Genomic DNA, 576,716 nt, shown 5'->3' with positions numbered 1-576,716 from the left:
AATAAAGGAACAGCACTTATCTTGCAGAGGACTGGGAAATAGGAACAGCATGCACACACACTCCAGGAAGTTGTATAAGCCGCACACTACTGCATTATGGGGAGGAACTTAAAGGGAAGCAATTAGTCCAACTGCATGACAGCTGAGAAAGACTAACGAGATGAGGAACTGAAACCAAAACAAAGAAACTCAAGGAGGAGGATCTGGAAGGCTCCTGTCAGAGCTTCTCAGCTGTTTGGTTGTGACAGTACCCCTCCCTCTACGAGTGGACTCCGGACACTCAGAGCCCACCTTCTCAGGATGGGACCTATGGAAAGCCCTGATGAGACGAGTGGCCTTAGGCCTCCTGCACACGACCGTTGTGTGCACCCGTGGCCGTTGTGCCATTTTCCGTTTTTTTTCACGGACCCATTGACTTTCAATGGGTCCGTGGAAAAAACGGAAAATGCACCGTTTTGCAGCCGCATCCGAGATCCGTGTTTCCTGGCTGTGAAAAAAATATGACCTGTCCTATTTTTTTCACGGCCAACGGTTCACGGACCCATTCAAGTCAATGGGTCCGTGAAAGAACACGGATGCACACAAGATTGGCATCCGTGACCGTGATCCGTGGCCGTAGGTTACTTTTTATACAGACGAATCCGAAGATCCGTCTGCATAAAAGCTTTTTCATAGCTGAGTTTTCACTTCGTGAAAACTCAGAACCGACAGTATATTCTAACACAGAGGCGTCCCCATGGTGATGGGGACGCTTCTAGTTAGAATACACTACAAACTGTGTACAAGACTGCCCCCTGCTGCCTGGCAGCACCCGATCTCTTACAGGGGGCCGTGATCAGCACAATTGCGGCACCTGAAGGGGTTAATTGTACTATCATATCCCCCTGTAAGAGATCAGGGCTCCCCCTCCCTCTATTGTAATTATTCATTGGTGGCACAGTGTGCGCCCCCCATCGGCCCCCCCTCCCTCTATAGCATTAACAACATTGGTGGCCAGTGTGCGGCCTCCCATCTCCCCCCCCCATCATTGGTGGCAGCGGAGTTCCGATCGGAGTCCCAGTTTAATCGCTGGGGCTCCGATCGGTAACCATGGCAACCAGGACGCTACTACAGTCCTGGTTGCCATGGTTACTTAGCAATAGTACAATAGTAGAAGATTCATACTTACCTGCTGCTGGCTGCTGCTGCGATGTTCGTGTCCGGCCGGGAGCTCCACCTACTAGTAAGTGACAGGTCTGTGCGGCGCATTGCTAAATGAACTGTCACTTACCAGTAGGAGGAGCTCCCGGCCGGACACAGACATCGCAGCTCCCAGGTAAGTATGAATCTTTTACTATTGTACTACTGCTAGTAACCCGCTGCCACCAATGATCGGGGGGGGGAGATGGGAGGCCGCACACTGGCCACCAATGTTGTTAATGCTATAGAGGGAGGGGGGGCCGATGGGGGGCGCACACTGTGCCACCAACGATTTATTACAATAGAGGGAGGAAGGGGGGGGCGCACACTGTACCACCAACGAATTATTACAATAGAGGGAGGAAGGGGGGGGGCGCACACTGTGCCACCAACGAATTAATACAATAGAGGGAGGAAGGGGGGGGGCGCACACTGTGCCACCAACGAATTATTACAATAGAGGGAGGAAGGGGGGGGGCGCACTGGCCACCAATGATATTCAAACTGGGGAGGGGGGGGGGGGTCTGCCCCCTGCTGCCTGGCAGCCCTGATCTCTTACAGGGGGATATGATAGTACAATTAACCCCTTCAGGTGCGGCACCTGAGGGGTTAATTGTGCTGATCACGGCCCCCTGTAAGAGATCGGATGCTGCTAGGCAGCAGGGGGCAGTCATGTACACAGTTTGTAGTATATTCTAACTAGAAGCGTCCCCATCACCATGGGAACGCCTCTGTGTTAGAATATACTGTCGGAAATGAGGTTTCATGATCTAACTCATATCCGACAGTATATTCTAACATAGAGGCGTTCCCATGGTGATGGGGACGCTTCAAGTTAAAATATACCATCGGATTGGAGAAAACTCCGATCCGATGGTATAAAAGGGACTCCAGACTTTACATTGAAAGTCAATAGGGACGGATCCGTTTGAAATGGCACCATATTGTGTCAACGTCAAACGGATCCGTCCCCATTGACTTGCATTGTAATTCAGGACGGATCCGTTTGGCTCCGCACGGCCAGGCGGACACCAAAACGACTTTTTTTTCATGTCCGTGGATCCTCAAAAAATCAAGGAAGACCCACGGACGAAAAAACGGTCACGGATGACGGAAAAACGGGACCCGTTTTTGCGGACCGCAAAAAAATACGTTTGTGTGCAGGAGGCCTAAATGTCCGTCACTGGGACCCACATCCTCTCCTCAGGACCATAACCCTCCCAATGAACGAGGTACTGGAGGGAACCGCGGACAAGACGAGAATCCACAATCCTAGAGACCTGAAATTCAAGATTTCCATCAACCATAATCGGAGGAGGAGGCAAAGGCGAGGGTACAATAGGTTGAACATAAGGTTTCAATAAGGACTTATGGAAAACATTATGGATCTTCCAAGTCTGAGGAAGATCAAGACGGTAGGCAACAGGATTGATGACAGACATGATCTTGTAAGGCCCAATAAACCTAGGACCCAACTTCCAGGAGGGAACCTTCAATTTGATATTTTTGGTAGACAACCACACCAGATCACCAACATTCAGGTCCGGACCAGGCACACGTCTCTTATCTGCCACACGCTTATATCTCTCACTCATGCTCTTTAGATTATCCTGAATCTTTTGCCAAATAGATGACAAAGACGAGGAGAATCTGTCCTCATCAGGTAAACCAGAAGACCCCTCTCCCGAGAAAGTCCCAAACTGCGGATGAAACCCATATGCACCAAAAAATAGTGACTTATCAGAGGACTCCTGGCGACGGTTATTTAAAGCAAACTCAGCAAGGGACAAAAAAGAACACCAATCCTCCTGATTCTCCGCCACAAAACAGCGCAGATATGTCTCCAGATTCTGATTGACGCGCTCTGTCTGGCCATTCGACTGCGGGTGGAAAGCAGAAGAGAATGACAACCGAACCCCCAAGCGAGAACAGAAAGCCTTCCAGAATCTGGAAACAAACTGCGTGCCCCTATCAGAGACTATGTCTGAAGGAATACCATGCAATTTGACAATGTGGTCAATAAATGCCTGCGCCAGCGTCTTAGCATTGGGCAAACCAGGAAAAGGGATGAAATGCACCATTTTGCTAAAACGGTCCACCACCACCAGAATCACAGTCTTCCCCGAGGAACGAGGCAAGTCCGTTATGAAGTCCATGGACAGATGTGTCCAAGGACGGGAAGGAATGGGTAAGGGAAGGAGAGGACCTGATGGCCGTGAATGAGGGACTTTGGCACGAGCGCAAGTCTCGCAAGCTGCCACAAAACCCTCAACCGACTTACGAAGCGCAGGCCACCAGAATCTCCGAGCGATGAGATCCAGTGTGGCTCTTGCCCCCGGGTGCCCAGCAAGGACCGTATCGTGGTGTTCCTTAAAAATCTTGTGTCTCAAAGCGAGAGGCACAAACAACCTCCCAGGAGGACAAAGATCAGGAGCCTCTGACTGGGCTGCCTGCACCTCTGCCTCCAATTCAGGAAAAAGAGCAGAGACCACCACACCTTCAGCCAAAATGGGACCCGGGTCTTCAAAATTCCCACCTCCCGGAAAACAACGTGACATGGCATCTGCCTTCACATTCTTAACCCCAGGGCGGAACGTGACAGCAAAATTAAACCTTGAAAAGAACAAAGACCATCTGGCCTGTCTCGGGTTCAGACGCTTGGCTGACTCCAAATAGGCCAGATTTTTATGGTCAGTAAACACGGTAATAGGGTGTCTGGCTCCCTCTAGCCAATGGCGCCATTCCTCAAAAGCCAACTTGATGGCCAACAATTCCCTATCTCCCACATCATAATTTCTCTCTGCGGAGGAGAGTTTCTTCGAGAAAAAGGCACATGGTTGCCATTTGGCAGGAGAGGAACCCTGAGACAAGACCGTACCCACCCCTACCTCAGAAGCATCAACCTCAACTATGAAGGGTAACGAAATATCAGGTTGTACCAGGATGGGAGCGGAAGCAAAACTCTCCTTGATATTAGAAAAGGCCTTACGCGCCTCTACCGACCAGGAAGAAAAATCTACCCCCTTTCTGGTCATATCAGTGAGTGGTTTAACAACAGAGGAATAATTCAAAATAAATTTCCTGTAATAATTGGCAAAGCCCAAAAAACGCATCAGCGCCTTGTGATTCTCAGGAAGCTCCCACTCAAGCACAGCGCGGACCTTCTCGGGATCCATGCGAAAACCAGAAGCGGAGAGAAGAAACCCCAGAAATTGAATTTCTGGAACCGCAAACACACATTTTTCCAGTTTCGCGTATAATTTATTCTCCCGCAGGATGAGCAAGACCTGACGTAAGTGTTCCTTATGAGTCTTGAAATTAGGAGAAAAAATCTAAATGTCATCCAAATACACTAATACAAATTTTCCCATTAAATGATAAAAAATGCTGTTCACGAAATGCTGAAAAACGGCTGGGGCATTCATCAAACCAAAAGGCATAACCAAATTCTGAAAGCCGTCTTCCATTCGTCTCCTTCTCTTACCCTGACCAAGTTGTATGCCCCTCTTAGGTCTAATTTGGAAAAGACTTTAGCCCCAACAACCTGGTTAAACAGGTCCGGGATCAGAGTAAGCGGATAAGGGTCACGAATAGTGATACTGTTCAGCTCCCTGAAATCCAGACAAGGTCTTAAAGAACCATCTTTTTTCTTAACAAAGAAAAAACAAGCGGCAACAGGTGACTTCGAGGGTCGTATGTGTCCTTTTCTCAGACTCTCAAAGATATTAGCACGCATAGCGACCATCTCAGGTTGGGAAAGATTGTATAAACGAGATTTAGGCAGCTTGGCGCCTGGGATGAGATTAATAGGGCAATCGTACTCCCTGTGCGGAGGCAAATCCTGAACTCCACTCTCAGAGAAGACATCCGAAAATTCAGAGAGGAAAGGTGGTACAGTCTTAGTAGAAACCTCAGAAACAGATGTCATGAGGCAATTCTCTCTGCAAAAGTCACTCCAACCATTTATTTGCCTCGCTTGCCAATCAATGGTGGGGTTATGTTTAGTGAGCCAGGGTAGCCCCAACACTAGAGGAGTAGGCAAACCGCTAAGGACGAAACATGACACATCCTCAACATGAGCATCACTCACAATTAAACAGATATTGTGAACTATGCCCTTTAATGATTTCTGAGAAAGTGGAGCGGAATCAATAGCAAAAACAGGAATATCCTTTCCCAAAGTGCATACCTGGAAACCATGAGTTATTGCAAATTGATTATCAATGAGATTGACAGCTGCTCCACTATCCACAAAAATCTCACAAAAAATGCTCTTGCTCTCTAGCGCCACCCTAGCAGGCAGGACAAAACGGGAACTACAAGCAAACGGAAAACCTTCAATTTCTGCCTCAACCCTGCCAATAGTAACAGACGGAACATTTTTAAAAGATTTTTTCCTTTTTGTTTCTTTATTACTCCCAGAAGACTGCCTAAATCTCCTAGAGGGACAAACATTTGCCAAATGATTTATACCTCCACAACAAAAACAAACCCTCCCATGCGGGCTGAATCCTCTATTGTCAGAGGCAATCAACCCCAGCTGCATGGGCTCCTGCTCAGAAGGGGCTGACAGCGACTGAGACCCCTGCGCACAGAATGAGACCGCTGCACTGTCCCGGGACTGAGTATGACAGGAAGGAGAGATCTCTCCTCTCTCTCTAAGACGCCTGTCAATACAAACGGCCTGAGACATAGCAGAATCCAAGGAGGTAGGTCTCTCATGAAAGGCAAATGCATCCTTCAATCCCTCTGAAAGACCATGGCAAAATTGACTTCGGAGTGCAGCATCATTCCAACCAGTATCAGCTGCCCATCTCCGAAATTCTGAGCAGTATATCTCTGCGGATTGTTTACCCTTGCATAACAGACGTAGTCTAGACTCAGCCAGAGCAATACGATCCGGATCATCATATATCTGACCCAGGGCTAAAAAGAATTCATCCACTGAACGGAGGGGCCGTGCCCCCTCCGGCAGCAAAAAGGCCCAGGACTGAGCGTTACCCCTGAGCAGCGATATAATGATCCCCACCCTCCGTTCCTCATCACCAGAGGAATGGGGAAGAAGGCGAAAATGGAGTTTGCAAGCCTCTCTAAAATGCACAAAATACTCACTACCCCCGGAGAACGTATCCAGGAGCGAGATCTTAGGCTCAGAACAAACTCCATGAACGCAAGCTGAACCGGTCACTTGAAACTGAGAAAAAGTCTTACGGAGATCAGCTACCTCCAATGAAAGACCCTGGAAGCGTTCAGCCAAAAGTGAAACCGGATCCATGCTTGAGACGGTTTTGGCGGCTTATAATGTCACGGATGGTGTACAGGAAACAAGACAATGCAATATAATCAATGACTCACTGGATCCACAACTAAGGAACAAAAGGGAGACCCCTGCATGAGACCTGCCACTCTCCCTGACTGCTCAGCCTATGCGAACACCCCAAAGGTGGATGGGCGCATATCCACGTACCTCGGCTATCTAATACCTGTAGATCCTACAATAGTGAGGGGACACGACCACCGGCTCCCTACACTAGACACGGAGGGAGTCAGGGTCTCCTGAAATCCAGCAGACAGAAAATCACAAATAAAGGAACAGCACTTATCTTGCAGAGGACTGGGAAATAGGAACAGCATGCACACACACTCCAGGAAGTTGTATAAGCCGCACACTACTGCATTATGGGGAGGAACTTAAAGGGAAGCAATTAGTCCAACTGCATGACAGCTGAGAAAGACTAACGAGATGAGGAACTGAAACCAAAACAAAGAAACTCAAGGAGGATGATCTGGAAGGCTCCTGTCAGAGCTTCTCAGCTGTCTGGTTGTGACAGTTTCTGTTGGAGCAGACTATCAAGCATATACAAGGTGGAGTTCCAGCACGTTGGGCAGTCACAAATCAGACGTCTTACAGGCAAGTGGTGTCGCGGCTGAATGTCAGCAAGGCGAGTCATGGCCGTGTAAGATCTTCTAGATTTTCCTGGCCTGCCGCAAGACGTCCTGGACACTGGGGTATTTGGCAACGAATTGCTGCACGACTAGGTTCAGGACGTGTGCCTGTGACAGCAGAGCTGAAAGGAGTGCAGGACCGGTGTGGCTCTTGGATTCCAGGCACAACAGCAACGTCTCACCTGGCACATTGAATAGGTTCCAGGAGCTGGGGGGGTGCAGCGGAAGAGGCGGCAGCAGTGGAAAAGGAGGAGTCAGCCGAGGAGGAGACGGAGGATGGAGCAGGAGGAGGAGAAGAAGAGGCAGGCCTGCATGCAATCCATGGTGGTAACACCAAATCCACACGGGTGCCACAAGTTGCATGCTTGATAGCCATCAGAAGGTTCACCCAGTGGGGAGTTAAAGTTATGTACCTTTCCTGCCCGTGTTTGCTAGACCTGTGTCTGTGGTCAGATGTATCTTGGCACCGACACTGTGTGCCAGAGATACATTCACTTGCCGCTGAACATGGCCAAATAGCTCTGGGATACCCTTCTGGGAGAAATATTTCATTCCGGGGACCTTCCATTGCGGTGTGCTAATGGCCACAAATTTTCTAAACGCCTCCGAGTCCACCAGTTTATATGGCAGTAGTTGGCAGGCTAGCAGTTCCGACAAGCCGACGGTGAGCCATTGGGCAAGAGGGTTATCCGGCGTCATCAACTTTTTACGTTCCAACACTTGGGCCACGGAACACTGCCTTTTGCCAGATGAACTCGACGACGGCACGGTGGAAGGTGGAGTAGAGGACAAATGGGAGAAAAGAGGAAAAGGAGAAGAGGCAGGAAGTGGAGCGCTGGGAGTGTGGCTTTGTGGGTTCTGACGGTGTTACTCCCACTGGGCTCGGTGATGGGAGGCCAGGTGCCTTCTTAAGGTGTTTGTCCCCAGGTGAGTGTTGAACTTAAAGCGACTTATGCGTTGACAGCACAGGCTGCAGATGGCAACACTATTGTCAGCACCTGACACGTTAAAAAAAGCCCACACTGCAGAGCCATGTGCTGGCGTCCTGGAAGCGCCAGATGTGACCGTGCATGGTGGATGGCTCGCTCCAGATATATTTGCAGTCTGCTTTTTGCCTCCTGTGCACTGCAAGTTCTGCCTGCTTCTCCTCCTTCTCCTCCCTATCTGCTGCTCCGTCTCTCCCTCTGAACTCCCCTCCTCTTCCTCTCTTGTGGGCACCCGCGTGACGTCCATCGACACATCATCATCGTCACCTTCACCACCACTGACATTAAAGATCTTGGAGTAGGCAGCAATAGCGGGGACCACCCTCCTTGGACTGATCTGGGTACTGTCGTCAGACCGCTGGGTGGTGGCCTTTGCTATCTCCTCTTCCTGATCTGATGCCAAGAATGGCTGTGCATCGATAAGGTCTGGGAATGGATAGGAAAATAATTCCTCTGACTCGAGTGGAGGGGCTATGGTGGTGGTGTTGGTGGTGGTGTCTTTGGGGGTGCACACAGCAGATAGTGAGGAGGGTGCTGATACAGAGGATGAAGATGGTGCAGAAGCGGAAGGCTGAGTGAGCCACTCAACCAACTCTAGTGCGTCCTTTGACGTAATCGCATGCACCTTCTCCAACTTCCCACTTAGGGTACGGCCTTTTACACCTGCCCTACCCCTACCACCCCTGCGGAATGGCGTGCCTCTTCCTCTCCTTGTCATTTTCAAAATGACCCTGTGACAAAGTCCCTATAGAAGAGCAGTATTTGTCGAAGCCGGTATATCAATCCACTCTATCAGTATTTTGTGGAAACAGGTATATAGAATCCAATAATGAGTATTTGTTGGAAGCTGGTAAATCAAACCCCTTAATCAATATTTGGTGGAAGCTGGTTTATCGCAGGCCTCAATCAATATTTGGTGGAAGCATATATATAAATACCCTGTATCAGTATTTTGTGGAAACAGGTATATAGAACCCAATAATGAGTATTTGCTGGAAGACAGCAAATAAAACCCCTTAATCTATATTTGGTGGAAGCTGGTGTATCGCAGGCCTCAGTCAATATTTGGTGGAAGCCGGTATATCAATACCTTGTATCAGTATTTTGTGGAAACAGGTATATAGAACCTAATAATGAATATTTGCTGGAAGCAGGTATATCAAACCCCTTAATCAATATTTGGTGGAAGCTGGTGTATCGCAGGCCTCAATCTATATTTTGTAGAATGCTGTGTATCACACTCCTCAATCAATATTTTGTGGAAGCCGGTGTATCACAACCCTCAATCAGTATTTTGTGGAAGCAGGTATATCGCACCCCTTAATCTGTTTTTTTGGGGGCAACAGGTATATCACACCAGTTGCAATTAGTTATTCGAATAGCGTTTCTCCCTCTATATAGCTGCGGTATCTCAGCAGAACCACACACAATTGCTGCACAATATAAATGCATTATAATATACTTTCTAATGTAGAAGGTATATTATAGGTATATTACACCCCTTTATCTGTTTTTTTGGAGGGGCAACAGGTATATCACACATTGTGCAATTAGTTATTCCAATAGCGTTTGTTCCTCTATCTAGCTGCGGTATCTCAGCAGAATCGCACACAACTGCTGCACAATACAAATGCACTATAATATACTTTCTATGTTAGAAGGTATATTATAGGTATCTCACACCCCTCAATCTGTTTTTTTTTGGGGGGGGGCAACAGGTATATCACACCAGTTGCAATTAGTTATTCGAATAGCGTTTGTCCCTCTATCTAGCTGCGGTATCTCAGCAGAACCACACACAACTGCTGTACAATACAATTGCACTATAATGTACTTTCTATGTTAGAAAGTATACTATAAGTATATCACACCCCTCTGTATGTCCCACCTATCGATAGCACACCTGTACCAATTCTTTAAAAGGACTTTGGTGGCTCTATTAGCTAGCGTTTGGTGTCCCTAACAGCCTATCCCTGCTCCACACAGCAACCTCTCCCTACACTGGCAAAAAACTGAATGTAAAATGGCTGCCAGATTGGGTTTATTTATAGGGTAGGGGGTATGTCCATGTGCTGAAATGTCTGAATTGGCTGTCCAGTCCCACCTGATGGATGTGTCATGGGTCAAAGTTCTTCACAATGCTAAGAATATGGCAGCATACATCGCCATATGTTCGCCTGTTCGGCGAACGAGCAAAATTCGCTGCAAAACGACCGCCAGGCAAATCGCAAGGCCATCTCTAGTCTGAGGTCTGAACTCACTCAGAAGTACAGTATGGGTCTGGGATGTGATTTAAGTCCTGTTTTGGAGTCTGAATTTACTTCTGGCATACACTATGATTTTGCGTTGCTGCAAAGAGGAAGATGAATGCAGTAATTCACACAATATCCTGATGCTGTTGGCGTTATGATCCAGTGTTCAGAGGTGCCCAGAGCTAAGCAGAGTCTGGGAGTAATGGGGGTACATATGATTATGAGGATGATTGTGATCTGGTTTTGAATTACAGTATTATTCTATAGCCTGAGGTCTGAATTTTGGGCTACGATTTAATTAATATAGGGGTGTTCTGGCATTTGGATGTAAGTCTGGTCATGGCCTGAGTTAATGAAGGGGTCAATATGGGGTCTGGATATATTTTATGGTCTTCTATATGATCTATATTGAGCCTTGGGTCTGAATTTATTCAGGGAATATAGATGGGTATTTGGGTTTGGGTCTGAATTAAATTAGCAATCTGGTCTGGGTTCTGAATTTATTTAGGGCACTGGTATGAGATCTGAAGTAATGTTAGGGTCTAGTCTGAGGTCTGAATTAATTTAGCAATCTGGTCTGTGGTTGGAACTTATTTAGGGCACTAGTATGAGATCTGAAGTGATTTAGGGTCCAGTCTTGGAGTCTGGTCTGAGGTCTGTATTTATTTAGGGCACTGGTTTGAGATCTGAAGTAATTTAAGGGTCTACGGTAGTCTGAGGTCTGAATTAATTTAGCAATGTGGTCTGTTATTTGAATGTATTTAGGGCACTGGTATGAGATCTGTAGTAATTTTAGGGTCTAGTCTAGGAGTTTTGGATGGAGGTCTAGTCTGGGGTCTGAATTTATATGTGTTGCTATAAAGGGTGAGGGTGGGCAAACTATGTCTGTGTAGCAAACTTTACAGTCGCCAGGAGAAGTCATCATAGTGGTGTGGGCTGGATGATGATGATGAGAAAGAAAGAGAAGAGGTCACCTATGAGTGACTGGATGTGTTGAGTACGTTCTTCTATAATCTGTAGCATGATTATACTATATGTTGCAAGCCTACTATATGTAATCACATTAGAGGAGTAGCTATAGTGGAAGCAGGTGTAGCAGTTGCTCTCAGGCCTTGGTGTCTGAAGGACCCCAAGTGTCCATCTGCCTCATAAAAACACCAGTTTTTAAATACCACATGGTACGATAGGTTAGAGTCCCTGTTGTAGATATTGCATTGTGGCCTATGAGCTTTAAGTTTTGCTTCTGCCTCATGGAAAATGTTTCACTGAACATGCATATGGCTCACATCACAATTCAGCATCAAACTCCTTCACTTTCTGTAACTAACCTAACATTTGCAAGGTTATATACCACCATTCACCTTATCCTTTACAGATCTTCACTTTGATAAATCAGAGATAAATGCCATTTTATTTTTACCAGGCACTCTCTACGGGGGCCTTGCCATCAGCAGCAAAAAGCAAAAGACACAAACAGAGAAAAATTATCATGAGCTGCAGTAAGCGTTGTCTTCACAAAATAGCACAAAGTTGCCCGGCTTGACTCCTAATAAAACGAGATGAGGAAAGTGGCAAGGGTTCAGGTCAGATGTGTTACAGAGAAATCTCTCCTCTCACCCATGTAATGCAGCATGAAAAATATTTTACCTGGAATACATTTTCCATTTCTCTGTTGAATTTCCCATTGTAAGCGGTAGTGGGAAGTAATGCAGATATGAGTTTTTTCTTTTGTCAGTTTTTTTTTGCCAACCTGATATCAAGGGTCAAATAAGGCTTAAAGGGAACCTGTCACCGGGATTTTGTGTATAGAGCTGAGGACATGGGTTGCTAGATGGCCGCTAGCACATCCGCAATACCCAGTCCCCATAGCTCTGTGTGCTTTTATTGTGTAAAAAAAACTGATTTAATACATATGCTAATTAACCTGAGATGAGTCCTGTACGTGAGATGAGTCAGGGACAGGACTCATCTCAGGCTAATTTGCATATGTATCAAATCGTTTTTTTTACACAATAAAAGCACACAGAGCTATGGGGACTGGATACTGTGGAGGTGCTAGTGGCCACCTAGCAACCCATGTCCTCAGCTCTATGCACAAAATCCCGGTCACAGGTCCCCTTTAATACTATAATTAAATAGTAATTATCCCAAAAAAAATACACATTTCTAACAAGGTTGAGGGAACAAGTAGCAGTTATTTAGCAGTGCTATCGTTTTTGGAGCAAATTGTGGCAAAACTTTGCTGGAAGACCACATGTGACCTCATCCTTGGGTTTCATGAACATGGTCATATTAGAGCTGTGTAAGCTCTGAGTAGAATGGAGTATATAGGCCTTTTTAGATGAGAATATCTACACATATATAATGTCCAACAGAGCCTATGTGACCACAAACTGAGGCTGCACTGGCCAACTAACATTATAATGATAGGCCTCATGCACAAAGCCGTAGTTAGACTGTGCTCGTACTGTGGACCGCAAATTAAATAGGGTCCACTATCCACAACAGAGAGTCCAGATCACAGAAAAAGTAGTGCATCCGCAGTACTACTGTGGGGTTCCGTACCTCTGTTCCGCACCACACCTTCCAGATTGCGGACCCATTCTAGTGAATGGGTCCGCATTCGTGATGCGGTGCACAAACGGCCAACAACGTCTGTGTGCATGAGACCTTAAACTGTTATTGGTTTATGGGGCAACATATTTGTGTGTATTTTTCACTTTAAAGCTGTTTCTAGGATTAGAAAAACATGGCTACTTTCTTCCAAAAACAGTGCCACGCTTGTGTACAGGTTGGGTCGGGTATTGCGGTTGGGTCTGGTATTGCGGTTGGGTCTGCAATAACAAACACAACCTGTGGACAGGTGTGGCATGGTAGCCAACCAAATTTGGAGCATTTAACCCATTGCTGATGTGTAATGACCCAGAGTGCCATTACTACTTCTTTTGGCACCTTGCTACCATTTCCATGTGCTAATCTATCTCAACTAATGTATTTCCTATAATGTGCATATTTATTCCGAAACTGTTGTGTTCAAGTGTAATGACCTGGTCCAACAGCAGATGGCGGCAACAACATTGTCAGTATTAGCTTCCCTGGAGAGGAACCTTCTGGCTTCCTTCCAGACCTCTGTAGCTAGAGAGAGGAGTTTTAGTTAGTGTGAGGGAGTCTAGCTTAGCCCCTGCAAGGGGAAGGCAGCAGGCCTGGTCCTGTATGGACAGGTTCTGTTAGGCCTACGCCAACCTTATCACTGGAGGTTGTGCACTTCCAAGCTGAGCCGAAGCTTGAGGTACTGTAGAGCCAGGACAAAAAGTTCCTAGGACTATAAGTAAGAATACAGACTACAGCTAACTAAAGTTCCAGCAGAAGAGGAAGAGTTTCCTATTTGTCCGGCCAAGCATAGCAGAACTGAGATAGCTGTAGAGAAGTATTTGCCTGCCAAAGTTAAGCCAATACCTGCTGATGAAGATATTGTTTGGAAGCTGTTTGGATTACCAATTTATGCCACGTAAAAGCAACTGTTCAACCATGCTACAAAGTCTGGACTCCATTTATTCCACTCGTCCATCATCCAAGTTCACCTACCCCTTTTGCACTGCTTCTGACCACATCACGTCTGGGATCCACAGATATCCAGGTAGGAACACTGTGACACAAGTACATAACATCTACAGAGGCTGTAGGCCACCCTGCACCACTCTGGCAATCCTACCTCTGGGAACCAACATTACCATCTACAAAGGGAGCCTTGTGCTTCCGCTGCTTAACCACAGCTGGCGTCACATTTACTTGCTCTATAAGAGGGACATATTTCATAGAAACCTCCCAGGGGGCAAGGGATACCCCAGGCATGGCCCTTTAGTGGGACGTTGCAGATGGAGAAATTTTCAATTTTTCCATAGCTTTTTATTTTTCTGTTTACATACCCGTATGGGGACTTGTTTTTTGCAGGACAAGTTGTACTTTCTAATGGCACCATTTTATATTCAAACAAACTAAAAAAAATGGTGTGATGTTAAACAGGATGCCCGCAGCGGACCACAAGTACCACAATAGACATCCTACACAAGATAACAATTATGTGGATGTGATAATCAATATAACAATATAATAATAGCAAAGACAGGTGCACTCTGCAGACTTACTAAACCCTTAAACTAATGATAAAATTTAGAGATTAGCCAACATATCCTACTAGGAGGACATGTCTGAGCCCGAGCACCGCGCCAAGGTTTCTCAAGTAGCTCGGGTCCTAATACTCGCCTACCGGAGTCATATGGGCAATACCTTGGCGCGGTGCTCGGGCTCAGACATGTCCTGCTAATAGGATATGTTGGCTAATCTCTCAATTTTATCATTAGTTTGAGGGTTTAGTAAGTCTGCAGAGTGCTCCTGTCTTTGCTATTATCATATAGCACCATTTTATATTCCATACAATGTATTGGGGAGCTGGAAATGGGGTGGAATTGGAAAACAATTCCACAACAGTTTAGTTTTTTATTTTTATTTTATGGCGTTCACTATGTAAAACTGACCTCTTTCTTTCATTCTCAAGGTCAGAACAATTATTGAGATACTACATATGTCTAGTTTTTCTTGTGTTTTAATATTGAAAAAAAAATTAAAACCTTGAAAATAATTATTTTTTTCTTTTTGTTGCCATATTCTGACCCCTAGAACTTTTTTGCAGTTATATGTGTCGATCTGTGTGAGGAGGATATTTTGAAGGACAATCTGTGTGTACGATAGTGATGAGCTGGAAGTGCCATATTCGATTTCGCAATATTTTGCGAATATTCGATTGAATATTCATCTTATATTAGTCGAAATCGAATATTCGTCATTATTCTACTTATCTCAAATAATATGCGATAAAATTTTTCGCGTATTGCGATTTTCTTTAAACTGTATGAGGCAACTTTCATATTGGTTGGCTAATATGTGTATTTTACGAATATTCGCTGTATTGCTATAACTTCGTTTTTTAGAATATTCCGAATATTCTAAAATACGAAGTGATAGCAATATATATCGAATATTCATAAAATACACATAATTTAGCTAATATAGTGCTATAATCATTTTTTTTATAGTCAAATTTTTTTGTCTCTTCTGAACTTCATTTTTGGAAAAAATTGACAATATTAAAAAAAATTATACAGCTATAACTTTGATTTTTAGAATATTACGAATATTCAAAAAAACTAAGTTGTAGCAATATAGCGAATATTCGTAATATACATATATAGACTGCAATTTAGCTAATATAGTGCTGTAGTATTTTTTTTTTATAGTGTAAATTTTTTCCAAAATTGAAGTTCAGAAGAGACAAAAAAATTTGACTATAAAAAAGAGATTATAGCACTATATTAGCTAAATTGCAGTCTATATGTGTATTTTATGAATATTCGCTATATTACAATAACTTCGTTTTTTCGAATATTCGTAATATACACATATAGATTTAGCTAATATAGTGCTGTACATAAAGAGGAAAATTATAAATTAGTAATGAGAATCGTTACTGATTTATAATTTCCCTCTTTATGTAGGATAGTTTATGTTATGTGACAAATAGGCAATTACATATGCGAGTGAATTGGTTCGCATAAGGGCTGTATGCTATTGGGTTGGCTTGGTTGAATAAACGAAGATAGAGAATATAGCGCTATATTCGACAATTCTACCAAGCCAGCCCATTAGTGATAGTAGTAATTTTTACTATCACAAAATTTGTGATACTAAATTACTAGCACTAATTTTGTGATATTAAAGTAAATTACTAATATGACTAATGGGTTCAGATGGGAAAAAAAACGAATATTCGTTATAACGAATATATTTTAATATATTCGAAATATTCGCGAATTTACGAAGTTGTAATATTCGTACGAATATTTCGCTATTCGAATATTCGCACTCATCCCTAGTGTACGACTCTTTGATAACATTTTCTGGTGCATATGACTTTTTGATCACTTTTTACTTAATTCTTTTGTAGGAGGTGAAGCAGCCAAAAAACTGCAATTTGGCCATTTTGATTCTTATTTTCCGTTTCACCGTTTACCGTATTGGATACATATTTTTAGATCTTAATAGTGCGGGTGTTTGCTCGTGGTACTTTTAAACTTTTTTATTGTTTTTTTATTATTGTTTATGTATTTTCATTTTCATTCGGGGTAAAGACGCTTCACAGGAACTGATGTGCAGCAGCCTCAGGAGGTGACACGAGGGTATCTAGAGCCACGTCTGACTCCGTTATACCCGGGGTCAGGAGGTCGCAGCGGGTGGCTGCGTGCTCTATATCTAAAGATCACGTTGTTTCTTAGTGATTGTTTTCTGTGTTTGCCTTGCTATCCTTTTTGTCTCAATCAGGGATTCGTAGCTTCTCCTCCTCAGCTGTTTCTTGTCTGCCACTCCCAACCTCCTTATATTCTCCCCTCACACTTCTCTAGTTGCCAGTTATAGAGCTTCCTGCCTGGACATCTATACTGACCCACTGGAGTTGTGAATTCTGGTTGTCGTTCCAGAGTGCTACCCTCCGGATCCCTGTTGGGCTTCTTGTTGTCTCCTGTTGTCGCCCACCTGGGATTATATGTTGAGTTTGTATTGTCTGTCCTTCCCTTGGTGTTTTCCTTTAGAGCTAGTGGTGCGGACTAGTGTTCCCACCGCCCTGTTCACTATCTAGGGCTCAGCTTAGGGAAAGCCAGGGCTTTAGGCACGTGATCGGCGTACGGGTGAGGAACCCGTCTAGGGACGTCAGGGCAGCCAGGTGCCAGCCGCTAGGTGAGTCAGGGGTCACCACCTTCCCTCTCACTTGGTCAGGGCCTTCCTTGTTCCCTCCCTCTGTGTCACGTATGTGATAGTCACGCCGACCGTGATATTATAACTGGCCTTTACTTTTTGAGAAAAAAAAATAAAAAAATTTATTTTTGTTGTTTTTTTTTCTCTACTTAGAATCCAATATGGATCCTATTGCTGCCTTGGCAAAACAGCTTCAAGGCCTGTCTTTGGAGGTGGCAGGATTGAAGGCGTCTGTCCTCCAACAACAGCAGCAAATGCAGCAGACCGCACCCCCAGCAGTAGCTATGGGTAACCAGGTTGTTACAGAACCCAAGGTTGTTCTTCCTGACAGATTTTCTGGGGGAAGGGACAAATTTGCAACGTACCGTGAGGCCTGCAAATTATACTTTAAGTTGCGCCCTTACTCCTCAGGTAATGAAGAACAGCGGGTTGGGATTGTCATTTCCCTGCTTCAGGGGGACCCACAATCCTGGGCGTTCTCGTTACCCCCTTGTTCCCAGGCTCTCCGGTCAGTGGAGGGATTTTTTGGGGCTTTGGGTCTCATATATGATGACCCTGACCGAGTCGCCCTGGCTGAGTCGAAGTTACGGAGACTCCTACAGGTAGATCGGTCAGCAGAGGAATATTGCTGGGCTACGGATACTCAGTGGAACGACCCGGCTCTCAGGAGTCAGTTCTGCTCTGGGTTATCTGAAAGGGTTAAGGATGCACTGGCGCTGTATGAGACCCCCCTTTACCTTGATGCTGTTATGTCCCTCTCTATCAGAATAGATAGGCGTCTTAGGGAGAGATCGAAAATTCCTGAGCAATTGGTTACCTCTCCCAAGCAACAATTAGTCTGTACTGACTTAGATGAGCCTATGCAGCTAGGCGGAACTTCTCGTCAGGTCCGTCCTCCTGAGGTTCGCCGTAGGGGGGGGGCTTGTTTTTTCTGTGGGGGGAAGGGTCATTTCATTAATGTCTGTCCCTCCTTTCTCAAAAACAAAAGACCGTCGGAAAACTACTAACCCCAGGCTGTGCGGAGGATGTCAGCCGGGGGGTATACGTTTCCTCCATACAAACATCTCAATTTGTGTTACCAGCGGTTATTGTTTTTGGTGTTAAGACGGAGTCTATTTCTTTTTTTCTAGACAGTGGAGCAGGGGTAAATTTGATTGATGCCCATTTTGCCCGCACTATGGGTTTGTCTCTCTGTACGCTGCAGAGACCTATTCCCGTATTCGCTATAGATTCTGCTCCTCTGTCTCAGAGAAACCTCACCCACATTGTTCATAATTTACACCTTCGGGTAGGGGACCACCATAATGAGTGTCTTTCATGTTACGTTCTGGAGGGCCTTCCCTCTCCTGTGGTATTGGGTCTTCCCTGGTTGGTAGCGCACAATCCAGTGGTGGATTGGCAGGCCAGGGAGATATTGGAGTGGAGTGAGCATTGCAGAGAGAATTGCTTAAATAACAATTGCTTAATCGCCTCCATTGCTTCCCTACCTACATTTATTTCAGACTTTGAGGACGTTTTTTCTGAAAAGGGTTGTCAGAAGCTACCACCTCATCGTCCTTATGATTGCCCGGTTAACCTGATTCCCGGTGCAAAATTACCCAAGTCCAGGTTGTATAATCTTTCGGGTCCCGAGAGACAAGCCATGAAAGATTATATCTCCGAGAGTCTGGCTAAGGGACACATCAGACCCTCTTCTTCACCCGTGGCTGCAGGGTTTTTCTTTGTTAAAAAGAAAGATGGGGGCCTGCGTCCTTGCCTAGATTTTCGTGAGCTAAACCAGATAACCATCCGAGACCCATACCCTCTTCCTCTCATTCCTGACCTTTTTAATCAGATTGCGGGTGCTAGGTGGTTCTCCAAACTTGATCTTAGGGGGGCCTACAATCTGATTCGTATCAGGGAAGGGGATGAGTGGAAGACAGCTTTTAACACCCCTGAGGGGCATTATGAAAATCTAGTTATGCCTTTCGGTCTGACCAATGCCCCCGCTGTCTTCCAACATTTCGTTAATGATATTTTTAGTCATCTCATCGGCAGGTTTGTTGTCATATACCTAGATGATATCTTAATTTATTCGGCTGATCTGAAAACACATGAGGTGCATGTCAGGCAAGTACTGCAGGTCCTACGGACGAATAAATTATATGCGAAAATTGAAAAATGTGTCTTCGCCGTTCAGGAAATACAGTTCCTGGGATATCTATTATCTGCTTCAGGTTTCCGTATGGATCCTGGGAAGGTCCAGGCAATTTTAGATTGGGATCTTCCTGAGAACCTTAAAGCCCTACAACGGTTTTTGGGTTTCGCAAATTTCTATAGAAAGTTCATTAAAAATTATTCAGTGATCGTTAAACCCCTTACCGACATGACTAGGAAGGGGACTGATTATTCTAAATGGTCTGACGCCGCTAAAAATGCATTTTCCTCTCTAAAAGAGAGGTTTACCTCGGCACCTGTTCTAATTCAACCTGATGTCTCCCAGCCTTTTATTGTTGAGGTAGATGCGTCAGAGGTGGGAGTGGGGGCTGTATTGTCTCAGGGTCCGTCTCCTGGCAAATGGCGCCCTTGCGCTTTCTTTTCCAAAAAATTATCTTCTGCAGAGAAGAACTATGATGTTGGAAATAGGGAACTGTTGGCGATTAAGCTGGCGCTTGAAGAGTGGCGTCACTTCTTAGAGGGAGCAATCCACCCCGTCACGGTGATTACGGATCACAAAAACCTTCTGTACCTAGAATCGGCTAAGCGTCTCACCCCTAGACAAGCTAGGTAGTCGCTATTCTTTACCAGATTTAACTTTATAATCACCTATCGTCCTGGGGCAAAAAATACCAAGGCAGACGCGTTATCTCGTAGTTTCCCTGGAGGGGGTAATGCTATTGATCCGGTACCTATTTTACAAAGAGGAGTGGTTGTCTCTGCTGTACACTCTGTTCTAGAGGGAAAGGTGTTAGAGGCCCAGGGGGACGCCCCGGCCTCTTGCCCCTCAGAGAAATTGTTTGTACCGTTAAACCTGCGTCTTGAATTATTAAAAGAACATCATAATTCGGCACTTGCTGGGCACCCGGGTAGTAAAGCAACTTTGGAGCTATTATCTCGTCGTTTTTGGTGGCCAAGGTTGCGTCAGGATGTAATGGATTTCGTGTCTACTTGCTCTACTTGTGCACGCGCGAAAGTCTCTCATACACGTCCAGCAGGGTCTTTATTGCCTCTTTTTATCCCCAATAGGCCATGGACACATCTGTCAATGGATTTCATCACTGACTTACCGTTGTCTGCGGGTAAAACAGTTATTTTGGTAGTAGTAGACAGGTTTAGCAAAATGGTACACTTTATTGCGCTACCCGCACTTCCTAATGCTAAAACTCTTGCTCAGGTGTTTATCAGTGAAATCGTGAAGCTTCACGGGGTCCCTTCCGATGTGGTTTCGGATCGGGGAACCCAGTTTATTTCTAAGTTTTGGAAAGCTTTTTGTTCCCGTTTGGGGGTACACTTGTCCTTTTCCTCAGCTTTCCATCCTCAGTCGAATGGACAGACTGAGCGTACCAACCAAAACCTAGAAACATATTTAAGGTGTTTTGTGTCTGAAAACCAAGAGTTGTGGTCATCATATTTACCGTTAGCTGAGTTTGCCATAAATAATCATTATCAGGAGTCCACTGGCAAGTCACCATTCCTTGGTGCATACGGTTTTCATCCCCAATTTTGTACTTTCAAAGAGGGGGGGTCTTCTGGGGTTCCCGAAGAGGAAAGGTTTTCTTCATCTCTTTCTTCGGTATGGCAGAAGGTGCAAGTTAACTTGAAAAAGATGAGTGGTAAATATAAATGCATGGCCGATAAGAAACGGTCGCCAGGTCCGGACCTAGGGGTGAATGACTATGTGTGGTTGTCTACTAGGAATATTAAGTTGAAGGTTCCCTCTTGGAAACTGGGCCCTAGGTTCATTGGTCCTTATAAAATAGTAGCCGTCATTAACCCTGTGGCTTTTCGCCTGGAGCTACCTCAGACTTTTAAGATCCATAACGTCTTCCATAAATCGTTACTCAAGAAGTATGTTCCACCTCTAGAACCATCACCGCTGCCACCTCCTCCTGTTATTGTGGATGGTAATCTGGAGTTTCAAATAGCCAGAATTGTTGATTCTCGTCGGGTCCGCCGCTCTCTTCAGTATCTGGTGCATTGGAGGGGTTACGGTCCCGAGGAAAGAATGTGGGTTCCAGCGTCAGAGGTAAACGCCAACAGGTTAATTCAGGCTTTCCATACCTCTCATCCGGAGAGACCTGGTCCTGAGTGTCCGGACGCCCCTCGTGAAAGGGGGGGTACTGTCACGAGGGTATCTAGAGCCACGTCTGACTCCGTTATACCCGGGGTCAGGAGGTCGCAGCGGATGGCTGCGCACTCTATATCTAAAGATCACGTTGTTTCTTAGTGATTGTTTTCTGTGTTTGCCTTGCTATCCTTTTTGTCTCAATCAGGGATCCGTAGCTTCTCCTCCTCAGCTGTTTCTTGTCTGCCACTCCCAACCTCCTTATATTCTCCCCTCACACTTCTCTAGTTGCCAGTTATAGAGCTTCCTGCCTGGACATCTATACTGACCCACTGGAGTTGTGAATCCTGGTTGTCGTTCCAGAGTGCTACCCTCCGGATCCCTGTTGGGCTTCTTGTTGTCTCCTGTTGTCGCCCACCTGGGATTATATGTTGAGTTTGTATTGTCTGTCCTTCCCTTGGTGTTTTCCTTTAGAGCTAGTGGTGCGGACTAGTGTTCCCACCGCCCTGTTCACTATCTAGGGCTCAGCTTAGGGAAAGCCAGGGCTTTAGGCACGTGATCGGCGTACGGGTGAGGAACCCGTCTAGGGACGTCAGGGCAGCCAGGTGCCAGCCGCTAGGTGAGTCAGGGGTCACCACCTTCCCTCTCACTTGATCAGGGCCTTCCTTGTTCCCTCCCTCTGTGTCACGTATGTGATAGTCACGCCGACCGTGATAGGAGGACAGAGGATGCTGCACACTGCATCTGGCTCCCCTGATCCTCATGCTTCCAGGTTTTTGTGCCTACAGGTTCCGTGGTCACGTTTGACCACGGCATCTGAGGAGTAAACAGTCTGTGATCAGCATTACCATCAGTCGTGGACATTAAGCCCAGGTGTCTGCTGTGTGAAACAGCCGGACTCCGGAGTGGGCACCATCTTTATGAAAACCCGTCATGTGATATACTAGTACATCACATGTCGGGAAGGCTCTGCCTAGAGCTGAGCAAAGTTTGAAAAATTTGATTCGCCAACTTTGCTAAAGATAGTCAAGAAATTTAATTTGTCCTGAATGAATTCATCATGAATCGCTGTAAATCAGGTATACCCAGCCCACTCTGCCTAATCGTATTCTTCTCAATTGGTGCCCTAATCTCAGTGTGAAAGCTTTGATGCTAACCCTTTCCCGACCCCCGACAATAAATTTACATCAGCAGTAGAGAATTGAAAAATGGCGCCTGCTGGCGCGTGCAGCAGGCACCATGCCTGCCGGGTGTCTGCTATTTTAAAGAGCAGATATTCAGCACTAATATCCGCGACTGGAGGTAAGGCCGGTTGCAGACTTTTAACCCTTTAGATGTTGGGATCATTCAGGCGTGCACCGGCTTCCCCCAGCGGGGATTGGGGGTGTCGGAGTATGTATGCAGCAGTCCCTGTCCTCCTGTGTGATGTAGTGGTGGGCAGTTTGTGAACCATCAGTTCAAAATGATTTAGTTCATCTTCCCGACAAAGATTAGTTCACCAGGAACTTGGGAGGAGAGAGACACTAGACAGGGGCGATTCAGCAGCTCCAGCAGGATCACTGTCACTGCCACTACCACTTGCTTTATAGAAACGTATATTCACGCTTACCAGCTCTGCTGTGCTTAGTAGTCAGTGTCACACGGAGAAGCGAAATGTCCACTTGTAAACTAAGAAAAATATCCAGCACTTCCAACATAACAACCGGGTCTTTATTCAAGTGTGCAAAGGTACAAAATAGATAAAAGGTTTTACGCGTTTCGGGGGACTCTCCCTGTTTGTCAAAAACACCGACATATGCTCCAACTGGTATTACAAAGGGGAAATAATAAGACACAAGCAATAAGCTAAATTCATTCAATAATAAAGTCAATAATAAAGTATTGTAACTTGTGCAGCCACCATTTTAGAAAAAATTGTTTTGTGAGGAAAATCTGATTTGCGGGGAAATTCGGATTTTTTGCAAATCAAAGTTTTCCTAAAGCCCGGACAAAATTCAGTTTTGGTTGCTTCAATTCGCTCAACACTATTCTTGACCCCATGACCAGTCCCAAATGCCCAGCTCTGCCCCAGCACCTTCCTGGGACTGTTGGCAACTATAGTGTGGTATTAGTGTGGTATTAGTGTGGTATTATAGTGTGGTACAGTTATTAGACACTTTAACACAGCATGAAACACAGGATAAAATTGAGGTATTTAGACTAGTACAGAAACATAAAGAGTTGCCCTAATGTGACAGAAAAAACTAAGACTGCAAGACAGTATTCTCTCCAATGACAGGAATGATCATAGTATTAGTAGCTAATGGCGCCCCACACCATGACACCAGGTGTTGGTCCTGTGTGCCTTCACACTATACATGATGGCAGTAGGTGCTCTCCTACCCTTCTGCAAACTCTGATGAGGGCATCATTAGTATCAAGGCAGAACCTGTTTTTATCACTGAACTTTATTTTTATCACAGAACTTTACTGTTTGTCATTAATGGCGGCATCAGAGTTCGCTGGAGAGCGCCTACTGCCATCATATCAGTACCTTTCGGTGGGTAGCTATTTGGTCCTTTAAAAATTTTTTTTTTTTTAATAAACCTCTTCCCTTCTGAACTTGCAATTGAAACCAGGATTTCATCCACATGACAGGTTCTATAGGCAGCATGGCTTTATACTGAAGCATATCACATAGCGATGTGATAGGCAGGACGCTCCTCTTTGCACTGCAACAGGATGCGAGAATTCACTTATTCTATGGTGGTATTATCCAGTTACATAATAATAGTGTTATCCAATTAAGATATGGTGGTGTTATCCAATTATGATATGGTGGTGTTATCCAGTCACTGTATGGCGGTGTTAACCTGTTATGATATGGTACTTCCAGTCATGGCATTGCAGTGTTTCCCAGTCATGGTTTGGTAGTGTTCCAGTTTTGCATGGTGGTACTATCCACTGACAGTATGGTAGTGTTGTCCAGACATGGTAAGGGCTCATGTACACGAATGTGTGCAGCCTGTGCCCATATTGTGGCCCGCAAACAGTGGGTCTGCAATATACAGGCACTGGCTGTGTGCACTCCGTATCACTGATGCGAACCCGTTCACTTGAAGATACCAAGTGGTGCGAAGCCGAGGCATGGAGCGGAAGCCCATGGAAGCACTAAGGAGTGCATCCATGGGATTTCAGTCTGTGCCACCGCATCACAAAAAAATATAACTTTTTTTTGCGGTGCGGACTGAATCTTGCGGATCGCGGACCCATTCAAGTGCCCTTGCATTGCAGACTGCTATTTCCAGTCTCCAGCATGGGCACACGGCGCACACGCGGTTTGTGTCCCACCGATTCTCTGCATTTTGCCAGATTGTGGCTAAATATCTGCCAGACCCCATTATAGTTAATGGGGCTGGCAGTAATTCCGTTTGCATCCAGCAGTGCCGGATCCAGTGAATCACTAACGCAGATGTGAAGGTAGCTTAATACAGCGCCACATACCTCTTACATCCAATGACGTCTTCTTTGATGTAGATGTTCTCTTTCCTCATCTTCTCCATTCAGACCAGACCACTATGATGATTTCTTTCAGCCATCTCTCGTCTCTGCAGAGTTTGACAAACAGACATCTTAGTTTCTTACTTTTCCATCATCCTCCAACCTTCTTAACAACCCATCAAGCACCCACAATACTGTGCCGCTGTGCTCCCCAATAATATACTGCAGAAACAGATAAACCAACTGAAAATACTAGTACCACACAGATAGTGCCCCCTTCAATAATTACTGGCACACAGTGCCCTTAAAATAACTGCACTCAGCGAAAAGTGTCCCTGACACTAATAGTGTAAACATAATAACTGTGCTAAGCTGATACTGTGCCAGGGTGTCCCCCACAGTAATAATGCCATCAATAATGCCAGTAATAATGCTCCACTTATAGTGCCCTCCATAATGTGTGCCAGTATATTGGGCCCACAGTAGATGTCCCCATAGTGCTCCTTTCCCCCATTTCTCCATAGTGCCCCCCATAATGTGTGCCAGTATATAATGCCCCCCAGTAGATGTCCCCATAGTGCTCCTTTCCCCCATTTCTCCATAGTGCCCCCCATAATGTGTGCCAGTATATAGGACCCCCAGTAGATGTCCCCATAGTGCTCCTTTCCCCCATTTCTCCATAGTGCCCCTATAATGTGTGCCATTATATAGGACCCCCAGTAGATGTCCCCATAGTGCTCCTTTCCCCCATTTCTCCATAGTGCCCTTATAATGTGTGCCAGTATATAATGCCCCCCAGTAGATGTCCCCATAGTGCTCCTTTCCCCCATTTCTCCATAGTGCCCTTATAATGTGTGCCAGTATATAGGACCCCCAGTAGATGCCCCCATAGTGCTCCTCTCCCCTTTTCTCCATACTGGGCAACAGCATAGTATAAAAATAATGAAAAAAATAAACTCACATACTTACCTCCATGCTTCTTTCAACGATGCTATGCAGGCCTCTTCCGGCCTGTTTCCCACACTGTACACTGGCTGGCTCAGGTGGCGTGACACTAGGCCTGCAGTCTATCAGATGAACGGGGAAGGGAGACGCCTCTCCCATGTCCGGCCGCAGTATTCATATGTATCCCTGTCCTAAGAACAGCAATACAGATGAATATAGAGATGAGCGCTACCACAATAGAAGTGCTCATCTCCCACCACCTTGCCGCTTAGACAGAGCTCCCAGGGAACCGGCTGCACAGGTGGTATGTCCGCCCCTAAATCACAGTATGGTGGTGTTATTCAGTCACTGTCTTTATTATAATTTGGATCCAAATAGAAGGAAGAGACTCCCACGGCACAAAAAGACCAATCTTTGATGACGACACAAACTTGATTTAATAGCTTAGCAGATGGTACAACGCGTTTCGGGGCAGGAAGCACCCCTTCATCAGGTACAGACTGCTCATACAATACAAACATCTTCTAAAAACACTTAAATACATAAAAAAAAAAATAATGCCACAGATGGGGGAGTGTCAGAAGACATTTGAGAAAATCCGAAGGTTATATATGAGGGCAAGGGGAAAAAATCTGAGGGTTGATCACCCACGAGCGGGCTCAGCGCAGTTAATACCGCTCGTCCTCACTAATGCGATCCTCCTCCCACCCGCCCATACATTCTAACTGGGCAGGAGGAGAGGAGTCTGGTTGCTGGGCTACGGATCGGTCACGTGACCGCCGCTGTTGTCATGTGACCGCACCCAGCAGAGCGATGTGTTCCGGCTTTATCTCTCAGCCGGACACCGCTCCATCGATTAAAATTAAGTTTGTTTTTTGGATTTCTTTGCACAAACCACTTGAACCACCAATGTTTCACCTACTAGTGATCCCTATTTAAATATTATTTTAAATTTGCACAGTACTGGACATATGGAGGGGTCAGGACCTCCCCTTCCACTCCCCCATCTGTGGCATTTTGGCGTTTTTTATGTATTTAAGTGTGTTTAGAAGATGTTTGTATTGTATGAGCAGTCTGTACCTGATGAAGGGGTGCTTCCTGCCCCGAAACATGTTGTACCATCTGCTAAGCTATTAAATCAAGTTTGTGTCGTCATCAAAGATTGGTCTTTTTGCGCCGTGGGAGTCTCTTCTTTCTATTTGGATCTATCCGCCTTCTTGGGGAATCCAGGCATCCCTACGTGGAAGTGGTACATCCCTGGCTGCATGACCATCTGCTTTGGGGGTTCATTACACCTCTTTTAAGCCTTCAGTAGTGTTGTGCCTATTGATCGCACAACCCATTAAGGTGAGCCTCCAATTTGGAGTACTTTATGTTTGTTTATTCATCTGGACTGTACTACCCTATGGTGCGCCTTTTGTGCTTTTCATAGAGAAACACCGCCTGTTACGCTTTATTATAATTTGGGGTATGGATAATCTCAGTATAAAGATTCCAGTGTAAATGTCACTATGAGAGAATTTTATTTTAATCAGTCATAAAATAAACAATAGTTTTATCCTTGATCTTCTCCTTTGTTTACACCAATTACCATCACAATTTCTCAGAAATGAGTAAATCATGACAATAATTGGTGAAAGTAAATGTTTTTTAATGGGGACGTATTCCAGCTAAGTGGTTAGGGCAGTAATACGACCCCGATGGGAGTAGAGAAAACCCAAGAGGTCCACACATAAGCAGGTGGCAAGAGAACAAGTCAATTATCACAACAGTATACAAAACAACAATATTATTAGTATTATTAATAATAATAATATTATCAAAGACAGTTTGTGCATAATATTATACTGTAAAGCTGCTATTTGCACACCAACTGACATTGCTTCTTAGGAGCTGTGGTGACATTAGATGAAAAATTATATACTATATATATCTTACATTTCTTTGCATTCTTAATATACCATAATATTTGATGGCTAGATATCAGGGGGTGTTTAACTGAATCCTGAATATTAACTATTAATACTCGCACTATATTCTCTGTCACTGTCGATATAGAGTGTGAACAATTCAGTGTGACACCTTTGTAATGTTATGTCCATGTTACCTGACCACATAATCTTTAGCACACAACAAATACATACCGGTAGATGTTCTAGATCGTGGGACCACATAGACAAGATGTCTTGTGATAGCTAGTATTTTTACTATGAGCGGCTCAGAGACAGCGGCAAGCACATTTCTATGTTAAAATAATCAATTACTTTTGTTTCTAGAAAAAACTCCCCATTTTGTAAAAAAAATAATGTATATAGGCACTAATGCAACACATATTTTTCTTGACCGCATAGAGGTTGTCATGCAGACACCACAGATCCAGCTACCATATGGAATATATTGTATAGATAAAAGATACCAGATGGTTCTGATGCATCCAGACAGTGGAAGGCTTTGAAATGGATTACCCCAACATAATGAACTGCATGACAACGACACTGAATCTATCAAAATGCTACTGACATATTGATTCACACTAGCTGATAAAAACATACGGGAGCATTATAAATGTGTATATACCTTTAGACCAATGACTTTTTTCTAGCTGACAAATGTAGCTGCCACCTACAAAGTCCTCAAAATAAAATAAACAATCTAGAAATATAGAGTATTTTACAGCTAATTTACAGAACCAATTGTAAAACAGCAAAATGCAATACAATATTTACTTATGAATTGGTAGTTAATGGGTTAAATCCCTACAGGTATACAGATCCCAATGGGAAGAAATCCCCTGATTAGCTACTGACCCTAAATGTCACAGCGTGGTGTGGGAGGGGAACTCCACACCAAACAAAAAAGGGAGGGAGAAGGTATCAGGCCTGCAAACTAGGGAAAGGGGGAAGGTCACCACCTAATAAATCCCAACCCGAGCCCTGACTGCTAACAGAATGAACAGACTCCGATGGTAGCCTGGCTCACCCTAGAAGGCCCTGAAGATAGTGATTGGGCGACAGATGACCTGTTCCTTCCCAGCTGAAGGAACAAGAGTCTGCCTCAGGTCTGGTACCAAGACATAGGGAAATAAACACAATACAAAAAGGAAAGACACTTAACTCTGGGTAAATGGAAAGCAGGAACTCAGCCGAGATCCAGACACCAAACGATCCACAACAAGAATGAGCTTTCAACCACAAGGAGTGATGAGTAAAGCCAGACTAAGAAGGGAATAGTAATGGTCACATGATCTACACCTGAAAAGGAGGTGTGGACATCCCAGCAACACATAAACAAAGTGAAACCAAAAGAAGCTGTCAGATCACTGACGTGCAGCCAGTCTTTCAGATCTTCTACCACATGTCACGTGTGTGACAGTACCCCCCGTTCTACGGGTGGCCTCCGGACACCCAGGACCCACTTTATCTGGATGAGCTCTCTGAAAAGCTTTCACCAGACTCTTAGCATTAACGTCGGTCGCTGGGACCCACATCCTCTCCTCTGGTCCATAACCCTTCCAGTGCACGAGATACTGGAGGGATCTACTGAAAACTCGGGAGTCAATTATCCTGGCGATTTGAAATTCCAAATTACCGTCCACCATCAAAGGAGCGGGAGGCAAGGTGGACGGTTCAACAGGTTCAACATAACTTTTCAACAGCGATTTTTGGAACACATTATAAATTTCCAAAGCTTGGGGGAGCTCAAGACGAAAGGCTACCGGGTAAACAATGGCAGTGGTCTTATATGGACCAATAAACCTTGGACCCAACTTCGAAGAAGGCATTTTCATTTAATGTTTCCTGTGGACAACCACACAGAATCACCCACTCTCAGGTCCGGACCATTCATACGTCTCTTATCAGCCATACGTTTATACTTCTTGCCCATCTTTTCTAGATTATTTAGAATTTTCCGCCAAATAGCTGACAAAGAAGAAAAAAGTATTTCCTCTTCAGGTATACCAGAAGTCTCAGTGCCAGAAAATGTGCCAAATTGCGTCTGGAACCCATATGCCCCAAAAAACGACGACTTAGTAGATTCCTGTCTACGGTTGTTTATGGCAAATTTGGCCAAAGACAAGAATGAAAACCACTCCTCTCAAGTAAGTCTCCAAATTCTGGTTCATGTGTTCAGTCTGTCCGTTCGACTGAGGGTGAAAGGCCAAAGAGAAGGACAATTGTACCCCAAGACGAGTACAGAATGCCTTCTAGAACTTGGAAACAAACTGAGTCCTTCTATTAGACACCACATCAGAGGGAATACCATGTAGTTTCACAATATTATCGACGAACACCTGTGCAAGAGTTTTAGCATTGGGAAATCCTGTGCACATCTTACTAAAGCGATCAACAACCACCAGAATCACAGTTTTCCCAAAGTATTAGGTAAATCTGTGATAAAATACATGGATAAATGAGTCCATGGTCCAGAAGGAATGGGCAGAGGAAGTAAAGATTCGGAAGGTCGGGTATGTGTCACCTTAGCATGTGCACAAGTACTACAAGCTGACACATAGTCCTCAACACACTAGCATAAACCTGGCCACCAGAATCTTTGAGATATGAGATCGACAGTGGATCTGCTCCCTGGGTGTCCTGTGAGAACAGTACAGTGATGTTCCTCAAACACCTTGTGACGTAGCCCAGAAGGAACAAACAACTTCCCCGGAGGGCAAGAATCCGGTGCTTCTCTCTGGGCCTTCAACACCTCTGCCTCCAGGTCGGGGTATAGGGTGGATATTACTACCCCTTCAGACAATATCGGACCAGGATCTTCCGACTCACCTCCCCCAGGAAAGCTACGTGACAAGGCATCAGCCTTAGTGGATAGGTATAAAAAATGAACCTTATAAAAAGCGGCGCTGCTGCAGAAGACAGGACTCAAATAGATAAAATAAAGTGGGTCTTTATTTATATTGGTCTACGCGTTTCAGGGGCGGACTGCCCCCTTCATCAGGACAATATGTCATTACATTGTGGGTGTGAACATTATGACTTTTTATTCTGTTTGTTTGGGCGCGATAATAATGATAGAACTCACATAGATTTCCTAGACATCTCTATCTCTATTACAAACAACATCCTCACAACAAAAACATTCTTCAAACAAGTTGACACAAACAGCTACATACACTACAAAAGCCATAAAAAATGGCTACAGAACGTGCCATATAGCCAATATAAACGGGTAAGACGCAACTGCACAGAGGATTCAGACTTCAAAAAACAAGCAAAAATTTTACAAAAACGCTTTATAGAAAAAGGTTACCCTAAAAGACTCATCACAAACGCATATAAAAGAAGCATCAAAAATACTCAAAAAGAATGTCTGACCAGCAGCAAAAAAACTGAAAATGAAGGGACCCAAATAGAAAGACATCTCAACCTTATCACACAATACAATACATCTAACAATGCCATACGCACAATACTCACAAAACACTGGCACATCCTAAAACAAGATCCCTATCTCGAAAAATACCTACCCAACAAACCAATAATCACATACAGAAGAGCCCCCACAATCAAGAGCACTGTGGCCCCAAACAAACCAAAACATAGCATGGGAGAAGAAAAGGGCACTATACAGAATAGAATAGGCAGTTATAAATGTGGCAAACGACGATGCCTTTGTTGCAATATTATTACACATAGAAACACAACTTTCTCATCCACAAAAAACGGTGCCACTTTCAAAATCAAACACCATCTGACATGCCAGAGCAGCTATGTCATCTATCTTATTGAATGCCAATGTGGCCTCCAATATGTGGGCCGTACCACACAGCCACTACACTGCAGAGTCAACCAACACAGATACAATATACGGAAACAGAATATAAAACATAGCATCTCTAGACACTGTATGACCACAACAGAAAAAGACAAACATGCAATAAAAATCACACCTATTGATTATATACCCACAAATCCCTATAATAGGTTCAACAGCCTCCATAGAAGGGAGGTCTTTTGGATATTCCAACTGGATACCCTAACCCCCTTCGGACTAAATGAGATCAGCGAAACCATTCTGTAAAACCAAATACCCCACTCACACCTCACAGTAATAACGGACACACTCGTGAGCGTATATGTACGACGTGCGCAAAAATATTGGCTACTAGATCAATATATTTTTACCACCACAACTCGTTCTTCTCAGATCCCAAAAAATTCTCTTGCAAACCCGAATCTCTCTTTTTTTTTTTTTATATATAAAAAATACTTGTGCGTCTGGACCACCATAAATAGGCCATCGAGACCCACCCCTTTAGTCGCAAGGCCCTATGAGTAGACCTACCAGTGACTATATATATATAAATAAATGAATAAATAAAATCGATAAATATATTATCCTATAAATAAATAAATAAATAAATATATTATCTTATATACACAGACTCATACGAGGTGATACAGCCCCCGTCTCCCACTCTTATTGGTAAAGGGTTATATCCCCGCCAGATGGCTGTCCACTACCACTATTATTATTTATTATCTATTATTGTTCATTATTATTATTTTTTAACATTATCATTTTTTTATTTTATTTATTTTTATTTTTATATATTTTTTTTTATTTTTTTTTTTATCTATTTTATTATTTTTCATCAATTATTTTTCATCAATTTTTTTTTTTTTTTTTTTATTTTAATTTTATTATTATTATTTTTTTTAATCTAATTACCCAATTAATTGATTTGGTATTTTCCATCTTTTAAACCATTTTTTACCTTATGCTCACTCTCATTTATATGAACCTGTACGTGTGGGTTCTTTACCACACACATACACTTATATATACATACACATCCTTTTATTCATTCCCACATGTCCCGCATTCTGCATGCCCCGCACTTTTTTGTATCTACATACATAAATTCCTATTGTAGGCCATTGCACTCTCTTATATACTCCTGTGATCACACTGCCATGCCCGCATAAAAACACACTGTAGTGGCTGAACTAGCGCAACACTAACAATACACACCCTCCACAAGACATCGCAATTGAAACGTAATACTTATGGCTAGAAGTTCATAGCTCCGCCCCTGTATTACTTAATGAAGACCGCACCCACAAACGTGATGTCAGGAAGGTCCTCAAACGCTACACTAAAGCGGCACCTAACAGACCAGCTAGGGTCGGCATAGCAACCATACAAACTAAACCAAAAATACCATACCTGAAAAAGAATATATCTGAGAGACCAAACCAGCGCTATACAAACAAAATACACCGCCCACAAAACATCAGAGGTGATCGGTGGATGTCACCACTGGAAGAGTCGTAACTCCGCCCACATATTACGTCACGAAGACCGCACCCACAAGAAAGACGTCAGCAAGGTCCTTCCACACATCACTAAAGAAGGCACGCAGCAGACTTCTTGTGGGCGGCATATCAACAAGAGAAACACGTGCATTCATGTCTCCGCCCCCCCTCCACCCCCACGCCCCCCCACGCCCCCAGAGGCCGAATTATCGCGCCCAAACAAACAGAATAAAAAGTCATAATGTTCACACCCACAATGTAATGACATATTGTCCTGATGAAGGGGGCAGTCCGCCCCTGAAACGCGTAGACCAATATAAATAAAGACCCACTTTATTTTATCTATTTGAGTCCTGTCTTCTGCAGCAGCGCCGCTTTTTATAAGGTTCATTTTTTATACCTATCCACTATTCTCCATACCCCGGATATCGTGCTCCACGAAAACGGGTAAGAACCTGGGCAGCAGCAGCAGTCATCCCCGCAAGCTGGACGGGCTTTTACCAGCATAAGCGATTCATAGGAGTTGTGACTCATCACAACCCAATACGGTAAGCACAATCAGTGCATTGTTGTTTTTAATATTATCATACGGTTCTACACACGAGGCGCTGCCTCCTGTCTTTCTCCTTCTCTTACAAGGCATCAGCCTTGATATTCGTAACTCCAGGGCGATAGGTGACAATGAAATTAAATCTGGTAAAAAACAACGACCATGTGGCCTGTCTTGGGTTCAGACGTTTAGCTGACTCCAAGTAAGCCAGATTTTTGTGATCAGCGAGCACCATAATAGGATGAATTGCTCCTTCCAACCAATTACGCCATTCTTCAAAAGCCACTTAATGGCCAGCAATTCCCTATTACCCACATCATAATTTTTTTCAGCGGCTGAGAGTTTCTTAGAGAAGAATGCGCATGGATGCCATTTACTAGGTGAAGGACCCTGCGACAGGACCACTCCTACCCCAATTTCGGATGCGTCAACTTCTACAATGAACGGCTGTGACACATCCGGTTGCATCAGTATAGCGGCAGAAGCAAAACACTCCTTCACCGCTGAAAAGGCTTGTAATGCTGCATCCAACCATACTGAGATATCCAAACCTTTCCTAGTCATGTCCATTAAAGGTTTAACCACAGTCGAGTAGTTAAAAATGAATTTACGGTAGTAGTTGGTGAACCCCAATAACCGGATAAGGGCTTTCAAATTTTTGGGAGGATCCCAGTCCAGCACAACACGGACCTTGTCAGAATCCAGCCAAAAACCTGAGGATGAGAGTAGATAACCCAGGAATTGCACTTCCTGAACTGCAAATATACACTTCTCCACCTTAGCAAACAATTTATTCTCTCTTAGGATCTGTAACACCTGTCTCACGTGATCCTGATGAGTCTTCATATCAGGAGAATAAATGAGTATATCATCCAGATATACCACAACAAACCTCCACACCAGATTATGAAAGATGTCATTAACGAAGTGTTGAAAAACTGCAGGCGCATTGGTTAACCCAAAAGGCATGACCAGATTCTCGAAATGACCTTCAGGGGTATTAAATGCCGTCTTCCATTCGTCCCCTTCCTTGATCCTTAACAGATTATATGCCCCCTCAAATCCAACTTGGAGAACACCTTGGCACTGACAATCTGATTAAACAAATCTGGGATCAAAGGAAGGGGATAAGGATCACGGACAGTGATCCGTTTAAGTTTACGGAAGTCAAAACATGGCCTGAGAGTACCGTCCTTTTTCTTAACAAAGAAAAATCCCGCGGCTACTGGGGATTTAGACGGTCTGATATGTCCCTTAGCCAAACTCTCTGTGATATATTCTCGCATGGCTGTTCTTTTGGGTTCAGAAAGATTATATGAAAAATAACAACGAAGAAAGTAGTCAGTGGCACTCACCAGTGTACTGTATCAAATTGATGCTGTATTTCACCAAAGACATGGCATGGGGCAGACAGACAACTGCATGCACCAAACAGCGGTGGCCGTTTCGCGCTACATGCGCTTAATCTGGCTGTGTGTCAGCGCGTCCAATTGCGCCGCCCCTTTAAAGGTATTAGCGCTATGCGTTGGCATAACAACGGGCAACAACAATACGTCTACCTAAAGGGTCAGTAAAAACATTTCATAACATATAGAGACAAATGCAGAACATAACTGTGATCCAATCAGGACGGCGTTCTCACATCAAATCAGAGGAATACACTTAAATCATTCCTATCATTTAAGCCAAGTTCACCTAATGCCTGGGTACGCAGATTCCACTTCGCCTCTCTCTGCAGGAGGAGGTGGTGTCTGTCTCCTCCCTGTGGAGGGGCGGGCACAGTCGCCAAGCCTGCAAAGGAGATGCAATCTATGTTACCTGCATGAGCAGTCCTTACATGATCTATGAATCTGGGGCAACCTTTTCCTGTCTTTACAGAATTAAAATGTTCTCTCACTCGTTCAAACATACACCTAATTGTCTTCCCAACATAGAATCTGCCGCAATTGCAGAGCAACAAATATACCACATACGTGCTCCTGCAGTTAATAAAGCTAAAGATTCTATGTTGGATCCCTGCAAACTGAATACACTTTTTTTGGGAGTTATATTTACATAGTGAACAGCTTCCACATTTAAAGTTTCCCTTTGGTAACTTCTCTGATAGCCAATTATTGCTTTTAACAGGAGCAAACCTGCTCCTTAAAAGCTTATCCTTAATTGTATGTGCAGCGTCCCACTACGTGTGTGTGTGCACTGCTTAAAAGCACTTTTTACTCTATTACAAGCACTAGGTTGTCATGTATAACTTTGCATTTGTGTATCTGCAAAATCCCTGTTAACAGGCCTATTAGGTGTAATTTATACATCCCGCCACTAGATGGGGATAAAGTTCAGGTCCTATATATATATATACCTAGGTCAGGCCTAGTGAGACAGAGGAGTTGAGGAGTTGAGACCAGAGAGGAGTGGAGATGAGAGGAGATTAGGCAGTTGAAAATGTAGTCAGAAGAGAGCAGATCTGAGGTAGTCAGATCAAGTTAGTGGGAGGAAAGATAGAGTGAAGACTTCGCAACACAGATTAGTGAATGGAGCCAACTTCGCTAGTAGGTGATACTCAGATGTGAGGCGCAGAAGAGCGTTTTCCTTCTGTAGCTGGACTATAGACTTGTATCCTTGACCAGTAGGAGAAGAGTTTGCCTCCCTAGAAAAGAAACAAGCATTCCTAGGAATTCATCGGTGATAAGAGCCATTATTGAGGGCCACAGACACCTTTGCATGGTGGAGGTTTTATAGCTTCAGGCAGCCACACCAACCTTCTAAGGGACAGTTGAGTTTTCCTGTCTACAAATATTCAGCTTGTAGCGAAAGACAAGGAATAGGATCCAAAGCATCTAAAGGAACCAGGTACACCTAACCCACTGCTCCAAACCCACAAAACCTGACAAGCCTACAACAGTGGATTTGCAGAATTACCTTTGTATCATCTAAAGACTGCATAATTGTACTGCTGCAACTGAAAGACACCTAAAAGTTGTGAGTTGCATCTTACCACTGTCTACCTCATTATTACTACCTATGGTTGTACCACCATTAACCAGGGCCGGATTAACGTAGGGGCTGATGGAGCTGCAGCTCCAGGCCCCTACCATAAAATAGGCCCATCCGCCAGCCAAAAGGCCGTCGGGAGCGGCCCGCGCTAAAAGTCCTCTGTTGTACACAGCGCAGCGTCACACAGCGCACAGACAATGCAGAGATGCTCACCTCACGCTGGCAGCAGGGAGCCTGAGGGAGGGACTCGGGAGGAGCGTAATATGATCCTAGAGTGGAAGCTGCTTCTGCCAGCCCCTCCCCTCCCCGCCCACCAACCAATCAGAGCTGAGGCAAGGCAAGCACTAGCAGCTCTGAGCCGTCTGAGTAGTGCAGGGAGTCTAAGAATAGGAATGAATCGAATGAGTCTCAGGTTGAAAGAATCTAAAGATCCGATTAGTTAGAGACTCATTCTATTCTTTGAGTTAAAAGAGCCGTGAGTCAGAGTCTAGAACAGGTTACACTGAGGCTGTCGGAGTCTAGAACAGGTTACACTGAGGCTGTTGGCTGATGCTTTTGTTGCAGCAGTGATAAGATTAAGGGACAGGAGCAGAGAGATAAGAGAAGTGACAGATGACACAGAGTTTAGATTACAGGTTGAATTAACCCTTTAGGATCAAATTGGCTTCTCAGGAGATATATATGTTAAAGGCATCTCGTTCAGTAGCTATATAACTAAGGGTGGGTTCACATCTCCTTTATGGATTCCGTTAAGTGGGGACTATTTTATTATCAGCCAGTGACTGTGTTACTGTAATACTGTTATCAATTCAGCACATAGTTCTCCCTGTGCGTGCATTCACATTTCACTTCACTTGGTTCGTTGTACTACTGTCAGTGTCAGACTGTTGTCACTGTGGGTAACAATGCACAACAGACAACAATGCACACCGCAGTGACAGCTCCTGACTCCTGTCCTGAGTCCTCCTGTCCGGCGTCAGCCTCAGCTTCCCTTCACTATCACTATAATCAATCCCTGACTCACTCATTAGAGAGCTGAAGAGCCGACTGAGTCAGCAGCAGCAAGTGAATCGAATGGATAGCATCTGCGCATGCGCACCGGCACCTAGAGTCTTCGGTTCACTTGCGAGTCAGCTCAGCAGTCAGTGACTCAGCAAGTGAACCGAAGATCCGATTCATGAACCGATTCATCTGAAAGATCCGAACTTCCCATCACTACTGATGTCATATCCGGCGGGCCGCGTCATTACAGGAACAGCACCAGCTGCTCTGACGTCCTGCCGCCGGATATACGTCACAGGATATCTGGCGGCAGGACGTCAGAGCAGCTGGTGCGGTTCCTGTAATGCCGGCCCGCCGGATATGACCTCAGTGCACCCACGGTTATCCCTCCTGCACGCTGCGCTGTGTACAACCTGCTCAGCAGTTTCGACCAGCACACGGCCCACAGCGCTCAGCCACACCAGCCCGCGAGACAGCAGGAGCTTCTGGAGCAGGGCAGGTATCAGATAAACTCATCCAGTTGGAAGGGAGGGCAATCATAGTGCTGTTATGATTTATGGACATAGCTCTCAGCATGCTTAGCCAGCCTTCTATCTGGCAGTTTCTGAGTCTGTGGACTGTGACTCTCAAGAAGCACAGCCAGATAGAAGGCTGGCTAAGCATGCTGAGAGCTGTGTCCATAAATCATAACAGCTCTATGAAAATTACTGTTTCTAGCTGCTGTTGTCCACAGTCCACAGCAGCTAAAAAACAGTAATCTTCATAGTAATGTTAAATGATCACTATAGTATCAGGAAAACAAAGCGGTTTTCCTGACACTATAGTGCCCTGAGGGTGCCCGACTATACTCTAATGGTCTGTGGGACCATAAATCCCTATAGGGGTCCCTAACTAATATTTAAAATCTTATCTTTATTGTTTCACTTCAAAAAAACACACAAGAAATATAGGGGGAAAAAAGAACACAATTAAAATTTTCAGTTAACAGTGGAATGTGAGATAATTATTATTGCTACTGGTTGCTAACTACAACCAATGATCGCATATTAATGTCTGTGGAATGCAGAGTGCATGGGGATGTTTTTTCACATTTATTCTGTGAGGGTCACAGGTTAGTGTTTTTCATCCAACTCGTCCTTTAATTAATATAAACGCAAGTGTTTTAGTTTCACTTGTGCACTATGGCGTATCCTAGTCACAGAGTCACAATTCCATGGTAATTGTGTAAAAAAAATGCAGAGAGCTACCACTGTCTAGCCCCTGCACTGAGGGCAACAATTTTGTTGACAGTGTTGCCACCCCTTAGGGCTGACACTATTGTAGCAATCCGCAGTTAGACACACTTTGCTTATGTGGTTATACTGTTACCTCCATTTGTGTTTATGGAGGTCAGTATAACATCACTCTGTATCCAATCCCTTATTGTATGCGGCTCTGTCTCACTATACTGTTGTTGGAGCACTGGAGATCAGTGTGACGCCACTCTGTATTGAATCCCTCACTGTGTTCAACTCTAAATCCCCACGCTACTCATAAGACATCCACTAGACTTTTCTCACTTGCTCCCCCTCCCGTGGTCCCCCTCCATGTTGCCAAGATAGACGCCAAATGAAGGGGTAGTTGCAGAAACAAAATACTTTAATGGTATTGATAAAATATATATGTAATTAAGACACTGTGTGCAGTTCCATAAAAAGGCCCAGCAAAATCCTCAGCACCAGGCCCATGATGCTCTTAATCCGGCCCTGGGAACTCCCCTCTTCCAGATCAGGTCCCGGAATACAGCATTAACCGTGACAAAAAATCGGGCAGGAACCCAGATAGGTGCATTATGTAGCAAGTATAGGAGCTGTGGCATCAAAATCATTTTTATAAGATTAACTCTTCCAATTACTGAAAGTGGTAACTTGGTCCAAGTCTGCACCTTCTGTCGAAATCTCTGTAACAACGGAGTCAAATTCAACTTTTCATAGTCCGCTACATCAATGGTGACCTGAACGCCAAGGTATTTAAAGGACCTGACTAGTTGCAAGCCCTCTGTAGAACATTGACCTTGCCTCTCATCAGCCGAAAGCGTCATAAGTGCAGACTTGGACCAGTTAACACATAGACCCGATAGCCTACTAAACCCATTTATGATGTTCATGGCTGCCGGAAGGGAGGAGCTACAGTCATCAAGGAATAGAAGCATATCATCAGCATAGAGGGCTACCTTTTCAGTTACCTCCCCATATCTAAAACCTTGAACCTCATGCGCTTCCCTCAGTGCCGCTGCCAACAGCTCAATTGCTATTGCAAAAAGTAAGGGTGATAGAGGGCACCCCTGTCTCGTCCCCCTGTGTAATGGAAAAGAGTGAGAAAGAGCCCCATTAACCCTAATCCTAGCAGTAGGGACTTTATATAAAAGCTTAATCCATTGGATAAAGACAGGCCCAAAGCCCATCCTCCTGAGTACGGCCCACAGATAACCCCATTCCACACTGTCAAATGCCTTGGCCGCGTCCAGAGACGCGACCGCCGCATTCAACCCATGGAACCGGCCCGCTTGTATATTTAAGAAAAGGCGTCTGATATTAACAGCCGTCGACATATTGGGCATGAATCCAGCCTGATCCGTATGTATTAGTGTCGTGATCACGGTATTGAGCCTAATCGCTAACACTTTGGCTAATAGCTTCACATCCACCTGCAGTAGTGAAATAGGCCGATATGATTCAGCTAGCAGAGGATCTTTGCCCTGCTTAGGGATGACGACTATAATCGCCTCATTCCTGCTAAGAGGCATCCCACACTGGCGCTGCGCTTCCTTAAACACTTCTAACAACTGGGGAAGCAGAATAGGGGCAAATGTTTTAAATACTTTCGCAGGTAGTCCATCACTCTCTGGGGCCTTGGTATTTGACATCTCACTCAGGGCCATTTCCAGCTCTGTAATTGTAATGGGTCCATCCAAGGCTGACACTTGATCAGCCCCTAACATGGGAAGCTGTATCCCATCTAAGAAACCTGCAATTTCTGATTCCCCTGCATCGGTTTTGGACTCATAAAGGGACGCATAAAATTCATGCATAATTTCCACCACCCTATCTTGAGCAGTACAAACAGCCCCCTCATTATCGCAAAGAGCAGCGACATATGCAGAGGGCTGTTGCGCTTTGGAGAGTAGTGATAGCAGTCTACCTGTTCGTTCCCCTTCTTCATAAAATGATTGTTTTTGGAAGAAATGTTTGTTCTTTGCCCTGAGAAGAATCCTATCATTTAGTTTATGTTGCGCTTCCTGCCACTGTTCCCTGTGCAATTCCGTGGGCTGCCGGACATACTGGGTTTCCGCATCCACCAATAGGCGCTCTAAATTCCTAATTGTTATTCGAGACTCATTATGTTTTTTATTGACCTCCGCAATCAGTACTCCCCGCAAAAACGCCTTCATGGCATCCCACACTATCAATGAAGAGGTTCCCGTAAGATTAATGGTAAAAAATTCTGTCAACGCCGTCCCAATGTTTGAAACCGTAGGTATCACTGACAACCAGAACGGGTTAAACTTCCACAATAGCCTCCCACTGTTCAAAGGGGTGAGGAAATTAGCAGATACCAAAATGGGGGAGTGATCAGAAATTTTCCTAGGTAGATACTCAATGTCACAGACACGGCACCCCATCGCTTCATTCCCCAGTGCTAGATCTATTCTCGACAGTGTCTGATAAGTACTAGAACAGCAAGAATACTGCTGCGCAGAGGGATTGCGCAGCCTCCAGAAATCCAACAACGATGCTTCCTCCAGAAGTCTCCCAAATGGTATAAGTTGCCCCCTCGATTGGACCTCAGAGGTAAGCAGCCTATCCCATTCAGTACAGATCACATTATTAAAGTCCCCCAAAATCAGTGCAGGTACATCAGGATAGTCTGACAAAAAGGCTATCAGTTTTTTAAGGGCAGTCGGGGAATATGGCGGTGGTATATATATCCCACAGATAATACATTGCACATTAAAGAGTTTTCCATATAAAAAGACATAGCCCCCATTCGGATCAATCCTCTTGTTTATACAGCTAAAACTCAGCTGCCTATGAATCAGAATACTTACCCCCCTTGCATATGAGGAGTAAGTAGAATGATAACATTGAGACGCCCATCTAGGAGATAACAAGTGGGATTGCTCGGAAGGAGATGTGTCTCCTGCAGACAACAGATTACAGGATGATATGACTTTACTATTTCCATTACTGCCTTCCATTTGATGGCATCCTTAACCCCTCTAACGTTCCAACTCAGGAAATTCACTGGATTAGCCATATTCAAGTATGAGAACCCACACATGTATCGGATACTGTAAATCACATTTCTTCAGTAACTGTCTCCCATGGATCGCACCTATGGACCTAGGACCCCTCTTCCCCAACTCCCCCCTTCCCGCCCCATCCCTGAACAACCCCTCCCTCATTACCTAATTAACCCTGGAAGTCTCGCCTCCTGACAGACCCCACTAATACACCTTAATATTAAGGCCCGTGAATAAACCTAAAATCTATCAGCAGAGCTGGGCTCCCAAACCCGTGATACCTGGCGAAATCAAGAGCTTCTATATTACGCCAGGTACAATCACAACCTGTCAAGTAACTAGAAAGTATAAAACTGGGTATCTTCCTGCACTAACCCCAATTATAACTGAAAAAATAGGCATTGGTAGTATAGCTTATCAGCCTAGTATTGCACATAATCAGCTGGACCTCCTACTAAGCCATATATAACATGTAAAACGGATAACAACACTCAGCAAGATTTAACTCTGCATTACTACACAGATCATATTCACCCTCCAGAGGGTGCAATGTCCCTTCTTCCAAGTGGACCTCTCAATCGCCTTGGTTCCCTTCCGCCCGAAGCTGTCGCTCATGTCGATCTAGCCACCTGGATGCCTCTTTCGGGTCTTCAAAGAAGCTTGTGGTTCCAAGAGCCACTATTCTGAGCATTACCGGATACAGCATTGAGCACGATGCTCCAAGTGCCCGCAGTCGTCGTTTTACATCCAGGAAGCGGGCACGCCTTTTCTGGACCTCCATAGAGAAATCAGGAAAGAGCGAGACTCTGTGACCATCTATGGAGAGATCAGGCATATCCCTGGCCTTGCGTAAAATAGAGTCCCTATCCCTGTAGTGTAGTACTTTCATAAGGACGGGTCTTGGTGGCGCTCCTGGTGGCAATGGCCGCGACGGAACTCTGTGCGCCCGTTCTATGGCAAATAGAGGAGATAGTACGCCCTCTCCAAACTGATCTTTGAACCATTTTTCAAAATACTCGGTGGGATTTGGGCCCTCCACCTTTTCAGGCACACCCACTAAACGCACGTTATTTCGCCTCAGGCGATTTTCCATGTTGTCTTGTTTGGCAGAGATAATATCAAGCCTACGAGAATGTTCCGCTGTTTCTCTTTTAAGCGGGTGCACCTCATCCTCCATATCACCCATGCGATCTTCCAGGGACGTAGTGCGATCTGCCAGCTTCCTGATATCGTGTCTAACAATAGAAATGTCCTCCTTGATAGCCCCCACCTGCATAGTCAGGATGGTAAGTGATTTGCCCCACTTAGAAATGGATTGGAGAACGTCTTTTATAGTGTGCTCTTCCACATCTGAATACGCTGCATCCGAATCCCCAGCTCCATCTTGATCCTGGATGGCTGCGAATCTGTTAGGGTGCTGTTTCAGGCCCATCACCTCCTCAGATCCTTCCCCCTCAGACTCCCGTCCCGCTCTAATCAAGGAGGACTCATTGTGCACGGTGCCGGAGGCGCAGCTCTCTCTGAGAAGCTCCGGTGTATGCGCAAATTGACTCAGCCTCTCTGCTACCTCCTGCTGCATATCCGCCACTCGGCCTCTACGCCGCGGCGTGGCACTCCCGGCGCCATCTTGTAAGGCCTTGCCGGCTCCTTTTCCGGTCCCCCGTTTGGACATGGCAGCCGCTGAAAAGTTGCTGCAAGTAGCGGAATCTATTCCGACAGTACTGCTGATGCTCTGAGCGCTGGTTCCCCGGTATAGCAGCGATAATCTACTGGGTTAGGCGGATAAAAGTTCGGGGTAGTGCAGGAGCTCCGGAGATCACGTCCGCTCACATGCCTGTCAGACCACGCCCCCCCAAAATTCGTTCATCTCTAGTTGCCAGGGGAGAAAGGTCAGCCTTTCAAATGGGAGACTATTTTGTTGCTTTCCAGTCTTCTGGACTCACAAAGGAGTGTCTTCGACTCCTATACACTGGGCATTCCATGGCTGGTTTCATGATCCTCCCATCAATTGGTCCAGCAATTTCATTAATTCCTCTTATTAAACATGTGATATAGCAATATATATGTTAAATTAAAAATTTCAATGTTTAATACCCTGAAGCACAAAAACACTTTTATATTGATTCATCCAAACAAAACTAAATTAAAAAAATTAAAAAAAGGAGGACAAAATTTTCTTGGGGGAAAAACACTTGTCTCACTTCAGCAAATGGCATTTATCATGTAGAGAAATTTAATACAAGGCAATTACTAATGTATTGTTATTGTCCATATTGCCTCCTTTGCTGTCTTGATTCATTTTTCAGTCACATTGTACACTGCTCATTTCCATGGTTACGACCACCCTGTAATCCAGCAGCGGTGGTCGTGCTTACACAATATAGGAAAAGGCACTGGCCTATGTGCACTCCCACAGTCCTGGCCACTAGGTGGTGAGGTGACAGGTTCTCTTTAAGTTCTGTTGAAATTAAGGGGAACATTTATTAGGACCGGCGTTTTAGACGCCGGTCATAATAAAAGCCTGTAGCTAGCGGGGTATCCGCCGAAGTTATGAAGAGGCGCATGCCTCTGCATAACTTCAGCGCATCCACTTTCAACGCCTAAAACAGCAACTAAGCATTGACCCGCCATCTGCGCCTGAAATAAGCCTAATTTAGGAGCATTTCAGTATAGTAAATGAGCCCCTAAATCTGTGCAGCAGCTCTAGCCATTCTGACAGCTCCCTGACCGAATGTAGCTGCTTGCAGAATCTTTATATGTAATGTACATTCCAGGGGCATAGCAAGTAACTGTGGGGCTTCAAAGCAAAATTGACTTGGGCCCCACTCTATCATGACCACCTTCTGCAGCAATTCCAGTACATGAATTTTATGATTATTATGGTCTCCCTGATGCACAAGGATAATGTAAAAGTTGAAGTGACTTTATTGTACATATTGTAGATAATTTACACAGTTATGTCACAAAATAGCAATAATGCACACAGTGATGTCACTAGTAGGAGAATATACACAAATAGGTCATTGCATAGGAATGACACACATAGAAAAGTCATCATGTATCCCTTCTCTATGTTGAGAAGGGGCAATACAGGGTGGCCCACGAAAAAGTAGACAGTCTCCAGCAATAGTAGGACAAAATGAATGAGCAAGTGGATTGTTTTTTTAATAACCCACATGCCACACGATGCAGAAAGTGGTCCCCATTCATATCTATGCATTTTTGGGCACGTCGGATTATGTCGGCTGATACTACTTGTAATGTTGCGGATAGTGTTTGTGATATTTTTCTTCGGTTCATCCAGGGATGTGGATTGTTAGCGGACATTTTCTGTTTTGAATTTCACAACAGATAAAAATTGCATGAGGACAAGTCTGAGGAACGTGGTGGCCATAACCCCTTGCTCACAGTTTGCTCCTACATCAACAGTTCATTAATCCGTGCCAGTGAGGTGTGGCATGTTGTCCCATCTTGTTGAAAAGAGCAGGACATTTTTGCTTCAGCAGCATCACTGCTGTAGAGCTGCAAGCAGTATCGGCCAACATAATCCCATGTGCCCAAAGATGCATAGACCGGAATAGGGACCACTTTCAGTATCTTTTGTGACTTGTGGGTAATTTAAAAAATAGCAATCCACTTGCTCATTCATCTTGTCATACTATCGCTGGAGGTGGGCTACTTTTTCGTGGGCCACCCTGTATATAAGATAGGGGTAAACGTGGAGCCCAACAGTCATTATTTGCTGCACCTTATGTCTGAATGAAAATGCATTTCTGGTATTTTACAGTAGAAACCCATACTCTTCAAAAAGTCTCCCAAGGTGTCATGACCAAATTTTTTTTTTTATGCATTTATATAGCGCTGCTATATACCGCAGCTCTTTACAGACATTAGCATCCAACTGTCCTTAATGGGGCTCACAATCTAAGTTCCCTATCAGTATGTCTTTGGAGAGTAGGAGGAAACTGGAGGAAACCCACACAAGCACAGGGAGAACATACAAACTCCATGCAGATGTTGTTATTGGTCAGATTCGAACCTAGGACCCCAGCACTGCAAGGCACCAGTGCCAACCAGTGAGCCACCGTGCTGCCCACTCATGGTGTAGCCTTAATAAAAATAAATGATGCCATCTATCTCTATGCTTCAAGAGGGACAACTGATTAATTCCTTAAGATATGGAAGCTCAAAAACTCTCAGAAGAATCTTGTCACCCACACTTTTAAAAATATGAGGTTCTTAGCACACAATCTGATGACATTGTGTGAGCCCATCTGCCACGTCAAGGCGACCTCATTCAGATAGGTCCCTACACTAAGACTCTTTTTTTTTTAATAACATGATTTACACTATTAATTTGAAAAGCCAAACTGATAAGCAGTATATTGGTCTTTCTCTATAACAACTGACTACTGTATATAAAATAATGTAAAAGCACACTGCAAGTGATAACACCAGTTACACTCAATATATCCTGTTATATGTATAACGTGTTAGTGTAGGGACCCACCTAAACAAGGAGGGATTAAGCACTGCAAAAGGGCTAACAAAACAGATGTGAATTTAATATATGAAATAGAATTCAACCCATGTAATGTTATAACAATATTGATTGCAACTGGTACACCATGCAATGTTTGTATAGTCAGTCACTGCAGAAGAAAAGCTTTTTTGTTTTTGGTGCATTATGTGGCAGAGGCCAAGCTTTGATTTTTCTAAAATGTAAAATTTAGAACAGAACTTTTCTCCTATTACTGTGTAACATTTTATGTATATCACGCAGGAAGTGATATCATACACTATATACACTACACTTAACCTATATACAGACACTATATAAATTATACTGATCCTATATACACACTGCATACATTTACCCTATACATATACTACACTTACCTTTCACATACACTATATACACCACACTTACCCTGTGTATGCACAGTATATATATACTACATTACACTTACCTGATATACATACTATATAGACTACACTTACCGTAAATATACACTAGACTATTATTACAATATATACATTACATAGAGTGCATGTACCCTAAATATACACTATATACAATATACTTGCCTTATACATACACTATATACTGTACACATACCCTATACATACAATATTGACGACACTCACCCTATACAAGCACTATATACACGATATATACACTATATACTCTACACATACTCAATATACAGACTAAGTATAAAGATTACACCTATATACACACTACAGAGACTACACTATACATATACTATATACACTACATTAATCCTATATGCTGACACTATATAGATTACTTATCCTATATACACACTATATACACTATACTTACCTTTTTTACAGACATTAAATAGATTAGACTACACTTACCTTACACATAAACTGTATACACTACACTTACCCTATACACACACTATATACACTATATATACTTAATATACTACACTTACCCTATATACAGGCACTTTATAGATTAATTATCCTATATACACACACACACACACACACACTATATGAACTACACATGGTGTATGTAACACTATAATGACTACACATATTAAATACATACACTATATACACAAATTTTACCCCATATACAGAAACTATATAAATTACACTTATCCTATACATACAATATATACATTACACTTACCCCACATAATAAATATATATATATATATATATATATATATATATATGTATGTACACACACTACACATACCCTATATACAGATAATATATAAATTAAACAACTTACCCTGTGCAAACACTATATACACTATACATTTACTATATATACTCTACACATACACTATGTAGATTAATTATCATATATACACATTATATGCACTAAACTTACCGTATGCTCACATTATATTAACTACACATATCATATACATACACTATACACACTACACTTACCGCATATACAGACACTATAAAAATTACACTTATCCTATACATACACATACACTATATAGACTACACTTATCCTGTGTATGCACAGTATATATATATTTATATATATATATATTACATTACACTTACCTGATATATATACTATATAGATTACACTTACCGTAAATATACACTAGACTATTATTACTCTATACATACATTACATAGAGTACATGTACCCTAAATGTACACTATATACATTATACTTTCCTTATACATACACTATATACTGTACACAAACCCCATACACACAATATTGACAGCACTTACCTTATACAAGCACTACATACACTATATATACACTATATACTCTACACATACTCAGTATACAGACTAACTATAAAGATTACACTTGTATACACACTACAAAGACTACACTATACATATGCTATATACAGTACATGAATCCTATATGCTGACACTATATAGATTGCTTATCCTATATACACGCTATATACACTACACTTACCTTTTTTACAGACATTAAATATATTACGCTAATCCTATAAGCACACTATATAGATTACACCTATCCTATGTACACACTATTTAGACTACACTTACCTTACACATTCACTATATACACTACACTTACCCTATACACACACTATACAGACTATACAAACACTATATATACTACATTTACCCTATATACAGGCACTTTATAGATGAATTATCCTATATACACACTATATATACACTACACTTACCATATGTAATGCTATAATGACTACACATCATATACATACACTATATACACTAAACTTACCCCATATACAGAAACTATATAAATTACACATATCCTATACATACAATATATACATTGCACTTACCCCACATATAATATATATATATATATATATATATATATATACTACACATACCCTATATACAGATAATATATAAATTAAACAACACTTACCCTGTACAAACACTATATACACTATACATTTACTATATACTCTACACATACCTAATATACAGACTAGTTATAAAGATTACACTTATCATATATACAAAACATAAATACTACATTTATGCTATATACATACTATATAGACTACACTATGCAGATATACTATATACAATACACTTACCCTATACATAAACTATATACACTATGTTTATCCTATATGCAGACACTATATAAATTGTTTGTCCTATATAAACACTATATATACTACACTTACCTTATATACAGACATTAAATAGATTACGCTTATATATATACACAGAACCTATATAAATTACACTTATTCTATACATACAATATATACATTACATTTACCCTACATATATAACATATATACACTTACCCTATATACAGACACTATATAGAATAACTATCATATATGCACACTATATGCACTACACTTACCGTATGTACACACCATATAGACTACATATACCATATACATACAATATATATATATATATATATATATATATATTACACTCAGCCAATATACAGGCACTGTATAAATTACACAACACTTAGCCTATAAAAACACTATATATACTATACATACACTATATACTCTACACATACCCAATATACAGACTAGCTATAAAGATTACACTTATCTTATATATAAAACTTAAAGACTACAGTTATCCTATATATAGACTACACTATATATATGCTATATACAGTACACTTACCCTATATATAAACTATATACACTACATTTATCCTATATGCAGATACTATATAGATTGCTTATTCTATATAAATGCTAAATATACTACACTTACCTTATATGCAGACATTAAATATATTACGCTTATCCTATAAGCACACTATATAGATTACACCTATCCTATGTACACAGTATGTAGACTACACTTACATTACAAATACACTCTATTCACTACACTTACCGTGTGTACACACTATATTAACTACACATACACTATATACACTACACTTACACTATATACAGACACTATATAGATTACACTTATCCTACACACATGCGCTATATACACTACGGTTATCCTATATACACACTATTACACTACACCTTATTCATACGCTATATACACTTACCCTATATACAGACTAACTATAAAGATTATACCTGTCCTATATACACAACATAAAGGCAACACTTATCCTATCCTGTGGTCCGTGAGAAGGTTCTCTGTGAAGACTGCGGAGACTGAAGATTGTGTCTGAATTAAAAAGAAAACATGACATAAATATTGGAGCAGTTGGACTCTTTAACACATACTGTCTATCAGGATGGACCCCGTGTCTCAACCTTGTATCAAACAACGAGTGACCCCGATGTCCATTGTAACTTGTCACACCTCACCTTTCATTTGCTAAGTGAACTGGACAACTGCAACTTCTGAAACTCACTCATTTCCAACATTCTGTCATTTTCTGTGAGTTTGTTGATGTCGTCACATAAAAAATGTACATGTAGTCTCAGCCCAATGGAGATTCTTAAAGGGTTGCAAAAAGAAGTATAAAAAGTATTCCCAAATCGTGCACCGAGACCCTAATTAGCATATTCATTAAGATATCTCTGCAACAGCAATTTGGGCAATTTGGGTAATAAAAGTATCAAGCATATTTATATTTTGTATTCACATAGGCGTATCAGGGCTTGTCTTTTGCAGTACAAGATGTACTTTCTAATGGCGCCATTTATAGTTGCATACAATGTGAATGGGAAGCGGAAACAAATTTCAAATGGGGTGGAATTATAAAAAAATAAACAATTCTGCAACATTTATATTATTTTTTTTTAACACCGTTTCCTATGCATTAAAACTGACCTATTATTTTTATTCTTGGTCATTACGATTACATTAGTGCCAGGTGCCTGCCGTTTAAAACAGAAGGCACCTGGCGGATATCGCGCCCGCTCTGCTCATGCGGTTTTTGTTGCAGAAGCGCACAGAAATCCGTACAGAAATTTGTGCTGATTTTCTTCACCTTACCCTACACCTGTGTACAGGCACCCTAAGGCTTGGAGGGGAGAATGCAAATTAACTCATACCAGCCCAACCAACTATCTGAATAAAAAATTACCCTTTTTGGGAGGGTTTTTCCGATATTTATATGACTGTGCCTGTAGTAATAGAGCAAGATTTGCATTTAAGGGTTCAATCCAAAAAAGCTGGTTTCACAAGCTAAGGCCTCATGCACACGACCGTGCCATTTTTTGCGGTCCTCAAACCGCGGATCCACAAAAAACTGAAGCAATTTGCGGAACGGAACGGGCGCTGGCAATATAAATGCCTATAACAAAGGTCGTGTGCATGAGGCCTAAAGCCGCAATTACTGGAAATTTACCTAAAAGAAGATCTCGTACCCAGAGGCCTAAGACTGAGATTTAGAAGCAGTTTTGAAAATGATCCAATTTTTTCCAAAGAATGGGACATATACATGCTATCATGTGCTAGGGGTATGCTTGACATGCTTCACACCAAACGCAAAAAATTATGTGACACCCTGAAAACAAAAATAGACGAAAAAGTGGCCCTCCTAGCCCAGTACGCAACACATAATGATTTCATCAAATATGACCGACTAATCACCTCAAGGGTCCTCCAACATGAAAAAGAAGTAATCGAAACCAAATCCTCCAAACTAAATAGAGATAGGGTTGACTTCCGCACAGACAACATCAAATTCTGGCTTAATAAGTCAGACCCCCCGGAGGAATACAAATTGCAAAGCGAGCAGCAACCTGTCTTGCACGCCCCTACAACACCAGTACACAGCGAGGCGCGGTCCCCCACACGTCCCCACCAATCTACAACCAACCCCCCCAGGACCTCCCACTCTGGCAGACACCTACCCAATCGCATACATAGACACACACAGCCAAATCACCACACCACCGCCGCTCCCAAAAAATACCACCAAAGGAACACATTCATCAACAGCAACAGATGGAAACCCCACAAGGGGTCCAATATACCCAACCAACCCCACAATTCCAACTCCGGCACCCACATGCCCAATCGAACCCCGATGGTCGCCACCTTTTCCACCCAACATCCTTCGACCCAGAACCCCAAAAGCTGGGACCATCCATCAACCAATGGTTCACTCCAAAGGACCACCACCCTAGGTCCCCCCCAATAGAAACAAACCACTCACCCACCAATCATCTATTGTTTCCCCCAACCACATTCAGTACAGCACCCCCTACACAGGCACCACCAGACACCAACACCCATAAACCTGCTCATGTCACTCAAGCACCTGACACACAACACGAGCCAAGTGACAAAAATCTGTCTGTCCAATTTGAAGACTCCCTCATCACCATCCATAACACCAGTGACCAGGACTTTCCTGAACACATTAGTCACCAATCTTTTTTACCCTTACCCGGGGCCCTGACCCCGGAAGCAACCTATGCCTTACGGCAACCATCAGGGACCATGGTGATCACAGACTACTTTCACCCTGCCCCCAACAGAGGAACCAAAAGACATATAAACTCAGACGTGGACGACGAGGAGGAAGAACAAGAACAAACAAGACCACCAACATCCCCAAAAACAGAGACACACAAGGTAAGCCCAAAGAGGAACAAGAGGACACATTAGTCAGAATCTTTAATCTCTCGTCACACGCACTTACCAAAGCGGAAACTGGCCTACTACAGAAAGGCCTATCGTTCTGCCCCACCAGTAAATTTGATGAATTCGAATTGTTTGTTGACCTCAACACCTACATCCGCAAACTGACACTAACCAGACACTTCGAAATCCAAGCGTCAAGACCAAAGGTTCCACCACAGGTGACAACAGACAATGGAATCTCTCAGTCCGATGGGAGCCCTGAAGCCATCAATACTGGGTTGAAACCCAAATCCACGTTCAACCCCACACACCACAGGGGGAGCCAAATAGAAGCATTCTCGGCCCTGGTCGCAAAAGACCTCAGGACCATAAATAGAGGCCTGAAAATCCCCAACAACCTCAACAAAGATGAAAAAACCGCCTTAAAAAACCTTATGGCCAATAAGTCGCTTGTCATCAGGAATGCCGACAAGGGAGGTGGCATTGTGATCCAGGATAAGAAATGCTACCTGGAAGAAGCCTATAAGATATTAAGCGATAAGGAGTATTATATAACTCTAGCAGAAAACCCACTAAGGGAAGACGCCAAGAAACTAACAGCACTCTTGAAAACAGCTGAAATAGAAAGAACACTATCCAAAAAAGAAAAAGATTATATCACAATAGACCATCCGAATCTAGCACTATTCTATCATCTACCAAAAATTCACAAATCCATCACCAATCCACCAGGAAGACCTATCATTTCCGGAATTTCCTCTCTAACATGCAACCTATCCCACTATATCGACATTCTGCTTCAAAAATACGTCACACAATTACCATCATACTTAAAGGACTCAGCCAGCCTCATCACCCTTCTCAAGGACATCGAATGGAAGGAATCCTACACCTGGGCCACACTAGACATTTCATCCCTGTACTCTAATATTCCACACACCACAGGAATCAATGCCATACGGCAGGTGTTACAGACGTAAGCCTTCCAGACAAACAAAGCCAGTTTGTACTGGAAGCCATTGAGTTTATACTCAATCACAACATCTTCACCTTTGAGGACAGAATATACAAGCAGACAAAAGGGACCGCAATGGGGACGCGTTTTGCGCCGAGCTACGCAAATTTATATATGGGGGTCTTTGAGAAGCAATATATCCACAATGGGCAGCCTTGGCGAAATAAATTAATCTTCTACAGACGTTATATTGACGACCTACTATTCATTTGGGACGGAAGCATAGAAGACATCAACAAATTCACCACTCACTTGAACAATAACGACTTCAACCTCACCTTCACAGCAAATTACTCAAAAACATCCGTTGAATACTTAGACCTAGTCCTCTCGTCCAGGAACAACCACATCGAAACCAAAACCTTTTTTAAAAAAGTAGATGGAAATAGCTACTTAGACTACCAGAGCGCACAACCACAAAAAATGGAAGAACAATGTCCCATTCAGTCAGTTCAAACGCATCCATAGAAACTGTACTAATGACGAAGACTTCAAACAACAAAGCCAAATCATCGAAAAGATATTCTTAAACAAAGGGTACCCCAGTGGAGTCATCAAGGCAGCCCTCAAGCGGACACAAGGGTACACACAAGAAAACTGCTTATCCTCAAAAACCGAAGAGGTCGGTTCAAAAACCACCAAGAAATATCAAACCTCCTTCACCACCACATTTAACACCAACCATAACATCTTGCGCAATATTTTTTCAAAACACTGGCCTATCCTACAAGCAGATCCGTTTTTAAAACAACACATCCAATTAAAACCCCAAATAACTTTCAGAAGAGCACAAACCCTCAAGAATCTCATCGCCCCCAGTCGTTTACAGTCCCAAAAGACACATACACCATCCACGGTGACCCCCCATGTCCTTGGAAGCTTCAAGTGCGGACACCGCCGATGCAAATGCTGCAATAACATCTCCTCCCGGGTCACCAATTTTGTTAACAATATCACCAGAGAACAATTCAAAATTGAAAATTTCCTAAACTGCTCGTCCTCCTATGTCATCTATTTGCTCGAATGCACCTGCGGATTACAATATATAGGCAGCACTACCATGACTCTGAGAGAGAGAATAAACAAACACCGGTGGAACATCACTAACGGCTTCATAAAACATGGAGTCTCGTGACATTTTCTCAACTGCCATAACAAAAATCCTGTGGACCTTTCAATAACACCAATAGAACAAATCCCGACCACCTGCACCAACCGGTACCAAAAATTAAGAAGAAAAGAAATGTTTTGGATATTCAAATTACAGACAATAGAGCCGTATGGTCTTAACGAATCCCTTGAAAGCAACTGCTTCTAATAGCCAACCCCCCCCCCCTGTCAACACACACACTCCTAAACCACCACCAATCATACTCACATTGACATTCATACGCAGATGATTGTGTATGTGTACGTGTGTATATGCGGGTATACATGTATACAGTTATATATGGATACCAAACCAATTCACACCAGTGTCCGCCTGCAGGTGTGTGTGTGTGTACACACATATACACATATACAGGCCTGTTTGTGTGTGTATGTGTATATGTGTGTGAAAACACCCCCTCTCATCATCATCACTTTATAACATTGTTCACCCCCATCATTTAATTTGGTCCATCACCATTTATTGTCTCCATCATCATCAATATCACCATACACCATCACCTACACCATCACACAATAATTATCCACCATGTAGTCGCATCAACTGATCCCCTCTACCACCATTATAATAATAATCATCATCATCATCAGGGGTGCCATTATCATTAACCACCATCGTCATCTACTGTCACCCGCATTCACCACCACACCTCATTACCCTCAGGTCACCCCCTCAATCCACCTCACCTCATCCCATATTTGTCCACCCATGTATCACCAACTACCCACACCACTGACCATATCCATATATCCTACACCCACACACCCTCTCCCCGATAACACTACATAACTGCCGACATTAGCGCAACAACATCAGGTCACTAAGCGCACTGACACCAACAGAGTTCACCGCAGCAGCCCGCAAGTAGCTCCGCCCCCCGCCTTCTCACATCCCCCAATGAACTGCCAGCAAGCTGCCACACCTCCCCCAGAGCGCACAAACACTAGGAACTTCCACCGCAGCAGTCCGTGAACAGCCCCGCCCGCCGCCTCCTTACATCCTCCAATCGAATGCGGGCAAACTGCCACACCTCCTCCCTCTGTTCGGCTCTTAAAGCGCGCGCTTGCACACACATGGCAAGCCGCGCTACACAAGGACAGGACCCGGCACCAGGTAACACTCTGACCTATATACTCACACCATGTATCCCAGTAAATCTGATTAGTTAAATAATTAGTCCAATAATTAGTTATGATTAGTTAAATAAACCACCCATACCAATTTGAACTTTTAACTTACATGGCTAATAATGTCTTTCCCCTTATTCTAACTTCAGCAATTGGACCAGCCCTGCCAATCGTGTATGCCCGGCCCTTAAGGTAACTGCCTCCACCTTCTCTCCCCCCATGTGCCTCCCCCCACCACCTACATATACCATCACATCTTTTTGACCATTGTACATGTGTATTTATGTATTTATGTATCTATATGTATAAGTTTGCTTCCTATTCCGCATGCGGGTGTGTGTGTGCATATACATATGACTCATCACCACCCAAGGGACCACTGACGGCATACCATGCCCATTGTCATCTTTCAAATAAAAGCACATCTGTAGTTAGCCCAATCGCAACTGGAGCAATAATACAATCAATTATGAACCCCCTGACAGTCGCACCCATAGTCACATTCATATTTACAGCTTCATTCTATTATTAATATTTTTTATTCTTTATTTTAATCATAATATTATAATATCATATTAGTCCACCCGTTCTCTCTGTACCTAGGCCACCTCGTCTACCACGGCTTCCTCTTGCATTTTTAATCTTTTACCGTATATTTTATACCGCAAATTTTAATCCCACACCTATCTGATCTATTATTATTATGATCTGCTATTATTGTCATTTACATACCTATATATATATGTGTATGTATCTATCTATATATATATATATATATATATATATATATATATATTGTTTTTCGTTATGTTTTATCCTTATGTATTATTTTCTGACACCATCGCTTCACATACTACTGTTTCTTTTAGACTTGACAAAGGAGTATTTTTACTCCGAAATGCGTTGTCACCTGAACAAATAAATATTTCTAAAAAGACGACTTTCGCTATTGTGGTTTTGCGCCAAAAGGTATCACAGTGTGTACAAGCTAGTACACAGCCCTCTTACAGCACTCTATATCACTCCTCTGGAGTACTGGTGACTCCAAGGATTGAGAAAGATACCGGCAGCTTACCTCATCTGGATCGAATTTTTACTCCCCCCCCGCCGCCTTTGTAAGTGTTGTGCTGGAACAAGCACAAACACCAGAAGGTGAGTGTAATTACTGATACAGTACTCTATATAACACTATCTACCAGAAACTACTACCCTATGAGCGCCTTGTTTCCCGTTTATCTCGCCAAATTAGCTGCAATGCATATGAAGAACCTAACTTACAGGCAACTACATGAGATGAGTTTAAAGACGCCAAGAATTTTCACATTTTAAATCTTCATTCACACAGTCAGTGTTTGGTCAGTGATTTCCATCAGTGATTGTGAGCCAAAACAGGAGTGGATCCTACACAGACATAAGGTAGAAGAGAAAGATCTGCGCCTGTTCTGTGTTTTGGACCCGCACTTGGTTTTGGCTCAAAATCACTGATGGAAATCACTGACCAAACACTGACTGTGCCAATAAGGCCCTAATGCAATCATCTGCAGTGTCTGCCATTCTTTATACTTCATCGTTCTTTAGGTAACTTCACCACAAGTGTTGTAGACCTGACCAAAAGTCCTATTTTCCCTAGACATATAATAAACCGTTCAAATTTAGGGAAAACGCTAAGCATCTTTCCCTATTTAATTGTATTTATTGTAGCTTACTAAAAACACACCAGTTTTATACGGAGATATCCCGCACCTGAATATAACAGTTAGATATATCTCAGTATCTTACCCCAGAAATCCCACCGTGAGCAGTGGACGTAAAAGCAGCTCCTCCGGGTGTCTCCGAAATTCATCACTAACCATAAAATCAGTTTCATCTCCCAAGGAGCCAACTGATGATTTTTAGATTCAAGCCGACCAACAGCTGTTTACTGCAGTTGCCATGGTGATGTCAACATCAGAGTTAAAGGGGACATTACCTTCCTGATCACTTTTTCTTTTCAAATACTAATCTTGATGAATTCCTGCACTTATGTCAAGTGTGAATGAAATCCAATAATCCTGATTTTTTGTTTAAGTAGTGGCAATCTCCAACGGGATCTTAGTGCTGGAGTGCCTGTTAGGCCAGGTTCACATCACCGTTTAGCTTTCCGTTCTTCTGTATTTTAAGCATCCGTTATGCTCAGTTATGCACGTGTTGCATCCTTTTTTAGCCATTTCCGTCTGGGATCCGTTATTTTAGAGGGAAAAAATTCCTACATTTTTTGAAGTCTAAAATAACGAAAATGGCTAAAACGAAGGCAACATGTGCATAACAGATGCTTAAAATACATGTGAACTCAGCCTTAGGCCTCATGCACACGGCCGTTGTGCGGTCGTTCCGTGCATTGGGGACTGCAATTTGCGGTCCCTAATGCACGGGCAATGTCCGTGCGGTGGCCATGACGAATCGAGACCTATTCAACTTCAGTTCCTTTGCTGTCTGGATTCATTTTTCCATCACATTATACACTGCTTTTTCCCATGGTTACAACCACCCTGTAAACCATCAGTGGTGGCCCTGCTTGCACACTATAGGAGAAAGCACCAGCCTATGTGAGTTTCCACAGTCCTGGTCACCAGAGAGGATTACAGGGTGGTCATAACCATGGTAACGAGCAGTGTATATGTAACGCCCCAGAGTGGCATTACCACTTCTTCACGCCGCTACTATCTCTAATGTGCTAATATCATGTCATCTTGTGTATTTATTTCAGGTCCACTACACTGTGCATTTCTAATATTTGCAACTGTTGTGTTTAAATGCAATTTGCCTGGTTTACCAGCAGGTGGCATCAAATACGGCAGAGCTATAGTTAGGTAGAATGGAGCTTTCCATTCCATTCTATACCCCCTCGGTGGAGGAGTGGGCCAGTCCCACTTCCTGCAGGAAGGGTGGGGATTAGTGAGAGTCAGTTCCAGCTTACCCCCTGCCAAGGGAGAGTGTGCTGGGCAGGTCTCTCCTGAACATGCCCAAGCCAAGCCATCCAGAGCACCCTTAGCTCTGCTGGACATGGAGGCCAAAGCTTGAAGCCTCAGGAGCCAGGAGGAGTATTTCCTTGCCAAACATAGAGTCAGACTACTAAGTGTTGTGGAGCATAAAGAAGAAGCAAAGTTATACAGCCAGCCTGATAGTACAGCAGAGCCAGAGAGCAACAAATGTAGAAGTGATGAGTTTGCCTGCCAGAGTCTTAATGCTAAAGCCTGCTGGGACCAAGGCAAAGTTGGAACTGCATCTCAAGATCTGGACTCAAGTTATTCTTTTATCCCTCAACTATTCCCCCTATTTGTTTGCTTCGTAGCCAACGCCTTTGGTCCAGCCGTATCCAGGTAGGAGCACCGTGACACTCACACCTCATATAAAGGGACATTTTAGGCCACCCTATACCACTCGGCCGTTCCTACACCTGGGACGCGACATAGAGGGCCCTGTGGCGCGGCCGCCCATTGCATATTTTGTGATACTCACCTCATCCACTTGCACACAAAGAGACAGTAACTCCTCTTTTGATTAAAGAGGATCTGTCGCGCTGGGAGCGTACGATGACGTCATCACGCTGAGCGCCGGTCCTTCGGCAGGTCCTTTTCATTCAATAGAGGAGCAAGAGGATGAGGTGAGTATATATATTTTTTCTTCTTTTTTTTGCTGAAATGAAACATTACAGCAGGGAGCCACTATGGGGCATTATTACTGCAGGGGTCACTATGGCAAACATTATGGACCACCATGGGGAACATTAGTACTGCTAATGGCCACTATGGGAGACATTATTTCTGCCGGGGGGATATTATTACTGCTGGGGGCCACTATGGGGAACATTATTACTGCTGGGGGGTATTATGTACACTGAGGGCACTGCAGGGGTTGGGATCTTTGTTTAAAAGAAAAAAGGCATTTTTAACAGCCGTGAATAACAGATGCAAAACGGGCATTAAAAACGGACAGACAGACAAAAAATGGATGCACAAATGGTTGGAAAATGGCCACGAAAAACTGACAGTGTGCCTTAAGCCTCATTTACACATCCGTGCTTAAATCTGTGAAAAGGAGGTCAGTGATGCCTCCATGAAGATATCTGTGAAGGATCCATGTGTGGTCCGTGTGTGCATATTTTGCTGTCCGTGTGTCATCCGTGTTTCACTGACACTGCACAGCTGAAAAATAATTTTCAAAGCATCTCTTCCTAATGATCCCTGAAACCCTGTTGGATCCGTGTCGCATTCGTGGTTTTCACGGATACATAGACTATAATGGGCATGATGGATCCGTAAACACGGACAAAGTAGAGCATTTATCCGTGCTGAAAACACAGACCCACGGGCCGTGCTAAAACTCTGATGTGTGAATACACACATTAAAATGAATGAGGACGTGAGCTGTCCGTGGAGAACATGTACAGCGCACATACGTGGAACACTGAGGTGTGAATGAGGTTTTATAGAGCTTAGAGCGTTTAGGATTGTACGGTAACAGAATTCAGACATGTCGGTTCAGCATGTTAGGGATCAGCTCCCTGAAAAGATTGCACTGAAAGGCTCAATGGCCTTGTGTAATTTCCACTAATTAGTAGCTACAGTAGATGCATTTCTCCAGTGTGGAAATGGGGCAGTTTTTTCCTTTGTAACTAAAATGTATTTCACACCTCCACTAGGTGGCAGCAATGTACTGGTTACCTTTTCATATGACAGAAAACACAACACAGGTGTGAATACAGCCTTAGGCCTAGTTCACACGAACGTATGGCTTTTATAGTTTTTTGCGGTCCGTTTTTCACGGATCCGTTGTTCCGTTTTTGAGTTCCGTTGTGTTTCCGTTTCCTTTCCGTTTTTACGTTCCGTTTCTCCGTATGCCATGTACAGTATACAGTAATTACATAGAAAAAATTGGGCTGGGCATAACATTTTCAATAGATGGTTCAGCAAAAACGGAACGGATACGGAAGACATACGGATGCATTTCCGTATGTGTTCCGTTTTTTTGGCGAATCCATTGACTTGAATGGAGCCACGGAACGTGATTTGTGGCCAAATATAGGACATGTTCTATCTTTGAAAGGAACGGAAATACGGAAATGGAATGCTTACGGAACACATTCCGTTTTTAATGCGGAACCATTGAAATGAATGGTTCCGTATACGGACCGTATACGGAACACAAAAAAACGGCCCGTACACTCGCAAAAAAAACGTTCGTGTGAACTAGACCTTACCATAACTTGTTAACCCCTTCTCACCCTGTGACATTTTAATACATCATGGGAACTATGTAGTTCCAGCCAATTGACATAATAGCAGAAGTTGTTCCTGTGTGGTCGCTGTGGGAGGCCAGTTTTGACTGAAAACCAGGCTCCAGGCCTGGCTGTTTAATGCCTTGGATGCTGCAAACAATAGCAACCGTAGCATCTAAGGAGTTTAAGAGACGAAAGGGGCTTCCTATGTCAGCACGTTGCAACAAAATTGTGTAGTGCCATTAACAAAGGCCTCCAGGTCAGACATGTGCAGAAGTGTAATAGCACCTATGGCAGAGTCTAATAGTATACTTTTTTCTTTGTATTTCCCGGCCTGACCACGGTCATCTTAAAGGGGTTGTCTCACTTCAGCAAATAGCATTTATTATGTAGAGGAAGTTAGTACAAACCACTTACTAATTTATTGTCATTATCCATATTGCTTCGTTTTTCCACATTTCACATTATACACTGCTCTTTTCCATGGTTATGACCACCCTGAAATCCATCAGTGGTGGCCGCTCTTGCACACTATAGGAAAAAGTGCTGACCTACATATTTGGTGGTTGGTACCGTAAGACCTAACATAGGCTAGTGCTTTTTCCTATAGTGTGCGAGCACGACCACCACCACTGATGGATTGTAGGGTGGTCGTGACCATGGAAACTAGCAGTGTATAATGTAATGGAAAAATGAATCTAGCCAGCAAAGGAGGTAATATGGTGAATCACAATACATTAGTAAGTGCCTTGTATTTACTTTCTCTACATAAGAAATGCCACTTGCTGAAGTGAGACAACCCCTTTAAGCCTAATTCACATGTCAGCATACCTCTCAACTTTTTGGACTTGATCTGGCTGGTTAGGCGGGCGTCCCCTTCCTCCCTCTACAGATAGTGAAGCTCCAGGTCTCCAGACACATCAAGCATTGCTCTGCAAATGGCCGTTTGTCCTCCTGTTATGGAACCTTCATCTGTGGGTTCTTTATGTCATAGACCTATGCATCTATGACATCAGCAGCACAGTTGCCATAGTTACTACAGGGGCTTATTATTGATACCTACCTCATGCACTTTAACTGTGAAGACAGCCACAGTGGTCCCAAGTATTAACCCTTTCTTGACTGACTGGAGACTCTACAATATACTTGTCACTAGAAAGGCCCCTAATCACTATGGCATTTAAAAGCTGCCCTAACAATAGTAAGTTAGGGAGTGTAATGACAGATTTGAGGTGTAATATGCACACCCATGCCCTCAAGTCCATTTGCTACATCTGAATTTACACAGATTCCAGTGGACTTTTCTTTTGGTGCCAATAAGTAGCGATCGACCATACTATCACATTAACAAGATTTTAGTATAACCAGTTTCTTATACATTGTCTTTGAAATGACCAATACCTCATCTAAAAAAGAATCAGCATGGAAGCTTCCACAAAGAGTACACATTCAAAACGAATAGGAATCAGGATTGGTACAGAGAAGAATTAAGGGGGTCATTTATCAAACTGGTGTAAAGTAGAACTGGCTTAGTTGCCCATAGCAACCAATCAGATTCCTCATTTCATTTTCCAAAGGGGCTGTCCAAAATAAAAGATAGAATCTGATTGGTTCAATTTATGCTACAGATTTCCACTGTACAGTCGTGGCCAAAAGTTTTGAGAATGACACAAATATTAGTTTTCACAAAGTTTGCTGCTAAACTGCTTTTAGATCTTTGTTTCAGTTGTTTCTGTGATGTAGTGAAATATAATTACACGCACTTCATACGTTTCAAAGGCTTTTATCGACAATTACATGACATTTATGCAAAGAGTCAGTATTTGCAGTGTTGGCCCTTCTTTTTCAGGACCTCTGCAATTCGACTGGGCATGCTCTCAATCAACTTCTGGGCCAATTCCTGACTGACAGCAACCCATTCTTTCATAATCACTTCTTGGAGTTTGTCAGAATTAGTGGGTTTTTGTTTGTCCACCCGCCTCTTGAGGATTGACCACAAGTTCTCAATGGGATTAAGATCTGGGGAGTTTCCAGGCCATGGACCCAAAATGTCAACGTTTTGGTCCCCGAGCCACTTAGTTATCACTTTTGCCTTATGGCACGGTGCTTCATCATGCTGGAAAATGCATTGTTCTTCACCAAACTGTTGTTGGATTGTTGGAAGAAGTTGCTGTTGGAGGGTGTTTTGGTACCATTCTTTATTCATGGCTGTGTTTTTGGGCGAAATTGTGAGTGAGCCCACTCCCTTGGAAGAGAAGCAACCCCACACATGAATGGTCTCAGGATGCTTTACTGTTTGCATGACACAGGACTGATGGTAGCGCTCACCTTTTCTTCTCCGGACAAGCCTTTTTCCAGATGCCCCAAACAATCGGAAAGAGGCTTCATCGGAGAATATGACTTTGCCCCAGTCCTCAGCAGTCCATTCATCAAACTTTCTGCAGAAGATCAATCTGTCCCTGATGTTTTTTTTGGAGAGAAGTGGCTTCTTTGCTGCCCTTCTTGACACCAGGCCATCTTCCAAAAGTCTTCGCCTCACTGTGCGTGCAGATGCGCTCACACCTGCCTGCTGCCATTCCTGAGCAAGCTCTGCACTGGTGGCACTCCGATCCCGCAGCTGAATCCTCTTTAGGAGATGATCCTGGCGCTTGCTGGACTTTCTTGGACGCCCTGAAGCCTTCTTAACAAGAATTGAACCTCTTTGCTTGAAGTTCTTGATGATCCTATAAATTGTTTATTGAGGTGCAATCTTAGTAGCCACAATATCCTTGCCTGTGAAGCCATTTTTATGCAACGCAATGATGGCTGCACGCGTTTCTTTGCAGGTCACCATGGTTAACAATGGAAGAACAATGATTTCAAGCATCACCCTCCTTTTAACATGTCAAGTCTGCCATTTTAACCCAATCAGCCTGACAAAATGATCTCCAGCCTTGTGCTCGTCAACATTCTCACCTGAGTTAACAAGACGATTACTGAAATGATCTCAGCAGGTCCTTTAATGACAGCAATGAAATGCAGTGGAAAGTTTTTCTTGGGATTAAGTTAATTTTCATGGCAAAGAAGGACTATGCAATTCATCTGATCACTCTACATAACATTCTGGAGTATAAGCAAATTGCTATTATAAAAACTTAAGCAGCAACTTTTCCAATTTCCAATATTTATGTAATTCTCAAAACTTCTGGCCACGACTGTATATTTCACCGTTTGCAATGCATAGGGTTAGATCTTTGGTAAATCTGCACGAAATCCACTGTGGAATGTCAGCAAAATCTGCAGTAAAATGTCCAAAATTTCCAAGAAAGGGACCCTGTCACACACAGCCAGGAAAGGGGGAAGTGGCCGACGTTGGGCTGCTCTCTCCTTTCACTTTATTAGGCGAGCTTTTCGGATGTGACATTTTTGATATGGATATGCCGTTAATGGGCAGATATTTTACCCCGCAGGTTTTGTCTATCAATCTGAAACAGTTGGTTTCCAACCACATATTTACTATGCTTTTCTGTGCTTCTATAGGAACTCGACTTTATAGATTAAACACACAGCAGCCATAGCATCACCAAAATTTATGATGCAGCGACCAAGCAGGTTCAATCACCAACCACACAGAGACGGTTACAACAGTCTTACTATCTGCGTGGCATGCCGGTGGACGCCAGGCTGATAGTTAAGGCAAGAAGCTTTCAGGATACAAGCCCCAGACCAGCGTCCCAGATGGAGAAACCAAGAGTCAACAGAATCAGCTGAATCTGGGAGGCTGTGTGGTGATAGGAACATCTATTTTTTGATCCAATTCAATTATGCTAATACCAGATGTTGGGTCAACTGGGCCATTGTGGTATTGTTTAATAAGATAAGCACAAGATCTTCACACAAGCAAATCACTTAATCCCATGGAAATGTATGGAGGTCTAGAGATAAAGGGCCAGATTTATCATTAGCTCAAGTCAGAATAATGGAGTGAAAAAGTCGCAAATTTTTGCGCAATCGCTTAAACTGCGCAAAAATTTGCGACTTTTATTGGCTCTTCGTTCATCACTACACCCGGGACCCCCGCCGATCATCTGTTTGAGAAGGCAGTAGTGCCACAGCTTTCTCTCAGCTTTCCCTAGGCCATGTGACATCACATTCATTGGTCACATGAACTAGGCGCAGCTCTATACAATGTACAGCGCTCTGATTGGTAAACTGTGAGAAGGTCTGTTGCATTCTCAAACAGCTGATCAGCAAGGGTCCCGGATGTCAGACCACCACTGATCAGATATTGCTGACCTATCCAGAGGATAGGACATCAGTATAAAACTCCCAGAAAACCACTTTAGTGTGTGGAGGCTGACTCAAGGAGGAAGATGTTGAGCCAGACTGGAATTATCAGATATACAACTACATTAGGCATATTAATCCTAACATCTCCTTTTAGAGATGGATTGCACAAGGTATTAAATCATTAGTTGATATACAGTATGTACTAATTTAGTTATATACCTTTAAAAGGGTATTGCGGTAGGAAAAAGTTATCAGATCAGGTTGGTGGGGGTACTACCAGTGGGACCCCCACCAATCACAAGAACAGGGCCCTGTACCCCCGGCAAGCCCCCTGCTGCTCCCCTGAAATGACCTGCGCGGCCGGTCGCACAAGCGCACGGCCGCTCCATTCATTTCTGTGGGTGTTCCGGAGATAGCCAAGCACTGTACTCGCCTATCTCCGGAACTTCCATAGAAATGGATAGAGCAGGATAACTTTCACCTACCGGAATACCCCTTTGAGAAGTTTTAGCCAAAGGCCTCTGATTTGTTAGCATATCTTCAGATAAAGGGCTTGTTCACACAAACATGCCGTGTATTGCGGTCCTCAAATTGCGGATCCGCAAAACACGGTTGGTCCTTTATAGAAATGCCTATTCTTGTCAGCAAAACGGACAAGAATAGGACATGATATATAATTTTTGCAGGTCTACCGAAAGGAGCAACGGATGCGGACAGCACACGGAGTATCTTGGCGCTAACATCGACCTGTAAGGCTGTGTTCATACTTGAGTTATTTGGTCAGTTTTGGCCCCGTAACTGCCCAAATAAGTGAAGTGCGCAGTGATTCTAAGAGTGACGCCTGTCATCTGCATGTCATACGAACTCACAGTATTATTTCGCTACCAAAGCAGACTCCATATGTGTGTAACTGCAAGGCACAGTGTTCTACACCACTATAAAGGCTCTCTGCAGCCAAGAAATAGCAGGTTTTTTTACGTAATTCGCAAATTTTTTCAAACAAATTTAGCGAAACGGCAAATCGAATTTTTGAAAAATTCACTCATCTCTTTTTTTTAAATCAGATTGTTTTTATTGAGATTTTCAAAGCATTTTATGAGACAAACAAAGCAATCCCCCCCTCCCCCTCCCCATACCCAAGCGTCCTAGATCCAAGGAGAACATCTCCAAAAGTCCTCTCCATAAAGAGTTCGTTATTGAAATGCAATAGCTTTACATTACAGCTGGACATCCGGTACATAATCCTCAAGTACATAACATATGTCAACAGTTCGGATACATCAGTACATTACATGACAGCGTAACAGAACATATATACCACCTCTCATCCCAAAAGACTATACCCTAGTCCCTATTGCAGCTCCCACCCCTCATCCCCTCCCAGTGAACAATAACATCCATGCCTCTCATGTGTGGCCTCTAAAAACATAAATAAAGCCGGGGCGGTTCGGATTCCAGTATCTACTTAAACCGCATTAATCTACAATATTGTAGTATTGCCTCCATCTTCCCCAAATCTTCTCATATTTTTTACTATTATTCCTCTTCTGGTATACAAATTTTTCCATTTGCAACAGTGTGTGAACCTTACGAACAAGTTCCCCCACCTCTGGAGGGTCATGATCCACCCAATGGTACGCAATCACCTTTCTTGCTTGATACACTATGCGGATTACCGCTAATTTCTGCTCAGCGGCTAGTTGTACAGACTCAGTACAGCCTAGTACACATAATCTGGCATCTGCCTCCACTCTTGTCTCAAACACTTTTCGTATTAGATCTATTATGCCCCCCCAATATCTCCTCAGCCTAGGGCAGTTCCACATAAGGTGTATCAGCGTAGCATTGGGTGCACCACATCTAGGACACATGTCATCTGACCTGTACCCCATTTTCCTCAAGAGGACAGGTGTCCGATAAACTCTGTGTAACAACAGTAATTGTGACATTCTGTGCGTTTCACCAACCGTAACATCTGTGAACCCCTCCAGGACTGTATGCCATTGCTCCTCTGACAAGTCTTCGATATCCTCCCGCCACTTATCGTACAACCGAAGAGGTTGCTTTTTAATCTGCCTTTCCATAAGACTGCTATAATGCAATGATATGACCCCACTGGTAGATCCCCCAGAGCTTGCTAAATCAATAATCGGATTTCTGGAGGCCGGCGCAACCGTTTTTGGTCTGCACAGTGTGGCCAGTTTAATACGTGGAACTCCCATGGCCGGATTAATGTAGGGGCTGATGGAGCTGCAGCTCCAGGCCCCTACCATAAAATAGGCCCATCCGCCAGCCAAAAGGCCGTCGGGAGCGGCCAGCGCTAAAAGTCCTCTGTTGTACACAGCGCAGCGTCACACAGCACACAGACAATGCAGAGATGCTCACCTCACGCTGGCAGCAGGGAACCTGAGGGAGGGACTCGGGAGGAGCGTAATATGATCCTAGAGTGGAAGCCCCTCCCCTCCCACCAACCAATCAGAGCTGAGGCAAGGCAAGCACTAGCAGCTCTGAGTTGTCTGAGTAGTGCAGGGAGTCTAAGAATAGAAATGAATGGAATGAGTCTCAGGTTAAAAGAATCTAAAGATCCGATTAGTTAGAGACTCATTCGATTCTTTGAGTTAAAAGAGCCGTGAGTCACTAGAACAGGTTACACTGAGGCTGTCGGCTGCTTTTGTTGCAGCAGTGATAAGATTAAGGGACAGGAGCAGAGAGATAAGAGAAGTGACAGATGAAGATTACAGGTTGAATTAACCCTTTAGGATCAAATTGGCTTCTCAGGAGATATATATGTTAAAGGCATCTCATTCAGTAGCTATATAACTAAGGGTGGGTTCACATCTCCTTTATGGATTCCGTTAAGTGGGGACTGTGGGGACTATTTTATTATCAGCCAGTGACTGTGTTACTGTAATACTGTTATCAATTCAGCACATAGTTTTCCCTGCATTCACATTTCACTTCACTTGGTTGGTTGTACTACTGTCAGTGTCAGACTGTTGTCACTGTGGGTAACAATGCACAACAGACAGCAATGCACACCACAGTGACAGCTCCTGACTCCTGTCCTGAGTCCTCCTGTCCGGCGTCAGCCTCAGCTTCCCTTCACTATCACTATAATCAATCACTCTTCCTGATCCTGACTCACTCATTAGAGAGCTGAAGAGCCGACTGAGTCAGCAGCAGCAAGTGAATCGAATGGATAGCATCTGCGCATGCGCAACGGCACCTAGAGTCTTCGGTTCACTTGCGAGTCAGCTCAGCAGTCAGTGACTCAGCAAGTGAACCGAAGATCCGATTTATCTGAAAGATCCGAACTTCCCATCACTACTGATGTCATATCCGGCGGGCCGCGTCATTACAGGAACAGCACCAGCTGCTCTGACGTCCTGCCGCCGGATATATACGTCACAGGATATCCGGCGGCAGGACGTCAGAGCAGCTGGTGCGGTTCCTGTAATGCCGGCCCGCCGGATATGACCTCAGTGCGCCTGCGGTTATCCCTCCTGCACGCTGCGCTGTGTACAACCTGCTCAGCAGTTTCGACCAGCACACGGCCCACAGCGCTCAGCCACACCAGCCCGCGAGACAGCAGGAGCTTCTGGAGCAGGTATCAGATAAACTCATCCAGTTGGAAGGGAGGGCAATCATAGTGCTGTTCTGATTTATGGACACAGCTCTCAGCATGCTTAGCCAGCCTTCTATCTGGCTGTTTCTGAGCCTGTGGACTGTGACTCTCAAGAAGCACAGCCAGATAGAAGGCTGGCTAAGCATGCTGAGAGCTGTGTCCATAAATCATAACAGCACTATGAAAATTACTGACTGGCTAAGCATGCTGAGAGCTCAGTCTAAATAACATAACACATTAAAGAAATTACTGTTTTCTAGCTGCTAGTCCACAGTCCACAGCAGCTAGAAACAGTAATTTCTTTAAAGGGATTCTGTCACCAGGTTTCACCCCTGTCAGCTAAAAATATGCTGATGTTCAGGGCGTCTTCACGATTCCTAATGTGGGCTTATAAATGTCATCTGTGGGCTTATTTAGCTAAAAAACAGCTATTACTAACCTGTCAGTCAAACAAATAAGGTGCCCAAGGGGATGTTAATGGATGCAAGGTGCCGGCCGAACCCGCCGCCCAGCGCCGCCTTTCCGGACTTCTGCGCCGCCTCCTAATCCTCTGTGCCGCCTCTCACTCTCCCTCCCTCCCCCCTCCTTCTGCTGTAAGATCTCGCGCTTGCGCACAGGGCTCTGCCTGATGCGCTCGTGCGGACTTCTCCATTTGTCTTCTTACAGCAAAGTGCGCGTGCGCCGGCACTTCGCTCAACCCCTGTATGCGCGAGATCTTACAGCAGGAGGAGGGGGGAGGGAGGGAGAGCGAGAGGCGGCACAGAGGATTAGGAGGCGGCGCAGAAGTCCAGAAAGGCGGCGCTGGGCACGAACGGCGGTGGGTGCGGCCGGCACCTTGCATCCATTAACATCCCCTTGGGCACCTTATTTGTTTGACTGACAGGTTAGTGAAAGCTGTTTTTTAGCTAAATAAGCCCACAGATGACATTTATAAGCCCACATTAGGAATCGTGAAGACGCCCTGAACATCAGCATATTTTTAGCTGACAGGGGTGAAACCTGGTGACAGAATCCCTTTAATGTGTTATGTTATTTAGACACAGCTCTCAGCATGCTTAGCCAGCCTTCTATCTGACTGGCTAAGCATGCTGAGTGCTGTGTCCATAAATCATAACACAGCTCTATGAAAATTACTGTTTCTAGCTGCTGTTGTCCACAGTCCACAGCAGCTAGAAAACAGTAATCTTCATAGTAATGTTAAATGATCACTATAGTGTCAGGAAAACAAAGCGGTTTTCCTGACACTATAGTGCCCTGAGGGTGCCCGACTATACTCTAATGGTCTGTGGGACCATAAATCCCTATAGGGGTCCCTAACTAATATTTAAAATCTTATCTTTAATTGTTTCACTTCAAAAAAACACACAAGAAATATAGGGGGAAAAAAGAACACAATTAAAATTTTCAGTTAACAGTGGAATGTGAGATAATTATTATTGCTACTGGTTGCTAACTACAACCAATGATCGCATATTAATGTCTGTGGAATGCAGAGTGCATGGGGATGTTTATTCCATATATAGTCGTGATGTATTCACATTTATTCTGTGAGGGTCACAGGTTAGTGTTTTTCATCCAACTCGTCCTTTAATTAATATAAACGCAAGTGTTTTAGTTTCACTTGTGCACTATGGCGTATCCTAGTCACAGAGTCACAATTCCATGGTAATTGTGTCAAAAAATGCAGAGAGCTACCACTGTCTAGCCCCTGCACTGAGGGCAACAATTTTGTTGACAGTGTTGCCACCCCTTAGGGCTGACACTATTGTAGCAATCCGCAGTTAGACACACTTTGCTTATGTGGTTATACTGTTACCTCCATTTGTGTTTATGGAGGTCAGTATAACATCACTCTGTATCCAATCCCTTATTGTATGCGGCTCTGTCTCACTATACTGTTGTTGGAGCACTGGAGATCAGTGTGACGCCACTCTGTATTGAATCCCTCACTGTGTTCAACTCTAAATCCCCACGCTACTCATAAGACATCCACTAGACTTTTCTCACTTGCTCCCCCTCCCGTGGTCCCCCTCCATGTTGCCAAGATAGACGCCAAATGAAGGGGTAGTTGCAGGAACAAAATACTTTAATGGTATCGAGAAAATATATATGTAATTAAGACACCGAGTGCAGTTCCATAAAAAGGCCCAGCAAAATCCTCAGCACCAGGCCCATGATGCTCTTAATCCGGCCCTGCCATTAACGGTACTGGCGTCACGACAAAAACCATCAAGGGACTCAGCCGCAACAAGCACCCTAAGCACAAATTAACAGGTTGTGGGTAGCTTATTTCATTTGGTTTAAAACTTAACATTTAATTATGTCAATAATAAAAAGATAGGCCCTTAAATATAGACACTAAAGAAGAGAATATATCTGTAACCACTGGTTACACTAGTCTCCTGAAAAAATAGACGGAGACGGGAAGGAACCATAAACAGGGATAGCGTAAGGAATAGATAGGGTGAAGGGTACGTGAGTACCAAGACAGAGGGACACACTGCTGGGACTATACCCTAGATGTCCCTAATCTGTCTAAGTCACACCACTATCTAATGCAAAATACCTGCATTCGCCCTCCCTAAAGATGGACTGCCCAGCTTGGCCCGATAGACAGAATAGATGGTCCTGTGATGAAATGAATTGCTCTATCGGGTATGGGCACAAAAGTTGGCAAAATGGACGTAGTGATTGGATTCCAGGTAGGATGGCAATGCCGTTGTAAGGGATCGCAGAACCTGGTCAATATCAACCACAAATAGATGGTAATAATCAGAATAGATACAGTGTCCCGACGCGTTTCCTCAGTGATGTCTGATTCATCAGGGGACAAAATTATATATAAGAGGCTCCCTGATATAAGGGTACCTCTTCCAACCAAAGCACGTGACACAGGATGGTATCTAGTTCCAAGTCTTGAGTCCTGTGTAGACCCCGACTATATACCAACCACCATCCGGTTATATGTCACAAACCGGATAGTGAGTCAAGAGCAATCCTGTGTCACTTAATCACAGCGGTTATAAAGATACATAGACTGCTGTGACTTAAATCCAAGTATAGTGAATACACCACATGTAAGATTACATATAAATCACAATGAGTCAAGGTGTCAATTTCGTTTGCAGTGTAACAGATCCATGCTAGTTGTAATCCCCAGCATAGGTTAATGATCTGTACAGTGCTAAATACGAGCCATACTGAATCACTATGATGAATAAGTATGTCAGCGTGGTACACTTATCTGTCCAGTTCTAAATGACAACCGTTCCCAGATATCGCTAGGTGGAAGGTGCTCCTTGGCGTCCCGCGTGTAGCAGTGGCAATGGAGCCGCGTTCGCGGGTTGTTTAAAAAGGCCAGGTAGCCCCGCCCCTACTCTACGCCCCCTCAGCGTCATGCGGTGCCGTCATCATGTGATGTCTCAGCTGTTCGGCTTAAGTTCACATGACCGCACCTCTTCCTATGATGCGGTGTATAGAGGCGTGTACTGTCGCCAGGCAACCATCCGGCTAACCAGCTTCCTTGATGAAGCCGAGATCCAAACAAAACAGGTAACCCAGCAACCGGCCGTCTGACTAGTAACTGATCCTACGGCGAACACTCTATCTTGCGCATGTGTGAGGCGGGTGTGTTATGGTGCAAAGATCGGGTCAAAGGGCAAGTTTGGCCCAACTTTTGCTACCACCTAAGTACAATATAGTGTCCACCTGTGTGCCTAGTTTGCAGTTCACATAGTGGAGTCTTGAAGTTTCTAAGGTAGTTCCTCAAAATTAATAGCGTTGCCAGAAGTGGCTGTCGCACCCCTTCAAAGGAAAAGGGGCTCATCCTCCGTAAATAACCAAACCAAGTTAAAAATAAAGGAAGCTTATTTTATCCTACAGTTCATATTTGTTGTTAATGTTATGTGGGCCCAAGAGGTGGAAGATATGGTCGGATAGTATGTCCAGTTGTCAGGGAGAGACACTATGGATCTATATAACAACTGAACGACAGTTGTTCGTTCAGACCCGTAGGCACAACTGTTTTAAGCTGGAAGATCCACCATGTCTCTCTCTGTAAAATCCTCCGATCCCAATCTCCCCCCCTGGGTTGTCTTGCAATGGTCTCAATTCCCATGAATTTCAAAAATGACACATCACCTCCGTGCATCATGTTGACATGTTTTGCCAGGGACGTATCTCTGTCATTCCTCACGTCACCAAGATGTTCACCCACCCTTCGTCGCAATTCGCGGGTGGTCTTCCCTATATATTCAAGGCCGCATCTACAGTTCGCTCTGTAGATTACTCCTTGAGTGCGACAATTAATAAAATGTTTAATTTGGTAGGTTTTACCAGTGACGTTAGCACGGAATGACCGTCCCTGTGTAACGGATTGAGGAATCACTGGGAGGTCCTCCTAATCGACCCGGACATCAAAAAGGTGCTTCCTGAGCGGGTACAGGTCACATATCGTAGAGGCCTGAGCCTCAAGGACCGCCTAGTGCACAGCCACTACAGTGAGGCACGTGATCTTAAAGGAACATGGCTTCAGCGCCCGATCGGTTGCTTTCACTGTAGTGGCTGTGTGGCATGTCGATACGTTACACAGGGACGGTCATTCCGTGCTAACGTCACTGGTAAAACCTACCAAATTAAACATTTTATTAATTGTCGCACTCAAGGAGTAATCTACAGAGCGAACTGTAGATGCGGCCTTGAATATATAGGGAAGACCACCCGCGAATTGCGACGAAGGGTGGGTGAACATCTTGGTGACGTGAGGAATGACAGAGATACGTCCCTGGCAAAACATGTCAACATGATGCACGGAGGTGATGTGTCATTTTTGAAATTCATGGGAATTGAGACCATTGCAAGACAACCCAGGGGGGGAGATTGGGATCGGAGGATTTTACAGAGAGAGACATGGTGGATCTTCCAGCTTAAAACAGTTGTGCCTACGGGTCTGAACGAACAACTGTCGTTCAGTTGTTATATAGATCCATAGTGTCTCTCCCTGACAACTGGACATACTATCCGACCATATCTTCCACCTCTTGGGCCCACATAACATTAACAACAAATATGAACTGTAGGATAAAATAAGCTTCCTTTATTTTTAACTTGGTTTGGTTATTTACGGAGGATGAGCCCCTTTTCCTTTGAAGGGGTGCGACAGCCACTTCTGGCAACGCTATTAATTTTGAGGAACTACCTTAGAAACTTCAAGACTCCACTATGTGAACTGCAAACTAGGCACACAGGTGGACACTATATTGTACTTAGGTGGTAGCAAAAGTTGGGCCAAACTTGCCCTTTGACCCGATCTTTGCACCATAACACACCCGCCTCACACATGCGCAAGATAGAGTGTTCGCCGTAGGATCAGTTACTAGTCAGACGGCCGGTTGCTGGGTTACCTGTTTTGTTTGGATCTCGGCTTCATCAAGGAAGCTGGTTAGCCGGATGGTTGCCTGGCGACAGTACACGCCTCTATACACCGCATCATAGGAAGAGGTGCGGTCATGTGAACTTAAGCCGAACAGCTGAGACATCACATGATGACGGCACCGCATGACGCTGAGGGGGCGTAGAGTAGGGGCGGGGCTACCTGGCCTTTTTAAACAACCCGCGAACGCGGCTCCATTGCCACTGCTACACGCGGGACGCCAAGGAGCACCTTCCACCTAGCGATATCTGGGAACGGTTGTCATTTAGAACTGGACAGATAAGTGTACCACGCTGACATACTTATTCATCATAGTGATTCAGTATGGCTCGTATTTAGCACTGTACAGATCATTAACCTATGCTGGGGATTACAACTAGCATGGATCTGTTACACTGCAAACGAAATTGACACCTTGACTCATTGTGATTTATATGTAATCTTACATGTGGTGTATTCACTATACTTGGATTTAAGTCACAGCAGTCTATGTATCTTTATAACCGCTGTGATTAAGTGACACAGGATTGCTCTTGACTCACTATCCGGTTTGTGACATATAACCGGATGGTGGTTGGTATATAGTCGGGGTCTACACAGGACTCAAGACTTGGAACTAGATACCATCCTGTGTCACGTGCTTTGGTTGGAAGAGGTACCCTTATATCAGGGAGCCTCTTATATATAATTTTGTCCCCTGATGAATCAGACATCACTGAGGAAACGCGTCGGGACACTGTATCTATTCTGATTATTACCATCTATTTGTGGTTGATATTGACCAGGTTCTGCGATCCCTTACAACGGCATTGCCATCCTACCTGGAATCCAATCACTACGTCCATTTTGCCAACTTTTGTGCCCATACCCGATAGAGCAATTCATTTCATCACAGGACCATCTATTCTGTCTATCGGGCCAAGCTGGGCAGTCCATCTTTAGGGAGGGCGAATGCAGGTATTTTGCATTAGATAGTGGTGTGACTTAGACAGATTAGGGACATCTAGGGTATAGTCCCAGCAGTGTGTCCCTCTGTCTTGGTACTCACGTACCCTTCACCCTATCTATTCCTTACGCTATCCCTGTTTATGGTTCCTTCCCGTCTCCGTCTATTTTTTCAGGAGACTAGTGTAACCAGTGGTTACAGATATATTCTCTTCTTTAGTGTCTATATTTAAGGGCCTATCTTTTTATTATTGACATAATTAAATGTTAAGTTTTAAACCAAATGAAATAAGCTACCCACAACCTGTTAATTTGTTCTTGATCTAAAGGGTTTAGCTCGCTATTTAGTGATTGTAGCCTGACCCGCTGAAATACGGTTCTGTAAACTACAAGCACCCTAAGCACCCCTGACATCAAGGGCACCTCAACCACCATCTTGGCTGATGCTTCCTACCACAGAGCGTGCCCCGGAGGATTTCGTGCTGTCCACCTAAACACTGTGCTGCCAGCCCAGGGAGGCTCTCTGCTAACCGTGAGTACACTGATGAACTGTGTGTTATGCCATTTGACCCCTCATCGGTCCACCGTGAACCTCACATGTTCCCCCTGCAACTGGCTGGCTGCATATGGCTTTTCCTGAAGGATATAAGAGGTTTGTGTTCAGTGAGTTCATTCAGGGTCGCATCTCTCCTCAGAATATCCAAATTTTTGAATATCACAGAACGAATACGTTCAGCCTTAGGACTATATTTAAAGGAGAATGCGAACCTGGAACTCGCATCCCTGTCCTGCACCTGTTTATTCCTATCGTCACTTTTGTGGAGTAGAGTACTTTGAGAAAAAGTCTCTTCAACTTTCTTCATACTGTATCTTTGTCTAGTGATTCTTCTGCATAACCTCTTTCCATCAGACGTTGTTTCAGTTCTAATGCTTGTTTATAATAGCCCTCATCCTTACTATTTATTCTTCTGAGTCTGATGAATTGGCCGTACGGTACAGCTTTTTTAACACTTTGTCGATGGAAGCTGTCGTGGTGGAGCAAGGAATTGGTTGCCATGGGCTTGCGAAAGCCCTCCGTGACCAATCCGTCGCTCCCAGCCACGACAGCCACATCCAAAAACCCCCAAAATTAAGGGTGAATGTCATTCCCATGTCATTAGTATTCAGGTATTCCACAAATCTTTTACACTCAATCTCTGTACCTTCCCACACTATAAACACGTCATCCACAAACCGTAAAAAACGTTTTCAGATGGGGTAAAAAAGGATTAGAGGTTGAAAAAACAAATCTGTCCTCCAATCTAGCTAAATACATGTTTACGAAGGTACAGGAGACGGGGGTCCCCATAGCCGTACCCAACTTTTGCCTAAACCACTGAAAGATTATATAATCGAGATTTGGGCAATTTAGCTCTGGGAATAAGATTGATGGGACAATCATAATCCTGAAGCGGAGGTAATTCCTGGCCTCCACTTTCAGAAAACACATCAGAGAATTCAGATATAAATGAGGGTACAGCTTTAGTGGTTACAACAGAAATCGATGTATTAAGACAATTTTCTGTGCAATAATCACTACAATCGAGAATCTGTCTCGCTTGCCAATCGATGATAGGATTATGTTTACTTAACCATGGCAAGCCCAAAACCAACGGAGCAGGCAGACCCTCCAACACAATTGGAGGAAATAATTCCTAATGAAAATCACCCACCCTCAATTTGATGTTCTGCACCATCTATGATAAGTATTTTTGAGAAAGTGGAGCGGAATCAAACACAGAAATATTTTTTTCTAATGCACTTGTTGACAATCCATGCATGCGAACGAACTGACCATCAACTAGGTTATCCCCTGCCACACTGTCAATAAAGGCCTCAATTTTCACAATTTTGGACTCTAGCACCACCTCAGCAGACAGGAGAAATCGGGTACTACCAGTAAATGATAAATTTATGTTCTCTGGCTCTCCACCCACACCACCAAGAGTAAAATGGGAATTAAATGGTTTATTTTTGTTTTTACCTTGACACTGAACGTAGGGACATACATCAACAAAAGTCCCTTTTTACCACAGAAAAAACAGGCTCATTTCTTATGACCAACATTCTTTCCCACGGGTCTAGTGGTAGCTCCCCCCAACTGCATGGGCTCGTCACCAGGCATACACTCAAGTGTTTCTTCACCCAAAGTATCAGAGAAAGCCTCCACCTCATAGGATAGTACATCCTGAGAGTGAGAGACTTTAGATCTCTCTCTCTCAGACGTCTATCGATACGTACAGCAAGTGACATAGCCGCCTCCAATGACTCTGGATTTTTATGAAAGACCAACGCATCTTTCAACCTCTCGGATAACCCCTGACAAAATTGACTACAGAGAGCTGGATCATTCCACTCCGTATCCGTAGCCCATCTCCTAAATTCAGAGCAATAGATCTCCGTAGACCCATTTCCCTGGCGTAAAACACGCAACTTGGTCTCGGCCAGGGAAATCCGATCCGGGTCGTCGTAGATCACCAAAAAAACTCATCTACCGACCGGAGGGACTGCGATCCGGTCGGCAAAGAAAAAGCCCATGCCTGAGAGACTCCATTAAGCAATGACATGATTATACCCACTCTTTGACTCTCATCACCAGAAGAATGAGGACATAGCTTAAAATATAATTTGCATGATTCCTTAAACAGCATGAAATTGTCACTGCCCCTGGAAAATCTGTCCAGGAGAGCAACCTTAGGTTCAGGGACGGACTGATTCCCACTGTCGAACCAGCCACCTGAGGTCTCTGGATCTGCGAGACAGTTTTGCGGAGGTAAGCTACCTCCAAAGAAAACCCCTGTAGTTGTCCGACTAGTGCAGAGATTGGAACCATTGCCGCAGTGACACAAACAAAATGGCGGTTTTGGCAGTTGATAATGTCACTGCGTGGTGTGGGAGGGAAACTTCGCACCAAACACAAAAGGGAGGGAGAAAGTACCAGGCCTGCAAACTAGGAAAATGGGAAAGGTTACCACCTAATAATCCCAACCCGAGCCCTGACTGCTAACAGAATGAACAAACCCGGTGGTAGGACTATTCATCCGCAGGAACCTAAGCCTGGCTCACCCTAGAAGGCCCTGAAGATAGTGATTGGGCAAAATACGGCCTATTCCTTTAGGAACAAGAGTCTGCCTCAGGTCTGGTACCAAGAGATAGGGAAATAAATACAATACAAAAAGGAAAGACACTTAACTCCGGGTAAATGGAAAGCAGGAACTCAGCCAAGATCCAGACACCAAACGATCCACAACAAGAATGAGCTATCAACCGAGAGGAGTGATGGGTAAAGCCAGACTAAGAAGGGAGTAGTAATGGTCACATGATCTACACCTGAAAAGGAGGTGTGGACGTCTCAGCAACACATATATAAAGTAAAACCAAAAGAAGCTGGTGCAGCCAGTCTTTCAGATCTTCTACCACCTGTTACTGGGGTGACACTAAAACCTTCCCAAGCTGTGCATGTATTAAATCCTAAAACTCACTAGGAACAGCTCCAAACCGACTCTGCATCCCATGTTATTGCTAGTACAAGGAGGCTGGCAAAGAATTCCTCAATTTTATCAGGCAATGAATTCCCAGAGGGGATAGTATCTCTTTTATTCCATAAATTCTACTATATATAGTACAGGAAACATTTAACAGCTACAAATGTTTTTACAGGCTATAATAAAGTATTAAAAGAAACATATTTACAAGGACATCACTGGTAGTGTTCATCAGCGTCCTGTACAGCCTGTGTTACAGTATATTGTTGTACAGAAAGCAGTTATGGTATATAAGAATGTGTTATAATTAAGGCAGTCAATCTGCCAGTTACATACCCACCACATACTTCTCTGATCATCTATAAACTGACATCTAATTGTCATGCTAAAATAAAATGTATCCAGCCTTATGTAAGTACGTCTTAATATTATTATAAAAGGTATGTGATTTTCTAATATGTGTATTATTACTAGTGTTGAGCGAATCAAAGTCCAAGAAGTGGACAAAGTCAGAATTTCAGGGAAAATTCGATTTGCCGCAAAGCTGAATTTACTCGTGCTTCGTGGTAGGGTATAGATTTTCACTAAAATGGTGTAAAAATAAATAAATATATCATACTTACCTCATCCATTGGCTCACGATGGGCCGGTCGCTGCCATCTTGATTGAAGATCTCGCACAAAATCCTGTGCGAGGTGATCCCAGCACGCCGGTCGTCGTGATGATGTCATCATGGGCCGTGCGAGATTTTGCAACAGATCTTCAATCAAGATGGTGGCGGCTATCCCATTGTGAGAAAATGGATGATGTAATATTTTATATTTTTTATTTTACACTGTGTTACTACTGTTAGATGCCGTGATCAGCTAGGAATGCGGCATTTGAGGGGTACGACAGGGAGAGGCACAATTGCCGCTCCGTCATTGCACCCACTACTTACAGAGAAATGGGCTTTGTGACTAAGTAATTTGCCACAAGGCAAATTTTTTTTAAATTCGGCAAAGCAGTCGAATCGAATTTTTGAATACTTCACTCATCTATAATTATTATGTACAGGCATAATGTGCGTTTCAGCATGCAGCTACTCTAGTAAGCTACGCCAGTGTGATACAACAAAAAAAAAAGACCAAAAGTAAAAGATCCTTGCCTCTATTTCCCGCTACATTCTAATCTGCCATTTGCAAGTCCCCCCCCCCCCTCCCTGCTACTGGATATAGCCAGGTGTAGTGTGCTGTTGCATTTATGTCAGAAGCAACCAGCCATATGCATAGCCTCTACAACAAAAAGGTAAGAGATTTTTAGAAAGTTGCTTAATTTTGCATTGATAAAAATAAACAATAAAAAATATTATTTTTATTTTATAAAACTTATTAAACTCTGTCAGCAAGATTCTGCATAAAGACCAGATTGCATTGGAGGTCTCCTATATCATATAAAAAATATACCAGTATGTAACTTATGACTGCTGTAGTTTTGCAGAAAAAAATTATATATATATATATATATATATATATATATAGATCCAGAAAAAAGAGCGGCACTCCGATATGTAAAAGCAAGTGAACCCTTTATTCACCCAGGTGGTGCAACGTTTCGGCTCTAAGCATGAGCTTTCTTGAAGAAGGCTCATGCTTGGAGCCGAAACGTTGCACCACCTGGGTGAATAAAGGGTTCACTTGCTTTTACATATCGGAGTGCCGCTCTTTTTTCTGGATCCATTTATTGGGGTTACAAGTCCATTCCCCTTGAGACGTGCACCTGTACCTCTCTCCTTGAGCCAGTGCCGCCATTTTTCTTTTATATATATATATATATATATATATATATATGAAATATAGTGGGGTTTATACAGGGAGTGCAGAATTATTAGGCAAGTTGTATTTTTGAGGATTAATTTTATTATTGAACAACAACCATGTTCTCAATGAACCCAAAAAACTCATTAATATCAAAGCTGAATATTTTTGGAAGTAGTTTTTAGTTTGTTTTTAGTTTTAGCTATTTTAGGGGGATATCTGTGTGTGCAGGTGACTATTACTGTGCATAATTATTAGGCAACTTAACAAAAAACAAATATATACCCATTTCAATTATTTATTTTTACCAGTGAAACCAATAAAACATCTCAACATTCACAAATATACATTTCTGACATTCAAAAACAAAACAAAAACAAATCAGTGACCAATATAGCCACCTTTCTTTGCAAGGACACTCAAAAGCCTGCCATCCATGGATTCTGTCAGTGTTTTGATCTGTTCACCATCAACATTGCGTGCAGCAGCAACCACAGCCTCCCAGACACTGTTCAGAGAGGTGTACTGTTTTCCCTCCCTGTATATCTCACATTTGATGATGGACCACAGGTTCTCAATGGGGTTCAGATCAGGTGAACAAGGAGGCCATGTCATTAGATTTTCTTCTTTTATACCCTTTCTTGCCAGCCACGCTGTGGAGTACTTGGACGCGTGTGATGGAGCATTGTCCTGCATGAAAATCATGTTTTTCTTGAAGGATGCAGACTTCTTCCTGTACCACTGCTTGAAGAAGGTGTCTTCCAGAAACTGGCAGAAGGACTGGGAGTTGAGCTTGACTCCATCCTCAACCCGAAAAGGCCCCACAAGCTCATCTTTGATGATACCAGCCCAAACCAGTACTCCACCTCCACCTTGCTGGCGTCTGAGTCGGACTGGAGCTCTCTGCCCTTTACCAATCCAGCCACGGGCCCATCCATCTGGCCCATCAAGACTCACTCTCATTTCATCAGTCCATAAAACCTTAGAAAAATCAGTCTTGAGATATTTCTTGGCCCAGTCTTGACGTTTCAGCTTGTGTGTCTTGTTCAGTGGTGGTCGTCTTTCAGCCTTTCTTACCTTGGCCATGTCTCTGAGTATTGCACACCTTGTGCTTTTGGGCACTCCAGTGATGTTGCAGCTCTGAAATATGGCCAAACTGGTGGCAAGTGGCATCTTGGCAGCTGCACGCTTGACTTTTCTCAGTTCATGGGCAGTTATTTTGCGCCTTGGTTTTTCCACACGCTTCTTGCGACCCTGTTGACTATTTTGAATGAAACGCTTGATTGTTCGATGATCACGCTTCAGAAGCTTTGCAATTTTAAGAGTGCTGCATCCCTCTGCAAGATATCTCACTATTTTTGACTTTTCTGAGCCTGTCAAGTCCTTCTTTTGACCCATTTTGCCAAAGGAAAGGAAGTTGCCTAATAATTATGCACACCTAATATAGGGTGTTGATGTCATTAGACCACACCCCTTCTCATTACAGAGATGCACATCACCTAATATGCTTAATTGGTAGTAGGCTTTCGAGCCTATACAGCTTGGAGTAAGACAACATGCATAAAGAGGATGATGTGGTCAAAATACTCATTTGCCTAATAATTCTGCACGCAGTGTATATATATATATATATATATATATATATATATATATATATACACACATGTATATACAGTGGGGTATTTGATACACTGACGATTTAGCAAGTTTTCCCACCTACAAAGAATGGAAAGGTCTGTAATTTGTGTTATAGATAAAAAATCCAGAAAGTCACATAGTCACATTGTATGATTTGAAAAAAAAAAATTGGCATTTTATTGCCTGAAATAAGTATTTGATACAATAGAAAACCAGAAATTAATATTTGGTACAGAAACCTTTGTTTGCAACTAGAGGTCAGACGTTTCCTGTAGTTCTTGACCAAGTTTGCACACACTGCAGCAGGGATTTTGGCCCACTCCTCCATACAGATCTTCTCCAGATCTTTCAGGTTTCAGGGCCGTCGCTGGGCTACATTGAGTTTCAGCTCCCTCCTTCGATTAGGTTCAGGTCTGGAGACTGGCCAGGCCACTACAGGACCTTGAAATGCTTCTTACGGAGCCACTCCTCAGTTGCCCTGGCTGTGTGTTTCTGGTCATTGTCATGCTGGAAGACCCAGCCATGAGGCATCCTCAATACTCTTACTAAGGGAAGGAGGTTGTTTGCCAAATACTCGCAATAGATGGCCCCATCCATACTCCCTTCGATACGCTGCATTCGTCCTGTCCCCTTTGCAGAACAGCACCCCCAAAGTATGATAATTCCACCCCCATGCTTCACAGTTGGGACGGTGTTCTTGGGGTTGTACTCATCCTTCTTCTTCATCCAAACAAGGCGAGTGGAGTTGATACCAAAAAGTTATATTTTGGTCTCATCTGACCACATGACCTTTTCCCATGCCTCCTCTGGATCATCCAGATGGTCATTGGCAAACTTCAAGTGGGCCTGGCATGTGCTGGCGTGAGCAGGGGGACCTTGCGTGCCTTGCAGGGTTTTAATTCATGACGGTATAGTGTGTTCAGATACATAAATGAAAAAAGGAAACTAAAACAAGGAATTACCAAATTAAAAACAAAAGAAGGAAGGTATATGGAAGAAGATAAAGAACTAGCTTACTGCCTCAATGAATACTTCTGTTCAGTTTTTACAAAGGAAAATGAAGGAAAAGGACCTCAGTTAGGAAGGAAGACTAATGAATCTTTTGATGCATGTGTCTTTACAGAGGAAGAGGTTCTAAGTCAGCTGTCTAAAATTAATACAAATAAGTCACAGGGGCCTGATGGGATACACCCAAAGCTATTAAAAGAACTCAGCGGTGAACTAGCAAAATCATTAACAGATTTATTTAACCAATCACTGGTAACAGGAGTCGTCCCAGAAGATTGGAAATTAGCAAATGTTGTGCCCATTCACAAGAAAGGCAGTAGGGAGGAATCGGGCAACTATAGGCCAGTAAGCCTGACATCAATAGTGGGGAAATTAATGGAAACCATACTTAAGGAGAGGATTGTGGAACATCTAAAATCCCATGGATTGAAAGATGAAAAACAGCATTGGTTTACTTCAGGGAGATCAAGTCAAACTAATCTTATTGAGTTTTTTGATTGGGTTACTAAAATAATAGATGGCGGTGGTGCAGTAGTCATCGCTTATCTAGACTTTAGTTAGGCTTTTGATACTGTCCCACACAGAAGGCTTATCAATAAATTGCAGTCTTTGGGCTTGGACTCCCATATTGTTGAATGGATTAGGCAGTGGCTAAGGGACAGACAACAGAGGGTTGTAGTCAATGGAGTATATTCAGACCAAGGTCTTGTTACCAGTGGGGTACCTCAGGGATCTGTTCTGGAACCCATATTGTTTAATATCTTTATCAGCGAAATTGCAGAAGGCCTCGATGGTAAGGTGTCTTTTTGCTGATGACACAAAGATTTGTAACAGGGTTGATGTTCCTGGAGGGATACACCAAATGGAAAAGGATTTAGGAAAACTAGAGGAATGGTCAAAAATCTGGCAACTAAAATGTAATGTTGATAAGTGCAAGATAATCCACCTGGGGCGTAAAATCCCAAGAGCAGAATATAAAATCAGTGATACAGTCCTAACCTCAGTATCTGAGGAAAAGGATTTAGGGGTCATTATTTCAGAAGACTTAAAGGTTGGCAGACAATGTCATAGAGCAGCAGGAAATGCTAGCAGAATGCTTGGGTGTATAGGGAGAGGCATTACCAGTAGAAAGAGGGAGGTGCTCATGCCGCTCTACAGAGCACTAGTGAGACCTCATTTAGGTTATTGTGCGCAGTACTGGAGACCATATCTCCAGAAGGATATTGATACTTTGGAGAGAGTTCAGAGAAGAGTTACTAAACTAGTACGTGGATTGCAGGATAAAACTTACCAGGAAAGATTAAAGGACCTTAACATATATAGCTTGGAAGAAAGATGAGACAGAGGGGATATAATAGAAACTTTTAAATACATAAAGGGAATCAACAAGGTAAAACAGGAGAGAATATTTAAAAGAAGAAAAACTGCTACAAGAGGACATAGTTTTAAATTAGAGGGGCAAAGGTATAAAAGTAATATCAGGAAGTATTACTTTACTGAGAGAGTAGTGGATGCATGGAATAGCCTTCCCGCAGAAGTGGTAGCTGCAAATACAGTGAAGGAGTTTAAGCATGCATGGGATAGGCATAAGGCCATCCTTCATATAAGATAGGGCCAAGGGCTATTCATAGTATTCAGTATATTGGGCAGACTAGATGGGCCAAATGGTTCTTATCTGCCAACACATTCTATGTTTCTATGTGTTACTAACGGTAATCTTTCAGACTATGGTCCCAGCTCTCTTCACATCATTGACCAGGCCCTTCTAGGTAGTTGTGGGCTGAGTCCTGATCTTTTCCAGAATCATCCTTACCCTACGAGGCCAGATCTTGCATGGAGCCCCAGACTGAGGAAGATTGACAGTCATCTTGTGTTTCTTCCATTTTCTAATAATTATGCCAACAGTTTTTTCCTTCTCACCAAGCTGCTTGTCAATTGTCCTATTGCCCATCCCAGCCTTGTGCAGGTCTAAAATTTTGCCCCTGGTGGCCTTAGAAAGCTCTTTGGTCTTGGCCATGGTGAAGAGGTTGGAGTGTGATTGATTGAGTGTGTGGACAGGTGTCTTTTATACAGGTAACAAATTCAAACAGATGCAATTAATACAGGTAAAGAGTGCAGAGTAGGAGGGCTTCTTAAAGAAAAACTAACAGGTTTCATGGATCAGCGGATGTGAACCCACTGTGCTACTGACTGGCTGTACCCTGGAGGGATGTGACTACGCAACTACCTGGTCTTCGCTAGAGCCTCTGATGGTGAGGATAGACTTGGGCTGCTAGGAAGTTGCCAGGTGCCACTCCAGAGCAGTCCCAAAATCAGTAGCAGCTGGTCCAGGTGGACCAGAAGATACCCAAGATAGGTATCAGCAGTACAGGCATGGTAGACAGGCAGGGTCATTACCAGGAGCAACAAAGCAGGAACCAGAGGATGAGGCAGAGGCGTAGTCAGACACGCAGAAGGTCAGGGCAGGCGGCAAAGGTACAGGTCAGGCAATCCGGGTCAGCAACGGGAGAGACAAAGCAAGCAGGCAGGGATCAGACAAGCTGAATCTAGGGATGAAGTATAGTTCAGGAACACAAGTGGTTATCAAGCTCATTAGCAACAGACTAGGACCTTGACACTCAGGCATCTGGGAAAAGGGCTGAGCCCCTTAAGTATGTGTAGGAGAGCCAGGGTTGGTCAACGAGTTCACCTGACCCAGCCCAACCCAGCTAGTGATGCTTACCGCCCTTAGTGCAGAGGCACATGAAACCAGCCAAACTCATGCTGTGTCCAGGGCTGAATGGAAGCTGTGGAGCAGAATCCTCAGAAGCAACATCACCAGGGCTTTTTTTCTGGCGGAACGCGCCGGAACGGCGTTCCGCTACCTATTTTTGCCGGCTCGCCCCGCCCCCCTTTAGTTACTGGGCCCAGCCAGCCCGCTGCTAGTGGCGTCGGTAAAGGGGGGCGAGGGGGGGCAATCGCACCCCCTATGTTGTTCTTTGCCCCCCCGGGTGCCCCCCGCTGATTCTCCCAGGTGAATACTAATGAGCTCTTCCATTATGGAAGCGCTCATTAGTGTACCGAAGGGCCAGGAAGTGGTGAACGCTCTGTACTTACCACTTCCTGGTCCTCGGCTGTCGGCTGTGCAGGGCTGCGCACAGCGTGAGGACGCTCTGTGACCTCACGCTGTGCGCGCCAGTTCAGAGCACAGTCGACTGAGGAGAAAGAAAATTGCAGGCGGCGTCCGTCCAGGAGCAGGAGAGGTAAGTGGTTTTTTATTTTATAAAAAATGTGGCTGCTAGGGGGAAAATGGGGCTAATTGGAGGCATATGGGGGCTAATTGGAGGCATATTGGGGCTAATTGGAGGCATATGGGGGCTATGGGGGCTAATTGGAGGCATATGGGGGCTAATTGGAGGCATATGGGGCTAATTGGAGGCATATGGGGGCTAATTGGAGGCATATGGGGGCTAATTGGAGGCATATGGGGGCTAATTGGAGGCATATGGGAGCTATGGGGGCTAATTGGAGGCATATGGGGGCTAATTGGAGGCATATGGGGCTATGGGGGCTAATTGGAGGCATATGGGGGCTAATTGAAGGCATATGGGGGCTAATGAGGCATATGGGGCTAATGATGCATAATGGGAGCTAATTAGAGGCATCATGGGGGCTAATTAGACTATTAGAGGCATATGGGGGCTAATGAGGCATATGGGGGCTAATGAGGCAAAATGGGGGCTAATTAGAGACATAATGGTGGCTAATTAGGCATATGGGGGCTAATAAGAGGCATAATGTGGGCTAATGAGGCATAATGGCTTATAATGGGGGCTAATAAGAGGCATAATGTGGGTTAATGAGGCATAATTGCTTATAATGGGGGCTAATGAGGCATAAGGGCTGAAATGGGGGCTAATGAGAGGCATGGGGGCTGATATGGGAGTGATGAGAGGCATAATGAGGGCTAATGAGAGGCATAATGTGTCATCCACAGATGCCCCCATAACAGTGTGTCTTCCACAGATCCACCATAACAGTACGCCTGCGCACTGACGAGAGACAGAAAGAAGGGGAAAGAATCCGCGGAAGCAAGCAGAGGACGGCACAGCAGACGACTGAATAGCTTCTTTTGTAAGTAAATTGTTTTATTATAAATGTATCCCTGCATACCGCAATTCTCTCGTATTTTGTAATCTTATTTATATATACTTATTTTTGACTGTGGTATCTTTGTGCCCCCCCTATATATTGTTTCTAGAGTCGCCACTGCCACAGGCACTGGCAGCCTGGCTGTCACGACCGTCACTGGCAATTTTACTTGCATCCCTGTTCTCTAAAGGGGCGGTTTTAGGGGGTGGTCCTAGCGGTGGGTAGGGGCGTGGCCAGGGGAGGGGGGGTGAGTTCCACCACCTTTTCTCTGAGAAAAAAATCCCTGAACATCACTCACACAAACAGAGTGTCCCGTACTGCAGCGGTAACTGGGAAGCACTGGCCACCGATCACCGAAGAGCACGGCACCCAGGACCGCGGCGGTAAGCAGGGTTACAGCGTCACACAGCAGTCGCTGTTACAACAGGTCTGTGAGAGCCAGAATTCTTGCTAGAAGGTAGGTAATCAAAAACGTATTAATGCAATAAAATGGAAATAATTTTTATTTATTTTTTTCGAGTCAGTGTATCAAATACTTATTTTCCCCACTGTATATAAATATATATATATATATATATATATATGCAAATTACCTGTAAAGAGAGCCCAAGGGGCTTTCCGAACGTCAGTGGAGCCCAGCCCCCCAAGTTCCGAGTGAGCCCACCACTTCCCCTTATCCTCAAGTCCCCTCCTAGCTCCTCCGACGTCATTCTGAGGCTGCACTGTAATCTCGCACGTGCACCTTTATTTGTCACCTAAGCGCGGTCTCCCATTCCTGTGCGGACATCAGTTTACCTGAATCTCCTGTTTGTATGATAACCTATATTCTAAACATATGGTGATCTTTACTCCCCTCCCCCATCCTCCATCCAGAAACAGAGAATGTCACACATCTTGACCTTTATTCCGGTAGCAGATGCAATGTTTTGATAGCAGAATAGTAGAGCAATGTCTTAGTGTGTTGTCTGTAAAAATATGGAGTAATTACCACCTTACACCATATGATAGAGGGACATGTAGGTAAATGTAAATAGAAGCAATGTCTGTCATTATGATTACACCAGTATTCCTTTACATTGGTATGCTGCCCACAGCAAACCCTGGCAGCATGCAAACAACTGTGCAAGATATTAAAAAAGAAAAACAGTTACTTCAAAGCTACAATGGCATCATTTGACAAATATTCAGACACATCCAAATGTTTTTCTATATGTTTTATTATCTCAGAAAACACCTTTGTTCTGTTCCTTTTTTAATGGAACCATAGCAGCTATGGCAGATTAGTGTTTAAGCTCTCAGCAATTTCGGACAAATTCAATTTACTCATGATGGGTTCCATCAGGTTTCTGGGGATTTTTTTATGACAAGACTAACACAGCAAACAGTTCTATTCTTGCCATTAAATTAACAAAAAATGGAAACCCTTGTTTTGTGAAGAAATATGGTTATAAAAAGGTCCTCTAAAAAGTAATAATCATTTAAAAAAATCCAGTAACAACAGTTTTCTGGGTATTTTTGTCTTTTTTGTCCTATGCTCAGGCTCTTGCCCTATGGCAGGGATGATCAGATTCGTTTTGTAAACTGAGATTACTTTAAAACATAACATTTACTAAATTATTTAAAATATAGGTTTCTGTAAGGTGATGGACAACAACAATATCTCCAATATACCACTTCAAATGCATGAAAAAAGGGTGGATCTTACCCCATTCTGTGGGATCCACATTCAATGGAGAAATTTCCTGGTCTTGAATAGTACCAGGAACCGGTGTGACCAGGGTGCTTGCGTCCGTATTGGCACTGCAGATAACTCCTAATAGGCCCTATTCTGCCTTTCCTGCCTCGTTAGGGGTCAGGGGCTACAAGCAGCGCCTGCCTATCACACATGGAGCACCCGCCCCGACAGGGGCGACCCCACACCGAACCTTTCCCTCAGTATGGGTCTAGTGTTCTATATGGCCCTAATTACAAAGCCCTACATGCCATGTTTCTGTCTTTCTTTTGAGACATCATCAGGGGACTTCACACATGTATTCAAGGGCAGCTGGAAATAAAATCACAAACATACACTAAATACAGGTCACATATATTACTGAGTACCGCATATGAGATAATCATCAGCAGGCTCAGGTTACTTACTAAAGATCAAGGTGGTTTTGGCCTCGTGTCTTCACTCAGGATATTCAGTTGTTCCTATCCATGCTGTACAATGGGAATTGTCCAATGACAGCCAGTGTCTCACCACAAACAGCAATGATTTGGGTGAGCATTCAACAGTTGTTATCCTCATCCTTATATACCTCACCTTCCGGTTAATGTACGCCCCCCCTAATTACCTACCTCACCTGTCCGTATCCATTGTGGTGCATGTTGCTGCAAATGGAACGCACGCCGCTCGCATGCGTTCCACCGGACCGGAAGTTGTAATCACATGGGTCGGGCTGACCGGAAGTGACGTAAAGACCTGCATCTAGGCGTCGCTGGTAACATAGCAACCTCCAGACGCACGGCCAGTTCCCAGGCATATGATAATTTGCCTGCTTTTTTCTATATGCACAATCGCAAACCAGATTTATTAGGCAGGATTGCCAAACTCGATCTCCCACTCTTCACAGCCTTTACCAAATGGGCCTGGGGGACATACGATATCAGAATTCCATCTGGAAGGGGAGCAAGTGGATCCATATTCATACCGAATAGGCCATCACATCTCACATTTTTATTATGAGCGATGATGTTTCCACTCTATCCCAGTAGATCTTCAGTCTTCTGGTCAGATCATCCATTACATCTCACATGCCCATCACTATGGATGAGCTACTGTGAGTGGGAGGGAGATCTGGCCATTTTACAACACTAAACCGCTCCTAGGAGTCAGGATTATTCATATAAAGCAGCAGTAATTTTGTTGTTCGTTTAGGCCAAAAGGGTGAACTGTCTTCAAATAGAAGATCCATTTTGCTTCACATTGAAGGATCCTTCTATCAAAGTCGCCCCTTCTTATTCCTGGCTTGATTTTTTCGATCCTCATAAAGGAGAGACAATCAGGCCTGCCATCATGTTCAGTATTCACGTGTCGTGCCACCGACGTATCTCTGCCATTTCTGATGTCGCTCACGTGTTCTCCTATCCTTCTCCTCAGTTCTCTCCCTGTCTTCCCCACATATTCCTTTCCACATTTGCATGTAATTTTGTACACCAATCCCATGCTTTTACAGTTAATCATATCATTAACTGTATACATTTTGCCAGTGTTATTGCTCCTAAATGACTTTGCCTTGGCCATAAATGGGCACGCCACACATCCTCCGCACCTCAAATTACCACTGATGCCTCTCTCAAGCCATGTTTTTTTATGAGGCACTGGTGTATAGTGGCTATGCACCATCATATCACGGATGCTTTTACCACGTCTGTACGTGATGCTGGGGTGCCCCTTTATGACCTTGCGAATGTCCGGGTCCATCTGGAGCACATGCCAATGTCTTGATATAATATCTCTTATTGCCGAGGAACAGCCATTGTATGTGCTAATGAGTCGGATTTCCCTGTTTTCACTGGCCCCACTAATCCTGGGGATATCAATTTTTGGGGCCAATAAAGACCCCCTGTCCTTGTTTAGGGCCATTTGGTACGCTGGGGTGAGTACACCTCCTGGATATCCACGATCTAAGAAGCGGGTTTTGAGGTCATCAGCCTGTTTAATGAACTCAGAGCGCCTGGAGCAATTCCTCCTTAGACGTAGGTATTGCCCTCTCGGTATTCCCTTCCTGAGGGGATATGGATGGCTACTTTCCCATCTCAGGAGTGAATTTGTGGAGGTCGGTTTCCGATAGATGGTTGTCTCCAGGCAGCCCATCCCGTTTATACTGACGCAAATATCCAGAAAGGGGAGTTTAGATGGATCGCATTCTGATGTAAAATGGAGGCCTATCTCGTTCTGGTTCAATTCTTGAACCCAGGCAGAGAACGTCTCCTTGCTCCCCTTCCAGATGACGAAAACGTCATCTATAAATCGCGCCCACTTTTGGACACACTGTAATTCCATTGTGGACTCATCCCCAAATACTATGGTGTTCTCCCACCAGCCCAGGAACAGATTAGCATACGATGGGGCACAAGGGCTCCCCATCGCAGTGCCCCTGAGCTGGTGGAAGAAACGCCCACCAAACAGGAAATAATTCCTTTTCAATGTGAATTCCAATAGTTCCAACACAAAAGCATTGTGTGTCCCAAAATGTTTGCCTCTAGACGATAGAAAGTAGGCCACTGCATGCAAGCCCCACTTGTGTGGTATGGATGAGTATAGTGCTTCCACATCTACACTCCCCAATATACAGCCTGCATCCAGATGAATACCCTCCATCTGTCTAAGTAAATCCCCCGTATCTTTTTCATGGGATGATAAGGAAAGGACGAAGGGTGCCAAGATCTTGTCAATGTACACTCCTAGGTTTTGATTCAGGCTATCAATGCCCGATACAATCGGACGCCCTTTTAAAGGGTCATAGCCCTTATGTACTTTTGGCAGACTGTAAAATGTGGCGATTTGTGGGCATTCTGGGTATAGAAAATCCATTTCTTCCTGGCTGATTAGTTTATTGAGTTTTGCTTTGATCAAAATATTTTTTAACTCTTTTTGATAAGCTATGGTTGGATCACTTTTTAGGATTTCATAGCAATCCCGTGGAGCTAGCAGTTTCTCGCACATCACCTCATAATTCTTTGTACCCAGGATGACTGTGTTGCCACCCTTGTCTGATGGCTTGATGACAATACTTTTATTCTTGGACAATTCCTCCAAGGCACACAGTTCATCCTGGGTACAATTATGAGGTGATGAATGCAGGTGGGTGGTCTCCAGGTCAGTGCTGACCAATTTGAGAAATACATCCACGCAGTTTGTCTCACCTACCAGGGGTGTCCTCCTGCTCTTTATTTTAAGAGCTGTAAAGGGCCCTTCACCCAATGACGGTTCATTAGTCCCTGTTAGACTTTCTAAAAGTTTTACATCAGGTACCATCTCTCTGGGGACACCCATCTCTGCACTTTGTTTTTTCTCAATGTTGCAAAAGTACTTATACCAACGCAATTTACGCGCAAACAATTGCAGATCCACAATCGTTTTAAACGGATTATATTTAGACGTAGGGACAAAGGAGAGACCCTTCTCAAGGACCTGCGTTTCTATCTTTGTAAGGTTATGATCTGACAGATTAATTATTTTGGGGCCAGCACTGTTGCTGTTCCCTGAGGTTGTTGTGGTGCTCGATTCCGTAGGGGGTATGGCGAGTTCTGATCTAAAAAACCTTGTCCACCCTTGTTGTAATATCCCCCCCGGTAGTTTTTCTTCCCATGTCCTCTACCTTTAGTTGGATTTTTTCGATTACCTGTGTATTGTTCTTTCTCTGATCCTGAAAGATCTGTCTCTGTTGATGAGATATCAGTGTCTCTCTCTATCACCCTTCTCCTTTCTAATATTTGTACATATACCTTATTTTCTTTAAAATCGGCTAGGTCCCGTGTAAACTGTTTATGTTTACGCTCCTTAAGATGGTATTGAAACTTATCTAAGGAGGTCTGAAGCTGTTTCTCTTTGTCCCAAAATCCGTCTCCTGTGAAAAAGATTGCGTGATTGCTATTTGATCTCGTAATTTGGTATCAAGTCCTGCCAGGGTCAGTCGTTCCTGTTCTATTAATAATCTCATAAATCTTAATGAGCTACTGGTGGCCTCAGACTCCCATTTATTCATTAAGGTGGTATTTCTACAACGAATTGCAGGAGTGAGGTTAATGCGTAGACCCCGCGGAACAATATTATGTTCTAAATAATGTTCCAAACTTTGAACCTCCCACCAGGAAACTATTTGTTCTTTATACACTTTTTCTAGCTCCTTAAAGGAAGCACCATACGATGGAATATATTTCTTCTGGCAGAATGCTCTGTCAGAGAAAACCTCCTTGGCCTCAGTCAGCCAGCTATCCGAGTCAAAGCCCGTGCTCAGGAATCCCGCCATATCCAGTATATGTTCAATTCAAGAATAAAATTAATTATATCGCCACACTGGATAAATCTGTGGCGATATCTGATTACACCCAAATAATTATCAGATTCGTTTTGTAAACTGGGATTACTTTAAAACATAACATTTACTAAATTATTTAAAATAATGGTTTCTGCAAGGTGATGGGCAACAACAATATCTCCAATATACCACTTCAAATGCATGAAAAAAGGGTGGATCTTACCCCATTCTGTGGGATCCACATTCAATGGAGAAATTTCCTGGTCTTGAATAGTACCAGGAACCGGTGTGACCAGGGTGCTTGCGTCCGTATTGGCACTGCAGATAACTCCTAATAGGCCCTATTCTGCCTTTCCTGCCTCGTTAGGGGTCAGGAGCTACAAGCAGCGCCTGCCTATCACACATGGAGCACCCGCCCCGACAGGGGCGACCCCACACCGAACCTTTCCCTCAGTATGGGTCTAGTGTTCTATATGGCCCTAATTACAAAGCCCTACATGCCATGTTTCTGTCTTTCTTTTGAGACATCATCAGGGGACTTCACACATGTATTCAAGGGCAGCTGGAAATAAAATCACAAACATACACTAAATACAGGTCACATATATTACTGAGTACCGCATATGAGATAATCATCAGCAGGCTCAGGTTACTTACTAAAGATCAAGGTGGTTTTGGCCTCGTGTCTTCACTCAGGATATTCAGTTGTTCCTATCCATGCTGTACAATGGGAAGTGTCCCATGACAGCCAGTGTCTCACCACAAACAGCAATGATTTGGGTGAGCATTCAACAGTTGTTATCCTCATCCTTATATACCTCACCTTCCGGTTAATGTACGCCCCCCCTAATTACCTACCTCACCTGTCCGTATCCATTGTGGTGCATGTTGCTGCAAATGGAACGCACGCCGCTCGCATGCGTTCCACCGGACCGGAAGTTGTAATCACATGGGTCGGGCTGACCGGAAGTGACGTAAAGACCTGCATCTAGGCGTCGCTGGTAACATAGCAACCTCCAGACGCACGGCCAGTTCCCAGGCATATGATAATTTGCCTGCTTTTTTCTATATGCACAATCGCAAACCAGATTTATTAGGCAGGATTGCCAAACTCGATCTCCCACTCTTCATAGCCTTTACCAAATAGGCCTGAGGGACATACGATATCAGAATTCCATCTGGAAGGGGAGCAAGTGGATCCATATTCATACCGAATAGGCCATCACATCTCACATTTTTATTATGAGCGATGATGTTTCCACTCTATCCCAGTAGATCTTCAGTCTTCTGGTCAGATCATCCATTACATCTCACATGCCCATCACTATGGATGAGCTACTGTGAGTGGGAGGGAGATCTGGCCATTTTACAACACTAAACCGCTCCTAGGAGTCAGGATTATTCATATAAAGCAGCAGTAATTTTGTTGTTCGTTTAGGCCAAAAGGGTGAACTGTCTTCAAATAGAAGATCCATTTTGCTTCACATTGAAGGATCCTTCTTTCAAAGTCGCCCCTTCTTATTCCTGGCTTGATTTTTTCGATCCCCATAAAGGAGAGACAATCAGGCCTGCCATCATGTTCAGTATTCACGTGTCGTGCCACCGACGTATCTCTGCCATTTCTGATGTCGCTCACGTGTTCTCCTATCCTTCTCCTCAGTTCTCTCCCTGTCTTCCCCACATATTCCTTTCCACATTTGCATGTAATTTTGTACACCAATCCCATGCTTTTACAGTTAATCATATCATTAACTGTATACATTTTGCCAGTGTTATTGCTCCTAAATGACTTTGCCTTGGCCATAAATGGGCACGCCACACATCCTCCGCACCTGAAATTACCACTGATGCCTCTCTCAAGCCATGTTTTTTTATGAGGCACTGGTGTATAGTGGCTATGCACCATCATATCACGGATGCTTTTACCACGTCTGTACGTGATGCTGGGGTGCCCCTTTATGACCTTGCGAATGTCCGGGTCCATCTGGAGCACATGCCAATGTCTTGATATAATATCTCTTGTTGCCGAGGAACAGCCATTGTATGTGCTAATGAGTCGGATTTCCCTGTTTTCACTGGCCCCACTAATCCTGGGGATATCAATTTTTGGGGCCAATAAAGACCCCCTGTCCTTGTTTAGGGCCATTTGGTACGCTGGGGTGAGTACACCTCCTGGATATCCACGATCTAAGAAGCGGGTTTTGAGGTCATCAGCCTGTTTAATGAACTCAGAGCGCCTGGAGCAATTCCTCCTTAGACGTAGGTATTGCCCTCTCGGTATTCCCTTCCTGAGGGGATATGGATGGCTACTTTCCCATCTCAGGAGTGAATTTGTGGAGGTCGGTTTCCGATAGATGGTTGTCTCCAGGCAGCCCATCCCGTTTATACTGACGCAAATATCCAGAAAGGGGAGTTTAGATGGATCGCATTCTGATGTAAAATGGAGGCCTATCTCGTTCTGGTTCAATTCTTGAACCCAGGCAGAGAACGTCTCCTTGCTCCCCTTCCAGATGACGAAAACGTCATCTATAAATCGCGCCCACTTTTGGACACACTGTAATTCCATTGTGGACTCATCCCCAAATACTATGGTGTTCTCCCACCAGCCCAGGAACAGATTAGCATACGATGGGGCACAAGGGCTCCCCATCGCAGTGCCCCTGAGCTGGTGGAAGAAACGCCCACCAAACAGGAAATAATTCCTTTTCAATGTGAATTCCAATAGTTCCAACACAAAAGCATTGTGTGCCCCAAAATGTTTGCCTCTAGACGATAGAAAGTAGGCCACTGCATGCAAGCCCCACTTGTGTGGTATGGATGAGTATAGTGCTTCCACATCTACACTCCCCAATATACAGCCTGCATCCAGATGAATACCCTCCATCTGTCTAAGTAAATCCCCCGTATCTTTTACATGGGATGATAAGGAAAGGACGAAGGGTGCCAAGATCTTGTCAATGTACACTCCTAGGTTTTGATTCAGGCTATCAATGCCCGATACAATCGGACGCCCTTTTAAAGGGTCATAGCCCTTATGTACTTTTGGTTCCTGGGCTGGTGGGAGAACACCATAGTATTTGGGGATGAGTCCACAATGGAATTACAGTGTGTCCAAAAGTGGGCGCGATTTATAGATGACGTTTTCGTCATCTGGAAGGGGAGCAAGGAGACGTTCTCTGCCTGGGTTCAAGAATTGAACCAGAACGAGATAGGCCTCCATTTTACATCAGAATGCGATCCATCTAAACTTCCCTTTCTGGATATTTGCGTCAGTATAAACGGGATGGGCTGCCTGGAGACAACCATCTATCGGAAACCGACCTCCACAAATTCACTCCTGAGATGGGAAAGTAGCCATCCATATCCCCTCAGGAAGGGAATACCGAGAGGGCAATACCTACGTCTAAGGAGGAATTGCTCCAGGCGCTCTGAGTTCATTAAACAGGCTGATGACCTCAAAACCCGCTTCTTAGATCGTGGATATCCAGGAGGTGTACTCACCCCAGCGTACCAAATGGCCCTAAACAAGGACAGGGGGTCTTTATTGGCCCCAAAAATTGATATCCCCAGGATTAGTGGGGCCAGTGAAAACAGGGAAATCTGACTCATTAGCACATACAATGGCTGTTCCTCGGCAATAAGAGATATTATATCAAGACATTGGCATGTGCTCCAGATGGACCCGGACATTCGCAAGGTCATAAAGGGGCACCCCAGCATCACGTACAGACGTGGTAAAAGCATCCGTGATATGATGGTGCATAGCCACTATACACCAGTGCCTCATAAAAAAACATGGCTTGAGAGAGGCATCAGTGGTAATTTCAGGTGCGGAGGATGTGTGGCGTGCCCATTTATGGCCAAGGCAAAGTCATTTAGGAGCAATAACACTGGCAAAATGTATACAGTTAATGATATGATTAACTGTAAAAGCATGGGATTGGTGTACAAAATTACATGCAAATGTGGAAAGGAATATGTGGGGAAGACAGGGAGAGAACTGAGGAGAAGGATAGGAGAACACGTGAGCGACATCAGAAATGGCAGAGATACGTCGGTGGCACGACACGTGAATACTGAACATGATGGCAGGCCTGATTGTCTCTCCTTTATGGGGATCGAAAAAATCAAGCCAGGAATAAGAAGGGGCGACTTTGATAGAAGGATCCTTCAATGTGAAGCAAAATGGATCTTCTATTTGAAGACAGTTCACCCTTTTGGCCTAAACGAACAACAAAATTACTGCTGCTTTATATGAATAATCCTGACTCCTAGGAGCGGTTTAGTGTTGTAAAATGGCCAGATCTCCCTCCCACTCACAGTAGCTCATCCATAGTGATGGGCATGTGAGATGTAATGGATGATCTGACCAGAATACTGAAGATCTACTGGGATAGAGTGGAAACATCATCGCTCATAATAAAAATGTGAGATGTGATGGCCTATTCGGTATGAATATGGATCCACTTGCTCCCCTTCCAGATGGAATTCTGATATCGTATGTCCCCCAGGCCCATTTGGTAAAGGCTGTGAAGAGTGGGAGATCGAGTTTGGCAATCCTGCCTAATAAATCTGGTTTGCGATTGTGCATATAGAAAAAAGCAGGCAAATTATCATATGCCTGGGAACTGGCCGTGCGTCTGGAGGTTGCTATGTTACCAGCGACGCCTAGATGCAGGTCTTTACGTCACTTCCGGTCAGCCCGACCCATGTGATTACAACTTCCGGTCCGGTGGAACGCATGCGAGCGGCGTGCGTTCCATTTGCAGCAACATGCACCACAATGGATACGGACAGGTGAGGTAGGTAATTAGGGGGGGCGTACATTAACCGGAAGGTGAGGTATATAAGGATGAGGATAACAACTGTTGAATGCTCACCCAAATCATTGCTGTTTGTGGTGAGACACTGGCTGTCATGGGACACTTCCCATTGTACAGCATGGATAGGAACAACTGAATATCCTGAGTGAAGACACGAGGCCAAAACCACCTTGATCTTTAGTAAGTAACCTGAGCCTGCTGATGATTATCTCATATGCGGTACTCAGTAATATATGTGACCTGTATTTAGTGTATGTTTGTGATTTTATTTCCAGCTGCCCTTGAATACATGTGTGAAGTCCCCTGATGATGTCTCAAAAGAAAGACAGAAACATGGCATGTAGGGCTTTGTAATTAGGGCCATATAGAACACTAGACCCATACTGAGGGAAAGGTTCGGTGTGGGGTCGCCCCTGTCGGGGCGGGTGCTCCATGTGTGATAGGCAGGCGCTGCTTGTAGCCCCTGATCCCTAACGAGGCAGGAAAGGCAGAATAGGGCCTATTAGGAGTTATCTGCAGTGCCAATACGGACGCAAGCACCCTGGTCACACCGGTTCCTGGTACTATTCAAGACCAGGAAATTTCTCCATTGAATGTGGATCCCACAGAATGGGGTAAGATCCACCCTTTTTTCATGCATTTGAAGTGGTATATTGGAGATATTGTTGTTGTCCATCACCTTACAGAAACCTATATTTTAAATAATTTAGTAAATGTTATGTTTTAAAGTAATCCCAGTTTACAAAACGAATCTGATAATTATTTGGGTGTAATCAGATATCGCCACAGATTTATCCAGTGTGGCGATATAATTAATTTTATCCTATGGCAGGGATGGCCAACCTGCGGCTCTCCAGCTGTTGTAATACTACAACTCCCACTATGAGCTGCTGTAGGCTGATAGCTGAAGGCAGTGTAGGCATGCTGGGAGTTGTAGTTTTGCAACAGCTGGAGAGCCTCAGGTTGGCCATCCCTAACCTATGGGATGTATATGTATAAGAAAACATTTTGAAAATATAAATTTTAAGTTATTAAATGAAGATCTTCTCCTCATCTCTTGGCTAGAGTGGAATATGGCTGCAATAAGCTTTTCTGGCTTTGAAGGACCAGTTCTGTCCTGCGTTACACAAATAACCCTTTGATTTGGATATTGTGTAATGTTTTGTTTCCCTGTGGTGGCAGGGATACACTTTGAGATCTGCTTTGGGTCCTTGACAAAAGCAGATCTCAAAGTATATCCCTGCCACCACAGGGAAAACAAGGCATTACAATGTGTAAAACCTAATTCCAGCAGATTATTTCTAATCTTTTCTTTTTTGATTGTCTATTTTTTATTTTTTTTTGTACATGATATCGGGGTCTGCCATCTTGCTGGTGCCGCTGTTCATACTGTAGGAACCTGTGGTCTGGAATGGGAGAATGTTCTAGGCATGCCCTGTCATGTAGCTCAGTGGTCAGTTGCTAAAACTGCAAGATTTCAAGAATGTTTTAGAAATAAAGATAATGACGTACATTTTTTTTTAACAAAAATCACTTAAATTTCTTAAAATATGTTTAACGATGTTTAACGTTGAATATCTTGATATAAACAATCGGTTACTTTTTGGCGACACATTCCCTTTAAAGGAAATCTCATGTGTGACTATATTGTGACTATATTAGTGACCAAGCCGGTTTGGGCCTTAAAAATATTTTTAATTTTTTACACAAAAGTGTTAATTTAAAGACTGTTTTTTTTGTACAGAACACATGAAAATGAAGAAGTACACCCCAAAATGTATCACCCCATTTCTCCTGTCTTCAGAAATATCCCATTGTGGCCCTAATCTTATGTCTTGACACACGGCAGGGCCCAAACATAAAGGAGCACCTGTGGCCTTTCAGGCGTTGAGCTGCAAAATTATAGAAAACCCTTAAATGACCCCATTTTAAAACCTTTAAAGCATGCATCTAGTGGTGTAGTGAGCATGCTGAGTGCAAAATTATTATAGCATGAAATAATGAGTACAGGTGAAACTCAAAAAATTAGAATATCGAGCAAAAGTCCATTTATTTCAGTAATGCGAATCAAAAGGAATTGCATTAATGCAGCTTAAAATTAGAATTTTGTGAAAAGGTTCAATATTCTTGGCTCAAAGTGTCACACTCTAGTCAGCCAATTAATCCATAGCCCCTGAGCAAAGGGTACCTCAAAATTGAGACTTTGGGGTTTCATAAGCTGTAAGCCATAATCATCCAAATTATAACAAATAAAGGCTTGAAATATCTTGCTTTGCATGTAATGAGTCTATCTCATATGTTAGTTTATATAATTACTTAATGCAGAAAAAAAAAAAAAAAGAACTGTAGTGAAAGGCAACATGTCCAAGTAAACAGAGCAAAATGTCTCCAACTATGTTGTAAATTCCAGTCACAAGATACAAGAACACCAATAGGGTTGTAATGACAAGCTGGCATTCAAGGACAGTAACTGGTCGTAGAACGTCTCTTTAGCCCCATCAATCCCTATATGTGTCACAGCCTTTGCTGTGTGCGCCGTGACACTATTGCCATGCTTGCAGCTGCCCTAGGCAACGTGTTGCGGTTATAGCATGCAGGGGCAGTGTCATGGCCTTTGTTGTGTGCGCCGTGACATGGTTACCACGCATGCTGTTGTATGTTTGGTGTGGGTTTATGTTCAGGGTTTGTTGTACATCTTGTTTGTTGTTACATGTGTGGGATGTTGTTGGTGTTTGTCCCTACATGTGTGCAAGACGTTTCCCTGTGTGTGTTGTTCCTCCAGAAGGGGGTTGGTTTCCCGGAGGGGTGAACCATAAGTCTGTATGCAGTGCTGCCTGGGGCTGCCGTGCACCTTGCTGTATGGGGCCCAGGCAGTATCAGGAGTGCTGGATACCTGTGTGTGGTGTTGTTTGTATGGTGTCCTATTTGGTGTGTGGGAACCTGTACTTATGCACAGGTTCCAGTCTTGGTGGCTGCGGCAGGTAAGTGTGTTTCTGGTGTTTTTTCCTGCCGACTGTTGCTGCATATGGTCTTTTCCTTTCCCTGCTGCTAAGCCATTTGAGACTCCTGTTCATCCGTCTCTGGGAAGAACAGGTCGTCTCTCCCCTGCTCCTATGTGAGGGATTATCAGGGCGACTCAGGGCAAAAGATATCCTGGTATGAGCCATCCTACCATCCAGGTCCGCTCATACGGTGAGGAGTTAGGGTGAGGATTAGGGCCACTTTAGGAGGTGACCTGCTCCCTGATCCCGGCATCCTGGCCTAGCTGCTTCTCCTTTATACCTGACATTGTACGGTGGGGGGTTTTCCCCACTCCCGACCGTGACAATATGAGAGACGAACGTGCTAAGTGACGCGGTGCACCATAACAGGCCCCTACCCGACAAGGTAAAACCGCTATGCACACAATCAACTAGTCACCTACAGAATATATAAAAGGACAGTGTCTAGAACTGTCTGTAGGAACAGTAATGGATCACTAACTCCCAAAATAATGTCAGGATTTCTAGACGTGTTGTGGGGTGTAAGAGGTCCACACAATTGTTTTTTTTTTTTTATAAAGCCCATAGTGAACTGGTGAGGAGCAACTCAATCATTAGAGATCCTCCAAATAAAAAAATATTATGCCAATATCATGATAATGCAAATGGAATTAATAGCTTTGTGTCCCTCCTCCTTCCATGTTTGCTACACACCCGGCATCATTTCTGAGGATATGTCTTGCTGGCAGTGGCAGGGACGGGGTGAGGAAAGTGGCGTTCTGAAAGCCTTCGAACATCCTCAGATTCAAAGGTTTGCACAGGTGCGGGGGACTCAAACAGGAGACTCTCAATCACCTTCTTCTGGAACTCAAGGAAGCTGAGGGTTCCTTGGGCCTTTTTAAATAAGGCAAAACTATTATAGGTAGCAATCTGAATGAGGTAGATTGCTACCTTTTTATACCAGGCCCTGTTTTATTCGCCTCACCAGGTAGGGTTGAATCGCCTGGTCCGAAAGGTCTACACCTCCCATAAATTTATTATAATCTGTCACACAGACCGGTTTATGTTTGTCAACAGTAGCCCCCCTCTCCCTAACTGCTACTGTGGTGTCTGCATGCACGGTCGTGAGCATGTAGACATCCTTTCTGTTCTTCCACTTCACTGCAAGCAGTTGGTCATTTGCAAGGGTGAAGGATGTTCCTCTCTCCAAACCCTTGGACACCAGTGGTTGTGGGTATCCCACTCTATTTTTGCAGACTGTCCCACCAGCCCCTGTGTTTGCAGCATGGGGGGATTTAAAAAGGGGTATGCTGGTATAAAAATTATCAGTGTACACGTGGTACCCTTTGTGCAGGAATGGCGCCAATAGATCCCACACAATTTTTCCAGATGTCCCAATATTTTTGAGGCAGCTTGGGGGGGTTAAGTTGGGAGTCTCTGCCCTTATATACAGACAGACTGCAGGTGTAGCCGGTTGTGCTCTTGCACACCTTATATAATTTTACCCCATATCTGGCACGCTTGGCGGGAACAAACTGACGGAAGGAAAGGTGGCCTTTAAAACTAAAAAGGGATTCATCAATGGACAGATTTTTATCAGGGGTATATACCATATTTTTCGCTTTATAAGATGCACCTGATGATAAGACACACCTACCTGTAGGTTTTAGAGGGGAACAAGAAAAATATTTTTCATTAGACCTCAGATCAGGCCAGCAATCAGACACCCAATGTTAATTAGACCTCATCTGACAGCCCCAATCAGACCTCCAATGTTAATAAAACCCCAGTAAGACCTCAGATCAGCCCCCGATGCCTCAGATCAGCCCCCATTATGAGCCCCCATGCCATCTATGAGCCCCAGTGCCATTTATGAGCCTCCATTATGAGCTCTTATGCCATTTATGATGTCCCATTATGAGCCCCATGCCATCTATGAGTCCCAGTGCCATTTATGATCCTCTGTTATGAGCCCCCATGCTATTTATGAGCCCCCTTGCCACAGATTAAATAAAATAAAATAACTATTACCTCTCCTGCTCTGGACTCCGCCGCTCCTCACCTCCAGCGTGCTCTCTCTTCCTCCTGCTGCGGCTGTGCTGTGACCCGACGCTCAAAGCGTGAGGTCACAGAGCGCCATCACGTTGCGCGCAGCCACAGAACAGCCAACACCCTAGGACCAGGAAGCGGTGAGTACAGAGCCTCCACTGCTTCCCAATCCTCTGGTACTAATGAGCGCTTCCACAGGCTTGTCACGGTCTTTGATAACTGCCCCCGGCCCTCAGCTACCTCCGGTAGCTGCGGGCAGGGAGCTCCTCCGCTTTTTTGAAGCACTAGCTTGGGCTGAAGTGCCGCCGTAAAAAGGCGGCGCTCCAGCCCAAGGCCCTTTAGTGACCGCCATAAAAACACGTAACTAAGGGGTTAAATAGTCCTGGTCAATGCTGCCCACTACTCACTGTATTATTTACACACAGAACACCATATATAGAAAGCACAAAGCATACAGGAACCTGCCAGGAGTTTCTTACTGCACCAAAGACAGGCATCATGAAATCCCAACAGGCTCCATGACAACTATGCTTTCCACTGAAACAGAGTTTCTAAGAAAGCATAGCCTAAACACAAGCCAGGAATGGGATGTGGCTTTCCGCCAGCTTCTTTTCACCAGACTTAACTTGATTGACAAGTCTCTCCCTATTTGTATATCAAAGGGACCTTTAAATCAAGCTGGGCTGGGTGGGGGGGAATCCAGCAAGGAGCTACATCCATGACTTTCCACTATGTTCCTAGCTCATTTTCTGTTTTCGCTGAAATGACTAAAGCGTAGTTGTTTGTGTTAGAGTAATTTCCCTTTTAAGGCCTCATGCACACGACCGTTGTTTTGGTCCGCAGCCGAGCCGCAGTATTTGCGGCTTGGATGCAGACTCATTCACTTCAATGGGGCCTCAAAAGATGCGGACAGCACTCCGTGTGCTTTCCGCATCCGTTGCTCCATTCCGTGGTCCGCAAAAAAATATAACCTGTCCTATTCTTGTCCGTTTTGCGGACAAGAATAGGCAGTTATATTAATGGCTGTCTGCGCTGTTCCACAAAACACACAACGGTCGTGTGCATGAGGCCTAAGTCTGTAGATTAGGTCAGCCTCTTTCGTCTGGTGTTCCAATTCCTCTGAGGTAATCAGTTTATCATTGCAGACACAACACCGAAGTCCAGGCACAATAAACCTCTCTGCTGGGCAGCTTGTGACCCGTTTATTTTATAAAAGCATTATCTAAAAGATAGCCAATCATCCATGTGTACATCATAATGTCCCTACAAATAGTAAATATTACGTGTGCATATATTAGTGAAATGAACAAAACTGAAATACTGTAGATCCCTACATGGTTTATATCCTGCTCATAGCCCCCATCACTAAATGACAGCACATACTGCTATTAACTGACCCAATCCACCCTTTTGCTGGATAGAATGCACTCAAGTAAGGCCTCTTGCACACGAAAGTGTGCGCCCCGTGGCTGTGCTGCGGCCCGCAAATTGTGGGCCGCAATGCATGAACACCCACCGTGGGGCAGCCGCAGCGGATCGCGGACCCATTCACTTTAATAGATCCGCGATCCGGCCGTTCTGCAAAAAGATAGGACATGTTCTATCTTTTTGCGGAACGGAAGTACGGGAGGAAACCCCACAGAAGCACTCCGTAGTGCTTCCGTAGGGTTCCGTTCTGTGCCGTGCTACCGTTCTGCACCATTCCACATCTCCGGATTTGCAGACCCATTGAAGTGAATGGATCCGCATCCATAATGTGGAATGCACACGGAACGGTGTCAATCCGGTCATGGAGCACACACGTTCGTGTGCAATAAGCCTAAGGGAGAGTTCACATCTCCATTTCATTTTCTGTTTTTCTGATCTGTCAGAAGAACAGAAAAAAAATGTAAAAAAAATGGATCCTGTAAGAAAAATTGATCCTGTTGCACAAGGAAACTTATTTTTTGTTACAGGATCCTGTTTTTTTTTTCTATTCTTCTGGCAGATCAGAAGAACGGAAACCCAAATGGAGATTTGAACTCTCCCTTAACCTGTCTGGTGCACAAGAAAGACGTCCTACTTGAAAATATTAGCACGTTTGTCACCAGTGGGCCTGTCCGTATTTCTTGCTGCCCATAATTGGTTCCCTTTGATAGTAATCTTAAAGTACAGTACAGGCCCATAGCAGGTTATTGGAGTTATATCACGCATCTGTGAGAGGGCAGAGTGTATACTGTGTAAGAGATCTTATGGATTCTGTTAAATTTCAATGAGAAATCTTAAATAATTCAGCAATTTTCAAACAAAAAATATGGCATCTTGCTAATGCTGTTCTATAATAAACTTTTAATAACTAGAAATGAACTGTAACTTTTTAATGTTATTCATTTATTTTATTTTCAGTTGATCATCTTTATATTACTAAAAGTTTAATATTTTCTTGTTTAGCATACAGTTCTATAAGAAACGTATTTTATTCTTGGATGAATAGGCCGCTTTTCTCCAACCCCGATAGAAGACTAAATACATATGTGATGATGTATTCGCATGGACCATGGTCGATTATCTTGCTGAACACCAGCTCATTCCATAAAGCAGCTCTGTAATCATACACTCCAAGAAGGTGAGAAGAGAAACAGTCTGAAGATCATTTCCATTGTGCATAGAAGAAATAAATAAAATACCAGGCAGTCACCTGGCAAGAGTGAATGAACAAGAGAGAGGGAGAGACAATAAAAAGCAATAAATTAAGAAGAGGTGAGAGGGAGCAAGGCAAGAGAAAATCAACGAATAGTAGCTGGCGCTGCATCACAGCTTTGGTTTTTCAATTTCTAAGCATTGAGGCAGTAGAAAACACAATCAGATGTGCTTCAAGCGTAGATGTGAAATTTTAACCAAAGAGCCCCAGGGTTCTGCGGTCCACAGCTCAAACAATTATAATGAGCTGTGTTTACTAAGTACTCATGTCTCAGGGTACTGTACTCCAAGCCCTTCAATATAATGCAAGTTCTACGCACATCCACCTCTAGTGGTCGCTTACATTCTTTGGCATGAAATGGCACAAAATGCTAACCATTCCTGATGTTTCAAAAACACCTGGGATGCTAACACTACCAAAGGCTTACAACAAGCCTAAATGAGCTCGTTATCCAGCGATTTAAAGGGGAATTCCAGTTTGTATTTTTTTATTCACTTGTTTATACAATAGAAAATCATACACTTTTCTAATATACATGTATTCAAAATTCTGCATACATACCTTACTTATATCAGGCAGTTGACCTATATATGCAGAAAAATTGTATAGCCCATGTATCCATGGCCTAACTGAATCATGGCATAAAGTCACGTGATACTCTTTACACTCTGACATTCGGTAAGGAATGTTACATGACATACATGGTCTGGGTCGGCACACAGGACACATTCATGTGATAAGTAAATAGGACTGGTGGTGCAGTCATGATTTTTATTAAGGATATTACAGTAACTACAACATTGTGTGTCTCTCTGTAGTGATTTGTAAAATGGCTGCCTTTCCCTAGGTGATGTTATCATGTTCTTAATTAAGTTGTGTTACAAAAAACAGCCCACACAGAAATCTGTATCTACACTGACAGACAGGATAGATACTGCTGCAGGTAGTACTACTGTATATACTGTACACACTCTGCTTCCCAATACAATTCACCTGTTAGATACCTGGGAAGTTAACCCAAAGCCAGGTCACGTGATACTTGTGAGGGTCACATGACTAACGCCATGTTTAGTCCTATCCAGCTCCCCTATGGATGCATTTTAACCACTTCACATCCGCCCATAGAATATAAACATCCTATGGGTGGATGTTTATCTCTGAATGGACGTTCTGGAACGTCCATTCAGAGATAGCAGCTGCACGCTAATCATGCAGCTGCCGAGCGGGGGGCCAGCTGTCAGTGACAGCAGGCCACCTCAGAGAGAAGGCAGGGACAGTTCCCAGGTGTCCCTGCCTTCTAGATCGCTGTATACACAGCGCTCAGCAAGCACTGTGTATACAGATCAGGAAGCCCTATGTACTTCCTGTCCCGGCCTGGTGGTGATGTGACCGCCGGGGCCGGGAGAGTGCGGGAGCTGTCGGGTCTTTCACAGACCTCGATCAGCACTGCACTGAGGCTGTACATCATTGTGTTCTGCTGTACAGCCTCTCTGGGGGCCGTATTTCCACTGTAAAGTTAAATGTTCCCCAGAGGTCTGGCTCTCATACTATGGAGACACTAAAACAGAATTTTTTTGGTTTCGAAAATGCTATTATTGTGTAAAACTTAAATAAATAAAAAAAAGTATACATATTAGTTATTTCCATGTCCGTAACGATCTACTCTATAAAAGTGTCACATGACCTAACCCCTCAGGTGAATGCTGCAAAAATAAATAAAAACTGTGCTAAAACAACAAATTTTTTGGTCATTTTGCCCCATAAAATGTAATAATGAAGGATCAAAAAAATCATATGTACCCAAAAATTGTACCAATAAAAACGTCAACTCTTCCTGCAAAAAACGAGCCCCTGCACAAGACGATCGGCAGAAGAATAAAAATAATATGGCGTTCAGAAAATGGAGACACAAAAGCATATTTTTTTTCCCAAAAATGCTTTATTATGTAAAACTGACAAAGAAAGTAGACATATTTGATATCATTGTGTCCGTAACAACCTGCTCTACAAAAATAGCACATGATCTACCCTGTCAGATGAATGTTGTAAAAATAAAAACTGTGCCAAAACAGCCATTTTTTTGTTACCTTGCCTCACAAAAAACGTAATATAGATCAATTAAAAATCATATGTACCTCAAAATAGTAAAACTGACCCCTTATCCCCTAGTATCCAAAATGGGGTCAATTTTTGGGAGTTTCTACTGTAAGGGTGCATCAGAGGGGCTTCAAATGGGACATGGCATCTAAAAACCAGTTCAGCAAAATCTGCCTTTCAGAAACCATACGGCGCTCCTTTTCTTCTGCACCCTGCAGTGTGCCCTTACATCAGTTTATGACCACATGTGGGGTGTTTCTGTAAACTGCAGAATCAGGGTAATAAATATTGAGTTTTGTTTGGCTGTTAACCCTTGATGTGTTAAAGAAAAAAATTGATTAATATGGAAAATCTGCCAAAAAAGTGAAATTTAGAAATGTCATCTCCATTTTCCTTTAATTTTTGTGGAACACCTAAAGGGTTAACAAAGTTTGTAAAATCAGTTTTCAGTAACTTGAGGGGTGTAGTTTCTACAATGGGGTCATTTATGGGGGTTTCAACTATGTAAGCTCCACAAAGTGACTTCAGACCTGTACTGGTCCTTAAAAAGTGGGTTTTGGAATTGCTTCTAAAATTCTAAGCCTCTAACGTCCTAACAAAGTAAAATTACATTTACAAAATGATGCCAACATAAAGTAGACATATGGGGAATGTTAATTAATAAATATTTTATGAGGTATCACTTTCTGTTTTAAAAGCAGAGAAATTGAAATTTTGAAAATTGATAATTTTTCTAAATTGTTGGTAAATTTTGGATTATTTTATAAATAAAGATGAAATATATTGACTCAAATTTACCACTGTCATGAAGTACAATTTGTCACGAGAAAACAATCTCAGAATGGCTTGGATAAGTAAAAGCGTTCCAAAGTTATTTTCTGCTGACACATTCCCTTTAATAGTCAGAAATGTGTAAATAGACTAATACAGTCTCTAGCAAGAGGATGAGTATGGATCCAGAAGCGAGGGAGTGGTAATTATCTAGAACTTTAGAATTTAATAAAGCGGTGATCCCTCATTAAACGGATTATCTGTGACTAACATATCGATGATTCATAAGATAGGTCATCGATATGAGATTGATTAGGGTCTGACACACAGAATCCCCACCCAAAGTAAACAGTGTAGGTAGCCGGACCACTACAGCTCCGTACACTGTGTTGTGGCCATTCTCAGGTACTGCAGCTCAGCTTCCAGTCACTAGAATAGGAACATCAGCTGCACAGTATACAGAGCTGTGGTGTTTTGGCTCTCTACACTTTTTTCCTCCAGAACTTGCGGCTGTCGTTAACAGATGGTCAATGGGGGTTCCGATTGTTGATCACCCCCACCACCACCACCACCACCACTAATCTCCTATTTATAAGTTATTAATATGTTGGTCGCAGAAAACCCCTTTAACACGCCTTCATGTACTGATAATTTAGATGTCTTTGCTAAACCTGCCCCAGTGTGCACAGGAAAGCTAAAAATATGAGCTACAGAAAACAGGAAAGGTCAAAATGGGAAAGTTTAAAAGGAACCTGTCACCATGAAAATGCAAAGTAATCTTCAGGCAGCAGGTTATAGAGCTGAGCAGGCAGATATATAGTTTTATGGGGAAAGAGTCAGTATGACCTGAAATTTATACATTAACATTTCTGCTCATTCTGACCTTTGAAGCCAAGGAGGTGGTCCTATCAGGGATTGACAGCCTTCCCTCCATATCTGTACATACAGAGATAGCTGTCAATCACTGATAGGACCGCCTCCTTGGCTTCAAAGCCCAGAATGAGCAGAAATGTAAATGTATAAGGCTACTTTCACACTAGCATTTTAGTTTTCCAGTATTGAGATCCGTCATAGGGGCTCAATACCGGAAAAAAAACGCTTCAGTTTTGTCCCCATTCATTGTCAATGGGGACAAAACTTGAACAGAACGGAATGCTCCAAAATGCATTCCGTTCCGTTTAGTTGCGTTCCCGTACCGGAGAGCAAACTGCAACATCTTGTAGTTTGCTTTCCATCCTGGGATGCGGAGCAAGACGGATCCGGCATGACCCCCAATGCAAGTCAATGGGGACAGATCTATTTTCTCTGCCACAATCTGCCACAATAGAAAATGGATTCGCTCCCCATTGACTTTCAATGGAGTTCATGGCGGATCCATCTTGGCTATGTTAAAGATAATACAACCGGATCTGTTCATAACGGATGCAGACGGTTGTATTATCAATAACGGAAGTGTTTTTGCTGAACCCTGCAGGATCCAGTAAAAACGCTAGTGTGAAAGTAGCCTAATTTACAAGTAAGGCTAGTTTCACACTAGCGGCAAGGAACACAGGCAGGCTGTTCTGGCGGGTGAACAGCCTGTCGGATCCATGCTGCCGCTAGTGCACGCGTGCCCCCGGACTACCGCTTTGGCCCCATTGACTATAATGGGGGCGGGCCGGAGTTCCGGCGGCAGCACGGCAAACATGCCGAGAGGAGGCCAGAATAAAACTACGACATGTCGCAGTTTTTTTCCAGCCGCCTCTCTGCATGTTTGCCGTGCTGCCACCGGAACTCCGGCCCGCCCCCATCATAGTCAATGGGGCCGGAGCGGTATTCCGGGGGCACGCGTGCTCTAGCAGGAGCATGGATCCGACAGGCTGTTCACCCGCCAGAACAGCCTGCCTGAGTTCCTTGCCGCTAGTGTGAAAGTACCTTTATACTGAATCTTTCCCCATAAAACTATATATCAGACTGCTTATCCCCTCCTGCTATATAACCTGCTGTCTTTAGCTGGGACACCATATTGAATGTGACAGATTCCCTTAAATTGTTTGTTCATTTTTTGGATAGTCACATTTGAAAAATAATATATAAAAAAATCACCAAAAAAAACTAATTAATGTATTTGATGATTTAACATTCCCTTTAAAAAGAAAATGCTAGATATTATTCTCTCCAGTTCCAAATGCTGTCATCCTATCTCATGCAGTACATTTTTGCATTTTTGTACGAGTGTTAAAATATTATTAGCTGCCTGTATTCTCTTTGTTTGTACATTGTGATTTCCACTCTTTTGCTTCAACTACCCTAATTCCACATAAACTTTAATTAAGGATTTGTTCATGCTTCACAAAAGAAATTTGCGGGAGTGGAGCAAAAATAATTTCCTTTCCAATGAATGTTGTTTGTGTTGGAATATTAAATCTTAAATACTTTCATTGTAAAGCAAAATCTAGTTACCACGATTTAACAAGCAACTTGCAAAGTTTTTGTTCTATGGAATTAAATTACTTTAATAATTCATTGATTACTTTTTGCTTTGTGCTCAGCACCTTCCATGAACAAGTTCTTTACAAGCTACAGACAAAAGTCAGAGAAGTACAGAACAAATATGGGAAATTCATATTGCAGAGATACAATAGCTTTCTACTTTATCAGTTTGATACAATGTGTATTTTCTGTATCTGTAAATCACTGTGAAAAAAGTATTTGCCCTTTCTAAATATATATTTGTTATACAGTGTGCTCCAAATACATGTGTAAAAATAATTGCCTTCTTAAAAAGGTTCTCCGGCCTCTTCTAAAAATTTGGCACCCTTCTGACCTGAGGAGGCAAGATGGTTTCCTCTGTATTTACCCCTCTGTCGCACTGCCAATTCCTCCATCTCTGCCGCACTTATGTGATGACCTGGACTGGCTATGACTTCTTCTGCTCAGGTCCCAATCGGGTGTGTTCCTGAGTCTTCCTGTTCAGCTATATACTGTATGTAATGAGGCTCAACAGGAAGACTCAGGAACATATCCAGTCTGGACCTGAGTGGGAGATCCGGCAGCCAGTCCAGGCCGTCATGTGAGTGCTGTGGAGAAGGCGGAATAAGTGGTGCGATGAGTAGGTGCTGAGGAAACCATCTTGCCTCCACAGGTCAGAAGGCTACTGGATTTTTAGAAAAGCTCTGAAAACCCTTTTAAAAAACTGCCCCACCATTAGCATCAATCATTGCAACCAAAACCATAACTTCCATGTGCTGCCTCATAGACTATTTGGGGTCTGTGTATACAGATATACTGTACATAGAGTATAGGAAAAAAATCTGATATTGCCTCCATCAGTTTGGAGACATGTGGAGGTAGAGTAAGGGCAATTCTGTGGGCATCGTATTATGGCTGTGTACAACTAGGTGTTGTGAGCACCACTCTTCTCACCGATCCCTTTATCAGTGCTGTCCTACTACTGCATCAGCTTTAGTGCATAAACCACATTTCTATGCAAAAGGTGCAGCTATGGGACATTTGATCATGGTGGGCTGTTTGGGGCTGGTTTTGTTCCTGGTTTACTGCAACAGTGGTTAATTCTTCATGATTCTGAGCTCTGATGCTATACAGCTGTATCTGATGAGTTCTTCATCTGCTATATAAACCCAGCCAGTTTGTACACCCAATGTCTTATTGGTCACACACGGTGTCTGGTCTTGATTCTGACCTGTCATCACTGCTATGTCTGGCTACCAACTGGTGAGTGTCATGTCAACTGTAACCTGGGGGTCTTCCTGCAGCGAAGTTTATACCTTAACTTGCAAGGGTTAAGGCTAGAAACCAGAAGATCTCACCAACTGTGTACCTTATTCTAGCCTGCACAAAATTAGTTTTAAAACATAAAACTAGGAGGTTAACACAGGACTGTGATACAAATGCCCGCATAAGCTCTTATATTACATTTTGATAAAAGATCAGACATATTTGATTATGATAATTACAATGCAATAATACGGCAAATCTAAACAGGGTCAAATACTTTTTCACTGCAATGAAATCATCAGGGGAAATAAAATGGACACTAACCTACTAGCACAAACAAAATCTGTCCTAAATCACAACTGGACAAGTAAGTTCAAAGAAGGGAGCTAAACGATGCTCTGCTCTCCTCCGTGCTCTGGGTGTCATAAGTTGGGATCCTACACACAACTAGCTGAAAAGATCTTCAGCTCTGTGTGTAGGAACGAACCAACAAAGTAATAGTACAAAGAGGACTAGTAGGGTATGTGGCTAATGATCAGCAGCGTGTGCACTCTACTACATTACCACAGCCCTACAGCAGTCTTGTCAGTCCTGTCTGCATTTTCATATTGTTTATTCATACACACAGAACATTTTACTGTGAATATTGGCAGGGAAAACCATGAGGGAGACTGAGTCCTCACATTTTAGCCATTCTTATTTGAAAAGGAATGCCCACCTGTACTTGCAGAGACAGAGTAATCTGCCATTGCACCACTTGATCTCTGATATTCAAACTCACTGGAATTACACCTTGTATATACAGTACAGACCAAAAGTTTGGACACACCTTCTCATTCAAAGAGTTTTCTTTATTTTCATGACTATGAAGGCATCAAAACTATGAATTAACACATGTGGAATTATATACATAACAAACAAGTGTGAAACAACTGAAAATATGTTATATTCTAGGTTCTTCAAAGTAGCCACCTTTTGCTTTGACTACTGCTTTGCACACTCTTGGCATTCTCTTGATGAGCTTCAAGAGGTAGTCCCCTGAAATGGTCTTCCAACTGTCTTGAAGGAGTTCCCAGAGATGCTTAGCACTTGTTGGCCCTTTTGCCTTCACTCTGCGGTCCAGCTCACCCCAAACCATCTTGATTGGGTTCAGGTCCGGTGACTGTGGAGGCCAGGTCATCTGGCGCAGCACCCCATCACTCTCCTTCATGGTCAAATAGCCCTTACTTTCAAAGTTTTCCCAATTTTTCGGCTGACTGACTGACCTTCATTTCTTAAAGTAATGATGGCCACTCGTTTTTCTTTACTTAGCTGCTTTTTTCTTGCCATAATACAAATTCTAACAGTCTATTCAGTAGGACTATCAGCTGTGTATCCACCTGACTTCTCCTCAATGCAACTGATGGTCCCAACCCCATTTATAAGGTAAGAAATCCCACTTATTAAACCTGACAGGGCACACCTGTGAAGTGAAAACCATTTCAGGGGACTACCTCTTGAAGCTCATCAAGAGAATGCCAAGAGTGTGCAAAGCAGTAATCAAAGCAAAAGGTGGCTACTTTGAAGAACCTAGAATATTACATATTTTCAGTTGTTTCACACTTGTTTGTTATATACACTGCTCACATAATATATATAACACATGTACTATAATGCTCCATAAGTTCTATTAACCTATAGTTAATCTACACTGCTCAAAAAAATAAAGGGAACACTTAAACAACACAATGTAACTCCAAGTCAATCACACTTCTGTGAAATCAAACTGTCCACTTAGGAAGCAACACTGAGTGACAATCAATTTCACATGCTGTTGTGCAAATGGGATAGACAACAGGTGGAAATTATAGGCAATTAGCAAGACACCCCTAATAAAGGAGTGGTTCTGCAGGTGGTGACCACAGACCACTTCTCAGTTCCTATGCTTCCTGGCTGATGTTTTGGTCACTTTTGAATGCTGGCGGTGCTTTCACTCTAGTGGTAGCATGAGACGGAGTCTACAACCCACACAAGTGGCTCAGGTAGTGCAGCTTATCCAGGATGGCACATCAATGCGAGCTGTGGCAAGAAGGTTTGCTGTGTCTGTCAGCGTAGTGTCCAGAGCATGGAGGCGCTACCAGGAGACAGGCCAGTACATCAGGAGATGTGGAGGAGGCCGTAGGAGGGCAACAAACCAGCAGCAGGACCGCTACCTCCGCCTTTGTGCAAGGAGGAACAGGAGGAGCACTGCCAGAGCCCTGCAAAATGACCTCCAGCAGGCCACAAATGTGCATGTGTCTGCTCAAACGGTCAGAAACAGACTCCATGAGGGTGATATGAGGGCCCGACGTCCACAGGTGGGGGTTGAGCTTACAGCCCAACACCGTGCAGGACGTTTGGCATTTGCCAGAGAGCACCAAGATTGGCAAATTCGCCACTGGCGCCCTGTGCTCTTCACAGATGAAAGCAGGTTCACACTGAGCACATGTGACAGACGTGACAGAGTCTGGAGACGCCGTGGAGAACGTTCTGCTGCCTGCAACATCCTCCAGCATGACCGGTTTGGCATTGGGTCAGTAATGTTGTGGGGTGGCATTTCTTTGGAGGGCCGCACAGCCCTCCATGTGCTCGCCAGAGGTAGCCTGACTGCCATTAGGTACCGAGATGAGATACTCAGACCCCTTGTGAGACCATATGCTGGTGCGGTTGGCCCTGGGTTCCTCCTAATGCAAGACAATGCTAGACCTCATGTGGCTGGAGTGTGTCAGCAGTTCCTGCATGACGAAGGCATTGATGCTATGGACTGGCCCGCCTGTTCCCCAGACCTTAATCCAATTGAGCACATCTGGGACATCATGTCTCGCTCTATCCACCAACGTCACGTTGCACCACAGACTGTCCAGGAGTTGGCAGATGCTTTAGTCCAGGTCTGGGAGGAGATCCTTCAGGAGACCGTCCACCACCTCATCAGGAGCATGCACAGGCAGTGTAGGGAGGTCATACAGGCACGTGGAGGCCACACACACTACTGAGCCTCATTTTGACTTGTTTTAAGGACATTACATCAAAGTTGGATCAGCCTGTAGTGTGTTTTTCCACTTTAATTTTGAGTGTGACTCCAAATCCAGACCTCCATGGGTTGAAAAATTTGATTTCCATTTTTTTATTTTTGTGTGATTTTGTTGTCAGCACATTCAACTATGTAAAGAACAAAGTATTTCAGAAGAATATTAAATTAATTCAGATCTAGGATGTGTTATTTTTGTGTTCCCTTTATTTTTTTGAGCAGTGTATATAATTCCACATGTGTTAATTCATAGTTTTGATGCCTTCAGTGTGAATCTACAATTTTCATAGTCATGAAAATAAAGAAAACTCTTTGAATGAGAAGGTGTGTCCAAACTTTTGGTCTGTACTGTACATCTCTATTAGCAGAGTAAATCAGTGAATGATTTTGTCATGCACCAGACCACCTCAGCAGGGAGCATATGTTGTTTCGAGGTCAGGCAGTTTAAGCTCATCAGAGATGCCTGTCGTGTACTAAGGCCCTTCGAATAGGCCAACAGATTTGCCAGTAGACACAACTGCAGCATAAACAATGTCATCCCCCTGATATTTATCTTAGAGCAGACGCTCAGATTGATGCAACAAGGGTTGGCAGAAGAAAAACAGCTTATGCATTTTGCTGGCTTCCTTTTAGCTGTTGGGTATACTAGAAAAGAAAATTAAATACAGTGCAGAGCACTACAAAGAGTAGTGCAGTCTGACCCTAAGGAAAGTATAAAGTTTTTAGAGCTGAACAATTGCTCTCACCTTTCTTGCTTGTAAACAGTCACAACCATTTTGATAGCACTTGAAAGGTACTTGGGCAGCTGCCCATGCAGATTCCACGTCATAAATATCTTCAAGACGTCAAACCTGCATGCAGAACAAATGGAGTATAACCACCAAAAAAGTGAATACACAGGCGCCAAACACCTAGGATCTTTATGGATTTGCTTTTTTTATTCCAATAACATGTAACGCATTTTGGGATTAACCCTTTCTTCAGACAAAAATGGACATGAAGTTTTAGCTGTTGGGGACCTACATGGAGAAAGGCCAATGGAGGGGTAGGTGGAGCATGAGGAGGAGAAGTTGCCACTGGGGGAGCAAGAGGAGGAGGAGTCACTTGTGCAGGAGGACAAGGCTGATAATGATGATAATAATGACGATGACACTGGCCATATTGACAAGTCATCTCAGTGGGGGGCAGAGCCTTAAAGAACTGGGTCCTCTGGCACACTGGCAAGAATGGCAAAATGCCTGCTTGCTTATGTACTAACAGGCGTATCATTCACATAAAGCAATATGATTACAGGACAGCCATGATTTTAGACCCTTGCTATCAAAGCAAAATGGAGGAAGGTTTTCCTGTTGCCAAAAAGTAGATGCAGATGCTTGCTGCCTGTGTGTCTCACCAGGAGGCCCCTGCTACCACAAGCAGCAGAAAACACAGCAGCCAGTTCAGTATCATCAATATGATGGCAACATTTTTCCATGTGCCACAGGTTCAGTACTACCTGCACTCTGGCCTTTCTCTGGTGCATACCGTGTTCCCTGACCCCGTGGACTTTAGGGATGAGCTTGAGGTGCCATATTCGATTTCGCAATATTTCGTGAATATTCGTTAGAATATTCGTATTATATTCGCCGAAATCGAATATTCGTAAGTTTGCCAATATAATGTGAATAATATGCGATTTATTATTCGCGAATTTGCGAATTTCTAAATGTCTTTAGTGTTCAGTGTTCACTGTTCAATTTATACAATAAAGGTTTCGAATATTCTCTATATTGTAATATAAAATCAGACTAATATTATAAAACACAATGTTATTGAAATATAGCCTAGCCAATATTAGTAAAAATTAAATTAAAGATTTAGAAAATACTAAAGCACTATATCCGATGTGTTTTTTTAATGACTTGAAATTTTTCGAAAATAGTGCTATATACGAAAATCAAGAATATAGCACTATATTCTAAAAATACGGCATTCCGTATTTTTCGAATATAGTGCTATATTCTTGATTTTCGTATATAGCACTATTTTCGAAAAATTTCGAGTCATTTCATCAGTCAAGTATTACTATGCTCATTGCTAATGCTTAAAGCTTGTGTGCGGATCGCATGTTGTAAAGACGTTTTTTTTTTCGCAAAGGCTAGGTTATGTTCCATGACAAGCAACCGTGCCGAGAATTCACTTGACATGTAAAAAGCGTTCAGTTACTCATATAATTTTGACTCTTTCTTATATTGTATGCGAAAATTCGCTACCATTAAATTTGTAAAAAAATTCTGTTCGTGTAATGGTTAGCTGGCTCATCCAAACTACTGTTAGCTGCTTTTGCTAACAGCTTGTGTGCGATTTATAATATGTGAGTTGTTCTAAATGCATTGGGCCTAATAAATTATATTTCTATTATTTTATTAGCTTAAAAGGAAACGAAATTTCGTTTTAACGAATATAGAGGCAAATATTCTTATTCTTCGCGAATTCTCGAAGTTGCGATATTCGCGATAAAAATTTGCAGTTCGAATATTCGCGCTCAACACTAGTGGACTTCTGGGCAGGCAGAGTGGAACAATGGCCAGAACTGATCTGGTATGCTCTCGCTGTACTGTCTTATCCAGCCTCCAGTGTCATTTTAGAGAAGGTTTTCAGCACAGCAGATGACATCATTAAACCCAAATAGACAAAGTTGTCCTCCGTTAGTGTACAAAACATCAATTTTGTCAAAATGAATGAGGAGTAGATTTGTGTCACACACCACCAGCTAAGGCCAATGAATAGATCTGCTCTTGCTGATTGTGCCCCATCATGCTACTGCTGCGGTCTGGCTTCTTACCATCATGTTCCATACCGTACGGCTGCTGCTGCTGTCAATGTGTCACTGCCGCTGTCTGTCTGCCTACCATCATGCTCCATACCATATGGCTGCTGCTGCCAATTCCGTTACCCCTACTACCACTACCATTACTGCTACACAACTGCCAGTACTACTACTACTTCTACTCCAACACAGCCACACACACATGTACTTGCTGCAATGTCTGTTCAATGCTGTGCTGCTACTGCTGGCACAACTATTGCTGGCACTATTACCCCTACACGTATTACTCTTTCCACATCCACACTGTACTGCTGCTGCTCCCCCCAAATAAAAGAGAATTTTTCTAGGCTTGTTCTGTAGAGAGAACTTTGTTTTCCGTCCAGCATAATGGAAACCAGACGGATCCGTTATGCTTGCCCATATACTTCTATTATAAAGGATCAAAACGGAATGCCTCTGAAGGTTTCCATTTTGATTTCCGTCTTATGGATTACGTTATTTTCCGTTATAACCATGTTATAACGGAAAGCCATAACGGAATACATAACGTTGATGTGAACAAGCCCTTAGTGCATTGTACTCATTATGAGCTAAAAAACATTTTTTCAATTGGTCTTTATTAAAAATATGGAGTCCTTTTCTCTGTACAGAGCTGAGATGCACTTCTAGCAGGATCTGAATTATCTCGCTGCTCCGTCAGACAGCTAGCTGATGGGTTCCTTATCTCTGCTCTCAGACCTTATAAAACTCAATCCTTATCTTACTGATAAGAATGTGGCTTAAATAAGTGTTTATGATCTTTTAGTAATTTAGAGAAAAGGGTTATTAGATGACCGGCACAAAGTGAAAGAAAAAGTAGGATGCACATAGCTAGAAAAACAATAATCCCTTTGTGACAGAATAGGTCAATATTTTTAATAAAGACCAATTGAAAAAAATATTTTTAACCCCAAATGAGTAAAATGCAATCATCAGAAAAAATTTCCCCAGGGGTGATCATAGCCTTTAACCCTAATAATTGTAAAAACGAAATACCACTAGGTTCATAGTAGGGAGGGATCCTAGACCTTATGATGGGATCCATTTGGGATTATGGTCATCACTGTTGTGGATCCGTCAATTATATTGCTTTTAGGATGGTTTTCCTGCCTCAATGCTGTGTATCGCCTCTAGTACCATTACACAGGAGGACAGGGGCTGCTGCATACATGCCCTGGCTCCCCACAATCCGCGTCGGGGGGAGCTGGAGCACACCCGGATGATCACGGCATATGAAGGGTCCGCCGGTCACGGACATTAGTGCTGGGTGTCTGCTTTTTAAAACAGCCAGTGGGCGCCATTTTTAAATGCCTGGCTGCTGGCGTAAATTTACTGTTCACGGTCGGGAAAGGGTTACTTCCAAGCCTTTACACTAATATTGAGCCACCAAGCGGGAAGAATATAATTAAACCTAGGTATACCTGGTTTATAGTGATTCGTGACAAAGTCATTCGCAACTAATCAAATTTCTTGCCGAACTTCAGCTAAGCTGCCGAATCAAATTTTACTAAACTTCGCTCATCTCTAATCATCTTCCCCCAATAAAGGTCAATTTTTAGAAGGTTTATAATATAAAAAAGCATAACACATGCAACGACGCAGTATGCATTTAAAACATACTCTTTGTTAACACCGTAAAGTAAACCATGCGTTTACCCATAGCTACTGTATACATGTCAGTGTCACTCTGACATTTGCTATTTCTGTCATTGCGTTCATGACCTTAAAAAGGAGTGGGGGAGGGGGGAGAATGAGCAAAATTCATTAAAAAAAAATGTAAAAACTAGATAATGAAAACATTAAAAATCTGAGTCCATGGAGACTTCAGAGTGTCATACCAATTTTCTGGCCAATAATTGGAGCATATTTGATTCATGTAGAATCGATGTGGACACAAATTCAACTTTTTGAAAAATTCAAAGAATCAGACCCAAAACGAATGCACTAACTATATTCATACTTTCTATTTTTTTATTACACTGGGGAAGAGATGAAAACCATGGCCACAGCCTCTTTATCATGAATCATCTCTAACAATAATAGACTTTATATTCTGTGATATTCACTCAGATTGCAAAAATTTCAGTGTCAAGTGACAACTCATATGAAATGAGAAAGCAGCTCTGCATTTGGCCTGATTTATCTTTAAATGAAATGTGAAAAATAATATAGCTCCACTCATGCATGTGGCTTTTACATAACATGTGTCTGCTATAATTCATCCATGTGACACCACTGGCTGAACTCCAGCTTGTGCACACAGATACACACTCCATTGCATAAAGGAAGATTATTTCTTTATCAAGTGGAAAAAATAGGGTCCATATAAAGATCTGAAATCTTTAAAAGTAACCATTTGCACAGGCATATATGAGTATTTAATTTGGGGGGAAAATGTTTGCCATTATGGGCATGTTTTATACAATTTCTTGGGCCCAGGGTTAGGACAACAATAGAATTGTGGCAAGTGATGGAAAAGGCGATGTAACGGGGGAAACATAAAATGTTGTGTTATGTCATCCCATGGGGTTGATTATGCAGAGATGAGCAATGCTACCTAGAAGTTATTCATCTTTACCTGGCAAAAGCAATAAGTCACAGACGATAGCTCATATGAGCTTTAAAGTGAATGTCTAATCATATTAATTACAGGGAGGTTCAATGTGCTATGCAGTTTAATGTTTTAATATACCATTATAACTGTTGGAGCTTTTTTTCTAATGCATTGATCCAAATCCCCTACAGTACATAGACATACAATAAAATTCTTCCTGACCTCATTAATGTTATGATTTTGCAAAGCAGCATTTTGAGAGTCGTACGTTTTGTTAACATAGCCGTATGAGGGCTTGACTTTGCAAGATCAGTTGTATTTTCTTTTGCCACTATTTTGGGGTACATAATTGTCAGAATTTGCAGAAAGGATCTTTTTGATCCTCAGTGGTATCTATGGTTTCCTACTCTAGAATGGTGGAGGGAAGCAGTTAGATACGGGCATGAAATGTACAACTGGTACATCAACTGGTAATAAGTTTAGTGAGACTCAGTTATTGCAGACTAAAGAGGCATTAAAGGGGTTGTCCGGGTTCAGAGCTGAACCCGGACATACCTCCATTTGCACCCTGGCAGCCCCCCTGACTTGAGCATCGGAGCAGTTCATGTTCCGATGCTCTTCTTTGCCCTGCGCATTTTTTGGAGATCCGGTGATAAGGCTGCCAGGAAGCCCGGTGACGTCACCGGCACTGATGGGCGGGATTTAGCGCTGCCCTAGCCAGAAAAACTGCTAGGGCAGCGCTGAAGCCCGCCCATCAGAGCCGGTCACGTCACTGAACACACTGCCGGGCAGAAGTTTCCACCCGGCAGTGTGTTATTGAAAACAAAAGAGCCCTTGCCCTGCTCGATTTAGCACAGGGCAAGGGAGCACATCGGAGCATGAGATGCTCCGATGCTAGCCTCAGGAGGGGCTGCCTGGGTGAAAATAAGGGTATGTCCGGGTTCAGCTCTGAATCCAGACAACCACTTTAAGCTTGGCAGTTTCAGAGCACAGTCTTAATGGCAATAGATTAAATACCGGTAGTTACAATGTCATTTTAAGAGGCAACAACTCTCTGTCCGACTTGCACCAAATTCCTGGGTGATGACTAGTCATGAGGAGCGAATCGAAGCATCTGAAGTAGAATTTCCTCGTGCCTTGTGGTAACAATTAATTTTTTTTGTAAAATGGCTGCTCAACACATTACAAAGTGAAACAAAAGTGAACACGCTTAGTTGGCATGGCCCAGGAACTACCTCTGTGCATACCTCCTAACTTTTAAAAATCGCAAAGAGGGACAATATATGCTGGCACACATTGCAGCAATTTTTTTCATACAAACCATAATTACTCACTCCGTCAGAACTGCAGCAGAGGGGTAACACTTAGGTGAGTGTAAGTTCCTTTATTTTTTTTAAAGCATGTGGTGTCCCTGGGACTGTTTTGTTTCTTGTGTTTTAATATCTATTTAAATACTAGCACATAAATCATTGGATTATAAATAGTTTAAGGTCCAAATTGAACCAAATAAGGAAGTTCTGGTCTAATATAAGGTAGAAACCATATGGATAGTTTGGTAAGGTGCAAATTAGTAAATGTATTAATGCACATTTATGCATTAATTCCCAAGATCAAAAGGAGGGACATTTTAGGATCAAAGAGAGACAGAGGAACTTGCGTCAAAAAGAGGAACTGTCCCTCCAAAAGAGGGACACTTGGGAGGCATGCCCCTGTGTCCTCACCTGTCCTCAACCTGCCTCTTGCTTTTGCTGCTCCTTCTGCTAGCCAAGAAACGATAGCCGCCGCCTCTGCTCCGCCTTTCAGAGAGGAGGAGCTTTGTGAGGACAGTCAGCAGTTACAGGCCATCACAATCTCGGAGGAGAGATCCGCTGCGGACTACTCCAGGCATTCAACTACCGATGATGACAGTCAGGAGGGAGCACATGTTGCGAGAGGTCAGGGACATGTGCAAGAGACAGGTGAGGGTGACACAAGTGTCGACCAAACAGATGTAGATGATGATGTAGCCAATTGCACGTGGGAGCCGGGTGAAGAAGGGGCATTGTCATCATCAGGGTCGACGGTGGCAGCATGCCTGTGAGACAGCAGGGTAGAAGCAATGGGAGATCTGCAGCCAAACGAGGGGTACATCGTCTGCTACTTGGGAGACTACCTATGAGGAGCACACTAGCAGTGCACAAGTTCATAAAAGCAGTGGCAGGCTGGCATCATGCAGTGTTGGAGGAAAAATGCCATACTCGCCAGTATGGGAATTTTTCACCAAGTCGCTGGGGGATGTTAGCAAGGCGGTGTTCAGGATGTGTGGGCAGAAGGTGAGGCACAGCCAGGGTGCTAATGTTGGCATGATGGCCCTGCATCAACACATGGAGCATCACCATAAAGTGGCATGGCAAAATCGTGGCTCTCATTTAGTGTTACAGGTCCCACCGGTCAGCACCCCCTCTCCGGGAGTCAGGGCTCGACAACAGAAACTGTCATTCCTTACCACCGACTTCAATGTCGTCTATTGCTCCTGATGTCCCTCCTCCTGCTACTCCTCATTATTTGTTTCAACAGCAATCGATCACCAAGGTGATTGCAAAAAGAAAACAGTATGCATGCTCTCATCCAACGGCGCAGAAGTAGTCCTTTCCTTTCCATGTAGTTGACTCTGCACATTTCAGAGAACCGATGGCTTGTGCCCACCCAAGGTGGAGAGTCCGAAGTCGACATCACTTTTCCAAAAAAGGTATACCAGCCCTGCACACGTACATTGAGCAGAAAAGGGACCAGTCCTTTGGGCCTCTCGGTATCTGGTAGAGTTCACGACAGCGCTGACCTATGAAGTTGTAACTATGGTCAAGGATAATATATGTAATTCACAGCCCACTGGGTAAATGTCGTTCCAGACTAGGCACACCAGCAACTTGGCCAAGTGATAGCAATTTCGCCTCCGCGTGGTAATGTCTGCATGGTGCATGTCTTCGATCTCATTGTCACCCAGTTCCTTAAGTATTCTACTGAACTGCAAGAGCTGTTAAAAATGTCCAGGAAACTGTGCATGCACTTCAGCCACTCTTACTGTGCAAAACATGCCCTCTTTGAGCTGCAAAGGCAAAATGCTCTTCTCCAACATTGCCTGATATGGGACGTTTCTACCCGTTGGAACTCCACGTTCCATCTGTTAGACCGCCTGTATGAGCAGAGGAAGGCGGTCAACGATTTTTTAATTCTGCAGATGAACAGGTCTATTCCCCAGTTTAACTTCCATGTTAGCCAGAAGCAGCTCATGCGTCACATGTGACGTTTGCTCAGGCCCTTTGAGGAGGCCACTTTATTTGTCAGGGAGTAGAACTAAGGGATGAATGCTATCATTCCACTCCTTCACATCCTGGAGGGGATACTGACAAATCTGATTGGCAAGAGAACAGAAGACGTGGCACCTCCATTTCATGTCCACCTGAGCCCTGAGGAGGATGAACTGGCAGAAGAGGAGGACATAAATGCGCAGGAATTTTATACACAACTAGGTTGTTTATCTGCCCAAGCAACAGGAGAGGAGCAGAAAGAGCATGAGGAGTTGGAGGACGATGACGAAAACAATGCAGATGACCCTAATAGACCATGGCAGTATGCAGTGGAGATAGAGGCAGGGAGGCCCCCAATATCTTTGCGCAAATGGCCAGGCAATTTATTTAATTGCTTAACTCCCTAAGGACCGGGCTCATTTTCACCTTAACCCCTTAAGGACTCAGCCCTATTTCTCCTTAAGGACTTGGCCATTTTTTGCAAATCTGACCAGTGTCACTTTAAGTGCTGATAACTTTAAAATGCTTTGACTTATCCAGGCCATTATGAGATTGTTTTTTCGTCACATATTGTACCTCATGACAATGGTAAAATGAAGTTAAAAAAAATCATTTTTATTAATAAAAAAATACCAAATTTACCAAAAATGTGTAAAAAATTTAAAATTTCGAAGATTCAATTTCTCTACTTCTATAATACATAGTAATACCTCCAAAAATAGTTATTACTTTACATTCCCCATATGCCTACTTCATGTGTGGATCATTTTGAGAATGATATTTTATTTTTTGGGGATGTTAAGGCTTAGAAGTTTAGAAGCAAATCTTGAAATTTTTCAGAAATTTTCAGAAACCCAATTTTTAGGGACCAGTTCAGGTCTGAAGTCACTTTGCGAGGCTTACATAATATAAACCACCCAAAAATGACCCCATTCTATAAACTACACCCCTCAAGGTATCCAAAACTGATTTCACAAACATCGTTAACCCTTTAGGTGTTCCACAAGAATTAATGGAAAATAGATATATAATTTCAAAATTTCCCTTTTTTGGCAGATTTTACATTTTAATCTTTTTTTTCCAGTTACAAAGCAAGGTTTAACAGCCAAACCAAACTCAATATTTATGGCTCCGATTCTGTAGTTTACAGAAACACCCCATATGTGGTCGTAAACCGCTGTACGGGCACACGGCAGGGCGCAGAAGGAAAGGAATGCCATACGGTTTTTGGAAGGCAGGTTTTGCTGGACTGTTTTTTTTGACACCATGTCCCATTTGAAGCCCCCCTGATGCACCCCTAGAGTAGAAACTCCATAAAAGTGACCGCATTTAAGAAACTACGGGATAGGGTGGCAGTATTGTTGGTACTAATTTAGGGTACATATGATTTTTGGTTGCTCTATATTACACTTTTTGTGAGGCAAGGTAACAAGAAATAGCTGTTTTGGCACCGTTTTTATTTTTTGTTATTTACAACATTCATCTGACAGGTTAGATCATGTGATATTTATATAGACCAGGTTGTCACAGATGCGGCGATACTTAATATGTATACTTTTTTTTTATTTATGTAAGTTTTACACAATGATTTCTTTTTTGAAACAAAAAAAAACATGTTTTAGTGCTTCCATAGTCTGAGAGCCATAATTTTGCAGTTTTTGGGCGATTACCTTGGGTAGGGTATGATTTTTGCGGGATGAGATGACGGTTTTATTGGCACTATTTTGGGGTGCGTGTGACTTTTTGATCGCTTGCTATTACACTTTTTGTGATGTAAGGTGACAAAAAATGGCTTTTTTTACACCGTTTTTATTTTTATTTTTTTACGGTATTCACCTGAGAGGTTAGGTCATGTTATATTTTTATAGAGCAAGTCATTACGGACGCGGCGATACCTAATATGTATACTTTTTTTTATTTATGTAAGTTTTACACAATGATATGATTTAAAAAAATAAATAAATCATGTTTTAGTGTCTCCATATTCTGAGAGCCATAGTTTTTTCAGTTTTTGGGAGATTATCTTAGGTAGGGTCTCATTTTTTGCAGGATGAGATGACGGTTTGATTAGCACTATCTTGGGGTGCATATGCCTTTTTGATCGCTTGCTATTACACTTTTTGTGATGTAAGGTGACAAAAAATTGTTTATTTAGCACAGTTTTAATTTTAATTTTTTACAGTGTTCATTTGAGGGGTTAGGTCATGTGATATTTTTATAGAGCCGGTCGATACGGACGTGGCGATACCTAATATGTATACTTTTTTTTTATTTATGTAAGCTTTACACAATAACAGCTTTTTTAAAACAAAAAAAAAATGATGTTTTAGTGTCTCCATATTCTGAGCCATAGTTTTTTTATTTTTTGGGCGATTTTCTCAGGTAGGGGTTCATTTTTTGCGGGATGAGGTGATGGTTAGATTGGTACTATTTTGATGGGCAAACGCCGTTTTGATCGCTTGTTGTTGTACTTTTTGTGATGTAAGGTGACAAAAAAATGGTTAATTTAGCACAGTTTTTATTTTTTACGATGTTCATCTGACGGGTTAGGTCATGTACTATGTTTATAGAGCCGGTCGATACGGACGCGGCGATACCTAATATGTATATTTCCCCCCATATTTTTTACCAATTCTTTTTAACTTTATTTGGGGAAAATGAAGTTTTTGTTTATTTTTACTTGACATTTAAAATTTTTTGGGGGGGAAACTTTTTTTTTTCACTTTATTTTTTGTCCCACTTTGGGACTGCAACTTTTGGGGGTCTAATCCTTTACAATGCATTCCAATACTTCTGTATTGGAATGCATTGGCTGCATGAGTAATATAGTGAGTATTACTCATACAGCTTCCTGCCTGTGAGATCCCACAGGATCGTCACCGGAAGGCAGCGCAGATGCCTCAGGAAGGCATCGCGCTGCCTTCCATGCCATCGGATCCCCCCTACAGCCCCACGGGGACCCGATGGCACCGCCGCCCGCAACCGCCACCGAATTTAAAAGCCGCAATCCGCAGGTCTGAATTGACCCCCCGTGCATTTAGCCAATGTGCCTGGGCAGCAGTGATCGGAAATACACATGACGTACCGGTACGTCATGTGTCCTTAAGTACTGGGACAACATGCCGTACCAGTACGTCATGAGTCCGGAACAGGTTAAGGGGGACGCCCAGTCATGGGCTTTTTCTCTGCCGACTGGATCGCAGTCTCTCCAGTCGGTGGATGAATTTTTCAAAGCTCTGGGTCTCATCTTTGATCACCCAGATCGGACCTCCCTGGCCGAGACCAAGCTACGTGGCCTTCATCAGGGAGAGCATTCTGCTGAAATCTATTGCTATGGTGGGCTACGGATACTGAGTGGAACGAACCGGCTCCCCATAGTCAGTTTTGTCAGGGATTATCAGAGAGGCTGATTGGCCTTTCATGAGAATCCTGAATCTCTGAAAGCCACTATGTCTCTTGTTATGCATTGATAGACGCCTGAGAAAGAGATCTGGGGGCCCCCACTCTCAGGATGTACTATCACATGATATATTGTCTTCCTTTGACACTTTGGGTAAAGATACTCCTGGGTTTATGTCTGGGGACAAACGCATGCAGTTAGGGGGAGCTACTCCCAGATCCACTTTTAAGCATTCTGGTCGTAGTAAGGGAGTGTGTTTTTTCTGCGGACAGAAAGGACATTTTATCAATATATGTCTATGCATTCAGCCTCAAAAAAAAAGAAAAAAGGGACGTTTAATTCCCATCTGACTCTTGGGGGTGGGAAGAGAGTCAGAAAATGTGTATTTGTCTTTGCCTGGTAGAACCTAATTTCTCCTGACTGATGAGATGGCGCTAGAGTCCAGGACTGTGAGGATTGAGGTGTTTATCGACAGTGGGGCAGGGGTGAACCTGATTGATGTTCAGTTTGTCTGTATGCATGGGTTGTCTCCAAGTGCATTAGAGAAAAACATTTACATTTTTGCTATTGATTCTGCACCTCTAACTCAGAAGTGTTTATCTCAGATGGCGCATGACATCCAATTTAAAGTGGGTGACTTTCATCAGCAATGTATCTTGTGTTTTGTGTTGGAGGGTCTCCCTGCTCCGTTGGTTCTGGGCTTACCGTGGCTAAGCAGGCACAATCCAACCATCGATTGGCAAGCTAGACAGATTCTAGATTGGGGTGATTATTGCGGGGACAATTGTCTGAATACATCTTTTTCTGCTTTAACCACTAAAACATTACCCTCTTTTATATCTGATTTTGCCAATGTATTTTCTGAAAGTGGATTCCAGGATTTACCTCCGCATCGGGAATATGATTGTTTTATCAACCTTATTCCCGGAAGCTAAGTTGCCCAAATCTAGGTTGTATAACCTTTCTGGACCGGAAAGAACGGCCATGAGAGAGTATATTACCGAGAGTTTGGCTAAAGGACACATAAGACCTTCCAAATCTCCAGTGGCAGCAGGATTTTTCTATGTTAAAAAAAAGGACGGAACTCTTAGGCCATGTCTGGATTTCAGTGAGCTCAATCAGATTACTGTCCATGATACTTACCCACTTCCTTTGATTCCTGATTTGTTTAACCAGATTGTTGAAGCCAAGGTGTTCTCCAAGCTGGACATAAGGGGGGCATATAATCTGGTCAGGATCAAGGAAGGGGAGGAATGGAAGACGGCTTTTAATACCCCAGAGGGTCACTTTGAGAACCTGGTCATGCCTTTTGGGTTGACCGATGCTCCTGCGGTTTTCCAGCATTTTGTGAATTACATTTTTCATCACCTGGTGGGGAGATTTGTTGTATATTTGGATGACATACTAATTTATTCTCCAGACATGACATACTAATTTATTCTCCAGACGTGGAGACTCATCAGGATCATATTAGACAGGTGTTACAGATCTTAAGAGATAATAAATAAGGAGTGCTTCTCTTCTGCCCCTATATTGATGCAGCTGGATGTATCACAACCTTTTATTGTGGAAGTTGACGTGTCTGAGGTGGAGGTAGGAGCAGTTTTATCGCAGGGCCCGTCACCTGGTAAATGGCGCCCATGTGCATTTTTGTATAAAAAACACTCTGCCGCAGAGAGAAATTACAATGTGGGTAACAGAGAGTTGCTGGCCATTAAGTTGGCTTTTGAGGAGTGGCATCATTGGTTGGAAGGGGCGATTCATCCAATCACGATGTTCACAGATCACAAAAATCTGGCTTACCTGGAGTGTGGTTCTTACGGGACACCCTGGGAGTAGATCCACAGCCAATCTCATCACTCATAGATTCTGGTGGCCGGGGTTGCGTAAGTGAGTTGAGGACTGTCTGTCGGCCTGTAGTATCTGTGCACGCGCTAGGGTGACACATACTCAACCTTCTGAATCTCTACTTCCATTGCCCATCTCGTCCAGACCATGGACTCACTTGTCTATGGATTTTATTACTGATCTGCCAAATTCATATGGAAAGACAGTTATTCTGGTGGTAGTTGATCATTTTAGTAAAATGGTGCACTTTATATCATTGCCTGGCCTACCTAATGCTAAAACACTCGCACAAGTGTTTGTTGATAACATTGCGAAACTTCATGGCATTTCCTCTGACGTGGTCTCGGATCGTGGGACTCAGTTTGTGTCCAGATTCTGGAAGGTGTTCTGTACTCGGCTGGGGGTACAAATGTATTTTCTTCTGCTTTTCATCCTCAGACGAATGGAGAGATGGAGCGCACTAATCAGAGTCTGGAGACTTACTTAAAGTGTAACTGCCGTTTAATTTTTTATTCCCTAATGGTATAGTACACCCTGCTATATAAGTGCTTTTGTGATTTAAAAATTTTATTATTTTCAGTTTTACCTGCTAACAACTCCCACAAATGCATGCTACTTTCCTATTCAGCAGTTCTCATCTCACAGCGTTGCCATGTGCAGTCCGTCTTCTCAGTATTATAACAAGAGACGGATGGGCTCTGGGAGGAGGAGCTCAGCCCTGATAGCCTGCAGCTGGGCTGAGGCAGAAAGTGGATGGGGGAGGGCTGCTTTAGATGGTGATATCTTCTCAATGGTAGAAGCTAGAAATCTGTAACTGGTCTTGTTTGAAAGCTGATAGTCCAGGCTTTCATACAAAACCAGAATGTTCAAGCAACAGAGGAAAACTGTTAGAAATAGAGTCGGGAATAATCGCTGGTAAAATCTGCTTTTACTTTCAGCTTCATTCACAGCAACCCGATTTCCATCATTGATATCTTCCCCTGTACTGAATCGATTTATGTCATTCTTGGAATGTCAGCTTTCAGACAATGCAAAGCCCATATTTCTAGCTGGTACCAAACCAGAGATATAAGCAGCTAAAGCAGCCCCCCCCCCCCCTTCCCTGTCAGTCTGGAAGAGAATGAGGGACAGCTGGCTATTAAGAGGTTAAAATAAATGCTTACTGATTTAATGTAATTGCAGGGCTTGTCTCTGGTTAGCTGTATGTGAGGATACACACTGCTCTGGGTACTGTGGGAAGTTATCTGTGTTCTGATTGGTCCTGCTAGTTCATGTGAGGAGAGCAAGGGCTTATGGCAAGTGAGGGAAATACAGGATGGCCTCAAGGAAGGGAAAATATCATCACAGGAAGAGCAGCAGAGGCCATCTTATGAAGTTGCTGAAATAGAGGCACAGAGAAAGATGGTTGCTGTGCTGTCTTCACTAACTATTGCATAGTTTGTTCATTTGTGTGCCTTCAGCACCATCTAGTGACCTTTATCTGTAAGTGCATCTTTTGCCTTGTTAAGTTATGCATATTCATTAGGTCACCTGACTTCCTGCTCACAATGCTTTCTGGGAAAGAGACAGGCTCCTGCCTCCTTTTCTCCTCACCTCATGGAAGGAGCAGCTACACATTGTGTGTCTCTTACTAAAGCATCGTCGGTAAGGGATTAATTAATGTTTTTGTGTAAGTTTTGTGTACACTGTACTGTATATTCAGTTCTTGTATGTTCATTTTCTCATAGTTTACCTTATCTACTGCCGGTTAATAAAAACCAGAGAATACAGAAACAAGTCTCATCTTTTTAACTAGTAGAATGGTGATATCTGCCTGTTGAACTGCATATAGACCCCGGGGGTACATGTTGTGAGAACAGGACAGTAAACGACGACTTCTAGCGAGAGAGACGCACCTGACTACACAGAAGTCTGTTACGGTCCACGCAATATCTGCAAACGGACACCATAGCGACTTCTATACAGTCCAGTGCTGCAAGTGGATAGCCGCTTCAAGCAATGTAGACACATTTGATTGCATACTGTGACCGCTCTCTAAGCACAGGACCGGCATTCCACAGCACAGTAGTCTCCACGCAGTTAAGTGTCTTCACCAACACCATGTCGCGTAGCACAGTATCAAGCTACAAGACAAGATCAAGGAAGGATGGTTCCACTAAGTCGTCTTCCGTTAGCAATGCGGCTGCCATTGCCCGCGCAAAGGCAGAAGCCGCGAAGGTCAAAGCAGCCTTTGCCGAACAAGAAATGAAGATGAATGAAGAAAAGGCACAGCTGGAAATGAAAATGAAAGAAGAAAAGGCACAGCTAGAGGCTTCAATAGACATGCAAAAGGTCCTCTTAGATGCGAAGCTCGAGAAATTCACCGTAGAGAAAGAAACGGCAGCCGCCATAGCTGAAGCAGAGTTCTTGGAAGCAATGGAATACAAGAAAACCGGAAGTCACCGCAGTGTGCTTAGTCAAGAACTCGGCCAGCAAGATCCTGTACAACGCACTTCAGAGTACGTCCGTCAACACTCTAGACCAAACAGCAATGCTGATCCATTCCCAGGAACCGAAGACGTCACCTATGCCACAGAAGAATGATACCGTCCAAAAGAAAGAGTCACGCTCGGAACCCAGTCCTACAAACAAGAGAGCCCAGAGCCACTTCACTTCAGCTAACTTCCCTGCACACCGAGGAAGCCAGCTTCCAGTCCAGCCTGCAGAGCCACCTTATCCCACAAGACGGTATGATATGGGCTGGCCTAAGTCAGAGACTCCATACAGGTATGATCGCCCACCACACTCTCACTGTGACTTTCCACCCCCAACCAACCTTAGTAGTAACCAGAGCACAATAGACTTTGCCAGGTTCTTTACTAAACGTGAGCTAGTTACAAAGGGACTGGCGAAGTTCAGTGATCGCCCTGAAAACTATAGAGCATGGCGGGCCTCCATTTATAACATTACAAAAGACTTGGTCTGTCACACAGTGAGGAGATAGACTTCCTTGTAGATCGGCTTGGAAAAGACTCTGTAGAACATGCCAAGAGAATCAGGGATATTAATATAAACTACCCAGAGATTGGCCTAAAAATGATCTGGGATAGACTTGATGAATGTTATGGTTCTGCAGAGGTCATAGAGGATGCGTTGTTTAAAAGAATTAACAAATTCCCTAAAATATCTAGCAAAGGGTTCCAGAAACTTAGGGATTTAAGTGACCTACTGATGGAATTACAGGTTGCCAAAGCTGAAGGGGATTTACCGGGGCTTGCTTTCCTCGACACTGCCAGAGGTGTCAAGCCTATTGTATTAAAGCTTCCCCACAACCTGCAAGAGAAATGGGTCTCCCACGGGTCAAGGTACAAACATATCCACAATGTGCCATTCCCTCCCTTCAGTGTGTTTGTTGACTTTGTAAGGCTAGAAGCTAATATTCGTAATGACCCTAGCTTTGATCTATCACAGTCTTGTGCCACTCCCTATGATCACAGACCACACAAAGGATCAGTGGCAGTGCACAAAACTAACATTTCACCTGCAGATTCTTACAGGCATTACAGCTCCGCCAGCCGCGAAACAGTCAAAGATCCTGGTAAGCAGAGCCCTCTACACAAGAAGCCACACCCTCTTCTGAAGTGCAGAGCCTTTAGAGAAATGTCCATAGGAGATCGCAAAGCCTTCCTCAAGGAGAACCGCATTTGCTACAAGTGCTGCTCATCAACATCACATATTGCCAAAGACTGTCAGGTTAGTGTAAAATGCACAGAATGCAACAACTCAGATCACAACACGGCCCTACATCCTGGGCCTTTCCCATGGACCTCATCACAGAGTAACAGTGCCAGAGAGCATGGCGGGGAGGAAAGTAACTCTGAAGCTAACCCACCAGCAGTTACTTCACAATGCACTGAAGTCTGTAAAGGACTCATAGGCGGCAGGTCCTGCTCAAAAATCTGCCTTACAAAAGTATACCCAAAGGGCTGCAGAGACAAAGCCATCAATGTTTACGCTATCCTAGATGACCAAAGTAATGCATCCCTAGCCAAATCTACTTTCTTTGACATTTTCAACATCAAAGGGCCTAACACTCCTTATTCTCTAAAGACTTGTGCGGGTACTGTAGAAACAGCGGGGAGGAGAGCTAGTGGCTACCTAATTGAATCCATAGATGGTAAAACGTGTCATTCCTTACCAACTATTACTGAATGTAACCAAATCCTTGATAATAGACACGAGATCCCTACACCAGAGGTAGCCATACATCACCCCCATTTACAGCGTATAGCCCATCTCTTACCAAAACTCGATCCTAACGCTGAGATAATCCTACTCCTAGGGAGAGATACACAAGTTCATAAAACTAGAGAACAGATTAATGGCCCACATCATGCTCCTTTTGTCCAAAGGCATGTCCTAGGATGGGTCATAGTAGGAGATGTCTGCTTAGGAAGCATACACAAACCAACTTCCATTAATAGCATGCTTAATAGCACATTAGATAATGGACGTCCCTCTATCTTCTAACCATGTAAAAACTATTTCCTCATAAAGGAATTGCCACATAGTACTCAACTACCTTGTTCCTTCATAGACTCTTTAGACCACGACATAGCTTGTGACAGTGACAAAGACCACTTAGGTTGCTCAGTGTTCCAAAGGACCAAGGAGGACAATCAGGTAGCAATGTCCCACGAAGACAGATTGCTTTTAGAAACCATGCAAAAGGAAATCACTAAGGATGAAACAAATAGTTGGGTCGCACCCCTTCCCTTCAGGCCTCAAAGACAACGTTTGCCTAACAACAGAGAGCAAGTCTACAGACTACAAGAAACCAAAAATGAAAGATCACTTCTTTACTTTCATGAGGAAAATATTTGAGAATGGTCATGCTGAGGTAGCTCCCACCCTTAAAAACTCAGAAGAATGTTGGTATTTACCCATATTCGGGGTTTACCACCCAAAGAAACCAGGTCAAATTAGAGTAGTGTTTGACTCTAGTGCTAAATATGAAGGCGTCTCCTTAAACGACGTCCTGCTCTCAGGTCCAGATCTTAACAACAAGCTCCTAGGAGTACTGCTTCGTTTTCGTAAAGACTCTGTTGCCTTCATGGCGGACATTCAGCAGATGTTTCATTGCTTGATCGTTAAAGAGGAACGCAGAAACTTCTTAAGATTTCTTTGGTTTATTGACAATGACCCCACAAAAGATATCGCGGAGTACCGCATGCGGGTACATATCTTTGGTAACAGCCCCTCTCCTGCAGTTGCAACTTATGGTCTCAGACACTCTGCTCAGGAAGGCGAACTAGAATATGGGTCAGACGTCAGACAATTCGTAGAAAGATACTTTTATGTAGATGACTGTCTAAAATCACTACCCACTGTTGAGGGCGCAGTAAGTCTCCTTAAGAGAGCTCAAGAAATGCTCGCATGCTCAAACCTGAGACTCCACAAAATAGCCTCCAATAGTAAGCAGCTGATAGAAGCATTTCCCTCTCAAGACCACTCAAATGACCTACAGAGCCTAGACTTAGGGACTGACTCCCTTCCTATACAACGTACCCTTGGTCTCCTCTGGGATCTAAAATCAGACACATTTACCTTCCAAGTCAGCCAGGAAGAGAAGCCCTTTACCCGTAGAGGTGTCCTGTCTGCCATAAACAGTCTTTATGATCCCTTGGGATTCACGGCCCCCGTTACAATCCAGGGCAAATCACTACTTAGAGACTTAACTCAGGAGACATTGGATTGGGATCACCCACTTTCCCCTGAAAAAAGAAACATATGGATAGAGTGGAGAAACTCCCTAAAGACTTTATCTAACCTGCATGTTCCACGTTCTTACGCTCCTGTGCCATCCACAGAAGTAAAAACACAAAGATAATCAAATAATAAATAAAAACAGGCACTCACCAGCTGGTATGTCTATAGTTGGTATCTTTATATAGTAAAATCACACATAAAATATACATAAAATACAATGTAGCATAAAATCAATATGCACTGAGATCTCTAATATTGGTACATATAGGTCGATTCCCATTCACTATATATATGGCTATTAGGATGGATATAGTGCTCTTTACAATATATGATTATATAAATGAGTATCCTATCCGGAAAAAATACGTGTTATAATGTGCATACAAATAACTTGTGGTACAATAAAGTCCGATATCCTGTAAATGAAATCAAATAAAACAATTCAGATAACACAATAAGTGTCCTGTGAAAAAAATAAGATAAAATATCCTGTGTAGAAGTGTCCTGTGAAAGGAATCTTGTAGAAACCTAATAACAACTTCTTGTGTAAGAATATAGAAACTGTGTCCATCCAATGTAGCACTATTATAGCAATATAGATCAAAGCAATTCCTCTGTTGATATTCTATGTTTCAATACCACACAGAGTCCGCAATCAGGGTTGGGTAAGATATATACGATAAGATATGAAAGGTGGTCGGGTTTTGTAATTGGGGCGTCCCCCTATTTACAAACCCTCTTACCTTGCCCTTTAAAGTGACTGTCCTTCATAAGGTTGCTGCTCCAGTGATAGCTGGGTTCTTCGTATCTCCCGAATTAGCACACGGGATCCGATACTTTAAGTTTTCCTGCTTGCTGCTCCCTGGTCTCGGCGTTCCACGTGGTTTCCTCTTTGCGTGTCACCGTCCAGGAAGCACTCTGCAGAATTCGCATAATCTCGCGATAGGTTAAACCCGCCATTTTTTTCACAGGACACTTATTGTGTTATCTGAATTGTTTTATTTGATTTCATTTACAGGATATCGGACTTTATTGTACCACAAGTTATTTGTATGCACATTATAACACGTATTTTTTCCGGATAGGATACTCATTTATATAATCATATATTGTAAAGAGCACTATATCCATCCTGATAGCTATATATATATATAGTGAATGGGAATCGACCTATATGTACCAATATTAGAGATCTCAGTGCATATTGATTTTATGCTACATTGTATTTTATGTATATTTTATGTGTGATTTTACTATATAAAGATACCAACTATAGACATACCAGCTGGTGAGTGCCTGTTTTTATTTATTATTTGATTATATTTGTTACATAGGATGAATAGGTGAATCATCCAAAAAACAGAGCACCTTAACCATATTAACAGATACGGGTGAGCCTAGATATATATATATATATATATATATATATATATATATATATATATATCTTATTGTTTATATTAAAAACACAAAGACTTTATGTATTCTCTGACGCGTCCGTCAAAGCAATTGCCGCTGTAGCTTATCTTAAAACTATAGACAACAAAGGTCAGTGCCACACAGGGTTTGTCATGGGCAAAGCAAAACTCGCACCACTTCTCGAACATACAATACCCAGGTTAGAACTCTGTGCCGCTGTACTAGCCGTTGAACTAGCTGAATTAATTACATCAGAGATAAACCTAGAGATTCGAGACACCGAGTTTTATACAGACAGTAAAGTGGTCCTGGGCTACATTTACAACCAAACTAGGCGTTTCTACGTTTACGTTAACAACCAAGTGTTAAGAATCAGGAGGTCCACTTTCCCAAAGCAATGGCACTTTGTACCTACTGACCATAACCCAGCAGACTTAGCAACCAGGTCAGTTGCTGCCAGTCACCTTAAGGACACAGTTTGGTTCACAGGTCCTGCTTTTCTATACAACTCAGAACATTCTTCTGCCTGTGACTCATATGAGCTGTTAGATGCAGATTCTGACAAAGAAATCCGCCCCCAGGTATCTGTGCTACTTACAGTAAATTCTTACAATCAGCTCGGTAGCCACCGTTTAATCAGGTTTTCCACCTGGAAGTCACTTGTGCGAACTATCACCTGCTTAGCGCACACAGACCGCAGAATCTTGAACTCTATCTTCCTACAAGTGGGCAAAGATAGACTCTCTCATGAATGCCTTACAACCTTTATGGCCGAAGTCTCTGCCATTATCAATGCCAGACCCTTGGCTCCAATATCAAATGATCCAGGAGATCCAATACTGCTTACACCTGCCTCTTTACTTACCCAAAAGACTGGAATAGTGAGTGCTCCTTATGGAGAGTTTGGCACCAAAGATCTCTACAAACGCCAATGGAGACAAGTGCAAGGCCTTGCCGATACTTTCTGGAATAGGTGCAAGAAGCAATATCTTCTCACCTTACAGACAAGAACCAAATGGCACACAGTTAAGCCTAACCTAAAACCTGATGACATTGTTCTTGTTAAAGACTCTCAGGCTCAAAGAAATCATTGGCCTTTGGGCCTCATTACTAAAGTGTTTCCAAGTGAAGGCGGACCTCTCCGTAAAGTTGAGGTCAAGATTTTCAAACAAAATGAGACCAAACTGTTTATCAGACCTACTTCCGAACTAATCCTACTGTTATCTGTTGAGGACTCTAATAGTGACATCGGCTGATGTCAAGCGGGGAGTGTGCTGTCTTCACTAACTATTGCATAGTTTGTTCATTTGTGTGCCTTCAGCACCATCTAGTGACCTTTATCTGTAAGTGCATCTTTTGCCTTGTTAAGTTATGCATATTCATTAGGTCACCTGACATCCTGCTCACAATGCTTTCTGGGAAAGAGACAGGCTCCTGCCTCCTTTTCTCCTCACCTCATGGAAGGAGCAGCTACACATTGTGTGTCTCTTACTAAAGCATCGTCGGTAAGGGATTAATTAATGTTTTTGTGTAAGTTTTGTGTACACTGTACTGTATATTCAGTTCTTCTATGTTCATTTTCTCATAGTTTACCTTATCTACTGCCGGTTAATAAAAACCACAGACTACAGAAACAAGTCTCATCTTATTAACTAGTAGAATGGTGATATCTGCCTGTTGAACTGCATATAGATCCCGGGGGTACATGTTGTGAGAACAGGACAGTTGCTAAGGACTGAATACAGACATCAGAAAGGGAAAATTAGCTGAAAATGCAGCTTCATGAATATCTTCCCTTCAGCATCACATATGTCAGGAATTTCATTTTTGATAGTGAAATGGCAGTTAAACTTTAAGATGTTTTGTCTCTGAGAACCAGGACGAATGGTCCTCATTTTTGTCTTTGGCAGAGTTTGCCATAAACAATCGTAGACAGGAGTCCACTGGTAAGTCGCCGTTTTTTGGGGCATATGGGATTCACCCGCAATTTGGCACATTCTCTGGTTTGGATACTTCTGGTATCCCTGAGGAGGAACGTTTTTCGTCATCATTGTCTTCTACAGGTGAAACTCGAAAAATTAGAATATCGAGCAAAAGTCCATTTATTTCAGTAATGCAAATCAAAAGGAATTGCATTAATGCAGCTTAAAATTAGAATTTTGTGGAAAGGTTCAATATTCTAGGCTCAAAGTGTCACACTCTAGTCAGATAATTAATCCATACTCCCTGAGCAAAGGGTACCTCAAATTGACACTTTGGGGTTTCATAAGCTGTAAGCCATAATCATCCAAATTATAACAATTAAAGGCTTGAAATATCTCGCTTTGCATGTAATGAGTCTATCTCATATGTTAGTTTCACCTTTTAAGTTGCATTACTGAAATAAATGAACTTTGCACAATATTCAAATTTTTCGAGTTTCACCTGTATATGGTGGAAAATTCAAAATAACTTGATGAATATGGGCAACAAGTATAAACGTGTGGCTGACAGGAAACATATGAATGTCCCGGACCTAAGTGTGGGTGAGTTTGTGTGGCTGTCCACAAGAAATATTAAGTTGAAGGTTCCTTCTTGGAAGTTGGGTCCAAGGTTTATTGGTCCATATAAAATCACTGCCATTATTAATCCTGTAGATTTTCGTCTTGAACTTCCTCAGGCTTTGAAAATTCATAATGTGTTTCGCAAATCTTTGTTGAAGAGATATGTTGAACCTTTGGAGTCGTCCCCCTTGCCACCCGCTCCTGTCATGGTGGACAGGAGTTTGGAATTCCAGATCGCCAAGATTATTGACTCTCCAGTTCTCCATAGATCTCTTCAGTATCTTGTTCACTGGAAGGGTTATGGACCAGAGGAAAGGGTGTGGGTACTGGCATCTGACGTGAATTCCAGTCGTTTGGTGAAAGCCTTTCACAGGTCTCATGCGGATAAGGTTGGTTCTAGGAGTCCGGATGTTATCCGTAGAAAGGGGGTACTGTCACGGACATACTGTGTATGTTGCCTTTCCCTGCTGTTTGCCATTAGGCCTGAGTGAGACTTCTGTTCGTCCTTCCCTTTGGAGGACAGGTAGACTCAGTCCTGACATTAGTTCCAGGGTCCTAAAGGACGAGATAGGATTCTAGGTATCCAGTGTATGAACTTGCCTACTTTTGGGGCTTGTTCATATTGCTTGTCTGTCAGGACTGGAGTTAGGGTTTTCTCTAGGAGGTGTCCATCTACCTTCCCTAGTTTCCAGGCCTTATTCCGGTATGCCTTTTCCCTCCTATGCTCGGTGTGGTGTTTTCCTCCCACACACGAGCGTGACATCATATATTGATGTCAATAATAATAACACTATGCATCAAGCTCCTAAGCTCCCCCTAGTGGTGTCTGGAGGCATAAAGAACTATAATAACATATAGGGTTCATTCACACATCCGCAAAATGGGTCCGCATTTGTTCCGCAATTTTGCGGAACAGGTGTGGACCCATTCATTTTCAATGGGGCCGGAATGTGCTGTCCGCATCCATATTTGCGGATCCGCACTTCCATTTTGCAAAAAAATATAACATGTCATATTCTTGTTTGCATTTGCGGACAAGAAAAGGCATTTTCTATGAGAGTGCTGGCGATGTGCGGTCCGCAAAATGCGGAACACACATTGCCAGTGTCCGTGTTTTGCGGATCCGCAAAACACATACGGACGTGTGAATGGACCCTAAGTCTATTTAGGGGATTTGAAACCCTGTATGAGACAAATGCTGCTCCGACCATTATTAAGATTAATTAATAAGCTAATCAGAACTGAATATTAGACCTTAAAAACAACATGGTGTCTAAAGGTGGACATAGACTTTGCAGTAAAATGATGTCAAAATAATAATTTTTTTCATGTTTGGGGTATTATAAAGCTGATGTGCTCCTGGGAATCATGGCAACCACTGGACACAACAGATTATGTTATATGACTAACTATGGCATTTATATTGAATATTTTAAAAACAGTATTTCATACGCTTTTATAACCAGTGTATAGAGTACAATTTTCCCCAATGTGATTCCCCTCCGTTTCATAACCTGATCTAATTGTTTTACTGTTTTCCTCTTCAGAAGTCTCATAATTCATAGGCGCAAACTATTCCCTGCTCCCTTCAGCTGTTGTATGCGCCTGACCTTTGGAAACCTCAGCGCTGGCTTCAATTTATGTAAGCATAAACAAAAAGATTCTTCCTTTATAGCTAAGCTCTGATTGCCTACCTCTTTCACATAGACAAACCATCATTAAATGCTCTATCACCGCCTGCCTAAAATAAAATGCCTTGTATGTGACTTTTCACTCCTGTGACCCTAGTGACTTTAGAAGACCTGTCACCGGATCAAATTTAAAGAGGATAATGGGATCTGGCTTTGAATTAGAGCCATAGAATAGTATGGAAATGGGATGAGCAGTGTTTTTTTTGTTTTTGTTTTTGTTTGTTTTACTTTTCACGGAGGTAATCCCTATGTTACCTGCATTATTTCACTTGCACATCATTATCACCATCTGTGGTATATTTAATAACCTAGGAGCTGAAGAGATATAGAATAAATCATAGTTTTTTTCCCTATTGCAAATGTTCCATTTAAAGGATTGTACAGATTTTGAAACCATGGAGCCAAGCTACAATACCAAATAAAATCCATGGACAGTTGTGGTGCACAGCATTTTTTTTCTAATATATTCAGAGCTTGAGGACAGGTGTATCTACACCCGTAATAGGAAACTAAAACAAGGAATTACCAAATTAAAAACAAAAGAAGGAAGGTATATGGAAGAAGATAAAGAACTAGCTGACTGCCTCAATGAATACTCCTGTTCAGCTTTTACAAAGGAAAATGAAGGAGAAGGACCTCAGTTAGGAAAGAAGACTAATGAATCTTTTGATGCATGTGTCTTTACAGAGGAAGAGGTCCTAAGTCAGCTGTCTAAAATTAATACAAATAAGTCACAGGGGCCTGATGGGATACACCCAAAGCTATTAAAAGAGCTCAGCGGTGAACTAGCAAAACCATTAACAGATTTATTTAACCAATCACTGGCAACAGGAGTCGTCCCAGAAGATTGGAAAATAGCAAATGTTGTGCCCATTCACAAGAAAGGTAGTAGGGAGGAATCGGGCAACTATAGGCCAGTAAGCCTGACATCAATAGTGGGGAAATTAATGAAAACCATACTTAAGGAGAGGATTGTGGAACATCTAAAATCCCATGGATTGAAAGATGAAAAACAGCATAGGTTTACTTCAGGGAGATCATGTCAAACTAATCTTATAGATTTTTTTGATTGGGTGACTAAAATAATAGATGGAGGAGGTGCAGTAGACATCGCTTATCTAGACTTTAGTAAGGCTTTTGATACTGTCCCACATAGAAGGCTTATCAATAAAGTGCAGTCTTTGGGCTTGGACTATATTGTTGAATGGATTAGGCAGTGGCTGAGGGACAGGCAACAGAGGGTTGTAGTCAATGGAGTATATTCAGACCAAGGTCTTGTTACCAGTGGGGTACCTCAGGGATCTGTTCTGGGACCCATATTGTTTAATATCTTTATCAGCGAAATTGCAGAAGGCCTCGATGGTAAGGTGTGTCTTTTTGCTGATGACACAAAGATTTGTAACAGGGTTGATGTTCCTGGAGGGATACACCAAATGGAAAAGGACTTAGGAAAACTAGAGGAATGGTCAAAAATCTGGCAACTAAAATTTTATGTTGATAAGTGCAAGATAATGCACCTGGGACGTAAAAACCCAAGAGCAGAATATAAAATCAGTGATACAGTCCTAACCTCAGTATCTGAGGAAAGGGATTTAGGGGTCATTATTTCAGAAGACTTAAAGGTAGGCAGACAATGTCATAGAGCAGCAGGAAATGCAAGCAGAATGCTTGGGTGTATAGGGAGAGGCATTACTAGTAGAAAGACGGAGGTGCTCATGCCGCTCTACAGAGCACTAGTGAGACCTTATTTGGAGTATTGTGCTCAGTACTGGAGACCATATCTCCAGAAGGATATTGATACTTTGGAGAGAGTTCAGAGAAGAGCTACTAAACTGGTACATGGATTGCAGGATAAAACTTACCAGGAAAGATTAAAGGACCTTAACATGTATAGCTTGGAAGAAAGACGAGACAGAGGGGATATGATAGAAACTTTTAAATACATAAAGGGAATCAACAAGTTAAAAGAGGAGAGAATATTTAAAAGAAGAAAAACTGCTACAAGAGGACATAGTTTTAAATTAGAGGGGCAAAGGTTTAAAAGTAATATCAGGAAGTATTACTTTACTGAGAGAGTAGTGGATGCATGGAATAGCCTTCCTGCAGAAGTGGTAGCTGCAAATACAGTGGAGGAGTTTAAGCATGCATGGGATAGGCATAAGGCCATCCTTCATATAAGATAGGGCCAGGGGCTATCCATAGTATTTAGTATATTGGGCAGACTAGATGGGCCAAATGGTTCTTATCTGCCGACACATTCTATGTTTCTAGTGTAATTCATTTTGAGTTTTGTTTATTTTGCATTTCTTTCTTTCATGTTTTCACATCAAGGCTTCTTAACATTTAATGCTTGTTAACATTTTATACTTTGCCTAGAGAGTACTCGTCATTCTATATATTGCCTTGTTAAAGTATATAAAAGACTGAAGTAACACAGACATTTCATACTTTGCCTAAATACTTTAGACATGATATAGAATGCCTAGGCATTTTATGCAATGCTTGCTTTTCATATATTGCCTTTAACATATATAACACATGTACTATAATGCTCCATAAGTTCTATTAACCTATAGTTAATCTACACTGCTCAAAAAAATAAAGGGAACACTTAAACAACACAATGTAACTCCAAGTCAATCACACTTCTGTGAAATCAAACTGTCCACTTAGGAAGCAACACTAAGTGACAATCAATTTCACATGCTGTTGTGCAAATGGGATAGACAACAGGTGGAAATTATAGGCAATTAGCAAGAGACCCCCAATAAAGGAATGGTTCTGCAGGTGGTGACCCCAGACCACTTCTCAGTTCCTATGCTTCCTGGCTGATGTTTTGGTCACTTTTGAATGCTGGCGGTGCTTTCACTCTAGTGGTAGCATGAGACGGAGTCTACAACCCACACAAGTGGCTCAGGTAGTGCAGCTTATCCAGGATGGCACATCAATGCGAGCTGTGGCAAGAAGGTTTGCTGTGTCTGTCAGCGTAGTGTCCAGAGCATGGAGGCGCTACCAGGAGACAGGCCAGTACATCAGGAGACGTGGAGGAGGCCGTAGGAGGGCAACAACCCAGCAGCAGGACCGCTACCTCCGCCTTTGTGCAAGGAGGAACAGGAGGAGCACTGCCAGAGCCCTGCAAAATGACCTCCAGCAGGACACAAATGTGCATGTGTCTGCTCAAACGGTCAGAAACAGACTCCATGAGGGTGATATAAGGGCCCGACGTCCACAGGTGGGGGTTGTGCTTACAGCCCAACACCGTGCAGGACGTTTGGCATTTGCCAGAGAACACCAAGATTGGCAAATTCGCCACTGGCACCCTGTGCTCTTCACAGATGAAAGCAGGTTCACACTGAGCACATGTGACAGATGTGACAGAGTCTGGAGACGCCGTGGAGAACGTTCTGCTGCCTGCAACATCCTCCAGCATGACCGGTTTGGCATTGGGTCAGTAATGGTGTGGGGTGGCATTTCTTTGGAGGGCCGCACAGCCCTCCATGTGCTCGCCAGAGGTAGCCTGACTGCCATTAGGTACCGAGATGAGATCCTCAGACCCCTTGTGAGACCATATGCTGGTGCGGTTGGTCCTGGGTTCCTCCTAATGCAAGACAATGCTAGACCTCATCTGGCTGGAGTGTGTCAGCAGTTCCTGCAAGACGAAGGCATTGATGCTATGGACTGGCCCACCCGTTCCCCAGACCTGAATCCAATTGAGCACATCTGGGACATCATGTCTCGCTCTATCCACCAACGTCACGTTGCACCACAAACTGTCCAGGAGTTGGCAGATGCTTTAGTCCAGGTCTGGGAGGAGATCCCTCAGGAGACCGTCCGCCACCTCATCAGGAGCATGCACAGGCGTTGTAGGGAGGTCATACAGGCACGTGGAGGCCACACACACTACTGAGCCTCATTTTGACTTGTTTTAAAGACATTACATCAAAGTTGGATCAGCCTGTAGTGTGTTTTTCCACTTTAATTTTGAGTGTGACTCCAAATCCAGACCTCCATGGGTTGAAAAATTTGATTTCCATTTTTTTTATTTTTGTGTGATTTTGTTGTCAGCACATTCAACTATGTAAAGAACAAAGTATTTCAGAAGAATATTTAATTAACTCAGATCTAGGATGTGTTATTTTTGTGTTCCCTTTATTTTTTTGAGCAGTGTATTTACTCACCAATAGTCATATGGATCCAAGTTAACATAGCATTAAATAATGTGCTTCAAATGTGCTGTCTCCATAGTGCGATCAAGTGCCAGGCACTTCAGGACAAAAGGCGCACATGAATACTTTACAACAGAACAATCTAACCAAACGCTCATAAGGGCAATAAGACTGATATCATTAGTTTTTACCAATTAGGGTAGGATGTCAATCCACCATTTGTGTACTTTTCCAGTGCCCAAATGTATTATGGTGACATGGTTGTGCACAAAAGACCGCTGGTGTCTCACATGGTCATCACATCATTGCCCTGTTGCCTTGACAGGCCAACGCTATCTCAACAGTAAGATACTGTAATCTCATATGAACATTTGTGCTTCACAAATTGTCACAAATACATAAAAAATCCATATCAAACTACAAAGGTCCCTGGCTTGAAAAAGGTCAAGTGTGGCAGAAACGTTGCAGAAAAATTTAAACGAAGAATCAAAGAAAAGTTCACGGATAGAAAGGAAAGGGTGTACAAGTCGTTTACTAAGCCAAATCAGAGAAAATAATGGCGCTAAAAATAAAAATAATAAATCTTTAATACTCTTTATACATTAAAACTCAAAGGAAGGGAATTACAGACAACATGAATAACGACACACAAACGGTCCAAACCCCAATCAATTGATTCTAATATATCCAGACATGGCTGGAACCCCGGGGAAATAACTCCTCAGGGGCACCCTTGAGTCTCTCTCAACCACAGTGGCTAGTTTTCTGGCCCTGGGGACTATTAAGATCAGGTTTATTAGGATCGGTTTTAGGGCAAAAAACTGACACCCAATGCCTCTCATACATAATCACTATGGTGTCCGTCTGTGCCCAGTGTCTTGATGAGCAGTGGGGGAACAAGGTAGCTGTAGTCAGGTGCTTTGCAATCTTACAACCCTTAATATTCAATAGGGATGGTTGCTACCAACTACCACTCGATATCCCCCAAACTGTCCTCCAAACTAACAGACTGACTAATGCTGCAAATGCCAATAGGGACTAGCTATCTATATTGCTACATGGCACAACGCATTTCCCTGCCTCATCAGGAGCCTTAAAGCTGAAGATAGCAAAAGTAACAATGTAACCAGCAGCAGCAACAGCGCGCACGCCACCTATTTCGTGGTGGCACCTCGGACACAATCTAGTGCCGGAGGCGCCGCCACAAGATAGGTGGCGTGCGCGCTGTTGTTGCTGCAAGTTGCATTGCTATCTTTGGCTTTAAGGCTCCTGATGAGGCAGGAAAATGCATCGAGCCATGTAGCAATATAGACAGGGGCGGACTGAGAACCCTCAGGGCCCCCGGGCAAAATAAATCAAGAGCCCCCTTCCAGGCCCCACCCATGTTCCACCTTCAGCCACGCCCATGTCCCACCTCCAGCCACGCCCCTATCCCGCCTCCAGCCACCCACTACACAAAGAACAAAAGTGCGCCCCCCAACCCCCCCTCCCCCCTAGGTTACACAAAGAGGAAAACAATCTTTGTAACCAACATCCAGCATCCAACTAAGTGGCCTAATGTACAGACATTTACATTGTCCCCCTGGCCCTCCCTCCAGGCTCCATCATGTCAGTGTCACGGTCACACAAACTAGCGCCAGAGCAGAGGCGCTCAGGATTAGCACGGCATCACCTTCCCCCCATAAAAAAATGGCGCTAGTCAGTGTGTGTGCTAGGCTAGCTAGCCTAGCGCTTTGCGCTCAGATGGCCCTGGCCCCTGGCCGCTCATCTCATCATTTTGAATTAATTTTAAATCATTCAAATGATCATATTAATTATTATAAAATAACATTCAAAAATTCAATTGGGACCTACCCTAACAAGTCCTGACCAAGTCTGCCGAGTGCCGTCTCCTGCGCTGCTGCTGCTGCTGCTGGCTGTCGCCTTCCAGAGTGCCAGTGTGCGTCTGTGACCTGTCAGACGGTCTGACTCTGCTGAATTTATATATGACTGACTGAATGAATCATCTGATTCTGATCTAATCTGATAATTCTGATTCAATTTCTTGGCGGGCGCGGGCCGCGCTGCCGTCTGACTCTGCTGAATATATTATGACTGAGTGACTAAGTCACTCAGTCATAATATATTCAGCAGAGTCAGACGGCAGCCGCGGCCCGTGCCCGCCAAGAAATTGAATCAGAATTATCAGATTAGATCAGATGATTCATTAAAGGGCTTCTGTCACCCACTAAACTTTTTTTTTTTTGGGGTACTTATAATCCCTGAACTGCGATTTATCCATACATAATGTAATTAATCATTTTGGTTCAGTAGATACTGCAAAAAGCGTACTTTTAAAATATGCAAATTACCTGTCTACCAGCAAGTAGGGCAGCTACTTGCTGGTAGCAGCCGCATCCTCCTCTCATAAAGACGCCCCCTCCTCATGTTGATTGACAGGGCCAGTGGACGCGCTCGTTCTCTGCTGGCCCTGTCTGCATTCAAAATCTGGCGCCGGCGCCGTACCTGTCTTCAGTCGGCGCAGGCGCACTGATAGGAGGACGCTCGCTCGGCCGCTCCTTCCTCAGTGCGCCTGCGCCGGGTGTAGATGTGACGTCACCGGCGCAGGCGCATTGAGGATGGAGCGGCCGAGTGAGCGTCCTCCCCTCAGTGCACCTGCACCGACTGAAGACAGGTACGGCGCCGGCGCCAGATTTTGAATGCAGACAGGGCCAGCAGAGAACGAGCGCGTCCGCTGGCCCTGTTGCCTGTTGCCCTGACTACGTCTACACGTCTACGATGAGCGCCGCGGCCGCCGGACAGTACACGCAGGGCGGGCGGCGGGTTCAAGTAGGTCACAGGTGCAGGAAAAAAAAGGTCATTCATTTTTTTCCGGCCGGCGGGCCCCCTTCCCGGCCGGGCCCTCGGACCACGTCCGAAGTGCCCGACTGCTCAGTCCGCCCCTGAATATAGATAGCTAGTCTCTATTGGCATTTGCAGCATTATTCAGTCTGTTAGTTTGGAGGACAGTTTGGGGGATATCGAGTGGTAGTTGGTAGCAACCAACCCTACTGAATATTAAGGGTGGTAAGATTGCAAAGCACCTGACTACTGCTACTTTGTTCCCCTACTGCTCATCAAGACACTGGGCACAGACGAACACCATAGTGCCTATGTTTGAGAGGCATTGGATGTCAGTTTTTTGCCCTAAAACCGATCCTAAGAAACCTGATCTTAATAGTGCCAGGGCCTGAAAACTAGCCACTGTGGATGAGAGGGACTCAAGGGTGCCCCTGAGGAGTTATTCCTCCGGGGTTCCAGCCACGTCTGGATATAATAGAATCAATTGATTGGGGTTTGGACCGTTTGTGTGTCGTTATTCATGTTGTTTGCTATCCCCTTCCTTTAAGTTTTAACCCCTTCAACCCCGGGCCTGTTTTCCTCTTCCTGCCCAGGCCACTTTTTGCAAATCTGACATGTGTCACTTTATGTGGTGATAACTTTAAAAGGCTTTGACTTATCCAGGCCATTCTGAGATTGTTTTTTAATCACATATTGTACTTCATGACACTGGTAAAATGGAATCCAAAAAATAAATTTTTATTTATAAAAAAAATAAAAAAATGCCAAAAATTTGCAAATTTCTAAGTTTCAATTTCTCTACTTCTATAATACATAGTAATACCTACAAAAATTGTTATTACTTTACATTTCCCATATGTCTACTTCATGTTTGGATCATTTTGGGAATTAAATTTTATTTTTTGGGGATGTTACAAGGGTTAGAAGTTTAGAAGCAAATCTTGAAATCTTTCTGAAATTTATAAAAAAAACACTTTTCAAGGACCAGTTCAGGTCTGAAGTCACTTTGTGAGGCTTACATAATAGAAACCACCCAAAAATGACCCCATTCTAGAAACTACACCCCTCAAGGTATTCAAAACTGATTTTACAAACTTTGTTAACCCTTTAGGTCAGGCATCCTCAAACTGCGGCCCTCCAGCTGTTGTAAAACTACAACTCCCATAATGCCCTGCTGTCGGCTGATACCTGTAGGCTGTTCAGGCATGCTGGGAGTTGTAGTTTTGCAACAGCTGGAGGGCTGCAGTTTTAGGATGCCTGCTTTAGGTGCTCCACAAGAATTAATGGAAAATAGAGATACAATTTCACTTTTTTGGGCAGATTTTCCATTTTTTATTTTTTTTCCAGTTACAAAGCAAGGGTTAACAGCCAAACAAAACTCAATATTTATGGCTCTGATTCTGTAGTTTACAGAAACACCCCATATGTGGTCATAAAGCGCTGTATGGGCACACGACAGGGCGCAGAAGGAAAGGAATGCCATACGCTTTTTGGAAGGCAGATTTTGCTGGACTGGTTTTTTGACACCATGTCCCATTTGAAGTCCCCCTGATGCACCCCTAGAGTAGAAACTCCAAAAAAGTGACCCCATTCTAGAAACTACACCCCTCAAGGTATTCAAAACTGATTTTACAAACTTTGTTAACCCTTTAGGTGTTCCACAAGAATTAATGGAAATAGAGATATAATTTAAAAGATTTCACTTTTTTGGGCAGATTTTCCATTTTAATAATTTTTTTCCAGTGACAAAGCAAGGGTTAACAGCCAAACAAAACTCAATATTTATAGCTCTGATTCGGTAGTTTACAGAAACACCCCATATGTGGTCGTAAACCGCTGTACGGGCACACGGCAGGGCGCAGAAGGAAAGGAATGCCATACAGTTTTTGGAAGGCAGATTTTGCTGGACTGGTTTTTTGACACCATGTCCCATTTGAAGCCCCCCTGATGCACCCCTACAGTAGAAACTCAAAAAAGTGACCACATTTTGGAAACTACGGGATAAGGTGCCAGTTTTATTGGTACTATTTTGGGGTACATATGATTTTTTATTGCTCTATATTAAGTTTTTTGTGAGGCAAGGTAACAAAAAAATGAATGTTTTGTCACCGTTTTTATTTTTTATTTTTACAGCATTTACCTGAGGAATTAGGTCATGTGACTTTTTTTATAGAGCAGATCGTTACGCACGTGGCAATCCCTAATATGTCTACTTTTTCTTATTTATTTAAGTTTTACACAATAATAGCATTTTTGAAACCGAAATAATGATATTTTAGTGTCTCATAGTATGAGAGCCATAGCTTTTTTATTTTTTGACCGATTCTCTCAGGTAGGGTCTAATTTTTTGCGGGATGAGGTGACGGTCTGATTGGTACTATTTTGGGGGGCATACACCTTTTTGATCACTTGCTGTTGCAATTTTTGTGATGTAATGTGCCAAAAATTGCTTTTTTTTTTACACATTTTTTAATTTTTTTTACGGTGTTCATCTGAGTGGTTAGGTCATGTGATATTTTTATAGAGCTGTTTATTTTGGACGTGGCGATACCTAATATGTATACTTTTTAATTTTTTTCACTTTAGCACAATAATAGCAGTTTTGAAGCAAAAAATAATCATATTTTAGTGTCTCCATAGTCTGAGAGCCATAGCTTTTTTATTTTTTGACCGATTCTCTTAGGTAGGGTCTCATTTTTTGCGGGATGAGGTGACGGTCTGATTGGTACTATTTTGGGGGGCATACGCCTTTTTGATCACTTGATGTTTAAATTTTTGTAATGTAATGTGACAAAAATGGCTTTTATTTTACACAGTTTTTTTTTTTTTTTTTACGGTGTTCACCTGAGTGGTTAGGTCATGTAATATTTTTATAGAGCTGTTTGTTAAGGACGTGGCGATACCTAATATGTATAATTTTTTTATGTATTTCACTTTAGCACAATAATAGCAGTTTTGAAACAAAAAAAATGATGTTTTAGTGTCTCCATGTTCTGAGAGCTATAGTTTTTTTTTATTTTTGGGCGATTGTCTATGGTAGGGGCTCATTTTTTGCCGGATGAGGTGACGGTTTTATTGATACCATTTTGGGGGGCATACGCCTTTTTGATCGCTTGGTGTTGCACTTTCTGTGATGTAAGGTGACAAAAATGTTTGTTTTTTTACACAGTTTTTTTTTTAGGTGTTTATCGGACAGGGTGGATCATGTGATATATTTATAGAGCCGGTCATTACGGACGCGTCGATACCTAATGTGTGTGGGTTTTGTTTGTTTTTTTCAGTTTTTTATTATAAAATAAAGGGAAAGGGGCGTTTTTTTTTCTTTTTTACTTTATTAATTTTATTACTTTATTAATTTTATTAAAAAAACTTTTTTTTTTTAACTTTACTTTATTTATGACATTTACTTTTGGGGGTCTGATCCCCTCTGCAATGCATTTGTCACGGATGGTGTTGCAAAAAACAAGAAGTAACAAATAAAGATCCGACTGACTTGATCCCAAACTAAGGAACAAAAGGGTGAGCCCTATTAAAGCCCTAGAGCTCTCCCTGGCTGCTCAGCCCATGCAAAGATCTCAATGATAGAAAGTTGCATGTCCACGTACCTCGACTGTGTGACCCCTGAACACCCTATAATAGTGAGGGGACACGACCACCGGCTCCCTACACTTAATACGGAGGGAGTCAGGGTCACCTAGGATCAAGCCAACAGTAAAACACAAATAAAGAAATAGAATTATCTGAGGAACCAGCAATAGCAACTTCAAGCAGTGAACAGAATCCAGGAAGTAGTATAAACCGCAAAGTGAAGCAGTATGGGAGGAGATATATAGGGAGGCAATCACTGCTAATAGATGACAGCTGGGAGAGGGAGAAGAGATGTCAAAGCGAAGCCAAAACAAAAGTCCATCATGCAGGAGCTCAGAGCTCACCTTCTCAGGATGGGACCTATGGAATGCCCTGAGAAGATGAGTGGCCTTGATGTCCGCCACTGGAACCCACATCCTCTCCTCAGGACCATAACCCTCCCAATGAACGAGGTACTGAAGAGAACCGCGGACAATACGAGAGTCCACAATCCTAGAGACCTGAAATTCAAGATTACCATCAACCACAATCGGAGGAGGAGGCAAAGAGGAGGGTAAAGTGGGTTGGACATAAGGTTTTAATAGGGACTTGTGAAAAACATTATGGATCTTCCAAGTCTGAGGAAGATCAAGTCGGTAGGCAACGGGATTGATGACGGACAAGATTTTGTAAGGCCCGATAAACTTAGGACCCAACTTCCAGGAGGGAACCTTCAATTTGATATTCTTAGTAGACAACCACACCAGATCACCAACATTCAGGTCCGGACCAGGCACACGTCTCTTATCCACCACACGCTTATATCTCTCACTCATGCTCTTTAGATTATCCTGAATCTTTTGCTAAATAGATGACAAAGACGAGGAGAATCTCTCCTCATCAGGTAAACCAGAAGCCCCCTCTCCAGAGAATGTCCCAAACTGCGGATGAAACCCATATGCACCAAAAAATGGTGACTTATCAGAGGACTCCTGACGACAGTTATTTAAAGCAAACTCAGCAAGGGAGAGAAAAGAACACCAATCCTCCTGATTCTCCGCCATAAAACAGCGCAGATATGTCTCCAGATTCTGATTGAAGACTCTGTCTGGCCATTCGACTGCGGGTGGAAAGCAGAAGAGAATGACAACCGAACCCCCAAGCGAGAACAGAAAGCCTTCCAGAATCTGGAAACAAACTGCGTGCCCCTATCAGAGACTATGTCTGAAGGAATACCATGCAATTTGACAATGCGATCAATAAATGCCTGCGCCAACGTTTTAGCATTGGGCAACCCAGGAAAAGGAATAAAATGCGCCATTTTGCTAAAACGGTCCACCACCACCAGAATCACAGTCTTCCCTGAGGAACGAGGCAGGTCCGTAATGAAATCCATGAACAGATGTGTCCAAGGACGGGAAGGAATGGGTAACGGAAGGAGAGAACCTGATGGCCGTGAATGAGGGACTTTGTCACGAGCGCAGGTCTCGTAGGCTGCCACAAAACCCTCAACTGACTTACGAAGAGACGGCCACCAGAATCTCTGAGCAATGAGATCCACTGTGGCTCTACCCCCCGGGTGCCCAGCAAGGACAGTATAGTGGTGCTCCTTAAAAACATTGTGTCGTAAAGCGAGAGGCACAAACAACCTCCCAGGGGGACAAAGATCAGGAGCCTCTGCCTGGGCTGCCTGAACCTCTGCCTCCAATTCAGGATAAAGAGCAAAGACAACCACCCCTTCAGCCAAAATGGGACCCGGGTCTTCAAAGTTCCCCCCTCCCGGAAAACAACATGACAGGGCATCCGCCTTCACATTCTTAACCCCAGGGCGGAACGTGACAACAAAATTAAACCTTGAAAAGAACAAAGACCATCTGGCCTGTCTCGGGTTCAGACGCTTGGCTGACTCCAAGTAGGCCAGATTCTTATGGTCGGTAAACACGGTAATAGGATGTCTGGCTCCCTCTAGCCAATGGCGCCATTCCTCAAAAGTTAACTTGATGGCCAACAACTCCCTATCTCCCACATCGTAATTTCTCTCTGCGGAGGAGAGTTTCTTCGAGAAAAAGGCACACGGTCGCCATTTGGCAGGAGAGGGACCCTAAGAGAAGACCGCACCCACACCCACCTCAGAAGCGTCCACCTCCACAATGAAGGGCAGAGAGATATCAGGTTGTACCAAGATGGGAGCGGACGCAAAACTCTCTTTGATACTAGAAAAGGCCTTACGCGCCTCTACCGACCAGGAGGAAAAATCTACCCCCTTTCTAGTCATATCAGTCAGTGGCTTAACAACAGAGGAACAATTCAAAATGAACTTCCTGTAATAATTGGCAAAACCTTAAAAGAGCATCAGCACCTTCTGATTCCCAGGAAGCTCCCAATCAAGCACAGCGCGGACCTTCTCGGGGTCCATGCGAAAACCAGAAGCGGAGAGAAGAAAACCCAGAAATTGAACTTCTGGAACCGCAAACACACATTTCTCCAGTTTAGTGTACAATTTATTCTCCCGCAGAATGATCAAGACCTGAAGTAGGTGGTCCCTATGGGTTTTGAAATCAGGAGAAAAAATCAAAATGTCATCTAGATACACTAGTACAAATCTCCCCATTAAATGATAAAAAATGCTGTTCACAAAATGTTGGAAGACGGCTGGAGCATTCATCAAACCAAAAGGCATAACCAAATTCTCAAAATGGCCCTCAGGGTTATTGAAGGCCGTCTTCCATTCGTCCCCTTCTCTGACCCTGACCAGGTTGTATGCCCCTCTTAAATCCAACTTGGAAAAAACTTTAGCCCCAACAATCTGGTTAAACAGGTCCGGGATCAGAGGAAGCAGATAAGGGTCACGAATTGTGACACTGTTCAGCTCCCTGAAATCCAGACATGGTCTTAAAGAACCATCTTTTTTCTTAACAAAAAAGAAACCAGCGGCAACAGGTGACTTTGAGGGTCGTATGTGTCCCTTTCTCAGACTCTCAGAGATATAAGAACGCATAGCGACCCTTTCAGGTTGGGAGAGATTGTATAAACGAGATTTAGGCAGCTTGGCGCCTGGGATGAGATTAATAGGGCAATCGTACTCCCGGTGAGGGGGAAGCTCCTGAACACCACTCTCTGAAAACACATCCGAAAATTCAGAAAAGATGGTACAGTCTTAGTAGAAACCTCTGAAAGAGACGTCGAGATGCAATTCTCTCTGCAAAAGTCACAACAACCATTTATTTGCCTCGCTTGCCAATCAATAATGGGGTTATGTTTAGTGAGCCAGGGTAGCCCCAACACTAGAGGAGTAGGTAACCCGCCTAGGACGAAACATGACACATCCTCAACATGTGCATCACCCACAGTCAAACGGATATTGTGAACTATGCCCTTTAATGATTTTTGAGAAAGTGGAGCTGAATCGATAGCAAAAACTGGTATGTCCTTTCCCAAAGTGCATACCTGGAAGCCATGTGTTATAGCAAATTGATTATCAATGAGATTGACAGCTGCTCCACTATTTACAAAAATCTCACAAACAATGTTCTTGCTCTCTAGCGCCACCCTGGCAGGTATCACAAAACGGGAACTACAAGCAAACGGAAAACCTTCAATTTCCACATCAACCTTGCCAATAGTAACAGGTGAAACGTGTTTAGAGGACTTTTTTCTTTTTGTTTCTTTATTATTCTCTAAAAACTCCCTGAATCTCCTAGAGGGACAATCATTTGCCAAATGATTTATACCTCCACAACAGAAACAAACCCTCCTCTGAGAGCTGAATCCTCTATTGTTAGAGGCAAGCAAACCCAGCTGCATGGGCTCTGGCTCAGAGAGGATTGAGAGAGACTGAGGCTCCTGCGCACTGAATGAGACAACCCCACTGTCCTTAGACTGAGTATGACAGGAAGGAGTGATCTCTCCTCTCTCTCTAAGACGCCTGTCAATACGAACAGCCCGAGACATGGCAGACTCCAAAGAGGCAAGTCTCTCATGAAAGGCAAATGCATCTTTCAATCCCTCTGAAAGACCATGGCAAAATTGACTTCGGAGTGCAGCATCATTCCAACCAGTATCAGCTGCCCATCTCCGAAATTCTGAACAGTATATCTCTGCGGACTGTTTACCCTGGCACAAAAGACGCAGTTTAGACTCAGCCAGAGAAAAAACCCTGAGCTGAGAGATGATGATCCCCACCCTCCGCTCCTCATCACCAGAGGAATAGGGAAGTAGGCAAAAATGGAGTTTGCAAGCCTCTCTAAAACGAACAAAATTCTCACTACCCCCGGAGAACGTATCCGGAAGCGAGATTTTAGGCTCAGAACAAATTCCATGAACGCAGGCAGAAACGGTCACCTGAAACTGAGAGACAGTTTTACGGAGATCTGCTACCTCCAGTGAAAGACCCTGCATGTGGTCAATCAAGGTTGAAACCGGATTCATGCTTAAGGCGGTTATGGCGGTTTATAATGTCACGGATGGTGTTGCAGAAAACAAGAAGTAACAAATAAAGATCTGACTGACTTGATCCCAAACTAAGGAACAAAAGGGTGAGCACTATAAAACCCCTAGAGCTCTCCTTGGCTGCTCAGCCCATGCAAAGATCTCAATGATAGAAAGTTGCATGTCCACGTACCTCGACTGTGTGACCCCTGAACAACCTATAATAGTGAGGGGACACGACCACCGGCTCCCTACACTTAATATGGAGGAAGTCAGGGTCACCTAGGATCAAGTCAACAGGAAAACACAAATAAAGAAATAGACTTATCTGAGGAACCGGCAATAGCAACTTCAAGCAGTGAACAGAATCCAGGAAGTAGTATAAACCGCAAAGTGAAGCAGTATGGGAGGAGATATATAGGGAGGCAATCACTGCTAATAGATGACAGCTGGGAGAGGGAGAAGAGATGTCAAAGCGAAACCAAAACAAAAGAACATCATGCAGGAGGTACTGAAGAACGTCTATCAGAACTTCTCAGAGATCTGGCGGTGACAGCATTACAATACATCTGTATTGTAATGCATTGCCTGTTAGTGTATGACACTGAGTCATACACTAACAGGTTGCCTAGGAGACCCAGCCTGAGGCTGAATCTCCTCGGCACCCGTAGAAGGCAGTTCCCGATGCCGTGCAAGGCATTAAGCAGCCTCTGCACGGCATCGGGCTGCCTTGTGTCGCATCGGGTCCCCTCCACAGCAGTGCGGGGACTCGATGCGATCGTTCACCTGACACAAACATTTTCTATGTCGCGGTCAGCGCGGACCGCGGCCTAGAAGGGGTTAATCCACCAGCATCGGCGATGCCGGCGGAAACAGCAGGGGCCCGGCTACCACAGACTGCCGGGCCCCTGCCCATAACAGTAAGTCAAAGGTTGGGAAGGGGTTTATGTATAAAGAGTATTAAAGATTTATTATTTTTATCGCCCTTACCTTCTGTGATTTGAAGAATTAAAGAAACATAATTTTATTTGAAGTTCCGTTGTCTTGGACTCTTTATATATTGATATTATTATGGTTGATGAAAGGCCTAACAAGCTAAGCATGGACGGCAGGGGGAACATTTACATTATTTAAACATCTGCCAAAAAGTTCATCAGGTTTCCAGGAAAGCCAAATCTTGATCATACCTTGGCAAACTTGAAGTTGAAGGTATAATCATGGATGTACAGTATATAGACCAAAGTACACTGGTGTACATTAGTTTTCTTTTTTAATCTCATATTCGTCTAGTACTATTTTTAGACTAGGGACTTTGGTTCAAATAATCTTCAAAGGCTTGTGGTTGAGCTTAGTCCAAAGTATATGGTCTTACATAAGGTCACTCCTGACAGGTTAGATCTTTAGTTTGTACACTCATTCGGATGAGAATAAACCTTATGAGGTACCTGTAGAAGAATCCTTTAAAGGTACTTCAGCTAGTAAATAATGCCTTTTTTATCATTACCTAATGGATTTGGTTCCCTCTTCCTCCCAACCCTTCAAACTACAAATATAGCATATTATTTCCCAATATAACACAGCAGTTCCCAACCAGGGCAATTTTTTTTTTATGATAGCATTTTACTCATTTTTGGCTAAAAATCTTTTTTTCAGTTGGCCTTTAAAAATATTGAGCCATTCTCTCACAAAAGGTTAACTGTTTTTCTACCTGTGTGACTGGTACTTTCACTTTGTGCCAGTCATCTAAGGCTACTTTCACGCTAGTGTTAGTAGAATCCAGCAGGCAGTTCCGTTGCCGGAACTGCTTGCCAATCTGGAAATCTGTATGCAAACGGATATCATTTGTTTCCAGGTTCGGATGTGGATCTGTCAGACAAATGCATTGCAATATTGGATCCATCTCTCCGTTGTCATCCGGAAAAACGGATACGGTATTTATCTTTCTCACAGATTTAAATGTCTGCGCATGTGCAGACCGGAAAACCGGATCCGTTTTTCTGGAACACTTGGTACTGGATACAGCATTAATACATTTCAATGGAAATGAATGCCGGATCATGAAATCCGGCAAGTGTTCCAGAATTTTGGCAGGAGAAAATACTGCAGCATGCTCCAGTATTTTCTCCTGCCAAATACCGTAAAGGGACTGAACTGAAAACATCCTGATGCATACTGAACGGATTGCTCTCCATTCAGAATGCATTGGGACAAAATTGAGCCCCCCAGTATTGAGCCCCTATGATGGAACTCAATACCAGAAAACCTTATCTCTACACTACAAAGAGGTCATAAACACTTATTTAAGCCACATTCTTATCAGCAATATAAGAGCTGAGCTATATTGAGTGTTTAGGAGGTCAGAGATAAGGAGTCCATCAGCTTCTGGTCTGATGGAAAGGACAGAAAATCCAGAGGCTGCTACTAGTGCATCTCAGCTTTGTACAGAAAAAAAGGACTCCATATTTTTAATAAAGACAAATTAAAAAAAATATTTTTAGCTCAAAATGAGTACAATGCAATAATAAAAAATAGCCCCCAAAGGTGTACATAACCTTTAAGAATAAACACATGTATGTAATGATTTTAAATGGGTCTACCCTTGTGTGCTAAAGCCTTGGAGAATCCTTAAAAATGCAAAACAAATAAATAAAATAAATCAGCTTTAATAGATCCATGCTATGAAATGAAAATGTCTTCAGTGCCACTACTTAATTATGTGCCATGTAGTCCCAATCCCCAAGCAGGACTTTTCTTAATCACAATCTTCCTGAGTAATAAAGTAGGAGATTACCTTTTTTCTTGTATTTATTTTGGGGGTTGGTTATGGAAAGGATTGCTTGTCCAGCATTGTGATATGAGAAATTAAACCGAGGGCATATTTTATTATAATAATAGGAGATTGCAATCACATGCTATGTAACAATATTTTACAGGGTCACATTAGTGACCTCTACTCTATTCACTATAGCGGTAAGGCTGGGGCTATACAGGAAAACATTTGGGACACTTGTGACTTTTTTCTTTTGCAATAAAAAAAAATAATGGCACAAAGCAATTATACAGGAAACCATCCTTAGATTTATTCAACTAAAAATACTTAATTTAACCAGTTCAAAGCTGGGCCATTTACCCCTCTTCCTGGCCAGGGGCATTTTCCATTTCTTTTGGAACATGCGTCTGTGGAGTGGGAGGAGGACATCCATCCAGAGGCAAGGATGTTGTGAGAAGCACTCTGAGTGGGTACGCTGTGAAACTTTGGGCAAAGTATGACTATTAGCGATGAGCGACTCGAAGTTTCTGTATTTCCGCGTGCTTTGCGGTAGCAAATCGATTTAAACTGAAATAGTGTAAAAAAATAAATAAATAAATAATACTTACCTGATCCATTTGCTCACGATGGGCCGGCCCCCGCCATCTTGCTTGAAGATTTGGCTGAAATCCCGTGCGCGGTGACGTATGACGGTGTTGAGCCAATGCGAGATTTCGTGTCAGACCTTCAAGCAAGATGGTGGAGGCCGACCCAAGCAAATGGATCAGGTATGATTTTTTTTACCTTTTTTTTAAGTTTACACTCTCTTCTTTATATAAGATGGCGCAATAATTTTTTAATGTGGCGTCTGAGGGGTTCAAAGACAGGGAGCAGAGCAATCACCAATCCCTATCATTGCACCCACTACTTGCAAAGAAATGCGCTTGAAGCAGATAGTGGTATCTCAGCCAAGAAAATTGCCAAACTGCATCATGTGAGTGCCATGACAGTTGGAAGCCTACGAAATGAAGTCCGTCCATCCATTCCAAAGCCAAGAGGTGGACGCCTAGAAAAAATATCCGAGTCAACAAGTCGGCTCATCACAAGGTCTATCAGTTCTGGCGCGACAAACATGTCAGTGGAGGTGGCTCGTATGCTTTGTAATAGTGAGATCACAGACGTCAATGCAAGCCCCATGCAATGTGCATTAACAAGTCTGGAATGGTGGCCCGAAATAAGGTGAAGAAGCCTCGACTTCAATAACGTCATAAGAAGCATTGGCTCTAGTTTGCAAAAAGGTACAAACAGTGGACAGTAGAAGATCAAGTCAATAGACTGGGCTATGATGGGTGCAAGTGGGTCTGGAAGAAACAAGGAAACAGCATTGAGAAATTGAAGGAACTGTCAAGTTCGGTGGAGGAAGCCTGATAATATGAGGTTGTTTCACAGCCAAAGGGGTTGGATACTTGACCAGGATCAATGGTTGTCTCAATGCTGAGCTATATGTGAGTATCCTACAAGACGAGTTACTTCGTACACTTGAGTACTATGGGTATGAAATGGACAACATAGTGTTCCAGCAGGACAACAACCTGAAGCATACGTCGAGATTGGCAAATAAATGGTTCACTGACAATAAAGTAGAAGTGCTGGATTGGCCCCACAGTCCCCAAACCTCATCCCAATTGAACACTTGTGTGTAGAGTTGAAGAAAAAGCTGTATTTGTACCCAAGTGAGTCAACCAGTTCCAACATTGGGAACGTGTAGAATAGACTTGGGAACAGATTTCGGTCTAGACATGCTTGAATCTGATTGAGAGCATGCCCAGAAGGATTCAGGCAGTGTTGAAAGCCAAAAGTGAATTTACAAAATAATTAAAATTTAAAACTTTAGGAGCAAAACAGTAACAATGCAGTTACATTACAAGAATCTGCATAACTAATCATATGCTAAATACACTGCTCAAAAAAATAAAGGGAACACAAAAATAACACATCCTAGATCTGAGTTAATTAAATATTCTTCTAAAATACTTTGTTCTTTACATAGTTGAATGTGCTGACAACAAAATAACACAAAAATTAAAAAATGGAAATCTAATTTTTCAACCCATGGAGGTCTGGATTTGGAGTCACACTCAAAATTAAAGTGGAAAAACACAGTACAGGCTGATCCAACTTTGATGTAATGTCCTTAAAACAAGTCAAAATGAGGCTCAGTAGTGTGTGTGGCCTCCACGTGCCTGTATGACCTCCCTACAACGCCTGTGCATGCTCCTGATGAGGTGGCGGACAGTCTCCTGAGGGATCTCCTCCCAGACCTGGACTAAAGCATCTGCCAACTCCTGGACAGTCTGTGGTGCAACGTGACGTTGGTGGATAGAGCGAGACATGATGTCCCAGATGTGCTCAATTGGATTCAGGTCTGGGGAACGGGCGGGCCAGTCCATAGCATCAATGCCTTCGTCTTGCAGGAACTGCTGACACACTCCAGCCACATGAGGTCTAGCATTGTCTTGCATTAGGAGGAACCCAGGGCCAACCGCACCAGCATATGGTCTCACAAGGGGTCTGAGGATCTCATCTCGGTACCTAATGGCAGTCAGGCTACCTCTGGTGAGCACATGGAGGGCTGTGCGGCCCTCCAAAGAAATGCTACCCCACACCATTACTGACCCAATGCCAAACTAGTCATGCTGGAGGATGTTGCAGGCAGCAGAACGTTCTCCACGGCGTCTCCAGACTCTGTCACGTCTGTCATATGTGCTCAGTGTGAACCTGCTTTCATCTGTGAAGAGCACAGGGCGCCAGTGGCGAATTTGCCAATCTTGGTGTTCTCTGGCAAATGCCAAACGTCCTGCACGGTGTTGGGCTGTAAGCACAACCCCCACCTGTGGACATGGGCCCTCATATCACTCTCATGGAGTCTGTTTCTGATCGTTTGAGCAGACACATGCACATTTGTGGCCTGCTGGAGGTCATTTTGCAGGGCTCTGGCAGTGCTCCTCCTGTTCCTCCTTGCACAAAGGCGGAGGTAGCGGTCCTGCTGCTGGGTTGTTGCCCTCCTACGGCCTCCTCCACGTCTCCTGATGTACTGGCCTGTCTCCTGGTAGCGCCTCCATGCTCTGGACACTACGCTGACAGACACAGCAAACCTTCTTGCCACAGCTCGCATTGATGTGCCATCCTGGATAAGCTGCACTACCTGAGCCACTTGTGTGGGTTGTAGACTCCATCTCATGCTACCACTGGAGTGAAAGCACCGCCAGCATTCAAAAGTGACCAAAACATCAGCCAGGAAGCATAGGAAATGAGAAGTGGTCTGTGGTTACCACCTGCAGAACCACTCCTTTATTGGGGGTGTCTTGCTAATTGCCTATAATTTCCACCTGTTGTCTATCCCATTTGCACAACAGCATGTGAAATTGATTGTCACTCAGTGTTGCTTCCTAAGTGGACAATTTGATTTCACAGAAGTGTGATTTACTTGGAGTTACATTGTGTTGTTTAAGTGTTCCCTTTATTTTTTTGAGCAGTGTATTTGTGAGTCCAATGTATGTATGAGATAGGCAAGATGATTGTCTATAAAAGTGATGGTAGTCTCACATTCAAAGCTGTAGTGGATGGCGAGATATGGAGTCTGGAAGTCAAAAGTTCTACACATTGTTACCCTTTTGCTCGTCATCTCAGCAGCATCATTGAAGGATGGAACTGAGCTTGCTCTGCTAGATTTTTTTCAAGCAGGCATCTGAGGGGTGTGTGACCTTGCTGTTGCAGCTCAGGGAGTGTGTCCTTTCTACTGCAACTATCTAATGGCAATTGGTGGATGGAAATGAGCTTCTGCGACCACCTCTGTAATATGGACAGAAAAACAACAGGTGGAGTTACACAGAAAGATTTTATTGAGTAACTCAGTGGCTTTACTACATATTTAATTAAATCCAATTGCAAAAGTACTCAGATCCAGGTGCTGGTTTGAAAAATGCTGAACATTTTTCTGGGGTAATCACATTGACATTACATTACATATATACTTACCATGGTCACATTCATCCTTGAATCTTACACTGGTTGTCTTCTTTCTCCATGATAAACAAGCTTCTTATTTGTAAAACTCGTTGCCCGACTCGGCGAGATCATTTGCGCTGTGATTGTAGACTTTTTTATTTGACCTTTTACTTATGTTCTACACAGGGATACAGATTAGACAAACTCTGTAACTGCCACGTCAGGTAACACATTGCTGTCTCAGGGATAGTAAGAAAAAAATCTACAGGCGCTGTTTTTTTTAATGTCTTCACGTTAAAGGTTAACGGTCTATAATCAGAGAACATTCTCAAAGAACCTTAATCAAAAGGCTAAAAGTAACATAAAAGAAATACAACTGGATTTGTATCATCGTAGGGTTAGCGGGAAAAAAAGACAGATGTTTGACATTTGCAGATAAAGTGAATCAGTGAATCCTGACATTGACTGTTATCGCCAATTGTAGTTGAGGGGAAGTTCTCTGCAGGCTTTTCATCCAGAGCTACACGTAAGTCTTTGGTGCCCCCAAGTGGTCACCAGTGGAAATGCTCTTGTGTTTTAGTAATCGCGTTGAGTCCTTAAGTTTACATACAGCATAGCCAAAGTCATTTATAAAACAAGACACGTCGTGTACAGATCAATGATGCTATACTATGTCTAACATCAGTGCTCTTCTTCTGGGGTAACGTGCATGGTGTTTCGTAGACGAGATTAGGTTTATGGTTGCTCGGTGCAGGTTGCTATGCCAACTCGTAACATGAAAATGGAAGCCTACGGCGTTCTGTATCATTGCACATTTGCACCATGTCTGCATTTTTTCTTTTTTTTGTTCTACCCAGATATGATGCTGTTACCAGTAAAAAGCACCCTTGGGGCCAAACTGGATTCTTGTGCTGCTCACACTTGTGAAGACGCCGATCTGCAAGATAAGGTCATGTCGTCTGATGGAGAGGATTTACCAGAAATGAGCAGGATAGGAGTTAGAGGCGATGTAAGTCTTTTGGGTCAGTTCTTGCCATAAAACTCATTCACAGGAAATCTCAACAAGTGCATGAGATCTGAACTATCTGAAAAGAAGATAACTTACAGTAGAAATGTGCTAGCTTACATCAATCCAAGGGTCCATTCACGCAACTGTATTTTTCTTTCCGCATCCGTTCCGCATTGTTTGCGGATCAGATGCAGACCCATTCATTTCTATTGGACCACAAAATCCATGGATAGCACACCGTGTGCTATCCGCTTCAGTATGTCAGCATAAAAGATAGAAAATGTCCTATACTTGCCCGCAAAATGCGGTCCGTGGCCCCATTCAAGTCTGTGGTTCAGCAAAAATGCATCTTGCACACGGAATGTGTTCTGTAGGCAATCTGCATTTTGCGGATCCGTGTCCACAAACTTTAATGCCCTGTCATGTCACCTTTGAATCTTTAGGGCTCATTAAGACGGCCATAGTGTTCCACAAATTGCGGATGCAAAACACGCATACCAGCCGTGTGCAGACTGCACATGGCCGGCACTATGATAGAAATGCCTATTCTTGTCCACGGACAAGTATAGGACTTGCTCTACCTTTTTAGCAGCCCGCAGAACGGAACTACGGATGCGGACAGCACACTGTGTGCTGTTTGCATCTTTTGGGGGCCCCATTGAAATGAACAGATGCGGACTCATTATATGGTCGCCTGAATGAGCCTTCATTAAAATGATACCTTCCGTTTTTATGCGGATCCACAGTATACAGAAGACATACAGAAACATACATTCCGTTATTTTTTGCAGCCATGCGGAAGATTTTGCTGTACAACTGATCCAATTATTCAGGCTCGGACTGACCCACAGTGGAAAAGGTGAATCCCCGGTGGGCCCTGAGCAAAGCAAAGCACTGAGTTTATTATTATAGACACATTGGGTGGCTTAGATGACGTTTAGATATGGAGCACTGGCGGATCCAGGGGGGGGCAACGGGGCAATTCCCCCCCCCCCAGAGCTGATCAGAGGTGGGGGCAGCTGCCGCAGGGCTCATGGAGATGAGCGCTTCCATTGTGTAAGCGTTCATCTCCATAGTCATCTGTATCGCCGTCCTCAGGACAGCGATACAGATGGCTGTGCTGCAAATGCGAACGGGCAGGGGAGGGAGAGGCGTATCCCTTCCCCTTCCTCTGATAGGTTGCAGGCACTAGTCCGGCAGCCTATCAGAGGCCGGCGCAGGCGGCGCGATGACGTCATCGCGCCGCCTGAGCCGTACAGCGCGGGACACAGGACGGAAGAGGCTGCATCGCATCGCTGACATTGAGGTAAGTATAAGTGTTTTTTTTTTTTTTATATGTACAATAGTATTACTGGCACATTAGGGGGGGCAGGGGTCGAGTCGAGGGGGAACGCGTGGGAACGGCGTTCCTGCACTTTTTTCATGGCAGGAACGCCGTTCCCTTTCAGGGCAAAAGGACCAGGAGGAAGCAGTGAAGGCTTTGTACTCACCGCTGCCTTCCTGGTCCTCGGCTGTCGGCTGTGAGGGCTGCGCACAGGAGCCGAGTGAGTCGCTCTGTGATGTCACTCCGTGCGCAGCCTACAGCAGTAGAAGAGGAGCGTCTGCGTCCAGGAGCAGGAGAGGTAAGTGTAAGTGTTTTTTTTTTTCCATATTTTATTTATACTATAGGCACTGATGAGAGGCACTGACGGGGGGGGGGGCTGATCTGATGAGAGGCACTGACGGGGGGGGCTGATCTGATGAGAGGCACTGACGGGGGGGGGGGGCTGATCTGATGAGAGGCAATGACGTGGGGGGGGGGCTGATGAGAGGCACTGACGGGGGGGGGGCTGATGAGAGGCACTGACGTGGGGGGGGCTGATGAGAGGCACTGACGTGGGGGGGGCTGATGAGAGGCACTGACGGGGGGGCTGATGAGAGGCACTGACGGGGGGGGGGCTGATGAGAGGCACTGACGTGGGGGGGGCTGATGGAGAGGCACTGACGGGGGGGCTGATGAAGAGGCACTGACGGGGGGGCTGATGAGAGGCGCTGATGAGAGGCACTGACGGGGGGGCTGATGAGAGGCACTGACAAAATATATTTTTCAGCGAAATATATATTTTTTTTTTCGGGGGGGGGGGGGGGGGGGCGGGGGGTTTGCAGTGGATCTTGGGTGAGTTCCCACACTTTTTTTCTCAGGACTTGACCCCTGAGGGGGGTGCTCTTGTTACTGGCACATTAGGGGGGGGCCTCTTGTTACTGGCACATTAGGGGGGGGCCTCTTGTTACTGGCACATTAGGGGGGGCCTCTTGTTACTGGCACATTAGGGGGGGCCTCTTGTTACTGGCACATTAGGGGGGGGTCTTGTTACTGGCACATTAGGGGGCTCTTGTTACTGGCACATTAGGGGGGCTCTTGTTAATGGCACATTAGGGGGCTCTTGTTACTGGCACATTAGGGGGGCTCTTGTTACTGGCACATTAGGGGGGCTCTTGTTAATGGCACATTAGGGGGCTCTTGTTACTGGCACATTAGGGAGGCTCTTGTTACTGGCACATTAGGGGGCTCTTGTTACTGGCACTTTAGGGGGCTCTTGTTACTGGCACATGATTGGGGGGGCTCTTGTTACTGGCACATGATTGGGGGGCTCTTGTTACTGGCACATTAGGGGGAGCTTTTGTTACTGGCACATGATGGGGGGGCTCTTGTTACTGGCACGTGATAGGGGCAGGGCCGTCTTTGCCGCAGGGCAAAAGGGGCAGCTGCCCCGGGCCCAGTTGCTCCTGGGGGCCCAAGGGAGCTCCGTTTCCCGACTCCCATTTACTAGTGCCAGGGGCGTCGCTAGGTTAAGACATTCGGGGCCTGGGCCCCGGATGTTTTGTCTCATGCCCCGAATGTCCTGCCTGCCTGCTAGATACAACTGTATTGCCGTACACAGAACGGCAATACAATTGAATCTAATAAACTGGGAAGAGGTGAAGGACCTGTGGTGACATCACAGGTCATGTGATCAGCAAAACAGGCTGTGATAGGATGACCTGAATGATGTCACCATCATGTGACCAGTGCAGGATTGGACCGGAGTGAAGAGGAGAAGGAGCCTAATGCTGATGTCTGTACATGAGGAGAGGTAAGTTAAGGGAGAGGCAGAGCAATGCTGGGAGTTGTAGTTATTTAACTAGGATGTATGTTAGGGCTGAAGGGAGGGATGTTATTGACATGGAACTGTGTGCTTGAGGTGGCTGGGGGAGGGAGTGATGTTATTTACATGGGACTGTATGTTGAAAGTGGATGGTGGGGGGAATGATGTTTATGTACATGGGACTTAATGTTTAGGCTACGTTCACACTTGCGTTTGGGGATCCGCTTGTGAGATCCGTTTCAGGGCTCTCACAAGCAGCCCCAAATGCATCAGTTTAACCCCAATGCATTTTGAATGGATGCGGATCCATTCAGAATACATTCGTTCGGCTCCGTACGGCCCCCCATTCCGTTTTGGAGGCGGACCCCAAAATGCTGCAAGCAGCGTTTTTGTGTCCGCATGGCCTTGCGGAGCCAAACGGATCCGTCCTGACTTACAATGTAAGTAAATGGGGACGGATCCCTTTGCATTGACACAAAATGGTGCAATTGTAAACGGATCCGTCCCCCATTGACTTTCAATGTAAGTCAGGACGGATCCGTATTGGGACTTAGAAATTCAAATCTAATACAAACGAATCGGTCCTGAACGGATGCATTCGTTTATATTATCGGTGCGGATCCGTCCTGTACAACTACAGGACAGATCCGCACGAACGCAAGTGTGAAAGTAGCCTTAGGGGGTGATGTTTATATGGGATTGTGCGTTGGAGGCGGCTAGGGAGGAGGTGATGTTATTTACATGGGACTGTATGGTGGAGGGAGGATTATAACTGCAGGGGGCACTGCAGATCAAGGGGACATTATAGGCGGTCTTATTACTACTGGGGGCTCTATAGGAGGGTCTTATAGATCCGCCTTATTTCTACTAAGCGCACTATGGGGGCCTTATTACTACTGAGGGGTCTGTAGGGAGCTTTATTACCACTGGGGGAACAATAGGGGGCCTTATTTCTACTGGGGGGCTCTGTGAGGGTATTATTAATATGGGAGGGCTCTTCTAATAATGGGGGCATTGTTGAGGAGCATTATCACGGTTGGGGCAGTGTTACTAATGAGGGCATTCTAGAAGGGAATTACTATTGGTGGGACTATGAGGAGCACTATTACTATGGGGGGCAGTAATGTTTCTTCAGGATAGTATTTGGGGGTATTGGGGGGGCAGGGGCGTAACTAAAGGCTCATGGGCCCCGATGCAAGAGTTCAGCTTGGGCCCCCCTTCCCTCAGTGCTTTGTGTGTCTTATGTGGCACAAGGGTCTTTGGGCCCCTTCATGCTCCTGGGCTCAGTAGCGACTGCTACCTCTGCACCCCCTATAGCTACACCCCTGGGGGGGCACAGCAAGCAGCAGGATAACACTGTGGGGACTCCAGTTTGGGGATAATGATAGAATGTGAGGAAGCTAAGATGTCTGTGTGTCACACTCTGCAGAGAGGAGGCGGCTGAGAGAAGTTGTCCAGACCGAGTGGAGAAGATGATGAGAGAGAAGATCTACAGAGAAGATGATGACAGAGAGGAGACGTCACCTGGAGGCCCTGGACGTGACAGGTAAGTGCTGCTGTATAGCAAGTACAGCAAAGTTCGGGGGGGGGGGGGGGGGGGATCCAGGGGGCCCAAGTAAATTCTTGCCCAGGGTCCAATCAATATTAAAGACGGCCCTGGATAGGGGGGCTCTTGTTACTGGCACGTGATGGGTGGTGCTCTTGTTACTGGCACATGATTGGGGGGCATCTATGGGGACACATTTTACTGGCACATTATTGGTGGGCACTAAAGGGGCATTTACTGAGGCCACAAAGAAGGGGTATTTTATATGGGGGCTCTGTACAGTAGCATTTTATACTGGGACACATTATGGTGGGTACTATGGGGAAGGGGGGAGAGGAGTACTATGGGGTCATCTACGGGGGCACTAAGAAGGGGTATTTTATACTTGCAAATTATGGGGGACACTGAGGGCATCTACTGGGGCACGATATATGGGGCATTTTATACTGGTACATTATGGGGGGCACTAGGAGGAAGGGGGGAGAGGAGCACTATGGGGGCATTTACTGGGGGCACTATATAGGGGTATTTTATACTGGCACATTATGGGAGCACTATGGGGACATTAGCTCAACTGGGGGCATTACAAGGGGGTAGTTTTTGCACTGTCTATTATAAGGAGAATTATTACTACTGGGGGGGGGGGGGGGGTTATGGTGGGCTTTATTACTCCCCCATGGTATGACCCCCTAGTAGCAGCACCAGCCTCTCCCTGCTCTGCTATTCCTCTGCCCCTTCTCCAAATCCTTATTATGAAATCTTTCTCATTAGGATAAAACACAACATCAGCTCCGCCGAGCCCCCGGCCAAAGTGTTGAAGTGGTGTCCGAGATCCCCAAGGGCAAAGCCAAGTAATTGTAAGTTTTCATATGAAATATGTTTATGTTATACACATATAGCATACACTGTGCCACACAATATACAGTATACCTCTACACTGTGTATTCTTGTGGCGGCGGACAGAAAATATTCTGGAAGTGCCCCTCCCGAGACCAGGCTCTGGATCCGCCACTTATATGGAGTCGGGCTAGCCATCTCCTTTTTACCCAGCGATCTGCCCTTTCAAAGTCACTGCATAGGCCCCTATAATCATATTGTAGTGTCTTGCTGCTGCCACTATATGGGTGATTATTATTCGCATGTAGCTTTATAGTGGGCCCCCAAAATGAGGCCATAATATAACAGAACAGTCCCTTTTCAGGTTGGTGCTTGTACACACACAGAAAAAACAAAATAACATTCACCTGGTATCCTGGGTGTCAGTTCACACCCGGCTGAATGATCAGTCTCAGAAAGTCCACTGAAAGGCGGCCTGCTCGCCTGACACACGGCCTTCAGACCTCAGCGCAGAGAGCTCCTAAAACCACAGCGTCTCCACAAATTCACTGTTAAGTGGAGGATAATCCACTCATCTGAGACTGCTGGCTGGGTTTTTATATCCCAGCCATAACCCGGCCTGGAGCGTAGGGAGAAGCCACCCACCCTGCACTTTGGCTGCTCCCAATAAGAGCCGGCACGGATCGGCTCTACAGCCATACTAACTAACAAATAGTGTCAGTCAGAACTAACTGCCGCTGACACTTAAAATTACTCGGTGACACATACCTTCCGTCAATGACGGAACATGGGAACACATTTTGACACTCCTGTGGTAAATCACAAATGAGAATCACCTGTGATAAATTGTCGGTGCCCATGTGACATGAATTAGCCAATAAATGATGACTTAAGTGTCACATGTTAGGCCCTGTTCCTTTGTCACAATGGTGTCTGAGGACATCAGAACTGCTATTATTAGCAAACACATGACTTCTAAAGGGTATAAGGTCATCTCCAAAGACCTTGGTATCCCAGTTTAAACAGTGCACAATGTTATTAAGAAGTTTGCCAAGCATGGAACTGTCAAGAACCTCCCTGGACGTAGGGAAAAGAGGAAAATTGACAAGAGATGTCTTCGAAGGTTGGTGCAAATGGTAGTAAAAACACCATGTCAAACATCCAAAGACCTGAAGGCCAACCTGGAACAGTCTGGGGTCATGGTTTCAACAAGTACCATACACCGCACACTAAAACAAGCAGAGCTTTATGGGCGAAGGCCAAGGAAGAAACCATTGCTGAAGAAAAGACATAAAAAGGAACAACTGATCTTTTCCAAAGAGTACCTTGACAAACCACAATCCTTCTGTGGACAGATGAAACAAAAATCAAGCTTTTTGGCAATGCAAAGCAATAGTGTTGGGCGAGCATGCATAGCTCCACCCCGCCCGTTTGTTGACTGCTATGCAGCCAATAAAAGTGTGGGGAATTACTGGCATTCACTGTAATGCCGTAGCCATGTTGGTTATTGGCATTACAGTGATTCACTGGCCGGAACGCATCATCGGGTACTATATAGCACCCGATGACACGTGGTTCGTCTTAGTCTTAGTCAGGGCGAGCTGCAGCAGAAGGGACAGATAGTGTAGGGACAGGATTTTTATTTTTTTTAGGCAGGGCTTAGTGTTCAAAGGTGTTAGAGACCCAAAAGTCCTTTTAAGGACTATTGTTTTATCTGGCTGCTCTTGAGCATCCACAGTCAGAAGAAGATGATGGTGGGGAATGGCAATTAGTGTTTCACGAGGTGGATGATAATGATGATGAGACACAGTTGTCAATAAGTTAATGGCAATTAGTGTCTCAAGAGGTTGATGATGAGGATGAGACACAATTGTCAATAAGTGAGGTTCTTGTTAGGTCAACAAGTCAGGAGGATTACCAGAGTGAGGAAGTGGAAGAGGAGGTGGTGGACGATGAAATCACTGACCCAACCTGGGAAGGTGGCAAGCCGAGCGAGGACAGCAGTACAGAGGGGGGATCCGCAGCACCGCAACAGGCTGGAAGAGGCAGTGGGGTGGCAAGAGGGAGAAGGCAAGCCACACCAAACAGCCCGCAACTGTTCCCCGGAGCACCCCCTTGCGGCAATCTCCCTTGCCAAGGGGTAGGTGTTCCGCAGTCTGGCACTTTTTTGAGGAAAGTGTGGATGATAAAAGAATTGTCATTTGCAACCTGTGCCATACCAAAATGAGCCGGTATGTTCGCGGCGGGTCCCATTCATATTAATGGCTGGCGAACCTAAAAAACCTTCAGCTCATATTTTCAGCCAAGAAATAATTACTAGAAGTGCACAAATAGTCCCACAACATGGACAGTGACATACCAGATGTATTATTCGAATTTGTGATCTCCATTCATTTTTTTTTTTTTATGCAAATATCGGCAATATAATTTTCGCAAATGCACTATACAGTACCCAAATGTACTATAAAGAAAGTATATTGGTATATAACACTCGCTTCAATCAGTTTTTTTGGGGGGCGACTGGTATATCACACCAGTAGAAATTATTTGTTCCAATAACTAGGGATGAGCGAACCCGAACTGTATAGTTCGGGTTCGTACCGAATTTTGGGGTGTCCGTGACACGGACCCGAACCCGAACATTTTCGTAAAAGTCCGGGTTCGGTGCTTTCTTGGCACTTTTTGAAAGGCTGCAAAGCAGCCAATCAACAAGCGTCATACTACTTGCCCTTAGAGGCCATCACAGCCATGCCTACTATTGGAATGGTTGTGATTGGCCAGTGCAGCATGTGACCCAGCCTCTATATAAGCTTGGGTCACGTAGCGCTGCACGTCACTCTGCTGTTACAAGTGTAGGGAGAGGTTGCAGCTGCGACGTTAGGGCGAGATTAGGCAGTGATTAACTCCTCCAAAACACTTAAGACAGTGATCGATCGACAGCTGTGGATCATTGAACTGCTGCTATTCAATTGCTCACTGTTTTTAGGCTGCCCAGAGCGTTTTTCAGTCACTTTTTTCTGGGGTGATCGGCGGCCATTCTGTGGCTTGTGGTGCACCAGCACAAGCTGCCACCAAGTCCATTTAACCATCAATAGTGTGGTTATTTTTTGCTATATCCTACATCAGGGGCAAGCTGTCACCAAGTCCATTTAACCATCAATAGTGTGGTTATTTTTTGGCTATATCCTACATCAAGGGCAAGCTGCCACCAAGTCCATTTAACCATCAATAGTGTGGTTATTTTTTGGCTATATCCTACATCAGGGGCAAGCTGCCACCAAGTCCATTTAACCATCAATAGTGTGGTTATTTTTTGGCTATATCCTACATCAGGGGCAAGCTGCCACCAAGTCCATTTAACCATCAATAGTGTGGTTATTTAAATCTATCCCTAAAAGGGTATATTAGATTCAAGGTGCTGATAGGGTCATTCTCAATAACTTCACACACACGCTACTGTGCATATCCAAGTCAAATTCTGTCCGTAAACGTATACCTGTCACCCAGCGCCTAAATAATAGGCCTCAAATTTATATTCAGCTAAATCTGTGGCTATTGCTGTAGCTGCTCAAGTTATTTTGTGTCCGTCAAAGCACAGTTTTTGTTCTGGGTTGAAATACAATTCCCAACCTAGCAATTTTCTAAATTAGTGGTTTCTGCTGTATCAGGCCTACTTTAAATCTATCCCTAAAAGGGTATATTAGATTCAAGGTGCTGATAGGGTCATTCTCAATAACTTCACACACACGCTACTGTGCATATCCAAGTCTAATTCTGTCCGTAAACGTATACCTGTCACCCAGCGCCTAAATAATAGGCCTCAAATTTATATTCAGCTAAATCTGTCATTACTGCTGTGCCTGTATTAGTGTAATATGGTACCTAAATAGATAGCCAGATAGTGTTAGGTGTCTGTAAAAAAAGGCCTGAATTTGAATTCAATACATTGGGCCAAATAATATTTTTCTTATTGTGGTGAATGGTAATAATGAGGAAAACATCTAGTAAGGGACGCGGACGCCGACATGGTCGTGGTGGTGTTAGTGGACCCTCTGGTGCTGGGAGAGGACTTGACCGTTCTGCCACAGCCACACGTCCTAGTGTACCAACTACCTCAGGTCCCAGTAGCCGCCAGAATTTACAGGGATATTTGGTGGGGCCCAATGCCGTTCTAAGGATGGTAAGGCCTGAGCAGGTACAGGCATTAGTCAATTGGGTGGCCGAGAGTGGATCCAGCACGTTCACATTATCTCCCACCCAGTCTTCTGCAGAAAGCGCACAGATGGCGCATGAAAACCAAGCCCATCAGTCTGTCACATCACCCCCATGCATATCAGGGAAACTGTCTGAGCCTCAAGTTATGCCGCAGTCTCTTATGCTGTTTGAAGACTCTGCTGCCAGGGTTTCCCAAGGGCATCCACCTAGCCCTTCCCCAGCCGTGGAAGACATAGAATGCACTAACGCACAACCACTTATGTTTCCTGATGATGAGTGACATGGGAATACCACCTCAGCACGTCTCTGATGATGACGAAACACAGGTTCCAACTGCTGCGTCTTTCTGCAGTGTGCAGACTGAACAGGAGGTCAGGGATGAAGACGATGCAGGGGACAATGAGGTCCTAGACCCCACATGGAATGAAGGTCGTGCCACTGACTTTCACAGTTCGGAGGAAGAGGCAGTGGTGAGACCGAGCCAACAGCGTAGCAAAAGACAAAGAGGGAGCAGTGGGCAAAAGCAGAACACCCGCTGCCAAGAGACTCCGCCTGCTACTGACTGCCGCCATCTGGGACCGAGCACCCCAAAGGCAGCTTCAAGGAGTTCCCTGGCATGGCACTTCTTCAAACAATGTGTTGACGACAAGACCCGAGTGGTTTGCACGCTTTCAGGGCCGGATTAAGAGCATCATGGGCCTGGTGCTGAGGATTTTGCTGGGCCTTTTTATGGAACTGCACTCAGTGTCTTAATTACATATATATTTTATCGATACCATTAAAGTATTTTGTTCCTGCAACTACCCCTTCATTTGGCGTCTATCTTGGCAACATAGAGGGGGACCACGGGAGAGGGACCCTGAGGGTGGGGCACCCTCAGGGCACTATAGTGTCAGGAAAACCGCTTTGTTTTCCTGACACTATAGTGATCATTTAACATGACTATGAAGATTACTGTTTTCTAGCTGCTGTGGACTGTGGACTAGCAGCTAGAAACAGTAATTTTCATAGAGCTGTGTTATGATTTATGGACACAGCACTCAGCATGCTTAGCCAGTCAGATAGAAGGCTGGCTTAGCATGCTGAGAGCTGTGTCTAAATAACATAACACATTAAAGGGATTCTGTCACCAGGTTTCACCCCTGTCAGCTAAAAATATGCTGATATTCAGGGCGTCTGCACGATTCCTAATGTGGGCTTATAAATGTCATCTGTGGGCTTATTTAGCTAAAAAACAGCTTTTACTAACCTGTCAGTCAAACAAATAAGGTGCCCAAGGGGATGTTAATGAATGCAAGGTGCCGGCCGCACCCGCCGCCGTTCGTGCCCAGCGCCGCCTTTCCGGACTTCTGCGCCGCCTCCTAATCCTCTGTGCCGCCTCTCGCTCAACCCTCCCTCCCCCCTCCTCCTGCTGTAAGATCTCGCGCATACAGGGGTTGAGCGAAGTTCCGGCGCATGTGCACTTCGCTGTAAGAAGCCAAATGGAGAAGTCTGCACGGGCGCATCAGGCAGAGCCCTGTGCGCAAGCGCGAGATCTTACAGCAGAAGGAGGGGGGAGGGAGGGAGAGCGAGAGGCAGCACAGAGGATTAGGAGGCGGTGCAGAAGTCCAGAAAGGCGGCGCTGGGCACGAACGGCGGTGGGTGCGGCGGGCATCTTGCACCCATTAACATCCCCTTGGGCACCTTATTTGTTTGACTGACAGGCTAGTAAAAGCTGTTTTTTAGCTAAATAAGCCCACAGATGACATTTATAAGCCCACATTAGGAATTGTGAAGACGCCCTGAACATCAGCATATTTTTAGCTGACAGGGGTAAAACCCGGTGACAGAATCCCTTTAAAGAAATTACTGTTTCTAGCTGCTGTGGACTGTGGACTAGCAGCTAGAAACAGTAATTTCTTTATGTGTTATGTTATTTAGACTGAGCTCTCAGCATGCTTAGCCAGTCAGTAATTTTCATAGTGCTGTTATGATTTATGGACACAGCTCTCAGCATGCTTAGCCAGCCTTCTATCTGGCTGTGCTTCTTGAGAGTCACAGTCTACAGGCTCAGAAACAGCCTATGGACTGTGACTCTCAAGATGCAAAGCCAGATAGAAGGCTGGCTAAGCATGCTGAGAGCTGTGTCCATAAATCATAACAGCACTATGATTGCCCTCCCTTCCAACTGGATGAGTTTATCTGATACCTGCTCCAGAAGCTCCTGCTGTCTCACGGGCTGGTGTGGCTGAGCGCTGTGGGCCATGTGCTGGTCGAAACTGCTGAGTAGGTTGTACACAGCGCAGCGTGCAGGAGGGATAACCGCGGGCGCACTGAGGTCATATCCGGCGGGCCGGCATTACAGGAACCGCACCAGCTGCTCTGACGTCCTGCCGCCGGATATCCTGTGACGTATATCCGGCGGCAGGACGTCAGAGCAGCTGGTGCTGTTCCTGTAATGCCGCGGCCCGCCGGATATGACCTCAGTAGTGATAGGAAGTTCGGATCTTTCAGATGAATCGGTTCATTTGAATCAGCTCATTCAAATGAACCGATTCATGAATCGGATCTTCGGTTCACTTGCTGAGTCACTGACTGCTGAGCTGACTCGCAAGTGAACCGAAGACTCTAGGTGCTGGTGCGCATGCGCAGATGCTATCCATTCGATTCACTTGCTGCTGCTGACTCAGTCGGCTCTTCAGCTCTCTAATGAGTGAGTCCGGATCAGGAAGAGTGATTGATTATAGTGATAGTGAAGGGAAGCTGAGGCTGACGCCGGACAGGAGGACTCAGGAGCGGTCACTGTGGTGTGCATTGTTGTCTGTTGTGCATTGTTACCCACAGTGACAACAGTCTGACACTGACAGTAGTACAACGAACCAAGTGAAGTGAAATGTGAATGCACGCACAGGGAAAACTATGTGCTGAACTGATAACAGTATTACAGTAACACAGTCACTGGCTGATAATAAAATAATCCCCACAGTCCCCACTTAATGGAATCCATAAAGGAGATGTGAACCCACCCTTAGTTATATAGCTACTGAATGAGATGCCTTTAACATATATATCTCCTGAGAAGCCAATTTGATCCTAAAGGGTTAATTCAACCTGTAATCTAAACTCTGTGTCATCTGTCACTTCTCTTATCTCTCTGCTCCTGTCAAAGGCGTACATAGAAATCACTGGGCCCCATAGCAAGAATCTAAATTGGGCCCCCATTCCCCTTTTATAGCCCCTCCCACTACCCATTCCAGGCCTCTCTCTTTGTTCCATGAACTATGTTCGCTGCTGTTTTATAATTTATGCCATCAGGGCCGGATTGGGATTACAAAACAGGCCTGGCACACAAAAGAGGCATAATAGATACAGTGTGTACAGATGTATAGTGTATACAGCAGTGTACTGATATGGCAGGAACGTGGTATAATATATGCAGTGTGTTCAGGTATATAGTATATACAGCAGTGTACTGATATATGAGGTATAAATTACAGCTCGTACCTCACATATCAATCCAATACTGTATATGCAATTTACCTGTACACACCATCTATTATACCTCGTACCTAACATATCAGTACACTGCTGTATATACAATATATCTATACACACTGCATATATTATACCTTGTACCTCACATATCAGTACACTGCAATATATATTATATATCTGTACATATTGCATCTATAATACTGTTTAATATATGCAGTGTGTGTGTGTGTGTGTGTATATATATATATATATATATATATATAGATGTGAGGCATACAAGGTATAATACTGTAGATGCAGTGTTTATAGAAATATGTGGTCAGTTATGCATTATAGTCACTGTGTGTGTGAAGTACATGAGGTTGTGGTCACTGTACCTGTCTGAAGTATTATACATGAGTGAGCATTGAGTAAAAACAGGGCATGGAGGGGGGCTAAATGATGAAAAGTGGAGGACCTCCTCTTACCACTCCATTCCAGTCTGTATGGATCAATGCAGAGCTGATTGTGAACTTCTAATACTTGCTGTTAGGGGTTGAAGGACCTGTGATGATGTCATCACAGGTCCTGGCAGATGTACCTTTCAAAGCTAGGAACTACAGCATTTTTGGTGCTGTTCCTTTGCTAGATTCTGCAGGACCTGTGATGCTGAAGATGATGTCATCACAGGTCCTGGCAGATGCACTGTTCTAACCTGGGAACTACACTTTACACTGTGCAATTCCCTTACAGGACCTGTGAAGACTCCCTGTACTACTCAGACCTGCCAGTGCTTGCCTTGCCTCAGCTCTGATTGGTTGGTGGGCGGGGAGGGGAGGGGCTGGCAGAAGCAGCTTCCACTCTAGGATCATATTACGCTCCTCCCGAGTCCCTCCCTCAGGCTCCTCCCTGCTGCCAGCGTGAGGTGAGCGTCTATGCATTGTCTCTGTGCTATGTGACGCTGTGTACAACAGAGGACTTTTAACCCTCCCGACGGCCTTTTGGCTGGCAGATGGGCCTATTTTATGGTAGGGGCCTGGAGCTGCAGCTCCATCAGCCCCTACGTTAATCCGGCCCTGCACGCTTTGCCATCAGAGCCTGAAGCGAGGCATTAACGTTCTGAACCTTAGCACAACCTGCATGACCAGGCACCTGCATGCAAAGCATGAACTGCAGTGGAGTAAACACCTTAAAAACAAGGAAGTCACTCAGGCCCCTCCTGCTCCCTCTTCTGCTCCTGCCGCCTCGGCCTCTTCCTCCGCCTCTGGAGGAACGTTGGCACCTGCTGCCCAGCAAACATGGGATGTACCACCAACACCACCACCTGCGTCACCAAGCATCTCAACCATGTCACACGGCAGCGTTCAGCTCTCCATCTCACAAACATTTGAGAGAAAGCGTAAATTCTCACCTAGCCACCCTCGATCCCTGGCCCTGAATGCCAGCATTTCTAAACTACTGGCCTATGAAATGCTGTCATTCAGGCTGGTGGACACAGACAGCTTCAAACAGCTCATGTCGCTTGCTGTCCCACAGTATGTTGTTCCCAGCCGGCACTACTTCTCCAAGAGAGCCGTGCCTTCCCTGCACAACCAAGTATCCGATAAAATCAAGTGTGCACTGCGCAACGCCATCTGTGGCAAGGTCCACCTAACCACAGATACGTGGACCAGTAAGCACGGCCAGGGACGCTATATCTCCCTAACTGCACACTGGGTAAATGTAGTGGCGGCTGGGCCCCAGGCGGAGAGCTGTTTGGCGCACGTCCTTCCGCCGCCAAGGATCGCAGGGCAACATTCTTTGCCTCCTGTCTCCTCCTCCTCCTACTCAGCTTCCTCCTCCTCTTCTACCACCTGCTCATCTAGTCAGCCACACACCTTCACCACCAACTTCAGCACAGCCCGGGGTAAACGTCAGCAGGCCATTCTGAAACGTGCGACGTGCCCACCAGGTGGAACTCCACCTTGCACATGCTGGACAGAATGTGCGAGCAGCAGCAGGCCATAGTGGAGTTTCAGCTGCAGCACGTACGGGTCAGTCGCACTGCGGAACAGCACTACTTCACCACCAATGACTGGGCACTACCCTCAATATATACTACAAGAGAATTTAGACTAGAACCTTAAGAATCACAGGTGCATATCCATGAAGCAAACAGGATTATAAAAACAAAATTATGTTTGCTTCATGGATATGCACCTCTAATTCTGAAGGTTCTAGTCTAAATTCTCTTGTAGTATATATTGAGGGTAGCGCCTCTTTTAGATTGAACGCGTCCATCTACCTGGGACTTCTGAGCAGAGTACGTATGTAGCTGGTTCCTACACTGCCCTTAATATTATAGACTTAAGTAAGTCCAAAGAGAGGCAGGATATTTAGTGTTAGGGACCCATCTGCGGAAGCCACCTTGACGCCTGGTAGATGGGTCCGACACATGTTTGAGCAAATATATGCGTTAAGAGCTTGCATTAACTCATTTATATTCGGTATTGTACCACTTTTATTTAGAATGACCCCCATTTCTTAGCTCTATTGTTTGTATGTATAATGGGGTGCAGACATTTTGTTTTTATAATTACCTTTCTATCATAGCCAGCCTGAATTTTTTCAGCAGTTTGCTCTATAGTAGCTCTGAACCTCTTCTGTAAGATTGGTCCAAACTGACCCCTTCACTCCCCACACTATGATTTCTCTTCTTTGCATTTATCTATTTTACTTATATTTTGTTCTTCGTTTGGCTATCTTAGTTCAGACAAGCACTGCAGGTTTTCCTAGTCTTTCTTGTGACTTGAACCTATAAATAGTACATACAGACATAGAATACTCCTATTATTGGATGTGGTGAAAGAACAAGGACAAGTGATCAATACCAGATCACCTGGGGTCCGGCTCCCGCCACCCCCATTGATTAGCTGTTTGAAGAGAAGGCTGTGCTCATACAGCACATACAGCAATCTCTGCTCGGTTCACTTTCTCGCCGTCGCAAGTGCAGTAGTGAGCAGGTAAATACACCTGCAATTGTGACGGTGAGCAGGTAGAGAATGAAGAGAAGGCATGTGTGTCTACATTTTCTGAAAGACATTTTTTTTTTTTTTCTGCCAATTGTCTTGTGTAGAGGCTCATTTTTTACGGGATGAGGTACGGTTTGATAGATACCTTTTTGGGGTAGATATGACTTTTTGGATACTTGGTATTACACTTTTTGTGAGGCAAGGTGACCAAAAAATGCCAGTTTTAGCAGTTTTTATTTAATTTTTACTGAATTCATCTGCGGGTAGATCATGTGATATTTTCCTACAGCAGGTCATTACAGACATAGTAATACCCAATATGTCTCTTTTTGCGGTGATGGTTTGGTACCATTTTGCGGTACATATGACTTTTTGGACACTTGGTATTACACTTTTTGTGAGGCAAGGTGACCAAAAAATTCCAGTTTTAGCAGTTTTTATAGAATTTTTACTGAATTCATCTGCAGGTAGATCGTGTGATATTTTCATACAGCAGGTCATTACGGACACAGCGATACCCAATATGTCTCTTTTTTTGCGGTGATGGTTTGGTACCATTTTACGGTACATTATTCAAGGCAGCAGCAGCAGCAAGGCCCAAGTTAACTAAAAAAATACCTCTTTGCTGTCTGTCTAGTCTGCTGCCTCAGTGCCTCCTGCACACTGTTCTGCCTGTGACTGTTTGTCTGTTCTTCTGCACACTCCTATCTGCCCCACGGTACACACACCAGTGCTTTTTTTTATTTTTTTTAACTGAAGTGCAATGATGCAGTGAGTGACTGCCTGAGATAGGCGTGTGTGCTCCCTGGCTTATCGGAGCGCACACGGCACGCTACTTCATAAGCTAAAGTGGCAGCGCTCACGTGATCTCCCCTCCCCACCCTCTGTCTCTCTGTCACTCGAGTCCCGGCTGCGCTGCGCCTGCGCTGGTGCTCGTCTCTCGTCCTGAGACCAGTCACCTGGACTCGCCAAATCACCATTCATATGGCAATGGCTGTGGCAGGAATCAGGATGCGCATGCGCTAGTAGTGCCACCGCCCGATAGAGGCTAGAGTCCGCACTCCACACAGACTCAGTTAACTACTTGGCTGCCTGCAGTGCAGCAGCAGCAGCACAGCACCCCCCTTACTAGCTGACAGCCCTGACACCCGGGGCAGACCACCTCCCCTAGGCACTAGGCACGCCACTGCCAATACGTGGACCAGTAAGCACGGGCAGGGACGTTATATCTCCCTAACTGCCCACTGGGTAAATGCAGTGGCGGCTGGGCCTGGGGAGGATAGAGGTTTGGCACATGTCCTTCTGCCACCGAGCATTGCAGGACGTTTCTCTTTGCCTCCTGTTGCTTCCTTCTCCTACTCCACTTCCTCCTCTACTGCCTCCTCATCTGGTCAGCATAACACCTTCACCACCAACTTCAGCACAGCCAGGGGAAAATGACAGCAGGCTGTTTTGAAACTCATCTGTTTGGGTCAAAAAACCCACACCGCACAGGAGCTGTGGATGGGCATGGAACAACAGACCAATGAGTGGTTGGTGCCACTGAGCCTCAAGCCCGGCCTGGTGGTGTGCGATAATGGGCGAAATCTCATAGCAGCTCTGGGCCTAGCCGGTTTGACGCACATCCCTTGCCTGACACATGTGCTGAATTTGGTGGTGCAGAGGTTCCGGAAAAATTACCCTGATATGTCAGAGCTGCTGCAGAAAGTGCGGTCCGTCTGTGCGCGCTTTCAGCGTTCTCACCCTGCTGCTGCTCGCCTGTCTGCGCTACAGCGTAACTTTGGCCTTCCCGCTCACCGCCTCATATGCGACGTGCCCACAAGGTGGAACTCCACCTTGCACATGCTGGAGAGACTGTGCGAGCAGCAGCAGGCGATAGCGGAGTTTCAGCTGCAGCACGCATGCAGGAGTCGCTCTGCGGAACAGCACCACTTCACCACCAACGAGTGGGCCTCCATGCGGGACGTGTGCTGTGTTGCGCTGTTTCAAGTACTCGACCAACATGGCCAGTGCTGATGACGCAGCTCTCAGCGTTACTATCCCACTTCTATGTCTGCTTGAAAAAACGCTTTGGGTGATGATGGAAGAGGATGTGGCACAGGAGAAAGAGGAGGAGGAAGAGGGATAATTTCCATGGTTATCAGGCCAGTCATTCACAAGTGGCTTGGAGGGTGGGTTCCTGCACCAACAGAGGCCAGGTACACAATTGTCCAGCCACGGCACAGTTCTGGAGGATGAGGAGGATGATGAGGAGGAGGAACCATGTTCACAGCAGGGTAGCACCCAAAGCAGCTTATGGGCATCACTGGAGCGTGGCTGGTGGGATACGGAGGACACAGACGATACACCTCCCACAGAGGACAGCTTGTTGTTGCCTCTGGGAAGCCTGGCACACGAGCGACTACATGCTGCAGTGCCTGCACAATGAAACACAGAGAGGAAATGCACCAAACAGAAATACTACTGACTAAACTGGGAAGTCATAAATGCAGGTATTAAAAGCTGAGACTTTCGCCAATATGTTCCAGTCAGGAAAATATCAGGGCCCATCAATGCACCACGTCACGGTCACTCAGCATGGCAGAGGGTCCTAGCCGCTGCTCTAACTATGGTGTGAACACGGTCTGGGGGTGATATAATTGAGCTCACAGCCAAGCTTCCACACAAAAGCCCAGCATGAATACTGTGGTAGTACAATGTGAATGAGGCCAGGCCGTGAGCCACACCTATGCCAGACCATGTGATGGAGGTTACCAGGTGCAACAGAGTGTTTGAACACACTCAAATCTAACAAGACAAAAACACAGAAATGAAGTGGCAATTCTGGAGGAGCTGCTCCCCCAATAAATAGACACGCCACAGTGTCAGGGGCTGAGCAGCTCCTCCAGAATTGCCACTTCATTTCTGTGCTTCTGTCTTGTTAGATTTGAGTGTGTTCAAACACTCTGTTGCACCTGGTAACCTCCATCACATGGTCTGGCATAGGTGTGGCTCACGGCCTGGCCTCATTCACATTGTACTACCACAGTATTCATGCTGGGCTTTTGTGTGGAAGCTTGGCTGTGAGCTCAATTATATCACCCCCAGACCGTGTTCACACCATAGTTAGAGCAGCGGCTAGGACCCTCTGCCATGCTGAGTGACCGTGACGTGGTGCATTGATGGGCTCCGATATTTTCCTGACTGGAACATATTGGCGAAAGTCTCAGCTTTTAATACCTGCATTTATGACTTCCCATATTAGTCAGTAGTATTTCTGTTTGGTGCATTTCCTCTCTGTGTTTCATATGTTTATTTGCTACATTCTGTGTAGTTTGCTTCTTGTGGTGCATGTGGACCGCGTCGACATCCTCCATTGTATGCATATTTTGCTGGGGTTAGTCGATTACTGCGGTCCACATGCGGTCGGGCTGCTCCCCCAATAAAAGACATGCCACAGTGTCAGGGGCTGAGCAGCTCCTCCAGAATTGCCACTTCATTTCTGTGCTTCTGTCTTGTTAGATTTGAGTGTGTTCAAACACTCTGTTGCACCTGGTAACCTCCATCACATGGTCTGGCATAGGTGTGGCTCACGGCCTGGCCTCATTCACATTGTACTACCACAGTATTCATGCTGGGCTTTTGTGTGGAAGCTTGGCTGTGAGCTGAATTATATCACCCCCAGACCGTGTTCACACCATAGTTAGAGCAGCGGCTAGAACCCTCTGCCATGCTGAGTGACCGTGACGTGGTGCATTGATGGGCTCCGATATTTTCCTGACTGGAACATATTGGCGAAAGTCTCAGCTTTTAATACCTGCATTTATGACTTCCCAGTTTAGTCAGTAGTATTTCTGTTTGGTGCATTTCCTCTCTGTGTTTCATATGTTTATTTGCTACATTCTGTGTAGTTTGCTTCTTGTGGTGCATGTGGACCGCGTCGACATCCTCCATTGTATGCATATTTTGCTGGGGTTAGTCGATTACTGCGGTCCACATGCGGTCGGGCTGCTCCCCCAATAAAAGACACGCCACAGTGTCAGGGGCTGAGCAGCTCCTCCAGAATTGCCACTTCATTTCTGAGTGCCTGCACAATGACCGCCGAGTTGCCCACATTCTAACCAGTGCTGATTACTGGGCGGCCAACCTGCTGAATCCCCGCTACAAGGACAACGTGCCGTCCTTAATTACGTCACTGGAGCATGATCGGAAGATGAGCGAGTACAAGCGCACGCGGTTAGACACGCTGCTGATGGCATTCCCACTTGACACCGGGGACTCAGTGGAAGCACAAGGCGAAGGCAGAGGAGGAGGAAGAAGTCGCCAACACAGCTGGGGCACCGCCAGCACCTCAGAAGGGAGGGTTAGCATGGCCAAAATGTGAAAAAGCTTTGTCAGCATGCCACAACAACCAGCACCACCAGCAGGAGGCAGCATTTCAGCAACATGGTGGACATATCAGATCAAGAGACACACCAGCTTTCTCTGCCCATGAAGAAACCATAGCTCTGGTGGAGTGGGCTTTTATTCTAGTAGGACAAGTGTGACCCATTAGGGAGTAACAGCATGATATAGTGGATTTTATCCAACGACCTATGGATGCTTTGGAAAGTTTCTTTCCCTTATTGCGACCTGCAAACTGAATCAATAGATTATCATCTTTCCTAAAAGCTTCTGTGGCCCTCAGGTACTGGATAATAGTCTCTCTAACGTCTAAAAGATGAAATTCTTCTTCTGTGGGGTTTCTTGGGTTACTACAGAATGATGGTAAGACAATTTCCTGGTCCCTACGGAAATTTAAAACCACCTTAGGAAGGAACCCCAGGTACAATTTTAATACTATCCTGTCGGGGAAAAAAATAAAGATAAGGTTCTCTACAAGATAGAGCCTGAATCTGTCCCAGGCACCTAGCAGATGTTATGGCTATTAAGAGAGCAGTCTTTAAAGAAGGGTGCTTAATGGAAAAATCTGAAATGGGAGCAAAAGGTGATCTTGTCAACCCATTTAAGACAAAATTTAAGTCCCATTGGAGAACCTTACGCTTTAATAATGATCTAAGTCTGGATGCTGCTCTTATGAACCTTCTAACCCATCTATGATCGGCTAGATTTGTATCATAGAACGCCCATAGAGCAGAGATCTGTACTTTTAAAGGTATTTGGTCTAAGGCCTAGGTCTAGCCCTTTCTGAAGAAAATCTAAAATCTTTTGAATACATGGGGAAGACATATTTAGAGAGTTTTCCCCAACCAAGTACAGTACTTCTTCCAGATTTTTAGGTAGATGGCTGAGGTAACCTTTCTACTGGCTTTTATTGTACAAATAACTTTGTCCGAAAGTCCCTTACTCCTTAAGACCTTGCTCTCAGGATCCAGGCTGACAGTTTGAAAAGACCTGGTTTCTGATGGAGAATTGGGCCCTGCGAAAGAATGTCCTCCAGAAAAGGTATCACCCAAGGATTCTCCAGAGCTATCGTCTTTAGAATGGAGAACCAGTTTCTTTTGGGCCAGTAGGCGGTTATTAGTATCACTGTTACTGGGTCTGTTAGAATTTTCTGTAGAACGCAGGGGGATTAGGAGGGAAAGCGTATGCTAGATCCCATGTTCATTTTACTGAGAAAGAGTCTACTGCCCATGGCTTTTCTCTGGGAACTAAACCATTGACCTTTGCATTTCTTTTTGAGGCGAACAGGTCTATTTGCGGCAAGCCCCATTTGGAGGATATTTCTTGAAAGATTCCTGGATTTAAAAGACCATTCCACGGGTCTAGGGTCTTTCTGTCTGTAAATTCTCTGATCCTCTGAGATGAACCGCTGTAATGGATAGGACATTTTTTTCTGCCCAGGGAAAAAATAAATTCCACTAGAAATTTCAAACTTGGGGACCTCGTACCACCCCGATGCTTTAAATAAGCAACTGCTGTTTTATTGTCAAAAAAAAATAATTGATGTTTTTTTGCTTAGCAGACTATATAAGGCCCTCATAGTGCTCTTTCCCCCACTGCTCCATAGTGCCCACCTATAATGCGTGCCAGTATATAGGGCCCCCAGTAGATGCCCCCATAGTGCTCCTTCCCCTCTTCTCCATAGTGCCCCCCCATAATGTGCCAGTATATAGGGCCCCCATAGTGCTTCCCCTCTTCTCCATAGTGCCCCCATATTGTGCCAGTATATAGGCACTACCCATATTGTGCCAGTATATATGGCCCCATAGTGCTTCCCCTCTTCTCCATAGTGCTGACCCCCCCCATATTGTGCCAGTATATAGGGCCCCATAGTGCTTCCCCTCTTCTGCATAGTGTCCCCCCCATATTGTGCCAGTATATAGGGCCCCATAGTGCCCCCCCATATTGTGCCAGTATATAGGGCCCCATAGTGCTTCCCCTCTTCTCCATAGTGCCCCCCATGTTGTGCCAGTATATAGGGCCCCATAGTGCTTCCCCTCTTCTCCATAGTGCCCCCCATGTTGTGCCAGTATATAGGGCCCCATAGTGCTTCCCCTCTTCTCCATAGTGCCCCCCCATGTTGTGCCAGTATATAGGCCCCCTCATATTGTGCCAGTATATATGGCCCCATAGTGCTTCCCCTCTTCTCCATAGTGCCGACCCCCCCATATTGTGCCAGTATATAGGGCCCCATAGTGCTTCCCCTCTTCTGCAGTGTCCCCCCATATTGTGCCAGTATATAGGGCCCCATAGTGCCCCCCCCATATTGTGCCAGTATATATGGCCCCATAGTGCTTCCCCTCTTCTCCATAGTGCCGACCCCCCCATATTGTGCCAGTATATAGGGCCCCCACCCCCCTTCTTGCCACAATATAGTATAAAATTAAATAATAAAAACAATAAACTCATATACTTTCCTTACCTCCATGCTGCTGTCAGCGATGCGATGCAGGCCTCTTCCGGCCTGTGTCCCGCGCTGTACAGCTCGGGCGGCGCGCGCGATGATGTCATCGCTCCGCCTGCACAGGCCTCTGATAGGCTACAGGCCTAGTGCCTGTAGCGTATCAGAGGAATGGGCAAGGGAGACGCCTCTCCCCCTGCTCCATTCATCTGTATCGCTGTCCTGAGGACGGCGATACAGATGAATATGGAGATGAGCGCTTCCACAATGGAAGTGCTCATCTCCACTCCTGCCCGGCTGCTGCCACATTAAAAAAAAAAAAAAAAAAACTCCGCCGGCTGATTGTGTTCGGCCCGTCCCACCGGGCAAATGCTCGGTCTGCCCTATGGCCAGTCCGGCCCTGATTGTGGTAGTCATTAAAAAAGTGAAAAAAAACTCCTTGAGACTGTTGCAGAGATTATTGACCCTTTCTGTATGTTTCAAAAGGTATGCATTTAATTTCTATTGGGGAGGGGAGGGGCCAGGCACATCCGTCCGAGCCTCCAAAGTTATAGGCGCATGATCAGACCATGTGGTAAAACCTATATCCGTATTAGCAACTTTATGCAATAGATCTAGGGAGATAAGGAAATAGTCTATTCTATACTGCGATAAATGGGATTGCGAAAGAAATGTGTAGTCCCTCTCCCCCCAAGGGCTTTCAATTCCGTCCTATGTTTAGTAAATTTCCTGTCACAATGCAATTCAACATTAACAGGGGTATTGAAATCTCCTACTAATATGATAGGACCAACAGAAGAGGTCTGAAACTTCAAAGAAGAAGCGACGGAAGAAAGAATATTTGTCTAGTGTTGTCTTGGATATACAGTAGCCAAAGTGATTGGAGCGTTATCTAGGAAGCCAGTAAGAATAATATAGCGCCCCTTAGTGTTTGTGACCACCGAGGACAATGTAAACGCTACATCTCTCTTAATAGCAAGAAGGACCCCCCCCCCTTTTTTTTTAATGCAGGAGAAGATATGGGAAAAATTGGGGTGATGACATCTATGTAAATCTGCCAACAATAAATGGGATTCTTGAACCATAAAGACATTACATTGTGAGCTTAAAGCATATGACCACAATTGCCTCCTTTTATAAACAGAATTTAGTCCTTTTACATTCAATGAGTATATCTTAAACCCCATCGAAATAATAAACAGTCCATTCTGCTTGCAAACCAGATGGTCTTCATATGGGACTTTCTCAGAGATGATATTGGTGTTATCATATGCCTGAAAAGTAAGTAGAACAAAGAAAAAGAACATAGAGAAATAAAAGAAAAATAACTGAATCAAACCATAAACAGTTCCAGTAAGCTTCACGTGGGTGAAGCTGTAGATAGGGTGTTTTCGCTCCGATGTAGATAGGGAGTAAAGGAGCGAGTTATGTCGTTACCTTACAGCACCGTATAAGACATACTATAGTCCAGCTCAAGCCGGGGTCCATTCCAAAGGGATCGTGTCTCGTCTGCGATGTGTCTCGTCAGCTAGCGATGTGTCTTCCGGCAGTATGCCCAAAAGTTTCATCTCCTGTGCTGCTGCTTTCGGAGAACTACACACGTGTAAGGCGCCATTTTGTGAGATTATCAGCTTGACCGGGAATCCCCATCTATATCGGATTTGTTTCTATCACAGAATTCTGGTGAGGGGAACAAATTCTTTCCTTTTTGGCAGGGTTGCCGTTGACAGGTCAGGGAACACTGCTATTCCGGTGAATAAATCGGAAGGTTGGGAGTTTTTCCTTAAAGCTCTTAGAAAAGCTTCCTTAACATAAAGAAATGAATTCTTGCCAGAATGTCCCGTGGGGTAGCAGGGTCCAAACCTGCCGATTTGGGTATCCTGTCTATAGTCATGTCCAGCTCTGAAAGGCCCAGTATGGCATCTTTGAGGAGGTTCTGCAGTAAGGCTCAGAGTTCTCCAGATCCCACCGATTCAGGCACCCGTCTGAGGCGCACATTATTTTGCAGATAGCGATCTTCCATATCATGCAACTTAGCTGCTAACTTTCCAACTTCTTCCTCAAGGGCCTCGTTGGCATCTATTAGTAAGTTGTGGGATGCGGTGAGGTGAGTTCCGCCATCTTGCCTTCTAGGTGGGAGGTGCACTCCCCAAGCTGCGAAACTTCTGTTTGTACTAAGTATATTATGAATGTCCTCTTAATGAAATGCATACATTTTCTAGCATGCTTCTAAGTAGTTCTTCTGTGAGCATATGAGGGCCCACGAGCGTCTGCGTGGGTAATGTAGTCGACCCTCCAGGGGATGAGGCAGGCGAGCCCGAGCAAGATGGCGAAGGTGTTAGCTTTGGGCTTCTGCTCTGTGATGCTGGCTTGTGGAAGAACAAGTTTTGCAGGAGCTTGACGTTTCTTGACTCGACCCATGGGTAGACCTTCGGTAGAGGTTAAGTTCCTCATGAATTAAGGTGCCAGGATAGAAGAGGTTAGCCGATTTCCAGTGCTGTGCACGGAGCTCTCAGATTAGCCTACTTTCACACCTGCGTTAAGTGCGGATCCGTCTTGTATCTGCACAGACGGATCCGCACCGATAATGCAGACGCTTGTATCCGTTCAGAACGGATCCGTTAGCATTACCATGAACAAAAAAAATAAGTTTTTTTTTGTTTATGATAATGCAAACGGATCCGTTTGGACTTACACTGAAAGTCAATGGGAGGCGGATCCGTTTTCAATTGCACCATATTGTGTCAGTGAAAACTGATCCGTCCCCATTAACTTACATTGTAAGTCAGGACGGATCCGTTTGGCTCCGCATCGTCAGGCGGACATCAAAACGCTGAGCGGAGGCAAACTGATGCATTCTGAACGGATCCTTATCCATTCAGAATGCATTGGGACTAAACTGATCCTTTTGGGCCGCTTGTGAGAGCCCTGAAACGGATCTCACAAGCGGACCCAGAAACGCCAGTGTGAAAGTAGCCTTAGGCAGCCAGCGCCATCATCGTGCAGGCCACACCCCTGAGGATTTCTTTTTAATCTCTTCCGGCCACCTTCCTAGCCAGGTTGAGGAGGCTACCTTTGCTCGCAAACCCCCACTGCTTGCATCCGTCACAATCTGTGTCTCTGGATCTTTTAGCCAGATGACGCCCTTTGATAAATTTATCTTTTTCTTCCACTAATTCAGATCAGATTTTACTGGGTATGGAATGACTATTTTTCTGTCTAGGTACGATTGCTTTTTGTTCCAACTCCCTAAGATCCAGGTTTGCATAGTTCTGGTATGGGTCCGGCACCAGGCTAACACTGTTATGCAAGATGTCATAAGACCTAGAATGCTCATAGCCTTCCTGATCGAGCACTGGTTTAGAGATTGGAAATTTTTTATTTTTTCTATGATGGGTTCTATCTTCTCTTGTGGAAGAGATGATGTTTATGATACTGAATCCAACCTTACTCCTAGAAACTTCCTGTTGGGTGACGGGATTAAGTAGGACTTTTTTTTACATTTATTAACCAACCCAAGTTCGATATTTTTTGCAAAAAATAGTCTGACTGCTTCTCCTTCTGAATTTCCTACTAATCGTCCAAGTATGGGAAGATTAACAGACCACCTTGTCTGAGGGGAGATATAATTTCTACTTCCAACTTTGTGAACATTCTTGGTGCTGAGGAAATATCGAATGGAAGGGCGGAGAATTGTTAATGGTGCAATATGCCCTCGGGGCCTTTTAGTGCAAATCGGAGATACTTTCGCGAGTTTAGATGGATAGGAATATGATAGTAGGCGTCTTTGAGATTGATAGATGGACAATGGAAGAAATTGATTCCATCTTGAACTTTCGGTATCTTATTGATTAGTTTAAATCCTTTAAGTTTATGATGGTACAGAAGGATCAGTACAGTTTTTGAACTAGGAATAGCTTCGAATAGAACCATTTCCCTTTTTCTGTCTCGGGTACATTTTTTATTACACCTGATTTTTTAAATTCTAGAATTCCCTGCCATATTTTTGATAGAATGGTGCACTGTGGGAAGTGTTCTGAAATCTTCTGGGGGGGGGGGGGGGTTTGAAGCATATTCTATTTTGTAACAGTTCTTCACAATGTCTAATGCCAAGAGTTTGATGTTACAGATTCCCACTGGGTCAGTAAATTCCTCAACCTCCCCCCTACTCTGGCATCATTGTTTTTCATTCTGCCTATTTTGGGGGTTAAGGAGGAATCCTCTACCTTTGACCCCCTTCTGATAGCTCCAGCGTCCTGTTTTTCCTTTTCCCCTATGGGGTCTGGATTGCGAAATTAAAGGGACGAAAGTTTTCTTTTTCCCTCTTCTGGAAAGCCCTTCTTTTTATCGGTCACTTTTTCTAGGACTCTATCTAATACGGGGCCAAACAAATATTCTCTTGAAAAAGCAATGGAGCATAATTTTGCTTTGGAGGTTCTGTCACCCCCCCCCCCCCCCCCACAGGATTTCATCCATAGCGCTCGCGAATTTGAAAGGGCTGCATCTTTGGCCACAAATCTGACTGGTTCCGCGGAAGCGTCTGCCAGGAATGCAGTGGCGGACCTTAGAAGGGGGATGGAGTACAACATTTCTTCCCTAGGGGTTTTATTCTTTATGTGGTTTTCTAACTCATTACGCCAGAAATACATGGCCCTAGCCACATAAGTTGCCACAATATTTGTTTTTTCCCCAAACATGGAAGCTTCCCAACATTTTCTCAAAAGAGCGTCTGCCTTTTGTTCCATTAGAGACCCCCAACCTCTTTACTGGATCTGTCCATTCATCGGGGATCATTGCCTTAATATTCTTGGTAATGGGAAAAAGTTCAGATCTTTTCGTACGCAATCTCCCAAACATTTCATCCTGTACGGATCTCGGTTTTTGGATGTCTTCAATACCCATGGTCTCCCTTACTTCCGCCTTTAGTAGTTCCTCCATTTCCTCGGAGGAAAAAAAAGTACTTTTTATCATCTTCAACTACTTCATCCTCTGACAATTGATCTTCCTCAATATCATGTCTAGAGACGGACGCCTCTTTGTCCATGTCCTCTGCGTCAGAGGAGGATTGAGCTGATAACCTTGTTTTTTTGGCGGGAGGCATAGGCTGAACCGGCGTAAGGGAGGATTTAATTTACTTCCATAAGGATAGATGGTTGCTCTTCCTTTAACAGATCACTAATGCAGGATTTGCATAGTTTCTTTTTGTACTCTTCAGGGAGCTTTTTAGTACAAGTGGCACACTTAATAAACAGTTGCAAGAAAAAGTATGTGAACCCTTTGGAATGATATGGATTTCTGCACAAATTGGTCATAAAATGTGATCTGATCTTCATCTAAGTCACAACAATAGACAATCACAGTCTGCTTAAACTAATAACACAAATAATTAAATGTTACCATGTTTTTATTGAACACACCATGTAAACATTCACAGTGCAGGTGGAAAAAGTATGTGAACCCTTGGATTTAATAACTGGTTGAACTTCCTTTAGCAGCAATAACTTCAACCAAACGTTTCCTACAGTTGCAGATCAGACGTGCACAACGGTCAGGAGTAATTCTTGACCATTTCTCTTTACAGTTTCTTGCAATATTCTTGGAATGTCTGGGGTGAATAGTTTTCTTGAGGTCATGCCACAGCATCTCAATCGGGTTGAGGACAGGACTCTGACTGGGCCACTCCAGAAGGCGTATTTTCTTCTGTTTAAGCCATTCGGTTGTTGATTTACTTCTATGCTTTGGGTCGTTGTCCTGTTGCAACACCCATCTTCTGTTGAGCTTCAGCTGGTGGACAGATGGCCTTAAGTTCTCCTGCAATATGTCTTGATAAACTTTGGAATTAATTATTCCTTCGATGATAGCAATCTGTCCAGAACCTGACGCAGCAAAGCAGCCCCAAACCATGATGCCCCCACCACCATACTTCACGGTCGGGATGAGGTTTTGATGTTGGTGTGCTGTGCCTCTTTTTCTCCACACATAGTGTTGTGTGTTTCTTCCAAACTCAACTTTGGTTTCAGCTGTCCACAGAATATTTTGCAAGTACTGCTATGGAACATCCAGGTGCTCTTGAGCAAACTGTAAACGTGCAGCAATGTTTTTTTTTGGACAGCAGTGGCTTCCTCTGTGGTATCCTCCCATGAAATCCATTCTTGTTTAGTTTTTTACGTATCGTAGATTTGCTAACAGGGATGTTAGCATATGCCAGAGACTTTTGTAAGTCTTTAGCTGACACTCTAGGATTCTCCTTCACCTCATTCAGCAGTCTGCGCTGTGCTCTTGCAGTCATCTTTACAGGACGGCCACTCCTAGGCAGAGTAGCAGCAGTGCTGAACTTTCTCCATTTATAGACAATTTGTCTTACCATTGACTGATGAACAGCAAGGCTTTTGGAGATACTTTTATAACCCTTTCCAGCTTTATGCAAGTTAACAATTCTTAATCGTAGGTCTTCTAAGAGCTCTTTTGTGCGAGGCATCATTCACATCAGGCAATGCTTCTTGTGAAAAGCAAATGCAGAACTGGTTTGTTTTTTATAGGGCAGGGCAGCTGTAACCAACACCTCCAATCTCATCTCATTGATTGGACTCCAGTTGGCTGGCACCTCACTCCAATTAGCTCTTGGAGATGTCATTAGTCTAGGGGTTCACATACTTTTTCCACCTGCACTGTGAATGTTTACATGGTGTGTTCAATAAAAACATGGTAACATTTAATTATTTGTGTGTTATTAGTTTAAGCAGACTGTGAATGTCTATTGTTGTGACTTGGATGAAGATCAGATCACATTTTATGACCAATTTGTGCAGAAATCCATATCATTCCAAAGGGTTCACATACTTTTTCTTGCAACTGTATTTAGTTTTAATTTTAGTTTCTTTCACTCCCTGAGAAAGAGAAGAGCAACTAGGTATCAGAAAACTTCATAAAAGTAAAACAGAAAACAATTGCAGCCGCTCACTGAAGGAGCGGCCGAAGGTGGGTCTGCGTTGTCCATGCGGGTCCCAGGAGTTGACATGCTGCTGGAGTCAGAGCAGACTGCATTATCAGAATCACCCCGCTTTTTTTCATCTGCAGCGGCGTCGTCTCACGTCATTAGCACGCGTCTCGGCACGACTCAGAGCTCTGCCCCCTCCGGACCTCGCCGGGAATCCGAGAGCTAGACTTGGCTCTGCTCCCATTTGGCGTGCAGATTCCCGCTCTCGCAGGTCTGCTTCCTCACCAAAAGGGAAGGAAGACCGTGCTACAAGAGCATCACTCCACTTTCCTCTGCCCAGCTTTAGCAGAAGCCGCGTGAGGGCAGAGGAGAACAGAATGTGGTAAGTCAACCTCCCGTTATTAAGAGGAAGAAATATTCCAAATAAAAATAAAATAAAAAACTCTTCACCTCCCTTTTTGGGAGGCTTCTCTGTGTAATGCCTCCATTAGGGACAGGAAACACTGAAGGGAGAAAGTGGGTGGGGGCTTTTAAACTATCTCTGTGTATTCCTGCCCCTACAGATATCAAGGGGTCAATCTCATTCGTAGCCGTCATGGTCGATGAAATGGAAAACACACTTTTGTTGAGCATTTTTATTCACAAATTAGATTCTTACAAAACCAAACAAAAAATCCTTTACAAAAAATATCTTTGCCTGTCTTTTTTCCAGGTTAAATCCATGTTTGCTGTCCATTTAAATAAAGTCTTTGTAGTAATGGTGTGTGGATGATTTCTTCCATAGGAAGCAGTTTTATGGCTCCTCTCATTAAGTACACCAATTACAGGTCATTGTACTGGGATTTTAAAGGGTTTTCCCATAAACGACATTCATCCCCTTTCCACAGGATAAGTGATAAATGTATGATTGCTGAAGGTCTGGTCCTTGAGTCCCCTGTGTATATGGATCTGTACTGTGCAGGTGTAACCTCCACTCCATTCACTATGTGTCTATGGGATTGGTGGACTACTGTTCAATTCGTACATGACTCAGTGGAGGGGAGGGGTGTGCAGGTGGCCCAATGGTTGGACTCCCAATAATAATCCAAATATCCCCCATGGATAGGAAATTTTATGTTTATTGTTAAACCCTTTTAAGCAGTTCTTCACAGTAATGTGTCCGGTGTACATGTGAAATAACTGGACTGTTGTGCTAAGGTGAGGTTAATACTTGGATTTCAGCTTCCTCTTTGCATCTCTGTGCCTTTTCTTGCATTCCTACAGCAAACAAGAAAACATACAGTTACAGCTGACCATTAACTGGCAACAAATTGTGTTACAGCAAGATAGTTCCTAGGTTCAAATCCGACCAAGGACAACATCTGCATGAAGTTTGAATGTTCTCCCTGTGTTTGCGTGGGTTCCCTCCGGTTTTGCCCCCACATGCCAAAGACATGCTGGTAGCGAACTTAGATTGTGAGCCCCATTGGGGACAGTTGGATGCTAATGTGCTATATAAGTGCATAAAATAAATAAATATACCATACATTTGTCTACAGAAGACATATCCACTTTCAGCATGTAGGCAAAATGGGGTGATGGGCTCAAACGTTGAATACATTGGTCCTCTAGAGCTTATATTAACCGAAGATTCAGGAAAGAGAGGGGGTTGTATCAATATCTGCTACCACATGCTGTAAGGATTTACCACGCGCATTGACCTTTATTTTATTTATTATATATCACTACTATATTCCGCAGCGCTTTACAGACATTAGCATCCAACTGTCCCCAATGGGGGTCAAAATCTAAGGACCCTATCAGTATTGGAGTGTGGGAGGAAACCGGAGAACCTGGAGGAAACCCACGCTAACACGGGGAGAACATACAAACTCCATGCAGATGTTGCCCTTGGTCGGATTCAAACCTAGGACCCCAGCGCTGCTGTCCTTTATGAATGTAGTGCAGTTACTGCCGTGTAGAAGAACCTAACCAACTTCCTGATGCCGCAATTACGAAGATCAGCTCTAGCCACCTTAGCCCTGCATGCAGTAACTAATAATGGATATTATCATTTGTCCTTTACTAAAGATCTATGGCCTAAGGTTGACTATAAACATTCAACGTTCGCCCGACAGCAATCTCTCCCAACTCCCCCATACATGCTCAGTTTAGCGGAACGTGTATGTGTTGTTAATCCTGGGAAAACATAAGGGACTAGATGAAAATGTTCAGTTCTCCGATCCTTCTATACTCCTCCCCCCCCCCCCCCCCCCCCCCCCAATCATCTGTCAAGGGATAGTCAGGAGCTTCCCTCACACATACTAGACTGTGGGCCAAGGGTTCGACCAACAATATACTATTGTGTCTGGTGGAAGGGATCTTTATTTCACTACACCTAATAAATATTATAAATCGGCCACAGTTTTGATTTTAAACTACAGTATATATTTAAAGGGATAGTCTCATCTTAGACATTGGTGACATACAATGTATAATCCCCACCTCTGGGATGCCCGAAGTGAGCAGGGAGCAGCCATGCATGCGAGTGCGCCCTCAAATCATTTCTATAGAAGAGCCAAAAACAGCCAATCTCTGGCTCGACAGTCCCATAGAAGGAAATAAAGCAGCAGCAGCCGCATGGTGTGCTCTCCATTCATTTGTATGCGACTTCCAAAAATAGCTGAGTGCGCTTGCTCGGTTATTTTTGGAAATCCTATAGAAATGAATGGAAAGCACACTGCTCATGCGCAGTCTGTTCTCCTTCACTTGGATTGCATGCCCTAGCGAGTCTGAGGTGACACAGCCCCTTTATGTAGAGATGTTAATAATCCAAGATCATGAAGAGTCCATCGCTGGTATCATTCCTTATTTTATTCCATGACATGAGCAGCAGGTGGTTCTTCCGCATTGTGCGCCCAGATACTCATTTGCCCTAATGTCCTCAGTAATACTCTGCACTGTACTCTGATATCATCACGCCGTATATTAGGATTATTATTGTTGCAAATGCTAAGCACTAAAGGCGTCCGAAAAAGAGCATTTTTCACAGCCCGCTCCGCAGACCAACCTGCTACATGATGTAATGGCCACATGAAGGTATGAGCACCCCTTCTGCCAACTGTACGGCTTACAATGTTCCAAATGGTGTGGAATCGGGGAAAAAAAATAAAAAAAAACGCAATTCATACACTATTTTATGGGTTTCGTTTTTACTGCGCTCCCTATGCAGTAAAACTGACCAGTTTCCTTCATTCTCCAGGTCCATATGATTATTGCGATACCACATTTATATAGTTTCTTTTTTATAGTGTTTTAATACTGAAAAATAAAATGTAAAAAAACTTTTGGAAAAAATGTATTTTTTTCTTTTCATCGTCATAACTTTTTGCGACAATCTGTCGTTTTTATAGATATTTTTTTGGAGTGTGTGAGACTTTCTTTTATCATTTTTTATTACATTTTTTGGGAGGTGAAGTGACAAATAAACCGTCTCTAACATCATGTCCCCCTTTATATCTGAATCTTTTAAAAACTGAACCTTGTTCTCTCCATCTACTAACCTACCTAAACCCGATATCTCCATCTCAGGGTGTGGCAACTACCATCACGCCTAATGTCTCTTGCCCGCTCATGCCACCTGCACGTCAAAAACATCTCTGGAATCTGCCCCTTTTTTTTAGTGTGGAAACAAAAACTCACTGTTGCCCTGATCCATTCCAGTTTCGATTACTGTAACTCATTACTAATTGGCCTCCCCCTCACCAGACTTTCCCCTTTCCAATCTATCCTTAATGCAGCACCCAGGCTCATCTACCTGTGTAACCGGTACGCCGATGCCTCAACTCTGTGCCAGTCATTGCACTGGTTGCCCGTACAGTACAGGATTCAAGTTAAAGCCCCCTACATCTCTTCTCTCATCTCTGTCTACCATCCTACCCGTGCTCTCCGTTCAGCTAATGACTTACGACTGACTTCCACCGTAATCTGAACCTCTCACTCCAGTCTTCAAAACTTCTCGAGTAGCACCAGTTCCCTGGAATGCTCTACCCTCCCCCCCCCCCCCCCCAACATCATTCTTCTGAACCTGCTCATTGTCAAATATCCACACGCCGTGCACTCAGAAGCACTAAAGATATCGGCTGGTGACGGCTAATACAGCTTTATATCTACTCCTCTATTGTGTTAAGATGGCCAGACCAATGCAAAAATCAAGTACTTGTCAACTTTAGTGTCACCTCTATCTCCTCATAGATTGTAAGCTCTTACGAGCAGGGCCCTCAATCATCTTGTTGGTTGCCATGTTATTTATGATTCTGTACATGAACCCTCTGATTGTAAAGCGCTGCAGAATATGTTGGAGCGATATATAAAGATTATTATTATAAGAATTATTGGCACCGGTATTGCAGCTTCCGACACATCCCTCAACAAGTCATACCTCCATGACGGTGTCTCTCATGTCATCCCAGTATTTTGCCTTTTCCTCCGATTTTGAAGATCTGAAGAACATCTTTGGACCCTCTGTACAGGAATATGATAGAGAACATTTCACTATTAACTGGAGTAAAATGCTTAGTAATGCAATATATCAGCCGCCAATGGAGCAGTAGGAAAAAAAAAAAGTGTAAATTTATCACCTTTTAACCGCGTGTCGTCTTTCACAAAAAAGAAAAATCTGATGCTGCTGCTTTTCTCGGACAAGGAGCTAAAAGAGATAGAGAAGATATGTTCAGATTACTAATCTCTATGTCCATAGAGAAAATATCCAGCTCACCTCATGATCCACAGCCCCGTGCACGGAACGAGACGAGCAAATCTCTCAGATACAAATCAGGAAAAAATAGTTCCAGCAAATAACACACAGACACAATCCTCCACCCCAGGGCAGTTCTGTGTCTATGTGTGTTATATGATACAAGAAGAAATAAAGTGACACTGTGATCACTGGTGCTGGAACTATTTTTTCCTGTTTTCCTTCTGCAAAGTTAATTTTTTGAAACTGATCTGGTGCACACCAGCTGGATAGTATAGCAGAAAACAAGCTAACCAGTAAAGTATTATGGGGGAGATTCATCTAAAGTGGTGAAAAAAAACTAACAAAAAAAACTGATTCTAACTTAAATTTTCCAAAGAAGCCCTGAAAAATGAAAGGCGGAATCGGATTGGTTGCTATGGGCAACTAAGCCAGTTTTCCTTTACTCCAATTTTGATAAATCTCCCCCATTGTTGTTAAAGCCAAACTGACAATTTAATAAACCTCCAAGAGGAATCATGTAGAAATGGCTACTTCACATGTCCTGTATGGCCTGTATTTAGCCCATGTTTTACTCCTCAATGACCAGGTGGTTTTAGGCCTTAACTTTTTTTTTTTTTTTTTTATCTTTTGAGCTATTAGATAAATTTTTGTGTCCATTTAATGCTAAAAAATAGAAGCTTGTAATAAACACCCAGATCCTCCCTACTGCAGAAGCAGAGGTTTTATGTACCTTCGCAGTGGTAAAAGTATGACGTAAAAGCCCCCAAGGCACAGTGTAGGGTCATTTAGGGGGTTGCCTGGCTTAGGGGTCCTAAACTATGTCCTATTAAAAAACACTCATCTGTACGTGGTCCCATCATGCCTGCGCCATGTCCCATTCCCAGCAGGTTCAAGATCGGACAGGCCTCGGCAGTCACATCTGCTTGAACCGCTAGTGACGTGCCGTTCAAGCCCATGTAACCGCTGAGGCGGTCACAGGAGCAACCCATGTTTTAGGGTACGTTCATACTTGCGGCACAGGATTCCAGCAGGCAGTTCAGTCGCTGGAACTGCCTGCCGGATCCGTCAAAACGTATGCAAACTGGTGGTATTTGTCAGACGGATCAGGATTGAAATGCATGTCATCCGGAAAACCGGATCCGGCATTAATGCATGTCAATGGGAAAAAATCCGGCAGGTGTTGCAGAATTTTGGATGGAGATAAAACCGCAGCATGCTGCGGTATTATCTCCGTCCTGAAAAGGCAAAAAGACTGAACTGAAGACATTCTGATGCATCCTGAACAGATTGCTCTCCATTCAGAATGCATGGGGATAAAACTGATCAGTTCTTTTCCGGTATAAGCCCCTAGGATGGAATGCTAGTCATGCGGAGACCAGAAACAGATAGGAACGAGGCAGCGGCGTGGGCACATCGGGACTGCAGACAAGGGTTTGCGTTTTTTTTTTTTTTAAGGCAGTTTTGGACCACCGGTGTTGTCGGCCCCTATGTCGGTCGGACAACCCCTTTAACAGGTTAAATATGGATGGACAGGCAATTTAGAATTTGCTTAGTTTATCAAAGCAGAGAACTGATTATCTGCTCACCAGCTGCACTGGATTTTTATGATGGGGACATCACCTTGTATTGACTGTTACAGCTGCATCCTCCTCTTCCTCTTCAGAGCTGCTGTCTTGGAATCTAGGGTCTTCCTGCCAGGCCACTTTAGCTGTCTTAATAGTTTCAATCTTATATGGTTCTGTAAATAAATCAATGGATTAAAATAATGGGGCTTATTCATAGTTAATACCGCTGAAAAGACATAAGTCCATCAAGTTTAACCCAGGGATAGGTGGGGACGTGAATCCCAGAAAGGAAGTGAGAGAACAAATGATTCAAACAAAATTATGTTCATGTTCGGATACTGTCCAAGTGTAGAAAGGAACAGCACCGGGACTGAATACTGACCCATTCTAGCAAATGGGCCAACTCACATGTGCATTATTTATTTTTTTTGCAGCCGGTGCATGGACAAGTTTTCTATCACTTTTCTTCAAGAGCCTTATCCACAGGACCGGTCATCAATATCAGATCAGTTTGGTCTAACACCTAGCACCCCCTCTGTTCAGCTGTCGGCGCCGGATACATAGTGGATGAAGCCACAAGCAGAATTCTCCAGCCGCTGTTCAGTGGCCGAGCAAGCTTACTGCAGCTCCTCTCCCATGAATGTGAATCTAAATGGAATCTGTATCAGTTGAAAAATGGATGGAGACAGCAGGTCCTGTTGGCAGGAGATCATCTGATCAGTTTGGGGAAGCTTACCACTCCTCCTGGAGACATGCACCCAACGCTGGTGTGCTGTCCTCCTTTCTTTTTCTAAATGGAATCTGTCACCAGGAAATATACTGTTAAACCAGGCATGACGCCTTGTAGGGCCAGCTCGGCTGAATGTAATGATACTATTCATTAGGCAATTCATTGCGTCATTCTGGATAAAAAGTCCTTTTAATCCATGTGCACATGAGCAGTTAAGTGCACCAAGCACTCAGTGCAACTTTGCTCCCCCTGCTTCCTGGGGGATGGGACAGCCCCTCCCTCTCTTCCTGACTGACAGGCCGAGGTTCCTGCATAGTCATTTCACCTGGCTTTGTCAATTGAGCAGAGGAAACGGGAGAACCAAGGGTGCACAGTAGGTAGCTTGGGCCCGCCCTCGGTGCACTTGTTACTCCCTTTAAATTTATTTTAGACAAAAGGTTACTTGTGTGCCGATACCTTAAGTGGGTTGGCATACAATAAAGAACATTTACTTGATAATGATCTTACCATCCTGAGAGACGCTCTCCTCCGTACTTGTACCAAAGAAAGAAAATGTGAATCCCGCAGGCTCCTCCGACTTCTGAAAACCAAAGTCCATATCCGAGATCGAGTCCTCAACTTCCATCTTTTGAGGTTCTTCTGCTTGGTCCCATGTTGTCTCTGGTTCCTCCATGGCTTGAGGTCTTGGGGCTCCAAATACCTCTTTAAAGTCCACTAATACCTCATGGAAGGTTTCTTGGGAGACCTCAGGTAGTTTTTCAGCTTCCAGTTGCTGCTTCTTCCTCTCGGATTTGCTGGAGAAAAATAAAAAAATAAAAATACCACTTGAAATACAAAATATTCAAAGAATACAAAAAATGGACTTTCTAGTTCACATTATTTGAATTCAAAGTGGTGGAAACAGATTTATTAGCACAATAAATTAGAAAGATTTTACTGCTACAAATTCTTACAGGTCCTATAAGGCCTCCTTCACACAAATTTAGTTTTGTGTTTATTTTTTCACAAAAAAAAAAAAAAGCCTCAAAAACCGTATTTGTCTTATTTTCATGTGACATGCATTTTTAATACGGCCAAAAAAAAAAAAATGCAGCCAAAATACCAGAAAAAAAAAAATGCAGCCATGCTATGACTTCATCCTCTATATGCATATCCTGGAAATTCAGAAAATCATGTGCACGTCTAAATGGGAATAACAGAAACGTGTAAAAACTGCAGATGTTATATTCAGTGCTGCCATGAAAGGGATGTCTGGGAAGAAGTAACTTTTCACGTTGTCCGCAGCCTGCTATGGGAAGAGTCATACTGGCCTGCTATCCGCAGATCTGGTCCTGCACACTGGCCCCCGTGGGCCTATTATCCAGTCCGTGTCCTGTTTACTTCCTCTCCACCATGGGCTTGATCATCTGCCCCACTGCAGCCGATGACTGGTGTCCACAAGAAACACATGAACGCTGAAGCCAGTTATTGGCTGTAGCGGAGCAGATCATGCGTGTGCCGGGAACAAATTACATGAGCAGCGGACGGGAAGATGGACACATGGGAGCCAGAATGCCAGACTGGAGTGCAGGAGATGGATATGATTCTTTCCATAGCAGACCATAGCTGATCTGCAGTCTGAACACAGGAATTAGTGCTATTCAAATGAAGGAAAATCCAGACTCAAAGAGGAATTATCCTCAAAATTAGACATGTCAATTCAATATTTTTTTTCTGCAGCGCGGATTTCAAATCTGTGGCAGCATGGATTGCTCTACGGATTTATAAAAAATAAAAATATTGTAGGTGTAATCCATGTGGATTCTGCAGCAGAATTGACTCAGAAATCCTTATAAAAAAATAAAAATAAATCAGCTGTATGAATACTTCATTACAGTACATTGAAGTACAGATTTTTTCATGGCTACGGTGTTATGGATTCTGTATGCGCTGCAGTGAATAATGCCTGCACTTTGGTGGCCTGTTTGGCTGCTAAAAATATAAAATATAGTACTAAAATAGTTAGTATGGTATTTATAACAGTTTAAAAACATACCTGAAGGTTTACGTACACTTTAACGATCAGACCATGTTGTATATATTGGGATAAGATGCAGTATTTTTCACCCCAAGACACTTTTTTGGGGTCTTATGGGGCAAATACTATTGAGTGTTTCCATTACAGAAGCTCTCATCAGTACAGGAGGACCGGGAAGCAGTGAATAGTGTTCCCCGGGCTCTGTACTTAACCTTTCCTGAACTTCCTCGGCCGCTCGCTGCCTGTGTCCTGTGCACAGCGTGAGGATGTTGGCGGTCTGTGACCTCACACGGTGCGGAGTCGTGTCACAGCACAACGCATAGGAAAACCAGGAAGAGCGCTGGATGTTAGGAGCGGCAGCATCCGGAGCAGGACGGGTACTTTTTTCCCCCTCTGATCTGATTAATATGGGGGTCTTAACATGGAGGTCTGATTAATATGGGGGCTTATTAACATGGAGGTCTGATTAATATGGGGGTCTTAACATGGAGGTCTGATTAATATGGGGGCTTATTAATATGGAGGTCTAATCTGAGACCTGATTGGGGAATTTTATAAAAATTGGGCAAACTGAACTAAGTTTTGATTGGGGGTCTAAACAGAGGTCTGAATAAAGGCCTTATTAACATTGGGGGTCTAATCTGAGGTCTAATTGGGGGGTTTTATTAACATTGGGGGTCTGTTCTGATTTACATTAGGGGGAGGTGTAGGTGTGTCTTCTTATAGGTCAAAAAATACTGTAATAGCCAACGGCCTGTGAGCCCCATCTTGTTTTAATTAAGTCTCAGCATGTTAAAGCATGAAAAAAAACATCCAGTTGCTTAGATGAGCATCAAACTGAAAAATACATGGCGCCCCACAGTGTAACATCTTATAGAGGTTTTCCATGTCCCAGTGGGCCCTGCATATGTCACCTGTAAAAGAAAGTTTCTCATATACTTACCATCTCAAAAGTTGTTTGACACTCCTCAAAACCCTGCATCTGTGGACGTCATGTCCTTTACCAGGTTTTCCGGGCTGAACTATGGATGGGACATGGGAGGAGGTGTGGAAAGGGACAAAACTATTTGATTCCCGAAGTACCCTCCTGAATCCAACTCATCTGGAGATGTCCTCCCATATCATGGGCTGTGAAATTATGTTCCATCCATAGCCCAGGCCGGAAACCCAACAAAGGATGCAACATTAGCAATTGCAGAATTTTCAAAAGAAGAGAGCCTTGTGACCAAGTTCCCGAGTTGTTGATCCAAGCAACTTTGAGATGGTAAGTATATTGGAAACTTTCTTTCTTTTGACTAATTATGGCAGATTTGCAGATTCCGCTGGCTCCAGGAAAACTCCTTTAATACATAAGCCATGCCCACCTAGTGCGACTTTGATTCAGTGACTGTACAAAAGCTTACATACTTTGATTTCACCATGAAGCAGCACCAAATCAAAGATTGCTTTATTACAATGCATCATGTGCAATTGTGTGGTCCAAGCATGAAAACGGCTTAGCCCAAACTGGAGGTTTCCTGTTATTGTAAGAGCTGTCTGTAGCCACAAGGATAGGGTGACTACACTTTATCATATGTTCTGTAAGATGTGGTCTTCATAGCGATCAGAAACAGCAGCAACACTAAGGGTATGTTCACATGTGGCAAATCTGTTGCACAAAAATGATTGGGAAATTTCCATACATCATGTATAGGGTCTGCAGAAATCTATGCACATGCTGCAGAAACAACCCCATTCAGATGTACGGAAAGAATTTTCAGTCACAGAAATTTCTGTAACAAATCTGCCACAGATCAACTTACCCCAAATGTCAAAAATAAGGTTTCTGGAGTGGGAAGTGACGGTGAGTGGCTCCGGCTCTGATGGGCCTTCCGGCATTGGACCAGCAGCATTATGCTGCATCAATATTGGGTGGTCCAGATGGGATGGACCGTTCAGCAGCTTTCTGTGTGTCTTTATTTAAAGAGAATCTGGTATAGTGACAGAGCTCTTTATACCATCTATCATCTACTAGACCACCAGGTATATTTCCAAACCCTTGTCCCCCTCAATCTCCCCCCAAATCCTGGTCAAAAAGACATTCGCATATATTTCTAATAAGGTCACATGGATTTATATCTATGGCAGTTACCTTTCTTTTTTCTCTTCTGTCACTTTTGTTTCAAAAACGGTGTGGTCCTCCTTGGTGGGATCGTACTGAAGGGCATTGAGATCCCTGAAAGGAAAGAAAAAAAAATAAGGAAGGCAAACTTTGCGTTTGCGGATTATCCCATGAAATGTTTTTATACTTCATCTACAGGTTAGATGATAATTGCTGGATTGTGAGAGGGGTTGACCACAAGGACCACCAATGATCCTGAGAGTGAGGGGCCCCCCTCTCTGAATGGAGAAGTAGTACATATGTTGGTCCACCATTCCAATTCACTACAGTGCTGTCTACGTCAGTTCAACAGAAATGAATGGAGAGGTGGACCAAACTCTGTCCTCGAGATCGGGATGTGTCTCTCAGCCTCATTTCCTCTCCTGTCAGTCAGTGGAGGAGATTGATACATACAGACAGCATGAGAGAATAAAAGCCACTGTTATAGAAATATATATATATATATATATATATACATACATACATACATACACATATACATACACACACATTATATCCATAAAGCCTGTATACCGTATATATAGTATTATATCTGTAAATAGCAATGACAAACATTTTCAATCAGCTTTTCTCACAGGGATACTGTATTTGTGTGGCCGGGGCGACTCCCCGGAAAGTCAGTGGCTGCCATGTAGGTGCTCAACCTCAACACACAACAATGTATAAATCCGAATATAAGAGGTTTAGTAAAATCACAGCACAGTAATTTATATGGACACAAAGTGACAACACAAACCACTTTCTCACTTAAATGTCTTTGCTTTAGCTGCCTTTTTGCTTGTTGCCTGGGGCTCCACATTAATGTTGAGGACACTTTGCAAGATGTCAAGGTTCTTCTTCTTTTCAGCCGATAGACCATCATCGTCATCATTTGCCTGTAATTTCTGTGATTGCTCTGTAAGAAGCAAGGTGTCACATTAATTAGGCAGTAGTTCCTAGCCCCTCGCTGTGCTCTGAGTGGTCTCCTGATTGGATGCTACAGGGACAGCTCAGTGCCGACAGCAGTGAGAACAGTGCAGCATCGCCTCCGGGACACTCAGGTAGAATATTGCTTCTTATTGACACTATCCCATGAGAACAGCCCCACTGATGCAGTTCTGACGACAGAGCTACCGGTGTTAGGGCCCTGCAAATCAGCTAGGGATGGTCTACTCTAAGGATAGGCCATCACTTGTAATATCATTGAAAACTCCCTTTAAGTTTTTTTTTCTCCATACATCTCACCTCTCCCCCCCCAAATAAAATCCAAAGACAAATCTGCACAATTTGGTGGGATTTGTCGCTGTAGATTGCTGCAGTAAATTTTCACAACAATTTCTGCAACATGTACAGGTACCCTCCTCGGGACACTTGCGGTGGCATTAAGGGAGAGGTCAGTCACGTGACAGCTGCACCTACAGCTTCCTAATATTGTGCCCAAATTAAGTAGGCAACTATTTTCAAGTACAGCAATTTTCCAAGTTCACTTGGACAGGGCTGCAATTCCCAGCACAGCAGAAGGCCAGGAGCAGTGCGGTGTAAAAAGACAGACGGGCCCTTACCTCCCTTCTTTTCTGGTTCAGAGAGCGATATACTGTTGCATTCAGTGATGTATATACCACTTTATTAGGGCTGTAGTATGGCTACATCTCCTAACACGAGCGGTTAGCTCTTCTTACCTGTGTCTTCCTCACCCTCGCTACTGTCCTCTAAAAATCGTGCGTCCATTTTGAACCGTTCATCAGTTACAAAGCGGGACTGCAACTGCATGAGCTGCATAATCATGTAGAGAATAAAGCGTTATAATCAATATGTGTTTAAGTAATATCACATTACAGAATGTCTCGTATATATTCAAGTCCAAAACCAGTTATTTAGAAAAGGAGGTGAAACAGACCTTCTCCCCAGATCGGCCTTCATATTGAGCCTTTATTTCAAATCTCTTGTCATCTTTCTCTTCTTCATCATCCGAATCTTCTCCGCTGCTCTCAAACAACTTAGCCTTTCCAGGATTTGTCTTATGTAAAAATAAAATAAAAGTAATATATCACATAATACATTAGATCGATATGCATTTTACAAAACATTTATATAGTGTCCACATATTCTCACAATTGTGCGTTCCTGTGCCACTGCTAGTGACATGCCGGTCTAGCTCATATGACCAAGCAGTCATGGGACCAAACGACTTCTGATCTGGCAGGGGCTGGAAGCAGCTAGGAAGGGGGCTGATGTGCGAGACTGGCGGCACCATAGAAATGTGTTATTTTTTATTTTAACTCACAGGCTATGACCGCTGAGGTTGTTGGCTTCTAGGTTGAACAATCCCTATAATGAATGAACATCCGTCATGCAGATGATCCTCCCACTTAAATTTACCTTATGGCCCCAAAGATGCCCGCCAGCCATACTGATGGGTTCATTTAGAATTTAGATTGTGGGCCTCCCCGGGGACACAGATGTCAATCTCTCTACAGTTCTGCTGAATATGCTGGTGGTATATACATGAATAAAATGTATACATCATGCCAGCATGTTCTGCGACACCTTTTCCAGGATATACTGCATATGTGCAGCTGAGATATCCGAGAACATACTTTGCCACTGTGTACGTTGCTCGTACTTGCTTCCTCTTCCTTCTCACTTTCCTCCTCAGATTCAGAATTAAACACAATGTGATGACTCTTCTTTGCAGATTGGGAATCCTGAAACAGAAGGTAAAGTATTAACATGTTTTGTTAGATTACATATTCTGTAGTGTTAGAACTAGGGCTGCTCTTTGGGTGAAGCACTGGTACCAGCATGGCCGGCACTGGAAAGCTCAGGAGTTGAGGTGCACCATGGGCTCAGGTCCTGCCCCTTGGTGCACTAAAACCATCATTTGTTTAAAAAAAAAAAAAAAAAAAGTCATCTTCCTTGGGAACACTGCAACCAGTTTTCACAAGACAGGTATCATTTTAATGAGCAGGATCAACCCCTCCAGGCAGTAAGCCTGGTTTAACAGGGTTGATCCTGCCAACAGGTGCCCTTTAAAGTGGCAGTGTACTTTCAGTAAACTTTTGATATGTCATAGGGACTTATCAAAAGTTTTGATTGGCGGGGGTCTCTGCACTCAGACCCCCACCAATCTCTAGAACGAGGGGAGAGAAGTGCACGCATGGCGTGCTCTCTCCTCATTGCAGGACAGGAAGCAAGACAGACTTAATAGGAAGTCTATGAGCCTGCCTCACTCCCGTTTCGTGCAGCGAGGAGAGAGAGAGCGCATGCTTAGCGAGTGCTTCTCTCCCCTCGTTTTAGAGATCGTGGGGGGGGGTCTCAGTGCTCTGACTATCACTGATCTAAACTTTTAATATGTTCCTACCATATAGCAAATGTTTTCTGAGAGTACAGTGCCACATTAAGCTGGCTATATACTAAACATTTTGGAAAGCCAAAAAGGCGGCTTTAAATCCATTTCTGCCAATCATTGGTGCAGTTTTGTAGCAGGAACAAGTGTGACTGAGAGCTGTAATTGAAAACTCATATCTGCATCTCATAAATGGAAGCACAGTCTAAGGGTCCATTCACACGTCCGCAATTCTGTTCTGCATTTTGCGGAACGGAATTGTGCTGCCTGGACCCGGAATTGCGGATCCGCACTTCCGTTTCCGAAAAAAATGTGGACAAGATTAGATATTTTCTATTAAGTGCCGGCGATGTGCAGTCTGCAAAATGCGGAACGCACATCGCCGATGTCCGTGATTTGCGGATCCGCAAAACACACACGGACGTGTGAATGGACCCTAAGCCACAGATAACGGCAGAGACAGACTGGCTATTTGTCGTTTTAATAGTCACAGGCCAACCATGAACGAGAAGCCATTCAGAAAAGAGCCCCCCGAAATCCCGGTATTGCTGTTCTATCACTGTCTGCCAGGGGCCCTTCAGTCACACGTTGCATGTGCAGCACAAATCATTTTTTTCCAGCACAGGAAAGTTGCTTATACAATATCTGCTGAAATATGAAAAGCAGAACACCACAAACTATGGCTGAATTCTCACCAGTTTAAGCAGAGCTCCTTGAATAGCCCGTTTCTGCTGCTCCCGTTCTTTTCTCCGTTCCTCCATCGCGGCCAGGCGCTTCTGATTATCCTGAAACTGTTTAGCTTTTGAATTGGTTTGTTCCTTAGATCCGCTCTTCTGGGAGACATTTGCTTTAGCAACTGGGAATGTGGAAGAACTTGAGTCGGTATCACTGCTAGACTCGCCACTGCTGCTACTACTACTACCACTATCTGTTTCATCTCTCCGGTGCACATCGGTGGAGGTCTTCTTGATAGGTCTTTCGCCATTGGCTTTGGGTTCCTGCTTTCTCTTACTTTCACCAGATGTAGGACTTGCTTTTGTCTCACTGCCGACAGTCACGCCAGTTTTAGGTGGAGCAGATGAAGATCCAGGTGCTTTTGTCTCCTTAGAGACTGACAGTGATGACATCAGTGAGCCCAACCCTTTAAATGCTGGGGGTTTGGTTGGAGGGCTTTTCTTCTTTTTCCTTTTTGATCGCTCATTTGAGCTATCATCATCTTCTAAAATAGAAGCCACAATGTCCTCTGGCTCTATACATTTCTTTCTCTTTAAATTCCGGATAGCTGCTGTGTTATCATCGCTGCTTTTTGGCTTTTTCTGTGTTTGATCATCGTCATCTGAAGACGATTTAGAATCAGGTATTTCTAAGGACTTTAAATTTCTGAACTTGAGATCAACCTGACCGAGACCTTGCTTCACAGATCCACCCTCACCTTCTATATGGGAAATACTCCTATCTGAGCTTAGCGCACTACTACAGTGACCTGGATCCAGATCTTTAGATATTTGCTTCTTTCTTGGGGTTTGATTGCCCTCTGATCTCTTTAGATCACTCGCAGTATCATGCTGCACACACTTTGCATCAGCAATACCAATGTCTGCATCCTCAGAGTCATATTCCTGGTCAGAATCATTTTCATCGGAGTTATCAGATTCAGCAGCTTCATCAACAAGTGCCTTAAGGTCTCCCATGGACAGATCCAGTCGGTAGCAGTTCTGCATCATGGACTCATATTCTTCATCTGAATAGGAATCACTGCTGCCTTGTGTGTCCGAGTCATTACCATGACTATCTTCTTCTGTCCTACTATCTTCCTCATCTTCACATTTCACACTGCTTTTTGAGATACTCAGATCTGTGGAGATCACATTACTGTGTTTTGCTAGAGCAGTGAACTTTTCCTTCTTGCCATTATTGCAATTCTGGCTGGTCTTTGCAACTGTGATGATCTCATCTGTATCGGCAGAGTCATATCCATTGTCATCTTTGCTGCTAGCATTGGATCTCCTGTGTTGTCCCATGACCTCTGCCCAATGAGTTTGGTAACTGGGTGTAAAGGAATCATCAACAACCTCCAGGTTGGAGTCTTCAATATGGCTTTCACTTTGCTTCATCATTTTCTCCCTTTCAATAATCGCTTTAAGCTCTTCTTCGGAATCATACTCCTCATCCAACATACTGTTAATGGATTTACGACCACGGCTCTTGTCCTGGAAATACTCTTTTTTTTGCTGAGACTGAAAAGCATTTGTGGCCTTTTGCAGACTGGTCTGGGGAGTTCTGATGCTGCTCCCTTTTACATCAGTCTTACTTGTGTTAAGATAAGGATTTACTTTGCTCTTCTTTACTGAACTCTTAAATTCTGGAAATTCTCCCCTGCGTTTTTTGCTTATATCATCCTCACCCCCATCGAGGTACCAAGTCAGCTGGGAGACGGGTGTAGGCTCAAGTGAAGGGTTGTCTAGCTTTTTAATGTTGTGGCAATACTTCGAGGGATCGTATTTCATAATGTTCACTTGAGTAAAGGAAAGTGAACTACACTATCTGAAAACACAATTCAATAAAGCAGTAGTGGCCATGAAGGCAAATTGTATTATACTGTATAAACCAAAGCCAACTCTACATACATGTTATTAGACCTGAGTCTAGTCATTCTCTATCTGCGGTATTTGTGGTATGGAACTGCACAGTTCTACTACTCTTAAAGGGGGTTTACAGGATTATCTCCATTTTTAGGTGCACCTAAACATACACCTGGTCCCTGCCGCTTCATTCAGCCATCTTCTGGTCCCTGTCTTGTTCTGGCCAGGGTATGGACGGGGTACCCTGTGTTGTTGCAGCCAATGACTGGCCTTAGTGGTGTCAATTCCCCGAGCAGCTAGTCACTGCTGGGTCACATCACCGTTGAGGACAGTCAATGGAAGTGGGACACGTGACCCCGTTTGTACCCAGGCCAGAATTAGGTAAGTTGGGGGACCGGAAGAACACCAAATGGAGTGCGGGCGCTGAAACAAAGCAGTGCGGGCGCTGAAACAAAGCAGTGAGGAGGGGGTGAGTACAATTTATTCATCATCAGGTACCACATGCTAAAGGAGTGAATAAAAAACGGCTATGATCCTGGAATACCCTTTTAATGTGTTTTCACACAGCGCTTTTTGGAAAGATCTCCTGCTTTGTTATGAAGTTTTTACGCTAAAATTGCCAGAATTGGATTCGGCTGGAAGGAAAAGTATAAGACCCTCCAGCTGTTCGAAAACTACAACTTTCATCAAGCCCAGGCAGCCTATAGCTATTAGGACATGCTGGGAGCTGTAGTTTCGCAACAGCTAGAGGGCTGTGATTTTTATGTCCCTGGTATAAGACATTCCTTTATATTTCCCGTTCCTTTTGAATCCACTCCTGCACTGTCCCCACTCAAGCACATGATGAGACTACCGTATTTTTCACCCCATAAGACGCACTTTTTCTCCCCCCAAAATGGGGGAGAAATGCCCCTGCGTCTTATGGGGCGAATGCTTGCAGTTTTACATCGCAAGCTGCGATGTACGAGCGAGCGGGGACTCGGGGAGGGACTGGGAGGAGGAGCTGGGGGCCGGCAATAGCGGCGGGGCGGTGCAGTCAGTGTAGTATAGCCCCGCCCCTCCGGTATACTAATATAAGAGGTCTTATTCAATTAATTGAATTATTAAACATGTCTCCCAACTCCTAATAGTACCTTACATCCTAACAGCTTCAGTAGAATGCAGGCAGGCGGCAGCGTAACTCCCTGATGTCACGTGCCTGCGCTGCCTACTTTATGAATGAAGCAGGCGGCGCAGGCAAGTGACGTCAGTAAGGGACGCGCCGGCTGCCCGGCCTGGGTTCTACTGAAGCGGTTAGGATGTAAGGTACTATTAGGAGTGAGGGGGCATGTTTAATAACTATTAATTGAATAAGACATCTTATATAAGTATACTGGAGCGGCCCCGGGGGGGAAGGGGAATCTGTGGATGGCACTGTTACGGGCTGGGGGGGGGGTCTGTGGATGGCACATATATAACAGTGCCAGCCACAGATCCCCCCCCCTGTAACAGTGCCAGCCACAGATCCCCCCCCCCCCTGTAACAGTGCCAGCCACAGATCCCCCCCTGTAACAGTGCCAGCCACAGATCTCCCCCCGTAACAGTGTCCGTCATCCACAGATCTCCCCCCGTAACAGTGTCCGTCATCCACAGATCCCCCCCATAACAGTGTCCATCATCCACAGATCCCCCCATAACAGTGTCCATCATCCACAGACCACCATTAGTTCCAAACCCACCAAACACACAGCACACCTTTTGGTTAAAAATATTTTTTTTCTTATTTTCCTCCCCAAAAACCTAGGTGCGTCTTATGGGCCGGTGCGTCTTATAGGGCGAAAAATACGGTACGTTGTTGCACATTCATTCTCTCATACTAATGCAACAGACAATACCCTGAACTATCAATATTCCCACTGAAGAATGCCACAGGCAGCCCCTTGATGTCCTACAATGGCCACTTCCAGTAAATGGCAGATTTCATTGTAATGCACAGTAAATATGGCTAGGACAAATTATAAATTTGCCATACCTTTATCTACTGGATCCGGTTTTGATCTTCTCCTATTGGTGTCTAGAGATGTCCGACTAGTTTAAGTTCTGTGGTTAAACAGGCTCTTGAAGTCTACAGCAATTCACTTACCTGAGATAAGTTTCAGAATGCAAATTGTTAAGCTATTAAAAGGATATCTTGTTTGGTGTGTTGCCCTTTAAGTGAAGCACAGGCAGGACTCTTCCATATTTGCTCACCACCCAGTTCTAAAAGAACAAGAAATACATTTTAATGCAGAACCGCTTTTTGCACCTAATCTATCTGTTTCATCTTTATTAGGCCTCTTTCACACGAGTGATATGGATTGTGTCAGGAGCCATTCAGGGAAAAACTGATGGTTTTGCAGGCAAGTGGAATCAGTTTTTCTGCGAAGAGGCAATCTGTTCTTCATGCGTGTGAAGAAAAGATGAAGAATAACAATCTACATTGCCCCCAGCATCCCCCTGAAAAGAATGGGGTGGCCAGTGTGTCTTATAAAGCGAATACTAGTCAGGGCATCCATTGTGGAAGAGCTCACTTGTATGCAGTAGGCGCAGGGAGTGAAGAGCTGCTAGCGGCTGGCTGTACTCACTGCTCCCTGGTCTTCTCCTAGCGCCTGCTGCACTGACTGGACAGCGTTAGGATGTAGTGCGGAGAAGACCAGGGAGAGGTGAGCGCAGGAAGCGCCGCTGGATCTGCAGAGTGTCGGTGCGGTCCGGAGCTGGAGAGGCAAGTTCATTTATTTATTTTACTGTTTGATGGGGGTCTGATTGGCGATCTAATGGGAAATGAGGGTCTGCTCTAAGGTCTGATGGGGGTCTGCTCTAAGGTCTAATGAGGAATGGGGGTCTGACGAAAAATACTTTTTTTTTCTTATTTGCCTTCTTTAAATCCTAGGTGCATCTTATGGAGCGAGAAATATCGTATGTATTCCGGACAACCCCTTTCATTAAAATTGCACTATTCATATCATTTTACAAATTTCATATACATTTTGTGAAATTTCTAACAAAAGTCCAAAGTCAGGTAAATATCTGGAAAATTAAGGGACACGAGACTGGTTGTATTTTTTTTATGATTGGCTGTTTTTTTGGGCTTGCCGTCCAACGCCTACCAGTCAAACAAATGAAAAGTAAAACCCTTTACTAGTAGATCTATCAAACCACTTTGCTGTCCAAGTGACCAGCTGTCTGGGAGGTATCCAACTAAAGTGTAACTTCTAGGACCACATCTGCACAAATTTTAAGAGAGGTGAAAAAAAAAAATATATATAATAATTGTTACTGGAAATGCTCCCGAGAAGCAATTTTTATTTTCTTTTACTCTAAGGGGTAATAAATAGAATTAAGTCTGCAAAATGTCATTACACATGGTATTAACATATCAGAAAGAACGGGGAGGAAGAGATAAGAGTATTAGCACTTCACAGATAACCCGCCTTATGATTTGGAACCTCGGTGCCCGGCACGGCTGCTTTCATCTGAAAGTCAGTGATGCCAGATTTTTCGAGAGACTGCAGAAGGTCGCCGTCTGTCTGCTTTTGCTCTTTAGGTTTTTTCTGATCTTTGACTGCTTGGCGCTCTTGTTCCAGCCTGCAGAGAACAGAAAATACTGATGCCAAAATGTACTGGGTAAAACCATTGAAAAAAAATGAAACCTTCATATACATACAGTACACCTGGACACCCTCACTGACTGGTAATCGGAGCGCTTCCAAGGCCAGATGTGTGTATCTACCAGAATGCATTGTACATTAAGAAATCGGTAAAGGGGTTGTCCAGGATTTAAAAAACATGGCTGCTTTCTTTCAGAAACAGTGCAGCACCTGTCTGTCCTCAGGACAGGTCATCAATAACAGATGGTGGAAGTCGACTCCCAGCACCCTTGCCGATCAGCATATCAAGAGCAGCGCCATACAATTCATAGTGGCTATGCTTGGTATTGCAGCCCATTCATATGAATAGGACTGAGCTACACCTAGGCCATGTGACCAATGACCGTGACGTCACTGGCTGCAGTGATGTGGCCACATCAAACAGCTAACTGTCGTTCACATAACCGTATCATGGCACGCTGTGTGCGGGACAAGTTGTACTTTCTGATGGCACCAGTTATTATTGTATACGATGTAGTGGGAAGCTGGAAGAAAAATTCTAAATGGGGTGGAATTGGGGGGGATGAAACACAGTTCCACCACAGTTGTTTTTTTTTTTTTTTTTTTTTTATCAAATCTTTGTTTATTAAGATTTTCTGCATATGACAAGTACATATGAAAATAATTAAGAAACAATAACTGCTCCATAATAAAACATATCTGGTTACATGTATACAGAAGTTAAGGTACATGCAGGAATTCGCTTAACAAGTTCAGACGAAGAAGCAAAATTAGCACATATAAATAAGGCACAAGAGAGTTAGCAAAACATGTGAATTGCCGTTTAACCATACACCAAAGTACAATGCACATTATAATATAATATATCCCGTGTATATAGCATAAACAAGCCATTATCTTGTGGAATTCCTTCAGACCTTTCTGTGCTAGTATATCCGAAACCGTCAGCTATCCTACTCATACTCTTATATAATCCAGAGGATGAGTATGGAATTCTCTCTACACAGCATCTGAGACAGAAGCGTACCATTCTTTCCATTTACTCCAGGACAGTAGGAACTTGTCATGGGATAGGGTTTCCCAGCTTGTCAACTCTTCTAGCTGGCATATCTCCTGTACCTTGCTCATCCACTCTCGCAAACTCGGCACATCCTTAGATAGCCAATATTTTGGAATCAGCAGCTTAGCAGCCGCTATCAATTGCGCTAGCAGAGAATGTGCTGCTAATCTATAATTGCAATCCGGCAAATTGAGGATAGCTACCGAAGGTGTGATAGGAGATCTGATCTTGCATATATTTTGCACCTTCTCCGACACCATGTCCCAGAATCTCTTAATTGATGGACAAGCCCACCAGACATGAAACATGGTCCCTCTGGCCTCACCACATTTCCAGCAAACTGCAGAATTGGAAGGCGAGATGGCATGTAATTTGTCGGGTGTCTTATACCATCTTGTGATTATTTTAAAAGAATTCTCTTGTATTTTTAGGCAGCGTGAGTAACCATGTGAGTGGGCAAGTATTCTCTCTGAGGTGTCATTGCCAATTGTAAAGCCCATTTCCGAAGCCCATTGTTCAATGAACTTTGGTCTGGTGTCAGAACCTTATTATAAATTCGGGAAATAGCTCCTTTCCTGCTGATTGATTGGTTCCATATCCCATCGTACCAAGTAGGGGTATAATTGCTGGAGGTAATGCTTAAATATTGCTGGCAATTTTTTTTGAATTGCGAGTGATGTGTCAAGGTCCAGGGTAACCGCCGAAAAGTATCCCTCAAAGATGACAAATCTGGAATCTTACGATTTACCAACAAATATCCTATTGCCATGTCACCCAAAGCAGCCCATAGTCCCATGTCGTCTCTAAACTCTGCTTCCAACAAATAGGGTAGAAATCTAATGGGTGTTAGGGGGGAGATGCAACTAATAGGGTGCAGAAATTCAGCTAGTTTGTACCAGAAGTCAACTACCCCCTTAAGCGAATTGAAAATACCGTCCCCACTTTCCACCACAGTTTTATGGGTTTTATTTTATATTTAGTTTTATAAGGTGTTCCTTGTGCGGTAAAACTGACCTGTTCTCTTTATTCTCCGGGTCACTACGATTACATATATATGCCTTAAAGGGAACCTGTCACCTCCAAAACACAGTGTGTTCCTAATTATGTTTTTCTTTCCTCCACTGGTTGTTGTATACGTTATACAAACGCTGTTTTAATCTGTGTTTTCGCTATCCTTAGAGTCAGCTTGAAGTCAAGGGGGTAGCGGCGGCCTCCTTGCTTCAAGTCAAGCTAAGCCTGCCCCTTACCCGTCCTCCCTGCACTGTGATTGACATGCTGGGATCGCATGCGCCGCATGGGATAGTGCAAGTCTCGTGCATGTTCGGTGCGCTCCTTGTCACTGCGCGATCCCGTCTCCGGCTCCCGCACTCGGCCGGCCGCTTTCGTCTCTCTGCGCATGCGCCGGGCTTTTCCATCGTGCGCGCGCGATTTTTTTATACCATTTTGGAGTGTCTGATTTTTTTTTTTATCACTTTTTATTAAATTTTGTGGGTCATCATAAGTTGGCATATAATGCCTCAGACTCTAAACATGGCCATCTTACTGGTAAAACACCTTTATTTGTTGTCTAGGAGCTCCTTTGTGGTACTACATGGTCTGTACTGCCCCCTGTCTGTGCCAGGATGAGCTGCTTCTTTGGACACTAGTTGAGCGGCGACTCATTTTTATTTTTCTGGTACATGTATTTACTATGCAAGACCCTGAAGAAGCTCCTGCCCTCACCATAGAAAGTTATTTACGGCTTCCAGCATCTATTCCGGTCCGTTTTACATAAGGACTTGCTTTATGACTTGGTTATCGGTTTACTTGGCTTAAAATGTCACTTTTTTTTTTTATTATTCTGGGATTACATTTTTGGGCTTTGGAACTAATAACTGGTTTTCCATAGAGCCATGGACTCAAGTTGCATTGGTTTCAACGTACAATGGTCGGCCCAGAACCAATTAATATTGTAACCCGAGGGACCACTGAACAATTATATTTTAATAGTTTGGGGACACAGCAATGCTTTTTTTTATTATGTGGAAGGGGGGGTGATTTGAATATATATATTTTTTTTTTACTAGATAGCTATAATAAGCAATTTATTAGATTGCTTCTCCAATACATTGCAGAATGGTTATGCTCTTATAGAGCCATGCCACCTGCAGGGCTCCATAGGAACTAAAGCTGTAAAAGCCTTGGTTGTTTTAGAGAGACCAACAGCTCCCCCCAACTGCTGTGCGGGGGAGCTGTTCATGAGCGCCCCTGCCTCAGATGTGTGGTTACAATCGACCATGGTATCTGAGGGGTTAAATGTCTGATGGGTGCTATCGCTGATTGCAGACATTAGTCCCGGGGCGTCTGCTGTTTAAACAAGCAGAAACCTGGCGGAAGACTGGACTTTCACAATATATGTAAGGCGGAGGTCCAGAAACGGTTAAACATAAAGGGGGTCATTTATTATCCAGAAAAACACCTATATTAGGCGTATTTCTGGCGCAGATTGCTATGCAATGGTTAGTTGCGCCAGGTCATGCCAGGCTTTAGGCGTAGAAAACGGTCTAAGTGTAAGCCAGCTAGGAGGCTAGCTTACATTTAGACTGGCGCTGGATGCACCGAAGTTATGTAGAGGCCGGCGCCAGATACAGGGGTTATTAAGACCGGCGTCTAAAACGCTGGTCTTTATAAAAGGACCCCCAAAGTCTGTGTAGGCATTCAAAAGTCAACAGTAGTTTGTTTGCTGCACTACAATAGATGGATTTTCACATCTCTTTGTAGATTCTTTGTTTTACCAGAACTGGAAGCGAATAAATGGTGGAGACTTACTTATGCAGGAAGCTTTCCTTGGCCACCTCTATCTGCAATACTCCTCCTTTCCATTTTGTCTTATTTAGTACAGAGAGACCTGTAAAACAAATGCGGTATAACAGGCTTACGGAATAAATGACACTTTGGCTATTAGAGGCCACAGCCTCACGCTACCCACACACAGGGTTGTCGACACATACAGAAGTTCATAACTGTTGTCAGAGAAACTCACATTTTTTAAAGTCTGCATCTGAGATATGAATGTTCATGTAAGCAAATGTCTTTAAAGGGTTACCTGTAACCAAGAAAATTACAATAAAATTACGGTTATAAAATAAAGGAACGCAGGGTGTACAGTGTACAGATTTTTCTACAATAAAAAAGAAAAAAAAAAAAAAAAAAGAGGGAAGCGATAAGCCAATAACCCAGGAGGGTGAAGGGCTACCATCCGACCAACAGATTTATTAAATGGTCACGAACCTTTCAACAAACTTTGGATAACTCAATAGCAAAGATGAATATAAGAAGCCGCAGGGCGCTCCTTCACGTGCCAGTCTTAGTAGAAATCCACCAGCTAGTTTATTACAAGGCGCAACCTCTTAATAAATTTCAACTCCTATATATACACACAATAGACACCACACAGAATCATAAGCAAAAAACTTTATTAATAATCCAACATCAGCATGTGCCCTTGACAAAGCGCGACTGCGAAACGGACGTTGGGCCGTTCCCTCCAACCTGGGTATGTACTATCTATATATACACTATAGTTCTCAGCCATATCTGTTTGACTCTGCAGTTCCCATTGTGGATCCACTGCAGATGTCCTCAGTGACGTGTAGTTTGAGGATGCCGGTTGGCACCTATTACTTTCCATATTTTGGGCTTGTGGTAATATACACCACCGGGTCTGTTGAGCTGGATTATTGATTTACACATCCATTCCTGTGGTTGGAGGGATCCTTTTCCTCACATTCTTGCACTTCTCTAGTACATGTTTTTATCATTTATGTCAGATGGTTATTATCCTGATGTTGGATTATTAATAACGTTTTTTGCTTATGATTCTGTGCGGCGTCTATTGTATATATAGGAGTTGATGTTATGGTTCCATACATGATATATTGGGTTAGATATATATCGGAGTAAACCCTTAATAAATTTGTGTCACCAGTGCAGCCCGTGAGTCCAAAAACTAAGTCAATTTTCTAGCGAAAATAAAAGTAAATGTGTTGGGCCGTGGTGGCCAAGCCTCCTCCGCTGAGGTGCACCCACTGTGTCGAGAGAAGTAGAGAAAGGCAAAAACTTTTATACATTCATATCTGCAGCCCTGTGAAGTGCTATCGGTACAGGAGGGAGGTGTCATCAGTGACTGACAGCTCTCTCTATGCACACAATGCCATCAATCACCGATACCTCCTCCCTCCTGTACCAATGCTGTTCACAGAAGGTAGAAAAAGCAGACACGTATTTTCTTTTGCAGCAAAAATTGACCTGCGGTGCAGAAAAAAAAAAAACATGTCAATTTATGTTGTGTATTGCCACCAAAGACTTCACCCTTAGGATTTTACAAATAACAAATGCCTCATTGGTGGGGGTCTGCTACCCCACCATTCAGCTGTCCCCAAGTAGCTCTGCCATTGCAGTTACCCAGTTCCATCCACTCTATAGTGGACAGAGTTGGTCAGTCCAGTGATGCTCCTAATGAAGTGCTCGTCCACTACACAATGAATGAAGCCGTGTAGTTCCCGCACCGGAGCTACGGCAGAAGAGCTGATCGGTGGGTGTGGGGGGTGTAGGACGCCCACTGATCAAACGGGGGAAGCAAATTATGTTCTCTATGAATGACATGGTCTTCATGCTCCATGTACTTTTAGTTTGGAAAAATCCTAGTTCTAGAGCCAGAAATTCTGACTGATTTTCACAAATGCTGACAAATCTAAGATTACTTAGGATTAGGACTGGCCCTAATCAGAACTGGTGTGTGCCATGTTGGAGTATACAGTGCTTGCAATGGGGATCATTTATCAAACTGGTGTAAAGTAGAACTGGCTTAGTTGCCCATAGCAACCAATCAGATTCCATCTTTCAAGGAGCTGTCAAAAATGAAAGGTGGAATGTGATTGGTGTAAAGTAGAACTGGCATAGCAGCCAATCACATTCCACCTTTCATTTTTGACAGCTCCTTGAAAGATGGAATCTGATTGGTTGCTATGGGCAACTAAGCCAGTTCTACTTTACACCAGTTTGATAAACTTACCATGGAGGATTACTAGTATTAGAACGCTTCTCTCTCACATTAAAGGTCCTTTCCCACCATAAAGATCAACCTCCAGTCCACTGTTTAGATGATAAAGGAGCGGTGTCCTCCTGGGACTCCCGCAGAACATAAAAACAAGATGTCAACATCTAGCTCCAGCCTAAGACTGTCTTTTTGCGTACCCTGCTCATCTTTCCGGGAAATGATGTCCACTGCATCCACCTTTCCGAACCTCCCAAACCTTTCAGAAAGTTCTGCATCCGTGACAGAAGGGCTGATGCCACCAACATACAGGCGTCTCCGTGTAGCCTCCATGCCCCAGATGAATGTGAACGTTAAGGAAATTTCTAAGATTAGAAAAACAGTAAGAAGAAATACCGTAAGTATATTAGTCTAATAAGTGAACTCCAAGCACAGGGATACTGAGCTTGTTTTTATTACAAAGCTATAATGTCACCCAGCTAGTCCAAACTCAGGCACATGGAAATACGGATCTGTGTTGAATGGATCCAAAGTATAGCTTTTGTAACAATGGTCAGATCCACACTGTACCTCCGATTTCATATAGAGGTATACAAAGGGTTTTTCTACCAAATGGCCTATTACAGAGCAGGAGGAGATTATAGGGGACACTGAAGGCCAATAGGCACCCACAGAGTGCCGGCAGCTTAGTAATACGGAACCATATTGCTCTGGCATGCGAGACCATAAAAAAACACTAGGTACATTCACACGACCATGTGTAATCCTTTCCGTTTTGCGGCCCGCAAATAGCAAAACCGTGTGTCCGTATTTTGTGGACAAATGACTTCCGTTTGTGTTCCGTATGTCTTCTGTTTTTTACGGTCCGCAAAAAAAAAAAAAAAAAAAGAAGAAGAGAAAAAAAATTATTATTAAGGCCTTCAAAAATACGGAAACGGATCTGCAAAAAACGGATGACATATGGAAACCATTCCGTATGTCATCCGCAATTTGCGGATCTATTGACTTGAATGGGGCTGCGGACTGATCTGTGCAGACAATAGTAATATAAGGCCTCATGCACATGGCCGTGTTCCGCGGCCGAGAGCGGTCCGGGGTAACTCGGCCGGGATTCCTTCTGACAGCAGGAGCGCATGGCGTCATTGTTGCTATGATGCCGTGCGCTTCATGCCGCCGCTGCTGTACAGTGATACAGTCGTATAGATCATACCAGTGTATCACTGTACAGCAGTGGCGGCATGAAGCGCACAGCATCATAGCAACCAATGACGCCGTGCGCTCCTGCTGTCAGAAGGAATCCCGGCCGGGTTACCACGGACCGCGGAACACGGCCGTGTGCATGAGGCCTAAGCTTCATATTTTTGCGGACTACAAATGCGGAAACACGGATGCAGACAACATACAGAACGTTGTCCGCACATTTTATTCACCCATAGAAATCAATGGATCCACATCTATTCCGCAAAATGCGGAACGGATACGGATCAAATTATACGGTCGTGTGAATGTACCCAAAACTTTGTGACTGGAAACCCCATCTATTACACAGACAGCTGCTCAGATAAGTGTCCGCCAGTCAACGCTATACTTCCCCTGCAGCAAAGCAAACAGCAGCTTCCTGCAGCAATAACAGAGGACCGATGGGGGCTTCAGTTGCAAAAGGAGTTGGGTTCATTAGGCCTCATGCAAACAAAAGGGTCCGCAAACTGCAGATCAGGAAAATATGGATGTGCTCTGTGTGCCGTCAGCATTCTTTTGCCGACCCATTGACTTCAATCGGTCCGTCGTCCGCGTTTTACAGACATATTCTATATTCTTGCAGAAAGGTCAAACGGATGCGGAAAGCGAATAGATGATCCATGCGCTTTCTGCCTCCTTATGTCCGTTCCACAAAAACATGTCCTAAACTTGGCCGGAAAATGTGGATCACAGACCCATTGAAGTCAATGGGTCTGCAAAAAAAATTAAATAAAAAATGCGCACGGACAGGATCCTGAATTTGCGGACCTCAAAATATATACGGTCGTGTGCATGAGGCCTTACCGACTGTGGCGCTGGCGCTGAGTGGGTGCGGTTCTTCAGGGAAATATGGACCGCCAAACTGAAAGTGTTTAAAGGGCATTCGTTTTTACTGTAAAATACATGCAAAAGCGCGGTTTCCTTCTGACAGGTGCCCTTTAATAATATATGCGCCTCATGTAAAGTACGTGCAGAATCCTTTCAGGCATTTTCCCCAATGAACCGCTGAGACGGTTTCTCATTCTTGCCCTCTTCGCTGCTTCTATGAAAGGCAAAGGATTTTCTGCCCTCGCGGCTGCACCCTCAGAGGGATGCGATATCACGGGCACTGGTGACACCCCATCAGGCTATGCGCCCACTGCAAGTGACCCCCGTCTACCCCTAGAACACCGCTGTGCCCACTGCTGACCATGAAGGCGAGCAGAACCCCCAGCAGGTCCCTTCCTTCTAGAGATTGGTCAGACATTCACTACAGGGAGATCAATGACTGATGACACAGCAGCTTTTACTACATGGGAAAGTATGCGACCATGAGGGCTCCAGTCTGCAGGCTTCACCCGTGACCAGACACCTAGTGCCCGCGGAGCCTGCCACGGACACACGATGTGTGCAGCTCATCACTATCCCTCCGACCTGACCACATGCACTCACCGCTCTCCCACTATCGTAACACATGTCTGCCAGAAAAAACTCACATTGCACTCCGGTGTCCCGAAAAAAGCATCCCGCCCGGAAACCAGTGCAGTACAACAACGTTCCGCTGTAGAAAACTCCCCTCCTCCGGGAGAAGGCTTTGTGGAAACTACTTCTACAGGCTGGAGAGGACTCTACAGAGCCCAGGTATGTTCTCCGACTTCATCACAATCCGCTTAAAAGCGACGGCGCAAGAGTCGCGGAACACAACAGTTTATACCGGAAAGGAAGCTCCGGGCTGAGGCACCCTGGATCAAACCATTCTTTTGTAGGGAGAGGCAATTTTGCTTTACTCATGTTTTTCAGCAACTTTCTAGCTTCCGTACATATTATTTTTTTCGTATCTATTTTCTTTTTTAACGCTTTCTAGAAAGCATACTCTTCCAGTGTCTGTTTTCGCTGAAAAAGGGGACTTGTGTTTTTCCACCTTCCCCGTCACTGCGCAGCTGTGTGCGTCTGGTAATGGCGCGCTTAGTTTGAATCATAGAAGGGGAGGAAGGTAAGTGCTGGTGACAGTGACAAGTGCTGCCGGCTAATAGACCTGCATGTGATGGGTGGCGATGGTAAATAATGGTGGCTGCCGTCAGGGAGATAATGGCGGAAACGCAGAGGAGGGTCCTGAGGAGCACAAGTGGGCGTGGCTTGTGCCTGTTTGTCGGTGGAAGGTTGATTTGCATAATATGTACATTTTAAAGGGCATCTGTCAGCAGATCTGTACCTAGGACACCAGCTGACCTGTTACATGTGCACTTGGCAGCTGAAGGCATCTGAGTTGGTCCCATGTTCCTATGTGCCCGCATTGCTGAGAAAAGTGATGTTTTAACATATGCAAATGAGCCTCCAGGATGCTCCTAAGGGTTTGACTACACAGCAATCTTGGTCACGTGACGGCTGCCTCGCCCAAGGGTCACCGTGGGATCGTAGTGTGGAAAGAATGGGGTCGCAGTGCAATTCACATATTTGCCTTGATCCAAGAATTGAAAAAATATCCAGCACTGTTGGATTTTTCACGATTCTGCGGTTGCGGCATACGTACGAGTCGTTCTCTGACCCCATTCATTTCTATGCTGGCACCGCTACATTGTGATCCAGACGTCACACAACCAAGATCGCCCTGTGGTGATCTCCGGTTCCCAAGGCCCCTGGCCTACAGCTGATTCTTTCAGGGGAAAAAATGTTCCGGCTGTTCATTCACGTGGAAATATAGTAGTTCATGGCCGCCATTCAGTTGCTTGGTTGTCCACGTAAATATTTGGATGACTGTAGTCCACCAGAATTGGAGATCAAGCCCTCAGACAAGGGTGGCAATGGTGTCCTGCTTGATAAATGTGATTGGTGAGGATACCAGTACCTACAAACCATTGACAGAAAACCCAACGGAGAGATTTACTGAAGAACTGGAGAGTATCTTAATGTCAGCAAAGGAAAGGAATTCTATAACAAAAGAAGAATATAATCCCAGCCCAATAATAGAAACTTTTTATGCTATCCCGAAAGGTCCTAAAAACGTAATCCAATCTCAGGAAGACTTATTGTTTCAGGAAATCAAAGTCTGTGTGAGGGGATCAGCAGCTACGTGGACCAGGTGGTCTCCCCATTTGTCCCCGGCCTCTCATCATATTTAAAAGATACGAAAGACACTCTGGCCAGCCTCCAGGGTATACAGGTGAATGGCGCAGCAATGGCGTAAGACGAGTACACAGCACAATGTGGCACTAGAAGCAATGAAATACTTTTTAAACACTAAGGGGACACATTGTTTTGAACACAATGATTTTGTTTTGTCACTATTACAGTTTTTGTTAGCACATAATTATTTCATATTCAAAGGTAAATATCAGGCTACTTTCACACTCGCGTTTGGTGCGGATCCGTTCAGATAATACAACCGTCTGCATCCGTTCAGAACGGATCCGTTTGTATTATCATTAACATAGCCAAGACGGATCCGTCATGAACACCATTGAAAGTCAGAACGGGTCCGTTTGGCTCAGTTTCATCAGACGGACACCATAACGCTGTGTTTTGTTGTCCGTCTCCAAAGCGGAATAGAGACGGAACGGAGGCATTCTGAGCGGATCCTTTTCCATTCAGAATGCATTAGAATGCAGACTGATACCTACAAGAGGATTTGAAGGACCAGTTGGGGGACCTAAAAGTTTGAATATGGGGTCTTACAAGGGAAGAAGATAGTTCTGATATAGTGAGTGGCCGAGACGTTCAGGGAGGACAAAAGAGGGGAGGGAGCGGGGGGGGGACTGGGTAAGAAGGGGAGTAAAATGAAAAATTGTATGTTTGGCTATGACTGGAATGAATCCAATGCAAATTGTGAATTGAACAAGTATTTGCTTTGTTCAGCACATTGTCTACAATACTGATGTATTATGATTTTGTCTTTTGTCATGCCAATAAAAATTTGGTAAAAAAAAAAGAATGCAAACTGATACGTACTGAACCGCTTGTTAGAGCCCTGAACGGATCTCCCAAACGGAAAGCCAAAACGCCAGTGTGAAAGTAAACTAATCTACAGATCACCGGGACAGCAATGGGGACAATTTGTGCACCGAGTTTTGCAAATATATTTTTAGGTTGGTGGGAGGAAAGACCAGTTTTCACGGAACAACACGTTGATTTTTAGTAAGCACATTTTGTTTTGGGGACGTTGTATTGATGATATTTTAATTTTATGGGAGAGCACTGAAAAACACTTTTCACAATTTGTAGATATATTAAATAATAATAATAAAGTAGGTCTTAAGTTTACTGCAGAAATACACAAAAAGAGCCTTAATTTTCTCGACCTAAAAATTTTCCTTGAGCCTGACGGAGTGTCAAAACAGAAGTGCATAGAAAAGCCACCTCAACTACCAGCCTTCTTCCCTGGGAGAGCTACCACCCATTGGCCTTAAAGAACAGCATTCCGCTAGGTCAATACCTACGGGCAGAATGAAATTGCTCAACGAAAGAGAGCTTTGAGCAAGAAAGCGTGCTCCTATATAAAAGGTTCAGGGCGAGAGGCTATCAAAAAAAAGTTCTTCATTAGGCCTCTTTCACACGACCGTATGGCTTTTTCAGTGTTTTGCGGGCCGTTTTTTCCAGATCCATTGTTCCGTTTTTTGTTTCCGTTATGTTTCCGTTTCGGTTCCGTTTTTCCGTTTCATTTTTCCGTATGGCATATACAGTATACAGTAATTACATAGAAAAAATTGGGCTGGGCATAACATTTTCAATAGATGGTTCCGCAAAAAACGGAACGGATACGGATGCATTTCCATATGTGTTCCGTTTTTTTTTTTGCGGACCCATTGACTTGAATGAGCCACAGAACGTGATTTGTGGGCAATAATAGGACATGTCCTATCTTTCAACGGATCGGAAATACGGAAACAGAATGCATACGGAGTACATTCAGTTTTTTTTGCGGAACCATTGAAATGAATGGTTCCGTATACGGAACGCAAAAAAAAACACCCGTAAACGGGAAAAAAAACGGTTGTGTGAAAGAGGCCTAAAGCATATAACAGAGCTAAAAATACTGAAAGAATTACATTATTACAGGATAAAAAACAAATGGCATAGAATGAAAATAAAAAGATAATACGCTGGGACGTATCATGAGAAAGTCCGAAATATCTTGAGACGACACTGGCATATTTTGATGACGGATGATGAACTCAGACAAGTAATCTCTCCCAATCCAACAATTACGTATAGAAGGGGTAAAATTTAAATGAGAACTTGGTACATAGTAGGGATCGACCGATTATCGGTTTTACCGATATTATCGGCCGATATTGAGGATTTTGACAGTTATCGGTATCGGCATCTATTTTGCCGATATACCGATAACGTATGGGGAACACAGAACGCGCTGCTCTCAGCGCTCTCCGTGTTCCCTCAGCAGCACAGGGGAGAAGGAAGCAGGGTCTCCCTCCCCCTGTGATGCTGCTGCCGCTGCCGCTAATTAGAGGAGAGAGGACAAAAGAAGGGGAGGGGCTGTGGCCACTGCGCCACCAATGAAGATAAGTCTCTCATTAATTCATATACAGGAGGCGGGAGCTGGCTGCAGAATCACATAGCCGGCTCCCGACCTCTATGAGCGGTAGCTGCGATCCGCGGTAGTTAACCCCTTAGGTGCCGCGGATCGCAGCTACCGCTCATAGAGGTCGGGAGCCGGCTATGTCATTCTGCAGCCAGCTCCCACCTCCTGTATATGAATTAATGAAAGACCTTATCTTCATTGGTGGCGCAGTGTGCCCCCACAGTATTAATCATTGGTGGCGCAGTGCGCCCCCCACCCCCATCCCAGTATTAAAAACGTTGGTGGCGCAGTGCGCCCCCCCACCCAAGCCCCCCCCCCCCCCCCAGTATTAATCATTGGTGGCAGTTGCCACAGGATCCCCTCTCCCCTGCTCCTCCGATCGGAACCCCAGCAGTGTAAGCCTGGGGCTCCGATCGGTTACCATGGCAGCCAGGACGCTACTGAAGCCCTGGCTGCCATGGTAAGCTCCATGCTGCTGTGTGCACAAAGCACAGAGCAGCAGGGACAGTGTGAGCTCCTATTCACCCTGATAGATCTAGGGTTCTAGTCCCTAAGGGGGCTAAAAGTTAGTAAAAAAATAAATAAAAAAATATTAAGTATAAATGAAAAAGAAAGATTTACAAAAAAATATAAAAATACACGTTAACAATAAACATAAATTTTCAGCAGATTTGTGTAGGATTTTTTTTTTTCAAAAATGAAAATTCCCAGAATATCGGTATAAATTATCGGCTATCGGCCTGAAAGTTCACAAATTATCGGTATCGGTATCGGCCCTAAAAAATCAATATCGGTCGATCCCTAGTACATAGTCACTTCCAACAAAATCAAAAACAAGATAAAACCACATGGATGTCCACGAACGGGTCTTGTCCCTGTGGAGACTGTATTTTTTGTAATAAAATGGTACCAAGGAAGGATTTTATTAATCCAGTAGACAATAAAAGGTCCAAAATCGAGGAATATATAAACTGCAAATCCACAGGTGTAATCTATGCAATTGAATGTCGTTGCCCAAAATTGTATATAGGAAAGACTATACAACAATTAAGAAGACGCATCAATACAGAATCAGATACAGCTCTTTCAAGACCTATTCAAGGCAAACGCAAAGGAGATACAAAGAATCACAAATTTTGGGGCATTAAGAAAATGAATGTGGGCCCAAGACTAGGGGACATAGACAAAAAATTACAGCAAGAGGAAACAAAATGGATATAACGCCTCAAGAGCCGGACCCCTCTAGGATTGAACGAGGGATTTACAGATGTATCCTTTCTCTTGGAGCATCAGTCTAGAGAACTAATTGATGACAATAGCTCTACATGACCTATGGATAGTATAGATAATAAGGACAATTGGCAGCGTCTACGGGATATGTTATGGGATATCATTAAAGGGTCTTATCTTTTTCCTCCCACCTAGTGCTTATATAGCAATGAGCATTATAATGTTACCATTTTTCCGTGCCCCTGTTATATGTAAATTACTGGGTCAGGGGGAATTTTTGATGGTTATAAAAATATAGTATACGATAAAAACTAGCCTGTGTATAAAAGGAATATATGGTGACTAATGATTGATTGAGAATAATGAGGAAATTAATAGTTAAATATGCATTCATTAATCAACAACATGATTTGCAAACTGTATTTAATAAGGAAAATTGAGAATTTATAGATATGATCGAGTTTATAGAATAATTAAATAAAGGTAAATAAATTCATGGCCAATTTGTCAGTCACTAATAGTGTATTAATATCCCCCAATATAAATACATCGTGATCAAAACTGTAAGTGGACAGATGATAGTAACAGTGGACAACTTTCCATACTATCCACAATGATCTCCAGAGATAAAAAGTAGCAATAAAGAAATTCCTAGACAGGCGCAGAATAGTTGGCAAATCTAGAGGAAAACTCTAAGGCCCCTTTCACACGAGCGAGTTTTCCACACGGGTGCGATGCATGAGGTGAACGTATTGCACCTGCACTGAATCCGGACCCATTCATTTCTATGGGGCTGTTAACATGAGCGGTGATTTTCACGCATCACTTGTGCGTTTCGTGAAAATCGCAGCATGCTCTATTTTGTGCATTTTTCACGCAACGCAGGCCCCATAGAAGTAATTGGGGCTACGTGAAAATCGCAAGCATCCGCAAGCAAGTGCGGATGCGGTGCAATTTTCACGCACGGTTGCTAGGAGATGATCGGGATGGAGACCCGATCATTATTATTTTGCCTTATAACATTGTTGTAAGGGAAAATAATAACATTCTTAATACAGAATGCATAGTAAACTAGGGATGGAGGGGTTAAAAAAATAATAATAATTTAACTCACCTTAATCCACTTGTTCGCGCAGCCCGGCTTCTCTTCTGTCTTCATATTTGCTGTGCAGTATGAAAAGGACCTGTGGTGACGTCATTGCGCTCATCACATGGTCCGTCACATGATCCATGATGGATCATGTGATGGACCATGTGATGAGCGCAGTGACGTCATCAAAGGTCCTATTCCTCAAAGAAGAAGACAGAAGAGATGCCGGCTGAGCGAGCAAGTGGATTAAGGTGAGTTAAATTATTATTTTTTATTTTTTTTTAACCCCTCCAGCCCTATTGTACTATGCATTCTGTATTAAGAATTCTATTATTTTCCCTTATAACCATGTTGTAAGGGAAAATAATACAATCTACACAACACCGATCCTAAACCCGAACTTCTGTGAAGAAGTCCGGGTTCGGGTTTGGGTACCAAACATGCCGATTTTTCTCACACGCGTGCAAATGCATTACAATGTTTTGCACTTGCGCGGAAAAATCACGCATTTTCCCGCAACGCACCCACATCTTATCCCGGCCAAAAACATGACGCCTGTGTGAAAGAGGCCTAAGTCTAGTGACATGCGCAGTGAGTTCTAATGAAAGGATCTCTGGTAAAGTCTGTGATATGTGCAGACTGAGCCTAGAGTGAAGAAAAGCCCTGTGAAATGCGCAGTGAGCACTAAGAAAACGATCTATGGAGAAGTCCGGGCTCATGCGCGGGAGCCTGTGGGAGCAGGGCAGTACATACAGGGGTCGCAGTTGCGACTGGGCCCGGCACTCCAGGTGGCCCGGCCTCCTGTGGACCCCTGGCCCCGCCCTGCAGTAGTTTTGTGGATGCTGCGCCTGCCTGTATAACCCGGGCGGCCGACCCGGGGCCCGCCGCCCAGTGTTGCGTTTCTGCGCTGCGCTTCAGTCTCCTCCCCGGGCGGCCGCACCGAACATGAGGTTTCCCTAGGCTGCGCAGGCGCACAACAACGCCGAGACGCAGCAGGGAGAAGGCGCTGGAAAAGCTTTGGAAGAGCGCTGCGCGAAGAAGCCGGTTCCGGAAGTGGAAGATAAGATTTGTAAAAAAAAAAAAGGTCTTCATTATTGCTCACCACGTTTGTGGGGAGTTCAGAACTTCAGAGTAGACTCAGAGTGGGGTCTGATGGGGGCTGGCTTTATAACTATCTCTCTATATTTCTGTAGCCTGGTGCCTGCAACCTCTGACTGCCCAGTTGGGCTGAAACTACTACACCCAACATGTTCAGAATTGCACCAATATCCATTTACTATTACTGCCAGAACATGCTGGGTGTAGTAGTTTCAGCCCAACTGGGCAGTCAGAGGTTCAGGCTACAGAAATATAGCAGAGTTAGGCTACTTTCACACCTGCGTTCAGTGCGGATCCGTCTGGTATCTGCACAGACGGATCCGCACCTATAATGCAAACGCTTGTATCCGTTCTTGTATCCGTCCTGACTTACATTGAAAGTCAATGGGGGACGGATCAGTTTTCAATTGCACCATATTGTGTCAGTGAAAACTGACCCGTCCCCATTGACTTACATTGTAAGTCAGGATGGATCCGTTTGGTGTCCGCATCCAGAGCGGAATGGAGGTGGAACGGAGCCAAACTGATGCATTCTGAGCGGATCCTTATCCATTCAGAATGCATTTGGGCTGAACTGATCCGTTTTGAACCGTTTGTGAGCTTCCTGAAACGGATCTCATAAACGGAATTCAAAACGCCAGTGTGAAAGTAGCCTTAGTTATAAAGCCATTGATAGGCCAATGAAGTATTTTACCATATGAAGGCAAAAGAAATGCATGACAAAACCAGCTCTGCTACATAATGTAGCAGAGCTGGTTTTACATGGGAAATGCATTGCTGGTACCTGATGCTGAGACCTGCAGTTCTGGGTAAAAGTACATAGTTATGGTTGAGGCCATTTGTTAACTCTGCTCTGCTACATCTGCTTATAAAGGGATGAACAGACTGCGCACATTGGGGTATACCTTCTTGTTCTTGCATTAGGGGAGGGGGCCCCATGGATCAGTTTCGCACCGGGGCCCCATGGATTGTGTGTACGCCACTGTGTGGGAGGAAAGGGGGTGAGCTCAAGGTAATACGTAAGCTGTAAGGAGGGGAGAGAAGGACGGGACCGCTGCCATCAGCGCTCCCGTAACTAGCCCCAATAGTATACATAATAACATTGAGGCCAGCGATCTGCTGACAATGCGAGTGGCGTCGGGATCGGAGGATTTAGAAGACCGTTCCCGTCCCATTCAAACACACTCTGCCCAAATCCCCTGAGGACGCCAGATTAGCTGGCGAAACATGTGTTTGAACTATTTCAGACAGCAGGTGCACATAGCTACAAGAACTTACCATATCATCCATGAGATTCTCTATTTAGCGCAGGGATAGAAGAAGAGTGAGCGGTTCACTGTATCCCGTAGCTTGCTAAATCACACTGTAAATACTGTGAGTAACAATAGTAACTATGTGACAGCTGTCAGTAGATGTTTACAGTATGGAATTAATAAGCATTCAGTTTTAACATGTAGCAAATAGCACATGGAATAAAAAGGCTTTATTGGCCTTAAAGGGTTTCTACCACCACATTTTGACCTATTTAGCTGTCAGACTCTAGCGATCTGCTAGTGTCTGCTCTACGTAACCATGCTATTATAATCCCTTTCTGTGCAGTGGTTACCCTAAAAAACGTAGTTTTATTGGTATGCAAATGAGCCTCTAGGTGCTATGGGGGCGTCTTTTCAGCACCTAGAGGCTCCGTCCACTCACTATTTCCGGCGCCCAGCGCGCTCCAGCCCGCCCCTCTCCTCTAGATTGACAGGCGCGAGTAGGCTGTCAATCTAGAGGAGAGGGGCTGGAGCGCGCTGGGCGCCGGAAATAGTGAGTGGACGGAGCCTCTAGGTGCTGAAAAGACGCCCCCATAGCACCTAGAGGCTCATTTGCATACCAATAAAACTACGTTTTTTAGGGTAACCGCTGCAGAGAAAGGGATTACAATAGCATGGTTAGGTACAGCAGACACTAGCAGATCGCTAGTGTCTGACAGCTAATTAGGTCAAAATGTGGTGGTAGAAACCCTTTAAGGACCATTTATTGTGCCTTGACATGTGCTTGTGGTCAGTATCAGCTGAGACTCAGTCCACCACAGGGGGCACCACTGCTTGTCTTTGGAGCTCACTATGAAGTTCATGTGCCCTAATAGTTATTTCTTTTCTCTTTCAGTAGCGTACCGAAGATGCAGAAAAACATAATTGAGAGATGTGAAGATGCTGTTTCTTCTCTTAAGCAAGAAATTCAGGAGCTGAAGGAACAATATGAAGAAAATCAAAGAGAGATTGCCTTCCTGTCCGGTGCCAATATCAAGAAAGCATTGTTCGTAGTCATTGTGGTTCTTGTTGCTTTTACTATTATGTCTGACTAATATTTTAGAGGAGTTGTCTGCTTTGGACAGGGCCAGTTTGCTAAAGGAGTTTGTTATAATTTCTTATAGGGGTTCTACGGGAATTAAGAAAATGAATATACTTAAAGGGGTTGGCCACTTTCTGGATACTTTTGACCTATGTGTTTGTGAGATGATTATATGGCACTTACTAATATAGTCTTTGTTGAAATTCTGCACCATGTTCTATAGTTCATAAGGTGCTCCCCCTCGTTTACATACCTTCCCACACGCTCATTTAGTTTGGTTTTTGGATAATGCTCTCTGTTGCACCACTGTGTGTTTTTGCTTTAGATAACTACATCAAAACAAAAGGAGCAGACAATTCTTCTAAGGTGCTGCGTAAGTGAAACTGTACTTCTTAAAAGTAAGGCTACTTTCACATCTGCGTTTTTGCTGGATCCGTCGTTGATCAGCAAAAACGCTTCTGTCATAATTATACAACTGTCTGCATCCGTTATAGTTGTATTACCTCTAAATTAGCCATGACAGATCCGTCTCTAAAACCATTGTAAGTCAATGGGGGGCGGATCCGTTTTTGTGTCAGAGAAAACTGATCCATCACCATTGACTTACATTGTGAGTCATGATGGATCCGTCTTGCTCCGCGTTCCAGGACGCATAAAAAAAGGATGCTTGCAGCGCGTTTGTGTGCTTCATGGGAACGCAATGAAACGGAAGGGAATGCATTCTGGTGCACTCCATTCCCCTCAGTTCAGTTTTGTCCCCATTGACAATGAATGGGGACAAAACTGAAGCGTTTTCCCCCGCTATCGAGATCCTATGACGGATCTCAATAGCGGAAAGGGAAAGCACAGGTGTGAAAGTAGCCTTAACATTTCTTAAGATTGCTTTGAAATCTTTTGTCTTTGTTGTTTTCTAGAGAGTCATTTTATGGAAAAAGGATCAGTGATGATAGCACTAACATGAGGACCGTACAGGCAAAGCTTGCTCAATGTGAGCACGAAATCCAAATTTTCAAAATGATCACTGGGCTTGAGCTGACAAAATACCTGAAGAAAACAGGGGATAAAAGTAAGTAGTGAATCCGTGAGAGATGTCTGCTTCATGGTGAGGCTACTTTCACATTAGCGTCTTTTGCGGATCCATCATGGATCTGCAAAAACGCTTCTGTTACAATAATACAACCGCCTGCATCCGTTCAGGCGGTTGTATTATGTCTTCTATAGCCAAGATGGATCCGTCTTGAACATCATTGAAAGTCAATGGGGGACGGATCCATTTTCTGTTGTGCCAGATTGTGTCAGAGAAAACCGTCCCCATTGACTTACATTGTGTGCTAGGACGGATCGTCAGGCGGACAGCAAAACGCTGTCCGCATCGTTTTGGTGTCCGCCTCCAGAGTGGAATGGAGACTAAACGGAGGCAAACTGATGAATTCTGAGCGGATCCTTATCCATTCAGAATGATCATTTTTGGACCGCTTTTGAGAGCCCTGAACGGATCTCACAAATGGAAAGCCAAAACGCCAGTGTGAAAGTAGCCTTAGCCAGCTGATTATGGAAGAAGAACCTGGGTGGCCTATTACTTTTCTTTACAACCCTGAAACAAAAACCCTGGGATATTAATATTGATGACCTATCCTCAGGATAGGTCATCAATATCAGATCAGCAGCGGTTTGAGGCCCAGCACCTCCCGCCGATCAGCTGATTGAAGAGAAGGCCATGCTCTGTGGGAGCGCACCCTTCCCTTCATTGTTTACCTGCTTGCCATCGACATTGCAGCGGTGAGCAGGTGTAATAACAACCCGTCCCATTCACATCTATTGGACTGCTCGTCCCTATACACTTGAATAGGAAGGAGCCATCCCATAGAAGTGAATGGGACGGCTTGTAATTACACCTGATCACCGCTGCAATGTCGATGGCAAGCAGGTAAACAATGAAGGGAAGGCTGCACTGGCCCTCTCTTCAAACAGCTGATCGGCGGATGTGTCGGACCCCCGACGATCTGATATTGATGACCTATACTGAGGATCCTGGAAAACCCCTTTAAATGCTGTGTGTTCTGAGTGGAAGAGGTGATGGTGTAGGAACCACTGCTGTTACATAAGAGGCGAGAATGAACGTCTGTCATATGTTTACAGCTGACTGGTCAAGTGCCTCAAGCCTGCGGCATAGTATATTTAAGATTCAGGCTTTAGCTGGCTGAACGATTGGACAGCCAAATATTGGGCCTTGCACTGTCGAGTGCCTGAGACCCTGAAGACACCATTTTCACCACTTCTCTGTTCTCACTTATACAGCTGTTTTTGCTGGTCCTGGGGGGATCCAGGTTGCAGAAGACTGGACCTAGCACTGCCTTAGCGAGCGCTGTCAAAATGTATGGTGGACAATGACAAACAGAAATAAAGTGTCTGTTTTAGGGTAATACTATATTGTTACCAGAGAAAAAATTGCTAGAACTATTCACCTAAAAATTCATAAAAAACAAAAAGAAAACATAAATTATGTGTATAAAAGAGAAACCTGCGCCATGCATGAAAAAAACCAGCAAAAATAATGCTCCCATCAAATGAAAAAGTTATGGCCATTAAACTAATACATGTGTAACCAGTCCTAAAACCCCAAACACTGAATCGGTTAAACGGATAATAACGTGGATTGTTTTTGTTTTACTTCCCTTTTATCAAGGAAATTCATTGAAAGTACAGGAAGTTTCCTGCAGCAGCTGTCCTTTATTTTCCAGAATCTTTGCAAAATGAAAGCTAGTTGCTCTGGGTAACTTGTTCCTTTGCTTTTCTTTTGCTAAATCTCCTCCCGAAGTTTTTTTTATTAGTATTTATTTTATTTTATTAAATGTTCAGATCTGACAGGAACACTCACCACCTGCACTACAGGCGCCAGAGCCCACTGTCATGAAGTGAGCCCCCGCAAGGCTCAGCAGCTGGGTACAATCCATCTTATTCACATTGTAGGATGGGTTGCTAGCGGACATTTGAAATCATTCCTAGAGAGGGGTATTCCAGGATTTTGTTATTGATGGCCCATCCTCAGGATAGAGGATATATCTGACTGGCGGGGGTCTGCATCGGTCTTACTGTAGCCCTGGCGCCAGAAATACACAGAAGTGTCCACTGTTTAGTGGATGGAGCCGGTTCCCATTCTCTTCTGTGGGTGCAGTGTTGGGGTAACCAGCTTCCGCCACCACACAATGGACAGAGCCGAGTATTTTCGTCGCTGACTTCCAGAATATTTGGCATCTCTGTTCTGTTTGCCCATCAGTGTGCTATAATAATTGCCTCGGGCAATGGTTCTAGATTTAAGGATTTTTGCCAGAATGTAGTACAGAAGACATTTTACTATGCACTTGCTAAGAAGGGCACCGCTCACCTTTTTTTTATTTTTTTATAAATATAAATCCAACTAAGAACGTCACTTCATCAGAGCCCTACTTTTTAATTACATATGAGCTTGCATTGCTATGCTGTATGTTTAGAGCAGTGGTGGTGAACCTATGGCACGGGTGTCAGAGGCGGCACTCAGAGCCCTCTGTGTGGGCACCCGCACCCTGGGGTCTATGGTATACAAGGGTTGTTTCGATACTAATATTTTGATTCAGTTTCGATACCATAAAAAAATATTGAGGTACTCGATACCTTTCGATACCCCTCAAAAATAAAATAAAACACAAAAAGCCTTTTGATTATTTAAACGTAAAACATTTATTGAATTAAACAGAAAAACCTGCCCCAGATATCAGATTGTCAGAGTCCGATATTGAATTTGACAATGTAACACGGCTAATGAGGATCCTGCACCTCTCCTGCCCGATTCCTTTTTAGGCAAATAATTCTGGAGCATTTATTCTATGTTTTACAAACTCCACCCCAACATTAACCCCATGTTGCCCATTATGTGAGATGGTACACTACTTTGGGGGTTACTTTCTATTAATGTGAGGCGCATGGGGTCCAGTCCAAATGTGCCCAGCCTGACATTAAAAATAAGCGACCCCCATCATGTTTAAAACATGGCAGTCGCAAGATTGGGGTTAATGAGTCACATTAACCCCAATCTTGCTGGCTGCCTGATACAAATGTTTATTTTGAGGCAGGCTAATCACTCTAGTCTTGCACTGTGCGGGTGTGGGGTACCTTCTATGTGGCTGTTCAGGGCACTGACTCTGGGGCTGGTGCTCGGGCTGACAGTGAGCTGTGCACTCAGGAGGAGGAGGAGGATTCTGCCGCTGCTGCCGTCCGCTGAGCTCAGCTCACTAACTCAGCCGGCGCAGCGGTAACTTCATTACCTCCCCCGTCCCTCCTCCTGCTTTCATTAATAGCCAAACATTCATTGGCGCACCGTGGAAGTGGTGCGGGCAGCTTTAGAGTCTGCCCACAGCGGCCGCGTCATAGGAGGGAGGGATTCCCTCCCTCCGTCCCTCCCTCCTTCTCCACTGTCTGCCGAGCGCGGCACACGCCATATTGTCATATAAGAGGAGCGCAGTATAGTACCGAAAAAACGAACATCCCGATACCAAATCGATACTTGCATAAGTATCGAAAGTTCGATACCCGAAACAACCCTATGGTGTACCAATATGCCTTTGACTTTTCCTGCCATTCATCAGCGCAGGGCGCGCTATGACAGCACAGGCAGCGCATTAAATGTAGGCAGGCTATTATAGCCAAATGATAAAGTACATGGAAGATATACTGTATTGGACTGTAGTATTCTAGTTAAATTGCCAGCACTTTGCGATAAATAAGGGTCTTGGGTTGCAGTTTGGGCACTCGGTGTCTAAAAGGTTCTCCATCACTGGTTTACAGCATTCAGATATACACACAATAGGATGTTATATTCATCGCTTTTTTTTTTTTTTTGCAGCTGAGAAGGGTATCCTCTATAGCCATAAACTGGCGGGTCAGTGCGGTTTTCTGCCGTTTGAGATGGAATTTAGAACATTGGAAGTTCAGGTAATTTTATAAACTTTGTTAACCTTAATACTATAATACCGCATTAATGTTATGTCGTTTTAACTCCTGTAGTGTTGGTGTGTGTGGTGCACTTTATCCAGATATATATCAGCCTCTGAAGTGACTCAGTTTTAAAATGATGCCGCTCACTTCTTCCAGTCCTGCTTCTCTTAGAGCGCATCTTCTGTCATGAGAAGTTTGTGTGCCGTCATATACCTGCTTTTTCTTATACTGCCCACAGAGGCTATAGTCAGACCATCATGAGGCACACATAATCAGCAGAGTCTGTCTGACAGCTTGGTAAGGTCTAGCGGACTTGCCAGCCAGTCAGAGAATGGATTGTCAAGGTGGCGAGAAAGGGTTGGTGCAAAGCTGGGTGGAATGCTGCAGTGCGAATTGTGCCATGCCTGGTGCTAGAAGCACTTCAGCATCGCCGGCAGGGTGGAGAAGCCGTGACAGCAGGAACATTAGGTGTATAGTATTGGTGGTATTACTGTTAGAACAATGATACACACATCCTGAGTCTGCACTAGTTGTCTTCAAGAGCAATTGAAAATACAACGAAGGGCTCATTCAGACAAAGGTATGACCTCCGCGCATGTGTTGCAGACCGCAGTCACGGGCACCAGCCGTGTAAACTCCATGCTTTGACATTGAAATGAATGGATCCAAGAACCACAAAATAAAGCAAGAGATAGGACATGTCCTATCTTTTGCCGTTTGTTGCGGATGGCAGACCCATTCATGTCAATGCGTCCACACCGCAGCACATGTATTGCGGACCCGCTGTTTGCAGTCTGCAACACAGGCACGGATGCCATACGTTGGTCTGAATGAGCCTTAAATTTGTTACGGTAATCCAAAAGAAAAATTTAACTGAGAAGAAAAAAAAAAAGGCACGCATTGTTATTTCATACTCCTCTATGGCTTCTCTAATACTTTTCAAAAATGCTAAGAGGAGTATTTTTATTCTTCTGGAAAAAATGTAGTGCGACATGTGATTTCCCCCCTCCCCGATGGATTTATATGGTGGTGGCCTGACAACAAGCCTACCATAAGGGTCGTACCACACTACCTTATTTAAGCAAAAATGGCATGCTATCCCATGGCATCTGGTGTGGCATTGCAGTGAAAAACTATTTGTCCAGATGTCTATGCTGGGCAAGAGTAAAATCTAAAAAAACTGGACAATAATAATGCATTTTGTTATTTTTTTGCTGGCATTTATGATAGTTTCTTGCCCCCCCCCCCCCCCCCCCCCGACCTTTGGTGGATTTTTCGATTTGATTTTGTAATATCCTTCATGTGTGTCTTTTTTTTTCCATACACGAGTCCTCTATAGGAAAAAAAACTGAAAAAAGGCTAGAAAAACTTTTCTCACAAAAAGAGTAATCCATAAAAAGTATATTTTTCATGGTGTTTTTAACAAACCAAAAAAAAAAAAACTCCAGGAAAAAAACTGTGTGGCATCACCCAGCGATAGGTCATCCGGTACAGTGCTGAATACTTGATACGGGAGCCTAGGAGAAAGCAGGACACCCCTAGTCTCCTAATGTCTACTTCTCTGCTCCCTGCTTCTTACAGGCAGAATCACATGTATAGCAGAGCTCTCTGGCAGCTGTACCAGCAGAGGATAGCCTGCCAGCATTGACTGAGCAAGCCTCTACCCGGCAAATATGCCACAAATCGGACAAACAGAAACCGGGTTTTCATCCGTGTGGTTCCCGGCATTCGCAGCCAGAACAGCCGACCGCAGATATGAAAGTAGGCTTGGAAATATAATGCAGCCCACTCCTGCTTTATTTTCCTACATGATTAAGGCGCACTTTATGGTTCAAAAACTTTTTTATTAAAGTAGGTATATGTAACAAACTACACCAAAAAGGTGTGAAATAGATTGAACAACGCACATCGGATATAACATATAGTTTCAATACTAATCCACCTGTTTCATGTATCAGAACAAAAGAAAGTAAAAGACAGATGATATGCAGGTGGTCTCGCAATGTATACAGTCAGTATATATCTCTAATAAAGGAAAAGAACCAAGAATCCGGGGGGAATCCCGGTGAACACGTAAACAGACTCAAATACACACGACGAGGGGAGGACAACACAGAAGGATCAGCAGGGAGGGAGGGGAGTATCTGTATGTCAGAAGTCCAGTCAAACATCTCAAGAGACATCTGAGGGTAAAATACCAGAAGCTACCCAGTCGAGAACGCAGCTAAAGAGCAAAACTGATTCCAGGGATCCCAGACCCGAAAAAAGGCCAAAGAAGCGTTGCGGTCCGCAGCGCCCAATTCCTCCATATGCACCAGGGAGTCAAGAGCAGTGACCCATTGAGACCTTTCCAAGCTCTCAGTCGATCTCCACTTACGTGGAATGATTTGTTTTACAGCTAATACAAACAAACGTAGGGACCCCTTTTTAACTTGAGCCACTCGACCAGGGAAAATTGACAATAGGGCAATGGTAGGCGATGCAACCACATTAGTTCTATATATATATGGTTATGAAGGGAGAAGACTTCATCCCATAGATACGTAACCCCCGGACATTCCCACCAGATATGCATATTGGTGCCAACACCCAATGAGCACCTCCAGCATGTAGTAGGTACTGCCGGATAAAATTGATGGAGTTAATCGGGGTCCTGTACCACCGAGTGAGTATTTTGTAATTAAGTTCTTGCAAATTGCAAGATGTCGACAGAGCGTGGGTGAAAAGTAATGACCTTTTCCACTGGTCGATAGTGTACAAGGAACCCAGTTCAGCCTCCCTATCGGTCATATATTTAAGCTTGGTGCAGATGGGATCTGTGACAGAGCCCCCAGACTCCTCGCTGTTCATCATAGCGTATAGCAGTGAGATGGCATGTCTGGGCGTACTGCCTGCTACACAGAGTTTCTCGAAGTCGGATAACCCAAGGCGCATCTGCATACCAGGTAACAGGGAGGAGACAAAGCTATGAAGCTGAAAATAGAGAAACCATTGCCCAGGAGCCGGAGGGATGATATGTCAGATGCTATTTAAGGGTAGGATCCCCTGTTGGTTACATACACTCACCTAAAGAATTATTAGGAACACCATACTAATACTGTGTTCGACCCCCTTTTGCCTTCAGAACTGCCTTAATTCTACGTGGCATTGATTCAACAAGGTGCTGATAGCATTCTTTAGAAATGTTGGCCCATATTGATAGGATAGCATCTTGCAGTTGGAGATTTGAGGGATGCACGAAGCTCCCGTTCCACCACATCCCAAAGATGCTCTATTGGGTTGAGATCTGGAGACTGTGGGGGCCATTTTAGTACAGTGAACTCATTGTCATGTTCAAGAAACCAATTTGAAATGATTCGAGCTTTGTGACATGGTGCATTGTCCTGCTGGAAGTAGCCATCAGAGGATGGGTACATGGTGGTCATGAAGGGATGGACATGGTCAGAAACAATGCTCAGGTAGCCCGTGGCATTTTAACGATGCCCAATTGGCACTAAGGGGCCTAAAGTGTGCCCAGAAAACATCCCCCACACCATTACACCACCACCAGCCTGCACAGTGGTAAAAAGGCATGATGGATACATGTTCTCATTCTATTTACGCCAAATTCAGACTCTACCACTTGACTGTCTCAACAGAAATCGAGACTCATCAGACCAGGCAACACTTTTCCAGTCTTCAACAGTCCAATTTTGGTGAGCTCGTGCAAATTGTAGCCTCTTTTTCCTATTTGTAGTGGAGATGAGTGGTACCCGGTGGGGTCTTCTGCTGTTGTAGCCCATCCGCCTCAAGGTTGTGCGTGTTGTGGCTTCACAAATGCTTTGCTGCATACCTCGGTTGTAACGAGTGGTTATTTCAGTCAACGTTGCTCTTCTATCAGCTTGAATCAGTCGGCCCATTCTCCTCTGACCTCTAGCATCCACAAGGCATTTTTGCCCACAGGACTGCCGCATACTGGATGTTTTTCCCTTTTCACACCATTCTTTGTAAACCCTAGAAATGGTTGTGCGTGAAAATCCCAGTAACTGAGCAGATTGTGAAATACTCAGACCGGCCCGTCTGGCACCAACAACCATGCCACGCTCAAAATTGCTTAAATCCCCTTTCTTTCCCATTCTGACATTCAGTTTGGAGTTCAGGAGATTGTCTTGACCAGGACCACCCCCCTAAATGCATTGAAGCAACTGCCATGTGATTGGTTGACTAGATAATTGCATTAGTGAGAAATAGAACAGGTGTTCCTAATAATTCTTTAGGTGAGTGTATATCTCGTATCCTTACGGGAAAAGTGTTGTGGGGGCCTAAGACCGGGGTGTTTATAAGACCCTGTGGTAAATCCGGATGGTCAGACAGAGTAGTAAGAGGGCCTGGTATGTTTGCAAGACGGAGCTTAACCGCAAATCTAAACCATGTTCTGGCAAGAGAATAGATAAGCTGATTAGATTTGGGCTGAGGCAACTTATAAAATGCCGTCTTTGGTAACCAGAATATACCAGTCGCCAGGTTGGCGGTCTCTTCGAGTTCTAGTTCTACCCACAACTTTGAAGAGTGATTATTGTATAAATCTAGGATACAGTTCATAATCGTAACTCTATAGTAAGTGAGAAGATTGGGAAGAGCTGCGCCCCCCGCCGATTTAGCCCTCGTGAGTGTCGAATAACTTAATTTAGCCTTAGAGTTATGCCAAAGGAAGCGGGAAATCAGGCTTTTAAGTCTGTTAAAATAGGTGAGGGGGGCTTCACATGGTATTGCTTGAAATATATACAGGAGTCGGGGTAAAATATCCATCTTGATGGTGTTGATTTTACCAAACCAGGATATGAAGAACAGCCTCTACAGTTTCAAGCATGGCTTGGTAATTCAGTTTGAAGAGAAGAGAGAGATTTGCAGGAATATGAACTCCCAAGCGTTTAATAGACTGGGAGGCCCACTGGAAAGAAAAGGAGTCTTTAAGAGAGGTTTCCTCCCGTATAGGTAGCAAAATATTTAATATCTCAGATTTTTGGACATTAACTTTAAAATTACGACGAAGGCGACCAAACAGCTCAAATTCCTTAAGTACAGACGGCAGATCGATTCTAGGAGCTGTTAGATAAATGAGCAAATCATCAGCAAATAATGATAATTTGTGCTCAGTGGTACCAACTTTGAAACCACTGACGGAGGGAATTTGCAAGGGGTTCCATAACTAAAATGTATAGAAATGGAGACAGGGGGCATCCCTGTCGTGTCCCGTTCTGTATTAAGGTGCACTTTAACCGCCTCCGGACCGCCTAACGCAGGATCGCGTTCCGGAGGCGGCAGCCCTGCGCAGAGTCACGCATATATGCGTCATCTCGCGAGACGCGAAATTTCCTGTGAACGCGCGCACACAGGCGTGCGCGTTCACAGGATCGGAAGGTAAGCGAGTTAATCTCCAGCCTGCCAGCGGCGATCGTTCGCTGGCAGGCTAGAGATGCGATTTTTTTTTTTAACCCCTAACAGGTATATTAGACGCTGTTTTGATAACAGCGTCTAATATACCTGCTACCTGGTCCTCTGGTGGTCCCCTTTGCTTGGATCGACCACCAGAGGACACAGGTAGCTCTGTAATAAGTAGCACCAAACACCACTACACTACACCCCCCCCCCGTCACTTATTAACCCCTGATCACCCCATATAGACTCCCTGATCACCCCCCTGTCATTGATCACCCCCTTGTAAGGCTCCATTCAGACGTCCGTATGTTTTTTACGGATCCACGGATACATGGATCGGATCCGCAAAACACATACGGACGTCTGAATGGATCCTTACAGGGGGGTGATCACCCCATATAGACTCACTGATCACCCCCCTGTAAGGCTCCATTCAGACGTCCGTATATTTTTTACGGATACATGGATCGGATCCGCAAAACACATACGGACATCTGAATGGAGCCTTACAGGGGGGTGATCAATGACAAGGGGGTGATCACCCCCCTGTCATTGATCACCCCCCTGTCATTGATCACCCCCCTGTAAGGCTCCATTGAGACATTTTTTTGGTCCAAGTTAGCGGAAATTGTTTTTTTTTTTTTTTTTTTTCTTACAAAGTCTCATATTCCACTAACTTGTGTCAAAAAATTAAATCTCACATGAAGTCACCATACCTCTCACGGAATCCAAATGCGTAAAAATTTTTAGACATTTAGATTCTAGACTTCTTCTCACGCTTTAGGGCCCCTAAAATGCCAGGGCAGTATAAATACCCCACATGTGACCCCATTTCGGAAAGAAGACACCCCAAGGTATTCCGTGAGGGGCATATTGAGTCCATGAAAGATTGAAATATTTGTGCCAAGTTAGCGGAAAGGGAGACTTTGTGAGAAGAGAAAAAAAAATAATAATCAATTTCCGCTAAGTTGTGCCAAAAAAAAAAAAATTCTATGAACTCACCATGCCCCTCATTGAATACCTTGGGGTGTCTTCTTTCCAAAATGGGGTCACATGTGGGGTATTTATACTGCCCTGGCATTTTAGGGGCCCTAAAGTGTGTGAGAAGAAGTCTGGGATCCAAATGTCTAAAAATGCCCTCATAAAAGGAATTTGGGCCCCTTTGCGCATCTAGGCTGCAAAAAAGTGTCACACATGTGGTATCGCCGTACTCAGGAGAAGTTGGGCAATGTGTTTTGGGGTGTCATTTTACATATACCCATGCTGGGTGAGATAAATATCTTGGTCAAATGCCAACTTTGTATAAAAAAATGGGAAAAGTTGTCTTTTGCCAAGATATTTCTCTCACCCAGCATGGGTATATGTAAAATGACACCCCAAAACACATTGCCCAACTTCTCCTGAGTACGGTGATACCACATGTGTGACACTTTTTTGCAGCCTAGGTGGGCAAAGGGGCCCATATTCCAAAGATCACCTTTAGGATTTCACAGGTCATTTTTTACACATTTTGATTTCAAAATACTTCCCACACATTTGGGCCCCTAAATTGCCAGGGCAGTATAACTACCCCACAAGTGACCCCATTTTGGAAAGAAGACACCCCAAGGTATTCCGTGAGGGGCATGGCGAGTTCCTAGAATTTTTTATTTTTTGTCACAAGTTAGTGGAATATGAGACTTTGTAAGGGAAAAAATAAATAAAAATAAATAATCATTTTCCGCTAACTTGTGACAAAAAATAAAAAGTTCTATGAACTCACTATGCCCATCAGCGAATACCTTAGGGTGTCTACTTTCCGAAATGGGGTCATTTGTGGGGTGTTTGTAGTGTCTGGCCATTGTACAGGGTGGGCCATTTATATGGATACACCTTAATAAAATGGGAATGGTTGGTGATATTAACTTCCTGTTTGTGGCACATTAGTATATGTGAGGGGGGAAACTTTTCAAGATGGGTGGTGACCATGGTGGCCATTTTGAAGTCAGCCATTTTGAATCCAACTTTTGTTTTTTCAACAGGAAGAGGGTCATGTGACACATCAAAATTATTGGGAATTTCACAAGAAAAACAATGGTGTGCTTGGTTTTAACGTAACTTTATTCTTTCATGAGTTATTTACAAGTTTTTGACCACTTATAAAATGTGTTCAGTGTGCTGCCCATTGTGTTGGATTGTCAATGCAACCCTCTTCTCCCACTCTTCACACACTGATAGCAACACTGCAGGAGAAATGCTAGCACAGGCTTCCAGTATCCGTAGTTTCAGGTGCTGCACATCTCGTATCTTCACAGCATAGACAATTGCCTTCAGATGATACGAGATGTGCAGCACCTGAAACTACGGATACTGGAAGCCTGTGCTAGCATTTCTCCTGCGGTGTTGCTATCAGTGTGTGAAGAGTGGGAGAAGAGGGTTGCATTGACAATCTAACACAATGGGCAGCACATTGAACACATTTTATAAGTGGTCAGAAACTTGTAAATAACTCATGAAAGAATAAAGTTACGTTTTAAAACCAAGCACGCCATTGTTTTTCTTGTGAAATTCCCAATAAGTTTGATGTGTCACATGACCCTCTTCCTATTGAAAAAACTAAAGTTGGATTCAAAATGGCCGACTTCAAAATGGCCGCCATGGTCACCACTCATCTTGAAAAGTTTCCCCCCTCACATATACTAATGTGCCACAAACAGGACGTTAATATCACCAACCATTCCCATTTTATTAAGGTGTATCCATATAAATGGCCCACCCTGTAGAACAGGGCTGGCCAACCTGTGGCTCTCCAGCTGTTGTAAAACTACAATTCCCACCATGCCCTGCTGTAGGCTGATAGTTGTAGGCTGTCTGGGCATGCTGGGAGTTGTAGTTTTGCAACAGCTGGAGAGCCGCAGGTTGGCCATTCCTGCTGTAGAACCTCAGGAAACATGACAGGTGCTCAGAAAGTCAGAGCTGCTTCAAAAACCGGAAATTCACATTTTTGTACCATAGTTTGTAAACGCTATAACTTTTACCCAAACCATTTTTTTTTTTTACCCAAACATTTTTTTTTTATCAAAGATATGTAGAACAATAAATTTAGAGAAAAATTTATATATGGATTTCTTTTTTTTTGCAAAATTTTACAACTGAAAGTGAAAAATGACATTTTTTTGCAAAAAAATCGTTAATCGAAATTTAATAACAAAAAAAGTAAAAATGTCAGCAGCAATGAAATACCACCAAATGAAAGCTCTATTAGTGAGAAGAAAAGGAGGTAAAATTCATTTGGGTGGTAAGTTGCATGACCGAGCAATAAACGGTGAAAGTAGTGTAGTGCAGAAGTGTAAAAAGTGGCCTGGTCATTAAGGGTGTTTAAGCTAGGGGGGCTGAGGTGGTTAAGGGGTTTTCCCATTAACAACATTTTCAGCTCCACAAGATAAATGTATGATTCCCACTAATTACGAGAGCGGGATTTCCTATCTCCTCTGTGTGAATGAAGTAGTACTGCACATGTGTGACCACTGTTCCATTCACGTCTTTGGGACTGAGTGAGATGGCTGATTGATTTAGCTCGTCCCATAGATTGGAGTAAATGGAATGGTGGTCATACAGATCAGGGACTTGGGAACTCTCCTTTATTTGATCATTGAGGGTCCCTACAGTTGAACCCCCAGTGATCATACATCAATGGGAAACCCCCTTTTAATACATCCTTTTGGCTCTTGAGAAAAAATGTAAAAATGATGGAGGCAGGGGTGCACTCAGCTGAGTCCTTCTGCTCCTGTTTTAATGATAGATGGAGGTCAAAGCACCCCCGAACTCCACTCATCAGTGTGTCTAAAGTTTTATAAAAGGACAGGTACAAGATAAGGCTACTTTCACACTGGCATTTTGGCTTTCCGTTTCTGAGATCCATCATGGGATCTCACAAGCGGTCCAAAACGGATCAGTTTTGCCCTAATGCATTCTGAATGGAAACGGATCGGCTCAGAATGCATCAGTTTGCCTCCGTTCAGTCACCATTCCACTCTGGAGGCGGACATGTGGTGCGGAGCAAGACTGACACACAATGTAAGTCAATGGGGACGGATCCTTTTTCTCTGACACAATAGAAAACGGATCCATCCCCCATTGACTTTCAATGGTGTTCATGACGGATCCATCATGGCTATAGAAGACATAATACAACCGGATCCGTTCATGACTGATGCATGCGGTTGTATTATTGTAACAGAAGCGTTTTTGCAGATCCATGACCGAGCCGCAAAAAACGCTAGTGTGAAAGTAGCCTAAGGAGTGATGGCTCCAGTGTGTTGCTCATTAGCTGTATTATTACAATATCACCACTAGATGGCAGCAGTTTACATGTTTTCTCTTAGAACAGATGTTTTTCATTAATGCACATTTTTAACCTTTATACATAGACAGATTAAACTTCTAACACATCTAATATTGCTGTGTATTTCCACTGCAGATTTCACCCTTTGCAATGCACAAGGCAAACTCCATGGCAAATCCGCAGCCCAAATTTGTGACAAATCTCCCTGGCTGTAGCGCTGTCCAATCGCAGCGGAGAGCGTCACAGCCAGGAAGAAAAAAAAACTCACCTTCTCCCTGGCTGCGACGCTCTCCGCTGCGATTGGACAGCGCTACAGCCAGGGAGAAGGAGACGCCCACTGAGAAACCCTGGAGTCTCCTCCTCCCTGTACCGATGCTCAGTATTAGCATACAGGGTGGGAGAATACAACGGGGGCCACAGCGGGCGAACGGAGCGGCCCCCGGAAAAAATAGTAAGTACAGTTAGATCCCTGCACTATGCCCTACGTATCCTGATACTTAGTTTATAATGTCTGGACCCATTAAAGGTCCTCTTAAGAGGACTTTGGTAACTTGCAAAATGTATAATTCAGGAAATGTTTGCACTATGTGTGCACTTTAGAGCAGGGCAGAACCCAGTTAATCATTTTAAAGAGGTTATCCGGTAATTAGTATTGTTGACCTGTCTTCTGGATAGGTCATCGGTATCAGATTGGCGGGGTCCGACAACCGGGACCCCCGACAATCAGCTGTTAGGCATCAGCGTTGCGGCCTCTTCCTAGGCCAATGACGTCACCGTACATCGATCACATGGCCTAGTTGCAGCTCAGCCCCATTGAAGTGAATGGGGCTGAACTGCAGTACCAAGCACAGCCACTATACTATGTACGGCGCTGTACTTGGAGAGCTCCTGGGAGCCAGCTGCGCTCACCAGCTTTCATGTCTCAAAGGCTCCTTGAAAATGGGAGCAGAGCTCCTATTTGCATTATTTCGGATATATTCCCCCATATGTTTACCGTAGTTGTTGAGCACAGCTAATGCAAATTGAGTAATATTATAAGGGAAATAGTAAAAGTAGGATAGCAGTATGGCAGCTCTATTATTGTGGCCTAGATAAAGATGTCCACAAAAGAGCGTTGTGCGTATCAGTGTAATGTGTGATGCTGCAATTGTCCCTCATCCCCTGGCTGCAGTGGTCTGTCTGAGAAAATCCAGCAAGGCTGTCTGCAGTGTTAAATGTCCAAAATGGAAGTTAACGAGCCAGCATAGAATACATGGAGTGACATCAAAGAATCATAGCCAGAAATCCTTCCCCATAAATACATGTAATATTCACATACAGGCTGGTTATATCTGAGAAACACAATTGATGGGCGTGTCCCTTTAATTTAAAGGCTCTCAATTAAAGCCAGTGACTGTTTTGGTCTAAACATTGTAAGATTAACCACCTCAGCCCCCCTAGCTTAAACACCCTGAAAGACCAGGCCACTTTTTACACTTCTGACCTACACTACTTTCACCGTTTATTGCTCGGTCATGCAACTTACCACCCAAATGAATTTTACCTCCTTTTCTTCTCACTAATAGAGCTTTCATTTGGTGGTATTTCATTGCTGCTGACATTTTTACTTTTTTTGTTATTAATCGAAATTTAACGATTTTTTTGCAAAAAAATGACATTTTTCACTTTCAGTTGTAAAATTTTGCAAAAAAAACGACATCCATATAGAAATTTTGCTCTAAATTTATAGTTCTACATGTCTTTGATAAAAAAAAAATGTTTGGGTAAAAAAAAAATGGTTTGGGTAAAAGTTATAGCGTTTACAAACTATGGTACAAAAATGTGAATTTCCGCTTTTTGAAGCAGCTCTGACTTTCTGAGCACCTGTCATGTTTCCTGAGGTTCTACAATGCCCAGACAGTACAAACACCCCACAAATGACCCCATTTCTGAAAGTACACACCCTAAGGTATTCGCTGATGGGCATAGTGAGTTCATAGAACTTTTTATTTTTTGTCACAAGTTAGCGGAAAATGATGATGATTTTTTTTTTTTTTTTTTTTTTCTTACAAAGTCTCATATTCCACTAACTTGTGACAAAAAATAAAAAGTTCTATGAACTCACTATGCCCATCAGCGAATACCTTGGGGTCTCTTCTTTCCAAAATGGGGTCACTTGTGGGGTAGTTATACTGCCCTGGCATTCTAGGGGCCCAAATGTGTGGTAAAGAGTTTGAAATCAAATTCAGTAAAAAATGACCTGTGAAATCCGAAAGGTGCTCTTTGGAATATGGGCCCCTTTGCCCACCTAGGCTGCAAAAAAGTGTCACACATCTGGTATCCCCGTACTCAGGAGAAGTTGAGGAATGTGTTTTGGGGTGTCTTTTTACATATACCCATGCTGGGTGAGATAAATATCTTGGTCAAATGACAACTTTGTATAAAAAAATGGGAAAAGTTGTCTTTTGCCAAGATATTTCTCTCACCCAGCATGGGTATATATAAAATGACACCCCAAAACACATTCCCCACCTTCTCCTGAGTACGGAGATACCACATGTGTGACACTTTTTTGCAGCCTAGGTGGGCAAAGGGGCCCATATTCCAAAGAGCACCTTTCGGATTTCACTCATCATTTTTTACAGAATTTGATTTCAAACTCCTTACCACACATTTGGGCCCCTAGAATGCCAGGGCAGTATAACTACCCCACAAGTGACCCCATTTTGGAAAGAAGAGACCCCAAGGTATTCGCTGATGGGCATAGTGAGTTCATGGAAATTTTTTTTTTTTGTCACAAGTTAGTGGAATAGGAGACTTTGTATGAAAAAAAAAAAAAAAAAAAAAAATCATCATTGTCCACTAACTTGTGACAAAAAATAAAAAATTCTAGGAACTTGCCATGCCCCTCACGGAATACCTTGGGGTGTCTTCTTTCCAAAATGGGGTCACTTGTGGGGCAGTTATACTGCCCTGGCATTTTCCAGGGGCCCTAATGTCTGGTAAGTAGGTAAATGACCTGTGAAATCTGAAAGGTGCTCTTTGGAATGTGGGCCCCTTTGCCCAGCTAGGCTGCAAAAAAGTGTCACACATCTGGTATCTCCGTACTCAGGAGAAGGTAAGGAATGTGTTTTGGGGTGTCATTTTACATATACCCATGCTGGGTGAGAGAAATATCTTGGCAAAAGACAACTTTTCCCATTTTTTTTATACAAAGTTGGCATTTGACCAAGATATTTATCTCACCCAGCATGGGTATATGTAAAATGACACCCCAAAACATATTCCCCAACTTCTGCTGAATACGGAGATACCACATGTGTGACACTTTTTTGCAGCCTAGGTGGGCAAAGGGGCCCAAATTCCTTTTAGGAGGGCATTTTTAGACATTTGGATACCAGACTTCTTCTCACGCTTTGGGGCCCCTAAAATGCCAGGGCAGTATAAATACCCCACATGTGACCCCATTTTGGAAAGAAGACACCCCAAGGTATTCAATGAGGGGCATGGCGAGTTCATTGAAAAAAAAAATTTTTGGCACAAGTTAGCGGAAATTGGATTTTGTTCTCACAAAGTCTCCCTTTCCGCTAACTTGGGACAAAAATTTCAATCTTTCATGGACTCAATATGCCCCTCAGCGAATACCTTGGGGTGTCTTCTTTCCAAAATGGTGTTATTTGTGGGGTGTTTGTACTGCCCTGGCATTTGAGGGTCTCCGCAATCATTACATGTATGCCCAGCATTAGGAGTTTCTGCTATTCTCCTTATATTGAGCATACGGGTAATGAGATTTTTTTTTTCCGTCTGGGCTGAAAGAAAAAAATGGACGGCACAGATTTCTTCATTCGCATCGATCAATGTGGATGAAAAAATCTCTGCCAAAAAAAGAAAAAGGAGGGGAAAGGCGTCTGCCAGGACATAGGAGCTCCGCCCAACATCCATACCCACTTCAGCTCGTATGCCCTGGCAAACCAGATTTCTCCATTCACATCAATCGATGTGGATGAATAAATCATTGCCGGGATTTTTTTTTTTATATATACAAAGTGTTTGCCAAAGTATATGAACACCGCCACCTCCTCAGCTCATATGCCTCGGCAAACATATCTTTTACTGCAGAGGAGAAATCTCGTCTTGCAGCGCCGCATACACCGACTTGCGTGTAATCTGACAGCAGCGCAATGCTTCTGTCCGAATGCACATCAGTGCTGCAGCTGGTCGATCGGTTGGTCCACCTGGAAGGTAAAAAAAACAAAACAAAAAAGAAAAAACCAGGCCGCAACGCAATAACTTTATTAACTGTTGAACAGAACATAGAAACTTTTTTTAAACTTTTTTAACTGAACGTTTAACTTTTTTACTTACCGGTATTTTTTTTTTTGTTTAGTTTTTTTTACCTTTATAGAGCAAACCTCTCCTTCCCCATGGGACAATGTGCAAAGCGCAAATCGCCCAAAGATGTGGCGAAGTACGTTATGCACTTTATCCCAGGTGAAAGGAGAGGTTTGCAGCAGCTGTGAGAGAAAGGGCCCTAATAGCCCTGTGTGCCTGTCCTGGTGAGATGTGATCCCTATGCTAGGTGTACCTGTGTGTGGTACTTCCGGAAACACTCTCCATAGCATAGGGCAGGGTGGTCCGGACAGTCAGGACAGAAATAGCGGGTGTCACGCCTTATTCCACTCCTGCTACAGACACGACATTTTTTTCGGGGTGGCGGTTGGGTTGAGGTACCAGCAACGACACTGGGGAAATGTCGCTCGTGTAGACGGCTAACTACACTGGTGGATGGGGCCACGGAACCTCCCGGATAAATGAGGTTCTCGATGATCTCTTCCTGGAATTTGAGGAAGGATCCTGTTCTCCCAGCCTTACTGTAGAGAACAAAACTATTATAGGCAGCCAATTGAATTAAATATACAGACACCTTCTTATACCAGCGTCTGGTTCTGCGGGAAACTAAATAGGGAGCCAACATCTGGTCATTGAAGTCCACCCCTCCCATGAGCGCATTATAGTCGTGGACTGAGAGGGGCTTTTCAATGACACGGGTTGCCCTTTCAATTTGGATTGTCGTGTCTGCGTGAATGGAGGAGAGCATGTAAACGTCACGCTTGTCTCTCCATTTCACCGCGAGCAGTTCTTCGTTACACAAGGCAGCCCTCTCCCCCCTTGCAAGACGGGTGGTTACAAGCCGTTGGGGGAATCCCACGCGACTAGTTCGCGCGGTGCCACAGGCGCAAATCCGTTCTAGAAACAAATGCCTAAAGAGGGCCACACTTGTGTAAAAATTGTCCACATAAAGATGGTACCCCTTGACGAATAAGGGTGACACCAAGTCCCAGACTGTCTTCCCACTGCTCCCCAGGTAGTCAGGGCAACCGACCGGCTCCAGGGTCTGATCTTTTCCCTCATAGATCCGAAATTTGTGGGTATAGCCTGTGGCCCTTTCACAGAGCTTATATAATTTGACCCCATACCGGGCACGCTTGCTTGGGATGTATTGTTTGAAGCCAAGGCGCCCGGTAAAATGTATTAGGGACTCGTCTACGCAGATGTTTTGCTCGGGGGTATACAAATCTGCAAATTTCTGGTTGAAATGGTCTATGAGGGGCCGAATTTTGTGGAGCCGGTCAAAAGCTGGGTGGCCTCTGGGACGGGAGGTGGTGTTGTCGCTAAAGTGCAGGAAACGCAGGATGGTCTCAAATCGTGTCCTGGACATAGCAGCAGAGAACATGGGCATGTGATGAATCGGGTTCGTGGACCAATATGACCGCAATTCATGCTTTTTAGTTAGACCCATGTTGAGGAGAAGGCCCAGAAAAATTTTAAGTTCGGAAACTTGGACTGGTTTCCACCGGAAAGACTGGGCATAAGAGCTTCCCGGGTTGGCGGATATAAATTGTGTGGCATACCGGTTTGTCTCTGCCACGACTAAGTCCAAGAGCTCCGCAGTCAAGAACAGCTCAAAAAATCCCAGGGCCGAACCGATTTGAGCCGTCTCAACCCGAACTCCAGACTGGGCGGTGAAAGGGGGAACTACAGGTGCGGCTGAAGTTGGTGACTGCCAATCAGGGTTTGCCAGCACCTCAGGGATTCTAGGGGCTCTACGGGCCTGTCTGCGCGGTGGCTGCGACGGGGTAACTAGTGCACGTGCCACCGTACCAGCTTCAACTGCCCTTCTGGTGCTCGCCACGTCACCATGTTGTACGGCAGTGCTGGTACTAGGTCCAGGAAGGGCTGCGCTGCTGGTGTATGCCTCACCACGTGATCCGGCAGCGACAGCCCCACTCTGCTGCTGTTGAAGCGGATCCTGCATAACCTGTGGTCTAGCGACACGGGGCCGGGTACGCCTGGTGCTGCCAGGGACCTCCACCTCCTCGTCCGAACTTTGGGTCAGAGAGCCACTGCTTTCCACAGGTTCATATTCTGACCCGCTAGATTCGTCAGATGAGGGTTCCCACTCCTCATCCGACTGGGTCAGAATCCTGTAGGCCTCTTCAGAAGAATACCCCCTGTTTGACATTTTGGACTACTAAATTTAGGGGTATTCCCTGAGACTACCCAAGAAAAAAAGCAAGCCTGTCTTACAAAGGGGAGGCTAGCGAAGTACCGGAGGCCGCTGCGGTTGATAAAAAATATCAAAACTGATTTTTTTATCGCCGCAGAGCGTGTAAAGTGAATGTGCAGTGATCAAAAAACAAATTTTTTTTTGTCACTGCGGTGGGGCGGGCGTGGGTGAACGCACGTGTGGGCGACCGATCACGCCTGATCGGGCAAACACTGCGTTTTGAGTGGAGGGCGAACTAAAGTGACACTAATACAATTATAGATCTGACCGTGATCAGTTTTGATCACTTACAGATACTATAAAAGTACAAATGCTGATTAGCGATACGCTAAACAGCGAATAAAAGTGACTGCGGTGCGGTGGGCGCTAACTGACGCTAACTACCTAACCAAGGGGCCTAAACTATCCCTAAAACCTAACAGCCAATACTAGTGGGAAAAAAAAGTGACAGTTTACACTGATCACTTTTTGTCTTTCACTAAGTGATTGACAGGGGGCGATCAAGGGGTTAATTAGGATGATGGGGGTGATGGAAGGTGATCAGGGGCTAAGGTGTAGTGTTGGTGGGTACTCACAGTGATCTCTGCTTCTCTGCTGGATCCAACCGACGAAAAGGACCAGCAGAGAAGCAGAGAAGCCATATAACAGATCATATTTACTAATATGATCTGTTATCTGGCTTCTGATTTGATTTTTTGAAAATCGCCAGCCTGCCAGCCAATGATCGTTGCTGGCAGGCTGGTGACGAAATACTTCTTTAACTTTTGCCGGCCCGCGATGCGCATGCGCGGGCCGGCAATGCACGAAATCTCGCGTCTCGCGAGAGGACGCACCGGCGCGTCCACCCAGAACAACAGGACCGCCGCAAAGACGCAATCCTGCGTACGGCGGTCCTGAGGAGGTTAAAGGGTTTCTGTCACCTGAAAAATGGGTATTAAGCTGGCTGACATTAGCGATGCGCTAATGTCAGCTGAACATAACTATTAGTGCCCTCTCACTGCCTGCCGCCGTTATTAAGAAAAACTAACTTGTATAATATGCTAATTAGCCTCTAAGTACGGGGGGCGTTGCCCCTGCTCCTAGAGGCTCCGTTCTCCCACCTCTGGCCACGCCCTGCTACACTAGATTGATAGGGGCAGGCATCGTTGGTCTACTACGGCGCAGGCGCAGTGAGGAAGCTGGCAGCCGGCTAGCACTCTTCACTCACTGCGCCTGCGCCGAATACTGAACGGCGCAAGATTTACACTGCAGACAGGGCCGGAGGTAGGAGACCAACGATACCTGCCCGTATCAATCTAGTGTAGTAGGGCATGGCCAGAGGTGGGAGAACGGCAATTCTCGGTCTGAAAATGCATATTTAGCAACAGTAACTGGGTGCAATGAATGATTATGTGAAAGTTGAATAAGAGAATAGCACAGGCACCCCATTCCTGCAAAAAGGCCAAGGGTGCATTCACACCAAAGTTTTGCAGCCATCACATGGCTGTATTCAGAACTATTGCAGTCTAGGGGGGATTTTTTTCACAGCCAGACAGACCCCATTGAAATCTATGGGCCCGTTTTTAACGGCCATTTAGACAGAAGTGAACCTGCTTAAACCAGAGATTATTTTTTTTTAATATTCCAATAGGTTATGACTTTATAGTAGTTATCTGCATGGGTAATCATTTTTAATGCTTTTAAAAAGGTCATGATGTGGGGCGTGGCCTAGGAGCGCATGGAGTAAGTCGCACCGCTCGTAGCTCCTGCCAGCATCCTGCTTAATCGAGTGGTAGCACTCCTTGAAATACTGATCCAACCTTACCTGGTGGTAGTGAAGTGACCGGAGGGTGCGGTGGTGACTTGGTGAGCTCCGACATGCCGAGGAAGTCCAGCAAAGGGCCGCGGTCTGATAGGCCTGAGGTGAGCCAGCATGGCGCCGATGAAGAAGAGGGGACGGCCTTACAGCAAAAGATGAGCCAGAGTGCGGCTGCAAAACTGAGCAGGTTTGCTCGTGCTGATAGCGGTGTGGGCGATTGGGCTGAGGGAAAAGAGACGGACGCACATACCTCCTCTGAACAGGAGGACGGATCCCTTGATGGTGAGGCCCTGGATGCGGTGAATTGGCCGCCATTGACCCCTGCACATCCAGCTAAAAATACAGTAGGCCCAAGGCTGCGGCCAATGAAGAGCCCACACTGAAAGATATTATGGCCGCTGTGGCCAGCTGCAACAGCACCCTGAAAGTGCTCACAGTACAAGTTGGCAGCCTAAGGTCAGACGTGTCTATAATTAGGCACGACCTGCACAAGATCTCTGAGCGCACCTCTGAATTGGAGAAGAGGGTGTCCACCATAGAAGATTATATTCAGCCTTTGCAAATGGCGGCAAAAACAACTGCTAAGGACATTGCTGCTTTATATGCCAAAACAGATGATCTGGAGAACAGGTCCAGAAGGAATAACCTGCGGATTGTGGGAATGCCAGAAAAGACGGAGGGGGATAATGCCACAGAGTTTGTGGAAAAATGGTTGCATCAATTGTTTCATGAGAAAGGTCTATCTTTCTTGTATGCGGTGGTGCGGGCGCACAGAGTGCCCATGCGGCCGCTTCCGCCAGGCAGACCTCCCCGTCCTATATTGGCGAAGATCCTGCATTTTAAAGACCGGGACACTATCCTGCGGCAATCAAGGGACAATGAGGAGATGGTCCTGAATGGGGTTAAAGTGTCCATATTCCCGGATTATTCCAATGAGGTGCAGCGGAGGAGAAGCAGATTTATGGACATAAAGAAAAGGCTGAGAGGTCTACAAGTCCAGTACGCTATGCTGTTTCCTGCTAAACTGCGTGTGGTGGCATTGGGATCCACCAGATTTTTTGAAGATCCGGAGGAGGCGGCGCAGTGGTTGGACGTCCACGAGCGACAATTGAGAAGTGGAGCCCTGGACACTTGAAGAAGACAAGATATGGTTTCTTATGTTCACTTTATATATGCATTTGCACTCTAAGGTTGCTTTAAATGTTGCACCAGTTAAGGAGTGTATTATGTAATGCTACCACATGGTAGATCCTGAGGAGGGAGTAGGTGGTTGAGAGAGAGAAATGTATTTCTCAGATGTGGGGAGGATTCTCTACCTGAGGAAATGTGTTATAATCTGTTATGATTATTGTAGGTTGGGGGGCAGGTTGCTCTCGGATTGCCCTGTTTTAATGTGTGAAGTAGATACTGAGGGGACAGTGATCCCCTGTTATAGTAACTTGATTATGAGAGGGAGGGAGGGGGGTGGGGGGGCAGGGAGAAAGTTGGGGGGAAGGGATAAGGTCTTGAACTATGAGCAAGTGGTGTCTGAGTGGGTGGTGAGATTTAAATATGGTTTGATGTTTTATTATGTCACAGGTGATTAGAGTTTTAAGCTGGAATGTGAGAGGGATGGCGGATGTATGGAAAAGACAGTGCATTTTTCAATACTTGGGGCGGTTTCAGCCGGCTATATGTTGCCTTCAAGAAACGCATCTAATCGGAGATAATTTACACTGGATGAGTAAAAATTGGGTGATCCATGCGTTACATTCAACTCATTCCTCTCACTCTAGAGGTGTAAGCATGATTGTGCATAGTAGTATTAGGTATGAACATATGCAGGAATGTGTGGACGCTGATGGTAGGTATGTGTGTGTGGTGTGTAAGGTGGATGGGATACAGGTGGTGCTGGTGTCTGTGTACGTGCCCCCACCTTTTGCATCCCCATTGATAAGAGAGATTATGGACTTTATGGCGGATTTCACTGGGTTGCCGTGGCTATTGGTTGGAGACTTCAATTGCGCACTGAATGACTCACTAGACAGATGCCGGGTGGAGGGAGCAGGTGGTCTACCTGGGAGTGCGGCTCTCAGGAATATTATGTGTGAAATCGGTGTATATGATGTATGGAGACTGCGTAACCCTGATAAGCGTGAATTCTCGTGCAGATCAGCCACGCACCATTCGCTATCGCGTATTGATTTGGCCCTTGTTAATGATATAATGCTGCCACTGGTTAGGGATGTTGTCTATCATCCTCGGTCGTTGTCTGACCATTCTCTGGTGCAGATTGACTTGCGCCTGGGGGTGCTCGGACAGGGACCGAGGCTGTGGAAGTGTAATCCTCATTGGCTGAATGTGTTGGGTGACCTGTCTGGGATCTCTCTGGAGATTAAGGAATTTTTTGCTATCAATACAGGGACGGCTTCGATACCGGGTGTCTGGGACGCCATGAAAGCATTCCTGAGGGGAGTCCTGATGAAAGAAATTAGCAAGCATAAATCTAGGTCTAGAGAGGCGGACGTTAAAGCTCATGTTCTAGTGGCTGAGGCGGAGAGAGAGTTTGGTAGATCCCCCACCCTGATTAATAGTGAGGCGCTGGCGGTAGCTCAGGAGCAGCTGAGGTGTCATTTAGTGCAGGCCGCAGAAAGAAAGAGAAGTTTTTATCGTCAGAGATCCTTTGAAGAAGGCGAGAAGGTGGGTCATCTGCTGTCGGTGGTATCACAGGCTCAGAGAGGCTCCTCTTGTATTCAGGAACTAAGAGATGACATGGGGAATAGTAGCCAGGACACGAAAGGAATATTAGATGTTCTAAAAAGTTTTTATGTATCTCTATATGCGTCCACCGGCTCTAGTTCTGGGGAGGCTTTGAATGATTTCCTAGTGGAAGCACAGTTATCGGTGTTGTCAGAGGAGGATAGAGAAAGGCTGGAGGAGCCGATTTCACTTGAAGAACTGGAGGCTGCGCTTGGGGGTATGGCGAATGGTAAGGCGCCTGGAGCAGATGGCCTCCCAGTAGAGGTGTATAAAAAGCTGCAGGGGATATTACTTCCTGAATTACTTAAGTTGCTTGAGCACTCATTGGAGGCAGGTTCGTTACCACATTCGATGCAGGAAGCTATAATTGTGGTTATACCTAAACCTGGGAAGGATCCTAAAATACCGGATTCCTACAGACCAATTTCGCTTCTCACGGCTGATGTTAAGCTCCTGGCGAAGGTGTTGGCGAACAGGCTGTCCAAGGTGATTCTGACCATAGTACACCCGGACCAAACGGGTTTTATGCCTGGGAAATCGATGGCTATTAATCTCCGTAGGCTATATGCTAGTTTAAATATTCTGGCGGATAATTGTGGAGACAGGGCCTTGCTGACTCTCGACGCCGCCAAGGCGTTTGATAGTGTGGAGTGGAACTACTTGTGGGGGGTCTTGAGAATCATGGGCTTTGGAGCGCGGTTCATTCAGTGGGTAAAGGTCCTGTATTCTAGTCCTAAGGCGAGAATTAGAGCTAATGGAGGGTTGTCAGATTGTTTTGCCCTTGCCAGGGGCACCAGACAGGGATGCCCATTGTCGCCCTTATTGTTTGCTCTTGCAATAGAGCCACTTGCGGCGTATATCCGCTTATCAACAAATATAGAAGGGTTTAGATACGGTGGGCTGCACAACAAAGTGGCTATGTACGCTGATGACACTCTGCTTTTTATGGGCGATACTGGTGCGTCCCTGGATGCGGCCATGGCATTGATTGACAGATTTGGTGGCTTCTCTGGGCTTCAGATAAATTGGCAAAAATCCTCTTTGATGCCAATTGACGGGCAGGCCCTGTCAGGCAGACAAGTAGATAGTCGGGTTCCTTGGGTGGACAAATTTAAATACTTGGGATTGTATATAACACCTAGATTGTCGGAATTTGAGGACCTTAATTTGTTTCCGTTGCTGGCTACTTTCAGGCTAAAGGTGAGGTCATGGTGTAGGCTCTTTCTTTCGGTGGTAGGTAGAGTGAACCTCTTAAAAATGGTTATGATGCCCCAGCTGCTCTATGTATTGAACAATGCTCCCGTATGGATCCCCCTGGATAGATTTAAGAAAATTCACTCTATATTTAGGGATCTTATTTGGAAATATGGTCAGGCTAGAATTAAACTGGAGACATTGCAGTACCCTTAGTCGGAAGGGGGTTTGGCTGTTCCTAATGCATGGATTTATTTTTGGGCTTCCCAATGTCAGCATTTCAAGGGGTGGATTGGTCTCCAAGTGCCGGATATGACTGGACAGATATTGCAGCATTGGTTGGGCAGTCGTGATCTCATGGGAATTCTGGAAGGGTCAGGAATGCATGCTGGGAGGGAAAAACTCCCTCTTATTGAACTTATGAAAAAAGTTTGGGCAAAGGTGAAGCAGCTAAGAGGTGTAGGTGGAATCAGTGAACTTTCCCCTATTAGAAATAATCACCTGTTGCCTGAATTTTTTGCCATGTCAGGACTTCGGAACTGGGAAAATTATGGAGTGACGAGAATTGGCCAATTAATTGAGGATAAGATATGTAAGTCATTTCAGAACCTGCAGCAGGAATTCAATATCCCTAGGGGATGGTTCTATAAATATCTTCAAATAAGGCATGCCCTTGAGGTCACGCTGCGGAAAGGATGTGTGATAGCCCAAATGGAGGTGGTTCATAAACTTGTTCTCCTGACAGGGGGGGGGGGGGGGGAAAGAGGGCTGATATCACAGGTGTACGCTCCTCTACTTGATAAATTCTTAGAGGGGTTTCCGCTCTCAAGAATGAAGAAATGGGAGGCTGATTTGGGGGAAATGTCTAAGGATAAGTGGGATTAAATATTGGAAGGAGTCCCCAAGGTGTCCTTGAGTGAACAGGGCAAATTGTCCCAACTATTTATCATACATAGAGTGTACAAAACACCGGTGTTCCTAAAAAAGGTTGGAGTAAGAATTAATGACAAGTGTCCAAAGTGTATGGAAGATGGTGCGGATTTGTTACATATGCTTTGGTCTTGTCCAGTAATTGGTAATTACTGGGAGGATGTAAGGAATATGATTAATAGTAAAATGACGTTGAAAATTCAAAAAGATCCCAAGGTGTGTGTATTGGGGTATGTGTCTGATATTGAAGGGACTGAATCGGTTAAGGTCGCAGTGGCGAGGTTGATGTATGTGGCCAGGAAGCTGGTGGCTATGAGGTGGATCCAGGGAAGTCCGCCTACACTGGGGGAGTTTGAACGGAAGGTGCATGACATGCTGATATTGGAAAAAGGGGTGTATGTGAAGAGAGGGTGTCCTCAGAAGTTTGACAAAATGTGGAGTGATTGGTTATCTCATACTCATGTGGTTATATAGGTTCGGGTGGGTTCAAGACTAGTTTACAGGGTGGGGAGGTGGTAGGGAAGGGTGGGGGGGAGGGGGAGGGGATTTGAGATTGTTAGGTCTTATGCAATTCTTTGCCTCAATATTTGTTTTTACAAGTGTACTTGTTATGTTTGGACACATGATATAACTGTATGTTGATATTTTTATGGATATTGCTGTACACTGATTCCACATGGTGGATAAAGTAAGAAAAGACAATGTATTGTTTTTGTAATATCCTGCATTTATTGATTTAATAAAAACGATTGGATTCAAAAAAAGGTCATGATGTGTGTTCAGTAGGGAAATTAGATTGGTAGCTCTACTGGGGCAGGTGCTTGTGTTTTGGATTGCAGTCAGCTCAGCTCCATGGGTCATGTTAGCGCTAATAAAGCGGCGGGAAATCAATAATACATTTTTAATGTGGACACATCAATTTTTTTTTTCAAGGCTTATTAAAAAGGCACAAAAGCAAAAAGTACCTTATGTATCTGAAAGATCAAAACGTGATGCCACCCAGATGGGAAGTAAATGTTTTTCAGGTGCACCTTTGTTTTGATGCTACCAGGGATTGCTGTCTATAGGTTTACCAGTGTGAAGCACTACAGTTTCCATAACCCCTCTTACAGATATTGCCTCTTTTTACAGCTGCCTGCATGCCCCTCTATTACAAGATGCAAGGCAGTGCTGTTATTAGTCACTGTCATGAATCAGTAGAGGAGAGGCAAGTGATGTCCTGTACATCAGGGAGAGTATAGAGGTAATCACTTGCTTAGCGTTAGAACATGTTCACATGGCAAATTTCACCATAATATATATCTGCTGGAGAATCCAATGCAGAAATCCAGGGTTGATCCCTACATTTCTTCAGCAGATTTGCAGTTGTAGAGGATGCTAATACTCATTTGGATTTGGTCCCATTCAATGGGGTAATCTGTATTTGCTCACACACTGCGGTTTCCATGCAGAATCAGCAACAAGAATAAACATAACAATGGGCTTTTTTCCCCACATGCTGAAGAATCTGCGCTGTATAAACTACAGCACAGATTGACATTGACAACAATGGGAAGCGAATGGCGAAACTCTGCATGGAAAACACACTGTGTGAACATGCCTACTATATTAGTAAGTGACTGATCTTACTGCATGGAAACTATTTGCACATAATTTACGAGTACAGTGTATTAAACCGTTAAAATTGTTGCATTTTTAGCAGACTGGAAGATGCGAGGTCATTCATATCAATATCCATATGGACTGCAAAGAGAATTCAGATTTAATAAATCTGGTATCCCGGTAAGGACAATTATATGCTTTTTTTGTTTAATCTTTTGATTTGCACTTTGATTGCACTGCATTAAAGGGTTTTTCCTGGAATTAAAGGGTAACTGTCATATTGTTTTTTTCATTTGCTAGTTTATTAGAGCTAGGCATGTATACCTGAGTAAGTCTGTCAATGATTGTTAAAAAAAATGTAATTACCTTATAATAACAGCTTTCATTAATGTCCTCTGTCCCTTTCCACTGCTCCCTTAAAAGACCGTTACTAGGGCTTGTCTGTTTTCCCTTTAGTGTAAACAGAAGACAGAGGGGCGGTCCTTCACACTGCATGCCTGAATTAGGCTTCAGAGTGAGGAGGCGTGTCTCTCAGTAGTCCAATCTTGCTGGCCACAGCAAGTGTGTATGTGAAGTGAGGGAAGGCAGTTTTGGCCTCAGAGAACTGGCAGAGGACCCATCTTGAGAAGATCCTCCTATTGTAGAGGTTAAAACAGCTGTAACTAAGGGGAAAACTCAAGGAATACAGTGGTATGTGAAGAAACTAAAGCTTGCTTTCTGCATAATGCAGCAGTAACATGCTAAAATAGTTTTTTATTTTATTTGGTGAAAACATGACGGTTACATGAGCTACGCTATCCCCAGAATAGGTCATTGTTATTTTATCAGTGGGGGTCTGACTCACAGCACCGCCACCAATCAGCTGTTTGAAGAGGCCACAACATTCAAAAGAGTACTGTGGACTCTTAACCACCTCCGGACCGCCTAACGCAGGATCGCGTTCCGGAGGTGGCAGCGCTGCGCACAGTCACGCATATACGCGTCATCTCGCGAGACGTGAGACTTCCTGTGAACGCGCGCACACAGGCGCGCGCGCTCACAGGAACGGAAGGTAAGAGAGTTGATCTCCAGCCTGCCAGCGGCGATCGTTCGCTGGCAGGCTGGAGATGTGTTTTTTTTAACCCCTAACAGGTATATTAGACGCTGTTTTGATAACAGCGTCTAATATACCTGCTACCTGGTCCTCTGGTGGTCCCCTTTGTTTGGATCGACCACCAGAGGACACAGGTAGCTCAGTAAAGTAGCACCAAGCACCACTACACTACACTACACCCCCCCCCCCTTCACTTATTAACCCCTTATTAGCCCCTGATCACCCCTAATCACCCCTGATCACCCCTGATCACCCCCCTGTCATTGATTACCCCCCTGTCATTGATCAACCCCCTGTAAAGCTCCATTCAGACGTCCGCATGATTTTTACGGATGCACTGATAGATGGATCGGATCCGCAAAACGCATCCGGACGTCTGAATGAAGCCTTACAGGGGCGTGATCAATGACTGTGGTGATCACCCCATATAGACTCCCTGATCACCCCCCTGTCATTGATTACCCCCCTGTCATTGATTACCCCCCTGTAAAGCTCCATTCAGATGTCCGCATGATTTTTACGGATGCACTGATACATGGATCGGATCCGCCGCAAAACGCATCCGGTCGTCTGAATGAAGCCTTACAGGGGCATGATCAATGACTGTGGTGATCACCCCCCTGTCATTGATTACCCCCCTGTAAAGCTCCATTCAGATGTCCGCATGATTTTTACGGATGCACTGATAGATGGATCGGATCCTCAAAACGCATCCGGAAGTCTGAATGAAGCCTTACAGGGGCATAATCAATGACTGTGGTGATCACCCCATATAGACTCCCTGATCACCCCCCTGTCATTGATTACCCCCCTGTCATTGATTACCCCCCTGTAAAGCTCCATTCAGATGTCCGCATGATTTTTACGGATGCACTGATAGATGGATCGGATCCGCAAAACGCATCCGGACGTCTGAATGAAGCCTTACAGGGGCGTGATCAATGACTGTGGTGATCACCCCATATAGACTCCCTGATTACCCCCCTGTCATTGATTACCCCCCTGTAAAGCTCCATTCAGATGTCCGCATGATTTTTACGGATGCACTGATAGATGGATCGGATCCGCAAAACGCATCCGGACGTCTGAATGAAGCCTTACACGGGCGTGATCAATGACTGTGGTTATCACCCCATATAGACTCCCTGATCACCCCCCTGTCATTGATCACCCCCCTGTCATTGATCACCCCCCTGTCATTGATCACCCCCCTGTCATTGATCACCCCTCTGTAAGGCTCCATTCAGATATTTTTTTGGCCCAAGTTAGCGGAATTTTTTTTTTTTTTTCTTACAAAGTCTCATATTCCACTAACTTGTGTCAAAAAATAAAATCTCACATGAACTCACCATACCCCTCACGGAATCCAAATGCGTAAAATTTTTTAGACATTTATATTCCAGACTTCTTCTCACGCTTTAGGGCCCCTAGAATGCCAGGGCAGTATAAATACCCCACATGTGACCCCATTTCGGAAAGAAGACACCCCCAGGTATTCCGTGAGGGGCATATTGAGTCCATGAAAGATTGAAATTTTTGTCCCAAGTTAGCGGAACGGGAGACTTTGTGAGAAAAAAATTAAAAATATCAATTTCCGCTAACTTGTGCCAAAAAAAAAAATTTCTATGAACTCGCCATGCCCCTCATTGAATACCTTGGGGTGTCTTCTTTCCAAAATGGGGTCACATGTGGGGTATTTATACTGCCCTGGCATTCTAGGGGCCCCAAAGCGTGAGAAGAAGTCTGGTATCCAAATGTCTAAAAATGCCCTCCTAAAAGGAATTTGGGCACCTTTGCGCATCTAGGCTGCAAAAAAGTGTCACACATCTGGTATCGCCGTACTCAGGAGAAGTTGGGGAATGTGTTTTGGGGTGTCATTTTACATATACCCATGCTGGGTGAGAGAAATATCTTGATCAAATGCCAACTTTGTATAAAAAAATGGGAAAAGTTGTCTTTTGCCAAGATATTTCTCTCACCCAGCATGGGTATATGTAAAATGACACCCCAAAACACATTCCCCATCTTCTCCTGAATACGGCGATACCACATGTGTGACACTTTTTTGCAGCCTAGGTGGGCAAAGGGGCCCATATTCCAAAGAGCACCTTTAGGATTTCACAGGTCATTTACCTACTTACCACACATTAGGGCCCCTGGAAAATGCCAGGGCAGTATAACTACCCCACAAGTGACCCCATTTTGGAAAGAAGACACCCCAAGGTATTCCGTGAGGGGCATGGCGAGTTCCTAGAATTTTTTATTTTTTGTCACAAGTTAGTGGAAAATGCTTATTTTTTTTTTTTTTTTTTTTTTCATACAAAGTCTCATATTCCACTAACTTGTGACAAAAAATAAAAACTTCCATGAACTCACTATACCCATCAGCGAATACCTTGGGGTGTCTTCTTTCCAAAATGGGGTCACTTGTGGGGTAGTTATACTGCCCTGGCATTCTAGGGGCCCAAATGTGTGGTAAGGAGTTTGAAATCAAATTCTGTAAAAAATGACCTGTGAAATCCGAAAGGTGCTCTTTTGAATATGGGCCCCTTTGCCCACCTCGGCTGCAAAAAAGTGTCACACATCTGGTATCTCCGTAATCGGGAGAAGTTGGGGAATGTGTTTTGGGGTGTCATTTTACATATACCCATGCTGGGTGAGAGAAATATCTTGGCAAAAGACAACTTTTCCCATTTTTTTATACAAAGTTGGCATTTGACCAAGATATTTATCTCACCCAGCATGGGTATATGTAAAAAGACACCCCAAAACACATTCCTCAACTTCTCCTGAATACAGAGATACCAGATGTGTGACACTTTTTTGCAGCCTAGGTGGGCAAAGGGGCCCACATTCCAAAGAGCACCTTTCGGATTTCACAGGTCATTTACCTACTTACCACACATTTGGGCCCCTAGAATGCCAGGGCAGTATAACTACCCCACAAGTGACCCCATTTTGGAAAGAAGAGACCCCAAGGTATTCGCTGATGGGCATAGTGAGTTCATGGAAGTTTTTATTTTTTGTCACAAGTTTGTGGAATATGAGACTTTGTATGAAAAAAAAAAAAAAAAAAAAAAAAAAAATCATCATTTTCCACTAACTTGTGACAAAAAATAAAAAATTCTAGGAACTCGCCATGCCCCTCACGGAATACCTTGGGGTGTCTTCTTTCCAAAATGGGGTCACTTGTGGGGTAGTTATACTGCCCTGGTATTCTAGGGGCCCAAATGTGTGGTAAGGAGTTTGAAATCAAATTCAGGAAAAAATGAGGAGTGAAATCCGAAAGGTGCTCTTTGGAATATGGGCCCCTTTGCCCACCTAGGCTGCAAAAAAGTGTCACACATGTGGTATCGCCGTACTCAGGAGAAGTTGAGGAATGTGTTTTGGGGTGTCTTTTTACATATACCCATGCTGGGTGAGATAAATATCTTGGTCAAATGACAACTTTGTATAAAAAAATGGGAAAAGTTGTCTTTTGCCAAGATATTTCTCTCACCCAGCATGGGTATATATAAAATGACACCCCAAAACACATTCCCCACCTTCTCCTGAGTACGGAGATACCAGATGTGTGACACTTTTTTGCAGCCTAGGTGGGCAAAGGGGCCCATATTCCAAAGAGCACCTTTCGGATTTCACAGGTCATTTTTTACAGAATTTGATTTCAAACTCCTTACCACACATTTGGGCCCCTAGAATGCCAGGGCAGTATAACTACCCCACAAGTGACCCCATTTTGGAAAGAAGAGACCCCAAGGTATTCGCTGATGGGCATAGTGAGTTCATAGAACTTTTTATTTTTTGTCACAAGTTAGTGGAATATGAGACTTTGTAAGAAAAAAAAAAAAAAAAATCATCTTTTTCCGCTAACTTGTGACAAAAAAGAAAAAGTTCTATGAACTCACTATGCCCATCAGCGAATACCTTAGGGTGTGTACTTTCAGAAATGGGGTCATTTGTGGGGTGTTTGTACTGTCTGGGCATTGTAGAACCTCAGGAAACATGACAGGTGCTCAGAAAGTCAGAGCTGCTTCAAAAAGCGGAAATTCACATTTTTGTACCATAGTTTGTAAACGCTATAACTTTTACCCAAACCATTTTTTTTTTACCCAAACATTTTTTTTTTATCAAAGACATGTAGAACTATAAATTTAGAGCAAAATTTCTATATGGATGTCGTTTTTTTTGCAAAATTTTACAACTGAAAGTGAAAAATGTCATTTTTTTGCAAAAAAAACGTTAAATTTCGATTAATAACAAAAAAAGTAAAAATGTCAGCAGCAATGAAATACCACCAAATGAAAGCTCTATTAGTGAGAAGAAAAGGAGGTAAAATTCATTTGGGTGGTAAGTTGCATGACCGAGCAATAAACGGTGAAAGTAGTGTAGGTCAGAAGTGTAAAAAGTGGCCTGGTCTTTCAGGCTGTTTAAGCACTGGGGGCTGAGGTGGTTAATAGTGTACCAAGCACAGCGCTGTACATTCTGTAGTGGCTGTTCTTGATATTGCAGCTCAGTCCCATTCACATGAATAGGACTGAGCTGCAGAAAGGCCATGTGACTGATGAACATGAGGCGGTGCATATGACTGGACTTATAGAACCCCTTAATGACCGAGCCTATTTTTTCCCGTTTCTTCCAAGAGCCAGTTACTGTTTACATTTTTCATTCACATAGTCATTTGAGGTCTTCTTTTTTTGTGGGTCAAGTTGTATTTTTTAATGACATCATTTAATTGTCCATAGCTTGCATTGGAAACTGAGACAAATCTTTGTGGGGTAAAAAAAACACAATTCTGTTTTTTTCTCACTGTGCTAAATTTGACATGACAACCTCATTCCGAGGGTCAGTGTGATTACAGCGATACCAGATTTTTTTAGTTTTTGTTATGTTTTACTATTCTAGAAAATAACTAATATATATATATATATATATATATATATATATATATATATACATACACTGCTCAAAAAAATAAAGGGAACACAAAAATAACACATCCTAGATCTGAGTTAATTAAATATTCTTCTGAAATACTTTGTTCTTTACATAGTTGAATGTGCTGACAACAAAATCACACAAAATCAAAAAATGGAAATCAAATTTTTTAACCCATAAAGGTCTGGATTTGGAGTCACACTCAAAATTAAAGTGGAAAAACACACTACAGGCTGATCCAACTTTGATGTAATGTCCTTAAAACAAGTCAAAATGAGGCTCAGTAGTGTGTGTAGCCTCCACGTGCCTGTATGACCTCCCTACAACGCCTGTGCATGCTCCTGATGAGGTGGCGGACGGTCTCCTGAGGGATCTCCTCCCAGACCTGGACTAAAGCATCTGCCAACTCCTGGACAGTCTGTGGTGCAACGTGACGTTGGTGGATAGAGCGAGACATGATGTCCCAGATGTGCTCAATTGGATTCAGGTCTAGGGGACGGGCGGGCCAGTCCATAGCATCAATGCCTTCGTCTTGCAGGAACTGCTGACACACTCCAGCCACATGAGGTCTAGCATTGTCTTGCATTAGGAGGAACCCAGGGCCAACCGCACCAGCATATGGTCTCACAAGGGGTCTGAGGATCTCATCTTGGTACCTAATGGCAGTCAGGCTACCTCTGGCAAGCACATGGAGGGCTGTGCGGCCCTCCAAAGAAATGCCACCCCACACCATTACTGACCCAATGCCAAACCGGTCATGCTGGGGGATGTTGCAGGCAGCAGAACGTTCTCCACGGCGTTTCCAGACTCTGTCACGTCTGTCACATGTGCTCAGTGTGAACCTGCTTTCATCTGTGAAGAGCACAGCGCGCCAGTGGCGAATTTGACAATCTTGGTGTTCTCTGACAAATGCCAAACGTCCTGCATGGTGTTGGGCTGTAAGCACAACCCCCACCTGTGGACGTCGGGCCCTCATATCACCCTCATGGAGTCTGTTTCTGACCGTTTGAGCAGACACATGCACATTTGTGGCCTGCTGGAGGTCATTTTGCAGGGCTCTGGCAGTGCTCCTCCTGTTCCTCCTTGCACAAAGGCGGAGGTAGCGGTCCTGCTGCTGGGTTGTTTCCCTCCTACGGCCCCCTCCACGTCTCCTGATGTACTGGCCTGTCTCCTGGTAGCGCCTCCATGCTCTGGACACTACGCTGACAGACACAGCAAACCTTCTTGCCACAGCTCGCATTGATATGCCATCCTGGATAAGCTGCACTACCTGAGCCACTTGTGTGGGTTGTAGACTCCGTCTCATGCTACCACTAGAGTGAAATCGCCGTCACCATTTAAAAGTGACCAAAACATCAGCCAGGAAGCATAGGAACTGAGAAATGGTCTGTGGTCACCACCTGCAGAACCACTCATATTGGGGGTGTCTTGCTAATTGCCTATAATTTCCACCTGTTGTCTATCCCATTTGCACAACAGCATGTGAAATTGATTATCACTCAGCGTTGCTTCCTAAGTGGACAGTTTGATTTCACAGAAGTGTGATTGACTTGGAGTTACATTGTGTTGTTTAAGTGTTCCCTTTATTTTTTTGAGCAGTGTATATATATATATATATATATATATATATATATACACTGCGTGCAGAATTATTAGGCAAATGAGTATTTTGACCACATCATCCTCTTTATGCATGTTGTCTTACTCCAAGCTGTATAGGCTCGAAAGCCTACTACCAATTAAGCATATTAGGTGATGTGCATCTCTGTAATGAGAAGGGGTGTGGTCTAATGACATCAACACCCTATATTAGGTGTGCATAATTATTATGCAACTTCCTTTCCTTTGGCAAAATGGGTCAAAAGAAGGACTTGACAGGCTCAGAAAAGTCAAAAATAGTGAGATATCTTGCAGAGGGATGCAGCACTCTTAAAATTGCAAAGCTTCTGAAGTGTGATCATCGAACAATCAAGCGTTTCATTCAAAATAGTCAACAGGGTCGCAAGAAGCGTGTGGAAAAACCAAGGCGCAAAATAACTGCCCATGAACTGAGAAAAGTCAAGCGTGCAGCTGCCAAGATGCCACTTGCCACCAGTTTGGCCATATTTCAGAGCTGCAACATCACTGGAGTGCCCAAAAGCACAAGGTGTGCAATACTCAGAGACATGGCCAAAGTAAGAAAGGCTGAAAGACGACCACCACTGAACAAGACACACAAGCTGAAACGTCAAGACTGGGCCAAGAAATATCTCAAGACTGATTTTTCTAAGGTTTTATGGACTGATGAAATGAGAGTGAGTCTTGATAGGCCAGATAGATGGGCCCGTGGCTGGATTGGTAAAGGGCAGAGAGCTCCAGTCCGACTCAGACGCCAGCAAGGTGGAGGTGGAGTACTGGTTTGGGCTGGTATCATCAAAGATGAGCTTGTGGGGCCTTTTCGGGTTGAGGATGGAGTCAAGCTCAACTCCCAGTCCTACTGCCAGTTTCTGGAAGACACCTTCTTCAAGCAGTGGTACAGGAAGAAGTCTGCATCCTTCAAGAAAAACATGATTTTCATGCAGGACAATGCTCCATCACACGCGTCCAAGTACTCCACAGCGTGGCTGGCAAGAAAGGGTATAAAAGAAGAAAATCTAATGACATGGCCTCCTTGTTCACCTGATCTGAACCCCATTGAGAACCTGTGGTCCATCATCAAATGTGAGATTTACAAGGAGGGAAAACAGTACACCTCTCTGAACAGTGTCTGGGAGGCTGTGGTTGCTGCTGCACGCAATGTTGATGGTGAACAGATCAAAACACTGACAAATCCATGGATGGCAGGTTTTTTGAGTGTCCTTGCAAAGAAAGGTGGCTATATTGGTCACTGATTTGTTTTTGTTTTGTTTTTGAATGTCAGAAATGTATATTTGTGAATGTTGAGATGTTATATTGGTTTCACTGGTAAAAATAAATAATTGAAATGGGTATATATTAGTTTTTTGTTAAGTTGCCTAATAATTATGCACAGTAATAGTCACCTGCACACACAGATATCCCCCTAAAATAGCTAAAACTAAAAACAAACTAAAAACTACTTCCAAAAATATTCAGCTTTGATATTAATGAGTTTTTTGGGTTCATTGAGAACATGATTGTTGTTCAATAATAAAATTAATCCTCAAAAATACAACTTGCCTAATAATTCTGCACTCCCTGTATATAATATATAAATTTCTCTGCATTGACATAGTCCTACAACCATAGCTTTTTATCTTCTGATCTACAGGGCTAAAGGAGAGCTGGGCAAACTGTGGTATTTGTTGGTACCATTTTGGAGTGGATACTTTTTGATCACTTTTTATTCATTTAATTATTTTTTTTTCGGGTCAATGGGACGAAACAATGGTGAATTGCATTTTTTTTTCAGTTACGGTTTTCACTGTGCAGGAAATATATATTTTAATAGTTTGGACATTTTCAGACGTAGCAGTGCCAAATTGCCAATTATGTTTATTTCTTATTTATTTTAAATGTAAAATTGGGAAAGGGGGGGGGTGTCAGAATTTGATATTTTTGTTTACTATTTTTTACTGTAATTTTTAGTCCCCTTAAGGACACGGCCATATTTCACTTTAAGGACCAGGCCATTTTTTGCAAATCTGACCAGTGTCACTTTAAGTGGTGATAACTTTAAAACGTTTTTACTTATTCAGGCCATTCTGAGATTGTTTTTTCGTCACATATTGTACTTCATGACACTGGTAAAATGGAGTAAAAAAAATTCACTTTTATTTATAAAAAAAATACAAAATTTGCCCAAAATGTGGAAAAATTAGCAAGTTTCGAAGTTTCAATTTCTCTACTTCTATAATACATAGTAATACCTACAAAAATAGTTATTACTTTACATTCCCCATATGTCTACTTTATGTTAGGATCATTTTGGGAATGACATTTTATTTTTGGGGGATGTTACAAGTCTTAGGGCTCTTTCACACTTGCGTTCTTTTCTTCCGGCATAGAGTTCCGTCGTCGGGGCTCTATGCCGGAAGAATCCTGATCAGTTTTATCCTAATGCATTCTGAATGGAGAGAAATCCGTTCAGGATGCATCAGGATGTCTTCAGTTCCGGAACGGAAAGTTTTTTGGCCGGAGAAAATACCGCAGCATGCTGCGCTTTTTGCTCCGGCCAAAAATCCTGAACACTTGCCGCAAGGCCGGATCCGGAATTAATGCCCATTGAAAGGCATTAATCCGGATCCGACGTTTAGCTTTTTCTGAATGGTTACCATGGCTGCCAAGACGCTAAAGTCCTGGCAGCCATGGTAAAGTGTAGTGGGGAGCGGGGGTGCAGTATACTTACCGTCCGTGCGGCTCCCCGGGCGCTCCAGAGTGACGTCAGGGCGCCCCACGCTCATGGATGACGTGTCGCATAGATCACGTCATCCATGCGCATGGGGCGCTCTGACGTCATTCTGGAGCGCCCCGGGAGCCGCACGGACTGTAAGTATACTGCTCCCCCGCTCCCCACTGCTACTTTAATAGCGTCCTGGCTGCCATAGTAACACTGAACGCATTTTGAAGACGGATCCATCTTCAAATGCTTTCAGTTCACTTGCGTTTTTCCGGATCTGGCGTATAATTCCGGCAAATGGAGTGCACGACGGATCCGGACAACGCAAGCTTGAAAGAGGCCTTAGAAGTTTAGAAGTAAATATTGAAATTTCTCAGAAATTTTCAAAAACCAACTTTTTAAGGACCAGTTCAGGTCTGAAGTCACTTTGTGAGGCTTACATAATAGAAACCACCCAAAAATGACCCCATTCTAGAAACTACACCCCTCAAGGTATTCAAAACTGATTTTACAAATGTCGTTAGCCCTTTAGGTGTTCCACAAGAATGAATGGAAAATAGAGATACAATTTAAAAATGTCACTTATTTGGCAGATTTTCCATCTTAATATTTTTTTTCCAGTTACAAAGCAAGGGTTAACAGCCAAACAAAACTCAATATTTATGGCCCTGATTCTGTAGTTTACAGAAACACCCCATATGTGGTCGTAAACTGCTGTACGGGCACACGGCAGAGCGCAGAAGGAAAGGAATGCCATACGGTTTTTGGAAGGCAGATTTTGCTGGACTGTTTTTTTTTTTTACACCATGTCCCTTTTGAAGCCCCCCTGATGCACCCCTAGAGTAGAAACTCCATAAAACTGACCCCATTTTAGAAACTACGGGATAGGGTGGAAGTTTTGTTGGTACTAGTTTAGGGTACATATGATTTTTGTTTGCTCTATATTACACTTTTTGTGAGGCAAGGTAACAAAAAATAGCTGTTTTGGCACAGTTTTTTTTAAATTGTTATTTACAACATTCATCTGACAGGTTAGATCATGTGGTATTTTTATAGAGCAGGTTGTCACGGACGCAGCGATACCTAATATGTATACAATTTTTTTATTTATGTAAGTTTAATTTTTTTATACAAAAAAAATCATGTTTTAGTGTCTCCATAGTTTGAGAGCCATAGTTTTTTCCATTTTTGGGCGATTATCTTGGGTAGGGTCTCATTTGTTGCGGGATGAGATGACTGTTTGATTGGCACTATTTTGGGGTGCATATGACTTTGTGATCGCTTGCTATTACACTTTTTGTGATATAAGACAAAAAATTGCTTTTTTTGCACCGTTTTTTTTTTTTTTTTCAACGGTGTTCACCTGAGGGGTTAGGTCATGTGATATTTTTATTTTTATAGAGACGGTTGATATGGACGCGGCGATACCTAATATGTATACTTTTTAAAATTTACTTAAGTTTAAAGGGGTTCTGCACTTTCATTTAACTGATGATCTATCCTCTGAATAGATCATCAGCTTCTGATCGGCGGGGGTCCGACACCCGGGACCCCCGCCGATCAGCTGTTTCAGAAGGCAGCGGCGCTCCAGCAGCGCCGCGGCCTTCTCACTGTTTACCGCCGGCCCACTGACGTCACGACTAGTATCAACTAGCGTGGGCGTGGCTAAGCTCCATTCAAGTGAACAGAGCTTAGCCGCGCCCATGTTAGTTGATACTAGTCGTGACGTCAGTGGGCCGGCTGGCCCGGTGGTAAACAGTGAGAAGGCCGTGGCGCTGCTGGAGCGCCGCTGCCTTCTCAAACAGCTGATCGGCGGGGGTCCCGGGTGTCGGACCCCCGCCGATCAGAAGCTGATGATCTATCCAGAGGATAGATCATCAGTTAAATGAAAGTGCAGAACCCCTTTAACATAACAGCTTTTTTAAAACAAAAAAAATTATGTTTTAGTGTCTTCTTTTTCTAAACCATAGTTTTTTTATTTTTTGGGCGATTGTCTTAGGTAGGGTCTCATATTTTGCGTGATGAGGTGACTGTTAGATTGGTACTATTTTTGTGGGCATACGCCTTTTTGATTGCTTACTGTTGTACTTTTTGTGATGTAAGGTGACAAAAAAATGATTTATTTAGCACAGTTTTTATTTTTTACGGTGTTCATCTGAGGGGTTAGGTCATGTCATATGTTTAGAGAGCCGGTCGATACGGACGCGGCGATACCTAATATGTCTATTTTTTACCAAATTTTTTTTTACTTTAATTGGGGAAAAAGACGTTTTTGTTTATTTTTAATTGAAACTTTTAATTTTTTTTTGGGGGGGGGGGAACTTAATTTTTTCAACTTTTTTTTTTAACTTAATTTTTTGTCCCACTTTGGGACTTTAACTTTTGGGGGTCTGATCCCTTTTACAATGCATTCCAATACTTCTGTATTGGAATGCATTGGCTGTATAAGTAATACTGTGTCTATTACTCACTCATACAGCTTTCGGCCTGTGAGATCCAGGGGGCTAGTCACTGGAAGGCATCGCGCTGCCTTCAATGCCATCGAGTCCCCCCTACAGCCGCATGAGGACCCGATGGCACGCCTGATCACCGCCGCAACCACAGGTAAAAGCCGCAAACCGCAGGTCTGAATTGACCTGCGGTTTGCGACGATCGCCGACACGGGGGGTCACTAAAAAATCTTTTTATTTGGTATTTTCGCGTCCGTAACAACCTGCTCTATAAAAATACCACATAATCTAACCTGTCAGATGAGTGCTGTAAATAACAAAAAATTAAAACGCTGCCAAAACAGCTATTTCTTGTTACCTTGCCTCACAAAAAGTGTAATATAGAGCAAACAAAAATCATATGTACCCTAATATAGTACCAACAAAACTGCCACCTTGGCCCAAAGTTTCCAAAATGGCGTCACTTTTTTGGAGTTTCTACTCTAGGGTTTCATCAGGGGGTCTTCAAATGTGACATGGCAGCTTAAAATTATCCCAGTGAAATCTGCTTTCCAAAAATCGTATGGTGTTCCTTTCCTTCTGCACAATACTGTGTGCCCGTACAGCAGTTTAGGATCACATATGGGGTGTTTCTGTAAACGCCAGAATCAGAGCCATAAATATTGAGTTTTGTTTGGCTGTTAACCCTTGCTTTGTAACTGGAAAAAATGGATTAAAATGGAAAATCTGCCAAAAAAGTGAAATTCTGAAATTTCATCTCTATTTTCCATCAAATTTTGTGGAACACCTAAAGGGTTAACAAAGTTTGTAAACTCAGTTTTGTATACCTAGAGGGGTGTAGTTTCTAAAATGGGGTCACTTTTTTGGAGTTTCTACTCTAGGGGTGCATCAGGGGGTCTTCAAATGTGACATGGCAGCTTAAAATTATCCCAGTGAAATCTGATTTCCAAAAACCATATGGCGTTCTTTTCCTTCTGCTCAATACCGTGTGCCCGTACAGCAGTTTACGACCACATATGGGGTGTTTCTGTAAACTACAGAATCAGGGCCATAAATATTGAGTTTTGTTTGTCTGTTAACCCTTGCTTTGTAACTGGAAAAAATGGATTAACCACCTCAGCTCCCCTAGCTTAAACACCCTTAAAGGGTTTCTATCACTTGGTATGACATAATTAGCTGTCAGACACTAGCGATCTGCTAGTGTCTGCTCTGGCCAACCATCCTACTATAATCACTTGTGGGGCAGCGGTTTTGCTAAAAAACTAACTTTTATAAATATGCTAATGAGCCTCTAGGTGCTATGTGGGCGTCATTAGCACCTAGAGGCTCCGTCTACCTTCATACACAGCCGCCGCCCAGCGCGTCCCTCCAGCCCGCCCATGTCCTCCTCCGTGTGACGCAGCGGACGAGTTCTCGCGCATGCGCCGTGCGCGGCTGTATTCGGCGCATTTGAGATCTCAGCTCGGAGCGGTCAGGCATTCAATGCGCATGCGCGGCTGTATTCGACGCCTGCGCATTGAATGCCTGACCGCTCCGAGCTGAGATCTCAAATGCGCCGAATACAGCCGCTCACGGCGCATGCGCGAGAACTCGTCCGCTGCGTCACACGGAGGAGGACATGGGCGGGCTGGAGGGACGCGCTGGGCGGCGGCTGTTTATGAAGGTAGACGGAGCCTCTAGGTGCTAATGACGCCCACATAGCACCTAGAGGCTCATTAGCATATTTATAAAAGTTAGTTTTTTAGCAAAACCGCTGCCCCACAAGTGATTATAGTAGGATGGTTGGCCAGAGCAGACACTAGCAGATCGCTAGTGTCTGACAGCTAATTATGTCATACCAAGTGATAGAAACCCTTTAATGACCAGGCCACTTTTTACACTTCTGCACTACACTACTTTCACCGTTTATTGCTCGTTCATGCAATTTACCACCCAAATGAATTTTACCTCCTTTTCTTCTCACTAATAGAGCTTTCATTTGGTGGTATTTCATTGCTGCTGACAATTTAACTTTTTTTGTTATTAATCAAAATTTAACGAAATTTTTGCAAAAAAATTAAATTTTTTACTTTTCAAAAAAACGACATCCATATATAAATTTTTCTCTAAATTTATTGTTCTACATGTCTTTGATAAAAAAAAAATGTTTGGGTAAAAAAAAAAATGGTTTGGGTAAAAGTTATAGCGTTTACAAACTATGGTTCAAAAATGTGAATTTCCGCTTTTTGAAGCAGCTCTGACTTTCTGAGCACCTGTCATGTTTCCTGAGGTTCTACAATGGCCAGACAGTACAAACACCCCACAAATGACCCCATTTCGGAAAGTAGACACCCTAAGGTATTCGCTGTTGGGCATAGTGAGTTCATAGAACTTTTTTATTTTTTGTCACAAGTTAGAGGAAAATGATTTATTTTTTTTCCTTACAAAGTCTCATATTCCACTAACTTGTGACAAAAAATAAAAACTTCCATGAACTCAATATGCCCATCACGAAATACCTTGGGGTGTCTTCTTTCCAAAATGGGGTCACTTGTGGGGTAGTTATACTGCCCTGGCATTCTAGGGGTCCTAATGTGTGGTAAAGAGTTTGAAATCAAAATGTGTAAAAAATGACCTGTGAAATCCTAAAGGTGCTCTTTGGAATTTGGGCCCCTTTGCCCACCTAGGCTGCAAAAAAGTGTCACACATCTGGTATCGCCGTACTCAGGAGAAGTTGGGCAATGTGTTGTGGGGTGTCATTTTACATATACCCATGCTGGGTGAGATAAATATCTCGGCAAAAGACAACTTTTCCAATTTTTTTATACAAAGTTGGCATTTGACCGAGATATTTCTCTCACCCAGCATGGGTATATGTAAAATGACACCCCAAAACACATTGCCCAACTTCTCCTGAGTACGGCGATACAGGATGTGTGACACTTTTTTGCAGCCTAGGTGGGCAAAGGGGCCCACATTCCATAGAGCACCTTTAGGATTTCACAGGTCATTTTTTACACATTTTGATTTCAAAATACTTCCCACACATTAGGGCCCCTAAATTGCCAGGGCAGTATAACTACCCCACAAGTGACCCCATTTTGGAAAGAAGACACCCCAAGGTATTCCGTGAGGGGCATGGTGAGTTCCTAGAATTTTTTTATTTTTTGTCACAAGTAAGCGGAAAATGATGATTTTTTTTTTTTTTCTTACAAAGTCTCATATTCTACTAACTTGTGACAAAAAATAAAAACTTCCATGAACTCACTATGCCCATCACGAAATACCTTGGCGTGTCTTCTTTCCAAAATGGGGTCACTTGTGGGGTAGTTATACTGCCCTGGCATTCTAGGGGCCCTAATGTGTGGTAAGTAGTTTGAAATCAAAATGTGTAAAAAATGACCTGTGAAATCCTAAAGGTGCTCTTTGGAATGTGGGCCCCTTTGCCCACCTAGGCTGCAAAAAAGTGTCACACATCTGGTATCGCCGTACTCAGGAGAAGTTGGGCAATGTGTTTTGGGGTGTCATTTTACATATACCCATGCTGGGTGAGAGAAATATCTCTGTCAAATGCCAACTTTGTATAAAAAAACAATTTCCGCTAACTTGGGCCAAAAAAATGTCTGAATGGAGCCTTACAGGGGGGTGATCAATGACAGGGGGGTGATCAGGAAGTGTATATGGGGTTATCACCCCCCTGTCATTGATCACCCCCCTGTAAGGCTCCATTTAGATGTCCGTATGTGTTTTGCGGATCCGATCCATGTATCCGTGGATCCGTAAAAAAAAATACGGACGTCTGAATGGAGCCTTACAGGGGGGTGATCAATGACAGGGGGGTGATCAATGACAGGGGGGTGATCAGGGAGTCTATATGGGGTGATCACCCCCCTGTCATTGATCACCCCCCTGTAAGGCTCCATTCAGATGTCCATATGTGTTTTGCGGATCAGATCCATGTATCCGTAAAAAACATACGGACGTCTGAATGGAGCCTTACAAGGGGGTGATCAATGACAGGGGGGTGATCAGGGAGTCTATATGGGGTGATCAGGGGTTAATAAGGGGTTAATAAGTGACGGGGGGGGGTGTAGTGTAGTGGTGTTTGGTGCTACTTATTACTGAGCTGCCTGTGTCCTCTGGTGGTCGATCCAAGCAAAAGGGACCACCAGAGGACCAGGTAGCAGGTATATTAGAGGCTGTTATCAAAACAGCGTCCAATATACCTGTTAGGGGTTAAAAAAATCGCATCTCCAGCCTGCCAGAGAACGATCGCCGATGGCAGGCTGGAGATCCACTCGCTTACCTTCCGATCCTGTGAACGCACGCGCCTGTGTGCGCGCGTTCACAGAAAATCTTGCGTCTCGCGAGAGGACGCGTATATGCGTCCAGGAGGAATGAATCGACCGCCTCCAGGACGCGTCCCTGCGTTCGGCGGTCCGGAGGTGGTTAAAATGGAAAATCTGCCAAAAAAGTGAAATTCTGAAATGTCATCTCAATTTCTATTAAATCTTGTGGAACACCAAAAGGGTTAACAAAGTTTGTAAAATCAGTTTTGAAAACCTTGAGGGGTGTAGTTTCTAGAATGGGGTAATTTTTGGGTGGTTTCTATTATCTAAGCCTGACAAAGTGACTTCAGACCTGAACTGGTCCTTTAAAAAGTGGGTTTTGGAAATTTTTCAGAAAAATTTCAAGATTTGCTTCTAAACTTCGAAGCCTTTTAACGTCCCCAAAAAATAAAATGGCATTCCCAAAATGATCCTAACATGAAGTAGACATATGGGGAATGTAAAGTAATAACTATTTTTTGAGGTATTACTATCTATTATAAAAGTAGAGAAATAGAAATTTGCAGATTTGCAAATTTTTCCAAATTTTGGGTAAATTTGCCATTTTTTTATAAATAAAAAATATTTTTTTTACTCAATTTTACAACTGTCATGAAGTACAATATGTGAGGAGATAACAATTTCAGAATGGCCTGGATACGTAAAAGCGTTTTAAAGTTATCAGCACATAAAGTAACACATCTCAAATTTGCAAAAATTGGCCTGGTCCTTAACCACCCCAGGACCGCCGTACGCAGGATTGCGTCTTTGCCGCGGCCCTGCTATTCTGGGTGGACACGCGGCACGTCCTCTCGCGAGATTTCCTGTGAACTCGCGCACACAGGAACCGGAGGTAAACTAGATGATCTACAGCCTGCCAGCGGCGATCGTTCGCTGGCAGGCTGTAGATGCGATTTTTTTTTTTTAACCCCTAAAAGGTATATTAGACGCTGTTTTGATAACAGCGTCTAATATACCTGCTACCTGGTCCTCTGGTGGTCCCTTTTGCTTGGATCGACCACCAGAGGACACAGGCAGCTTTGTAATAAGTAGCACCAAACACCACTACACTACCCCCCCCCCCCTGTCACTTATTAATCCCTGATCACCCCATATTAGACTCCCTGATCACCCCCCTGTCATTGATCACCCCCATGTGTTTTGCGGATCCGATCCATGGATCCGCAGATCCGCAAAACACATACGGATGTCTGAATGGAGCCTTACAGGGGGGTGATCAATGACATATAGCCCATATAGACTCCCTGATCAATCCCCTGTCATTGATCACCCCCCTGTAAGGCTGGCTCCATTCAGAGGTCCGTATGTGTTTTGCGGATCCACGGATCCATTGATCGGATTCGCAAAACACATACGGACGTCTGAATGGAGCCTTACAGGGGGGTGATCACCCCATATAGACTCCCTGATCACCCCCCTGTCATTGATAACCCCCCTGTAAGGCTGGCTCCATTCAGAGGTCCGTATGTGTTTTGCAGATCCACGGATCCATGGATTGGATCTGCAAAACATATGGACGTCTGAATGGAGCCTTACAGGGGGGTGATCAATGACAGGGGGGTGATCAGGGAGTCTATATGGGGTGATCACCCCCCTGTCATTGATCACCCCCCCCTGTAAGGCTCCATTCAGACGTCCGTATGTGTTTTGCGGATCCGATCCGTGGATCCGCAAAACACATACGGTCCTCTGTAAGAAAAAAATAAATAAAAATATCAATTTCCACTGACTTGTGCCAAGAAAATGTCTGAATGGAGCCTTACAGGGGGGTGATCAATGACAGGGTGGTGATCACCCCATATAGACTCCCTGATCACCCCCCTGTCATTGATCACCCCCCTGTAAAGCTCCATTCAGACATTTTCTTGGCACAAGTCAGTGGAAATTTATATTTTATTTTTTTCTTACAAAGTCTCATATTCCACTAACTTGTGACAAAAAATAAAATCTCACATGAGCTCACCATACCCCTCACGGAATCCAAATGCGTAAAATTTTTTAGACATTTATATTCCAGACTTCTAATCGCGCTTTAGGGCCCCTAAAATGCCAGGGCAGTATAAATACCCCACATGTGACCCCATTTTGGAAAGAAGACACCTCAAGGTATTTTGTGAGGGGCATGGCGAGTTCATGTAAAATTTAATTTTTTGTCACCAGTTAGCGAAATGGGAGACTTTGTGAGAAAAAACAAAACAAAAATCAATTTCCGCTAACTTGTGCCAAAAAAAATAAAAAATTGCCATGCCCCTCACGGAATACCTTGGGGTGTCTTCTTTCCAAAATGTGGTCACATGTGGGGTATTTATACTGCCCTGGCATTTTAGGGGCCCTAAAGCGTGAGAAGAAGTCTGGAATCCAAATACCCTCCTAAAAGATACTCATTGGAATTTGGGCCCCTTTGCGCACCTAGGCTGCAAAAAAGTGTCACACATGTGGTATCGCTGTACTCAGGAGAAGTTGGGCAATGTGTTTTGGGGTGTCTTTTTACATATACCCATGCTGGGTGAGAGAAATATCTCTCTATAATGACAACTTTGTAAGAAAAATGGGAAAAGTTGACTTTTAGAGATATTTCTCTCACCCAGCATGGGTATATGTAAAAATACACCCCAAAACACATTGCCCTACTTCTCCTGAGTACGGCGATACCACATGTGTGACACTTTTTTGCAGCCTAGGTGGGCAAAGGGGCCCAAATTCCAATGAGTACTTTTAGGATTTTACAGGGCATTTTTTACACATTTGGATTCCAGATTTTCACGCATTAGGGCCCCTAAAATGCCAGGGCAGTATAACTACCCCACAAGTGACTCCATTTTGGAAAGAAGACACCCCAAGGTATTTCGTGATGGGCATAGTGAGTTCATGGAAGTTTTTATTTTTTGTCACAAGTTAGTGGAATATGAGACTTTGTAAGGAAAAAAAATAAAAAAATAAAAACATAATTTTCCGCTAACTTGTGACAAAAAATAAAAAGTTCTATGAACTCACTATGCCCATCAGTGAATACCTTAGAGTGTCTACTTTCCTAAATGGGGTCATTTGTGGGGTGTTTCTACCGTCTGGCCATTGTAGAACCTCAGGAAACATGACAGGTGCTCAGAAAGTCAGAGTTGCTTCAAAATGCGGAAATTCACATTTTTGTACCATAGTTTGTAAACGCTATAACTTTTACCCAAACCATTTTTTTTTTTTTACACAAACATTTTTTGTTTATCAAAGACATGTAGAACAATACATTTAGAGAAAAATTTATATAGAAATGTATTTTTTTTTTTGAAAAATTTTACAACTGAAAGTGAAAAATGTCATTTTTTTTGCAAAAATTTCGGTAAATTTCGATTAATAACAAAAAAAGTAAAAATGTCAGCAGCAATGAAATACCACCAAATGAAAGCTCTATTAGTGAGAAGAAAAGGAGGTAAAATTAATTTGGGTGGTAAGTTGTATGACCGAGCAATAAACCGTGAAAGTAGTGTAGTGCAGAATTGTAAAAAGTGGTCTGGTCATTAAGGGTGTTTAAGCTAGGGGAGCCCAGGTGGTTAAGGTGAAAAATGGCAGGGTCCTGAAGGGGTTAATAATGAACTTCTGGGTGTTTATCACATGTAGGATGCCTTCCTGGGCAAATAGACCTTGTTCTGTTGTCAAAATGTGTAATCCTTTATTCTGGACTGTAACATCATGTATCGGGAAACTTCACAGAACTTTGATTTGTATTCGAACCAAAACAACTTTTTTTATGATTAATATTTTTCAGAACACAGAAGTCATTGAATCTGCTGGGCTTTTTCCGTTCTCTTTCTACATTTACAGAGTGGTGTGAATATCGCCAGAGTACATTTTCTCATTTTAAGGTAGGACAGGTTTTTATAATTTTTTTTTTCAAGTATGTTTGTGTCTCCTACATGTTGGCCTGTTCTATTAGTGATGTACCTACAATGTGAAATTTTTGTTTAAAAAAAAAACAAACAAAACAAGGTGTTTGTTAATGTGCATTTATTTGAGCTAATTTTTAAAAACTTTGTTTCCTTTAATGCACGTGATTATTCTGACCGTTACTCATTATCTTTTTGTTATATTATATTTTATTGCTTTGTGATTGCGGTTATTTAGGCTACTTTCACACCTGCGTTAGGTGCGGATCCGTCTTGTATCTGCACAGACGGATCCGCACCGATAATGCAAACGCTTGTATCCATTCAGAACGGATCTGTTTGCATTATTCTTTTAATAAAAAGTCTAAGTCAAAACGGATCCGTCCTGCCTTACATTGAAAGTCAATGGGGGACGGATCCGTTTTCAACTGCACCATATTGTGTCACTGAAAACGGATCCGTCCCCATTGACTTACATTGTAAGTCTGGAGGGATCCGTTTGGCTCCGCATCGCCAGGCGGACACCAAAACACTGCAAGCAGCGTTTTGGTGTCCGCCTCCAGAGCCGAATGGAGGCGGAACGGAGACAAACTGATGCATTCTGAGCGGATCCTTATCCATTCAGAATGCATTGGGGCTGAACGGATCTCACAAACGGAATTCAAAACGCCAGTATGAAAGTAGCCTAATACGTAACGTTTGTTTCAGAAAAAAATACTAGTAATTCTTTAGGCCAAGTTCACATCAATCATATACACTATATTCGCCATAAATGGATTGAGGTCCTTTGCAACATCCTCATGTGTTGCTGATTTTTCCAGAGGTTTTCACCCTTGAAGCTGGGACTTACATGCTGACTACGTGGCCGAAGATCACAATGTAGCACTGCCTATATCATAGGTAGAAGAAACAAGTATATATCAATGGAGTCGCTTTGTGATCGGCAAGTTACCGTGACATGACAGGGCTGGATTTCTTGTGGTGTTGCAGTAACTTGTGTCACAACTCAACCCCCTTCACTTACATTAGTTGTAGGTAACTACTGTGCCATCTAGCCCGAGCCTTGATAGGAGTAAAATACCCATAGAATCCAGAAGAAATGTATTATGTAATTGTGCTACATGAAACATTATTTCTATAGTTTGACTAGATACTTTACAGCATAGTGACGCATATGGAGTCACGTTCCGTCATTGAAGGTTAATTGGTGGAACTTTGTATACGTTTTGCACTCTGACACAAGAGCATTAAATTTATCCAAATTGAATAACTCGGGAATTCACTGTACATGTAGTAAAAAGAATCAATACTCGCCCCCTTTGTCATCTACCTTTCCAGTTCTTCGGTCCTCCCGGTTGCTGTTTGTTTTCCTGGTTACAGCGATGCACATGTGTCCAGGTCACCACTGCAGCCCGTCACTGGTCTTAGAAGTGGTGTCCATTGCACGCGGAGGCCAGTGATCTGTGTGCGCGAAACTCACTGCAGCAGCCCTCTACTCCTCAAATTTATTACGTAGTGTAGGAACTTATTGTGCCCTCCAGATTTTTTATTTGCTTTTTGGTCTTTTTTTGACCATGTACACCATTGTTCTCCAGCCGGTGGCTCAGGACTGGCTTTGGGTCTAAAGCAGTTTGCAGGTTTATAAATTTTTGGTCAGTACAGGACCTGAAGAAGTCACTGCTTTATTAGAACTGGGCACTAGGGTCACTAGAATAGAGCAGTATCACTAGATCATATATTTACTGTGTTTTTCACCTTTACTGTACAATGTGGCTCAGCATCCTCTGTCATTGTTGAAAGTTGCTCACAATCTGCAAAAAGTTGGAGACCACAGATGTTGGGAGAATATATGGACAATAAATTTTGACCAGAGCGACAACAGCTGAGTTTTTTATCTTATTTTTATTTTTAAAGTTTTTGCTATTCCTATACTAGAAGGGTCACATGTGAAGAGGAGTGAAGTAAAAGTGGTTTCACAAAAACAACTTTATAAATGATATTCAAATAAAACAACACAGTAAAGCTTGCAAGTTCTCCCTATGTAAATACATTTATTAGGTAGAAACAGAGGCATATTTTATCTTAGCCTTGGCTCAGCCAAGATTCTTACTATCTTATATATAACTCTCATAAACATGCAAAAGATGTGAAACTGATATATCACAAAAATCAAGCCTCCTTAGTAGAGGCTCTGGAGATCACTGCGCATGAGCAGAAGTAGTGGTTGGACATTTCTTTTTCTTAGTGGTAATTTGCTAGTGGAACGGTTTAGCATCACATAAGCATAAAGCAAGCTGTCGGAAATCATATAGTCATATGTGATACTAGATGTCACATTCTACTCCTGTTCTAGAGGAGAAATCTAGTGGCCCTCCTGATGGCCTCGTTTTTAATAACCAGTGTGATATTTGCTGAATGTCTATAAACTGTGAATTTGTGGGGCTTGCTAATTGTGCCTGTTAATTATGTCTCTTGCTTTATAACTGAAGACCCCCCGCTGTCCATGTAAGCACTGTATAAACATTGGACACCGGCGATCTCCATGTCCATTGAATGGAGTATGACTGACAGCAGTCGGTGGTATACCCACTGGCGGTAAACTATAGCTGGACTCATCCAGTGTGTACACAGATACATGTTGAAGACTCTTCTGTATCTCTGCAGGGGCAGCCGAAGGAGTCACAAGAGTGACTGGCATATTCCACCCCTAGGGCTACAGTCTGCAGGTTTAGGCTACTGTCACACTTACGTTGTTGGATTCCGGCAGGCAGTTCCATCGCCGGAACTGCCTGCCAGATCCAGCAACGGGCAATCTGTATGCAAACGGACAGCATTTGTAGATGGATCCGGATGCGGATCCGTCTGTCCGTTTGTCATATGGACAAACGGATCCATTTCAATTTTTTTTCACATTTTTAAAGGTATGCGCAGACCGGAAGGACAGATTCGGCATTGCAGTATTTTTAATGCCGGATCTGGCACTAATACTTTCCTATGGAAAAAAATGCCGGTTCCGGCATTCCGGCAAGTGTTCCGTTTTTTTGGCCAGAGATAAAACCGTAGCATGCTTCGGTATTATCTCCGTCCTGAACAGTCAAAAAGACGGAACTGAAGACATCCTGATGCATCCTGAACGGATTGCTCTCCATTCAGAATGCATGGGGATAAAACTGATCAGTTATTTTCCGGTATTGAGCCCCTAGGACGAAACTCTATGCCGGAAAAGAAAAACCCAAGTGTGAAAGTACCCTCGTGCTGTGCTTTTAAGGGCAACAGGGAACTTAACTAACAAATATGGCAAATCTTCTCATAAAATTGTCAACCCTTTTAAAAAAGGAATTTCCAGCCCTTTTTATAGATGGTTATTGAAGAACTATAAAGTTGTCTGAAGTACTTGAGATTATGGATATCTCCAACCAGTACTAAAGGAGACTAGATGCTTTTCTGAGCACCGCAGTCCCTTCTTCTTGACCACCACTAATATTTTCTGACTTGTCTTCATGCCGTCAGATTAATTAAAGGGGATTTTCTGTTGCTTGGGAACAAAGCTGTTTCGTCACCCATTAATTGTTCATATGTTTTAGCCAATTTAAAGGGGTTATTCCATGAAAAGTATTACTTTGCAATAAATAGGGCATTTCAAATAACGTATTATTGCAATTTACACGCAGTAAAAACACTGTTAGATTTTTGTTATGTACATGACCATTTCCTCCCTGCTCCCTTCCTCCTCTCAGTGCTGGTGTACTGATCTCATAGTGAATTGGCCCAGACATCGTTCGTTCATTCATCCCTACTTCAAAATTCATATAAAAAAGTATATAACGTCGCTCTCTCTCTCATAAAAAGAGGGTGAAATGTACACAGGAGAGCGGTGCTTCTGCATTGATATAGGTCATATAATAGTATGCCTTTCTCCAGATACTTACATTTATTTCATGGCATAACCCCTTTAATAAATCTGCCTGTCTGTTATTCCAGACAACAAACCTCTGGTTCCAGTATATTAGCCTTTAGCTTATACATCACAATTCAATGATTTGATACAATTTAGACTTTAAATGGGTTGTGCACTAAGGTCACTTTCACACTAGCGGCAGCCTTCTCCGTCAGGCTGTTCCGGCGTTTGAACAGCCTGCCGGATCTGTGCTGCCACTAGTGCACGTGTGCCGCCGCAGGTGCGCTCCGGCCCCATTGACTATATACATTGACATTTCGTAGTTTTATTCCGGTCGCCTTTCGGCATATTTGCCGTGCTGCTGCCGGAACTCCCCATTATAGTCAATGGGGCCGGAGCGGACCTCCGGCGGCACGCATGCTCTAGCGGCAGCACGGATCCAGCAGGCTGTTTTGGCGGGTGAAGGCTGCCGCTATTGTGAAACTAGCCTAATTGTCAGACTGGTGAGACCCACATTGGAGATCTTGGTTAATCCCCGGCTCGTTTACTCTGCTGACGTGCAGAGAAGAGTGAGTGTAAACTAGGGAGGTTGATGAGGAGGAGCCGCAAAGGGGGGGGTTTGTATCAGCACTGAAGCAGACGTCAACGCTGGGGATTATGGGACCCGACTACTCACTGCAAAGGACGTGTTGAAGTGAAGCCAGCTGGTGGTTGAGAGCGGACAAACAAGGCACAATTTGAAAGGCAAGTAAATTGGAAAGTTGTATGGGGACTAGATTGAGGCTTACTAAACTAGGTCTCTGATAACCCCTTTTAAACGTGAATTTGGTCCGGTGGTGATAGTAAAGTTTTATGAAATGGAGACATTTTGAGGTTAGTGGTTTCTTTTTGCAGGTATTACTTCGAAAAGAGAGGTTTTATTTTTAAGGCTGATGCCCAAAGCTTGAGGGATTTTAATTTTTATTTTTTACTTGTATTCCCCATTCGCTAACAGATCCGGGGCATCTTTTCTTACAAATCTGTGTTATTCCTCCTATGAAGGAATTGACAGCTGGGTGTTACCATTCCCCTTGTGTCTGACGTTGACAGTGTCAAAGTGTGTAGAAATCATGTACCCCCAACTGGTAACAGACAATTAATTTATGAATTTCTAGAAGAAATAACAGAGGAACACAAAATAAAAAAGCACTTCAACATTGTTCTGTTATGGGGAATACAGAGAGGTCGGGAGAGGTGGCAAATCCTTTTTAATGGACAGAATTTTCGTACTCCCTTTCCAATAGATGAGCGCTATGTTGCTGTGTGTCCCTATCTCTTCTATAAGAGGCTGTGGCATAGAGGTCGCTGCACACTACTGTGTTATCGCCGCTATACTGTTTAATAGGCTCTATCTAAATTATTGTAACTGAAACTATTTCCTGCTTAAAATCATTAAACTTGTGACCTAATTATTTCTGGTGACTGGTAACGGGTAAGTAACTCTGATGTTAACCATACAGACCCATTATTTAAAATATGAGCCATAAGGTAAAATTCTCAGGCAAGTGAAGCTGTTTGGATATTTTCCCAGGATCACTGGATTTCCCTCCATTCTGATCTCATCCAGTCTGGGTCGTAGGTAACGTGTGTCATTTGCTTTGCAAAATGTGTCGTCTGTGATGGCATCTATGTTGTTGAACTGAAGTAAAGATAAAAGAAGCGTGTTATTAATACAATAGAAACCATGATTACCCAGAATACATCGATTTTTAAATATGTGAATACGTGGAATATAAATTAGACACATTAATACATACAAGAATGTCAAAACTTTGAATTTAATCAACTTTGAGAAAAGGAAAAAAAAGTCATTTTTTACATAATCTCCCTGATTTTCCATACACTTTTTCCATTTGTCAACAAGCTTTCGTATTCCCCCATTGAAAAATGTTTTAGGATGAGCTATGAGCCACCAATGCACCACTGTCTTCCCCACAGAGCCATGGCAGATTTGGAAATGGTTTGCCACTTAAGCCACTGGCATTTGTCTGTCCAACCGAATCGGTTCATGTGCACGCCCAATGTTGTCATCAGACGTGGATGGGCGTCCCACTCCTTCTTCATGGCTGACACTTGGACTTCTCTATCTATTCACACACATATTTGCGACACAACACTTTTTCTGATAAATATCCGCACCAGACACCCCCTCAGACCCCAGAAAAGGGATCCCTGAACACTGCTCTTCTTTTGTGCAAATCACAAGAGGGGAAGCCATTGTTTCTCGCACCGCAGTCACAAATGAATTGACAAAACATGTTCAAACCTGCACAGGCAGGGACTAGGGAGATTATGTGGAAAAATTATGTATTTGCCTTTTCTGAAAGCCGATTAAAATTCTACAGCCACAGTGCGGATGATATTTTACTCATCCTTGCAGAAATCATTAGAAATCATTATTACATAGAATGAATACAATATATGCATGGAATAATAGTCGATGCATTAAAACATAGAGAACAGCAGTCAACACATTTGCATGGACGCTTCATTTAACTCTCTGGGACTACTGAAGAGAAGTTGAGTACAGCGCTTAAAGGGGTTGTCCGGGTTATTTATATTAGATCAGCGGGGGTCCATCTTCCAGCACCCATGCTGATCAGCTGTTTGAAGAGTAGGCCTCTCTCCATGCGAGTGCTGCCTTCTCTTCATTCATAGGAAGGAGCCGTCCTATAGTAGTGAATGGGACGACTTATTTGTAATTACCTACTCAGTGCTACAGGGGCGACAGTGAGCAGGAAAACAATGAAGGGAAGGCAGCGCTTGCATGGAGCGTGGCCTTCTTTTCAAACAGCTGATTGGTGGGGTGCCGATAATCAAACCCCTGCCAATCTGATGTTGACGACCTATTTTAAGGGTAGGTCATCAATATAAATAAAGAGGACAACCCCTTAAACAATGTGTGGCAGTTCCACACAGAGGGATGGAGAGCACTGTGCATGTTTGACTGCTGCTCCGTTCATACAGGACATACACAAGACCCCCATTCATCTGATCAGCGGGGTCCCAATAGTTGCACCTCCACCAATCAGACTCTGATCCTCTATCTTGTGGATTGGAGTGGTTGCAGACCTTTGAGGTCTTTTTTTTTTGGCAAACCGCTCTCTTGGGCAGACTTACAAAGGGAATCCTACTTACCTGCTTTCCAGCGCTGGCTCCCCACTGCTTCTCTCCCCAGCCTCTGCTGCTCCACTGCGCTCCCAGGATGTCAAATTCCATTTTGATGCCACTGCAACCAATTGCTGACCGCAGCAGTAACCCACTTCACTTGCATCATGAGGCAAAAGGAGCAGGTCACCGCTGCGGCCAGCGGTTGGCTGCAGCGGCGTCAAAACGAAAGTTGACTTCCTGGGAGCAGAGCAGAGCGGATGGGGAGAGAAGCAGCGGGGAGCCAGTGCCAGGATGCAGGTAGATAGGCTTCCCTTTTCAGATCTACCTAAAACCCCCATCCAAAGTGGACAATCCCTTTAAGCTGACGCATTACTTAAATGTTGGCACATCCAATAATCTATGTCAGGAACAGGTGTCTGACTGCAGTATGCCCATCCTGTAGAATAGAGATAATATGACCTGTACCTGTAGATGGAGGACACGTAGGCTCTCAGGTAGGTTTGCTGGGACGCTTTCCAGCTGATTATGAGCCAGGTAGAGGTATGCTAACTTGGTCAGTTTCTATAAGAAGAAAATAATAATTTGTGATAGCAGCATTTACAATTAGCAGTTGATTAATTACTACAATTACCCAGAATACAGCCTTTATAAGCAGGACTGATGCGGACAATAGGGGAGAGAAGTCATGGGGGAAAATAATGTCACATACCTGATGTAAAGATGATGAACATGTTTTGTGGCATATTTCCCATGTATCTGCATCATCACATATCTAGCCTCCATTAATACTGTTTCATTTTGTATTAGACTTCACTATGTAGCTTCAGACAATTAGAATTAGACAATTGGTTTCCATCCGGTCCAGCACAACTGGACTCAATCATCCATTTATAAATCTAGATCACCATATGATATTGTATATGTGCTGTTACCTTGAAGGCATTGGCTTTGATGGCTTTGCTCTTAATCATGTTATTGTTGGCATTAAATGAGGTCAGTTTTGTTGGTAAAGCTGGAATCCTGGTCAGTTTGTTTTCTGCAAGTGAAAGCTGCTCAAGGTTGTCGAGCTTTTCAAACGCTTTATCTTCAATCTCTACTATTTCATTCCCGGTAAGGTCAATCCTCTTCAAGGTGGCTAGGAGACAGGGAAGACAACTCAAGACTCAATTTAGCATCAGAGGGATCTGTTTATGTGCAAGAATGACTGCATAAAGATTCTCAAATACTGTCTTAAAGGGAACCTGTCACGTTGGACATGCAGGCCGATCTACGTTATCGTGTTATAAAGAAGCTGAGCAGATGTATACTTTTGTGGAGTTTTTTTTAAAGCGCAGGGCAAAAGAGAGCATCAGAGTATGAAAAGCTCCTATGCTCACATCAGGGGGCCAGGGGGTGAAAATGGGGAGTTTCCGAGCTGACCCCTTTAATTGGCCCAAAACCTTGTGATAAGTTCCCTTAATTTGCATGAATTTGTTGTCAGGCAAGATTCATCCCTGGTAACAGAGAGTAAAGGAGGGGGGGGGGGGGCGAGCTAGCTGAGGTTGTGAGTCTGATAAACCATCTGCTTTTAAACATCACATGAGCTTCCTGACTTTCTGTAAGTGATTTACCCCCCTTTATCAGCTTTCTGAGCTCTCTAGAAGAAAAACAAACATACTGGGAAGTGAGGTCACTGTACACAATGCTAGCAGAAGGGATACACTCACAGCTACTGAGAGAAATGCATCTACCTGTGCAGTTGAAACAGGGAACATGGCTGAGAGAGACCTTAGGGAAGCCCAAACATAACTGTTCCTTCAAAGTTATGCTTGTACAAACAGGCACAGCCATTATGCAAGCTTTTTTTTTTATTTTTTTTTAATTTTTTTTACTCAATTTGCTATGAGAAAAGCTTCTTAGCTAGCTGAAATATTGCATTGTTAAATAAAATGATGCTACTTTTTCACAAAGAGTGGCATGCAGCCTTCCAAATTGAACATATTGGGCTATGATCAGTAGCGGATTTGTTGCAGAAACAGTATTCGGTATAGATTCTACAGTGAAAATCTGCAACAAATTACACTGCATCAAGTGCGATTGAGATTGAAAAAGAAAACATTGTGGATTTTAGGGCATGCTGCAGATTCAGATCTGCTGTGAGTCCTGTATGTTGCAGATTGCTGTAAAGCAGGGATGGCCAACCTGTGGCTCTCTAGCTGTTTTAAAACTACAATTCCCACCATGCCCTGATGTAGGCTGATAGCTGTAGGCAGTCTGGGCATGCTGGGAGTTGTAATTTTGAAACATCTGGAGAGCCTCAGGTTGGCCATTCCTGCTGTAAAGCAAAGAGTGAAATCTGCTGCAAAACCCATGGATGGAGAAAACCATATTATCCAAGGCAATCCCACTAAAGCACAGGGAGAACTGAGCCGCTGTATACTTACGAAAGTCAGAAAAGTCTTTCACAGTAATTTTCTTAATTTTGTTGAATCGAGCATACAGATAAGCAGTTTCTTTAGGCAAGGGGGGCACTTCCTCGATTTCTGTTTCTTCACAGTAAACTGATCCGCTGAGACATACACAAGCCAGGCATGTAGGCAAATCTGAAATGGAAGGTATTAAAATAATAATAAAGGTGGAAATGTCACCATTTCACAATTAAAATCTACAACAAAGGTTGTTTAAGTTGAATCTTTTTCCTTACTTATCTAGTAATAATTTTAGGCTAATTGCTTTTTCTTTAATTTCACTCGCAAAGTTGAAACGTACCTCCAGTGCAGGTAGACCCTCATTTACATTACCTTTCCCTCTAACGTTCAGCCATTTTGTGCTGCCAAAGTCTCCTAATTTTTTCTCTTTCTCAGTTAATTAAACAGAATACATTAAAGTACTATTTGGGTCATTTGAGGATGCTCTGCATTGCAGTGCTTTGCAATACAATGTATTCTGTATATGCCATTTTAAAGGGGTTCTGCAGTTTTTTTAAACTGATGATCTATCCTCTGTAGGGTTGTTTCGATACCATAAAAAAGTATTGCGATACTCGATACCAATCGATACCACACGAAAAAAAATAAAACACGAAAAAAAGCTGCGTGCATTCTGCATTTTATGGAACGTCTGGCCCATAATAGAACAGTCCGATCATATTTTTTTGGTGGGACAAGGTGACTAAAAAAAGGCGAATCGCGCAGTTTTAATTTTTTTTCCTGTTACGGCGCTCACCGCATAGGACATTTTTTTAAATATTTTAATAGTTTGGACTTTTCAGACGTGGCGATTTGTAATATGTTTATTTATATATTTTATATGTAAAATTGCGAAAGGGGGTGATTTATACTTAATATTTTGGTGTGTTTTTTTTTAAAACTTTTAATTTTATTTTTTTTACTTTTTATTTAATAACCATTTCCCTGCTTAGGGGCTAGAACCTGGGATCTTTTCATCCCTTGTCCTATTCACCCTAATAGATCTCTACTAGGATGAATAGGACTTCATTCTCTCCCTGCTGCACTGTGCATAGTGCACACAGCAGCAGGGCGATTACCATGGCAGCCAGGGCTTCATGAGCGTCCTGGCTGCCATGGTAGCCGATCAGAGCCCAAAGATTACACTGCTAGGGCTCCGATCGGAACTGCCACTGCCACCAATGAGGAGGAGGGGACCCTGTGGCCACTGCCACCAATGATTTTAATACTGGGGGGGCGCACTGCGCCATCGATGATTTTAATACTGGGGTGGGGTTGAGGGGGGCCGCACTGCACCACCAATGATTTTAATATTGGGGAGGTTGAGGGGAGCGGGTGCACTGCACCACCAATGATTTTAATACTGGGGAGGAGGGGGGGAGGGCGCACTGCGCCACTAATGATAATATAATTAACATTTAAAACAGGAGGCAGGTGTGGAACCTGAGGGGTTAACTGCCGCTAATCGCAGCTCCCCGGCAGCACTCACCTCCGGGATTTGTATTAAACATTTACTTTCATTGGTGGCGCAGTGCGCTTGCCCCTCTTTCCTCATTGGTGGCAGCGGCACAGGGGGGAGGGAGAGAGAGACTGCTTCCTTCTTCCCTGTGCTGCTGAGGAGAACACGGAGCTCGCTGAGAGCAGCGCGCTCCTTGTTCTCTGATACTAGACTGTGCAATAGCGAAGCCTAGTATCGAAATAAGGCAAATCCTGGTATCGGGGTCGATACCAGGCAAAAGTATCGATTGGGTATAGAAAACTTGATACCCTAAAAACCCCTAATCCTCTGGATAGATCATCAGCATCTGATCGGCGGGGTCCAACGCCCAGGACCCCTGCCGATCAGCCGTTTGAGAAGGCAGCTGGTCTGGCAGCAGCGCCGCGGCCTTCTTGCTGTTTACTGCAGGCCCAGTGACGTCACGACAAGTATCAATGGCCTGGGCGGGGCTAAGCTCTGTTCACTCGATGTCACAGGATGGATCATCAATTTAAAAAGACTGCAGAACCCCTTTAAGTAGTTTATGGATTTTGAACCTTCCATAAGTCACCCTGTAGTCCATTATCTAAACCTGGCCAAGCACGTGCAGTTGATATGCAATACATATAGATGGGACTAGTATATACAAAAATAGAAAAAGAACTGGATGGATCGCACATCCACATGCTATGCTTTGATCTCATCCCTGCTACTTAGCAGAAGACAGCGCTACTTGGCGCATGTGTACCGCTTCCTGTGCTACATGCTGACTGAGGCATTCGTGTACATTTTGATCAAAAGGCATAAGCCCACTCACTACAGCGGTACACATGCACCAAGTAGCAGGGATGAGATCAAAGCATAGCATGTGGATCTGCGATCCAGTTCTTTTTCTATTTTTGTATACATATAGATGGGACTAGTCTTCTGCATGTGCATGGTACAAAGGGGTGCCACAAAGTAGATGTACATCCGCTGTGTCACATGAACAGATTTACCCTGGAGCTACCCTGAATAGCATTATTTACGTAGCCCCCCCTGGTCTTCAGTCTATCCCTGTACAGCTGCGTGGGAACTACCAGTCTGCTTACTCTTGGAGTAGTCTCTGTTCAAGTGACTCCTGCCCCATGGGGGTCAAGAGACATTGGTGCAGAGCACCAAGGGATTAGGCAAACTAGTCAGGGAAAGGCCAAGGTAGGAGCAGGTATAGTTTGTGCAATTTAATAACATTTTGAGGTCAGGGTAGGCAGCTGAGGGTCAGTACAGAGGTCAGATGAGTCGGTGAAGGATCAAATCCAGAAGTCAGTACACAGATCGGCAAACAAGCTAAGGCTATTTTCACACTGGCGTTTTGGCTTTCTGTTTGTAGGATCCGTTCAGGGCTCTCACGCGGTCCAAAATGGATCAGTTTTGCCCTAATGCATTCTGAATGGAAAAGGATCCGCTCAGAATGCATCAGTTTGCCTCCGTTCCGTCTGCTTGCAGCGTTTTGGTGTCCGTCTGACGAAACTGAGCCAAACTGATCCGTTCTGACACACAGTGTAAGTCAATGGGGACTATGACACAATCTGGCACAATAAAAAATAGACCCGTCCTCCATTTGACTTTCAATGCTGTTCAAGATGGATCCGTCTTGGCTATGTTAAAGATAATACAAACTGATCCGTTTTGAACAGATGCAGATAGTTGTATTTTCTGAACGGATCAGTCTGTGCAGATCCATGACGGATCTGCACCAAACGTGAGTGTGAAAGTAGCCTGACCACACACCTTTGCAAGACACTAGAGTACTAGAACCTATTACTCAGACACGCTCCAACACTAGAAGGTGCTTTAAAATACCCCAAGGTGGTTAGTCATAGGCTGGGGAAGATCAAGGTGCACTGGCCCTTTGAGCCGGAGAAAGAGCGCACACTCCCTACTGACAGTGAGGGGCATTTCCGGCAGGAAGCAGGCCTCAGCCTGCGTGGAAGGAGAATAGCATTATGGTGGCTGGGAGGGAGAGCTGGACACTGCTGGGACCAGACCACTGTAACCTTGGAGCCTTGAAGAGAGTGAGCAAAGCAGTGGTGCTGCCCATCGAGTGGAGTGGTGGTGGTGGGCACGCACTGTCTCCATAACAAAGGTAGAGTGTGTCTAAGGCTACTTTCACACTGGAGTTTCCACTTTGCCACCATGACGGCCCAGAGAGATTGACCCCTGACCACTGTAGGGGCAGGAACAGAGATAGGTTAAAAGGACCCCTCCCACCACCATTCACCAGTGTGTTCCTGCCCCTATAGTGGCCAGGACAGAGAAAAGTCCTCTCTGGCTTTCAGGGAGGTGAAGTGGACCTCTTTTCTTTATTTGTTTTTTTTTCTTTACCTGGGTGACCGCATTGGCGGTAAATATTGCCTCCCTTGTGAATTTTTTCATCCAGGACCGCGTCCCCTGCTCTCCGGCGGACGTTGTTCCTAAGCTGACAGGGAGACTCCAGGGTCACGCTCCCTGTTGTGGGAAGCCTGCCCTGAGCTGCCGCTGGGTCGCCTACCTCCCCGTGTAGGTAGCTGACCGGAAGGACATTCTGCGCAGGCACGCGCGTCTGACGTCACTTCCGGGCCGCCGGACGAAACCCGGAAGTGGACGTCTTTTTCAAAAAGAGCTCACAAGCACTTTCCCGCTGCGCTCTCTGCATCGCTCTCCGCATCACCGGACATGTCGGACCAGGAGAAGGAACCGCAGCAGAAGGAGCTGACCGCTCCAGAGCGCCCCTGTGTGAGTAGCCCACCTGGGCATGCCGGCAGCTTGACAGATATGAGCCCCCCTCCCCCTGGAGGCTTCTGGTATACTGCATCTAAAGGTTTATGCACCTATACTAGATCAACACAAAATTGATGGGCTGCTCTCTCACTTTAGGCCAAACTTGCTTTAAAAAAGACGAGAAAGACCGCCAGATGCATCCAGTGCTCCGTCAGGCTTCCCGATGATTATGCTAAGAAACTTTGCAAGGATTGTATTGCCAAGTTAGTGAGAGAAGAACAACCCTCAATTATGCAGGAGTTTAGATCTATGATTAAGGAGGAAGTTAAATCTTCTCTGGCCTCCCTCCGTGAAGATACCCTGGGGGCTCGCCCACCCAAACGGCCCAGAATGGTGGACATTTCCTCCTCAGACTCCGAGGATCTGGAGGGCGATGCCTCATTTTCCAAAAAAAAAGGGATAACGAGTACCCCCTATCTGAGGGCGAGATCGTCGAGGACTCTAAAAAAAAATTATTAACTCCTAGCGAGATGAGTGACCTTTTAAAGGGTTTCTGTCACCCCACTAAAGTGATTTTTTTTTTTTGGGCTAGTTAAATTAGTTATATAGCGATATATTAAAATATAATAGTGTTCCTTACTTTGATCCAGCAGTTTAGTCAAAAAACGAAGTTTTATCATATGCAAATTCGGTCTCTACCAGCAAGTAGGGCGTCTACTTGCTGGTAGCTGCTGCAGAAATCCGCCCCCTCCTCTTGTTGATTGACAGGGCCAGCCGGGATCTCCTCCTCCGGCCAGCCCTGTCGGCATTTCAAAAATCACGCGCCCCTGTTGAATCTGCGCAGGCGCTCTGAGATGAGGAGGCTTGTCTCCTCAGAACTCCCTCAGTGCGCCTGCGCCGATGACGTCTTCTATTTCGATGATGTCATCGGCGCAGGCGCACTGAGGGAGCTCTGAGGAGACGAGCCTCCTCATCTCAGAGCGCCTGCGCAGATTCAACACGGGCGCGTGATTTTTGAAATGCCGACAGGGCTGGCCGGAGGAGGAGATCCTGGCTGGCCCTGTCAATCAACAAGAGGAGGGGGCGGATTTCTGCAGCAGCTACCAGCAAGTAGACGCCCTACTTGCTGGTAGAGACCGAATTTGCATATGATAAAACTTCGTTTTTTGACTAAACTGCTGGATCAAAGTAAGGAACACTATTATATTTTAATATATCGCTATATAACTAATTTAACTAGCCCAAAAAATATCACTTTAGTGGGGTGACAGAAACCCTTTAAAGGCGGTCAGGGATACAATGGGGTGGAGGACATCCAGCGACCCCATACAGTTCAGGAAGAGATGTTTGGGGGATTGAAGGTCAGACGCTCCCGTGTATTCCCCATAAATGAAAACATTAAGGAGATGGTGATGGATGAATGGGCCCATCCAGAAAAGAAACTAGGGATTTACAAGGAATTCAGGAACCGCCTTGTATTTGACCCGTCAGACTCTTAAGATTTTTGACGAAGTCCCCAGAATTTACGTCCAGGTGGCCAAAGTTAATAAGAAAACCTCGCTACCATTCGAGGACTCCTGTCAGTTAAGGGACACCATGGAAAGGAAGGCAGACAGGAGGCAGCTATGTTTAGTGTTAAGACCAACATAGCCGCTACTTCAGTCGCCAGGTCTATGTACCTGTGGCTGAATGAATTAGAAAATCATCTAATTAACAAGACGTCCAGGGAACAGATCCTAGACTCTATTCCCTTGTTAAAATCTGCCACAGGGTTCCTAGCGGACGCCTCCGCAGAGACAATTAGATTCTCAGCCAAGGACGCGCCATGTCCAATGCTGCCCAGGGGGCACTTTGGATGAAATCCTGGTCAGGCGACATCTCTTCCAAAATGAAGTTGTGTTCTATAGGACAAGATTCTCGAGATGGCTACTGATAAAAAGAAAGGGTTCCCTGAGGAGAAAACCCCTAAAAAGAAACCCTCCTTTCGTAGTCAATATTCCCAAATTAGCTCCTTTCGTAGTAAAGGTAAATCCGGACATTGGAGTTACCCAAAAGGGGGAGGGGTAGAGGGTACCTCCTTAATCCCCAGGACAAGGGCGGTGAGAAACAGTGACTCCAGGATAGGGGGAAGACTATCCCAATTTTTTGCTCAGTGGCAGCAGATTTCTCCCAACCCCTGGGCGCAAAATCTTATCAAAAACGGCTACAGGATAGAGTTATCTTCCCCTCCTCCGAATGTATTTCTGATTTCTCACCACTCTTCTCCTTTTCAGCACAGCCAGATTTGGAAGGAGGTCCAGTTCCCGAGCTTCAACGGGGGCAGGGATTCTACTCCAACCTTTTCTTAGTAAAGAAGCCGGGGGGTTCCTTCCGCATGATTATAAACCTCAAGAGGCTAAACAAATTCGTAATTTACAGAAGGTTCAAGATGGAATCCCTAAATTCTACCATTCCTTTAATTCAAAAAGACGCGTTCCTCTGTACAATCGACCTGAAGGACGCATATTATCATGTTCCTATTCACACCCAGAGGCTCCTGCGTTTTGCATTAAGGGATCACAAATTGTCCGTTCATCATTTCCAGTTCGTGGCTCTCCCCTTCGGGCTGGCCTCAGCCCCAAGGATTTTCACGAAGCTGGTGGTAGAGATGGTCGCCTCCCTGAGGTCTCAGGGGGTGACTGTTGTTCCTTACCTAGACGACTTTTTGCTGATTTCAAACACGGTGGACCAGTCTATAGCAGATCGAGAGATCTTCTGTTCCCTTCTGACAGCTCTAGGTTGGGTGATAAACCTAAAAAAGTCATCCCTAGTTCCAAATACCAAGGTAAAATTCTTAGGGGTTTTGCTGGATTCGGTAAAACAAACAACCTTCCTTCCAGCAGAAAGAATCCAGAACCTTCAATCATCAATCAGGGCCTTCCTAGGACGTCGCTCCTTCTCTTTCAGAGAAACAATGAGCCTTTTAGGTCAAATGACATCCTGCATGGTAGCAGTCCCTTGGTGCCAGGCCCATTACAGAGCCCTTCAGTCCTGGCTTCTAAGAAAATGGGACAAGCATCTGTCCTCTTTGGACAGGAAAATCCTGATCCCGGGCCACATAAGATCTTCAGTCCAGTGGTGGCTTCAAACAAAAAATCTAAAAAAGGCCATGGTCTGGCTCAAAACCCCAGCAGTGCATGTTCAGACCGATGCCAGCGTAAAAGGATGGGGTGCAAAAATATACTCTGACCTCTACCAGGGAGACTGGTCTCCGAAAATTGCAGCTCAGTCCTCAAACTACAGGGAGCTCAGGGCAGTTTAGGAGACAATACGAGCAGCCACTCCAAAACTAAGGAACCAACATATAAAGATCTATTCAGACAATGTAATGACCGTGTCCTACCTCAAGCATCAGGGGGGCACACGGTCTCAAAAACTAGAAGGTCTCTACAGAAGAATCTTCCTTTGGGGGGGAAAAAATGTAAAGTCAATATCTGCAATTCATTTAAAAGGAAGCCTAAACAGCGCGGCGGACTTCCTCAGCAGGACCACCATAGACCAGGGTGCATGGTCTCTAAGCATCGACATCTTCAATCTAATTGTCCAGAGATGGGGCCTCCCACTGGTAGATCTATTCACTACCAGGAAAAACGCAAAGGTATCAACCTTTTGCTCCCTAAACCCGAGGGACAGGCCCCTAGCGATCGACGCCTTCTCCCTGCACTGGAACTGGGATCTTGCATATGCCTTCCCTCCGTTCCCGTTAATCCCAAAGGTTCTCCAAAAAATCATCAGGGACGGCCAGAATAATCCTGGTCACCCCATACTGGCCCAAGAGGAGCTGGTTCTCGATTCTAACCAACCTCTCCCCACAGGAAGCATTTATTCTCCCAAGGAGGAAGGATATCCTGATCCAGGGGCCGTTTCTCCATCCTCATCCGGATATCTTCAACCTCTCTGCTTGGATCCTGAGTCCAACCTTCTAAGACGCAGAGGTCTCTCAGAGGGTGTGATATCTACCTTGAAGGCCAGCAGAAAGAAGGTGACTAGCTCCATTTATTTTAAAATCTGGAGAAGATTCTGCACCTGGTCAGGTGACGAAGCCCCAGACCAGACTAAACCAAATATACAGAGGATCCTGGACTTCCTGCAAAAAGGACTAGAGTCAGGGTTAAGTCCTTCTACCCTTAGAGTCCAGGTCTCAGCGCTTAGTGCCTATTTCGATTCTGAATTAGCCAGCCATAGATGGAGCCAGCCATAGATGGACCATCTCTCAAATCAAGGGTGCCTACCTGGGACTTAAACACTGTCCTTAGGGGACTCACAGGTCCGCCTTACGAACCCTTGGACTCGAGTTCCCTGAAACATCTTTCTCAGAAGGTGGCTTTTCTTATAGCTATAACATCAGCAAAAAGACTGAGCGAGATCCAAGCATTGTCAATAAGACAACCATACCTCACAATCCAGGCGGATCGAATTACCTTGAGGCTAGACCCGACGTTTTTGCCAAAGGTAGTAACAGACTTCCATAGAAACCAGGAGATCATTCTTCCCTCCTTTTGTGAGAATCCTAAAAATTCTGGAGAGGAACGTTTCCATACCTTGGATGTCAAACGAACAGTACTAAAATACCTATAGGTCACTAGAGACCTAAGAAAGGTGGACAATTTACTAGTACTCTTCTGTGGTAAAAATAAGGGGAAGGCAGCTTCCAGATCTACCATTGCCCGATGGGTAAAACAGGCTATTACAGACTGCTACAAGATTGAAGGCATCAGTTGTCCAGACGTCATTTGGGCTCACTCCACGAGAGCCATATCTGCCTCATTCGCTGAAAAGGCAGGAGCTTCCCTAGATCAGATATGCCGGGCCGCAACCTGGTCCAGTATAAACACTTTCATCAAACATTATAGACTCGACTTATCCAGGTCTTCTGACCTGGCCTTTGGTCGCAAGGTCCTACAGGCCGTTGCCCCACCCTAAGACGTATATAATCTGTTATGTCTCTCTGGGCCGTCATGGTGGTGAAGTGGAAAGCCGGAATTAGACTTACCGGTAATTCATTTTCCACGAATCCACCATGACGGCATGATATCCCACCCAAAAATTATTATAATGACTTGGTAAGAGTTAATACCAAAAAAAAATCTTGAGTTGTTTCACTTCGTAACCGGTGGTTGTGGCACTATAATCTGGAACTCGCTGATGAATGGTGGTGGGAGGGGTCCTTTTAACCTATCTCTGTTCCTGCCCCTACAGAGGTCAGTGGTCAATCTCTCTGGGCCGTCATGGTGGATTTGTGGAAAATGAATTACCGGTAAGTCTAATTCCGGCTTTTGGTTTCCGTTTGTGAGATCCGTTCAGGGCTCTCACAAGCGGTCCAAAACGGATCAGTTTTGCCCTAATGCATTATGAATGGATAAGGATCCGCTCAGAATGCATCAGTTTGCCTCCGTTCTGTCTCCATTCCACTTTGGAGGCGGACACCAAAACGCTGCCTGCAGCGTTTTTCTGTCTGCAATGTGGTACGGAGCAAGACACAATAGAAAATGGATCGGTCCCCCATTGACTTTCAATGGTGTTCATGACGGATCCGTCATGGCTATAGAAGACATAATACAACCGGATCCGTTTATGACGGATGCATGCGGTTATATTATGGCAACGGAAGCGTTTTTACAGATCCACGACGGATCAGCAAAAAACACTAGTGTAAAAGTAGCCTAAGTTTCAGTCAATTTAAGACACCAGAACAGTGATAAAAGGGCAAGGGAAGTTGGAAAATGGATCAAATCGATGGTGCCCGTCAAGCAGGCTGTGATCTTCGCCCACTGAAATTGTGCTGCTAAGGATCATGGGGCACAATGGGGAGCAGCAGTGGTGCAGACATGCTTTTGTTTTCCAGATTAACATGATTATTGTTGTCAGTAATCACATTCATTTGGGCCTTTGTGTTGGAATACCCCTTTATTAAACTTACTAAAAATTGAAAAATTTATTTGCTCATTTTCAGACTTTACACAGCTTTTCAGAATTACAGTATTATTTGAACTACTCTCTTCTAAGCAGGAAATACTGTATCTTGCTAAAAAGTCTGTGCCTTTTGCAGTCAGGGTGGTCCAGCAGTACCAGAGCTTCCTGACTGCTTCCTTATTGACCCGACATAGCACTCATACAGCGCTGTGCTGGATCAATGAGTGAGCTCCTGCACACTTCTCTCTCTCCCTGCCCGACACTGATCCATATGGTCAGTCCCTCCCTATGCTGAAGGTCCACAGGCAGCAGGGAAATGCATGAAAGCCCTGACTTCGTGTAGCTAAAGGACCTTTAGTGAAGTCACCAGTGGGAGGAGTCAGACCAGTAAGAAGAAGAGGGCTACACAGTGGGTGCTGTATTGTACTGCACACTGTAACTTTTGTGACTTGATGTTTATTGTGATGTTGATGCTCCTATTACATTATCACATGCTCCGTTGGTGTTTGTTTCAATGGTCAAAAGAAGACACATTAGGATTAAAACCTGACTGTAAACTATTAACCCTCTTCTATGCTAGACTATTAAAGGGGTTTTGCCATCTCGCTAGGATATGCCCCCATTGTCTGATAGGTGCGGGTTCCACCTCTGGGACCCGCACCAACAACGAGAACGGAGCGGGAAAATGAACAGAAGGCACACTGCGGATGCGCAGTCGCCCTCCATTCATTTCTATGGGGCCGCTGAAAATAGCCGAGCGCTGGCTTGGCTATTTCCGTCTGCCCCATAGAAATGAATGGGAGCAGGGGCTGCACGTGCGCGGTGTGCTCCCATTCACTTGTATGGGAGCAGCGCTTGGTGGTGGACGGACCCCGGGAAACCCAGGGTCCTCCAGCCACAACTCTCCCCGCTCCATTCTCCTTGTAGGTGCGGGTCCCAGAGGTGGGACCCACACCTATCATCAGACAATGGGGGCATATCCTAGCGATATGCCCCCATTGTATGTGATGGGAATGCCCCTTTAAAGTTAGGGACATTGTCCCCTCCACTTCATTAAACAACCAGGGAATTTTGAATTGGTAGAAAATATTTTTTTTCTAATTTCATGTTGTCTAAACCGGGGGAACGTCTTATGGTCTAAAAAATACGGTATTTAGGTGAAAAAGACTTATCTGACCACTGTTTCTCTTTTAGAATGCTATGTCAGTTATGATGACATCAAATCACATGACCAAAGCAGCCTTCTGTGGCACAGTGAAATTGCATCACCAGGGCAGTGCCACTTTAGTTTACCATTGTATGAGACTAGATGAGACCTACAGGCCCGCCTCTGCCCACACCCACTTTTTTAGACCTGAGTGGGGAACAGTCGCAGATTGTGGTGCAAATAACCTTTGCACCACAATCTGCGCCAGAAATATGCCTAATATAGGCGTATTTCTGATAGTAAATGACCCCCTATGTTTTTACATTTGCTTTTATGAAGTAAATATTTAATTCGATAATAAATGTTTTTACCTTTGGCTTCAATAGTTTCTTTGTCATCTTCATCGGGGTCTCTCCTAAACCTTCCTTTTGCAACTATAAGTCCATTTGGCTGTTGAAATAATTAGAATGTGATAGACATATCACAGTTCAGCAAGTACATGATAACTGGTGATAAAACCTCTTTTAAAAAGAATGCCCGAGTTGGGCAAAATTGCCCTTAACAATAAAAGATGCAGTACTGAGCCATTTATTTCTTTGCCATTGCGATACTTCACCACTAGGATGTCTTGCTGGCCTCTATTTACTTGTCTACAGCTGTGACATGCCTGTTTACCTCTGGTAATGACTGCAACCAGTCACTGGTCTCAGCAGTCTCTTACTCCACCACTGGGGCAAGTGATTTTTTATTTTTTGGGTATGCAGGCACTTCACAGTTGCAGCCAAGTAAACAGAAACCAGCAGGGAAACAAATGGTTAATTAACTTGCCTTTTATTCTTTTATCACATTTACAGTATCTGTCTTGGGCAATTTTTTTGCTCAACTGGAGCTACCCCTTTAAGTCTGAGTTAAAGGGATTGTGCTGCCTGTTTATATTGATGACCTATCTTCAGGATAGGTCATCAATACATGATCGATGGGGGTCTAACACCTGGCACCACTGCTGATTAGCTGTCTGAAGAGGAGGCGGTGCTCCATGCAAGCGTTGCTTTCTCTTCATTACACTGCCCGTCATCTCCCCTGAAGCAGTGGTGTAGAGTAATTACAAGCACTCGCTCCATTCATGTGAGTTGAGCAAGTACCCGTAATTGCACTGCACTTCCGAGACTACGGGCAGTGTAATGAAGTGGAAGCACCTCCTCGTCAAACAGGTCTTCTGTGTAATTCTTCTGCGTTTGCTTGATTTTTCTTTTATTAGTTATGATTTACACAGTGACAGCTTTCCACATATTCATCCTAGACTGAAACTGAATCTGGACTGAAAAAGTCCTTTGTTTTGATTGTTTTTAGCATACTCAATAGCATGTTTCATATCTTTAGAAATCTCAGAACCTGATGCAGACCTGATAGACTTCAGACTTGGAATCCATCATAGTTGTCTTGGCTCAACCATAAGTGGAAGCCATATTTCTGGTGAGAACAGACCCTTAAAGTGTTTTTCCGGGACTAACACATTGATAGAAATCATCAATAACCAATCGGTGTGGGTCCAACACCTGACACCCCCTACTGGTCAGCTGTGGTTCCAGAAGTAAGCAGTGTGCGGAGCCGGAGCACCACAGCTTCTGACACTGTGCATTGGCCGTTCTCAGGTACAGCATCTCATCTCCTAATCTAGTGAAGCAGCTTGGAGGCAGGATACTTTTCACATTAAAGTGGTACATGGAGACTTATTTATCAGGCAATATTCCATGAGAAAATGTATGAAGATCATACCAGCCAAACCAGAGGTAGGCATCTCACTTAGCCAATCGATAACCTGCTCTGTACTAATGGTTTCTATAGTTTTGCATTTGCTACCACCCCATTTATTTTTATTTTTTGCTCCGGAACCAGGATTGTATCAGAAATGTTAACGGTACAGTAATACAATCCAAGTGGTTGTTTCAGATTAGGAAAAAAGGTCCGCATTTCTCCCAGTAACTCCAGACTTGTCCGTGGGCTGCGTCCCATTCACTTGAGTGGAGCTGAGCTGCAATTTCAGACACAACCCATGGACGAGTGGCGCTGTTTCTCTGGTGAAAAAAAGACAACTAGAAAACCCTTTGGAAACATTTACATTATTAATACCTTGGCCCTGGATCTGCATTGGTTGAAATTCCCCTCTTTTCATTAATAATTATTATTTAAAGGGGTTTTCCTGGATTTACCTATTGATGACCTATACTTCTGATTAGGTCATCAATGTCAGATATGTAGGGGCACCCCCAGTGATCAGATATTATCACTAGCTGTGGTGTTGGAAGTCCTGAAAAAACCCAGAAGTCCATCAGTAGATAGGTCCTGGAGAACCCAGAAGTCCATCAGTAGATAGGTCCTGGAGAACCCAGAAGTCCATCAGTAGATAAGTCCTGGAAAACCCTTTGCAAGTGCTGCTTCCTCTTCGGTGTTCACCTGCGCGCCGTCTGCTTTGTAGCGGTGGTACAGGTAATTACAGATTTCTTTGTCATTCAGGTGAATGGGACAAAAAGCTGCAACCTTCAGCACTCCAGCTGTTGTTAAACTACAACTCCTAGCATGCTCCTTTCACTTCTCTGGGAGTTCAGAGGACAGCCAAGCAACTGTGCATGATGGAAGATGTAGTTTCACAACACCTGGCGCGCCGGAGGATGCTGACCCCTGCCCTACACCATCACTACAGTGAACACTGCGGAGGAAGTAGATCTCATACATGTACCGTGGCCTCTCCACAAAGCTGATGGGTGGGCGTGGCAGGAATCCTATCCTGAGGGTAGGTCATCAGTATTATGAAACCAGAATACCCCAAACACAATGCAAGCAAACATTACGGCAAAAATTGCCCCTCCCGGGATTTTCTTTAGAAATACTGGACCTGGAGTTTTATCCAGTGTATACAAGTATTTCCAGATTAAAATTTTTGCTTATATTGATTTAGTTATATATTTTTTATGTTCACATCTGTGTCAGAGGCTCAGTTACACCAGACAAACTAAAGCAGCATGGTGGACACCCTGACGGACCCCATTATTCTCAATGGCGGTCCGTTGGGCACCCTTGGTATCTGTCCTCTCATCCTGTCGACCAACGCAGATGTGAACAGAGCCAGAACTATATGTAGTTAGTGATTTGATTTTCGATGACATTTATCACAGACTAGAACTAGATAAAAGTTACATGTCCGATTATTATTGCATGTCTACTCTTGCAGCATTGTTGTAGCCAAGGAAGGCAACTTGTGATTTTTTCCGCTGGGTGGGAACTACAAATGCCAGCAAGATCACCTCAGCTGGCTGTTTGTGAAAGAATATAACCAGTATTCTTAGGTACCTCGTTTGCCGCTGCTTCTTCCTTGCGTCGTTCAAAGTGTTGCTTGAACAGCATTCCCTCAAAAATGTCGTCAGCATCATAGTCGAGTTCTTGTTGCTGCACAGGAGATGCCGACTGTATGAACGGGAGCAGCAAGATGACCGAGCACCACATATGCATCGTCCGCTTCATGGCTGTCCTGGAAGTCTCACTCGGAGGACGCAGCTCTACTTCTAAAACCGTTTTCTTGAGGAAAATCCTTTCTCAGTGCCTGGGAGAGAACAGCATGTCATAACAATGGTGCGAGGCTGCATGACTTGTTGGCAGGGACTGAGGGGATTATGCTTAACCCCTTAGGATGATTGCGAGAGGATGAGGCTATAAAGTACGGTAATTCAAGGAATCCAGTAATCACCTTCATACTACAGTAAGCCCCCTGTACCGACTTGACATGTGTTACTCATTGGCAGGATTGCGAGTTAAAATTTCACTGCTGTAACATTATTCCAGCAATGGTTTGGGTTAACCCCATCCGTTCTGTCATATAGGTAGGCTGCAGGCTGGGAGAGAATTGGTTAATGTCTAAAGCACGGAGATTAATCTTGGTGTGGTGGCCGGTTTACTCTATGCACATTGCTGAATCAGAGATATCACATTTTATGGCAGGGTTATTGGTTTTATATGTATTGGATATGACCGTCTTTTAGAGCTCATTCAGACAGCCTTATGCTGTCCGCAAAAATGCGTATCCGTTTTTTCTCCAAAAAGTTCAGCATGTCCGCAAAAAAACAGATTGCATTCCGCATTTTTGCAGACCCATAGATTTCGATAGGGCCACGTCCTGATTTTCACTGACAAGTATAGGACGTGTATTATTAGTTTTTGCGGAGCTGTGGAACGGAAGAAAAGGGCCCCATAGGAGTGAATGGGTCCGCACCTAATCTGCAAAATTGCGGATCAGAAGCGGAAAACAACACACGGCCATCTAAATGAGCCCTTACGCAGAGCCTGCAGGTTTAATGGGTCGCCTACCTTGTGTTCCCTGATTCTCAGTGCTTCTGGCTGTCATTCAGAAGTGCATTAGATGAGCTGTACAGCCCAGATGTGAATAATCTCCATCTGCTGCAGGGGAACACCTCATTCTGTGTATGGATGACATGGGCCATGGAATGAGGGAGGCCGTTCCAGAAGGTATAGGTTTACTTCCCAAAGCAGGGGGGGCAATGCAGCTGACAATTCACACAGGCCCTAAGGCATACTGCAAGACAGAGCAAGAAATACTACTTTGGTTTAGGCTACATGCACACGACCGTATGCGTTTTGTGGTCTGCAAATTGCGGATCCGCAAAAAAAAAAAAAAAACGGATCCGGATGCCATCCGTTTTTTTTGCGGATCCATTGTAACAATGCCTAAAACAGACAAGAATAGGACATGTTCTATTTTTTTTTTTTGCGGGGCTACGGAGCGGACATATAGATGCGGATAGCACACGGTGTGCTGTCCGCATTTTTTGAGGACCCATTGAAATTAATGGGTCCGCATCCTATCCGCAAAAAAACGGAACGGACACGGAAACAAAATATGTTTGTGTGCATGAGGCCTAATTTGTATAAGGCCTCATGCACACGACCGTTGTGTGCATCCGCGTCCGTGCTTCCGTTTTCCGTTTTTTTTCGCGGACCCATTGACTTTCAATGGGTTCGTGGAAAAATCGGAAAATGCACCGTTTGGCAGCCGCATCCGTGAGCCGTGTTTCCTGGCCGTGAAAAAAATATGACCTGTCCTATTTTTTTCACGGTCAACGGTTCGCGGACCCATTCAAGTCAATGGGTCCGTGAAAAATCACGGATGCACGCAAGATTGTGATCCGTGTCCGTTTTTTCCTATCATTTCAATGGCAAACTTGACTTAGATTTTTTTTTTCATTTTTCATGTCCGTGGATCCTCCAAAAATCAAGGAAGACCCACGGATGAAAAAACGGTCACGGACCACGGACCAACGGAGCCCCGTTTTGCGGCCCGTGAAAAAATACTGTCGTGTGCAGGAGGCCTAACAAAAAGACTGAAAGTATGTTTTCCCGCTTCAGGCTACTTTCACACTGATCCGGCAGGGTTCTTCAAAAACGCTTCCGTTACTGATAATCTGCATCCGTTATGAACGCATCCGGTTGTATTATCTTTAAAATAGCCATGACGGATCCGTCATGAACACCATTGAAAGTCAGTGGGTGACGGGTCCATTATCTATTGTGTCGTCCGCACAGAAACCCGCAGCATGCTTCTGTTTGCTCTCCGGTATGGTAACGCGACCAAACGGAACGCAATGCATTTTGGAGTTCAGTTTAGTTCCCACTAACAATGAATGGGGACATAATTGAAGCGTTTTTTTCGGGTATTGAGACCCTATGACGGATCTCAAAACCGGAAAAATTAATCGCAAGTGTGAAAGTAGCTTTAAAGTTCTGTCACCAGGAAATTCACTATATACATGACTTTCTCTGCCCTACTGGATAAAATCATCCACTTTTATTTCATTCTTTAAATAGGGCCTGTCACCTCTCCTGACCTGTCTGTTTATTACATGCATTCCCCATGTAATACCAATTCTGGAGCATCTAATCTGAGGAAGGAGCCAGCAGGGGATGCAGGAAGGGCAAGGGCAGGCCAAAGCCACATAGTGCACCCTTACTCCTCCATATGCCTTAAAGGGCATCTGTCAGCAGGTTTGTACCTAGGACACTGGCTGACCTGTTACATGTGCACTTGGCAGCTGAAGGCATCTGTGTGGGTCCCATGTTCATATGTGCCTGCATTGCTGAGAAAACTGCGGGCACATATGCAAATGAGTCTCTAGAAGCAACAGGGCATTGCTGTTACCTCTAGAGGCTCGACTCTCTCTGTGACTGCCGCACCCTCTGCACTTTGATTGTAGTGTGAACGAGATCACACCTGGACCTGATTTCTCCTAAAGTCTCGCGCTGCGCCATGCGCTTCTGTATAAGACACAGTACAGAGAACTGCCGGCAAGGTCAGCCAGTTTCCTAGGTACAGATCTGCTGACAGATGCCCTTTAACTGCTCACTTGCATATAGATTTGAAGTCATTTATCTGTAGAAGGGCTCATGCACACAACCATTTTGTGGCCCGCCCAAAAAATGGATACGCAAAAAATACGATAACCTCCGTGTGCATTCCGTATTTTGTGGAACGGAACGTCTGGCCCCTAATAGAACAGTCCTATCCTTGGCTGTGATGCGGACATGTTCTATTATTAAAAAATGTTTACGTTTGTGTGCATAAGCCCTAAAAAATTTTTTTTATGCATTTTTAATTAAAAATATGTAAGAAAAAAATAAATGATATTCAAACGCCAAATGTGATTCATAGAGGTGCTTTTTACCAAAAGAAAATGTCTAATTTACTCTCTTCTCTTTTTCAAAAACATTTCTTGCACAGCAAATTACCGGTACTTCGGCTCTGCTATATGGAAGAGATGCGAACTGGTTGTTCCATTGTGATACTTCCCGAAACTATCGTACATGTTCGGCTTCATTTGTGACTTCTTTGTGCATTTTTCCATTACTGTCCTTTTAGAAATAAAGGACACATACCAAAAATGAATACTAGGGTCCACAGATATTCCAACCAATGCATACCTGGCCAGTTTCAGCATTATTCCTGACGCTTTAAAGTTCTTGTAATATGGTGGTGCATTTATCACGATCATGGACAAAAAATACAGGCTCAACAATAATGTCATCTTCCTGGCTGCAGCAGTGATGTCCTGTGCACACCACATCATGGTACAGCCAATCACTGGTCTCAGCAGTGTGTGGTGTGACTACTGAGGCCAGTGATTGACTGTTGTGTATGGGATGTCACCACTGCATTCAGGAAAACAACCAGTGACAGGTAGAACGAGATCATGGTGCAGGAAGCATTAGGGAGAAAAACTGATTTATTTTGTTAAGGGTCCATTCACACGTCCGTTGTTTCTTTCCTGATCTGTTCCGTTTTTTGCTGAACAGATCTGGACCAGATCTGGAGCCATTCATTTTCAATGGGTCCTGAAAAAAAATCAGACATTGAGCTGTCCGTTTTTTTTCAGGACCCATTGAAAATGAATGGGTCCAGATCTGTTCAGCAAAAAACGGAACAGATCAGGAAAGAAACAACGGACGTGTGAATAAGGCCTAACTCGGAACCGAAGTGCAGTTCGGTTCCAAGTTTTAAAGTGGCTTTCCACTTTAAAAATCAACTACCGAAGTTATTTAAAAAAGGCTCACATGACTTCGAGAATAACTGACTTCTGCTTATCGGAGCCCTTACATTTTAATACTGTATGGAGGTCTCTGTACAGTATTAAATCGAACTTCTAAATGAAGCGACTTTGAATGTAGCATCTGAAGCTCGCTTCGCTCATCACTATCAACCATCACTGCCACCAATCTGGGGTTTATGGCAGAGTAGCCAGGAAGAAGCCTCCCCTCAGTAAAGGGGTTTTCCAAGATGTTAATACTGATGACCTATCTCAGATGTTTGAGAAGGTGCCGGTGTTCCTGTGAGCGCCACGGCCTTCTTGCTGCTTTCTCTAGGCCAGTGACGACACATTCATCGGTCATGTGGCCTAGGCACAGCTCAGCTCTATAGAAGTGAATGGGGCTGAGCTGCGATACCAAGCACAACCGCTATACAATGTGTGGTGCTGTGCTTGGAGAGCAGAGAGAAGGCTGTGGCGCTCACAGGCGCACCAGTGCCTTCTTAAACAGCTGATCGGCAGGGGGCCTGGGCGTCCGACCCACACCGAGAAGATGGATCATCATTATAAAAATCTCAGAAAACCCTTTTAAAGCTGCTCCATCATCTGGACCATCCCCACCCTTCCAGGCATATAGCCTGTTAGGTATCGTTTTAATCGGCGTCATCAATCCTGTCTGACGTCTGTTGGTGGTGTCGGTGCAGGGAAAAATGATTTACATTATATTTACCACTGAGCACCACCTACGACGACTAGGAGTGCCGACCAATTAGCCTTTACTACGTAATCCATCCTGAAAGAGCTTGAGAGGATCCGCAGAGAAGAAACCTTGTGGCATCCTACTCAAGAAGACTAGAGGCTGTGATCGCTGCCGAAGGTGCTTCAGTCCTGAGTAAAGGGTCTGAATACTTTAGTTGTTCTTTTTCAATAAATTGGCAAATATTTCTAACATTCTGTTTTTACTTTCTCATTATGAGGTATTGAGTTCAGCCTAAAGGGGTTGTCCAGAGCTGAACCAGGACATAACCTCATCTTCACTCATTTAGCATGTATGAGTGGAGCATCGGAACATTTCCTTGCTCCGATGCTCCCCCTTGCCTTACACTGCGTTGTGCAGGGCAAGGGCTTTTTCTTAACTACCGGTGACGTACCGGGCTTCACATGAGTATGCTAAGTGGAGACTTCCGCCTAACAGTTATCCCGGTGACGTCAAAGACACAAATGGGCGGTCTTATAGCGCAGCCCTAGGCAGCGCTATAGATCGCCCATTTGTGCCGGTGATATCACTGGGATCACTGCTAGCCGGAAACCTCCGCCTACAATAGTGAGGATGTAAACAAAACATACCTTGCCCTGCGCTACTTTGCGTTGCAAGGGGAGCTTTGGCGCAAGAAGTGCTCCGATGCTCCACTCATACATGCTAAATGAGGGAAGATGAGGTCATATCTGGGTTCAGCTCTGAACCTAGACATGCCCTTAAACAAAATGTGAAAAAAGTGAAAGGGTCTAAAGACTTTCCGAATGTTCTGTATATGCGGAACCACACCAATGCAGGGTTTTTTTATGCGTTTTATTCATATAGATAAAGAATTTGGAGATTCTGCATTGCATGCCATATTATACATGTGTTCAATGGTAAGCAATTGTTTTTCTAAAGAGAGAATTGCTGCTTCTGGAAGCTCCTTACTTTGACCCTCAGACTGCACCACATTTTTGTGTGCAATTAACAGTATTCTGTAGTAAAAAAAAAAATAAAATCCGAAGTGTAGTGTACCTTGACTTCTATGGGGGCAAACATGCCAGAAGTGTACCTTTTTGGTATACGTCTGGTAGTTTTCCTTCTTGATATCTGTTTTTGCTAAACTAATAATAGCGTGTCAAATTAAAAAGAAAAGAAAAAATCATGCCTCATCTATTTGCTTGCGACGGGCTGGCCGGCACCATCTTGTTTGAAGATCTGGTACAAAATCTCGCGTGGACCGTTATGGTGTCATCACATAGGCCAGCATCATGACGTCATACATCACCGCTCATGGGATTTCATGCGAGATCTCCAAGCAAGATGGCGGCAGCCGGCTGTCGTGAGCAAATGGATGAGGTAAATATACTGTATATATATTTTTTGCACTATTTCAGGTAAAATTGAATTTATCCTGAAATTCGCTCTACACTAATATACAGTTTTGTGGGAAAGGAATCAATACTTATTTTTTCAGTTAAATCCCTGCTCATTGCAGGAATTTAAAGTCATGGTGTTGGTCCTATCAGTGACTTCACAGCCCAGAATGAGCAGGAATGTAAGATGAAATACAAGTCTTACTGAATCTTTTCCCATAAGAATATATACCAATCTGCTCAGCTCCTCCTGCTCTATAACATTCTGCCTGCAGCCCCGACACCATGTTCAACATGACCGGTTCATTTTAAAGGGGTTGCCCAGTTATTTTATGCTGGTGGCCTACAGTGTCGGACTGGGGTTCCTAGGGCCCACCGTACGGATACATTCAAATATTACCTGCTCACACAGCAACAAGATGCTACCAGATGATTGAAAATAGGGGCCCCTGCATTACCTTTGAGAAGGAAGGTCCTGGGGAGAAGAGCATACTGGCAGCTTTCCTCTATACCTAGAAGTCATCTCAGCTCTGATCAGATCTATAATAATAAACTGGGGAGCTCTAGTAATAATCTATCAAGTTTTGTTTTATATAAACATAGGCTGGTTGAGGTGCTGTACATTGAATATTCAGTATGTGTGTAATGCAGTACGTCTACTGTATTATGTGCCACTAGTGCAGGGGTGGGAGACTAGGGGCCCGCCTTGATCAGGGGCCCCCCGGGGGATTCACCTGTAGCCCTATGGGCCAGTCAGAACCTGGTGGCCAACACTCAGGATATGGCATCAATATTAGATCGGTGCAGCCCTAAAGATCAGCTGTTCAGGTGTAGCTCCATTGACTGCTCCTTCCGTTCCTCATGCACATGACTATGTTCGGTGCGGATCAGATGTGGACCCATTTATTAATTTCAATGGGGCTGCAAAAGACGTGAACCGCACACTGTGTACTGTCTGCAACTGTATGTCCGTCCTGTGGCCCCGCAAAAAAGGTAGAACATGTCCTATTCTTGTCAATTTTGTAGAAAAGGATAGGACATTTCTTCAGGAGCTGTGATCTTTGTTTTACAGATCCGCAATTTGCGAACCTCAAAACGGATACGGTCGTGTGCATGAGGCTGAAGTGTTAATAAGTGTTTCAGGTTTCCTTATAAATCTGAAAACTCTTTGATCAGCCCCATTGTGCTAAAACCTGAAGAGTAAAAAAACACAAAAGAAAAAAATTGAAAGCTGAAAGTCCAAACAGTACAACTCCTGCCTACAAGCCCTCTTAGGGTATATGCACATCTTACAGTGGAGCCTGTCACTCATGCCTCCCCTCTACTAACCAGTGGAGACCAGATGGAAAGAAGCTCCTGTCCTAACTTAGCAGCATGCTCCTCTTTGTGCGTTTTTCACGTAACGCAGGCCCCATAGAAATGAATGGGGTTGCGTGAAAATCGCAAGCATCCGCAAGCAAGTGCGGATGCAGTGCGATTTTCATGCACGGTTGCTAAATATATATATATTTTTTTATTTTTTATTTTTTTATTTTTTAACCCCTCCAGCCCTATTGTACTATGCATTCTGTATTCAGAATGCTATTATTTTCCCTTATAACCATGTTATAAGGGGAAATAATACAATCTACACTACAACTAACCCAAACCTGAACTTCTGTGAAGAAGTTCGGGTCTGGGTACCACAGTCAGTTTTTTATCACGCGCGTGCAAAACACATTGCAGCCGTGCGATAAAAACTGAACATCGGAAGCCAATCGCAGTCAAAACTGACTGCAATTGCGTTCCTACCCGCGGGGGTTTGCCACAATGCACCGGGACGCATCCGGACCTAATCCGGACACGCTCGTCTGCAAGGGGCCTTAGGGTGCCTGCACACAATGTGGATTATGTGTGTTTTTCCTGTGCGGATTTAGTGCGGAAAAACTGCAGCGTAATACAGGACCAGTACAGTGTATGAGATTAGACAAATCCGTGTGGATTTTGAAATCGGCAGCGATAAATATTGAAAATTAATGTGAAGTTTTGGTGCAGATTTTCTGCACATAAATCTGCACCGTGTGCAGCATTTTGCCAACACCTTCTCTATAGGTAGAAAGGGATATAAAATTGTAGCACACCACTCTTTTCCATCCTGAAATAAAAAAAGCGTACACTGCATGGCATCTGTCTGTGGCATCTGTTAGCGTATACGTTTTTTGTATGCGTCAAACGGATGGCAAAAACACCCAGCCAGACTCCAAGATACAGCAAAACTGATCCGTTTTAGACCGCTTGTGAGAGCCCTGAACGGATCTCACAAATGGAAAGCCAAAACGCCAGTGTGAAATTAGGGACTTTAATGGGTAAAAAAAACGCCAGAGCCAAATACATGTTTATTAGAACCTTTAAGACTACTTTCACACTTGCGTTTGGTGCGGATCCGTCATGGATCTGCACAGACGGATCAGTTCAGATAATACAACCGTCTGCATCTGTTCAGGACGGATCAATTTGTATCAGGGTGGATAAAAATCAATGATTAAAAAAAAAAATAATTTTTTTTATTTAAATCAGATTTTTTTTTAATATAAAATGCTTTTTGAGAAAAATATATTACCATCCAAAGGTTATTCCATCATGAAATAAAGATTTGTTTTTTAATTATGTAGAATAAGGCTGTATATGTTTAATTCTTTTGGTAAATAAATTCCATGAATCCATTCACAATGTCATGCTCTTCCAGAGGTTTTTGTAAGATTATTGGGCAGTTTCTCTGCCTACAAGATATTATCACAGATGCTTGGTTTACTTTTGCAGTTCTCAAAACTGAATTTGACTCAGCAGAGATCACATGCCTCTTCTTCACAGCAAAAATGTTATAACATGAACAGAGTTGAGAAAAAGACCTTAATCCTAACTTCTACAAACCTATGAATGCAGAATCAACCTAATCAAACTAATATGAAAATCTTCATCTACTTGCATATTATAAGTTATACCAGCAAGAATTAGTCTTTATGTACAAAACTATGATTTAAATCAAGCCTTACTGACTAGTGATTTAAATTGTGATTTAAATCATTTTGATTTAAATCAAATCCACCCTGATTGTATTATCTTTAACATAGCCAAGACTAATCCATTTTGAACACCATTGAAAGTCAATCGAGGACGGATCCGTTTTCTATTGTGCCAGAGTGTGCTATTGAAAACGGATCCGTCCCCATTGACTTACATTGTGTGTCAGAACAGATCCGTTTGGCTCAGTTTCGTCAGACAGCAGCGTTTTGGTGTCTGCCTCCAAAGCGGAATGGAGACGGAACGGAGGCAAACTGATGCATTCTGAGCGGATCCTTTTCCATTCAGAATGCATTAGGGCAAAACTGTTCCGTTTTGGACCGCTTGGGAGAGCCCTGAACAGATCTCACAATCGGAAAGCCAAAACCCCAGTGTGAAAGTAGCCTAAGTTGTCCTCTTACAAGTTTTCAAAAGTTCTTCACCTCAACTTAGGCTACTTTCACACTGGCGTTTTGGCTTTCCGTTTTCGAGATCCGTTCAGGGCTCTCACAAGCGGTCCAAAACGGATCAGTTTTGCCCTAATGCATTCTGAATGGAAAAGGATCCGCTCAGAATGCCTCAGTTCAGTCTCCATTCCACCCTGGAGGTGGACATCAAAGCGCTGCCTGCAACGTTTTGCTATCCACCTGACGAAACTGAGCCAAACTGATCCGTCCTGGCACACAATGTAAGTCAATAGGGACAGATCCGTTCTATCTGGCACAATAGAAAACGGATCCGTCTCCCATTGACTTTCAATGGAGTTCATGACGGATTCGTCTTGGCTATGTTACAGATTTGTTACAGATAATACAAACGGATCCGTTCGTGACAGGTGCATGCGGTTGTATTATTGTAATGGAACCGTTTTTGCAGATCCGTGACGGATCCGCCCAAAACGCGAATGTGAAAGTAGCCTTAGGAGCAGCTTATTGTCAAAGACCCTTCTAACAAGTAGGGATTTCCAAAACAGACAACCGCTTTTATCCCAAATCCCCAAATTTGTTGCACTGAAGAGAAGAGGTCGTTTCTGTTGGTGAGCTATAAATTTTCCTTTTTTTCCCCTAATTATCTGAGAATCTTTCCTCCTTGGTTCCAATTCATTCATTTGGCACCAAGGAAAAAAAACTTTCAACAGATGGTCTTTTGTTTTAGCAGTGTGGAATACGTAGCAGGGAGAACGTTGTAGTTAAGTTATGTAGTTTTGGCACCTACAACTGGAAAATTTCATGCAATAGTGAATCTCGCCAATACTTACAGTATAGTACATTTGTGTGTCCACTTAACTATTTTGCTCTCTTTTCTGTGCTGTTTAAAGGGGTTTTGCCATTCTATAAAATGATGGCATGTTGCTAGGATATGCCATCCCTTTGATCTTGAGAATGAAGGGTATGCAGAGTATACTTAGATCTGTGCACCCTTCTGAATTGGGAACTGCAGCCAGTTTGCACCAAAACTTAGGCCCCTTGCAGACGAGTGTGTGCGGATTCGGTCCAGATGCGTTGCGAATGCATTCAGTGAAAAATGCGCGATTTTGCAAACAAAGTCATTCAGATTTATCTGCGATCGCGTTCAGTTTTTATCGCACGGGTGCAATGCAATTTAATGCGTTTTGCACACGTGTGATAAAAAACTGAAGTTATACAAACAACATCTCTTAGCAACCATCCGTGAAAAACGCATCACATCTATATTTAAAGTATAACTGTCACATTTAGACCCTAATTTCAATTTTCATATATGTAGTTACTAATAACATGATATTCCAGAATCAGTTACTATTAGACTGACTTACCCCATATTTAATAAGATTCAGCCCTTAGCAACCAGTCTGCATAAAACTGCAATTCACTATTCAGTTAAGATGGCCGCCACTGCCCTCACCCTGAGGCTAATCCCGCCTGCCCTCACTAGCCAGTAACAATAGCCCCCCCAAAAGTGTCAGTAAACAGAGCCCTCCCCCCTAAAGGGTTAATCTCCTGCAGCACAAAGGGGTCCTCTTACCACATGTTGCTTTCGTTTATACACTGAGCAGATGGCAGATCTCCCTTCCCTGGTCTGCGCTGCTTCAACTCTACTTCTCCAGCTCTGCTGAGTGAGGGAGCGTCTGCCAAGCGCAGGGACAGGGAGAAGTGCACACAGCCCAGGCACTGTATCAGCTGCTGGGGAGGACCTGGCTTTAATCATTTACTTACAGTCCCTGGCTGTCAGTAATGTGACCCTGCACACTGCGTGCTCGTCCTTCAACAGATAGACGGACCATGCCTAGCAACCCTATTTTAAGCACAGGTAAAAGTAGGCAGTACAGGGAACAAAAATGTGGAATTAAGGGGTAATTGAATACACAGTGAAAAGTTGAAATAGAGCCACCAAGGTGATATTAATCACCACAATCCAATACTCCAAAAAAAATATATATACGACCGTTATCCTTTAAACAAAAAATATCAAATCCTGCAGTTTTCACACTGGCCACTAAGCCTAATAATTGGCGCCACTTCTTGGTCTGTACAGATCACTTTATTACAGTTGTATATTATTCTAATCCTGCCTGTAATGATAAGGAGATATCACCTCTGTGTACAGAAAAGACTACTTTTACACTTGCGCTTTCCCTTTCCGCTATTGAGATCCGTCATAGGGTCTCAATAGCGGGGAGAAAACACTTCTGTTTTGTCCCTATTCACTGTCAATGGGGACAAAACTGAAGGGAACTGAGTGCACCAGAATGCGTTCCGTTTCATTGCGCTCCCATGTCACAGACAAAAGTGCGGCAAGCAGCGTTTTTGACTGCGTCCTGAGATGCGGAGATTCTTTCTGCATGCAGTGTCAGCACTTGTAAAAAATGTGTTCTTTGCCATTTCTCAGTAGAACGCAAAGGGCTTGGATTTAAATATGATTCCACTGCTTCCAGAGTTTGTAGGTGATTTGGGTTATCCAGTCCACCATATCACAGGACGAGATAATTGACGTCTATTTTTTTTTCATTGTGATCTTGTTAACCCATGGTAGAGATTCCATGATATGTGGCTTAATATGTACAGTAGATGCATACCGAAAAACAACTAAACTGAATATATCCGTATAAAAAGCTCTAAGGGGGAGATTTATCAAGGCCAGCACTTTCTGTGCCGGGCTTGATATTCCCTGCGCTGCTGGAGGATGCACCTTATTTATGATGAGGCGTGGGCCGGGTCATAAATTAGGGTCATCCTCCTGCAGTCCGTGCACCTATACAGAAATCCACGACAACTCTGAGCTACCGTAAATTTGTCTCTGTTGGCCACGCCCCTTTCCACCTTTGTCACACCCCTGTTGGAGAAGTGGTAGCATAAAAATCTCCTCCTTAGGCTCCATTCACACGTCCGCAAAATGGGTCCGCATCCTTTCCGCAATTTTGCGGAATGGGTGCGGACCCATTCATTCTCTATGGGGACGGAATGGATGCGGACAGCACACAGTGTGCTGTCTGCAGCCGCAATTGTGGAGCGCGGCCCCGATTTTGGGTCCGCAGCTCCGCAAAAAGATAGAGCATGTCTTATTCTTGTCCGCAGCTTACGGACAAGAATAGGCATTTCTATGGGGGTGACGGGCGGGTGTGTTGCGGGTCCGCAACACACCACGGACGTGTGAATGTAGCCTAAGAGTTTGTAATATTGTGCATGTGCAAAATGCAATTCAGCAGTAATTTCTATGATTCTAACCAAGAGCTTTGTGTTTGTCGCCTGGTTCTTTGCATGGTGTTAAGTTAACTTATGCTTCCTCTGACCTTGGCACCATGTTTAAGCAGAGCTATCACAAGCCTTTTGCTCCATGGTTGACAATGTCACAAGCTCGGTTGGCATTTGTTAAGGTATCCTGAGCCATTGGTTGGAAATACTGCTCTAAGCTCTTGATCACAGCTGAAGTAGATTTTTATTTCACTTTGTCGCAGGGAAAACTGCACCTAAATGTGTCCTGCCCACGTTCCACTGTCTGAGATGTTGGGGCATGATGTACATGAGAATGCAAATCACTTAATTGAAACCATCCAAGAACCGTTGCAACCTATTCTATCCATAAAGTGTTACAGTAAAATCAATGAGCAGTGAAAGTTTATTGCTGTGTAGATCTCTGGCAATATCGTTCATTTAAAGGGAACCTGTCATCAACTTTATGCTGATCTCACTAAGGGCAGCATAAAATAGTGACAGAAATGCTGATTTCAGCGGTGTGTCACTCATGAGCTAAAGGTAAGTGGTTGCTGAGAACCAGCATCAAAATCATTGCAGCTCAGGTCTTGAAGAGAGTCAAATCTACCTGAGAAGAGTCCTGGTTATACATAATCTCCTGCTCTCCCCCATCTGCTGATGATTGGCAGTTCTCTCCTAGGGAGAAAGGGAGACAACTAGGTATTAGACTGTCAGTCATCAGCAGGTGGGCAGGGAGAGCAGGAATTCATGAATAACCAGGACTCTTCTCAGGTGGCCGGGACTCTTTTTCCAGGCCCAGTCTGCAATGATTGTGATGTTGGTTCTCGGCAACCACTTACTTTTAACTTTTAAATGACAGATCGCTGAAATCAACTCACCTGTCTCTACTTTATACTGCTGTTAGTATGGGCAGCATAAAGTTAATGACAGGTTCCCTTTAAGGATAGGTTCACTTTCTCACTTCAGTACTAAAACATTTTATCTTCTGTCGCTCATACTCAGCAGGCCTAAAAGGTTCCCAAGCATTCTCTTGTGCTAGAAGAACATCAAGTGCCAATGTTAAGGGGAGTCTGGAAGCCTTCAGGGCACTGTAACATAGTAACATAGTATATAAGGCCGAAAAAAGACATTTGTCCATCCAGTTCGGCCTGTTATCCTGCAAGTTGATCCAGAGGAAGGCAAAAAAAAAAACTGTGAGGTAGAAGACAATTTTCCCCACTTTAGGGGAATAAAAAATTCCTTCCCGACTCCAATCAGGCAATCAGAATAACTCCCTGTATCAACGACCCCTCTCTAGTAGCTATAGCCTGTAATATTATTACACTCCAGAAACACATCCAGGCCCCTCTTGAATTCCTTTATTGTACTCACCATTAGGGATCGACCGATATTGATTTTTTAGGGCCGATACCGATACCGATAATTTGTGAACTTTCAGGCCGATAGCCGATAATTTATACCGATATTCTGGGAATTTTCATTTTTGAGAAAAAAAAAATTCCTACACAAATCTGCTGAAAATTAATATGTTTATTGTTAATGTGTATTTTTTTTGTTTATTGTTAATGTGTATTTTTTTTTTATAAATCTTTTTCATTTATAATTTTTTATTTTTTCATTTTTTTTTTTTACTAACTTTTAACCCCCTTAGGGACTAGAACCTTTGTCCTATTCACCCTGATAGATCTCTATCAGGGTGAATAGGATCTCACACTGTCCCTGCTGCTCTGTGCATAGTGCACACAGCAGCATGGAGCTGAACATGGCAGCCAGGGCTTCAATAGCGTCCTGGCTGCCATGGTAACCGATCGGAGCCCCAGGCTTACACAGCTGGGGCTCCGATCGGAGGAGCAGGGGAGAGAGGATCCTGTGGCCACTGCCACCAATGAGTAATACTGGGTGGGGGGGGGGGGGGCGCACTGCGCCACCAATGTTTTTACTATTTGCCGGGATGGGGGTGGGGGGCGCACTGCGCCACCAATGATTAATACTGGGGGGCTTGGGGGGGCGCACTGCGCCACCAATGAAGATAAGTCTCTCGATCATTCATATACAGGAGGCGGGAGCTGGCTGCAGAATCACATAGCCGGCTCCCGACCTCTATCAGCGGTAGCTGCGATCCGCGGCACCTGAGGAGTTAACTACCGCGGACCGCAGCTATTGCTCATAGAGGTCGGGAGCCGGCTATGTGATTCTGCAGCCAGCTCCCGCCTCCTGTATATGAATGAATGAGAGGCTTATCTTCATTGGTGGCGCAGCGGCCACAGCCCCTCCCCTCCTCTTATGTTCTATCCCCTCATTGGCGGCAGCGGCAGCAGCAGCACAGGGGGAGGAGACACTGCTTCCTTCTCCCCTGTGCTGCGGAGGGAACACAGAGAGCGCTGAGAGCAGCGCGATCTGTGTTCCCCATACGTTATCGGTATATCGGCAAAATAGATGCCGATACCGATAACGTTCAAAATCCTCAATATCGGCCAAACCGATAATCGGTCGATCCCTACTCACCATCACCACCTCCTCAGGCAGAGAGTTCCATAGTCTCACTGCTCTTACCGTAAAGAATCCTCTTCTATGTTTGTGTACAAACCTTCTTTCCTCCAGACGCAGAGGATGTCCCCTCGTCACAGTCACAGTTCTGGGGATAAATAGATGATGGGAGAGATCTCTGTACTGACCCCTGATATATTTATACATAGTAATTAGATCTCCCCTCAGTCGTCTTTTTTCTAACGTGAATAACCCTAATTTTGATAATCTTTCAGGGTACTGTAGTTGCCCCATTCCAGTTATTACTTTAGTTGCCCTCCTCTAGACCCTCTCCAGCTCTGCTATGTCTGCCTTGTTTACAGGAGCCCAGAACTGTACACAGTACTCCATGTGTGGTCCGATTTGTAAAGTGTTAGGACTATGTTCTTATCACGGGCATCCATGCCCCTTTTGATGCAACCCATTATCTTATTGGCCTTGGCAGCAGCTGCCTGACACTGGTTTTTGCAGCTTAGTTTGCTGTTTATTAAAATTCCTAGATTCTTTTCCATGTCAGTGTTACCGAGTGTTTTACCATTTAGTATGTACGGGTGACTTGCATTATTCCTTCCCATGTGCATAACCTTACATTTGTCAGTGTTAAACCTCATCTGCCACTTATCTGCCCAAGCCTCCAATCTATCCAGATCTATCTGTAGCAGTATACTGTCCTCTTCAGTGTTAATTACTTTACACAGTTTAGTGTCATCTGCGAAAATTTATATTTTACTATGCAAGCCTTCTACAAGATCATTAATAAATATATTGAGAAGAATAGGGCCCAATACTGACCCCTGAGGTACTCCACTAGTGACAGTTACCCAATCTGAGTATGTACCGTTAATAACCACCCTCTGTTTTCTATCACTCAGCCAGTTACTTACCCACATACAGACGTTTTCTCCCAGTCCGAGCATTCTCATTTTATATACTAACCTTTTATGTGGTACAGTGTCAAATGCTTTGGAGAAGTCCAGATATACGACATCCATTGATTCGCCGCTGTCAAGTCTAGAACTTACCTCCTCATAGAAACTGATTAAATTAGTTTTGCATGACCGATCCCTCATGAAGCCATGCTGATATGGCGTTATTTGCTTATTTCCGTTGAGATGCTCTAAGATAGCATCTCTCAGAAAACCTTCAAACAGTTTACCCACAACAGATGTTAAACTTACCGGCCTATAGTCTCCAGGCTCTGTTTTAGGACCCTTTTTGAATATTGGCACCACATTTGCTATGCGCCAATCCTGTGCGACATTCCCTGTCAGTATAGAGTCCGCAAATATCAGAAATAAGGGTCTGGCTATGACATTACTTAATTCCCTTAGGATACGGGGGTGTATGCCATCCTGTCCTGGCGATTTGGCTATTTTAATCTTTTTAAGTCGCTGTTGCACTTCTTCCTGGGTCAGACAGGACACTTTTAATGGGGAATTTATTTTTACATTCAGCATTTCATCTGACAGTTTATTTTCCTTAGTGAATACATTGGAGAAAAAAATATTTAACAGCTTTGCTTTCTCCTCGTCGCTCTCTGCGACTCCCCCCTCATTACTCTTTAAAGGACTGACACCTTCAGATTTATACTTTTTAACATTTATATTATTGAAGAACATTTTAGGTTTAGTTTTACTCTCTTTGGCAATTAATATCTCGGTCTCTAGTTTGGCCGCTTTTATTTGTTTTTTACATGTTCTATTTTTTTCCTTATAGTTTTTCAGTGCTTCCGTGCTACCCTCCTGTGTTAGTGATTTATATGCTTTCTTTTTGTCATTTATTGCTTTCTTTACAGTTCTATTTATCCACATTGGTTTCTTTTTGTTCCTTAACCTTATATTCCCATACAGTATGTACCTCTCACAATGAGATTTTAGGATGCTTTTAAAGATATCCCATTTTGTGGCTGTATTTTTATTTTTGAGGACTTTGTCCCAGTTAGTTAGGCCTATGGCCTCTCTTAGTTGGCAAAATTGAGCTTTTTTTAAGTTTGGTATTTTTGTTCCTCCCTGTAGAAATGCTCTTTTGAATGATAATTGGAAGGTTATTACTTTATGGTCACTATTTCCCAGGTGTCCCCCGACCTGCACATCTGTTGTTCTGTCCGGCCTATTGGTTAATACTAAGTCCAGTATGGCCGTTATAGTCGGGTCCTGAACCAGTTGGGAGAGGTAATTGTCTTTGGTTATTGCCAAGAACCTGTTTCCTTTATGAGGTGTACTGCTTTCAGTTTCCCAGTCTATATCTGGGTAGTTGAAGTCCCCCATAATAACCACCTCATTATGATCTGCCGCCTTGTCTATCTCATTTAGTAGTAGATTTTCTGTGGACTCTAGTATATTAGGTGGTTTATAGTAAACTCCTATTAGTAATTTATTATTGTTTTTAGCTCTATGTATCTCTACCCAGAGTGACTCCACATGTTCATGGCCCTCACTTATATCTTCACGGAGTGTGGGCTTTAGACAGGACTTTACATAAAGGAGAACGCCTCCCCCTCTTTGGTATTGATGATCCTTTCTAAACAGACTGTAACCCTGTACATTAACCGCCCAGTCATTACTATCATCCAGCCATGTCTCCGTTATTTCCACTATGTCATAGTTCTCCTCACACATCACTAATTCCAGCTCCCTAGTTTTATTAGTCAGGCTTCTGACATTAGTATACATACATTTGAGAGGTTTATGTATATTTTTTACCCTACACCTTTCCTTCTGAACTGTTCTAGTCCCTCCTTCCATTCCTCCCCCAATCCCACTACCTTGCCCCCGGTCTCTATCTGCACCATCTTCCCCTCCTATAATGTAATTAACCTCCCCCCCAGTCCCTAGTTTAAACACTCCTCCAACCTTCTAGCCATCTTTCTCCCCAACACAGCTGCCCCTTCCCTATTTAGGTGCAGCCCGTCCCTACGATAGAGCCTGTAGCCGATAGAGAAGTCGGCCCAGTTCTCCAGGAACCCAAACCCCTCCTTCCTACACCAGTTCTTGAGCCACTTGTTAATCTCCCGCTGCCTTTCTTGTGTGGCCCGTGGTACAGGCAGTATTTTGGAAAATATTACCTTTTGAGGTCCTTGCCATAAGCTTTTGACCTAAATCCCTAAAATCATTTTTAAGGACTCTCCCCCTACCTCTAACTTTGTCATTGGTTCCGATATGGACCATGACCGCTGGATCTTCTCCAGCCCCTCCCAGTAATCTGTCAACCCGATCCGCGATGTGTCGAACTCTAGCGCCAGGAAGACAGCACACTGTTCGGCTATCACGGTCTTTGTGACACTGTACATGAAGGGACTGAGTCTTGGGCACTTACGGTCTCCACACCAGGGGGATGAAAGCAATGATTTCTCATGTTTGCCTTGATGTCTCCATGATCAGTATACTGCTGACAGTCTTTCTAAATATTGATGGAAATAAAGTTGATATGTATTACCAGTTCTAAATAATAGGGAGATTCTAGTGCAGGACTTCGCCGTAAAATAATTTTAGTAAATAACTGTACTCAGGTACTGTATTTTGCTCTTCAAATGCAGCATGGACCAGTCGCAGTCCATGCTACACACAGTGATTAATAGCCCTCTTTCAATATAGACGTGTGCGGCAAAAGCTGTCAGTCACTATGGGTGAGGAAAGCAGAAGCTAAAGGCTTTCTCTAGGAGTCTTGACAGGGCTGAAACAGATTTTTAACATAAAAATACTGAATCTCGTCATAGAAAATGATATATCCTAAGCTCAGCTCTTCATCCTCTGTTCTATGCTGCCAGGTAGGGAAGCATAGGGAACCTGACGGGGGCCACTTTAGGTGGATCTGTCAAAATTTACCTTCACTAAATTTTATTACCATCCTTTGAGTTGTTATTGTCAGACATTTTTTTTAAATCTGAGATATAAATCTAGTGAGAGTAAATTCCAAAGTTTTTTTTAATATAATGTACATTACATTGTCTTCTCTGGTAGCGCCACCTACTGTGTTTCCTGTGGCCGCAATTCCAGGTCCACCTTTCTCGGCATTCAGTGGTGGAGCGACCTGCTCACAGCTTCTCTGCTCCCTTTGTCCTCTCAGTGCTGGCGCAGTCAATGGCCCAGTCACCTTTCATTCATTCCTACCTCCAGATTCACAGAAGTATCTCTCTAAACAGTGGAGAAGGAAATTGAGGGGTGGGCATTGCACACTACAGTGCTGTTTGTTAGTGGAATTGCTGAGGCTGTATATGAGGGGCTATTTTCTATACAGGGGGGGACGGAGTTAATAACCACTTACTGAAGTGCAGTCCTGGGCGATATAGGTGATTAATTGTCCAATGGGATGAGCTGCTGCCCACCCACCGAAAAGGGAAGAGACAAGTCCGCCAGATATGTGAAGAATAGAAATAGGATAAAAATTATACTGAAGAGCAACATTTGATGACTACCCCTTTAATACGGGTATTTCCATATCCAAAGGATATGCCATATGTGAGTACCACCTCTGGGAGATGATGCTAACTGCAGAACAGGACTAGCTCACGTCTGGCCAGAAATTGAGAGGTGGCTGCGCGTGTGCGGTTTTCCCTTTTCACTTCCATGAGCACTTCCGAAAATAGCCAGGACAGCACCCCTTGGCTATTTTAGGAAGTGCTGTACATGGGTGGCTACCTATCTGTTTTCAGCCAGGAGTATGGGTCATGTGCCTGTATGACATATTTGGCATATTCTGTTTATATGATATAAATGTCCCAGATGGGAGTACCCTTTGGTTGTTCACCCCTGGGGACCATTTCTGCAGACTTGCCCTGTGTAGCCGGACCCACGGCAGGAGTCATACTTGCAGATGTAGCCATTTCTAGATTGACACTTGCAGCTAATTGCAGCAAAACAATAGCCATTGGAAAGCATGGTGTAATTTGCTGCAACATTTATTTAATGCGTGAATTTCAAAGACGCTAAATGCGCACCTGATCCACGCCATTGGCAGGGATGTGTCACCTATGCGTCATTTCACTGGGTCACGTGACACATGGGTGACATGTCACCACTGAGGCCCGTCAGTGGCTGCAGCAGCAACGTGACCCGCATCAAACTGGACGTTGACGTAGGGAGACCCAAGACCTGCGGTGCCCGAGGGGGGCAATGGAGCCAGAAACCAACGGTGGGGATCAGGTAAGTATGATTCCACTGGGGGTCCAGGCACACCAGAGGGGTTGCAGAAAAGATCCCCAGGGGTGAACACTGTGTGCCAAGCCTAATGACGACAATATTGATGGACAAAAAAAAATAAAAATAAATTGTGGAGGAAGTGCTGTATAAATAATGAAATCACATGTACAGTTAATTTTTTATCCCCTTCCTTATCTCCATATTTATAAGTAAGTGTCTTATTCCCCCTGTGTGTTTTAGAAGTATAAAACATCTGCTGTTCAGATGTCTGGAGGAATGTCATTTTGGGAAATAACACACATGTCTGTATAAAGTCCTGTCTTGAGAAGATATTGTGTGAGAGATAACCAGTGATTGTGACACAAGTGTTTTTTGTGTTTTCTTAAAGAGGACCTGTCATGGTTTTGTATTAATTGTGATAAATACCTTTACTTGCGGGGTACCCCCGCTGATGCTGCCACCCTGCCTGATCTTTTAAAATATTGCTCCTGCGCCCCGCTGTGCCCGCCGCAATTTTCGCGCTATGCTAATACTGAGCATCGGTACAGGGAGGAGGAGACGCCAGAGTTTCTCAATGGGCGTCTCCTTCTCCCTGGCTGTGCCGCGATTCAATCACAGCGGAGAGCGTCACCGCCAGGGAGAAGGTGAGTTGTTGTTTTTTTCTCCCTGGCTGTGACACTCTCCGCTGTGATTGGATCGCGGCACAGCCAGGGAGGAGACGCCCGTTGAGAAACCCTGGCGTCTCCTCCTCTCTGTAGCGATGCTCAGTATTAGCATACTGAGCGCGAAAATTGCAGGCAGGCACAGGAGCGATATTTAAAAAAATCAGGCAGGGTAGCAGCATCAGTACCCCGCAAGTCAAGGTATTTGTCTCAATTAATACAAAACCATGAAAGGTCCTCTTTAATAGACTGATCATGGTTCCTTCTTATGCTGAGAAGAAGGAACACCAGTGCTAGTAAGAATGTGTTACTAATATTCAGATCCTAAGGCCAGATTCTCAAGAGTATGTTCGGTATGGAAAAATGCAGTCCAAGTGATGGCTGCTTTTCCCCAACTTACCGCACTTCAGGTGACCCGAACTCACTGCATCATAGTGATATATGAGGCTGTGATTTCATGTCTGACCTCAGGTAGACCCTCAGTCAGGCTGGAATTGGCTCAGTCTTGGCAATTCAGACATCATACGGTCCAAATTTTGAGGGAAGAGAGCGCTTAAATTGGCGTGAGGGGACTTATAGGCCATACATGCTTCGCTGGAATTCTGGAAGGAAAGGAATGCAAATGAGCTCTTAAAGGGGTTATCCGATTTCTGAAACATCCCCCCCTAGCGGGTGATGCTAGGGAGGCTCGTCCCCGCCTGCCATTGGCTGCTCCCCCTCCCCCCGACACCAGATGTTTTCATCCATGTGCAGGGAGAAGCAGCAGCGGCGGTGTGGGGACCAGGAGCGGCGCTAGGAACAGGGTAAGTATATTACCTGTGAGGGGCCCGGCACATGGGGGGATGTTTCAGAAATCGGATAACCCCATTAACAATCTCTAACCTCTAATGTCACCAGATGTAAGGGAGCTATCCTATAAGTCAATGTTTGACACTTTAAATAGGTCTTGAGACGACTCAGATATTAAGTAAGCCAGCACCTCATCTGCAGACAGCTGTTTCGGGATGATAGCCCCTCATCAGTGCAGAGCAGAGAGTACTGGCTTAACTGGGTGAGAGGCCTAAGTCAGGATTTGGGGGGGGGGGGTACTATTTCTCCTTAGGGGAGAGCACCATAATCGGCTTGAGGATCCAAGTCATGTCTCAAGGCCTATTTAAAGGGTTGTACCTTGATTTATAGGATAGCTGCCTTACATTTGGCAGCATTAGAGGCAGAGCTTGTTAAGATCTCATTTGCATCCCTTTCTTCCCAGAATTCCAAAGGAGCATGTATGGCCGCTAAGTCTCCTCACGCCAATTAAGGCGTTCTGCCCAAGGAGAGAGGATACTTGGGCCTCTCACCCAGTTAAGCCAGTACTCTCTGCTCTGCACTGATGGACAATCACCCGAAACAACTGTCTGCAGATGAGGTGCTGGCTTACTTAAAATCCAAGTCCATGTCTCAGGGTGGAACATTGACTTATTGTATATCCGCCTTACATCTGGTGGCATTAGATGCAGAGCTTTTTAAGCGCTCATTTGCATCGTTTTCTTTGCAGACCAAATACGCCCCTGTCAACTGGCATGTATGTAGGTGACTGAAGAAACGCTTCATTCAGCAGCACAAGCACCGTGTGGATTGTTTCAAATTGCTTTACTCTTTTACTTACTGTAAATGGAAATTTTAGGTTCTTAGCTCATGTTGTAATCAGACTTTGTAAGCCCGTTGGTTGGCAGGCTCACAGAATTTTATCAAGAAGTGCATTACACACTTAATATTTCTATGCACACAGTGGCATACTTACTATGGATGTAGACTATGCCACTGCTATGGGGCCCAGGGTAAGAGGGGGCCCATCGCTGAACTCCTTCTCCTGCATTCTTACATTGGTTGATGACATTTTCTTGCAGCTACCACTTGATCAGGGAACTAGGAAGTTCAGTGCAAAGAAATTTTACATGTTCCATTGAGTTCATTGGTAACTGTATAAATTCATATGCACTGAGCTCCCCCTAGAGGTGGGTGTAGGCAGCCAGTTTTATAATGTACTCAATGGCAGCAGCAACTAAGGGGCCGTATAGGGGAGAATTATCAATGTATTAACCCTATCACTACCGGAGGTTTTTTCGTTTTTATTTTTCTTCCCAATCTTCCTTGAATCATAACTTTTTTATATTTACATTCACATAGCTGTATGAGGGCTTCTTTTTTGCGGGACAAGGTGTACTTTCTAATGCCACCATTTATTATGGCATACAATGTAGTAGGAAGCAGTAAAAAAAATTCCAAATGGGGTAGAATTGGAAAAAGAACGCAATTCCTCCACCATTTTGTTCCCATGGCATTTCGTTTGTGGAAAAACTGACCGATGCCCTTCATTCTCTGGGTCAGTACGATTACAGCGATACCCCATATGTATAGGTTTTGTATGTCTAAATAGTGTAAAAATAAATGTAAACTTTGAAAAAATTTTTTTTTTTTTTTACATCACCATATTCTGACCTAACTTTTTTTTTAATACTTATGTCTACTGAGCTGCATAGGGGCTCATTTTATGCAGGACAATCTGTAGTTTTTATTTATACCATTTTGGAGTGTGTGTGACTTTTCGATCAAAATTTTGGATATGCAATGACAAAAATGGCAAATCGTCCATTTTAAACCTTTTTCCGTTATGCCATTCGCCGTATTTGATTTTTTTTTATATTTTAATAGTACGTCGCAGTGATGCCCATGATGATTATATTTATTGTTATTTAGTTTTTTTTTTTATTATACGGAAAGCTGGGTGAGTTAAACTTTTTTTTAATTTTTTTATATATTTAAAAACTATATATTTATTGTAATGATTTTGAAGCTCATATATAAGCCTAAAAATTCAGTTTTTTTATTTTTAATTTTGTACAATCAGGGATTTTTAAAATGAGTTTATGACTATCAATTGCTCATTTCTAATGGTGGCCTAGAATTGCAGCATGAATACTATTAGCCTCGTCAGCGAGGCTGATATTATTCAGAGCAATTACCGACAGCCCCATTGGCGGTAGGTAGTTTCAATAGGAAGCCCGGAAGCACGAGCTTCTGGGTTTTTGCGCACTTAGATGCCGTGATCTCACTTGATCTTTAATCTAAATCTTTAATTACCGAGATCGGCATTATTGTCAGTCACGGTAATTAGCCGCAGGTCTCAGAGACCTGCCGGCCATGACGCAAGCTGCACGTGCGAGCGGGTGCCATGTTCGCACATCACTCCAGCGCCGTATATGTACGGCGCTGGTAGCGAAAGGTTTGATGACCATTGTCTGGTGTTTATGAACCACGTGCTCAAATTTTTCTGACATAGTCCTTACTCAACTTCTATTTCAGGCAAGAATGTCCATTGCAGGAAAACTAATCCGTGTGTGAGTGTGATTCTCCGTTATGGACACTGCTTGTTTCGCGGGAGCTCACAGCATTATAACGATTTATAATGCTGTGTGTCTCTGCATGACCTGTATCTACTGAAGTATACTGACAGAATTATGTCAGTATGATTCTATAGAAGTAAGGTCATGTAGAGGCACACATCATTATAAATCAGTATAATGCAGTGTGCTCCTGAAAAATGAGCAGTGTCCATAATGGAGAATACGCTCACACATGGGGTGTGATTCCCGTACTGGACACGCTCTTCTAAAACAGCCCTAAAGTAGTGATTTTTACAAAGCATTTTCCCCCCTCCCCCATTCTGTGATAGTAGATTTCACCAGTATAGAAATAAATAAGCCAGGACCCTCGAAGAGCAGAGGGGCTCATTTATTGGCACTTTATTGCCCTACAGACCTGTTCACTTTATAACCCTCATACACATTAAGATTAGGGATGAGCGAACCCCATTCGTACCGAATTTTGGGGTGTCCGTGACACGGACCCGAACCCGAACATTTTCGTAAAAGTCCGAGTTCGGTGTTCGGCGCTTTCCTGGCGCTTTTTGAAAGGCTGCAATCAACAAGCATCATACTACTTGCCCCAAGAGGCCATCACAGCCTTGCCTACTATTGGCATGGCTGTGATTGGCCAGTGCAGCATGTGACCCAGCCTCTATATAAGCTTGGGTCACGTAGCGCCGCACGTCACTCTGCTGATACAAGCGTAGGGAGAGGTTGCAGCTGCGACGTTAGGGCGAGATTAGGCAGATTAACTCCTCCAAAAGACTTCATTCTGTGATCGATCTACAGCTGTGGATCATTGAAGTGCTGATATTCAATTGCTCATTGTTTTTAGGCTGCCCAGAGCGTTTTTCAGTCACTTTTTTCTGGGGTGATCGGCAGCCATTTTGTGGCTTGTGGTGCGCCAGCACAAGCTGCCACCAAGTACATTTAACCATCAATAGTATGGTTATTTTTTGCTATATCCTACATCAGGGTCAAGCTTTCATCAGGTGCATTTAACCATCAATAGTGTGGTTATTTTTTGGCCATATACTACATCAGGTGCAGGCTGAGCCTGTGTCACCCAAGTGCATTTAACCATCAATAGTGTGGTTATTTTTTGCTATATCCTACATCAGGGTCAAGCTTTCATCAAGTGCATTTAACCATCAATAGTGTGGTTATTTTTTGCTATATCCTACATCAGGGTCAAGCTTTCATCAAGTGCATTTAACCATCAATAGTGTGGTTATTTTTTGGCCATATACTACATCAGGTGCAGGCTGAGCCTGTGTCACCCAAGTGCATTTAACCTTTAATAGTGTGGTTATTTTTTGGCCATATACTACATCAGGGGCAAGTTGAGCCTGTCACCCAGCGCCTAAAAAATAGGCCTGACATTTATATTCATCCAAATCAGTACTGTTTTAGCTGGTCAAGTTATTTTTAGTGACCGTAAAAGCACAGTTTTTGTTCTGGGTTGAAAAACAATTCCCAAATTTGCAATTCTCAAAATTAGTGGTTTCTGCTGTATCAGGCCTACTTTAAATCTATCCCTAAAAGGGTATATTAGATTCAAGGTGCTGATAGGGTCATTCTGAAAAACTTAACACACACGCTACAGTGCAGATACAAGTCTAATTCTGTGATTAAACGTATACCTGTCACACAGCGCCTAAAAAATAGGCTTCACATTTATATTCAGCTAAATCTGTCATTACTGGTGTGCCTGTATTAGTGTAATACGGTACCTAAATAGATAGCCAGACAGTGTTAGGTGTCTGTAAAAAAAAAAAAGGCCTGAATTTTAATTCAATACATTGGCCCGAATAATATTTTTCTTATTGTGGTGAACGGTAACAATGAGGAAAACATCTAGTAAGGGACGCGGACGCGGACGTGGACATGGTCGTGGTGGTGTTAGTGGACCCTCTGGTGCTGGGAAAGGACGTGGCCGTTCTGCCACAGCCACACGTCCTAGTGTACCAACTACCTCAGGTCCCAGTAGCCGGCAGAATTTACAGGGATATTTGGTGGGGCCCAATGCCGTTCTAAGGATGGTAAGGCCTGAGCAGGTACAGGCATTAGTCAATTGGGTGGCCGACAGTGCATCCAGCACGTTCACATTATCTCCCACCCAGTCTTCTGCAGAAAGCGCACAGATGGCGCATGAAAACCAAGCCCATCAGTCTGTCACATCACCCCCATGCATATCAGGGAAACTGTCTGAGCCTCAAGTTATGCAGCAGTCTCTTATGCTGTTTGAAGACTCTGCTGCCAGGGTTTCCCAAGGGCATCCACCTAGCCCTTCCCCAGGGGTGGAAGAGATAGAATGCACTAACGCACAACCACTTATGTTTCCTGATGATGAGGACATGGGAATACCACCTCAGCACGTCTCTGATGATGACGAAACACAGGTGCCAACTGCTGCGTCTTTCTGCAGTGTGCAGACTGAACAGGAGGTCAGGGATCAAGACTGGGTGGAAGACGATGCAGGGGACGATGAGGTCCTAGACCCCACATGGAATGAAGGTCGTGCCACTGACTTTCACAGTTCGGAGGAAGAGGCAGTGGTGAGACCGAGCCAACAGCGTAGCAAAAGACAAAGAGGGAGCAGTGGGCAAAATAAGAACACCCGCCGCCAAGAGACTCCGCCTGCTACTGACCGCCGCCATCTGGGACCGAGCACCCCAAAGGCAGCTTCAAGGAGTTCCCTGGCATGGCACTTCTTCAAACAATGTGCTGACGACAAGACCCGAGTGGTTTGCACGCTGTGCCATCAGAGCCTGAAGCGAGGCATTAACGTTCTGAACCTTAGCACAACCTGCATGACCAGGCACCTGCATTCAAAGCATGAACTGCAGTTGAGTAAACACCTTAAAAACAAGGAAGTCACTCAGGCTCCCCCTGCTACCTCTTCTGCTGCTGCCGCCTCGGCCTCTTCTGCTGCTGCCGCCGCCGCGGCCTCTTCCTCCGCCTCTGGAGGAACGTTGGCACTTGCCGCCCAGCAAACATGGGATGTACCACCAACACCACCACCTGCGTCACCAAGCATCTCAACCATGTCACACGGCAGCGTTCAGCTCTCCATCTCACAAACATTTGAGAGAAAGCGTAAATTCCCACCTAGCCACCCTCGATCCCTGGCCCTGAATGCCAGCATTTCTAAATTACTGGCCTATGAAATGCTGTAATTTAGGCTGGTGGAGACAGACAGCTTCAAACAGCTCATATCGCTTGCTGTCCCACAGTATGTTGTTCCCAGCCGGCACTACTTCTCCAAGAGAGCCGTGCCTTCCCTGCACAACCAAGTATCCGATAAAATCAAGTGTGCACTGCGCAACGCCATCTGTGGCAAGGTCCACCTAACCACAGATACGTGGACCAGTAAGCACGGCCAGGGACGCTATATCTCCCTAACTGCACACTGGGTAAATGTAGTGGCGGCTGGGCCCCAGGTGGAGAGCTGTTTGGCGCACGTCCTTCCGCCGCCAAGGATCGCAGGGCAACATTCTTTGCCTCCTGTCTCCTCCTCCTCCTACTCAGCTTCCTCCTCCTCTTCTTCCACCTGCTCATCCAGTCAGCCACACACCTTCACCACCAACTTCAGCACAGCCCGGGGTAAACGTCAGCAGGCCTTTCTGAAACTCATATGTTTGGGGGACAGGCCCCACACCGCACAGGAGTTGTGGCGGGGTATAGAACAACAGACCGACGAGTGGTTGCTGCCGGTGAGCCTCAAGCCCAGCCTGGTGGTGTGCGATAATGGGCGAAATCTCGTTGCAGCTCTGGGACTAGCCGGTTTGACGCACATCCCTTGCCTGGCGCATGTGCTGAATTTGGTGGTGCAGAAGTTCATTCACAACTACCCCGACATGTCAGAGCTGCTGCATAAAGTGCGGGCCGTCTGTTCGCGCTTCCGGCGTTCACACCCTGCCGCTGCTCGCCTGTCTGCGCTACAGCGTAACTTCGGCCTTCCCACTCACCGCCTCATATGCGACGTGCCCACCAGGTGGAACTCCACCTTGCACATGCTGGACAGACTGTGCGAGCAGCAGCAGGCCATAGTGGAGTTTCAGCTGCAGCACGCACGGGTCAGTCGCACTGCGGATCAGCCCCACTTCACCACCAATGACTGGGCCTCCATGCGAGACCTGTGTGCCGTGTTGTGCTGTTTCGAGTACTCCACCAACATGGCCACTGGCGATGACGCCGTTATCAGCGTTACAATACCACTTCTATGTCTCCTTGAGAAAACAGTTAGGGCGATGATGGAAGAGGAGGTGGCCCAGGAGGAGGAGGAGGAAGAGGGGTCATTTTTAGCACTTTCAGGCTAAAAAACTTTCTTCGAAGTGACTCAGAGGGAAGTTTTTTGCAACAGCAGAGGCCAGGTACAAATGTGGCCAGACAGGGCCCACTACTGGAGGACGAGGAGGATGTGGAGGAGGATGAGGATGAAGCAGGTTCACAGCGGGCTGGCACCCAACGCAGCTCGGGCCCATCACTGGTGCGTGGCTGGGGGGAAACGCAGGACGATGACGATACGCCTCCCACAGAGGACAGCTTGTCCTTACCTCTGGGCAGCCTGGCACACATGAGCGACTACATGCTGCAGTGCCTGCGCAACGACAGCAGAGTTGCCCACATTTTAACGTGTGCGGACTACTGGGTTGCCACCCTGCTGGATCCACGGCACAAAGACAATGTGCCCACCTTACTTCATGCCCTGGAGCGTGATAGTAAGATGCGCGAGTACAAGCGCACATTGGTAGACGCGCTACTGAGAGCATTCCCAAATGTCACAGGGGAACAAGTGGAAGCCCAAGGCGAAGGCAGAGGAGGAGCAAGAGGTCGCCAACGCAGCTGTGTCACGGCCAGCTCCTCTGAGGGCAGGGTTAGCATGGCAGAGATGTGGAAAAGTTTTGTCACCACGCCACAGCTAACTGCACCACCACCTGATACGGAACGTGTTAGCAGGAGGCAACATTTCAATAAGATGGTGGAACAGTACCTGTGCACACCCCTCCACGTACTGACTGATGGTTCGGCCCCATTCAACTTCTCGGTCTCCAAATTGTCCACGTGGCCAGAGCTAGCCTTTTATGCCTTGGAGGTGCTGGCCTGCTCGGCGGCCAGCGTTTTGTCTGAACGTGTATTCAGCACGGCAGGGGGCGTCATTACAGACAAACGCAGCCGCCTGTCTACAGCCAATGTGGACAAGCTGACGTTCATAAAAATGAACCAGGCATGGATCCCACAGGACCTGTCCATCCCTTGTGCAGATTAGACATTAACTACCTCCCCTTAACAATATATTATTGTACTCCAGGGCACTTCCTCATTCAATCCTATTTTTATTTTCATTTTACCATTATATTGCGGGGCAACCCAAAGTTGAATGAACCTCTCCTCTGTCTGGGTGTCGGGGCCTAAATATGTGACAGTGGCCTGTTCCAGTGGTGGGTGACGTGAAGCCTGATTCTCTGCTATGACATGAAGACTGATTCTGTGCTGACATGAAGCCAGATTCTCTGTTACGGGACCTCTCTCCTCTGCCTGGGTGCCTGGGCCTAAATATGTGACAGTGGCCTGTTCCAGTGGTGGGTGACGTGAAGCCTGATTCTCTGCTATGACATGAAGACTGATTCTCTGCTGACAAAAAGCCAGATTCTCTGTTACGGGACCTCTCTCCTCTGTCTGGGTGCCGGGGCCTAAATATGTGACAGTGGCCTGTTCCAGTGGTGGGTGACGTGAAGCCTGATTCTCTGCTATAACATGAAGACTGATTCTGTGCTGACATGAAGCCAGATTCTCTGTTACGAGACCTCTCTCCTCTGCCTGGGCCTAAATATGTGACAGTGGCCTGTTCCAGTGGTGGGTGACGTGAAGCCTGATTCTCTGCTATGACATGAAGACTGATTCTCTGCTGACATGAAGCCAGATTCTCTGTTACGGGACCTCTCTCCTCTGTCTGGGTGCCGGGGCCTAAATATGTGACAGTGGCCTGTTCCAGTGGTGGGTGACGTGAAGCCTGATTCTCTGCTATAACATGAAGACTGATTCTGTGCTGACATGAAGCCAGATTCTCTGTTACGGGACCTCTCTCCTCTGCCTGGGCCTAAATATGTGACAGTGGCCTGTTCCAGTGGTGGGTGACGTGAAGCCTGATTCTCTGCTATGACATGAAGACTGATTCTCTGCTGACATGAAGCCAGATTCTCTGCTATGACATGAAGATACTGATTCTCTGCTGACGTGAAGCCAGATTCTCTGCTATGGGACCTCTGTCCAATTGATATTGGTTAATTTTTATTTTTTTTTATTTTTATTTTAATTCATTTCATTTCCCTATCCACATTTGTTTGCAGGGGATTTACTTACATGTTACTGCCTTTTGCAGCCCTCTAGCTCTTTCCTGGGCTGTTTTACAGCCTTTTTAGTGCCGAAAAGTTCGGGTCGCCATTGACTTCAATGGGGTTCGGGGTCGGGACGAAGTTCGGGTCGGGTTCGGATCCCGAACCCGAACATTTCTGGGAAGTTCGGCCGAACTTCTCGAACCCGAACATCCAGGTGTTCGCTCAACTCTAATTAAATATATTTTTCAACGCAGTAAGGCCAGTTTTCTGGCATAAAATTGCATTGGGAAGATTGGCATATGTGCTTGTGCCCACATATTGTTTGTATTTGTCATACACTTAATGAAATGTACTGACCCTGAATATGGTCCAGGGTATATCTAATACAAAGAATGAATAGCTAAGAAAGCTATAGAAACCCTATTTGTGACCTATTTATTAAAACATAACTTTTATTAGGTATTAAGGGGGTCATTTATGACCAGATATATGCCACTTTTGTGGCATATACAGTACAGACCAAAAGTTTGGACACACCTACTCATTCAAAGAGTTTTCTTTATTTTCATGACTATGAAGGCATCAAAACTATGAATTAACACATGTGGAATTATATACACAACAAACAAGTGTGAAACAACTGAAGATATGTCATATTCTAGGTTCTTCAAAGTAGCCACCTTTTGCTTTGATTACTGCTTTGCACACTCTTGGTATTCTCTTGATGAGCTTCAAGAGGTAGTCCCCTGAAATGGTTTTCACTTCACAGGTGTGCCCTGTCAGGTTTAATAAGTGGGATTTCTTGCCTTATAAATGGGGTTGGGACCATCAGTGGCGTTGAGGAGAAGTCAGGTGGATACACAGCTGATAGTCCTACTGAATAGACTGTTAGAATTTGTATTATGGCAAGAAAAAAGCAGCTAAGTAAAGAAAAACGAGTGGCCATCATTACTTTAAGAAATGAAGGTCAGTCAGTCAGCCGAAAAATTGGGAAAACTTTGAAAGTAAGGGCTATTTGACCATGAAGGAGAGTGATTGGGTGCTGCGCCAGATGACCTGGCCTCCACAGTCACCGGACCTGAACCCAATCGAGATGGTTTGGGGTGAGCTGGACCGCAGAGTGAAGGCAAAAGGGCCAACAAGTGCTAAGCATCTCTGGGAACTCCTTCAAGACTGTTGGAAGACCATTTCAGGGGACTACCTCTTGAAGCTCATCAAGAGAATGACAATAGTGTGCAAAGCAGTAATCAAAGCAAAAGGTGTCTACTTTGAAGAACCTAGAATATGACATATTTTCAGTTGTTTCACACTTGTTTGTTATGTATATAATTCCACATGTGTTAATTCATAGTTTTGATGCCTTCATAGTCATGAAAATAAAGAAAACTCTTTGAATGAGAAGGTGTGTCCAAACTTTTGGTCTGTACTGTACGTATCTGGTGCAGATTCTGTTGCACGCCATGGTGCGGCAGAATCTACGACATCTTCCTTGCACACGCCAGTTCTAAAAAAAAGCCAGCAGGCCCATCTCATTCATCATTTTCTACACCTGTTTTACCCATAGAAAATTGTCTAAATCTACGCCAGCAAGGGAGCTGGCGTAGATTTAGAAGCAGCGGTGGGTCCGCCAAATTTTTGTAGAGGCCGGTACCTCTACATGACTTCAGCTTATTCACCGCCAGCACAGGGCCTTAATAGAAGCCACGTCTAAAACTCTGGTCTTAATAAATGACCCCCTTAATACCTATTAAAAGTTATGATTTAGCAAATAGGTCACAAACAGGGTTTCTATAGCTTTCTTAGCTAGTGGTTCTTTGCATTTGTCATACAATCTCAAGTATTTCAGAACCTGCATCAATAAAAACTTCAGTTGTCTGGCGCAACTACACCAATATTTTCTTTATTTTATTTTTACTTTTTCAGTGTGTCGGTTGAATTAGTAGAAATATGTGAGGAGTTAATTCCATTTCAGTGCGAGCTGTGGGTGGAAATCCAGGACATACAGCTGAAACTCGAAAAATTTGAATATCGTGCAAAAATTTTTTTTTTTCAGTAATGCAACTTAAAAGGTGAAACTAACATATGTGATAGACTCATTACATGCAAAGTGAGATACAGCCAGGTCCATAAATATTGGGACATCAACACAATTCTAACATTTTTGGCTCTATACACCACCACAATGGATTTGAAATTAAACAAACAAGATGTGCTTTAACTGCAGACAGTCCGCTTTAATTTGAGGGTATTTACATCCAAATCAGATGAACGGTGTAGGAATTACAACAGTTTGCATATGTGCCTCCCACTTGTTAAGGGACCAAAAGTAATGGGACAATTGGATTCTCAGCTGTTCCATGGCCAGGTGTGTGTTATTCCCTCATTATCCCAATTACAATGAGCAGATAAAAGGTCCAGAGTTAATTTCAAGTGTGCTATTTGCATTTGGAATCTGTTGCTGTCAACTCTCAAGATGAGATCCAAAGAGCTATCACTATCAGTGAAGCAAGCCATCATTAGGCTGAAAAAACAAAACAAACCCATCAGATAGATAGCAAAAACATTAGGTGTGGCCAAAACAACTGTTTGGAACATTCTTAAATAGAAGGAACGCATCAGTGAGCTCAGCAACACCAAAAGACCCAGAAGACCATGGAAAACAACTGACTGAAGAATTCTTTCCCTGGTGAAGAAAACAACCTTCGCAACAGTTGGCCAGATCAAGAACACTCTCCAGGAGGTAGGTGTATGTGTGTCAAAGTCAACAATCAAGAGAGGACTTCACCAGAGTGAATACAGAGGGTTCACCACAAGATGTAAACCTTTGGTGAGCCTCAAAAACAGGAAGGCTAGATTAGAGTTTGCCAAACGAAATCTAAAAAAGCCTTCATAGTTCTGGAACAACATCCTATGGACAGATGAGACCAAGATCAACTTGTACCAGAGTGATGGGAAGAGAAGAGTATGGAGAAGGAAAGGAACTGCTCATGATTCTAAGCATACCACCTCATCAGTGAAGCATGGTGGTGGTAGTGTCATCGCGTGGGCATGTATGGCTGCTAATGGAACTGGTTCTCTTGTATTTATTGATGATGTGACTGCTGACAAAAGCAGCAGGATGAATTCTGAATTGTTTCGGGCAACATTATCTGCTCATATTCAGCCAAATGCTTCAGAACCCATTGGACGGCGCTTCACAGTGCAGATGGACAATGACTCAAAGCATACTGCAAAAGCAACCAAAGAGGGAAAGAAGTGGAATGTTATGCAATGGCCAAGTCAGTCTCCTGACCTGAATCTGATTGAGCATGCATTTCACTTGCTAAAGACAAAACTAAAGGGAAAATGCCCGAAAAACAAGCAGGAACTGAAGACAGTTGCAGTAGAGGCCTGGCAGAGCATCACCAGGGATGAAACCCAGCATCTGGTGATGTCTATGCTTTCCAGACTTCAGGCTGTAATTGACTGCAAAGGATTTCCAACCAAGTATTGAAAATTGAAAGTTTGATTTATGATTATTATTCTGTCCCATTACTTTTGGTCCCTTAACAAGTGGGAGGCACATATGCAAACTGTTGTAATTCCTACACTGTTCACTTAATTTGGATGTAAATGCCCTCAAATTAAAGCTGACAGTCTGCAGTTAAAGCACATCTTGTTCGTTTAATTTCAAATCCAATGTGGGGGTGTATAGAGCCAAAATTGTTAGAATTGTGTCGATGTCCCAATATTTATGGACCTGACTGTATTTCAAGCCTTTATTTATTATAATTTGGATGATTATGGCTTACCGCTTATGAAACCCCAAAGTCTCCATTTTTAGTTCCCCTTTGCTCAGGGGGTATGGAGTAATTAGCTGACTAGAGTGTGACACTTTGATCCTAGAATATTGAACCTTTTCACAAAATTCTAATTTTAAGCTGCGTTAATGCAATTCCTTTTAATTTGCATTACTGAAATAAATGGACTTTTGCACGATATTCAAATTTTTCGAGTTTCACCTGTATATACCTTGCCATCTAGTGGACCTCCTGGTGGTGCCTTGTGCTTTCCTCAAACTTTAGTTAGTATCATGAGGATTTATTGTCCTAGTATCCACTGGTACACATTTGCGTGGCAAATACCACATTTTGAAATCTTTATTTGAGTGTTACTGATGAAGACCTCTATTAAATATTGATTGAACTGACCAAATATATACTTTCCAGACTTTCAGTAGGTATAATAAATCTCAGTCTCCACATTTGGTTGGGGTATTTGGATTATGAGTAATCGTGTACATTTTGTCTATTTAACAGACGTTTTATTGGTCTGAGTTGCGTGAATCATGCATTGGCACCAACCATAAAGCATGTGTGAAAAGTCAGTAGGAATGTGGCAGTGTGTCTTCTGACAGATTACCAGCTCAAAAAATGGATGTCTGCTCACAATGCTTAATTCTTCAATTAACATAGGATCCCACTTCCAGTTAGGCCTCATGCACACGAACGTTTTTTTTCACGGTCCGCAAAAACAGGGTCCGTAGGTCCGTGATTCGTGACCGTTTTTTCGTCCGTGGGTCTTCCTTGATTTTTGGCGGATCCACGGACATAAAAAAAAAGTCATTTTGGTGTCCGCCTGGCCGTGCGGAGCCAAACGGATCCGTCCTGAATTACAATGCAAGTCAATGGGGACGGATCCGTTTGACGTTGACACAATATGGTGCCATTTCAAACGGATCCGTCCCCATTGACTTTCAATGTAAAGTCCGGAGTCCCTTTTATACCATCAGATCGGAGTTTTCTCCAATCCGATGGTATATTTTAACTTGAAGCGTCCCCATCACCATGGGAACGCCTCTATGTTAGAATATACTGTCGGATATGAGTTAGATCGTGAAACCTCATTTCCGACAGTATATTCTAACACAGAGGCGTTCCCATGGTGATGGGGACGCTTCTAGTTAGAATATACTACAAACTGTGTACATGACTGCCCCCTGCTGCCTAGCAGCATCCGATCTCTTACAGGGGGCCGTGATCAGCACAATTAACCCCTCAGGTGCCGCACCTGAAGGGGTTAATTGTACTATCATATCCCCCTGTAAGAGATCAGGGCTGCCAGGCAGCAGGGGGCAGACCCCCCCCCCCCCCCCCCCAGTTTGAATATCATTGGTGGCCAGTGCGGCCCCCCCCCCCCCTTCCTCCATTGTAATAAATCGTTGGTGGCACAGTGTGCGCCCCCCCCCCCTTCCTCCCTCTATTGTAATAATTCGTTGGTGGCACAGTGTGCCCCCCCCCCCGCCTCCCCCCCCCCCTTCCTCCCTCTATTGTAATAATTCGTTGGTGGCACAGTGTGCGCCCCCCCCCCTTCCTCCCTCTATTGTAATAAATCGTTGGTGGCAATCATTGGCCCCCCTCCCTCTATAGCATTTTCAACATTGGTGGCCAGTGTGCGGCCTCCCATCTTGCGCCCCCCCCCCCCCCCCATCATTGGTGGCAGCGGGTTACTAGCAATAGTACAAGATTCATACTTACCTGGGAGCTGCGATGTTCGTGTCCGGCCGGGAGCTCCTCCTACTGGTAAGTGACGGTTCATTTAGCAATGCGCCGCACAGACCTGTCACTGTCACTTACCAGTAGGTGGAGCTCCCGGCCGGACACGAACATCGCAGCAGCAGGTAAGTATTAATCTTCTACTATTGTACTATTGCTAAGTAACCATGGCAACGAGGACTGTAGTAGCGTCCTGGTTGCCATGGTTACCGATCGGAGCCCCAGCGAATAAACTGGGACTCCGATCGGAACTCCGCTGCCACCAATGATGATGGGGGGGAGGGGGGGGGGAGATGGGAGGCTGCACACTGGCCACCAACGTTGTTAATGCTATAGATGGGGGGGGGCAATGGGGGGCGCACACTGTGCCACCAACGATTTATTACAATAGAGGGAGGAAGGGGGGGGGGCGCACACTGTGCCACCAACGAATTATTACAATAGAGGGAGGGGGGGGCCGCACTGGCCACCAATGATATTCAAACTGGGGAGGGGGGGGGAGGGTCTGCCCCCTGCTGCCTGGCAGCCCTGATCTCTTACAGGGGGATATGATAGTACAATTAACCCTTTCAGGTGCCGCACCTGAAGGGGTTAATTGTGCTGATCACGGCCCCCTGTAAGAGATCGGGTGCTGCCAGGCAGCAGGGGGCAGTCTTGTACACAGTTTGTAGTGTATTCTAACTAGAAGCGTCCCCATCACCATGGGAACGCTTCTGTGTTAGAATATACTGTCGGTTCTGAGTTTTCACGAAGTGAAAACTCAGCTTTGAAAAAGCTTTTATGCAGACGGATCTTCGGATCCGTCTGTATAAAAACTAAACTACGGCCACGGATCACGGACACGGATGCCAATCTTGTGTGCATCCGTGTTCTTTCACGGACCCATTGACTTGAATGGGTCCGTGAACCGTTGGCCGTGAAAAAAATAGGACAGGTCATATTTTTTTCACGGCCAGGAAACACGGATCACGGATGCGGCTGCAAAACGGTGCATTTTCCGATTTTTCCACGGACCCATTGAAAGTCAATGGGTCCGCGAAAAAAAACGGAAAACGGCACAACGGCCACGGGTGCACACAACGGTCGTGTGCATGAGGCCTTAAGAGGTGGCCACACATGACCATGGTCACTCTGCATTGAAGTGGATGGAAGTTACCTGAACACTAATATGTTTTATTTAAGGGGAAAACCCATTCAAGACCAGGCCATTTTCAGTTTGTTTGTCTTTTCTATTAAGTTTTTTTTACTCCCTGTCTCCCTAGAACTATAACTTTTTATTATTTTTCCATTTACATAGCCGTATGAGGGCTTGTTCTTTGTAGGATGAGTTTTACTTTCTAATGGCACCATTTACGGTTGCATACAATGTAGTGTGAAGCTGGAAAAAATTTCACATGGGGTGGAATTATAAACCAAATTCAGTTCCTCCAGTTTTATGTTGTTTTTTTTTACAGCATTTCCTGAGGTAAAACTGACCTGTTACCTTTATTCTCCAGGTCAGTACAATTACAACGGTACCACATTTATTTAGTCTTAATACTGAAAAAAAATTAAAAACTTTGGAGCAAACTATTTTTTCTTTGTATCGCCATATTCTAATCCCCATAATTTTTTTATGTTTATGTCTACAGAGATGTGTGAGGGCTCACTTCTTGCGTGTGTATGACGTTTTGATCACTTTTTGTTCAATATTTTTGGGGAGGTGAAGTGACAAAAAATGGCAAAGCGGTGATTTTGATGTTTTTTTTTTTTTTTTTTTTCATTATGCCATTCACCGTACGGGATAAATATTTTTATATTTTAATAATACAGGCAATTTCGCTCACAGCAATGCCCATGATATTTATTTTTTAAATTGTTCATTTTTATTTTTATTTCAGGTAAAGAGGGGTGATTAGAATTTTTATTTTTTAATATTTTTAAAAACTGTGGAACTATTAAAGAGCTCACCATATTTAAATACCCAAATGCTGCCATAAATCTACGATGGAAAGGGTTTAAATAGTAATCAGCAACTATTTGTTGCACGCATAGTATACCTACTTTACATATTCCGCAGGTCCTAAGAAACACTGGGCAAAATTACAAGCCCTAAAGATGGCGTAACCTTAAGGTCCTTTTACACAGACCAATTATCATGCCAACGCTTATTCCCAATAATTGTCCAGTGTAAAAGGTGGCAGCAATCGCCCAATAAACAAGCAAATGCTCATTTAACTGTGATCTTACTTTTCTGCCAGCACGAAAAATCATTGTTCCTGTGCAGCGGATCACATTGTCTAAGCAGCCATCTGCTGCCCAGGGACAAATTTCTATGCAAATTAGGCAGTTGGAGCGCCACTAATACTACACTCCTTGGTGCTCAGTACACTACCCCATCCCCTTTAATTTAACAGAGCTAGACAGCCCTGTCTAATGGTGCATTGTGGTCCAGCGTTATTTATGGTGTAAAAACGGTCACCGATGTCAGTGTGTTTTAACAAAATCATGCTTTCCCCTTGGACCACCAGTGACTAAGTAAGCCACAGGCACCATTAGACAGGGCTGCTCAAACTGCCTAATTTGCATAATATAAAAGTCCACATATCTCTGCAGTGGTGCAAGCTGAAGAGAAAAGAAAAGTATTGTTTTAATCAGCATGATCAACCCTACCAGGAAATATGGGAGGGGAAAGGGAAAACATAAGCTAAGTGAGACATACACAGAGAAAGAGACTGCACAGCCAAATCGGAAGTTTATATCTCAGTACAAGTGCTTTATTCACAACCATACAAGTCAGTATTTTTCTGTAATGGCCTCCATGATCGTGGTGCTGCTTCTGAGTGAGTAAGTGAAGTTTAGGAAGCAGCTTCTCTTCTACTTTCTGTGTGCAGTGGATGACAGCTGGTCTCTACCCACCATCTCTGGGAGAACTGCAAACTTGACATTCAGTATTCACATGGAAAACTGCTAAAAATGCCAGATACAAGTGACATAGTGTCCAGGAATAGCGTTATTCCTCATGTACACATGCTGTACTCTTGATTAATGCAAAGTTTGTTGAAAGGTTAGATACACTTTAAGGCATAAAAACGCAGAATCCAAGACTCATTGATGCACGTGAGGAACAAAGGTTAGCCCAGGTGTCAGAACACACAGAGCAGCAGAGCTTGCTGTGTATGGAGCTGTGAAGCACGGACCTGTCAGAGTGCTCATGTTGACTTCTTTCAAGTGCCAAAAGCTCCTAGAGTGAGCAATGAGCAGTAGAACTTGACCATGGAGTAATGGAAGAAGGTCGTCCAGTCTGATGAATCACATATTCTTTTACATGATGTGGACAGCTGTACATGTGCGTCACTTACCTAGGGAACAGATGGCACCTGGATTGAAGGCAAGCTGGTGGAGGCAGTTTGATGCCCTGAGCAATTATCTGCTGGGGAACCTTTTGGTTCTGGGATTCATTTGGATGTTAATTTCATGTTGACTCCTTTGACACCATCACCTACCTAAACATTGTGGCAGACAAAGTAGCTGGTATTCCATAATGGCAGTGGCCTCTTCTAGGAGGATAATTCACCCTGCTACACTGCAAACATTGCTCAGAAATGGTTTGAGGAACATGACAAAGACTTTTAGGGTGTTAAGGCTACTTTCACACTAGTGTTAATATTTTCCGGTGTTGAGATCCGTCATAGGGTCTCAATACCGAAAAAAAAAAACGCTTCCGTTTTGTCCCCATTCATTGTCAATGGGGACAAAATATAACTGAACAGAACGGAATGCTCCAAAATGTATTCTGTTCTGTTCTCATACCGGAGAGCAAACTGCAAACTGCTGCGGTTTGCTTTCCGTCCTGGGATGCGGAGCAAGACACATCCTGCATGACCCCCAATCCAAGCCAATGGGGACGGATCCGTTTTCTCTGACACAATAGAAAACAGATTCGTCCTCCATTGACTTTCAGTGGTGTTCATGACGGATCCGTCTTGGCTATGTTAAAGATAATACAACCGGATCCGTTCATAACGGATGCAGACGTTCTGTTCAGTTACATTTTGTCCCCATTGACAATAAATGGGGACAAAACGGAAGCGTTTTTTTTCCGGTATTGAGACCCTATGACGGATCTCAATACGGTTGTATTATCAGTAACCGAAGCGTTTTTTGCTGAACCCTGCCGGATCCAGCATAAACGCTAGTGTGAAAGTAGCCTAACTTGACCTTTAAATTTCCAAAGAACTTAATCCGATCAGGCATCTGTGGGGTATGCTGGAAAAACAAATCCGATCCATGGAGGCCTCATCTCTTAACTTGTATTAACATGACTTAAAGGAAACCTGTCACCGGGATTTTGTGTATAGAGCTGAGGACATGGGTTGCTAAATGGCCGCTAGCACATCCCCAAAGCTCTGTGTGCTTTTATTGTGTAAAAAAAAAAAATTTAATACATATGCAAATTACCCTGAGATGAGTCGAGCGTGAAGGAGCCCAGCACCGCCCCGCAGCTTTAGAATCTCCTCCTTGCTCCCTGACGTCAGAAAGCTAGAGCGCCGTGATCTCGCGATGCCCGAGCTAGCGCATTTTTCAGTTCGTTCCCTGAGGCTGATGCTAGCACAGGGAAGGAACACTCGCGATGGCTAGCTTGCACATCGCGAGATTAGGGCGCTCTGGCTTCCTGACATCGGGGAGCAAGGAGGAGATTCTGAGGATGCGGGGCGGTGCTGGGCTCCTTCACGCTGGACTCCTCTCACGTACAGGACACATCTCAGATAATTTGCATATGGATCAAATTGGTTTCTTTACACAATAAAAGCACACAGAGCTATGGGGACTGGGTATTGTGGATGTGCTAGCGGCCATCTAGCAACCCATGTCCTCAGCTCTATACACAAAATCCTGGTGACAGGTTCCCTTTAAAGGATCTTTTGCTAACCTTTTGGTGTCGGATAAGCACAGCACACATTTTGAAGAATAAAGCTTGAAACCGAAATCGGCTTCAGTTCCGAGTAGTACCTCGGAACCGAAGCCGGTTTCGGTTTCAAGTTTTAAAGTGTTTTTCCACTTAAAAAATGAACTACTGACACTATTCAATGAAGTCATGTGCGACATCGCGAATAACTAACTTCGGCTTATCGGAGCCCATACATTCTAATACTTTACGGAGACAGATCTCTGTTCAGTATTATTCCAAAGTTTTGAACAAAGCGATTTTGGATAAAGCATCCGAAGTTCTCTTCACTCAACACTAATTATAAACCTATTCTTATGGAGTGCCTTGATGGGTCTAAGCAGTGGCACAATATTAGGCATGTTCGGGGGTGATTGGTATATATATGCAATATGTCAATTCTGTGGTATAACCCAGGGCTTGAAAAATTTCCTGAGCCAGCTAAAAAATTTAGGAGCCAGGCGGAGCTGCGTCATAAAGCCCCCAGTAGATGCCCCCATAGTGCTCCCCCCCCCACTTCTCCATCGAGCCTCCCAATAATGTATGCCAGTACATAGGGCCCCCTGTAGATGCCCCCATAGTGCTCCTTCCCCTCTTCTCCATAGTGCCCCCCATAATGTACCAGTATATAGGGCCCCCATAGTGCCCCCCATAATGTGCCAGTATATAGGGCCTCCATAGTGCTTCCCCTCTTCTCCATAGTGCCCCCCATGTTGTGCCAGTATATGGGGCCACCATAGTGCTTCCCCTCTTCTCCATAGTGCCCCCCATATTGTGCCAGTATATAGGGCCCTCATAGTGTTTCCCCTCTTCATAGTGCCCCCCCCATATTGTGCCAGTATATAGGGCCCCATAGTGCTTCCCCTCCTCTCCATAGTGCCCGCGCCCCCCATATTGTGCCAGTATATAGGGCCCCCACCCCCCTTCTTGCCACAGTATACTATAAATAATAAACTCATATACTTACCTTATGCTGCTGTCAGGGATGCGATGCAGGCCTCTTCCGGCCTGTTTCCCACACTGTACGACTCAGGCGGCGCAATGACGTTATCGCACCGCCTGCATCGGCCTCTGATAGGCTACAGGCCTAAAACGGGCAGGGGAGACGCCTCTCCCCTGCTCCTCTGCACCATTCATCTGTATCGCTGTCCTGAGGACGGCGATACAGATGAATATGGAGATGAGCGCTTCCACAATGGAGGCGCTTATCTCCACTCCTGGTGCCTCCGGACAGAACGGGCCCCCCTCCGGTGCTCCGCACCAGTCGCCCGTGCACCTTTGAAAACGGGCTGACAAATACCCAAGCGCCAGGACTAATTCCTGATCGCCATGGCGACCTGGCGCCTGGGATTTTTCGAGCCCTGGTATAACCATAGGAAAGCAATGAATATATCAGTATGTTTTGGATTATAGGAGGGAATTGAAATACAGTAGCTACAGGAATTTCACGTAAACTGTAACATTTTGACTTTAATCATATTCTCTTGATATGATTCAAAGCATGATGCCTTGCACTGGGGAAACTTTTTTTTTTTTTTGTAAAAGAGAGCATTTATTTAAAGCCCAGCTACACTGAAAACCTAAAAATTTAGATGTCGCTGCAGTTAAAGGGGTTTTCCAAGCTCCTGATATTAATGACCTATCTTCAGGATGGGTCATCAATATCCAAACAGTAGGGATCCGACACCCTGTTCCCCCACCCGATCGCCTTCTCCCTGCAACCTCTGGCGCTAGAACTAGCATTGTGATTGGAACAGGAAGCACAACTCCGATGAACTGCAACAGCTGATCAGCGGCGGTGCTGGGTGTCGGTGCGCTGCTGATTGGACATTGATGACCTATCCTGAGGATTGGCCTTCAAAATCAGGAGCCTGAAAAAACCTCTTTAACCTTAGGGGACCATGTGGTTTTGGGAGTGAAACAGCTGGTTTAGAAAACGGAAGCCTCCAATTACCATTCTATATGAAAACGCAGTGGGAATGCGAGCAGCTCTGCCGTTACCAGTGGATGGAGCTGTGTAGTTCTGTTGCTGGATTCCAGCTACTAAACAGCTGGTATTGGATGGATCCCTGCTGATGTAATATCTGGACAATTCGGTAAAGGCAAACATCACCTTACTTTTAGTTTAAAAGCAGGAACATTTTGCATTCAAATCTTTATTTTATTAGTTTGTATCTGTAAAGTACATAATTTATCAACATTTAACATTACACATGATATCGAGAGTCTACCATCTTGGCAAGCATCAATCAGACCGCTGCGCAGGGTAATAGTTATGCAAGCGGCACTTTGCATACAACCGTTGCATAGTGCAGAGATTGCAGTGTTCCTAAGCAGAGCTAGGGTAGTGTCTACTGCAGACTTTTACGCTATTTTTTTCAGTAGGAGTGTATTCACAATTTTTAACGTAACTCATCTTAACATTTGACAGCAAATTCATCATATAGCCGTTTTACTACCAGGACAGTTTTCACACCTTTTGACAAACACAAGTAAAACCTAAATTATAAATGAAAAACAATTCACGTTAAACCACTGTACGCATGTTTTCTGAAAGTAGTCACCTGGAACATTGTGGAAATGCCTCCCAGAACTCATGAGCACCTTCTTGCTATTTTGCACCAAAATGTAAAGACATTCACATTTGTTGAAAAAAACTATGTACAAGATTTTAATTACTTTGGTTTAAAATTTTGACTGAAGCAGTAACTGAGAGGCACAACGTTCATACTGTACATGGCACTTATGTCTATGTCTCAGACATCCCAACCTGCAAAAACTCATTTCAGGGAGGTTTTTTTTTTTTTTTTTTACAAACTTTTTGTTACATTTTCCAGACATACGCAGTATCTGCACACTTTGCTCTATGGTGTGGAGGACTGGGCTCATTACCCTGCCCCAAATTATCATATTTATGTATATGATTAAAGGGGTTCTGTCACCACCTATAAGCCCTGTGAGCTAAACATATGCTCATGTCCAGGGTAGCATTCTGATTTCTAAGGTGGCCTTATAAAAGCTATTTGTGGCTTTATTCTGCGGAAAAACTGGTTTTACTAACCTGTCAATCATTGAATTAAGGTGCCCAAGCAGGGGAGGTCTGTGGATGCATGGTGCCCGGCCGCACGCATCGCCGTTCGTGCCCAGCGCCGCATTCTACTCCTCAGTGCCGCCTAACCCCTCCCTCCCCCTCCTCCCGCTTTGAGATCCCGCGCGTGCGCACAGGCTCAGCCTGATGCCCCGTTGCGGACTGCTGGCCTTGGCTTCTTCTTGCACTGTGCGCACGCGCCGAGAAGGGGACACTGCTACAGGTTGCCGGAAAGGTTTACTGCGAGTAAACTAGAGATGGGAAGCTCGGATCTTTCACATGAATCGGTTCATTTGAATCAGTTCATTCAAATGAACCGATTAATGAATCGAATCTTCGGTTCACTCGATGAGCTGACAAGAAGCAAGTGAACCGAAGCTTAGGTTGCGCAATGCGCATGCGCGGATGCTTCGATTCACTTGCTGACTCGCTGAGTCGGCTCTTGGTCTGAGTCAGGAAGTTTATTCTTTAAAACCCTGTGTGTAATTATCTACCCCACTGTAGGAAAAACACAAGCATCTAGGGGGTGTGAATTTAACACTGGGGTAAATAATATAATTAAAATGGAGGGTTAAATGTGTAAATGTATTTAAAAAAAATACATCTCTCTCAATAGTTCTATAGCTACTGAATGCGGGTGTCAGGGAGCCGCTATCTAATAGCGGGAGACTCCCTGAACTTCCGGGAGACTTGAGATCCCTGATGTCTACATGCACATACCTACCAGAAGTGAATAGACCAAGATCCAAATGCCAGTAAACATCATGGAGGCAACAAATGTCCTTATTAAGTGCAATGAGGGATGTGTAACTGCTTGTCTTCTCACTAAATAGTGGAAAAAAGACACCCCAGATATGACAGAGGTGACATATCCTTCCTCATTCATAAGGGGGGTGATAACATGAAGAAAAGTTCCTGTTGATGACAGTAGTAAGCTGCGATCTTTCTTCCTGATGTTACATGCAGTTTTTCCCTCCCTGAGACCTTATGCATGTGACCGTATCTGTTTTGTGATGTGAAAATTACAGATCCACAAAACATAGGTACTGGTCACATGCGTTCTTTTCTGCCAAATGGACAAGAATAGGATGTGTGCTATCTTTTTGGGGGAATGGCGGAACGGACATACAAATGCAGACAGCACACCAGCATTACGTTAAAGTAGCCAGCAGTATGTTCCTAAAGATCCTTTTCTTCCTCCGGCCAGATGCACCAAAATCTTGAAAAACGAACTTTAATCCCCTGCACGCGCTATGTAACAGCAGAGTTTGAAGTGGCCTCCTCGCTTCAAGTCAAGATAACCACGCCCCCTTTCCCTGCCCCTTCACCTCTAATTGACAGCCGCGCACGTGAACCTCTGACACACACTCACACTCGGCCGGCTTTGCTGAACAGCCAAAAGCTATCGACTGTCAATCAAAAGTGAAGGGGCAGGGAAAGGGGGCGTGGTTATCTTGACTTGAAGCGAGGAGGCCACTGCCCCCTTGACTTCAAACTCTGCTGTTACATAGCGCGTGCAGGGGATCACAGTGCGTTTTTCAAGATTTTGGTGCATCTGGCCGCAGGAAGAAAAGGATCTTTAGGAACATACTGCTGGCTACTTTAAGGTAATGCTGGTGGTTTGGGAGGCGTTTTTTAGGTGACAGATTCCTTTTAATGGCATGAACACACATCCTTGGCAGTGAAAGGGTTAGTTTATGCATCTGTTTTTTCACAGTAAGACTTGGTAACAAGAAACTTTGCTGTTTCAGGTTATTTATCATTCTAGATTAGAACTCATTCATATATAGGGTGTGCTGGGGTCACTCTTGTCCCATACTATAGGGAAATTAGTATGAGAAAAGAAAGTTTGGTTTTGCTTCTTCATTAAGCCTTCTATTGCTTTCCAAACCGGCTGAATGTGTGTGGTGGGGGGGGGCTACTAAATATGCAGTAGTGTACCAAGATAGGTGTCACATACCCAGCAGTAGTAATTTATGAGCCTTACCTGTACAACATGCAGTTCTAGTAGTATTTAAACGGGGTGGGGGAAAGGCTTTGCTAAGCAGGTGCTGGTGCCAACTGTACTTTTCTGAGTGTGCCATCTTATAGATGACCTAAAATGTAGCTAAATATATAAAATAACTTATGTCCTTGTTTGCCAAGCAGATTGTTGTAGTTACTTATCTATATTTCCTACATTATAATAAATGAGCATTTAGCTAAGAGAGCTGCTGAAACCATTAAAGCAATGTAGTTTAAACTGTCTCCTCTACAAAAGATGAAAGTAACAGCATAAAGCATTAAATAGCATCTGTCAGCATGATATACCCTATTAAACCAGGCATTCTGCTTCTTAGGGCTTCTCATGCTGAGTTAAACAATCCCTCTGTATTTGAAATTGGTGGCCCTGTTGTAGAGAAGTCTGCACTTTATTGCATATGCTAGTGTGATATTCGGAGCACCAAGGGGCAGACCTAGACGCTCGGAGCACTGCTTCACCACTTCCTTTCCCTCTTAGCCGCTTCCCCTCCCCTTAAATGACAAGACCAGGCATCCTCACTGACTTCCTGCCTGGCCTTGTAATCTTGCAGGTGTGCTGGTGAGCGTTCTCTGCACATGCGCAGTTTGGATATCAGCACGGTTTCCCGATGCTGAGATCTGAACAGCACATGCACTGAATCAAAATTCACCCAAGCATTTGTGGGATTACAAGGCAAGGCAGGAAGATGGTGACAGCTTGGCCCTGTCACTCAGGGTGAGGGGTAGTGGCTAACGGGGAAATGTGGTGATGAAGTGGTTCTCCGAGGTGTTAGAGCCTCTCCTTAGTGCAAGGAACACCTCATTAGGGTATGCTATAAAGTGCAGATTTCTCTACAACGTGGCCACCACTTTTAAATTCAGGGGATCGTTTAAGTTAAGAGGATCAAACCGGACAGGCAGTATGTCTGGTTTAATAGGGTTAATCACTCTGACAGATACTCTATTAAGAGGGTGTCGGGGACATTCAAAAATCTAACAGAAACTAGGGAAAGTGATCAAATAACAAAATAAGTTTTACTTGGAAAATTCCCTACCGCTTCAGAGCCAGTTTGCTGATTTGCAGTGGTCATGTTTGGGAAGTCACAACGTCATCATTGCAGTACAGCAATGGACACTGGCGAGAGCAGAGAAGGGGGATTTTCCAGGGATGAAGGCTTATCTTGTTATTTTAGAACATCCCGTGATCTCTGCTGGACTCCCAGACAACCATTTTCAGAAATTTTCACTTATACATGAAATGTGTGAAAAAATCCAGAGCCTTAAAACTATTTAATAGTAGCCACGGATGTCATTTTCATCTTCATCCTCATCCTCATCCTCTTCTGCTATTGGTCCATGCTCCTCTCTATGGTACTGTGGAAAGTCATCATCGTCGTCATCACCATATCTTGGATGTTCTGGTGGCGGATATGGCGGAATCAGGTGCATCTGGCGTTCTCCAGCAATATGCTTCTGTTCACCATAATAAATGCTTTGGATGTGGGGGAAGCATAGGAAGGCAAAAGTGCTTATTGGCCCTTTTAGTCGATTCTGGTCCAAACGCAGGTAGGTTAGTCGATGTGTTTGATCCATTACTGGACACATTAGAGTTATGTTTATTGCTGAAATAAAATATGATTCAGTTTATAGTCATTTACATTTTTACAAGGGAATATATATACGTGTGTGTGTGTATATATATATATATATATATATATATATATATATGGTGGAGCTGAATAAAAAGGTGATCTTCACAAAGAGGAGGTCTTTTGGAGAGGTTTCATTATTCGTATAAAACCTCTATAACGTTTTACATGAAAGTGTGAAATATATTGTAGGTAAAAGTGGCATCTTCCTCACCTAGCGGTCTAGAATTCCCCTTTTAGCTGCCTACAGGCTAAGGCTACTTTCACACTTGCGGCAGTGTGATCCGGCGGGCAGTTCCGTCGTCGGAACTGCCCGCCGGATCTGCCGCTGACTGAAAGCATTTGTGAGACGGATCCGGATGCGGATCCGTCTCACAAATGCATTGCAAGGACGGATCCGTCTCTCCGCTTGTCATGCAGACAGACGGATCCGTCTTGTATCTTTTTTCACATGCGCAGGCCGGAAGGACGGATCCGGCATTCCGGTATTTTGAATGTCGGCACTAATACATTCCTATGGGAAAAAATGCCAGTTCCGGCATTCAGGCATGTCTTCAGTTTTTTTCACCGGAGATAAAACCGTAGCATGCTACGGTTTTATCTTTTGCCTGATCAGTCAAAACGACTGAACTGAAGACATCCTGATGCAAACTGAACGGATTACTCTTCATTCAGAATGCATGGGGATATGCCTGATCAGTTATTTTCCGGTATAGAGCCCCTGTGACGGAACTCTATGCCGGAAAAGAAAAACGCTAGTGTGAAAGTACCCTAACTGTAAATGTTCAGGAACCAAAAATCCCTCAATGCAACATCTAATACAGCAAGTATGAGACAGAGAGGAAAGGCTATAAAGGGTATGTAGTTAAATTTTTTTGTGAACTAGAATGAAAAATAAAAGAGGAAAAGCAGCTGCAGGACATATCTGATTGGCTCAGAGCCACAGCTCTGATACCACGCCAGGAAAAGCCCGCCCACTCGGAAGGCATAGAGACCTCCATAGAGCTATGATATGGGCTCTGTGCACCCCTTGACTCTGTGCAACTTTCAAGTTATCTCTTTGTCCATAGGGCCTAGTTTTATATGGAGGCAGAATTCGTTTTTTTTTTCTGTTGCATTCTATTCAATGGACTCTTTATGCCACTGTAAAAGTCCTGTTCACGCGGCTTTGCTAAGTGCAGTAGGCACGGAGAAGATTTCTCTAATATAGCCAAAGATAGTTTCCCTTTCCCCTTTCTGCACTGTTTCCCTTCCCTTCTCTAAAACATTAATTTCTCATGCTATAGTTTGGCCTTGCACCTGAAACAAAGAATTGGGGGAATTTACTAACTTATTTCCACCATATCTCCTTTAGGTGCTAGCAAAAGGACATTTGCCAGGTACTGCCGGAGATGACAGCTCTGGATGCATGGTCTCGTTAGCTTTTTACATGGTCAAAAAAAGGTTATGCGTTAAGGGCTTGGACTAGTCTCTTCCTCAGGAAGACTATCACTGACAAAAAACTATATGGTTGAAAAGTACCAAAATTAATTATCACAGAGAAAAATGACTTTTCATGTAAAACTTAACTTTTACTACTAGATATTAAAATAATACCCCATATATTGTAGAATATAATAGCATACTATGCCAGATAGATAGACAAAGCCTTACTTTGGACGTGTAGAAGATAATACCATCCAAATAAAATAAAGATGCAATAACTTAGTTTGGAGACCGAGGGCTTGGATAATTAGTATACGAGAAGTGAGGTCAGGACAGGAAAGGAAATTATTCCCTGATGTATCCCTAAAGGCTACCACTGCCTACAGGTGGAGCACCCGCCCCGAAAGAGGCAACCCCACCTCTAGGTGGCTAGGCCCTTTCTGTCACCTACTGTAACCCTGCCCGTGGATATGAAGAATGCTTGTCCCAATGCGTTTCCCCAGTGTCAGTAGAGCAGGTTCATCAGGGGACCAAAGATGAGTAATCCAAAAGTCATAGGAATCATTCTTGATAGTTGCAAATTGATATGGGCATCCTGGTATGGTAAGGTGCCTGAGGAAGAGACTAGTCCTGGCCCTAAACGTATAGCTTTTTACACTGTCAGTAAAAGGTAAAAGAAACCATGACTCCGGACCTTTCATCTCTGGCAGTGTCTAGTAAAAGTCCTTCTAGTGTCTAAAGTTGATCTGTATCATCATCCCAAGGGTCCACAGTTTGGACCTCAGACTGCAGCCTTAACTACTTATACTGTACTTCTACAGGTGTGTTGTGCTTCTGGAACAACCCTGCAAGGTGAGCATACCTTATTATATGCTCTTTTTGACTGCTATTTGGGATAACGCCATATGTTGTGCCATTGTGTACTTTTGCTTTAGATGACCATGTTCCACCATATCTTGGTGCATGCCACACTTTTGGAAAAATATGTCTCTATGCTGTTTTGGGCTTGACCTGCTATTTTTAAAAAATGATGAGAAAAAGTGCAGAGGTTTTTTGGAGGGTGTGAGGTCTCTCATGGGTGGACCAATTTTACTATAACTTGTACCAGAAATTTGCATAAATTATAGTGCAAATTTACAGCTGCAGCACTGATTGGATAGTGGCAGACTGTGCAGGGACACCCCCACCCCACTGGTAACACCCAGAACGCCCTTAATTGCAGACTGCTGGCAACTCCTTCATAAACATCTAGTAGGAATAAAAGAGGAGTGGCACAAAAGAGAATAGACAGGTCCTCTAAGTTTAAAACATTTTGTTCACTTGTCTCAAAATATAATAATAATGGCTCTTTCCAATTAGGATAGGTGTTATGACAGTCTCTGAATTAAGGGGAACAAAGTAAATAATATGTGGTAACTACTTACATTCAAATTCATTGTCATGCAGATACAGGTGCTCCAGTGATCGAGGAACATAGAAGATGCGCTTTAGTTTGTTGTGACCCAGGTTCAATTCCATAAGTTTGGGAAGGTTGAACATGTACAAAGGAACCTCATCAATGTTGTTGTGTGATATTCGAATAGCAGTCAGATTTGGAAGCTTTGCAAAATAATCATCGGGTATCTTTGAAATGGAATTATTCTCCAGTGACAGATACATGAGTGATGTTGGAAGGCTTGCAGGCATGGAGTACAACTTGTTGTTACATATATTGAGCTGCATCAACTTTGTCAGTCTGCTTAATACCTTTCCCTTGATGTTATCAATATGATTGTTGCAGAGGTCAAGCATGGTAACATTGACTAAGCCCTGAAGGTCTTGTTCTCTTATTTTGTTAATCTTGTTTGAACCCAAGAAGATCCTTTCAACAGAACTAGAAATAGGTGATGGAATTTCTTCCAAGTCATTATTGTTAAGGATTATTTGATGTAGATGAGGAGATGTGGCAAACACACCAGCATCTATTTTATTTGATTTCAGTTTATTGTAGCTAAGGTTAATTTCTGTCAGAGAAGTGGCGTTAACAAAGGATTTTATATCCACGGCTTCAATCTCGTTGTGTTGTAGGTAAAGCTGTTGAATGCGAGATGGTATTCGAGGAATGGTCTTGAGCTTCCGATTGTCACAGTACATGGTGATTATTGAAGATGGAGGACAGTAGCATTCTCTTGCGCATTCTGTAGAGTAGGGTACCCTTGGAACATTGTAATCTACGCCTTGATGGAAATGAATGGGTGGCTGATATGGAGACTCAGGATCGGGTTCGTAATCTGTGTCATAGTCATAGCCCTCATATTGGCATAGTCCTTGTGTGAATGTCAACATTAGAACCAAAAGCTGCATGAGGACATTCATGGTAGCTAAAATTGGTGTAATCTGGAAATAGAATAATAGGTTAAAACTCAAGTTAGTTACAAGAAAGTCAAAATTATCAAACATAACCACTATATGGATTGGCTAAAGTAGCTTTCCTATACCTTCCTGTACCTTCCTGTACTGTTTTTGTCTTAGCTCCACGTAGCAAACTGTTTAGCCAAATTCACATAAAACAGAAGAGATGAATTCCTTTGTTTGCTGCTTTTTAGATGTTGAGGTTTATGGTCAGTCCACCACAGCTCCCTTTGGACTCTAGAGAAAATACTGTAGCGGCAGAGAAATCTGTAGACTTCAAATGAAAAGTTTCATGCAAAAACAGCAACGATCAGTAAATTCAGAATCATAGTCTAATACACGCATTTAAATACACTTCAAAGAGGCTATCAGCCAGGACAGGACCATGTACACCTAATACAAAAGAGCAAGAGTCCACACAACAGTGTTCCCCTTGTTCTGTTGCTGTTCTTTGTGGATTCTTGTTCTTTTAATTTCTGTGTATTTACATTACGTTGGATTTATTTTATTGTGTTGCAATAAAGTAACATTTTACTACTGATCTCTGTCCTATATAATGGCTTATTTGTTATCTACTGTATTTTATGATTACCTTTTGTATTTAAAGAGTTTGTCCACAATCAGACAACCCCCCTCAGCTTTTGAAATTCTTATACACTTTTGGGGGGACTTCTATCAAAACTGCAACACCAGTTGTGTGGCTTTGCCACTTTTCAAAAGTGAAGTGAAAAGTTGGTCTGGATTACAGATTAGAACACTTTTATGCCTCATTTATGTTGTGCAATAAAAAAATTAAAAAAAATCACAAAAGTCCACACCAGGCAACCCCCTGGCATACTTTCACTGACAGTCCCAAAACCACATCACGCTTGCTCCAAATTTATTAGAACTGAGCAACATCTTCATAAATTTGGCACAGGTGCACAGAGCAACTCCAGTATAAAAAATAGCCTCAAACACACCTAAAATGATAACTACCCCACTTTGTCCTCATTCATAATACAGTTGTCCTGGAAGGCTACTATAAAACTCAACTTGTGCCAATAATACCATGACCACCCAGAAATTAAGGTAGATAGCCATAGAGGTATAAAATTGTCATTCATTTATGTTGAGCCCAAATTTGCAGTCATATCTATGTATTTTATCCTGTCTGCCAATCAGACTAATGTAGATAACAGGAATACAATGTGATGCTAAGCCTCTAGCACTTCTACCTCCAAGTGACAGCAGAGTGACAGATGAAGATTCTTCTGCCCCTCACCCTGGCCTACTGACCCCACTTATAAAGCCCTGCACAACACTTCAAGCATTTCTCTAAAAGTAGTTCTTGAGTAATAGAGTTACATTACTTCTCAGTGCTGAACAGATTTACAGCAGGATATACTAGAATATATTGGGTTTTGGCCCCGTGCACAAATACTTCTTAAACTTGAGCTTATTTCAATTCTTACATAAAACCCAGCTGTTACATCTGGCATGCACACAGAATTTCTCATTAAATGCAGCATTCCTGCCTTTAAAGATAGTGATATTTGCCTGTATAAAGAAGCAACCTCCTGGCTTGTACTAGAGAAAGTAAATTGTGGCCATACCTGAGTAAGGGTTCTCGTTGTTTTCTCAGAATGGGACGTAAGGCTTGTGAGCATATAGCCTCTCAAAAAGTACCACCGGATGCTGCTAAAAATCCAGCTCTGTCTAGTTTCAGAGGTTGCCTTAGTTGTCTTTGAGGGCGAACAGCAGTTCTTTACTAGTAAAAGCTGGCTTCACAAAGCCCTAGATGCCTAAAGTGTGTCCTCTCATTGTAGGTCTCTTAGAGAGGGAAAAAAGTATATGCTTTGTGATTTTGGCTGAGTTCAGTGGGTTTAATCTGTGTCCCTTCTTATTTTCGGTTTGAGGTGTGGCAAGAAATTCCCCGAAGTAAAAAAAAAAATCTTAATAGAGGAATATGCACACATAAAATACACATTGCTGCATTTCCAGAGCATCACTCTTACTTGCCTTTGGATCTTTTTTTCAGCTCTTCTGAGTTGCCAAATACCTTTCTATGATTAGATATGCAGTATTCATACTACAGCATATCTGCTTTTTATCATTAATTGATTTCAATCACCATATATTTCACTTTATAAGACACACCTGATCAGAAGATGCTCCTAGGTTTTAAAAGAGGAAAATCAGAAAAAATATTTTTCATCAGATGTCCAATCTTTATCAGACCTCAGATATAACCCCCCCCACCAATCTTTGATGAGACACACAATCTTTATCAGACCACAGATCAGACCCCCAATCTTCATCAAACCCCCAAACTTTATCAGACCACAGATCAGACCCCCAATCTTCATCAAACCCCCTAACTTTTTCAGACCTCAGATCAGACCCCCAATCTGTATCAGACATCAGATCAGACACCTCTAATCCTTATTAAACCTCCAATCAGTATAAATAAATGAAGATACCTTTCCTGCTCCAGACAGCGTGCTCTTCCTGCACTCACCGCTCCCTGGTCTTCTTCTGGGCCCTGCGCTGTACTGTGACCTGACGATACACAGCGTCATGTTATAGTGCGCACCTACATGCACTACGTCCTGATGCTATACATCCGGAAGTAAACCAGGTGCGGCAAATACAGCAAGTGCTACAGTCACTGCTCCTCTTACATACTAATGAGCGTTTTCATAATGCAAGCATTCACTGGAATTCGCTTTATAAGACGCACTGCCATTTTCCACCCAGTTTTGAGTGGGAAAAAAGTAGGTCTTATAAAGGAAAAAATACTGTACATACAACATTTGGGCACACCTTTAGTATACCAACTCTTTACAGACATGATTATCCAGCACTGCTTCAGTTCCAATTAAAAACAGGATTTTTATTCACTGGATGACTAAAATACAGGCATAAATTACATGTTTCGGGCTACTGTAGCCCTTTCTCGAAGCAACTTGACCGCTTTGTACCTAACTATTTTTTATTTTTTTTTGTATGTTATAAATGCTAGTTTAGATTCTGTTGCTTAATAGGATAATAGTAGGATATTCATAGAATATAGGATGCAATAAACCTAGACCACACAGTCCATCCAAACCACGTGTATTCTGTGTATGGTAGCTGCAGGGAGCTTTATTAAACCAGGATGCAGGCTTAAAGTGGTTTTCTGGGATTTTGATACCGATGACTCATCTTTAGGATGGGTCATCAGTATCTGATCGGTGGGGGTCCGATACACGGGTCCTCCGCCAATCAGCTGTTTGTGAGGGTACCGGTGCTCCTGTGTGTGCCGCGGCCTACTCCATGCTTACCAAGCCCAGAGCCGTACATTGTATAGTGGCTGTGCTTGATATCGTGCTCAGCCTCGTTCACAGCCGTTATACAATGTGCGGTGCTGTGCTCAGTGAGCACAGATCAAGGCCATGGCACAGGTGCCTTCTCAAATAGCTGATCGGTGGGGGTCCTGGTCTGTCGGACCCCTACGGATCAAATACTGATGACCTATCCTGAGAATAGGCCATCAGTATCAAAATTCCAGAAAACCACTTTAATTTTGGAATTGTTTCTACTTTTTATGGTCCCTCCACATTTTTCTAATTTGTCTGTGTCAAAGCTGTTTAAAAAGTGCACTTATTTGGTGTATCTAGGGTTTCTAAACTTTTTCTAACTTGCTAAAATTGGGTGGGGCTTAGGATGTGCCATTTTGGCGTAGCAATCTGTCTCAAAGTAAGAAACTAAGCCAACCAATAGTTGGAATAGAGTCAGAGAATAGTTTATATCCCTGCTCCAGCTTGGAAGAAGTGCAAAGAGACACAGCATTCAGCATTTCTGAAAAGCAGCCAGAAACACAAAAAAAGCTACCTAATTAACAAAAAATGGCATAGTAAAAAATGTTTTGTGCTGCATTTCATATTTCAGCCAACAGCTGGAGTTTACATTTTTAATGCAAAAAATGCACCAAAAAGCACCAACAAGGCAACAATGCAGAAAAACACCACCAAAAACCTATGTGTGAACCAACCCGTAAAAGGTATTTGGGATGTCCAAGTTATATTTATTGATGACCTATCCTCAGGATAGGTCATCAATATCAGATCGGCGTTGGTCCGACACCCCCGCCGATCAGCTGTTTGAAGAGAAGGCGCCCGCCGTGCCAGCGCTGCCTCCTCTTCACTGTTTACCTTCTCGCCGTTGCATCTACAGCGTTGAGTAGGTGTAATTACACCTAACAGTCCCATTCATTTCAATGGTACGGATCGCTTCTATACACTTGTATAGGAGCGATCCGTCGCATTGACATTATAGACATGGTGTCAAGAAACTTTATCAATGAACAACTATATGCGGTGTGTATGGGTAAGAAAGACATTTAGAAAAAGAAATGGGAAACGTGGCTGAAACACTTCCCTAAAAATTTAAATCTATGAAAGTTATGTCAGGGACTGGTCAATCAAGATGTCACTTGACAAGAAGAAGCATATACTGTTACCTTTCTTGTATTTTATTGTTTTGTATGTTATACATTTTATTAGTATAATTGACTTGACTCAACAAATAAAATATCACGCTCTCAAAACTATTATCAACATATAAAATAATATTACAATTGTCAACGTTTATAACATAAATGTATACCCTTAAATTGAAAATTAATAAAAATTTACTTTGTTGAAATGAATCGACAGCTTGGGTGTACTTACACCTGCTCACCGCTGCAGATGCAACAGCGAGCAGGTAAACAATGAAGAGGAGGCAGCGTGCGCCTTCTCTTTAAACAGCTGATTGGCGGGGGTGTCGGGTGTTGGACCCCAGCCGATCTGATATTGCTGATCTATCCTGAGGATAGGTCATCAATAAATATAACTTGACAACTCCTTTAATGTTAGGTTAGTGAGCAGGTTATACAGCAAATCATTAAAAGTTGCCAGTCTTTATAATTCAACTTGACTTTGAAGGACGCTGGAAAATATAATTGTTACATTGAATAAAAATCTGGACAGTGACAAGAATATATCTCCATGCACCCAGAATTTGACGTCCATGGAACTTGACCGGTCCCTGACTCTCAGCTATCATAAACACACATGAAGCAGTAAGATAGAAATAAAAAAAATTACCTTGCAAGCTGGAGATCCAGAACTAAGATGTTCTGCTCGATGAAAATTAGTTTCCAACCCAAATTGTTGTGCCAAACTCTTGAAATTATAACTGAGTTCTGTAGGATTTATACACCCTGTATTACTTTAGGCTTCTGTAGAACAATGTGATTACTTGTGGTATAGACAAGAGGTCAGAATGTTAGAAAAGCCATCCTCAAATGCTTTTGTCTTTAGGGTATAATACAGGTGGAAACCCTGTCCAGTGTTTGGTTGAAATTAGTGGATATAGCATAATGTTTCTTTTTTTCATCTCCTATGATTAGTAATTATAGATGGCTTGCCTGGGCAAGTTTTAAGACAAAGACCATGTTCTTAGACCAAAGAAATATTACAAGAATGTAGTGTACTATGGCTGTGGGCTAGTGCAGCTTCAACTTTGAAAGCAATTTTACAGACTACTTATAAAATAGAAATACATTGCACACTGAGAGTTTTTCTGTATCAGACTAGTGTGTACTGCCTTTTATATACATTCTCCACAATACAAAATACACTACAATTAACCGGCCATACAGTATGGGTACCGCTATATCCACCTAGTGCCGTAACTAGAAATGACTGGACCCCACAGCAAATTTTTGATTTACACCCACCCCCCATCAACTTATTTGCAATTCCTCCTCCTGTGCATCCCCCACTCCTGTGGCTAGTCAAAATCGCTCTCTCAGATCAGCCGCTCCGTCCGTTTCCTACACATATATACTGTATGTCATAAACTTTCTTGTCCAATATACCGTATTTTTCGCCCTATAAGACGCACCGGCCCATAAGATGCACCTAGGTTTTAGAGGAGGACAATAAAAATAAAAATAAATTCAATTTTCAAAATTTTCAGATCAGGCCAGCATTCAGACCTCAGATCAGACCCACAATGTTAACCCTTTCTACCCTGGGCCAGTTTTCACCTTCCTGCCCAGGCCATTTTTTGCAAATTCAATGTGTCACTTTATGTGGTAATAACTTTGGAACACTTTTATTTATCCAAACCATTCTGAGATTGTTTTCTCATGACACATTCTACTTCATGATAGTCATAAATTTGAGTCAATATATTTCACCTTTATTTATGAAATATTCCAAATTTACCAAACATTTAGAAAAATGATCAATTTTCAAAATTACAATTTCTCTGCCTTTTAAAACAGAAAGTGATACCTCATAAAATATTTATTACTTAAAATTCCCCATATGTCTACTTTATGTTGGCATCATTTTGTAAATGTCATTTTATTTTTTTAGGATATTAGAAGGCTTAGAATTTGAAATTTTTACCAGTTCAGGTCTGAAGTCACTTTGTGGGGCTTAGGCCGAATGCACATGGCCGTGGAACACGGACATGAGCGGTCCGTAGTATCCCGGCCTGGCATCCTGCTGACAGCAGGAGTGCACGGCGTTGTTGGTTGCTATGACGCCGTGCGCTTCATGCCGCCGCTGCACTACAGTAATACACTCGTATAAATCATACCAGTGTATTACTGTAGTGCAGCGGCGGCATGAAGCGCACGCGGCCTTACGTAGTGGAAACCACCCATAAATGACCCCATTGTAGAAACTACACCCCTCAAGCTACTCAAAACTGATTTTACAAACTTTGTTAACCCTTTAGGTGTTCCACAAGAATTAAAGGAAAATGTAGATGAAATTTAAAAATTTCTCTTTTTTGACAGATTTTCCATTTTAATTCATTTTTTTCTTTAACACATCAAGGGTTAACAGCCAAACAAAACTCAATATTTATTACCCTGACTCTGCAGTTTACAGAAACACCCCACATGTGGTCATAAATTGATGTAAGGGCACACGGCAGGGCGCAGAAGGAAAGGAACGCCATATGGTTTTTGGAAGGCAGATTTTGCTGGACTGGTTTTTAGATGCCATGTCCCATTTTAAGCCCCCCTGATGCACCCTTACAGTAGAAACTCCCAAAAAGTGACCCCATTTTGGAAACTAGGGATAAGGTGCCAGTTTTATTGATACTATTTTGGGGTACATATGATTTTTAATTGCTCTATATTACGTTTTTTGTGAGGCAAGGTAACCCCCAAAATTTTTTTTGGGCATTGTTTTTATTTTTTACAATATTCATCTGACAGGGTAGATCATGTGCTATTTTCATAGAGCAGGTTGTTACAGATGCAATGATATCAAATATGTCTACTTTCTTTGTTTGTTTGTTTCAGTTTTACATAATAAAGCATTTTTGAAAATAAAATTGTTTTTATGTCTCCATTTTCGGAACGCCTTATTTTTTTATTTTTCTGCCGATCGTCTTGTCTACCGATGTTTTTATTGGTACCATTTTTGGGTACATATGATTTTTTGATCATTCATTATTACTCTTTATGGGGCAAGGTGACCAAAAAATTTGTAATTTTGGCCCAGTTTTTATTTATTTATTTTTCGAGCGTTCACCTGAGGGGTTAGGTCATGTGATATTTTTAAAGAGCTGGTTGTTATGGACGCGGCGATACCTAATATGTATACTTTATGTATTTATTTATTTATTTCACTTTAACACAATAATAGCATATTTTAAACAAAACCTGGGAGGTTTGCAGGAATTCTAACTGCTAAATTTATTATTTTTCAGCACTAGGGATCAGGTCCTAGATAGGGACAGGTATCCGGACGGGGTCGCCCTTTTCGGGGCGGGTGCTCTGTATAGACAGGCAGAATGGAAATAGTCCCCTTCCCCTTCTTATAGGGTCAGATAGGGCACAGCTCCAAATCGCCTCTACAGACACCACGCCTCCACGGGACGTCCTCCTATCCGACATTACCCTAATCAAGCGGATAACTCCTCCGTGTTGATCCTAGTAGCCTGTTTTGGTCTTGTAAGACTGCTTGCACCCTCACAGGTGGAGCAGATTTTTTTTATTTCACTACCAGCATTGGGGTACCAGGCTTGGACCCCCCCCTCTATGTTTGTCATGTCGATGCATCTTTGTGGTGTATTTTAACTGCATATCAAATTAAAAGTTATATTTTAATAAGCATATTCCCCCCCTCTCACTGGGCCCTTTGGTGCCTATAGTGGAAGCCTGATTAACAGAGCACCTAAATCCAGGATTCACGACGGGTGAGCCACTATATTTAATTATCTATCACTATATACTGTATAATCTTTGGGCATATTGTAGCTAGAAGAAGCATACAAAGTAAGAGCTCAACATAGGGCAGTATGTTCTGGGTAATAAACCAGTTGATAGAACAATAGATTGGAGGCTAACCCTTAGTGGTTGTGCTAGAGATAGGCACAACACTATAGTAGGTATGTAGAAAATCAGTGTCATGTCGCCAGGTGTGCAGCCGCGGTCTCCTCAGTCTTCAGGAGAGTGTGCCCACTCTCTCCAAAGCAAAGAAGTAGAGTTTTAGCAGGATCACTTAAGGACGCAAAACGACACTGGTCCAGACACAAATGAGAATTTTCCTTTATTTCAGTAGTGCACGTCGGGTAAAACGGCAACAACGCGTTTCGGGGATAACAAGGTCACCTTCATCAGGTTAAAAGGCTTTTTGAAGAAGGTCCGCGTGAGGATTTTGTTTTCTTGGGTGTAGATCTCCAAATCTAGGTATTAATCTCTGGTTTTATGGTAAGATCTTTTGTTGAGTTCTCTGGGAGAGCCTGGAAGCCTCTGCAGCAGCTTTTCTTGCCTGAAACTCTTCTCTTTTTAGTACAGTACCTCACCACTTCCCCTGTAGCCCAGCTCCACCAGCTGACGGGCTAGTTCTTCATCCTAGTTGCCATGGAGAAAGAGGATGTAGATAGTAGCAGTGTGGAAAGGTGTGTTCACACCATATGGAAAGCATTCTGCTAAAACTCTACTATAGACTGTATGTCATGTCACTGTATATACCGTCACTATATATAATGTCATTGTATAATTCTGTTAAGGGGAACTCGGACAATAAAATCTTTTAGTCCTCCTCCTGGGTTGGCACCTTCTGAGTTCAGACACCGTAGCAGCCATTTCTCCTGGTTCCACTATATCCATGCCTCTGTTCACACCCATATGCCCTTGTTGAGGATCACTTTTGGAAAAAAATGTATGCCAATATATAAAGTTGGGCCCCCTTTTGCTTTCCTAAAAAGGCTTTCTATAGGATTTTGGAGTGTGTCTGTGGGAATCTGTGCCCATCGAAACACTTATATTGGACCAGAAAGTTTGGCTTACTATCGGTGTTAAATTTCATCCCAAAGTTGTTTGATGGGGTTAAGATCAGGCTCTGTGCAGCCATTTAAAGTTGTCACACCATGTCTTGATGCACCTCATTTTGTGCAGTGGGGCCCTGTCATGCTGGAACAGGAAAGAGCCGTCCGCAAACTGTTGCTACAAAGCTGAAAGCATACAATTGCGTAAAATAGTCGCTGCACAGAGGTATTTTGTCCTTTAAAGATTGATATGTCCTTAAATTGCACAGATATTTTGTATCTACACTTTCCACGGTCCGAATTTCCTCTGATCATTGCCATATTTTTCAGACCAATTCAGTTTAGAGTTTATAGATATCTGCAATGACTCTTATAGAAATGGGAAAAGTTAATTTTGAATGGGTAGTTCATCTAAAATTGATCTTCTGATTTGCCATGGACATGTATGGATAGGGCATCAGTATGCAGTTCTTCTCTGTGGTTTCTGTTTTGGTTGGATCTCACCTAACGTGCACCTGCACATGATTGTGAGCTTCAATTTCATGAGTCTCTGTGTTTAGAAATCAGTTTTTTTCATTCCTAGCCTATTGTACTCTAGACTTTTTTCTGTTGTTATTCAAATTAGACCTGAAAAAGTTTTTTTTTTTTTGTCATTGACCCTGAAGGCTCAAACGCTACCTCTTTGCGGACTTCCTTGTAGTTTGTTGCATTGAGAGAAAATTCCTTTACTTTGCTTCCAGACTGTATAAAGATGTGATTGAATTTAGGGCTCCAACGATTAATCGACGTTATTGATAATATTCGAAAACGGGATTCGTTGTCAACGAATCCCGTTATCGAATAATCTGACGATTTGTTGTTATGTGGGCGGGAGCGGGCGGTCAGGCGCTATGCCTGCGGGTCCTTGAACTTTAAATCACTGCATCTTTATTACCTTACAATGAAGCTCCAGTAACAGGCAGAGCGGGCAGCAGCGTAACGTCACTTACTCACGTGACGCGCAGGCTCCGCCTGCTTCATTCATAAAGTTGGCGGAGCAGGCACGTCACGTGAGTAAGTGCCGTTACGCCACCGCCGCCTGCTCTGCCTGTTACTAGAGCTTCATTGTAAGGTAATAAAGATGCAGTGATTTAAAGTAAAAGTTACTGCCGGCTAAGGAAAACTGCTGTGAGTGTCGGAGCCGGGGCTATTATCGGGAGTGAGATCTGTGGATGACACTGTTATGGGGAGGGGGGATCTGTGGATGGCACTGTTATGGAGGGGATCTGTGGATGGCACTGTTATGGAGGGAATCTGTGGATGGCACTGTTATGGGAGGGGGATCTGTGGATGGCACTGTTTTGGGGAGGGGGATCTGTGGATGGCACTGTTATGGGGAAGGGGGATCTGTGGATGACACTGTTATGGGGAGGGGGATCTGTGGATGACACTGCTATGGGCGAGATCTGTGGATGACACATATAGCATAAGATGCTATATAGTGCCATCCACAGATTCCCCCCCCCCCCCATAACAGTGCCATCCACAGATCCCCCTCCCATAACAGTGCCACCACTTCCAGCTCTACGACTCCAATCCTCCCCATTGGGCTTTAATTGTTTTGCTGCATTTAAAAAAGTGCCCACATACTCCATGTGACTGCTGAAGCCAGTTATTGACCTCAGCAGTCTTATGCCATCGGCAGCTGTGTCCAGTGTATACAGGCACATTTACTGCAGCCATGAAGATGATAATGGCTGCAGTGGTGGGGAGGAACAGGGTTGCTGGAAGCGACAGGAGATAAAATGGGTGGGTGCAGATTCTTTTACTATGTTATAACAATTTCTGGGAAGCTTTTTTTTTGTTGCCATCATCTCATGTTGGCCACCCCGACACACAATACCACAGCATGCAAAGAGCCCACATATCATGGACAAGTGATACGGTTGTCATTATTTTGTGCAATTCAGTGCACAATAATGTGCGGACTTCCCCCAATGGTTTTAATGGTGGTTTGGTTCCAGCATGTATATACTGCCTTATTGTAGACATAGAGAACAAATGTATTTTAAAATGTCAAACCTTAGGGAGAGAGTGCCTCAATCGGTGTGAGGAGACTTATAAGGACATACCTGCTTCTCTGGAATTCTGGGAAGAAAGGGATGCAAATAAGCTTTTAACAAGCTCTACCTTTAATGCCACCAGATGTAAGGCAGCTATCCTATAAGTCAATGTTTCACCCTTTAAATAGGCCTTGAGACATGACTTGGATTTTAAGTAAGCCAGCACCTCATTTGCAGACAGCTGTTTCGGGGTGATTGTCCCTCATCAGTGCAGAGTAGAGAGTTCTGGCTTAAAGGGCTTCTGTCAGCCCACTAAACCGTTGTTTTTTTTTTTTGTTTACTAATAATCCCTACACTGCGAGCTCTGCATACATAAGTTAAATAATCATTTTTGTTCAGTAGAATTTGATAAAAAACGATTTTTTAAATTTTCAAATTACCTTGCTACCAGCAAGTAGGGCGGCTACTTGCTGGTAGCAGCCGCATCCTCCGACCCTAATGACGCCCCCTCCGCATTGTGATTGACAGGGCCAGGGAACGGAATCGTTCTCTGCTAACCCTGCCTGTTAGCATTCAAAATCTGGCGCCTGCGCCGCGGCCGTACCTATCTTCAATCTGCGCAGGCTCACTGAGAGACGGCCACTCGCTCGGCCGCTCCATCCTCAATGCGCCTGTGCCGATGACGTCACATTTACACCCGGCGCAGGCGCATTGAGGAGCGCCTGCACAGATTGAAGATACGTACGGCCGCAGCGCAGGCGCCAGATTTTGAATGCTAACAGGCAGGGCCAGCAGAGAACGATTCCGTTCCCTGGCCCTGTCAATCACAATGCGGAGGGGGCGTCATTAGGGTCGGAGGATGCGGCTGCTACCAGCAAGTAGCCGCCCTACTTGCTGGTAGCAAGGTAATTTGCATATTTTAAAAATCGCTTTTTATCAAATTCTACTGAACAAAAATGATTATTTAACTTATGTATGCAGAGCTCGCAGTGTAGGGATTATTAGTAAACAAAAAAAAACAAAAAAACGGTTTAGTGGGGTGACAGAAGCCCTTTAAGTGGGTGAGAGGCCCAGGTACTATCTCTCTTTGGGGAGAACGCCTTAATTGTCGTGAGGAGACTTAGAGGCCATACATGCTTCTGTGGAATTCTGGGAAGAAAGGGATGCAAATGAGATCTTAACAAGCTCTGCCTCTAATGCCGCCAAATGTAAGGCAGATAGCCTATAAATCAAGGTTCAACCCTTTAAATAGGCCTTGAGAGATGACTGGGATCCTCAAGCCGATTATGGCGCTCTCTCCCCAAGGAGAAATAGTACCCCCCAAATCTTGACTTAGGCCTTTCAACTAGTTAAGCCAGTGCTCTCTGATCTGCACTGATAAGGGGCTATTGTGACGGACTAAATCATCACTGGGGCTGCTGGAGAAGCCTGAGGGCTAGCCTCCTTCCTACGGACTATGGACCCAGAACTATGGAGACCACCTCAGACCTTTTGGGGTTACAAGGAACTATGAACCCTGTTTTATGTGTGGAATTTATATGCCACATATTTTCTATTGCCTGTTAAAGGTGCAGGGTGTGAATCCAGCAACACAAAAAGGATTGACTCTGCAATGAGACTCCCACTGATTGTGTTAGTGATGGGATTAAGATAGCTGACTCTAGGAGTAGCCGTCTCCTAGATGAGTAAATCACCCTATGATACACTCTGGAGATAATCCCATCACATGTGTCTCCTCTTCCCCTATTCATTCATTAGGGAGGGGGTGAAGATGTCTGTTTGCATGTTGTTCATGGTTGATTGATTTATGTTGTTAGACTTCTTGAACTGTATGTTGGTCTTCAATAAAGTCAGTTCCTGTTTTAACTTCAACATAGAGCCTCATCTCATGTGTGTGGGGATTGCTATACGCGGTATACTACCCTGGCTATAACCCCTAGCTCTTGTAAGAGCTGTTCCTTGTTCCTTGTTCCTGCATCGCTCTCTGAAGAAAGAGATGTTCACCCACTGGAGCCTTGTCGTAGGTCCAGTAGGGTAGGAGTCAGCGAGACCCCAACCAAGCTGTGGCGGTTCGTGGGGTCTGCAGTACTCATGGTGTCAAGTGGAGTGCTTGGAGCCCTCGGGAAGCACTAGGAGCATCCATCAACGGCTGTAACGAGTCGGGGTGTCAAGAGATCCGTTAAATTGGTGGCAAGCGGTGGTATGCTCCTCCTTGCCTGAGGAGACATTCAAACCACCACCGGGATTTATTTCTCAGCCGGCTGAGGAGAACTGACTCAAGCAGCCATGACTCTGGCAGTGGAGTACTCCGAATTGTTGTGGATCATCTGTCCAAAGGGAGAAAAGGGTCTGTCTATGGAAGACTACTTCACCCTCAGGCAGACTGCGGGGACAGCTCTATGGAATATTGCCAAGGCACACGGGGGCCGGTTTCAGCCATTTCCAGAACAAAGGGTCCGGGATCAGATGGGCCTGCGAATGAGTATCCTGGGAGAGCAGCTTTAGGAGCATTGGGTGGCTGATTTGCACAAGTTGGTTCAGCGAGAGGTAAAGCTGGATGAATGGTATCGTGCCCTGCCTTAGTATGCAGAACAAACACAGCCGGGATTTACAGCTGAATATCCAGAGAGCTACAACTTTGATGACCCCGGACAGTTGTGGGACACCCTGGTGGATATGTTTGAGGTTGGGGATGAGGGGAACTCTGCCCTGGAGGACCTTTTTGCATACCGGGAAGGCTTGCTTGGTTTGGAGAGACTTTCAGAGCTGAAAGCTGATTTGGAGTACGTGGTAAAACAAGAATGGCTACTGGGAAAGGCATACAAGAAGCTGCTAGGACACATCCATCAGAGTGTCTCAGACCCAGTGGAACCCACATACCCAGAGACTGTGGATTTAATTTACTTTTCTGTAGAGGTTGTAAAGCTCACGGAGTCCCCAGGTGAGGCTCTGACAACAGGGCAGAGTGCCACAAGCCTCTGCCCAGCACCTGGTACAGCCCTGGGGTTCCAGGAAGAGGAGGCAGACGGCAGATGGAGACCCAGGGAGAAGAGGTAGCCGACCTCTCTCCCCAGCGGCAGACGGCGTTCCAGGGAGAAGAGGTAGCCGACCTCTCTCCCCAGCGGCAGAGGGCGTTCCAGGGAGAAGAGGTAGCCAACCTCTCTCCCCAGCGGCAGAGGGCATTCCAGGGAGAAGAGGTAGCCGACCTCTTTCCCCAGCGGCAGAGGGCGTTCCAGGGAGAAGAGGTAGCCGACCTCTCTCCCCAGCGGCAGAGGGCGTTCCAGGAAGAAGAGGTAGTCGACCTCTCTCCCCAGCGGCAGAAGGCGTTCCAGGGAGAAGAGATAGCCGACCTCCCTACCCAGCGGCAGATGGAGACCCAGGGAGAAGAGGTAGCCGACCTCTCTCCCCAGCGGCAGATAGAGACAGCAATACCCAGTGACCCCATCCCAGTGGAAAAGCTGGCATCCGGGAAGAGAGCAGTTGGCCTCTGCCCACCAAGTACCCACAGCTCCAAGCTAGAGAGCAACAATGCAGCAAGGAGTAGCAGACACCCACTCAACAGCTGAGGACATACAGAACAGAGCCAGGCCCCAGAGTTCAACAGGACCAGTGTTTGTTTATGGATGGACTACCCGACTAACTCAGGCACCGACCGACAGGAGGTCAGGTACCTGGTTAGTCTACCTTTGGGGGGGGGGGGGATGTCACGGAATCCACCGTGAACTGATGGCCAGCCTCCTTCCTAGTGACTACGGACCTAGGAATTTGGAGACCCCCCCCCCCCTTGTTTGGTTGAACCGGGTGTCCGGGGCCCAGGGATGGATGTTGCGGTGGAGCCTGGCCCTACAGCCATCCAATTTCCCAATTTAACACAGACTCTGTAAACCCAAGGCCAATGACCATGGACTATCTCGGCAAACAGAACGTAAGAGGGTGATGGTACCCTCATGGACATCCCCAAGTGGACCCGTAGAGGGTCTCACCGGGTCTGCCATCCTTTAACTTGGGGGAGCTATGTGACGACATGGTCATCAGTTTGAGTTAAATGTGTACTTCAAGTGATGGAACTTGAAGAACAAAAAGCTTCTGGGTATCCCCAAGGGGAGGAGGGAATAGAGGGAGAAGAAGCGATCAATACCAATCCCTCCCCGCTAAAAGAAATACTACTGGCGGTTAAACAGAACGGGGACCTAATTCAGGTCATCACAACCCAGCTTGGGGTAATTCAAGCCGATGTGGGATTAATTAGGGATGATCTGTCCAAAATCTGAGAAAGAGTTGATAAAGTGGAGAGCTCAATGGCGATTATACAGAAGGAATCTAAAAAAGAAAATATAGAGATGTCCTCCTTGAAGACAGATCTTAATATTCTTAAAAGAAAGGTGGTGGATCTGGAAGATAGATCACGAAGATATAATGTAAGAATCCTGGGGATCCCAGAGGGCGTGGAAGATAAGAACCCTACTCAATTCATACAGACGATGATTCTTGAAAATTTTGGGAGGGAATACTTCTCGCCCTTGTTTCTAGTAGAAAGAGCCCATCGGGTCCCAGGCGGTAAAGTAATTCCTGGGAGACAACCACGGACACTCCTCGCTAAAATGCTGGTTTCAAGGGACAGAGATATAGTACTAAGAAGGGCGAGGGAATGTCCCCCCGTTTTTTATAATGGAAATAGACTGGCTTTTTTTCCAGACTTTTCAAAAGATGTCCAAGAAAAGAGATGCTCGTTCATTACTGTAAAAAAAAGGTTAAGAGAAAGGGATATTAAGTACTCACTTGTTTTCCCAGCCAAATTTTGGATTATTTTTAAGGACACAACTCTCTCTTTTTTGATACGTTGGATGAGGCCGCGGAGTGGCTTGAACTAAATGATATGTGACCTGATTGTTTAAGGCTTTGTTGGGAATAACAGTTGGTAGATGATGCGCTATACTTTTCCCTTTCTCTGTTATAATTAGCCGGGAGGTGTCGAGCTGTGGGGTGTGGGGAAGGGATGGTCATAGGTGAGAGATATTCTGCAATATGCGGTGGATTAATTGGATTGGGGGGGTGGTTGTGGGTTGGGATGTGTCTAGTGCGGGGAGGAGATGGGCTTTTTTTTTTTTTTTTCTTAATTGTTGTTCATAATGTCAATCAGAATTCTTACCTGGAATGTGAGGGGTTTGGGGGATAGAAGAAAGAGACAAGCGGTTTTTGATCTGATGCGTATACACCTCCCAGCAATTGTATGTTTGATAAAAACGAATCTTACCGGGGAGACCTCCAGGGTGGCCACCAGGGGATGGGCTGCGCACACGTACCACTCTACCTTCTCTAGTCATTCTAGGGGAGTGACTGTTTTTATTCATAGATCGATTGACTTTATGTGCGAGGCATCCTCTGTTGACCATCAGGGGAGATTTGTCTTCCTATATTGTAAGCTGGCGAGGAAGATATGTATTCTAGCCTTTGTTTATATTCCACCCCCATTCTCTTAATTAGTACTTAATTCTCTGCTAAAATTCATGGATAAATGGCCAGAATGTCCTACACTGATTATTGGAGACTTTAACTGTGTTATCAACCCTGCAGTAGACAGGGTCTCTATGGGCGTCAAGGAAGACGCCTCTGTCCAGGGCTCCCCCCTGGCACGTTTTTGCTCTGAGGCCAGGTTTGAGGATGTCTGGGAAAGTCTGGGACAGGGGAGAAGGGTTTTCTCATGCATCAGTAAACTAGGTAGATCTATGTCCATAATAGACCATGCCCTGATCAATAAAAAATGTGTGCGATATGTAAAACGAATGAAGTACGAGACTAGGTCATTCTCGGACCATCTACCCCTACTCCTCGAACTTTGTCTGACCCAGGATAAACAAATAGGGAGGTCTCCATTTAGACTAAACCCCTATTGGTTATCAGTAATAAAGAATCACGAAATAATACAAAAGGAAATTAACCAATTTTGGGATACTAATTGTAGTTCAGCTAAAATTCAAGTGGTATGGGATACTTTTAAGGCCTACATGAGGGGAATAATGGTCAGCAACATCGCCAACCTGAGAAAGGAGAACGGGAAAAATGAGAAAAACTTAAAAGAACAAGCCTCCTCAGCAACACAATCTTTCTATATAAATAGGACAGAGGAAAACAGGGAAACTATCCAGAAGACTACACAAGCATACTCCAATTTTCTGTTGGAGAAGGCCTAACAGAGTTTATTCTTTAGTGGTCAAAAATATTTTACTGAATCGAGGCGACCGGGGAAACTTCTATCTAGAGTGATTTCGAGCCAGGAATCCAAAAAAAATATAGATAACATCCGACTGGCTAATGGGAGGATAGTTGGTGGGCAAAACTCCATAGAGAAAGTTTTTCTTGATTACTTCTCAGATCTTTATAGATCCGATTGCAGGATCACGGATGAAATGATGGATTCCTATCTCGATGGTATTGTTTTTCCCACTATTACCTCGGCTCAAAAGAAGGCTCAGGATAGATCATCAATATCAGATTGGTGGGGGTCCGACTCCCGGCATCCCTGCCAATCAGCTGTTTGAAGATAATGTAGGGCTTCTGCGAACGATTCCTTCTCTTCACTGTTTCCCATGCTCGCCATTGACATTGCAGCAGTGAGCAGTGTAATTACATCTCCTCCATCCCATTCACCTGAATGGGAAGGAGTGTAACTACAACTGCTTCTTCCACTCAAGGGAATGGGACGGAGGAGCTGTAATTACACCTGCTCGCCGCTGCGATGTTGCCGGCGTGCAGGTAAATGGTACAAGCGCTGCATTCTCTTCCAACAGCTGATCAGTGGGGGTGCTAGCAGTCGGACCCCCACCAATCTGATATTGATGACCTATCCTGAGGATAGGAGCAGAGGGCTTTGTGGACACTCGGAAACCCTCCCCCATCTCGATAAGAGATAGCTCATTTATTTATGCCATATCCTAAATGCTTGAGATGGAAGCGCCCTATATTTGTATATGTTCTTGTGTATAAGCTCTACAGTTATTAATGCGTTTTTTTAAAATTGTATTTTATATTTTAAATACTGAATTTAGAATGAATAGAGCTTCAGCAGTAGGAGAGTTAATGGTCAAGCAAGGTAAATATGCAGAATCCTCAGTCATGGCTGTGTGATACGTGGCATGTCGGACTCCAGCCAGCATTCAGTTACTGCAGATCTTTTCCATATGTTTCCTGTTCTTAGCTCCCTTTGCAAACATTAACCTTCCACAGAGAGAGTCAAGAAAAGTAAGAAATCTCCTCGGTATAAACAGAGCTGATTACAGGACATTCCTGCAAATATCTCTACCTAATTCTTGACATCTCCAGGTGAACCCTTAGCTATTTAGCAGACTGATTAGAAAGTACACGCGTTCCTGGCCAGATTCTGTACGGATGGTTTCTTCGTCATCTTGATCAGATACATTGCTGTTCACAAGCCCATTTTCAGTTAATACACTGTCACAAAAAGAGAAGAATGTACTTCATATAAGGCGTGTACAGTAAGGGTAAAATCTAGTTTTTTTTTGTCTGTCCTATGCAGTGAGCAATATCTGAGAGTAACCCCTTTGTTACCAACCTTTCAGAGCTCTAATCTGTGTTTATTAACAGAATTAGGAGATACAATGTATCAATCTTGCTTGTAAAGGCTACATGCACACGGCAGTGAAAATCGGCTCTGTGACGCCTGTTTTTAGAACCATTGCAGTCTATGGGGCTAATCATAATTATTTTTTTTTTTTTTATTGCCAGTGAATACCAGCCGTCGAAAAATAGGACATGTCCTAGTTTGGCCCGTTTTCAATGGTCGTGTAGACAGGAGTGCACCTGCCTAACGGCCGTTAAAACAGGTTAAGATGCCTTTCAGAGGTTAAAAAAATACATATTTTGCATGTGTTGCAGTGTTGGTCCGCCCTGGGTGCCGGGTTTGTGATGTGCTGCGATGCGATGGTGGCGCAGGCGTAGTGAACAGGGAGACAGGCCGAGTTGGGGGAACGCTCCCTCTTTAATGTAGCGCTGTGAGAGCATGCTGCGAGATTGGCCTGCCTCTAACACCGGGTGATGGCGCACGGCGGTATGAGGGCAGTGCAGGCGCAGTGTACAGAGAGACATGCCGAGATGGGGGAACGCTCCATCTGTGATATAGTGCCGTGAGAGCATAAGGTAACTGAATTTTATGGATTCCTGTGTTGCGGTTTTCTTACAGGTGTGAATTATGTTGGAGCAAGCCATGGATGTTTTAATCACTATCACTATTTGGGAAAACATGAGTATACAGTACATTAAGCACTATGAAATTGTAGACAATCACGGAAATGTGATACACTATACCTGAGGGGATCCCATGGTGGCTGCTCTATGAATTGTCACAAGAGAATGAATTGTTTTGTATGGAGTTTTTATATGCACCAGCATGGAATTAGCACTGATTACTTCCTGCAATGTCTCTATATCTGCACAGTCACTTTATTATGTGTTTCACTTGGCTTGATAATGGCTCTGTGAGAGAGCTGAAACGTGGCCTGTATCAACATGTGTTGAATACATTTTGTATTTTTTCACTTTTTATCTAAGGAGTGCTGCGTTACATTTATTTGGATTGTGTTTGGACCCCAGGACCCAGGGGAAAACGCTGGCACCTGAATCATTTGCATCACTTGAAGTGAGGAGTGCTGCCCTGCCATCCTTTGGAGATATATATATATATATATATATATATATATACAGTTGCAAGAAAAAGTATGTGAACCCTTTGGAATGATATGGATTTCTGCACAAATTGGTCATAAAATGTGATCTGATCTTCATCTAAGTGACAACAATAGACAATCACAGTCTGCTTAAACTAATAACACACAAAGAATTAAATGTTACCATGTTTTTATTGAACACACCATGTAAACATTCACAGTGCAGGTGGAAAAAGTATGTGAACCCTTGGATTTAATAACTGGTTGAACCTCCTTTGTCAGCAATAACTTCAACCAAACGTTTCCTGTAGTTGCAGATCAGACGTGCACAACGGTCAGGAGTAATTCTTGACCATTCCTCTTTACAGAACTGTTTCAGTTCAGCAATATTCTTGGGATGTCTGGTGTGAATCACTTTCTTGAGGTCATGCCACAGCATCTCAATCGGGTTGAGGTCAGGACTCTGACTGGGCCACTCCAGAAGGCGTATTTTCTTCTGTTTAAGCTATTCTGTTGTAGATTTACTTCTATGCTTTGGGTCATTGTCCTGTTGCAACACCCATCTTCTGTTGAGCTTCAGCTGGTGGACAGATGGGCTTAAGTTCTCCTGCAAAATGTCTTGATAAACTTGGGAATTCATTTTTCCTTCGATCATCGCAATCCGTCCAGGCCCTGACGCAGCAAAGCAGCCCCAAACCATGATGCCCCCACCACCATACTTCACAGTTGGGATGAGGTTTTGATGTTGGTGTGCTGTGCCTCTTTTTCTCCACACATAGTGTTGTGTGTTTCTTCCAAACAAGTCAACTTTGGTTTCATCTGTCCACAGAATATTTTGCCAGTGCTGCTGTGGAACATCCAGGTGCTCTTGTGCAAACTGTAAAGGTGCAGCAATGTTTTTTTTTGGACAGCAGTGGCTTCCTCTGTAGTATTCTTCCCATGAAATCCATTCTTGTTTAGTGTTTTACGTATCGTAGATTCGCTAACAGGGATGTTAGCATATGCCAGAGACTTTTGTAAGTCTTTAGCTGACACTCTAGGATTCTTTTTCACCTCATTGAGCAGTCTGCGCTGTGCTCTTGCAGTCATCTTTACAGGACGGCCACTCCTAGGGAGAGTAGCAGCAGTGGTGAACTTTCTCCATTTATAGACAATTTGTCTTACCGTGGACTGATGAACAGCAAGGCTTTTGGAGATACTTTTATAATCCTTTCCAGCTTTATTCAAGTCAACAATTCTTAATCGCAGGTCTTCTGAGAGCTCTTTTGTGCGAGGCATCATTCACATCAGGCAATGCTTCTTGTGGAAAGAAAACCCAGAACTGGTGTGTGTTTTTTATAGGGCAGCTCAGCTGTAACCAACACCTCCAATCTCATCTCATTGATTGGACTCCAGTTGGCTGACACCTCACTCCAATTAGCTATTGGAGATGTCATTAGTCTAGGGGTTCACATACTTTTTCCACCTGCACTGTGAATGTTGACATTGTGTGTTCAATAAAAACATGGTAACATTTAATTCTTTGTGTGTTATTAGTTTAAGCAGACTGTGATTGTCTATTGTTGTGACTTAGATGAAGATCAGATCACATTTTATGACCAATTTGTGCAGAAATCCATATAATTTCAAAGGGTTCACATACTTTTTCTTGCAACTGTATATATACTTGGCTCATCTATTTGAATGCACTGACGTTCACTCTGCACTCTGCTCATGTCCGCGACAGGCAATAATGCTGGTCGCAGACATTTAACACTTCAGATAACATGGTCAATCCTGACCACGGAATCGGAGCATGTGCAAACCTGGAAGTGCACGCTCTGGGTATGCTCTGGCTTCCTCCGGTGACGATCGGAGGAGCCAGAGCTTGTATGCAGCAGCCCCTGTCATAAAGAATGACAGGAGGCTGCAGAATAGTGCTCCATAGGAAACTACAACATTTCTCATATACTCCAATGCTAATGCTGCTGCTAGGACCCCCACCTATCACGAGTACACCCTGCAGCCCCCCTGAAATGAACAGAGTGGCTGGTCGCACATGTGTACGGCCTCTCCATTTCTATGGGAATTCCAGAGACAGCAGAGCGCTGTACTTGGTTATCTCCGGAACTTCCATAGAAATGAGTGAAGCAGCCAAGCGCATGTGCGACCAGCCGTTCCGTTCATTGCAAGGGGCCTGTTCTCATGATCGGTGGGGTCCCAGCGGTAGTTACCCTTTGGATAGGGGATAATTGAAACCAACCGGAATACCCCTTTAAATGTAAATGTTCTATCACAAGTAAACCTTAGTGACCTGCCTTTATAGGGTATGCGCATGAAATGTTGCATATTTCATCGCTTTTGATTCTATTACTGAATCTTAGCAAACATGAATCCTCCTTAGTGCTGTCTCTGTCTTCGAGGGTTCACGTCAGAACTTTTGCTCTAAGTTTTAAAGTCCTGCCAGCTATGTGTCTGCTAACCATTCCTGCTGACACTCCCTATATACCTCAACACGCCTGCTATTCAGTCTACTAACAATCTAAGATCACACACGTTTCATATGATTATTACATTTCATCATAATTGTTTTGCCACCATTTCTGCAAAAACTAAAAGATTTTTCTAAACCAAGACATTTTTGTCATTTAAGTTTTTTTCACAACAAAACAAACAGAAACAGAAACAACACATGTGAATTCAAGGCTGCCATCAAGAATTTCAGGGTCCTATACAGGCAAGTTTTGTGCCCCACCCTCTCACATGCCCATACCCTCACTCCACATCCCTATCTACGGCACCCTGCCATTCCGTCGAGACCGCCATGATGACTTATTTTAGTCACTTGTTACACAGACATTTTAGATTTCACACTTTTCCGTCATCCTCCCCACCGTCTCATCACAATTACTCCATCCTGGTGCCCCAACGGTGTCGTCCTTTCCCTAACTCAAAACTGTGCCCTCTGTGCTCCCCAGTGCCCCCAAATATTATACTGCACAAAAAAATAGTGAATCCAAAAGTACCTAATATTGCCCCCTGTAGTGCCCCCTAAATGCTCCCAAGGGTTCATTCACACGACCGTATAAATGGGTCCGCATCCATTCCGCAATTTTGCTGACCCATTCATTTCAATTGGGCCGTGTGCTGTCTACATCCGTACTTCCCCTCCGCCGCCCTACATAAAAGATAGAGTACGTCCTATTCTTGTCCGAAATCGCGGACAAGAATAGGCATTTCTATCATAGGGCTGGCCATGTGCGGTCTGCAAAATGCTCATCGCACACACTCAGTATCTGTGTTTTGCGGATCGCAAAACACATACGGTCATCTGAATGTAGCCTTATACTAATGGCTCCTATCATGCACTCAGTGATAATGATGCCTTATAATGCCATCAGAAATAATAATACAACCTATATTGCCCCAAGTTTTAATATTGCCCCTATAGCACCTGCAGCAATATTAATGCTCCTATTGTGCCTCCACCAAAAATAATGCCTCCTGTTGTTTTCCCAGTAATAACAATTCCCCTTTAGTGCCCCCAGTAATAATAATGCCCCTATAGTACTGCTAGTAATAATAATGCCCCTATAGTGCCACTAGTAATAATAATGCCCCTATAGTGCCGCTAGTAATAATAATGCCCCTATACGGCCTCCTCCAATAATAATGCCCCCTATTATGTCCTCAGTTGTAATAGTACCACCAGTAACTCCCTATAATGCCCCAGACCATATTAAACATTTCCCCATATAGTGCTCCCACTATTAGACATGTCCCCATAGTGACCCCAGTAATGCCCCCAGTATTGGATATGTCACTATAGTGCCCCCAGAAATGTCTTCTAGTGTCCTCAGTAATGGACATGTCCCCATAGTACCCAAATTGCCAGGTGAAATCTAATACTCACCTGGGTCCCATTTACCTATGTCGTCTGAGAGGGTTTCATCCCAGCCCAAGCAGTCCTGATGATGATGTATGCTTCAGGCCTAGCATCCTGAGGCCTGTGAGGGTGAACAATGGGGCAGGGAGCAATAGGAATTTAGGAGGGGGACCTGTGGCCGCTGTCCAAGTACATAAGTACCTGGCGCTCCCAGTGTTAATTAACAGTGGAAGTGTCAGAAAGTTATGTTGATGGCCAGCAGCCCCTGCTTGGGGCCGTGGCCGTGGCCTTGATGAGCTCCTGACTGGAGGACTGGCTTTACTGCATTTCGGCCCCGTGTGAATTCCACAAGGGAAAGTGAGATAAAAGTAGTGCAGAAATGTTTAAAAAAGGGTATTCCCATGTTAAGCAAGGAACAGGGCTAGCCAGGAGCTCATGAATGTCAGGACTCATCGGCACGCGCTGGAGCTGTGAGGACTTAGGAGTTAGGACAGCAGAAAACCATGGATAGAATCCTTTCCCGGAAAACTGTATATCAGTCTGCTACAGAGGCCAGACACAGAGTGCTTCTCCTAGTGTAATAAATGAGGTGAAAATGGTATTACATGGAGATTTTGTAGGTTATATTAATAGAAATAACAGCTTTGCAAACCTTGTATAACGCGGATGCCACAATTTTACAACCATCAAGGAAAATCCCAGTGGAGCCATTTACACACAATGGTATGGAGGTTTAGATGGTTGTTGCTGCAGATCCTGGCAGCAAATGTAGAAGAAACGCTCATCAAATTAATTTGCCTTTTTACAGCCCGATGATATTGATTTATTTTTTTTCCTAGCAGGGGTGGCAGGGACTGAAGAGACCTGCACATGTTGTGCTGATACAGCGCTCCAGACCCCAGCACTGACTGTAGCCGGGCTCCCTCTGTAATAGCCAGCATCAATCAACCCCCATGAACACAATCGCGGGGAGCTGATGCATTGCCATCTTAATAGGCATTTCATGAATGTATGTCTGTCACAGACACAGCCTAAGGCCTCATGCACACGACAGTTGTTTTTTGCATCCGCAATAAAAAACGGATGCGCATCCGTTTTTTTGGAGGATCCGTTTTTTTCCACAGATCCCTTGTAATAAATGCCCTATCCTTGTCCGCAAATGTGAAAAAAGTAGGACATGCACTATTTTTTTTGCTGAAGGAAAACATGGACAACGGACACGAAACACAAGCGGATGAACTATCAGCATTTTTTTGCTGACCCATTGAAATGAATGGGTCCCCATCCTATCCGCAAAAAAAACACGGAACGGAGGCCCAGAAAAACAACTGTCGTGTGCATGAGGCCTTATGGACTGTTACTTTTGCAGTAATAGGCATCAATGTAGTGGTATACAAGGCACTGTATACTACTGCGTTATAAAAGCCCTGTCTGCAAGTCAGAGTAAAAAATAAAAAAAAAGGTTAATAAAGTTTTATATAATCAAAAATGAAGACTTTTTTTTCCCATAAAAAATTGGTTTTATTTAGTAAAAGTGGTAAAAAAAAACACCCACACATCTATGGTATCGCACTGTTTGCCACAAACCGTATAATAAAGATAACATGTTATGTACACCGCCCTGTGAACAATGTCAAAAAAAATATGCAAAAGATAACGGAATTGTTTCCATCCTCCTGGTGATGTGTGGCCACATCACTGCTAAAGCCAGTCATTGACTGCAACAGTGCATGTGACCATTCCCATGAACCACCGGATGTAAGCAATGTGGGGTCCAGAAGGTGGCGACAGCGGAGGCAGCAATGAGGAGTGGAGCAGGGAAGCATGAATATTCTGTTTTAGCAGGTAGACTGCAGGTACTGCCTTCTAGAACTGCTCATTATAACAAAACAAAAAATAATGAATCCTTTCCCGACCGCCAAAAGTAAATTTACGTAGGCGGTCAGGCATTTAAAAATAGTGGCCGCTCGTGAGTCGTGTGTTAAACAGCAGTCACCCGGGACTTATGTATGCGATCCTCGATAGCGTTGATCACATATATTTAACCCCTTAAATGCCGTGGTCAAATGTGATCATGGCATCTGAGAAGTTAAAGGGCTTCTGTCACCCCCCCAAAAGTCATTTTTCATTTTTGGGCTAATTAAAATCCTTTATAGTGCGATTATTCAATATATAGTGCTCTTACCTTTTTCTGTTGTTTAGTTTCTTTAAAAACCACACTTTTATAATATGTTAATTACCTTGCTACCAGCAAGTAGGGCGAACACTTGCTGTTAGCCGCCGCATCCTCCTTTCAAAAAAACGCCCCCTCCTCCTGTTGATTGACAGGGCCAGCGAGCGCTCTCCTCCTCCGGCTGGCCCTGTCTGCAATTCAAAACCCGCGCCTGCGCCTTACGTGTCTTCATTCGGCGCAGGCGCTCTGACCACCGTAAATGGTGCCATTAGAAAGTACATCTTGTCCCACAGAAAACAAACCCTCATACGGCTATGTGAATGAAAGTTATGGCTTTGGGAGGGCTTTTGAGAGTAAAAAATTTAAGGGTTAAATAATTGAGATTAATATTTATATTTGCCAAATTGTCCGGCCCTAAGCTCAAGGCATGTCGTTGAAGAACTTTTATTTGAAGTCTAAGCACAGTGCGTTTCAGCAACATGTTGTACTTGGTTCCTAATAAAAGTACAGCATATGCCTTGAGCAACGCTTGTAGTAAAACTGTATTACCTGTCTGTATTATCATGTTTGGTCATCGTAGAGGGGTTTTTCAGCTTTTTTAAATTTTTTATTTCAACCCCAGCTTGCAATACCTGTGGAAAAAATCTGTACTCATCTGCTCACCTCTGTTTCAGCTCCCTGGCTCTCTTCACTGATCTTCTGGACCAATTCTGTAAACCTCTGGATGGATGCGATCACATGCGCCGCTGCAGCCAATGACTTATAGGCCTCTTTCACATGGGCGTTGCGGAAAAATGCGCGGGTGCGTTGCGGGAACACCCGCGATTTTTCCGCGCGAGTGCAATACATTGTAATGCGTTTTGCACTCGCGTGAGAAAAATCGTGCGTGTTTGGTACCCAAACCCGAACTTCTTCACAGAAGTTCGGGCTTGGGATCGGTGTTCTGTGGATTGTATTATTTTCCCTTATAACATGGTTATAAGGGAAAATAATAGCATTCTGAATACAGAATGAAAAGTAAAATAGCACTGGAGGGGTTAAAAAAATAAAAAATAATTTTACTCACCTTAATCCACTTGATAGCGCAGCCGGCATCTGCTTCTGTATTCTTTTCTTTAGGACCTGGCTAAAGGACCTTCGATGACGTCACTCCGGTCATCACATGGTACGTCACATGATCTTTTACCATGGTGAATCACCATGGTAAAAGATCATGTGACGTACCATGTGATGACCGGAGTGACGTCATCCCAGGTCCTTAAACTATAGTTAATGCTCTCCACAGGTCCTATACAGTAAAAGAGTCAGACGGAGATGCCCGCATCGCGAGCAAGTGGATTAAGGTGAGTTAAATGATTTTTTATTTTTTTTAACCCCCTCCAGCCCTGTTTTACTTAGCATTCAGTATTCAGAATGCTATTATTTTCCCTTATAACCATGTTATAAGGGAAAATAATAAGGTTCGGGTCTCCATCCCGATCGTCTCCTAGCAACCGTGCGTGAAAATCGCACCGCATCCGCACTTGCTTGCGGATGCTTGCGATTTTCACGCAACCCCATCCATTTCTATGGGGCCTGCGTTACGTGAAAAACGCACAAAGAGGAGCATGCTGCGATTTTCACGCAACGCAAAAGTGATGCGTGAAAATCACCGCTCGTGTGCACAGCCCCATAGAAATGAATGGGTCAGTATTCAGTGCGGGTGCAATGCGGTCACCTCCCGCATCGCATCCGCGCGGAATACTCGCTCGTGTGAAAGGGGCCTTACAGTAGCCACGCTTGAGAACAGACCACCACTGAGGACAGTCATTGGCTGCAGTGGCCTATGTGATCCCCTTCATCCGGAGGTTTACAAACAGGGACTGCAAGACCTGTGAAAACGTCCAGAACAGAGGAGAGCAGATGAGTATGGATTTTTCTGCAGGTTCCACAAGTTGGGATGGAAATTTAAAAAATAAAAAAAGCAAAAAAAAACCTTTAAGATGAGCAAAGATGATAACATCGAAAATGTTGTAAAAAAAATCAATATAAAACATGTCATCTCAGAGCAAAAAAAAAACTTCTTTAAAGGATGTATGCAGGAAATTAAACTATAGAAAAACTTTTAAGTCTAAATCCTTTAAGAATGGTAGAAGTCACATGTGGAAAGATGTTGTTATGAGCTTTTGCTATTCTTTAAGCAGAGTTCACTGCCATACATTAATTTAAAACATATGTTCGCCATATGTTCGTTTTTTTAAATCTGTTCATTGATGGCCCAAAGCAAGGTGGGGGGTGGCTAATTGCTTACACAGATGCACCCTCCCAACATGTATATTGATCTTATACGCAGAGTAGATATGGCGTCTATAGAGTATGCTATTTGAATGAATAATATATATAAGGCAACTTTCACACTCGCGTTTTGGCTTTCCGTTTGTGAGATCTGTTCAGGGCTCTCACAAGCGGTCCAAAACGGATCCGTTTTGCCCTAATGCATTCTGAATGGAAAAGGATCCGCTCAGAATGCATCAGTTTGCCTCCGTTCCATCTCCATTCCGCTCTGGAGGCAGACACCAAAGCGCTGCTTGCAGTGTTTTGCTGTCCGCCTGACGAAGCAGAGCCAAACGTATTGGGTCAGAGAAAACGGATCCGTCTCCATTGACTTACATTGTGTGCCAGGACGGATCCGTTTTCTCTGACACAATCTGGCACAATAGAAAACGGATCCGTCTCCCATTGACTTTCAATGGAGTTCATGACGGATCCGTCTTGGCCATGTTACATATAATACAAACGGATCCGTTCGTGATGGATGCATGTGGTTGTATTATTGTAACGGAACAGTTTTTGCAGATCCGCCCAAAACGCGAGTGTGAAAGTAGCCTAACCTGTTACCTTGTCTGAGCTGTATGTACATAAATGTATACAACCCCTCTCATGCATTTCCTAGAAAGATTTCTCCATATTGAAAGGGGTGTTAGTCTCTGTTCTCATTTCATTTAAAAAGGGAACCTGCCAGGAGGTTCTTGCTGCCTGAACCACATTAAATGCAGCATGAAATCCGGACTGACTCCCTTATTACTCCCTTATTACAGGCAGCTACGGTATGTTTTACTCTTAAACTCTGCAGCCTCAGGACAGGTAATCAATATCAGATCAGCGGGGGCCCGGCTCCTGTGTGAATAGGCTTCTGTGCTCACTGGAGATCCACTGAGCGCTGCGGCCTCCTCACTGCTAACCAAGCACAGTGCCATACGTTGTACAGTGACTGTGCTGCGCCAAGGCCATGTGAGCGATGTACAGTGACGTCATTGGCCTAGGAAGAGGCCTAAGCCCTCACGGAGCATTGGAGCCTCTTAGTACAGCTGTTCTGATATTGAGGATAGGGAATAACCCCTTTAAGAGTAAGCATAGTTTGAAAATCAGACAGGAATGGGGAGAAGGGTGATCTGGGTGGCTGACAGGCCTCTCCCCAGATATGGAAAGTTTTGTTAGGGCTCATGCACGCGACCGTATTTATTTTGCGGTCCACAAAACACGGATCCGCAAAAAATATGCATGACGTCCGTATAGAACAGTCCCATCCTTGTCTGTTATGCGGACAATAATAGGACATGTTCTTTCTTTTTTTTTTTTTTTAAACGAACATGCGGACATACGGAAACGGAATGCACACGGAGGTTCCATTTTTTTTGTGGACCCATTGAAATGAATAGTTGAGCAACCGGTCCGCAAAAAAAGCGGAACGGACACGGAAAAAAAATACATTTGTGTGCATGAGCCTTTAATCAAAGTACGCCAGACAGGATAATCTGGTAAGCAGTAACCCAGATTACTCTGCTACCCTTTCCCAGCTCATAAGGTAGAACTGGCTTAGTTGCCCATAGCAACCAATCAGATTCCATCTTTCATTTTCCACAGGAGCTGTGAGTAATGAAAGGGGGAATCTAATTGGTTGCTATGGGCAACTAAGCCAGTTCTACTTTACACCAGTTTGATAAATCTCCCCCTATGTTTTCTCTGAAACGCCATAGCATTTCGGTGGGCTTTGTTCCCTTTAAACTTTCTGCTGCATATGTCCCCCATAGTTTGCCGTAGCTGATTTTATAAATTTTTTTACTGTATGCATGGAATAGTGTAATCTACCATGCAGAAGATAAAAGTAATATAATAAATAAGTAAATATTCGTATACGTTCCTACACTTGAAAATTAGAACCTTGCCTGAATGGAACGTTAAAATAAAATAATAATACTTTATTGTGTAATTGTATTAAAAATCAGGAATCGCAGACTAAGGCCCCCTGCACACGAACGTGTGCACCCCGTGGTCGTGCTGCGGCCCGCAATGCACGAACACAGTCCGTGGGGCAGCCGCAGCGGATCGCGGACCCATTCACTTAAATGGGTCCGCGATCCGGCCGTTCCGCAAAAAGATAGGACATGTTCTATCTTTTTGCGAAACGGAAGTATGGGGCGAAACCCCACGGAAGCACTCCGTAGTGCTTCCGTAGGGTTCCGTTCCGTGCTTCCGTTCTGCACCATTCCGCATCTCCGGATTTCAAGTGAATGGGTCCGCATCCGTGATGCGGAATGCCCACGGAACGGCACCTGTGTATTGCGGATCCGCAAATGCGGTCCGCAATACGGCAACGGGAAGCACACGTTCGTGTGCAGGAGGCCTAACACTTTTTGTTAGAATACATCAGGCTAGGGTGCAACCGCATGTATGGGGGAGGGGTACTTAAGGTTTAATCTAAGATTTAATCTAATAGCTTCCTATCACAAAATTGATTGAGTTTAGGGTGTTTTCACACTTGCGGCAGAGGATTCCGGCAGGCAGTCCCGTCACCGGAACTGCCTGCCGGATCCGGAAATACGGACGCAAACTGATGGCATTTGTCAGACCGATCCGGATTCGGATCCGTCTGAAAAATGCATTAAAATACTAGATCCGTCTCTCCGGTGTCATCCGGAAAAACGGATCCGGTATAATTTTTTTTCCGCATTTTTAAAGGTCTGCGCAGACGGGAAAGCCGGATCCGTTTTGCCGGAACACTTAATGCCGGATTCGGCACTAATACACTTCAATGTAAATTAATGCCGGATCCGGCATTCCGACAAGTTTATTTTGGGCCGGAGAGAAAACTGCAGCATGCTGCGGTATTTTCTCCGTCCAAGAAACGTAAGAGGGACTGAACTGATGCATCCTGAACGGAATGCTCTCTATTCAGAATGCATTAGGATAAAACTGATCAGTTTTTTTCTGGTATTGAGCTCCTATGATGGAACTCAATACCGGAAAACAAAAATGCTAGTACCCTTAGGAAGCATGTCCCTCAACACCCTCTGACACTTAGTAGCACTCTTTGAGGACGTATAAACGAGTGTTACTGTAGCACATGAGCAAATGCCTGTTGGTATACAGAGCAGTTGTTGTATTGCCAATTACTGCCTAATAGGGCTAGCTGCAGGGACTATTTGGAGTGTGTATCTTGCCACCGTGTGAACTGGACCGATTAGATACACATGGCATTATAGTTGTAACGCCTATCCCTATCTTTTCACCCCTGCCAGCAAGCCCTCAATATGTCTCTCCTGCTCAACGTGTTTCCATGCGGTGGTTAGCCTGCATTTCATCAGGAGCAGGTGCAGGATTAATAGGTAAGTATGTAACATTAAATTGCTGCACAGAGTGGCGTGCAGCTTGGCAGAATCTCGGCGCTGTGACGGCCGTGCCAGCTGCTCACTCGCCGACTTCATATAGTCATGACTCCACCCCTCAGTAGGCGTGGTCTCGGGGAACAACCAATAGGAGCGGGGAGGTGTCCACAGTTACCAACCCGCTGCTCGGCGTTCACCGCTAGTCTCTTATAACGATACTGGGGAATGCCTACATATCAGGGGGAATCCATTGGCGGCCCGATCTGTCACTCAGATGAGAATTACTGCACAGTGTTTGACTGCCAAGATGGTGTATATACACTGCCTGTCCACCTGGATTTAATTAAGCAAATAGTTATGAGCCTCCTATTGGATAATTACTGCATGGGCGATTATCTTTCAGCTGGCAATAGGTAATTTAACCCTAACTGGTGCAATGAGTTGCTTCTCATTTCTTAAACAACCATGTCGAAAGACACATCTCGTGGTTGTGGAAAAGATGTTAGTTTGCTTGAGAAGGGTCAAATCATTGGCATGCATCAAGCAGAGAAAACATCTAAGGAGATTGCAGAAACTACTAAAATTGGGTTCAGAACTGTCCAACGCATTATTAAAAACTGGAAGGATAGTGGGGACCCATCGTATTCGAGGAAGAAAAATGCTAAATGATCGTGATCGGCGATCACTTAAACGTTTGGAGAAATTAAATCAAAGAAAAACAACAGTAGAGCTCAGGGCTATGTTTAATAGTGAAAGTAAGAGCATTTCCACACGCACAATGCGAAGGGAACTCAAGGGATTGAGACTGAACAGCTGTGTAGCCGTAAGAACACAACTAATCAGTGAGAGAAACCAGAAAAAAAGGCTTCAATTTGCTAGGGAGCATAAAGATTGGACTCTGGGGCAATGGAAGAAGGTCATGTGGTCTGATGAGTCCAGATTTACCCTGTTCCAGTGTGATGGGCGCATCAGGGTAAGAAGAGATGCAGATGAAGTGATGCACCCATCGTGCCTAGTACCTACTGTACAAGCCTGGGGGGGGCAGTGCTTTGATCTGGGGTTGCTGCAGTTGGTCAGGTCTAGGTTCAGCAACAGTATGTGCTCCAAGAATGAGGTCAGCTGACTACCTGAACATACTGAATGACCAGGTTATTCCATCAATGGATTATTTCTTCCCTGATGGCACGGGCATATTCCAGGATTCATCGGGCTCAAATTGTGAAAGAGTGGTTCAGGGAGCACGAGACATCATTGTCACACATGGATTGGCCACCACAGAGTCCAGACCTTAACCGCATTGAGAATCTTTGGGATGTGCTGGAGAAGGCTTTGCGCAGCAGTCAGACTCTACCATCATCAATGCAAGATCTTGGTGAAAAATGAATGCAACACTGGATGGAAATAAATCTTGTGACATTGCAGAAGCTTATCGAAACAATGCCACAGGGAATGCATGCCGTGATCAAAGCTAAAGGCGGTCCAACGAAATATTAGAGTGTGTGACCTTTTTTTTTGGGTGGCGACTTTTTTTTGGGACAGGCAGTATATAATGCAAAGAGGTCCTCCTATATACACTCACCTAAAGAATTATTAGGAACACCATACTAATACGGTGTTGGACCCCCTTTTGCCTTCAGAACTGCCTTAATTCTACATGGCATTGATTCAACAAGGTGCTGATAGCATTCTTTAGAAATGTTGGCCTATATTGATAGGATAGCATCTTGCAGTTGATGGAGATTTGAGGGATGCACATCCAGGGCACGAAGCTCCCGTTCCACCACATCCCAAAGATGCTCTATTGGGTTGAGATCTGGTGACTGTGGGGGCCATTTTAGTACAGTGAACTCATTGTCATGTTCAAGAAACCAATTTGAAATGATTCGAGCTTTGTGACATGGTGCATTATCCTGCTGGAAGTAGCCATCAGAGGATGGGTACATGGTGGTCATGAAGGGATGGACATGGTCAGAAACAATGCTCAGGTAGCCCGTGACATTTAAACGATGCCCAATTGGCACTAAGGGGCCTAAAGTGTGCCCAGAAAACATCCCCCACACCATTACACCACCACCACCAGGGTGCACAGTGGTAACAAAGCATGATGGATACATGTTCTCATTCTGTTTATGCCAAATTTGGACTCTACCATTTGAATGTCTCAACAGAAATCGAGACTCATCAGACCAGGCAACATTTTTCCAGTCTTCAACAGTCCAATTTTGGTGAGCTCGTGCAAATTGTAGCCTCTTTTTCCTATTTGTAGTGGAGATGAGTGGTACCCGGTGGGGTCTTTTGCTGTTGTAGCCCATCCACCTCAAGGTTGTGCGTGTTGTGGCTTCACAAATGCTTTGCTGCATACCTCGGTTGTAACGAGTGGTTATTTCAGTCAACGTTGCTATTCTATCAGCTTGAATCAGTCGGCCCATTCTCCTCTGACCTCTAGCATCCTCAAGGCATTTTTGCCCACAGGACTGCCGCATAGTGGATGTTTTTCCCTTTTCACACCATTCTTTGTAAACCCTAGAAATGGTTGTGCGTGAAAATCCCAGTAACTGAGCAGATTGTGAAATACTCAGACCGGCCCGTCTGGCACCAACAACCATGCCACGCTCAAAATTGCTTAAATCACCTTTCTTTCCCATTCTGACATTCAGTTTGGAGTTCAGGAGATTGTCTTGACCAGGACCACACCCCTAAATGCATTGAAGCAACTGCCATGTGATTGGTTGACTAGATAATTGCATTAATGAGAAATAGAACAGGTGTTCCTAATAATTCTTTAGGTAATTGTATGTATATATATATATATATATATATATATACTGTATATATATTATTATTTTTTATGTTGTGGTCATGGGGCACCTTTAACTATAAATTCCAGAACCTTTGAGGCTATTAACTACTTGGACACTCTAGTTAATGACCTTATGTGTCTCTAGATTAACCTGGTCATCATAGCAATCTGAATGAAGTACTCATATAGTACATTACTGTGAACTTCTGTAACCACTTTACTGTACACATTGCTAGGGTTAACTTAAAGGGAATGTATCATCAGAAAACAACCTATTGTTTAAGGGGTTTTCCGGGTTCCGGGTTTTTGACTGATGACCTATCCTCTGGATTTGATCAGTGGGCGCCCGACACCTGGGACCCCACCAATCAGCTGCTTGAGAAGGCCCCGGCACTCCCCTGAGTGCCACGGCCTTCTACGTTCTCAGGAAGCACAGTGCCATACACAGTATAGCGGCTGTGCTTGGTATTGCACTCGGCACCGTTCACTTCAGTAAGACTGAGCGTGATACCAATACAATGTATGGAGCTGTGCTTTGTAAGTGCCATGCCTTCTCAAACAGCTGAGAGGCGGGGGTCCTGGATATCGGACCCCCACCGATCAGATACTGATGACCTATCCAGAGGAAAGTTTTAAACATATGGTTGTAAGGAACATCCGTAATTATCCCTCAAAAAAGGGGTAGACAGAATAATCTAAGGGTTCACTCGCACAAATGTGTGATGGCCGTGCCTGTTTTGTGAACTGCAAACCGTGGATCTGCAAAGACGGGCACCGCGAACACAGAGTGGACCCATTGACTTCAATATGCAGTGAAAGATAGAACATGTTCTATCTTTTGCTCACGGGAAGCACCTGCCCGGGTCTGTGCCTCTGTACCACAAAAGATAGAACATGTACTATCTTTTGCTGCATCTTGCGGTTTGTGGATCCATTGAAGTCAATGGGTCCACCCTGCGATGCAGGGTGCACTCGTCCAGTGCCCATGTTTTGTGGATCCGCAGTTTGTACTCTGCAAAATTGGCATGGCCGTTACACGTTTGTGTGAATGCACTCTAGGGAAGAACAGAGGCTATTAAAGAGATGCAACTAAATAATATTATGTGGCCAGCAGATAAGGGAGGGGGATAGTGGTGATAAATAGAAAAGCTTATCATACAGAGGCACTTAGACTATTAAAGCGTCCTATTTTGATGTTTCACATGCTTAAAGGGATGTGAAGCATCAAAATGTTTTTTAACCAAATCAGGTTTATTGTCAGCTCAGCAAATTGATTTTACTGGGGATTGCATTTGATTTATTTTAATTAGGAATTCATTTAATTCCCCCGCAGATGTGGAAAACCGCAATGAGGACCAAATTCACGCAGAGTTTCACCAATCTGTATGTAGATAGATGGGAGGAAATAGCCATCTGGCAAGCTTAGGGCGAACCTGGTCCTCTAGCATTGTTTTATAGATGACGTAGTTTTTACATGGCAGGGTGAAAGTTTGGAGTATGGATAGAAATACATTAATGCAGAATAAGGCACTTACTATTGTATTGTAATTGTCCATATTGCTTCCTTTGCTGGCTTGATTCGTTTTGCCATCACATTATACACTACTCGTTTCCAGAGGTTATGACCACCTCTACAGTGTGGATACGAGGTGGCCAAGGTGGTACGCTCTCAAGGTCCTGGCCACTAGAGGCCGGAACTTTTTCCTATAGTGTGCAAACACGACCACTGCTGTTGGATTGCAGGGTGGTCGTAATCCCTGGAAACGGGCAGTGTATAATGTGATACAAAAAGGAATCCAGCCAGCAAATGAGGCAATATGGACAATCACAATACATTAGTAAGTGCCTTGTGTTAACTTTATCTACATGATAAATGCCATTTGCTGAAGTGAGACAACTCCTTTAACAGCCCTGACAATTAAAAGAGGATGAATACTATGGATAAAGGTCTGATGCTACGTCCTGTAAGGTTCTTTCCATGTAAGAAATGTATATATTGAAGAGAATTGGGTTTAAAGAGGGCCTCAAATTGGTTTGAGTATTATAAACTGGTCTGCCTACCAGATAGGTGAACGCCTCAACATGTAAATGCTTTTTTCCCCCCCCAAAAAATGCTGCTCCGTGGGGATGCTGTGCCCCCCCCCCCGCGCTATTTTTGTCGCCTCATATGTTAATTTCCACCATCGGTACAGGGAGGAGGAGACGCCAGGGTTTCTCAATGGGCTTCTCCTTCTCCCTGGCTGTGCCGCGATCCAATCACAGCGGAGAGCATCACTGCCAGGGAGAAGGTGAGCAGTTTTTTCTCCCTGGCTGTGACGCGCTAATTTCCACCATCTGTATTGTCGGGGGGTAATAATTCAATTAAGAATTATTAATTATGGTCATAAAAATAATTAACCATAAAAAAAAAAAATTATAAAATTTGTCATAAATTCTTAAAATCATGACTTGGTGAATTGTAGACAACCTAATTGATACAATTCACATCTGAGTCCGACTATTTCCTCAGATAAATAAGTTATTTTTGACGTGAGATGATGTTAATGATAAAATGTAGTTCTGCATTATACAATAATACACAGGTATTATAAAAATATGCAGATTTATTGGTTACAAGGTTATAAACATATATAAGTAAATAAACATAATGATACATGCAAATGAATATATATAGCGTTAATATAAAACATTACAAGCTTAACAATACATGTGAGTGGAAATAACTTGTCACATTATAACCAAGCTATTAATAGGTTAGGATATCAAAATAGGAACATAAGTTATATACATTACTTCTGTTCAGAGAAAACCTCATGCTATCAGGATGGGCATTTCTAATCCTAGACATCATTATAGAATGCTAAATACATTCTGCCCCCCCTAACCAACTACACATCACATGACTTCAAGATGGGCAAATCCATTCAAGGATATAACTTAGAAGAGACAACTGTATCCTTCCGCCCCATCCTGGAGTATTTTCACATATATAACTTTGGTAAGAATATTAAGACGAATAACAGGGATCTAGGATCTTGCTAGACCATATCTTAAATGGGAAGGACTTGAAATAAGTCTTTCCTGTGGGAATCCATCACTTTAGCTTGGCGAAGAATGTTCTATCAATATATATATATATAAGCAATTATTTAATGCTTTGCTAGATTATGAGTCTAGATTCTTCTGCAGGTAGAATGAAGCCTCACAATATCCTAAAACTACATCTCAATATGGAGATGATCAATTAATTTAATTATTTATTTATTTGCCAATCTAGATATAATTTCACCCACACTATCAAATTAGTCTTAATAAAATGAAATATCATTTTCTGTGTCTCTTACCAAGTCCTAGTAGGAATCTCACTTCTGCTCCTAGGAAAGCTGGGTGGTCCATCATAGCAGATCTCATTATGGCTTTCATCTTGATAGACCCCTCTAGAGAGCTCAACTTCTCTCTTTTCCTCCCTTCTCTTTCTCCGTACACGAGTAATTATTCCCCCCCTTATCTAAGAATCATCCCTTTTAAATTAAGGATTCCCAATCAGGTAAGGTGGGTGTATTCGTATGCTAATAACACCATGATGTCATATCAACTCCTAATATGGTATAGAACAAATAATGAAATAATATAATATTGTCCATCTGCCTCCAGATGGCACTGCGGTATTGTAGATGAACATCACAACTTTTAAGCATTAAAATTAAATATCTAATAATACGTTCTCAGGACGTCGTTGACCTTTCTTAATATAAATCATTGAGGAAGGTCTTTTCCTGACACTTTTAATTACCTATATCCTGGACTTGTTGGAGTTGACTGTCTTCTCCTATCTTTTTGAAATATAGGTTGACTTGATGAAAATTTTATATAGCGGCTTTGATGCTTGGCATCGGAACTTGTACATTTCACTTATCTACATCCATGAATAACTATTGTTTTGAAATAACATCTACTCTTCCCAGAAATCCAATTAACATAAACTTGTTTCTGTACCTTCTACAATACCTTCTAAATGATAAACACATGGTATAACATATATATAAATCGATACATTGTTACACATAGATAACACATTATATGAATTATTGATTAACATATGTTGTAAACTAAATATACCATACAGAGATATATATATATAATAATTATGAATATATAAATTGAACCTCATACAGAAGGTGTGCCTCAAGGATATGAGTCCTTATCAAGTAACCTTGTTCCCTCCGGACAGACATGTCTTAGGAAGTTGGTTTACTCCTCTAGATAGTCCCATATCTTTAGTAATAACTTTTAAATACAATGTCCGTTTATGTTCACAATAATTTTTATATAAACTGAACTTGCCATGAACTCATCTTAATAGAACTTTGGTTCAGGCTGATTTTATTCTTAAAGGCAATGAGATGAGCATTCATTTTGATTATAATGTCATTAGATAATATTGTATACGTATGAAAATGCACAACAGTATAGGGAGGAGGAGACGGAGCGGCATTTTTGAAAAAAATATAGAGGGGTTCACCTATCTAGTAGGCAGACCAATTTATAATACTCAAACCAATGAAAGGTCCCCTTTAAAGACGCCCAGAGATAGGTAGTAAGGAGGGTACTTAGGGATGAGCGAATCGGCTTCGGATTAAAGTCGAAGTCGATTCGCATAAAACTTTGTTTGACTACTGTACGGAGCGAGCGCTCCATACAGTATTAGAATGTATTGGCTCAGATGAGCCGAAGTTATTACTTTCTACTGTACCACTTGGAACCGAACCCGAGTTCGGGAAAAGATTTTTAAGAATAGAAATTAATTTTTAAAGTTATTACCAGAAGTCTCGTGAGACTTCACAAAGTAATAACTTTGAGTCATCTGAGCCAATGCATTCTAATACTGTACGGAGCACTCGCTCTGTTCAGTATTCAAACAAAGTTTTACACTCATCCCTAAAGGTAATTATTTACCTCAAACAACACATTATGGTACTTGTCCAACTCAAGGAGTAGTGTACTCGATAATGTGTCCTTGCATTAAATATATATGGGAAGAAAAAAATGCCCCCTGTTTAGGAGATTGAAAGAGCATATTTATGTAAAACGTTAATATGATGGTCATCGTTTCTAGGCATTTTGCAGAAAAACATTCTGGTAAATGTGTGGACTCTGTGGCATATGATATATAACCATTTAAACTTGATTGGCAAGGTGCCATTTTTATTAAAGGCTATGTAGACGTTCGGGGCAATTGTATTTTATGATTGCATTTTACTCATTTTGGGCTAAAAAATCTTTTTTTCAATTGGTCTTTATTAAAAATATTGAGTTGTTCTGTCACAAAGGGTTAACTGTCTAGATGTGTGACTCATGCTTTCACTTTGTGGTGGTCATCTAATGAACCTTAACTCTAAATTACTGAAAGGTCATAAACACTTACATAACCACACTCTTATCAGTAAGATAAGAATTGGGCTATAAGGAGTGTTTAGGAGATCAGAGATAAGGAGCCCATCAGTTCAGCTGCCTAAAGAAACCGAGTGAAAATTCATATCCCGCGACTAGAGAAACTCTAAGCTGCACAGAGACAGGGGTTAAATTTTTTTTTATAAAGACCTATTGGACAAATGATTTTTAGCTCAAAATGATTACAGTGCAATAACATAAGAAAAAAAGGCCCTAAAGTTGTACATAGCCTAAAATATTCACACAACAGTACTGTTTTGCCCGGATACCGGCCCGTGTGCGTTCAGCAATGTGCGCATGGCCGCATCTACAAAAAAAAAATGCCGATTCTTGTCCGCAATTGCGGACAAGAATAGGATATGCAGTATATTTTTTTGCGGGGCCAAGGGACGGAACTACTACGGTGTGCTGTCCACATCTTTTGCGGCCCCATTGAAATGAATGGGTCCGCACATGTGTAACGTCACTCAGCGCCGGCTCTTGACTTTGGAGCAGTGCCTCCGGCACACTCCAATTAGTTGTGTTTATTCAGAAACTAACCTTCATCCAATCAAGCGGACATACAAGCATACCAGAGGTCAGGAAATCAAGTGGAAGTGTGGAACAGATGTCATGACCTGAGCAGACTAGTGGCAACAAGTCAGGATGGATTTCACGGAGGTCTTTAGAATGACCTATTCTTTCACAAATCTTCGTGAAGGCAGACTGCATGGCTAGAGGCAGGATTTTCTACACCTGTGACAAAGGGACCGAATGAAACTCTTAAATACAATGATTAAAGGGGTTATCCGAGAGTATAAAAAGCCCCCCAATATGCCTGGGCCCCCCACACTGAATATACTTACCCCGCTCCCTGCGCCGCTCTTGGTCCCTGCACCGCCGCAGCTGCTTCTCCCCTTGCTCGGATGTAAACATCCGGGGGGGGGGGGGGGAGCAGCCAATGGCAGACTGGGACAAGCCTCCCTAGCGTCACCCGCGATACTAGGGCTGCTCGTCCCCGCCTGCCATTGGCTGCTCCCCCCTGACACCGGATGTTTTCATCTGCGCACACAGAGCAGCGGCAGTTCGGGGACTTCCTTTTTATATGATAACTTGTTTTCCCAGCTGACATAATACAATGTCTAATTGGAATTTGCACCCATTGTAATATCGAAAGCACTAAAAATATCCTCAAATTAAAAAAAAGCTAAGTAGTTGGAAATTCGCCTAACGAGTTTCTTCTTCATCCTAGAAATGAATGAATGGGAAGGGGTGCCCAATTACTTGTGCGTGTTACAAGGTTTTTACATTTTATCCTAAATAAGTGTTGATGTTTATTACAATAGTGTAATGTGACATGAACAATTATGTTCTGGAAAGCATTACGCTGCCATCATGTGGTATGTGTTTAGTATTACATGCTATATAGTATTAAGAATCTTAGAGGGCTGCATGGAAACAACTGTGGTGTGGCCATAGCATCTTGTATGTTTTAAAATAAAATTGTGCAGGTGAAGTGCAGCAATTGCTCATAGCAATCTGTCACATGATATATTTTGCTGGTCGACTTTAGAAAGACTTTCAAGATTTATAAGAGTTGCAATCAGCTTAATTCTGTCTGGAAACGCAGCCCCAAGGGCTCATGCCCACGAATGTAAGGGCTTTATGCCTGTATTGTAGACCACAACTTGACATGAATGGGTCAGCGATCCACAAAATACGACCAAAGATAGTACATGTCCGATCTTTTGCGGAATGGAATCGGAAGCTCATGGAAACACTACGAACCACTTTCCGTGGACTTTTGGGTCTGTGCCTTCGCACAGCAAAAGATAAGACACGTCCTGTCTTTGGACATATTTTGCGGTTCACAGACCCATTCAAGTCAATGGGTCTGCATCCACATCACGGAGTGCACACGGCCAGTGCTCATGCATTGCACACCACTACTTGTGGTCTGCAGCATAGGCACAGGGCCTTTACATTCGTCTGCATGATCCCTAACCCTGTTACACACAGAAAAGAAACCTGTCAGAGATGTCAGAAGGTGGGGACATCGGGATTCATCAAACTCGCTCCTACTGAGTGCCAGCCCAGAAGTGACAGACCGCAGAAATAAGCAGGTCTGTTACTACACTATGCATTCCACATGAGGGCTACATAGTACAGTTGACAGGTTCCCTTTAATGTTTTTGGAGGTGACCACCCAGAAGGAACATCAAAGTACTTTCATGGAAGGTGTTCCTCAATTCACGTGATCGTCTGTCTGATACATGTCTATTAGGCTAATTTCAGACAAGCGTGTCCACTGCAATAAACATGCTCCATGCTCCTGACAAAGGAGCAGTGTCCATGACAGATAATCGCAATCCCACACGGAGCATGTTTCCTGCAGTGGAGATGCTTGTCTGAAATTAGGGGTTGTCTCATCACAGACGATGGGGCCATATCACTAGGATATGCCCCCATTGTCTGATAGGTGCGGGTCCCACTGCTGGGACTCGCACCTATATCGAGAAGGGAGCCCTAAAAGTGGTGAAGGGTGCACTGGGCATGCGCATTCATTTTCTATGGGGCCGACATAGAAGTGAAGGGGAATGATGGTCATGCGCGATGTGCTCCCATTCAGTTCTATGGGGAGAGCCCTTAGTGGTGGCCAGACTGGAGTCCTCCAGCCACCACCTTGCGGGCTCCTTTCCCAAAATAGGGGGGCAAAGGGGGAATATCGCCATGTCTGAGATGAGACAACCCCTTTTAGACATAAGACAAAAGTAAGGCTACTTTCACACTAGCAGTAGGACGGATCCGACAGGCTGTTCACCCTGTCGGATCCGTCCTGCCTCTATTACGCCGTGCCGCCGGACTGCCACTCCTTCCCCATGACTATAATGGGGGCGGGGGCAGAGCTTCGGCGCAGCACGGCAGTGCACGGCGAGAGGCCGCTGGACTAAAAGTACTGCATGTCCGACTTTTTAGTCCGGCGGCCTCTCACCGCGCACTGCCGTGCTGCGGCGGAGCTCCGCCCCGTCCCCATTATAGTCAATGGGGACCGAGCGGCGGTCCGGTGGCTCTGCGAAATAGCGGCAGGACGAATATGACAGGGTGAACAGCCTGTCAGATCCGTCCTGCCCCTAGTGGGAAAGTACCCTTACTAAACACCTCCTGCAAAATGAAGTAAATGCGCAGGTGCAGCCTGTACTAGGCTTCCAGGCTCATTATTAGTATATCCCAGTTCAGGCCACTAGGTGGCAGCATTGAACTGTGATATAGTGATTTCTATACAGAATAATGGAGCAATTTCCATTATTCTGTATGAGTTGCAATCTGATGATTGCAAGTTGTGGTCCACTTGGGGACCTAACAATAAGTAATAAAAAAAAAGTAAAAAAAAAAAAATTTTAAAAATATAAAAAACACCCATACTATTAAAATATAAAAAGAAGTTAGCCCATATGGTGAAGGATGTAACAGGGGAAAAAAAGAAGGCTCAATTGCCATTTTTTCATCACTTTATCTCCCAAGAAAATTGAATAAAAAGTGATCGTCATACACACCCCAAAATGGTTTAGTCAAAAAAGACAGATTGTCCCTCAAATGAGCTTCCACACATCTCCGTAGACATAACTATAAAAAAAGTTATGTGGGTCATCGGGGAGCGGGGGTTCTGTTAGGGTTGCCACCTTTCCCAACAAACAATGCTGGTTACAAAAATTAAAAAGGTTGGCATGTGTATTTAAGTTTTATTTAGACAATTCTGCTGGGATTCAAACTCACAGCCATCTACATTAAAGGCAAGAACCTTAACCACTGAGCTATAGAGCTTCATGTTAACCTGCTGTACATATATTATGGCTAAAAACCTCAGTAGTAGTTTCCCACATATTATGCATCTTTCATATATGATTTTATATATTTTTTTTAGTAATTACACATGTATTTTGTGCCATAATTTTGTTTACAATTACTAAAAAAAATATAAAATGATTCTTCTGCTGTATATGTATTGCTTCCGTTCCGCACCATTCCGCATCTCTGGATTTGCGGACCTATTGCAGTGAATGGGTCCGCATCCGTGATGCGGAATGCCCACGGAACGGCGCCCATGTATTGCGGATCCACATATGCAGTCCGCAGCTTGGGCACGGGACACCTAAGGTTGTGTGCAATAGGCCTTAAATGGTTAAAAAAAAGTTTCATTAAAGGGAATCTGTCACCTAGTTTTACCCTATAGAGCTGCGGACATGCACGGTTAGATCTCCGCTAGATGGTCCGCAATATACCTGTCCCATAGCGCTGTGTGGTTTTATTTAGTTAAAAAAATTATTTTATAGATATGTAAATTAGCCAAGTAAGGTGCCCAAGGCGTGGTTACTTACGGTTAAGGAGCCCAGCATCGCCCCTGTGAAGGAACCAGCACCGCCTGCATCCAGGAATCTGCTCCTTGCTCTCAAAGTTAAAGTGCCGTAATCTCGCGATGCGCGAGCTAGCGCATGCACAGTGCCGGCAAAGTGTTTGTTCCCTTTTCTGGCATCAGCCTCAGTGAACGAACTGCGCATGCGCTAGCTCGCGCATCGCGAGATTACGACACTGTAACTTTGTGAGAAAGGAGGAGATTCCTGAATGCAGGCGGTGCTGGGTCCTTAACCGTAAGTAACCACGCCTTGGGCACCATACTTGGCTAATTTACATATCTATAAAATAATTTTTTTAACTAAATATAACCACACAGCGCTATAGGACAGGTATATTGCGGACCATCTAGCGGAGATCTAACCGTGCATGTCCGCAGCTCTATAGGGTAAAACTAGGTGACAGATTCCCTTTAAGTACATAACAATCCCAGTAAAAAAAAAATACCTTTTTTTAAATGGAAATAATGCTTTTCAAAGGAAAGAAATTGCAAAAATAAAATCCCCTCCACATGTTTAATATTGCTGTCTATGTGACAATCCACACTAAACAAATTATCATGTACTGTAATTTATCCCATACGTTGAACGTCATTACAAAAGTGCCAGAATTGCTGTTTTTTGTTCATCGCCAGCAAAATAAAACTGAATAAAAAGCGATCAAAAAGTGTTATGTACCCAATGTATATATTTGGTATTGCTGTAATCTGACCCAGAGAATAAAGTTATTGTATCACTTATGTAAAAAAATGAACACCGCAAAATTTATAAAACGGAGCCGTCCCCCATTGATTTTCAATGGTTTTTAATATGGATCTGTCCTGGCTATAGAAGACGTAATACGATCGGATCTGTTCATGACGGATGCAGGCGGTTGTATTATTGTAACAGAAGCGTTTTTGCAGATCCATGACGGATCCGCAAAAAACGCTAGTGTGAAAGTAGCCTATGTCATCTACACCCCAAAGTGTTGCAGTTAAAAACTACAACATGTCCTACGAAAAAACAAGCCCTCATACGGCTACATAGATGGAAAAATAAAAAGTTATAGCTCTTGGAAGGCGATGATGAAAAAATGAACAAAACTTCTTGTAATTAAAGGGGTTTTCCCATCTCAGACATTAGGCGGCATATCGCTAGGGTAGGTGCAGGTCCCACCGCTGGGACCCGCACCTACAATGAGAACGGAGCGGGGAAATGAACAGATGGTGCACTGCGCATCCGTCCTCCATTAATTTCTATGGGGCCGCCAAAAATAGCCAAGCTTTGGCTCGGCTACTTCCGTCTGCCCCATAGAAATTAATGGGAGCAGGGCCTGCACGTGCGCGGTGTGCTCCCATTCACTTCTATGGGAGCAACAGGGAGCAGCGCTTGGTGGTGGTTGGACCCCGGGAAAGCCAGGGTCCTCCAGCCACAGCGCTCTCCGCTTCGTTCTCGTTGTAGGTGCGGGTCCCAGCGGTAGAATATGCCCCCATTGGCTAGTGATATGCCCCCATTGTCTGAGATAGGAATACCCCTTTAACCACCTCAGCCCCCATAGCTTAAACACCCTTAATGACCAGGCCACTTTTTACACTTCTGACCTACCCTAATTTCACCGTTTATGGCTCGGTCATGCAACTTACCACCCAAATGAATTTTACCTCCTTTTCTTCTCACTAATAGAGCTTTCATTTGGTGGTATTTCATTGCTGCTGACATTTTAACTTTTTTTGTTATAAATCGAAATTGAACGTTTTTTTTTTAAAAAAATGAAATTTTTCACTTTCAGTTGTAAAATTTTGCAAAAAAAACGAGATCCATATATAAATTTTTCTCTAAATTTATTGTTCTACATGTCTTTGATAAAAAAAAATGTTTGGGTAAAAAAAAAATGGTTTGGGTAAAAGTTATAGCGTTTACAAACTATGGTACAAAAATGATAATTTCCGCTTTTTGAAGCAGCTCTGACTTTCTGAGCACCTGTCATGTTTCCTGAGGTTCTACAATGGCCAGACAGTACAAACACCCCACAAATGACCCCATTTCGGAAAGAAGACACCCCAAGGTATTTCGTGATGGGCATAGTGAGTTCATGGAAGTTTTTATTTTTTGTCACAAGTTAGTGGAATAAAAGACTTTGTAAGGAAAATGCCCTGCCCCTCACGGAATACCTTGGGGTGTCTTCTTTCCAAAATGGGGTCACTTGTGGAGTAGTTATACTGCCCTGGCATTCTAGGGGCCCTAATGTGTGGTAAGTAGTTTGAAATCAAAATCTGTAAAAAATGGCCGGTGAAATCCGAAAGGTGCTCTTAGGAATGTGGGCCCCTTTGCCCACCTAGGCTGCAAAAAAGTGTCACACATATGGTATCGCCGTATTCAGGAGAAGTTGGGCAATGTGTTTTCGGGTGTATTTTACATATACCCATGCTGGGTGAGATAAATATCTCGGCAAAAGACAACTTTTCCCATTTTTTATACAAAGTTGGCATTTGACCAAGATATTTATCTCACCCTGCATGGGTATATGTAAAATGACACTCCAAAAAACATTGCCCAACTTCTCCTGAGTACGGCGATACCAGATGTGTGACACTTTTTTGCAGCCTAGGTGTGCAAAGGGGCCCACATTCCTTTTATGAGGGTATTTTTTGACATTTGGATCCCAGACTTCTTCTCACGCTTTAGGGCCCCTAAAAAGCCAGGGCAGTATAAATACCCCACATGTGACCCCATTTTGGAAAGAAGACACCCCAAGGTATTCAATGAGGGGCATGGCGAGTTCATAGAAATTTTTTTTTTTGGCACAAGTTAGCGGAAATTGATTATTTTTTTTTTTTCTCACAAAGTCTCCCTTTCCGCTAACTTGGGACAAAAATTTCAATCTTTCATGGACTCAATATGCCCCTCAGCGAATACCTTGGGGTGTCTTCTTTCCGAAATGGGGTCACATGTGGGGTATTTATACTGCCCTGGCATTCTAGGGGCCCTAAAGCGTGAGAAGAAGTCTGGAATATAAATGTCTAAAAAAATTTACGCATTTGGATTCCGTGAGGGGTATGGTGAGTTCATGTGAGATTTTATTTTTTGACACAAGTTAGTGGAATATGAGACTTTGTAAGAAAAAAAATAATAATTTCCGCTAACTTGTCTAAATGTCTGAATGGAGCCTTACAGAGGGGTGATCAATGACAGGGGGGTGATCAGGGAGTCTATATGGGGTGATCACCCCTCTGTCATTGATCACCCCCCATAAGGCTCCATTCAGATGTCCGTATGTGTTTTGCGGATCCGTTCCATGTATCAATGGATCCGTAAAAATCATACGGACATCTGAATGGGACCACCAGAGGACCAGGTAGCAGGTATATTAGACGCTGTTATCAAAACAGCGTCTAATATGCCTGTTAGGGGTTAAAAAAAATCGCATCTCCAGCCTGCCAGCGAACGATCGCCGCTGGCAGGCTGGAGATCTACTCGCTTACCTTCCGATCCTGTGAACGCGCGCGCCTGTGTGTGCGCGTTCACAGGAAATCTCGCGTCTCGCGAAATGACGCATATATGCGTGACTCTGCGAAGGGCTGCCGCCTCCGGAACGCGATCCTGCGTTAGGCGGTCCGGAGGCGGTTAAGGCCCAAAACAGGATGGTCACTAAAGCCTAGTTCACTCTTCAGTTATTTCCATCAGTTATTGTGAGCCAAAACCAGTGGTGAAACCTTCTCCGAGATAAGGTATAATGGAAAGATCTGTTTTGAGTTTTTATGACACGCACCTGGTGTGGGATCACAATATGGGGTCATGCATATGACTGTGTTCCGGCCATGCCCATGTGGTCCGCAATGCACGAGCACTGACCATGTGCCCTCCGTCTGCGGAAGCAGACCCATTAACTTCAATGGGGTCTGCGGTCCGCATCCGACGGTCCGCACCGCAAAATGTATGCATGCTTGCACTACTTTTTTGCAGTGCGGAGGCACGGACAGAAAACCCATGGAAGCACTCTGTTGTTCTTCTGTGGGCTTCCGATTCGCACCTTCATTCCGCACTGCACCATATCTTCCAGATTGCGGACCCGTTCATGTGAATGGGTCCGCATGCGTGATACAGTGCGTACACGGCCAGTCCCCGTATATTGCGGACTAGCTGTTTGCGAGCTGCAATAAGGGCATGGGCTGTCTACAGTCATGTGCATGAGGCCTAACTGATGGATATAACTGACCAAAAAACTGAAGTGTGAACTCACAGTAGGCGGAAGGGATTAAATTACATTAATGTAAATCATGTAAATCTAGTTTGGGTTTAATGTCTTTTTAGTTTTTCTCTGTGTGATTTTCTTTTTTCCCTTTGCTGGAAGATGAAGGGTATGTTGGTGCAAAAACGGTTGTGTTTATTTATTTTTTTAGTTTTTTGCAGCAGCGACCTTATAGTACTAGCAATAATACATACAGTACTACTAATGATAATACAGTGCAGCTACATGTGTCTATTATCTGGACATTAAAACGGTTTTACAGGATTTTTATACTGATAACGTATCCTCTGGAGAGGTAATCAACAAAAGGCGACTGCAGCATCTCCAGTCCCGTCTTTATTGATCGTACTTCAAAGAGAGTGTATACAAAGAGCCGGACAGCAACGTTTCGGCTACATCTACAACTATGTTATAGTGTCTAAAGCCCCTCCCATTTAGATGGGGAGCCAATCAAACGGGTGTCACAACCCCCACATTGTAAAATTTGCCAATCCAAAGTGAACCCTCATAAAATATTGTATCCATCACAGTTGTGTATAATTAAAACACGTGTTTACCTTATCAGAGGCGGTAGTCATCAGTGGTACGCATGTCAAGAGACCCGGGTTCCACATCCGCGTTTCTACATCTCAACTGCGCATGTCAACGTACATATCAACCAGCGCGCAGTATCACGTCATCAAATCACGTGGCGATCATGTGATAATCACATGATCACTATTCAACTTCTGTCTATCTATGCCAATATACTCAGCTAAAAAGCGTCCTACTCACCATGGAGACACATCCATATAGCAGAATGAATCGCTATGTGCGTGCGCAAAAAAACACCCAATGGAAATCTAAATGGGAGGGGCTTTAGACACTATAACATAGTTGTAGATATCACTTGTTATTTTTTGAATAAAGGCTATGTAGCCAAAACGTTGCTGTCTGCCTCTTTGTATACACTCTCTTTGACGTACGATCAATAAAGAAAGAACTGGAGATGCTGCGATCAATAAAGAAAGAACTGGACATGCTGCGATCAATAAAGAAAGAACTGGAGATTCTGCGATCAATAAAGAAAGAACTGGAGATGCGATCAATAAAGAAATAACTGAAGATGCTGCGATCAATAAGGCTGGGTTCAGACCTGAGCGTTCGCGATGGAGCGCTCTGTATGCGCGATTGTACCGGCGTTTACAATCGCGCATACAGAGACAAGAAAACGCCCATTGTCGCGCGTTCCCGAAAGTCTATGTATGGGAACGCGCGACAAAACTCCCCAAAGAAGCTCAAGAACTTTTTTGAGCGTCGGGCGTTTTACAGCGCGATCGTACACGCTGTAAAACGCCCAGGTGAGAACCATTCCCATAGGGAAGCATTGGTTTCTCCTTGTTGAGCGTTTTACAGCGTTTACAGGAACGCGCTGTAAAACGCTCAAGTGTGAACCCAGCCTAAAGAAAGAACTGGAGATGCTGCCGTCGCCTTTTGTTAATTACTGATCTGATGACTGCTGAGGATCTGCGGTCTTGGTTTGGCTGATGCATTCCGGTGTGGTCGATGAGGTCCGTGAGTGCTGCTCCGTGATTTGTGTTTATCCTCTGGATAGGTCATCAGTATCTGATCGGTGGGGGTCAGACACTCGGGACCCCTGCCGGTCAGCTGTTTTGAGAAGGCACCGTCTCCTGTGAGCGCCTCTGCTTTCTCGCACCTCACCAAGCACAGCACCGTACATTGTATAGCGGCTGTGCTTGGTACTGCAGCTCAGCCCCATTCACTTGAATAGGGCTAAGCTGCTCCTAGGCCACGTGATTGATGAATGTGTTGTCACTGGCCTAGGAAGAGCAAAGAAAAGGCCATGGCGCTAACACAGAAGCGCCGCTGCCTTCTAAAACAGCTGGTTGGCGGGGGTCCCAGGTGTCGGACCCCCACCAATCAGATACTTATGACCTATTCATAGGATAGGTCATCAGTAATAAAAATATCGGAAAATTCCTTTAACCCCTTAGTGACCAGCCTGTTTTGGCCCTTACTGACCAAGCGTTTTTCTTCCTTTTTTCATCGTCGCGTTCCAAGAGCTATACCTTTTTTATTCTTCCGTCTATATAGCTTTATGAGGGCTTGATTTTTGCGGGACAAGTTGTAGTTTTTAAAGGCGCCATTTTGGGGTACACATAACTTTCTGATTAACTTTTATTAACTCTTTCTGGGAGGGAGATGGGAAAAACAGCAATACTGCCACTGCGTTTTTACGTTATAAATTTAACGGCGTCAATTTTTCGGTATAAATAACATAATATCTTTATTCTCTGGGTCAGTATGATTACAGTGATACCAAATACATATAGTTTTTTTTAGGTTTTACTACTTTTTTGCAATAAACCTCCTTTTTTTTAAAAGAAAAAAATGTTTTTATATTGCTGCCTCCCAAGACCTATAACTTTTTTTTTTTTTGTTTCTATGGAGTTGCGTGAGGGCTTGATTTTTGCTTATATTGTTCATTGGTATCATTTTGGAGTAAATGGCGCTTTTTGATCACTTATTATTTTCGGTGGCAACTGAGAATAAATTAGCAATTCTGTTTTTGTTTTTTTACGGTGTTCACCGTAGGGGATAATTTATCTGATATTTATGTAGTCCGGGTCGTTACGGACGCGGCAATACCAAATATACGGGGGATATTTATTTATTTTTGCAATTATTTTCATTGAAAAGCAATGGGAGATTTTTTATTTTTTTATGGGATTTTTTTTATTTAATAAATGTTTTTTTTGTTTTTTTTCAACCTCTTTTTTTTTTTAACCACTTACCGTAATAGTCCCACAAGGGGACTATAACAGACAGTATCTCTATAATGCATTGCATTTTAATAGCAATGCTATTTTAACATTGACCAGCAGGCTGCCCCAGAAAGGCGCAGCCTGCTGGAAATTACTACAGCCAGGACCGGGGCCTACATTGGAAGCCAGGTAGGCTTCACACACATCGGATCGCTTTTGCGAGGTGCCGATGGCAAACAGAGGGAGTCCGCTCCCTCTGTCACTGCTTTACATGCGACGGGCGCCATTGCCCGCAGCATGTAAAATATTAAACAGCCCAGATCGGCACTCCTGCCGATCCTGGCTGTTAGAGCAGGGCCCCAGCTCGCATGTGAGAGCCGGACCCGTGCAGCGCTTAGACTGGGCCACCGTAAAAAGCGGCGGCCCAGCCTAAGGCCCCTTAGTGACCGCCGTAAAAACACGTATGGGTGGTCACGAAGGGTTAAATAACAAAGTTGGCATTTTGCAATTTGCCTGAAGCCTCACGTTCTCTAATTTCTGTCCTCTCTTATGTGCGAACAAAAAGTATGTTCTGTTTTCAGGATAATGGTCATGATGGTGCATGATGTACATGTCCAAGCAGTTTAATGCCCATATAAAAGCAAAATCAGACGACTGGGATGACTAATGCTTTTATTATTTAGTGGGGTGGTATGTAATTAGTTAAAGTACAACATAGAAGCAGCTAAACCTGTTTTAGAGCCCAATTTATTTTTTGTTGCTGGGGCTGGTTCACCGCATACATCGATGTAGAACAATGTCGAAGGGTATAATATACTGAGTGCTGGAGAACTCTGCTAGTTAGCGTTATGTTACTTTTTATGGTTTATTTTCAGACCCCATTCTGTTTGAATGTGTTTACTTGCAAAAAGTAATGTTTTCCACATGTTTATGTGCTAAAAAGAAGCAAATGTGCACTGTAACTATTAAAATATACCCCTCTCCATTTTTAACCCCTTAATTAAAACTAATAATAAAACGTATAAACCCCAGCCTGGTTTGGGTCTTAATGACCAGGCAATTCTTTTTTTTCATTCTCACTTTCCAAGAGCTATAACTGTCTTTTTTTTCTTTTCTGTCGTATGTGCCATATGAGGGCTTGTTATTTGTGGGTGTCTAGTTGTAGCTTTTAATGGCACCATTTTGGGGGTACACAGTAAATTACTGGATTGAAAGTGGTGTCTTACTGCAGTAGTTAGCAGTGTTGCTTTGTAGCACTGGATATTGGTTTTAAATCTAAGCAGGGCAACTTCTAGATCAGGCATGGCCAATCTGAGGCTCTCCAGCTATTGCAAAACTACAACTCCCAGCATGCCCAAACCGTCTACAGCTTTCTGCCTACAACAGGACATGGTGGGAGTTGTAGTTTTTAAAACCGCTAAGCCACAAGTTGGTCATCCCTGTTCTAGATGATGAGTGCATGGTCTTCCATCCTATTTTTGCCCGAAGCTTCACAGGACACATTCCAAAAACATGTTGCAGTTCATTGGCATTTTATGAAGTTATCCCAAGAGTGTTTGTTTAGAAGTTAATGAAATTAATGAAAGAAATTGAGGTCATCTAGAGACAGGGACCAGTGTACACCGAAATATAAAACTTAAAGGGAACCTGTCACCAGGATTTTGTGTATAGCGCTGAGGACATGAGTTGCTAGATCGCTGCTAGCACATCCGTAATATCCAGTCCCTATAGCTCTGTGTGCTTTTATTGTGTAAAAAAAACCTGATTTAAAACATATGCAAATTAACCTGAGATGAGTCCTGTCCCTGACTCATCTCAAGTACAGGACTCATCTCAGGTTAATTTGCATATGTATCAAATCAGGTTTTTTTACACAATAAAAGCACACAGAGCTATGGGGACTGGATATTGCGGATGTGCTAGCGGCCATCTGGCAACCCATGTCCTCAGCTCTATACACAAAATCCCGGTGACAGGTTCCCTTTAAATCCGGTGTCCCATGTAGGCAACCTCTGTCCATATGCCTAGTTTGCGTACATGATTGTCAGACACATAGGTCACCTGCTCTGGACTCTCTGAACTCACAGAAAGGATCCGGAAGTTCAGATCCGGAAATGCGGACAGTACATAGTGTGCAGTCCGCATCTGTTCCGGCCCCATTGAAAAGAAATGGGTGCGCACCCCTTGCGCAAAATTGCGGAACGGATCTGGACCCAAGTTGCGGACGTGTGAATGGACCCTAACTGATAAGTCTGCCACCAGAAGACCATATCACATTAGGAAGGATTACAATGCAAACCATGCAAAGAAAAAAACAAAACATAACTTTTATTTAAACAGTCATAAAAACAGACAAAGGAAATTAATGGTGGAAAACCTAAGCTGATATCTAACTGACCCTTATTAAAGCAGAACTCTCTCCCTGATAAGGGCAATCCCACTGTCTTCGAAGCTGACCCCAATTGGCCCTAGAGTCGGGTTTCTCAACTCCGGCCCTCGGGACCCACCTACCAGTGATGTTTTCAGGATTTCCTTAGTATTGAGCAGGTGATATAATTAGTGTCCATACATCAGGACTTCATTCTGTGGGATATTCTCAAATCCTGACTGGTAGGTGGGTCATGAGGACCAGAGTTGAGAAACCCTGCTAACCATTGGGCCCATCAGACAAGTGGGATCAGACAAAAAAATATTAGCAAGAGAGTGCGAGAGATGGTAATGTTCTGATTCTGCCTCGGTCATAAAGGGTACTAGATAAATAATAACAGTTTTCGTCACAAAGAAACAGCTTGATGTATTTTTGTCTACTGGTGTGGTGACCACAGGATAGTCTTACTATTGGCACACCTGTAATATGATCAAAAAGAATTAGTGAAGAGCTGTAGATTGGGAGAGGTGCCAAAGGCTATATGCCATGCTCGGTTATCTGTGTCACATATGATGGCAGCACAAACTATCATGTGTTAATGCTTTTTCAGGACAGATAGGAGAATTGCTTATATATGTTCCATTTGTGATCATCTACTCCTTTTATAGGGTACCTGTTTGTATGTTTTGGTGCTACTATAGCCCCTGATGAACCCCATGTTGCCTGGAATTGAGAGAAACGTGTCGAGCTATATGTAATCTGCTTGTTGGTGACATACTTGATGGGTTGCATGTAATTCTTGGCATCTGTTAAGCTGTTTGTTTGTGACGTCCTCGGTTATTATTGATCCAGTACGCTCTATCAGAGCATTATCATTTCCAGGGGTGGGTCGGCCATATACCCTGCATGGAAAATACCTGGTGGGCTGATCCCCAGTGGCCACCTGTGCCCTCCTCACGTCCGCCGGCTGGGTACATGACTATCTGATTCTTTCAGCTTTAATTAATGCTAGAGCATCAGGTACGTACTTGTGTTCCTGGCCGGCGGCTGCAAGTCCCCCACCTGAATCTAACTTTATTGCCATCTTTAGGATGGTGATACCATTGAATACTGCAGCGAGGACGGCAGTATTTTGTGCTGCAATGTGGTATTGATGGCCCCACTTCTGTTGTCCCTCCTACTTCTGTTGCCCCACATTCTTTCAGTTTGGACCCACCTACAACATGTGGCCACTTTTATTTTATTATTTTTTTCCAGGGCCAGTTCCCAGTTTGTCCCCGACCATCTCTCCCAATCTCTTGTTAATATATTTTTGTCTGATCTAACTTAGACCTAATGGTTAGCCTTTAGGGCCATTTAGGGTCAGCTTTGAAGACAGTGGATTCACCCTTATCAGGGCAGCAGTTCTGCTTTAGGTAGGGACACTTAGGTATCAGTTTAGATTCCCCACTATTGGTTTCCTTTGTCTGCTTTTATGGCTATTTCAATAAAAGTTATATTTTATAGAGTTTTTGTTTTCTTTTCTGGGATTTGCTTCCCCTCTGTGAGAATGAATAACTGCTCTGTACAAGCAGCTCCACTTCTGTTGGACTAGAGCAGTCCTTGTATAACTTGGACTGCCATTTATCCGTATGGCAGCCATGTAAAGCTACAGTACATTTCCCCTGCGGCGGCTGTAGCAGGGGAGATGCCAAATTGACTGAAGGTTTTTCTGGCTGAATCAGGACTTGGGATTCTGGAAGTGGGAGTCAGAGTGATCAGCTGAAAGGGGTTGTTTCTGCGAAATAACATTTTAAAGGGGTTGTCTCATGGAGCAGAGAGTATCTCACAAAAGTGAGTACACCCCTCACAATTCTGTAAATATTTTATTATATACCTTCGTGGTGCAACACAGAAGATCTGACACTTTGATACAATGTACAGTAGTCAGTGAACAGCTTGTATAACGGTGTAAATTTGGTGTGCCCTCAAAATACCTCAACACACAGCCATTAATGTCTAAACCGCTGGCAAAAGTGAGTACACCCCTAAGTGATAATTGACTAATTGTGCCCCATTAGCCATTTTTCCTCCCTGGTGTAATGTAACTAATTAGTGTTACAATGTTTCAGGTGTGAATGAGGAGCAGGTGTGGTAAATTTGGTGTTATCGCTCTCAAACTCTCTAAGGCTCCATTTAGACGTCCGCAAATGGGTCCGCATCCGTTCTGCAATTTTGCGGAACGGGTGCGGACCCATTCATTCTCTATGGGGACGGAATGGATGCGGACAGCACACAGTATGCTGTCCGCATTTGCGGAGCGCGGCCCCGATCTTCGGGTCCGCAGCTCCGCAAAAGATAGAACATGTCCTATTCTTGTCCGCAGCTGCGGACAAGAATAGGCATTTCTATAGGGGTGCCGGGCGGGTGTGTTGCGGATCCGCAACACACCACGGACATGTTAATGGAGCCTAATACTGGTCACTGGGAGTTCAACATGGCTCCTCATGGCAAAGAACTCTCTGAGGATCTGAAAAAAAGAATTGTTGCTCTACATATAGATGACCTAGGCTATAAGAAGATTGCCAACACCCTGAAACTGAGCTGCAACACGGTGGCCAAGACCATACAGCGGTATAACAAGACAGGTTCCACTCAGAACGGGCCTCACCATGGATGAACAGAGAAGTTCAAAGCCTCTTCTAAAGATGATGCACAAGAAAGCCCGCAAACAGTTTGTGGAAGAAAAGGGTACTTTCACACTAGCGGCAGGGAACTCCGGCAGGCTGTTCCGGCGGGTGAACAGCCTGTCGGATCCGTGACTGCCGCTCCGGCCCCATTGACTATAATGGGGGTGGGCCGGAGTTCCGGTGGCAGCACGGCAAACATGCCGAGAGGCGGCCGGAATAAAACTATGAGACCTGGCAGTGAGGGCGGATGCGGCGGTATGCTGGCGGGTGCCTGCTCCTCCTGCGAGGTAGGCCAGAGCTGGTACCCATGGCACTGCAGTATGCAGACGGCGGTCTGCCACACTGCGGTAAGGTCACGGACCCAATACTGACAAGTGCTTTATAAGATGTTGTATCTGTAAGATCACAAATAAAACACAACCCAAGCACTTTTGGAAACCGTTTTATTACTAAACGACAGTATGAGACTATATAAGCCTTAATTTAATATGCCCAGACGGAACAAATATACAGTAACTAGATATAGTACAACATAGCATATTTTACCTTTATGTAGAGTGGATTGTTTGCCTTTAATCACTTAAATTACTATACTTGTAGCGTAAAGCCCAGGTTACACAGCATATTAAGCTACATGCCACGTTGAGTGTCCTGTTGTGAGAAATGTGATGGATGTAAAAATGCTATAGAAATCAATAAAAACTGGTACAGTTGTGTAGCATTACCATCGATTTCATACAACTGCATTTGACTGCAGGCTGGTTATTGAGCGGCTGCTGCCATATGTAGCCGAGGTTCCGGTTGCAATATTTTACTATTTAACCTGATGGACAATGTCCAAACTCTGCGTAGTGCAAGGCCTTCTAGCAAGATCATGTGGATGCTCTAAATTTCTCTTTGCCTTGTGTATATAGGGTAGACGGAGAGTAGAGCTGTAGTATCAAAGCTACATTAGTATAGAGGAGCAATAATCAAATGCAAAAGAACTGCTTAGACTAGTGAATACTACAGAGGAGTCTACTGACTATGAGCACCACTACAGAGGAGTCTACTGACTATGAGCACTGAGTTCTACGAAATGCTTGACAGTAGTGATAGAATATTGTTGGTACTGGTGATACCATGTACACAGTGCCTTATAGCCATCTAAGAAATGGCCAGTGATATCTGTTCTCACAGGAAGCGCGTTTGACTGGCCACCTCTCGCAGACTGCATATACCTTGACAGAGTTGGGGGACCCCCGTTCTAGCCAAAGGTTGCAGGTGGGACCTGCATTTATCAGACATTTATGTCCTAAATGCTGAGATGAGAATACCCCTTTAACACCAGTATTTTTACAGCCTATGTGATGGAATGGTGATCAGCCAATATATATGACATATAATATGGTCTGGTCTTTCCATCTGGAATCTCTTTATCTCACAGTACTGCCTTCCAATAAATCTGACACACCCATATTGGCACAGGACTATGTCCCTTTTTTTTTTCAGAGGTCTGCCTTTTATGTATTTTATAGGGCCTGCAGAACATGGGGATATTGGGAGGAATGTATGAACATTAGCATATTCCAACATTCAACCACATAATGGTGTCATCAAAATCCAACTATTTGCAAGCAAGAGTGATTCTGCCAAGAAGCCTGAAGGGCTGTGGTAAAATATAATCCCCACACCCTGCCCCCCAGATGAAGTCAGCAGAATCTAGGCGCTGCGTGGGATCTGCTGACAGAGGCCTTTGTCATATCCTGATGGAAACAACCTTGGCTAAACTTCTGATATTCCTGAAAAGTGTTATATATATATATTTAAAAAAAAAAAATTTTTTCATTTAATACAGGATTCTACGTAATTGACGTACAGTATTCTAACACTGAAGGGAGCTACTGAATTATGCAAAAAGGGAAAAAAGCAGCAGCAGAGTTTTAGCACCAATTGTAAATGTACAGTACAGACCAAAAGTTTGGACACACCTTCTGATTCAAAGAGTTTTCTTTATTTTCATGACTATGAAGGCATCAAAACTATGAATTAACACATGTGGAATTATATACATAACAAACAAGTGTGAAACAACTGAAAATATGTCATATTCTAGGTTCTTCAAAGTAGCCACCTTTTGCTTTGATTACTGCTTTGCACACTCTTGGCATTCTCTTAATGAGCTTCAAGAGGTAGTCACCTGAAATGGTCTTCCAACAGTCTTGAAGGAGTTCCCAGAGATGCTTAGCACTTGTTGGCCCTTTTGCCTTCACTCTGCGGTCCAGCTCACCCCAAACCATCTCGATTGGGTTCCGGTCCGGTGACTGTGGAGGCCAGGTCATCTGGCGCAGCACCCAATCACTCTCCTTCATGGTCAAATAGCCCTTACTTTCAAAGTTTTCCCAATTTTTCGGCTGACTGACTGACCTTTATTTCTTAAAGTAAAGATGGCCACTCGTTTTTCTTTACTTAGCTGCTTTTTTCTTGCCATAATACAAATTCTAACAGTCTATTCAGTAGGACTATCAGCTGTGTATCCACCTGACTTCTCCTCAACGCCACTGATGGTCCCAACCCCATTTATAAGGCAAGAAATCCCACTTATTAAACCTGACAGGGCACACATGTGAAGTGAAAACCATTTCAGGGGACTACTTCTTGAAGCTCATCAAGAGAATGCCAAGAGTGTGCAAAGCAGTAATCAAAGCAAAAGGTGGCTACTTTGAAGAACCTAGAATATGACATATTTTCAGTTGTTTCACACTTGTTTGTTATGTATATAATTCCACATGTGTTAATTCATAGTTTTGATGCCTTCATAGTCATGAAAATAAAGAAAACTCTTTAAATGAGAAGGTGTGTCCAAACTTTTGGTCTGTACTGTACATGCTTTACTACTGTGATATCACGTGTCAAATTATTTAATCTGCCTGGAAAGGACGGACTAAATTAGAGCTATACCTTGTCAATTTTCTTCTTAGCCAAGTTTCAAGTATTTATTACTAAAATATATAGATTTCATGCAATTAGTCTGTAAACATAGTTAGCCCGTTAAGATTTCTGTTCGTCAGACATAATAACTGAAAATATAAAACTACGGCACAGTCCTTTTCCATTGATCGCTTGTTCCTTTAGCTCGGAGCAGCCCAGCGTGCTTGATTTTACTTTCGGAAGTTCCCCATTTGCACACTGTTCCTGCCCAGGATGCAGCGAAAGGTTGCTGGTTGAACTTCCCAATATTTTACAGGGTTCCCAAAAAGGCTTATTCCACTATAGAGTGACTTCTTCATCTTGGGTGGTACGGGGCAGAAGTCATTCACATCCACTTTTGCAATATTATTAGAGTGAAGGAACAAGACCTAGATGTGTAGATTGAGAATATGTTACATAAGAAAATGCATACGAGTAGAATGTCATATCAGGTTTTAGTTTACATTTACGTATAATCTTGTTTTTTAAAGGGGTATTCTGGTTAGAGCAAGTTAGCCCTTATCATCTGTTAGATTAGTGGGGGTCTGACCGCTGGAACCTCCAGATATCAAAAGAAGGGGGGTCCCTTGCCCCACATTTGAGTGAAGCAGTGGTCAAGAATGCACATTAACGCTCCATTCAAAGTCTATGAGAGCACTGTACTTTTCTTTTTTTCCAGCAGTCCCATTAAGATGAATGGAGCGGCAGTACTAAAGTCCAATCAGTTGCTTCATTCACACAGGGGCACAGGCCCCCTGTTTTTGTGAGGGGGTCGCAACAGTCAGACCCTTATCATTCTAACAGTTATCCCCTATCTAGTGGATAGCTTGTTCTAACTAGAATACCCCTTTAAGTTCAGAAGTCTTAAGCCTCTTTCACACGGGCGAGATTGCTCCCGCACTGAATCCAGACCCATTCATTTCCATGGGGCTGTGCACATGAGCGGTGATTTTCACTTATCACTTGTGCATTGCGTGAAAATCGCAGCATACTCTATTTTGTGCGTTTTTCACGCAACGCAGGCCCCATAGAAGTGAATGGGGCTGCGTGAAAATCTCAAGCATCCACAAGCAAGTGGGGATGCGGTGCGATTTTCATGCATGGTTGCTAGGAGATGATCGGGATGGGGACCAGATCATTATTATTTTCCCTTATAACATGGTTATAAGGGAAACTAATAGCATTCTTAATACAGAATGCTTAGTAAAATAGGGCTGGAGGGGTTAAAAAAAAAAAAATGTAACTCACCTCATCCACTTCGGCTTCTCTTCTGTCTTCTTCTTTGCTGTCCAGGAGGAAAAAGACCTGTGGTGATGTCACTGCGCTCATCACTTGGTCCATCACATGATGGATGGATCATGTGACAGACCATGTGATGAGCGCAGTGACGTCACCACAGGTCCTTTTCCTCGAAGAAGAAAGAAAAGAAGCCGGGCTGCGCGAACAAGTGAATTAAGGTGAGTTATTTTTATTTTTTTAACCCCTTCAGCCCTATTTTACTAAGCATTCTGTATTAAGAATTCTATTATTTTCCCTTATAACCATGTTATAAGGGAAAATAAAATCTACACAACACCTAACCCAAACCCGAACTTCTGTGAAGAAGTTCGGGTTTAGGTACCAAACATGGCGTTTTTTCTCACGCGCGTGCAAAATGCATTCAAAAATCCGTGACGCCCGTGTGAAAGAGGCCTTATAGATACTTTTCTTTACTTTACTTATTTTCAACCTTGAGCTCTTGTCTAAAAACAAACATAAGTGTAAAGGTTTACCAGTGAGCAGACAAATTATACAGCACTTTGAATATATAGGTTTTAAATTTCACTAATACAATATTCACTAGATAAATATAAGGTAATAAGCAAATATATTCATCAAAATCATTTGAGCCCATTCACCATAGCAAGGTGACCTCTTTTAGATGGGACCCTACTCTGTAGGATACCTATCCATGTACCAGCAGGCCTGAATTGAACTCAGGGAGAGCATTCTCCAGCTATATAATGAAATAACCATGGCTAAACTTCTGATATTCCTGAAAAAATTCAGTGACTCGCACCATTTTTCAAGCAAGTTCAGTCAGTTTTGTCTGCGATTGCGTTCAGTTGTTCAGTTTTTTCCACGCGAGTGCAATGCATTTTAATGCATTTTTCATGCGAGTGATAAAAAACGGAAGGTTTACAAACAACATCTCTTAGCAACCATCAGTGAAAAACGCATGGCATCCACACTTGCTTCCGGATGCAATGCGTTTTTCACTAAAGCCCCATTCACTGCTATGGGGCCAGGGCTGCGTGAAAAACGCAGATTATAGAACATGCTGCGTTTTTCACACAACGCAGAACTGATGCGTGAAAAAAAGGATTCGGTGCGGGTGCTATGCATTCACGTCACGCGTTGCCCCCGCGCGGAAAACTCGCTCGTGTGAAAGGGGACTAAGATTTCTGTTCATCAGACATAATTGAAAATATAAAACTATGGCACAGTTCTTTTCTATTGATCATTTGTGCCCATCCACCACAGCAAGGTGACCTCTTTTAGATGTGGCCCTTCTCTATAGGATACTCCTTGTTGTAGCAGGCTCCAGCTACATACAGTACTGATTTAAAAACAGCCTGTTGAAAAGATGGTTGGTTAAAGATGGAGGCAACCACGCCTCCGGCTGCATACTGCAGAAGCTAAACACAGTTAGCACATCCTATAAAATGAAGTAAATGTGCAGGCTCCTGTTACTGAGGCTGAAAATACAAAAATAAAACCAAACAACAGTGTTCTGTGAACAGTGAATATACTAATGCTATATTCACTAAATAAACTTAGCAAATATATATTGATCAAATTCCTCTGTTCCCATTTATAGGATGTGCTGACTCATACTTTGCAGTATGCTTACGCTCCATTTGAGTCATGCACTCCTAACCACCCCATGTTTCTGACAGGCTGTTTTTAATCAGTACAGTGTACAGTCGTGGCCAAAAGTTTTGAGAATTACATAAATATTGGAAATTGGAAAAGTTGCTGCTTAAGTTTTTATAATAGTAATTTGCATATACTCCAGAATGTTATGAAGAGTGATCAGATGAATTGCATAGTCCTTCTTTGCCATAAAAATTAACTTAATCCCAAAAAACCCTTTCCACTGCATTTCATTGCTGTCATTAAAGGACCTGCTGAGATCATTTCAGTAATCGTCTTGTTAACTCAGGTGAGAATGTTGACGAGTACAAGGCTGGAGATCATTATGTCAGGCTGATTGGGTTAAAATGGCAGACTTGACATGTTAAAAGGAGGGTGATGCTTGAAATCATTGTTCTTCCATTGTTAACCATGGTGACCTGCAAAGAAACGCGTGCAACCATCATTGCGTTGCATAAAAATGGCTTCACAGGCAAGAATATTGTGGCTACTAAGATTGCACCTCAATCAACAATTTATAGGATCATCAATAACTTCAAGGAAAGAGGTTCAATTCTTGTTAAGAAGGCCTCAGGGCGTCCAAGAAAGTCCAGCAAGCGCCAGGATCGTCTCCTAAAGAGGATTCAGCTGCGGGATCGGAGTGCCACCAGTGCCCAGCTTGCTCAGGAATGGCAGCAGGCAGGTGTGAGCGCATCTGCACGCACAGTGAGGCGAAGACTTTTGGAAGATGGCCTGGTGTCAAGAAGGGCAGCAAAGAAGCCACTTCTCTCCAAAAAAAACATCAGGGACAGATTGATCTTCTGCAGAAAGTATGGTGAATGGACTGCTGAGGACTGGGGCAAAGTCATATTCTCCGATGAAGCCTCTTTCCAATTGTTTGGGGCATCTGGAAAAAGGCTTGTCCGGAGAAGAAAAGGCGAGCGCTACCATCAGTCCTGTGTCATGCCAACAGTAAAGCATCCTGAGACCATTCATGTGTGGGGTTGCTTCTCATCCAAGGGAGTGGGCTCACTCACAATTTTGCCCAAAAACACAGCTATGAATAAAGAATGGTACCAAAACACCCTCCAACAGCAACTTCTTCCAACAATCCAACAACAGTTTGGTGAAGAACAATGCATTTTCTAGCACGATGGAGCACCGTGCCATAAGGCAAAAGTGATAACTAAGTGGCTCGGGGACCAAAACGTTGACATTTTGGGTCCATGGCCTGGAAACTCCCCAGATCTTAATCCCATTGAGAACTTGTGGTCAATCCTCAAGAGGCGGGTGGACAAACAAAAACCCAGTAATTCTGACAAACTCCAAGAAGTGATTATGAAAGAATGGGTTGTTATCAGTCAGGAATTGGCCCAGAAGTTGATTGAGAGCATGCCCAGTCGAATTGCAGAGGTCCTGAAAAAGAAGGGCCAACACTGCAAATACTGACTCTTTGCATAAATGTCATGTAATTGTCGATAAAAGCCTTTGAAACGTATGAAGTGCGTGTAATTATATTTCACTACATCACAGAAACAACTGAAACAAAGATCTAAAAGCAGTTTAGCAGCAAACTTTGTGAAAACTAATATTTGTGTCATTCTCAAAACTTTTGGCCACGACTGTATAGCTAGAACCTACGTTCCCTGAATTCATTTGAGACCTGCTGGCACATGGAGAGTCATTTTAGACAAAGGTCCCATCTAAAAAGGTCACCTTGCTAAGTACCTTTAAATAGTGACTATAGGATTATTAAAATGTATAATCCACGTATGCAGTGTTTGCAGAGTGCTGTTGTACAGGGAGTGCAGAATTATTAGGCAAATGAGTATTTTTGACCACATCATCCTCTTTATGCATGTTGTCTTACTCCAAGCTGTATAGGCTCGAAAGCCTACTACCAATTAAGCATATTAGGTGATGTGCATCTCTGTAATGAGAAGGGGTGTGGTCTAATGACATCAACACCCTATATTAGGTGTGCATAATTCCTTTCCTTTGGCAAAATGGGTCAAAAGAAGGACTTGACAGGCTCAGAAAAGTCTAAAATAGTGAGATATCTTGCAGAGGGATGCAGCACTCTTAAAATTGCAAAGCTTCTGAAGCGTGATCATCGAACAATCAAGCGTTTCATTCAAAATAGTCAACAGGGTCGCAAGAAGCGTGTGGAAAAACCAAGGCGCAAAATAACTGCCCATGAACTGAGAAAAGTCAAGCGTGCAGCTGCCAAGATGCCACTTGCCACCAATTTGGCCATATATTTAAGAGCTGCAACATCACTGGAGTGCCCAAAAGCACAAGGTTTGCAATACTCAGAGACATGGCCAAGGTAAGAAAGGCTGAAAGATGACCACCACTGAACAAGACACACAAGCTGAAACGTCAAGACTGGGCCAAGAAATATCTCAAGACTGATTTTTCTAAGGTTTTATGGACTGATGAAATGAGAGTGAGTCTTGATGGGCCAGATGGATGGGCCCGTGGCTGGATTGGTAAAGGGCAGAGAGCTCCAGTTCGACTCAGACGCCAGCAAGGTGGAGGTGGAGTACTGGTTTGGGATGGTATCATCAAAGATGAGCTTGTGGGGCCTTTTCGGGTTGAGGATGGAGTCAAGCTCAACTCCCAGTCCTACTGCCAGTTTCTGGAAGACACCTTCTTCAAGCAGTGGTACAGGAAGAAGTCTGCATCCTTCAAGAAAAACATGATTTTCATGCAGGACAATGCTCCATCACACGCGTCCAAGTACTCCACAGCGTGGCTGGCAAGAAAGGGTATAAAAGAAGAAAATCTAATGACATGGCCTCCTTGTTCACCTGATCTGAACCCCATTGAGAACCTGTGGTCTATCATCAAATGTGAGATTTACAAGGAGGGAAAACAGTACACCTCTCTGAACAGTGTCTGGGAGGCTGTGGTTACTGCTGCACGCAATGTTGATGGTGAACAGATCAAAACACTGACAGAATCCATGGATGGCAGGCTTTTGAGTGTCCTTGCAAAGAAAGGTGGCTATATTGGTCACTGATTTGTTTTTGTTTTGTTTTTGAATTTCAGAAATGTATATTTGTGAATGTTGAGATGTTATATTGGTTTCACTGGTAAAAATAAATAATTGAAATGGGTATATATTTGTTTTTTGTTAAGTTGCCTAATAATTATGCACAGTAATAGTCACCTGCACACACAGATATCCCCCTAAAATAGCTAAAACTAAAAACAAACTAAAAACTACTTCCAAAAATATTCAGCTTTGATATTAATGAGTTTTTTGGGTTCATTGAGAACATGGTTGTTGTTCAATAATAAAATTAATCCTCAAAAATACAACTTGCCTAATAATTCTGCACTCCCTGTATTGTGTATTAGTTTTACTTTTGTATGGTCAGCCACGGCGGTGTGCACCTGCTCATTTTCTTAATGTTATAAGATATCCACTTCATCCAGTGACCTAATGAAATGTATGACTATATACATTTATTTTTTCAGCCTTGTAGAAAACATAGCAAATTACTCACCTGCAAGTACTTCAGGTCAGAGATTCCATGTGGAACCTTTTTCAGCTTGTTATTTTCTAAGTGAATTTCTCTTATTTTCGGTATATTGGCAAGACTTCCGTTTTCTACGTCTTTAATTTTGTTATGACCTAAACCAAGCCTAAAAATGGAAAAATCATTTATACCGTTAGTCAATATTAAAAGACCATTTCACTCTAAAATTAAAATCTGTATTACAATGTAACTCGTAACTATGTAGTCGTGCAGTAATACTGTATAGTCACCATTCAGCTGAGAAGCGAAAGTGTCCCTGTATCACCTCTCAGATGCAGATCAAACCATCATGCATTTTAACAGTCTCTAGCATAGTATTTTGTAGAAGAACTTCACCTAAACTAAAAAGAAGTTCAGATTTGTATGCTGATTAGAGAGCAGTGATGGCCAGTTCGCAGTGTTCGCCCGCGAACACATGCGGGCTGCCATCTTTTCTCACAAGTCCGGCAAGGCGCAGGTAAGTCCTTACCTGTGCCTGTGCGCGAGCCGGTCTGAAATCAAATGCGGTCACCGGGAGCAGACAGTTCCGAGAACAGCCCGATGAAGGCCCCCGGTGGCTGTTCTCGGAACTGCCTGCTCCCGGTGACCGCATTTCATTTGAGACCGGCTCGCGCACAGGCACAGGTAAGGGCTTAGCTGCGCCTCGCCGGACTTGTGAGAAAAGATGGCAGCCCGTATGTGTTCGCGGGCGAACACTGCGAACTGGCCATCACTGTTAGAGAGTTACTAAGAAAAATGACCCCAAATTTTAAGGCCGATCGTGCAAAAAATGAAGCATCTACCATGCTCCAGATTGATGTGTTTTATGGATTATGCATGATTTTCCACACAGATTTGTAAGCAGAAAATCTGCATCATAATACGATACCAGCTAAGTGGATGAGATTTTCAAAATCTCATTTAGGGCTGATTCAGACGAACGTATGAATGGGTCCGCATCTATTCTGCAATTTTGTGGAACGGGTGCAGACCGATTTATTTCAATGGGACCGCAAAAGATGCGGAAAACCCACCATGGGTTGTCCGCATCCGTAGTTCCATTTCGTGGGCCCGCAAAAAAGATAGAGCATGTCATATCCTTGTCTGCAATTGCAGACAAGAATAGGCATTTTTTTTATCACAGTGCCAGCCATGTGCGGTCCGCAAAATGCGGAACGCACACGGGCCGGTATCTGTGTTTTGCTGATCCGCAATTTGCGGTCCGCAAAGCACTACGGCCGTGTGACTGAGCCCTTACCTGGGGCGAAAATTGATCTGTGGTGTGGATTTTTAATCCCTCAGCATGTCAGTTCTTTGTGCGAATTTTCATTGCAGATGTGGGACAAATCGGCAACAAAGTCTGCATGTAACATGGATTCTGCCACGGCTACATTACAGAAATGCAATGCAATCTGCACTGAATATCCACATCAAATACATTCATGTGCGCATGTAGCCTGGGCCCCATTTCACATGATCATATTTTTGCTCCCCATCCGATCCTCATTTTTTGCCATTCATTTCAATGGGGCCACAAAAAAAAAAAAGCAGACAGCCTTATTCTTGTCCGTTTTGCAGACAAGGATAGGCATTGTTACAATAAAAGGCGATGCCACACGGATGTCATCCATTTTTTTGTTGCGGAAACACGTTTTGCTGACTGCAAAATACATACGGTTGTGTGAATGCACCCTTAAAGGAAATTCTTTTTTTTAAAGACATGCACTCTTTTGGACACAAATTTTGGTGCAGATGTATTTCATCCATTAGGTGATGTAAGAAAGAGAAAAGTGTCTAGCGAGTTGCATCAGATGTATTCTGCAATGTGTGGCATTCTGATAAACCTGGATAATTTTGCAGACTTTTAAATTCAGAAAAGATATGACCCTAAAGATGACTTCTCCCTTTTCTGTAATCTCTCCTCAATTTGACTTCATAGTGGATTTAAATGATTACTTCACTTATTAATACCTTGAAGAAATCCATGGTGCCATTTGCCATGGTGGAAGGAGGCTTAGTGAAGGCCCCCAGGCCTACCATCTTATTACTCGCATTACAAGGCGCACCAATATTGAACAGAAACAGTTTTTTGGTCATCTTGCCGCCCAGACATAAAAGTATAAAAAACGAATCAAATGGCCTTATGTTCCCCAACATAAAATACTACTGCTCACTTCACAAAAAAACAAGCCCTCACACAGCTCCGTCGACAGAAAATTTAAATCAAAATGTTGGGTGTCTGAATATGGCTAGTAAAACATACCATATAAAACAAGCGATCATATGCTGCCAGCAGAAAAAAAAATAAAATGTTTTATGGCCGTTGGAAGAAAAAAAAAATATATAAAAAAATGAAATTTGGCTGTGTTCTTAAAAGGATTAAAGAATTTCCAGGAGATATGATGGAAAAGGGTTTTGAAATATCGCAATCTGAAAAGTGTTACAAGATAATTTTAAGACTCTTGGACTAAACCACAGTTATGTTATTATCTCCAAATGGAGAACATTTGGAACAGTGATGATTTTTCCTAGGAGTGGCTAGCTTGCTAAAATGACCCTAAGGATGCATTCACACGACCGTAAGGCTGGGTTCACACTTGAGCGTTTTACAGCGCGTTCAAACGCGCTGTAAAACGCTCAACACAAGAAAACCAATGCTTCCCTATGGCCCTGGTTCTCACTTGAGCGTTTTACAGCGCTGAAAAACGCGCTGTAAAACGCCCTACGCTCAAACAAGTACTTGAGCTTCTTTGGGGCGTTTTACAGCGCGTTTGTGGCCATAGGACATTGCAGTCAATCACACAAACGCGCGTTTACTATTGCAAAAAACGCGCATAAAAAACGCGCGTCAAAAACGTGCGTTAAACGCGCATATCAAAGACGCTCAGGTCTGAACCCAGCCTAAGTGTTTTGCTGTCTGCAAATTGTGGATCCGCAAAACACTGATACCGGCTGTGTGCGTACCACATTTTGCGGACTTCACATGGTCGGCGCTATATGAAGAATGCCTATTCTTGTCTGCAACTGCAGACAAGAATAGGACATGCTCCATATTTTTGGCAGGGCAATGGAACAACATCTTTTGTGGCCCCAGTGAAATGAATGGGTCCCCATTGAAATGATGCGGATCCATTTATACGGTCGTGTGAATGCACCCTAAGGCCTCATGCACACGTACGTATTTTCATTCCGTGTCCGTTCCGTTTTTTTTTTGCGGACCATATACAGAACCATTCATTTCAATGGGTCCGCAAAAAAAACGGAAGGTACTCAGTGTGCATTCTGTTTCCGTATTTCCGTTCCGCCCAAAAATTTAACATATCCTATTATTGTCCACATTACGGACAAGGATAGGACTGTTCTATTAGGGGCCAGCTGTTCCGTTCCGCAAAATACAGAATTCACACGGATGTCATCCGTATTTTTTGCTGTATACGTTTTTTGCGGGCCGCAAAATACATACGGTTATGTGCATGAGATCTAATGGTGCAGCAAATGCTGAAAGCATCATCAAAAGAGCACAGGCTTCTTCTTCTTCTTCAGCAAAGGTCAGTGTTACTGGGTAAAAATGGAATTCATGGGGAGAATAGCCAGACAGGAACTGGCGTTGTCCAAGAGTAAAATGACTTGCACCCAAACAAAGCTGTTTGGGATATTGCTCTATGGAGAGGATTAGAAGTGGTATGGGGTTGTGCCTGGGCAACATGACAGAATCCCTTTAAATAAATTACAACTTGTGAACTGTATCTGGAAACTGTGGCTGGAATCTGCAAACGGATAAGCCGTTTTGATTGGGGGCTAAAGCCATTGGCAGATCTGCAAGCACCGCCAAAGCAAGAGCTCCAGCAGAAACCTGAGGGTCAGCCTCGATTTTCTGTCATCGTTTCTGATGGAAAACTCCACCACATGAACATGCCTTAACTGGCAAAACAGACCACCACAAAGATTTACAAACCTTAGAAGCTAAATATCATAGGAAGCTGAAAAATCTAATTAATAACCCATAATTCAATGTTATTCCTGGTGTTGTTCCTCCATAAGCAAGCCCTGTGACCCTTTCATTCTCAGAATCACTAGGAGGAGGGGAGTATCAGGGGTCCGACCCCTTACTGGTCATGAACTAATGGTATATCCTTGTGATTTGCCATCACTTAATAAGGGTACCTTCACTTCTGGAGCATGCCTATTCCAGAACAAATTTTGGCAGTCAGCCAGACAAAATTCATTTCATGCAACGTTTTTTGTTAGGTGGAAACCCGGCATTTATGCCGCAAAGTGTACGGATCACCACCGGACCCCATTTCACTTATTAAAAGGTTTAGCTCCTAAGAAACATGAGTTACCTCTGGAGTTCTTTGTAGCGTATAAAGTCTTCAAGCTCTATAGATGAAATTTTGTTGTGGTCAAGGTGAAGCTCGTAGATTGATGGTGGTAGACCTATGTAGAAATCAGCAACATTATTACTGTTAGGCCTCATGCACTTGGCCCTGTCCGGATTTCGGTCAGCAAACAATGGATCCACAAACACAGACACCTTTGGTGTGCACTCCACATTTTTCTCACTCCCATCGATAGAAAGGCCTATTCTTGTCCGTAATACAGACAAGAATAGGACATGCTCTATAATTTTCAGAACAGCCACCGGGATCCACAAACAAGAAAAATGGATGTGTGCATGGCTGTCATAGAAATGAATATCTGAGAAAAATGTTTGCTAGCACATGGACGAAAAAATAGAGCCAGCAATAGATTCCTGCACCATCCCGACATATGGCTTTCTGCCACACACATTACACACAAGCGCTGTGTCCCATAGAGGGGAGATAGGCCCCTAACTTCTTCCTAAAGCAGTTGTCTCATGAGGACTGTCCCTTCTTAAATAGAATTGAGCATGGTGACCAGCGGCTGCTGCAGGAGAACTGTACCATCACATGGCGGACGTTTTAAAGATTGGCCATCATGTAATATATTAATTACAGTTGCAAGAAAAAGTATGTGATCCCTTTGGAATGATATGGATTTCTGCACAAATTGGTCATAAAATGTGATCTGATCTTCATCTAAGTCACAACAATAGACAATCACAGTCTGCTTAAACTAATAACACACAAAGAATTAAATGTTACCATGTTTTTATTGAACACACCATGTAAACATTCACAGTGCAGGTGGAAAAAGTATGTGAACCCTTGGATTTAATAACTGGTTGAACCTCCTTTGGCAGCAATAACTTCAACCAAACGTTTCCTGTAGTTGCAGATAAGACGTGCACAACGGTCAGGAGTAATTCTTGACCGTTCCTCTTTACAGAACTGTTTCAGTTCAGCAATATTCTTGGGATGTCTCATGTGATTCGCTTTCTTGAGGTCATGCCACAGCATCTCAATCGGGTTGAGGTCAGGACTCTGACTGGGCCACTCCAGAAGGCGTATTTTCTTCTGCTTAAGCCATTCTATTGTTGATTTACTTCTATGCTTTGGGTCGTTGTCCTGTTGCAACACCCATCTTCTGTTGAGCTTCAGCTGGTGGACAGATGGCCTTAAGTTCTCCTGCAAAATGTCTTGATAAACTTGGGAATTAATTTTTCCTTCGATGATAGCAATCCGTCCAGGTCCTGACGCAGCAAAGCAGCCCCAAACCATGATGCCCCCACCACCATACTTCACAGTTGGGATGAGGTTTTGATGTTGGTGTGCTGTGCCTCTTTTTCTCCACACATAGTGTTGTGTGTTTCTTCCAAACAACTCAACTTTGGTTTTATCTGTCCACAGGATATTTTGCCAGTACTGCTGTGGAACATCTAGATGCTCTTGTGCAAACTGTAAACGTGCAGCAATGTTTTTTTTGGACAGCAGTGGCTTCCTCTTTGGCATCCTCCCATGAAACCCATTCTTGTTTAGTGTTTTACGTATCGTAGATTCGCTAACAGGGATGTTAGCATGTGCCAGAGACTTTTGTAAGTCTTTAGCTGACACTCTAGGATTCTTCTTCACCTCATTGAGCAGTCTGCGCTGTGCTCTTGCAGTCATCTTTACAGGACGGCCACTCCTAGGGAGAGTAGCAGCAGTACTGATGAACAGATGAGATACTTTTATAATCCTTTCCAGCTTTATGCAAGTCAACAATTCTTAATCATAGGTCTTCTGAGAGCTCTTTTGTGCGAGGCATCATTCACATCAGCCAATGCTTCTTGTGAAAAGCAAACCCAGAACTGGTGTGTGTTTTTTATAGGGCAGGGCAGCTGTAACCAACACCTCCGAATTTATCTCATTGATTGGACTACAGTTGGCCGACACCTCACTCCAATTCGCTCTTGGAGATGTCATTAGTCTAGGGGTTCACATACTTTTTCCACCTGCACTGTGAATGTTTACATGGTGTGTTCAATAAAAACATGGTAACATTTAATTCTTTGTGTGTTATTAGTTTAAGCAGACTGTGTCTGTCTATTGTTGTGACTTAGATGAAGATCAGATCACATTTTATGACCAATTTGTGCAGAAATCCATATCATTCCAAAGGGTTCACATACTTTTTCTTGCAACTGTATTTCTGTTCTGCTCATAGAGGGGGATCAAGCAAAATCTTACCAACCTTTAGGGATGGATGTCAGCTTGGCTTCTGCCATCCTAACGTGGAAGACTGTCAGTCCTTCAAATGCTCCTGGTTCTATCCCTTCATTTTCAAGTGGATTTGCACTCATTTCTGTCAAACAAAGATAGTTAGTGGTGGTGTCATGACATATGCAGAGTGTTGCATGGAATGCATTTTGTTGGAGATATCGATGTGTAATTTGATGGCTCAGGCAGAAGGTTACAAGCAGCAATGCTACTGCTATTAGTATTGTACTTATTGTAGAATTCTATGTAGGGTGGTTAGGATTTTTAGATATCGGCGCTCCCACTAACAATTTAATGAACAATGTAGAATTTGGGAGAGCTTAAAATATAACTTTTACTGTTAGATTATATAAAATATATAGCGCCACAAATAGATGCTTGAGATATGGCTAAAATTTATGGAACAGTCTTACCATTCAGACGCCCCCTGGTAGGGATCAGCCTAGCGTGGTGGAAATAATACCGCGTATGGGCCGAGGGTTAGATGTAGTCGTAGGTAATTGCAAGATGTAGATTGGTGCAGGGAACCACTGTCCCTAGTAGGCCCTGATTGGGGAAGGGGGCAATGCTAGTGTTCACCTGCCTATCTACACAGAGTTCCTACCCCGCAAGAGGCGGCCCTGTCCGGATACCTTACCCTAGAATAGGGAGGTATCCCTATTTATGCCCTATAGGATGGTTCCCACAATTCAATATTTTTCTGATAGATCATGTAAAACATAATCATTGCTTGATTGAAATGGCGCCCCCTGTTCTCTTGATTCTTGATCAGCTCATCTGTCTTATTTTCTTCCCGTGTAGTTGGTCACACATTGTGTCCCAACACCAGCATTCTGTACAGGGCAGCGGAGTATATTCTGCTATCGAGCAGGCCAGCCAACGGGAACGGAAGCACTTGCAGCTTCTTCTCACCAGCAATGGACAGTCATTTAGGCAGATGTTCTGTGTTTGAATTTAAAAGAACAGCATCGGGTCATGATGAGAACATCTGACCACAATATAAGGGAAGGACCAGATGTGCTTACAGAGCAATCAGTAGAGTAACAATTGCAGCTGGGCTCATTTACTTGGCACCAAGGCATTAGCAGCACATTCATTAAAGGGGTATTCTGGTAGGTACAAGTTATCCCATATCCACAAGTTATTCCTCTATCTCCTGAACTCCTGCGCATATGTGCGACTGGCCGCTCCAGTTATTTTAGGGGAGCAGCAAGGGGCCTGCAAAGGGTACGTTCTCGTGATCAGTGGGGTTCCCAGCCTTAGGAGCCTCACCAATCTGATATTTACTCTTTGTCATGTTCCTTAACCTATTCCTAAGCAATTTTTGAGTTGTGTCAGGATTCATTATCCTACTGAAAGAGGCCACTGCCGGCACTTCCCCAGGTAAGCAATGCACACTAACCTGGCCATCCACATGATGTAAAAGAATACATGATACAACAAACCAGGGCGAATTTGCAGGATTATGTCTGTATCTGCGGTGCTTCAGTATTTATGTGCTTTACCTCTATTTGGCTAATATAGAGCTAAATGCGGAGATTCGGGCGGAGCACTTGTATACTGGAGAAGTTATTGACTACTCCAGAAGAAAAATCACGAGCAGCGCGGTTTTTCTATCTTGAATATTATGCCATTTTGGTTTACTTTTTATTTGTCAGATGCTGACATACCCATTGTAGATGCTTTTAGTGATGCACAGGGGCCAGTATGGGCACTCTGAGCAGACTGCAGTTATGCAGCCCCATGCATAGGAAGCTTTGATGCACTGTATGTTTTGATATGTTTCTATTATAGCCAGCATTTACTTTTCCAGGCAGGCTAACTTTCGCTCCCCATGTACACCAATAACCCTTGGGCGTTCATGACACATTCGCCTGTTCATCAGTTGTCTTTTGCTTGACCACTTTTGTCAAATATAGATCATTGCATCTACAGAAGAATACCGATTTTGGAGATGCTCTGAACTAATCATCTACCCATCACAATTTGACCCTTGTCTTAAGGGCCCTTTACATGAACCGAGAATTGAAAAGATAAACGCTAACAAGCGTTCATAGTAACGCTCGTTAGCAATGATCTGGCGGTGTAAATGTACTGCCGATTACCCAATGAACGAGCGAAACCCTCGTTCATCGGGTAAACATTACTGCAGCACAAAAATCTGCATTTCCCAGTGCTGTGTAAATACGATCTGCTCTTGGGGAACAACGAGTCTGTCTGGGGAAGGGCGATGGCATTAGCGACCGCTCCTCCCTATACTCTGGAGGAGATTGGTGCATGTAAATGCTCCGGTCTCCTCTACCAGTGAGCAGCAGATTGACAGTAAGGAAAGCTTCCATCCCAGCAATCTGCTGTAATATCGTCCCGTGTAAAGGGACCTTTAAATCGCTTAATTCCTTAGGCCTCATGCACACGACTGAATTTTTGTCCGCATCCAATCCACTTTTTTTTCAGATTGCACGTGGACTCATTCATTTCTATGCAGATGCAAATAATGCAAACAGCACACAGATGTCATGCGTGCGCCGTCCGCATCCTTGCGGCTGTACTGCAGATAAAAGAACATGTCCTATTAATGTCCGTTTTGCGGACAAGAAAAGCCATTTCTACAATGGGGGCCAAGAAATATGCAGGATGCACGTGGTCATTATTCGTATTTTGCAGATCCGCTGTTTGCAGACCACTAAAAAGGATACGTTCGTGTACAGGAGGCCTTACCCCATTTTTCCTACATTTCTTCTAACACATTAGCTTCAAAAACTGTTCTTTTTGCCGAATATTCCTTGATAGGTGTTTTTTTTTACAAGATATTATTCTATTTCACCTGGTGTTAGTGTTATGGCTGATCTGTGTATTTTGGGATTTAGAGGGAATCTGGCACCATGATCTTGGAATATTTTACAGTAATACAAGTATAGTACTAAGGATAAGGAGTCCAGATCGCTATCTTTTATTTTCCTACTGCCCACTGCTTCCTCCTGTCAGTGCACAATGCTGCTCTGAAAGACATTGTTGGGACTGCTGTGCTTGCGCACAGGGGCTTTAGTCCGTCCGATTCTCAGCATATTTGCCGGGTTGTGATCAGATTTCCGTCACTCCCTATTATAGTTATGGGAACAGTGTGCCTACAGGCAGCTTCTGCAATGTCGGGTTCAGAGAGGTCCCACAGGCTGCTCCATGCTGGGACATCCTGTTGATGCTCTTAAACGATAGTGTGAAACTAGCCTTAGGAGCCAGTCCGGGCTTTGTATTTCAGTGCAGCTTTGAGCGCTGACGACAGGGGAACAGGGGGCAGTAGGAAAATAAGGAAAAGCAATCTGGACTCTTTATCTGCAGTACACCTCATGAAGAACTGCAGAAAATAGTCCAAGATCATGGTGACCGATTTCCTTTAATACTAGTCATGGCTGGTGTGTTACCCTGAAAAATCCATTTTAGGCATCTCTCTAACGTTGGAGCTGTCGAATCTTGATTCCTTGTCCCAGGGTTTATACATGTCTGTAATTGTTCTGAGTAATACAGAATGTTTTACATTGTTTCTGCAAATTACTCAAGAATGATGCCTCTGACAAATAGCTGCAGGAACATTGGCTTTTAAAAGCTTGGCATAAAATGTGAGAGATTCCTGCAAGGTCTTGAAATTCCATGACCTGCTTTCTATCTTATAACTTTCCCCGGAGACACACCTACCTAAAACGTGTAAGGCCCCCATGCCTTTGAGGGAGTCCTTTTGTACTTTTTTAACTTTGTTGTCGTGAATTCTCAGCTCTGCCAATGATTTTGGAAGGTTAGATGGAATTTCTGTGAGCTGATTGTGGGACAGGTAGAGTCTTCGTAACTTGTTTGTTGACTGGAAGGCTTTTGGGTGAACTTTGTATAGCTTATTGTTGTTGAGAAACAAAGCCTAGATAGATAACAAGAGCATGTTATAGTATTTTTAATCCCAGGATTGCCACAGATTTTAGGCAAAAAAGATAAAGGAGTTATCCCGGAATTTTATATTGATGGCCTATCCTCAGGATGGGCCATCAGTATCAAATCAGGGGAGTCTGACAAACTGCCCCCTGTTTTCTTGTACCCTGGAACTACACAGCTCCATCCATTGTGTTGTGGACAGAGCTATGTAGTTTCGGCGCTGGAGCAACAAGGAAACAACTGATCATGGGGGTGCAGGGTGTCGGACCCCGGTGATCTGATCTGTCAAAACCCTGGGCAACCCCGTTAAAGCTTTATATAATAAAAGATGTCTGTTACACATCACCATTTTCAGTAGGTAAACTGGATAAAAATATATCTTTTCTTTAGAACATTTTAGTATGTAATAGAGATGTGTACAAATGTAGTTATTAATGATCCTGGAACTCCCGCTCCACTTCAGTAAAGGGGTGCATATTCATTACACTGCCATTAGAATCAATGGGCTCCCCATCATAGCTCATTGATCCTTCTGAAATGCTTCAGTCTCAAAGCTGATAGAGTTAACCAAAAGTCAGGTTTAGATTTGTCCCAGAGCGTTTCAGTTACATAAATTACAGGTCATTAAGGCTCTGTCAACACTTGAATTGGTTATTATCCATCTGGTTTCTATTACAGCCAAAACAGTGTAGCTTTCTATTCATTAACAAAAATAAATAAATGACAGACTAATTTTAAAGGAAAATACATCAAATATATATATATATATACAGTACAGACCAAAAGTTTGGACACACCTTCTCATTCAAAGAGTTTTCTTTATTTTCATGACTATGAAGGCATCAAAACTATGAATTAACACATGTGGAATTATATACATAACAAACAAGTGTGAAACAACTGAAAATATGTCATATTCTAGGTTCTTCAAAGTAGCCACCTTTTGCTTTGATTACTGCTTTGCACACTCTTGGCATTCTCTTGATGAGCTTCAAGAGGTAGTCCCCTGAAATGGTCTTCCAACAGTCTTGAAGGAGTTCCCAGAGATGCTTAGCACTTGTTGGCCCTTTTGCCTTCACTCTGCGGTCCAGCTCACCCCAAACCATCTCGATTGGGTTCAGGTCCGGTGACTGTGGAGGCCAGGTCATCTGGCGCAGCACCCCATCACTCTCCTTCATGGTCAAATAGCCCTTACTTTCAAAGTTTTCCCAATTTTTCGGCTGACTGACTGACCTTCATTTCTTAAAGTAATGATGGCCACTCGTTTTTCTTTACTTAGCTGCTTTTTTCTTGCCATAATACAAATTTTAACAGTCTATTCAGTAGGACTATCAGCTGTGTATCCACCTGACTTCTCCTCAACGCAACTGAAGGTCCCAACCCCATTTATAAGGCAAGAAATCCCACTTATTAAACCTGACAGGGCACACCTGTGAAGTGAAAACCATTTCAGGGGACTACCTCTTGAAGCTCATCAAGAGAATGCCAAGAGTGTGCAAAGCAGTAATCAAAGCAAAAGGTGGCTACTTTGAAGAACCTAGAATATGACATATTTTCAGTTGTTTTACACTTGTTTGTTATGTATATAATTCCACATGTGTTAATTCATAGTTTTGATGCCTTCATAGTCATGAAAATAAAGAAAACTCATTGAATGAGAAGGTGTGTCCAAACTTTTGGTCTGTACTGTATATATATATATATATATATATATATATATATAAAGCAACGTTTTCCCTTCATCTCATCCTTTTCTTTGATACAATTTTATCCTATATTACAATAAAAGTTGTTATCCTATGAAAAGGGTCCCTGACTGCTAGGACCCTCACTGATCCTGAGAACGGATGGTCCCAGAGTCCTATCTCTGAATGCAGCAGTTCCATTCACTTCTACGGGACGGACTTTGCTCCATCAGTCACATATTATGCACATTCAGACAGGAGACTCTGGGACCCTCTGTTCTCAGGATAGATGTGGACTCCAGCAGTCTGATCTTAACAATCTGATATTTATCAACTATATCAATACATTTTCTCTGTGTGTCCCAGGAGCTCTGACATGTGCTGTGTAAACACTATCTGCTCCTAGGAAACAGCCAGACATTATAGGGAAGAGTGATGGCATTAGTGATCGCTCCTCCCCATACTCTGGAGGAGATCACCTTTATGTAAATGCATCGGTATCCTCCGCTAGCAATCAGTAGATTGTTGGGAAAGAATGCTTCCTTCCCGACAATCTGCTAGATCGTCTTCCTATGTAAAGGGACCTTAAGGATCAATTACAAAATGTACGAGCTATATTAGTCATGGCGATCAGAAGTGTGAACGAAGCCTTATTTTACTCCATTAAACTGGTTGTCCAAAGATTTAAACATAACTTCTATTCACAGAATAGGATATTAGTGTCTGAATAGTGGGGGTCAAATGAGCATCTTTGGCAGTCCCATAGAGATTAATGGAGCAATAGTGTGCATGCTTGACCATGCTCCATTCACATGGTGGAACATAATCAGTATGGGTCTCAGAGGTAGGACCCTCACCGATCAAACTCTTGGTAAGAGGAGCTATCCTATGGATGGGGATGAGTTTAAAATCTTGGTATAACCCATTATTTATTTTTTCCAAAACAAAATTGTATCCCAGCGAGTGAAGAAGAAGAATGTTTCCAAAAAGTTTGCTAAATGCCACATTATAAATGTTTTACAGTGAAAATGAAATGAAGAATATAAAACAGAAATTCAGTTCCAAAGAAAGCATTGCTTACCGAAAGGGCTGTGAGACCTTGTAGATCCTTTTCCTTAATCTCTTTTATTTTGTTGTTCTGAAGATCTAATAATCTTGTGTCATAAGGAATTTTGGCAGGTATGGATGCCAAACCTATTCAATGTACGGAACAAATGTTGTCACTATATGCAGTCAAATTATATGTCAAACTGTGTAAATGTATACATACTGGACTGATAAAACTAATGAATGAGAAACTATTAACAGACTTACCAGTATATTTGGTGTAATTTTGACATTTTATAGATATATATGTATGTACAGTACAGACCAAAAGTTTGGACACACCTTCTCATTCAAAGAGTTTTTTTTATTTTCATGACTATGAAGGCATCAAAACTATGAATTAACACATGTGGAATTATATACATAACAAACAAGTGTGAAACAACTGAAAATATGTCATATTCTAGGTTCTTCAAAGTAGCCACCTTTTGCTTTGATTACTGCTTTGCACACTCTTGGCATTCTCTTGATGAGCTTCAAGAGGTAGTCACCTGAAATGGTCTTCCTACAGTCTTGAAGGAGTTCCCAGAGATGCTTAGCACTTGTTGGCCCTTTTGCCTTCACTCTGCGGTCCAGCTCACCCCAAACCATCTCGATTGGGTTCAGGTCCGGTGACTGTGGAGGCCAGGTCCTCTGGCGCAGCACCCCAATACTCTCCTTCATGGTCAAATAGCCCTTACTTTCAAAGTTTTCCCAATTTTTTCGGCTGACTGACTGACCTTCATTTCTTAAAGTAATGATGGCCACTAATTTTTCTTTACTTAGCTGCTTTTTTCTTGCCATAATACAAATTCTAACAGTCTATTCAGTAGGACTATCAGCTGTGTATCCACCTGACTTCTCCTCAACGCCACTGATGGTCCCAACCCCATTTATAAGGCAAGAAATCCCACTTATTAAACCTGACAGGGCACACCTGTGAAGTGAAAACCATTTCATGGGACTACCTCTTGAAGCTCATCAAGAGAATGCCAAGAGTGTGCAAAGCAGTAATCAAAGCAAAAGGTGGCTACTTTGAAGAACCTAGAATATGACATATTTTCAGTTGTTTCACACTTGTTTGTTATGTATATAATTCCACATGTGTTAATTCATAGTTTTGATGCCTTCAGTGTGAATCTACAATTTTCATAGTCATGAAAATAAAGAAAACTCTTTGAATGAGAAGGTGTGTCCAAACTTTTGGTCTGTACTGTATATATATATTTCAGAAAAGACCTACCAAAAGCTTTAAAGGGTATTTTCACACAAGGCAGATTAGAGGGGAACATGCTACTGTGTATTTATCCTATGGGATGGGTTACATAATTTCCTGCATAAAAACATAAAGCATGCAAACACGACATTTAAAAAAAAAAGTCACAAAAATGCTACAAGCAAGGCTTTTTTGGATGTGTTTTGTGGGCGAAAAAAGTATACCAGTACAAAAATATACCCTTTATGTGTTTTTCTCAGAGTTGTTCTTTAAAGTGTCACTGTCCTTCCCTTTCTTCCTCCTAATCTAAATTGCTGACACATCCATACAATAACTGAAAATTGTTGTGCATGAATCCTATTCATTAGTCTCTTAAGGCATCATATGGTGGCTTTTATTTAGGTTTTCCATTATTTTATACAGTAACCAAAAATATCATGTATGGGACGTAGCCCAACAATAATACCAGGTATATTGCACAATGTGAACAACTGTCCTTAAAGATTAAACAAAAAGACACTGACAGACAAAAAATGCCTATTGCTCAAAATGTAGGATGGAGATATTAATCAAACACATGAAATACTGGTTGGGGAATATGGAGTCTAAGGAGAGGTAGGAAAGAACCACCCCCAATTATGTTGTTTAATTCCTGAGAGCTTTGAAATGTGATCCAGTGTCACCATGTTTTATAGAATTTAGTATCTGTACCTCTCAACGATGCTGTCAGGTCCTTCATTCTCATGACCTTATGTATTTTGTTAATCCACATTGTTATCGTGGGAGCAGATGTTTGCCTCCACATGCAAGGGATACATGCTCTTGCGGTATTGACCATATGTCGTATCATTGACCTCCTGTATGTAGATACGGGAATCTCACTATGATGGAGCAGGAAGAATGCAGGTGTCTTAGGAAGAGCATAGGAGGTAAATTTAGACATGTTGCGCCATATCTCACTCCAAAAGCCGGCTAGCACGGGACACTCCTTAAAAACATGTAACATCGACCCGCTAGTTCTCCCGCAGCGCCAACATAGAGGGGAAACTGTAGGGAAAAGGGAATGCAGCTTGGAAGGTACCCTGTACCATCTGAAGAGGACCTTAAACCCTGTTTCCTGGATATTGCTGGCTATCGAGGTCTTACTTGTAAATGTATATATACATTATTTCTGTTCCAGTGAAAAGGTAAGACCCAGGTCTCTTTCCTAATTGAGTATGTATGTAGGAGAAGGTTGGTTAGATGAATAGGTCATATAGTTGAGACAGCGCATGTCTAATTTTCCCCCTTGCGTCACAGATTTGTTCAAAATCAGTTCTGTCTCTTTTGTACGTAGCAGCTGGAGGTAGTGATGTGAAAAAGTATTGTAGTTGTTGGGATTGCCAACTCGACAGATCTAATGGGTCTGAGGTGTCAGTGAGTGACTGATAAGAGGGGCAGGAGTTGGACGTAATAAAGTGATGTGCTCTAAACCTATTGACCTTTATCAGCCTCCAGAACTAACCTTGCTCTAATCCTGGAGGGAACATGGGGTTACCCAAAATCAGGAACATCGGTGAGGGAGACTGAGAAATGTTCGGTAGTTCAAGGATAGATGGAACTGACGGTCCTATGGTGGGGTGAGTGCGTGCCGCCAATGGTATTTGGGATCCCAAACAGGGCTTTGTGGCCAGTGGAGTAGGTAAAAAGGATTGCTCTACTGATATCCATTGTTTATTTGACTGATGACGACACTAGTCTACCACTTTAAGTAGGTGTGTGGCTTGGTGATAGGAAATGAAATCCAGCAAACCTAGACCTCCACGAAGTTTGGGTCAGAATAGAATTGAACGGGCTATTCGTGGGCTTTTCCCTGCCCATATAAAATGTGTAAGGATGGATAATAAAGTATGAAAAAATAATCTGGGAATACAGGTAAAACCCAAAAAATTAGAATATCGTGCAAAAGTTCATTTATTTCAGTAATGCAACTTAAAAGGAATTGCATTCATGCAACTTAAAATTAGAATATTGTGAAAAGGTTCAATATTCTAGGCTCAAAGTGTCACACTCTAGTCAGCTAATTAATCCATATTCCCTGAGCAAAGGGTACCTCAAAATTGTGACTTTGGGGTTTCATAAGTTTATAAGCCATAATCATTCAAATTATATATAAAAATAAAGGCTTGAAATATCTCACTTTGCATGTAATAAGTATCTCATATATTAGTTTCACCTTCAGTCTATCTCATATATTCGTTTCACCTTTGAGGTTGCATTACTGAAATAAATGAACTTTGCACGATATTAAAATTTTTTGAGTTTCACCTGTATGTGTAGGCATAGCTTGTAAGAAATATTGTAAGGATATTCATTTTAAAAATGGAGATCCATCCGAACCAGGTGAAGATACCTTAGACCGTTGGAACAAAGTCCGTTTTTATTGCCTGTGTAAGGGGGGGTAGTTCGCTGAGTATAGGTCGGATAGGTTTGGGGTTAAATGTATACCTAACTATTTAAGTGAGGATCTGGTCTATTTAAATGGGAAGTTATCCGCTATCTCCGTGGCTAGTCTCAGTGGGAGCGTAATGTTTAGTGCTTCCAATTTTTGGAAGTTTATCTTAAAATTTGATAAATTTGAATAGTGTTTAAGTTCTTTCAAAAGATTTGGTAGTGATATCCGGGGGCTAGTAAGAAGGAAAAGGAGGTCATCCGCGTATGCAGCTACTTTATGCGAGATTCCCTGAATCTGTATCCCAGTTATGTCGTGATTAGCTCTTATGTGACCTAGTAGTGGTTCTAGACAAAGAATAAATATCAAGGGGGATAGGGGACACCCTTGTCTCGTACCATTTCTTATCAAGAAAGGTGCTGAAAACCATTCACCTTGACTGATTCTGTGGGGTTCGAGTATAAGTTGTGAATGCGGGCGATCATTGCCTCCTCCAATTCTATATCCCCCAGTGTTTCAAACATGAAGGCCCAGTCAACCCTGTCAAACGCTTTGTTGGCATCGGTAGAAAGAAGAAACATGGGAATTTTAGATGTACGTAATCGCATGGTATATCATATTTATAGCCCTAGTAGTGTTGTCTCGGGCTTCCCTGAAGGGCATGAAGCCAGTCTGATGTAAGTGTATGAGTTGTTGCATGTGTGGAATGAGGCTGGTTGCTAGAATCTTGGAGAATAGTTTTAAATCCACATTTATAAGGGAGATGGATAGGTAGCTTTGACATTGAGATGGGTCCTTTCCTTCTTTGGGAATGACCGTGATGTGGGCCCTGAGTGTATCGGGAAGTGAGGTGCGAGTTGAGGCGAAAGAGTTGAATGCAGACAGAGACTGTGAAGACAGAATGTTGATGAAAGTTTTATAATATGTTAAGGGCAGGCCATCCAAGCCAGGGGCTTTGCCTGTTTGGGAATCCTTGATGGCTATGGTTAATTCAGCAGCAGATAGGAGAGACTCTAGACCAGCGATTGCTTCCGCCGATAGGCGGCCTAAGCCCAAAGATGACAGATATGTACGAAAAGATTGGATATGGGCTTCAGAGTTCTGAGCCGTGGGGGATTGTAAGTTATACAAAGATTGATAGTATAATCTTAAGGCTTCGGCTATCTTTTTCGGCAAGGTTACTCGTTGACCAGAGTTATCTGCAAGAAATGGTACATAGGAGTGTAGCCTAGTCTTACACAATGCCCTCGCTAGGGTCCTTCTGGGTTTGTTCCCGTGCTCATAATAGTGTCTGCGGCATTTAACTAAGGTTGCTTTCGCCTTAGACATACATAAAGATCGGACCTGCTGCCTTAATTGTGTCAATTCAGCTCCCAGGTGTTTGTCCAGTGTTGATTTGTGAAGTTGTTCTAGATTGTGTAGGGAGGATCTTTTTTCTGGAATGTTCAAGCCCTGGACATTGAAAGAAACTATTAATATATCTGACATGTTGTAAGAATAACAAAAAAATAAAGGGTAAGGAGTCTGGGAGGACGGAGAGGAGAAGGAGGAGTCAAATGAGACTAAGTCTCTCCAGTAAACCTAAAAGTTAGATGTAACTCTATTTAACTGTGAATCGCCCAACCTGGCTGTAACAGCTGCCAAAAAGGCAAAGAGCACAGTACCCTAGTACCGGAAAGTGGAATGGCTGGCCGATCAAAGAGGAGCCTTAGAGGAATATCCATGGACCAACCTAAAAACTAGAGCTATCTACTTGGGGAAAACCTGGTCTATTGGGTGAGTGGATAGATGAAGAGGGGAGACACAGCAGGAATACGGGTAACAAGAATCTACTGTCTTAGTCGTTACTACAAATCCCTTTTCCTCCTCCTCAGATGTGGGGAGGCTGCGAGCTCAGAGAGGGTCCTTAGTTGGATAGGGTATACTGCAAGACCCTCAGGGGAGACCGTCTTGTTCCAAACGAGTAGTCTCCTATTAACCAACTCTATGTCTTGGCTTCAGCGTGGAGGTACTTGATGTTGCATCGTAGAAGGACATTGCGGACGGGTCCAATTGTTTTCAAGGCGACCATTTGATGCACATTGGGGTAGAGATGGACGTGTCCTCCAGGTCTGTTCACCTCTCGGATTTAGGTCCTGAAGTAGCGGTGGTAGTGACCAGTCTGGTATTTGAATCAGTGGGATGTTCAAGAAATGGAAAGCTTCAGGAAGGTCCTTCGGCGTGTGAATAGTCATGGAAAGTCTTCCTTGCTTGTGTAGAATAATGTGGAAGGGGTGAGCCCAGTGGTAGGAGGTCCCTGCTTCTTTTATGGCTTCCAGCAATGGGTGAACTAATGGGACGGGAGACATCTGGTAGAATAGTGATTGGTGTGTCCCAATAAAGAATCTCTTTTATCCCAGGCCCTACGGAGTACATCCTCTTTTACCTTGTAGAAGTGTACTTAGCAGATTACATCACAAGGTTCCTCGTGGCCACCATTCTGTGTACTCTAATTCGATCTCAGTTCCCGACGGTCTGTCCAGTACCTTGTTGGAGATAGTTGCTACCTGAGATCGCAATAACACCTGTACAAGAATCATAGACCATAGTTCCCGCCATTTTACTCCCTGGAAAAAGTCTCAGGCATACCAATACGCCTTAGACCAGTGATGGAGAACCTTTTAAAGACCGAGTGCCCAAACTGCAACCCAAAACCCACTTATTTATCGCAGAGTGCCAACACGGCAATACTATAGTCCAGTATAGTATATCTTCCATGTACTTTATCATTTAGCTATAATAGCCTGCATACATTCAGTGCGCTGCCTGTGCTGTTCATAGTGCGCCCTGCGCTGATGAATAGCAGGAGAAGTCTAAGGCATATTGGTACACCATAGACTTTTTCCAGGGTGCGGGTGCCCACAGAGAGGGCTTTGAGTGCCGCCTCTAGCACCCGTGCCATAGGTTAGCCACCACTGCCTTAGACTTTTCCCTGCTTTTCATCAGCGAAGGACGCGCAGAGAACGGCACAGGCAGTGCTGCGATGCTGCCTGTGCCTGCAGTAACCAATAGCAAAGCTCCGGACAGCAAGGAGATTTGCTATTGGTTAGTTTGGGTGGGCGCAGGAGCGATACAGGTCCTGCATCAGGGGAAGCCGGCGGGCGCTGGAAGGAGGAGGGGCCGGCTCCCGGGGGATGTTTGAATATGGAGTGTCGGGCACGCTGCACAAGGACCCTGGCGGCGGTGGAGCTAAAGACTGGGCCCAGACATGAAGATGGACGCAGAACAAGGTGACAGCAGCGTGTAACGAAACGATGTGTGATGTATGTTGTGCAGTGTGTGATCATCACACACTGCACTACATACATCACACGCTGCACTACATACATCACAGACGTGTATACATCACACGCTGCACTACATACATCACACACATGTATACATCACATGCTGCACTACATACATCACACACATGTATACATCACATGCTGCACTACATACATCACATGCTGCACTACATACATCACACACATGTATACATCACCTGCTGCACTACATACATCACACACATGTATACATCACACGCTGCACTACATACATCACACGCTGCACTACATACATCACACACATGTATACATCACACGCTGCACTACATACATCACACACTGCACCACACACATCACACGCATGTATGTGGTGCAGTATGTAGTGAATACAGACAGGCTATTATAGCCAAGTGGTAAAGTACAGGGAAGATCCGCCATATTGGACTGGACTTTATAACTTCGCTATAATAGCTTGATGTTATTTAGACCAGTAATGGTCCCCTGCATAAATTCCCACCTCTTAGGCCCCGTTCACATCACCACTATTTATTTCTGTTGTTCTGGTCATCTAATGGAGCAGAACAACGAAAATAACGGAAGTGCAGGATCGGGCATGTAAGGCTGGGTTTTTGTCATACGATCAACACACACAACAGATGCCATACTGTGACATCCATCACCATGGAGTTCCATAGCAAAAAAAAAAAGTACTTGGCAGGGTGGGAAAGTGTAGTGTAGTAGTGTACCATGTTTTTTCATCCTGCAAAGTCCACAAAAAAACATGTAAGCTAACGTATGTTTTTTTTTAACAATGTAGTCTGTCTGAGGCATCTGTTAATGTATATACGTTTTTTGTGTGTACATTAAATATATGGCAAAAATGTCATGTGAACTCGGCCTAACTGACATGGAAGAAGCTGAACAGACCCCGCTTACTATGATGGAGTCCGTTCAGTTTCCATTCATGGGCCTGTCTTTTTACCAAAAAAGTGCTGCATACAAGGCTTTTTTGTCTGGTCTTCAGACAAAATCCGCACCAGAGGCTCCAAACGCAGCCTCCAAAGCAGATGTGAGCAAGTGTAGGCCTACATATTATGTATTTGTATTACTGCAAATTTCGTACTCCTCCTCGGGTAAACATACTCCTCAAAAATGGTCGGAGGAGTATTTTTACTCTTCCGGAAAAAATGTAGTGCGACCTCTGGTTGCTACTGTATCATCCAATAAGTCATTAGTGACTGATTCTAGTGATTTTCTTTTCTACAGCTGTTAGATCAGTTTCTGCAAAAGCAGAATGATAACCACTATGGCTGCCATGACAGCTCACATAAGGTTTGTAAGTGAACCTTCTCAGACTATTTAATGTCTTATGGAATTATATGGAAGTGGGGTAAATAACAGAGAATATAAAGACTTAAGTGGGCAACTCTATTTATTGGTGATTCTCTGGTTGTATGGTAAAATACTATTTCTACAATGATTTGATGATGAAAAGTTTTTTGGGTCTCACCAAGGTCAGAGCACTGCACCACTTTTAGGTAACACTGGCATCCAAAGGGACATATTGGGTGCATGTCAAACGGAGGTGGGGTGGGTCGGAAAGGTATGTTCCTTTTAAATGGAAATAGTGAGTTTTTGTCGTCGTCATCGCCATCATCATCGTCATCATCATCATCATCATCCATGTCATTCAGCATGAGGTCAGTTAGTGCCATGTACTTTGGAGGTAATATAAATGGCTTGGCGGAGCACAGAGCCAGGAAGTAGAAAAGCACACATTCCTTCATCTTGTAGCCTTAGAATCCAAATCCTGTAATAGAAAATAGAGATGGTTTTCATCTCTACATGACATAAAATGATCTAACACATGCTATGTCTGTGGACTGAATTTAAATAATATAGAAACTACTATATAATGTGTAAAGCAGGTCCTCCACTGTTTTAAAGAGCTCCTTTCTGCATGATCCACCCTATCAAACCAAGCATACTGCCTAGCAGGGTTGCTCATTCTGACTTGGATGATCCCTCTGTATTTGAAATTGGTGCCCCTGTTGTAGAGAGATCTGCACTTTATTTCATTTGGTAATGGGCTGTTTGGAGCACCAAGGGGCAGGCCTAAGTCATCAGAGCACCACTTTTTCCCATTAGCCACTCTCGCTCCCCTTGATTGACAGGGCTGGGCATCCTCACCATCTACTTGGCCCTATAATCCCACAGCGCATGTGCAGTTCAGATCTCAGCAGGTTCCTCAGTGCCAAATGGGATTACAGGACAAGGCAGGAACACGGTAAGGATAACTAGCCCTGTCACTCGAGGGGAGGGAGCACTGGCTAAGGAGGAAAGGTGGTGGTGAAGCAGTGCTCTTAGGGTCTAGGCCTGCCCCTCGGTGCTTTGAACATCTCATAAGCAATAAAGTAAAGATTTCTATACAACAGGGCCGACAATTTCAAATACAGACAAATCATTTAATTCACCATCATCAACTCTGACAGGCAGTATGCATATAATGTAGAACAGTTCAACAGTTAATATATATCTTCTGCCAGTGTAATATACTCCACAGTGCAGGGAAAAGCATCAACTCTCCTATGGGAAATTTTGTAGATAAAAGAAAATCCACCACACAAGTAATGCAATATTTCAATAAAAATTACCATGTTATTTGAAGTCCTTTAAAAACATGAAACAGTCCTGTAATAAAAAAGAAAAAAAAGTGCTTGCGAGTTTCAAACCATAATGCACTGGTCCCTACTTATATCATCTTTGGTACTATGGAAATTCCTGTTTTAAACCATTATAGTGTCTGGAAGCACAGGTGACCATGATTTAAGAATTAATGCCACCTACTTAACCTCTCTCTCTCCAGCCCTGCATGTTTCCGGCTTTTAATGGCAACAGAAACATACAGGGCTAGATCAGGCCGTCACCTGTGTTTCTAGAGGCTATGGTTGTATAAAACAAGGACTTCTGTAGTATCAACATGCTATGAGTAAGAACCAGTGCATTCTGGTTTCAAACCTGTGCATCATGTTTTTAAGGGACTTCAAATGAAGTGGTGATTTTTATCAAAATATTTTCCTTACATATGTGCTGGAATTTTCCTTTATCTACGTGACAGACCATGTACCTGGTTTAATAGGGTTGATGATGCTGACAAATGCTCTTTCAGGGCGATCATCCACTTTTGAAACATTTTTTATTTTTGTGAAGCATCTCAGTCAAAGCAGTTTTTTAATGATCAAAAATTAGCAAATAGTTTTGATTTCCATAAAACTCTCTTGGTTTGTGTTCATGGCTCCTATGCAGGCTTATATCTCTTTATTGTCCAGAAAACAAACCCTGTATAGTGTGATCTTGCAGTCATGTGTACTCCAGTCCCTCTGCTTTCTCTGTTACTGTCTGTAGGTAACCAAGAAGAGGTCGTTGAAGAAGCAGCGTAAGGGTTCATACACATGACCGTAGCCTGTTTTATGGTCCGCAAATTGTGCATCCACATAACATGGATACCGGCCGTGTGCGTTCCGCATTTTGCGGAAGAGAACATGCTGCCCTCTATAAAACTGTCTTATCATTGCCCATAAAACGGACAAGAATAGGACATGTTCTATTTTTTTGCAGGTGCTATGGAACAGATATATGCATATGGACAATCCACGGAGTGCTGTCCTCATCTTTTGCGTCCCCATTGAAGTGAATAGGTCCACATCCGCCCCACCAAAAATGCAGATCGGATACAGACCAAAAATACGTTCACGTGCTAGAGCTTTAACAGATGATTTGTTTGCACTCTAAGGGCTGTTTCACACGAGCGGATGCCATGAGTGTCATCCGCTGCGTGAAAGAGTGCCAAGCCCCGCACTGGACAGCAGAGACACGGAGCATTAACATGATTGAGATAAAGTTGTCACCGTGATTTTGTAGTAAAAAGGTCACAGAGAGGCACAGAGCATTATCAGTCATGTTAATGCTCCGTGTCTATGCTGTCCGGAGCAGGGCTTGGCTTTCTTTCACGCAGCGGATGACATGCACGGCATCTGCTCGTGTGAAACAGCCCTAAGGCCTTATTCTCACATCAGTGTTTAATCAGTTATTTCCATCATTCATTGTGAACCAAAACCAGGTGCAGGTCAGAAACACTGGACAGGTGGAAATCTTTCCATTTGGCCTCATGCACACTGCGGTGTTCCAGACATGCCTATGCTGCGGACAGCAAATTGCTTAATTTAAATGGGGTCTGCGATCCGAATCCGACGTCTGCACCGCAAAAAAGTAGTGCATTCACTACTTTTTTTTTTGTAGTGCAGAGGAACGGACAGAAAACCCACTGAAGCACTCCATAGAGCTTCCGTGGGCTTCCAATTCGTGCCTCCGTTCTGCACCGTATCTTCCAGGCACAGACCTGCTACGTTTGTGTGCAGGAGGCCTTCTACAGTATTATCTCTGTGTAGCCTCCACTCCGTTTTTTTTTTTTTGCCTCACAATCACTGATCAAAATCATTGACCAAACACTGACTGTGAATAATGGTGGATTTATATGGCCCAAGAATCGGGCAGATTATTGGGCCTGTTTCTGCAAACGGTCATTCCTGACAATCTGGTCATGTAAATGTGTCACCGATCACTCGATGAAGAGGGTAACGATTGTTCATCGGGTGATCCTGTCGTTCATGCAGGCACCACCAATCATGGCTTCTGGGCAGCAGAGCGTGTGGTCTAAACAGCGATCTGCTGCCCAGAAACCATGATTTTGTATGTAGGACGAGGGATGACAATAGGGCTGCAGTAAACGATTATTTTAGTAATCGAGTATTCTATCGATTATTTTTTACGATTAATCGAGTAATCTAATAAGAAAAAATGAATTAATAGACTGTTTTCCTTTATAAAAACTCATAAGACCCCCTGCCATTAGTCCCCAACACCCTTCGTTCCCCCCTGTGCAATCAGCCTAAGTGCATCAGTACCCCCCCAGTGCCATCAGCTCCACTATCCCCCAGTGCCATCAGCTTTCCCCTGTGCCATCAGGTCCGTTCCCCCAGTGCCATCAGTTCTCCCCACCCCAGTGTCATTGACTCTTCCCCACCCCAGTGCCATTGACTCTTCCGCACCCCAGTGCCATTGACTCTCCCCCACCCCAGTGCCATCAGCTCTCCCCCACCCCAGTGCCATCAGCTCTCCCCCACCCCAGTGCCATCAGCTCTCCCCCACCCCAATGCCATCAGCTTTCCCCACCCCAGTGCCATCAGCTCTCGCCCACCCCAGTGCCATCAGCTCTCGCCCACCCCAGTGCCATCAGCTCTCGCCCACCCCAGTGCCATCAGCTCTTGCCCACCCCAGTGCCATCAGCTCTCGCCCACCCCAGTGCCATCAGCTCTCGCCCACCCCAGTGCCATCATCTCTCCCCAATCAGTGGCATCAGCTCTCCCCCACCCCATAGCCATCAGCTCTACTCCCCCAGTGCCATCATCTCTCCCCCCTTGTGCCATCAGCTCTCCCCCATTGTGCCATCAGCTCTCCCCCCATTGTGCCATCAGCTCTCCCCCCCATTGTGCCATCAGCTCTCCCCCCCATTGTGCCATCAGCTCTCCCCCCATTGTGCCATCAGCTCTCCCCCCATTGTGCCATCAGCTCCCCCTCTTGTGCCACCAGCTTTATTCCCTTGTGCCATCAGCTCTCCCCCCTTGTGCCATCAGCTCTCCCCCCTTGTGCCATCAGTTCTCCCCCCTTGTGCCATAGTCTCTGCTGCCCTGCTTCTCCTGACACACGGATTGCACAGTGTCATTGGTTGCTATGACGCTGTGCACTCTGGGCGCCCGGCCTTAGTCGAGCCCCCACCCCCTCGGTTTCACCAACTTACCTTTTTAGCATGGGCGCCACCGACACTCCATTGTTCCATGCTGCTCTGCACCTGACGTCACACAGCGCGTCCGGTCAAGGCGTGCCGACGTCAGTAGGTCAGTGCAGCGCAGGACCATGGACGTGCTGTGAAGTGTCCGGAGGCCCCCTGCTGGAAAGGTGAGTATTCCAAGCGCAGCGGGAGACCACTGAGCGGGAGTAATAGCAAGCACTTAACTCCCGCTCCGTGGTCACGTGACACAAATGAATCTTTGATGCAAAAAATTAATCGATTAATCGTTTCAGCCCTAGATAACAATAGCAATTCATTGTCCTCATACAGTGAAGGAGATCGCCGCATGTAAATGCTTCACTGAACAACTGCTTGTTCGTTGGGCAATTGGCGCTAGTATTAGACTGCCAGACGATCGCTAACGAGCATTATTAAGAACGCTTGTTAGCGATCATCTGCCGAAAAATCTGCAGGTGTAATACAGGCTTTAGGTTTTGGCTATCTAACGCCTGAAGATTATGTAACAGTGTTTTTGGCATAGAATATGTTGTGTGACTATATACAGTATATCAGCCAGAATAGTCACTAGTTTCTCAAGGAGAATGGCAGCCAAACAGTATCATTGTTTTGTTAAGGAAATGTATTAGAGTCGCATGCAGAAAACCATTGGTAATGGAACTGTGAGAAAATATTTGCTTTCGAAATTAAACATTTTTAAGTTGCTATCCAAGATTTCATAGAGACGGCCATCTGTAGGTTATAAAGTTCTGTTTGCTGGAAGGATACAATTAAAACACTGTGGGAATTTATCATAGACCAGCGTTTTATGCCAATGTGCTTCAGGAGGCTTTACCTAATTTATCCAGCAGTTCATGTGCCTAAACTGAGGGGCTGGCGTAGATTTCAGTCTTCTTTTATACCAGAAAACTGATGTAAAAAAGGAAAAATTTGCTGGGGCCACTGGTCGTACCCCCTCCCTCACCACTTCTCCTTTTTGGGAAGGTGGCGAGGGCGGTGGAAAAATGTCTCTTGCAGCAAAATTTGTCACAAGTGGCATTAAAAAAGTTGCAAACTGTGTTTGTGACTTTTCTACCCCAGAAAACTTGTGTGGGGGGAATGATAAATTCCCCCTATGACCTGATGTCCATTGTTTCCTCCATAACATTTATTCAAACAAGTGTATCTCCAAGAAAAAGAGAACCGTCTGACTAGTGCCTCCTTCTTTATTCTTTAAAGAAAAGGTCACCCCTGGTGACCTTTTCTGTAGACCTACCGCTCCAGTGTGGCCAAACCTTCAATATGAATTATACTTAACTGATCCTCGCCGCTGACCCACATAAAACTGGATGTTGACATGGGGGGACCCCAGACCTGTGCGCCCGAGAGGTCACAGTGGAACCCACAACCCGCCGCATGATTCCCACAGTGGGTCTATCCACGCTGGGCGATCTGCAGAAAAGGTCCCTAGGGATGAACAACCCCTTTAATTCGCTCCCTATTAGTCAATGTCCAATCCTTTAACAAGCCTTTGAACATGACAAGGAAAAATATCCAAGTCCTATTTCTATCCTCTGACAGCTGTCCCTCCTCAGTACAGAGTAGTATTCTGGCTGGTTCAGTGAGATGCATTAGAGACGTTGCTTAGACAAAGTAATGACTCTCCTTTAGGTTACCAGATGTGGATGGAGTGGCACCAATGCTCCATGGGAACATAATATGCAAAGAGGTATCTCTAAGAGAGAGAGAACCGTTATTCTAGTGTCACCTTCTGGAAGTGGGTCGCCATGACATAGGCCTGTCCCGTGAGAATGTCAGAAGAACGTAGAGCATATTTTGTAGGGTGCCTGGGTACATGGAGGAGCATGATCAAGTAAACTAGGAGATGTGGACATCCTCTTAATGAAGATAGCACTGAAAACCTGTAGACTAGGATTACTAGAATGGGTTACCAAAGAAAAAGAAACTGACAGAAAGAAGAAGAAGATTAGGTAGGTCTTGTGTAAGCGGGGCTTCTTTGTTTTGATTGAAATGTTATTTAACCCCTTTTGAGCACAGCCAGGTAAGTATTGTTACAGGACTGACCTGTGGGCCCCGGGCTCTCTATTAGTAAATGCAACACTGGCAACACACTTTGGTCATGGTGCTGAACTAGGTAATGAAGGTGTCTTGGTCTTCCATGCTTTTCCTTCAACTTTTTACAGTGTAAAAGTCATTGGCAATTCAATTGGCATCTGGTTATATTCTCTTGTTTAGACATAAGCGGGAACTTAAAGGGGCTTTCCAGAATTTTTTTTACTCCACCCTTCCCACCCAGTGACATTTGTTGAGAGAGCTATACTTACTTGCTCGCCGCTATTCCACTCAGGCTCTGTGGCTCCTGGGCAGTTTTCACCAAACTTTCGGTCCTCCCCCTGTAAATTTCCTGAACAGATGGGATCAGCCATCTACAGTCAGCGAGTCACTGCCGGGTCACGTACCACTTGGGGACATGCCACCACTGTGGCCAGTCATTGACTGCAGTGGCGTATGTCATGCAATCCATGCAGGAAGTTTACAGAAAACATCTTGGGAGGCTCGGGGCCTAAAGGGAGGGGTGGGGAGCAGGTAAGTATTGTTCAGTTCACAGGTCCTCCTGTTTCTGTGGCGGGGCGTTAAAAAAATCCTGGACAACCACTTTGAAAAGGAACATTACTGTAGAAAAGTAATAAAACATCTGTTCCCTAATGATATGATCTATGTTTTCTTCCCCTGATTATATTTCCACATGTTTCTATTTCTGTCTTATATAATTATATTTAACAAAGGGAAAGTGGTTAATTGATTAGTATTGATGCTTTCTGATGTAAAGGATGTTTGATCAAATTACATATGAACTGTTCTCAGTCAGAAGCATTTTTTTTGCATTTCAGCTTTCCGTCCACTTAGATGGAAAGCTTAGTTGATGGTTTTCTCAGCTTGTTATGGTATTATCGGACAGATAAATGGAGCCGAAATTACATTTTTAGACAGAAAAGTAAGTTCCTCAGGCGCCATCTATGTGTTTATAGATCCACAGACTCCTAAAGAATGACTTGTTTTAACCCAAACTAACCATTTCTGGTTTTCCACAAAGACCACAAACATGCCACAGAATGTAACCGTATGAATTACATACGACTACAAATATGAACACTTGGAGGATCATTATTCTGTGTTAAATCTGCATGTCCTTTTGGGTCATAACATCTGGTTCCACCTTTTTCCTTCCAGAAAAAAAATCTCTATTGGAAGGAGATTTTTTTCCCCCCAACTAGCTACTCACTAATTGCATTTCTACCTCAGGGGCTGTTTTACTTATGGACCATGCTCCTTTTCTAAAACTTAAAGGCTATGTACACCTTCAGAGGGAATTTTTTTTATGGTTGCATGTTACTCATTTTCGGCTAAAAATCATTTTTTCAATTGGCCTATATTAAAAAATATTGAGCTGTTCTGTCACAAAGGGTTAACTGTTTTTCTAACTGTGTGATTTGTACTTTCACTTTGTGCTGGTCACTTTATGCTGGTCATCTAATAAACCTTATCTCTAAACTACTGAGAGGTCATAAAAACGTATTTAAGCCACATTCTTATCAAGATAAGAACTGAGCTGTAATGTGTTTATAATATCAGAGAGCAGAAATAAGGAGTCCATCAGCTCCCCAAATGATGGAAAAGAGAAAGTCCACCGGCTGCTACTACAGCATCGCAGCTCTTCACAGAAAAAAGGATTCCGTATTTTTAATAAAGACCATTTGAAAACATTATTTTTAGCTTAAAATAAGTACAATGTGATAATAAAAAAAAATGCCCCCAAAGGTGTACATAGCCTTTAAAGGGGTTGTGCAGTGATTTATATTGATGACTTATCCTCAGGATAGGTCATCAATATCTGATCAGTGGAGCTCCGGCACCCCCACCCATGAGCTGCTTGTTGTCTCAGAAGTGCAGTGTTATGACGATTACTCTCTCTATTCACTTGAATAGAGTGAGTAATTGTAATTATACTACACCGCCGCCTCACAGGAGATGACACGTAGTGTGATGACCAGGAAGTGGCACTCGCATGGGGCGTCACCTCATCATCAAGCAGCTCATTGGTGGGGGTGCCAGGTGTCGGACCCCTGCGAATCAGATATTGACCTATCCTGAGGATAGTTCATCAAGATAAATCTCTGCACAACGCCTTTAACTAGCAGCTCCTTCATTCTGAGGATCTTGGTGATTAATGATATGGTCGTCACTTCCGGTAGTGAGAAAACCCTGAGAAAGACTGAGGGAGTTTGCTACAGTGATTTTATTAGAATATTACTTCTAAAAAAAAAGTGAGGTACATCTTTAGATATAATTTCTGGTGTCATACACACAACCATAGGGTATATTTCCGAGGATCCCAACCATGATATAAATATATACTAAGTCTACCACAAATGCCATGTACTCGGACCTTCCCCTCTCCACTGTTCCCAGTGCTTATAGGACCTTGCTCCTCAATATGGCACACAACGTGGAACAGTTTTATCCAAGGGGTTTCTCTATGTGATTATTGGGCGTCCTAACTACAGGGCCTTCTTTTGACAGCTCTAGCCTACATTACACATTGCTCGTTGCAATGTGTTATCAGCAGATAACTATGCCAAGCTTTAACACGGCAATCTCAGTGTTGGGACAGAATATTACCATAGAAAACATGGTAAAGGACAGGACGTTCAGGCCGTAGACACAATGCCTACCAACAAATGACAACCTACACAGCAGTTAGCAGCTATCTTTCACTGTGCAGTCTGAACTCTTCCCTTATATGATCCCCTAAGCACACTTAAGCCATCCAGTTTTCCTTGGCTACAACCTTGTCTGTAACACACTACTATTCACGGCAGTAAGATGGCTACATGAGATAAGACATACAGTATAATGCCTGGACTGGTGCCATACCATGTCCTGCTCAGATTACAATCTAATGTCGTGGCTTTCTAACCATGTTAAATAGATGGATTGTTCATGGTAGTTGCAGAAATGAGACACTTTATTATTATTTTTCTTCCTAATTACCATAGACTTTGAGTAGCAGTGTCAAATGTATAGCCTTGATGACATCTCTATGGCTGTCGAGTAGGAGAACGTGCCCATAGAACCCAGTGGACCCCTTCCTAGTACATAGATGTGCTTCATGTAAGCAAATACAATAATAGAATACATTACAGAGCATGAACCGCTCCATACAATACACCTTCTGATTCTGGAGAACACTCTGGAGACTCTTTGTAGCATCTTGAGAACTGTGCACAATAAGTCGCATGACGCATAGGGCACAACTACACTGCTACATGTGTCGCGTGACATTGATGTCACACCAATGTTGTGCGATAAATTTTTATAGTGATAGTCTATGGTGTTGCACTGCGAGATATGACATACTGCGACCCGACAGTCGCAGAAAAATCCATCTTGGATGTCACATGCTGCAGTGCGACACCATAGCCTATCCTTATAAAAATTGTTAGGGCAAAATGTTGCGCGACACATGCCGTTGTGTAGCCCTACCATTAAAGGGGCAGGGTGCTGTGGAGGTCACTGTTAAAGGGGCGGGCACTGTGGAGGTCACTGTTAAGGGGGCAGGGGCCGCTATTAATGGGGCAACTGCTGTGGAGGTCACTGTTAAGGGGGCAGAGGCCACTATTAAAGGGGCAACTGCTGTGGAGGTCACTGTTAAGGCAACAGGGTACTGTGAGGTCACTGTTAAGGCAGCGGGGTACTGTGGAGGTCCCTGTTAAGGGGGCGGACCCCTGAGGAGGTCACTGTCAAGGGAGTGGGGTGCTGTGAAACTCACTGTTAAAGGGGCGGGCTGCTGTGAAGGTCAACGTTAAGGGGGCGGGCTGCTGTGGAGGTCCCATTTTAAAGTGGTGGGGCACTGTGGGGGGGTCAGTGTTAAGGGGTGGGGACTGTGGAGTTCCCTGTTAAAGGGGCAGGGTGCTGTAGAGGTCACTGTTATGGGGGATACTGTCAATATCTTTTAACGACACACACAAACATTAAATGAAATTGATGAAATATACCCGAGCGAAGCCGGGTCCTTCTACTAGTTGAGTATAAAGAAATACTGTATAATTACACAAGATCCAATGTGATATCTCTATTGTTTTGTACACAGTTGTATAAATGTACACATTGAAGGTCTGATTTCTTTACGTTTTGGGCTACCTGCACACATTGCGGATTAGGCACAGTTTTTCTTCATGGATTCTTATGCGGAAAAAAACACAGAGCAATACAGTACCAGCAAAGTGTATGATGTACACTTGGCTTTTTTTTATCCATGTGGAAATTGACCTATCTTGCAGATTTTTAAAATCCACAGTTTGTCAGTTGTTTGTGCAATTTTTATTTTGTTTGCGGATTTAATCGTTTTCAATGGAAGAGTGAGATCTGCAGCAACTTTCGGCATTCCAGCTGTTGTGAAACTACAACTCCCAGTGTGCTCTTTCCACTTTTGTGGGAGTTTAGAGAGCATCAAAGCAAGTGTGCATGATGGGAGATGTAGTTTCACAACACCTGGAGTGCCAGAGGTTGCTGATCCCTGGCCTAAAGGGTGATGTCAGGACTTATTTATTGATGGCCTATTCTTAGTAGAGGTCATCAGTATCAGATCAATGGGTATTTAACTCCTGGCACCCTCACTGGTCAACAGTTTTTACTAGCTATGGCGCCTGAACCAGGCAGCAGAACTACATCATTCCTACACTATGTTGTGGCCATGTCTGGTTACTTCAGCACTGTGCCCATTCATGTGAATGGGAGCAGTGCTGATTTATTATTAAAGCGCCATTTATTCCATGACAATGTACATGTGATAATAGGTGAACATACATAATGCAAAACAATTGCAATAAGCATGAACAAGACGAGTTACAAACTGGTACAGAAAAAGAGAGGACCCTGCCCGTGAGGGCTTACAATCTACATGGTATGGGAGAAGGACATAATAGAAGAGGGTAAAGTTGGTCATGGCGGTATAGAGGCAGCAGGGTCACTGTAGTTTGTAGGCTTTTCTGAAGAAGTGGGTTTTCAGGTTTCTTTTGAAGGTCACCACTGTAGGTGAGAGTCTGATATGTTAGGGTACAGAGTTCCAGAGTATAGGTTATGCACAGGACAAATCTTAGAGGCGATTTTGGGAAGAGATAAGAGAAGAGTAGAGAAGGAAGTCTTGTGAGGATTACCTGTGGGATGTATCGTGAAAGTAGCTCAGAGATGTACAGAGGGGACAGGTTGTGGACAGCTCTATATGTATTTGTTAGTATGCAATGGGGAGCCAGTGAAGGGATTGGCAGAGGGGAGAGGCAGAGGAGTAACTGGTGGAGACGTGGATTAGTTGGGCAGCAGAGTTGAGTATAGGGGTGCGAGGGTGCTAGATGGAGGGACAAAGAGAAGGATGTTACAGTAGTCTAGGTGGGAGATGATGAGGGTACATACAAGCTTTTTTCGGACTCCGGGTTGAAGAATGCGCAGATTCTAGAGATATTTTTGAGTTGGAGGCGGCAGGTGGTGAAAAGGGCTTGGATGTGCGGTTTGAAGGACAGGGCAAAATTAAAGGTCACCCCAAGGCAGTGGACTTGGTTGACCGAGGAGTGTTCAGCCATTGACCGTGATAGGTCTGTTGAGGGGTTGAGTGAGATGGGGGAAAGATTATAAATTCTTTTTTATCCATGTTAAGTGTTAGAAAGCGAGAGGAGAAGAATTGGATTGTACTCTGGTGATGTCTATACCAGAGAGGTAGATTTGTGTGTCGTCAGCATAAAAGTGATACTGAAATCCATGGGACTCTATGAGCTGTCCCAGGCCAAAGGTGTAGATTGAGAAGAGCAGGGGTTGTAGGACAGAGTCTGGAGGGACACCAACAGAGAGGGGACGAGATGAGGAGGCGGTGTGCGAGTGGAAGACACTAAATGTCCAGTCTGTGAGGAATGATGTGATCCAATATGATAAGTCCTAAAAAGCTCCTTTAACCTGCTATTGACCGCCTATACATGTTTCTATAGCAGTCACTTATGGCCTTTAAACTTGCAGTAACTTATGGGTTTAGCCCAGCATGAGTGTCCTGTGCTGGGTAAAGTGGGTATCTGGCTGTCTAGTGATAGTGGGGCACCTGCTCTAACAACCTGGATCGAAGAAATCTCTGAGTGGTTTCAGATGGAGTAGGTTCCCACTGTCATCCATCGCCCACTCGCAAATGCGATTGCTGGGTGCCAATGCCTTTTTCCATGGAAATTATTTTTTTTATGGAAAAAGAAACTGAAAAAATAAAAATCCCCTCCACATATTTGGTGTTGCAGCATCCATAACAACTTGAACTATATCATTATCACATCATTTATCCCACGCAGTGAATGCCGTAAAAAAATGTCAGAATTGCTGATTTTTCTTATACACCACACAAAAAGCGTAATAAAAAGCCATCAAAGTGTCTTATGTATCCCAAAATGTTACCAGTGAAAATAACTAAGTTTTCCAGCAAAAATCAAGCCCTCTTACAGCTCTTTCCAAAGGAAATTAAGCAAGTTATTGGTCTTGGGAAGCAGAGACACAAAAACATTTTCTTTTTTATTGTGCAAAAGTAGTAATAAAACTAATAAAAGTACATTCTGACTGGCTGTGTGTGATGCCTTGAATGCTGCTTAGGCAGGGTGCTGAACCTCCTTTAAGAGACGAGCCAAAATCCTACTTTGTACCCGTCTACAGATGGATATCTGGCTTGGCTATATTCCCTTGTGAAATCCCAAGGCTTGTTAGAAAGTCAGATGTTGCCACATAGGGAGCCACTTCTAAGAGGTGGTGAGATGGTTCTCTTCCTTGGGAGATTCTTCCTTTCATATTTGTTTCCCATGGAGAATTGCCAATAAGTCTCCATACCATGGAGCACTTCCAGTAAGTCCCCATACAGGACTGGTCTCTTTCACCACCCTGACTTAAAGGGAGTCTGTCACCAGCATTTCACTTTTTTAACCCTTCCCACAGCTCCCTAGCATGCTTACAATTAATAAAAACGTTACCTCTGGCATCAATCCTGGACTTATAGAACCCTCAAAAACGATCTTTATAAGATATGCAAATGAGAGCTCGCAAGTGCCCAGGGCGGCGTTACTCTCTTAGGTGCCCTGCTTGCTCAGCCTTCTCATTGCGTCCCCCCGCCCCTTCCTACCCTCTGCCCGCCCATCCTTTCCCTCTGACCGCCTTTGTACTAACTTGTTATGCTACCGATATCCCGCGCCTGCGCACTCATTCCTTTGGCCGGCGCATGCGCACTGTGATGCCCATTCCTTGTACGGCATCACAGTAACTATTGCGCATGCGCCGGCCAAAGGAATGAGTGCGCAGGCGCGGGATATCGGCAGCATAACAAGTTAGTACAAAGGCGGTCAGAGGGAAAGGATGGGCGGGCAGAGGGTAGGAAGGGGCGGGGAGAAGCAATGAGAAGGCTGAGCTAGCAGGGCACCTAAGAGAGTAACGCCGCCCTGGGCACTTGCGAGCCCTCATTTGCATATCTTATAAAGATCGTTTTTGAGGGTTCTATAAGTCCAGGATTGATGCCAGAGGTAACGTTTTTATTAACTGTAAGCATGCTAGGGACCTGTGGGAAGGGTTAAAAAAGTGAAATGCTGGTGACAGACTCCCTTTAACCATCTGTATTGTAATAGTGACAGGTCTTCCTGCTGGAATCTCTGAGAAGTTTGGAAAACACTGATCTGTGTTATTCTAATTATTTAGGTGAAGCTATAACTAAAATTATACAGAAATTCATTCATTTTAATATTGAATAAGGCTACATCCACACGACCGTATGTGTTTTGCAGTCCGCAAAGAAAACGGATGACGTTCCGTATGGCATCCGTTTTTTTTTGCGGATCCATTGTAACAATGCCTATACTTGTCCGCAAAACGGACAAGAATAGGACATGTTCTATTTTTTTTGTGGGGCTATGGAACGGACATATGGATGCGGATAGCACACAGTGTGCTGTCCACATTTTTTGTGGACCCATTGAAATGAATGGGTCTGCATCCTATCCCCCCCCCCAAAAAAAACAACGGAACGGACCTGGAAACAAAATACGTTTGTGTTTGTGCCTTAATGTGCTTAAGCCTTCACAATTGTGCGAAGTCTGTGCCACTAGATTTGTCCGTCATGTCTCTAGGACACAGTGACATATCATTTGGCTGTTCATGGTGCTATATTGGATTAGTTGGCTATTTTGATCAACTGTGATCCCGTGGATCATATTTTATCTGCCAGATGAAGGGCATTTACCTATAATCTGAACTCTGACTCATCAACATAGTCTTTTTATATGTTCAACAGTATAAAATAGGAAGTATGCTCTATTTCCAGCATTTGCTTCATGTTAACTGGAATCCGAATGTCAAGACTACCAACTGGGTATACAAGGTATACAAGAGGAGGGCTTTGTTCACGCGTCCAGTTATAACAGAGCCATGACAGCTGCAGTAAGTCACATCCGTTTATACTGGAAATGGATAGTGGTTTCCATTTTTACTTTGATGGGATGTGTCACAGTTTCAACAGGTTTCCGGTATTTTTGACCGCGGAAAGGCCATTGGAAACCCAGACGGAGCCACTTTACACAAATGTGAACAGACACTAAAATTGGGGCTGCAAAAAGAAATTGATGACATCTACATTATCTGTACTGAGAGTCATCACTGTGTTATCAGTGGTGTTACATAGGACTGCAAATAACATCTACGTTATCTGTACTGAGAGTTATCACTGTGTTATCAGTGGTGTTACATAGGACTGCAGGTAACGTCTACTACATTATCTGAACTCAGAGTTATCACTGTGTTAGGGCTCATGCACACAACCGTTGTTGTTTTGCGGTCCGTTTTGAGATCAGTTGTTCCGTATCTGAGGTTTATTTTTTCTCTGATTTAAGTCCTCTTCCGTTCCGTTATTTTACAAAACATATCCGTATGGTTTCCGTATGCGATCCGTTTTTTGTGGATCGAAAATGGAAACAGTAACTTATTAATCACCAAACACATGAGCAATATGGGCTGGGCATAGCATTTCTACAGTATGGATCTGCAAAATACGTATAAAATACGGGCGACATACAGATGTGTTCCGTGTGCTTTCCGTATTTTTTGCGGACCCATTGACTTGAATGGGGACTCGGACCGTAATTTGTGGACAATAATAGGACATGCAGTACTTTTTTGCGGAACAGAAATATAGAAAACTGAATGCACACGGAGTACCTTCCGTTGTTTTTGCGGACCCATTATAGGGAATGGTTTCGCATACGGTCCGCAAAAAAAAAACGGAACAGAAGCGGAAAGAAAATACGGTCATGTACATGAGCCCTTAGGCTACTTTCACACTAGCATTTTGGCTTTCCGTTTGTGAGATCCGTTCAGGGCTCTCACAAGCGGTCCAAAACGGATCAGTTTTGCCCTAATGCATTCTGAATGGAAAAGGATCCGCTCAGAATGCATCAGTTTGCCTCCGTTCCGTCATTATTCCACTCTGGAGGCGGACACCAAAACGCTGCCTGCAGCGTTTTGCTGTCCGCCTGACGAAGCGGAGCCAAACGGATCCGTCCTGGCACGCAATGTAAGTCAATGAGGACGGATCTGTTTTCTCTGACACAATGTGGCACAATAGAAAATGGATCCGTCCCCCATTGACTTTCATTCATGTTCAAGATGGATCCGCCATGGCTATAGAAGACCTAATACACCCGGATCCGTTCATGACGGATGCATGCGGTTATATTATTGTAACGCTAGTGTGAAAGTAGCCTTATCTGTGGTGTTACATAGGACTGCAGGTAACATCTACTACTTTATCTGTACTGAGAGTTATCCCTGTGTTATTTGTGGTGTTAGGATTGTATTACACCAACAGATTATCGGACAGATTTTCTGACAACTCATTGGTCAGATGGCGGTTTACACACACCAACTATTGGTCTGATTAGACATAAATTGGTCAGATAATTTGTTGGTGTAATACAGTCCTTACATAGGACCACAGTTAACTTCTGCTACATTATCTGCACTCAGATGGTTATCACTGTGTTGTCTGTGGTGTTACATAGGACTGCAGGTAACATATAATACATTATCTGTTCTGAGAGTTATCACTGTCTTATCTGTGGTTTTACATAGGACTGCAGGTATCATCTACTACATTATCTGGGCTCAGAAAGTATCAATGTGTTATCTGTAGTGTTACATAGGACTGCAGGTATCATCTGCTACATTATTTGTACTTAGAAAGTATCACTGTGTTATCTGTGCTATTACATAGGGCTGCAGGTGACCTCTACTATATTACCTGTACACATAGTTATCACCATGTTATCTGGGTTTTACACAGGACTGCAGGTAAGACTTTTATGGCATGTCCACAGGAGTCTGATAGATGCAGGTCCCACCAGGGGTCCCATTCCCTGATAGAAGTAAAGGCAGAGATCCAACACTGCAGTAGGCAAATGAAGCTCTGTTCTTGAGACAGAGTCCGCGTCTATTAGACTTTTATGGTATAACCACAGAAAAGTCAGAGATGGGAATACCCCTTTAAATGTATTGCAGGTTTACCCAACGGTTGCTGCATGGGACTGCACCCTCATTAGCAGATTTGCCTGCCTTCACGATGTATCGCCCGTCTACCTAACTGCTCACCCCAGCAACTGCAAAGTCTTAGAGAGGACATTGGATAGTACCTGCTGAAAACTAGAGGAATTGGCTGCTCAATATACTTAGAATAGCATTACTTTTAGCACTTGGCAGAAAATGAAATCTCTGGCTTATACTGGGTATGGTCGGCAAATGGTGTCACTTTAAACTTGCAGAGTTGGAAAGCTTTAGTGTTTTTATTTTCTACCACGAAAATGGATGATAACATACAGCCAATGACCGATGTATGCTACCATGTAAGGTACTAATCAGGGTACTCTATGGATGATAACATATAGCCAATGACCGATGTATGCTACCGTGTAAGGTACTAATCAGGGTACTCTATGGATGATAACATATAGCCAATGACCGATGTATGCTACCACGTAAGGTACTAATCAGGGTACTCTATGGATGATAACATATAGCCAATGACCGATGTATGCTACCACGTAAGGTACTAATCAGGGTACTCTATGGATGATAACATATAGCCAATGACCGATGTATGCTACCATGTAAGGTACTAATCGGGGTACTCTATGGATGATAACATATAACCAATGACCGATGTATGCTACCATGTAAGGTACTAATCAGGGTACTCTATGGATGATAACATATAGCCAATGACCGATGTATGCTACCACGTAAGGTACTAATCAGGGTACTCTATGGATGATAACATATAGCCAATGACCGATGTATGCTACCATGTAAGGTACTAATCGGGGTACTCTATGGATGATAACATACAGCCAATGACCGATGTATGCTTCCGTGTAAGGTACTAATCAGGGTACTCTATGGATGATAACATATAGCCAATGACCGATGTATGCTACCATGTAAGGTACTAATCAGGGTACTCTATGGATGATAACATATAGCCAATGACCGATGTATGCTACCACGTAAGGTACTAATCAGGGTACTCTATGGATAATAACATACAGCCAATGACCGATGTATGCTACCATGTAAGGTACTAATCGGGGTACTCTATGGATGATAACATATAGCCAATGACCGATGTATGCTACCATGTAAGGTACTAATCGGGGTACTCTATGGATGATAACATATAGCCAATGACCGATGTATGCTACCATGTAAGGTACTAATCAGGATACTCTATGGATGATAACATATAGCCAATGACCGATGTAAGCTACCACGTAAGGTACTAATCAGGATACTCTATGGAATATAACATATAGCCAATGACCGATGTATGCTACCACATAAGGTACTAATCAGGATGCTCTATGGATGATAACATATAACCAATGACCGATGTATGCTACCGTGTAAGGTACTAATCAGGGTACTCTATGAATGATAACATATAACCAATGACCGATGTATGCTTCTGTGTAAGGTACTAATCAGGGTACTCTATGGATGATAACATACAGCCAATGACCGATGTATGCTACCATGTAAGGTACTAATCGGGGTACTCTATGGATGATAACATATAGCCAATGACCGATGTATGCTACCATGTAAGGTACTAATCAGGGTACTCTATGGATGATAACATACAGCCAATGACCGATGTATGCTTCCGTGTAAGGTACTAATCAGGGTACTCTATGGATGATAACATACAGCCAATGACCTATGTATGCTACCGTGTAAGGTACTAATCGGGGTACTCTATGGATGATAACATATAGCCAATGACCGATGTATGCTACCGTGTAAGGTACTAATCAGGGTACTCTATGGATGATAACATACAGCCAATAACCGATGTATGCTACCGTGTAAGGTACTAATCAGGATGCTCTATGGATGATAACATATAACCAATGACCGATGTATGCTACCGTGTAAGGTACTAATCAGGGTACTCTATGGATAATAACATATAACCAATGACCGATGTATGCTTCTGTGTAAGGTACTAATCAGGGTACTCTATGGATGATAACATACAGCCAATGACCGATGTATGCTACCATGTAAGGTACTAATCGGGGTACTCTATGGATGATAACATATAGACAATGACCGATGTATGCTACCATGTAAGGTACTAATCAGGGTACTCTATGGATGATAACATACAGCCAATGACCGATGTATGCTTCTGTGTAAGGTACTAATCAGGGTACTCTATGGATGATAACATACAGCCAATGACCGATGTATGCTTCCGTGTAAGGTACTAATCAGGGTACTCTATGGATGATAACATATAGCCAATGACCGATGTATGCTACCATGTAAGGTACTAATCAGGGTACTCTATGGATGATAACATACAGCCAATGACCGATGTATGCTACCGTGTAAGGTACTAATCAGGGTACTCTATGGATGATAACATATAGCCAATGACCGATGTATGCTACCATGTAAGGTACTAATCAGGGTACTCTATGGATGATAACATACAGCCAATGACCGATGTATGCTACCATGTAAGGTACTAATCGGGGTACTCTATGGATGATAACATACAGCCAATGACCGATGTATGCTTCCGTGTAAGGTACTAATCAGGGTACTCTATGGATGATAACATATAGCCAATGACCGATGTATGCTACCATGTAAGGTACTAATCAGGGTACTCTATGGATGATAACATATAGCCAATGACCGATGTATGCTACCACGTAAGGTACTAATCAGGGTACTCTATGGATAATAACATACAGCCAATGACCGATGTATGCTACCATGTAAGGTACTAATCGGGGTACTCTATGGATGATAACATATAGCCAATGACCGATGTATGCTACCATGTAAGGTACTAATCGGGGTACTCTATGGATGATAACATATAGCCAATGACCGATGTATGCTACCATGTAAGGTACTAATCAGGATACTCTATGGATGATAACATATAGCCAATGACCGATGTAAGCTACCACGTAAGGTACTAATCAGGATACTCTATGGAATATAACATATAGCCAATGACCGATGTATGCTACCACATAAGGTACTAATCAGGATGCTCTATGGATGATAACATATAACCAATGACCGATGTATGCTACCGTGTAAGGTACTAATCAGGGTACTCTATGAATGATAACATATAACCAATGACCGATGTATGCTTCTGTGTAAGGTACTAATCAGGGTACTCTATGGATGATAACATACAGCCAATGACCGATGTATGCTACCATGTAAGGTACTAATCGGGGTACTCTATGGATGATAACATATAGCCAATGACCGATGTATGCTACCATGTAAGGTACTAATCAGGGTACTCTATGGATGATAACATACAGCCAATGACCGATGTATGCTTCCGTGTAAGGTACTAATCAGGGTACTCTATGGATGATAACATACAGCCAATGACCTATGTATGCTACCGTGTAAGGTACTAATCGGGGTACTCTATGGATGATAACATATAGCCAATGACCGATGTATGCTACCGTGTAAGGTACTAATCAGGGTACTCTATGGATGATAACATACAGCCAATAACCGATGTATGCTACCGTGTAAGGTACTAATCAGGATGCTCTATGGATGATAACATATAACCAATGACCGATGTATGCTACCGTGTAAGGTACTAATCAGGGTACTCTATGGATAATAACATATAACCAATGACCGATGTATGCTTCTGTGTAAGGTACTAATCAGGGTACTCTATGGATGATAACATACAGCCAATGACCGATGTATGCTACCATGTAAGGTACTAATCGGGGTACTCTATGGATGATAACATATAGACAATGACCGATGTATGCTACCATGTAAGGTACTAATCAGGGTACTCTATGGATGATAACATACAGCCAATGACCGATGTATGCTTCTGTGTAAGGTACTAATCAGGGTACTCTATGGATGATAACATACAGCCAATGACCGATGTATGCTTCCGTGTAAGGTACTAATCAGGGTACTCTATGGATGATAACATATAGCCAATGACCGATGTATGCTACCATGTAAGGTACTAATCAGGGTACTCTATGGATGATAACATACAGCCAATGACCGATGTATGCTACCATGTAAGGTACTAATCAGGGTACTCTATGGATGATAACATATAACCAATGACCGATGTATGCTACCACGTAAGGTACTAATCAGGGTACTCTGTGGATGAAGATATTGATGCAGGACAATCCAGCTGTTCTGTATGTAGCACCTTAGAAGGTTGGTGTAATCTAAAGATGAATACATAGATGTTAGTTGCATCTCTTATTTGCTTATTATCAGCTTTGCCTCGTGGTTATTAATCTCATTCTCTATAAACTGTGCATATACCTCCCATACATCCCATGTTAAATAGATGTATAGCTAATCTGCAGGCTAACCCACTATCGTATGCAGGGAACATACATGAAAAGAAATCACATACCTTTGTAGATTTAGAGATTTCCTCTTTTTTTTGGTTTGTAATCCACCTGAGAAGGTAATATCCAGTAGCTTACTTTATACTGCAGAGAACGTATCACTATTGTAATCAGGAACACAGTCTGAAATACATGATCCTGTTGGCACCGAGGATGATACTCGAGTCAACTGCTTCTTCAGATTATCCCATCTCAGTACTGAAGACAGATATTAAGGAGACTTGTTACTACTCATGTGTTTTTCATCACTGCCTGTACCAGAGCCAAAACCTATTTAACTCTAGACGTCCACTACTAGACTGTGTCAGACCTGAGGTTGAAAGTGAGTGGCATCCTGCCATGTCGAATACAGGGAGCCCATTCATGTCTGCTATCGGTAGTTGCAGGGATATGTCTTACTTTTCAGCTGTTTTATATTATCTGAGTAGATTTATTTAGACTTGCACAGTCCATTATTTTTTTCCCTCTCAATATTTTGGTAATTTGAGGAATAGATCTTTGCTGAAAGATTAAACTTCACGTTTCATATATCATCACAGCATATGGGGTCTTCACTCTATATGACTATTTGTTTTACTCTGTAGATTATGAAGGGTTAAAGTCTCTTATTAATACTATATTCAAGCACTGTCTTACCAACTTTGAGCAGCTGAGTTACACCATGTTTGATAGTCCTGGTAGTTGCATGCTTAAAGGGGTTATCCAAAACTATAAACTGCCCCCCCCCCCCCCCATATGCCGGGCCCCTCACATTGAATATACTTACCTGGCTCACCGCTCCTGGTCCCAGCACCGCCACTGCAGCTTCTCCCCGTGTACGGATGTTTTTATCCACACACGGGAAAAAGCAGCTGCCGTGGCGCGGGGAGGCAGGTAAGTATATTCATTGTGAGAGGCCCAGCATATAGGGGAGCATTTTATAGTCTTGGATAACCCCTTTAATAATGCAAGTAGCATAGGCTGCTGACTGCTTGTTCGGTGTCTGCAGAGCTTTATAACACCAGAAACAGTGTTATAGTCTAATATGATGTAGAACACACTGGGGCAGAAAAACGGGTGTACATTGCTTGCACCCCATTTAAAAACAGTTTTAAAGGGGTTGTCTCATCTCAGACAGTGGGGAATATCGCTAGGATATGCCCCCATTGTCTTATAGGCGCGGGTCCCACCCAGGGGCGGACTGAGAACCCTCAGGGCCCCCGGGCAAAATAAATCAAAGGCCCCCTTACAGGCCCCACCCATGTTCTGCTGCAAGCCCCACCCTTGCCCGGCCTCCAGCCACACCCTACATAATCTTTAATAAGATTTCAAAGTTAAAGTGACACAAAAGGCACCCAGACCACTTCAGCTCATTGAAGTGGTCTGGGTACAGTGTCCCTTTTGCAAATCGAGCTGCAATGTTCTAGAGAAACTGCATTGTTTACGTTCCAGCAATAAGTCAGCCTCTAGTCGCTGGCAGCCACCTGAGGGCTTCCTGGAGTAAAACAGACCTTCGGTCTGGTATCTGACGCTGGACGTCCTGTACACTCTGCATGATGACCTCCAGGGTCAGATTTTTTCCCCATAGGAAAGCATTGATTCAATGCTTTTGTATGGGGTGATCTAATCTCAGCGTCCATTAGTGAGCCTCTGTTAGAAGCAGTGTGGGCATAACTACTGTGAAGGGGGCACATATCTGGGCATAACTACTGTGAAAGGGGGGGAGGCCCTTCACAGTAGTTATTAATCCCTTTCAGCAGTCCCCCCTTGGTTTTAACATAACTTTATTCTTTCATGAGTTATTTACAAGTTTCTGACCACTTATAAAATGTGTTCAATGTGCTGCCCATTGTGTTGGATTGTCAATGCAACCCTCTTCTCCCACTCTTCACACACTGATAGCAACACCGCAGGAGAAATGCTAGCACAGGCTTCCAGTATCCGTAGTTTCAGGTGCTTCACATCTCGTATCTTCACAGCATAGACAATTGCCTTCAGATGACCCCAAAGATAAAAGTCTAAGGGGGTCAGATCGGGAGACCTTGGGGGCCATTCAACTGGCCCACGACGACCAATCCACTTTCCAGGAAACTGTTCATCTAGCTGGCACGTTCCCTGAGTTTTTCCAGCAAGATGGTGCACCACCACATTATGGGTGTCAGGTCCGAGCATTCCTAGATGTACAGTTTCCTGGAAAGTGGATTGGTCGTCGTGGGCCTCTTCCTATTGAAAAAACTAGTTGGATTCAAAATGGCTGACTTCAAAATGGCTGCCATGGTCACCACCCATCTTGAAAAGTTTCCCCCCTCACATATACTAATGTGCCACAAACAGGAAGTTAATATCACCAACCATTCCCATTTTATTAAGGTGTATCCATATAAATGGCCCACCCTGTACATTAGCCACACCTTGTTCCTGCTACCCCACACCCCTTGAGGCTCAAAAAGTATCTAAAACACATAATAAATATGGTGACTTTTTTGGCACAACTGGGGACAGAATTTGGCTGCATAGTATATATCCCCCATTGTTTTAGGACAAGGAATGTTTCTCTTCTGTTTTTTGAGACGTGGATTCTGATCTTAGTGTGGTATTCATTAAATAATAGGCAGTTAATTAAGCAATTTTGGTCCAATTGCATATGTCAGCATTGAACATAACGCATTAGAATTTAACTCTTTCTATCCCGGAGGTTTTTTTTTTCATTTTCGTTTCATTTCCCAGAGCCATAACTTTTTTATTTTTCCGTTCACTTAGCCGTATAAGGGCTTGTTTTTTTGCGAGATAAGTTGTACTTACGCCTCCATTTAATATTGCATATGATGCAGTTGGAAGCAGGAAAAAAAATTCCAAGTGGGGTGGAATGGGGGGGGGGGGGGGAGAAAAGCAATTCCGACATCGTTTAATTTTAAATTTTTTATTTATTTACGGCGTTCAATGTGCGATTAAACTGACCAGTTACTTTCATTCTAGAATCCGACGATACCTTATATGTATAGTTTTTCTTGCATTTTGATACTGATGAAATTATAAAAAAAACAACCATATTTTATGACCCATATAACTTTTTTGTAATTATGTGTACGGAGCTGTGCGAGGGCTTATTTTTTGTGGGGCGATCTGTACTTTTCATTGATGCCATTTTGGGTGTGTACGACTTTTTGAGTGTGGGGTTATAGAAAATTAGCTCCAATATTGGTCCTGATGATTCTTGTTAGGTGAAACGCGTTGAGCAGAATAGCAGAAACGGAGTGTAGATTGTATGAGGAATCAGGTTCAGTAATATATAAACAATTAGAGAAAGCGCTACTAGCAGGACATAGCCCAGAAGAAATGTGGGGATAGAGCAGCTAGTTAGATTCAAATCTCTAATGTTGTCAACATTTTGATCCTGGTCTCCTGATATACAGCTATAGGGATCTCAAGAATTTTGTGGGTCCCAGTGCCTTGAATGAAATAAGCACCAGGGGCTTTGCACGCTATCCACACAGCTAATTGTTTGACCCAAAGATTAGTGCGGGGAATTTCTCCCTACTTTATGGGTTGCTGTTGTGAGGACCTTCACCTCTGTTATACTCTGGCAACCAGTGAGTCTAGAGGTGGAGGACACATTTACCCACCTGCCGAGTGCCAGAGTGTAATTTTATGGTGATAATAATTTGTACAGGTGCTGTAATCACTTAGATGGACCATTGTGTCCTAATGATATCACCCTACCACTATACATATATTTTTAAACACTATATATATTGAATAAAAAAAAAAATTGTTTTTATTTTTTATATTTTTTATAAGAGGTTAAGTTTTTTGTTGTGAAACCGCGTATCACAAGTTGAAGACCAACTATTTTATATGGGGTTTATATGTCATTCTGAAAATAAACGCCAACTGTACCCATCACTAGCTGGGCTTATTTGAAGAAATGTAATCACATTAGCAACTGTAAGAAAAAAATGCACCTGGGTACCACAGAGGGATTTTGTATTATGACTCAGCAAGACAAATGGTAAAATACTGGCTTGTAGTTACCACCTATGTGTCACGGATGTACCCGCGGCAGGAGGCAGGAGATCGGTGAGACTGGCAACACGTGGTTTGATCTGACATGTTTTCCGTTTGGATCAAATGACGTCTGTGTTGTTTCTGGTGCTTGCCACACCTTCTCTCCCCAGGTGTGGCTATTATGGTCATTTAACCTTCTCTATTTATTGTTGTTTCTCCCACTATGCTGTGCGGTTTATAGCTTCAGTTTGAGTTGTGGCTTGCTGGTGTGTGGATCTCGACTGAGTTCCTGGTGCTGCCATAGCCACTTGAAGTTAAGTGTTTTCTTTCCCTTTCTATTTTCCTTAGGTTATGTTGTGTGTTGAATTTCCCTGTCATTTGTATTAAGGCCTGAGGGAGACTCCTGTTCGTCCTTCCTTTTGAAGGAACAGGTTGTCTCAGTCCTGTCATTAGTACCAGGGTCCTATAGGGTGAGTTAGGACATTAGATATTCCTGTGTATGAACTCACCTACCTCTGGGGTCTGTTCATACTGGACTGGTAGTTAGTCAGGACTTTGATTAGTATTTTACTAGGAGGTGTCCATCTCCTTTTCTCTAGTTTCCAGGCCTTATTCCCTCACCCCTTTCCCTCCTATGTTCAGTGTGATGTTTTCCTCTCACACCTGAACGTAACATTATGAGAGCTTAAAGGGGCTGTCCCACGACAGAAAAAACTGATTCCTCATACAATCTACACTCCGTTTCTGGTATTCTGCTCAACGCGTTTCACCTAACAAGAATCATAAGGACCAATATTGGAGCTAATTTTCTATAACCCCACACTCAAAAAGTCGAACACACCCAGAATGGTATCAATGAAAAGTACAGATCGCCCCACAAAAAATAAGCCCTCACACAGCTCCGTACACATAATTACAAAAAAGTTATATGGGTCATAAAATATGGGTGATGAAAATATAAAACAATTTTTTTTCCAAGTTTTTTATAATTTCATCAGTATCAAAATGCAAGAAAAACTATACATATAAGGTATCGCCGGATTCTAGAATGAAAGTAACTGGTCAGTTTAATCGCACATTGAACGCCAAAAATAAATAAAAAATTTAAACGTTGGCGGAATTGTTATTTTTTCCATGTTCCATCCCTAGCGATAAATAATTGTTGGTCCAGGTCCCAGCAGGTGCTCCACATCAGGGTCCAGTTGTAAAATACCCCAATAATTGGACAAGAGGTCATTGAACTCCTTGTGGGCTACATCAAAGGTAGCTATAATACCAATCGTATCCTACCCATCTTCCCTCATCTGAGGGCGTTGCAATGATTCTCGGTCAATCCCCAAGGACTGATGATATGCTCTTTGGAATGTGGAAATGGTGGAACAATTTCGTTGTACTTCAAGGTGCTGACCTTTCGGTATACCTTTTCTGAAAGGGTAGGGATGACATCTGTTCCAATCTAGAAGACAATGTTTGTAGCAGTCTCCTTGCAATGTAAACTGGTGCTTATGTTGCCCGCCTCATCTCTCATGATGTTTAGGTCGAGGAATGTGATCTTGGTCTAGTCAATTTTGGATGTAAAAAATAGACCCATGGGGTTTATGTTTATTTTAGCCACAAACTGATGTAAACTCTCTTTGGATCCCATCTAAAGAATGAGCACATCATCAATGAAACGTGCCCCTAAGCACGATATGAGGGGTGCCCATTCCGACATGTTCTCTCCAAATACAACGTCCCTTAAAACATCATAACTGGAGGCCAGGAAACAGAGTCTGGTGGAGACCCAGGAAGCAGCAGCATGGAAGCAGTAGGTGAGAAGTATGGTGAGTATCACTCAGTTAATAATTTTTTTTTGGGTTAAAAAAATCAAGGGACTAGACAACCCCAATTCTAGCTGAATCATCTTTACCGTGAATAGCACATTAAACCTTGTGCAGAAAATTGCTTTCACTCTATCTTTGGCAGAATATAACATCACTGGTTGCAGGGCGTAGTACTGACAACTTTAGGGCATGAAGCCACCGCCTTGTATACATTTGTGTATCAACAGGTCAAGTAAACGTGAATATATTTATGTAAAGTTCTTAATATGTTATGCCAAAATAAATAATCTCAATGTGTCTCAATTCAAGATGTATTGTTCCTGTGTCCAACAAAACTTGTGTATAAAGCATTAAAGGGATTGCATATTAGTGACTCTAGGACAACCTGTTTAATTATTTATTTTTAATGTTGTGGGTGGATGCTGACTTCAAAGGCGATTCAAATCCCCCCAGGAAACCATACTTAGCTGCACCCAATGCTTGGTTCTGGCTCCATGGGCCCACTGCTGTCTTCACTGCACTTCTGTCCTTGCAAGTAAACTTCCAGCATGAATGCCCGCAATGGTGATGTGTCTCTAAGCATCAATGCTATGGCTAGTCATTGGATGCACTCTGGCACATGACCGCATCCAGGCCAGAAGTGGAGTGGGACCACACTGAAGACACCAGTTGACCCAGGGATCCAGAGCTGAGCATCGGGGAGCAGGTAAGTATGCTTACCTCAACAGCTGGGTGGGGTATTAGCAAACCTATATGAAGTTGGACATCCTCAAGAAAATTTAAGTTGTAGTGTAAGAACCAAATTGTTTGTAGACGTTTAGGTTTGAAATTTTTTTTTGCTGTGTTTGAAACGTACAATGTATAATATATGTGAATAAATACTACTCCATCTGCACATCCTGGTTTGACCCAGAAAATGATACCTTATAATAAGTTTAATTCGCAGGATCTATACTTCACAGATGCAGAAGAGTAGAACTCCAAAATGTTTGAAGAACATTGATCGAATAAAACAAAAGAGAGAGACAATAAACAAAGCACATGTGGCAACAAGAAGTAAGATGAAAGGAGGGCCGTGTGCTCGTGTGCCAGAGAATGACTCTCAGCACCTCTTGTAACTGAAGCTAGATGCTTTTAGTTTCTCTGTAAAAAGAAAGCTAGGTTTGATATTATGCCTAGGAGTCATGGGTAGTCTACAAAGGAAAACATGGCCTCCTACCGATTTACGGTTGTCCCTTAATATGACCTTTTCTTGCAAACACGGGTAGGCTATTGTGAGACAGTGACAGGTCTCACACAGTTTAGAGGCAAGGAAGGGGTGGATAGTGCGGTCCACACCCCCTATTCCACCACAGGTGAGACCAGCTGGAGGGACTGTTTCAGGCTGGCATAAAGGACCTCCCAAGGTGTCAGTAAGGGAGGAGTGTTACCTGTCGACAGAGGCCTGGAGGCTCTGTAAGTGTGGTCTCAGCAAGGCAAGGCTGAGGGACCACGAGGCTGGGCGATAGCCTGGAGTGACTTTGTTACAGCCTGGAAGTGAGCTGGACTACTGGCTAAGAAAGCCGCGTGTGTGAACGGTGCTTTAGGTGAGTCAGGGATAGGACTGTGTTTAGGTAGAGCCTAGACGGGCAAGGTGTTTATTTATTATTGTTTTGTTGTGCTATTTTTGCTGGGGTGCCACAATAAATGCATTGTTTGGACCTTGAATCTGGTGTCCTGAAGCTGTATCTGTGAGGGTGATCCCCCTGAAAGAAAGCTACCCCTCACACTATATTGAAGCAGCTTTACTTGTTCAGTGCTGTATCTGTTACTCTTTGATATCACCTAGGTCCAACTCCAAAAAAGCAAGCTAGGATTTTGGAAAACACGTTATTCAGTTCAACATATTATGTAATGATAAATAAATAAAGCCCAAAACAGGATGTGATAGTTGTGTGTTAGTCATCCTGTGGATCGGAAAATTGTGACCTTTTGTTGCTTTAGAGAGATCATGTACACAGTAGACAGGACATGGTTCCCAGCTAGTTCCACACTGGATTGGAAAACGGAGAAAACACTGTTGTTGAAGGAGCTGCACTCCATTTGCAAGTCAACACAGTTCATTGCCTTGGATTTATACCAAAATTGCAGAGACTACTCTGGTCCATGAGTGATATTTGCTGACATCTTATAGTCACATGTTTCCGTCTTCGGTATCTAAGAAATAGTCCATTCTTTCCTTGCAAATGAGGAAATGCACTTGACTGTTCTTCTAAGAGCACTTGAAGTAGAGATGGAATGACATATGTAAGGTGCCACCATAACGTAAAGGAAATCTATCGCTAGTAAGATGCTCTAACTAAAATTCATGAAAATAAGATGCTGTAATAAATTTGCAGGCAGTTACACCAACGAAATGCCTCGGTTTTAACAGCCCCGTCCATATGCCATGCTAGGACATTTGGATTTCACAGTGGGGGTTCACAACTCAGAGTGCCTAAGTGACAGGGGTTCCCACTTTAAACTAAGCCTGGCCATGTTTTACAATGTGACCTATTCATTTGAATGGCCTCTCTGTAATACTACATGTCCCCTCCATTGGCCAGACAAAGCCTCCAGTGATCGTCACGGTGGATTTTTTTTGTTGTTGAGGAGACTGCTTTTGAGATTACCTCTTTATGGTGTTCCTGCAGGTATCCCCAGTATCTCACTGTACGTTAGGACACACAGAAGGAGTTCTGAAGGTTATCACTTTGTCTGTCAGTCTCCTCATAGTGTAAAATATTGTGTCTTCAGTTTGAGGTATCGTTCCACAACCTTCCTCTGTGCATTTGGATGCAGTTATTTATGTGATACTTCACACTTATACAGTATGCCATATCTTACCCTTATTTGCTAATAAGTTATGACATACACCCTTTGTTTCATATTTAGAGTGCATTCACACGAACGGATGTATTTCACTTCTCAAATATCACTGTGTGTGTCTCCTATATGATATATTTAACTGACATTTTTTATCGTAACAACCAACGATTTATACAGGAAAATCATGATGATTAACAAGGTTGCCCAAACTTTCGCATCCCACTGTATGTCCGGGTTCAGCTCTGAAGGCTACTTTCACACTCCGTTCAGATAATACAACCGTCTGCATCCGTTCTGAACGGATCCATTTGTATTATCTTTAACATAGCCAAGACGGATCCGTCTTGAACACCATTGAAAGTCAGTGGAGGACGGATCCATTTTCTATTGTGCCAGATTGTGTCAGTGAAAACGGATCCGTCCTGGCACACAATGTAAGTCAATGGGGACGGATCCGTTTTCACTGACACAAATGCTGCAAGCAACGTTTTGGTGTCCATCTCCAAAGTGGAATGGAGACTGAACTGATGCAAACTGATCTGTTTTTGACCGCTTGTGAGAGCCCTGAACGGATCTCATAAACGGAAAGCCAAAACGCAAGTGTAAAAGACTAAGCCATATCCTTATCAGTTTGATAAGAATTAAAGGGGTTGTCCCACGAAAAACACTTTTCCATAATGCTACTTTTATAATTACATATAAATAAACATTATAGCATTATAACATTATAACATAGCCACTAAGCTATTCAATAAAGTGTATCTGTATAGCGCCATCTGCTGTTTATTCTTTTTCTTATTTCTTTGTCCTGCTCACTGAGAAGGCCGCACATGCTCAGTTTCATCCTTCAACTGCCTCCTGAGCTGTGATAGGAAGAGCTGAGACACGCCCCCCTTATCTGCAGCAGTAAAGACACTCCCCTTGAGCTGCCAGATTAATTTAAGTCTAACAGAGCAATGAATGGGGAGATCTCTGGATCCATGTGAGGTACAGGGCTGGTTCTAGCTTTGTTATAAAGAGATTGTCATGTACTAGTCATGGGATAACCCCTTTAAGCTATAATGACTGTTTATGAGGTCAGGAGATCAGAGATAAGAGCTATGAAATGACAGGATTCAAAGAAAATAGACTATGACAGCTTGAAAACAGACACTTGTATCTCACAAACGGTTGAACATTAAAAAAATAATAATAATTAGCCATAGAAAAGGTCAGAATAAAATTTGTTGCAGCTGTTTAAGGTGTATAAGCCTTAGTAAAGGGGGAGGGGATAAGAGAGTTGCATTAATGACAACTACAAAAAAAATAAATGGCTTGTACACGAACTACTAAAGAGTTAAGTAGTGTATTAGATGTATTGTCTCCCGCGAAATGCGATCTTATACTGTAAACTGCACTGGCTGTCAACCCATTTCAAAATGGCAGCATTGAAGGATGAGGTATGTGCTCTGCAAAAACGCTTTTGCTCTTCTTGAATTGTGGAAATAAAAACACTACTAAATATGGAGGAAATAAGTAATTGTACAGTGGCCGAAGAACACACAATTGACTTCTTGAGTTATCTCCTGTGGTTTAGATTATTTTGTATTTAAAGCCAGCGTCAACTTGGCCACATTTTTTTCCCCCCCAGAAAATGTTTTCAGCAGCAAGTTTATTGTAGGTAGGAAAATATAGATTTCTGCTAAGTCAGGAAATACTTTGTAACACACTTTAATAGATACGTTATATGGCGCTGAAATCCTTTCACAATTACATGTTCTGATAATAACATATTACGGATACTAGATACTTTGGAAGAGCAGATTTTATGATTTCATCATTAATCCATCCTTCCTTCAAGATTAGAGGTACAAAATGATGCTATGAAGAGCTTTTGCTGTCTGTTGTATTAGGGTATCTGTTATAATACTGTTAATTATATAAAATTGCATTTTCACCTTTGACAACCATTTTACAGTTCTAGTAACTTCCCATTTACTGCTTGCATAGTCCAGAGCTGTATTCACAATTCTGCAGATTTCAAGAGGTGAAATTTCCCTGCATTTCTTTTTGACTTAGGGTAGATTCACACATGAAACTATCTCACACTAATCAAGTAAAGCTGGTTAACGTTCGTAAATTATATATTATCACAGCCTGATGAACGTATTAAAAGAAAAAAACAAAACTTTATTGTCATCCATTTAAAATAGGGCAAATCCTATATGTCACAAATTGTGACCATCAGGCAACCAGACTTAACGAGTGTAGACGGGGATAATGTATGACCCACTACACTCGCCAAATCTATGAGTTAGTTACTACTGACAACAAGACAGTGGCAATCTGAGAGCATAGCCTGAATGCACTGACGTGTATGTGGATGATGAGTGTATCCACCTGAAAGAAACACACAATTACGGTGTATGTGTTTTGGATGATTGGCTAGATACATAGACCTTTCCAAACATAGCCGAGTGTATAGTGTGTGTGTGGTCAGCAAACGTAATGACTACTGAGGCACATTCATAGGTGGATGATTGGTTGAAATATAGACCAGACTCCATTAGTCAAGTACAGTCAGTGTGGCTTACAAAATATAGTTCTCTCAGATAATAGCCAACAATTGCATATCCGCAGTTGTCAGAGTGGATTACAGAGGAGAGCTTATATCATACCCTAGTCCATAATTGTATTGGACCGTGTCCGTTTTCTCCTTGCTTGCATATCATTATCAGCACTTTGCTAGCAAGCAATAGAACTAGTCCAGATTTGGCGAGTGTAGTGGGTCATACATTATCCCCGTCTACACTCTTTAAGTCTAGTTGCCTGATGGTCACAATTTGTGACATATAGTATTTGCTCTATTTTAAATGGATGACAATAAAGTTTTGTTTTTTCTTTTAATACATTCATCAGTCTGTGATCATAGATTCACACATGGCATAATTTTATGCTACAGACAATTTGCAGCAAAATATGGAAGTCTTAGGCTACTTTCACATCTGCGTTTTAATTTCCGGTTTTGAAATCCAGCAGAAGAACTTAAAACCGGAACTAAAGGGTTCCGTTTTGTCCCCATTCATTGTCATTGAAAATCAATGTAAGTCAATGGTGCCGGTTCAGTTTTCTTTGTTAGAGGAAAAAAATTGATCCCGCGCTCAATGACTTAAAATTCATTTCATAACGGATATAGTTTGTTCAGTTTTGATTTAATACAACTGGATCCGGGCCAAAATTGATGCATCTGGATGTATTAAATGGCACAGATCTGTTTAGTTCAAGTTTTGAGATCCTCTGCCGGAACCTAAAAACTAGTGTTGAGCGAGCATGCTCGGCCAAACTGTGGGTGCTCGAGTAAAATTTAATACAATGAAAGGAGACCCGAGCATCAAACCAGGCACCCCCTGCTCTGAAGAAGAGAGGGTGTCTGGTTCACAAAAAAAGGTTAGAAAATGAGGGAAACCCCATCAAAATGGTTTGTAAACAGCATTAAGAGGATAGCTGAATGCATCTTGGACTCCTATTATCTATGAAATACAATAGACAACCACACAAAGGCTATATGCCAAAAGCCAGGTATATGCAAGCCAACAATCTATCCATGAAACAGATGACAGTCAGCATACCTTACAATGGCAGTCTTGTGCACTATGAGACTTTCCAAATCAGCTCTCATCTGACTGAGAGCCAGTAAGCCTCAAAGTTACTTTAGATCTGTTGGATGGCTTGGGTGGACCTGCGCACCTAGATCAATATCATTAGGGAGACAAAAAGTTTTCTGATTGTCCTAACATAATATTCAATAACCTTTCTATACAGTTGTCATGTAAAAACTATTTTGGGAGAGACATGAAAATGAGCAGAATCTGCCTTGTTTTTCAGCTGAAAAACCATTTGCATGAAAAATTTGCGATCTACACTACTCATGAACAGTGCCATCTATTGGTTTCATAATCTTATAACAAGAGTAATAGTATTGTCATAAAACTATGAAACCAATAGATGGTGCTGTTCATGAGTCATGAACAGCCCCATCTATTGGTTTCATAGTCTTAAGACTAGTGTTGAGCGCGAATATTCGAATAGCGAATTTTTATCTCGAATATCGCAACTTCGAGAATTCGCGAATATTTCAAATATAGTGCTATATATTCGTTATAGCGAATATTCATCATTTTTTCCCATCTGAACACATGATTTCTCTCTGCTTCTTGCTTGTGGGCCGAGTGTATTACTGTACAGCGGCGGTGGCACGAAGCGCACGACGACATAGCAACCAATGACGCCATGTGCTCCTGCACTCAGCAGGAATCCAGGCCGTTATCTCACGGTCCATGTTCCATGGACGTGTGCATGAGGCTTAAGATGGTAATCCTACCCCAACTCCTCTATAGCCTTAGGAGTTCCCCCATATGGATAGAGGATAAGTTTTTCAAACTTATGGAGAGAATTATTAATGTTTTTTTGTGGGGAAAAAAGTGGTTAAGGCTTAAATTGGAATATTTATATAAGCAATTGGAGCAGGGAGGATTGAATCTTTCCTACTTCAAGGGCTATTTTATAGTTGGGCAGTTATGGTTATATCGTGAATGGGAGAAAAGTGCATTGTTTACGACTCTGGTGAGGAGTTCTTCGTATAACAATATATTTACATTATTAGAATCTGGGCAATTGATTAATTTGGAACAGGAGTACAGAGAGGCTAAAAAGTTGTTATCCAAGTCTTTGGATACTATTAGATCATGGCTGGGGATAAAAGGATCGCTTCAATGTACTCCTCTTTGGCATAATCTCCATTTACAGGCTCTAGACTGAATAGCCGGGGATCAGTTTTGGCCAACAAATAGCATTCCATATGTTACACAGGTGGTGAAGAATAGAGAGATACTGACATATTCAAAGTTAGCACAAAGTGAGACTTTGGATAACTTTTCGTGGTTGAGATATTTTCAATTGCAATCGGCACTTTTTAGCGTAAAGGATAAATCACTTTTGTAAATAGACACTTCCACTTTTTTAGAACCTGCCTTGGCCGCCCGATTACAGGCTGTAATCGGGGGGCCAAGGCAGGTTCTAGCAAAGTGCGCCGGCCGGCGCATGCGCACTTCGCATAACGAGGTCGCTGCCAGGAGTGAACAATGAACTGAGGTAGGCGGCTCTAATGGAAGGGAGGGCGGAGATTTTCAATTCAGAAGGCGGCGCTGGGCACCGAAAGGAGATGGCTGCAGCCGGGCACCCTGCATCGTGAGATGTCCCCTTGGACACATTTTGACGTGAGTGACAGGTTATATAAACCTGTTTTATATGATTATAGAGCCACAGGCTCATTTGATAAGGTCACTTTAGGATTCTGTGTATTAGTAGAAACCTCGCCATATGTTTAGGTTATAGGCTTAAATTCTGATGACAGAATCCCTTTAATAAAAAATTTTTTTTTAAAGATTTATCCCTAACAGTTTCTGTAGGTCATGTATACATGTCTTTATTGGCAAATGGGGGGTGGCAGGGGAGGAGCCAGGACAGGAGGTGGGGTGGGTAGGGGGCCCAATACAGATTCCTGCTATGGGGCCCAGTGATTTCTATGTACGCCCCTGCTCCAAGTGTCCACGGTGTGATTTACCTGGTGCTGATCATCTGCACATGCTTTGGTCTTGTCCAAAACTAAAAGAATGCTGGAGTGCTATTAATAATTTTCTTACTTATAAATTGAGACTCCAGATTCCTTTTACGGTAGAATGTTGGATATTGAGTGAACTTTCTAAGCTAAGTAGTCATAAATATTCGTTTAGCTAGAATTTTGTTTTTGGCAAGACTCCTGATTACTCGAGCCTGGTTTTCACGATGTGTTCCATATCTGAACACATGGATAAATTTGGTTAATAAGGTTAAAAACTATGAAAATATTCTTTATAAGCAAAGAAATGCAAGAGAAATGGACTAAGATATGGGAGGCTTGGAGGTGCTTGGAGGTTTCCTTTCTTGCTTTCTGTTGAGGATAGAGGGATCTTAGACGCATCACAAGGGTAGGGGGGCTGGGAACTAGTTGGTTTATGGGGAAAGTAAAGTATAAAAATTGAACATTTTAATTCTGTATTAAAAAATGGACTGTATTTTTCTTATTCTAATAAAGATAATTAAAAAAAGTTAGCCTTGGAAAGCCCTTTAAAGGGGTTTTCCTGGATTTTGATATTGATGGCATATCCTGAGGAAATGCCATCAGTATAAGATCTGTAGAGGCCCAGCACCCTGCACCTCCACCGATCAGCTGATTAGTTGCAGTACCGGAACTACACAGCTCTGTCCATAGTGAAGTGAATAGAGCTGGCAACTGCAGAATTGCACCCATTCACTTCTGTGGGAGCAACAATGCATTTAACAACTCCATCCACCACACCAGGGATCAGCAACCTTCGACACTCTAGCTGTTTTGAAACTACAACTCCCAGCATGCTCATTTCACTTCTGTGGGAGTCCAGAGAACAGCCAAGCAGGTATGCATGATGGGAGATGTAGTTACACATCATCTGGAGTGCCGTAGGTTGCTGATCCCTGCACTACACAATCAACAACAAAACAGCGGATTAGTGATCATCCATCAGTATCAAAATCTTGGAAACCCTGTTACGGTACACAAACATTCAAGAGGAAAGTCTGCCACATTTCCCAGGATCAGCTAACTATCTCAAGTTTATGGGGATGTCTCGACTGTTCCCCCGCTGGAAGATGTTAGAGGAAAGAAGGATTGAGTTTTAACGTGCCTGTTCCTTTGTTCCGATAGGAAATAAGCTGACATTGGCCTATTCCCCTCTCCCCACTGAAAACATATGCACAGTTGGAAAGAACAGCTATGAAGGTGTATGAGTACCCTTACTCTCCGCACCCAGTAGTCATCTAGAATCCTTGATCTCTGCAAAGTCATTGATTCAATGTCAAAAGTAGGAACAGTCATCTTATTTGTCTAGTGTCTGATGTGTAACAAAATGACACCATTAGTGTTATTTACATACAAATGTGTGTCTTATTAAAGCTGTGTACCCAAGTAGTGGCATGGCAGTGCGCATGAGACCTAACATTGTATGTGGACTAGAACTAAAGAAATACTGTTCAGCAGGCCCACTAGTGGCAGCTTACATGACTCTTGCCTCCCAACCATTCCAGCGGGATGTTTGGGTGGATACAGCATTTCCCACGTTCAACTATATCTGTGTCCTAAGGACTCAGATACAGTTGAATACAATGATGAAGCAGGGAGCTGTCAGCTCCTTGATCACCATTCCCCAGCTCGTGCGCTCCCCAGCAGCAGGCGCAATGAAGTGACGTCATCACTCCTGCAAAGCTGAGTGGTTGAGAACACAAGACCAGGGAGAATGTGCTCAGTTCATGGGAGTGTTGAAGTGAGTGCTAGGTGAGTAGTGCTTTTTTATTTAATTTGAACTCCAGGGGCTTCATTATTGAGGCACTAACGGGCAGCATTATAGTGAAAGATATTAAAGGGGAAAACTATTGTAAGGGGGCACTAAAGGGGCAGCTGTATTGTGATGGGAGGACTTGGGGGGCATAACTACTATCAGGGGGCACTAACGGGTAATAACTAATGTGTAGGATCACAGTGATGGCATAACTAATGTGAGGGAGGATAACCACTATATGAAGGTACTAAGGGGGTATATCTGCTTTGAGCTGGCAATAAGGGGCCTAACTAGTGTGAGGGGGCACTGATAAGGCATAACTGTTGTGTGGGGGCACTAAGGGGGTATAACCAATGTGAGTGGGCACTTAGGGGGGCATAACTGGTTTGAGGGGGCACTAAGCAGACATAACAATTGTTATGAAATAAAGCTTATGTGCAGGGGCACTGAGGGGACATAACTCCTGTGAGGGGGAGCTAGTCAATGTGAAGGTGCACCAAGGGGGCATAACAACTGTATGGGGGCACTAATAGAGCATTCTTCTATGTTGGGCCACTAAGGGGGCATAACTACTGTGGGGGCACTCATGAAATTTCTGCACTGGGCCCACCAGTCTGTCTGACTTTTTTCAGTTTGTGTTCCAATAGCAACAAAATTACACAAAGCATGTATTGATTGATTTATTAGTCACAAACTGTACTCTGCTATGCGTGGGCATTCCTCTAACTTGTAGAAATGTTAGATTTTTTGGCAAGGATTGCTTTGGTTTAGGATAATGCCAATCCTTAACTAAGCCCTGGCATCTGTTGGATGTTGCACTTTCTCTGATGATCTAGAAGACTGCAAGGCTAGATATTTCATCACTGGAAATATTTTCACATTTATGAAAAATGCAAAGGAATTGTATAACAAATGTACAGGGAAGATTTTTCTTTTCACATATTATCCATATCAGGAAGGGACTACTTCTTTTAACTTTTACAGCACAGCAACTATAGACTCAGTTACTGAGTAGGAAAACACTGCATGAGTCACTTTCTGTTAACTCCAGCGACAGGAACAGTCATGTCCAAATACAGTTCTTGTATCTTTTCACCTGTTAAAAATGTCTAAGTAAGAAATGGATCCAAGTATTTATTATATTTGCTAAGCTAAGGATTCGTACCTGCTCCTCCACACTGCCTTCGGAGTCTCCATTCTCTGGTCCCGGCAGTGTTTACATCTGGCTCTGCATGTGGCTTCAGTGGTGATGTGACCGCTGTGGCCACGTTGGATATGCCATTTAGACTGGCCACAGTACCTAATCATGTGTTTATGGAGGTCCATTTTCAATCTTCTTCCTGCCATATACAAATGAGTCTGTTCAAGTTAAGGAGGCCTGCGATTTTCTCCTCTGAGTCAAGGTTTCCCCACCGCCCCTGCCTCCTGCATCTTGACTGACATTTATCTAAGGCAGGGAAAGTCACCCCTAGGTTTCGTTAGATCCCATGCAAGCTCCATTGCTTCAGTCTCCTGTGCATGCCCAGTGGTTGTACATCCCCGGGCTTCAAGTCTTCACTGCACATGCGCCAGAGTGCAGGAGCACTAGTCTCATGAATGTTCATGGGCATCTCTTGTACAACCACGTTCACAGGGCATGCGCAGAAGAGTACAACATAGCCTGCGTGGGATCTAATGAGACCTCTAGGGATGACTTTCCCTGCCTGAGATAATGTCAGTCAAGCTGCAGGGCGCAGGGTCAGGAAGGGAAACCTTCATTCGAAGGAGGAAAACGTTGGCCTCCTTGACGTGAACAGATTCATTTGCATAAGATTAGAGAAAATTAAGATTAAAGAAGATTGCATTTTAATTTACTAGTTAGAAAACCGCAACAAGTGCTAATTGCAGAGCTCCATAAGTACAAGAATGAGGTATTGTGGCCAGTTAAAAAGGCATATCCAAGGTGGCAGGTTCCCCTTAATCAAAGAATAAATTGTTTAGTCACTTACGGTACATGCCTTTCCACAATTTTTGAGGGAATTATTGGTAACAAGATAAGTGTTTTTGAATTCCTATATTTATTATTAATCTTTTGCCAATTCCCCCATCTGTGTCCATACTTGATCCAGCAAGGTGCAGAGAGACACAGCAATTATTTCATACCACTTGGGGTACATTTATGACATGTCATACATTACTATAAGGGTCACAATGAAGAGATTTACTGTATGTGCTAAATTTCATGAAGAGGTTATCTGTAATGAGTAGAAAGAGAACGCTTGTAGACTCGAAGTCCTATTTCAGTGGAAAGCTGGTGTGCTTTATAGACAAGTCTTTTGATCAGAGAACTACTGCACAAGAGTAGTGCAGAATATACAGTATGTTCAAGTGGTAAAATAAAGTTTCTACAGTAGTGGTTTTGCTGTGATATGTGTTCTTCAAAGACGCAAGAAATGCATAGCAATCAAAAATACAGACGTTTTAGAGGCTAATGTAATGTTATTGGAACCGGGATATAATGGAAATATTTTTGCTTTATAATCCCACAATGACCAACAACTGAATTTTGTATATAGAGTAATGATAGGTTTGGAAGGTGAAGGTTATGAGATTGGCTTTCTGTAGGCCAGGATTTTTTTTTTTTACTTGTTTGAGGATAATGTTCTAAATTGTGGAACCTCCCTGACTGCAATAAATGCAGTGTTAGAGTTGCTGTATATTCAAAAAAGTGTCTATGCTTTGTATTTCTCATAGCATTGCCATATTCATGGAGACCAGTCCTAGTTACAGAATGTCTGCTCTGAGATACATAAAGGATGCCTCCAAGTTGAACCTCTCATACAGTCTGTCACTTGACCTTCTGTGGTTTTAGAATAACACTAGCATAGGAGCGAATGCAGGAGAATGCATAAGGAGATATTTCTCGTGTGTTGATATAATTGTTTTCCAGATGAAGGTATTCTATGTTAGAGTCCCCTTCTTCCTCAGCACTGCAGATGCAGTTTGGAGACACCAGCCTACACAAAAAGAAATATGGTGCTTAGCACTTCTGAAATTGCTATGTAACTAATTGAAATGTAACATACAATACTATTGAGTAGTCATTTCAACAAAGTGCATGCATCCATAATACAACTGAATATCAGAAACATCATCCCTTTAAAGAAAAATGCCCCTTTCTCCACATAGGAGACACTTTTTCTCCTCCCACCTCCCAGATGGATTACTCACTCACACATTTCACAGCTAAAATTCATCTTGAGAACCAAGACTGAAGGAAAAGACACATGGTGCTCATAGAAGTTTATGGAGAGGGCAGGGGAGAAGTGAGCTTCTAGAGGGAGACAGAGGCACAGAGACACTTCTGCAGAAGTTTTCTATCTTAACCTAGAGTTGGATTAACAGCTACATTGCTCAGTACAGCATAGCAGCTAATGTCCGCCAACTCCAATGTTCCATATACAGCTACTCCTATTGAACACACACAAAAGCTTTATTCGGAAAAATTCCCGGATTCTACGTGATTTGTTATATGTTGGTTGCATGTCCATGCCAATAATGGGACTCCATGCATTTGTATAGACTGCAGCTATCATACAACTGTTTCTGTAGCACCTATGACATGCCTCCATTTTACTCTGAGGCACACAGTGATATGTTTAAATGCATAACATATTTCAGAGGTATTCTCCTTAGGATCATTGCTGCCAGAGGCACCACATGAAGTGACTATATTGCCCCAGTCTCTAGCTAAACACTGTATATATTGCAGCATTAGCTAGAAGCCATATTCTGGTGACATTTCTATTGTTAGACAATGTTCTGTAAAGGTACACGTTACTTTGCTTTTCACTTACTTAATTTTATTGTTGTTCAGCCTCAGTATATGGAGGTCTTTCATGTCTTCCATTCCAACAGGTATGGTTGTTAGCTGATTATAATCCAGAAATACTTCTCTTAGTGAGTGATATGCCCCGTGAAATGAAGTTGGGTCTATTCCATCATTGTCAAGCTTGTTGAAAGACAGGTAGAGATATTCCAGCCCTGGATGTAAATGTGCAAACACATAACCTGGAATCCTTTCAATTTGGTTGCCGACAAGTACAAGGTGTAGTAAAGACTTGGGCAGATAAGATGGTACTTGGTAAAGCTTATTATAGGAGAGATCTATTGATTCCAGGTTCCTTTGGGGAAAATGATAGAAGAAAATGCAATAATGAGTAGCAACTGTTTAATTGAAAAATATATTATATGGCTATGTAATTCTATTTAAGCAATGTCCTAATTTGCTGACAGAATTGCCAGTACTAAGGCAGGGAAAATTTCCTGAAAATTGAAATGGCGGTGAAGGGTCACCAAAAGAGCTTTCAAGGGGCGAAAACTAAAAAGGAGCCATCCTCATCAATCTCCCAGAGGTTCCCACTGCTCTCCAGTTCATGGTCCAAATTCTGCATGCCGATAATGCCAGGAAAAGCCTGCTCAGCCAAAGTGCAGAGCAGACGGGAGTGGAGCAGCTTTGGAATGGCAGCTGTAGGGGATCAGTGAGGGCGAGTATGACTTCTTTTGTAACCCCCAATGTGCTATATACAGTGTAAAATAAAAGCCTACCACTGGCCAACCCCTTTCTTTTTATATTTCCTATCCAGGGACGTACACAGATCTCATAGGCCCCCATAGCAAAACTTAGCATGGGCCCCCCCTGCCCTACCAATTTCCCGGTATGTGTGCATCAGTCACTCCCAGGCAATGCAGAGCACAATGCACCAGATTTCTGACGAATTTAAAAAAATGTATTTATTAAACACAAGATATTTTAGCAAAAAAAAATAATCTTGGACAGGTGCTTCAAAAAATATGGTGCTTGTCCTGTACAAATTTCTCAATGTATTTACAGCAGACAAGACAACTGACATAAATACATTGGTACATTCTCCGGCTTTATTGAAAGTACGTCACTGTCCTAGACCTAGACAGCACTGAATAGAACTAGACAGCAGTTTTAAAGGAATTTCATGAAAGGTATGTTTGTACTATTCTTCCCAACTGGTGACAGACTGTTTCATTTAGATGTGGAGATGTTAAAGGGATTGTCTCACTTCAGCAAGTAGCATTTATCATGTAGAGAAAGGTAATATAAGCCACTTACTAATGTATTGTGATTGTCCATATTGCCTTCTTTGCTGGCTGGATTCATTTTTCCATCACATTATACACTTCTCATTTCCATGGTTACGACCACCCTGCAATCCAGCAGCGTTGGTCGTGCTTGGACACTTTAGGAAAAAGCACCAGCCTATATGAGCTCCAGCAGTCCTGGCTACCAGAGAAGCCAGCACTTTCCTATAGTGGGGAAGCACGGCCACCACTGCTGGATTCCAGGGTGGTCGTAACCATGGAAATGAGCAGTGTATAATGTGATGGAAAAATGTATCCAGCCAGCAAAGAAGGCAATATGGACAATAACAATACATTAGTAAGTGCCTTGTATTAACTTTCTCTACATAATAAATGCTATTTGCTGAAGTGACAAAACCCATTTAAACGTACCTGTACTTGTACCATAGTAATACATAAAGCAGGCCATATTGGAAATGCACCCTGGTTTTCCAGCCACTTAACTTACTTATGAAATATCCATGTTAAAGGAGGTATTCTTGTCTCCTCTAGTTGGTTATATCGTAGAACAACAGTATGGAGATTAACAGTATGGTTAAATGCAGTTTCTGCAATCTCCTCTATCAGGTTGCTTTCAAGATGGAGTTCCTGAAATATATAAAAAAAAAATACAGTGTGTGTGTGTGTGAGATATATATATATATACACACACCGTATTTTTCGCTTTATAAGACGCACCCCAGATTTTAGAGGAGGAAAATAAGAAAAAAAAAATTTCAGCAGATCCTCAGATCAGACTCCCCCCCCCCCCCCCATATCAGAACATCATATAAGACCCCCATATCCGCCCTCCATGTCAGAACCCATATCAGTCCTCAAATCAGCCCTTTATTTTTAACCCTATCAGACCTCAAATCAGCCCTTTATTTTTAACCCCATCAGACCTCAGATCAGCCCTTTATTATTAACCCCTATCAGAACTCAGATCAGCCCTTTATTATTAACCCCTATCAGACCTCAGATCAGCCCTTTATTATTAACCACTATCAGACCTCAGATCAGCCCTTTATTATTAACCCAAATCAGACCTCAGATCAGCCTTTTATTATTAACCCCTATCAGACCTCAGATCAGACCTTTATTCTTAACCCAAATCAGACCTCAGATCAGCCTTTTATTATTAACCCCTATCAGACCTCAGATCAGACCTTTATTCTTAACCCCCATCAGACCTCAGATCAGAATAAAATAAAATAAACTCCTCTTACCTCTCCTGCATCGTGGCTCCTGCATCGCGGTTCTGGCGTCTCGCTCCCCTGTCTTCTCTGGCCCGCGCTGCACTGTCACCTGACAGCATGCAGTGTCAGATCACAGTGCGCGGAAGGGTGAGTGCCGGAAGCGCTTGCTGCGCTTCTTCCCCGCTTCCGGGACCTAATGTATACTAGTGAGCGCTTCTATAATGGAAGCGCTCACTAGTATTCGCTTTATAAGAAACACTGCCACTTTCCCCCCACTTTGCGTCTTATAAAGCGAAAAATACGGTATATAAAAATATGTATATGCGTGTGTAATAAATATATATTTAATTTAACTAGTCATTTTGTAACTGTGTAGATTAGAAAGGTTAAGAAATAGTGAAAGTGCAGCACTCCTCCAATTCAAAGCATTGTGATAATTAATTCAGAAGGCATCAATACAAAGTGCAGTTTCGACTCTACAGAGTCTTTTTCAAGCTTGTTGTCTCTGTCTCATTCGCAGTATGTGGGATTGCATGGTTTGAGAGGAGAGAGGAAGCAGCACTGGATGACAGCTAATCAGAGAACATCAGCATAAGGGCTCATGCACACGGCCAATATCCGTGCGGTTTACGCAAATGGATGCAGACCCATTTAACTTGAATGGGTCCGTGATCCGTCCACACTCAGTTTTTTGCTCTATTTTTTTGCAGTGTGAAGGCATGGAGAGAAACCCCATGGAAGCACACTGTAGTGCTTCCATGGGGTTCCATGTGTCCGTTCCGTACCGCATCTTCTGGATTGCCGACCCATTCAAGTGAATGGGTCCGTATCTGTGATGTGGTGCATGAGCCCTAACTCTTGATATCACATCAGGAACATTCACTAAGGATGGAGAGGGCAATTTGAAAAAGCAAGAGGAAAAGGTGCCTGTGAACATCTCCAACTGCTTAAGGCTACTTTTACATTAGCGTTTTTTGCTGATCCGTCATGGATCTGCAAAAACGCTTTCATTACCATAATACAACCGCATGCATCCGTCATGAATGGATCCGGTTGTATTATGTCTTCTATAGCCACAACGGATCCGTCATGAACCCCATTGAAAGTCAATGAGGGACAGATCCGTTTTCTATTCTGTCAGAGAAAACTGATCCGTCTCCATTGACTTACATTGTGTGACAGGACGGATCCGTTAGGCTCCGCACCACATCGCGGACAGAAAAACGCTGCAAGCAGTGTTTTGGTGTCCGCCTCCAGAGCGAAATGGTGACTGAACGGAGGCAAACTGATGCATTCTGAGCGGATCCTTTTCCATTCAGAATGCATTAGGGCAAAACTGATCCGTTTTGGACCGCTTCTGAGAGCCCATGACGGATCTCAGAAACGGAAAGCCAAAACACTAGTGTGAAAGTAGCCTTAGGCTACTTTCACACCTGCGTTTAGGTGCGGATCCGCCTGGTATCTGCACAGACGGATCCGCACCTATAATTCGAACGCTTTTATCCGTTCAGAATGGATCCGTCTGCATTACTCTGTCAAAAAAAGGTCTAAGTCGTAATGTAAGTCAAACGGATCCGTTTTAACTTACATTGAAAGTCAATGGGGGACGGATCCGTTTACAATTGCACCATATTAAGTCAATGTAAACGGATCCATTGACTTACATTGTGTGTCAGAACGGATCCGTTTGGCTCCGCATCGCCAGGCGGACAGCAAAACTCTGCAAGCTGCGTTTTGGTGTCCGCCTCCAGGGCGGAATGGAGGCGGAACGGAGGCAAACTGATGCATTCTGAACGGATCCTTTTCCATTCAGAATGCATTGGGGTTGAACTGATCCGTTTTGGGCCGCTTGTGAGAGCAGGCGGACCCAGAAACGGCAGTGTGAAAGTAGCCTTAGTAGTCAATTTGATTGATTATTATTATTTTTTTTCATTCATTCATTCAAAAGGCATGAAGCTCAATATTTAGTTGAGGGGTTTGTCTCACAGTTGAAGATCATTGAGAGTATCTCTAGCTCAGGACCCTCCTCTGTTAAGTAGGAGAGCGAGCAGCTAGTGATCTACAAGGTTAGTTTTATTCTGAGTTTTTGTTTGTTGGTTTATACAACCCCAGAGAGAGATTGGAGAATTAAAGGGGTTTTCTGAGACCTTTATACTGGTGACCTATCTTCTGGATAGCTCATCACTATCTGATCGGTGGGACTCCGACACCCGGGACCCCTGCCGATCAGCTGTTTGAGAAGGCACCGGTGCTTCTGTGAGTGCCTTTTCCGTGCTCACCAAGCACAGCGCTGTAAATAGTTTAACGGCTGGTTGTCATTCAGCCTAAGGAAAGCTAAGAGTTCCTCTGCCTTCTCAAACAGCTGATCGGTCAGGGTCCCTGGTCCAGGGTCCCCACCGATCAGATACTGATGAGCTATAGGATAGGTCATCAGTATTAAAGTCTCGAAAAACTCCTTAAAGGAGCTCCAAAGGAGCAAGATTTATATCATTGAATCGACTGTTGGTGGATTGCTCACCTCAATAGATGCTGGGAGTCCGTGTGGTATTGTCCGGAATTTGTTTCTACTCATACGCAAATAACTCATATGCTGGAGAGGCTTGAAGGCTAAGGGACTGACATTGGCTTCACTCAGTTGATTGCCCTCAAGTTCCAAAGTTACTAAGTTCTTCAGATCTAAAATGTAAGAATCATGCTTATTAGATGGATGGGCCGTTAATGCCATCTTTCTATTCCTTCTTGTACACTCTGTAGGGTAGGCTTTTTATAAGCGTATTTTAGTCCTTGGCATATGACGAGAGAGGTTGTGCACATATAGGCACAGGTCAATGCACTATACACATTCATAAAGATCATAACCTGTTCCCGTGAACAACATAACAGACTTATTCTGATTCAAATATATAAAAAGAATTGTGATGTGTTTAGGATTACACTGTGGGAACACTAAATTACCTTTTAGACTGTCTTCTTCGAGACTACCAAGTTTATTTTCATTCATTTTAAGTTCCTCCAAAGACGAGGGCAATTCCAATGGGATCTGGTCAAGGATATTTCCATCCAAATACAGACGTCTCAAATTCTTCAGTGACTTTGAAGCAAAGCAGAAAAACATCTATGGCTGAGCATGTCACTTGAATCCTGGTATACAATTACATGACTACAGTGCAAGCGAATGTATTTAGCATGACCGCTCTCCAGGAAATCCATTTGACAGCTTCGCTTTTTACAGCCAGTACATTATTACATGTACCACTGATTCAGTCTATACTGTAGATCTTGAGAGTTTCTTTTATGGCTACAAGACTATTGTCTATGGATAAAAGTGTTATTCCTCCTCTCATTGTATTTCTGTTTGCTACTATAGCAGCACGGTGTCTCAGTGGTTAGAACCGTAGGGCTACATTCCTGGGTTCAGATCTGACCAAGGACAATATCTGCATGGAGTCTGATTGTTCTTCCTGTGTTTTCGTGGGTTTCCTCCCACTTTCCAAAAACATACTGAAAGGTTAATTTGGAATTTAGATTTTGAGCCCCAAAGAAGTGAGATGATGATGTGAGTGATGAGCATCTCTGTATGGCACTGTGGAATATGTTGACTTTAAAACAATAAAATGGTGCCACCAGCACTTAATTTTTTGTCGCAGTTTACTAGCACAGTATGGGAGCCACATATTTTGTGCCGCGAACAAGACTGGATTCTAGTAGAAAGGGAAAACTATTTGCAGGTAGCTCTTTCTTTCTTTAAAGGATATCTACACCTTTGGGGGCAATTTTTTTAAATATTGCATTGTACTTATTTTGAATAGGGATGAGCGAATCGACTTCAGATGTCGGTTCCAAGGTACCACTTGGAACCGAACTTGAGTTCGGGAAATGTTTTTTTACAGTCTAAATCAATTTCTGAAATTTATTATGTGAAGTCTAGCGAGACTTTGCGAAGTAATAACTTCGGCTCATCGGAGCCAATACATTCTAATAACTGTATGGAGCGCTTGCTTCGTACAGTATTGAAATGAAATTTTATGCGAATCGACTTTGGATGTTTCATCCAAAGTCGATTCGCTCATCCCTAATTGTGAGCTAAAAATCATCTTCATTGAAAATATGGAATCCTGTTTTGTGTACATAGCTGAAATGCTATAGTAGCAGCCTGTGGATTTTCTGTCTTTTCCATCAGTTGGGGAGCTGACGGGCTCTTTATCTATGCTCTCTGACCTCCTAAACATTCATTATAGCTCAGTTCTTATCTATGTGTTAAATAAGTGTTTATGACCTCTTAATAGTTTAGACATAAGGTTTATTAGATGTCCTGCACAAAGTGAGAATACCAGTCACACAGTTAGAAAAACAGTTAACCCTTTGTGACAGAATGGCTCAATATTTTTAATAAAGGCCAATTGGAAATGGTATTTTTAGCCAAAAATGATTAAAATGCAATCATAAACAAAAATTGCCTTCCAAAGGTGTACATAGCCTTTAAGTGTCTTTAGCTGTTTGTAAGTCTTTAATCCAAAAAAGTCAGTGTTGGTGATGCTAGCATGCACACAGAGATGACACATTCAGCAGAAGGGTCCTGCGCAAAGGCAGAATAGAGGCCACCTCCTAAATGACCAGGCTTGAAAATGGCTTAAACAGGACCTTTCACCACTCCTGACATGTCTGTTTTAATAGCTTTATGCATTCCCCATGTAATAACAATTCTAGAGATTCTATTCTTATGGCTCTATGTTGTGCCATTCCATTATTATTTCTAATAGTAGATGTGAATGAAATGCTATTAGCCTTCAGTAAGGGTACAGAGGGGTGGTAATAAGTTAGGGGGGTGTACCTGCATAGTCTGAAAATGGCAGCACTGATTGAATAGAGTAAGTCTGAGCAGGTACACACCCAACTGGTTACCTCTCCTCATGTTTTTAGAAATGTTATTTTTATACCGTTGATGCTTCACACTAAATAACCTTAATTCTTAAGGTTAGAACAGTCATGTTGTTACCCCATATTTTATTTAAATTAAGTATTTTACATTTTTTTAACATTTTAATATCCCGTTATGGGATTACTAGGATAACTGTTTTATAACTCAAGTCATTAGAAACCCAGTGACCCATTCGTAAGGAAGGGGGGGGGGTCTCCTTTCCTACAGTTAAAAGCTGGGATTGGAGCTTCCACCAACCCTAGCTGTAGAGCAGGAACCTGGTCTAAAACTACCCTAGTTTTTTTTTTTTTTTTTTTTTTTTTTTTTTAAATCTAGTCCTGGTTTTGGCTTCTAAAACTGCATGCAGAAACCTGACCGTGTAACCGTACTCTGCTACTATTTTTCTTATAAGGTAGCAGTGGCCCCTTTGCAGGTTCCACAAGTGAATGGGAGCAGAGCTTGCAGTACACTGGCACAGCCACTACACAGTGGACGGAGCATTCTGCTTCCAGGCCATTCACTGTCATGTTTCCTGGTCCTGCAGGTGTCACAAACAATTGATCGGTGGGAGTGGCAGGTAGATGAACTAATATAGATGTACTACACTGAGGATAGGTCATCAATATCTAAAAGGTAGACAATCCCTTTAAGGTATATTTACTTAAGTTGGAGTTAGTTTTTCATTCATTTATTTCAACTTTTGTCTTGTGTTTTTTTTTTTAACAATATCACCAGGCAACATACCTTAAATGCTACTGGATCTATACCGGTAGACATAAGTTTGTTCTTGCTGAGATCAATCCTTTCTAGATTAGGCATTCCATTAAATGCCTCCTTCGGAATGGAGGTAATAAAGTTTCCTGAAAAAAGATAAAGCTTTTATTTCTGTTAATATCTTTGGTCTTTCATACAATGCATTCAGTCTAGTACCTAAATGTGCTGTGCAGGATTATAAAAACACGGCCGCTTTTGTGCAGAAAGAGATCCTCACTTGTCACAGATAACCTTTTTTTGCTTTATAAGAAGCAAAAGTGGTGGGGGGGGGGATCGCGGTGTGTCTCAAAAGGCAAATACTAATGAGCGTTTCCATTATGGAAGCGCTCATTAGTACAGTGGGACCGGGGAGTGGTGAATACAGCACCCTTGGTGCTGGCTTTACTCACCGCTCCCTGGTCTTCTGCTGGCGCCATGCCATTCTCTGCTGGATCTCCCAAGTTGGCGGTGCCGTCTGGACCAGCAGAGAGAAGTTATTTTATAAAATTTTTGGACTGATCTAAGGTTTCACTGTATCAGTTCATGTATAGAGAACACTGTCAGTCATCCTGTGTGGGCAGAGTGAACAGGACGCTCACTGTCTCTTCTAGGAGTCTTGAACTATTCATATACGGTAATACTTCCTTGTCTTTTTTTATATGTCTTTGGATTACTGATAGGAATCAATGTACATGTGCACATATTTTGACCACTGGCCAAGCGGGATATTCTTTACTTTGCTTCATTAGATTTGTTTGAAAATTACTAAATCTTTAGGCCATTGTATTAAAACTAAAGACGTTCTGAGAATTCTTATTGGAATTGTAGTTCCTATCATACCATAAATGTTTTTTTTTATTTGCTTAATGTTCCAACCATTAGTACTGAGGGTGTTTCCTTTCTGTCAGGGACCTAGCTATCTTATGCAGAAAAGATAGCAAGAAAGGTTTTGGCAATCCCGTTGCCTCTATACAGCAAGTAACCCTAGCATTGTTTAAAATTATCTGTATACCCCCCTATGTCGACCTAATAGAGGAAAATGGTAATAAGTTAACAATTTTAATATTTTTGCAAATCCTGTAGTTTTACTCTGGCCTCAATTTAGGGTGGGTTCACATCACGTTTTATGCCTCCGTTTGACATATACGTTACAAAAAAGATACAAAAACGCAGCCCACAACGTTCATGTATCCTGCACAGTCCAGTAAAAAAAAGTATCTGTTTTTTTTACAATGGAACTCTATGGTGAAGGGATGCCACTGTATGGCATCAGTCTGCTGAGGCATCCGTTTAACGTATACGTTTTTTGTGTATGTTAAAAGGATGGGAAAAACTTTGTGAACCCAGCCTTCGGCTGGAAAGTCTTGTTCTGTAAAGGTCACTTCTAAGCATCTCTCATTAACCTGACAGGCAGGATTGCAATAAATGGTATGCCCTACATATAGATAACACAGGATCCACCATTTGCAGTTTCTCTCCTCCTCCCTGCACAACACCCACAGGTTTACAGGTTTCTGTGGTGCCTGTGGCAGATGTGTACCATATTTCTGAATGCTGTTAACAGCAGCTCAAGCAAGATGGCGGCCCCCACCATGATACTGTACAGAAAATAAATTAAAGGGAGTCTGTCACCAGGAAATCCATTGTTTATTATCCCAAGCCACTCTGTGCGCCCTTGCTGCTCCTGCTGCCTCTGCCCGCCCCTTCCTCTCCTTTTTGATTGACAGGGCCAGGCAAGGAGGCTATGCAGGAAACTGGCCCTGTTAGTCAAAGAGAGGGAGGGGCTGGCAGAGGAAGCAAGAGTAGAAAGGGTGCACAGAGTAGCTTGGGCCCACCCTCAGTGCACTTAAGTGCTCATTTGCATATGGATTAAAAGTAAAGCAACAGATTGCCAAGTGAAAGTTATCTATACATTCAGTTCAGCTAGCCCTACAAGCTACTGTGCCTGTTATAACAGTGAATTTCCTCGTGATAGACTCCATTTTATGCCATAAATGTCCAGATGGAATGTACCCCTTTGAGTCTACAGACTATGGTACAATGATTGCTATAAACTCATTTACTGAGAATATGCAGCTATAAATGTCATTATCACCCACTGGCAAGTAAGCTCAGCTAGTAAGAGTATTATTTGATAGTGCTTACCTAGAAGGTCCAAGCTCTTTATATCGGGGTCTGATATTGGAGGCACACCTGTCAGTTTAGCATTGGAGCAGCTAACTGTAATTTCTGAGATGAAGCAACCAGGAGGCAGGGGGGGATGGTGGACTTCTGTTGGCCGGCGTGAACCTGGAATACGTCGTCTAGGTACTCTAAACACATCACCTCTTAAGTTATAGTCATCATCTTCATCACTGTCATTATCATCTTCATCATCCTCATCATCTTCATCTACTAAACCCAATTCCTCTCGTTCTCTTTGTTTTCGGTCCATTGCTAACCGGTTCACTTCCTCTTCTCTCCTATCTTCTTCTTCCTTTTTCCTCCTTTCCTCCTCTTTTTTCCTCTTCTCTTCTTCCAACTTGCGCCTCTCTTCTGCTTCAATCCTCATCTCTTCTTCTTCATATGCTTTTCTTATTTCTTTGATGCGCTCGGCCTCCTCATCTGTCTCAGTTTTTCTTGTTGGGTCTTTCTGGAGCCTTTTCTTCTCTTTTTTCTTTTTCTTCTTTGGTCCTTCTGCCTTTGGCCTTTCTTTTTCATGCTTTTCTTCTTTCTTAAGTAGCTCATCCATTTCTTCTGGCGTATGGGGTAATTTCATAAGAAGTATATTATTGGGTTCATTTGGCTCTGGAGAATCACCTGACAATTCAAGTATATTGTCCACTGAAATACTGTTAAGTGCTTAAATAAGGTGGTGGCCCAAGTAAAGAGAAAATGAGAGAATACAGTAATAATAGATCAGAACTTGGGTTAGTATATTCTTAACATCATTCCCACAAACATGGTTTGTATTTTCATAGTTTGAAGCAAATTAACTTATTAGGTTATGTTGACATGGTCTTTTTTCCATGCAGAATTCAGCACACATTCTGTGTTGAAATCCACAGAGAATCCCCCTCCTGTTGTTATCAATCTGTACTGCCATTCATATGCATTTAGGAGGAGTAGAGGAGAGCGAAATGGGCAAAATTGGCTACTTACTTAATGCTGTTGTGCTGAGCGCACAACATCTCTGCATGCATATAAAAGCTGAAGGTCTTGGCTGACAGATGCCGTCCCTCCGTAAAATGCACAGAAGACAGCTGTCACAACTGGAGAAGAAATGAGAACTTCTGGCAGCACTCCAAAGACAAGAGGATTCACAGAGAGTATAGAAAGAAGATTTCATTGGTGCGTTAGACTACACTTTTCAGGATCGCACTGATCCCTTTGTCATGTAAGATGCATCTGATTGCACTGATCCCTTCATTAGGTAAGATACACATGATCACACTGATCTCTTTGTTAGATAAGATACACTTGATCACTCTGATCCCTTCGTTAGGTAACATACACATGATCACACTGATCCCTTCGTTAGGTAAGATACACATGATCACACTGATCCCTTCGTTAGGTAAGATACACATGATCACACTGATCCTTTCGTTAGGTAAGATACACATGATCACACTGATCACTTTGTTAGGTAAGATACACATGATCACACTGATAGCTTCGGGTAAGATACACCTCAGGTGTATCTTACTTGATGGAGGGATCAGTGCGATCATGATATATGTAGTCTTCTGCACCAATAAAATCTTCTTCCTATGCTCTCTGTGAATCCTCTTGTCCTTGGAGCGCCACCAGACCAGAAGTTCCCATTTCTTCTCCTTTTGTGACATCTGTCTTCTGCCATTCATGTGGCCATGGATTTACAAACTGCATTGAGATGGGACATGTCCCCTTTTGGTGCGGTTTCCATACTGAAATCTGGCTGACTTTGCAGTGGGTGACTATATATGGGTGACTGAATAGGTCTAATCAATAGTCAAATCCAAGGCATTCAAACTATCAACCAGAAATCTGAAGGCCAGCCTCGAATTTCTGCCATGGATTCAGCAGCAGTGCCTTCTCTGTATTACCACTTTGTTCCAGCCTTGTACTTTGTGTATATGCCATCCAGATGTTGTGAGCAAGGCAGGAGACTGAATGATATCAAACATTTTACAACCTGAAGGATATTCGATGTTTATGTATTAAAGAGTGGATAATGTAAAAGAATGACCAGAAGACTTATATGACTGACTGCTGTTGTGCGCCACTGGCATTTATAAACTATAGGGATCAGTATGCCAGCCCCCATGGATATTATAATGTTTAACCTATATGGGTAACTTTAGACTTTCACGCCCAATATCGGATTTACTGGATTTTCAAAGCCCATAGGCACAAAATGTCTTGTAACTTAGAATCTGCCCATCAAGCCAGCCACTCCTACTAGGCTCCGTGCTCTTTTGGCAGCTTTTTGTCCATATGCCCTTGATCTATCCTACGCCCCTGAAAACACATAATTGTACATATGAATACAGTGTATTCATATGTACTGCACATTTTCCCTTTAACTGGTACGCTTCCCCCTGGGCTAGCTATAGGCCCATGACTACTCTGCTAGTAGTTTGTGGGAAATAATGTCAGTGGCATTTTTTAATTATACGATGTGATAGTTAAATATTTTAGTAGCATGCATTAAAACCAATTTGTTTCTTAGCTTCAGAAACCACAAGTTTTCAAGGAGCTCATTGACGTTTCTTACATTGGGCTTTGAATGTACGCGTATGTGAGTTCTACTGTGGTATAATGCAGAAGTCCTGTGCATCTGTTAGCATGTATTATAATGTAAAGTGTTAGAAAGTATCAAGCATCTGTTAAAGTCCTGAGTATATTTTTGGCCACGCCACATGGCGTGGACAACGCGAATTTTTGTTTGCTGTCAGGGGCAGCCCATGAACTTGCATAATTGTGCAAACATTAACAGTGACACCGGATAGACTTCCATTCTAATCAGGTAATATGATCCGATGAGCGTGCATAGCTGAGCGGTACTCTGCCTTACCCTAAGGGCTCCAAACGGCTGGTCCACAATGTATGGGCACCAGCCGTGTGCACTCCGTGCTGCGGATGTGGACCCATTGACTTGAAATGGTCCACGATCCACAAGATATGGCCAAAGATAGGACATGCCCTATCTTTTGTGGAGCGGAGTCACAGATTTAAAGCCCACTGAAACACTACAATGCGCTTCAGTGGGCTTTTCGGTCTGTTCCTCCTCACCAAATAAGATAAGACATGTCCTATCGCCGTATCTTGTGGATCGCGGACCCATTCAAGTCAGTGGGTCTGCATCCGCAGCACGGAGTGCACACAGCCGGTGTCCGTGCATTGCAGACTGCTATTTTGCCCTTAGGCTGGGGCTACTCCTAGACTTTTTGTAGCACCTTTGATTTTTAAAGAGGTTTTCCAGGCTCCTGATATTAATGACTTATTCTCAGGATAGGTCATTAATATCTGTATGCTGTCCCCATCCATATGTCCGTCCCGTAAATGATAGAACATGTCCTATTCTTGTCCGTGTAGCAGACAGCAATAGTCATTTCTATTTATGGGACTGAGAAAAATGTGAATTGCACACAATAAGTACCCATATTTTGCAGATCCCCATTTTGCGGACCACAAAACGCATACGGTCGTGTACATGTGACCTTAGTAACAGTTGACCTCACAGTATTCATCTCATCTTCAGTGGTTAATGATTGTTCTCTTGATCAAGCAAATGTAGTATCACATGTCAGCCATTCATATGATGGCTCTTCAATCTGACGTATAGAGAGATGTTAGAGTTCAACCTTGTTTTTAGTCAAAGTGGGTCACCTGCTGTTAGACAGTGTGAATTATTCCATACCAGCCTGACTGCACACTGGACAGCATTCGCCATCTGGCATCTCCGTCTTGGGACAGGTAAGAGGAGGGCACACCGTTTCATCACAGATCTCATTCCCGTTAGAACACATGCAGGTCACACAAGGCTTCGGGGACCACACTGCCTTATCATACATTGCTATACCATTTACCATGCAGTGACCTTTCTTTGCTATGAGAGAGAGAGAGAAAAGAAGAGAAGATTATTCCCATTGCAATAAGACAACTAAATATTATTGGTTGCGTTTAATTGCAGATATGTTATGTGAATTGCATTCTTTCCCTATAGATTACACATTGAAATACACTGTTGAGTCCATGAATATTTTATTATAATCTGGGCTCCTAGTTCTGCAAGAACAGATTTAGAGAACTGCTCCATTTGTAGTGGACAAATGATGACAGAGTCACTGTACTTCACACAATTTCATTTACTAGAGAATGGTGTAACTTGCAGATTTCTAAATCATTTCATTTACAAAATATGTCTGCATCCACTTGGGGGAAAAAAGCTGTAAAGTCATGGCCACTAGGGGTCTCACCTCCACCTAACTTGCTGTCCGCTGCCTGTTGTCAGGCAAGATCCGTCCCTGGTAACAGAGACTTAGAAGACGGCTGAAAGGAAATGGGAGCATGTCAGAGCTAGCTGAGATCTTGAGCCTGATAAAAACAACTGCTTCTACACTGCTTATGAACATCACACTGCCCTTCTTTAAGTGTGATTTATCCCCTTCCCCCCAGCAGCTTTCTGAGCTTCTTAGAAGAAAACAAACAGTGGGAAGTAAGATCACTGCATATTGTACCCACAAGAGGGAAGATTCCCACTGCTTCTAAGTGAAATGCATCTAGCTGTGCAGCTGAAACAGGGAATAATATGGTTAAAAGAGACTTCACAGTTATGATTGTGCAAAAAAGCACAGCCATTATGCAAACTTTTTTTGAGAACTCAAGTATGCTTTTAAAGATGTACAGTAGTTATATTAGTAATAGTGATAATCCAAGCACACTTTATCTGCACTCAGGTAACCAAGGCTTATGGCAGCTCAGCCACAGATCATAGCTGGGGCAGCATGTTTTAAATGTTTTCAATACAATGAGCAGATGAATAAATCCTAGCTAGACACCAGAAATCCAGTCGCCAACCCCTTCTACAGATGAGATTGATGGCTGATCCTGTTTATAGCAGCAGGGCCAGATGAATTTTCATGTGTATTAATATAATGGCAAACATTTGTAATGTGTTTTTAGCACAGGGACTCGGTAGTTGTGTGGCGGGGCCAACTCCCTGAATAGTCAGTGGCTGCCTTATAGACGCTTGACCCAAACATACCACTCATACAAAGATCAATTTCATGGGAAGCCATTTTGTCTATTTGTATATTTTTTTTGGAGTGAGGTCAGAAACCAGAGTACCCAGAGGAAACCAAATCAAACAGGCAGAGAACATACAAACTCCATGCAGATGGTCAGATTCGAACCCTGAACACCCGTGCCAGTCCTAACCACCATGCCTCTCATAATACAGTAGGGTAGACTGACTAAAACGTGTTACCATTTACAGTATTTATTCCCAGTATGGAAACAATTCTAGATTTTTGTTTCATTTGTTACTATTAATAATATCCTTTGTTAATCTTTTTTTTTTTTTTATTGTATTGCGGGTTTTGTGGTAATTACAGTAACATTCCAGAATCTATTTTGAGTCCAACAGCCCGGGATGGTTTTAATAAGATATGACAATGGTTTTAGTTGTTTCCCCATTTTAACCCTGTGTTGCTAATATACTCTTTAAGATAACCTGTTAATTTCATCAGTTTGGAAGGTTAGTAGGCTTATTCCATTCTAAAAATGCTCCCCACAATGCACAGGCCCCTCCTATAGATCATACTTACCCCGCTCCCCGACACCCGCGTCACTTCAGATCCCTGCACGGCCGCCACTGTATCTCCCTGTTGCGCAGATTAAAATATCCAGCGACAGGGGGTGCAGCCAATAGCAGGTGCAACGGTGACCTAGCATCACAAGTATGATCTGTGTGAGGAGCCTGGGCATTGTGGGGGGCATTTTTAGAATTTGGTAACCCCTGTAAGACCAGCTATACACATAAGACAGCTGTCAGTTGTGGACCTTCATTTGGCCGACCGCTATCATTCCCGATCCCCCCCCATACACATGCCTGCTTGGCTTAGACGTATATAGGCTAACAGATTACCAATGTCGTCTTGCTCGTATTTGCCATTGCGTTATTCAACCACAAGACACACACAATGTGATTTTTAGGTTACTTAAGCTGTATGTAAAAATTGCTAGTATGGAATTTGCTAACAACAGGTCTATGAGATTTTGTTGAAGTCATCATTGTACAATGTGATATATGCTCATTTGGGGTCTTTAAACTATTATGTGGCTTAGTGAATTAGAGTTTTCTTCTATTACTGTAAGACGGGAAATATTCCTAAACCTTTAAATGGCAGTGCAAAATAATAACATATCATCGTTAGGCGCTTTAGGGTAATCATAAACTGACCAAATGAGGCAAGTACGGCAGATTTAAAAGACTATTATTATGGTAGATGAATTGTATCAGCTTCCTCTTTAAAAGAAAATGCATCTGTTGGCAAACTGTGCTTAACCCTTTCCCGACCCTGGGATTTTCAGGATTTGTGTTTTTGTTTTTTACTAGGTGACTGGAGCCATCACTTTAAAAAAATAAATAATCCGTACATATTGCATTACGATGGCTTGTTTTTGTGGGGCAAGTTGCACTTTTTATTGGCACCATTAAATATTGCATAGAATGTAGTGAGAAATTTACAAAAAAAAAATTCAAATGGGGTGAATTTGGAAAAAGACGCAATTCTGCCATAGTTTTATAGGTTTGGTTTCCTTCATTCTCTAGGCCAGTACAATTACAGTGATTCACCTTATAGGATTGATATGTTTATATTTTAATAGCATGAGCCTTTTGGAACACAGTGCAAATGATCTTTATTTTTATTTTTTTATTGGAAGGAAAAGGAGAATTTTTTTTTATTATTTTTTTTTTTTTTATTCACATATTCCTAGGGGACTTGAACATGAGAATTACCATTGCACCCTATTCAATACATTTCTATGGGTGGGGAAACCGTTCAGGCCCTGGGAGTGCATTGCTCTTGAGTAAAGCCACCTCAGATGCCACAATCACAATTGACAGCAGCATCTGTGATCAGCGTTATTGTGTGCCTGCCATAGTAACCAGTTCAGAGTCCGCAGTCAGTATTGACCACAGCATCCGAGGAAACTTATTTACCGGGATCAGAATTTTCTCCAATCCCAGTTACTTCAGCCAGGTGTCAGGTGTATTACATAGGCAGCACCTGCCACACATGAAACGAGCTTATCTTATGAATAGGGCTGAAACGATTACTCTAATTAATCGATTAACTCGACACAAAAAATCCTCGAATCAATGATTCGTTTGTGCCATGTGACCACAGAGTGTGAGTGAAGAGCTTGCTATTACTCACGCTCCATGGTCACCCGCCTGCTCGCACAGCGCTGCACTGGATCCTGAAGTACACACGTCGTCAGGACATTTTAGTTCACTGGCGCTGCAGCTGGGCACTGATGGCTAGGAGGGGGAGTGGGGGAACAGATGGCAGTGGGGGCAGGTGGTGGCATTGGGGGAGGAGCTGGTGGCATTGGAGGGGGACCTGATGGCACTGGGATGGGAAGCAACTGATGACATGGGGGAGCTGGTGGCATTGGAGGGGGAGCTGATGGCACTGGTGGAGTGGAGTTGATGGCACTGGTGTGGGGGAGAGCTGAAGGCACTGGGGGAGTTGAGCTGATGGCACTGGGGTGGGGGAGAGCTGATGGCACTGGGGTGGAGGAGAGCTGATGGCACTGGGGTGAGGGAGAGCTGATGGCACTGGGGGTGGCGCTAAAGTCACTGGGGGGGTGGGGCTGAAGGCACTGGGGTGGGGAAGAGCTGAAGGCACTGGGGGAACGGAGCTCATGGCACGGGGTGGAGCTGATGGAACTGGGGGAACTGATGCACTTGGGCTGATCGCACAGGGGGGGATGAAGGGTGTTGGGGACTGATGGCAGGGGGTCTGTTGAGATTTTATAAAGGAAAACAGTCTATTAATTCATTTTTTCTTATTAGATTACTCGATTAATCGTAAAAATAATCGGTAGAATACTCGATTTCTAAAATAATCGTTTACTGCAGCCCTACTTGTGAACCCTCTCCATACATCCCTTACACTCAAATAACGTACATTTATTTTCCATTAACGGATTAAAAGCTAGGGACACCCTTTGAATATTGTTTAATTGAATTACATGTATTATGGGCTAAAAATAATTTTGCTTTGTTCATACCAAGCTTTTGTACACCTTTCTATATTAAATGAATTAGGCAAGCTCTCTGACGGTTTAATTTCCAGCCCTTTCTGTGTTCTCCTTGAAGGGGTTGTCCAGCTTCCTGGACATATTTTAACTTTCGAAAGGATCCTCTTGTACCTTTTATTTAAAAAAAACATACTCTTCTGCTCTCTGCCACTCTAGTACAGCACCCTTCAGTAATCTTCTGGTCCTCATCCTATAAACTTTCGAACAGACAGTGACTGGCCTCAGCGGTGATGTGTCCCCAAACTTACATGAGAGTGTGGCTGTCTGGTTGAGTTCAGTTATCTAAGCCAGCCCTCTTCCCTGTTTCCACATCCGCTGTGATGGAGAAGGGGGGCTGGCTTAGCTAATGAACTGAGCCAGAGAACCAGCCTGTTCATTATCTCACCAACACACAGTGTGGAGAAGGTAGTTTTCTGCATTTATCTGGAGTATGACTACTTACAGAAGCTCCGCTCCCATTAGCACTTGGACATGCACTAAAATTGGACCATCCATGCAGTTTACAAAATTGAAGTTCATTTATTTTACATTTGTAAAATAATACTGAACTTTTTATGGCATCGGACAACTCTTTTAAAGGAATTCTCTACAGTTTCCTAACTAATCCTTTTTATTGCTCCTGCATGTGCATGTGTTACAATCCTCATTGGATCCCTTTCTTTCATTAACAAACCACAGCAGTAGAAGAAGGGGAAACGCACACACATTATGTGATAAGTTTTGTTATATACACTATATATATATATATATATATATATATATATATATATATATATACACTGCTCAAAAAAATAAAGGGAACACAAAAATAACACATCCTAGATCTGAATTAATTAAATATTCTTCTGAAATACTTTGTTCTTTACATAGTTGAATGTGCTGACAACAAAATCACACAAAAATTAAAAAATGGAAATCAAATTTTTTAACCCATGGAGGTCTGGATTTGGAATCACACTCAAAATTAAAGTGGAAAAACACACTACAGGCTGATCCAACTTTGATGTAATGTCCTTAAAACAAGTCAAAATGAGGCTCAGTAGTGTGTGTGGCCTCCACGTGCCTGTATGACCTCCCTACAACGCCTGTGCATGCTCCTGATGAGGTGGCGGATGGTCTCCTGAGGGATCTCCTCCCAGACCTGGACTAAAGCATCTGCCAACTCCTGGACAGTCTGTGGTGCAACGTGACATTGGTGGATAGAGCGAGACATGATGTCCCAGATGTGCTCAATTGGATTCAGGTCTGGGGAACGGACGGGGCCAGTCCATAGCATCAATGCCTTCATCTTGCAGGAACTGCTGACACACTCCAGCCACATGAGGTCTAGCATTGTCTTGCATTAGGAGGAACCCAGGGGCAACCGCACCAGCATATGGTCTCACAAGGGGGCTGAGGATCTCATCTCGGTACCTAATGGCAGTCAGGCTACCTCTGGCGAGCACATGGAGGGCTGTGCGGCCCTCCAAAGAAATGCCACCCCACACCATTACTGACCCAATGCCAAACTGGTCATGCTGGAGGATGTTGCAGGCAGCAGAACATTCTCCACGGCATCTCCAGACTCTGTCACATCTGTCACATGTGCTCAGTGTGAACCTGCTTTCATCTGTGAAGAGCACAGGGCGCCAGTGGCGAATTTGCCAATCTTGGTGTTCTCTGGTAAATGCCAAACGTCCTGCACGGTGTTGGGCTGTAAGCACAACCCCCACCTGTGGACGTCGGGCCCTCATATCACCCTCATGGAGTCTGTTTCTGACCGTTTGAGCAGACACATGCACATTTGTGGCCTGCTGGAGGTCATTTTGCAGGGCTCTGGCAGTGCTCCTCCTGTTCCTCCTTGCACAAAGGCGGTGGTAGCGGTCCTGCTGCTTGGTTGTTGCCCTCCTACGGCCTCCTCCACGTCTCCTGATGTACTGGCCTGTCTCCTGGTAGCGCCTCCATGCTCTGGACACTACGCTGACAGACACAGCAAACCTTCTTGCCACAGCTCGCAAGTGATGTGCCATCCTGGATAAGCTGCACTACCTGAGCCACTTGTATGGGTTGTAGACTCCGTCTCATGCTACCACTAGAGTGAAAGCACCGCCAGTATTCAAAAGTGACCAAAACATCAGCCAGGAAGCGTAGGAACTGAGAAGTGGTCTGTGGTTACCACCTGCAGAACCACTCCTTTATTGGGGGTGTCTTGCTAATTGCCTATAATTTCCACCTGTTGTCTATCCCATTTGCACAACAGCATGTGAAATTGATTGTCACTCAGTGTTGCTTCCTAAGTGGACAGTTTGATTTCACAGAAGTGTGATTGACTTGGCGTTACATTGTGTTGTTTAAGTGTTCCCTTTATTTTTTTGAGCAGTGTATATATATATATATATAGTTATCTTTACTACATTAGATACATGAAAGATAAATTCACTATTGATGAGCATCTGGCACCTCTCCATGATAATGTCCCTCCTCTACTGTCTGCAGGTTATGACATGACCTTACTGTCAGACTTTATATGGGGTTTCATAGTAGCATGTAACCATGAGTAAGCAGAAGTCTGCATATTAGCTGCATACACAAAACGGTAAGATATTTTAATCAAGACTATTTGCAATTGCATTTATTTTTAATGCATTGGAACAATAAAATTATAACAAAGCTGGTCATAGCCCTTAGCATTGAGTGATGCGTCCAATCTTTTTTGCAAAGGAGAAGTTACTCACGCTCCGCTCCAGCAAGAATATTCGATCCAAAAGATAATTGTTCAACACCCGGGGTTTTAAAATCATTTCGTCTTTATTTCCAGTTGATTAAACCATGGAATAGTTTCGGGGGAAAACAAATCTTATATAGTGCCAGAACTTTACCAGTTTGTGACGTTCTGATGGAATCCCTGATCACATTGCAAGTTTTGGGAAAAACATATTGTGTGCAGTATCGGGACATTAATGGTAATATTGTTTAAAAGTTCTTATATATGAGGTTTGAGCCGTCCAGTAGTGCAGCCAATATAAATGTACAATATTATATAGATATCTATTTATAGTGTAATTGCATGGATCTTTGTGGGGTGGTAATGTCCCAGTGCCACACACAATGTGTTTTTTCCCAAAACTTATGATGTGATTAGGTGTTCCATATCAGATCTTCACAGAGTGGTAACGTTCCGACACTGTATATGATTTAATTCCCCCTAAACCTATGATTAGAGATTTCATATTCGACTCTTGATTTGAAACCATGACTGCGTAGTGTTCTACCGACAGTGACCTTTGAAACTGTGGTCCCAGCTCTCTTCATGTCATTGACCACCTCCTCCCTTGTAGTTCTGGGCTGATTCCTCACCGTTCTTATCATCAGTGATACCCCACAAGGTGAGATCTTGCATGGAAACCCAGTCCGAGGGAGACTGACAGTCGTCTTTAGCCTCTTCCATTTTCTAACAATTTATATATATATGTCATGAATAAGGTAACACGTTGACCGTATGCCACAATATGCCTTTGGAGTATGTTTTAATCAAATGGAAATAAAAATAAAATGATTTCAAAACCCCAGATACCGAACAATTATCTTTTGAATCCTTTTTTTGTGCCTGCAAACTTTTAGGGAGTAAAACTAAATTTCAACAAAATGAGCATATGCAAATGGTGAAGAGACACAATCATCTTGAATAATTGTAAGTTCTTCTCACCTTAACCATGTCATACCTGGTAAAATATTGTAGCTTGGGGCTTGCTCACTGACCCCTAGAACTGCTTGTAGGATGTGCACTATGGTATCGTCTCCGTTGTAGAAAGGGACATTTGATTTAGCAACTGGTAGTGGTGAAGGTTGAATCAGTTTTTGACTTTTGTTTGAACTTCTTAAAGGCACTCTTTTACGTCTTTGCTGAATTCTCCGCTTTTGATGCTTTGGAGTGGAGGCATCTTCTTGAGCCCATCCAGTACACAGTGAAATCACTAAAACTATACACACTAGTGTATTAGTCCTCATCTTCTGTCACAGTTCAGGGTGACATCAACAAAGTAATTATGTCCTAGGAATAAATGTGCACAAGTTAAAGCCCAGTAGTAACATCTGAATATTGTCTATGTCTATGTGTCCAGTTCTTTTTTATTTATTTTTTATTTTAGTTTTTAACTTTTAATCTGTTCCCCAGCCACCAGGATGTGTGAAGAAATTGATACTCACCTGGTCCCTGTCTCCTTGGGTGTATTCACTGGACTTCCAGTACACTTTTCTCAACTTCCTGCATGAACAAGGTCACTTGCGTCATTCTAGCCAATTGCTGACCTCCGCATTGACATGTCCCCGAGCAGCACGTGACCCAGCAATGACATGCCACTTGGAGACATGTAACTGAGGAGACCAGTGATTGGCTGCAGGAAAGCATATGACCCAATCTGTACAGAAAGTGGACAGAGAGGGATCGTAAGTCCAGTGAAGACCGCCCAGGACCTGGAACCCAGCAGTGTGGGGATCAGGTGAGCATGTATTTCTCCACAGGCCCCGCTGGCTGGGTGGCAGGTTAAAAAATACTAGACACATTTTATTAAGGCTACATGCACACGACCGTATGTGTTTTGTGGTCCGCAAAAAGAAGGATGACATCCGTATGCCATCCGTTTTTTTTTTTGCGAATCCATTGTAACAATGCCTAAAACGGACAAGATTAGGACATGTTATTTTTTTTTGCGGGGCTACGGAACGGACATACGGATGTGGATAGCACACGGTGTGGATAGCACACATTCAAATGAATGAGTCTGCATCCTATCCGCAAAAAAAAAACCAGAATGGACACAGAAACAAAATACGTTTGTGTGCATGAGGCCTAAGGTCTATATCCCTGTCCAGGGGTTATAGTAAGTAGTTTATGTCGTTTATGCTGATGTAGAAGTATCTAATGCTATACATGGTCCTGGCTTGCTTTGTAGCACTGATAGGCACACTTGGTACATGTGACAGTGTTATGTAATATGTGTTATTGATTTTCTCTCAACCCAATATGACTAGTATTTAGTCATTGCCTTTTATTGAATTAAATGTACATACTTTGGTTGATAAAAAAAACAAAAAACACTGGTCCATTAAAGGGGTTATCCAATCCTATAAAAAGCCCGCCAATATGCCTGGCCCCCCACACTGAATGTACTTACCTGGGTCCCCGCACCGCCGCTGCTATTTCTCCCCATGCACAGATGGGGGGGGGGGGGGGGAGAGCCAATGACAAACATGGAGGCGCCTCCCTAGCGTCACCTGCGATGCTAGGGAGGCTCGTTCCCGTCTGCCATTGGCTGCCCCCCTTCCCCCCGACAACGGATGTTTTCATCCATGCACGGGGAGAAGCAGCAGCGGTGGTGCGGGGACCCAGGTAAGTATATTAAGTGTGGGGGCCCAGCATATTGGGGGGCTTTTTATAGGATTGGATAACCCCTTTAAATCCAGCGAATGTTGATTCAGAGGATGTAAAAATCCGCTATGATGCAAATGCCCCATATTTAGAGAACAAATTGACTCCTGACTCTAAATATGACAATCAGAATAATTACCCGCATTAACATCCCTTCTCCAGAAATCATGTACTAATAATATATTTTCTAATCAAGGTTTCTCAATAAATCAATATGCTGTGGAAGAGAGTTTCATAGTCTCACTAATTTACACTAAAGAATCCACATCTTTGTAGATGGTGAAACTTTTCCACCCTAGTTGTAGAGGATTCTTTAGCAGGGATGTTTGTACTGTCCATTTATTTATTTAGTAACATGGTTTGTAAGGCTGGAAAAAGAAATACGTCCATCCAGTTCAGACTGTTATCCTGCAAGTTGAATGTTGTAATGGCCAAGGGGTAATATGGAACTCTCCAGTAACTCATCTGTAGGCCATTGCTTCATGGCTTTACTGTAGAAAGGATGTGTGTATTTTGGCTTAATGGAGTGTAAGGTCATGCATTACTGGGAAGTCAGCCAGAAGTCCTGAGAATCTAAACAGCATTCGGATATTATGCAGCAATTACCAAAAATAAATGTTAAACAGTACAAGTTCCTTAATCGGTCATCCAGTAATCTGAAATTTCCTGTCTAATAATTTTCCTAGTGTTACTTGCCTTATTCTCGGTTAAGATGGGAGAGGCAACACAAACAGAAGAGTTAATGAAAGCCTTGAAAGAACATTTTAGACAGGTGTAGAAAAAACACTGTAAGGTAGGAATGTTCTAAAAAATACAAAAGTCTTAATAGTTTATTTTTAACATTTAAAAGGGTCCAACACCCGTGTCATCAGTATCTGATCGGTGCGGGTCTGACACCCTGGACCCCCGTCGATCAGTTGTTTGAGAAGGCACAGGCACTCGCAGTATGCTGCTGCCTTCTCCGTGCTCACAAAGCACAGGACATTGTATAGTGGCTGTGCTTTATATCACACTCAGCCCTATTCACTTCCATGGGGATGTGCCTACGAAAAGCTGTGAGAAGGTCATGGTGTTACTTCGAGCGCCGCTGCCTTCTCAAACAGCTGATTGGCGGGGATCCTGGGTGTCGGACCCCCCACCAATCAAATACTGATGACCTATCCTGAGGATAGGTCATCAGTTATAAAGTCCCGGGAAAACCCCTTTAACAAAATGAAAAGTGAATTGCTAAAAAAGAAGTCTAAATGATGAAAATTATTCTTACCGGTAATTGGATTTTCCATATAGCCTCCACAACGGCACCAGCAGGAGGATATACCGCCTCCCAGGGACAGGAAACAACGTGAAGACCCACAATGTAAAAGCCCCCTCCCCTTTACCTCCTCCAGTTAGTAACCTAGGAGACGCAATTAATGCAGAACATAAACTTTATATGAAGACAAAACAGAAAATTTACAATCAATATGTCCAAATATAAAGAAAAAAAAAAAGTTTTATAGGGAAGGGAGGGAAATAGTGGTGCTGATATGGAGGCTATATGGAAAATCAAATTACTGGTAAGAGTAATTTTCATCTTTCCCATATGCCTCCCCAACTGCACCAGCAGGAGGATTAACAGAATAAACATCCTCTAGGGTGGGACAACCACAGAAAGGACTTTATGTCCAAAGGATAAGTCACTATTATATGCCATATCTAGCTTATAGTGTCTGAAGAAAGTAGATGGATTTTCCCAGGTCGCAGCTTTGCAGATTTGATCAAGAGACACTGAGGCACCTTCTGCCCATCAAGTTGATACATCTCTCATGGACTGGGATTTTAACCGATCATGAATATCGACCCCTTTCTGAGAATAAATCAGAGAAATTGTCTTTTTCATCCAAAGTGCAATTGTTGTTTTACTCGCTGCCTGTCCTTTGTTTGGGCCCTGAAACTGGACAAATAAATGATCAGACTTCCTAAACTATTCTGTGGATTTCAAATATTGTAAGACACTCCTCCTGACATCAAGATTATGGAAATCTGACTGTCTAGAGGAAACTCCCGGAGGACAAAATGGAGGCAGAGATACCTCTTGCTGACAATGAAACTTAGAAAAGGCCTTTGGTAAAAAGGCAGGAGAATGCTTCAGGATAACTCTGTCATCCAGGATGGACAGGTTAGAGGGCTTACAAGAAAAAGCCAGAATTTCTCCTACCCTTCTAGCTGTAGTGATAGCCACCGAAAAGGCAGTTTTTAAAGAGAGAAATCTTAGGGAAATATCACTAATAGATTCAAAGGGTCGATCAAGTGGGCCCGATAATACTAGATTTAGATCCCAAGGTGGCACAGAAGGAAGGTCTGATCCTATAGGCCCATTTTATAAACCTCTTTACTAAGTCAATTTCTGCTAATTTGATGTCTAGGAAGGCAGATAGGGCAGTTATCTGTACCTTCAAGGTACTTACTCTAAGGCACTTCTGCAGAAATTCCAGGATGATTTTAATATTCTGAACCATGGACGGGTCCCAGAAACCTGCAGAAAACTCCAGAAAGGCCTTCCAAGTTCTATAATAGATTTTGGAGGTTATTGTTTTTCTACTTTTGAGTAGTATCAATCACCGAATCCAAAAGTCCCTTTTGTTTTAAGATGTCGCGTTCAGCATCTAGGCCGAGAGTTTGAGGTGCGGGGAATTCGGATGTACCACCAGCCCCTGTAGCAGAAGATCTGGGACCTGAGGGAGATGCCAATAGTCTCCTTTCGACAGCAGAAGAGGAAACCAGGATCTTCTCAGCAAACAAGGATCTATCAGGATTACTTGCCAGTTGTTTTGGGTAATTTTTGTTAGACATCTGGAAATGAGAGGAAGAGGGGGAAAGACATACAGAAAGCCTTTCGGCCAAGGAGCAGAAAACGCATCCACTAGAAAGGGTCTGTCCCAATAGGACAGGGAGCAGAATGGCGTTATGTTCTTGTTGTAGAGTCGGAGATCCCCACCTTTTGCAGATCTGGTCGAACACTTTTTGATTCAGAGACCAGTCCCCTCTTTGAGGGTTTTGCTGCTCAGATAATCTGCTAAGATATTCTGTTCTCCCTTCAAGTGGACTGCTGAAATGGAAAGAAGTCGATCCTCTGCTAATTTGAAAATCCGAGCTGCTATGGAGTCCAGTGCTTTGCTTCTCGTTCCACCCTGTTTGTTGATGTAGGCCACTGTCGTATTATCTGACAGGATTCTTACATTTTTATTCAGAATTTTTGAAAGAAAGACTCATTCAGGACCGCTGTCAGTTCTTTTACGTTTGACGAACATTTGGACAGGGCTAGGTCCAAAGAGCCTTGTATTACCTCTTGACCGCAATGTGCTCCCCATCCTGAGTCGCTTGCATCCATGGTGATGACTACCACATTCTGTTGCCGCCATGGAACCCCCTGGTTTAGATTCTTTTGGATTAGCCACCAGTAAAAGGAGCATTTCACTCTCAGAGCGATTTGATACCTTTTTGTCCAGTGATGACTGACTTCTGTCCCAAGGAGAAAGGACTGGAGCACTCTGGTCTAGGCCTGAGACCATCTCACTGCTGGAATGGATGCGGTTAAAAGGCTCAATACTGTCATATCTCTGATCGAGATTCATTTTGCTTGCAGGAACCAATTTATTTTGTCTACTAAGACTGTCTTTTTCTTTTGCAGAAAACAGTAAGGCATCACATGGGAATCCAGCTGTATCCCCAAAAAGTTTTTTCCCTTGCAAAGGTGGAGATAGAATTTTTCAGTATTTATCATCCAGCCTCAGGGCCGTCTTTAACGTGGGGCAAAAGGGGCAGCTGCCTCTTGAGCCCCGCTGGCCACTGGAGGACTTTTCATGGGTCCATACTTTATTAACTAAGTAGCAGGACATGTAGGGCATACATGGGGGATGTCCCTGCACTCACTATTATTTCTGGGCGCTGCTCCGTTGCGCCACTGTGGCCCCCGTTACATTCTCTCGTGCTGTATGCTAAGTAACAGCATCGGAAACACCAGGGAGGAGACATCAGCTTTTCTCCCTGGGCGTTCCTTCTCCCAGGGAAAAAAAAGCTCTTCTTTTTCCTGAAGGAACGCCCAGGGAGAAAAGCTGATGTCTCCTCCCTGGTGTTCCGATGCTGTTACTTAGCATGCAGCTTGGGAGAATATATCGGGGGCCACAGCGGCGCAACGGAGCAGCGCCCAGGAATAATAGTAAGTCCAGGGACATCCCCCATGTATGCCCTACATGTCCTGCTACTTAGTAAAGTATGGACCCATGAATGCGGCAGCGGCACTTGTGTTCTCCCTCTTGCCCAGGGCCCAATCAATATTAAAGACGGCCCTGTCCAGCCTAGAGAGGTCAAAGTCTCTTTTACTATTATAATCTGTTCTTGAAGAATCTGCTCAGTTTTTGCTGCCAGAAGAAAGTCGTCGAGATATGGAATGAATAAGATCCCCTGCTGATGGAACTGGCTTGAAATCTCCGCTATGACTTTTGTAAATATCCTCGGTGCTGAGGAAATGCCGAAGGGGAAGGCTTGAAACTGAAAGTGCTGAAGTCGACCCTGTACATAGACAGCCAATATTAAAAAACCTCTGGTGGTCTACATGGATTGGGACATGGTAGTAGGCGTCCGATAGTCGATTTTACCGTTTCCATCTTGAATTTTTTCTAGGTTACGAATTCGTTCAGGCTTTTACATTTCTTATGGCCCTGTGAGTGCCATTTAGTTTTTAGTTTTTTAAAAAGAAAAATCGAAGCATAGAACCCTTCTTCTTCTTGATTCGATGGTACCGGAATAAGCACCTTTTTTGTAGACTGATCTGAAATTCCAAAATAAGTTGTCTCTCTGGATTTTAGGTTTCGTTTACCATGAACCTGTTTGGAGGGTAACAGTCTAACTCTATTCTGTAACCTGACCTGATTAGAGATAGAACCCAAGGGGAGTAGGATATTTTTTCCCAGGCCGAAGCAAAATATTTCAGTCTTCCTCCGACCGCACTGCTTGCGTCATTTGTTAGATTGCTTAGACTTATGCTGGTTGAACAGGAAACCTCTTCCTCTACCTCTGGATGTCTGACAGCGGGAAGTAGTTTCTCTTTTCCCCTGGTCCTGTTTTTTCCCTTTTTGCGTATGAAAGGATCGTCGCAGAAAAATATTTGGACTCTTTTTTTTTTTTGTCTGAGGCTTTTTCTAAAATATCGTCAAGTACAGGGCCGAAAAGCCTGCCTCCTTCACACAGGATGCTGCATATTCTGGATTTTGATGTTGCATCTCCTGACCAAGATCTTAGCCATATTGTTCTTCAGGCCGAGTTGGATAAAGAGGCAGATTTAGCTGCCAGTTTAACGACATCATTGGAGGCGTCAGCAATAAAGTTTGAGGCCTGTTTTAGGCCGGTAAAGAAGCCAAAATATTTTCGCTTGGAGTACCTGAGGTTGGGTGTTCTTCCAGCTGAGATTGCCAAAGGGAGAGGGTTCTGGCTATATAGGTAGCAGCTATCTCTGGTCTTAGAGTAGCTGTGTTTGCCTCCCAGGATTTTTTTTACTTATACCTATTATCCATAGGTTCCCTAAAAAGTCCTACATCCTCAAAGGGTAAAGAGGATTTCTTTGAGACACACAGTGGTTGTCCCAAATCATCTTTCAAAGAGGCAGAATCTGAATTATCGGATAACTCGCCTTCATCCAGCTCTAAGTCCTCCTCCATAGTAAGTTGTGGATCCGATTTAGAGGTGGAAGGTCTCTGAGAAAGATTAGATAGCTTGGTATCGATCGCAGAGCAAACCTCTTCTTTAATGAGGGCTCTGAGATTTCTTTCTTCCGAAACTACCTTCTCTGTGCACCTGACACAAATCTGCTTTTTATAAGAGGAAGATAACAGCTTCTTGCACAAGGCACATTTTTTGCTTTTTAGTGATGGTTCAGTAGATTTCCCAGAAGAGTTGCCCTAATATAGAGAGGGAATTCTGATGAAAAAATAATATCCTGCTAAGTCTGGGCAGGAACCACCACCAAATGCAAAGGGATAATATTAAAAAAATATATTTTGTAAGGCATTGCCACTATCACCCAGTGCATCTTGCCAAACATGAGGAGAAGGATAAGCTTATCTTACTGGGCTGAGGGCCCTAGGAGGGTCGGAGATCTTTTTCCGCACATCTGCTTCAGGAGTGAGAGACGTCTTGCCACTGCCACACCAACACAGTATACTCAGTGTCTGATCCATCTTTAAACCGGCCTGCCGAGCAATTTCCGTGTTTCCTGCATTACATGATCGCATCACGATGATGCACACGCCCCCTTGTGATCAAGGCCGTGTGCCCAAAGCTCCGCTCACCTCGTTGCAATAGGAAGGTTTGGACCCTAGCCTTCCATAGATGTGGGCCTGATCCTCCTGCATAGTCTGGGATTGCTTGACTGTATGTAGGGCTTACATCCAAGCGCAGGTAGGGTGTTGGGAGATTCCCCCATTGATCCAGCCCTCCCGAGAATCCTCAGGGCCAACAAATCAAAAGTCTGATCATCTTCTCCAGGGGCAGGGGAAAAAAACACCCCCTGCCTTGTAGGTCTCCAACCTTTCCGGGGACAGGAAACAAATGGTGAAGGTAAAGGGGAGGGGGCTTTTAAATTGTGGGTCTCCGGGTTGTTTCCTGTTCCTGGGAGGCGGAATTTCCTCCTGCTGGTGCCGTTGGGGAGGCATATGGGAAACAAATCAATATTTGGCGTGAACACCCTTTGCCTTCAAAACAGAATCAATTCTAGGTACACTTGTTCAAAGTCTTGGATTTTATAGGATCATAGTTATGTGTATGATTAACCAATAATATCAAACAGGTGATAGTTATCTTCATTTTAATATGTAGATTAACGCACAGTCATTAACTGAAACATCTGTGTGGGAGAGTTAAATCTGGGTGAAGAGCAGTCAAATTCTGCTACAACAGTGAGGTCGTGGAAGACAGTTTCATGTCACAAGTCATACACAACGGTAAGACTGAGCACAGCAATAAGACACAATGTAGATATATTGCATCAGCAGGGTCTCTTCCAGGCAAAGATTTCAAAGCAGATTACGGTTTTAAGATATGCTGTTCCAACTCTTTTGAAGAAGCACAAAGAAACTGGCAATGTTGAAGACCGTGGATGCAGTGGTCGGCTAAGAAAACTTAGTAAAGCAGATGATAGACACATCACGCTTACTTCTCTTTGAAATCGGAAAAATAGGCTTGCTCAAATCCTTTTGTCTCTTCATGTAAACTTTAGACTCGATGATGTTGAGATCCAAGTTCTGTGGTAGCTATGTCATCACTTCAGGATTCCTTGTTCTTCTTTACGCTGAAGATAATTCTTAAAGTGGTTCTCCAGGCTTTTAATATTGATGACCTATTCTCAGGATAGGTCATCAATATCAGATTAGTGGGGGTCCGACACCCGGAGCTCCTGCCGTTCAGCTGTATGAAGGGAAGGCACGTATAGTATGCACATGCAGTCTCCCTTCTCTCTTCCTGCTCGCTGCTGCTATGTCTATGGCGAGCAGGAAGAAAGACAGCATGGGCGCATTGCACACACCTTCCCTTCATACAGCTGATCGGCGGGGGTGCAGGGTGTCGGAACCCCGACATTTTGATACAGATGACCCAACCTGAGGATAGGTCATCATTATTGAAAGCCCTTAGAACCCCTTTAATGACATTGGCTGTATGTTTTAGATTGTTTTGTTGCAGAATAAATTAGGAGCCAATCAGATGCCTCACTGATGGGATTGCCTAATGGATAAGCACCTGTATTTCTCAGCATTGAGGACACCGTTAATCCTTACCAAATCCCAACTCCATTTGCTGAAATGTAGCTCCAAACTTGAAAGTTCCTATCCTCCACCATGCTTCACTGTTGCCTGCAGACACTCATTATTGTACTGCCTTTTGGTGAACAAACTGCCTTCTGTTGCAGCCAGATATTTCACATTTTGACTCTTCAGTCCAGATAACTGCTGCCATTTTTCTGCTCCTCAGTTCCTATGCATAATTGAGTCACTTGGCCTTATTTCCTCATCGAAGATATTGCCTTTTGGCCGCAATTCTTCTAAGAAAACCACTTCTGGACAGACTTCTTCGAACAGCAGATGGGTGTACCTGAGTCACTGGGTGTACTTAGAAGAACTGATGTTGCTGTGAAGGCAAACAATGGTCTATTTATCCTATGCCCTATTTATCTTATTCCGTCCAGTGTAAGGAAACAGTCACATCAGGATCATAGTCTCCATTTGTAACCGAAGCCATGATGGATCCAAATGTTGACCAAAGTATGCCATTCACTTCCATGGTGCTCCAATTGGGTTTCATTGAGGTTTTCCTCAGTTAGGATTTCATGCTGCCCTATTTTTGCTGTTTAAACCTGACTTGCTAGAATCTGACAAAGGCTCACAACACTAATGTAAACGGAGAATAAAAGATGCCACCAATCACCTCATTAATGAGCATTGTTCATCAGAACAAAGCATCACTTATGCAGTCACCTAAATTATTGTTTCTGGGCAGCAGTAGTTCTGTGTAAATAGTGTTCTGCTGCCCAGAAACAATGATTCCCTATGAGGACAAGCAATTGGAGTAGCAATCTCTCCTCTCCATACTTTACAGGGGATTGCTGCATGTAAATGCAGCTCTCACGTTCTCTGATGGAGCATTCATGATAATTGCCTGGTGTTTCAGCCTGTGAAAAGGGGCCTTAAGTAGTACGTAAACCAGACTTATGAGTGGTAGAGATAGTGCAGATTAGCAGTATGCAAGATTAAAAAACTGATATTTATCCTTTACAGACACAGGGGGTCATTTATGAATGTATGTACTCCAGTTTTTGGGGTATATCTGTAGCACATTAGGTCGCAAATGGGATTTGTGGCCGAATCTGGACCTTCTTCCCTATTCACGCCACGTACGCCAGTTCTAAAGAAAAGGGGGGGGTAGCGTGGGTGGGGAAGTTTTCAGAGTGGCTGGCCCATCTCATTTATCATTTTCTATGCCTGTTTTAGGCGTACAAAATTATCTGAATCTACACCAGCAAGGGAGCTGGTGTAGATTTAGGCCAGCAGTGGATGCACCTAAATTATGTAGAGGCCGGCGCCTCTACATAACTTAGGTGCATCAAGCGCCAGTGCAGGTCCTTAACTGGCGTCTAAAACACCGGTCTAGATAAATAACCCCAACAGTGTACCGTTTCTCTGTCCCATTTGGATAGCAGTTTGGACCATGGATAGTCACAGTAGATGCTTCACACAACATGGTTCAGGTATAGCGCCGTTTGGGCTATACTAATATAAATACATAGTGAAATACAATTATAACAAACAGATTCACAATATGATCCTCAATATATAGGGCCCAAGCCTCTGAGCCCACTCACCAATACAGTTCTAAACCCATGACATCCAGTACCCAATTTACAGGTTACACTACTACATGCGTCTAGCGGACAGAATATTTCAAAACATATATGTGATGGGATGCAATGCAAAATGCTCTCCTGGTGACAGGTAGACAATAAAATACCCTTTCCTGATCCCCCCCCTACCCTATGACAGATAACATGCTTCTCTATCATTATGCATTCTCTCCCAGACCCAGCAAATTAAGGGTGCTGCATATATATAGTTGTATAGAACAAGCAAGCTCACAGCAATGTATTTAAAAAAAAGTATGACAGAAGAGTTTTCGAGTATTCAATATCATAAGTACCACCAGCATCGGTATAGTTACCGGATTCTTATTAATCACTGCAAATATGAAGAATATACCTGGAAGCACACCGAGATTCAGTAATGAAAGGCACCTTCCCCTGCGCAGAGAGAATCAGGGTCTAACCTATTCACTTTACCTGGATATTTACACCTAGATTCTGTCTTTGTCTCCAGTTGCGAAATGAGAACGAAAAGGGCAAACCGGCTGTTATCTTTTATAAAAAGTTGATACTGCTTTGGTAAAGCTGAATCGTGTTTGAACCTGTGGCATGCGTCTGGAAGGTTCACAATAGAGAGATGTCCATGGTGAATCCGTCACACACTTACTAAGTGAGATTAGAAGCTTTGCTAGGAGTGGAAAGAGCAGGCAGTACAATGCAGGCTGACAGGGCACAGCTGGGAACAGGTTTCTCAGAATAATGTGCTTACATAGGCAAGATACGTATAAGGTCTTTCTAAAGGGTCTCTGGTTACATTTGCTGTTAATCCAATTCCGTAGCAAATATACACAAATTCCTAACAGCTTCCAGGTGTTATGATTGAGCTTTGAATTGAGATTTCAGACAGACCATTTTTTTTTCCTCCGAAGAAAAAACATAAGAAAATCCAACCTCAACTGGAAAAGTTTCAGCGAGTGATTAAAAAAAAAAGAAAGTACATGCAGTTCTCAAGCATCTAGTTGTGTGGCATTATTGTCGTTGAAGCGGCAATAGCGGATACTTATGATTATAATCTATCTTTACATCATTCTCAGTGACTGCTATAACATCTGTAAATCTCACAGCATCAAGAGACGGGTGTTAAGTCCCAGCTGCCCTACCATCAATGGTGCCCTCAACCTCCGGTTGTCTGCACCTGCCCTTATCCTAACGGAAGCATTTTTGACGATCCATGACTGATCCAGCAAAAACGCAGATGTTAAAGTAGCCTTAGACATGATAGACTAGTTCAGGAGTCGACATAGGAAAGGGACAGCTATGCATTCTTCTTGTCCACGTCTTTCATAAGTCTTAACCAGCAGTGATGGACAGCAGGTTAAAAATAGTCATCTTTCTAGCATCACTTAGAATTTGCAAGGTCAAAGTAATCCTATCCTGAAATTTAGCACTGAATACATAGCTAAACAGGAGCGAAGCATCTTTAGCAAACAAAATCCTAATAGCAGTGGGGTTTGGTAGTGGGAATGGACATAGTACGTTACCACAACTGCATGCCGGCCAACTCCCTCTGTGAAGTTTCTGCTGACTTGTTTGGGATTTAGCAGACCTGGTGTCTGCTCCGCTTCGGATGTGACAGCTGCACTCAGAGCAGTTTCGCTGCACGTTACTCAACCTTCTATGTTTATTAAGACTTTTTTCCCAGCCGGCTGTTCTGGAGTCTCCCCAATGCAGAGGTTATTGCCATCTCGATAATCTGCCTTCCTTTAATTAATAGCCTGTGGATGCATAATGAGAAATTCAAGGGCATGTTAACATTAGAGGAAGAATGTCTTTTTGGTAAAATGTTCATAAGCACATAGCATTAACGATCTAACCAGACACGCAGTGCTTATTGAGGGTATGTAATCCAAGGCTTCACATTATGCATTGCAGACTAGTTGACTTATTACAATTTAGGCACAATAGTAAGGCTACGTATAGAACGCTGGCTGTCGGAGGAAGGTTTATTGGGAGCAGTCTGACTGTCTCTCACAAGAGACAGAAATATTGAATCTCTAAGCAGCACTCCAGCTAGTCCCGAGACCACTCCTGGGAAGCCAACCGCAAGTAGAGGGGCAGGGTTTTCTTGAGATCTCGATCTGACTGTCCTGTACACGCAAGCTTTTATACATTCGATACAAGACATGTACCAGATTCATCATTCTTACTGGGTTCTCATGAGTTTCTAGTCTTGGCATTTTATTTTTACAGGATTTTCCATTACAGCAACTAAAGCGTTGTAATACTCCGACTTTTATAGGTTAATGTGTTTGGTCTGGATTATGAGAGGAGATCAGATTTGTTGTGTTCAGAAGAATTATGCAGCTCCAACTTGATGTGTATTGGAAGGAATGCAGTACAAAAGGTGCCTCGTTTGTAATTCCTAATTTGGAATTCCTGCTAACAAGAAGTCAGCAATGGCTATGGGAAAATTCTTTCTAAAACAAATGAGTGTTGTAAACAACTGGCTATGTGAAAAAGGCTGACTCTTTATCACGCCCAGGATAGGTTCTAGTACATGTCAGTGGAATCCAAAAAGTTTTCTCTCCTTCTAATCCTCACCAGACTTGTATGGGACCCTTTCAGCCATAAAGACAGAAGCTTAAAGGGGTTGTCCACTTTTTTTTTTATATAGATGACCTATCCTCAGGCTATAAATATCAGATCGGTGGGGGGGTCGTACGAACGCTGCCTTCTTTTCAGTGTTTATCTGTTCGCCATTGCGACCATAGTGGTGAGCAGGTGTCATTAAAACGAATCTTTCCCGTTCACTTCAGTGGGATGACTCTGTAGTATTCACATGAATAGGAAGGAGCCGTAGCATTAAAGTGAATAGGCCAGCTTAGTTTTAATTTCACTGTCTCGCCACTGCAGTTTGCGACGGCGAGCAGGTAAACAATTAAGATAAGGCAGCACAAACAGCTGACCGGCAGGGGTGACGGGACTTGACCCCCACCGATCTGATATTGATGATCTATCCTGAGGTTAAATCATCGATATTAAAAAAGCAAACAACCCCTTTAAGGTACCCTTACAACTTCAATAGATGTTGACCGAAAACTTGTTTGACTAATACCTGTCTCCCCTGACTCTGAGCATGTATGTGTTTCAATGGAGAGAGAGGAGAAAGCCACTGCTAGACACCTCTGATGATGACATCTCCCTGGAGAACAAAAAGATTGGGTGCTGAAATGCGTCCGATCCTCCTCTCTTCCAACTTCGTCTGTCAGGGGAGAGTCAGGAGGACATTAGTTTGTTGGCTGGTCTTGCCAAAAACATTGGGTTCGTTCGACAATATTGTAGTGCAGGGTTAAGCAACCTCTGGCACTTCAGCTGTTGTAAAACTACAACTCCCAGCATGCATACTTACTCTGCTCTTCTCCAAACTCCCATACAAATGAATGGAGCATGTAATTGTAGTTTCACAGCAGCTGGAGTGCCAAAGGTTGCTGATCCCTGGTGTAGTGTGTATGGAGTCCATAAGACGGAGGCCGTCATTCTGTATAGCTGACGTTTCTAATTATACATGGAAAGAGAGAGAAGCCCATGACCACTCACTTTTATGTAGATCTGTGCGAACTTCATTGGATACTCAATCAGTATTTCATTTGTAGACAGCAAAAAAAAAAAAGTCCAAGGCAGTGGGATGCAGTAATATCAACTTTTTTTTTCCTGTGGCATAAAAATAAATGCAGTAAAATGTTTGGTTTTAATTCACCCCTTAGTGCCTTTTTTCTGAAGTATGACATCACAAGTAGATTACATATACATACAGACTATACTACAGATACATATTATACATACACATACATTGGGAAAGATTTATCATTTCCCCGTGCCTCTTTTTGGATGAAAAAGAAGTCGCAAACCTTGTGACAATTTTGTAGCAAGTGACGTTTCTGCACCACCCTTGACATTTTCTGAAAAGGGGACAGGGAGTGGGCAGGGCTCGCTGGTGTGCCATGTTTTCAGGTACAAATGAAGACCGAAATCTACAACAGCTCCGAGCTGCGGAAGATTTCATTCTAACAGACAGAACATCCAGAGAATGCGCCTCTTCATAAATTAGTTGCGTCTTCCAGCAGCGCAGGAGATTTTAAAGACCGTCGTAAAACTCCAGTCTTTGATCAGTCTGTAGTTACTAAACACCATACTTCGACTTCAAATCTAATCTGATATGATAGTAGGGTCACTTTATAGTGAAGACGACATCTTTCTTTAATTTTGTTAAAGAATATCGCTGTAATTATAGTTTCCTTTCATCAATGAGCCATGGCTTGGCTTGATATTTTTCTCTCCAATCGGCAACTTTGTAAAATCTGCTCACAAATCTGCTGACAAAGTGAGGGAATGCCATAACTGGGAGCATATGTTGTGCTAGAGTGAAAATACTGTTGTATCTTCCACCGTTATTTAGTCTGTTTCATTTGTTCAACTGTCCTCATGTGACATTTTAACATAAAAGTATGAAAACCATAGAAACCTCCCATGTAGATTTCTTTTGTTTGTCTCACAGAAATGAATACAGCTTCAGTACACATAGATTTTGTATCCATGAACCTGAAACAGTGCAACAATACAGTTTATAAGAGAACATGGTAAATGCTCTCAATACCAAAGAAATAATGCACCAAGAAGGAGTTCTATGAGAACTTTGTATGTGTGAATGCAATGATGATATATGTAAGTGATTACAATATTAAAACAAAAATATAAGTTTATTGGGGGAAACTGTATAGATGAGAGGAGGCTCTAGAATCCTGTTGGGCCGCCTCTAGTCTGGATACAAGATGAGATACAGTTGGACATGGAGGCATACAGGGTCTGTATGGTATCCTGCGGTACATTTACCCACAGATGTTACAGCTGGACCTGTAGATCCTACACACTGGTGTCCAGGCTGGTCCCACAAATGCTTGATTGGCAATAGATCTGGTGACTCAGTAGGCCAAGAAAGTGTAATCTGGTGAAGACGTTCCTGGGAAACCCCTTCTGTGTGTGTGGATGAGGATTATCCTGCTGAAAAATACCAGTTGGAAGCCCTGCCATGAGAGACAACACATGTGGCCACAAGATGTGCCAGTGTCCCTTGTATCACTACTAGGGGGGACAGACTGTCGTAAGCAATGGTTCCCCAGATCATCACACCAGCAGTTGGGGCGCTGGGTCGCTCCACAGCAAAGGCAGGACTGAAGCGCTAACCATACTGCCTTTATACTCCAACCTGACTGTTGTCAGATCCCAAACAGAACCTGGATTTGTCGCTAAAGACCATATAGTTCCAGTCCGAAGCAGTTCAGGTTTCTTATTCACAATACCCCTGCCAACAAAGGAATTGGGGAATGGCTGTCGATGACGGGATAAGTAACTAGCGCCATGAAACCAAATTTCCATCTGCTGGATCAATTCATCCTCTCTACTGGTGGTCTGTCTGGGCCATCCAGAGCCTGTTCGCGCCCTTACATAACCACTGCTTCCAACAGCTAGGTCAGAACAGCCTAGACAGTGGGCAGTTCATCAACAATCCTGCTTTTCTCAGTCAAGTGATGTGCCCCCTCTCAAAGTCTTGTCAACTGGGCAAAATGTCTTTGAGCACATCACAGAGGCATGTCTAGCAGTCAGCCATCTGTCACCAAGGGGTACACTTCCCAAAAGTTACCTTTGAAAGCCTTTTTTTATATGGCAGCACTTTTATGCTGCCTTGTGGCAGGACGCAGTGTCTAATCAGACCACACCTGTAATGACTTACATATCTGCTTGAGACGCAACTGCTTGCCGAGGTTTACAGCAATCCGACATTTCTATTGCATTATTTGCTTTTGTCAATGAGTGTATGAAACGTGCATAACACAACCTACCATATTTCCCTACCAATGTGATTTTGCCAAGTGTTTTGACCCTATAAGCATCTGTATATCAAGGAGAGTACTGAGAACAAAATAATCTTTCATGGCAGTTCAACTGCTTTCATGTGTTCTATTATCTGATGAAAGGGATAGCTCCTGTCTGTGGTAATGGTCTGGGGATAGAATGCATTATAATGGAACTCTCCGTGGTGTGGTATGGCATCTTGGCCATCAAACACCTTTAGTCAAAGATTGGGAGGAGGCAAGTTCATATTCTTTGCCTGGAGTTTTCATTCCTGGTGTATGCAGTAAACCGTTTGGCTTCCAGTGATTAGAGCATGCTTGTACAACTATCCAGCACTCTGTCGTCCCTTAAATAAAATCTCTAAAATTTCTTGCTGGATCATCACCTGTACTGACATAAGAAGGCTAGTGGAAGACGACTACTGTGAGGAATCTAAGAACAGCTATTGTCACCTTACAATTTGCAGCTCGTAGAAAAGCATTGAGTAGTACACCATTCCAGATTTATCAACATATTGATTTCAGCTATTTGGTGTAAATGCATTGAAACGTTTGGCATTTGGACAAAGCGCTGTATTTATAAAGTCCCTGGACTATATTTTCTGGCACATAAATGTGTCTGGAAAATTGGTCAGGGCTTCATAGCTGCCCAGATTGTGGCTCACTTATTAAGGATTTCCAATCCCAATCTAGAAAATGTTGGAAAACAACACCATGGCTGACCCGTCATTTTATTTAGCCAGTGGAAAAATACTTGCATTTGCACATTGTTGATGATTCAGGCACATTCTGCCCTGCGGGAGAGACTGGTGCACTGTTTTTAACAGTTTTACTTTATATAACAATGTCAGATAACAGACTTTGTTAAGGATTCAGAAAAAATGGGACCAAATAGTTATTACAGTATCTCACTTAAGTGAGTACACCCCTCACATTTTTGTAAATATTTTATTATGTTTTTTCATAGAACAACATTGAAGATATGATACTCTGTACGGCTTGTGTAACAGTGTAAATTTGGTGTGCCCTCAAAACAACTCAACATACATTAATGTCTAAACCGCTGGCAACAAAAGTGCCTAGGTGAAAATGGCCAAATTGTGCCCAAAATGACAATATTTTGTGTAGCTAGCATTATTTTCCAGCACTGCCTTAACTCTCTTGGGCATGGAGTTCACTAGAACTTGCCAGGTTGCCCCTGGAATCCTCTTCCACTCCTCCAGGATGACATCACGGAGCTGGGGGATGTTAGAGACCTTGTGCTCCTCCACCTTCCATTTGAGGATGCCCCACAGATGATCAATAGGGTTTTGATCTGGAGACATGCTTGGCCAGTCCAGCACCTTTACCCTCAGTTTCTTTAGCAAGGCAGTGGTCGTCTTGGAGGTGTATTTGGGTTGGTTATCATGTTGAAATACTGCCCTGCAGGCCAGTTTCCGATGGGAGGGGATCATGCGCTGCTGCTGCAGTATGTCACAGTACATGTTGGCATTCATGGTTCCCTCAATGAACTATAGCTCCCCACAGCCGGCAGCACTCATGCAACCCCAAACCTTGACACTCCCACCACCATGATTAACTGTAGTCTTTGTACTCCTCACCTGTGTGACAGTCACGTACACTACACACAAGGGGGAGGATAGTGACCACTGCGCTCCACCCTCACCCCTGGCCCTGCCTACTTGCCTCGCAAGTCCTAATGACAGGGGACAACTAGACGGCAGTCCCTAACTTAGGATACATGCTGGGAAGACAGATAAGACAAATAACGGAACGTGAACGGACCGGGTCAATACATAGAGAGCTACGCAGTACTAAGGAATGAGCAGAGAATAGTCAGGAAAAGCCGAGGTCAAATACCAGGGGAGAAACGAAGTACAACAGGAGTCCGCAAAGAATCGTCAGGTGGAAGCCGGGGTCAGGATACCAGGAGAGATGCGCAGTACAGGAGGAGCAGGCAAAGGATCGTCAGGGAACAGGATCAGGTAGTATTCAGTAGTCCAACAAATAGCCAGGAACCTAGAATTAACAGGCAACCTGTGGCCAGCAGGCTGCCTGTATTTATAGTGGGGTCTGAGGGTCATGTGACGTGGCCAGCGTCACATGACCGACAGACAGACAAGTTGAGCATGAGTGATCAGCTCGGCGCTCAAGGCAGACCTAGGAGCAGGGAGCCTCCCAGCTAGCAAAGCCGCCCTGGGAACGAGGCCAAACACAGATCCTCACTCCCGAAGCTAAGCAGCAGTTCTGCGACCTGTGACAACCTGGTTGCCGTCACACATGCTCTGAACCAAATAAGTTTATCTTGGTCTCATCAGACCACAGGACATGGTTCCAGTAATCCATGTCCTTAGTCTGCTTGTCTTCAGCAACCTCTTTGTGCACTTTCTTGTGCATCATCTTTAGAAGAGGCTTCCTTCTGAGACAACAGTTTTGCAAGCCAATTTGATGCAGTGTGCAGCGTATGGTCTGTGCACAGGCTAACCCCCACCCCTTTAACATCTGCAGGAATGCTGGCAGCACTCATACGTCTATTTTGAAAAGACAACCTCTGGATATTACGCTGAGGACGTTGTGCACTCAACTTCTTTGATCGACCATGGCGAGGCCTGTTCTGAGTGGAACCTGTCTTGTTAAACCGCTGTATGGTCTTGGCCACTGTGTTGCAGCTCAGTTTCAGGGTGTTGGCAATCTTCTTGTAGCCTGGGCCATCTTTATGTAGAGCAACAATTCTGTTTTTCAGATCCTCAGAGAGTTCTTTGGCATGAGAAGCCATGTTGAACTTCCAGTGACCAGTATGAGAGATTGTAAGAGTGATAACACCAAATTTAACACATCTGCTCCCTATTCACACCTGAGACCTTGTAACACTAACGGATCACATGACTCCGGGGAGGGAAAATGACTAATTGGGCATAATTTGGCCATTTTCAATTAGTGGTGTACTCACTTTTGTTGCCAGTTTCTTTATACGTTAATGGCTGTGTGTTGAGTTATTTTGAGGGCACACCAAATTTACACTGTTATACAAGCTGTTCACTGACTACTCTACTTTACTTTTCAGAGCGTTAGATCTTCAGTGTTGTCCCATGAAAAGATAGAATAAAATATTTACAAAAATGTGAGGTGTGTACTCACTTTTGAGTAAAGGGGTTACCCCACAAATTTATTTAAAACTCAGTAACCCCTTCTTCTTTTGCATACAGAATGGTCCCTCACATACAGCCTCATAGATACATATGAAATTTAATTCCCCCAATGTGTCCTTTCCACTGTCTAGACCTAGATATGGCGATATACTTCTATGAATTTATAAATCGGGATGAATGTAAGGTATCTGAGCCATTTCACCTGGTTTTCTATGAGATCACTATGCTGGATGGGAGCATTGAAGCTACTGAGCATGTTAGTCCACCACTGAATGCAGGAGACGATGGACCATCAGGATAAACACTGAAGATAAAGACAATATTATTATTACAATGTATATTGCTGTAATACGTCATTTTAAATACTCTAATCATCGCATTGGTATACTTTTCATGGGATGACCCTTTTAAAAGAAGCCAGCAGGGCACTCAGCTGTTCACTGTGGGTCTGACTTCTCTCACCTGATCAGCTGCAGACTCCTAGGAAGCCACATCTAGACATACTTTTTCAAATAAATGAAATTCATGGACACAAGGCATAGGGTTGCTGGAGCCGTGCTACTCTTGCCGAGTCGCTCTCCATATCGATGCTGCTCACAGAAGGTAGAGAAAAAATGATATGTGCCCTAATATGCCATATAAATAGAGATTTTAAAAACTGGTCCAGTGGTAGACAAAATCACTCACATCTTGGTCACTTGCTTATTCCGTAAGCCATGCCATTGTTTGTATAGTTCTCTCCTGTGAATAGTTGACCAAATCAGTTTTATGTAATGTGTGCACTGAAATAGCTATAGGGGGGTCGCAATTGAGACCGGGCCTCTGAAACAGTTGCTAGTGGCGCAGCACTAATTAACGTATGTTTCGCCTTATAAGACATAGTGCGTCTTATAAAGCGGATACTAGTGAGATCTTCCATTATGGAAGTCTGATATGGGGGTCTGATGATCTGATATAGGGGTCTGACATGGTCTAAAGGGGGTCTCATCTGAAGTCTGATATGGGGGTATCATCTGAGGATCTGATATGGGCGTCTGATTTGAGGATCTGATATAGGAATCTGATTTGAGGATCTGATATGGGGGTTTGATTTGAAAGGTGTTTTTTTGTATGGTGAATTTTTTTTTTGCACTGGTGCACATTATAAGTGAGCATTTTTTCTACTGGTGCAGATTATAAAAAGAATAAATACTACTGGGGGACTGTGGGCAACATTAATACTAGTATGGGCACAATGGGAGCATTATTACTATTGGGGGCATTGTTAACACTAAGTGCACTCTGGCAAATAATTATTTCTATTAGTTGGACTTTGGGGGGGAACTATTACAGTGGGGGCACCCTGGCACAGTATCAGCTTAGCACAATTATTTTTGGGGGACGTTATGTTTTCTCTATTAGTGTCAGGAGCACTATTTTGCTGGGTGCAGTTATTTTTTATGGCACTATCTGACAATAATTATTAAAGGGGGCGCTATCGGTGTGCTGCTAGTATTTTCATGGGGACTATCTGTTTCTGCAGTATAATATTGGGGAGCACAGAGGCCACAGTATTGGGGTGTTGAGAAGGTGGGAGGATGATGGAAAAGCAGGAAAATAAGATTTTCTTTTTTGTCAAACTCTGCAAAGACAAAAGATGGCTGAAAGAAAACATCATGGTGGTCTGGTCTGAATGGAGAAGATGAGGAAAGAGAACGTCTACATCAGAGGAGATGTCACTGAATGTAAGAGGTATGTGGCGCTGTATTACCCTGTATGTTTTGTAGCACTGTATGTAATGCTTTCCAAGTACGTGTTTAAAAAGGACCGGTCACCAAAAAATACAATGCAATCTGAAAGCAGCAGGTTATAGAGCAGGAGAAGCTGAGCAGACTGATATATATTTTTTGTGGGAAAAGATTCAGTAAAATGTGTAATTTGTACATTTACGTACATCTGCAGCCCTGTGAAGTGCTATTGGTATTGGGAGAAGGAGTTATCAGCGATTGACAGCTATCTCTCTATGCACACTTATATACACAATGCTATCAATCACTGATAACACCTCCCTCCTGTACCGGTGCTGCTCACAGAAGGTAGAGAAAAAGCAGAGATATAAATGTGTAAATTGCAGGTTTTACTGAATCTTTTCCCACAAATCTATATATCAATCTGCTCAGCTTCTCCAGCTCTACAACAAAGGTTCTGGCAGATTGCATTGCATTTTTGGTGACAGGTCCTCTTTAACAGTAGGGCTGAAGGGAAGGGGTTAGGTTGAGAATTTGGCATTGAGGGAGGGACGCTGTTCCAATTTTTGCCTCAGGCAGCAAAAAGGCTAGGTGCACCCCTGCCCCTTGCCACAAAGCACTGTAGGAAGGGGGCCTAAGCCATGAGCCTTCAGCTCCACCCATGAATGTGTGGTTTTGAAATAAAGAACAATATCTGATGCCGGAGTATATTCTGCCTTAGGGAATCATTTTTCTTACTATAGTTTCATGAAATGTTCCATGTAGCCATGATGTCTGGAGGAATCGCCATTGGTGAAACTAGTAAAATAACATCCATATAATCATTTCTCCTGGTGTTTAGTACAGAAATTCCAGCATTTCCTGTTCATATCTCAGTGACCACACTTTAAATAATCACATGCAACCACTTTGGCAGCAGTAGTTACCATAGAAGAACCAAAATGGCTAATGAATGCTGCTTGACGAGCTAATCTTCCCTATTCATTCTTGCCTTTTATAATCACTTTCATATGCTAATGTCTCTGTTGCTTTACCACTAAAGCTATGTATTTTCCAGCCTGCTCAAAACATGTGCAGATATATCCGAAATCCAAATATTGTCAACACAATTGATCTATCGTCCAGAGAGTTTCCAGATGAGTGATCAGTGGATTTTTAGGTACCTGGAGATATCCCAGCTTTTGACAATACAGCAACTGTTTAGCCCATATAGAACAAATAGATAGGGTTTGTCATGATGAGACAACCTCTTTAATAGATATGTCTAATGGACATAAGCCTTCACTTAAACAGTTTCCATTAGGTAATTACTCCATCACAACTTGCATGCATGCTTGGTCTGCACCCGAATCATTTTAGATGTGATAATTTGGACATAATGCTAGGAACCAGAGAAATCAAAACTTTTAGTTCTCAGTATAAATTAAATCTACTTAAGGGCTCATGCCTACGAACGTGAGGGCTCCGTGCTGCGGACTGCAAATTGCGGTCCACAATGCACGGGCACTAACCGTGGGGCAGCCGCATGCGGATCGCAGACCCATTCACTTGAATAGGGTCTACGATCCGCATCCGACGGTCCGCAGCGCGAAAAAGTAGTGCATGCACTACTTTTTTGCAGTGCGGAGACACGGACAGAAACACCACAAAAGCACTCCATAGTTCTTCCGTGGGGTTCCGATCCGTGCTTCCGCACCGCATATCCGGGTTTACGGACCCATTCAAGTGACCCATCCTTAGGATAGTGCAATATAGTGTTCAGAGTAGCACACAAATACCGTAAAGACCTTCACTGGAATGCACCAGCCATCCACGACCACAGATCCAACTTAGATCAATTGATCAGCATACAAACTATTTTGACGGCAGCATCTCCAGAAATGCACTTTTATTCATAGTGGGTCCATGAAAAAAATTTGCAAAATAGCAAACATATTGCAACGTTTCGACTACATAGTAGTCTTTGTCAAGCATAACATGAAGTGAATCATAAAAGACTTATAAAACATATGAAGTACCTCCCCCAAATTATCATACACCTATCAAAAAGCCTTGCTCCTATTCCATAACACCCACCTATCAAATGTATTCATCAAGTGTGTGTTATATCAACCATAAAAATCGGCAAATCATTACCTGTGGCGATACCGACATATGGATTCCCATCACCATGCACATGTAACTGGCATGTCCAACTTCCGTTACATCCTACTCACATTGAAGCGCAATCCTCAAGTGATATAATCCTGGTCACATGGCTTTGCGCGTCATGTCTGCACGTGATCTCACGCGTCATGTCCACATGATCGAGCTGACACCTCCCTCTTCTTGAGCGTCTCCTATTGCCATGGAGACTCTCATAGCCGTGCAGCGAATGGTCAAACCATCAGTGATGACCAGATCCATCGCGCAAGTCAATATCTCGATCATGTAAAGACAATCAAGGGACTATGCAACGGATATAAGAATATATATGTAGGGTATATGTATGTCCACGCTTACTTGTAAGCCGATCTTTCCCCTTTATGTTTCTCTAAAGTGTGCATGGTGGATTTCCAATATATTGTATTCACCTAGTGAAAATTAAAAACAATACAGATTAAAACCACTTCCAAATAGCTCATTGGCTACTAACTGATAAAGATATACATGAATATGACATTAATCAATAACACCTACATTAAATTCAATGTTCAACCCATATGGTTGTAATGATCTCATGTTGAAAATCCATCTCAACTCTTTTTTCCACAGAATTTTCTCTCTATCTCCTCCTCTCCTTAGTCTGCCCACCAAGTCAATGACTCGAAATCTCAATTGGCTAATCGAATGTCCTTTCTCCAAAAAATGTTTTGCTACTGGCTTATCAAGCATCTTCTTCCTGATAGTGCTTTTATGTTTGTTAATCCGCTCCCTGATCTTCATTGTGGTTTCCCCAACATAAATCAAACTGCACGGACACTCCTGTTCAATGGATGTATACAATAAAACGACATCAAAAGAGACCAAGAAAAAGTTGTCTGGCAGTTCAACATCTTTAAGTCTCAACAAAAAATGGCTGGTATCCCTAATGTAAGAAGGGGCTTGCATTGGGGAATTTGCGGAGTAGGCGGTCAAGAAACACCACTATTGTACTAAAAACTGAATTCCTCCCCGAGACAATTGGCCTCCTGGGGGCGGGGGTCGTCCAGTCTCTTGTGAATCTTCGGTAAGGTATATAATAGGGGAGTGATTGGGTATTGAACCCTCAAAAATTCCCCAAATCTTGATCAATAATGTCTTCATTGACCACCTCATCCACTATCTCCCCTATAGATCTCATTATATCAAACTTAGAATCCCCCTTTAACTCCTCATAGGCTTCTGTATCAGCTAGTTGTCTCTGTATCTCACTGATATAATTTCCTGTGTTCATCACTACCACCGCACCCCCTTTGTCGGCCGGCTTGAGAGACTCTAAACTCTTCAGGGCCAACCTTTCTTGTTTAGACAAATTGTATACAAAGTTCCCACCGTCCTGATCCCTAATGGTCTTGATCTGTTTCTATACTATCTCAATGTAAGATTCCACAATGTGATTATTCTGCGGAGGAGAGAAACCACTTTTGTTTCCGAGGATAGGTCATCAATATAGGAAAACAGACATCCCCTCTAAGGAGCTAATAATTTCAATAGTTCTACAGAAGCACTATTATCTGTGCTGAGATCCAGGAAAATGAGTTTTTGTGTAGTGTCCCTGGGAAAAAATATGCACCATAGCACTCCTCTACAACAAAGAGCCTAGCACAGTGATGGCTAACCTCCGGCACTCCAGCTGAAACTACGACTCCTAGCAAGCTCCATTCATTTCTATGGAGTTCTGAGAACAGCCAATTGCGCATCTTGGGAGTCGTAGTTTTACCACAGCTAGAGTGCCGGAGGTTAGTCTTTACAGGCCTAGCATGTAAGTTGGTGTCCGGTCTGTTCTGTCTATAGCTGTTTGGTTTGTCTGATGACCTGATATATGTATTGCACTAGATAAACTTTTTCTTTTTTTCAGGGAATTGTATTGGGTTATCCAGTAGGTATTTAAGGTATAAAATCAGCACCTTGTAAGAATGCAATAATCTGATAAACAATATGAAATATTATCTTCATAGATCATATGTACAATGCCTCAGTTAATCTCGAGCAAGACAAGATATCAAGTCTAGTTCTTTTCAGAGGTATCAAATCCTTGCTAGACATGTTATGGTTTTACAGTGAAAAATTACACTCCAAACATTTTATCTGGAGGGCTAGCCCCAGTGTCACAGCTCTTCAGACACCCCTAGCTCTCGGTGTCAGCTGAAGAGGCTTTTCTTATATAAATCACACTGTTCACAACTTTGTTTTTGCTTCTTTTTGCTCTTTGAATTGGTCCAGACTTGGCATTTTTGCCATAACAGTTTTCCACCTTAATCACTCAGAAGCTGAATGCTTTGATGAGCGGATTCAGTAACGAAATATCCCGCGCTGGAAGCCTCTTTGTTATTCTCATGAGAGCCAACATTGAAATATACTTTTCATTAGCTTAAATTGTTATTCCAATCGGCCAGTCTCCCTTCATGCATCCTAGACCACAAGAAAATAAGCATGATGTATCTTAGGGAGCTACACCGAGCAATATTTTCAGATGCTAGAACAGATTTCAACTTTCCTATGGTGCTGTTTTTGTGCTGGAAACTGCCAAAGATTTGTTCAAAACAAGGGAGCTGATTCATAAGGAATTCTTATTTATGGAGATGAATGGAAATGATGAATGCTGTGAAGATGATGATGGTTAAAAAGCAGATGCCAGCATGATTGCTATCACCTTACATTAGTAATATTACTTTGGAGCAGTCATCAGTCATTCAGCCACTGTTACTTTATCGCCAAAAATTTCTAAATCAAAAAGATTTTCAGAAATTTAGAGGAACCTATTTTTCAAAATTGACTACTTCCACAATCAGGATTCCAGATGTTTCCACATGAATGTTTTGTTCTGGTGTAACATGCTGTGCTTTCCTACATCCTCACATTGTATTAAAGGAGTTTTCCAGGAGAAAAATATTGACAAATATTGATTACCTATCTTCAAGAAAGGCCATCAGTATCTGATTGGTGGCGGTCTGACTCCAGCATCCCCGCCAATCAGCTATTTGAAGAGACTGTGGTGTCCGGTGAGCGCTGCGGCTTCTTTCTAGCCCATTGGCCTCACATTCATCGGTCACATGGCCTAAGCACCGCTAGTCCCATTGGCTCACAGTGCTTGTATGTGTTCTGTGTTCCATAGTACTCCATATATAGATTGTTACAGTATGGTTTCTACATGGTAACATGGTAGCAGTGTACTAGGAATTATGGCATCTCAACAAAGTGAACATTTAAAACTTAGAGGCTGTAGAAAATAGTTTATGTAATCTAAATAAACTATGCCATGTTTTATGCAATGGCTGGTGCCTAGTCTACTATAGAGCAGGACTTCTTAAAGAGGTTGTCTCATGGAAATTATTACCTTTCTGTAGGATAAGGGTTCCCCCTCGAGGTCCAAAGAACAAGGGGTCTCATCTCTGAATTGTGCGCATATTGGTGCCCTGCTCCATTCACTTCTATGGGACTGATGAAACACTATGTCAGCCCCATAGAAGTGAAAGTAGCAGGGACCCCTTGTTCTTGGAAACTGATTTTTATCACTTATCTTGCGGATAGCTTTTTCTTTTGGGCTAAACCATGGTGACATCTGGGCCTCACTAACCCATGCCACCAATTCCAGTTAAAATGGCCTTCTATAAGTCCTAGTGCCCCAATACCAAGCTACATTGCCACCACTGGCGTCCATGTATCTCCAGTCTGCACAACACTTACCCCTCAATTCTTCTGCTTCTGTCAACTGAAGGAGATTCCTGTTCACCATAAAAACAAAAAGATGACTCGCAATTTGAGAAAAGCTGTCATAAAAGAGTTTTGTCAATTTACATACATTATTTAGTGCTTTTAAAAAATAAAAAGTCTTTTATGTCTTCACAAACAGGAATCTCATAAGCTGAAACAAAGGAATGGCATCTCAAGGGGGGGGGGGGGGTGACGAGGGTGGGTTAGGAGGCACCACTTTAGGTCAGTAAGCATACTAAAATAATCCAGCCATTGTGTCTTGCAAAGATTATTACAACGCAAAATGATTCTTAGGCAAACTGAAATATAAAATAAGCACCAGACATATATAAGTGGGACACAATTAATGTTTTTTTCTAACTTGGGAAATGCATTCCTCTAATGGGGTTTTCTGCAACTTAAATACTGATGATGGGTTAGATCTAAGCTGCAGAAATACCTTGTGACTGATGAACATGATGTCACAGACCCAATAAAGAGACCACAGTGTTCAGCTGAGCTCTGCAACCCTTTTAAACGGCTGATTGGCATCACCAATCTTATATGGATGACCTATATTTAAGTTCTGAAGAACTTGGGCATTGAAACACAGCTGTATATGTGGGTTGATTTGCACAATATTTTCAGAGCAAAATTATTTTTGGACTGGAATCCTTTTCCAAAAAGTCTGATGGTTATCAATGATCTTGGCTGTTTTTAGCAGTTTCCTGAGATGATCCCCTTTCAAGTGTAATAAAGGCTATGGACACCTTTTAATTCTATCATTTTATTAAGTGTTCTTGCATGGCAAGACCACTTTCTGTTATCTCACATATTTATTCTTATTATTATAGCCAAATTTACCACCCTAACTCCTCCCACAGTTTTTACACTACATAGACAGTAATATGCCGAAACGTGCGGATTGTTCCTGATTGGTGTGCTATTACTTTGTGGAACGTTTCGCCAAATGGTTCACAAAATATCAGCATTTTTGTGGCGAAATTGGTCCCATAGGAATGAATGGCGGAATGTTCAAAACTAGAGTGGGAGCTGACAAAAGCTAGAGTGTGAGCTTAAAACTCAGGACATGATTTCTAAACTGCCACCACTCCCTCATTTTCAAGCCCACCTTCAGAAATATTATATCAAAACGTTGAGCTATCCCTGCTGCCACTAAGCCATAGTCCTGATAGTTTTCACAATATGACCATTTGTTTGCAACTCACGCCGCCCATTGACATTCATTGAAACTCCACTTTAGCCACCTCAAATTTGAAGGGCAATTTCTAAACTGTGACTGTGCCTTCATTTTTAATATTTCAGGGAAATACTATACATCAAAATGCAGGTCTGGGTCTTGTGATTCTCACAATATAAAGTTCTTCGCTGTAGGATTTATAATTTTTAATTTACAACCGTTTGAATATGGCAACAGCCAGTGAAGTGAGCAAGTTGGAGCAGTATGTTTTTAAAGGGAACCTGTCACCGGGATTTTGTGTATAGAGCTAAGGACATGGGTTGCTAGATCGCCGCTAGCACATCCGCAATACCTAGTCCCCATAGCTCTGTGTGCTTTTAGTGTGTAAAAAAACTATTTGATACATATGCAAATTAATCTGAGATGAGTCACATACAGGACTAATCTCAGGTTAATTTGCATATGTATCAAATAGTTTTTTTTTACACAATAAAAGCACACAGAGCTATGGGGACTGGGTATTGCAGATGTGCCAGCGGCCATCTAGCAACCCATGTCCTCAGCTCTATACACAAAATCCCAGTGACAGGTTCCCTTTAAACGTTCTTCTCTGCCCATGCTGTAGAGTGAGTTGCTATAGGAACCCAGGTGTGTCAGCAGCCAGCAGAGTGACAAAAGCTAGAGTGTGAGCTGAAAAATCAGGACATGATTTCTAAACTGCCACCACTCCCTCATTTTCAAGCCCACCTACACAAATCGGCTGCTAATGTTTTTATAAATGTAACTGTGAAGCACTTTGGGCAACAACATTGCAATTAAATGTGCTATATAAATAAATAAAAGTTTAAATGCATTTCTCACTCTATCAAGCTTGCCATGTGCACTTTTTAAATTTGAATTGGTTAGTGTAATGTTCACTATCTTTACTCACTCCAAACACTCCACACAGTTACTCTGCCCACTCCAACCACACAACGGTTACTTAAGCCGCTCCACCCAGTTACTCCGCCCACTCCAGTTGTAGACTACTGGTGGAGGCAAGAATACTTCACACAATTTCCCCAGAAATCGTAGCTTTTCTAGTTATCGTTATTGCCTTTTACTTACTGGGCTAAAAATCATTGGTTTTTGCAGTGGGTCTTTATTAAAATTGTTAAACAGTTTTTCTTCTACAGCTTTCAGTTTCGGCGAGTTTGCAGACTAGCAAGCTCTGTGCGTCACACTGAATCTGCCAGGGAGCTTCTCTGATGGCTAGCTGTGTAGTCCCTCATAAATACTTATTATAGCTTAAATCAGTTTGATAATTTAGCTTACAGGAGTGTTTATGAACTGTCAGGAGTTCAGAGATAAGGGCTACAGATGGAGCCATCAGAGCATCTTCCTGGTGGATTCAGAATGAAGCAAAGAGCCTTCAAATACACTGAAACATTTTTAATAATAACGTATTGAAAAAATGATTTTAGCCCAAAATGAGTAAAAAGCAAAATTCATTTAAAAAAAATACCCCAAAGGAGTCAATACAGTAGAGAAGGCCATCAAAGTTTTGAACTTGAAATTAAAACTAAAGTTCTTAAAGGGATTTTCCAGGATTTTGATATTGATGGCCTATGCTCAGGATAGGTCATCGATATCAGATCGGCGGGGGTCAGACTCCTGGCACCCCTGCTGACGCTGCCGTCCCTTCCTAGGCCCATGAAGTCATGCTCATTGGTCACTTGGCCTACGTGCAACTCAATCCCATCCCAGTGAATGGGGCTGAGTTGCAATACCAAGAACTACCTTTATTCAATAGACAGCTCTGTGCTTGGTAGTCTGCGAGGAGGCTGTGGCTCTCACAGGAGATCTGTGGTCTACTCAAACAGCTGATTGGCAGGGTGCTGGGAGTCAGACCCCCTCTGATCTTATATTGATGACCTATCATGACGATAGGTCATCAATATCCAACTGCCAGAAAACTCCTTTAAGTTTCATACAGAATTGAAGATTTACATTGACTGTCCATTCAGTAGGAATGTGATTCGGCTCCTCTGCTCAGCTTCCTAGCAGCTATCACAGTTCACATATTCCCCTTGACCTCTTGCAGCTTCCTGAAATAAACACGCTTACTTCTAATTAAAAATTGTAAGATGAGACTGGTGATTTCAGACTTCACCAAATACCTCAAAACACAAGGAAATAATGAAATAAGTGTTTTTCTTCATACTCCTTGGGGAGCACTCTGTATTTGGGTAAATGGACCAGTATTTTTCCATTTCATAATTGTTTAGTAGGTTCTTCAGTCCCTGGAAACACAGTGTTTCATTTGGAGACCAAGAACAGTAGCTGTGTTCCAGCACAGAGACCCTGCGGTCAGTGGTTTTTGTCCAAATGGACACTTAGAGATATATTATTTCATGCATTACGCTATGGGAAAAATCTGCAATGTCCTTGCCAAACATAATGAGGTATATCCATTAATGATTACTCCGGACGGGGCTCAAAACTAAGATTAATTGCTCCATGTCTTTTAAGTACAAGAAACACACTGATTATGTTTTCAAGCCATAAGCTCTTGTAGCCGGTAGACATAAAAACTTTGTTTTGTTATGAAAGCAGAATTATGACTAATGCAACTTCAGCCAACGCATAACTACACGCACCTGTATTTTGTTCCGTAAGTTCGTATATGGTGCAAGGAATGTCAATGTTCCCCATCCGTGTCCTGGTCCGCAATGTTGTCATGTAATGACTTGGTGACCTAGACCTGTTGTCCAGGTCTTTACCATCCTACCTAGAGAGCTCATTGAATGAGTGTCATTCTTGTTAAAGGGATTGTCCACTGCCAGTAAAAAAATAATTAAAAAGGGTCATTGTTGCATCATTTCCTTGGTCACCCATTGGTTGTCTCTACCTCCTGGTCCTTGTGGACACAGGATAGAGATTGGTTAAGCAGTCGCATTTCAATGTCAAGAGGAACCAAGAAATAGAGACTAGCTGGAGACCCTGGAAGCATCTGTATGTGGCTTGAGTGACCACATACACTTTTCTTCATCATGTGCTAATCTTGCCGTCTAGGAGATAATCATGACCACATAAAGCTTACTGTACAAACCTATGCATAATACATCAGTGCAGGCAAGATGGAGGTGCTATGTGACAATCCTGCCCCTGAAAGCAGATGGAGTGGCTGAGACCTGGCAGCCAGTTTTGAGTTGGATATGCATGTCATTTTAGAATTACATAATATACGCTGCATTTTGTGGGGGTTATTTTTCTTCGTATAACTTACATTACTGTGTGTACATGTTGGGCAAAGGCTTTAACACTATAGACCGAGATGGCTTTAGGAAATACTTTTTTAAACTTCGTTGACTGATCAGCCCATCCGGGTTGTCTAGGTTTAGAGCTGAACCCGGACACAACCCCATCTCAGTGGCGGATCCAGAGCCTGGTCTCGGGAGGGGCACTTCCAGATTATTTTCTGTCCGCCGCCACAAAACAATGGTGCTTAGAGAAAAGACTACACAGTGTAGAGGTATACTGTATATTGTGTGTCACAGTGTATGCTATATGTGTATAACATAAACATATTTCATATGAAAACTTACAATTACTTGGCTTGGCCCTTGGGGATCTCAGACACCACTTCAACACTTTGGCCGGGGGCTCAGTGGAGCTGATGTTGTGTTTTATCCTAATGAGAAAGATTTCATAATAAGGATTTGGAGAAGGGGCAGAGGGATAGCAGAGCAGGGAGAGGCTGGTGCTGCTTCTAGGGGGCTCATACCATGGGGGAGTAATAAAGCCCACCATAATGCCCTCCCCAGTAGAAATAATTCTCCTTATAAAGTGACAGTGCAAAAAATGACCCCCTTGTAATGCCCCCAGTTGAGCTAATGTCCCCATAGTGCCCCCATAATGTACTAGTATAAAATACCCCTATATGGTGCCCCAGTAAATACCCCCATAGTGCTCTTCTACCCCCTTCCTCCTAGTGCCCACCATAATGTACCAGTATATAGTGCCCCAGTAGATACCCTCAGTGTCCCCCATAATTTGAAAGTATAAAATACCACTTCTTAGTGCTCCCCGTAGATGACCCCATAATACTCCTCTCCCCTCTTCCCCATAGTACCCACCATAATGTGTCCCAGTATAAAATGCTACTGTACAGAGCCCACCATATAAAATACCCCTTCTTTGTGGCCTCAGTAGATGCCCCTATAGTGCCCACAAATAATGTGCCAGTAATAAGTGTCCCCAATAATGTGCCAGTAAAATGTGCCCCCATAGATGCCCCCCAATCATGTGCCAGTAACAAGAGCCCCCCCCATCATGTGCCAGTAATAAGAGCCCCCATCATGTGCCAGTAATAAGAGCTCCCCCATCATGTGCCAGTAATAAGAGGCCCCACATCATGTGCCAGTAATAAGAGCCCCCCATCACGTGCCAGTAATAAGCGCCCCCATCACATGCCAGTAATAAGAGCCCCCCATCATGTGCCAGTAATAAGCCCCCCATCATGTGCCAGTAATAAGCACCCCCATCATGTGCCAGTAATAAGCACCCCCATCATGTGCCAGTAATAAGAGCCCCCATCACGTTCCAGTAATAAGAGCCCCCCATCACGTGCCAGTAATAAGCACCCCCCATCATGTGCCAGTAATAAGAGCCCCCCCATCATTTGCCAGTAATAAGAGCCCCCCATCATGTGCCAGTAATAAGCACCCCCCATCATGTGCCAGTAATAAGAGCCCCACATGTGCCAGTAATAAGCACCCTCTATCATGTGCCAATAATAAGCACCCCCCATCATGTGCCAATAATAAGCACCCCCCCATCATGTGCCAGTAATAAGAGACCCCCCCATTATGTGCCAGTAACAAGAGCCCCCCCAAAGTGCCAGTAACAAGAGCCCCCCCCAACGTGGCAGTAACAAGAGCCCCCCCAACGTGCCAGTAACAAGAGCCCCCCCATGTGCCAGTAACAAGAGCCCCCTCCAATGTGCCAGTAACAAGAGCCCCCCTAATGTTCCAGTAAAACTATTGTACATATAAAAAATAAAAAAAACACTTATACTTACCTCCATGTCAGCGATGCGATGCAGGCCTCTACCGGCCTGTGTCCCACGCTGTATGGCTCAGGCGGCGCGATGACGTCATCGCGCCGGCCTCTGACAGGCTGCCGGCCTAGTGCCTACAGCCTATCAAAGGAAGGGGAAGGGACACGCCTCTCCCTCCCCTGCCCCGCCGCAGCACAGACATCTGTATCGCTGTCCTGAGGACTATGCCTGTGCCCTGCGGCCGCCGCCCCCCACTTCTGAGCAGCTCGGGGGGGGCAATTGCCTCACCAGGAACACTGCTAGGCGGAAGCCTCCGCCTAGCAGTGTCAAAAGGTAAACACCCTTGCCCTAGGCTAGTGAACCTTTTAGAGACCGAGTGCCCAAACTGCAACCCAACCACCCACTTATTTATCGCAAAGTGCCAAGACTGCAATGGCAATGAATACCAATATAGTATATCTTCAATGTAATTTATTATTTAGCTATAACATCCTGCCTACCCTCAATGTGCTGCCTGTGCTGTTCATAGTGCGCCCTGCGCTGATGAATGGCAGGAAAAGTCTAAGGCATATTGGTACACCATAGACTTTTTCCAGGGTGCGAGTGCCCACAGAGAGGGCTCTGAGTGCCGCCTCTGGCACCCGTGCCATAAGTTCGCCACCACTGCCCTAGGCGATTCAGCTCAGGAGAAGTGGGAGCATCTGATTGTTAAAAGCTCCGATGCTCCACTTATTCATTCATGGTGAAAGAGAGCAGATGGGGTTGTGTCCGGGTTCAGCTGTGAACCCGGACAACCCCTTTAAGCTGCTAAAGTGGTTTTACAGGAGTTTAATATTGACGGCCTATCCTCAAGATAGTTTATCAATAGCGGATCAATGGGGGTCTAACTTCCGGCACCACCAGCTATTTGAAGAGGCTGTGTTGCTCCGGTGAGCACTGCAGCATCCTCCCAGCTTACCAAGCACATTGTATAGTGGTTGTGATTGAATAGGACTGAATGACAAATAGGCCAAGGGACCAATGAACATGATGTCACTAGCCTAGGAATAGGTTGCAGCGTTCTCTGGTTTACTGCTCGTCAAACAGCTGACCGGCAGGGTTAACTGATCCACTATTGATGACGTATCCTGTGAATAGGCCATGAATATTGAACTCCCAGAAAATCCCTTTAATATATGGCTCCTGCCCAGAGCTGTAATATACTGGTGTACAGCTCTGTAACAATAGATCAGCAATATTCTGGTAGCTGAGCTTATTTAAGAGTAGAGGAAGGCTATTGGACTTCATGACAGATCCTGTTTTTGAGAGTGGAGCATAAAGATGTATTGTACCGCTTTTTTGTTTAAAATACAGAAATTCTGGAAACAAATTCTTTCTGGCTTGAATGCTTAGGCATTGCTTCCGTCAATCATTGCAGTGTCAACAGTTATGGCCTGAAAGTTCTGATTTACAAGTAACATGTAAGCAGCAGCATTCCAGAGCTAGTCCACAGTCCCCAGACTGAATGTACAGCCCGCAGCCTAACACTAAACAGGTGGTGTCTCACTTTACGTTTATATATTAGAGTATAGAGGGACATATTTAAAGCTGGCCATACACATAAGATAACCGGTGACCAAAGACGCTGTCTCCATATAAGCCAAGTGTGTATGTTTACACAGGTAGGCGAGAGAAGCTGCAACCAGACACTTGCCTGAACATCGGTTTCTCCTGACATTTGCTATCAGGAAAAGGTTGAGTTCCAATACACACAACATTGTTGGCCGTTCCCATGGATATTAATTTGATTTGCATGGGAGTAACCAGAAGCAGGCTTTGATCGTTGCCTTTATGAGAGTACAGATAGCAAAGAACACATGACAATTTGTGGATGTGGTGCTCTAAACTATGCTGACATTGAAACTCTGTATTTTCCCATTATTCCCCAAGATGTTAGGTACATGCTGATATTATGTCTGCCATCTGTCTGCCATAATTGTATAATTTCTAAACGACTCTCACCCGAAATGATCAAAGTCAGACACTTGTATATGGGCAACGTCACTCTTATTGTGTAATCTGAAAATCATCATCCCTGAATATATATTACAGTTGTTGAACAGACAGCATGTTGGTTCAGCTCCATAGCATTAGAGTCCTGTAAGTGGAAACTTAGACCAGACAGTCTAAGGGTTCATGCACACAACCGTGTGTACCATGTGCCCGTGCTGCTGACCGCAAATAGCAGTCCGCAATGCACGGGTACTGACTGAGTGCACGCCGTTTGCGGATGCAAACCCGTTCACTTGAATGGGTCCGTGATCTGCAATATACATTCTGCACAGCAAAAAAAAAATGCTGCATTTTCTATTTTTTTGTGGTGCTGGACTGAAATCCCACGGAAGCACCTCATAGTGCTTCAATGGGCTTCTGATCCGTGCCTCCGCACCGCGCTGTATCTTGCGGATTGTGGACCCATTCAAGTCAAACTGACTGTTTGCGGGGTGTAATACGGGCACGGGACACACACGGTCGTGTGCATGAGCCCTAACGTGCAGTCATGCTGGATGATAAAGTTGGAGCACCTATAGACTGTCGTCTTATACGAGCGATTAATTGGCTTACTTCACGTCAGAAGTAAGTCATGTGCAGCAGTTTTTTGTTTGTTTTTTGCACAGATTGTAACAAAATGATGGTGCATTTTGATTAGTAATCCTCCTCTCTACTTATTAATCCAGTAAATAGGTAGTGGTCATGGGGTTGAGATTAAATCAGAATCTGAAAATCTAATATAAATTGATGCATAAAAAAAAAGAGAGAGAAAAAATTTACTCAAATCCAGGCATAAGCCATCTGTAATACAAGTGTGACCTGTGAAGTCCAGAAGTCAGAAAGCAAGCATCACAGGTATAATCGATACTGACGGTTTCTGTGTGTACATATATGAATTGCTGTTTAATGGGTACGTGATGAAATACACTTTAGTTTGAAAGCCCATTGTATTTACCGTAGTTTTTTTCCCACAAGATTAGCTCGCACAGGGCGCCTGAACAGCTAAGGCCAGCCCTGATTGTTGCTTCCACTACAAGCTGGCAACCCACTCACCTGTCATGTGACCTCACATCCACTTCTGAGCAACAGCGATTATGATTGGTCAAAGCCCCCTCTGGGAGCTCCACCCCATAAATGTATTCATGCTCATTCACACCTAATTACAATTTTCAGAATCACGAGACACTAATAAAGAGATATAATACTTCCTAAGGTCAGATTCAGACAGCTGATGTCCATACTTATGTCCATATAAACTTATGTCCATATAAACTTACATACCGTATGTAATTTGGTGTAGATGTCTGTGTGCGTCCAATTTCTTTTTGTTGCACACCTGTACACTTGAATGAGTCTGGTTCCTAATACAGACAGGAATAGTCCATACTGTAGTTGGGAGAATTGAACCATGGTTAATGGGCCTGCGAGCCTTCCGCATGCTGTCCATTGCGCACACGGAACTAATGTACGCCTGCCTGAAGGCTTAAAGGGAACCGGTCACCTGGATTTTGGGTATAAAGCTGAGGACATGGGCTGCTAGATCGCCGCTAGCGCATCCGCAATACCCAGTCCCCATAGCTCTGTGTGCTTTTATGGTGTCAAAAAACGATTTTATATATATGTAAATGAACCTTAGATGAGTCCTGTGTCCTCCGTGCTTCAGAGATGAGTCCAGCGTTCTCTGACTCTGAGCCCAGCCACGCCCACTGTGAAGGAGTCCAGCACCGCCTCCATCCTCTGAATCTCCGCCTTGCTCCCCGACGTCACAAAGCTAGAGCGCCATAATCTCTAGCGCATGCGCAGTTCGTTCCCTGAGGCTGATGCCAGCACAGGGAAGGAACACAATGCCAACACTGCGCATGTGCTAGCTCGCGCATCGCGAGATTACTCCGCTCTAGCTTTGTGACGTAGGGGAGCAAGGAGGAGATTCAGAGTATGTGGGGCGGTGCTGGGCTCCTTCACAGTGGGCGTGGCTGGGCTCCAGAAACGTTAGTAGCCTCATTTACATATATATAAAATCATTTTTTTGTCACAATAAAAGCACACAGAGCTATGGAGACTGGATATTGCGGATGTGCTAGCGGCCATCTAGCAACCCATGTCCTCAGCTCTATACACAAAATCCAGATGACCGGTTCCCTTTAAGATTGATTGTAACCTGAAAAAATAATTCTGCACAGAACTGTAGTAGTTAAATGCAGGGTTCGAGGAGGATCTGAACACACCTTGTGAAGGTAAAATGTTTACATTTGATTTCCAAAACTCTCTATTCTCCTACTGTAATTAAACCCAGAAGACAGAGGGGTTCTCTTTCAAGTTTATTCGGTGATATTAAAATATATATCTTTGATGTCGGCTCATAAAACACATCGAGTGTACTTCAGCCAGATCAGGCTACGTTAACCTCATCTAAGTGCAACCATTAAGAGACACATGATACAGATCGCAATACTCTTAACTTTAACATATAGTTAGTATCACTTTAAAAATCCATGAGGAATTAAAGGGGTTATCCAACCCTTAGGCCTCTTTCACACTACCGTATGGCTATTTCAGTGTTTTGCGGTCCGTTTTTCATGGATCCGTTATTCTGTTTTTTTTTTGTTTCCGTTCCGTTTTTCCGTATGGCATATACAGTATACAGTAATTACATCTAAAAAAATTGGGCTGGGCATAACATTTTAAATAGATGGTTCCGCAAAAACGGAACGGATACGGAAGATATACGGATGCATTTCCGTATGTGTTCCGTTTTTTAAGGGACCCATTGACTTGAATGGAGCCACGGAACGTGATTTGCAGGCAATAATAGGACATGGTAAAAATAGTAAATTGGGATACAGCGGCTCACCCCTATCACGTATGGATAGGTGCTCACCCTCTAGTCCTACCCTCAGGACCACAAAGAATGCAAAACGTATAGAAGGAACGAGGGGGCACACACACCAGGGAAACACTAGATGGATGAATAATTTGATGTTTAATGTTTAATACTCTAAAAACAAACCCTTAAAATCACATAAAACGTACATCAAATAACTACAATAGCAGCCTATATAGCATGTACATATAACGCCACAGATATAATATATTGACAACTGTGCAGCCGGTGTAGTGGTGAGACACTACTATGGGTACAATATATTAGAGTTTGATGTGTAACAGTTCATCCGAACAGTGTCCCAAATCATACGGTGCTGCACAGAGTAAACCAATAGCGGTAGTAATATAAGAAGTCCTGAAGATAGCCCCAACAGGTGTATCGAATGAGGCAATGAAAATGACTGTATGTCAATGTCCGGTATTTGAAAGTAAGTACAGAGATGCGTACGGGTAAAGCGCATAGGCACTGGCCTCCAGATTACTTACAGTGTCCAGCCGCTTCAGGTCTCCCGGTCTCACCCCTCCTTGCTGCCTAGCCGCAGCACGATTTCCCAGGTGGCCGAACACGGCCGTCTGTGGCGTCCCACGTGACCTGGTGCTCTGGGGTTCCGGGCAGACGCTTAGATGACGTCACTGCTTTGCGGCGGTAAATTTAAATCTGGATCTGGATCTCTTGCGCTTTTGATCTGAAGTATAGTTTCTTTGTACTTTTTCTCCTTGAATCCACGCTCACTCTGTATGCCAGACGCGTTTCAGGGTCTTACGCCCCTTCGTGGCCACTGAGGAAGGGGCGTAAGACCCTGAAACGCGTCTGGCATACAGAGTGAGCGTGGATTCAAGGAGAAAAAGTACAAAGAAACTATACTTCAGATCAAAAGCGCAAGAGATCCAGATCCAGATTTAAATTTACCGCCGCAAAGCAGTGACGTCATCTAAGCGTCTGCCCGGAACCCCAGAGCACCAGGTCACGTGGGACGCCACAGACGGCCGTGTTCGGCCACCTGGGAAATCGTGCTGCGGCTAGGCAGCAAGGAGGGGTGAGACCGGGAGACCTGAAGCGGCTGGACACTGTAAGTAATCTGGAGGCCAGTGCCTATGCGCTTTACCCGTACGCATCTCTGTACTTACTTTCAAATACCGGACATTGACATACAGTCATTTTCATTGCCTCATTCGATACACCTGTTGGGGCTATCTTCAGGACTTCTTATATTACTACCGCTATTGGTTTACTCTGTGCAGCACCGTATGATTTGGGACACTGTTCGGATGAACTGTTACACATCAAACTCTAATATATTGTACCCATAGTAGTGTCTCACCACTACACCGGCTGCACAGTTGTCAATATATTATATCTGTGGCGTTATATGTACATGCTATATAGGCTGCTATTGTAGTTATTTGATGTACGTTTTATGTGATTTTAAGGGTTTGTTTTTAGAGTATTAAACATTAAACATCAAATTATTCATCCATCTAGTGTTTCCCTGGTGTGTGTGCCCCCTCGTTCCTTCTATACGTTTTTAATAATAGGACATGTTTTATCTTTCAACGGAATGGAAATACGGAAATGGAATGCATACGGAGTACATTCCATTTTTTTTGCGGAACCATTGAAATGAATGGGTCCGTATACGGACCGCAAAAAACGGCCTGCAAAACGGAAAAAAAAAAAAACGGTAGTGTGAAAGAGGCCTTAAGAAGTGATGGCTTATCCTCCAGACCACTATCTAAGTAGGAGTTCCGACTCCCGCAGTAGCTCCAGCACGGTCCCTACACAGCTCCATCGGTTATACTGCATTGAACTCATTGAAGTGAATGGGAGTAACCCGCTACATGAATGCACTTCAGATGCAGCGGTGTAGTTACTGTGTGTTGGAGCTAAACGGCTGATCTGAGGGGCTGCAGGATGTTGGACCCCCAGATCAGATAGTGAAGGCCACAGGAAACACAGTAAAGAAAACAAAAAAAAAACAATACCAGAATTGCTGTGTTCTATTCATCTCACCTACCAGAAACCAAAAAAATTAATAATGGTACCAAAATGAAAACTACCGATTGTCCCACAAAAAAAACAAGCCATCACAGTTACATCATCAGAAAACTAAAAATGGTATAAGCCATCGTAATTGTACTGACCCACAGAATAAAGTTATCATGTAATTTATGCCACATAGTGAACGTCGTAAAAATAAATCCAAAAAATAATGTTGAAATTAATGCTTTTTTATCTCCCCCACCCCAAATAAAATAGGAAAAGTTATTTAATACATTATATGTATCCTAAAGTGTTCATATAAAAACTAAAACTTTATCCGCAAAATTCAAGCTAAACTGAAGAATACTCTAAAAACGTTATGATCGCTGGAACACAGAGGGGAAAGGTGTTACTCGTTCTTAAAGGAGTTGTCTCATCACAGACAATGGGGGCATATTGCTAGGATATGCCACCATTGTCTTATAGGTGCTGATCCAACCGCTGGGACCCGCACCTATATTGAGAACGAAGCCTCGAAAGTGTTGGAGGGCGCACACTGCACATGCACAGCCGCCCTTCATTCATTTACTATAGGGCTGGCTCGGCTATTTCCATCCTGCCATAGAAGTGAATTGGATCGGTGACCGATCATGCGTGGTGCACTCCCATTCACTTCTATGGGGGAGTGCTTGATGGTGGCCTGACCAGAGTCCTCCAGCCACCACCTTGCGGGGCTCCGTTCCCGATATAAGTGTGGGTGTGGGACCCGCACCTATAAGACAATTATATGTTTGTGATGAGACAACCCTTTTAAGGCTAAAATTAGTCTTGTCACTAAGGGGTTAAAATGCACTTGTGTCCCCTGAGTTGTGCGCCAACTATACTTCAGACATATCTACAATAAAAAGTGACATTTTCAGGAGAAGGGTTAAAGGGGTTGTCGAAACATATACAGTTGCAAGAAAAAGTATGTGAACCCTTTTGAATCATATGGATTTCTGCACAAATTGGTCATAAAATGTGATCTGATCTTCATCTAAGTCACAACAATAGATCATCACAGTCTGCTTAAACTAATAACACACAAAGAATTAAATGTTACCATGTTTTTATTGAACACACAATGTAAACATTCTGAGTGCAGGTTGGAAAAAGTATGTGAACCCCTAGACTAATGACATCTCCAAGAGCTAATTGGAGTGAGGTGTCAGCCAACTGGAGTCCAATCAATGAGATGAGATTGGAGGTGTTGGTTACAGCTGCGCTGCGCTATGAAAAAACACACTTGCCTGATGTGAATGATGCCTCGCACAAAAGAGCTCTCAGAAGACCTATGATTAAGAATTGTTGACTTGCATAAAGCTGGAAAGGGTTATAAAAGTATCTCCAAAAGCCTTGCTGTTCATCAGTCCATGGTAAGACAACTGTCTATAAATGTAGAAAGTTCAGCACTGCTGCTACTCTCCCTAGAAGTGGCCGTCCTGTAAAGATGACTGCAAGAGAACAGCGCAGACTGCTCAATGAGGTGAAGAAGAATCCTAGAGTGTCATCCCTGTTAGCGAATCTACGATACTAAAAACACTTAACAAGAATGGATTTCATGGGAGGATACCACAGAGGAAGCCTTCTGTCCAAAAAAAACATTGCTGCACGTTTACAGTTTGCACAAGAGCATCTGGATGTTCCACAGCAGCACTGGCAAAATATTCTGTGGACAGATGAAACCAAAGTTGAGTTGTTTGGAAGAAACACACAACACTAGGTGTGTAGAAAAAGAGGCACAGCACACCAACATCAAAACCTCATCCCAACTGTGAAGTATGGTGGTGGGGGCATCATGGTTTGGGGCTGCTTTGCTGCGTCAGGGCCTGGATGGATTGCTATCATCGAAGGAAAAATGAATTCCCAAGTTTATCAAGACATTTTGCAGGAGAACTTAAGGCCATCTGTCCACCAGCTGAAGCTCAACAGAAGATGGGTGTTGCAACAGGACAACGACCCAAAGCATAGAAGTAAATCAACAACAGAATGGCTTAAACAGAAGAAAATACGCCTTCTGGAGTGGCCCAGTCAGAGTCCTGACCTCAACCCGATTGAGATGCTGTGGCATGACCTCAAGAAAGCGATTCACACCAGACATCCCAAGAATATTGCTGAACTGAAACAGTTCTGTAAAGAGGAATGGTCAAGAATTACTCCTGACCGTTGTGCACGTCTGATCTGCAACTACAGGAAACATTTGGTTGAAGTTATTGCTGCCAAAGGAGGTTCAACCAGTTATTAAATCCAAGGGTTCACATACTTTTTCCACCTGCACTCAGAATGTTTACATGGTGTGTTCAATAAAAACATGGTAACATTGAATTCTTTGTGTGTTATTAGTTTAAGCAGACTGTGATTGTCTATTGTTGTGACTTAGATGAAGATCAGATCACATTTTATGACCAATTTGTGCAGAAATCCTTATCATTCCAAAGGGTTCACATACTTTTTCTTGCAACTGTATATTGATGACCTATCGTCAGGATAGATGTCAATATCTCATTGTCGGGGGTCCAGATCAGCTCCATGTGTACGCCGCTTTCTGGTCGTTGCACTACGCGTCGTCTCCCGTGGAGCGGCGGCATAGTGTAATTACAAGCACTCACTCCATTCAAGTGAACAGATCGAGTACTTGTCATTGCACTGCACTTCCAAAGCAAAGTGTTATGAAGAGTTAGTAGCACTCATATGGAGCTGAGGTACTGGGTGTTTGACCCCCGCCAATTGGGTATTGATGACCTATCCTGAGGATAAGTCATCAATATACAGTCAGGTCCATAAATATTGGGACATTGACACAATTCTAACATTTTTGGCTCTATACACCACCACAATTGATTTGAAATGAAACAAACAAGATGTGCTTTAACTGCAGACTGTCAGCTTTAATTTGAGGGTATTTACATCCAAATCAGGTGAACAGTGTAGGAATTACAACAGTTTGCATATGTGCCTCCCACTTGTTAAGGGACCAAAAGTAATGGGACAATTGGCTTCTTAGCTGTTCCATGGCCAGGTGTGTATTATTCCCTCATTATCCCAATTACAATGAGCAGATAAAAGATCCAGAGTTCATTTCAAGTGTGCTATTTGCATTTGGAATCTGTTGCTGTCAACTCTCAAGATGAGATCCAAAGAGCTGTCACTAACAGTGAAGCAAGCCATCATTAGGCTGAAAAAACAAAACAAACCCATCAGAGAGATAGCAAAAACATTAGGCGTGGCCAAAACAACTGTTTGGAACATTCTTAAAAAGAAGGAACGCACTGGTGAGCTCAGCAACACCAAAAGACCTGGAAGGCGACGGAAAACAACTGTGGTGGATGACCGAAGAATTGTTTCCCTGGTGAAGAAAACACCCTTCACAACAGTTGGCCAAATCAAGAACACTCTCCAAGAGGTAGGTGTATGTGTGTCAAAGTCAACAATCAAGAGAAAACTTCACCAGAGTGAATACAGAGGGTTCACCACATGATGTAAACCATTGGTGAGCCTCAAAAACAGGAAGGCCAGATTAGAGTTTGCCAAACGACATTGAAAAAAGCCTTCACAGTTCTGGAACAACATCCTATGGACAGATGAGACCAAGATCAACTTGTACCAGAGTGATGGAAAGAGAAGAGTATGGAGAAGGAAAGGAACTGCTCATGATCCTAAGCATACCACCTCATCAGTGAGGCATGGTGGTGGTAGTGTCATGGCGTGGGCATGTATGGCTGCCAATGGAACTGTTTTTCTTGTATTTATTGATGATGTGACTGCTGATAAAAGCAGCAGGATCAATTCTGAAGTGTTTCAGGCAATATTATCTGCTCATATTCAGCCAAATGCTTCAGAACTCATTGTACGGCGCTTCACAGTGCAGATGGACAATGACCCAAAGCATACTGCAAAAGCAACCAGAGTTTTTTAAGGGAAAGAAGTGAAATGTTATGCATTGGCCAAGTCAATCACCTGACCTGAATCCGATTGAGCATGCATTTCACTTGCTGAAGACAAAACTGAAGGGAAAATGCCCCAAGAACAAGCAGGAACTGAAAACAGTTCCAGTAGAGGCCTGGCAGAGCATCACCAGGGATGAAACCCAGCGTCTGGTGATGTCTATGCGTTCCAGACTTCAGGCTGTAATTGACTGCAAAGGATTTGCAACCAAGTATTAAAAAGTGAAAGTTTGAGTTATGATTATTATTATGTCCCATTACTTTTGGTCCCTTAACAAGTGGGAGGCACATATGCAAACTGTTGTAATTCCTACACCATTCACCTGATTTGGATGGAAATACCATCAAATTAAAGCTGACAGTCTGCAGTTAAAGCACATGTTGTTTGTTTCATTTTAATCCATTGTGGTGGTGTATAGAGCCAAAAATGTTAGAATTGTGTTGATGTCCCAATATTTATGGACCTGACTGTATATGACCTGCACAACCCCTTTAATATGCATACATTACATCCTGAGCACCAGCTGTGTTATATAAGACAGGAATGCAACATCGGTAATAGAAAAGTGACATATGTTGGACAGTTTTTCACTTAAAGGGGTTGGCCTAACTCACACATTGGTGGCATATCGCAAAGATATGCCACCAATGTCAGAAACATGCAGGAATCACAACTATCTCTAGAACAAGGCTCCCAAAGTGAAGGAGAGCAGAATGCTCTGGGAGTTCCGACAAAAAGCCAAGCAAGCGTACCGTGCAAGTGCAGCCACCTTTCCATTCACCCTAATGGGAGTTCTGAAAATAGTCAAGCTGGCACTCTGCTGTTTTCGGCACTCCCATAGAAGTGAATGAAGGGCGACCACGCATGAGCAGCACGCCCTCGTTCACTTCGGGGGACCCGCATCTATGTGACATTAATGGCATATCCTAGCCATATACTATTAGTGTGTAATATGTGCCAACCCCTTTATTTAACATCATTCTATATAATTATTGTTCTAACGGCCTCGTCATAAATTAGGCACATTCTCCATCTGTCTGTGTACCTAGATAGAAATCTACTCCAGCCCCTGACTGGAATAGGTTTCAAGTGTCATTTATTCCAGAAAACTCACATAAATGTTAGTGAATTTACTGGGGCTGATGTCACTCCCTAGTGTGGGTGCAGCATAAAAATGCAGCATGCATCTAATTTCAGGCGCACGGGAGTTTAAAAAGTCACAAAATGGGACTGTTCTACTTTTTATGCCAAAAACCGACTTAGGGAGCCATAATAAATGACCCCATTATGGCAGCCAGCTGAGATCCTGGTCTTGTTTTAAAGCTTGGATTGTCAGCTTTCAAACAAGACCAAGATAGCTCAATTGTAGCCCAAGAAAGAGCCATGGCTATAGCTTAATCGGATCCTGAGATGTTAAAGCATGCCCCACACCCCTTCATTTTGCTGAGATTTCAGCCAGCCTGAAGGAGATGAGGGGGGAAGCAGTAGGGATGTGCTTACATGCTGCAGGGAGAAGACAACATTGGCATAGATATCAGTATAGGTGCACGACTGCCTGATGCTGCTCCTAATTTATGGCGAGGCGTCCGCTGCCGGTCTAGGATAAATCTGCCCTATTATGTTATATAATTATTGTTAATTTCTGTATATGACGTTTTCATTGTATTTTTGTTGTTACATTGATTTTGCTGTTACTTGTCCAGACACATTGTGGTTTCCAGTGGGCTGCATTCAATTACCTGTTGGCTGATCAACACAATGAAAGTATAATATCCCTAGAGGGGCGATTACTTAGACACTTTCATACTGTCAGTATAACATCATACACGAACATCTGTTCAAATGCTCAAAGCAGAATTCTTTAGCTTCTACCAAAAGACCTATTGTTTGTGCCTGACAATGAGGTCAAGAGAGAGCTGCAAAGAGGCTACGGCGCCACCTAGTGCAACTGTACAATACTGCAAATGAATGCTGATTTTAACCAGCACAGTGTAATAAGTTGACAGATATTATTGAATGCCAAAATAAATTTCTGCTTTCCTTCAGGTGGCTTTGTTAAATGAGTGAAATTATGCAATAAATAAAATTGGCTTTGAAAATGTGGATTTACAACTTCATCTTTGATCAGAATTCTTAAATGGGGTTTACGAGAATGGAAACAATGTTTGCTTTTCTCCAACAGTGCCACTCTCGGGCCACGTCTGATATTGCATCTCAGCTTTATTCAAGTACATGGGGCTGAGCTGCAGTACGAAACATAGAATGTGTCGGCAGATAAGAACCATTTGGCCCATCTAGTCTGCCCAATATACTGAATACTATGAATAGCCCCTGGCCCTATCTTATATGAAGGATGGCCTTATGCCTATCCCATGCATGCTTAAACCCCTTCACTGTATTTGCAGCTACCACTTCTGCAGGAAGGCTATTCCATGCATCCACTACTCTCTCAGTAAAGTAATACTTCCTGATATTACTTTTAAACCTTTGCCCCTCTAATTTAAAACTATGTCCTCTTGTAGCAGTTTTTCTTCTTTTAAATATTCTCTCCTCTTTTACCTTGTTGATTCCCTTTATGTATTTAAAAGTTTCTATCATATCCCCTCTGTCTCGTCTTTCTTCCAAGCTATACATGTTAAGGTCCTTTTAATCTTTCCTGGTAAGTTTTATCCTGCAATCCATGTACTAGTTTAGTAGCTCTTCTCTGAACTCTCTCCAAAGTATCAATATCCTTCTGGAGATATGGTCTCCAGTACTGAGCACAATACTCCAAATGAGGTCTCACTAGTGCTCTGTAGAGCGGCATGAGCACCTCCCTCTTTCTACTGGTAATTCCTCTCCCTATACACCCAAGCATTCTGCTAGCATTTCCTGCTGCTCTATGACATTGTCTGCCTACCTTTAAGTCTTCTGAAATAATGACCCCTAAATCCCTTTCCTCAGATACTGAGGTTAGGACTGTATCACTGATTTTATATTCTGCTCTTGGGTTTTTACGCCCCAGGTGCATTATCTTGCACTTATCAACATTAAATTTTAGTTGCCAGATTTTTGACCATTCCTCTAGTTTTCCTAAATCCTTTTCCATTTGGTGTATCCCTCCAGGAGCATCAACCCTGTTACAAATCTTTGTGTCATCAGCAAAAAGACAAACCTTACCATCGAGGCCTTCTGCAATTTCGCTGATAAAGATATTAAACAATATGGGTCCCAGAACAGATCCCTGAGGTACCCCACTGGTAACAAGACCTTGGTCTGAATATACTCCATTGACTACAACCCTCTGTTGTCTGTCCCTCAGCCACTGCCTAATCCATTCAACAATATGGGAGTCCAAGCCCAAAGACTGCAATTTATTGATAAGCCTTCTATGTGGGACAGTATCAAAAGCCTTACTGTTGCAGCACAAAACGGCCCATTGAGGAGAGTGGTGCTATCTTTAGAAGAAAGCAGCCATGTTTCCTAATTTTGTACAACCCCTTTTAAGTACATTTGCTCCTTCATGTCATTGCTCTCCTTATGATGCTAACCATACGAAGGCTATACCATAAGTGCAGTCAGATACACATTCTGGTTCAAGAGAAGACCTCATCAGCCTCGCCTTCAATTGCATTCAAATGTTTTATGGCTTCACACAAGCACACAGTAGTACTGAACCTTAAAGTAGCACCTACATATTCCTAAAGGGTCCGGCTTTACCAATATGGAGGCATATGGGCATTTATTTTTAATGAATCCAGCAGAAAATAATAGTTCATCAGTTGACATAGAGCGGCATATATCAGCACACAGAGAGCCTATGGCACAGCAGTATGGAGCGACGGGGACTTGGGTGCCCCAGTACAGATTCCTGACCTCTATCGATCCATTAGGTCTGCACATCAAGATAAAAGCTCAGATTGAATGTCAGTTTAGTTTTTTAGCTGTGATACATGTTTTTTTGCCTAATGAAGGAGAATGATTCTCAATATACGGTATACGCTAACTAAACCCCATCCTGTGTTTCTGTACAGGACAAGTATCCACTCGCTGTTGGACTTCCTATGGGACCTTCTGCAGATTACATGGTTCTGATGAACCCAGCCCTCCCTGGGTAGGTACAATAAGTCTAGTCTCCTTTTCCTGTAAGTATTCTCACACTGGGAAGGATCTGTCTAGTTCTAGTAAGGATATAACATTGAAGATGTATCCTTACAGTAGACCGTTAGTGTGTGATGGCACCCCCAGCAATCATCATATCAAATAAGCACAGCAGTCCCTTCACTGCGGTATCCAGCACAGCACCATCCATGTCTGTGTAGTCATGTCTGGTGCTGCATCTCAGTCCCATTCAGTTTTATGGAGGGGTGTGCTGAAGCCTTGCTGATCAGTGAGGGTCCTGGTGACCAGATTCCCATCAATGACACATTGACAGCCTGTGCTAAGTATACACCATAAAATTCATAAATGGTAAATCACGGAGCACTCAATGCTCTAATACAGGGTGGCCCACGAAAAAGTAGCCCACCTAAAATGAACAAGCAAATGGATTTATATATATTTTTTTAATTACCAAGTTTACGAAAGATACAGAAGGTTGTCCCCGTTCATGTCTCTGCATCTTTGGGCACGTTGGATTGTGTTGGCTGATGATGACTTGTGATGCTGCGGATGGTGTTTGTGATGTTCTCCTTGAGTTCCTCCAGTGTTAGCGGACACTTTGTTTTAAATTTACCCACAAATCTCATGTGGACAGGTCTGGAGAACGTGGTGGACATAACCCCTTGCTCACAGTTCGTTCCTCTGTAAGCAGTTCATGAACCCGTGCCACTGAGTTCTGTGAGGTGTGGCATGTTGCCCCATCTTGTTGGAAAAAGCAGGACATTATTTCTTCTGCAGCATCACTGCTGAAGAGCTGCAAGCAGTATCGGCCGACACAATCCGATGTGCCTTAAGATTCATAGACGGTGACCACTTTCAGCATCTTTTGTGACTTGTGGGTAACAATCCGCTTGCTCGTTCATCTTGCCATACTATTGCTGGAGGCGGGCTACTTTTTTGAGGCCACTCTGTATAAAAGAAGTGATTGACTCTTGTTACCACTTTTCCCTGGGCCCCTGCTGGTCTTTACTTCCTGGTCACTGATGACATGGGACATGTAACTGCTCAATCACTGGATTTAGCGGGAGAACACTGTGGCCAGTGATTGGCTGAATAGTCACATGTCACGGTTAGCTGGCATCGAGAAGTACAGAGAGCAGTGTGTGGAAGTACACAGGATCCATTCACAATAGGTGATGTTCACAGAGCAGGCCTACAACACTCTCCCATGGAAGTCAATGAGTTGCCTGCAGACTACAAGTTCCTGTGGTCCATATGGATGCTGCAAGCCATATCTCTGAATGCTGGTAACAACAGTTCAAGCAAGATGGCTGCTAGATACTCATGTACAGAAAATAGAATGTAAAAAAATCTATAATCAGAAAATAAAACTTAGAACAAAGAATATGCATCAGTATTCATTTTAGTTAGCAAAAAAAAAATATAGGTGAAATAAAATACATTTTATCTATAGCCTGCAGCTTGCCTCCTGACCAGAAAATTCATACATACCTGCCCCGCGCTGCCCAGCTGTCTACATCTTCTGGTCTCCACACTGTTTACATCTGGCAGTGCATGGGCATGATCACATGCTCCACTGCAGCCAATAACTGGCTTCAGTGGTGACATGCTGCTTGTGTCCACATCACCACCGAAGCCCAAGTGTAAGGCCTAATTCTCACATTCTTGGTTGTAAAATCTATTTGTAGTCTTTTTTTGGTCCAAACAGCACAGGCTACTTTCACACTAGGATCTCAATAGCGGAAGAAAACGCTTCAGTTTTGTCCCCATTCATTGTCAACGGGGACAAAACTGAACTTTAGGGAACTGAGTGCACCAGAATGCATTCCGTTCCATTTCGTTGCGCTCCCATCTCGGACAGAATAATACTGCAAGCAGCGTTTTTCTGTCCGCGACTTGGTGCGGAGCAAGATGCATCCGTCCTGGCACACAATGTAAGTCAATTGGGACGGATCCGTTTTCTCGGACACAATAGAAAACGGATCCGTCCCCCATTGACTTTCACTGGTGTTCATGACTGATCCGTCCTGGCTATAGAAGAGATATAATACAACCGGATCCATTCATGACGGATGCAGGCGGTTGTATTATTGTAACGGAATCATTTTTGCAGATCCATGACAGATCCACAAAAAACGCTAATGTGAAAGTGGCCAAAGCTGTAATGTTAATTCTGCATTCTCCTTTATTCTTATGATGCTTGTGTTGCAGAAATCTAACCTATGGTAACTGGACTCTGCTGTGTTCAGCCTTCTCCTCACTTGTAGAAAAGGTGACCTGGAATTTCATTGCTTCTTTTTCTGGTACAGGTGTGAATTGCTACTTGTATGGAAAATAACTATAAATGAGGACGGATCTGTGACACCAGTCTTGGATTTATTACCAAAGATACCAGAACAAGGTAAAGGCATTCCTTTTTCGGCAACTTTTCTATGTGGTTCTGTAGATCAGAATGTAACATGGTAGACAATGAATAATGTGTAATTAAAGGGGTTCCCCAGTGCTTTAGGTCCAGCACCAAGCTCCCTTCTCCTGGTGGACTGGAAGTGTGACTTGACATGTACAGTACATGCACACCACTGACCAATAAATGGGATGTGCCATCTACATACACACTGCCGGTCAGCCAATGGTCGCCGCAGTCACGTGCTGTTCCTGCACACGACTAAGGAGGTAATTGATTGGCCGGGAGCGATGACACGTGTGTAGATGGCACGTCCTGCAGGGACCGGGGGCGCAGAAGAGAGCTCGATGCTGGACCTGGAGGGCCGTTGACACGTGTTTAACCCTTGCACCCTGCCTGGGCCTCTGGAAAGGCGTTTCTGGTTTCACGCCAAGATTCTCTTCAAATGGGACGTTCTGCCTCCAATGCTGAAGAATTGGATTTTGTAACCCTGTTCATATGCTCCCTAAAATAATCTACATGGATTATTGTCTGCAGTCCACAAGAGTAAGCAGCAGTCGCCCAGAACAGCCAGCGGATCCACAGCAGAAATCTGAAAGTCAGCCTTGGATTTTAACTATGGATCCTCCTGCAAATACATATGGGAATTGCCAAAACCGAGATGTGCGAACATACTCTAAATCGTGCGAGCGTTGGGGCTGATGATTAATGGAGTTTATATTTGTCGTTGCCAACGGGCACAAACTTCCTTCCACCACCATCCATCATTGGGATTACTAATATGACCACATAACACTACAGTGTGAACGCTGTGAATCATACTAGGTAGCTCCAATTATACAATATACATAGGCTTTCAAATGCAGCACCCAAGTTAATGTTACAAGTATTTCGAAGTCATCCTTGCTTTCGGGTCACATCTGCACTGACCAGTGACTCATTAAACGCACTGGGACTGTAGCTAATTAAAATAGATCAAAGTATTCTCTCCCTCCTCCTCACCCAAGTTTTGCCAAATCCATAGCGTCTTCAGGGAAACAGGATGCCCCCCTACCCCAGCAATAGTCACATTTCCCATAGAAGGCCTGAGGCAAAGGGTGGATGCGCACAAAGCATTGTCACGTACACAGACCCTGCATGCCAGCAGTCCAAGTACCTACAGGACTGTATTCACGCATTGACCACCACTGTGGTCCCTTTCAAGCATTGCATTGTAATTTATTGCAGATTTTCAGCGCAAAATCCATCCCAAATTTGCCAGGTTTGAAAGTGGACTAACGCTTCAGAGCCTCCATTCTTAGCATGCCATGAGCGATGCTCCTCGGGGGAAGGTAGACTCATCTCACACATTGTAGACCGGAATTTAATTGCTGACGCTGCAACCAATGTAAGCAAATGGGTATATACTAGATATCCTTTGTATTTTCAGATTTAAGCATACAAATTTCTGTCCTATAGAAAAGAAAAGGTCCAGCTTCGAATAAAAATATTACCTTTATTTTTCAGTGCAATTAAGAGCCAGTTACAGTCTAGTCTACGTGTTTCGGATGAAAGACAATAGCGATCCTTACTCATGACAATACCGATATGACAATATACGTATTGTCATGAGTAAGGATCGCTATTGTCTTTCATCCGAAACGTGTAGACTGGACTGTAACTGGTTCTTAATTGCACTGAAAAATAAAGGTACTATTTTTATACGAAGCTGGACCTTTCCTTTTCTATATTCAAGTAACGCTGTGGTTCTCGGCGTGGTCCGTGCTTGGTGTGGCGGGGTTGAGCACACCTATACTCTTTTACTGCAAATCTCTGTCATGGTTTGGGAATTTTAGGCTAGTTTTAGACGAGTGTGTTCATTCCTGGAAACACACTTCGTGTGTGAGCATTATTTCCTGGCCTAAATGCCCCTCTTCTGACATTATAATGATTTATAATTCTGTAGGTTCCTGCCCAACCTCCACTGTAATTAATTGTACTCGCATAAAGCAATCAGTGCAGTTCCTTACAGCAGAGTTCAGGCAGGAACCCACAACATTATAAATCATTATAATTCTGCAAGTCCGCGTCAGAAGAGCAGTGTTCAAGACAGAAAATAATGCTGAAACGAATGAACGCGCTTGTCTGAAACTAAGGCTGAAATCAAGGCTACTTTCACACTTGCGGCAAAGTGATCAGGCAAGCAGTTCCGTCACCGGAACTGCCTGCCGGATCCGGCAACCTGCATGCAAACGGACAGCATTTGTAGACTGATCCGGATGCGTATGACATCCAGAGAAACGGATCCGTTATATATTTTTTTCACATTTTTACCGATCTGCGCATGCGCAGACCGGAAGGACGGATCCGGCATTGCAGTATTTTTTTTACATTTCGATGTAAATTAAAGCCGGATCCGGCATTCCGGCAACTGATCCGTAATTTTGGACGGAGATAATACCGCAGTGACTGAACTGAAGACATCCTGATGCATCCTGAACGGATTACTCTCGATTCAGAATGCATGGGGATAAAACTGATCAGTTCTTTTCCGGTATTGAGCCCCTAGGACAGAACTCAGTGCCGGAAAAGAAAAACGCTAGTGTGAAAGTACCCTTACCTTGGCAGCAGCTGTCTGACACTGGTTGCTACAGTTAAGATCAGAGGTTGCAACAGAAGGAGCGATAGATGCCTGTGATGAGAACATAGTCCTACCACTTTACAAATCACCAGTCAGACCACACATGGAGTACTGTGTATAGTTCTGGGCTCCTGTGAACAAGGTAGACATAGCAGAGCTGGAGAGGGTCCAGAGGAGGGCAACTAAAGTAATAACTGGAAGGGGGCGGAGCCTGGCGCGGCATGTGAGAGGACGCTGAAACTCACTCTCCCGGACGAGTCTCCTGTAAATCCTCCGGCATCCAGCAAAACCGAGTGATACAAGCCGTCAGAAGAGCTATACCACTTACAGGAGGCTGGGCAGGCCGGGATCCAAATTCATGACACTCCAAAGTAAGACGGAAAGGGAAGGAGTATGGGCGTGCCATGCGGGCAAAGCGAGATGGCGCTGAAGCGGGGGTGAGAGCAGAGGAGGTGGCGGCGCACCAGGAGCAGTTCGCCAGAATAGCTGCCACAAGTGCCCCAATTGCCCCTAATGAGTTACAGAGGGAAGGCACAGAGCTTCTGGTGCATTCCCCTCCTACCTCCTGTATAAAAAGCCCAGAAAATCTAGAAAGTGAGGGGGCTGATGGAGAGGCCACAATAAACATGGCGGCCGCTGGTGGAGATGGCAGTGCAGGGCCTGGACAAGAAATGAATGAGCCTGCCATGTCAGATGTCTTTAAAGCTGTCACCAACTGCAGCAATGCACTTGTTTCCTTCATCACTCAAATGGGGAGCTTGCAAGAAAATAAGTTCTTCATCAGACATGATCTAAGAAAGGTCTCTGAGAGAATTAAAGAAGTGGAAGATCGGGTCAGCTGCTTGGAAGATAAAGTACCTCCTTTAAGGAAAGATGTAGGGAAAGTTGCCCATGATGTTTCCTATCTGCTAAGCAGATGATTTGGAAAACAGGCTTCGCAGGAACAATCTGCGTCTTGTGGGCATGCCGGAGAAAGCGTTGGGAGCAAATGCTGTGGTCTTTTTTGAGCAGTGGCCGATTGTGAAGTTTGGGAAAGACTCTCTGTCTTATATGTTTGCTATTGAAAGAGCTCACAGGGTGCCCTTCCGATCCCCACTACGAGGGGCCCCTCTAAGACCAATCCTGATTAAGTTGCTGCATTTCAAAGATAGAGACACAATTCTGCGTAAAGCAAGGGATCACGTGGATATGTTAATAGATGGCAGGAAAGTGTTCATCTTCCCAGATTTCTCAGCAGAGGTGCAAAGGAAAAGAGCAAAATTTGTGGAAGTGAAACATCGCCTGAGGGAGCGCCAGCTACCATATTCAATATTATATCCGTCTAAGCTGAGGGTCATGGCGGAAGGAGTGGTTCACGTCTTTGATACACCTAATGCTGTGGTGCAATGGCTGGAGTCCACAAACCTGTCGGCGGACTTTGCGTCACCTTCTGGATGATCCCCTGGCGTCAGGAGAATGAGTGGGACTATCTCGACTGTCGGGAATACCGCTACCTCTGACGCTAAGTATCTTAGGGGGAGAATGTGGTTAGAATATCCGGGACTTTGACGTTGCAGTACGATTATTAAGAGTTTTTATAGAGAGGAAATTGCAGTAAAATGCACTGTGTTATGGTCTATGGTATTGCACTATTTTATATAGCATAGGATGCCTGTATGTTATCTATGGAAGACGAATCCGGGAGGAGAGTGGAATTGTACTACTCATCCCTGAGTCATATTTAATCGGGTGTCGTAATGGTACTATACGTATTCATATGCACTCTGGTGCTGGTCTTTTGCTCGCAACTGAGCTGTACTGGAGTATGTTGCAGAAAATATTGGGCAAAGTATTTTTGTTAGCCCTATGTTATGAAAATATTATTGCTCAATCTGATTGTATTTTAGTTTCGGAAGAGGGTACATTTCGGTATCGGCATGCTAACCTGAATGGAGGAATATTACAGAGGTAGGATTAGGGGGACACTTGTCAGACATTTACGTAAACCAAACATTTGTCATGGCGTCACTGATAAAAGTGCTTAGTTGGAATGCGCGGGGAATGGCGGAGGTCGCCAAACGGCATAGTATTTTTCAGTACTTGAGACACCAACCGGCCATCTGTTGTTTACGGGAAACAAATATGACAAAATCAAAAGCGCAACTACTTCAGAAATCTTGGGTTGGCTATTCTGTACCCTCGGTCTTCTCCGCATATTCCAAGGGAGTTAGTGTACTGGTTAATAAAAATATTTAGTTTGAATGTCTGAGAGAACTTGTGGATTCAGAGGAAAAATCTGTATGCATTTATTGTGAGATAAATGGAATTAGAATGGTGTTGGTGGCGATTTATATTCCTCCGCCATATACCTCAGTACCTCTGAGGATGGTGTTGGAATTCATGGCAGAATATCCCGATATTCCGAGTTTGATTGTTGGAAACTTTAATAGAGTAATAAATTAAGAAATGGACAGTTGTAAGGTGACATCAGGAGATGTGATTTGCACAGAAACCCCATTCGGTAGATTGATAAGGGAAGTGGGACTGACAGATATATGGAGGAAAGCCCATCCAGGGGAGAAACTATATTCCTGTTGCTCGTCCACTTATACGTCTGTCTCTAGAATGGATTTGGGACTGGCAAACTCACTTATGTACCCACTAGTATCCAGGTCCGACTACTTACAGTACCTAGAACACTGTCGGATCACTCACCACTGTTTGTTGAGTTGGACTTGTTGGGGGGGCGCCGCGCCGGGCCGGGCCGGGCCCCAGAGTATGGCAACTTAACGCCTTTTGGCTGACACTCATGGGGGAAATAGTGGATGTGAAAGCTGCGATACAGGAATACTTTAAGATTAATATAGACTCTGCTTCAGTACATGCAATATGGGAGGCCATGAAAGCCTATTTGAGAGGGATATTAATTAAATCCATCAGTAGAATTAAATCTAGTTCCAGGGAAATGGATGTCCGGATGCATGCAGATAGCGGAAGAAGCTTTTACTAAGGTTCCATCTAATGAAAAAGGTGTTAGGTTGCGTGTTGCGCAGGAATCACTGCGATGCTATCTCCTTCAGGCAGCAGAGAGGAAAAAACTTTTTTATAAGCAGAAGTTTTTTTGAAGAAGGGGAAAGAGTGGGACACATGCTTTTTATGATATCAAAAGCTCAGCAGGGAACTACATGTATTATGGGGTTAATGGATTCGAAAGGACAGCTTAGACAGGATACTAGTAGCATTGTGGAAATCCTGGGCAGATTTTACTCGTCTTTCTACTCCTCAAAGACATCATGCTCAGAATCAGATCACGTGAGGACTGCATGCTTTTGGACGCCCCCTTACAATTGGAGGAATTAGAGGAGGCTGTGAAATCAATGGCTAATGATAAGGCTCCGGGGTTGGATGGTCTCCCTGTTGAAATATACAAGAAACCTTCGGATACACTACTCCCTGAACTGTTGAAAGTGTTTAATCACTCATTGGAGATAGGTTATTTACCTCCCTCTATGCAGGAAGCATTGATAGTAATTCTCCCCAAACCGGGAAAGGACCCAAAACTGCCAGAATCTTACAGGCCCATTTCACTGTTGACCACAGACATCAAGATCCTAGCAAAGGCCTTGGCTATGCACCTATCCAAAGTTATATTATCTGTTATTAATCCAGACCAGACGGGGTTTATGCCCCAAAAATCCACTTCCATCAATATTTGCAGAGTCTTTACCAGTTTACAGATACCAGTGGATAATATGGGAGATAGGGCCATCTTCTCATTGGATGCAGCCAAGGCCTTTGATAGTGTGGAGTGGCAGTTTCTCTGGTGGGATTTGGGCAAAGATTTATATCTTGGGTGAAAGTACTGTACTCCAGCCCAAAGGTGAGAATTAGAGCAAATGGGGGCATGTCCATGAGATTTAAATTGCAACAGGGCACTCGGCAGGGATGTCCTCTGTCGCAGATGCTGTTTGCTCTGACGATAGAGCCTTTGGCTGCTACAGTGCACAAGTCTCCTGTTATACAGGGGTTTCGTTATGGTACAGTACACAACAAGGTGGCAATGTTTCTGGGTAACACATCTACATCCTTAGTTGCTGTAATGTCTCTTATTGAAAGGTTTGGGCAGCTAACTCAATATTTAGGGACTTGATATGGCGGAAAGGACAACCTAGAATACAACTCGAGACCCTGCAGTATTCTAAAACAGAAGGATGCCTAGCAGTTCCCAATCCATGGATATACTATCTGGCGGCCCAAAGTCAGCACTTTAAGGGATGGATAGAGTTGGGGCCATGGATATAACTAGTCAGATTCTCAGGTATCACCTAAAAGGACGGGATTTAATGATGTTATTGGAGGGGTAGATATGAGATCAGAGAGATTCAACATTCCCACAGTGTGTACAATATATTGAGTTTGGCAAAATATCAAACACCTAAGAGGGGTTACTGGGATTACAGAATATGCCCCAATATGGCACAACCCAGTTCTGACTGAATTCAGTTCCCTGACAGGGTTTGATGACTGGAAGGAAAGAGGAGTGACAAGAATGAGACATCTCCTAGAGGTCGGAGTGTTTACAGCCTTTGCTAGTTTTCATTAAGTCTATGGTATTCCTAGAGGTCGTTTCTACCAATACCTGCAAATGCGGCACGCTTATAACACTATGATCAAGAATGGTACTATGATTTCACAGAGGGATAGAGCGTTTCATTTAAAAGTTTCAGGAGAGGAGAGGGTTGATACCTTGGTATATCAGTTGTTGCTTGACAAACACCTAGAGTCACATCCACTGACCGGGATGCATAAATGGGAACAGGATGTAGGTGCAATTTCGAAGGATCAATTGTCTGACATATTAGAAGCAGTATGCAGTTTGTGCGATTAAATAATATCACGGGGTAAAGAGGCAGCCGATACCGGAATTGGGGGGGGGGGGGGAGTTAATGTTCAAAAGGGCATTATACATGTCATAATATGTTTGTAGATGTACATTGAATTGTTGAGACTTTCTCCTTGATGTAACCTTAATGTAAGATGCCTATATTCTTTGTGATATACACTGGAAACTAATAAAAAATTATCTGATTTAAAAAAAAAAGTTATAAGTGGAATGGGTGGACTACAATACCCAGAAATATCAGAATTAGGGTTATTCACTTTAGAAAAAAAAAACTGAGGGGAGATCTAATAACTATGTATAAATATATCAGGGGTCAGTACAGAGATCTATCCCATCATCTATTTATCCCCAGGACTGTGACTATATTACAGTAAATATATATTCGTAACAATGGTGCATCATCTACGGCTGGAGGTAAGAGCAGTGAGACTATGGAACTCTCTGCCTGAGGAGGAGGTGATGGGGAGTTCACTAAAAGCGTTCAGGAGGGGCCTGGATGTATTTATTGAGAGCACCAGTATTACAGGGAATAGATGCTAGATTACTGGAAAGTGTTGTTGATCCAGGGAATTAATATCATTGCCAGATTTTGAGTCAGGGAGGATTTTATTACCTAAGAATAAAGTCTTACAATATATATATATATATATATATATATATAGTGTTTATTTTTAATCTGATTATTTTTTTAATAATTTTTCTTTCAAACAGCTACACAAATAACATTATGATGTACAGAAACCCAATTTGGGTATATAGTCAGTGAATTATAGCAAACAAAGACATGGTAAATAAATATATTTTTCCCCACACCATACCCAGTGTCCCCCATCCCAAACAGCACTGCACCTAGACCTGTGATGGCTAACCTCCGGCACTCCAGATGTGGTAAAACTACAACTCCCAAGATGCACACTTGCTTGGCTGTTCTCAGAACGCCACAGAAATGAATGGAGCATGCTGGGAGTTGTAGTTTCACCACAGCTGGAGTGCCGGAGGTTAGCCATCACAGACCTAGACTATAGATCTCACCCCTCACCACAAGCACTCATAAATCCATTAAGGCAACACCATTATAACCTGTCTTTTCTAAGTACTGCCAACTGAATGTGCAGCAATTGCCTGAAAGGCAATCCTGGCGTCGTCATCCACGGACCCAAATTTCTTGTCTGTTCCTCATTTGTGATATACTCCCTTCTCTAGCCCGATTACCTAATTCATAAACTTTTCTTTAGTTGGTACTCTGGATCTAATCCAGTATTTGGCTATTAATTTCCTAGCCTGGTATAACAATCTGCATATGCCAATGTTGGAGCCATCTGTGGTATCACTCATCAGCAGACCCAGTATCGTAAAGATTTCTTGTACATCTTCTAGATGAGGGTTCAGCATCCTCTGGCATGTCAGATGTTTTAAAACTATAATTCCCTGCATGCACACTTGCTCGGCTGCTGGGAGTTGTAGTTTAAGAGCTGGAGTGCCAGAAGTTGCTGCTCTAGATCAGGCATCCTCAAACTGCGGCTTTACAACCAGCTGTTGTAAAACTACAACTCCCACAATACCCTGCTGTAGGCTGTTTGGACATGCTGGGAGTTGTAGTTTTGCAACAGCTGGAGGGCCGCAGTTTGAGGATGCCTGCTCTAGATCAACATTGCAGGATAATAGGCTGAACTGGATGGACTTGTGGCCTAATACAATAGTTGAATAAAGATACATTTGTGGCTAAATTCAGATGTGACGGATGTAATATTTACAAAACAGCATTGTAAACTTTTGGTGGTAAATCAGGGCCACTTCAGAGAGAGGGGAGGACATCATGTGATGTGTGCCCCTTGACTGTAAATGAGCCCGTATGTGGGAGGCTTTGTAGAGACCACATAGGTTCGCACTGAATCTGCACCTCGATAACTGCGTTGTACAATTTGTTTTACAGCAACGGCTCTTGATAAAACAGGAGTAGTGGAAGATGCAGCTGTAAACTTCAAAACCCTGCTTCAAGCCTTTGGTCTTCAAGCAACCATCGAGAACATCATTCAGTCATTCTGCATGAAGAAAGCCAGCAACTAGAAGAAAGTTCTCCCAACATTTTATTGAATATAAACCTTGTAGCTGCATCTGCTTTATAAACCATATACACAAGTCATGCTCTATGTACAGTAAATATGGCACATTGTACATCATTTATCAAGACATGGAAAATAAATACAATCTTTAAATACTAAAAGGAGAAAATACAGAAAAGCAACATCCAAATAAATTCTACATGGTTCAGATGCCAGAGTCAGCAGAACGTGCACTCTCCAACACATTTCTGGTAACAGTAATCAGTCACATTAGGTTTGGTGTTACTTGTGGATCAAGTTACAAAAGGCAGTGAGGTACATGAAAGGGTTCTGGAGCTACAGGGACACAGTCCATTGGTGATGGAATTCCTCTGGTGCCCTCTCTCATAAAGCAAATGAGTATAGATTGGAGATTTACTTACCAATGGACCAGAAACCGAAAGGATAAACTACTTTTAAAACTGCTTTGACCATTTATTAATACCGTATCTAAAAATTACGCTATATAACCCAGAGTCTGCAAATTAGCTCTCTTTCCAAAGAAAGAAAAGCTGTACCCCTGGTGCCACCATTCAGAAGGTAGCTATCCTATAATTCAAACTGTGACTTTTAAACATGCCTCGAGACATTATTTAGGCTAGGTCTACACGACATTTGTCGCGCGACAATATTTATAATGATTGTCTATGGCAGGGCTGTCCAACCTGTGGCTCTCCAGCTGTTGTAAAACTACAACTCCCACCATGCCCTGCTGTAGGCTGATAGCTGTAGGCAGACTGGGCATGCTGGGAGTTGTAGTTTTGCAACAGCTGGAGAGCCGCAGGTTGGCCAGCCCTGGTCTATGGTGTCGCAATGCAACTAAGACGCGACAGTCGCAGAAAAATCCATCTCGAATGGATTTTTTGCGACTGTCACAATGCAACACCATAGACTATCATTATAAAAATTGTCGCTCGAAAATGTCATCATGTAGACCTAGCCTTAGGATTGTAGCCAAGCCAGTATTTCACCTGCAGACAGCTATTTCATAGTGATAGAGAAAACTAGCATATCTGGATGAGAGGCCTTTTTCTGGGTATCTGGGGGTAGTATTTCCACTTGTGGACTGCACCTAATAGGCATAAAAAGTCTTATAGATCATTCAATGCTCCTCTGTGGGGAAAAAATCTATGCAAATTAGCTTCCCTTCAAAAAAAAAAAAAAAAAAAAACTGCACCTGTAGTGAACCACGTCAATGTTCAAACTTTTAAACATAACTTAGGCCCCTTTCACACGAGCAAGTATTCCACGTGATGCGAACACATTGCGCCCGCACGGAATCTGGACCCATTCATTTTTTCATGGATGGTTGCTAAGAGATGTTGTTTGTAAACAATCAGTTTTTTATCACGCACGTGCAAAACACATTAAATCGCATTGCACCCGCGTGAAAAAAGACTAACGCGATCGCAAACAAAACTGAATGAACTTGTTTGCGAAATCGTGCAGTTTTCACTGAACGCATCCGGACCTAATCAGGACACGCTCGTCTGCAAGGGGCCTTAGACCAGGGGTGGCCAACCTGTGGCTCTGTGCTTTCTGGCGCCACAGCTAGAGCCGCACTTGAAAAAGCAGTCAGGCCAGCTCACTCTCCACCCCATGCTCAGATCTCTTTTCCTGATCGGGCACTGTTGCTACTTTGCAGCTCCAGCTCACTCTCCACTACGTCCTGATGCACACAGTGTGAGAACGTAGTACGTGGAGACACGCACTATGACCTGACGTTGTGCTCATCAGGTCACAGTGGAGAGCATGTCAAACCTGCAGAGTAGCAGGTGCCTGATCAGGAGCCTAGTTCCTGATCAGGAGAGGGAAGATATTTTATTTTTAAATTATAGAACTGAGCATGGGGGTCTGATCATAGCATTGGGGAGGTCCTGATCTGGGCAATGGGGGTTGGGATCTGAGCATGGGGGGGGGATCTTGTTTGAGCATGGGTTGGTCAGATCGGAGCATGGAAGGTCAGATCTGAGAAGGGGTGAGTTCTGAGCATGGGGGGGGGAGATCTGAGCACTGGGAGTCTGATTTGTGTTGTCAGAGGTTTGGGGATCTGATTTAGGAGTCTTTCTCTGCTAATGAAAGATAAGAAAAAAAAAAAAAAAATTATCAGACCTCAGATCAGATGAAAAAATTTTTTTTTAAAACCTAGGTGCAGGTTGTAGGGCGAAAAATACGGTGACTCGTGTGTAAATGTATAGCTTGTGGCTCCTGGTAGTCATACTTTTTTTGGGCTCTTTGTGTCTTTAGAGTTATAGCCAAGCCAGGAGCAGAGACAACTGGCAGGCCTCTCATCCAGCTGCACCAGTTCTCTCTGCACGGATGAGAGGTAATCACAACTAAATGGCTGTCTGCAGATGAGGTACAGGCTTCGCTATAATCCTAAATTATGTCTGAATGCCTGTTTAAAAAGATCAAACATTGACTTCTAGGATAACTACCTTCTTCACAGTTTTCATTTTTGGAAAGCATATAAAACTCCTTATGTCTATTAGAACCCTCTCCAAGGGAAATAGAGGCACTCTCTGTAGCTGTTCTCTGCTCTGACCATTTAAAGTGTGCATGTCTCTTTGGAGGACCCCCAGCACATCCATGAGAAATAAAACATTACTGCTGGCATCCCCCACCGAATACAGCTGATTGCCCAAAGTGGACTACATCCATAGACCGTGTATGCATATTTTTTTTTAATTGAGGCTATTTTGCTTTCTTTAAGATGCAGTGAAAATAATTTGTATATAAAAAGGGTGGATATAGATATTATGGATAAAGGATGATGTCATTTTAGATTCTGCTGAAGGCACATCAAGTCTCAGACACATACCCCTGTACAACCCACTAATACAATCAAACATAACAATAGTTCCTTAAAGAGGACCTGTCAGCCTTACTGAATACTTTAATCCCACAGGAATTACTAATTCTCGTGCATATCATCTTATAAAACTCTTCACTGTATTGTTCCTAAATTAAAAACTGGGGGTTACCATTTCCCTTGTCAGAGGAGTGTGTCCCTGCCCGTCCGCCTACGTGGGGACACACCTAGTTGTCGATTTATTCATAAATATTTAGGAGAAATAACAGAACAATTACACAATACAGAGTCATAAGAATAGATGTTCCAGAATCATTTCATGAGGAATACAAGTAGTTACTGAAACAGACAGTCAGGAGAGGTGACGGCTCCTCCTTAAATTAAGATATTCTACTCTGAGGATCTGTTAAATGTCCTACCCAGAAACTTCACCTTTTTCAATACATAAAGAAACTACATACATTTCTTTTTCTAGAAAACACAATCTTAGAGATTCATATAGAGCACTTGTCTCTTGCATTTCAACAGCAAAACCAGGTGGCCTTAGAGCATTTTCTGTAACAAAAAAAATAAAAGGAAACAAAAACCCTTCACTTACTAGGTTGGCCCACCTCACACACTGGTGCATACTGCTAGGATATGAATGTCAGATAGTTGTAGGTCCCATATCTCTCTCTAGAATGGACCCCAAAGCAAACAGGGATGCACACCCTTCATTCTCTTCTTGGGGTTCTGGAAGTAGCTGAGTGCACTTGATCTGCTCTTTTCAGAACTCCCGTAGAAGTGAATAGAGAGCACATTACCCGTGGGTGGTGCGTTCTCTCTTTCACTTTGGGGGTCCTGTTCTAGACATAGGTGTGGGACCCGTACCCTAGCAATATGCTGCCAGTGTGGGAGATGGGCCAAACCCTTTAAGTATAAAATGTAACCCGCAAAAATACTATTTAAATATGTTCAGTACAGCAATTCTCTGAAAATAGGTTTCATGTCACCATGTAATATATCTATAATTATACATGTATTAAAGGAACAGTAACTCAAACATGAGTAGTCAATTTGCTTCCCTAACACAAGAAGTCAGCACTATGGGTGGGGAACGCATGTTATCCAATAGATGCCTTTCTGAATCCTATAACTATTCTCTAGTGACATCGCCAATACTAGGCTACAGAGAATATTTCATTAATTCTATTCCAGAGAAAATTAATAAGCACCTTTACCTCACACAGCCATGCACTACATAGCCAAAAGTTTGTGGACAACACTTCTAATTAGTGGTTTTGTGAAATTTGCTTTAGAATTTGGGCCCTTTAACGCCAACATACTGGCGCAGATCACTTAATAAACCCCCCTCACCCAATGTGTGGGTCAGGGATTACGGTACATTGTTCTCATAGTGAGGTCTGTGATAAAACTGCAGTGATGGGGATGTCTGTCGTCCAGTCAAGTACTTAGAGGGGTGATTCATGTAATAAAAAAATCATACGTAGCCAGTACATAAGAACCTCTAACAAAGCTACAACCAGCCCTGTATCTCACAATATTAACTGTGGGACAACCCCTTTAAATGTCACACACCTTTTGGGATGTAATAAAACGTTAGCATTGTAGCTAAATAGCTGCTAAACACCCTCCGACCCCACCTACACCTACGTTCCACAAAAAAGTCCACATACCTTTGTCTATGTAGAGTATGATTACTAAGGATGAGCAAATTTCATATTTCGAATTTTTTTTCGGTTCGTGTTGAGGCATTTACTGAATTGCATTATGGATTCCATTACCACAGACCATAACGCAATTCCTTGACGGAATACCTTTAGAGGCATTCCGTTATTCATTCCGTCATAATAGAAGTCTATGGCCTGCATAACGGATCCGTCCGGTTTACGTTATGTAGGGGAGACCTCTCCTGCATAACGGAAACCGGACAGATCAGTTATGCAGGCCATAGACTTCTATTATAACGGAATGCCTCTAAAGGCATTCTGTCATTGAATTGCGTAATGGTCTGTGGTAACGGAATCCATAACGCAATTCAGTAATTACCACAACA

At 43.5% G+C, this 576,716-nt stretch overlaps 6 protein-coding genes across 13 annotated transcripts; 1 reads left to right on the top strand and 5 right to left on the bottom strand.

The window, feature by feature from the left end:
- Positions 1-194,291: 194,291 nt before the first annotated feature.
- On the bottom strand, positions 194,292-223,314 carry NOL8 (nucleolar protein 8). Of its 2 annotated transcripts, none has more exons than XM_040407033.1 (17): positions 223,213-223,314; positions 220,699-220,863; positions 218,486-218,548; positions 218,272-218,350; positions 214,227-214,380; positions 212,947-213,015; positions 208,891-210,705; positions 207,447-207,554; positions 206,747-206,866; positions 206,529-206,622; positions 205,618-205,765; positions 204,841-204,924; positions 201,200-201,486; positions 200,018-200,135; positions 198,279-198,346; positions 198,080-198,162; positions 194,292-194,916 (listed from the first exon to the last, which is right to left on the bottom strand). In XM_040407033.1, exons 2-17 carry the CDS (start codon positions 220,829-220,831, stop codon positions 194,863-194,865), a joined length of 3,477 nt encoding a protein of 1,158 aa, XP_040262967.1. In that variant the 5' UTR covers positions 220,832-220,863; positions 223,213-223,314; the 3' UTR covers positions 194,292-194,862. The 2 variants fall into 2 exon arrangements, with proteins under 2 accessions (XP_040262967.1, XP_040262966.1); XM_040407032.1 differs by having other exon boundaries at positions 223,169-223,224.
- On the top strand, positions 223,312-572,275 carry LOC120978732 (centromere protein P). 2 transcript variants are annotated; one of them, XM_040407045.1, is made up of 9 exons: positions 223,312-223,357; positions 232,819-232,968; positions 233,919-234,070; positions 237,884-237,972; positions 262,628-262,707; positions 283,433-283,529; positions 559,753-559,832; positions 562,150-562,241; positions 571,680-572,275. In XM_040407045.1, the coding sequence occupies exons 2-9, from the start codon at positions 232,832-232,834 to the stop codon at positions 571,811-571,813; spliced, it is 861 nt and encodes a 286-aa protein (XP_040262979.1). In that variant the 5' UTR covers positions 223,312-223,357; positions 232,819-232,831; the 3' UTR covers positions 571,814-572,275. The 2 variants fall into 2 exon arrangements, with proteins under 2 accessions (XP_040262979.1, XP_040262978.1); XM_040407044.1 differs by lacking the exon at positions 223,312-223,357 and adding an exon at positions 223,597-223,709.
- Positions 287,948-308,838, bottom strand: OGN (osteoglycin). Of its 2 annotated transcripts, XM_040407042.1 has the most exons (7): positions 308,720-308,838; positions 307,709-307,958; positions 304,732-304,810; positions 293,022-293,180; positions 291,531-291,733; positions 291,064-291,159; positions 287,948-289,126 (listed from the first exon to the last, which is right to left on the bottom strand). In XM_040407042.1, the coding sequence occupies exons 2-7, from the start codon at positions 307,877-307,879 to the stop codon at positions 288,953-288,955; spliced, it is 882 nt and encodes a 293-aa protein (XP_040262976.1). In that variant the 5' UTR covers positions 307,880-307,958; positions 308,720-308,838; the 3' UTR covers positions 287,948-288,952. The 2 variants fall into 2 exon arrangements, with proteins under 2 accessions (XP_040262976.1, XP_040262977.1); XM_040407043.1 differs by lacking the exon at positions 308,720-308,838 and having other exon boundaries at positions 307,709-307,998.
- OMD (osteomodulin) lies at positions 353,961-361,745 on the bottom strand. The gene is made up of 3 exons (XM_040407040.1): positions 361,477-361,745; positions 358,915-359,866; positions 353,961-356,038 (listed from the first exon to the last, which is right to left on the bottom strand). Exons 1-3 carry the CDS (start codon positions 361,528-361,530, stop codon positions 355,707-355,709), a joined length of 1,338 nt encoding a protein of 445 aa, XP_040262974.1. The 5' UTR covers positions 361,531-361,745; the 3' UTR covers positions 353,961-355,706.
- ASPN (asporin) lies at positions 419,126-469,117 on the bottom strand. Its single transcript, XM_040407041.1, has 8 exons — positions 468,829-469,117; positions 447,405-447,704; positions 438,938-439,050; positions 435,947-436,160; positions 432,231-432,341; positions 429,980-430,073; positions 425,625-425,763; positions 419,126-419,603 (listed from the first exon to the last, which is right to left on the bottom strand). Exons 2-8 carry the CDS (start codon positions 447,679-447,681, stop codon positions 419,406-419,408), a joined length of 1,146 nt encoding a protein of 381 aa, XP_040262975.1. The 5' UTR covers positions 447,682-447,704; positions 468,829-469,117; the 3' UTR covers positions 419,126-419,405.
- ECM2 (extracellular matrix protein 2) lies at positions 486,915-523,975 on the bottom strand. Of its 5 annotated transcripts, none has more exons than XM_040407034.1 (10): positions 523,501-523,973; positions 510,872-511,200; positions 502,756-502,944; positions 499,017-499,712; positions 496,863-496,978; positions 494,156-494,291; positions 493,719-493,876; positions 490,471-490,610; positions 488,705-489,031; positions 486,915-487,864 (listed from the first exon to the last, which is right to left on the bottom strand). In XM_040407034.1, exons 2-10 carry the CDS (start codon positions 511,155-511,157, stop codon positions 487,696-487,698), a joined length of 2,217 nt encoding a protein of 738 aa, XP_040262968.1. In that variant the 5' UTR covers positions 511,158-511,200; positions 523,501-523,973; the 3' UTR covers positions 486,915-487,695. The 5 variants fall into 5 exon arrangements, with proteins under 5 accessions (XP_040262968.1, XP_040262973.1, XP_040262971.1 ...); XM_040407039.1 differs by having other exon boundaries at positions 487,696-487,864; positions 499,017-499,670; positions 523,501-523,975; XM_040407037.1 differs by lacking the exon at positions 523,501-523,973 and adding an exon at positions 522,729-523,482 and having other exon boundaries at positions 487,696-487,864.
- Positions 572,276-576,716: the final 4,441 nt, after the last annotated feature.

This window comes from Bufo bufo, chromosome 9 (assembly GCF_905171765.1).
Source record: "Bufo bufo chromosome 9, aBufBuf1.1, whole genome shotgun sequence".
NCBI classification, from domain to species: Eukaryota; Metazoa; Chordata; class Amphibia; order Anura; family Bufonidae; genus Bufo; species Bufo bufo.
The sequence above is the reverse complement of the archived record's forward strand: the minus strand, read 5'-3'. Positions and strand labels throughout refer to the sequence as shown.

Bases quoted from the DNA above. Each gene is read 5' to 3' on its own strand.
- NOL8 (XM_040407033.1), bottom strand. From the start codon at position 220,831: ATGGAGGCTACACGGAGACGCCTGTATGTTGGTGGCATCAGCCCTTCT. The intron at 205,766-206,528 runs GTAAGAAGAGCT...TGCTTCTTACAG, and splicing joins CGAGGGTGAGGAAGACACAG to AGCAATCACAGAAATTACAG. The intron at 198,347-200,017 runs GTGATGTCCCCA...TATCTCTTTTAG, and splicing joins GCTGTAACAGTCAATACAAG to CTCCTTGTCCGAGAAAAGCA.
- LOC120978732 (XM_040407045.1), top strand. From the start codon at position 232,832: ATGCAGAAAAACATAATTGAGAGATGTGAAGATGCTGTTTCTTCTCTT. The intron at 234,071-237,883 runs GTAAGTAGTGAA...TTTTTTTTGCAG, and splicing joins GAAGAAAACAGGGGATAAAA to CTGAGAAGGGTATCCTCTAT. The intron at 237,973-262,627 runs GTAATTTTATAA...CATTTTTAGCAG, and splicing joins TTAGAACATTGGAAGTTCAG to ACTGGAAGATGCGAGGTCAT.
- OGN (XM_040407042.1), bottom strand. From the start codon at position 307,879: ATGAAGCGGACGATGCATATGTGGTGCTCGGTCATCTTGCTGCTCCCG. The intron at 304,811-307,708 runs GTACCTAAGAAT...TTATTTCAACAG, and splicing joins AAGAAGCAGCGGCAAACGAG to CCAAATGGACTTATAGTTGC. The intron at 293,181-304,731 runs GTAAAAACATTT...CTTCCATTTCAG, and splicing joins AGAAACTATTGAAGCCAAAG to ATTTGCCTACATGCCTGGCT.
- OMD (XM_040407040.1), bottom strand. From the start codon at position 361,530: ATGCTCACAAGCCTTACGTCCCATTCTGAGAAAACAACGAGAACCCTT. The intron at 359,867-361,476 runs GTATGGCCACAA...TTCTATTTCCAG, and splicing joins CAACGAGAACCCTTACTCAG to ATTACACCAATTTTAGCTAC. The intron at 356,039-358,914 runs GTAAGTAGTTAC...ATTTTATTTCAG, and splicing joins GCATGACAATGAATTTGAAT to CAATAAACATAACTCTAATG.
- ASPN (XM_040407041.1), bottom strand. From the start codon at position 447,681: ATGAAGGAATGTGTGCTTTTCTACTTCCTGGCTCTGTGCTCCGCCAAG. The intron at 436,161-438,937 runs GTAAGCAATGCT...TTATCTATCTAG, and splicing joins AAGGTCTCACAGCCCTTTCG to GCTTTGTTTCTCAACAACAA. The intron at 430,074-432,230 runs GTTGGTAAGATT...ATTTCTACATAG, and splicing joins GCTGACATCCATCCCTAAAG to GTCTACCACCATCAATCTAC.
- ECM2 (XM_040407034.1), bottom strand. From the start codon at position 511,157: ATGAGGACTAATACACTAGTGTGTATAGTTTTAGTGATTTCACTGTGT. The intron at 499,713-502,755 runs GTATGGAATAAT...ACCTTATTTAAG, and splicing joins TCCAGTGTGCAGTCAGGCTG to CACTTAACAGTATTTCAGTG. The intron at 487,865-488,704 runs GTAAGTGAAAAG...CTTTTTGTGTAG, and splicing joins CTGAACAACAATAAAATTAA to GCTGGTGTCTCCAAACTGCA.